The sequence below is a fragment of the Bombus terrestris genome, chromosome 7 (genome assembly GCF_910591885.1).
Source record: "Bombus terrestris chromosome 7, iyBomTerr1.2, whole genome shotgun sequence".
In the NCBI taxonomy this organism is placed as follows: Eukaryota; Metazoa; Arthropoda; class Insecta; order Hymenoptera; family Apidae; genus Bombus; species Bombus terrestris.
Window position 1 is genome coordinate 16,751,803 of NC_063275.1, and position 525,278 is coordinate 17,277,080.

At 44.8% G+C, this 525,278-nt stretch overlaps 19 protein-coding genes and 2 long non-coding RNA genes across 43 annotated transcripts; 12 read left to right on the top strand and 9 right to left on the bottom strand.

The window, feature by feature from the left end:
* Positions 1-5,757: 5,757 nt before the first annotated feature.
* LOC100648208 (homeobox protein caupolican) lies at positions 5,758-81,523 on the bottom strand. Of its 2 annotated transcripts, none has more exons than XM_048407007.1 (7): positions 81,243-81,523; positions 44,684-45,079; positions 33,648-33,781; positions 24,052-24,410; positions 18,994-19,978; positions 18,794-18,875; positions 5,758-8,982 (listed from the first exon to the last, which is right to left on the bottom strand). In XM_048407007.1, the coding sequence occupies exons 1-6, from the start codon at positions 81,351-81,353 to the stop codon at positions 18,836-18,838; spliced, it is 2,025 nt and encodes a 674-aa protein (XP_048262964.1). In that variant the 5' UTR covers positions 81,354-81,523; the 3' UTR covers positions 5,758-8,982; positions 18,794-18,835. The 2 variants fall into 2 exon arrangements, with proteins under 2 accessions (XP_048262964.1, XP_003396759.1); XM_003396711.4 differs by lacking the exon at positions 81,243-81,523 and adding an exon at positions 59,018-59,814.
* Positions 81,524-81,616: 93 nt separating this feature from the next.
* On the bottom strand, positions 81,617-83,982 carry LOC105665968. Its single transcript, XM_012310804.2, has 3 exons — positions 83,893-83,982; positions 82,790-82,908; positions 81,617-82,299 (listed from the first exon to the last, which is right to left on the bottom strand). Exons 1-3 carry the CDS (start codon positions 83,980-83,982, stop codon positions 82,161-82,163), a joined length of 348 nt encoding a protein of 115 aa, XP_012166194.1. The 3' UTR covers positions 81,617-82,160.
* Positions 83,983-88,902: 4,920 nt separating this feature from the next.
* Positions 88,903-206,056, top strand: LOC100648397 (ankyrin repeat domain-containing protein SOWAHB). Of its 7 annotated transcripts, XR_007224761.1 has the most exons (18): positions 88,903-89,062; positions 89,236-89,297; positions 89,655-90,044; positions 90,895-91,044; positions 104,170-104,205; positions 104,504-104,608; positions 161,371-161,382; positions 162,173-162,175; positions 172,006-172,170; positions 172,331-172,333; positions 190,077-190,175; positions 190,673-190,678; positions 197,896-197,968; positions 198,315-198,407; positions 200,688-200,712; positions 202,837-202,863; positions 203,952-204,109; positions 204,944-205,080. XR_007224761.1 is itself a non-coding variant. In XM_048407582.1 (17 exons), exons 1-17 carry the CDS (start codon positions 88,936-88,938, stop codon positions 205,220-205,222), a joined length of 1,788 nt encoding a protein of 595 aa, XP_048263539.1. In that variant the 5' UTR covers positions 88,903-88,935; the 3' UTR covers positions 205,223-206,056. The 7 variants fall into 7 exon arrangements, 5 of the variants coding, with proteins under 5 accessions (XP_048263539.1, XP_048263542.1, XP_012165869.1 ...); XR_007224762.1 differs by lacking the exon at positions 202,837-202,863; XM_048407582.1 differs by lacking the exon at positions 200,688-200,712 and having other exon boundaries at positions 204,944-206,056.
* A 229-nt stretch (positions 206,057-206,285) lies between these two features.
* On the top strand, positions 206,286-207,520 carry LOC100648514. The gene is made up of 3 exons (XM_003396713.4): positions 206,286-206,563; positions 206,631-206,884; positions 206,963-207,520. The coding sequence occupies exons 1-3, from the start codon at positions 206,540-206,542 to the stop codon at positions 207,213-207,215; spliced, it is 531 nt and encodes a 176-aa protein (XP_003396761.1). The 5' UTR covers positions 206,286-206,539; the 3' UTR covers positions 207,216-207,520.
* A 1,139-nt stretch (positions 207,521-208,659) lies between these two features.
* On the bottom strand, positions 208,660-236,503 carry LOC100648635 (serine/threonine-protein kinase N). Of its 4 annotated transcripts, none has more exons than XM_012310483.3 (18): positions 236,115-236,503; positions 232,302-232,427; positions 230,854-231,055; positions 222,427-222,530; positions 221,159-221,363; positions 220,022-220,176; positions 214,965-215,216; positions 214,743-214,893; positions 214,583-214,670; positions 214,113-214,468; positions 213,803-214,041; positions 212,850-213,017; positions 211,996-212,313; positions 211,773-211,924; positions 211,463-211,682; positions 211,281-211,388; positions 211,057-211,197; positions 208,660-210,975 (listed from the first exon to the last, which is right to left on the bottom strand). In XM_012310483.3, exons 1-18 carry the CDS (start codon positions 236,136-236,138, stop codon positions 210,832-210,834), a joined length of 3,153 nt encoding a protein of 1,050 aa, XP_012165873.1. In that variant the 5' UTR covers positions 236,139-236,503; the 3' UTR covers positions 208,660-210,831. The 4 variants fall into 4 exon arrangements, with proteins under 4 accessions (XP_012165873.1, XP_048263536.1, XP_048263535.1 ...); XM_048407579.1 differs by lacking the exons at positions 230,854-231,055; positions 232,302-232,427; positions 236,115-236,503 and adding exons at positions 223,687-223,779; positions 223,885-223,930; positions 224,039-224,056; XM_048407578.1 differs by lacking the exons at positions 230,854-231,055; positions 232,302-232,427; positions 236,115-236,503 and adding an exon at positions 223,687-223,847 and having other exon boundaries at positions 212,850-213,011.
* Positions 215,310-218,611, bottom strand: LOC105665934. Its single transcript, XM_012310480.3, has 2 exons — positions 217,004-218,611; positions 215,310-216,941 (listed from the first exon to the last, which is right to left on the bottom strand). The coding sequence occupies exons 1-2, from the start codon at positions 217,892-217,894 to the stop codon at positions 215,601-215,603; spliced, it is 2,232 nt and encodes a 743-aa protein (XP_012165870.1). The 5' UTR covers positions 217,895-218,611; the 3' UTR covers positions 215,310-215,600.
* Positions 236,504-236,513: 10 nt separating the features above from the next.
* On the top strand, positions 236,514-237,406 carry LOC125385458. Its single transcript, XR_007224764.1, has 2 exons — positions 236,514-236,679; positions 237,193-237,406. It is a non-coding gene; the product is annotated as an uncharacterized LOC125385458 (long non-coding RNA).
* On the bottom strand, positions 236,760-239,529 carry LOC100648864 (conserved oligomeric Golgi complex subunit 6). The gene is made up of 9 exons (XM_003396716.3): positions 239,271-239,529; positions 238,911-239,185; positions 238,680-238,824; positions 238,404-238,615; positions 238,101-238,324; positions 237,648-238,039; positions 237,415-237,576; positions 237,172-237,333; positions 236,760-237,096 (listed from the first exon to the last, which is right to left on the bottom strand). Exons 1-9 carry the CDS (start codon positions 239,346-239,348, stop codon positions 236,863-236,865), a joined length of 1,884 nt encoding a protein of 627 aa, XP_003396764.1. The 5' UTR covers positions 239,349-239,529; the 3' UTR covers positions 236,760-236,862.
* Positions 239,530-239,748: 219 nt separating this feature from the next.
* On the top strand, positions 239,749-241,381 carry LOC100648979 (sorting nexin-16). 3 transcript variants are annotated; one of them, XM_012310487.3, is made up of 5 exons: positions 239,749-240,015; positions 240,293-240,577; positions 240,652-240,960; positions 241,039-241,166; positions 241,252-241,381. In XM_012310487.3, exons 2-5 carry the CDS (start codon positions 240,308-240,310, stop codon positions 241,292-241,294), a joined length of 750 nt encoding a protein of 249 aa, XP_012165877.1. In that variant the 5' UTR covers positions 239,749-240,015; positions 240,293-240,307; the 3' UTR covers positions 241,295-241,381. The 3 variants fall into 3 exon arrangements, with proteins under 3 accessions (XP_012165877.1, XP_003396765.1, XP_048263547.1); XM_003396717.4 differs by having other exon boundaries at positions 239,773-240,015; positions 240,274-240,577; XM_048407590.1 differs by lacking the exon at positions 239,749-240,015 and having other exon boundaries at positions 240,217-240,577.
* Positions 241,321-245,974, bottom strand: LOC100649093 (b(0,+)-type amino acid transporter 1). The gene is made up of 3 exons (XM_003396718.3): positions 245,838-245,974; positions 242,469-243,767; positions 241,321-242,383 (listed from the first exon to the last, which is right to left on the bottom strand). The coding sequence occupies exons 1-3, from the start codon at positions 245,932-245,934 to the stop codon at positions 242,322-242,324; spliced, it is 1,458 nt and encodes a 485-aa protein (XP_003396766.1). The 5' UTR covers positions 245,935-245,974; the 3' UTR covers positions 241,321-242,321.
* Positions 245,975-246,360: 386 nt separating this feature from the next.
* Positions 246,361-248,946, top strand: LOC100649213 (ZZ-type zinc finger-containing protein 3). 3 transcript variants are annotated; one of them, XM_012310495.3, is made up of 6 exons: positions 246,361-246,497; positions 247,321-247,766; positions 247,830-247,986; positions 248,048-248,289; positions 248,365-248,490; positions 248,551-248,946. In XM_012310495.3, the coding sequence occupies exons 2-6, from the start codon at positions 247,377-247,379 to the stop codon at positions 248,800-248,802; spliced, it is 1,167 nt and encodes a 388-aa protein (XP_012165885.2). In that variant the 5' UTR covers positions 246,361-246,497; positions 247,321-247,376; the 3' UTR covers positions 248,803-248,946. The 3 variants fall into 3 exon arrangements, with proteins under 3 accessions (XP_012165885.2, XP_012165882.2, XP_012165883.2); XM_012310492.3 differs by having other exon boundaries at positions 246,492-246,630; XM_012310493.3 differs by lacking the exon at positions 246,361-246,497 and adding an exon at positions 246,498-246,630 and having other exon boundaries at positions 247,297-247,766.
* LOC100649333 (queuine tRNA-ribosyltransferase accessory subunit 2) lies at positions 248,523-250,946 on the bottom strand. Of its 3 annotated transcripts, XM_048407587.1 has the most exons (7): positions 250,684-250,946; positions 250,412-250,470; positions 250,201-250,350; positions 249,651-250,115; positions 249,387-249,589; positions 249,201-249,329; positions 248,523-249,121 (listed from the first exon to the last, which is right to left on the bottom strand). In XM_048407587.1, the coding sequence occupies exons 3-7, from the start codon at positions 250,309-250,311 to the stop codon at positions 248,953-248,955; spliced, it is 1,077 nt and encodes a 358-aa protein (XP_048263544.1). In that variant the 5' UTR covers positions 250,312-250,350; positions 250,412-250,470; positions 250,684-250,946; the 3' UTR covers positions 248,523-248,952. The 3 variants fall into 3 exon arrangements, with proteins under 3 accessions (XP_048263544.1, XP_020719526.2, XP_020719527.2); XM_020863867.2 differs by having other exon boundaries at positions 250,412-250,690; XM_020863868.2 differs by lacking the exon at positions 250,684-250,946 and having other exon boundaries at positions 249,201-249,326; positions 250,412-250,677.
* Positions 250,947-251,293: 347 nt separating this feature from the next.
* Positions 251,294-326,988, bottom strand: LOC100650202 (TSC22 domain family protein 1). Of its 2 annotated transcripts, none has more exons than XM_020863866.2 (7): positions 324,852-326,988; positions 284,068-284,353; positions 264,155-264,257; positions 263,219-263,241; positions 258,054-258,212; positions 257,264-257,594; positions 251,294-256,335 (listed from the first exon to the last, which is right to left on the bottom strand). In XM_020863866.2, the coding sequence occupies exons 1-7, from the start codon at positions 324,882-324,884 to the stop codon at positions 255,942-255,944; spliced, it is 1,329 nt and encodes a 442-aa protein (XP_020719525.1). In that variant the 5' UTR covers positions 324,885-326,988; the 3' UTR covers positions 251,294-255,941. The 2 variants fall into 2 exon arrangements, with proteins under 2 accessions (XP_020719525.1, XP_012165888.1); XM_012310498.3 differs by having other exon boundaries at positions 257,264-257,618; positions 324,852-326,987.
* Positions 326,989-343,844: 16,856 nt separating this feature from the next.
* Positions 343,845-344,283, top strand: LOC110119434. The gene has a single exon (XM_020863870.2). The coding sequence runs from the start codon at positions 343,908-343,910 to the stop codon at positions 344,166-344,168; it is 261 nt and encodes an 86-aa protein (XP_020719529.1). The 5' UTR covers positions 343,845-343,907; the 3' UTR covers positions 344,169-344,283.
* A 58,996-nt stretch (positions 344,284-403,279) lies between these two features.
* On the top strand, positions 403,280-407,053 carry LOC100650323 (L-lactate dehydrogenase-like). Its single transcript, XM_048407588.1, has 6 exons — positions 403,280-403,339; positions 403,564-403,710; positions 403,784-403,901; positions 405,958-406,471; positions 406,547-406,670; positions 406,850-407,053. Exons 1-6 carry the CDS (start codon positions 403,280-403,282, stop codon positions 407,042-407,044), a joined length of 1,158 nt encoding a protein of 385 aa, XP_048263545.1. The 3' UTR covers positions 407,045-407,053.
* Positions 407,054-408,052: 999 nt separating this feature from the next.
* On the top strand, positions 408,053-415,709 carry LOC100649453 (L-lactate dehydrogenase A-like 6A). Its single transcript, XM_003396721.3, has 6 exons — positions 408,053-408,252; positions 412,074-412,191; positions 412,286-412,459; positions 412,553-412,726; positions 412,803-413,044; positions 413,118-415,709. The coding sequence occupies exons 1-6, from the start codon at positions 408,091-408,093 to the stop codon at positions 413,292-413,294; spliced, it is 1,047 nt and encodes a 348-aa protein (XP_003396769.2). The 5' UTR covers positions 408,053-408,090; the 3' UTR covers positions 413,295-415,709.
* A 7,327-nt stretch (positions 415,710-423,036) lies between these two features.
* LOC100649579 (L-lactate dehydrogenase) lies at positions 423,037-426,660 on the top strand. Of its 2 annotated transcripts, none has more exons than XM_003396722.4 (5): positions 423,037-423,402; positions 424,406-424,535; positions 424,622-425,087; positions 425,302-425,543; positions 425,704-426,660. In XM_003396722.4, the coding sequence occupies exons 1-5, from the start codon at positions 423,398-423,400 to the stop codon at positions 425,866-425,868; spliced, it is 1,008 nt and encodes a 335-aa protein (XP_003396770.1). In that variant the 5' UTR covers positions 423,037-423,397; the 3' UTR covers positions 425,869-426,660. The 2 variants fall into 2 exon arrangements, with proteins under 2 accessions (XP_003396770.1, XP_003396771.1); XM_003396723.4 differs by having other exon boundaries at positions 423,037-423,320.
* An 885-nt stretch (positions 426,661-427,545) lies between these two features.
* LOC100649772 (L-lactate dehydrogenase-like) lies at positions 427,546-429,478 on the top strand. Its single transcript, XM_012310806.3, has 7 exons — positions 427,546-427,692; positions 427,950-428,067; positions 428,190-428,363; positions 428,472-428,645; positions 428,779-428,896; positions 428,994-429,117; positions 429,305-429,478. Exons 1-7 carry the CDS (start codon positions 427,546-427,548, stop codon positions 429,467-429,469), a joined length of 1,020 nt encoding a protein of 339 aa, XP_012166196.3. The 3' UTR covers positions 429,470-429,478.
* Positions 429,479-431,073: 1,595 nt separating this feature from the next.
* Positions 431,074-472,373, top strand: LOC100649883. 5 transcript variants are annotated; one of them, XM_003396725.4, is made up of 10 exons: positions 431,075-431,490; positions 446,667-446,777; positions 448,874-449,045; positions 452,519-452,648; positions 463,200-463,438; positions 466,699-466,830; positions 466,919-467,026; positions 467,144-467,404; positions 467,565-467,823; positions 468,794-472,373. In XM_003396725.4, exons 1-10 carry the CDS (start codon positions 431,420-431,422, stop codon positions 469,876-469,878), a joined length of 2,568 nt encoding a protein of 855 aa, XP_003396773.1. In that variant the 5' UTR covers positions 431,075-431,419; the 3' UTR covers positions 469,879-472,373. The 5 variants fall into 5 exon arrangements, with proteins under 5 accessions (XP_048262952.1, XP_003396773.1, XP_048262953.1 ...); XM_048406995.1 differs by lacking the exon at positions 448,874-449,045 and having other exon boundaries at positions 431,074-431,490; XM_048406996.1 differs by lacking the exons at positions 431,075-431,490; positions 448,874-449,045 and adding an exon at positions 442,880-443,193.
* Positions 472,374-473,266: 893 nt separating this feature from the next.
* On the bottom strand, positions 473,267-475,523 carry LOC125385359. The gene is made up of 2 exons (XR_007224484.1): positions 474,210-475,523; positions 473,267-473,742 (listed from the first exon to the last, which is right to left on the bottom strand). It is a non-coding gene; the product is annotated as an uncharacterized LOC125385359 (long non-coding RNA).
* A 12,465-nt stretch (positions 475,524-487,988) lies between these two features.
* LOC125385470 lies at positions 487,989-511,562 on the top strand. Its single transcript, XM_048407645.1, has 2 exons — positions 487,989-489,795; positions 511,076-511,562. The coding sequence occupies exons 1-2, from the start codon at positions 489,641-489,643 to the stop codon at positions 511,560-511,562; spliced, it is 642 nt and encodes a 213-aa protein (XP_048263602.1). The 5' UTR covers positions 487,989-489,640.
* Positions 511,563-525,278: the final 13,716 nt, after the last annotated feature.

Genomic DNA, 525,278 nt, shown 5'->3' on the forward strand with positions numbered 1-525,278 from the left:
CCAGCGCAGCGTGAGCCGGCTCGTCCTAGTCCGTGCACCCGCTGCTCCCTCTCGGTTTTCTTCATTCATCCGGACCAAGTTTTAGACAACGTCGCGCCGTCGGGGGTGTCCACCCGATCGCGACGATCCTCTCTTCCTCGATGACTCCATCCGGCCAGTTTCTTCTCCGACCGGTTTCAGCTGCCACGTTTCGATATTGTCGTGCGGAGATTTTGTTGACACGCGGGAAATAAAAAGCATCGTTTTTCTCAAATGACTTTAAGCATCTACGTAGAATTAACTAGAATCAAATATATTGAAAGTTTAAGGGCATTGAACTGTTTAGTCTTCTACAAATTTTACTTCTTTCGTGACGTTTTTCGATAAACCTGTAACGTTTTTATAATTAATGTCGGAGATACTTGACATTGAACTATCGAACTATTTACTCCGTCCGTGTAGACTGGTCACTTGTTTGTAGCGTCATTTTTCTTCCCATTGGGTCTCATAGAAGAATCTTCGAAAGTCAGGGGCACGATGTTATCGCGCCCCGCGTAGTTACGTACATTCAGTTTATGTACATTTCCATTTTTATTCACATTTACGTTTCTGTGTGCTTGTTTACACTCTAATTCTGATTATTTGCTGTTCCAAACGCAAACGAGGAGAACGGGCCGCATCTTTCGAAACAAAAACCTAATTTACGCGAAGCAAATCTTTGCAGAAGGACCGAATAATCGAATATGAAAATATAAACTTGTAATCGTTACGGGACGAAAGATTCGCTAGTTTCTCGGTTTACGTATCATCCAATACGAGAACCTGGTGTCGTCGAAAGTGCAAAACTCTAACGTAAACGCAAGATGGCTAAAAATCCTGGTAGAAGTTAAGAAGCCTCTACTAGGAACATGAAAGTCCGCGTTGGAAGCTTATCTTATCCAAGTGATTTCAACTGCTTTCTAAAGAACGTTCTCTATCGGTGTACGGTTTACGTTTCTCGTTTCTCCATCGTATGCTCGTATCGTCCTATTAATTCTCCCGGTCGGTTTTTGAACGACGCGCGATTTTTCCTCCTGCCCGACCTGAAAACGAAAGACCGATAGATCTGTTCGAGGGTTTTTCTTTTCCTTTCAGCGACAATCTATTTGCGCTATTGCTTGTCCAAAGCGGTGGTGCAGGGTACCAACGTCTGATTCGATCCGATTCGCACCAGTGCGCAACTAGTTCCGCGATACAATGTCTGATCCGATCTGATCCGATCCAATCCGATCAAATCCGGCCCGATTCGACGTAGTACGCGACTCGCTTTAATCACGCACACGCTTTGCATACCTGGCTTACAGATTTTTGATTGCGATACCGTTTCACCTTGTCCCTCTCTCGAAGAGAATTCTGGAGACCCTCGCGATCGTTCGTACCTTATTACGCTCCTCTGGATGACATTTCCTTTCAGCGACACGGTGAACCTTTCAGTGACGAACCTCTGGTTTATATTAAGTACACACATCGAGCTCTATGAACCTGACGACTCGAGGTTTATCGTTTCGAGAGTCCGCTTAGTATGAGATTCTAAAGCGTCGTTAGATCGAACGTATCGACCAGAGGAAAGAGGACGATCAGATGCGATATTTGAAATAAGTCTTTCAACTATCGTACTTTTCCTTTTTACTATTTATGATCCTTCACGTATCCTCTGATATTATTGACGTAGTTACTACGTTTCATGGAAGCAAAGTATCTTACTGGTAGTTTAAGCATTAACATTGGAAACACTTAAAAAATCTCACAATCACTCGATACACTTGTTGTTACAGCATCAGAATTCTGTGCAATGTTCGCAACGAAACAAGAAACTCATTTCTTTCGGAGAAGAAGACGGCACCCAAAGGGAAGAGCTCTTTACAGGATCGTACAAGAAGAGAAAGAGGAAGAAGAAAAAAGAGAAGTTAAGGCAGAGAGGAAGAAAATGGTGGTCGAGCCCGAGGGGTGTCCGCAGTGCGATGAAATAGTGTCCGTAATCCGGCGTAAGTTAGCGCGGAGCGGTGTCCCACGGCGAGGAAGACGAGGCTCAACGTGCTGCTCTTCGTGGTCCTCGCGAGTGCTGCGTGTGCTTGTGAATACTCGTTCGTCTCCGACGCGAGTGGCCCCTTGCTCTCTCGCGGCAACTCGAAAATAAAACGTCTTGGGACAGTTGGAATTTACGACGGAAAATTTCGAGCGAATTGCACTTCCTCCGGCTCTTCGAGGATGGTCCAAAGACGAATGGCTCTTAGAAAATCGAACGTCGACCGAACGCTGTGCTGCGCTGTTCCGTTTACAGTCGCACGTTGTCCGTACTTTGAAATTTTTGTTGGCGCTTCATAGCGTGTGGTACGGGATACGAAATATATATCTATGCTCAATTTTTCTTGTTTGTAAATATTCGAGATGTAGATAGAGCAATTTCTCGGTAATTGCCGTAGCCATTCCGATGTCATTACCGGCTCATTAAATCCTTTCGAATGAGGCACGCAAGTTGAACATAGCCGTACACTATCTCCGTCACGATCTACATAGAAACGCTGCTCTAACAAGCATATCAAACTAATTTCATAAGCGACACTTTGCTCCAATGCAACGCGACATTTACGATCAGATAGGAGATCGATTAAGACCTCCCGTGCCTGCGTATACCACTTTATCCCTGTGAACAATGTTAAACCTTCCTACTGCGTAATTCATCCAACGTCTAAAACGTTTAAAATTTATTTTCCACGGACAATTTACCGTGGAGTGAAATTTGCCAAAAATTCAATGGCAACGAGTCGAAGGGAACACGAGCGTGGTAAGGTTGAAGGCGCAACGGACGAACGATCTCCCACGGGAGGGGAAAGGGAAGGGGGCTAGCACGAACGTGGAACACCGCGAACGATGCATCACGGTTGCACCCCACGCGGTGCATCCCGGTATATTAGTCACCGGGAACGGGCACCAACAGCCAGGGCCAAATTGAGTCTTTGCCATAAAGCAAGCCGTAAAAGGGGTTGCAGTCGCAGCCAGACGATTCAACCACGTGGAAGATGAGCCTCCGCGAAGAAAGAACACCGGTCGTGTTCGATGCTAGGGACCAAATGGTACAACGAGAAAAGGAAGAGAATAGAGAGGTGAAGAGGGACGCGTGGACATTCAAATTTATGGTAATGTCCGACCGCTCTGCACGGGGTTATCGATATGGTCCTCGTTGCACGTTCTTATTCTTATTATTAATATTACTATCCTGGCGATATTCGAGACCCAACTGGACGCTCTTTTGCGACGTTTCACCCAGGCAAATTTCAAACACGACCTCGTTTTCCACGAGAGACAGACACATTTCTTTCGTTTAGTCTCACGTTCTCTCGTATCGCGATTTGTCGCTGCTCCGTTATTTCAGATTTTTCTTGTCTTTCGTGCGTCGTCTTAACGTGTTGACGTATTCTCCGGAATTACAATAAAATCGTTGGAATTAATAACATCGTTCCATGTTAACGATAAACTCGTCAAAAACTTGAAAGGCGGCCCACCGAAGCAGGTTGCTAGGCGCTATTCTGTCGTTTGCCAGGCACGCGCGGCGCACGCGTTAAATCATCGCAATACGTCGCTGGGTTTCCCTTCTGAAGGGCGCGTGCATATTCATCGGGAGGAAACGAAACGAGGCAAGGCGTATCCGGTCGCGTCGGGGACGGTTAACCGCTGTGGCGCGCACGTTACGAAAGGTTTCCGCGCACCCGCGGAGCCTCGCGACACGTTCAACAGCCGGCTGCGAGATCTCATATTTCTTCGCGGATGATATAAGGGCCATCGCGTCGCGGCCTCCTCTTGTAAACCACGCTGCATCTGCTTTGGCGCGCGAACCGTCCTCTACATAGACGGCGCCACCGCGCCGCAACGCGGAACGCTCGATCAGACGGATTACGACTTTATAGCCAAGCGGATCCTTTGTCTTAACGGATTGTCACGGCTGTACAGGCTCCTTTGTTGTCCAATTTACGGTTCTTAGGATTTTAGTACGCGGCTATACAGGCCTACGCATTCTTGCCTCGCGTTGGAGTCGTGGTAGGGAATCATTTTTATTGCGCACTCTGGGAAATCTTCTTTGTTTTCGAGCGAGAGAAGTCTGAGAAGGTGGGAAGAGCGTGTAGCAGTCGAGGGTAGATGTTTTATAGGGTAGGGCTGGTGTAATCGTATTTTTCAGAGTACATTCTCTCTATTTTGGCTGATCAGAGGCTTCCTCGTTTCAATGAATACCAATATACATTGATATATTTTGTTTTGGTATCAAATTATCATAGTAACAGCATGAAAATTGACAAGTGTTGGAAAATTTGTAAGCTAGGCGAATGCTAATAACGTTGTCCCAATATCAGAAACGAAGCTACACGTGTTTCATAGAAATTTGTCTGTTCGACGAGTAGAACAGTGTCGCGCTATTATCAATCGATAGTGCTGAATCCGCCATTCCTACCTGAATAATCCCATCGTCGAAGGAAGAAGACAGAAGGCGATGCTGGCACGACGTACCAACGATTTCGTACACGGTGCGGCGTATAAATCTAACTAACAAAGTAGACAATTGCGCGTTTTTGCGGGGTGGAAAGAGTCGTGCTCGTAGCGGAGCTTTCTCCGAACGACGCGCGACAAGCGGCGGGCTGATTTATGCGTCACGAACCGGCGAACCTTGAATCTTCGTGGGAAGTTTTCAAGCATAAATCCGACCTGTAAATAACGCCGTGGGCGATCGAAGCGAGCGGGAGAGCGCGAAACGATCGTAAAAATCACACGGAACACCGTGTAAACCACCCCATCGTCCGTTTCCACCTGACGCGCGATATAAAGCCAAACGAAATTAGTTTATAATGAATTTGCAAAGCCGATAATTGCCGGTCGCTTAACCGCCGGTTGGCCCACCGATACCCATCGATTCTCCTAATTATGCCAGCTTGATGTTCGTGTTAACCGCTAATATCCTTATACGCGTTCTTCTCGTTTTATTGGGCAAATTTGAAAATTAATAAATTACGGAACCGGTGTATGGAAATTGGAAATTTGATATTCGATTCACGCGTGTATGTAGATACGTTGTTAAAGGCAGTTGTCGTTTTAATCGTCGGGTAGATGCTCCTTTTTAAATTGAATATTAAAATGATATACGTCGCGGTATGTAGGGCGATTACGTATTATGATAGTTCAAAATAAAGTGGAAGTAACGGTATTAATAATACCTCATGCCTGACGCTCCGATTATTAATGAAGAGATACGTTTGTTTGAAGAAGAGACGATGTAATATATCGTTTCATGCTGTACACTTGGAACTCCGCCTACTCGAAAGTGCCAATTAAATCCACCGTGGAACTTCGGAGCAAACGTTAAATGAATCTTACTAAATCACGCAAAACTGCTCGACCGTTCTAAAATAATCGTCGTCGTAATCTTTCATGATTTCGTCAAATGGATAATAACGTAATTTCGCATGTTTTAAATACTCTATAAAACGACGATATTAGATTTTTAATCAAACCGTATTATTTGCGTACGTTAATTTTCCGCTGATGAACGGGAGGGAAGATAATTTGGGATGACCAAGGTCAGAAAAAAAAAGAAAGAAAGAAACGAAAATAAAAGGTGTAAATGTACAACATAATAGTCTCCTTTTTAATATAATGAATTCATAATGGTAATAGACAATAATAATAATATAATAATATAATAATATGATGTTACCAATAATAATAATAAAATTAATATAATAATAATAATAATAATAATAATAATAGATATATTCTGTCTATATTCACATTCAGAACTATGTACAGTTTAATTAATTTACAATTGAATTCGTAAGAACAACCAAATAGAACCTATTAATCGTAATATATATATATATTTATATTTATATATTTATATTTATATATATCTCTATATACTTAATACCTGTATATATATTCACACAGATATTCTTTCATTTCCTCTTTTTTTTCTGTGTCGAGGGATCACTCTGTGATCATGTACAAGAAACACGTAAAATTCTTTGTCTCATTCTTTCCCTAATCTTATGATTCTTCTTTTATTTTTTATTTTTTATTTTCTTTTTTCTTTTTTTTATTATTCGCCTGTATTCACAGATGATACAAGCGATACGCTTGACCCTCGATGTTATCACCTAGCTACACGCTGCGATGATTATTTACAAAACCATGATCAAGTCTCTATTAATTACCCTATTACGATATACGTGTCAACAAATGCACGAGCACCGACCATCTTCGTCGAAGTACACTAGCACCGTAGTGTTCCTCCTTGATTCGTTTTTTCTTCTTTCCTTTAATCAAGTACATAATATATTTCACTCTTCCTTTCATTCTCCAACCGTTTCTCTCTCGCTTGCAACTCTTTTTCTTCTCTCGTTAATTCTCTTCAACCTCGCCCATTATCACAGATATAAATAAATGTATTCTTTACAAAACAATGTACAATTTCTCCCATCGGCCTGCTTCTCAACTTCTGACACTCTTCAAAATTTCTTTTCCACTCTTTTCCTTGCACAACACAAAACTTCGACGATAACACGCACGCACACTCGCTTACACATGCCAAAGTACAAAATGATAGTCGATTTCTATAATTAATTTTCTTTTTGTCTTTACTCCGTTCATTTCGCTGTATCCATACACACACATACACACACCCACACATACACACCACCACATACACTCTCCCTCTCCCTCCCTCCCTCCCTCTCCCTCCCTCCCTCCCTCTCTCTCATTCTCTGTGCCACACGCTCATTCACGAATCGGTCCTCTCTGCTCGTTCTCCACCACAGTAGGAGCCTCGAGAAACATTTGCGAGTCGACGCGTAATGCCTAGATTCCACCACTGTCGATGATCAGACTTTTCGAAAGGAGGGTTGATTTATGCGATATACATATAATATAAAAAAATACCAACAATCTCGAGCACCGCGCATCTCGCTCTCCACCCGTTTATTATAGATCAATTTCGCTTCTCTTGCTTGTCCCGGACCAACACGACTCGAGCGAAATCGTGCGAAATCATCGTGGCGATACTTTGTTCGCGCGAGATCACGAAGATCTACGAAATTAGGGGGACCAAAGAATAAATGGATCGCGATCGATTTTACTAGACATATAAACACACACGCGCCAACCTCCGCATCGAGCGAGAAACTCCGTCTTCGGCTGGGCTCGCGAGAACACCATCACGAGACATTTAAGCGATCATCGAGCATACGATCTAAAGCAACATATTGCACAGAGAGACGGTTGAAAGTAACGAGGACGAAGTACGATGCTAATTAAAAGTAGACACGTTATCGCATCGTCGAATTCTCGTGGTGCGCGCGCCGCGGCCGCAGCAAACCGGAAGTCCTTCATGGATCACGAGTGCACAGTGCCCGCACGGAAAAAGGACGAATTTTTACTCTTAATTAGTTTACCGCTGCTGTTACCGTTCTTTCCGCTTTAAATCTCACCGTAATATCCATCCTTCGTGGATAGCGCAGCGTCCATCGACGACGATATCACGCGGAGACTACACACGCGGTCGCGTTCTCCACTTTTAAAGTTACTTCCGCTATCCGTCGATTTTTCAACCGCGCCAACATGTATTCCGATATACGGTGGATTCGACTATACCTCGACGAATTTTTCAAAGATCCAGATTTAAGCCAAATCTGTGCTCCACTAGTAGCGTTCTGTCCATTTGAACGGCGCGGCGGCGTATTCGTGTACACGAGAATATTCCATCGGGAGTTTAATTAAAGAGTTACTGGTAGATTAAGGGTAGAGTAGCGCCTGTACGATCCGGCTTCATCTTCTCCTTTCGCCTCTTCTCTACGGACATCCCCAACGGACAAGGACGCCATTACGCGAGTTATGTTATGTCGAAGGTACGGAGAACTGACTTTATGCAAGGGTTGCTCGTTTTTTAATCGTTCGTGATTCCAACGATTTCCCATTGATGAAACGTTGAAAAATCTCAACGAGTTCAACTATGAATGGACCGATCTATGATCGCACCAGGACTTCCCCAAGCGAGTTTTCGCGTGAACTATATGGGTTAACTTGAAATGGCTGCTACTTTGCACGTTGCCCGTGTGGTTTGCGGGTTCTTTTGATTCCTGGAATCGACAAGATCCGCTGATGAACAGATGCAGATGGACGAGGAACGAGAAATATCCTGAACTGATCAGCTTGTTCCTCCATCCGCGATTTATATACAAAACAAACGATATTCGACGCGTTACCGGTTTATTTAAGTTTTAAACGAATCTTGCGTACGAGTGTACGACGACCTCTTTATTTACAGAATCGGAGACCAGTTAAACACGCGGAACGATCGACGATGAACAATTGGTTGACTAAGGAATCGTCGAACGCGTGAAACGAGGTAACTTGGACGATGTTTCGCGCATCGAACTCTTTTCGACTGCTGCTCGACGAAGGACGAATACCATCCTGTTTCGTCCAAAGAAATGGCGTTTCTCGCCAAACTTCCGCCGAATGTCACAGACGTGCGATTCAGTGCGCGTCTTCCCTTCGCGACTATCTGTTTTCTCGCGATGACATCTTCTTGCTTTACGTACTAGTGCGTAAGCAGGCACTTTGACGTAATTCTCGTAATTTCTAAATCTTCTCTAAGTCGAAACGACTGGCTCGTGCACGCGCGCTACAGTCAAGTCCATTAGTTTTGCGCAGTCGCACTTTGCACGCCACAAGCATGATGCATGTATCTCAAGGACGAACCTCTGTGCTCCATTTCTTCCTTTCAAAAGATATCTCTTTTATCTTTTTTTTTTGTATCCAGCGGCTTTCCGCTCCCTCTGCTTTCTCTCGCGTGCTTCTTTGTCTATTTCTTTCTAGTTCCACCACCTTTCCTCTTGGAAATCACGCTGGTAAATCCCAGAACCTCTCAGCGGCGCGTACTTACAGTCCAGTGTCGCGGCCCCTTGCGGTCTTCGTTTAATCCTGCAACAGAGAGACGAGGATGGTCTTAGGTGCGTCGCCGTGTTTTTTCGTGTTGGGTGTTCGCTTGGGTGTTATTGATTAGGATTTTTCGAGAGGATTAGAAATATCGAGAATTGTTGAAATAGATTTTGTAGAACGTATCTGTGATCGTACAATGACAAATGACCGATTGAGATTGAGTGACACGTGTAATCATGTACGACGCGTAATACGTTTATTTCCCATCTTTTTGTGGACGATAAGAAACAGACGGCGTTCAACATAAGGAAGGATACTACGTTGAAGAGTGAATATTTGAAAATTTTCAGTATTCCGGACCCGTTATAATAAAAGCTCTTTCGCACGATGCTTTATAAACCTATTATTTATATCAAAAAACCATGTTCACAGCTCCAGGTAATTTGCGAAATAGTTATCAGGATTGACGAAAACGCAACGAATACCACCGCAGCACGGCAAAATTCGCCTTTGCTAAAGGGAACACCGCCAAAGTTGAACGGCGATTGGTTGTCTATTGGCGATTAGGGGTCAGCCTCTAAAATCGTTCTTGGATCTCAACGAGTAGGCGAGCTCGATAACGACGATAATCGCGACTCTCGCAATTAGACGGTCGTGTACGACTACACAGGTTAACCAGTCTGTGGTTGCTACCGGTATAAGATTTACGAAAATATCGTTTGCATGCTCGTAACCGGATTATTACGGCAGAGGTTATACTGCCATCGAGTTGCGTCCACTCTGTGCGGTTATTATTACGCCATAATCCTGCGTCCACGAATCCTGTCATAAATTTTCCATTAGTATAGCTACCGATTGTGTGGCTTCTGTCGTTCATATTATTTGGCAGAAAAATTGGAATTTTAGGTAACAAGTCGCCCCCTCCCCTTCCTAATCTCTGTGGAAATATACAGTTTGACGTAATATAAATTAAAGTCCACGATTAACCGTCGCACATAATTTATGACAATATTAATAAATGGAACTTCGAGATGTTCGTTGTTATATTTAATTCGAAGAATGGACGTAATTTCACCCCTTCACGTTCGGTTGCAAGGCGAAGTCCGTAGGTTTTCGCAACCGCGGCCAGATGAGCTGGATGTAAACTGCTTGTAAGATCATAGTTAACTATTAGCGAGCTGCAATACACGTCGGCGTTGCGGTAGATCGGAGCAATGTACGTCGTGGCTGGCTATCGATACGCGATTACCATGCGTCTCACCTGGTAGACAAGCGATGCTCTCGCACACAACGATCGCCAAGACCGATATCGAGTCGCTTCTCTACCTTCTTCCCGTTTCGCGACACGCTGCTGCAAATGGAACGTCGCTAACGTGGCTCGTCACACGGCGTACCGGTTCCGTGTGTGGCGCTTCTGCCTGCTGTTATCGTCGCAGTCTGATTAACGGGATTACCACCGAGAGTATCTGACCTCTAGCGTCAGAGGCGTTTCATCACAGCGGCTAAATGGCATCTACGTTCAAAAATATCTGGACATCGAGACGTTTATGCGGGGAAATGTGGCAGATTTAATGGTAAAGAAATGGTTGGTCGCGAGAGCTATACATAGATTCCATTTATTGAGTTTAATGGCGATATGGAGAAGGTAAATCGTTTTTTAATTCATAGATGGCAAGTGTTTTATGCTGAAACCATCTGTCTTCTTTTTGTTGTTACAAGCGTTACGACGAACATGTATGTGCTTTTAACAAGATTAACGTTGACTTTTATTAAGATCGAAATTCGATTAGGGATTATTTGATCGGATATCTGTTTTATTTTTATCGTATCAATTTTTATTACAATTATCTATTTCCGTCTAGATTCGAGATTGGTTGTACCGACGTTAATAGATGTTCATAATGTTGTTCTGTGTACTTGATAATCGATTTACGAAGATAGATTCGAAAATAACTTCCTTCTAAATCTTCGACGATCAAAAGTCGTATAGAAAATTAATTAAACGAAGACGTAGAAAACGCTATATAAAATGTAGTAATTCAAGTCCTATGTCTTCCCCTGTCGTTACGTAAGAATTCCTCGAACGGACGTCTATCCTCTACCCCGTTTCGACGAATTTGCATACGTAACGACAGCTCCCAAATACATTCCGATCGTGGTTCCACGCTCGAATACCAAAAATCGCTGGCATTCGATTATCAGGCGAAATCACAGCCGCGCTATTCCAGACGTTTCGGCATCCAAGAATCACCTCGTTCGATCTGTCAACCACCGATTCTCGAAAGATTCGCGAAACCTTCGCAATTATATCGCCTTCACTGTTTGATCTATATCTATAGTTTGCATCTCTATGTTGAACGTTGATACGATACGCGATAGAGGATCGCCGCAGGAGTCTCGCAAACGATTGGGAAAAATGTCTCATTTACCTCCGATGGTGTATGGCACAGGTTAACCTGTTAACCGTGTGGTTCTTTAATTAGAGACTTTTATAATCAGGAAATTAACGCACTCTATTTTTTAACATCGTGGCTACGACAGAGAATTCCAATGATCCGCTCAATATATCTTCTCATCGTCTCTTTCACTTATTTTACGAAACTCAAAGAAATTAATTAAACTGGTTATTTAACGGAACGAACATCTCTTATATAGTCTTTTTGCAATAGATTTTGATGGTTCAACGAAAATGAGATCAATATACGATAATGGCAACAAACATCGAAGGAATATATGGATGTATCGCTGTACACATTCTCCGTTAGAAGGATGCGAAAATAAGCTTCGCGATGGAAATGAGGGGAACGTGAATGCGGTGGAAAAACGTCTGGAATATATCAGGGCCGTTAACGGAGCGTTACGTATGCCAACGTCGCTACGGATCGACGTTTTACACAGCATGGGACTATCGATACGCGATTACAGTGTCTCACCTAGCGAACAACTTGGTGTACGTGCGCTGCCGCGATCACCGTGGCCGATAGAGGCCTCCGCCTCCAAGCGTGGAGAATCTCTGCACGCTCCGGATGGAATGCCGTCGCTTCTCGGTTATGGATACTTGAAACGGGGGCGATATACGCTACAGCATTTTTTCCATCGACGTGAAAAACTTTACTACCATTTCTGTGGACTTTCGAATTCCTTTAACTTCACGCGAAACTTCAATTAAATTAATCCATCGTCTTGCAATATCTAGTTACGCTCGTCACGCCGAATTACCATTTTCTTTAACAGAATTTCACATTCCACGGATCGCTATAAATTAATATTAACTATTATATAACGCTTCAACGTTTTACATTTGATACGGTATATCGTTAGATAATGAACAGTTGGCGCGCAAGCACATACTTAACGAGTAATTAAACGAGCAGTTAAACGAGTAGCTAACGCTTATGATCGATTATACGTAGCTACTGGAAAGATCATAAAGCATGAGGCTAATAATTCGTTTAGTTGCGTCTACCCATCGATGTTAAGTTAAAGGAGACCACAAAATTACAAAGTAGACAGGTAGCATGGTAAAAGTATCGCATCTCAACGACCTCGAGCAACCCGATCTGATTTGCAACACGATGTACAAAACGAGAAGTACAATTGCACGACGGATCGTCGAAGCGTTTCCTCGATTAAAACAATTAGTGGAACCTGGTGTACGTACGTATGGCGTCGCGGAAATTTTTTACGATCGATTAAACGAGACGCTGTGTAGCCATTTGTTGAACGTTTCAAAGGTGTGACAGTGGCCGATGGCGTCCGACGAATATTTCAAAGCGCCACGGGCTATCTGTCGCACCGACCGCGTCTCTCTTTATTCCGTTGCTCGTTCTCCGGTTCATCGCTGAGCGCGTAAACCGAAATGACGCGAAACCGGATGACAAATGCCGCGCGATTACGCGACAAGTCGTTCGAGGAGATCCAACCACGTTTAAACGCGCTTTCTCGCGTGTATCCAACCTCCATAGGACTTTTTACACGGAACTCCCTCGGCCATCCGTCCATCACGGCGACTCGTTGTGTGGTTCTCTTGGAAATTCGCTCGGTAACGCGTGGAAGGCCGCCCAGCAACGACGAAGCAAGTAATTGCGGGGTGATTAGTGCGAGGTCTGTTAGACTACGTATTTGTCTCTTTCTGAGATTATTACTCCGCGCTATCTGTCGGATACGAGTCCGGTATTCGTGTACTCTGAAGCGTGCAAGAGAATTAGTTCAGTTTGATGGCAGGTATAGTTAGGTATATGGAACGAACTATTTATCAACACGTAGCTTCTCTAATATTTTTCTGAAGTAGTATATCTATTATACGCAATACGATTAAAATTAGTGTAAGTAAAATGTCCTAACGTTCCTATCAATCTACAAGCGCTACTCTTGTACAAGGCTACGCCTTTCTTTCATATATTTACTTCTATATACATACAAAACCAACCTTTTCCCCTCTTGCACTTCTTGTTTCACTTTGTTCGTTCAATAAAGACACGCGCTGCCACGTTGTTCCTTCGCTCAAAGGGACCCAGCGGTGCATGTATTTTTCATCTATATGAAATTCATCGGACACGATGTAGAGTCTGCAAGTTTGGTTCGTTTATTCAAACGACAGAGTGTCCAGGATCGAGTCGGGGAATATTCATGAACACGGTTTGCCGGTGAATCGACGCGACAAGGAGCTTACGTACGCGTGCACCTCGGCGATGCTCCGTGTGGAAGAAGCGCCATGAAAATCCGGCTTTCACGCGAGCTCGCCTTTCTAAAAGCGGAATCTCACCTGGACGAAATCGATACCCAAGCCTCCAAAACGGAACAGTCATTTCTGCTATCGGGTTCTCGTAATTGCGAACCTTTTAATACGACTCCCCCACTTCCAATACCTTCCAGCGCAGGAAACCTGTTTATCCGTTCTCCATTATCTTCGACACGAAAAACGACATTACGAAACGCGGTTCGCGGTTAACCTCTACCCGGTCGAACCTCACGGACGTATTCCCCATTTTTTCGACACCCGAATTTCACACTGTCAACGAGCGAATTAAAGTCGTTTAATCTGTCGGAGATTTTTCTTCGTCGGAGGTAGCCGCGAAGCAAACGTTGCACAACCTATCTACCGAGCAGCTGGATTTAGAGAAAGCCATGCTAACGAGATGAATCCGCTATCGAGCTGAAAATCTCCCGACATTGAGAACGAAACTCTCAATACCATTGCGCTAATTAATGGGATAGATTTGTCGGTTAACACGAAGTATACGAAATGTTGCTGGGTATTATGTGTTTCTATTTCGTCGAAGCTGGAAGATTGAAATTACGTCGAAAACCTAATTTCAAGTAACTACCTTGATGTACAGTGTAAATACGTACATATTTTCTGTTTCTATTACGTTCAGTGCTGAGAATTGGATCAATTAAACAAGTATACCTATACGAATGAAAAACAGGACAGAGTAGCGACTGATCGTATGGATTTATGGAATTGTACACCAACAAATATCCTTCAACGCCTACGATGTCCACCGTTTTGATACGGAAAGATTCACGAACTAAGAGCGTGACACGCATCGTTTGCGAATTTTGTCCATTTTCACGTCAGGGCATCCTCTTTCATTCCCGATAGCGGAGAAAGATCCCGGGATAAGCCGGATTAAGATCTCACAGAGAGACACGGAGAGAACGTTCCTGTCGGGCTGGTGCGGAGGCTCCGTGACGGTAATTTACGCGTAATCGCGACGATGATCTCCAGCCTCCGAGACAACGTTCAACGCGACGTCGTAATTTCACGCGAACGGAGAAGGTCACGGCGAGCATCTCGTGAAATCGACACGTGCGCTAACCACGAAGACGAGAAACCGACAAGAAATCAGATGAGAGTGATCTGCTGAGACGATAACGGCTGAATTTCGAACGGACGTCGCGCTTTAACATAATCAACGCTTTGAAAAGGAGGAAAGCAGGACTGAATTCGATGGAAAAGCAGGATTAATTACAGCGTCACCGCGTTATCTGCGGTACGAGTCGGTGTTGTTTGCATGCCGCGACGGGAACGAGCGTGAAATTACGATGATTATAAAATTGATCCTCGTACGATCGCGCATTAGACCCGTCGAAATTACCGGACGCGACGACGACGTGTTTTCCGCGAGATCGTGCCGACGTATCGTTGATAATACGTTCTGGGTCTAGGATCCGAGCGGACACAACGTTGTTGCTCCTTGTTTAATTGTATAATTACAACACTCGACTGCGCCGAACGACTGTATTAACGACCGGTGGCAGGGCCATTTTCCGGGGAGATCGTACGCGATTAATTGGCGGCGGAGCGAGGTAATTAGAAATTATACCGATAAGCTACGAGGAAAAACAGCGCGCTAGTTTTCTTCGACGGAAACTCGACCACGCTGTTCCATCACGGGTAACGTGTCCTTTTAGGAGAGCGGAAAACGAACTCTCCATCTTGATACTCGGAGGACGTTCGACGCGAAACGTTCGACGAGTTCGTTCGATCAAACGCGTTTACTTAGCGATAACTCGTTCCCTGTGGCGAGCACGAATTTGCAAATGTCCAGAACGATTCTGGTGGAAGAGGAACGACCAGGTTGGGGAGGTTTTAGCAGGTTCTCCGGTTACTCAGGTAGCAAGCTGGACCCGAGGCCCGAGGTCGAGACGTAAATCCGGGCTACTGTTTCGACCCTGAGGATCTCAGGATCTACGTTGCGGTGTAATAAAGCCGAGAGCCGCGATCGCGCGTCCATCGGCGGATTCAGGGTAAAAATGGGGGTCGAGGACAAAGAAGGACGCGGTCTCGGAGGCGACCAGGCGGTGAAACGCCTGCCGGGAATTCCAGAAACGCGGCGATGGCCTCTCATCGAGACGAAGAGGAAAGAAGAAGGAGGAAAGAAGAAACTGTGCGGTGGCGGTTTCTCGCGAGGATCGTGGACAACACGGAGAAGGGGCGGAGAAATCGCGACGACGCAACGTTCCGGTAGGATTTATCGAGGAGACACCTGAATCCTACCGGAATCTCGTAGCTGTTAAAAAGATCGGCTATCCTGTCGCGTTCGCGGAGGCAACGTAGACAACGACGTCGACGGTACGCCTGGTGGTCGCGAATTTTATGCAGATCCGGCGCGATCGTGTAAATATCGCGGTCGGTGTTGCTCGGTTGAGGTCAGGAAGAGCGATCGCCGGACCCAGATCGGGAGTTCACCACCCAGCCTAATGGCAATTAAATATCCCCGGGCTAATTGGCAATTATAGGCCACGGGTGTCGAAGGTGTTTCTCTTCTTCGTTCCACGCGGCGCCATTTAAGCTCCGATCTCTCTTTTCTTCCTTCGTTTTCTATCGCTGCGCTGGTTCGTCGAGAGGAACAGCAGAACCGAAAAAAAGAAACACAGGTCCGGCAGGTAGGTGCAACAAGGGGCACTCTCTCGTACGATCTGGAGCTTATACGTATACCTGGCTGCCTGTAGCCATAGCTCGCAGGTTGAGCACAGGTTTGAGAAGAGTTGAGAAGGAGGAGAGAGGGTCCAGGAGGGAGAGTTCGGTGTTTTGGACGCGAGAGAGGAGAGTTATAAGCGTCCAGACGCCACGAGGCCCCAAACGTTCCCTGGCCCATACACAGGCCCAGAGGAGAGGAAATGAGGAGAGAGGACCGAGGTGACGACAGCGAAAACTAGTTTATTTGGGACGCGGCTATAAATTAGGATCAGATCGCCACGCGATAAGAGTACCGGCTAACACCCGGTTCCTTTCGAACGTAGCGTCTCTTTCTCTCTGATTCTCCGTTCCTCCGCGTTCCGTTAACCTTCCTTCTCTTTCTTCCTCCGCTTCTTTCGGTTGGTCGAGCTACGAAGAGAAGACGAAGAAGAGAAGACGAGATCGTCCTCCTCGTTGCACCTTCGCCTAGTCGTGTCTCAAGTTGATTCTCGTACGGCGTTTCGTCGTCGTTGTAGCCGTCTCTATCCCGGTGAATAATGCGGGAAAGTTGCTCGTTTCCAGCCAAACGAACGACACGACGCTAATTGATATGCCTGCTGTTTGCAAACGACTCTCGATTCTTCACGATGCCAGAATTATTAAAGTGTCGACAAACAACAGGCATTTTCATCGAACGGTGTTTGATTGTTTCTTTCGAACCGTGATTCGGATCTGTAATGGGTTGTCTTGTCCTTCCCGTTTCTTCTTCGTTGCTTCTTGCTTGTTGTTTGAAAAAACTGGTCCCGATGTGTTTACAACATCGACGAATCAGATAACCTTGAAACCAGCGATATCTTCAAAATACGCGACGAAAGAAGCCAGAAAAAATCGGAGTAGGAAAGAACTTGGCGACGAATCTCGTTCTCCTTCTTTTTTTACATTACATTTTTTATAGTCGCGAGTGGTATGAAGCCGCGATATCTCAGAGCCGATTAACTACTTGGTCGACTACTTTTCTATCTCTTCTTTCTATTAACGGGTCGTTGAAAGATACCGATAGCGAAGGTAGATAGGTATATCTGCCTAATTTCAGCGTTTCTTATTTATCTACGATGCGCGGACGAAGAAAGCGATGAATCATAGCAGAAGACGAGAGATAAGTGACTTGATCGTTCCAGGACTGGTTTCTAACGAAACCGCTACGTGGTTTCGAATTCATTGAAAGATTAACAAACCCATCTTTTTCGTTGCTACTGAAGACCTAATGGTGTCATTGCGATCCAATATTATTCGATTAAATACGCTTTCATACCCTCTTTCTAAATGGAACGAACTCCCAATCAACGATAAAGACAAACGAATTTGCATATCAACTGGGACTATTTTCCCAAGAATTAATCAAGAAGAGGAAACCGCACCGCTTTCCCAAAGCCACTTCCGAAAGCCAGAGATCCATCAACCGAGTATCATCGTGACCTCGCCACGTTCCACGTTCTCGAAATGTTGCGCGTCTTATTCTAGCGAATTCGAGTGAGGCGCGTTCCACTCTGTGAGAAGATACATAGTACGCGAGAGGACCGTGCGGTCGGTCGTTCAGTCAGCAACGCGACAGGTTGAGGTGTGCCCGGTAGAGAGTGCGGTGTGTTCTACGGCACACAAACGTACACACGCTACTTCACACACAGACAAACAAGCTCGGAAGAGCGTGGCCATAACGCGGTGGGTTGCGCGCGCGAGAAAGACGCGGCCAGCTAGTGGTGATTCCATTCACTGATTGAAATCTCCGTCCATTTGTCACTGTCAAGGAGGTGGCGATAGCCTCTCTCCTCTCCCGTTTTCTTTCTCTGCTTCCCGCTCGTACTCTCCCGATCCGTTCACTAACCGAGTCCGGCTCGATACTCGATGCTCATTATTATTTAAACAATCGAAAGACCAACCCTAACGACCCACTGACAGCATCCAATATTAATTTCTTATCGATTCTCGCGACCACGTACCGCGAAAAGCTCTCGCGATGAGATACTCCATTCCGCCGATTTGCGAATCTATTACGCGCCCGTGTACCGTGACAGCCATCCTCTCTGCCGTGCATCCACGCGTTTCCCGCTTCTCGTTCGCGAAATGAATTATTGCGATCGCACCTCGTGGTGGTACACGCGGCACGCGATTAGCGTCGTCAATGTACTTATGATTTGTCATCGAGTTCACCTCTGTAGACATCGGTATACGAGGTTATTTTTTCACTTCGACCGTACAGTGATTCTTTCGTGATATTTTTTCAACGCGAAGGCACGTATATCAGGAATTCTATCCAACGACGCGACGTTGCCCTAAGGCGATTCAAGCATACGGCGTAGGTTCGAGAGAGATCGGAAGATCTGGTTCGTTAAGTGGCAAAAAATCGAGGCTTTAGACGGGCGACAAAGAGAGCGGAGAGGTTCCACTCACCTGGAGGATCGCGACGGTGATCCGGAATCGACCCAAGGTGCCTTAGACCGGCGATACGAATCCGCTACCCATGGACTGCGAGCTGTAACAGTTGATTTGAAACGTTACCCCTGTTCCTATTTCTATATCACCGTGGTTTATACACGCGGTTTCTGCGTGGATCGAACTATCAAGGTTGGAAACGAGGTTGGTCCACCTACCCCTTGTAGAACGGTTTAAACGCAGTGGTGGCCTCCGTGGGCGGTAAGCTGGCAGTAGTCTGATGTTGGTGCAGAATGGAGTTCTGTCCTGCCGCTGAGAAGTCCTTATGAGGCGACGCCTGTAATCTGGAGCTGAAGGAGGAACCGCTGCTGGCCGAACCGGAACTGGTCGACAAATAGCCGCCGGCAGCCGGATGACTCGGCCCGTACGGATTCGGATTACCGTTGGTCGTTGCGTTGCTGTTGCCACCAGTGCAGTAACCGCCCGGTGGTGCCTGGATCACTCCATTCGGTGTAGCCACCTTCATGTTGGGCGGTGTTTGGGGTGGAGTGTCCGTACCAACCTCGGGAAACCCCGCCGCCGCCGAGGAGGACGCGCTCGAGCTCGATCCTGACGAGGAATTGGGGTTGTAATGGAGCTGCCCTCCGGACGAGGACGATAGAAAACCGCCGTATCTCGTCGCCGCGCTCGAATACGGCGCGGTCGCGGCTGCTGAGGGACTCATCGATGCCGACGAGGGTAACGCGAACGAGCTCAGGTTTCCACCTCCACCCCCGGCGCCACCTCCACCACTACCACCGGAACCACCTAGCCAAGGCTGCTGCGAATGATGGTGATGAGTCTGATTGGACAGGTGGTGTTGCTGCTGTCCGTAGTGTTGTTGGTGATGAAGATGATGATACTGTTGATGGTGAGGATGCGTGAGAGGCGGAGGAGTCTTGCTCGCTGCTGTGTCCGCCAGCGACCAGATTTTCGGCTTGGTCGCCGGGATTGGTACACCGGCCGCGCTACAGTCCGATTTGATACCCTCGTCCTTGAGATGGTCCTCCCCGGCGTATCCTTGATGATGATGGTGATGGTGCTGCATCGCATGGTGAAAGGGATGCTCTCCTCGTCGGGGGTCCTCCTCGAGATCGAGGTCGTCCTCCTCGTCCAGGTCCTTGTCGTGCTGCAAGTGCTCCGCTTTCACGTGCCTCATCGGTTCTGCAAACAGACCAGCGCGCGTCAATTTAGTAAATTGGCCGTTGAGCTTCGATGGTCGACGCTGGGCCGTGCATCGTCTCGTGATCAAGGAAAAAGTTCCCTACCGGTCATAAACGCGAATACCTCGAGTGGTAAGTATATAACGAATAAAAGCCAACTTAATAGCTCGTAAAATTCCCCTCTCTTCTCCTTCTTCTTCTCTTTGTCCGCGATATAATACACATGATAGAAAGGTAAGGAAAGAGAGTAAGATGGAAAACATTTTCCACGGAACTGATAGAAAATTTAGTAGGGTTAACGGTATCGCATTACGAGCTCGCCCCTTCCTCTCGTTATTTGGCCTGCACGCAATGTCAGAATTAATGGTTTATAATCCCTGGTGTGAAAGTGAGATCTACGCGAGTCGGACGGTATATACATATATCGGGCTCCCCGGGTAGCGAAGGGTCGACGACGCCGGGGGAAACGTATCGAAGCCTCCCTTGAACCCCTTATACGGTTAAGCTGTAAGGGATGCTGTGAAAAAAAGGGAGCGAAGCCTTCAACCACTTTGAGGCGCGAGAGATTTTAGTTCCCCCTCGAGGCAGGGAGAACACCGGGAGAGAAAATAGGGAAGCTGTATCCTTTTTCCCTTTCCCTCTGTCTCTCCTTCGTATCTTCCTCTCTTTTACTCTCGCGAGTCTCTCTCAGGGCACTCTAGGATCGTCCCAAGCGTCTGCCAGCTAGCTAGCCAGCCAGCCAGCCAGCCAGCCAGCCAGCCATCAAGCCAACCATCGAGCCAAGCCAGCCAGTCAGTCAGGGGTGAGAATTTCATTAAGAGGTTCGAATGAGTCGGCAGAGGGTTTACTTGATGGGTCGTCAAGCGATAATTCCCAAGCTAGAAGGGGCCGCAACCCCCGCGTCAGGGAAACAGAAATGGACGGATAGATGGCTGGCACAGCAAGACAGAAAGGAACGGAGATACGGAGAAACAGAGAGTTTAGGTTTAGGGTGCGTACGCGCCCCCTTATAAAGGGAACCTTATGGACCAACTAAATAGATACCACCGTCGAGTCCACAAGTGGCTCTTTAACTTTTGACCCCCTTTTATCAGTCCTTAATCTCGTAATCTTCGCGCTGTCCGACACTATACCTCGGACAGGACCACGGACAGGACCACGTCATCGATTCTATTTTATAATTTCTACATTCGCGGCGGAAATCGTAACCGTGCTTCGACAGACGACAGTATCGAAATTCACCGACGACGATAGAGATAGCCTGTTGCTGTTGACGTACTTGAAAAAAAAATCGAGTGGACCACTCGTGGAGAGTATCTTACAACAAGGCCAGACTGTAGCAGCCCTCCCGCTCGTGCTCTCGAGTGACCTTTTCCCTTCGACGTTTGGCATGGAAATTCATGAGGGCTCTCTTGAATTTAGCAAACTTCCTGGCAAACCTTGCGGCTGTCTCGTTCGACCCGGTACACGCCATATCCTCCGCCGTATTCAAGGGCCAGTGATACGGAAACCGCTTTCGACATTCATAGGCGTGGAACGGGCAAGCTATAACGCACGACCGAATACGTTTCACGTTTCCAACGTTTCATCCGGCGATTCCTTCGCTGTCAATATTCCCGAGAAGCAAAACGGTGGAAAGGTCGGATATATTCATACGCGAACACAAATCACCGTGGACTGGAAGGAGCGAGCTGGGAATAGAAAACAAATCGTTTTCGTACGGACTCCGTTCTTCCTCGGCGGATTTTCGGTGGGTTTGTTTCCTGCGTGGTCCTTTAAAATTACGAGGCATCACGGGATGCGCGTGACGCGTCTCGACGCAACGCCTAAATGTCTCGAATCGAAGAGAGCTGGGCCGAGAGCCAGTGAGAACTGGAGAGAACGAGCACGAGAGGGACAAAGTAAAGGGCGGCAGACAGAGGACAAGCGACGAGGCAGAGAGGATGAGGACACGAGGAACAGAGAGGACCGATATTGGCCAATGTGCGGTGGGGTAATGGTGGCCATAGGAGGGTCCGTACCATTCGTCTCGCCGCGGGCGCCGATACATCACCGTGCCTCAAACCACCACTCTCCGTGTATCTATATACACTCTGTATATACATGGACCCTGTGGCACAGAGTGTATATGGTCCTACGGATGGCTACTCAGCCCGGGCGCACCCTCCGCCTCTCACTCACAGAGCCACGCTTAGGGAGACGAATGTGTGCGCGCGCGCCAGATCGAGCGCCAACCTGTACGTACCTACACGTACAGGTACGTATTCTGTACATGACGCTATGCACGGTGAAAGTGTACGTGTATCGTTCAACGTATACGTGTATACGTGTGTTTGTATGCGCGTGTATATCAAGCGTATACGCGCGCGATCGTACCAATACCGACGAACCCGGCCGCCGGTCCACCAGGGGACCAAACCGAAGGCCATTAATCTCTTTGCGCGGCAACCCGCAACCCGTCACTGTGTTTACCCACATGTGAACCATTATGTCCGCCTCCGCGATATAGAGCCCGACACACGGCCGGTTTCGCAGCGAATTTCTAACTCGCCGTTTCCGGCCGTTGGGCAAAATGCCTGAATAAGTAGCCTATCGAGCCGAGCGACGGCCGAACGACGCCAAGGGGCGAATAGAAACGACTGGATCTCGCTCGCTCGTCCGACGATTTCAGCGACGCTGAGAAACTCCAGTTTGGTAATTGAATTTACAGGCTGTCCGGGACAAACGACTCGTGCTACGCGACTTTGAAACTCGACCGACTCGAAACGACCTGCTTCTTGCATCGACGTTACGTGGCTTGAAAGCGTGGTACTGGGATTTGCACGATCCGATAGGGAGATGGTGTAGGAGGAATTTTAAAGAGGGACGTGTAGACTGGAAAACAGGAGAGAAGTCCAAGATTCTAGGCAATGTCTGTCGATATTTTCTAGAAATCTACGGACGGCGTAAAGATAGAAATCACGGATATCCATGTATAGGGCGATATTTACGAATACGTAGGTGTAAAAGAAGGCATATTGATAATTAATCGGAAAAATGCTCGGTGTGCGTATAATATGTAAAAATATGTAAAGACTATTTGAACGCGTAATATGCAAGGAAAGATAAACACTTTTAGAGATATATGTAAATATTATAGCGTCAGCAATGCGATAAAATGGCAGCGGGCTCTCTAAAACAGCGTACAATTTCCAAACAAGAACGAAGAGTACTCGAACAAGAAGAAACTCATACGCTTCTCGAATCCAATAGAGAGAAGTGGCATTTATCGTAAATCGTAGCGGGACTCGAGAGGATCAGAGAGGCTCCGTTCTCCCTAGAAACGTTCGCCGTCCGCAAGGATCTCGTCGCCGATCTCCGTGAATGGCGCGCGATCCATGCAGGGTGAGGTCGCGTACGGTTATTGTGCGCGGAATGGATGCTTGCGCAATATCAGAAACGGCGACCGATGGCCACTCGATATCGGGGAAACTAGTCACGCGAGCGCTACACGCTACCGACATTCCTCGAAGAGATCGGTACGCTTCGCGGCCTGGTTCACCCTCGACCGCGCAACCGCGCAGTCGACTCCGACCTATTGTGTACACCGTACATCGGAACATCGATAATTGGCCCCTAATGGCGGTGCTTCTTCCGAGATTCGAGACACGGGTTGTTCTTCGAACATTCTTGCGGCAAATGCATGCACGACTGCATGGATTATTGCGTTTCGTGCTGTTACACGCGTGCAAGCTTATCGACTAAACTTGCCGGCACGTAGGTACGGTGAAACGAGGCTTCGACCTCAACTTTTTACGGGCAGTATGTATTTTTATCTTCGGCATGCTGTTTCAAATAATTGGCGATATAACAAGGTAGGGTTGTTCGAGTTACCCGAGCTTCGATATTTTAAAATTCAATGGTGAACCGTTCGCATATAATAATTAAACTCGTTGCATATTACTAGACGCTGTTGCTGGTTTCTAACGTAGCAACGAAAGAATTATCCGAATAAAGCTATGTTGCTCCGATCTACCTGGTTCGCTCGTTGTTTCGTCGTTGTATGCGAGAGAAAGCTGGAAAAAAGTCACTCACCGTTTTCCTCGAGGCCTCTCCTTGCCTCCTCTCCGACTCTGTCGCCTTGAGTGTCACTCGCGAGATCGTCCTTTTCCTTGTTGTCCTCCGAGTCCGTGAGAACCGCGTCATCGTCGTCGTCGGTCTTGTTTTTCGGTTCCCAAGTCATTTTGTTCTCCTTTTTGAGGCGCCGCCGCGCGTTCGCGAACCAAGTGGACACCTGCGTCAGTGTCATCTTCGTGATGATCGCCAGCATGATCTTCTCACCCTTGGTCGGGTAAGGGTTCTTCTTGTGCTCGTTCAGCCAGGCTTTCAGCGTCGCCGTGGACTCCCTCGTCGCGTTCTTCCGCCGTGCCGCCAGGTCGTATCCGGCGCCATATCTGCAAAGATAATATCGTACCTTGTAAATCGACGTCACTATAACGTCAGGGAAAACTTAACTTTTAAGGCTCGGCTAGATTTCCTCCATCTGCTCTGTAATCGTTTCTTTTTACATATAAAAGTGCTCTGTATCGTGAAATAATTGACCCTTAAATCAACTCGATTTAATTCGACTACCATAAATCACTGCTACAACCGTAACGTTGCCTCGAATCGCTATTTAACGCCTCGAGCAAACACACTAAGGCCAATCATATTTCAATCAAAGACGTTCCGCGTGATTCTATCCTAAAACCAACAATTCATCCCCCGCAACGATAGTAAAAACGTAACCATTGTTCAACATTTGTCGAGTCGAGCCACTCCACTCGAAAAGTGGCATCTTGTCGAGGGTGCGAATTCCCCGTAGATTTTGGCAAGACCAAAGTGCTGGGCGGCAGAGGGACAGAGTGAGAGAGAGAGAGAGAGAGAGAGAGAGAGAGAGAAAGGAAAGGAGGAAGAGGAAGAGAGAGAGTGAGAGAGAGAGAAACGGCCTTCCTAGATTCATTCCCCTGGCCGCGGGCTACGCGCCGGAGCATCGAACCCTCCGGGATAGGGGGCGACATCCTACTGGGTCGAGGGTGATACTCCGGCAAATATATACGGAGAATAAACCCCTAGCGGCGGCGTGATTCCATCGAGCAACCCCGGCACTCACTCGCTGTAATGGCGATTCGATCGATCCCCTCTCCCTTTTCCGTCGGTTGCCTCGTTCTAGACCTGCTGTTCTTCGTTCTCCCTCTCGCTCCCACCCCGTGTCCTCCCCACTGGGGAGCACCACGCGAGCCTGTTATAGGTATGTACTATTATATACTGTAGCCTAAAATACCTATCGACGATCCATCGGACGTGGAAGGGTGGCGGCGAGGACGATGGTGGTGGTACCACTGTTCGAGGCAGTGGTTACCAGCGACATTGTAGACGAAGCGTGACGCAGCTTGACGAGGTACGAGAATCGGATTCGGGGAGGACACGCGAGAACAGTGAATAGTCCGACGATTAATGGAAACCTTTGCACGATTCCTGATATCGCGATAGATCTGGTCGAGAATCGGGAAATAGACGGAGGCGAATGAATTTAGGCTACTATCGCTTTAAGCTGACGATAAATCTTGGAAAGCTCGTTAAGCTCGATATACGCAATAACAGAGCCACGTAGAAGCAAAATTCATTGTTCGTTGCATTGAAAAAAATAAATTGTACGACTTGTATTAACGCAACTCGTACTGACGTGATCAAATTGGTAGAAACGACTATCAGATTCTCTGTTTCTAATACGATTACTAAAGACGTTTTCAAAAAATACAGCTGGTCGATTTGATACTCGAGTGACTCGATTTACAGCCTCTGAAAGCTCTACATACGAAACACGAAAAGTGGAAGCTTACATACGAAAACAGTGTTTTATCGCGACTCGTAAATTGATAAAGCACGAATCGTAATTCGGCGTTTCGCAAGGAAAATAAATAAGCGCGCGTAGGGCGATGTTTTGCGGGGTCGAAAAGTTTACGGCCGGCACTGCTTTTCGAAAGGGAATCTATCGCGTTTTACGTCCTCGCCCGACGAGATCATCAAAAGATCCTTTTTACGCGAACGCCAGAGTTTATTCAAATGGAGACGTTTCCCGAGACTAAATCGCGTTTTACGATCGCGCGCCTATCCGGCCGATTCTGTTCTGATGGAGCGCGACAAATGGCCCGATGAGATCTTCTGTCCAGGCTTACAAGTTTAGACGTGATCTAATCTCGGGTTTCGTCGGCGGAACGACCGACGAGTCTCCTAAAATATTGGTCGCGTTACGTCGATCGAAATTCGTACCGAGACGCCACATTCTCTGTGTAGTTCTACGTTCTATATCGAACATATGCCGACTATTTAAGAATTTTTCAACTATACAGTACACGCGCGTTATATCAAAATGCAAAGAAAATGTCTATGAACGTGAATAAACTCGCGAGATTAGAGTCGAGGAAGCAATATTGTCACCGAGGAAGGAAAATAGAGGCAAATCGAACGAAAAAGCAACCGATTAGGATCGTGTGCTGTCACTCGAAAAGCAGAGCAGAAGATTACGTAATTCCCCTTTCGAAATTCAACCGTTCCTTCCCGTCGTTACTGCAATCCACATCCGAGATTGGCGATGACCGCGTCGATGGGGATGAAGGAGGTAGCGATCCGAAGGAAGCGGACTCGTGCAAGTTCGAGGACGTTTCACCCTCTATTAAACTCCCTCGGACAAGGGAAAGGCGGCCGCCGTAGATCTCGTAGCTCGTCTATAAAATCAGCCGCTTTTTTGTTCGTACCTTTCCCTCTACCTTTCACCTCCCGTTCTCCCATCCATGATATCTTTTTCTTCTTGCTTTTCATTCGAAAACGTCCGATCGATCGAGATTGTTCCAGATTATCCGAGTACGACGAAAAGAAAATGGACCACGAGGAAAAGTCGGTCCCTTTCTGGCTATCTTCCAGGATTGACGTTGAAGATGAACAAGGTAGAATCAGGTACGAGGAACCAACTACCGAATTTTTCTTCGATTTTCCATTAATTGTTTACGAGTCAACCAATTTTGCGATGGTAAGGGACACGCTAAAGGTAAGAGCTTGAGGGTAGTTTTTATCGAGTTCACAGATCCAAAAACTATCCTTGTGTTTAACATTAACGCGCTTGAACTGTGTCGATACATTTCAGTACTGCAACAACTTTTAATCGTTATTATCACTCTGGCAACTATTTCGACTATGACCCGTTCCATCCACGGCTATCCATAGATCAACGCCAAAGAGAGTTCCTCTCTGACGGAACAAAAGTTTCCATCGAAACTATCCTCGTATCAATACAGCGACGAAATCGCCTACGAAATGGCGAGGCTTCTTTGTCCGCGAGAGCCGCGGCCGGATCGACGAAACAGTTCATATAAAGTTGCGGGAGCACCGGTGGAAACGTAACAACTCGTTCTGCGAATAGCCGGGGCGGGAAGTTAGAAATTGACAGCGGCCGCCGCCTCTAGATTTAATCGACGCCCGAGCCCCCCTCATTGATATGCGCAATTTCGACTGCCTCCCACACGCGCGCGGGGGCCAGCCCGCTGCCGCCGCGCAATTATCCACACGTATTCGAACGCTTGGCCGTGTGTAGGGGCCGCGATTTACATACTAAGTGTGGCGTTGCGTGCCAGCGGAGAATCGCTCGGATGTATCGACGCGATCGTTCTGCGCCCCGATGCAATGCAGATGCGACAACCAGCGAAGCTCGCGTCTTATACGAGGAAGGTTAGATCGAGTCACGGTCTTGCGCGTAAAAGTTTGCGACACGGCCGTGCGAATCTTTAGAAGCAAAGAGGGAAAAAGGACTCGGGCAGAATCGTCGGGGATCTGAACTGCGTGGGCTCTTTCACGATCGATCGCCGAAATCGAGTTCCAGATACGAACGCTTGGAATTTCGTGTTGTATATTGGATGTTGGTAATCGAGTAGAATTCCGAAACAATACGCTTTATACCTGAATCCTCCAATTTTAATAATCGTGTAAACAGAATTTGCTGCAGATGAAAATATCGTAAGCCGTATATGTGCAGTAACGATCATCGCACAGTGTCGGCGTATACGATTATTACAACAACGTACAACGTCGCTATCAACGACCAGCGAAAATTTAATCGAATTCTCCTCGCACAGGAAGCAAACTATCCTTTCGCACTTCATCCACGCTTCTCGTTACATCTCGAGCTTAGATTCCAACGAATCGGTCAACAAATATTCATCGTCGGACGATCGTGACGCGTTCTCGTCGCATATTATCGCAGTGGGTACGAAAACGTACGCAAATTTAGTAAGACAAAACACGGCCCAAGGTGGATGGAGCGAACGAGGCTCCGCGAGAGAAACGAAGAAGGGTGTAACGCGGAGAGACGTGGCGAGTGGTGAGCGCGCGAGGGTGGGAAATAGTGGAAAAGAGAGGATATCGTCGAATAGCTCCGGTAGGTAATAACGATGCGAAAGGGGGGCAGAGATGAGCGCGTAATACTAGACACCAGGGCCACTCGAGCGACTCATTAGGGGCTTTGCATATGGTGGCGTCAACCTCGAAAGGTTAACCAATATTGGCAGAACGCGCGTAATTACGTCCTCCGGCCTCGTATAGAGCCGTGTATATAGCCTCGATAGTTACGCCCGGTCCCGGATGTGCAAACGTTTCCTACCTACCTACCTACCAACCAACCTACCAACCAACCAACCAACCAGCCAGCCAACCAACCTACCTTGTGCTTGCACCACGCAACCTACCTACCGCCGCGTCTGCTCCGCGCGCGCTGCATCCAACTGACCCGCCTCCCCTCTCTCTCTTTCTCTCTCTGTGAAACTGCAACTGCTGCACTCGACGACGACAACTTCGCCACCTCTTATCTAATCCGAAGCGTCGCGTCGTCGCTGATCCTTTTCACCCGACTCGTGTTTGAAACGATTTTACTCTTGCGCGAGAACGACGGTTTAATGGTTGTCCGCTGCTACTTGGAACACTCGCGACATCTATTATATCTGGGTAGGTGGATGTCGACTTTGGAAGCATTTTAGATCCTAGAGCAGAAATTGCCCAGCGATATCGTACGAGTTTCGGATAACTTTCCACTGAGTTAATTTCGAACAAACGCGAATTGTTGACAGACTCCGAAGTATACACAATTTGATCGTTAACGATTAACTCGTGGATCGATATTTTTGCAGTCTACACGGTGCTACAAGGAGGTATTAATAGGAAAATCATGAGGATCTTTCGACTCAAGTGCTGGATAGAATCTAACGAATAATTTGTAGAACGTTTTCAAAACCTTCGTGATCAAAGTAGTAGTCCTGCTACAAAGTCTAGCAAAAGTCTCTCGTGCCACTGTTATAAGCACGTTAAAACAATCAGGATATTGAGAACATAAACGAGATAAACAAGATATCAAGGTCACTGTATAGAGCTCCTACAGAAAGCGGACCAGGAATTATAATTTTAATTCCGATAAAACGATTTACACGAGAGTAAAGTTAACGAAGGTTCTTTTTACCAGCGAAACGATAAAAATTCCACACCTCCGGATTAGCATAAAAATTTCACGATCGTTACATGGTAGGGGTCGATTATAGAGTTGGCAAACACGCGAGAAATTTTTCTTGCAAAGTTGGAGATACCGATCGATCTACGCGACGACGAGAGCAAAGAAAAATCGTGCTCGCAACCGGTCGCGGCTCCATCGCGGGAAAAAGCTCTCCCTCGCGCGAGACCGTTTCTCGTCTCCATAGTAGACGTCTGTATCTAATGATCGAATAAAAAGCGGTATCTCCGCATCGAGCCAGAATTGAGTTAGCTCGAGCAACAGCGTTCGAAAACATTGCGCGATTTCATAGTTCGGAACGACCGTCGGCGAAGTCGAGGAAAACGGTTCAGTTGCGACCGATTTTCTTCGGTTTTGACGAGTGAAAAGACCGGCGATCGGCTTCGAGGCAATTAACAGGAGCCAACGAGAACATTTGGAGAAAAGAGAGTGGCGGGCCGATGGAATCGTAATGGTTCTTGAGAGTTTCGTCGACGAGTTTCTCAAGGAAGACCGACGTCGTTTCACTGTGATTTTTTATTCAGCAGTGAAATAGCGAGGTATCGCGAGAGGACTTGGAGAGTTAAAACGGGAAGGAAGAAAAGAACAGAAGGGCGAGGGTGTCGCGGGATCTACGTGAAAAATGGCGCTCGCGAATGGGAAAGCTCCGGAGAAGATCCGTACGTGGCCAGCATCTGCGCCACTTTTACTCGTCCTCGTGAAGATTATTCGAGCGAGTGAATCGAAAAGGAGTGTAAACGTATAAGACGAGAGAAAAACATTGATCAGCCGGTCTTCGTTAGCTCGCGCTATAAATTGTTTCAGGAAATTAATGTTCTCCGATAGAATTAAATGAACTGTATTGATTACCACGTGGGAAACTTGTCGTGGAACGAGCCTTTCGGCAAACTGGATAAATACTAGCCGCGATATTTTTCACACTATTATTACACGCCATTAGTAAACAGTTAGTTATTCCGTAATTTCAATATTCTTCCCATGTTCCCCTCATACTCGGCGTTTAAAATATTTAATTCAGCAAAGTAGCGATTAGAGGTAACGGAAGTTCTTTAAAAGGAGAAAACAGAAGCAGACAGCACGAGGGTTTTGAATTCAGCGTCACGGAAGAAAGGATGTAAAGGCACATGGATGCTGGCGACAGTTCCCAAAGGATCCTAACGACGTATTTCTCATTTCCTGTAATCAGAGCGTCCTCATCCGTCCGTCTCAATCGAGTCGCTTCAGCCTGTTAGCGGACAGTTCTCCGATTCAAGCGTTCGAAACGCGGCACCGAACGGAGAGCCGGCGAGCGCGCCGCTGATGAAACAATAGCGGCCCGTCGCCAACGACGAAAGTGACGACACAGAGAGAAAGAGAGAGAGAGGGAGAGAGAGAAAGAAGCGAAGCGACGAGGAGCACAGCACAGATACAGAGTGGAGGAGACAAATAGAGCGAACGAGGGAGGACAACGAGGAAAGAGGGCGAGAGAGGGCCGTCGTATTATTAAGCAAGTAAATTAATAGAGGCTCGGCGAGCAATGGAGAGCGCCGCCCAAGCGAAGAGGGTGAATATTCCACGATAAACAATGCCTACAGTTCGGAGTTTTGCACGGGGCGAGCGCGCACACACGCTTCGCGGCGACGTATACGCGCGTTCGTTGGAAGCGGGGATTCTCTAGGAGGAGAAAGAGGTAGAAGAGAAGGAGGAAGAGACAGAGAATACCGGTGGATACAGGAGAGAGAATCAAAACTGCGACGTGTGGTGCGTGAACGAGCGAGCAAGCCGAGCAGAGGAGGTGTACACGCGCGTGAACTGTGCAGAGAGTCTAGCGTGTTTGTGTGTGGACACGAGGGTTGCTAAGCAAAGTAAGTAAAGCACCTGTGGGAGCTGGCTCGCTTTGGAGGGTGGAAGGAGGTAGCTACGTTAGAGGTGGAAGAAGACGAGGTGGGAGAGGAGAAACGTAGCAGAGACCGAGGAACGAGGAGCTTGATAGCGAAAGAGAGTGCCGGCAAGGGGGGAGAGCGAGGAGGGAGGGAAAGGGAGAGCGAGCGAAAGAGAGAATAGAGACTAGAGAGGCTTGGCGAACAGGCGAGCCAACCCCGGGAGGAAGCCAATCAATAAACTCACTCACTCGCTCTCCTACGGAGAGAGACCTACTGCTCTCCCTACACTCGCAATGCGACTATATATGTATACAGGCAACCTGGAAGCCTCCATTACGTACGCCCACTCGGCTGCCTACAGCCATTTTGTAACCGTTCGCCGTGCACGGTTTCTCTCGAATCTCTGTGTCTTCTCATCCCCCTGAGCAAACGAGAGAGACAGAGAGAAAGAGAAAGAGAGAGAGAGAGAGAAAGAAAGAAGGAGAGAAAGAAACGAAGGCCGAGGAATCGAAAGACGACCCGACCTGACCACGTCACGTTCAACGATGACGAGAAAGCGCCGTTCGGCGAGATCAAAGGAATACGAACGACTGTCGATCGAGATCTAGCTCGATATCGAGTTCTTCCTCGCGATTCTTATCATCGCCAATGATCTTTTCCCTTCTAATTATCCATCGAAATTTCCTCTCGTGAAACGAGAAACGTGTCTCCATGGAGAAACGTGTTTTGAAATAAAGGGGAGAAAAAAGGAAGAGCGAGAAAGAAACGAGAATTTAGATTTACGAGCTACGAGGAAAAATCGAGAGCTGCAGGGGAACCAAGTGTTTCCAATTACGCCTAGCGTCGAAATCTACGTCGATGTCTCGTTTTGTCAACGGCACGCGACACATGGTTTTCGAAAATAACCCTGTTCGTTCCCACGAAAGCTGCTCGGAAGCTACAAGACCCGTAGCCAGCGCGCCACCTTCGAGCCGGGTTATTACATGCAGGTTACCAGGGCGGAGCTTCTCTTTCGTCTTTTTTTCTCATAAAACGCTCTCACGAAGAAAGTAACGCGACCTGGTTTATTTTCCACCGCGTTCCCCGTTCGACGCTCCACCAACAACGAAATTGCCACTCGCGAAAGGTGACCATGTCCCTTTACCTTCTTTTTATTTTTGCACGTCGTGTTTCGAGTAAACGCGCCACCTGCGAATGTTGGCGTCGCCACGGCAAAAGAGCGACTTTTTCCCCATAATTTTAATTCTGCCCCGATAAATAATCGTTCTACCGTTCTGACAGATTTTGATATATCGCCGATGTATCGCGATACAGCGGCGGCGCGCGTCGAGCGTGCTACGCGAGAGAGCGAAATAAATTTCCGTCGTAAATTCGCCCGTCACTTTTTCGTCCGTGCTGCCATTATTAATCAAAACACGGATCCGTAACGAAAATACGGATCCCGTGGGCCGGCCTCTATCCGCCCGCTGAAAATACACACCGCCACCGACGAAATCACTTACTCCGATACAATGTTTGCGGCCACGGATCGACGGTGTCGTCCCCAATGCGCGACAACCACCTCTTTCTCGCCATCGATATTCCGCAGCTTCCCTACAAGATGAAGTACAGGGGTCCTCGTGTTGACAGCACCCTCGTAACTCTTATCCACGAGCGGCAAGAACGAGCATCCGGTTTGTTCGTCACCCTTCTTACGGATTAATTGTCGCCTACCTTTGTTTGGACGTGTGTTGTTTTGTAAATACCAGTCTCGAGACTCGATGGGGAGAAATTTGATTGAAACGGCACGTGGGATAAAGGACGACTCTTGAGACGAGCGAAGATAGAAAGAATGCGACGATTTATCCCGTTGTTTTCGGACGATTTTACAATCATCTCGTAAAGCCTCCTTGGATAAAGTAAAAAGAATCGGAAGTCGCGACTTTAAGATTCGAATCGAGTATCTTTAAACGCGAACACGAAGCAGAAACGGCAGTTGCCCGTTTGGTATAAACATCAACGGGCCGCTTAAAATTGTGTATCACTCCGGTTATATCGGGGCAAAGATATTACGAATTCGCGATAACGATAACCATTGCTGCCGGGATATGTGTAACGAGTACGAGAGATCGTGACTCCTGTTTTAATGGCGGCACCGAGAGCGGTTCTCGAGCCACGCGAAGGGACGAGAGAGAGTGGAACGCGGCTGGTGGTTTAATCTAATGGAGCCGAGAGACCATGAAACCTGGTGATAAACTTACCCGTAGGCGGCCAGGGTTGGATCGTAGGGATAGTAACCCGTGGCGGCAGGTTGGAGGGCTGCCGTGCCCCATGCAGCACCCATATCCGCCGTCATCCCCATTCCCGTCGTGTCCTTCAATCCGTACGGATTTCCCTGCAATCGAATCGCATAATTAATTACCTTGGTAGAGATTGCGGCAACTCGAACGTGTAGAAATTAGAAATTCAAAGTACCCTTCAAAGTTACAGTTGGAAATTAAAAAAAAAAAAAAAAAAAAGAAAAGAAAAATGAAAGAGTAAATAAAGATTCTGTTTCCGCATGGAGGAATTTAATTTTTGATGGCGCAAATTAGCATTATTAATTGGTAATTATTTGTAACATCAAGGAGAGGAAACGAAAACGAACAACACGATCCATCTTCCACCTTCTTATCTATCTGCGTATTAAGGTCAGCCGTGCGAGAGCGCTTAAGACCGCAATGTTACAACTAGCTTTATTGTAAACATTGGATACCATATGACAACGCTACAGCAACTTTTAAAACGATGATCGATTAGCTACAAGCGACGATGGTTACCAAGGATGAATACATTGTCTCGACAACTTGCACACCTTCCGGCGAAGCTAAAATAAATACACGGTATAAAACTCAACAACGTGTATCATTTATCCGTACGATTACACGTACCGTTCGAGATATCGCATTCGTATGTTAACAAGAACGGCACAAGCACCAGAATCGCGACCATGAAGAATGATATACAAAAGCGACGGTTATTTTTACCACCGCCTCGTGACTAATTTCGTCTCCAAGCTCGAATATTCCCTGTCCCGAACGGAGCAGCCCACTCGCGGCAATTTATGCAAACGGTCCATCCGAATTAAAATCGATCGATCCATCATCTTAAGCGGCAATCTCGCCGCGGCGCAGGTTCGTTCCAACGAGGTCACGCGGATCAGTCAATCCATCGACGAGTGACTGACGATCCGTTAATCGAGCTACACCCACGAGAAACGCTCGTATTATCCACCAGCGAATTCGTTCGCCAGTAATAAAACGATTCCAGGGACGATTATCGCCGCGAACAATCGTGTACTTTGCCGTTCTTTTCTCCTTATACTTCGCCCGATTCTTCGAAAGGAAAAACGAAACAAACGTTGGAGAAAAGAGGGACACGAACGGGGCAAGGGAGCGAAAATTTCGAGTTTTAAACGAGCCAACGTAGACGCTGCGACTCCGTCTCGGCCGGATATATCTACTGGCGCACCGACTCGCGGGAATTGGATGTTTCCAAGTGTCGGTACAAAGCGCGTCATAAAGACGCCCCTTGCTTGGAGGTAGAGACAGAGAACCGAGAAGAGAGCCGAAGAAAAAAAGGAGAGAATAGGCAGTGACGTTTGGGGGTGGAGAAGCACGAGAAACGGTGGCGGCGCGTTTGCTGGCTAATGGTAGCACAATGGGATATTATTAGAACGAAGGCTTAAAGCCGTTTGGCGCCAGGAAGTTTCGCGTTACACAGATCGGCGGCGACTCGCTCGCCTTGCTTCCCTGACTCTTAATTCTCGCCGGGTTCATCCCTTCGTTTCGATTTCCGAATCCGCTCCGCTCCGGTAGCCGTGGCTACCTTTGTGGACCACCGTTCTTTCCCTTATACCCTTCTTTTTTCCCTTCTTCCTTCCAATATGTAAAAAAGAAACGGAGAAGAGGAAAGAAAGAAAGGGCACACGTATTTGTCCCCTGTTGCCGGACTTCCATGCCTTCTCTTTCCACGGAGGCAATTTTAATGGAGAACCGCGGGTGGTCCACCGTCGACGCCTCCAACTATTGTTACGAGTGCGGAACGCCGCTCGGTCACCAGCCGATTATACGACCCACCGTGCATTATTAAGGTAGCAATAAACATGCGCCAGTCGAATTTTCTGAACGCATTAGGACAGATGATAAGCCTCGCATAGACTTGATCCTTAAATCTTCAAAACTACAAGCGACCGATATTAGCTTTAGAACCATAGTCAATTAATATTCCTGTAGTAACGAACCATTGCACATTCGAATATGAAACCTATACGTTTCTTTCTCTTCCAATAAACGCTCATAGAAATTACAGAGACAGTATCTTTCCCCGTTTGATCAGCGTGCGTCACGACACAGCCGCGTCTCCGGGCGAAAAACGATGTCGCGGCCGATTATTATCAGAGAGCACGTGCACGGACGGATATCGGTGGATCGACTGCGATGAAACGATTTGCGACTGGCGTGCATTTGAGTGTACGTGACGAGCCCAGAAATTATTAAACAGCAAGTGGAAGCGTATAAATTCGATTAACGTTAGATTCGAGGCCGAATAAACGTCCTTTTTGTCGTTCGTGGTTCTGATACTCGAAAGGTGAACGAAAGAGCAAACGCAAATTTTTTTTTGCATGTCCCTATACCAGGGGTGCTACGACTTAAAAAATTTCAAAATTTTCGTCGATTCGTCCTTGATCGCGTATGGAGAAGGAAAGCGAGAGGACGGCATCTACTTTATTTGCTGAGAGTTCTTTTTACGACAATGTTGCATGATACGTACTGTTCGCCGGAACTCTAACCTTTTCTTCACTATAGAAAGCTTCGAACCTGTAACCGCTAAACCGATGCAACTTAGCAAAAAAGGAGAAGTTCCAACCCTTTTTAATTCCGTGTAACACAAAACAAAGCTAAAACAAACCTTACCACGTTACTCTAAAACTTAATCCAAACGCTTCTTCCACACCCTCGGGAAGCCGTGATTCGTCGCGCCCGCGCGTACACACACATACACACACATACACTTACATACACACACGGCCAATTAGCACACGCGGACGTACTCCCCGAAAGTTTGACGGGCGAGTACAATGCCAAGTTGGACGGCGCCGTTTCGCGGAGTTCGATCCTGAGGTCAGCGACAAAAGACAACCGGCGGAAAAGTTGGCCGAATATAAAGAGGGGACGACGTGACACGAGGCCCTCGAAGTTTAAAGTTGGAGGCTCGGCCAGCAGTTCGGCTCGACGATAATTTAATTAACGGTCGACAGGGTGGGTCGAAGGGATCGGACGGAGTTTAGTATCGATGCGTAACGATAATGAAGCCGTAGTGAGTTCTCGCGTGGGACAGCAGCTTTCAGAACATTCTAAGCTACGAAGCGATCGGTTCGCGAGATTTCGTTGAACGTTCCTTCATTCGCGAGATCAGAGATCGTACATGCTATCTATTCGGAAGATTATTTATTCTGCGGAGAGCTTGCGTTAAACAAGGACCACCGTGGTCGGCTAAAAGAGACCGCTTTTTATTAGTTCCTTTATCGCTCTTCGTTCTCGCGCCACCCACTTCATTCAATGCTAATCCGATTCTTATTATATTATAATGCTCGTCGAAACGACGGCGCGCCGGTCGAATCGTCGGAAGCACATGCTTCCTGCTTAACGATCCCCACTTTTTCTGCCTTTCTCTCTTTTTTCCTTCCTCGTCTTTCGAAGAGACAAAGGGTCACGGGTGAAACGAGGAAGAAAAGATCGAAGGAACACGAGAAAGAGCAACGGCGACGCAGAGGAACAGGTTGAAACGATGAAATTCGCGCCGCCATTGGTTTGCGCGACGACAGCATCGTCGTTGCTGCATGTGCCGCCTGTCGATGACCTTATTTGAATCACCTCATTATGTAAGAATTTCGTGTACGCGTTCGAGCTGGCGCGCGCGCGCTCCGCTTAGGTAACAGAATGCGTGTTCGCGAGTCAAGTACCGAGCTGAAATCAAAGACTTTTATTCGACTTCCTTCTTCTGAAGTCTTACGGGTTTCTTCTTTCCATGTACGCGAACGATCATCACGACGTGGAAATTTACAAAGGTCCATCGCGCCAGAAAGGCGTTATTGCCTAGTAAAGACATTCAGGGAGCCATGCTGCGAGAGGACTACCCGATCCGATGCGAGTTAGCCGGCGGGAAATGGGGAAAATAAAGCGAACGGTTTCAGCGTATTCGCGACTCAAATGGCGGAACATCTGCAAAGATAAAAGTTGCTTGAAACAAAACCGTTGCTTATCAAACTCGACTACATTTTATTTCATTTCGTAGTCAATATATATATCTGAGAAGCGATAAGATTACCTACATTATATTCGATATACGTTACTAATAACTTCACCCTTTCAGATAAGATTAGTTGGCGAGCAACAACTATTTTCACACGATAACGCAGCTTTATTACCAATTCGGGTACTGGTGGGTCGCATTTTCACGCGTATGCCACCCACCGTTTTATCGTTCGTACAATACATCCAAGTAAATATTATTTTTATAGAAACGCTTATCAGCCTGATTACTAAACAAAGTACCATGAAAATTCCCTAGATGCTGGCAACCTACGCGTTACACTTTTTAAATCTTTCCACCTCGTAGCGAGGATAAACGACGTTGCACGAACGTCAAGAGGGCATCGATATCGCGAGCGGAGGGTGATCGCGGGCTCGTCAAAATTCTCAAAATTCCCGCTGGTCGTCCATTTATGACATTCCAGGCTCGGTTGTCGCACGACCGCGGGAGGCTGAACGATCTCGTCGCGTGCACGAAATTGCACGACGCCGCTGAAATTCCACGAAGGGCTGACCAGGGCGAGCAGGCCGCGGGCTAGCTGCAATTTATTGCGATAAAGGTGCAAAGCTATGACGTTCGACGCATCGTCTCACGACAAATGGCATTCCTCGAGCGTCGATCGGTCAAGCCCGACTAATAACGCCAACTACCGTCCGGATAGGGGAGCCGCGTCGAATTTTTCGTCTGACGTCTGACACGGGGGACTGCGGTAGGTTCGACTTCTCTGCAGCTACGTATCGAGCAGACTACGCATTGTAGTAAATAAATTCAATTCGTCGCGTCAGGTCGTTTAGAAGCAATCTGTTCGGCGTATCATTTGCTTCTCAATCTAATCTTGCGGGTTACACAAATTTGTATATCGATGTATTCCTTGTATTAAGCTATGTACAGATTGTGCAAGATTGACCCGTGAGGCTTGCTCAGCCGATACCTGCCTCGCTCGAGTTGCCTCGCGCGATCATGTTGAGTACGCGAAGCAAGCAAGCGAGGCAGGATGAGCCACGGTTACGCTTTCCACAAAGTCATCCAGTACGCGTCCAAACGAAATGAGTAAGAAGCTGCGGGGTATCTTTGATGTTGCCAAGAAATCGGTACTCGTTGACTCGCCTCGAGACAGCTTAATCCTGCTATTGTCTTCTAGTCTATATTTTATTATAGTTAGAATAATCATTCTAACGTTCTACCAATCAAAGTGACAGAAACGTAATACCGCCTGCAAAGTCGTAAGAAGAGAATACCTGGAATCGACTTTGACCAACAATATTTACCAGCACTTGACGCTCCGATCTCGCTATGCTTCCCCCTCCATTACACATGAATGTAAGAAACAGTAGAGGGGGAGTTGTCTGTAAAGCTGGCGTTGAGAGAAGCAGCCTTCAGCAAATAATTTCGAGCCTCCTACACCGACTCTGTATAAACGCGATGAACTCTGGTATTCTGAATCGACTCGAACGTTTTCCAACTTAGAACGCGTCTACGTTACAGGATGTTACACAAGCGACGTGTGCAACGAGCATTATCAAGTTTCAGCCGGACACCATAACGATGTCGGGGAATAAAGATCGGTGGGCAACGCTTGTGTATTTACCGGGGACGCGTTTACATACATTAGTGGTGCGAGCGTAGCGCGAAACACGCGTTACACCAAGCCAAGAGCCGTGTAGGCACATTGTATCGCATGCGAGCCGCGCGTAACTGCCAATTATAAGAGCGTAAACGGTCCGCGATTAAGAGTGCTACGTGTGTTACGCTTATCAATGAGCCGTAAAGTAACGCATTTCGCGATATCGCGGATCGGAATGCTCCAACGGCTCTTTCATTGCGCCGGAGACATGCGACCGCGTGGATTCGAGCGGACGAGCCCGCTCTGCGAAGAGACAGGAAACGTCCGCTATTTCCATTTATTTGAACAATCGCGTGGGATCACGCCAACATGTGTTTCCAGATAAAACACAAGAAATTTCAATCTTTTTCTAAGTCGTTGCAAAGTAAATCTTTCTATCCTTTTGTAGTCGAAAAGTGGAATAATATACGGCCTTGAGCGATTAACTAAACGCGTGAGAACCTTTTCTGAATACGATACGAACTAGATTGAGGGGGACAATTACAAAGTGAAACGATACGTTGAAATCTACCGAGGCAGTGTCTCGAGGATTGCTAACAAGACCGTTGTACGTAGGTTGAACTTGTTCATCGCAGGATCGTAGCTTTGATTCGATCATGAAGGACACAAACGACAAAAATTTACGTTGGATCCCTTCAAGCCCGAGTTTCGTACATCACACGATAGGTACGAAATCCTGTTTCTCTATGTACTTTTAAAGAGAACCAACTTAATTCGCAATTCCATTTAATTAACAGAACGACAACAAGCTCGACGACACCAAACGCAGCTGAACCAGTATCGACTCCATAAGTAGGTTCGTTGCAGCGCTACTTCTGCTTCCCGCCTTTCCTTCGCTTCCTCTTTCCTCGACCCGTTGCGAAGAGCATCGAGAACGAGCTACGGCCGCGTTTAAGAATCGCGCGGAACACAATTTTTCACCCAGGCGTCGAAGTTCTACTCGATAACGTTCCGCGCCTAATCGAGCGACAATTTATGAATGGCACTGTCGAGAAACGGTGTCATAATTGGCATACAACGTGTCGGGAAATATCCCAGAATCAATTAACATCCGCTTCAAAACGCTACGCACTCGTGAAACGAACTGTGAAATAACAGAAATCACACCCCGTGCGTTTCAATCCGCATTCCTTGCGTTCGCGAGCCACCCGCACCCTATTGCTGATAAAACGCCAATCTAAATTAATTTGTCGACCCGATATCGTGCGTTCGTCGATCGCTGGCACATTCATAATGCTGATTGTCATGGAATCACGTGAACCGTTAAGGTCGACGATTACGAGTTTACAGGGGAAAGGGAATCGAGCGACTGGATATGTTTGAATCAGTACCGCTGATTCTATTTAACCCATTAAGAACTGGCAGCGCCACGGCATTGCGTAACATTTTATTTGCAATTTGTTTTCAGTCGATTCGTATCACCGAATTTTACTTTTTAATATGGTGGCTGGGAAAAGGAATTGCGAGAATTTCATAGGTTTTTGATATCTTGAAAATAACAGAACATAAGTTACGGTATTTTTGTTTTTCAACTTCTGCTACGTATGCTGTGTACGTACTGTGCTGGTCCTTTAATGGCTTGATTGTGCTGTATAACACAATTTAACGAATATTAATAGCGAAATCTTACAGGTTACAAATTACTTATGCTAATAAATTCTTCTGCGTGACAGTAGCAATTTTGCAATAAAAACAGGTATAATTTAGTTTTACAAATTGCAAGTCAGCTAAGTGTATAATTTACAACATGTTACTTGTCAATTCATTAATATTAATTAGTGCATTATTGTGCAAGAGAATTCTATTCTATGAACTGAAGTGACTATTATATTACATGTCTGTTATAGATTTAATCCTCTGAAACAGGGGAAAACATTGACAGTGTTTGCTGTATAATACAGTCGTTAGAGAAAGTATTTGCAAATACTGTTATTTTCAATGAAACGTTGTTTCAATTTCCTTATCAAATTCTACGTTTTCATTACGTCCCTGTCTCGTTTCATTCCTCGTACTACTATAATGCTATTAATCAGCGTAATTAGGGTTCGTAATTGGCACCTATCATCGAATGGTCAGGACTCGCGAGAGCGCAACCCTCTTCAAAGAATATACAAGTCCGCACAATATCCAAGTCATTCTTACGTTTCAGCTTGACTGTTTGAGATAAGCAGACGAGCGATGGTATCTCTCGTTATCAGTTCCGACTAGGACTGATTGCGCGGTGAAGATCAAAAAGCCGCGGTTAGCATTTGCGGTGGTGAAGATAAACGCTTCGAAAGAACCAAACCGTGTAACGACACGCGCGCATTATCGGCCGCTAGATGGAGTCACGACGATAACTTTCCAACTTGAGAATCGGTGTCGTGCGATCGATACGCGGGGCACAGAAAATATTCCGAGGAAATTTGAATGTCATGAAACGATGCGGCTCGCGACAGTCGAAATCGCTCGTTATCTGCGATTTCATCCGATTCGTTCCATTTGGCGATGTAAAAATCGACCGTATAATTTCACCCAATGAAAGGTGGTCGGTCGTTATCGAAAGACACGCGTTGCTGATTGGCTGTGTGCACGGTTCGAGGTAGAAATTCATCATAAACGTGGATATCACGGACATTCGTATCTCGATCAGTTAAATACTCGGTTACACTCTGTCTACCTCGCATCGTCACCTTGTCCTATTTTAAGGCGGCTGTCCCGTTAATTAAATCGCGCTCAGAGAGAAGCTGTTAAGATAAGAAAACCGGCACTTTTGTCACGGAAATATCTATTCCTGAACCAGTGGAATTTTGCTTCCGTGTCGATGTTGAAAGAGCGTTAAACGAATTCCAGTTTCAATTTGATTTCGATTACGTCTTTGTACGTGAGATTTAAATGGCTTGTAGCGTTTAAGTGGTAGAATGACGAGTCACTCTGGACGGTGCCATAGAGGGATAAGTCTGTACCTGGAACTCGTTGCCTGCCTTTATCCAATCAGTCTCGACTGGTTGGCAGAGGGGCACAAGATTGATTGTTCCACGATTTCGTCCAAAACAACCAATTAGTATAATTATGCCGATAAATTCAAATTTAATTGGGCGCGGTTCCTCTCTCCACCCCGGAGAACTTTCTCGTACACCGAAAGCCAAATAACGATAATAACGCGCCGGTTATTATCTTCGAAGCAACGTATTTTGGAACAAAGTTCGGATCTAATTGCACGAACGATCCGTCGTATGAGAAAGGAAAGCAAACGCGTACACGGTGCTCGATGCACGCCACAGGAAACGCGTGTTTCGTACGATAAAAATTCACCGACACGATATTCTAACGTATGATACGGCGTGTCTCGAATTGACCTTTCACTCTGGCAAAGGATTAATGTACTTATCGTTCGCAACGTACTACGAGAGAACTGCGGCGGCAAAAAGGAGAACGTCGCGTCGCCGGCAATAAATGCAGAATTTAATTATCAGCTCTCTCTGTCTATCCCTTTCTTGGTTCGAAGCTCGCCGGTCGAAGTCGCTTCAAATGGGCTTGCAACATCTGGCGGACCGAGCGTGTTTTCCACGCCAATCTTTTTATCGTTTCTACCTCCCGGTGGTGAGTATCCACGCTCGAGTGCAGATATAAATTGGCCGAAACCCCGATACGATCGCGCGTCTATTTCTATACGTCTACGTCAACCGCGTTTTATCAGACTATCGTCGATATGCTCGCGATTAAACGCAAACAGTTTTGCTCTACACGCGTGATCTCGCTCCAATCTCCCGTCTAGAGTTCATTTTTGTCGTGTTCAAAACACTTCATCCGCCTACGTAACATCGTCCGATGCCTCTCTTCCAGACGTCACATTACGTACCTAGTACCAGTTAATAACATCTCTTAATAATTCAACGCCCTATAGAGAATGACCGATGGTCTGCATATTCTCCACTTTACGTGTATAAAGTCGTCGCAGTCATCTCAACTAAATGCACGTACATCGAACAGAATTCTGACCGTGTCGCGTCGTGTCGATCCCAAGCTCCTTTCGCTTCAAACAAGTTTTACAACGAACTTGAATGTTTCTCGCTCCGCCTACCTATTTCTTCGTGTCCTGCACGCGATACCGATTCGATGTAATTTCAATGTCCGCGGTGACTTAATTACCCACGCCGACACTTTTGTTCGGTAGCACGCGAGCCGCGATCTTCGCGATGTCATTTTCGTCTCGGGCAAAAGCGTTTCTCCTAACGCAACCAGACTTATTCTTAGCCGTGTTTTTTCCGCGCGATGAAAACGGCCGAGAGGAAACGCGTGTGTTTGCACGAGAAACGCGTGTTTCACAAGATTCCCGGGCAGTCTTTGGCGAGCGAGATTCGCCCCTGAAATATAACCGCGAATCCATCATGGAGTCCTCGTTAGACGTAGCTAGACGACGCGAGACGCGTCTTCCGCGAACCGAAACTTAAACGAGATTATCGCTCTGCTCACGACAGCCGCGCGTGAATAATTCGACACAGCCGGCGACGGAGGCGGCTAGAAAACGCGATCGAGTAAGACGCATGGATTTCTCGGTGGTTCTAACGGGCGCGAGAGAGACTCGTCTCCGCGTTTCCATCAACTGGAATTCCAAGCTAATTCGTGACAGGACCAACCGCTAATCCGTCTTGAGTTCGGCCAGTGAGAGTAATAATTGTCCGGCACGCCTAGCACGGCGCTCCGATCAGTCTGCGACCACGATGGTCTCGCATATTTCACGCGTGAAACGTTACAAAGCGTATTGCAAAAGCACCGAGAGGGCGGACGTCTGCTTTCCTCTTTCGAAACGCAGCTAATAAACCGTTTAACGATCGCGTTTATAAATACGAGGCGCTCGTAAGTCTTTCGATTAGCGCTACAATACGCAACTCGTGTAATTTATCGTTTCCAAGTAACGAAAGTTATTTCGTCGAGCTATGTAAAGAGTGACACGAAATTCTTTAGTTAGACGAGCATACAGGGTGCTTCGAATAAAGATAATTCGTCATATTCAATGGCCATAAAAATATTTTATAATCTCAGAAGGATATTCGAAAAGAGCCGGAATCTTACTATTTAAATCTCGCAACACTCGCTAACCGCGTTGTACACGATATTCAAATCCTACCCACCCTACAAAACATTCCCGTACGCAACAGCTTCGTTGAATAATCACCTATGAATAATTCATTTGTCGTTGCGTAAATATCGCTAATTAGCTTCTCGCAATTAACCTGCGACCTTCTTTCTTATAGAGAAAGGAAAAAAAAGAAAAGGAAAAGAAACGAAAAAAGAAACGAGAGCAGCGCACAAAGAAACAAGACCAGTGATACTTACCAAAGGAGGATAGAACGCGGAGCTGTCCATACCGATGCTAGGATACGGTCCTTGATCGGTGGTGGAGGGTGTTGGCGTAGGGTAAGACGAGTAGGAGGTTGCGGTGGGTGCTAACCTCGGGTATGCGCCCAGTGCCAACCTGGCCGCGCTGTCGTATTGACAGCTGCAGACTGTTTGTCCGGTCACGGGGTCCGTCATCATGGGCCTGCCGTTTTCGCAGCAACCAGGTCCCGTAGTGCCGGCCACAGGGGTGCTCGCTCCTCCGGAGGCGGGTGCGGCCGCGGCGCCGGTCGTCGTCGCCGTCGACGAAGGCGAGAGCGCGCCAGGGCTGAGTGCGCCTCCCGACGACATCGCCGGCGACGTCGCCGTCGTTGGTTGTCCACCGCTCACCAGCAGCTAAAATGATTTCAACGGCACGTATTAGCAACATGCTCGCTTGCTTTGGCCAGTTGATTATGGGTGTGTATAGGGTGTGGTTCGAAGGTGTTCCTTATGGGTTTGGGCGGGGTTAAGAATTTGGATGTTCGTGAAAGAATTACTTTTTTGCGTTCTATAGGAAAAAGGAAAATAATTTACGGATTTTAACGTAGGTATGGTATATATGTATGCAAATATACGCGTAAGAATAAATGATTGGAGATATTTTCAGCGGTTGAGTGGAACGGTAGGCGATCGAGATTTTTTCTGATTTTTTAAACAAACGGAGAATGGAAAATCTTTGGCCGTATGGGTTACGATCTTCGTGAACTTGTGGATAGATATCGTAGAACGGGTCGATGGTTCGATAAAAAACTGATTAACAGCGCTTTTGACGAAAGCGGAGATAAGAGGAGATCTTGTCAATGAAATTTGAAGTGGTGGTAACACCGAATAATAAGATAATCAGCTAGATAGGAAATTTAATTGAATTAACATTAAGAAGGACGAGTTTCGGGACGATATCTGATACATCGAACGAATTACGTTTAGATATCGCTCGAGTATCGAAACGAGGTAGAAAAGCTGTACGTAAACAAATTATATGGCAATAACGTGGTACGATATAAAATCCCTACGCCTTTCCTCGACCCTTTGTCCGTGACTCACGTTACCGCTGATTCATATTACCCGTTTCGTTGTCGTTTCCGTCAACAGCTCTTAGTTAACACCGTGTACCGATGTACGTAGGTAAAAAAAAGAAAGAAAAAAAAGGAAAGAAAAGAAAAACGTTCGCAGCTCGAATAAAACAAGTAGATACATGGAAATAAATTGCGAGTTAACCAGGCGATATCGGTTTTAAAAATAATTCTAGAGTAAAGGGTTAATAGCGGTAATGACGGTAATTTCAAAAGCAGGTGATACACGCTTATCGCCGCGGATCCGATTATAAATGCGTGCTCGATAACTCGATAGCAATTCCGTGTTACTTTAATGGACGATAATCGAGGATGGAGTAGCGGTATCTGTCGTTATTAAACAACAGATGACACACGACAATTAACTCCTTAAAAGGACCGTCAACGCGAGAAGGAGATCGAGAGGTGGAACAAATAATAATAAAAAATACAAACTATAATTCACTTCGGAAATCTTTGATCGAAGTTTCAAACGAAGTACGTGCTATGTTTCCCGTGGCTGGAATTATGTAGTGCGACATCAATGTTCACTCGCGATCAGGGTCCTTCGATAGCAATAATTGTCACGTAATTTCGTATAATGACAGCCGAGTATATTTACCGTAAATGTCACTCGAAGCTTTCCAGACCGAATAAATTAAATGGAAATTTATCTTGGAGCAAGTCAAATTGTTGGCCAGCCTTCGTACATCAACGATCCTTGTTTACGCTTTTACAAACGACCAAAATATCGCATGAAAATTACGCTTGTCGCATGTTAATGCGGAAAGAAACGCACCCGACCGCTTTTTTTCGTCGAAAGTACTTCAATTTTGTTTGGCTGCTATCGCCACGTCGAGTACCAGAACCAGACCAACGATAGCAAATATCTTGATGCGTACGTCGTTCTCCAGCCTAATTGTTGTACACGTTCGACCAAAAATATTCCACGTTTTATGTAACAAAGGATTATTATATTACACTATAGGATATTGGCCGAGTGAAAATACAGATACTACGTACAAGTTTCGGAAGGGCAAATTGCAAATATGTTTTACACGAGTCGACGACATACGCGCTTGATATTCAAAAGAACAGACGATACTTCCAAAAAAATGCAAACGATCGGTTGATGGATGAACCTAGGTCGGAGAGGACAAGCTTCGCAAAACTATCGATAATTAATTTGGTTGGCGTAATCGATCAGGTTCGAAATTTGCATTATAGTACTTTGGCTTAAAAAAACGAGATTGATATCACGCAAGGAGAATAAGACATTACCACCACGATAACTGCTTAATTAATGTTAATCATTCCTACGATATGCAAGAGCTACACAAAGATAAAAAATCGTTTGTCTCGTCGGTCATAATGCACGTCATACCTGTTGCACGCCTTGTTAAAAAATGAAATATAAACAAACGCAACATCGAAATCGAATCGATTGTACCGATAATAAATATAGGGATAGGTTTTAATCGCTTTACATAATAATCTTGCGCTAATAACTTCTCGTTAATGCACCTCTGAATCGTGCTTCCCTACAACTTTTATCGTCAGTGGACACCTCTAGCTACCTTGCGCTTACGTGCACTGGCGCTTCCATTACGTTTGAATAATCATACGACTGTTCAATGTCTCAACCTATTATTTTTGCTTAGAATACTGAATGTTCTTCGTCGACGCAGTATCGACGGATATAATTCACGGAGTCCTGGTTATTTAGATAATCGCGCGTATACTCCTAGCATTTACAAATTATCTACACGGACAACAGAGTTAACGACGAAGTGGAAAAGCGAACGAGCGAGACAAATTATTTCTAGATTGACTTTCTTGCGCTCGTTTTACCACCGCTAACGATAAAGTAGCAACGGATCCCGTGTTGCTAGATAAATATTTCTATATCGAAATATATCTGTCACGCATCGAACGACTCCTCTGTTCAAACAGGGCGGAATTTAATCACGCGCGGATTCCAAAAATACTCGTCTCGTGTATATTAATTCCCCCCGTTTGTTGCCTCTGATTCCGCGAACCATGTTCTAGCGTTCTAGGCAGGCAACGGTGGCGCGATCCCGCGATTAATCGCTTCCCAAAGGCAGCGTGCGTCGTCGATCTCTCGCGTAGAGTACTCACGAGGGAAGGTCTGCGTACATATATATCGCGTAGGCTTCTCCGCGCGGTAAATTAGCTCGCGGTAAATGAGGATGAAATGAATCCTGGTAATTAATACGGCAAGGGCGTGGAGTTATTTCGAGAGAACGAGCTCCGGAGAGCTGAAAGGGTGGAAGGGGAGAGAGAGAGAGAGGATCTTGTGTATCGTCGCGTTGATAAAGAGAGTCTTCGTCTCGCGTATGCCGCTTGCTGTAGAAGCAGGGAGGAAAAGGAGACGAAGTCGAAGGAGGAGAAGAAGACGAGTCAGAGGAAAACTGTTCGCTCACGTAGCACCTTTCTATTCGTAGAGCGCGTGTCGAAATCGGAGGCCAGGCGACAGGACGCCCACGGGAAACGTGATAAATAGGATCATCGGAAACATTATTTTCACACGCACGATTTTCCCTTCGCCCCTTTGTTTTCTCGCTGCTCTCCGACGAAAAAGAAATCTCGTCGAACAAGAGGCGGAGAAGAAAAAAGAAAGAGGAAAAGAATGGAGAAGAGGGAGGAAGGAGACGTCGCCACCGTTTTTTATAACGCGTCCATATTTTTCGCGGCGTGGACGTGTTTACGAAAAGCGGGATTCCACGTCGCGCTAAATAGTCGTAAGATATTTCGACGCCCCGTGGCTGCCGGCTACAAATTTCGTCCGATAATTTATCGCTAGTGATACTTAAATAGCGTTCCACCATGAAATTGGACGACTCGCCGATCATCCACGAGATCATCCTGTCGACCTCCGATTCACCGTAATTCCTATGCTACTTAATTTATTTTCATCAACATTGACGTAACTTTCGTGGTGAACGAGCTGTCGCGACCACTTTCGCTCGCTCCATCGCCTCGCACGGCTTTGTCACTATCGAAAATGTGCCTCCTTTCGGTACCCAACCCTAAGAGACGTACGCAAAGTCCCACGATATCGCTACAGCGAAATCTTCGATTAAAACGACACGCGTTCGCCATAATCGTTCAGGAGTACCGGCGTTTCTCTATTTCCACGAGCGAAACGATCTTCTCTGGTCGTTCGAGGCTCGTTCGCGCGCTCGGAAAGAAGCTGGCGCAAAAATAGACGAGAAAAAAGCAGACACCCGGACAGACCCGGTCTCGGAAGGGAACGAGGTAAACCGAACTTTCGTGAACAAAGAGCCGAGAAGAGGAGGAGGAGGAGGAGGTGGTGGAACACCTCGAGGCCGTGACACATGCGTGCCTGTGTGCGCGTGTGTCTCCGTGCACGCATAATCCTCTTTCTCTGTATGCGTTCTATACTCGTGTCTCTTTCCTTTCTCCGTGACTCTGCCTCGTTCCTTCCTCGTCTCGTCCCGTCATTCTCACTCTCGCCAATTCGTCTCTCACGGAACGTTTCGGCTCCTCCAGCGCGTCTGGAGCCATTCACGCCCTGCTGGGTTTCCCATCGGAACCTTTTAAAAGCCCGCTTTCACCCTCGCGGCAGCAACCACCGCCGCGAAAACCCTATGGATCCTGGGCCTGCAGGAACAGTCCTGACACGTTCGTCCGTCCTTTCCTCTACCGTTCTTCTACCTTCCACCACGTTTCTCTTCTGCAGCCCTGACAAACCCACCACCGGTCTCTTTTACTCGTCGACGATTCGGTGACAGTTGCGTTCGCAAATCAACCCCTCTCCAAGGGTGAAACGAACTCTCTGACGGGTGCTCTACGCGAGAGGCTTCGTTCGTGCATCGCTGTATTCGTGCGCCACAGGCAGAAAGAGAAACGCGAGTGATTGAGAAATAAAATTCAAATCCAGCCACGAGAAACGTTCGATCATGATTGCTGGGTAATTATAGCGTATGTTTTAATTGGAAGACGCTTGGAGCAGTTCGGTCTGGAGTGTACGCGCGAGCCAGTCGAGAAGCGAATGGTTCGTGGAAAACGTTAAGTATGGTTTATCGATGATCCGATGCACGAATAAGCGGTGCGTGACGCAGGTGTAAAGAGAATGCAGCCTCTCTCGACGTCGATGATGAGGAATAATTTACCGGTACGAACGTGTAATTTCGACGTAAGTGCGGCAACCCCTTATTCTCGATGCCCGCGAATTTACAATGTATCGATATCGTGTTCGATACCTGCACTGAATAAACTCGCGCGCGATCGATGAAATCGTCGCCTGTGTCGATGACTGCGCGATCTGGGATGGGTCGATCGCGTCGTCATTTTATTAACGATTGTTCCGTAAGTAAATAACGTTAATTTCGAACATGAACGAAACGTTGCAACCATGGATCTGTCGTCGATCGTCCGATCGGTTAGCGCTATCACGAACCGAAGGACCGGAAGTGCGTCCGTCCAACGTATAATTTCGTGCCGCGGACTATCGCGGTAATCGATCGGCCGATAGACATCGTGCTCCAATATCAGTGACGATAAAAGACCCTCGGGCTAGCTCTTCAATTTTTTCTTGAAAATCGTCCGTCTGATTAATTTAGACTCGGAAGGTAATCGTTTCCAAGAATTTCGATAGGCATCCGTCGACCATGACACGTCACGTTGACACGTTGGATTGACACGTTTTGCGAACGTGAAGACCGAAATTCGAAAAGCTAACACGCCGGTTTCCTTTATCGTTCTTTTTCCTCACGAAACACTAATCTATGCATACACGCGTGTCAGCAACGAGGACACGCAGAAGAAGAGGCCAAAGTGTGAAGACCAAGTTCTCGGAGAACAGGACTCGCACCGGTAAGTAAAGGGTTCTTCATAAACAGGATTACACGTGTCGAAGTTGAGCTAAGTAGCGGTTTGATCGCGAGTTATCGCCGCTCGTGCAAAGTAATCGGAGAAACTTGACAATGTGCCGCTCTTAGTCACCACTGGCACACGCGACAACGAAACAACCGACGTGATAATCGTCTAACAACCGATTTCACGGAATCACGCGACAGAATTTCAAACGTAATTCTGCGCGGACAGTCACCGGGGGCTAACGATTCGATTCACTCTGAGAGGGCAAAATCCGTTAAAGCAAAAGTGTCCCCGTTGGAGAAGTAAACGCAGTCAGAGACCGATAGGAACGCAATACGCGCGCGCAATTCGCACGAAAAAGATGGCGGACCCAGGGATACGAATGGACAGAGTCTCTAGACCGATTCTCCCCTTCCGTCCCTGGCCGTTTCCTTTGCCAAGGCAGCTCCTTCCACCTTCCTCCACCATGTGTCTTTTTCTCGTCGCTGAATTCTCGAGTACGTAAGGAGGGCGCAGGAGCCTTCTTCAGACCTCCTTGCGACCCCACCTCCTCTTCTTCGCGCGAGATCTTGTACGACAACGGCATTTACGGCCCCGGACCCCGACAGCACTTCTTTTTCGCGACAAATTAACCGTTGCGGTGATCCTTTCTCTCTTTTATTCTCTTTCAGTTGCCAGTGAAACGTAACTCGAATGCAACGCGTCGCGTGATTGCAATTTGTCTCTATCGTTGCTTGGTGGATAGAAGTTAATCGGATTTCCAGCTATGTTATCTGCTGTCTCCGCGCTGCGTAGAATATTGTTTCAAACCTAAACGTCTCGCACCTCGATAAACGTACTGCGTCAGCGAACGAGTTTCAATGCCTTGCCATTTATTTCGGAACGCAATCGTATCTCGCGTCGAGCTACGATGTGGAGCATTACGGTTAGTTAGCGGTGGTGTTGTCAACTTCAAAGTAAGAATGGAAAATAAAAATCTACAAAGCATTTGATGACGTATGGTTTCTTTGTTCGTCGTTCGGTGAAAGTTCTCAAAGGAAGCGCCGATTTTTCTAAAGTTGCTATTTATAGCGAATGAATCGTCGATCCACGCACTTGATGGCGGCATAAACAGAGCCGTAACAATGGAAACGAGGAGAAGAAGGTAAACGTAAGAAATCGTGATTTCCCGTCTGTGGAGACGGGAACAACGACAGACACCAGATGCCAATGAAATATCGTACGATAATGACGGCAACAATTTAACGTTAATTACCTCCGGGGGCTAAAGGGCGCCACGGAATGCCGAGAGCGGTTTCGTGGAGCGTCGCGGCTTTAAAAACGTCTAGATGGAAAAGGATGCGCGTCAGGGGCCGGCAAGAGATCTATTTGAAGCCCTAAAGACTCCGTTAAAGTGGCTGTAACTCGACGTTAAGAAGGCGTGAACGTTAACCGTACGAGTGACGGGACCGCTGGTATTTTTACGCGGCTTGCCGAAACACGTTTCTTTACCGACCGACTAAATTTTTACGACGGGTCCCGCGTCGGAGAAAATTTGTGAAAAATCCTCGCTCCGGCCGTTTGATTTTATACCATTCGCCGAAAGACAAACGAGAAGCGATGCTTTCTTCTCCTTCCTGCGCGGTCTCTCGTTCACACTAAACGTTGATGTTAAAAAGGTCGGAGTACGAAAAAGAGAAAAGAAGGAAGGAGAAAAAGAAATAGGACGTTGCTCGGCGTTCGCGTACGCGCTGCAAAATAAAATTCGCCCGAGACAGGACGCTCTCTGTCCCGAGTGAAATTCAATCTACACGATATACATATCGATCGTTTTTCTCAGAAACGACATTCCTGCCGGATCGGCCGGGTATATACGGTCTGCTGCGGCCGAAAGAGACCCAGGTCCCCGAGAAATCGTGAAAAGGAGAAGCCCGGCCGAATTCGCACCGGTACGAGGCCGTTCCCGTGCGAATGAGACACGTGCACCTTTAAAGAGAAACAACCGGTTTCCGCGACGTGCGTGTAAGGTCGGTGCAGCAGGACGGTGTGGTGCCCGGTAGGTAAGTACGTGCGAGAATCCGTGCCGTAATTGCCGATTCCGTCAATCATCGAGCAGCCTAGCTTCATGCTTCCACCGAATCTCCGCCGATCCCGGATAAACACCACGGGTAATAACAAAGTATAACCGGATAACGATGGTATAATAACGCGAGTTAACGAAGTGAACGAACCTCGAAATTCCCTGGTCGGTCATGCAATACACGGCTGTAGGTACCTGAGAGACGTATGTATAGAACGCGAAGCTGATATCTCGACGGGCATTATTGTAACCGATCACACACCGTCGACAAAGTAATAATTTCACGAAGTTAATCGGGTAACAACCGGCGCATTTCTGTGTGTATCGTTACAAATTGCTACGCGTATCGAAAGGATACGAGGGGAGTATCTTTGCTCGGTGGTATCTACGATCGACGATACGCGTCAAATAAACCGCAATTAAATTTTTCAGGGTTTAATACGAGGGAATATCGCGGTAACGATTCGCGTCCTTTCCATCGATTCTTTGTTACGCTTTCTACGCTATCGGTACAGTAGGCTACGAAATGCGTAAATACCAGGTGCACCATTCGGACGAAAGTTGCGAGACGCAACCCCAAATTGCGACGATCAAACGGCATTTAATCTCATTTACCTTGTAATTACCGATTACACGAAAAGTATAGCCTCGGTATAAGCACGGCACAAGGTCGCAATTTTTAGCCGCTCGGCAGAAAAACGCGGTGGCTGTCCGCGGTTAAGAAAATCACAGCGAAACGTAAAACGGAAGGTCCATTTCGGCCCTTCCAATTGAAAGTTCGCCGACGACACTGTGTTCGTGAACATGGTAAACAAAAAGTGAGTGGATGAAGGACAGGAAAGAAGGGGGAGAAAGAGGGAAAGAGAGGAAAGAGGGAAAGGGAGACACGAGAAGAGCGTAGGCCACGATCATGAAAACTGATATTACCGAGATATCGAGCGCTTCCGTGTTCAGGGCCGTAATTATACGGCGAACCGATGTATCCATTGCGCCATGCGCGTTATTGCCATTACGCTCTCGCGGACGTAACTTTGCAAACAGATGCTTGACTGTTGATATCGAAATCGCGCGATGCGCTCTGTTGCAAACGGCGGGGACGTTACGATAGCCAGGATGGAGGGGCTCTCTCTGCTCGATTCGACTCGGCTCGCGAGTCGAATGCGATCGTAAATTTAGCAGTGCGCGGGACCGATCGACGTCGCTCATTAGACGCAAGAGACCAGAGTATCCACGTTCTCGTTGTACGAGCATGATTTCTCGGACAGAATTCGAGCTGCTTTATACCTAAACGATAGTTTTCATTACTCTCGGCCAAGGGTACACTCTATTTCGTTTACTCGATAAGCGTAACGAGTGATTTTTGATTCCTTTATGTCTCTCGTAGCATGTACGTACATGTACATAGACACACCGATGATTGGTCGGTCGGTAAGAAAAACATTTCATGGAAATCGTTTTGTCGAACTTAATCATCGACTTACGGGTCGAACGTGTATCTATGTGTGTGTAATATATACTTGTATACGCACTTACATATTACGAAAGAAAATACGATTTTCGCTATGGTAGAACGTCGTTCCGTTTTCGTTGAGCGGTTTAATTAATGCATACTCATCGGTGTCTTGTTAACAAGCAACACTGTAAGAACAGTGGTACTAATAACTTTGTTACTAATTATTCGCCGAACGAAAAAGTAATTACCGTCGTTACGCGGCCGCGCATAATCGGCGAACAGATGTTCCCGCGTAGAAAGTCGACCTGTCCGACATGTTTTACGGCCGCTGACAAATAACGGAAGAATCGCGATCGATGCGTTGTTGGCGAACTTAACGAGCCACGGCCAATTGCCGTTTCTCATTACGCGTTAACAAACGAATTCTTAAACCGTGTCTGCGAACCGTGCGCCCTCAACCTTTTCCCCCACCACTCTTCCAACCGCTTCTCTCTCTTTCTTTTTCTCTTTGTCCCTCCCTCATTCTCTCGTTCCTACATGATTATTCAATTTTTCCACTAAATACACATTGCGTTACATTCTTGATTTCTGAATAACTTTTGCAACACCGCATCGACTACCAACGCAGAGTCGTTTCATAACAAGTATCGTTACTTCTTTGACGGTGAATTAATTAATATCATTAGGCTGTTAACCCGTGACCCCAGTCAAAGACGTAACCAACGTAGATGTAACGCTTAAGAGACGCGTACCACAAGTGCATACCGGTATATCATTAACGTTATAATAGGTGGATTCGTGTTAACACCTAACCCTACACTACGCAACGCAGTCGTACAAGAGATTATAGAAAAAGTTCTTTCCGAATACTCGCTTTAGTTTCTATTTATCTGTCTTTGTGCAGAACGTAATTCGTTACGATCGGTATTTCCTTTTCCTTTTTTTTCCCCCCCAACAACCGTGACTATTCGTCGAGTTTACTTTCTCGCTCGAAGCGAAATTCTATACCTATAACTGGATAAACACAGACGATAACTGCGAAATTAGAGGATTAACTTGTAAGATAATCGCAGACTACGAAAAAATTAGAAACAGAATGTTTCAAGTGTAAATACTTTTACAAACGTATGCTGTACTAGCGGCCTGCAAAGTTTTCGTGTATAAACTTGGACATAACTTTCCCGTTAATTACACGGCCATCCATAAAACGAATCGAACGCATTCCACGGCGAGAATTTCATTAGCATGTAACGCTGAAAATGCTGGAAAATTGAATGGAGACCGTGTAGCGTGCAGGCTAAATGGCCGCGCGGGAACCGCACCGAGATTAATCACTGCCGTTCAACGCCACGTTCGAATTTTTTACGTTAAACGGCATACGAAAACATAGGCGAGCGAATCAGATAGATAGAGAGAGCGCGCGCGAGAGAGAGAGAAAGCCAGATAGGAGATAGACGGGACTTCATAAAACAGTACATAACGCGCTCGTGGCAATATCCATCGGGTTCGCTTAATTAAAGGTGCCATTATAAGGCGTTCTTTCAATCGACCAACGATAAACGTAACCTTTCTCTCGCTCGTCTCGACACCCTTTGCCAAAGAAAAATAAAATGTTTCTGTCGTTTAACGCGAAGTAACGTTGACCCGAAGAAAGGAACGACGAAGAGGAAAGGAAGAGGGAAAGGGGGAGAAGAGGGCAAAGAGAAAACGGACGGAACAGGCGATATCACCACTGGATTCTCTGGTTGTAGTAAATATATTAACTACCTAATCTGTAATCGCAAATTTTACGATTCCGCCTGGCGTAGCCGCGACCAGTCGCTATTATAAATTCACGTAAGTATGCTATAAACTCCAATTATCGTTACTCGCATTTCCGTAGAAATGATCCGCGTAAAATATTTATTATCCCGGACAACAGGAATCGCCGATGTGATCGTAAAGCATCCGAGGGATCTTGTAATCGTTTATATAAACGCAGCGAAGAGACGTACGCCGTTTCGACTATTCCACCGGTAGCAATTAAACCCGTCTGTTTTTTCATTTTCGTTACACCGCTGGCTGGGCTCGAAGCTGTGCCTCGCTGCAGCCTGCACGCATGTAAACGCCTGGTAATTCGTCGATCGCGAATACGTTTAGATAGGGAACACGCGCAGTTACGAGAGAAGATAACCGACCAATTATTATCGTTGTTCCATATCACGGCACGTATCGGTATTCGAGAGCACCGATGACGCACTTGCGCCACTCTCTCGGACACCAAATTAAAAAGTCCTCTCCTCGTTCGATCGTTAAAATGACGAAAACAGACGTACACAAAGTAGAAAATTATCTAACACGAGTTATAATCCAGGAAGAAGAAACTTCAAGTTGCAGCAAGTGGCTGGTTAAGCAGTTATTCATGAATTTCCCACCTCTCTAAATACAGCAGCGTAATTAGCTGATTTACCGAGGACATACCTCAAAAATCTACGCTAATTGCTAACTTCCATGGGCTGAACAAATTAATTTTCTCATACATATAAAATAAAACATACATATACATGCGTGAACGTACAGGAAATAAACGACGAAGGAAAGCAACGTTTCACCGCCACGAGTACAATTCCAATAATACTCTAACAGTACGACAAACAAGATCGACGGCCGGCTCACGGCGAAATGACGATTTCAATGCGCCTTTAATGGCGTTTACTTCGGGTAAAGTTCGCGCGCACCGGTTCAACCGTCGGTTCAGCCGAGGAACAAAAGGGGCCGCGTCCCCTTTATCATCGGGTTAATCAAAACGAAGGAAAGCCCGAGCTTTAAAGCGTGGCAGCTCGCGGGCCGCGGTTAAAAGGAACAATGCGAGAGTCGATTCTCGACTCTCTCTTTGGCCGATGCAACTCGCACCTTTTTCGCGAGCCCATGCGGGTAACACGGGGCTACCCGTATTATTATCTAGCCTCGTCGCTGCACCTGCGCGTAAGCGCGTCGTTTTCGTCCGATGTTATTTCGTTTGAGAGCTCCTTCCTTTTTTCGGCTACAGGAAGATTACGCGCCTGCGCGGATCTCAACGCCACCCCGTTCCACGCACCGCCGCGTCGCACCGCCGATCATCGTCCACCGATCCCGTAAATCAGAATTCAATTTTCCACCCTTGTCTCGATACGTCCATCGAATTGATTAACAGGTTAGGAAATCAGAACAGTAGGAAATTATTAGGCTCAAGGTCTCGATGATGCGTTTCATTTATTAAGGGCCCCTATAAATTTAAAAGCGAATGTACAAAGTAAGACATCGTTTTGCTAGTCGATTGTATGGAAAATTGTTGCAGATGTGTCTCTTTTATGGTCGTCAAGGCGTTATTAGGGGACGTACCATTGGATTTGTTGATGGCCTAAATGTGTATACCACAAAGGTAGGGTAGAAGTTAATTCGCCTGAATATACAATATTTGTACTTCATAAAGGATACTACACCATTATCGCTAATCATATTTCGAAATCCTATGTACTAACGATCAGCTTAGAACAGACGGTATATACCTGCTCACCGACAAGTGCACAGAGATTACAATCGTACCGTAATTTATTTTGACCCTTCTTTCCAGGCCTTTTTCTTTTTCTTTCTTTTCAAATTACCTCTCTCGAGCATGGTTGCATTGTGAATAGATATAAATACTAAGATTGAAGATAATTCCCTGTCGAGGTGTAAATAGGCAAAAACCAGGGTTCTATTTGTTTAGAATTTTTTCAGGACAACCGATCCTTGTCATCCATCAATTACGTATACCTAAGGACAAGACTACGGGGTATTTTCGCAATCTATTACGAATCTTTCGAGTTAATGTCCGAATTCGAAAGGAAAGTTTAGCTATAACAATGCGATAGCACTTAGAATTTGGTAATTCTTTAGACGATATTAATTCGTATTACGAAACTTCTATAAATCGGTTACTAATTGTATCACTGATACGTATTGGATACCTACACTTATAGAGAGGCCCAACGAGCATCGTAACTCGTGAGCGACGGCCGTCGCGTCGGTACACATTTGTAAGGGACAGGTGTACTTATAGAACACGACCGACATTGCGTTTCACGGAACTTTTCTCTTTGTTTGCTAGTATCGATAGGAAACAATTTCTTTGTTGTGATTATCTAGCGCGCCTTTCGAGCGTTAAAGGTTAAACGCTCTATCCGCGTAATCAAAATCGTTTAGGCGTTAATTAGCTAAAATTTGGCGAGAAAAAATACGAGTTTCCCAGAAAGCGAACGACGAGTAAATTAATCGTAACACGTGCGTGATGCCGGAAAACAACTTTGTTACACTCGACGCATAACGAGTATACATGGACGGAGAAAAATTAAAATCTCAGCGTGAACGAGATCTCAAAAAGCAGCCTAACAAGGGAGTAACGTTTAATTACCGGCTGTCGGTCTCACAATGCGTTCGCTTTCACGAAAAAAACAAGAACAGAAACGATCGTTCGCCGTGATTAGCAACGATTCTGAAATTGCTACCTGATAAAGGACCATCATTAGACGAATAATTGAGCTACGATTTTGCAGACAATGGAACGAACCCGTTACCCATACTACCGCCTCTGCATCGCCAACGATAATTATCTGCTATTCGCCGTGGATTTTTCTCGAAAACGTGGCCTGCTACATGCGAAAAGTGCGCGACAATATTCGGGGCGATGTCATCTTGCGTCAAGATCGCGAACGACAACTTTCTATTCTCGGAAACTATTAGCCAACGAGACACCACTGAACACGACGCCTACAGTCAGACCGATACGAGTAAGAAACACCCAGCAATTGTAGGAAAAATCTCAGAGCATCGAAGCAAGGCGTATTGGATCGTAGTTTACGACTCACCTGGGACGCCGACGGATACGAGTATCCGAACTGCGCGTATACTGACATCTCGATTGGTTTCGACGATCAGTTCTCTCTATATGTGTTTTTTTCTCTCGATGTCTCTCTGGTCGACTAACGGAGAGAATTAGGTCACAACCGCACCTGCACGCACTACTACACTCTCTCACTAAGTCAGTACTACTTTCGGCGACGCCGTGAATGCCACGAATATAGCAACGAATGGTGCAGCGATGGTGAACGATCGCGATATCTCGCGAACGGTGATTGCCATCAGGGTGTTTTTCGGTCGTGATCGAGGAATCCGACTGGCGACCACATGTCGAAACTGGCGTTCCCCGTGGTTTGGTCAGGAAGACAACGTGCCAGCTCGAACCGCCGACGGACACTCGAAGATCCAACAGTTCCGAAAGTGTCCACAGGTGAATCCAGCCGTAGCAGATCGCGGGCGAAGAACGAGGTTATCGCGGCACGATTCGACGTGGTGAAATCCGCACTAGCGAACGCGGGGATGCTGACTCTCGGGGAACGTTCGTTCCTCGCGGGTCGAACGCCGCGCGACACGTCACAACTCCACGGATCACGTTACCGCGAGAAGGAGATAACAGGAGTAGAAGAACGTTGTCGTATCGGCGCGTCGGGCGATGGGACGGACATTCGGACAGACGACGAAGCGTCACGAGCGATTAGTTATAGAGTTCGTTCGTTCGTTCGGTCCGTCCCCTGCTCTCACAGGGCACTCCAGTCTGCGACTGACTCGCGACTACTCACACCACTTCAGCGCCTTCCACTCCGCTCCGTCCCAGTTCCCCCTCTGGCGAGGAAAACCGAAAGCAACGACTACCCCCACTCTCGTTACGTGGGACGTAGTCCTTACGGAACCGTCCAATCGCGTAGCTTCGTACAACCCTGCGGGCGTGTCACGTGGGATGATACGGGATCCGTGGTTGGCCGAATGTTTCGCGCGCGGGCGTCCTTTCGAATCGAACGTGCCCACGAGCGCGACGACGCCTTTTGCCCCACCCGCGAGAAACTACCGTGAAACGATCCCGCCGCCGACGTCGCCGTCGCCGCTGCCACCACCGCCGCCGCCGCCGCCGCCGCCGTTCCCCCGCTAAGGCTCGACAAACGGCCACAGCGGAACAAGGAGAAACGAGTATGTTTACGCGAGTCTACTCTTGTCAACCCGACGGCGAGGGACTTAAATAAATCTGCTGGCCTCTCTCTCTCTCTCTCTCTCTTCTCTCCAACCAACCCTCTCTACTACCCAACTCCGTCATCCAACCTATCCACCCGCTCTGTCTTTCCTTATCCTGCGACTAGCCACCTTCTTCCGGCTTATATCGCGCCATTGTCCGGTTCGTGAAATCGCTGAGTACTACGATGCGTCGTGCAGCCTGTTTCCACGCTTCTCGAGCTCGGAAACTTTGTTATAGCTACGTGACACGAACGGCCAAACGTTCGGGTTACAAGGACACCCTGCGAGAGTTTTGAGCGTCGCATTCGCGACAATCGGCCGCGCGAGTACGTTTTGGGCAGAGTTGGAGTAACGTCCGTGACGAACAGCCCCGACGTGGAGGAACGATTCCAAGAATTCGGTTGGATCGACGCCGTCTCCAGCGCCTATGGTTTATAAATAAAAAGTGGTGGTCGTCGCGTCGGAGGCTCGAAGGCGACGAGTATCGCAGCTGCATGCTTAATGAACTTCGTTAAATTTTTTCGATCGTTCCGTTCCGATCGCAACGATGAGGTGGAAAAAGCGCCGCGAGAAATACGAGACTCGAATGTCTCCAAGATCATCGATCGGAAACATGGTTTGTAGAAACGTAGATAGAACATCTTGGAGAACGCGTATGAATGAAACAATAAAACAATAGAAGGTGTACGAACCGCATTCATTAGATCCCTATCATCGCTTTCGAGCATACTATTACATTTAGGAAACGAGTTTCTTGATTTCGCGTGGATTATTTACTAAACAGCTAGTTTTTTTTTTCTTTTTTCGAATTTACCGTTGAAATCTCGTTCATTAAATCTTTCCAGCAAAGATTAATGGGCTCGCGCGTTATTATGGGTTACTTTCACGGGAGATACCTACCATCTCCTCTTTGAAATAACCGTAACGCCGGTTATCTCTATTCAATTTCTAGAAATTATTCCTTCCGAAATGCCAGCTATATAATTTCTAAGTTTCTAATAAACCTCTATTATTCCGATCTGGCACGATTTAAATCATGTTGCTCGTCGAAAGCTTTTCTTTCGTAATACGAGCCACTTAAAAGAATCGGCGCGTTTTCTCGAACGACAAAGTTGCCCGATCCCGGCAATTATTTCGGGCAGCGCATAAATCTCTCCGCTCTGAATCGAGCCGAATATTCCGAGCGAAACGCGACGTTCGTTCGGCGGAGAGATTTCACGGACTCGGTCCGTCGTCGGAAGGATTAGCCACGGGGATCGTTCGGTTACTCTGGCATTTAGAATAATTTCACGGGTTATTAGACAGTAGCCGAGGCTGTTATCTGCGAAGAAGTATTTACTCGGCAAATTAGAGTGTCTTAGATTATCCAGTAACATCGAATGACTCGCCTTTAAAATGGCGCGCGATAATAACTTTGGAACGGGTGGTGGTTTCGTGCGGTCGTGCAAATGGTCGCGTTTTCCTCGCTATCATGCTTGGTCGGCCATGTGTCTTATTCGTGTCAATGCAAGCCACGCGGCGGACGATTTTCCGCGACGTTGCCTCGAGCAATTTGCTAGCCGTACACATTCTGCACGGGGACGCGTGAAGCGTTCCGACAGCCTTCTTCTTGCACGCCAGAAATCGTATCGGCGGTGTATCGCGCGAGAAACGCTCCGTGCACTCGGAGTATACGCGGCGATTTATAGAGGAACAAAAAAGATGCGAGCGTTCTGTGGAACGTGGAATATTGGAAGAGGAAATATGGAAACGGGAGGAAAAACCCGATACAGCCGAGCGAAGAGTGAAAATATAGCGGTTGCTATTGGAAACGCAAGATTCAATGCCGCTAATAGGATCAACTGACAGGTCGACGAGGTTCTTAGGAGATAAGGATCCTTCCAAGGACCTTCCAGTACCTGAGTACCTGTTGGGACCGTTCAAGAGAAAAAAACCAAGAGAGGGTGCCATAGGTCTCTCGAATGATTTATTGCGATGCGTAAACCTAGTGACCTGCCGATCACGCCCCATCGACCAACAGTCGCCAGCACAATGTTCTCTCTTTTGGAAAACCTTGTCTCGGTCTGCGACTCGTCTCGCGCCGCTACTTTCCCTTATTGTGACAGAGTCATTGTGACCCGTCAAAACCACAATAATAACCCGTTTAATCCTGTTTCATCTTCGTTGGAACGTACACTTTTGTTTACCGTTTCGGCGGCAAACGAAGCTTCGCTCGGTCCATGTCTTCTTGTTTGCGCGGCAAATATTTTGCCGCCTTCGTCGGGACGCGAGGGAGCTTCGAAGCTTCTACCGACGATCGTCGGAGAATACGAGGCTTTCGTATAACGAAACTTCGTGGAAATGAAGTTGTCGCGATTTCTAAGTAGAAATTGTAGGGAGCGCACGAAAGACGAACAAAGCAATCCGCGTGAAACACCGATAGTTACTTTACGTACGAATCGGTACTTAGGTTAAAATAAGCTTTAGCCCTAACCATTAATCTTTGGCGTTTAATTGCACGAAATTTTATCACCGATCGATCGTACCTTATACGCGTAGCAGCGCGATGGTGGCCACCAGAACGAGAAGGCATCGATATTTTATAGCAGCTCGAACACCGCTGTTCGCGATCGTACATCGGCGAGTGCTTCTGTTAAGTAACGCTTAAATATCCCGCTGTGTAGTTAACGCCGCTTAAAGACGCATTGTAAATCTCGACGCGGGGAGTATCCGGGGGCCAGTTGCAGCGTCGTTTCATGTTTACAGCCGTCAAGTTTTTCAAATGTGATAAGGCTTTTCAGTGGAAGGTAGGCGAGGGTAACGTGGCGAGTCCTATCTCCCTGGCCAGTGTGTCCACTACTTGTTTGCAGGTCGAGTAAAAGTTAAACGGCCGTGTCGGGGCAAGCTGTCTCTAGCGATAAGACCGCTTAATAAGGCAGCAAACCATCCACCTTCTTTACTACTCGTTCATCTCACCCGTCTCTCCTTCACCTCTTTCTTTGTTTCACCCTCGACCCAGTTAGGTAAGGCCTTCTCCGCTCTCTTATCTTTCTTTCCATTGCCAGGTTTCTTGTAATTCGTTACTCTCCCTTGCGAGAACGTTCGTTCGGGCCCCGGCCTTAACGAGGGAAAGATTTCAACTACCTAATTCAAGGTGAAACGCGAGGGAAATCGAGAAACACGGGAACCTGTGTAGCCCGTAAACTGTCCTGCTAACCAAGGAATTATACGGAGCTCTCGCAGCAAGCTCGTGCTTCCTCGTCAAACTCGTTCGAAAGGCTAACCAAGATTTCTTCTCGATTCGGTAGAATTTCAAAGCAGCGTCTGTCCGTCTTTGATCGCTACAACGATTCAAGAACAAGAATTCCCAAAGATTTCAAAGACCAAGGTTTATGAAATGTGTTGGTTCGACCCATCGTGTATCGTCGGCTAGGCTTCTCTAGCCTGGTGCCGCAATCACAAAGGTGGGTCCAATCCGAACGCCGTAAAACGGTGCGATATTCACACCGTAGGATAAAACAAAAGGCTGCTGCGGGTATCCGAAGGTGGACGGTAAAAATCGAAAGAGGGGAGCTAATAAGGGAGGTCCAGACTGCCCTGGCGCCTTTGGTGCACCTTCGAGGGGCACTGCAGTTTTATTGGCCGGTGTGTCCTTGTTCCTCGTCGTCCTCCTCCTCCTTTTCTTCTTCTTCTTCTTCTTCTTCTTCCTCCCTCTCGTGCTCCTCTCTTTCCTCTCTCTGTACTGCTCCTCTGCGGCGACTTCGTCTTCCTCCACGGCACTCGGTATGGCCGACCAGTATGTTGCCGTAAAAAAGCCGGTCTCCCCTTGTCTGTCCTCCTCCTCTCACCTTCCCCGTCCTCCTGTACAGTGGAACGACGAACGAACGAACGACCAACGAAATGTCAACCGTAAACCTCGCGAGGCAACACTAATTAACCCGACCGAAATAAACTGCGCCGTTCAGCGGCGCTCTCTTGCCTTCTCGTTCACCCTGGCCCTTTCCTCCTTCTTTCCTTCCTCTGCCCTGGCCGGGCTTTATACCGCGCGCCTAGCGCAACCTCAAGAAGAATCCCGAACCATTCGCCACCGAACGCCGCGTCGCTTAGAATTCGAACGGAAAGTATTTTCGCCGACCCTGTTTTTCACCCTGTGCTGCTGCACCGTGGAAAAAATTCGAGGGGTAGAATAGCCAGCGATCCTCCCGTACATTCTACAAGACGGACATTAAGGACGTAACGATCGATTCTTTCGAGTTACAAGGCGTGTTACGGTCGAAGGCAACGTAGATTTCAAAGAGCGGAACTAGCACACGATTCGAACTTCCTCGATGTATTCTCGATGGACGAAGAGAAACGGGGTAAGAGGAGAAGAGAAACGAGCGTTCGGTTCGGAGGAAATAAATCGAGGCTTTTTCTCTCGGCGTACGACCAGGAACTGGCGTTTTCGGCCAAAATGCTTCTCCCTTCTTCTCTTTTTCTCTCCGCTGGCTTCTCTCCGTAGATCTTGGCCGAAACAGTCGAAACCGCGGGGTTTCGCCTATACCGCCCGCTGCCACGCATTTCCATTTTACCCCCCAGACGAGGGGCGTCGTGATACCTCCTTATACTTTATGCGGAGACACCTACATCGACGCCCACATCTCCGAACTTTATTTATAAACAAAGAGGACAGTCGATACCTCCGGAGATTGCGGAGACATCTCCCTCCGGTGTCTTCTCTAGCTGGTAGGAAACGATTTCCTAGAAGCAGCTTCTCGAGAAGCACGGTCGTCGCTCGAAAAATAGTCAACTCAGCCATTCAGCTTCACCTCCTCGGCTTGATGAAGGATCGATCGACCCTCCAGCCGGGAACAATTTTTCTTTCTGCTAATTAGTCGTATACGCGACAGTATTTCAATCGAGTGGAAATGTTTCGAGCGTCACGAATGTTGCGTAGTTTAGGTATATAAACCGTTCAGAAGTTACACCGATTGACTGCGTAATAAATTAAAAGAGTAGACAAGCAACAGTCGTATAAATATTATTTGTCAAAATTTCCCTCGAAATTTACGATTATTTATGCAATACTTCTTCGCGACCAGCAACCTTATGGATGTGAGTAATTCGTATTCTGAGACTGATCGAATAATTGAATTGAGAGTCTATGGAGAGCGGAATAGATCAGTGTGGTTTCTATGAGACTCAAATACCTAACAAGGAGAAGCTACGTTTTTCAGGAAACCAACTAGTATGGACACAGTTCGATGTTGTACAATCAGAAAAATCACATCGAATAAACATCTCTTACACTTGGAAGAAACTTTCTTTCACGTGGATATTGCACAAACGGCGAACATATATATCACGATGTTTTTAATACAAAACACGGAATCATAACAAAAAGTTGGAAATACTCTATTCGAGTTGCCGATCGATAAACCGACGTGCAAGCAATTAAATGATTTTGCAACGAGCTGGCTTTGCTATCCGTCGTTTCATCGGGGCTCCGCTCCGTTTCAATTCCGTTGGAAGAACAAACGCGTCGATGTTTTCGTAACAAAAGCGGCGCGATTCCGTTGGTTGGTCTGACGCAACGCGAAAATATTGTCCGACTGTGTCGACTAATTGCCGGGTTGCTTTCATAACTGCACGTTTTACAAATATGCGTGCACACACGGCCCTCCTTCCTCCGTTCACGATCCCGTCTCGTGTTCATTGTGCCACGAGACTCGCGATACGCACGCTACCGTTCTTCGAACACTCGCGTGAAACGACTGCAACGATTCTAGCGTGCGCAGAAAACGCGAGAACGGGAAACAGAGACAGCGAAGAATAGGCGAGGAGGATGATCGTAAAAAATAAAGTGCAACGCTAATGAAGCATATGTTTCAACGATATCGCGATCACCGCCTCATCACTGTCCTATTATAAATTATTTGTAATGATTAGCGACACTGTGACTCCGACGCTGTTATATTATACGACTATTCGACGATCGATATCTGGGAAAGTGCCGGGAAAAGCTGAAGAGTGTTGTTATTGCGGTTGATGTGTTTGATTATTCTTCGTTGGGGGCTGACAGAACGTATAGGGTGACACGATGTTCGTTGTTCATTATCGAACACTGGATGCAACAGATTTTGGATATCGTGTCCTTTGTACGAATAAGACGATGGCGCGTCAATGTGATTTTTGTAAGTTATCCTTTTTGCGCTTGGACAGGACTTGGTGCATTGATTCTGTCGCTTGCCGAAGGAGCGCGATTTATCCTTCGGTAAAAGAAAAACTATACGTACATGGTATACACGATATACAAGAGTCAGAAAGTTCGCACCACAGTTTCAAAGATTTTTCCACTTCGGATAACTGCATCTCGTTTCCTCTGAGTCTAGGTCGTTTGAAGATCGCCAGAGCTGAAATTCTACAGGGTACATGCAGAGAACCACATGCTGGAGTTGGAGTATGGGCAATCGACGACAGGTTACGCGAAGCACGACACGAATAGCAGTTTCTCTGTTGGCCGTCAGCGAACGGTCGTTTTCTATCTACGATCAGGTGCAAAGCGTCGCATGAGCAGCGAGCACCACGATGTTACGTGCCCATAGAAAATGAATAGGTAATTATAACGCATCCATAATGCAGAGAGACAAGGTCGTGCGGTTGGACTGGAGAGACTCGGTTCTCGGAAAGGGCGCTCGCGAGTCGGCAACCTACGCGAGACCGGAGAGTCAAATCGCGGCCCTCGTTGAAATTCATTCGCGGCTCTCGTCTTTTTGCCTGGCAAGCCTCCTTCTTATCTCTGCCTCTTGTTTCACAGCCACTTCGCCCCAGGGTCGTATCTCAACGGAGAAACTCGAAGATCGCACCGGGCTTTTATAATTGGACTTTATTAGCCGTTCCGCTGATTAGAATCGCTGAACGTGTTTTTCAAACCGTCGAAAGATAATTTGTTCTTTTTGAAGGTGTCGACTCTACACGAAGATCCGTGTAGTTAATTAATCATTCGTTAGCAGATTCGTAATTACTTATTATATCAATAAGGCATTTTTTTATTCCCGGATAAATCGTTTCTGTCTCGCAGCGAGTGAAAACTCGAAGAATTCCAACATCTTAATTATCGTTCAACGTTTGTAGGTAGTCCGACTATTATAAAAACCGACAAGCTTTTTCTACTCCGCGGAACGCTACAAGTAAGTATACACGAGCGAGGGTTACCGGAATTCTATCGCCGCTAATGCAACACGAGGAGTGGCGCTAAACTTTGCGGTACAAACATGAAATCGTTAAGTCGAGCCACGGATTTTTCCTCGCGGTACTTTAATACCGCGCGAGTATATTTTTCATGCGATCAGCCATCCAACATCCAAGCTCGTGATTCACGTTGATAGGCGAACAGAGCCTAGAATTTTCCCTTTCCTTAATACCGAACTTCTTTATCGGCTGGATAAGTGGTGCTAATTATAGTTATTACAATTAAGACCGGTGTTCGTGGCCGTAGCGAGGTTCTTATAACGGTGACCCGCGTCTTGCTCGTTGTAAACAGGCCGGGGTACGTGGACAGGGGTGCGGGGTAATGCGTGCAGATAAAACGACCCGATATTCCGCCCTGTGAGAAAATATCTGCTGGCCATCAACAGGTAATTTCGAAATGAACGAATCCCACCGACAATCGTACCGCGTCATGCGATCCACCGACATTTTCGTTCTCTGGTCTGTTTGCGCCACGATTCCCATCGGTCTTTTCACCAGAGAACTCTTATCGAATTACGCCAATGCGCGTTGCTTTCGTCCATCGTGATATGGTCTCTCGATTTCACCTTTCCAGATGGACGACGCGATTATTTTTACCGTGGACGTCTGTTCGTGTATCGTCGGACCATATCCTGCGTTTTAATAGACCGATACACAGCGACGACAATTATGGTATACAGTGTGTATGCGAATAGACGATACGATATGAAAATATGCAACGAATGAATACCGACTTTTATAATTGCAGTTTTACGTTGATTTTCTATCTTTAGGCCACGAATGCTTCCCTTATTTTCTGGTAGGTTAGGGTATAACGATTTTCCATGGATCGCACGAAGGGTTCGCGTGGTTCGCAACGAGCATGTGCTACAATGTAGAAGCGAGCGTATAGAAACGCGGCCTGGCCGCGTCGCCGCGAGGATAATGATCGACGGAAGTTTTCGTGCTAAAATATGCAGATCCAGCTGAAATTACCGGACGAGTAGCGCCTACTCGAGCGACCGCTAGCCAATACCGGCAATGTGCATCGTGTGCGTTTCGTTACACGAAACGACACGCGTACCTGTGCGTGTCCACGCGAACTCGAAATGCGAAGCGACGGCGCGGCGGTACGCTTCGCGATTCCTGGTCGACTGTTATCTTCGTGATTATTACTGTGTATCGACGATCGTGTTAATCCTACTTACTCTACTGCCTTACAATTACGTGTTAGAAAAATGCGATGAATTCCAAAGAACGAGGAGCGATTACCCGCTCGACTCTACGGTGGAACCGCGCTAAAGCCTCGAAGACGGACGTGTATTCGTTTAAACTGAAATTAAAGTCATCTTGTTCGATGTAAATATTACATGGAAACGATCTTAAAGAATTCGAGGAAACAAATGGAATATTTCATTCGAACGAAACGAATACTTCCGTTACCATAACAGAAGCCGCATAATTGAAACGTACCTACTTATTCGTCTTGTTATTTGTACGTCTGTGAGTAACCGGTATGCGGTTCGTAAGTGAAAATCGTCGGAGGGGAACAGCATCGAAGTCGAGGCCAACGTAACGTTCGGGTCACAGGAACTAATTAACTTCTTTACAAGGAACGACCATTACGTTCGACTGCGTTGAAACGATCTTGTCGAATGGAAGGAAATCGCGGAGATGTCACCGATGTAACAATCGGAATCGTTAAACCGGTACCCAAGAATGTCCTCGTCGACCGACGGAAGACCGGAAGTGACGTCATTATGGAAAATTCAATGAATCACGGTAATACCAGCAGCGAGTCGGCCGCGATCGAATGCGAGGGATTTTTCTCGCGCTGCGTTTCACTTACTTATTCAGGTGCACGGAGCAATATTTTACCGGTCCCCGATCCGCGTAACCTCCGCGGTTATTAATCGTGGCAACATTAATAATCAGCTGCGCGGCGATAACTTAGGTTAAGCAGGGAGTTACGGTCTCCTGCTACCAGCCGGGTCTCCGTTTCCGCGTACATATCCGCCGATCGTTCGCGGACCGATATCATATATAATACGGATAGATGACATTTCTTCCACCGATATATCATGCGTACCGATTTTTCGAAACTCTTCCCCACTTTCCTCTTCCTTCTCGAGGTCGCCGGGGTTAAGACTCGCGTGCAACAACCGGAAACCGTTTCGCGATTCTTTTTCTGCTGTTCGGATCGTGATTAATGGCGTACGTCGAGATGAAAAGGTAAAAATCATTTTTATCCAAGGGTACTTTGCGACTTTGTGCAGTGATTTATGTTTTGGGAACAACGAATCGACGGTAACAGTTTAATTGTTGGAAGTAAGTAGTATCGGTTATGCTCGAGTATTAACATGTGGCAGAAGGAAACACGTGGCGTTCGTATTTTGACACGCGCGATACGAATATCCATCCGTGCGTCAAAATCATGTCCGAAACTCGACGTTTCGCCGTTACATTCAGGATACATCGTCTAATAACTCTGGTCGCTGAAAGTTAAAGCACAATAATAGACGAAAAAGCTCGTGTCTGGCAACGAGAACGCTAAAAACCACCGAATGAAATCTCGTTTCAAACCAGCCCTCGAAACTAGTTTGCCAGAGAGCGGACTGAAATACATATCTGCTGCATATTCATGGCAGTTGTACTCGTGTCAGGAAGATTTTTCGAGAATAAAAATCCAGACCGATCGAACCATTTTTATTTTAATATACAACTATATCTACCATAGTGGTGATACGCTATTGTTATATAACAAATGAATTGAAATATTCAACGAGGAAACAAGGGATGAAAGGTGGGCATGGTCGATGCCCGAGGACGAAAGAAGCGATTGAAAGAGGAGCACGGTGGTGCCGGCCATAACCGAGCACGTTTTATGCGCGTATAAACGTACGTGTAACGACGGAACGAGAGTACACACGCGCCGCCTACTCTAACCTGTTAACAAATATCCAAGGCGGGCGGTTAACATGCGTTTACGATAATTTATCGCGGCGACGTAGCCGGGGCAGGCATTATGTTCGGTACCGGGTACACGCGTACGCGCGTTGATACCGGGTCACCGTGAAGAATCGAAAAGAAGTGCACCGGTTTCGTTCCTCTTGTTCGATCGACCGTGCGGGCCCTTCGGATCGAGAACCTTGCGATTTTACCGTTTACTTTACGAGCGTTATTAATCTCGCGAAGCATACTGGCACATATGCGTAATACGTCTAGTCTTTCTTTAATCGAAGATCTCAAAGATACGTTAAATATCGTGGAATATTATCGAGTACCTATATGAAATTCTTTTATAAATAATTAACTTCGATATTTAATAGTCGCACGAGCGTAGATTAATTTTTTCAGAAAGATAAGAAGAAATTACTTTGCGTTCTGACTTGAATAAATTCACCTCGGGGGATTAATTTGCTGTAATAATTTTACAGTGGTAGAAATTCAATCCAAATTTTCCCTGTTCTCTTTGAAACATTGATCGCGCGCATATATCTACGCGATTAACTCAAGACCTGGATCTCATTTGTCCTCCCATAGTTGTCATTATTCGTTCTTACATTATACGAAGTATAAAACCATCTTTCCTCCTCGATGCATGATCGAACCACTTTCAGCTCGTGTCAACGGAATATATTATCGAACCGTTATCGGTTAACGTAGCGAGGCGAAGCATCGCCGACAGCAGGCATTAAGCAATATTAATTTATCAGCGAGTGCAATAATTACTGCTGGCTGGCGGTCGATTTAGGGGCGATGGCAACTACGGCGACAACGATGGCGACGACAAAGACGAAGACGACGACCACTCGATGGAGAAAAGCAATACAAATTATCCAGCGGTGAGAGAGAACTCGCTGGTCTGGGTACCCTTTCCTTTCCTGTCTTTTTTGGTATGGTCGCGCGATCGAACTTCGCGACGAGCCGAGAATCATGATGGATCGGGCCAGCAGCTTTTATCAATCGTTTAAGCGCGATCGTGCCTCGATTGTCGAGGAGCGCCGCTCGATTTCGCAACGCGGCCGTCGATATTCTTTGTCAATGGGATAGCTTGAAACGTTCCCAGAGTTGGTTCGCGACGATCATCGATCACTAGAAGCGGGCTCGACGTAGTGCGTGATCGAAATCGCTACGACGCGCTTATGCGCGCTCGAGGACGCTAGCCGGCAGCTTTGTCCGATGGATCCTTTTTCTACTTGGATCGTTGACTAAAAAGAAAAGCTACGTCGCCAGAGAGAGGAAAAAAGTGGAAAAAGAGGAACGCGCTATCCAGTGGAAATCACCTCTATTTATAGGAGAATCCACGGTGGACGCTCGTGGCGTCCAGATGCTCGCGTCCAGATAAGCTCCCTTATGCGAACCTTATGAATTCACGCCCTGAGAGATAACGCGGGGGATATAATTAACCTGCGATAAAAGCAAGCAATAACCGCCGGCGTATTTCATTGACACGCGCTTATTTCACGGCGAAATCATCGAGCGCGCTGTGCCGCGTCCCGTCTATATATTCCCGACGAGAAATCGCCTGTACCGCAAAGCGAACGGAGAAACCAGGGAAAGAGCGAGTAAGAGGGTGAGAGGGGAGGCCACGTACTCGAATATCGGAACACCCTGTACACATTAAGCGAGCGAGATACGGAGGCCTTTAGCAGGCGAACGGGAATAATAATTTCAAGTGCTCCTCGCGGAGATAGATACGAGCACGAGAATCAAGAGGAAGAGAGAGAGAGAGGAGGCAGCGATGCCGTGGCAGAAGCGAAGCGACCAAAGCAGTACGGGGAAACAGCGAGAAGGTTTAAGTGAGAGAGATGGAGAGAGAGAGAGAGAGAGAGAGAGAGAGAGAGAGAGAGAGACAAGTCGAGATATACGTTACAGGTGAGAGCGCGAGTATCGCGTGCTGCAAACGAGCCGGCAGCTGCCCGCTTCTGGCTACATGGTCCCAGCTATTAATATGCGACTGACCGAGTGGGACCGATGCTTTCGTTGTTAGACCGAACCATCCTATTACGTCACGTCAATCGAGCACACAGCTACGCGAACACCCTTTGATTTTCAAGCACCCTTTGTAATCGGCCGTTCTAACGCTCTCTGCTAGTTACCGCTGCTGGCGACTTTCCTTCGTCGTGCTACATACCGTGTTACGCTGCTTATCGAACCGGTAGCGTGGCAAAAATCTGCGCATATCGTCCAACCAAGCGTCTCTACTTATCGCTATTATCCATTCCGTCCAAGAAAGATCGTTCCTCGATTCTAAGCTGCTATCTTCACCGAAGAAAACGTCTTTTGAAACTTCTTATTATGGAGGTGGTCGCGTGATTCCTCGCGCAGGTGCGATCCTTCTGAAAAGATACTCCTTTGATTGACGGATGGACGTGTTCTTGGGGTCAAGACACGTATTTCGCAGTTCATTATGCAACTATATTGCTCCGAGACATCGAATCAATATGCATATACGGGAGATGCGAGGAACCTCGACAAACCGTAAATCCAACGAAACCCGGAAGGAAAGAAGCAATTGACAAGCTGTCCGCTCGTCAATCGAGATACGGCAATTTCGAGAGGGCGAACAAGAGATTCTGCGTGTCCTTACGAGCATCGCGGCTGATACTTGCGCGTGTAAAAGGCTGGCCCGCCTCCGGGCGAATATGTGTTTGATTTACACCGCGTCGCAAAGCTGCCGATACACTTCGTCGAGGCGAGGGCATTAAGAGGGCCCGGTGTTCGATCCCGTCATTACGGTTTCTTAAGAAAGGGTGCTTTTTCATTGGACAGGCTCGACCGCCGGCAGAGAACAAGGCCCGCTCGTCTCACGACACCGCGATACACCTTCATCCCATGCCAAGAAGGCGTTTTAACACGAGCTTCGTTCGAGTTTTTAATGGAATTGACAGCGGCTCGCGGCGGTCTTGCTTTTTCCCCTCGAAATAATGCCTCGTTTGCAAGGTCGGTCCATTTTGCACATCGTCCATTGGTACACGCGTGTTCTCCACAAAGTTCTTTTAGGTACGAGGGTACTCAAGATGTACGAAACAGTGGTATACGATTCGAGTACAATTCACTTTGCGAACGATGCCTCGTTATTCGACGCAGAAGTCGTGGAGCTGGTAATCACAGGCCGTCGATACGTCGATAGTAGTATAAGGCCGTGCAAGACGGACGCGCGCGGTCGAGAACTCGACGGAATGGAAGACGCTGTAATTACCAACGCCGTTCACAGAAAACGAGAATGGTAATAACGACTCGTTACTGGTTTCGCAATTACCTTCGCCTGAAATTTCCAAAACCGTTCATCATACGAAGAGAGATAACGTTTAACAAAGAAGTACCGAGCTCCGCTCGTTCCAGTTCACGTTCCATCAATGAACCGAGGGGCCCGACGATATGCATAAAAATTACGTTAAGTAGATGCGGCTCGATAAGGGTCGGCATGTAAACGCGTAAGAAGCTCCTTTATCGGGTGAAAAGGATCCGGACAGGTGGTGGTTCCGTCGAGGGTGCGGGCACCGAGGGAAAAAGAAACGAGTAAGCCGAATTAAAGGAACGACTTGTTGGTTAGTCGACTCTATCCTCTCGGTTTTTCTCTCACGAACAGGCAGGAGGCGGGGAGGCGAGACGAGGCGAAAAGAGGTTGAAAGGAGGGTGGCGGAGGCGACGGTGGCTGAATTCCGGGCAATCTGTTTTCAGCGCGGGATAACTTCGCGTCCCTTCTTCGTTTCAACCCCGTGCCGTCTCTCCTCCGCTTTTGCTCGTTCCCCTTTTCGGTTAGCTAGACTGCAACCGCGGCTCGGTAACCACCCACCGACGCTATCGCCGTCGCTGTCGGGCGTAAAAAGCACATCCGAATTGAATCATTGCTGAATAAGCGGGAAAGTGGCTGGCTGGGAGGAAGGAAGGAAACCGAGGAGCGACTAACCCCCACGAACGAGGGTCGTTTTCCATCCGGCTCATTGGTACACCTCCTCTGTCATGTCGATCGTTCTGTCCTGCTCCCTCTACGCCTTTGCTTTTTCTCCGGCCGGGTTCTCTGTTCCTCGAAGTCGATAAAGTTAGGGCGCTTCGATCCGGAAGCCTTTAGAAATCATAAAGAGCTTTAGAGATTTGGAATACGGCTTTAAGTTCGAGTCGTATAGAAACGAGTACGCACGAAACAGGCAGCTAGTTCCAGTATTTTCGATATTTACGAAAACACTCTACACCGTTGTCTAATTTAGCCGGAGAGTTGTCTAGAAACATCGATGGAAAGTGACATCGCGATTTCCCCGATGGTTAAAGGACTTTTACACGCGGTCGTTAACAGGACGCTGTAATCTCGCGCGAGAGCGATACTGCACCCTCGAGTGACGTTTTGTGGAAGATTCAGGGCACAGGAAAATTGGCTGGCGTCGACATACATTCGTTTCGTCGAAGGCGAAGCCGAAGGGGGTTGGACCGCAAACTGTTGCGTGAAAATAGCAAAGGGCCGTACGCTGCGTCTGTCGCTTAATAAAGCGGCGACGAAGCGAAGCGGTGGCGGCGAGACCGTGTACACCGCTAGGCTGGAATAAAGGCGGAGTTGCTGCTCTCTTGGATCCCGTACGCTATACTCCCACTTTGGATCTAGGCCCGCGTTGACGCGCGTCAAGATAAACTCACCCTCGTGACGGAGCGTGCGGCAGCGGGCTACCGAGGGTCGTTCAATTAGAGCGGAAGCCCCTTTTCGCCGAGAGGCAGCTCGCCGTTTACGGCGAGGGTCGAAAACTTTTCAAGGAACGGGACACGACGAGGCAGGAAAAGAGGAAGGGGTGAGAGCGGCGGCGGTGGTGCTCTTCTCTCTGGGAACGCCAGAAGTCAAAGGGAAAGAGCGGAGAGGAGAGAAAAGGAAAAAAGGAAGCAGAGACACGAAGGGGAGAAAGCGCGCTTGTCGGAAAATGGAGAGGCTGCCTCGGGACTCGCTGTGCGTGATACACGACCGGCCGCAACGACACAGAAAAGATTTTTACTGCTCGCCGGAGAGATTGAACGACGCTCGTCGCTGTTGCGTGTCACGGCTCGTAGACGGTATTCTTGCGCCTGCTGCTTTTTGTCTATGACGCTTAAACGAAGTACCGCGATCGTCCTCCGATCTTCCGATCGAGCGTTTTACACTGGTATCTATGAGTACAAAGACACGGCGTTTTCCATCTCAAAGATCCCATTCGCGATGGCTCGCGAAGCGTTCAGCGTTTCCCGGATGCAATCTTTTTTAGCAACAAGTGGTCGATGTACTTCTTTAACCGTACGTACTAAAGCTTCGATCGACTATTTCCCGTGGTGAGACTCGCTCTTAATGGCACGGAACCGAAGATCGTAGTTCCGACAGGGTCGGTGTTATTGCAGCGACGAGTTGGATGCGCTCGAAGGCTACTAGCGAAAACGTCGGCGTAGAAGCGTAACCACGGGGTTCCGGCGACCGTGGAACCGGTGAACGCGTTGCACGTGTCCACTCGATACGGGATGCACGTGTCGCGTGTTTTCACTCGAAGAAAGCCTTCATTCAGCGGCTCGATGGTAGGAACGCGGATCGTAGTCGAACGAAGAGGGTGAGCCGAGGGCCGGGAGCAGGAAGGGCGACAAGTGGCTGAACGACAAGTGCGTATCCTGCGTGCGTCGAGAAGCACGCGGAATATCGGGGTATTACAGGGTGCACGCCGTGTGAACCTCGCAACGAGCGTTCGGTTCGGGAAAAGGAGATATCATCGAGCGGAACGCTCGATGGAGCGTCCCGTCTAGCGACATCTTTCCCCTCTTCCGAGCGCCATGGGAGCTCTCTGCGTGGGACGTTTAGATTGTGGGAAGATGGTATCGCGGCTGTACGAAATTTAGTGGCAGTAGAGGGAGAGAGAGGCGATGTATCGTATCGTTTCGTGCATCTCTCGCGATGCCCGATAATTCCAGCCCGATTTGGAGAAGATTGATGCCGAAGGTGTGTACCGTGTAATGTTTTCCCCTTTTTCCTTTTTTCCGTCGAAGAGAAACGCGCTCGAATAAAAGCGGTTGATTAACTGCGCTAATATTTCATCGGCGTCGTTGTAATTATGCGCATTCGTGCGGGCCACTTTCTTCGGAAGAGGGACGGGGTCGCGGCCTCGCGCGGTAGATTTTTCTATCCACGAAAGCGATATAAAGGGATTTATGTGCGTTTTTGCGAAAATACCGAACATCGCTGCGAAACGATTCTTTCCGACCCCTGATTCACGCGCCTCGGTTTTAACCGCGACAGTAAATTCGGCTGTAAACGGCTAAATCTGGTTCGGACGCGTTGTAAAGCAGACCGCAAGCCGCAGCAACCACTTACCGCGCGAATATTAAATCTCTAAATCGTAAAGCGCACCATTACGCTGTCGTCCATTCAGCAGTTCGAACAGACAATAGCGCAGGCTGAGACATTACGCTGTAAGGAATCCCCGAAATAGGTCAGTTAGCGAGACAGCTGGTATTAAACGAGACAGGCATTATCTGTCCGCCTGCAACGACCTTCGAAATTGGCAAATGACGGGCAGGTTCTACCTTTGGAGATTCGCGTGCTTGGTCGTAGCGTTGTAGCTGATACCTTTATAGAATACGTACGATCCTTGGAGACTGGTAGCTCGAATATAATCCACGGATGGTAATTAATCGGATTGAAAATATCACGAAATAACATACAGCGGCGTTAAAGGGGAATAAAGATCGGAATGTCGAGAAAAGCAGTCGTCTCTGCGGAGGTCCTTCATCGTCGGCTGTTAATCAAGCCTAATTAATACGGGCGCGATCGGATCTGGACCCGAAGGAATTAAAAGGCATCGTTGCAGCTGGCGAGGATTAAAGTGGTAAAGGTGTTACGTATCCTATGGACTACGTTGAAACGTCAAGATTATTCGGATAACGAACCCGCTTTCTTGGCTGCTATTCGAAAGTAGTGAGAGGATGGGAGCACTGATATCAAAACGGGCAAGGGGTTCCGAGTCGGCCGGAAGTATAAGTCGGGGGCTATAAAGAGACTCTTCGGAGTGATCAGCCCCGAGACAAGTCCGAACGTGGTAAAGCACAGGTGTACCGCGCCATAATTTACAGCTAGCTAATAAATTTCACTCGGAGAATCTTGTTCGTCGGTTTACGCTCGAATCTGGAATCGTATCGTGGAGTGGTTGCGCGCCAAGTTCTAACGCGAGGACATAAAGCGAGCTCGGAGATATTTAGAGGCGGCATTAAGGGAAAAATAATTGTCAGCAGGGAGAGACCGCCATTGATAAGAACGAAATGCGCGCGATGGTGCCGGCCGTTTCGACGGTGGGATGACCGTCGAACACGATTCGAAATGATCATTGAAATTTATCGTACGTCACCGATAAACGCTTCGAAACGCTCGATTAACGTTTCTCATTTCCTCGACAATGTTCGGTGGACGGATTGGCGCGCGTCGCATTCCGATTCCCCGCCGACAGAATACTTAGCCTCGTCGACGCGTAGCCGATTGGTCTTTACTATGTGAAGCAGTTTGCATTGAGGATCAGAAGTGCGATCTGTCTTGGAAATCGCGTGGAATTCCGTGAACGTGACGCGCGAGTCCCATGCTCGACAGCCTCGTTCCACTTCTCATTTCAGTTTCACGACGATGCCCGGCCGGTGTCCAAGCGAAAGCAGCAATTCGGAAGCAGCTCGTACACCGTCGTTATCGTACGAATCGGCCGAGTTCTCTCACGAAGCGCGTACGTGCCTCGAGCGGCGAGCCACGTTGTATTTTTCTACCAGAATCCGTGGTTTCGGTGTGAACGGAACTTAAGAGCTTGAAAGAATGTCGCGTGCAACAAGAACGCGCGCACCCTCTTCGACTTACCCCTTGCGTTACCCTGGGTATACCGTGTTGCATTACCGTGCTGCGCCGAATCGCTACAAAAGCACGAAGAGAATACGAGAAACGACGAAACACGGATAGGAATGTACGATGACGTCACGTTTAAAAAAGACAGAGAAAAAATCTCTGAAGAAACAGGAGGGACGGAAAAATTGGTAGAGGTAATGAAGAAATTTATGGCGGGAGAAAAAACGAGCGATCCAGGAGGCACGAGGGAGGAAGAAAAAAGCGGGACAAGGCGAAAAAGGAGAGAGGCGAGGAGAAAACGCACACGAGGAAGGAATACGAAAATCGGTGGTCGATCAAGGATCGAACGTGTGTTACCTATGCGCGAGTAATAAGCCTCGATATTCCCACACGGGCCCATCCTGGCCCGCCGTGGGAAACTCATACGTGAGCGGTGCGCGCGAGTTAATCGAGAGAGACGTGTGGCGGCCTTACGAGCCGAACTATTTCGACTCGCAGGTGCGGATTTTTTGATACGGGAACACGTCGCATCGCGTTGCGTCGTACTCGCAGCGTTTCAGCGTTTCAACGCGTTGACATATTTTATCGCGCAGCTGGAACGCCACTGTGTTACGTATTCCTTTCCCGGTTAAAAATTAAAGAAATACGAGCTGACGTTTTTAATCGATCTCTCTTATTTGTCCAGATAACGATCCCGTCGATCGGCGATGAGACCTTTACTTTAAAGGAACTGGACTGTGCGACGTCCCGTTCGCAATTTTCATCGTAATAACGCGTTTGTGCAACGTGTTGACGTCGCCGATCGGTAATTTTTAGACGGGGGTAAATCGCGTCTCCGGTGCTGGCAAGAAGCTTTTAATGTTTTAATCTTGCGAAGCGTATTAAAATCGCTGCGAGGAAGCTTAACTGCGTTCCGGTACGGCCAGTATCGTCGCGGACCACGCTCGATCGGTTGTTTATAATTCTTCGCGTGCACTAAGGAAGCAATTTAATAATAATAACGGCAGCGGCACACGGATTCTACATGGCCGAGTGTACGCAATCATCGTATATCTATATACATACGCGTATATAATCGTTTATCATAATAATGCACACGCGAGTGTGCGTGCCGCTTAATGTACACACCCATACAAATGGACAGCTGATTGCAACTTATGTTGCCGCAGTTATTATCGTCGTCCGTCGAGAGGGAAGAAGAATTAACCGAGCCCGATAGTTCGTGTCCCAGAATTTTGTCCGTGTACACACGCACACGTACTCGGGGGTCGATCGGGGCCAGGGGAGAGAAAAGATGCCAAGAACGGAATACATCGAAGGTGAATCTGGGCCTTGATCGGGTCTTACATTGCAGCTGCAGGTGCCTTTAGAAATTGGCGGCACAGCAGACTCGAGGTAGGGTTGACGAGAGAACTTCTCGAAGGGGGACCGAGAGCATCGGGCCGTCGATGCTGCACGCGCCTCTGACACACCGATGCCACCGATATCTTCTTAAACTTTCCTATCCGCTCATTCATGCCCGGCTAAATGCCTATAATTTCCAGGATGATTACAGGGCACCGTAACCAACGCCCTATAGACCCATGCTGTTCCACCGCGAGAGCTCGTTACACGAGACCCCCGAAATTGAAACGGAATGAGCTGCCTCGTCTTCCGTTCTCTCTCTTTCGCCCTTTCTCGTGCTTTTCCTCTAGCTTCGACTTACCCGAGCCACCCTAGCCACTACGCTCCTCGTCAGCGACCATAACGATATCTAAATTTTTCGTTCTGCTCTCATCGACCCATCCAGAAACTCCTTCGTAGGATTATTGCAGGTTGCTCCAGTTAAATAAACAGAGAAATTGGAAGGCGGAAAGGCACGGAACAGCTGGCTCCCTTTTTTTCGATTTTGGAGCTTCACTTAGCCAAGTTTTTACACTCGTGTCACGTTCCGCTTCGAAACACGATGCTTTTAGAGTGGCAACGAATTAATAACGAAGCACGAAACGGCTAACACGCCCCGTGTTTTAGCAGAGTCGAGATCCGAAATCGAAAATCACTTGAAAAATTAGCGATGAAAGATACGTTCGAGCTAACTTTCGAATTCGCGTGAACTATAAGGACGATTTAATCACGTTACCGGGTACATATATCGAATAGTTAATTCGATAAAACTGATCCGATGTCGTTGGCGGAATTGTTCCGGAGAAAAGTGCATCGTGTCGATGGCATCGTGCCCGCGATAAAGCTAGCCCCCCGATGATCGCGTGCACGAGAACATGCTTTTAATTGTAATGCGTCAATTAAGGGGTAACACAGATTTTATTCCACATCTATAATCGGAATTGGTTAACGGAGTTTAAATTATATTGTCATATAGAGTGTATCTATTTTTTGCGAGAATAGAGTCGTTCGAACTCTTTTTACCGATTCCATTCGAGCATACGAAGTATCGATCTCACCGGTATACTCTGCAGAGTATTCGCGGAGGTTAAATTGATTCACGCTGTCGTTGTTATCAATTCTCACGACAATTTTTTAAAACGTCGTACAATTTTCCATATTCGTTTCATGGAACGCACTATGGTGAATGTTTCAACGTTCCAGCGGAACTAAACCAGTATACTATGTTATTATGATAACGCGTGACAGTGCAATCCACCTGTGCTCCGTGTAAATTATTTAAAATATAGCTTCACCTAATATACAAGTCTTCTAATTAGTTTAAACACTATACTATCGGGGAAAAAGTTGCGCAAAAATGTAAATGGTCGCCTATTACACGATAATAACGCATTAGCACGGAAAAAAATGTAATAAATCAGTAACGTAAATCATCCGTACCGGTTCCTATCGATCTTAACGCACACGTGATTTCTCTTTCGATTCGAAGCGAAAGGATACCGGTGTTTGCAAAAACTGTAACGGTCCGATCCCGATCTCCCACGCTTTTTTCGTTCGACCGCGGACCGAATCGATCGAATATCCCGATCACGAGAGTATCGTAGCAGCGAGGAAAAAAGAAATCAACTGCTCACCTCCTGTTGCTGAATTAGGAAGTCGGGAGCGGGTGGTGGCGGGGGTGGTTCCGTGGCGGAAACCTCTTGAAGCAGTCCCACGTGGTCCCAGCAATCTTCCGATATGTCCATGATCGTCCCTCCTCTTCCTCCTCCTTCCTGTTCAAATGTCTTCGGGGCGAACGAGACACAAAATCCGCGCGGCGGGACGTCGCGACTCGGATCAATCTGTTTCTCCTGGTCGGTTGTCTGGTTCCCAGATCTCCCTCTCTCTATCTCTCTCTCTCTCTCCCTCTCTGATTTTCTCCCTTAACAGCTGGTTTCGTGGAAAAACCGGAAACTATATCTAGACACGCTTGGTCACTCTAGCTTTTCTTTTCTTTTCTATTACCAAGTGTTCCTTCTTTCTCCCTCTCACGATGGCTGTCTCCGCAGCCGGAACTCTGTCACTCGTGAACCGGGATACGTATAGCAGTTCGAGGTAGTCGTAGACGGACGACGCGCGAAAAAACCGAACGGAGAACGCACGAACACACGGTAACCGTCGACACGGCGTGTCGCGTGACCCGCGTTCTATGACGACGACGACGGCGTCGAGGACGACGACGGCCGTCGGTGGTGGTCAGTCGGCGTGGAATGAAGTTGGCCCGCGGGTTAGGTTGGGTTAGCCGAGCCGGAGTTGCAGCATCAGCGGAGAGGGACGAGAGGGCAGAGCGCGCGAGCGAGCGAGCAAGCCGCCGAAAGAGGGGAGAGAGAGGAGAGAAGAGCAGAGAACAGAACGGAACAGACCGGAGTAAGCGAGCATTCGAGCGAGCGAGAGGTGTCGAGGGGCAAACCAACGAGGGAGAACGAGATACGAATAGTCAGAGAGCTGGAGAAAGGGGAAAAGAGAGAGGGAGAGAGAGAGGCGTAAGGCGTAAGTCTGCCCTAGTCGCTCGCTTAACCGTGCAGGAGGTGGCGCCAATATAACCCGTACTCCACCTCCGTCCGACAAAGAGCTTGCGTATACCTGTATGCGCCTGTTGGTAGGCCATACCGCCTACTGACTACCGTATTGCAGGATTTGCGTCCGTGCCGCCTGTAATTATTCCGATTTCACTTATATTCCGTCATACCCGATGTTTTTACGTCCTTCGTTTAACCGCTGCTCCCCTCGATGTACCTTTCCCGCGCGTCTACGCCGCTCGGAGAACGTGACTTTGTACTTCTGCTTCCAGCCTCTGTGTGGGTTAAGCGAACAAGCTTCACGATTCCGTCTACGTTTCCGCGATGACATCTTAGGAAATGTAAATGACGACGCCCTCGCGTCACGGAAATCGTCCTCTCTACGTCATTCCGTTCGGTCAACCGAACACACAGGATATCGATGCACGCTGTAAATCTCCTGACCGGCGATTAACACCTTCCTCTACCGCCGAGTCGTTCTTTTCGACTAACGTATATTGCGTTACTTATCGCAATTACCGCAATTCTCCATTTCCTCGAATCGATCTGTCGACACGGGGACAGAGGACGATAGCTCGCTGGCGCCGATAAACGATCGTTATCCATGATCGAACTGCCCTTACCTTTCACGTATACCTCCCGGTAATCGGCGACGACGTGGGCGGCGTAGCGGTCTCTCTGAGACAACGCGAACCTCTTGCGTGAACTTGCAAAGGGTGCCCTGTGATCGTGAACGAACGTCCTCTCAAAGAGCCGGATGTTCCCTCTTCCATGTCTCGATCAACCATCGCGAGTGCGTGCCATTTGCATTGACATGTTCTTGTCTTTAACCAGCTCGTTCGTACCTGTAAATTTACATTAAACTTAGATTTATATTTTTCAATTGGAATAGGACGCGGTGAAAAAATGCGCACATCCTATCCGCATTTACGCGAAACATATATTTTACGCGAGTGCACTGCGCGCATAAACATCAGTCTATGATACTTTGTCTTCGAGAACGTCCTCCACTTCCTCGTTGCATCGAGGTAAGATTTTTCACGGGAACTCTTCGTGACTGGTTTCGTAATAAGCTCGCAGGTGGGTTGAAAAAACGTTAATTGTACCTGTCGTTATCGTGCGTCATCCACTGTTTACTATGCATTCATATTGTACAGAAGTCGTGGAACGCGAGAAATACTTTATGGGAGTAGATTAGCGGTTTAGCAGGCGCGTTATTACACGCTGTCACCGGCGCGTTGCCTGTAACTTTTTCCAGCGTTTCTTGCGACGTTCGTTACTATGCACGACAAATTGTAATATAGCGGAGAAGAGTGATTCGCGCGATAGGTGCACACTCGTTTCGGAAACGCGTGCTACACCTCGAGCGTAATGACAGTTCACGTACGTCAACGAAACCCTATAGTTAGAGTTTCACACTTTTTACCAGCGATACTCACCGATAGCACCAGCACGAGCAAAGCGTTGGACAGATTTTTCGCGAGCTTACAACTTGACATATATTTAACGCGTTGTCCGGCTGTGTACTCTTTGATAGCCACGAATACTTTTCCGCTGTTCGCGCAAGCTACACGGCAGTGCGCGACTTAACACGAGTGAGCGCGCGAGTAACGAGACGCGTACAAAAGAAAAGAAGAAAGAACGAGCGCGAGGACATCGAGCAGCAAGCTGCAGTCGAACGAAGGGTTGGAATGCGATATGAATGCGTTAATGCGTCGTTACTGACAGCGACACGAATCGTTGATAGTATTTTCGGCCCTTCTTCGTACCCAGTGTACCCACCACTGGTAGCTCGACGTTCATACAGTCCAGCCATTGCTTCACTTTTTAATTTCTTTTTTGTTTGTTTTGCGAAATTCCCTCCATTGGCGGGACGCGTTTTAATTTGACTGCTACCGTTCGCGTCGACTGGCGTACCTGGCTTAAAATTCTACTAATAGTCGCCACTTGGCAGTCGCTATTATCGCGCGGACACACTCTGAAATAGCACGGGTTGTCACATCGATGTCAAAGATTGATCGCAACAGACTGTGACATTCTCGTGGAACGTCGGGGCATCGATAAACGCAATTGCTGCCACATTGAAAACTCTCCGAATGACTGCTCCAATCGTTAGTCATTTTGAAAAATTCTCGACGATATTTATATTTCGGATAGTTCTATTGGGATGGCGCGTCGTTTAATAAAAAATAAATAAATGAAATAAACCGTCGACCGTGCTTTTCCTCTGAAATAGGACATGTATTTATACGAGATATTGATCTATGATCGCGTGTTAAATGTTTCGCGTGAAACGTTCGGGCAAACAGTCGGTCAATTTCCGTGGTATATGTATTGCCGAATAAAAAATGCGCAGCTATTAGCCGCGCCAAGGTATACTTTGCTCTTTTCATGGACCTCTAACCACCAACGACAACGCGACCCCGTAGAGTGTTGATCGAGCCCTCGACTTTGTATGCACGGAAAGCCGCTTTACGACGTCAACGAAGGGGACACGCGCGCTTCGGTTGGATACCAGCCATGATAATATGTAATGCCTGTATAGAGCCAAGTGCTCGATCGCGAATCTTTGAAGTCCGAACTGGCTTTTCGCCGACAAACCGGAGCCGCTACGATCAAGTACTAAAAATCATCCGGTAAAACTATGAGAAAGCCAAACATACAGCTCTCGGTGGTCATACTCGCGGGCATCGGCTGCTTCACAGTCCTTATATTCGTTCTTTTTTTGGTACGTGGAACGAGCGTATATACGGGCGAGCACCTGTGGCCACTTTAAACGATGCCGTGGTAAACGGTAGTCAGGATAGATTGAACGGTCCGATAGGGTTTTAGCTCTCTTCTTTTGCAGTGAGGATCGGGACTCGCGCTTTAACCCCTCGACTCATTAGAGCCCATAACTCTGTTCAGCGAAACGTTTTACGTTGGCTGCCGTGCGGTATACGTAGCCACCGAAAGGAAGCTCGATGCATTATACCGTATCTTAGCTTGCGACGCGTATCTCTCATGTTTCGAACGAAATTTATTCCTCGAACGTAGAGTTACGGACTCGTTAGCTGTGTACATTAATCGCGATAACTGTTTCAGAACTGAATGATCGGACCTTAATGTATAATGCAGCGTATAATACCGTAATAATTGTGCGGAATCGACCTCGACGGACGTGACGTTCGACCACTGGCTTCACTTTTTTTCACTCGTCTCCTCGAAACACGGTTTTTAGGGGATCGAGACGACGAGTTCGACTAGATACGCGCTGGCTTTGTTGTCTGTTATTGCCGTTTTTCCCGCGGACCTCCCACTGTCCTTCTAACGAGACCACCAAAGGTACGCGGAGTAAAAACCGTGCAAGAAACCTGCCAAAGTACGCTCTTTATACGGGATGTTTTATATCGTAGCCAATTCGAGTGAGTGCAGTCGCTCCAATTATGGACGAATATATAAGTCGCTCCTGTTGGATACGCGCTACCATTGCGACCCTTTATATGGCAAAAACGATAGAGAGCGCGAAGTCCGTCATCGGGTTCAGGTCGAATTTACTGTTACACGTCGGCGTTGCTTGCCATCCGTGGAGAGGACAGCATGATCTAGAAGCTGTTTTTTGCCAGCGACGCGAGCGCATTTGCACCTCCATCGCGCGTTTCTTAGTTCGTGCGTGCATACACGCGAGTAACTCACGATATCCCTACGTAACGTTCCTCTGGAATCTTTGACAAAAACCGAGCTGGCGTTAGTTCTCTCGTTCCGCCCCGTTCTCCTCGCTGCGAGATACATACGTTCCGGTAAACCACAACAGGAAAAGGATTTCATTTGAAAAAAAAGTTAAAAACGGAAAACGTAGACCCTTTATCGCGGTTGTTCTTTCGCGAATAGAGTCAATTATGCGAATAGCTCGATCGAGTAACAACCGTGCTACATCGATGGATCTGCTTCGCAGTTTGGTTTTGTTGCATGAAAACCAATGGTATAGTATAACATATCCAATACTTTCATGTATGGGGTGAGGTTATACGAAATACAACAGTTCGTTTTCAAACTTTACTTCTATTCGAAAACGACTAGCTTCTGTTGCAGAGCCTACCGAAATGTTGACATTATCTATTTGCGTTTTACGTAGTCGTTGTTAGAATTTTTAAAATGGAAAAAAGAAAATGGGGACGCGAGTTGAAAGTCGAGTTAAACGTGTCTCGTCTGAATAAACTTGTTGTCGAAAACGCTTGGCATTAATAAAGGCACACCTTGTATGCGAGCAGGATTCACGGTTACAAAGGAGCAAGTGTGCGTTGAAGTAACGTTTCACGTTGGTCGAAAGTAAAAGAAGTTGGCGGAAACCATACATTACATAATGAATTCTTGTACACGCTCGGATAAACGTGTACAGTAAAAAAGCATTCCCCTGTTGCATTGTCCAAGAATTAATTAAAATGGCGCGAGAACAAACGGGTTGGGAGAATTATAGGGAGGGTGGGGAAGGGGAAAGAAAAGAAGCTTGCGGTTCTCGTCGGAATCCCAGCGGCGACATATCACTGGGCGGTAGATCACACGAACTCTTTTGCAGTTTGCACCAGACGGATAAAGCGCTGCAGCGGCTGCAGGCTCGCGCATCTTTTACGTATGCACGAGCATAAGCATAACGCAAGGGAACATGGGTAGATGATATCGTGGATGCACCTACGGGGCCACGGGGCGTCGACGCGATTCCTTTGTCCTCGTTCTTGGCCGCTCGTTCTTCTTGCTGCAACCGCTTCGCCCCCGGACGACCTCTTGGTGCACACATTTTGTTCACGGAAATACCACGGCCAATCTCGTGCATCAATCCTGCCGGGTTTAGAATTGTATCAAAGAACACGCTGCGTGTTGGCTACCGCGGTCAAAAGATTACCATCTGATCTCCACGAGATCCCTGATATTGTTATTTGGCGTGGTAAACCATTTTTCCCTTTTCTCTGCAGAGACACAAATCCGTATCCTCGCGGTTGTAATTATTTTAATCGAGCCGATCTCTGATCCTGATGATCCTTGTAAAGCGGTGTTACAGAATACGCTTAATGCGCGTTCATGGTCGTGTTTAACAGCATTGTCATTTCGGCGAAACGATAGCAACCATTAACAATACTTGAAAAGTTATTTATTTAACTCGTGAATCGTTTGACCGTTGCAGAGTGTTACGCGGATCGAGCTCAATCATTAGTCGTCATTTCATTAGAATATCGCCGATAAAAGGAGTTTAATTATAAAGGCACCACGACGCTTCCTGTCCGTGGACACGCATATGCGTGCCGCACGTATACTCCGTCCCTTCTAGTGTTCTCCCTTCGTCTTTTGTAGCTTGTATATATTTTTACACACGGTAGGTGATTAGTAAGGCCATTTTCTTCATTACAAAACATTGCTGCGAAGAACTGTTCTCATTATAACTCCGTGATTATCTGGATAATCTTGTTCAAGACTATACGTATTATGCAAATCATAGACTTTCTTCTTTGTCTGTCGTATCCAGGCATCGTGATGATTATATCAACACCATTAAAAGGCTTGACTATCCGATCTTGTTATAAATTAAGTAACTTTCGCGCAAGATTTTATCATCGCCTATCATTTTTAATATCTCGTCACAACAAAACGTCAGGGTGCGTGTTCCTTTTAATGTCGAATAATAGATGTGCAATCGAGAACATATAATTTTAACTTACACGTACGATAACCTTGGCTCCCAAGGTACTGATCTTAATGGCACCCTTGGGTAGTTAGTAGTACTTCTCATTTCAAATATACATACAGCAGCATTTATTGTATCATCTAGTTAACGTGAATTATGGCACCAGTTTTAATTTTAAGTTATACGTTTCGTGTAGTATGTAATTAAAAAATTAATAGTGGTCCGTTTGATTCGAACTTGTAAATGTATCAGATAACGTAACAAAAGTGAATTACTTCATCGACCATCGTCGATGCGTAATAGCAGCACTTAAATCGCAGTGTTTAAAGTTTAAAGCTCTATCTGGCTGTGCACGGTTATTCACATTAGTTTGTGCGACGGGTTCGTCAGCCGGATGTTTGCATCGATGGAATATAACGCGTCGGGCTGCTAAAAGGTTTTACGAATCGTCTATTTGCGCGGGCAGAATCAAATATCTAGTTCCATCGACGGTTAATACGTTCGGCTCCGAAGTGAAAAATCGGTTTTCGCGTGGCCGCTGGTTTTTATGTACGTGTATCGCGACATGGGATGCGAGCTAGCAGCTGGATCGCGCGTTACATATTCTATCGCATCCTACACGATTATAATACAATTAAATTGACTGCTATTATGTGTTATGCATGAGGAGTAACGATTGCACTCGTTACTAATGATGTTAACAATTTTTTTGCGGTGCAATATGATTACAGTTCGTTAGTACATTATTAAAGGAAGAAATTACACGTTGCGTTCATGTATGCATTTTCACGCATACATAATTTTTATTTGCATTTTTAAGTAGCAATTAGACATCGCTCACTTGTTCCAATGATGTACAATGCGACGGAAGGATTTCACGATACTACCATCTACAGTATATTAATACGTACTAGACGTATATCTTCTAGTTAGCTATATTGGATTTAGAAAAATTACGTATGTATCAGTTGCCTTCGATTAATAGAATCGGAGTCCAGTTGTAATGCGTTCTGAATTCATTGCGTGTATCGTGCGACACAGAGGTCGTCTTTATCGACAGCACAGCGAGGCAGTGAAGATAGTGGCGCTGCTGTGCCGACCAGTAGTGACAAGATGGCGACGCCCAGTGAACTGTCTATCGAAGAGATTCGCGAATATTTATTGGAAAATGGGGGCACTGCTCGTAATCACGATCTGGTGAAGCACTTCAAGAAGTTCCTAACGGATCCGGAAACACGAGGTATGCTGAAAATCTGATATACGACGTAGTCGGATCACTGTCTCACTTTCGCAAGGTGTGACCCTGATGTTACACGGTGTGCTGTGTGTAAACACAGACAGATTTTAATACTCGTCACACCGGGAGTCAAATCTAACGATACTTAGTGAATATTGCACAAATTTACATTGCAGTCGAGGCACGAAATCGGTTCAAGGAGTATGTAAACACCCTGGCTACTATAAAGAACGAAGAGGTGCGTCATCGAGTAGCAATTTCCTTCCGCCTTGACAGCAGCGACTTGTTGCACGTTTTGCGACGTTGCCGGTTTTTCCAATATGTACTTCGCGCAATTGTTGGAAAATGAGGTTATCTAGGAAGCTTTTTCTCCAAGATTTTCTTACTATTTCTTATCGAACACTGCGTACTATATATATCGTCGTAAAGCGTACTAGATATTCTTTTTATTTAGACAAATAAAGGTGCAAGAAAGTTAATGTTGATATATAACGTTTAAATATTCGAATGGTAAATTCGCAAAACGTAATACTTATGTTCGTTCATACTGCGAAGTCGAGTCTATCCATGCATCATAACGAAATTGCTCGTGCAGGGTGAAAGATATTTGGTTCTGAAGAAGAAGTATCGTCTAAATTCTCTGCAACTGTCGTCTCCGGATCAAATTGGATCACCTATTTCCACTGCCGACATATCTACCCCGGTTTCTCCGTTACGAGTTCCGCCACCCTACCGGGCCCCACCTCCCGCACCCCTCAGTCCGCCGGCGAATAATACGAACGCACATCGCGAGGAGTCGTGTTCGAATTTCTCCCGCGAAGAAGTCGCTATCAGTGCACAGAAAAATGGCGTTGATCAAGTCGAGACCGGATTTTCAACATCGTCACCTCCCGTACCGCCACGCCGTAAAAGTCAAGATAAGATCAAGATCGAGAATAAGGAGAACGTGGACAAGAATAAGGGAGGATCAGAGGCTGTTATCAAGGTCAGTATTTGCCTTATACAAGTAAATTCAAAATAAAAGGAAACGTGAAATTTTATTCGGATTATGTAAAGGAAGGGGAGGTGCGGTATCATTTGGTCAAGTTTAATTAACTAGTTAATTAAAAGGATATCAATTTTTTCATGTTCTGACTGAGATTCTTTTATAATACGGCAATCATAACTCGTCAAGGTATACAAGTGTTTGATAAAAGTTCACGTTTCTCGTACACACGCAAGCCACGTAGTATATGTTCTGCCTATAGTGTCCTGGTTGTGGTCGTATATGTAAATAAGTGTGCAAACGATAAAATGGTTGAACACGTTTTCGCTTTATCGGGTAATTACCGAGGCCAGATAATTTTGGTATTATTGCGCAATAGTGTTGCGTGTACATGGTTTGGTTATGTAGAAAGGTGTTCATGGTTACAGTAAATGTCACTTACGCGGTATGATAGCGTACGCAGCACACTCGACACTGGTGTTCCTCATCCTCTATCGAAAGCTTAACGTTCTTGCATAACGACACTGGTATCCTCGTCATAAATAATCGAAAATCTTATTTTCACAACTGTCATTGTTCTCGCAGTTATTTAGCATGCTTAGATACCACGAGTATTGATGTGTCGCTTTAATTAGTATTGTAGCATGATAGTATGACATAGATAAGCACCTCTATTTAGCGTGCACCAGTCTCGTCAAATATTTATATGTTAGCACATGGTTTTTTGTCACCCTTTCTGTGTTACTCTGTTGCTGTTTCGTTGTTGGTTCCGCCTTTTATCAGTAGCTGGACGTAGCGTTACGTGTTACTATTCTCTGAGTCTTGACAATCCGAGATATTAAACATGCAGGAAGATGAGGCCGTCGCGACGAATCCGGGCTCAACCGAGCAATTAAGCTTCCGCGAGCGGATGCAACGTTTCAACCGGATGGCTAGCGAAACCGATCTCCAAGGCAGGCCTAACGGCACTATCACACCTACTAAAAAGCGATCTGACAAGGTAACCGATAATCTAATAATTTTTTGCCTTTCTTCCTCTTAAGACGATCAGCCATGCTCGCCGGAGTATTTTTCTTTCACCGTCATAACATTAGAGTCGAGGCAATTATTTTGCCGTTCTTTCGTAAAATTATACCCCATCGCCATTCGGTTCATTGACTAACAAATTTGACGCTTCACGATACATTCCATGCTATAAGGTGCCCCTTGATAACTTCCTAATCGCGATTGGTAATCGAGGGTATGAAATAACGGAGCAAAGCGATTGTAAAACTTGAACGAGTCGCACGAGTGTAAGAACTAGCACGTGGCAAGGTGAAAAAATACTCAGAGGGAAAGAACTGAGGGACGAAGCGTAGTAATTCCGGGAATAATGGATATTGATGTTTATTATTAATATCATACGATATATTCATTTGCACGAAGTTAATTATTCGAAAGTGCGTGTATATTCGTGTATACACGAGGTATGTTTTAAAACAGTTATTAAACATACAAACGGCGTAATCATGTGGCTAATTCTCTGACGTATCCCTCGCTTCGTATAAGATATCGACAAATTACTTTACTCTAACAGAAAGCTTATATTATCTGACTATGATCTTCACGCGGATGTAATTCATGTGAGAACACGTATCAAGCAGCTCCTCAGTTATAAATAAGTATCTTTTATTTCCTCGAGATAAGATCGGTTAATAACACAAGGTGTTCTTAAACGTTTTGCTTTCAAATCATAACTACCCATCTGCTGCCGTTTCACGTTTGACACTGAGTTATCGGAGAAAAAGCGAACGATTCGAGGCGAGCATGGTGGACAGCCGGCTCTCGATATATCGAATAATCCACACGCAAGGATATACCTCCTTTTTTTTTTATTTGGCGAAGAAGGGATGCGGTGCGTACAGGTCTGACCGCTCATCTTGCATACCGAATAGACTACTAAGAATCCTTTTCTCGTATCCTTTACACGCGCGCCTCCCGCCAGTCAGCTCCTTTGCATCTTTCTCTATCTGCTCTCCCGTCGTTCCACCCTCTCGCTTTCTCTTTCTTTCTGTTTCTCATCTCGTCTGTCGCTGTTCGTGCGCCGTTTATCGCGGCGAGCAATATTCATCGCATTTGAATATCCTGCGGGCGGTATCTCGCGTACCGATCAGGATGTTGCGTCGATGTTGCCGTAAATCATAATTAGCCGCGCCTGAAAATTAAAAGTGGAGGAGGCAGACGCGGCGGGAACGAGAGGATCCTTTCCGCCGCGGCCGCAAAGCTTGCACGATCACCACCGCTCGTCCTTTACGCGCTCGATCCTCCATCATAATTTCGATATGTTTATCGTGCCGAACGATTAAAAGGATCGGCCACGTGGAACCCTTCGTGGCAATCGGAAGAAGTTCTGATCGTGCTCGTAATGCTCCAACGTTGCACAACTCACCGACGAAAACATACCGTAAGGACCTCGACACATGTACATATTCCCAAGAATTTTCATATTCATTGTATGTATGTATATTCTGGAGGATCGTGGAACAATAGAATATTGTCTGGGTCGCCTACAATTCCGGTATTTAGATTGTTCATTCTCCGAAAGAAACGCTACTAAAAATCTGTCCGTTTTATGAGAAAGATTATCCGATATCTCTAACGTGTAAGCGATGTAAAGTCAACCGGAAATACGAATCGTTTGGAACGCAGTGATCGTTTATGTTTCGCTCGCCGCAAAAGAGCTCACGGGTGGCGCGTGGGCCCAACGATAATTATTTATTATTCAGCTGTCATCATCTATTTGTGGCGGTCCGTCTTTCATGTACGAATCCAACCGGCCGGTTGTTAATTTTTATTAGTCGTGAGCGTGGATAGGGTTTCGGGACATGCCGAGAGAATCCTCTCGCCTCCGGACATCCTGTAATCTCTTGGGAGCTCTCTCGAGAGGCAAGGCGTCCGCCGGGTCGGAGCTTTCTTTGCTGTAATTATCATGCAGCATGGCCATGGTATTCCGCCCTCCGCATCCTTAATGAGCCCTTCGTCTAGCGTTGTGTCGCGTGCCGCGTCGTTTGCCAGCCGGTCGTCGCATCAACACGTTTCACGTAATTTTCCGTCGTGCTTTCTTCGAAAGCCTCGTTATAGGTCATTGAATGCAGCCGTGGCTACGTGTCGACGAATGATTATAGCACCGTGACGTCGACGATTAGGGTGAGCCATGGGAATCGTGACCGAGAGGGCTCTCACATGTTTGGAAATACATTTGTCTTTAAAGCGATGGTAATTTTTATTTGCACGAATATTTTCTTGGTGTGGGTCTTGCTGATTTATTTTTTATATGTATATATTAGAAACGTTTTTGTGCCATCTATTTGCTTGTTTACTTACTCTTCTATTAGTTGGTTTACTAAGTTACTAAGTTACAGTTGGTTGATAGTTACTGATCACTTAATGATCATATTTTACTTGTAGCCTGTGTGTATAGTGGATTTATAGAAACAAGTCAGATTTGGAGCAGAACAATTTACTTCCGAGTTACTAAAGTGTTTCGTAACTCTTCGTTCGCGCCAAAGAAAGGAAATATTAAAACGATGCCACCAAGTTAATGCGGTTATTCGTAGTCATCGGGCTTCGGGGCTACAGAGCCCTGGCTCGTTTTTATGTAAATTCGCTGAAAATGTGGGTGGTAAAGAATACTATTAAGAGTTGTATCTCCGTGAGAATTTTCGTAATCGTATGTATATTCCTTGCTCTTTTCACAGAATACAATATCCGTTGTAACGGGGTGGTATTCCGGCGGCGTTAACGCTACGTCGAAACTTTATGCGTCCACGTCGGTCTGGTCATCCAACGGGAAGAAACGTCGTTTGTTTTTCGATGATACCGCGCTTTCTTCCGCAACTTGCGCTCTTGAATGCTCGCGGGCGGAGTGGCACGCGGAACGAAGCAACAAGAAAGCTGCTTTTACTTCGACACTTGGAGGAGGACGCGTTCTAATTAGGATCACGCGTGTTCGCCTCTTCTACGGTGTAGTCTTGTCGGTAGTTCGTCCTTTCCTGGAGTCGGGAGAAAGAGCGAGACCGTGCTAGATACTCATCGTAAAGGTACCTAACACGGGCATGCCGAACTTGGAATTTCTCTCGTATAGTTCCGCATACATTAGGGACCTTCTAGGTGAAACTTGCAGGGTAGTTTGCCTCCTGGCAAAAGGAGCGAGCTCTCGTCGAGGGCTGCGAGGCGTTCGGCGTACTGAAGGACGAGCAGCAGCTACGCCGTGGCTGGGTCGAGGGTGTAAACCGCACAAAGTAATCTTACAGAATGTATATGCAAAGAGGTTCACCGACGTAGAACGGGCGAGGCTCGAGGGGTGGGGAGAGCACAGCTTGCATGATCCCATCCGCGACAACATCGACAAGACACCCCCAGAGGCAAACTTACCTCATAGTTCGAAGACTCTTCGACCTTTGCACGCTATCATCGTCTTTGCGATGCTTTTTATCCCAGTTACGAGACCGTACTTTTCTCCCGGAATTTAATCAATGAGCGCCGCGCGAAACGGATACGATATTACCTGGGCGATGATATCGACGTCGAATTAGGGAAAGTATTACGTACACCGGTGAAATATTTTCGTCGTTTTTTCGTTGGTACAAGTTTGGGAGACGTTATTAATGGTTCATTGGTTCTTGACACGCTACAGATAGACTGATATCGTGGAACCTTGGTAAAAGTAAATTGGTTTATGTCCTGTTCTCTTAATTAAACGAATCGAGTCGAACTCCAGTGACAAATGATCGCGTTTCGTAAATAAGAAACTTGCTTTTCTCTATTAGGTCTCTCTTTCTTCTTGTAATCAAATCTAACGTGACACATAGATAGGTCGAATATCATAGATATTTAATTCATCAGGAAATATTCTCTGATAGATTGTCGATTCTATGATAGTCAGACGTCGATAAAATTTAATAACCGGTCCAGATAATTACAAGTCGCGTCGAAGGGTGGTGGGGTCGTTCGACTGGGTAATAATTTATCGGCAAACAAGAATATCGAGATCGGCGGACGCGATGATGCGCGACCCAATTTCCTTGACGCCATCGAGCGCAGGACAAATTCACCCGTACCTTCCGAGATACACGGCGCACCAATATAAACAAGCTTGTCTACAGAAGTAGTTAGCACCTACTGTTCCCCATGTAACAGTGCTAGATACGCCTAACAGGTCTGCCGACATTTATTCCAGCCTATTACGAGTTAATCTTGGAAGCATACATAGCGCGCATTATCATTTAAATTGGTGCCGTTCTACACGCGCATTAAATTTGTTTGCTTAACGGCCGCCTCGTGCCGTACGCCCTCGCGCTTCCGCAGGAATTTTTAATGTCTTCATGCAAAGGTGACTGTATACTGATGGAGAGGTGACAAAAAATAGCTGTAACCTTACTATTTTTCATTCCGTGTGTATCTCTAAATAAAGATACCCATTAAGTATATCTCATTCGTTTGATTCGTCTTTTCAAACATCGCAATGGAGATTCTATTCGTTTTTTTCTTTTCGATCAGAAAACGTTAATAGTCGTCCATAACTAACTTCGCTAGGACGATCGAAATTTGATAAGGTACTAAAAAATGCGAAGGACATTTGTCGTAATAGAAACAACTGTACCGAGTCGAATCGCTTGATTTCTTCGTTTCGTACGCACCATTCACCGGAGACTAAGTACCTTCGTCGGCGGGTGTCCGTCTCCCGTTGTGACAGTCAGAGAATGCGTCGAAAACTGATTGTGACTGTCACGATAGCGAACGAGTCTCCACCCTTCCGGGTCACGTCGTTCTTGGTGGTCCGGCTATGGGACAGGGATTTCTTTTTTTACCGCCTAGGCGTAGGTCCGCTCGATGACCTTCCATTGACAAATTGAACGAATCTGTGTTCGGTCGACGTGGAAGCTATCAAACGAATTATAGAAAACGAAGATTCTCACGCAGAAGAGAAGCAAGAGAGGAAAGAAATCATAGTGTTTTGTTTCGTGACTGTGCGTATTGTAATTCATCGTCCTTGTAACAGTTCGTCCTTTATTTTTATCAAAGACAAGGGAGACATACATTGTAAATTCATTAGAAAGTTTTGAGTCAGGCCGCGTCTCGTGGTCAAGAGTGTCTGAACAAATGGTTGTCAGTAGATCGAAGGAGGCGTAGTTCTTACACGACATTAGCCGCAGATAAAGGCAGATACTGTCTCCAATCCTGAAACGCACGGCAGGAGCGTAGGTATCTTCTTACTGATCGACCGGATGAAACCGGGGAATGACCGATCGAGCGATGGCATTCCTTTCTGCTTGGAAGGCAGAACATGGATGAAGACGCGTAATTTGTTATCGGCACTGTAAAATGCATTCCACAGTCGCAGGAAAGAAGGGTGCGGATCGTTGCGAATTCCGATTACACTTTTCAGTACATACGTTATATTGAAATATTCAGATTAATTTCTGGAAATCATCGAATGTCTTATTAACAAACGTTCATTCGGACGAAGAATGTAAGAATTAAGAAACGTTTCTTTCCATCGAATGTGTGTATTCTAGCCTGAAGATACTTTAGAATTATTTTCCACTGTGCTTCCGTTACGTTCTACAATTTCTCCTAGAAATATAACCCAAACTTAGGTATCTTCTGTCAGCTGAACGACCGTTATTTTATCTTCGAATATATCGACGATCGGGTTCTCGCTTAAACGCCTTGTTCCTCGGAAGAAGCATATCTGTTGGAAGTTAATAATGTCTCTTTCACCGTCCGTGTAGAGAAACCGATACGGTTGGTCCGCCCTCGGTTCGATCTCTCAGCGAGTCTCGCGAGGTCGTCTGCATGACATTCCGGAGTCCTTTCTTTCAACCGATACAAGGACGATATCGTCCGATGCGAATCTTTCTTCGCCGCGAGGATAATCTTCCGTTAAACGCTGGTGCCTCGGTGGCCGCGAGGACCTAAGCTCGTACTTTATGCTAGTCCATGGTACCGGTAAGCCAGGAGTGTACCTTATCAGGAATCTGAGTCGCGCAGTGAGCGGCTATTTGTATTCATAAGTCCGCGGGAGGCCGGCGCTCGCTCCTTGGGCCCTGAGTCCCGGGGCCCGTCCTAGCTTCTATTGGGTCCACGCCGTTCCCCAGGGATATCCGACCGTAGCCTGGCATCGCTCGGTCGTGCTCGAAGAAAATGGGAGAACGATGGAGAAGCAGAACGGCAGAGGGCCACGTCATTCAACCGAGGCGCCCTTCTCGCGGACATCTTCGAACGGCCAAAGTTCCACAGTGTGCGTGTACGTGTGCACGTTCCTCTTGGTTGCTGTATATGCCGCGTGTCGGAGAATGTGACCAGTCATCGGGTTATTTAATTTTTCGAGGCACCCCTGTTGCGCATGTTTGCTCAGCCCCGCTGTGAGCACAAATTACCTCGCGACCGAATCACCTCCAGCGAAATATTCGGTCCTCGTCCTCGTCTACTCCTCCCCACGTGGCCGCTGCCAATGGCAAACTGCCATTCATGTCGGTCACACTTCGTGCCAGTATACTCTATTCCCTCCTCCTTTGCATTAGAGACCGTCTTCGTGGAAACAATACGCTCGACCGTATCTCGATCGTTTTTTGCATCGTTCTTTGGTACGTACAAACTCTCAAGTTGATTCCTCGAAGCAAAGGATCATGAGAGATTGTTGACGGAGTGTTTCCTTTGACTGGTTTCCCAGCGATGCATCAAGCAGGGACACGGTAAAGGAAATGGTTCATTAGACGCGACGATTGATCTACTGTTCTGATAATTAGTTCTGGACGGGTGTTCGATGTACAAGAGGCGCTCGGGGTTCATCCGCTGCAATTGCGGGGGTGTTGCAGCGTAGCACCAGCTGACCCCCTTACGTACAGAGGACACGAGACCAAAACGGACATGGCTACGTCCTGCGACGTAGTCTAGGCGCGTATATATACGGTCAGCCCACCTCGCTATCTATATGCTAATCCATTGAGATGGTACCCGCAGATTACACCTCGGAATTAGCCCAGAGACTGGGGTATCAGGGCCGCACAGACAGGCCGACCTGTACCTATACGTACCTTTATCCCACCTTATACACGTAACCTGTCCCGTCGAGCGCCTGCTCTCGCCCTGCACTTACAAGCCCGTGTGTATAGACTTCCATACGTACACAGGTAGACACGGGCACACGTACAGGTGTGTACGCGTACCTGGTGGAACCGTGGCTCCGCGTTTGGCGGAGGACCTCGGTGACTCGGCACTTCCAGTTCGTTAGCCCGTGTTAATAACGTTAAAGAGGATGCGATAAACTCGTTAGGAGACGAAACTACGCTCGAGGATGGTTAAGCCTGATCGTCGTGAGCTTACGTCGTTTCTTTCATTAGTGGATTTGCTTATAACCGAAAGGAAATTCATGAATGAACGTAGTGTATTTTTGAACGTTAGGAATAAGATAAGGATAGAGAGAAATAATTTCGAATAATCTTGGAATAATCCGGTGGTTGAGTGACAACCATAATGGCTCACAGAATCATTTCGTCGGAGTAGAATCGCGTCGATTAGCATTGTAGAAGGTCCTTGAAACAGTGACACTGCCGGCAGGACAATCGACCGACGACATTCGTACGATAGTTGTGAGCTCGAGCACCATGGTAAATTTATTAGTCGACGAGAATATGATCGCGTGACGCGTATTGCGGGACCGAGCTACACCGAGGAACACGATAGGTACCTACGAATATAATCCTGTCAACGGAGGCCGGTCGGAGGATGGGAGGTGCGGAGCAGCGTCGATGCTGCATGTTCTCTATCCGGACCAAATTCGACGTGCCGCTTCGCGAAAATACGAGCTGCCGGTTATGAATTACTCCCAATTCCACCATAGCGCCGGCTCAGCTAATAATCGTCTCTATGCCGAATTTCTCTGGCGTCGTGTAATCGTTCGATGCTTGCCTTGTCGAGCGTGCTCGGCACCCAGTCTCTTCGTACTTCGATATAAAAAATTGCTTTGACCCAAGGAACAATTCCATTATTGATTCTTTCGAATTTCATAATTATCCTTGTGATTCGTATTAAACGTTTTGCGTTAAGAAACTTCTGTATCTTTCGAGTTTCATAGTCTACGTGTTAAAATAAATATCCTATTTGTAATCCTGTTTATACTTTACAATTAAACTGGTTGTTTGCACGCTTGGTCGATGCAGTAGAATCTTCCAATTATTCTGAGTAGTGCATTCGAATTAGATAAAACGCATTTGCATACTGTAGATTTTTTGTCTTGAAACCAAACAACAAAGCAGAAAAAAAAGAATATCCTAGTGTTTTACAAGATACCTTCATTGTCTCTATGCAAGTATCTTTTCATTTATCCGACGTAAAATTTGTTAATTTTTGATCCAAAAAATTTTTACCACATCCATCATCCATCTCTTTACAATCGAATATCGAGAGCAGGCGAAGAGAATCCCGGGCGAACAAAGCAGACCTGTATCTCCGATTCAGGGAGACGCGGTGTCGCGCGATTCACCCATTCCGCGTGTCCAATTCAAACAGCGGTCTGCACTTCGGCGCGATTTCGTCCGACTCTGGACTAAACCTTGGATTATGATCCCGGACGATAGCAGCCGATGGAAATGGCGTTAGGTAGGTGGGCACCGGGCTAGGTGTAGGCATTATGGTGGTCGTTGGGAGGCGTCGCCGAACGGAACGCTGAATCACCCAGCGAGAGTTTTCCTGTCAGCGGCAGTACGGTCGCCACCATCCGACGAAGCCCCGTGGAATTGCCTCGTACGGCCACGAAATGAATGCGCGAACGCCCATTAGGGGAATAAATCAGGCCAACGTTATCCGCAGCGTTGCATAATCGATCTCGCGCGCACCACTAATCCGGGCCTAATCGTTCGTCCACTGTCAGCGCGTCAGAAAAGTTCCTCCTAACGATGCTCGTTAGAGAGGACCGAGCTTCTACCTTTCACGGTGGAGAACTTTCGGTATCGGGGATGATCTAGGGAATTCTGGTAGGAGTTCTGCAGCTCTAACGTAAATCGAATACAGGAAAAGTGATTGTGAAGATGTAGTAAGTAGGTAGATATTGCACTTGGCTAATTGAACACGAGTCAGGATTTTATTCGGTCAGTTATCGATAGTTTGTATCTCTAATTCCTCTTTGATTCAAAGAATTACTGGCGATAGAGATGACCGATAAACGAATCAAATCCCAAACATTTATACAAACGAAAGATACAGGTTTTCCGAGTAATCGATTGGATAATTTAATAAATAGAGAAAGGTTTCCCCGATCGGACAAAACGAGGGGATAAACGTTCCAATATAAATGGGACGAAATAATCCATAAACTCGATAATTACGTAAATCGTGAGTAGTGTATAATCTTTTAAGTGGTACCCGCAAACAGGCAGATTATTAATAGTCGGCGGTGGTCGAACGTTAACGGGCACATTAAATAGATATCCAGCTTTAATTCGTGAAATCGATCCTCCTTCCTCCCTGCTGCCCCATCTCTCAGGTCCGGTGGCTTTACGTCCGTCGTGTAGCAGGGATAAATTCGAGGGTGCGGCGAGTCGCGAAAATGTTTGGTTAGCATTCGGCTTATTGGCCGGCGAATGTTCGTGCTCTGTTAGGCATGTATGGATGGCCCCCAGGTTATAATAAAGCTAATTCTGCGGTGCTCTTGAGGCAGCTCGTGCCGCAACATGTTTTGCCTCCGCCATCCCGCACCAGCCCGCCACCGCCACCGCCCTTCCCCTTCTGACTCCTTTTGCCGTTTCACCGATATCCAACCCTCCCGACTCTTCACCTCCTGACTCTGGTACTCTCTGTTTCTCTCCTCTCCACTGCCTTCTTCCACGCGCTCGAACAACCGAATATATTTATACGCCCCCTCGGAGGGGTAGCACACGTCCGTTTATTAAAACGTTTCCACCCCGAAGAACAACCGCACGCGCTCACACCGCCTTCGCTTTTATTTCTCTCTCTTTCTCTCTCTGTTTCTCTCTTTTTCTCCAGCTTTCTGTTTCATTCAGTTTTTGCGTTCTTTTCATTGTCCCGAAAAGAGAAAAGCACCGGTGAACGTGAGCCAACACGTGCACCGCTGTTCGAGTATCTGCGCGCGTTTCTCTATAGCTACATTCTCGAAATTAACCGGAGAGGCGTATTTAATTTAATTAGAACAGGGAGAGAATGTTTTGGAATCAACGTCGACGCGGCGCACACTTGCGTTAACAGCGAGATGGTCATGGAAATTCCTCCCTTTGTGTTCGTTTCTAGAGCCGTTACGCTCGTTGTTTCTCCCAGCGATCTAGCATTAACGCGGTACTTCGCTATTTCTTTTTCTCCCATCCTCTTTCGAGGGGGTAAGATAATAGAGTTTGAGCAAATCGTTGAACCGTGAAGCGAGTCGACAATATTTGACACCGTATCTCGGAAGTTGTCGAAAAAGTTGGCAACGAGAAAAAGTTTTAAACGCGTGTCTGGATCCTCCAGAAGTTTGCCACCTCTCGAAACACGTTTGTATATGTACGTATCTCTGATCGAAGAGTCAAATCGTTCCACGTACTTGCCGTGCATGAGAGCCGTATAGATACGTACCGTATGTTGGCGTATTTAGCGAATTAAAAAGTTCCATGGTGGAATTTAAATTGCTCCTGCTCAGGGGTTCGCGTAATCGTAACGGTTATATAAATAACGACGAGTAAAAAATTAGTCCCGAGATAATATCTAAGGGGCGTCTACGCGCAGCGTGAAGTCGTGATAGTCGACGAAATTCATGGAACGAGCTGTACAGCTCTGACAGGCGCCGTGTTACGATCGATTAAATGAACAGTCCAGACGGAGGGTATAACGACGCCGTTGCATTAATTAATTCTCGGTGATCTCAATTAAAATATTAATTACGGAGAAACAATGACTCGCTGACGGGTCCAGGCGCCGATGAGGATAGATCTGTCTTTTCTCTTTTCTCTTTTTCCTCCCTTCCTATACCTGCGACTCGTTCCGTTCTCGATCTCGCTGGCAACGATGAATCAGAGAAGCCATCGTAGCGATGTTATTACGATTACCGTCCGTCTATAAGCTTATCTGATAACCACCCCATTATAGTGGTGACTCTCGCGGGATCGGAATCGTTGACTCGTCCGTCTATCCAATCGTTCGCGTTCGTTGTTGCGCCAACACGGGACAAGACCATTTGCATATTTCTGGACCAAGCTATCGGAGGAAACAAGTGTCTCCTCCCGGCCATTTACGTCGAGCGTCCGGTCGTTGGAAAATCAACCAAACCTACCGGTGACAAGAATCTTAACGTCCTGACTTTTTAACCGGTATATCGGCGATGTTCCACTTATCAGAAACCGAGAAAGCGAACAAGTTCCTGGACAAGTTGTCGTTCGTTGTTCGACGTTGTTTGCAATCTATGAAATCTCTCCGATGTTACATCGTTTCTTTTCGCCCCTCGAGTGCCGACTGGCTGTCAGAAGCCAACCGAATTCGTTGTTGACCCGTTGGTTCGCGTGGTTATTGTTAAACAGGCCGGACAATAACAACCGCTTATTGAAAATACGATTGTCGAATCACTGATGGAGGATAACGCTCTGGGCACGTCCATAATAAAGACTATCCCCCGTCCGTGTGTACCGATGCATTTGCACGAGGCACGGACAACTCTGCCGGGAGAGTGGCCGTAGCACATGAAAGCTGGGAACGTAGCTCGCTGCACCACCTGACGCGACGGGGGGTCAGTGGTTCTCACTCGTCCTTTGATTGGTAGGAAAGAGAGGGACGGGGGATATATCGCGATGACACACGCCACGAAGAGATCATCGGACTCGAGCGATCGAGCGAATTTGCATACCACAAGAGGAACGTTAAGCGTTAGGGATTACCCTGCGAAATTAAATTAAGCGCGGAATGCGCGAGCTGTGCGAGGCAGGCTTCTTAAGCTGGCAGCGCTGATCGCCCTCTCGAATCACGATTTCACTTAAAGACACGCAAGGTGGTGTCGATCGATAGAGATATATCGGGCCCGGCTAATGATGACTCGACCGAATTCAACTTCTACCCCTCCCGCTCCTTCGTTGAAAGTAATTTACGAGGAGTCACGATTGATTCGGATACGAGTGTCGATGTGAGCACCTCGAACGGACGATGCAGCCGTGACGAGTGAAAATACAAACAGTTTAACAGGGATGAGTAGTCGTTTAGCGTTCTTGGGATCAGCCGCTCCTCACTGCCTCCTCTTCCTTCTTCTCCGACTTCTTCTTTTTCCTCTTCTTTTTCCTTCTCTTTTTTCGAATGTCTCGTGGACGTACATAGGTGTGGTCGTGTGTTGCGAAAGTGTCGCAGAAATCGAGAGGGTTGTGTTTTACGTTTGTTGAGTGCACTTTGCTTCGAAGGGTTAGTTGCGATTACTTTCACTCGTAAATAAATGAAATATTGTAAATTCTACCAATTACGATATCAATTAATATCGATGGCGAATTCTCGAAACGATTACGAGAAGAATATATCCCTTCCTTTCTTAAACAATCGAGTCAAGAAGTAAAAGTGGACAGGTCGTTGGATGTAAAAGGTATCGGTTCCAAACTTCTACGAGACCATTAGCAGCGTTCCGCGATCCTGATAGAGACCCACTTTATCCGGCAAACAGCGCTGAGACAAAGTTCGCCGCAGGCTGGTTAAAACGCTTGCCCTCGGCCCGGTGGTGGCCGACAGGGGTTGCGTAAGTTGGTCCAACCTCCTGCGGTCTTGCGTCAGAGAATCAATTATTGGATCCGTATATCAATCTGATGACCGAAGCACGTTCGTGGTGCGCGGCTCCCCGCTGCTTTTACGCATTTTCTTCTCCCCGAGCTCTCCGTGGCCCTTGTGGCGTTCGTAACCGCGAGGGCACGTTGTTCACCGTAAGAAAGACGAAGATAGATATAAAGCGGGAGAAAGAGGGAACGTGGTTCTCCGTATGGCTCTGCAGGACCATATAGAGCGATCGCGCGCCAACGACCGGTTCCCTCATGGTGTTTCACGGCGATTCACCGTTCGCCCCGTCGCGCGTGACGTAGCACGTAATGTTGATTTCTCGAGCGACTGACTGATTTTCTTCTTTTCCCCGCAGGGCGCCGACGAAGATGACAGCGCTTCCGTTGCCTCGGTAAGTTCATCGTGCGAGTCTTCCGTGGATCTTGATTATCATACGCGAGCCAGCCCGCGAACACTTAGACTGTATGTGTGAGAAGAGAGACGATAGATTCGGTTCGAACGGATTGCGCGTCTTGGCATGATTAACGCACGCGGCCTCTGCACGGAGATCTTAATTAAAATTTTCCCCTTCTAATCGAACCATGGATCTCTCTTCGACGCGGTCCTGTTCGTGTTGGCCGTTATCGTTTGCTGGCTCGATATCGCGAGTAACCCCTGTTAATTGAGGCAATTATCGCTTTGGGAAGTAGCAACTGGACGGGAAGTCACGGGAGTGGTTGGTCAGAGCGGCGCAAGGGGATTATCAGGCATTGGCGAAATTGGCCACGGAAGAACCTCGCCTCACCCGACTCAAGGTATGTCAACTTTTTATGATCGCCATTTAATTCGAGCATGTTTTCTCGTTTGCTTTTTACTTTGTCGAAATGCCAGCAACGTCGAGTAAGATATAGGCGTTTTATATAAGTGTGACGTGTTATCTCGAACGACCCGAATAAAGACGGCAGACGTCTCTCGTAAATTTCTTTCGATTTATCTAAAGCGGTCTCTTCGTCCCTCCCTTCGTCTCGGTTGCGTGTACGATCGGTTAAAAAATTGTAGATTCGCGAGCGATTTGTCGTCCCGTGTGTTTAACGTGTTCACGTAGAGAAAGGGGCGCGCTGGTCCGCGCAATGGATCTCATTGAATTACGGCCACGCCGCCTCGGGTGATAATGACAAAGGTGGCGGGCCAGAGGTTCGGAAATATAATTACGGTGTGGCTTACCGTAGGCCTGGGATCAGGCCGTTATTACACGCACGGCAGAACTTAACACCTGCGGCGTTGTAAATTCGCCGTTTTCGCGCGCCACCATTGACAGGTCAATAAATCTAAGAGCCCCCGTGGCAATCAGGCAGCCGGTGTATACCAAACCGCCAATATGTGGAACGGATCACCAGTGTCCGATAGGGAACGAGTTAAGGATTACTCACACTATCGATTTCACTTATAATCCGTACACTGAGAATCAAAGACAAGAAAGAAGATTTACCATGGAGGGTAGTAAATAGCTCTAGTTCGATCGCACCTCGAAAGCAACTTTCTACTTTCCCCTCCTTAGAACTAGAAAATTCACCTTGTGCAATCGAAGACCGAGAAAAATGCCGCGACTACACGTATCATAGAAACCGTGTCAATCGTATTCTACACGTTGCTTTCTTCGAAACGGTTAATTAAGCTAAAACGACTATCGTGTACAAAGCGTCGTCCGATGATCATAGCGGCACTAGACCGAGCGATAAAAACTATTCACCGCGACGTGGTCGTTTCTGTTAACACGCGTCGTTTTCTGGCCTGAATAGTTTGAACCGGCCTTAACGGCCGTTCACGGTCGGTGTCGATGGAAAAGGCGGAGAGGAAGGAACAAGGGGATGAAACGGCTAGAAAGTGGGGATGTAGCACGAGGTAGCCTGTGGAGGTGGTGGTCTGCGAAAGGGGTGGAGGTGGCTGAACCGCACAGGGGCTGCGTGCTGAATTCATTCCGCTGGACAAGGTAGCCCCACACCCCGGTTCAGGCCACGTCCGCCTCATCCCTTGGGATAAATTGGTCGAACCCGCGTGTTTGCGGATAACATCGCCGCGATATACGCTCGCCTATGGCCGCCGTACGAACGTAACCATACACTGCTCCCTTTTTGCGACGAGTCTCGCGCTCGCGGAAATTGGCAACGAACTCCGGTCTCTCTGTTGTCTTTTTCGCGTCTCTGCTCTCTCCCTGCAGCATCGTACACGCGCCGTCTATCACGCGGCCGTGCTACCGCTTTTGCATGGCTCTCGCATCTACTACCCGAATAAAACGCGGAAAATGTTTTTCCTGTTGGAAATCGTACTTTCATTTCGCTGCCGCGTTTCCTCTTTCTCCTTTACGTCGAAACTTACATTTTCTTGCAAAAGGAAGATAGTTTATATGCATATTTCCGTGTAATCGATTTCTTTCTGTCCGCTTTCGTCAATGCGACATTTGTTTTCCGAAGTGGTCGATCGGTATATGTGGTAGTAATATTCCGATCTTTGATTAATATAAAAATTTATTCTCTACGGAGTACTCGAATGACCACTACCATCTCGTTGACCGAGGCTTCGACACATGGATATGTATATATATATTAATCCATCGATGAATATGCAACGGTCAGGCGAGGAGAGAATGCCAGAGCGATGGGATGTGGGAGACAAAGTGAAGCAAACGACATGGGGGTGTCGTTTGTGGGTGGGAAGGGGAACGTCGGTAGGCATTCCAATTACTCCCCCTCCGGTAATTAAATCAACACGGAAGCTAATCAACGTTGGTACCATGCTCGACGTTTCTCTCCCCTTTGCCGAATTTTTGCTTGGATAAATAAATCGGACGATTAGCCGATAACCAATCGGAAAATCGTGTTTCACGGTTGATCGCGGTATGAAGATGTCGATGAATAATTGAGAGGGACCGAATGGCCCGTAAAAATTAACTCGTATCCTTCGGACGAGACGTTGTACAAATTTCAACAAGATCGATAACGGGTTTCGACTATGGCCGATAAAAAATTCAGCACAAAAGCTCGATCGATCTGTTTTCTTTTCTCCTTTTCTTTTTTCATTGAGTCACCTCGCATCGATTAGCCATCAGGCGTCGATCGGTCGTATCGGTATCCGCGCGCTTTTGTGCGATTGTTCACGAGCCACCGTCAACAGTCACACCGCGTAGCTTTCTTTTCTCGCGGATGGTTTACGAGCCCGTATTAAAGAGTCGTTCGCACACACGTGGCCTACGTGATCGGTGGCCGAACGTCGTAGACGGCCATTGTATTCGCTGGGTCAGGTGTACGTCGTCGTCCGGGTACCGTGTGCCCATTATACTTTATTAACGGACGCGTCTGGCATCGCGATAGATTCGCCCGTTCGATTTCTGCGTCCCCCTACAATGCAGGACGGCTGCATCGGTCTGACACGACGTTTGACTCTGCTCCATTATACTTGATTCAGTGGGATCGTTAGCAATCCGTTTTTGTCGCTTTCGACAGGTGCGATGTGCTAACCCTTTTCATTCGCATCTCCTCAAATATGGCATATCTCGTCTTGGTTTCGAGTTTGATCTTGCAGCGTAACATAGAAAAATCTTCGTAACGAAAAAGAAAGGACAAAAGTATCTAGAGGGTCTGAAACGAAGTTCACGAAGACGCGCAAGAAGGAAGAAACCAAGCGAACGAAAGATCAGAACGAAAAGCTGTTAAGAACGATCACAACGTTATATATTGGCGGATGAGCGAAGCGCGGGTTTAGCATCCGTCCGTGTATTTATCAGCTGGTATCGGTTGGTTTAATAACGCCAGGCAATCAGAAGGTGTTCCCTCCTACCTACTTGTGCATTCGCTGCCCCCACGTCTCTGCCGGTCGATAAATAATAACCATTTGTATCGGATTCTAATTACTCGCTCTAAGCAAACAAATAAACGGCAGGTCGGGAAGACGCAGCACCGTGAGAGGCAGGCTTAATGTTATGGTGGCTGCAGGCTGATTTAAGGAGTGTGGGACCGCCCACCTCGAAGATGCATCTACAGCCCGACCATCGGTCCACCTGTTATGAGTGTTTCAACGCCACTGTGCGTTCCTTTTTTTCTCTGGAGCTCGCCTCGATACCTGTTGCCGATACCAGAGCCGAGAAAAATATCGGAAATACCGTGGCGTAATTAAATTGCCAGAAACCGTGATCATCGAACACGTTGATTCTCATCAGGGGAGAATGAAAAAGCTAAGATAAATAAGAAGAAAGAGGCAAAAAGAATAATCATTGGACAAACCATTTAATCCCGTCTTGGTAAAATTGTCCACCGTCGCGACGTATTATAAGAGAACGTCCTGCGGCTGAACGGTGACCGATACTCGCGTATGCGCGCGCGAGAACCCACGGTATATCATCGGTAGAGGAGAGAAGCACGCGGGTAAGGAATTCGTTTCCAGAGGCAAGAGCGATCCTTTTTCGCAACGACTCGACCAGGATGATCGATAAGAGGCCGGGCGAGAGGAGAGACGCGTTCGTTTTCGCTTAAAAGGTCGTCGAAAAATGCCGACGGTAGTTCGTTACCGGTGGGCTATTAGCGGGCGTAACGCACGTCCTGGCAGCGTCACAGGACTAAGTAAACCCTGGCTAACAAGGAGGCGTATCCAACGGCCACGAATGATCTACCGATCCAGAGTTGGCATTATTTCGTTCTCCGTTTCTCCCTCCTCGATCCGTGGTATTCTCTTTTCCCCTTGACGTATCTTTCTTACCCTTCACGACCCTTTTCTCGCTACGACGAACGCGTACGAGCGTTCCTATAGACAGAGAGCGTATATACCTCTACCTGCACCACCTACCTACGCCCCCGAATATTAACACTTTGATTTATGCGCGTAATTATCTCTAGTTATTTTCTCAGGAAGGCACGGTGCGTTCTTTCGTAGCCTGTCTTCGTAGCTGCCGGTGCTGCTGCCGCTGATACACAACAAATTAACCGTTTCTTCTTCCGCCTCTTCTTATCCCGCTTGCTCGTCCGTGCGCGCCTTCTCGCGTCTGCAACGTATCCTCCATCTTTCTGTTTCCAGCCGACCGTTTTCCAACTGGAGAGGAGACTCTATTTATAGGTGTCTCGTTTCGCTTGGTAATTGCATTCTTATTATATTGGTGGACGGTTTGCGAGAAGACGAAGGGAAACGCGCTCGTAGACGGTAGCGCGAACAGGGAGAAAGAGGCCGTCGTCCAGGTCGAATTCAGCTCGCGGTGATCATTTATCCTCCGGCGGAGACTCGCCAAACGACCTGTCGCCCCTTTGTGCGCCCTGCCCTTTGAAGCTTCATGGCAAAATATATTTTCAGCCGCGCTCGATGCGCCCGACGATTATTACGTACGGTCGGTCTGTCAGTAATTAGCACGGAATCGTTTGGCAGCCCTCCGAATTAGTCTTGCCGCGTTATCGTTCGAAACACCTATTAGTCAGATTGAACGTCCTTACCGGTTCTTTAAATCTTCCTCTCTTTTCCGTCTCGTTGCTGAACCTTCGAACGTCGTAGATTGAGTAGGAGAAAGTCGACCGTCGTCCAGGCCATGACAGTCGTCGAGGTCGAACAGGAAGTCGACTGGGACCGATAACGGATCAGCGAGGGAGAGATTTTGTGAAGCAGGCCAGGGTGTCGCAAATCGAGGCGCCGTCGAGGCGTCATCTTTCCGTGGCATCGTCCCATGGACGCATGTTCTTCGTTACTTTTCGGTGCCCCACCTTTCTCCTCTCCTCGCTCTAGTAGACTTCTAGAATTTCACGTTTCGTTTCGCTCTGGCGTTCTCTTGCTGGCGTTCCACGATTCCGCTACTCACGCTCGAATTAGTCAACATTTCTCGTACGAAACTTGCGCGCACGGTCGTCTTAATCGGCTACCCCTTGACGTTTCGATCAAAGAGAAGGAAAAGAACACCGTGGAACGTCGAAAAGACAATAGCCGACCACGACGCTGGCTGTGAAACTCGAGAGGAGAATTGGTTTAGCCATTTTGTAAGAGTTTGGGTTCGCTTCGAGGACTCGAACCGATGTCGAGCAACGGGCCGTGAATACGAGTTAACCTCGTTGGCGGAATAGTCCTTTGAACGTCACTACTCTCTGAACGCGAATATTCCTATTTTGTTTCGTTCCCTTCTTTCCCTGTCACGAAAGTGTCTCAATGTTCTCATTGAAATCGTTGATCTTCTCGAATTCCTATTTAATACCCATATTCTGTAAAACTTGTAGTTTCGGTTCTTATATCTTGCAATTTAATATCTACGAAGGAAAATCGTATATTCCGTAACGCGCCATTAGTCTTCGAAACGACTAGTCGTCAACCGTTAATCCACTCGAATCAATTTAGAAAATAATATCAAGAATTACCGTGCTAGCTATGGAACATCAGCACGGAAGCTTTTCGTTTCTCGAAGAAATTCTGCGAATTTCTCTCTCATACGCCAATGACAGATCCGCTTCGTTCCTCTTGATTAATGTCACGCGTACAGACGCGCGCCTGGTACACGTGGCAAAGGGACGTGTACACGGGCGGGCCAGCACGCACGTCTCGAAGTCAGTCGATCCTCGTTTATACGTAATTTCACCGCGCCTTGAGCGAGGTTCGCAGAAATTATGCGAGTAATAACGAGGAACGACGAAACGTCGTCCTGGTATCTGGTCGCGAAATCGTTCGTGACGGTCGGTCGTAGATCGTCTCGTGGCCGGTGCGCTCGAGGAGCGTATTCTCCGAGTAGGTACGATGACGATCGAGAGACCGAGTCGAAGAGTAAATGCAAGAAGCACGAGGTGGAAGAAAAAAGAATCGTAGAAGGGCGTTCACCGTTGTATGGAATACACGCGTTTACGTGTATATCGTGGGCCGATGGAGTCGGTGACTGCTTGTTCGCACTGTGCACCGCTAATTAGGTTCAAGATCGATGGCTATCTGTCCGGCCACATGTCCCTAAAGTGGCGAGCTGAAACATCCGGTACGCCCTTTCCGTTCGGAAACTCGGTCGGTTTCTCGAGGACGGTAATACGAAGGAATCCATAGCCACTTAAGCGTCCAACCCTTGGTCTCGTTTCTACCCCTCTTCGTTACGTTGTATCAGTTAGGCGACGCGATGTCAAACAAACGACCTGCAAATGCGAGAAGCATCGAGGAGAACCTCTGGCCGGGACCCTCTGATCCCTTGTATCGATGCGTGACAACAGCTGTGCACTTTTAAAATTCATAAAATACGTGTGTAACCCGTATTCCGATAATTATGCTTGCATGTAACATCGGATTATCGAGTGTGTTGTCCCTTTCCTGCTCCCCTTTCGCTGTCCCTTTGCTACCCTGGTCACGCATAGCTTTGGACTTTGCGATTGACGCGACTCAAACGCGTTCGCACGGAAACTTTTCAACTCGTTGTTCGTCTGGATATATCTACTTTACGCATTGATCCGTCGTAGCTGCCGGTATTCCACGCTTGATCCGATATTTTCTTCCGCAACGGCTAACGGAAACTCGTGGTAACACGCGAAATTACACGGACGGTGCATGAGAAAATGGGGCGCAATTAACGGGCGGAGCTTATTATGGTGATTCAGTCGCGCAAGTAAATACGTAATACTGGTCCCAGCGTGTGTCTCTCCGTCTCGTTGAATTCGTAAAGAAGCGACACAGCCAGTCAACCCGCATACACAGTGACAGCTACCTAACAGAGAGGAAAGACTCTTGGCTCGTTGGTTCGTTTTATAAACTACGTACGTAAACGTGGGATCCACACAGGCGGGCTGCGTGCACACGAGAACACTTGGCGAGTGTGTAAGAGTAAGAAACGCCGGTGAGCCCTAAGCGGCGGCCGGATCGCGTGTCGATCTACGCCGAGATATTTGTTACTTTACAGTTGTATCACGTTTTTCGCGTGGAAACAAAGCCATTGTTTGTAGTTCGTACACGCTACGCCCGTCTGAGCCAACCGCGCTCCGCTTCGCTGTTCGACGCGATCGAGGATGCGAAGCGCCCCGTCCAAAACGACCTCTCTTCCTCCTGACCTCTCCTCTCGTCGAATCTGCCATTTTGATGACCATCGTCAACATGGTTCCTCGCGATTTCATTCCCCTCTCTGCTTTTCTCGAATTTTCGGGACACGATCATCGCGTGAATTTCTTTCCTTTCTGGAATTTCTGATCTTGAGAATGAGTCGTGATTCTTTCTCGATATTTTTAACATTATCGTCGGCGAAAGTATAAGCTTTCTACGGTAATACTCTTCTAGATATATATTATTTCTTGTGGAAGTAATTATTTATCATAGCCACTCGTAACCAATATATATGACGATCGAGACGATCGAACAAAAGCGGAATTTTCCACGAGTCACGGTCTGTGACCGAGGTAAATGTTCTAAGTGCACGCGTGTTAGCCCATTCTCGAATTCCGCGGTCGGTTCTGTCGCGTTTCAAGCGACTCGAGCACACGTGGCAGCGTCGCTCGCGAAGCCGAGGGCGGCACACGGCCAGATGAATTCGTGAGCCGCCGTTGATATTTCAGTGTCAGCGCCGGCAGTTTTTGTCATTTGTACCGGCAGCCTTAGGACCGCATCGCCGACGTGTACACCGGTCGCTGGGCTAAATCGAGTTTAGACTCTAATTACGCGCTCGCGCCATTTTCGAACCGCTTGTACGTCGTACAGGCTGTACAGAATAATTAAGAAGTCTTGCGTTCTACAACTGAACTAAAATTTTTGAACTCGCACTTTTGAAGTACAGTAGAACTTTGCGTGATTTATTCGAGCTCGTCGAAGGACAAATATACATTTCTATTCCCGGGAATTAAAACAGTTACTATCTTCGTGTGAAATTTGACTGTTATTAACTTAAACTACCAAAGAGTCGATTAACCGTTCGTAAATCTATTCGTTCTTTTGCGGAAGGCGTAACGTAACAAAATTTGACAGACTGCGGTTTAATGGCTGATTCATGAGCGACGAAAGATTTCGGCGATATTTACGGACGAAGATTAAAGTATGTAAACTTGGAGCGTTACATCAGGTTAAGAGGTGATTATTGCGTGTTCGTTGCTCTTCAACTCGTGATTTTTATCAGCTTCTAAATGGGGCGATTGTTCGGCGTAATGGCTAGTTGACAACAGAGTCTAACAAGAACTTTTCCAAGAACGATCCTCTTTAAAGCGACTACTTAACTCAATTTTATTCTCAGACGGTGTATTATAACGTTGAAATAATGAAGCCATAAGCAGCACTCGTCACGATAGTTCGCGGCGTGTTCTCGAAGCGCTAACTTGCGGAAAGGTCGAATTCAATGGTAATTACAACCACGAATTAACCAAGCCACAAGCGTGTCAAGCGATTAATCATGCAGTTTTTTTTTAGCGGAGCCGTGGTAACGTAATTAACTAGCGTTACGGCGAATAATTACCAGTCGACGTCCGTACCGACGGTAAAACGGTTTTATTCTCACGTTAGATTCGAGGAGGCTCGTTGAACGAATCGAAGAAACCGAATTACCCAGTACGACGTATCCTGGTAGCGTCTAATTGTCCCGATGTATGCGTCTCTCTTCAAATACCAAGACGGATAATCTGCTCACGAAGCGTCTGCCAGAGACGCACAAAAACAGCCTAGACTCTAGCTTGCTCGGTGAAGATTAGTCGATCGCTATCGGTCCCGGTTGTCTTACGTTAACGAGCCGCTCTATACTCGAGGGGACCATAACCTGTCCCGAACCGATCTCTTCGGCTCACTCAGAGCTCACTTCCGCTTCGTCCGCAGGTTACGGCAAGGGACGATCGCGCAGGTAAAGAAAACCTCGAGCGGTTTCACGGACCGCATAACAGTTAATGCGAGTAACAAATGCGACCATCTTGCTTTTTCAAGATCGTAAGTACTCTGCAGACCTGTAAAGAAGTTCCTAAGGTGCTCTGTTTTCTCATTTATCGATATGCGGCTGCTCAGGGTATTATTTGTAAATGTAAACTTTTGTCCACTACGTGTTCTTGATGGTTTTTTAATATACTGCTTAACAAATAGCAGGTGTAGTAGGTAGACGTTCACAATTTGTAAATGGCGCTAATGTACCGAGCTAATCGAGAAGTAAGCATTGTAAATCGAGGATTATCGACGCTTGATTGCATCTAGCCACGGACCAACGTCCGCATAATTTATCCCTTAATTGGCCCTTTTAAAGAATGGATTAACAGCAATTAGCCGATATGGCCGGCTCGTTAATATCCCGCACGTTTATTCACGCGTGATGGAGACGGTGTAATCTACGCACGACCACCTTGTATCGGTAGAATAGAAATAGGTTAGTATAGAAATAGAAATTCATATCCAATAAATTTCTATGATTACGATGCATTCTTTCGCTATAATAAATTTAACGTAGGCTAATGTAACGCAAGAACAGGAACATAAACGTTCAGAAAGCAGAATGCGTTTGGTTGCGCGAACTACTCAAACGCGAGACTTGAGTGGAAAGCGAAAAACAACTTTGGAAAATTTATTGCTAATATTTTTTCGTTGTGGACATAGTGGGCTTAAAACAGTCGGAATATATGGCACAATAGCGACTTTGGAAAATTTATTAGCGCCCTTCTGGCCTCGTGTTAAACCAGCCACATTGCAACAAGATACAGAGGCCTGGCGCCACTACGACCGTCGTTAAACGATCGTTCGAAAGAGATCGTATCGGTTTTTGGGTCTTCCTGCCTCCTAACCCAGGGTCTCGATTTCACGAATTTTCCCAACAATTCACGCGAACTACCGAAAGAGAAGCTTCTGCAAAAGCTTACTTGAAAGCGATACCTTCACGGTAATGGTTTAGCCTTACCTGTGAACAAAATGTCGCATTCTCTGTCAAAGATACATTCCGGTATCTCATTTTTAAATGGTTACGATTTTAGTCGTCGGACCGATATCCGTTAAGAAAGTTTGAAATGTCTCTCGAGAGGTAAATAAATACGGATTAATTAATGGAGTTAGCGGACAAAATCCACGGGTGCCGTGGTCACCAGGGAGAGAAGGGCCATTTCGATGTGGAACGTTGTTGTCGTCCGTAACGAATTGTTCATTTAATTTCGCTGAACATTTTCGGGCGTTGCGGTGGGGCTCGGCCTACGGCCCTCGACACCGTGTTCCGATAAATCGAGAACAAAAGGGGGCGAGAGAAGTTGGGCTAACGAAAAAAATGCGGCCGTCTTCCGCGAGGGAAACATTAGTCGAGAGCTGGACACGGAAAAAGAAACGCCGCCAACAGTTTGGATCGGGTTAGCGAGGCAAACATTTCTTTCGAGATATTATCTGGTTTACGAGCTTTTACGACGGTCCTTATTTATTGCGCCGCGTAACCGAAAGAAGAGCAGCGCCTTTATTGCGTCTACTCTTCCTAGATGGTAGAAACTCGTTGAATTCTATGTTGCGTGTTAAACGGTTGAAACTTTTACAATCTTAAGAACTTAAGATAGAGGGAAACCTCGATTCTCTTACAGATCTAGGAATTATGGAATTATAAATGGAAATTTTGCGGATGGACGATGAATATTATCGCGAAGAAACTTTGACTGATGCGGTGGGTTTGCTTTTGAATCGGCCTGTATCCTGCAGCGTTCCGCAATATTTTCTATCGGAAATATTTTAACGAGAGCAATGTCGAGCCTCGGATTATATCTGTTCGCTGGAGCGTTCCTGTATTGGATTCCGGGGGAATTACGAAAAATATCAATTAAACATAAAAGCCTGGGTCCGTGTCATCCGATAATGGCGAGATCGAACGGCCCGGGGCGTCGAATAATTGGGATGCAGGCAAAAGGGAAAAAGGGACGGTCCGGAGAAAACAATAGTGCAAATAACACAAAGCAAATTACAGGTACAACTTATTGTATACGCTGCCTGAGTATAATTGAACCTCGCGTTCGACCAGCAGCGTTACGTGTTTTCGGTATTTCGAACAATGCGCCTATCCTTTCACGCAAATCTTTTCTCCGATCGAGACCGTTGTTACGATCCTTGTCAATATCCTCTAAATCGAGCTACCGATCGTTTCATAGAGCTCTCGATCAAACACGAGAGCGTTTTCTCGAAACATTTTTCGTGCCTCTTTTCTGAAATAACAACATATTATGACCGCACGCGATCTCATATTCTCGCGTCTGGAAACAATCATTTTCTACGGTCGAGCGCGTACCAACTTTCTCGCGTAAACGTTCGTAATATCCGTTCCATTTGTTGACCTCGAAGACGATGCCGGCGGCGAGCTTCGAAACGGTGAACTTTTCCTCTGGTAAAGCTGTTCGATCATTTCGGTCGAGCGAGTAAAGAGGAGGAAGGATAAAGAGAACGGCAACCATCTCTCCCCATTCATTTGTTTGCTCGTTGATTCGTTTGCCCTCCGGGGTTTCGTGGATTCAAAGACGGACGCGCAGACCCGTAGAATGGCGCTCTGGTGGGGTTGTACGGGGACGCTGGAACGCCGAAGCGAACAGAAACGGTTCCCCAGCCCGCGATTCCAGCAGGTTCATTAGCGCTGCTGTCCTTTGATTAATGGCCGCCGGAGGATACCACTCGCCACCGGTTTTCTTACAGATCATTTCACCGTCGCCTATCTAGATGGTCGTTAAGGTGATCCTCCTACGAGCTTTACGGCTGAGACAAGCTGCGAATGAAATCGCGCCGGTTACGACGCTTCCTATTACGATCTTACGCGGGTTATCACCTGCTACGTCGCCACAGGTATCGCGATTCGAGTCTAATCGATCAATCGTCTTCGCGATCAGACGCCTCTTACATTTGTTAAACAAACGGCTGTTTCTGTTTTTACAGCGACCGTACGATCGATCTATGCATTCCATTTGTACGATTTATTCAGAGTATATCTGCCATCCACTTTGCTATATTCGCAAAAGTGAAATACGTATAATATAAACGTTGGAGGAGGAAGTTGCTCACGGGATACGAAAAGTTTGTCAGTCAAAGTGAAGAAAAGAGATTCAGCAATTCAATGGTCGCGCGAGTATTAAAAAGTTTCTTTTGTTTCCTCGCGCAGCGTTGTGGGAAACGTCGGTTCCTGACACAGGCTGACGCGTTTCTTCACAAACTTATCGATTATTCGTCCTGGCCTTTGGAATTATTCATAAGCTTTCTCTCTGCAGCTTTGAAGGATACCGCGTGTTCCTTCCTGAAGAGAAGAGGGAGGAAGTTCGATATGAAAAGTAGACGGTCGGACTCTTTCGTGACAATGCTCGTGCCAAACTGAAACATTCTCTTTTCTCTGTCTCCGTGAATCCATCGTCTGGCCGGATGAATGAGGTTAATTCATTCATCCTCTGAGACAATGGCGGATCGGTTACACGCTGACTCGGCCGTTTATTAATGGCCTCTTGAAAATCTTCCTGCATTTCTAATGGCCCGTTTGAACTTCATCGTTCAGGGCCGGTCCTCGTCATTGAACCTTGCCAAGCAAAAGGTCTTGCAATCGTATGTTTTATACGTCAACGTTGTTAATTAAAGAATTTTCGCTGTCAGTGAAAAATTGCAACGTCCGCTGATTTACAAGATACAGAACCAAAGGTTCATTAAATATATTGTACCGACTCAAAAGCGCGATATACGAAAGAAACAATACGAAAAACAAGTTGCAGAACTCGGGAACGTACGAAAGGCGAGATCTCCTGTTGGCCGTTTTCGGTGTGGTTTATTGCTCGGAAAAGAAAAGGACGTTTCGCGTTGGGCGCCATTTTCGAAATGGCCGGCCCTGGTAGTCCTCGGCGTGGACAGAACCGCTGTGACGTTCACGACTTATGCCGACCCGGAAAGGGATGTAAGAGGAGGGTAAAGAGGTATAAGGAGGAAAGAATGGCGCCCACGCGTTATGCTAACACTAACGCTGCCGACACGGGCTGGGTGGTCCTATTCCGCTCCACCTACTCACCCTTCAGCCCTTTACGTGGTCCACACCTTCGTCGTTCAACGAGGATACAAATACAGCTAATTTTATCGATCGAGGAGTCCGAATGATCTTAATACCCGATAATGGGACATCTTCGAATATAAAGGTTTAGCGAGTGTCACCGAATACGTTGCCATTCGACAGAATGTCACCGCTGTTTGTTTTTATTGCAACGCGTGCCATAAACTTCTCGCTTTAAGAATTTCATAAGAAAAGAACCTTCCCTAAGAAGAAGATTCCCTACGGGGTTTCATCATTCCAATCGTCGGTAAATTGCACCTGGAACAATTTTCTCGGTTCCCGAAATTGTGACATTGAGCATCAACATCGGTGACAAAATTCTTGACGGTGTGTTCCGGAGATGAGAGCGCGGAGAGGAAACGAGAGAGAGGCGGAGGTGTGAATGAGGCCGGCTTGTAGCAGCGACGCCTCCAGCCGCGGCGTTCCCCTTGTGTCAACACCTTTGACGAAACTTCACGCCACCACCCCACGGTTAGCCGTTCGCCGCATCCCCGAACGCTTCCTCCTGTCTCGCCTTCATCCCACTCCATCCCGCGCTTCTACGCTCCTGAATTCATTCGAACGATAAACATCTTGGCCGCTCCTCGCATAATTCGTCGCGCGGAAGCGCCCATTCACGCGTTCTCTGCGCGTTCTCAATGAGCCGGGGCTGCATGAATGGTGACGGATAGACGAGACGCAAAATCGAGTACGAAATTTTCTTTGCCAATAGACTTATTTGTTTTACTTATCTTTTATTAGAAAGAAATAATAATAGAAGGGCAAGTTGGTAAGATGGAAATTTTTACGTCTGGTATCTTAATTACGATATCGAGAAATAATCCGTTCGATGAAACTTTTTTACACGTAAATAAAAGATTTTCCTAGACACGTAGCAAAAAATACATCTTTGAAAATCGCGATTTCAATGAAAGATAGTAAAGCTGCAGGTTAAATAACTTTTATCTAACCCTTCTCTTAAATCTGTTCGCGAATCACTAGTCGGTAGGCAAGCGGACGTATTTATCGCGAACAGATAGTCCGGACGCGGGCAGCAATTTTTTTGACCGCCATAAATCGTTGGAAGGCTCGAAGAACGGCGGCGTATAGGCTTATCCAAGGGAGCACGGCAAATGGCCGTCTTGTACCGATTCGGGACCGATGTAACCGTTTAAACAGCTCCGTACATAGGCCAGGGAAAGTTGCAGCATCCCTCTTGAGAGAGAGGATGTTGTTTGGTGAGCGCGGCGCGTTTCAAAAAAATTTCGTTGTTCCGCGGCGAAATATATCTGGGACATTCGAGTCGGTGACGGGTCCTCGGGCGGGTTCCCCAGGAATCGTCGAGGCTCGAATGTCGCGCGGAGGCACTAAGTGGAAATTGTTGTCAAAAACGGCGGGTCCAGGCCGCGTATACCGGTTCGACGGTACCAACGTGGCCGCTGGCTCATATATTTCGGAGACCGCGGTACCAGAAAGCCGACGTGGGCGTGAGGGAGGAAAGACACCCATACACGCGGACCCGATGCGTACGCGTTTCACCTTCACCCGATAGCTATTAGTCTTTCCAAGACCATCAGTGGGCAACGCGTGATTCACGGATAAAATATCAAGAAGCTCTAGCCACTCGATCCTTTCCGTTTTATCCCGATCGTTGTTGTAGCCGTTGAGCAAAAATCGCGGGTTCTGACCTAGGTCCCGACTTAGCTCCGTTCATAAAAGTGTCACGAGTTTTTTGATGAACACCAGCCGCCTGTTCGGGTTCTGTGTGAGTATCGAGGAAGAGCGCGGATCATGGTGGAACCTGCACTCGTTCAGCTGGGCAATAAAGTCGTATTGTTTTTGCGGCGTAGCGTTGCTTTAACGCTCGGCTATATAACTTTAACAACTCTCTGGATGCCTAGCGAAAGGAGAAGGGCGCGAGTGGGAGGAAGAAGACAGCGATGGGTAAAGAGGCCGAGAGATCCCGGGTGACTTTGTGCCCAATACGGCGCCAGAACCTTCGCAGGTCCCGGTTCACCATGGGACCGTCGGACGTTGTACATCGTCGGACGGTCCATAGGTCCGGATGCGGCTGGATATACCTTCTCGTATACACCGAGAGAACGACCCAACCCACCCGTTAGACCCTCGTAAAATTTTTTCTCGATCCTTTTGCTCCGATCCTACGGAGCAAACGGTCCGCTACAGCTTCGACGTCCGAGGATTTAATTTGGCCGACTACGTTCTCGTTCCACGTTCTTCCCTTTCCTTCCTTCCCGACCCGACTCTCTGTCTCTCCCTTTCTCTTTCTGGATCCTCATTCTTCCGCGCCAATCCTCCCTTGTCTCTCGATTCTTATCCGATGGTTTATCATATCCACTCCTCGCCGTCAGCCAGCCGGAGAGTGTGCATCTCTGCGCGTTGAACGTGGGTCTGGTTTTATCGAAACGGTCGAACGGTCGTGCAGGATTAATACAGCGTTATTAATAAAAATCTCCGCGACTTTGCCGAATTGCCAGGTCCGCCATGAATTATCGATCGTGTCACGGACCTGACCGTTTTTAACTGCGGCAGGTGGTTGGATCGGAATGCGTTCACCGATCTCCTTCCTTCTCTCTTTCTCTTTTTCTTCTCCTTTTTAGTCAGACGTTCGTTCACGAAACACGTTTTTCCCTGCTCGTAATTATCGAGCTTTAAGCGGATAGCTGGTACTACGGAGACATGCCCCGTAAGGGACTGTTACACCCGCGGGACGCGGCCTTATCGTTCTTACCTCTGGTTATCTTCCAGTACAGAAGGTGTTAATTAAAAAAGAACGAGGCTGGTACTTATCGTGTCGCTTAAGCCGTTTATCTCTTCAACGACTGTCTGTCGGGTGTAAACATTATTGACGCGATAATGTGCGTCCCATTGAGCTTTCTGACGCTTTTCTACGAGCACATCCACGGCTTGGCCAAGCACGTGTCTCGGAGATAGACACGGTCGTACGATTTTTTGTGAGTTGCCTGTACATTGTCGCTTCAAAGATACATCGACTTTTACGACCGCTCGTCTGTTTTACGTCAGCTAACGGTCGCAACGGCCCTCGAAACTGCCTGCTCGTCCACCACTAGACGATTTCTTCTATCCTTCTTCCATAAATTACATAAAAATTTGTATATACATTTTCCACGCGTTTTCTCGCATCTTCGCGGCAATTAGTAAAAGGAGGTCCCTCGATAATAGACAGCAGGTGAATGTGAAACCGGCACAAAGCATCACGATCGCGAATAATAACGATCTCTACCTAGAAGTTATCGCTCCGTGGGACCGAAGCTCGGCGTAGAGGAAGAGAACTGGCATGGAGGGAGAGAGAGGAGACTTCACTCGTAAAGCGGATAGAGAGCTTCCCTCTCTCTTTCGCCTAGCGCTTCTCTGGTTCCTCGTGTATATGCTAATGCGAGACGAATGTCTCCTCCTGTACCACCCTCCTGGTCGTCTCGCCTCCGAAAGACGGTGTCTTCTGCCTCGGTACGGTGTGTCGACGACTTAGGAGGATGCGTTACCTCGTGGGCGTGTTTGCTCCTCTAAACTCTGTCCGCAGCGGGGTGGCTGCAGTTGCAACAGATTCCTCTCTCTCTCCACCCTTTACCTCGTTGGTCTTCCCTCGTGCAATCGATTGCCTATCGACAATGCGATAGATTAGTCGGAATTATCGCGATACCAGGACGAGTTCGTGGCCATACATCGACTATGTTCGCGGAGAAAAAGAAACAGGGATACAAGTACACTGTGAAACACAGTTAAATGTTTCGTTTCGCGAAACGAAGCGCACGCTTTAAAATTACTATGCATCGATGCCGAGCTGCTATAGATTAGTTGAAATTATGCAGGGTCGAACAAAAGGATGGTAACCGATTACGCGGTGTTCTTTTGAGAAAATGTAATACGAGCGAAGGTTCTTTCTCGTTAAAGGCTCTGTCTAAATTTGGACCCTTTCAGATGGTCCAATTTCTACCGTATTTACGTTAAACTCTCGTCGCAGTGCTATCGATTATCCCGCGAAATTCCACGACATTCGTATAACGTAATTAAGCGTCGGTGTGCCGGTTGGTAACGCGGGGGAATGGGAGAAGGAAACTTTTTGACGGTGAAACTCAGAACGATCTATTTAACGTGGTGGAACCGACGGCGTTCTGGTAGCGACGAGCGTGAACGAAAGACGAAACACGAATGGTACACTGCGGGAAGAAGCGAAGGAGGACGAAACGCGAAGCAGAGGTAAATGTTCTGAGGTTTCCCTGGGAGAGCAACAAATGCAGGGTGGAGTAGACGCGGAGCGCGGTGATTCCTCTACACTGAGAATTCGTAACACGTGTATCCCGGTGGTTTATGGTGATTAGTAGTTTACGGGAGACATTTCCGCTGCCTGCAATCGTTCCTAGTCTTCCTTGCGACCCATTCTTACATTAGTTACCCCGATTCCCCACTTCCAACAACGACAAACGCCTCCCTTTCTCAAAATGTCGCAACGACCGTCAGCTTCTCGTGAATCCCTGCCGATCTAGATCGTTTTTATTCACTTGGTAGAAAATTTCGTCTTATCCGCAGCGTTTACGTTCGGGAAAATAGCGTTAACATGCTAATTGGATCTAAAATAAACGATGCAAGTTTTACCCGTACATTCGATCGAATATATTTGGACTGTTGTAAAATTTTCTTTTTTAATGAATTATTAATAACAGAAATATATATTTTCTAATATATGTAAACTCCCTACAGTTCATACAGGAGAGTTCGCTGTCGAGTGCCGAAGCGTGCAGACGTGTCTCTAGTGCCCAGTGAAGTTCGAAAGCAACACGTGTTACCCAACCGTCGAAAGTGAACACAACGTGCTCCTATCTTCCCAAGTGTTTCATATCCGCCAGAGAGAAGAAAAGCCTACGCAACTAACCCCAACCCGATCCCTGCCGCATAGCCTCACGACTAGTTATTCATATTGAAATAGCTAGCTCGATGATGGCCCAACAATCACGACCAGGCTCGCCTGTGCAAACCCACCACTACCCCGCGCTACTCCCCCCGTGGCAGCAGCTCAGCAGATCCCCCCGTGCCAACGACGCCAATAAGGCGAAAAAACGCAAAATTGGACCATCAAACACTAACTCGAACGAACACCCATCAACACAAATTAACACTCACAACAGGTTTGCAGTATTGGAATCCTCAAACGACGCCATGGAAATCGCAGACCCGCCGTCAAACCATCACGCACAGAGAAGCCCCCCTCCACCGCCAATATTTGTTAATGATGTCATAGACATCCAGACAATGACCAAGTCCTTAGAGAGAGATATCTCCAAGGAGGACTATAACCTGAAAATAACCAACAATCAAGTAAAAATCCTGCCGACGAACCCAGAAGCTTACAGGAAGCTCACCAAGACACTCAGGGCCCTGAATGCCAACTTCCACACCTACCAACTCAAGGAAGAAAGACCTTTTCGGGTGGTGCTACGAAACATCCACCACTCCGCAGACATCGACGAACTAAAAATAGAACTATCGAAACTCGGCCACGAAGTCACAAATGTCAGCAACATAAGGCATAGAGTCACAAAAGACCCGCTATCCCTATTTTTCATCGACTTAAAACAGAAACCAAACAACAAGGAAATCTACAATATCAGTCGTCTAATGAACGCCATCGTTAAATTCGAACCACCGCAAACCAAAAAGGAGATAGTCCAATGCAAAAGGTGCCAAAGATATGGGCACACGCAGAAATACTGCAACCACACCTTCCGCTGCGTCAAATGTGCAGGTACACACCCCACCGACCAGTGCAGGAAATCACCGGAAACCCCAGCGAAGTGCATCCACTGTCAAGGTGACCATCCTGCCAACTACAAAGGCTGCTCAGCCTACAAAAGTCTGTACTCAAGCAAATACCCCAAACTTAGAACAAAAGAGGAAAATCACCAAACACCCAGCTCGCCGAAATCCACAGTTATCCCAATCCCCCCAATCAATCAAACACCCAGCCCCATCAAACTCACCACTCCCTCAAACTCCTATGCCCAAGCGGTACAAGGCACTCAAAATACACCAAATAGCCACAGGGATCCTCCCCAAAATAGTGCCCCCACCTCACCTAACACAGACAACGTCTCTAGACTAGAAAAGCTAATAGAGAAACAATCAGAGCAAATAAACAACTTGCTATCGCTATTAACATTCATCATGGACAAATTAATACGCCCAGACACAAAATAAAACCAAGACGCATAGCTCTCTGGAATGCCAATGGTCTAGCGCAACGCAAACTTGAGCTAGAACTCTTCCTAAAACACCAGCTAATCGACATAATGCTCATATCTGAAACTCACTTCACCGACAAAAACTACCTGAACATAAACGGATACAAGTTCTACCATACCCAACACCCCAGCGGAAAGGCCCACGGCGGCACCGGAATCATAATCAAAGCAAATATCAAACACTACGAACTTCCACCATTCCAGAAAGACTACCTCCAAGCAACAAACGTAGCAATAGAAGACTATCATGGTACAATCACCACCTCAGCTGTATACTGCCCTCCCAGACACTCCATCGCCAAAGAAGACTTCGACCACTTCCTGGACACCCTGGGCAACAGATGCATAGCCGGAGGAGACTACAACGCTAAACACACCCAATGGGGTAGCAGACTGGTTACAGTAAGAGGCAAAAACCTCCTCAACAGCATAATATCCAACAACCTCAACTACCTTACCACATACGAACCCACATACTGGCCCACCGACACAAACAAAATACCCGATCTCCTTGATTTCTTCATAACTAAAAATATCTCGCCAAGACACGTCCAAATCAATTCCTCGGCTGATCTCTCCTCTGATCATTCCCCCGTGATAGTAACAGTCAGTTCAACTATCATCGAGAATACACCTAATGGCTCCATTCATAACCAACACACCAACTGGCAGCTCTTTAGAGAAGTCTTTACCCACACAACTTCAGCCTCAACCTCACTAAAAACCAATGACGAAATCGAAGCAGCCACGGAATACCTAAATGAGAGCATAATAAACGCTATCCGCGTCTCCACACCGGCAAAAACGTCCATCAGCAATCACGAATACCCCCAGTACATACTAAAAAAAATAGCAGAAAAACGTAGACTAAGAAGGATATGGCAGACCCATAGAACACCGGAGGACAAACGCAAACTAAACAACGCAACTAGAAAACTATCCAAAACCATAAAGAACTACAATAATGACCGTTTTCACAAATATCTCGCCAGCCTGTCCCCCACAGCCGACTCAAACTACTCACTATGGAAAGCCTCCAGGAAACTCACGCGCCCCCCACAAATAATACCTCCAATCCGCCGCCCGCAGGGTGGATGGGCGCGTAGCCCTATAGAAAAAGCCAACCTATTTGCCAAACACTTGACTGAAGTATTCCAACCCCATTCCTCCATAGCCGCAGCGGACGTCACCGAATACCTGCACACTCCCTTCCAAATGTCCCCTCCTATCCAACCCTTCACTTCTGCAGAGATCATAGAAGCAATCAGTCGCCTAAACCCCAAGAAAGCAGCAGGTCACGACCTAATAGGAAATAAGGCAATCAAGGAACTCCCCATAAAAGGGATTGCACTCATCGCATCAATCTTTAACGCCATCCTCCGCCTTGAACACTTTCCTAAGGCGTGGAAAATCTCACTAATCACCCTCATCCCCAAACCCGGTAAACCAATACATGAAGCCAGCTCCTATCGCCCAATCAGTCTTTTACCTACCCTATCTAAACTATTCGAGAGGATGCTCACGAACCGTCTCCTTCCACTCCTAGAAGAATTGAAAACTCTCCCAGATCACCAATTCGGCTTCCGAAAACAACACTCAACAGTAGAGCAAATCCACCGCATAACCCACATGATCAGCCAAACCCTTGAAAAGGAAAAATACTGCTCAGCCGTATTCCTAGACATCCAACAGGCATTCGATAAAGTATGGCATGAAGGGCTACTCTACAAGCTTAAAAAAATCCTACCCCACTCATACTACTCCATCTTAAAATCCTACCTAACCAACAGACAATTCATAGTCAAATGTCTAGGCGCCACTTCCGCAACATACCCAATAGAATCCGGCATACCGCAAGGTAGTGTCCTCGGACCCCTACTATTCTCCATCTACACTGCCGACTTACCCATATCAAACGAGGTAACAATAGCAACATTTGCCGACGACACAGCACTATTAGCTACCCACGCAGACCCGGCAATTGCCTCATCCACTCTCCAGCGAAGTCTCGACTCCATGGAAAAGTGGTTCCAAAAATGGGGCTTTAAAATAAACGAAAAAAAATCCTCCCATGTAACCTTCACGCTCCGAAAACAAACCTGCCCCCAGGTCACCATTAACAACACAATAATCCCAAGCAAGGACTCCGTAAGATACCTGGGCATGACCCTGGACAGGAGGCTAACCTGGAAAAAACATATCTCGGAAAAAACAAAGCAACTAAAGGAAAAACTAAGAAAATTCTATTGGCTCACGGGCCGACGCTCCAAACTAAACATACAGAACAAAATAACCCTCTACAAGGCCGTAATAAAACCTGTCTGGACCTACGGAATCCAACTATGGGGAACAGCAAGTAACTCCAACATTGAAATACTCCAACGCTTCCAATCGAAAACGCTAAGATCCCTATTAAATGCACCCTGGTATGTTACCAACGAAACAATACACCGAGACCTCAAGATACCTACAGTCAAAGACGAAATACACAAGTCCAGAAGCAGATATAACACAAGAGTCAACAACCACCACAACCCACTAGTCACCCAACTACTGGACACGACGGACCAGATCCGCAGACTAAAAAGAAAATACCCACTAGATTAAATCCTTAGTCCTACTAGAATCAACAATATAAAGCTATTATAATCCATGTCATTGTATCACGCCAAATTAAGTTACTGAAAATTCTCAACGAGAATTGATTGTAAATATTCTAATAAATAAAAAAAGTTCATACAGGATAGGGATTCTTTCTGTTTTACGGGTAGCACGACAGGCTGTATTTTGCGGACAGAGCGATCTTCTTTTGTTTTACAGACAACCATTTTGAGAAGCACGTTTTTCCCAAACAGACGGACAGAGAGTTACATTAGAGATAGACAATAGATAGACAATAACAATAGTTATTTAGGATTTTAAAGACTGAAGAAGAAAGATCGGTAGCTCAGGACGTTGAAAATCGATTCTCGATTTTCAGGTAAACATTGTACCAAAGACTTGTTATTTCCCGTTTATATAATTATTGTTATTTATTGTTATATACGGATATTAATTGTTCTTTATTTTTGTATTTTATCTAATTACATTACAATAAAAAACTCGATTTTCAGACTTAAGAATCGATCCCTGAATCATCCAAATATTGAACTTTATATATATTTGTGAAGAGGATATACTGCGTTTAAAGTATTTTCTTTCAATATAAATTACAGTTATTTAATCGGCAAAGATATTTGATATTTCGGAGTTTAAAAATCTTCAAACCCGTTCTCTCATTCTCACTCGTGTCACGAAAGTATGTAAATACTTGGATCACCTGTCCAATCCACTTTCTACTCGCAAGGGGAATTACATCCAAGTCTCATTATCGCTCAAACAAAAGTTCCACCTGAAACTGGCAACCTGAGTGGCAGGCTATTAACGGTCGGTTCTATCTTGTAATTCTATCATTCTAAACTATCCCTAATTCGTCTTATCGAAGCATCCAAAATTGCAACCGAAGTAGCTCGTAAACGTCAAACGAGGTCGAAATTTCGGGAACTATGACAACGGGGTAGTTTCGGCATCTACCAGGCGGGCATCTCCTAATTATGAACGCGACGTGCAGCTCGGTGTCGGGTGACGGGCGTATCCGGGTCGGACTCTGGAGATTGTTAAACGTTTACCCGACACCGAGGTTAAACGGCAATGGACTAGCGCCACGTTGTATTCGATTCCAGCAGCTTAAAGTGTCGGGTTCGAAAGGTTATGTTTTCGTGTATGTAACAGGACGCTGCAGCTCGTAACTCGTAAATACTCGGACTAAAAAATATGTATTCCTGTAACTGCGTTAATAGGATGGGATCTTTTTCCATGTGTTTGCTATTCAGTTCGAAACGCGTAACAATTTTCCATCGTTCTTGGAACAAAACCGAACATGGATGCGCGGAGAGTCCAATGTCTAGCAATTCGACGCTATTGTTTCTTTCGTTCGCCATTGTTCTGTCCCTGGTTCCGCGTAAACGCAAAGGATTCAAGAATCGTATGAGAAATACGACCTGGTTAGTAAGCCTCTGGCCAATATCAAGTCAGACCTTCATAAAACTATCGAGAAGCGTGTTACGACACATGCTCGGCGTATGTTTCCGCAAGCTGAAAGCTTCGATCGTCTCGACCGGTCTCTGGTCGCTCGCAGAAGTGCCAACAAAAGAGTCGCAGTCGCTAGAAGGACGCTGGCTGTCAAACTAAACATTGACCACACATCGACGAGAAGTACGGTGGTGTACCATGAGCGTGGACGGTGGTGGTGTTATGTTTCGAGCTTCGTTACATCCCCACGGATACGCGAGAACACGAGAAGTCGTAAGAGGGCTACGCGCAGTCGCCGTCCGCTCTCGTCGTCCTGTGTCATTTATCTAGCGTAGAGAAACCGGGAAGGACTAAAGGGGGCTGGATCGACGAGTCCTCGTGATTGATCGGCAGCAACGCCTCGACGACTAGCTGGCGACGTTCTGCTCCACCCTGCGTCTCTAGTCTGCCGCAGGAAATTCGGTACTTCCGTGAGTACGCGCGCTGTGATTCGGCTTATTTAAGACCTAGCAGCGCTAGGTAAATTAATCGACTGAGCTCGAAGTCTCTGGTTTTTTTCGTATCAAAGCAAAAACGTGTTGTCTCTCTAACAGGGCGAGCGTCTTATGAGAGTGATTTATCGTTGGACCAAGTGACACGTTCTTGGTAATTGGCAGAGACCCGATATTTTCTTCTCTTTTTTTATCAAATTCCACAGCCCTAGTTTCTTAAATACGCTCGAGAAGTAAAAAAAAACGTAGAGTTATATTAATAAATCTTCAACCAGTTGGGATTAAATTCAGAGTAAGCCTTCCAGAATCTTGGTCCTCGGAATTTATTCCCTTTTGTCGTCTGGATTCCCAGTGTTTCGTCTGTATACAACTATACGTTATCCCGACGCTCGTTCGCAGCGTCGTTTGGAGTACGGTCAATTAGAGCTTGAAACGACGAGTGATTCGTTGAGAAATATTTTGGGGTCGAGAGTGTCGGGATCGGGGACAGAAAAGAGGGGGCGAAAGGAATAAAAAACGACGCTGGAGGAAGAGGGATGGCGAAGAAGAAGGACGAAGGGAACTCTGCCTGCTTGTGCCTTCTTGGCAATCCGAGAACTCCGAGGACGTCGTTGGGACTTATAAATCGCTTCCAGGTTTCGCCGGCCCCTCCACGGGGACGGCTGTCACCCGTTATCCTAACGACGTTTAACTAATCACGCCCAGAGAAAATATATATCCGCGATGGGAAGCTGGCGCCTCGAGCCACTCTATCACCGGTTCTGGGACTGGCTGCTTAATTTGTATCAAAACATGTCAGGCCGGGGCGCCACGCGAACGAGTTATACGTTAAACGCAGACACGATAACCGTCGAGCGTACCCGATTGCATCGGGCCGTACGTGCCATCTATTCGCACAATGTGCCCCGCATGTGTGCGCGTCCCCCATCAATGGAAGAACCATTCTCGCGTTCCCTTTCGTCGTTCTATGTGCTGGAGTTGCGCGGGGTAAATCAATTAAGCAAGCCCGTATGCTGTTAGGACAATAATGTGTAAGAATTATTCGTTACAGTCATACTTTGAAATAGTTTCGGGGGACATCGGATAACTTACGATTCAGAAAATGTTTTTCGTTAAATGCCATTACAAAGGATCGAATGAATTCTTCGCGTGGAAAGTAAGCGAATGTGTGAAAAAGTCTTCTAATTCGTCCATTTCTTTTTTCGTCGGCTCATAGTGAAATGTTCGTTTTGAGGCATAGGTGCAGTAGCTGATCGAATTAACTGGAAATGCGTGCATCTTGCAATTAAGACAGTGACTGCGAAACTACGTCGTTAACGGTCTCTTTCCCGGTCGCCACGCCGGCTCGTCGTAGATTGCACTCGCGCAGTGATAACCAGCAGCTGCAGTGCTGGAACCCCGTTCGGTCGCGACACTGCAATTGCCGTGACACCATTGCCTGTACGTGATATTGCGCATAAAAGGTATTACCGTTACGCCTGTCGGCCTGAACGAAAGGTCGTTTCAGGGCTGCTCGGAAATTGCATCGAATTACCCTCCCATTGAAAACTTTCAATCGTATCCGTGACGGGAGAAAAATGATGTCGTTCTTCGACGAGACACGCGGATCCGACGCAAGCGAATAAAAGCAAAAGCTCGAGGAGAAAGGAAATTAAATGGGATATCGTTTGCGGAGTAGGTTTCTCTTTCGGTTGAATTGCTCGGGACCGCGATAGAAACTGGCAAAAAGTACTGGTAACACGTTGTCCCTAAAAATTAATGGGAGAAGAGGAGGATATCAGTGGAGGACATCGGAGCCCGTGGTACCTTCTGCCGCCAATTACAACATTCCACGTTCTTCTGCATCGGACGGGCGTCGTTCGTGCGGGCAACGGCACGCGATTTCCTGCCAAATTGGGGCCGGATTACGATCGTTTCCATCGACGCCTTGAGCGACCGCAAGAAAAACTCGTGGGGCCCTCGAACCGTTTCAAACGTTCGCGAGTCCAAACAGGGATTTCATTTCTACCCTGTGGCAGAGAGAGGCTGCAAGGCGGTTATTTAGTCGTAGACTCAATTACATCTGGATGCACGATTCCTCGCAGCGAGCACGAAGGATAATTCGAAGGGGTCGCCTTTTTTCTTCCCGATCCTCGGGTATACCTTGCCAATTTGCTACCTTTTACCGTGTGTACGCGTGTTACGTGACTCGTTGCCGATTGATCGCACGGACGCTGCGTCCCGGGGAGAGACGGACAGCGATAATATTGTAATTAGAAATCATCGGTGAAACGAGCGATGCACGCAGGTATATACGACTTATCACTTTGTAAGCACATCGCTAGCTGGCAGCGACCGTTCTCTGATTGCACCTTTACAGCGAAATCGCGCAGTAGGTGTACATTTCGTGTATCGGTCGTGTAAATTTCTATCCGTCTAAACGTATCCGCGTGATTACTCGACGCACGGGTGTCATTTGTTCCGATCGAATTTTTCTTCGCCTCGAGTCAACCAGCGACGGTTACCCGATCTGTCGGGTTTGTAACCGGCAGCGATACGACGACTCTCGCTGGCTCTCTCTCTTGACCAGAGCCGACGCGATCCGACGCGCAACTCACGCGGTAGTGTACCAACACTAGCTTAAATCACGAACAAATACCACTGAGCGCGATTCTTCGCGATCCAGGAAATTCGCATAATTCCAATTTTTCCCACGGTACCGTCGCGAATAGTTGCCGATCTTACGCGACGCAATGCGACGAGAGAACGCTGGCCAGCCGCAAAAGCTCGCAACCCGCCTAGGAGGGAATCTCCGGTCTCGAGTCATCCCCGATGTTTATCGCAGCGTAGCGTGTATTTCGGAATCACGATGAATTTCGCCGCTCTGTAACCAGCACGAAGAAGACGTTTGCATATCGATCAGAGAGGAGAGTGGCGTCTCCTTCCCTGAATCGTCCCTCGATCTTTATCTCGGGATATCGCGGTGGCTGGATCGTCTCGCGGCTTGTTCATTCGGCTTTTGAAGGGAACCGGCCGTCTCCGACGAACTCGAAGATCCGTTAACGCGCTCGCGAGACCGATATCGAGATCGGTAAGGTTCGAATCGAGATTACAAGAGCCTATCCTCTGGCGATTTACAAGAAGCAAAGCTATTATATATCGCGTCGCGGCGGTGTATGTCCCGTTAAAGCCGCATTAAACGTTACGTCGGCATCCCGGTGCGCGCACCTTCCGCGTGCTAGTACGTATACATATCCCTGTGTACCTACCTGGCTGGCCGCGGCCCCGGTTCGTAAATCAGGAACACGAGCCACGGCGGAAAAAGTCACTCGCCGTCTCGTTCGCCGTGCCCGATACGTTTACCTACGACGATGGCGATGCTAACTTATGCCTCTGCCTAGCCGATCCCGCGCGCATGCCGGCTTCGCGATATTTACGATTTGCTGGAACCGCAGTAAACCACTCGCTCGTACGCCCCTTCGTTCCTGCCCCCTTCTATCCGTTCTTTCCCTCGTTCTCAGGCTTCGACGGCTCTTTGGGAGAATTCCCGACGGCGAAATGGCTACGATGCTCGACGAGGGACCATCCGATACACAGCTCCATTCAACTCGCACCATCATTCAAAGTGGTTGCTTCATTTGGTGCTTCATTAGGTGTCCGAGCATTTCTCCAAACTTGTTTGGAAATGTGACGATATAACTATTTCCCGCGAGTATGTACAAATTTCGTCGGGTTTTATTATCCAGTTCTTGAAACTCGTTTCGTACAGTATTGTCAACGTTGAGTTTTCATCGTTGCACGCTTAGTTTGAATATCGTTTTCTTTTTTCGTTGCTCGTTAGAATTTCTGGAACACGTACAAGCCCGAATAAACATCCAGAGTAGTTCCACACTGTATCGTACATCTTTTCAACTGTAACGGTCGAACTGTTTCTCGCTTTGTGAATGAAAACGTTGATAGTTAAGGGCAAGTTCTTAATGGTACCTTCCCGGTATCGTTGTACCGATGAAATCTAAGATTACCATCTTCGCTCTCTAGCCCATTTTCTTCATACCATTGACCGAGGCCGTTTTGAAGCGTTCAAAGGACAGACCGGTTAAGTTATTTCCGTCGAATTTTCCCAGAGCTATCGTCGATCTCTCAGAGAATGCGGTAAAAAATCAAAGGTGCGAGAAATATCGTTCCGTTTCGGATAGGCTAAACGAAGCACACGATACGATGGCCGTGGCTCGCCACGCGGCGGGCATAAATATTCCACGGGTTGCTTAAGAAGTAGCTATGGAGCTGCCGCGAGGCCAATTTAGAGGCAGCTCGGTTAATGAGCCACCGCGGATGCCACACGCATCTTTTTGCGCCCCGGGCTCCTGCATCTGTGTGGCCAACTCGCTGCTTAACAAACGAATGGGCACCTGGTTCTACTCCTTCTCCTCCTTTTGAATTTTCTTCTTCGTGAATTTCGTACAATAGAATTTCAATAACTATATTTCGGAAGTACGTATGAATATCTCGACAGGTTCATCAGGAAATTAGATGGTTCGTAGCGTCACTTTCCGTCTTTTTCGTCAAATGGATTCGTATACTTTCCTATGTCATTCCAACAGCTGCAGATTTCCGACATTTAGGCTATGGTTACCACAGTGCATGTGTGTCGTGGCAAATAAAACGTACGGAGATCGAAATACATACATATCCTCATATTTATGAGCCGTTCAGATGCCACGTTGATTAACTTCATAAATGGGAAAGTAAAGAAAAATGACGACGTCGAATACACTATTTCTTTAAATTTAATCATTTGACCAAAGTAAAATTCGCAGATGTTTGATGAACAACCTCGATAACTCAATTAACACGCCGCTAGAACATTCTGAACACTCTCGTTTTCCTTGGTAACCGGATCCAAGAGACAGGAAATGTTCTTACATTCGCGACACGGCGATTATAAAATCTCTCCTACCCCCGAGCTAATGACGCGGTTATAAAACGACGTCAGATTCGGCGGTCTAAGGCGGCGCTTATTTCATCCGGCCAGGCGTTATTAAAACGTATAAACGCAAGTGATAAAGAAACGTATACGCGAAAGTTAACGCCTTCGGATTTAACGGGCGTCCAATTAATTTCGTGACGCATCGCGCGCATTCGTCGGAGTGCAGCTGCGGGACACGGAGCACCCCTGCGGCGCGCTTTCTCTCCACTCCGATGCTGTCTTTGGTTCCTCTCGCGAACTCCTACGGCCCTTCACCAGGCTCTCTCTTTTTTACCCCCGTGAAACTAAGAAGACCGCGTTTGTCTCAACTTTTTAAATTTGAAATTCAGGATTGTAGAAGATAGTAGTTCCTTATTAGATAAAAAACGTATCTACAGATAACGCTCGCTTCTTGAGCGAATGCTATCTTATCATGGAGTGACGACAGTAGATGACGTAAAATGATAGAAAGCGTGAAGTGTTTGAAGAAAGATGAAAGTAGATCATCCTCTTGCGAGGGACGATCTATAGCCCAGATATTGCTGCGCTACAGATACTCCTTCCCTCTTTCTCTCACGCACTCTACGAGATTCTGGCGGTTCCTACGTGTTTTTGATAATTTGAATATCGTGGCGCATCGTAGAGAACGTACTGTAAATAGAACACGCCATGGCCTGTAAGCCTCGCGGATCATTCTGAATGTTTCCTCCTGCACCCCACCATGGCGCGCGTCACTCAACGCCGGGGACATTATTTGTAGCCACAGACGCTGCCCTAATAATAACGCCAAGCAACGAGAAACGAGCAACCAGAAAGAGAGAGAGAGAGAGAGAGAGAGAGAGAAAAGAAAGAGAGAGATAGTTGAACGATGAAGAGAGGTTGTTCGTGCGTTTGAAGTAGTTCGAAGGTGACGCCAGAAATCTCGACGGCGTTAAATCGACGCCAATGGCTGACGAGGAAAAAGGAAAAACAGTAGCTAGCTTTCTTCACGATTCTCCTCGGCTGGCCAGGAATTGATAATTAATGTTAGAGACTTAAGGCGGCCGGTTTATCTTTGGCCCGGCACTAACATCACGGAGGCAGGTGCAACCCCTTCTAAGTAGCGGCGAACGCTCTGACGGATGACAAACTACCGATCGCGAAAGGGTGGACGGCCATCGTCTTTGGTGTCTCTGCGTTTCGTAGAATCAAATGCGACCAAAAAAGATTCTTTTTACGCTACGTGCAAACCGGTGTCTGCAAGTTTACGAACAGAACGCGAGCAGTGTTTACCGACAATGTGGAAATCTTCGTCGGTAACAAACTCGTCACAAACTTTGTATTCTGCTTCTCAACAATCTGCAGTTACAGGGTGAATACGAAGATTCTTTTCTTCGCGATCGCTATGCAAACAATTCACGATCGTTTCTGATCACAGTGAACGCGACATTACACCTTGCGTGCCGAGATACGTAAGGCCACAGATTCCCTTTGCGACTTATATATATTCGGATACATTGGCACATTGAATGCCAAAAGCGTCTTTTGAAATTTAATTTCAAGTAATGTCGAGATTACCAACCAAAGCGATTAAGCTAATACGACACCGATGCACCGTCGTAAACCAGTACGAAACGATCTCTTGGACTGGATTTTCAAGACAGTGATCTGCGAAAGGGAGGCTGGTATAGATATCAGCGACTGTTCACCGTAGCGGAGAAACAAATAAACGCAGTCGGCGCGTCATAACTGTCGGCACGGGGGCCACGCTTAATAAATACTCGGTTGTTGGCGCGACGTACTCGCCGTGTCTTACGAGGGTGGCGCGGCCCTTGGCCGGGTCTCTCGACTCGCTCATATACGCGTGCAAACCGAGCCAAGCCGAGACACGTTACGAGCTTAGCTGAACGAGTGAGATAGTAGCTTGGTGACAGCGGCAACGAGCCGTGCATCGGTTAGTCTCGCCACATCAGGATCCCGACGTACGAGCCGCTCTCATTCGGAGCGGTCGTACGCGTGTACGCGACGCGAGCCACGCGTTCCTTCGCTCCGGTAGCGCGCAGGGAACAGGTCGCGTCCGCTCGATAATTCTAGTCGACGCGTACACGCGACGAGCATCCGTCCAGAGATTTTATCAATGGACAGCCTTTACCCTCGGCTAGAATCGAGGAAACGCACCGCTTCGTGGACGGATCGATAGGTTCGATGGTTAATTACGTCGTTACGTGACTGCATCGAGCTTGCACATGCACCGGGAATATCGCCTTTTGGTGTGCTTTGCTAGCTATGATACGTTTGGAGATAGGGGTTTGTGCTTTAAAGTTTGTCGTGGGTGAAATTTCACACCGTGTGAAATGTTTGCTTGAATGTTATCGTACAAGCAGTAGCTTTTTTTATTTTCTATCTAATATCGATTAAGAATAAAGTATGTAATTGATTTCTATAGTACATAAAAACATAGGTATATACGTATAAGGAAACAGCGCGGAGGTGTTGATCCGAGGATTCTATCCTGTTATCGTTGCGGTGGTTAAATAAATTGTCGGACGCCGAGGAGTTTATTATAGTCCCCATCGGTCATGCCACTCTACTGGAGGAGGACTCCATCGGGTACGGGAATCGCGAACCCTGGCATTCAGAGAAAATGGAAACGCGCGTTCTCAGCCGAGCGATTATTCCGTTTCGTAGCGAAGCGCACAATTTATGCGCGTTCATGGTATGATTTATCGCCGTCACGGCAGTCGCTGCACACTTAATAAAAGTAACGACAGTTCTAATTACGGTCGTTAGCGGTTTATGATGCCGAGGTAATTGCTGGCCAGGGGACGATGTAAATCTTTTTTCCCGCTTCAGAGACGCGTTAAAAAGTGCGCTTCTGCATCTCCGCTCGTACACTTCACCATCGAAAATGATACTTTCCTCGACGAAAGTACGGCCACTTTCTTTCTCTTTCAATTTGGTTGTTTACTCAAGTCGGTAAGTTATTATCGTTCAGGAGAATCCAGACCGTGTCTTCTTTTTATAGCATCTTATTTTTACAGAATCTCTCGTGATCATTTTAACGTCGTAACAACAAAAACTGTACGACGATACGAAATATTTTTCGAACATTGAGATACATATTTGCTCGTGTTCGCTAAAGCAAGATTCAGAAACGTTTGTTTTACGAGAACGTCAAGAGGAGCGTTCATTAACGGTACTTTCTTCCACCGGCTCGTTTATTTCCGCGAGCATACATTCGTAGTCTGGTGTTTTCTTCGACGGAATACGTATGGAAATCCTTAGAAGGCCATGTATGCAGCGCACGCGGATGGATACACTCACAAGGGTTGACTTCATGCTCCTTTCTTCTTGCTTCCTTTTCTCCTCCCTCTATCTTTTCTTTTTTTGTTTTTTTTTTCGAGAATCTCCAGAGGGCCGGCAAAACATCAAGGCCTCTCTCTCGAGAGAGAGTGGCCACGAGCTGCTCTTCAGGAACGTACCGTATTACAATGGTCCTCCGCGCGGAGAGTATCGGGCGTCCCGTGGAGAGCCACTCGAGGATGTGTTTGAGAACGTGGGGGCTCGGTTTTCTCTCGGAGCTTAAAACAAACAGCTCTCACCTGTACCATCGATGGCATAATAACCACCTGTGCCGCCGCCTCTTCGTCTCCTCTTTCACCGTTTCGCCGGTCGAGCGGTCTCTTTCAGCTTTTTTGCCTCGGCCGATCGAAAAAGTAGTTTTTGCTTTCGTCGTCCGCTTTTGGATTTTACCTTTTCCTGCGTCCAGTAAGTTTATTAGATACTTACAAAACTTCACCGTTCGCAATTAGCGAATACCGTATCATGAAATTCCGTTCTTTCCATTTGGTTTTTCTTTTTGATCTTTGTCGACGCAGCTGCAACGATCGAATCGATATCGCGAGGTTTTAAATTTACACGCTAAAGCTCGGCTGCATCTCTCCCATCGAATCTTTCCCTCCAATTACTTGGTCGCTGGCTCATATTCTCTCGAGTCCACTTTGTCTTCCTTCACGAATACGCCTAGCAGGCGTCCGTTGTGTTTTCTCCATTATATTCCGCGGCATTTATCATTGTATCCTTTTTTTCAACGCAATCAACGTTTTATCGGTCTCGTATCTCTTTCGCCGTGCACGATTCTTTCCCTCTTCTTGTTTCTTTCCTCCGTCTCTCTTTTTCCTCTCCCTTTTCCCTCGTTTCTCCCTTTCTTCCGTCCGAAGCCCACTCTACCTTGGGTGTCTTTCTCTGTTTGGCCGACTTGGTACTCCATTCAGGTTCCTTGCTCGGGCCCTTCTTCGCAGAACCGTGAGCAGAGTTACGAGACCGTCGAGCCACTCGTTTATCTTGCTTGACGAGGAAAGGAGGAATTAACGAGGAATTAATAGTGGATCCTAATGATAAATGATTCGTTCAACCAACCACCCCTGCCGCCTGTCCTAATTTGTCTAATTATTTCGCTTAATTCCCTCTCGCGAAACGACAAGATTTCGTGCCTCGCTTAACGAAACGAAACTAATTAATGGGATCATTAACCTACGAACCGGTTGGCATACATTTCTATGGCGAAACGAGACAATTTCCGTGGCGATTCCCTTTTGCTTCTTCCGGCCCCCGTGCTACGGAATTATCTTGTCCCGTTTCAAACGGAAAAAGAATTATGAACTCGGACAGATTGATGAAAGAAGTTTTATCAAGGCGTGAAAGGGGGATGGATAATTGATGGTGATGAATTCGAGCGATTATAACTCGTGGAGGACGTTCACGAATGAAATATGTAGAGACCTGCCAAGGATTGATATCTCGCTGCTATTTATCGTCAACGATATAATACCCGATATCGACGCGGATAAACACGCGCGTTCCCTCTTTTACCACCAATCTTTTCACAAAAATATCCTAGAAATCGAAGACACGCACGAGTGATACCGACGATGGCCGTCCGTCTGTCGGCCCGTCTGGTTAACAACTTCCTTCGTCTTAACGCCTCTCGAAGGCTATAAACTCTCGCTTCGTTTTATCGTCCTTATATCAACTTTCCGAGTGTTTGCAGAAGAACCAAGAGAAACAAGTAGCTCTCTAATGTCGCTCGTAAAAGTTCGGAGGGGCGGTTTTTTGTCGCCGTCAGCTCTTTCGTCGCGTCACGCTCGTGGACGTCGCGACGAGCTAACAACGCTTCACGTACCCGACACCTACTTCCCTCGGCGTGAACAAAGAAACCACATTTCCGGTCGAGCAATTAATACGCTCAAAGCAAAAAAGACTGCCGAAAATACTTTGGTGGCGAAAGCCTTTTTTCCAAATGTTCCCCCAACAGAAAGCAGAAAACACATCCGATAGAATCGCTATAATTTTCTAAATTACAAGTTTGATTATTCTGCGAAGCGCAAAGTTCAAGACCGAATTGAAAGATGTCGAAACTTAGTGGGTCGAATGACCCAACCTTGATATTCATATCTACCGGGTTCTCTGTCACAGTGAACGCGCGTAATCGCGTGCGTTTCCTCGTCGCTTGATATTATCGTCGTACTCCTCCAATTTTAAAGACGACACGTCGATCGTGTCTCGCTAACGTTCACCGCTACCTTTCGATGTTTCCGTTCACGAAACGTGTCATTATCCCAGCCACGAGACATTTCAGTCTTCAGTGTAGGTTCGAGTTGAACAGCTTGAACAGAGTACATGCACTGCAACAAGCGTGTCAATCATCTTTTCGACAATCGCGTGCCAACGCAACTCGGTTCTCTTTCACGAACGCGATCCTTTGACAACGATGGTTACCCGATTGTTCTATCGAGATAAGAAAACCGAGATGACGTCGAGAATGGCAAGACGCGTGCGCATGCCTGTTTACCCAATGGCCACGTTCAGCTGGCGCGTTCCATCAGTCACACGCAAATAACTCACTTCTCGCAGAGGAGCGAGCGACCGAGGTAATTTATGCTCGCCGAAGCTCCTATCGCTTTCGTCCGCTGCGACGTTCTCGCACCTAGGCCAGCGACGTTCTCTCCTCTCGTCCACGGCCGACTTGTTTGTATTATTTAAGCGGCGGGGCACCGCGAACAGCTTTATGGATGAATTAATGTCCACGAAGAGACTAGCGCGAACAACGGCCCGGTCCAGTTGCTTCACTGTCGCCGATTGATCTTTGTGATTTTAAGTTGCAAGCGGATCGTTCCACCATGTTGTTGTTTGATATGTTTTATATAACTTACGGTATAAACTACGTGTGATATGAAACTCAGGATTATTTCGAATTCGTCGTTCAATAGGGAGACGATGTTTGGTATTTAAAATTATTGGAAGGCGATAGTATCCAAACTAGTTTTACGTTTCTTTGAAAATGGTAAAACCGCTGAATAGCAAATTCTGTCGATGGTACGTGCGACCGTCTGTCTAACGTCGACGTAAATGCAGGCAGTTTGAAGGAAAACGAGCCGGTTAATTCTGGAGCCGTTTGTCAGACGAGGGCCGGCATCAACATCGGCAACAGTACACAGAATGAACGAAGCGGTTTCCCAACCTCCACGGTTACACCGCACTCGGTATATTTATTGGTGACGTTATTTTGGTATTTCGTTACGAGCGACGTCGGGCACGAGGCCGCGGTTCATTCGATCCGTTGAGTAATCGTTGCCATTAAGCAGCCTGTCCTCTCGCGTCTATACGCGAGGCTTTTTTGAAAGACAACGCCACGAAAAGGGGTTGCACGCGCGGTGAGAAATAAGGGAGGCGGAGGTCTAGCGAGACTAAGGAACGAAAGGGAGAGTCGAGTCGAGGAAGAAACAGGCTAAAGAGGAACACCGACGCCTCTTAGCAGTGATAGAACGACCGGGATTCACGCTATGACCGTTACACCGCCAATTCGCTCGGTGATGAACTACCCCGACTTTCTCTTTCTCTCTCTCTTTCTCTCTCTCTGTTCCTCGGCGCCTCTTTCTTTCCTTCCATACGATGACGTGAATCGTAGCTAAGTTTGCACCTCATATCACTTCGTGACGCGCCTCGGTTACCGTACCATCGACCAATTAGAAGATCTCTGATCTCGAAGCTGTTCGAACGATTCCATCGTTGGTTGTTTCCCGTTGAATCAAGGATCAGAGAGGATACGGAAGTTTAATTAGTAAGCGCAGAGAGCGAACGTGTTCGTGTAACCGCGGGTACGGCGCAATAATTCGGCAAGAGGCATTCTCCAATTTACCGGTTAACGTTGGTCGCTTTTCAAAGTGCATAGTGGACGATTAGATCGGGACTGGTCGCGACACGGTCTCGAGACGCTCGTATTCACTTCTGGCGCGGTTCTCGAGTGGTCATCCAATCTGTCGAAGCAGCCACGGCGATACCATCGAACGGGGTCCCGTCTCGTGGATCTGGAACAACGCGAGTATCGCCAATTTCTCTTTCCACGACGGCTTCGAAGACAAAGTTGCTCGTCCGTTGGCCCTCGACCGGAATTTTGCTCGTAGGCGGAAACCACGAAGAATGGTAGGAAAGCAAGAGACGGGCGAAGAAAGAGAAGAAAGAAGGAGAAAGAGAGAGAGAGGAGAGAAAGAGAGAAATTCGGGTGGACTGGTCCCCATTGCCGCGAGTCCAAAAAACGGTCCCCACGGGACGAACGTGGCCCATTATGTGCGCGAGGGAGCGAGCTTTTTTGCGGGGGACACTGAGGCTCGCCGAGGGTGGCCGCCGCCGTCACGTTGACGAGAGTCGCGCAGCTGGAAAACCGAGCCACCTCGTCGAGATTTCGAGAAAAAGGGAGGAAGAGACGAGAAGACTCTCGAGAGAGAAGCGGACGAAGAGAAGAGCTAAGACAGAGACCCGGTGCACGAAATGCTCGCGTGCTTTCGGCTATCTCTATATATTTTGCTTCCAACCTACACGTGTCTCCGCGTGTCTCCGCGCTGTTCCGGGCTCAACATTCTTGCGGTACGCCGAGCACTCCTCTCCCGCTCGTCCTCTCTCGTTCGCCACTCGTTTCTCTTCTTTTCTTCTTGTATATCGTCGCGAGGACGGTCGGCGAACTAACTCGTAATCCTCTCGTCGCCTCCACACATCACCCTCCAACGACGACCGTCTCAAGACCGAACACACCCCCGCGTCGCTGTTCTTCGCCGTGGATCTCGCTCGAATCTGCTACGGAAAATTACGAGCCTCTGGTTGAGGTGCACGGTCCAGCTTCGGATCCACGGCTCTTCGTGTGTACTTCAAGCGGGTAAACAGATTTCTGGACCTTTTCTGAGGATGCGATTCCATCTCTCCGTTTAGGTATTTTTCAGCGTGATTTAGTAGCCTCGAAACACAAAGGAGCGAGAAACATTCAACTTTTATGTTAAGTACTTTCGAGAACGTGCATAGTGAGTTACGATGTGCCGCCATGAAATCAGATGCAAGTATACCATAAAAGATTCAATCGCAGAGTGAATCTATGAGAAATTATAAACTTCCTTATTTTCGATGGATATGTGGCTAAATATAATTCCTAGACACGATGCTCCAAATTGCCATCCGTCGTATGAGTCAAAGTCCCATAAGACGTAGAGATACTACGGTATATTTTGTCTTCGGTACACCACGCGGTCGTCTAGCCTGTAACACGGCGCGCCTCCTCCAATTCGTCTCTTCCATAATCGTCGCGCGACTTTGGTGTCTCGATGCAGTGACACTCACATTTGTCTTCGACGATCAGGCATCAGGATAAACTATTCCAGCGTTGCGTTCCCCGGCCAATTAGAAATCGTCGGGAAGTACAGCCGGGTCCGTACGTCAGGGCAAAGTGGAAAGACCGATTAGCGCGACTCGCTGTCAAAACATCCACTCGCAGCCGGGACACGCGGCCTCCCTCGTCTCACCCCCGCGCTGACGCATACGCAAAGAGTGCATCCATGCACTCTCGGAGAATCAGCCACCCATGTGCACTCCCGGCAGTCCATCACTCCCGCCTGGACGGCTGCTGTCGGGGAGAGAAAGGGAGCGAGACACCATACGACTCTGAACAGAGGATAAAGGGAGAATAAGAGAGGTAAAATGAAAGCGAGCGAGAGCAACGGGGGCTTGGAAAGAGCGTAGCTGGACCGGCGCATAATATATCGGTTTAAAAGTACCATTTATTTAAATGGCGTTTATACCGGCCCGCCACGGGACGAAAAACACAGACCGCAGACCTGAAAATAATAACGGGGTTAGCAGGGTCCTCCACGAGGAGAGAAATGTCCTGCACGGCCGGCACGCGGATGCAATTGAATCAATCATCCACGAAAATGGGATTTCTGGATGCTCTCTCCGGCTCGTAAACCGCGATGAATTACCGTTCCACAGGAGCAGTCTCGCTATAATAGTTGTCACCAGCCGGAAAAACGTCTCTAGCCTCGGTTTTGCCTGTTTTACGACCGCCTGCCACCAAAAATCTCTCTCCTTCCTTTCTTTTTTCTTTCGTTTTATTTTTCTCTGTCTATTTATTCTTTTTTTTTCATTTTTCTTTTTGGTGTTTCAAAATGATCGTTCACGTCCAACACCATCGTCGATAAACTTTTCTCTCGCGGACGTAATTTGTACTCGGTGGCTCGATCGTTAATCGCCGGAGAATTCGTGGAGAGCCGAACCGTTTCGACGTCTCCGCGTTTCACAATACGTCGCGAGTCTCGACGGTGAGTTATTAAAATGGCACGAGCGATTTTATCTCGAGGCCACAAATAAGCAGCTTCCTTTGAACGAACGTTTAGGTGTGATCGAGGGGACAGGCCGCCTAACTTTATAGTCCCTAACGGTGCTGAACTCCTCTCTCTTTTTCTCTCGCTCTTTTTCTTTTTCATCTCTTTTCCCTGGATGTATGTTGCTCTTCTCTCCGGCAAAATTACGAAACCACGTTCCTCGATGGATATATACGTGTTTTCTGCTCGAACGTAATCAACGTCAGCCCCGTCCTTCGTACATCACCGCCGCGTACAATTATGTCAGCGATGACGCGGCCGACTGGCGCGGCGGGAACAAGAAAAAGATGGCCGGCCCACGAAACGCGAGAGGCATTAAAGTGTCAGCGGCCGGGGTTCATTTAAATCCTGAGATATCCGCGCTACGTTGCACCATGTGCGCACCGACTACGACAGTTTTAAGTGCAGAGATCGGGCCACGCTATCGGTTCCTCCTCGCGCGTACGTTCTTCTTCCAGTAACGCATTTTTGCGTGTCTCCACGTTTTATCTTGTGGTCCCATTCTTGGTCCCTTTTGTCTCCGCTTTGCACAGTGTCTCGTCGGGAACCCAAGAAGCTTCGAAGCGATCGAAAGGTCACACTACTACCTGCAGCGTACTCGCGTTTCGTCATGGAGAATTCGAGCGGGAAGTCCTCGGTAAAACGACTTTCAGATCTTCAGATAAAAACGGGTTTCGTCGTCGATAACTTATGGGCCGGAGATCACCGTCTAATCCTCGAGCGTGTCGTTTTCAGACGATTACAGGCGATTACGTCGTCGAAGGATCGTTGTCTCGTTAGTCAGAGAGCTATAATTTTTGAAACTGTATAACGCGAAATCATTAAAAAAGAGAACCTAAGAGCTTGCTGAATATACAAGTCTCCTACGCTATTTACCAACGGCACTATTACTTACAATCGAAGATGCTTCTCTTCGAACATCGTTAGGCAAAGAAATCTGTCAAAGGTTGACGCAGACATTTTTTAGCTGCTTATCGTCGAGCCAGGGATTCTGCCTAGGGCAATTGGCGAAGGTAAACGATGTCAACGATAATGAAAACGACGAGCTCGTCGAAGTCGTCAGAGGGAACCAGTGCAGAACGAAACGCTTCGGGATAGACGGTACGCGAAGAATCGAGCCGAAAGGCAAAAAGAAGAGATAGGCTCCTCCGACGCGGAGGGTGCACGAGAGAAGGGAAAAGAAGGCAAAGGAGGAAGAGACGCGAACGGTAGCGGATGGGGAGCGCGGATTAACAATGCCGCAAATACTGGTACCGGCCGTGGAATGCCCGCGAGCGCACACGACGCATAATTAATACCACGGTCGAGGGAGCGGCGAGTAGAGGCTCGCGGCGAGTCGAAGCGGTCGAACCAAGGGAGCAAGGGGGACGAGAGCAACGCGCAGCCTCCTCGGCCCGTTGCGGATCGTGGAACGGTGGAAAGAAAGAAGAAGGGAAGTCCCCGTTGGTACCGAAGGGATCGGGTTCGGGATGTCCGCGGGGAGGAGATTTATGTGGCTCCTGATTGAATCGTTCTCACTCGATCGCGCCGCTTGCTTTTTGCCCTCCCGAGATTCTCTCCGCGCTCTGCTCCTTCTTCCCTCCTTCACCCTCGCTGCTCTCCTCTTGCTGGTCACCGCTCTTTCTCTCTTTTTCCAGTCGGCCTCCGGACCGCTACGACCGCGGTTGCCCAGAACCGTTTGCGACCGTATGGCTTATGCCCGTCTGGAAGCTTATCTCCAAGACTTGGTCTTTGTGGCTCTTGGTAGTTTTTCTCTGAAGGAGTCATAAAGTCAACGCTTTTTCCCTATAGGTTGAAAAATTGGTTATCACGTAGATTTCGATTATTTTGGTATTCTAACGACGATAGAAATACGTATTGCGGATGAGATGAGAAGATAGCTGGGTAAAGGAATGCAGGTGCGACTGATTGTTTCCGTTACGGTCATAAAAATAGGCATGTACGAAACTGTTTAGGAAGATTGTAAAGTTTGTCGACTATTCGGGCGGAAATCTTGATCGCAAAGTTGTAAGGTGTCGTTTTATCGCGAGGTGAAAGGCAAATCGGCCCGTTGATCGGGATATTACACGGGACCGGCGCGAGTTTCTGTCTTTCGAATCGGCCGCGTTGCTATCCGAGATAAGATTGTCGATGGTGCTCGCGCGACGGTCGTGCTCCAGACCGCTGAAAACGTTGATTTCTCACGCCTGTGTTCGTGCCTGTGTGCTTCTCGTGCTCGTTCGTCACGTCTGTACGCCCACGCTTGCATCCGCGATCCAACAAAAGCTAGAAAATTAACGTAGGAAAGTAGCACTTTGTCGAGACGAATATCCCCTTCCAGCATCATCGTGAGACATCTGTTCCGATGTGGATTGAAATGACAACGCTTGCCTTGATAAATAAACCATTATACCTAAGTATAGTTGGAATATGTAGATTGTGAAATATTATACAATTGCGTCGTACGGATGATCCAATTTTGGCGTTACTCGTTAGGTAAAGGAACGAATGTCGTGCACCGATGAAACGACAGATGACGTTCCTATTTATATACCTACTCTTTAGACGTGCTCCAAAATGATAAAGGCTGTTCACTCATTTTGTATCGTACGTCTCCCCGATCCTCGATATTCACCGGAAATGTATTATTTATTAAGCGGACAGACGTTTCTTGGTTCCATAGAAAATGCAAAGGAATGTTTTGCTCTAATTTTAAACGTCCAAGTTTGGAACTTCGAGAAACTTCGAATCCGCGTATTAACACCATAATACGAATCATCTAGAAACCAAACCGATCGATTCTATCAAGACCAAACGTTTTATTTCCAAGGGATGAAACATCAGTCGTATACTTCGATGTCAAAGGTGGAAGAGAACGAACTAGTTTAGCTTTTATTGCAAGTGGTCCCTGTATGACAAGCATGTTTCTCGATTTTTCATGGTAAAATATCACGTCTGTTTCGTCTGGAGAGTAGACAGTTGTCGATGTAGGTATTTATCCGTAATTTTCTCGCATCGTCGTCATCGACGTCGTCGTGGCGCACGGTAAATTTCTGGAACAGAATCTCCATTGTAATGCCACGCTCTCGCTCGGGGCGCTCTGTTAGCTAGCTAGGCGGCGAACGGAAGCAAAACAAAAGACGCCGAAATGCGTTCATTATTTCGAGCTAATTGGCGGTGCCTTTACCCTCGAGCCGAGAGGGAGCAGCTCGACTCGCTGCAGCAGCCACCAGCACCAGCCTCCTCGTACTTTCAGAAGCGACGTTCTCTCTTTTACCCGCTCGCCGCAGGCCTCTCCTCCTCCTCCTCCTCCTCGCTCTCTTCTCCGGATCCCCTCTCTAACCTTTGAATTAAATATTCCTTCTTGGTGAACAGGAATTTTCTATACCCCCTAATGTTGTATTCGTGTCCCGCGTGTTCCACGGGGAACCGGCGGTCCTCTGTTTTACGGCCTCGGTCGTCTTGGGAGTAATCCGAACGTTTGAATCCATGGCAAACTGCTCTATTTCTGTTGCAATCTCTTTTACCTAAAAAGAATTTATTCTTATCATTTTTCCCATCACTCGAATGATTTCTCAGAGAGAAATATATCGATCGATCGAAAGAATCCTCGGAATTAAAGATACATATAGACGGCACAACAGACGACACTGGTTATTTCGCAAAGCAATCTCGAGGACAAGAATCCTTTCACTTACTACATACCACTGTAACTGCCACCGATCCGTCAGACAAAAGGCCACGCTTGTACTTCTTGAGAAGGCACCCACCCCGGAAGAGGAGAGCCGGTAGAAATCTCGAAATCTCCGGAGATGGAGATTCAGGTGGAAAAAATGGGCTTCGCGTACCAGGAGGCTCATTCAGGTTGCCGGTAGTCGAGACGCATCGGTCGCTCGGCGAACATGGTTGCGCGGTATGCGTACACGACTTACGATAAGTATCGCGACACATGTCGGCGTAAGTGGCGCGATCAATAAGGCGCGCGCGCGCGACGGAGAGGAGATTCGTCTCTTTGGCGCGGCTGGAAGTCAAGGAGCCACGGCATCGAAACAGCCAATTCGTTTTCTTCTCTCGGCCACGGTTGTCTCCCCCGAAAGACGAAGATACAGACAAGATATGAATGTATATCGAGAAGGAAGCGTAAGAGTAAGAAAGAAAGGGAGAAAGAACCGCAAGGTAGGTCATCGTGCGACCGTAGCGCACACACGGTAGCTGCATCCTTCTGCGACGTACGACGTTACACGCTCACGCATATGTCGTTTGCCGGAGGAGAGCGCAAGGACTATACATAATATTCCTTCGGTGGTGTTACGGCGTGGGGCGCTACGTCGCGTCGTTGGTTCCATCGGACAACGCCACGTGATGGTAATGGCCGCGATAATTATTTAGATAGCGGAGGATATATGCTTCCTAGCGCAGCATGGGACCCTGCCGCGTCGTTTCCATGGTGCCCCCGTCGCTGGAACCGGGGACGTGGCCGGTGAAACCCGACGGAACGCGTATATGTATATATATTCCAACCACCGGTTCGCCTCCTCCCTAGGTTTATCCACGGCCTCGTTATTCCGCGCCGTCGCCACGAATCACGCCAGGTAACGCCGCTTTTCCGGCCGCGGGCTCGATCGTTCGTCTTGCGCCCGCATCGCCGCCATCTGCCCCCTTCGAAGCGAATAGATAACCACCGACTGAAATACGAATCACCGGTTGCTTCAACGAGGATATTCGTCACTGTCGCGATTACGTTCTAAATACTAAACGTTTTTCATAGCAAGGCGTTAGAGGTCTGTCTTCTACATCGTGCATTGTAATATATCGAATGTTGAGCTACAGCGTGTAGCGTGGAGGTGTCTAAAGTTTCGAAACACGAGTCGGATAATGCCAGAGGTAATACCGCGGAACTAATTATTACCGCGAGAACAACGTAACTACGGTAGTTTTTACAACGGCGAACGTGGTTAATGGTCGGTGGATGGCGAACTGTTCATCATCAGTGCGTCGACTGCGATCGCGCGGATGGAGCTAGATTAATCGTATGTATCTTCTATATGCGTTGTAAGTGGTACATAATCGCGTAATGTATTGTGCGAAGTGGGCAGATAAGCGTCAAATAATATAATAATATAAACGATAAGTGGATAAATTTCACGGAATCCTGTTTACGAATTATGTTAAGCAGAACGGGAGAAGAGGAATTAACGCGGCCGGTTCGATAACTATCTGGCCCCGATCCGTGGCGCAATCGATCTGTCCGCCGATAAACCCGTCGCCTAGACGCGGATTTCGGCTCGATCGCGTTTGCATAATTAAAGCAAACGAGCATATTATTCCGACGGTTTCGTGGAATCGCGCGCTTATCGATTTCCCTGATCGCTACCTTGTCGAAATCCGGCATGCCAGACCAAATTGGGTGACGATAGACTCGACGAAGGGGAGCAACAAATCAGCAAGCTAATCGTCCTATTTATGGCCGTCCCCCTACACATCGACATAGAGAAAGAGGATGGAATAGGCGATTTCAAGCATCGTCGTCGTCGTCGTCGTCATTGAGATACTTCCTCTTGCGGTTTCTATCACTCTCTTTCTTCCTTCCTCTTAACAGAGTTTGGGGTGGATTAACCCGATTCAGCCAGAGTGTGTAGCAGGGCATTACTTCCACGCAGTGTTCCTCGGGTCCGTGGATCCTGGCTGAGAGAGAGTCCCCCGATTTTCGCATAAATCAGCCGTGTCCCCCGACGTGTTCCCCTCTCTCTGTCTCTGTCGAATGGAACCGTGGCGGCATCCCTTCCTCCTTGGTTCGCCGCTGTTCCACCCACGGACGACGGGACTGGAGAATCGAAGAGGGAAGAAAGGAGACGGCGAAACGAAGAGCAGAGGAGCGCTATTTTATTGCCGGCTTAATAAATGGAGGCTCCTTTATTTGCTCGAGCCAGCATCCGCTCGCAGTTTGCCAACCTGTTTGCTAACAACAAATTAATCGGGTGACGTATCCCGGAGAGCGCGTATATACACGTATATATATTTATACGTATACACGCTGAGGTTCTTACGTCTCCCTTTCTCCGCAGGGTCCGAGCAGGTCGTACTTTTACCTCTTTCTCTCTCTTTCTTCTGCTTATCCTCCGCCAGGCTGAGACTCTTTCGAGGACGAAGACGACAGGCCGGAATACGAAGCTCGACAGCGGCCGTTCTTTCACCCCTTCGAGCGACCTGCAACCTGCTGCTGTGCTCACTTCATCGTTTCTCTCCTCTCTTCTCGTTCTCTCTCCGCGTATCTCCGCTTGGCCCGTAGCCTCGTTGCGAGGCCAGGTATGCGTTACCCGCGGTGCCACGGCCCGATACGTACTTACGCATTTGCCAATCTGTAATTCATAACGCGAACGTTCACGGTTTTTGCCCGCTCCTCGCGCTGGGAGACCAAAGGGAACAAGAGAAGGAACGAGCGACGTGCAGCATCACGTTTCCGATCCCGTGGGAATAAAACCTGACCTGGTCAACGTCCCGGCTCCTGCAAAACTCGTGTTTCTTCCCTGCGAGATTCTAACCGGTGAATACGACATCAACGGATCGACCGATGACAGATATATGGACACCTACTTCTGCCCCTGATAGACGTAATCGTTTGTACGACTTCGATCCACGTCGTTTTCTTGAGAAGATCCGTTTCTTCTGGGTTTTGTGTCTTCGACAAATGGCTCGATGCTGACGTAAAATTTTTGGACTTTGAATCATGTTATGATAATTCTGGGGACATATGTATTATTTATCCATCGATGACTCTGACGATATCCCACAATTTTTCAACGTCATCAAGACAAATTCTTATGATTTACGCTTACGAGAGTTGATCAAAGTCGCAGCAACGCATTTGATTCAACTTGTTCGATCGTTTAAACTGAAATTGATCATTCAAAGAAATCAAATCCAAGGAATCTCTAACGTGCCGATAAATCGATCGTTCGATTTTCAAGAAAAAATCGACGGCCACTATGTTCCGTTGGCGAAACAGGTTTACAGAATAGATCCTAAGTCATTTAGATCTTGGCTGGGTCGCGGGACGACCTGCAGGGAGTGTCTTTCGGCGCCGACATCCGGGGATTATATCAGCTGCGACGGACAGCTCGCCTAACAAATGATTCCCCTAATTCTCTTTTCGTCGAGCATTCGCATAATGGTCGTTATCGTCCCCGACCCACCGGGTAGCGCTGATACTTCGGGATTACCATATTTACGACGGAGTCGTTCTCGTCTGCAGGACCTCGCGCGTATATACGTTCAAAGCGTACGTTACTCACCTACGAACGCTTTGTTTCAACATACAACAGGAACAGCCTCGATCGTGTTGTCCTCTTTTTAAATACTCTTCCATGGAAATGGTAGGTTAAAGTTGCAGAAATCGGTGGTGGAACTGCTACTTTGTAAAAACGTAGGCTTCGAGTTCATGGAAATCAGAGAAGACTCTCCGGATGGATTTTTACACGGTGGTCGAAAGTTTATTGCACCCTCCAGTTGGTGAGTCGGTTCCAGCGTTAAACGGAGAATTCCCCGGGCAGTTTCACAGGCTCGACCGGTCGATTCCGTAGCCGGGAGGCGCGGGAAGAGCTATATCGGACGGCCGGTTGGCAAATAGCGACAGCTTACCGACGTTTCGATACATTTCTATCGGGAGCAATAAAGTGGCGGCGTTTTTGCCCGTTTCGAAACTCGTTACACGCTCGACTCGTCTCGATGGATACGCCGCGCGTATCGATGCGTCGAACCGAGAGTCGGGTAGAGGAGATCTTGGGATCCGATGCAACTTTTTCTCGCGCCCCGCGCCTTTTTTCCGCGCCAGCTCCGTATCCGTTTGTCAGTGGCCGTGGCTAAGGGGGCAAGGAGAAGGCGGATGAGAAGCCGAGTCGAAGAACATCCGAGCATCGGACAGAGAAGAGATACTTTTCTTCTTGGTGCACGAGCCGAGCGCGCAGCTTTACTCTCGCGGCGCAACGGCGCTCGGGGGACTTGGAATTCCAGCGCGAGATGCCGGTGCTGTGTGCTTACGTAAGAAAATCTCGGCAAAAGCCGTGGTAAGAAAAGGGTTCGCGACCGTGCCTTTTCTCTCTCTCTTCTCTTTTGCAATTCTCTGCTTCTCTTTTTCCTTCGTTCGTTCGTTCTCAAGGAACAACAGCGAGGTGGTAGAGTAGAGCATTCAAGAATTGCTTCTCTCTGCACCTGCTCGAACCGCGGTGAAATCTGCGGAGTGGAGAGAAAGAAAAAGAGAAAAAAGAAACAGCGGCGGCGGCGGCGGCGGCGGCTGCCGGCAGCGTTTGTCGTGCTGCTCGTCGGCGTCGTCAGGAGTCGTCGCCACCGGCGCAGTGTCGTCGTTGTCGTCGACCACTCGCGGCAGCCAGCCGGTAGCTGTGCTCCAGGTCTCCGTACCGGTCATGCGTCGCAACTATAATTTGAAATAATTTATAAATCCTATTCAATTCAAATTAAGGCTCCACTCTGTCGGATGAATAAAAGATGCGCCGTACCGCTCGCTCGCCCGCTCGCTCTCGTGCTCACGCGCGCCGCCGAGAGGCCGCGCAATAATGCGCGCGCGCGCGCTCTCCTCTGCGCGCAAGGGGCCAAATGGTGGCCCATTATGTCTATCTCCCTCTCCCTCTTTTTCGCTCCCTCGGATCAGGCGAGTTACGCCAGGGGCGGCTTGTCTCGAATTCCTGCGAAGATTATGATCGGTCCGCGAAATTGGAGGATTAGGCCGCGCGTCGCCTCGCGTACACTTTCTTCTGCGTGTTTTCATTCTTTGTCACGTGTCGCTTAAACGTCGATTGTAATTTCTCGTAGTTGAAACCACGGTGGTCGAGAGATACCCTCTTTCGTACCTTTCGCATCTACTTTTATTTGAGAATCGTTTCAGTTAGGCATTACCGTACTGAATTTCCTTCGATATTTTTATCCTGATCGAAGGATTAAATTGTTGTTAATAATACAAAAAGCAACGACGAATTCTACGAATCGTAATCACTCGTTCGTACATAAATGCGTAAATGAGCGCTAAATGACAGATCCACGGTTGGAAAACTACTCGGAACGGCGATTCGCCCTCTCTAGAGCCATCCTCATATTTTATTGCGAAAAATCCGACGGATGGTGTGTGCCTGGTGTCCCCCTTTCCGTGTTATCCAGCGGCGTAGAGCCTGGCTACCAGAGAAGAGACGAACAAAGAGGAAGAGAGACAGGGGACCCGAGAGAGGCATATACGGGGCATTATAAAGCATTACAACGAGTGCTGTTAACGTCCGTGTCCAATCCGCGTGCCGCTCGAAAATAAAATACAAAATAGCGCGACAGCGCTTTGTAAAGCTTTCTGTCAAATCCATCGGCCGTCGCGCGTTTTGCCTCTTTTCCTCTCTTTCCACTCGAGCCACGATACCCTGTCCCCTCCGTCACCCCTTGCTGGCTCGAAAAATCCATCTCTGTTTCGCCATTGCCTCGTCGTCACCCTCGCGCGACCCGTTCACACTGTCAGTTGTAAAAGGGTCACGATGGAGCGGCGAAAATCACTTCTGTCCCCTGGCCAGCCGATACTTTGTTTTATTTTTTTCGTCGCGTCGTTTCGATCCATCGATACGCCTGATATTCGTCAGATATTATTCCCCGATAAACCAAATAATCAAATAGAAACCGTGATTAGAGGAAAAAAGAATCCAACGACGAGTCTCCGGCGGAAGTTGCAGGAAGCGAAATCAATTTGCACGTATATCCGCGATAGACACTTTCCGGAGATTGCGTTTTCACCCCCCGAGCTAGTGGAACAACGTCGACGACTCTCGATTCGTCTTCCCGCTTGGTTACGTCTATACGTCTCCCTTTTTCACCGCTCGTACTCCTCTTCTTTCCTCCTCTTGCATCAACCGCTCGAACACACACGAGCAACTGACGAACACACGCGCGTTTCTTCTCTTCACCGTTACGCGAGTGCGACCGATTCGAATTGCAAATCAAATAGAACGTGCCCTGCGGAACGCTCGCCGGGGATATTCGTTCCCGTCGCTCGATCTTCCTTTCCACGAATTTTCCGCGAGAAAAAAGCTGGGTAACGCGATAGCTATGGGATCGAGTTTGTTCGTAGCGTAGGAATGACACGTTTCAGAAAATTATTTAGAATTCGGTTTCGTAAATTTATACAGCTTACGTAATTTGATTATAGACGTGATTTATAGTTTGATTCTGCAGATGATACGTCAGCTACAAAGTTCATCGGCAAATGTATTGTATAATTTACTGTACAAGTAGTTCTTCTGTTTCTATTTTCAAGTACGTTATACGATATGTATTATAATCTCTGACTATTGGATTTAGTGTTCAGTAAACTAGTGAAATTGGGACTAATGTTATTTGGATAGCAAAAGAGACCTACTTTTCAGATTCGAATCATACGATCGGAAGATTCGAAATACTCGCAAACGTAATTACAAATACAAACATCTTCCGCACATTCCTACATTTTTCACCAAGCAGTGGAGGAGTTTTCTGAACCATCGCTCCGTTAAATTCACCCCTGTAGCTTCTCTAGGGCAAAATTTCGAAAACCCTTCATTCAACGAACGCAACTTCTCTCACTGTGGCTTTTCTCTCGTTCACCAGGGCGCGGATTCACGGGGGATGAAGCGAAGCGGTAGCGGCGCGGCCGCTCGCAGCCAATCGAGAGTTTATCGGGGTGGCGCGCGCGCCACGGAATATTCGCCGCTCAATTTCGTTTTCCCCCCTGTTTAATCATGGTCCTGGGGGTCCGATGGTTCGGAGGTGGCTCGGGTGCGCTACGCCGCGCAACAGGAACGATAGACAAAGAGCGTCGATGTGGAACGGTGGCGTGTAAGGGGTTCGGGGACAGGGAGGGGTTGCTGATAGCCGAGGAGGGGTTGCTAGGGCGGCGGCAATAGCCTCGCTCGGGCCGTCATTTGTCAGGGGCTGTCGCGGCACGAGCGTGTTTCTGTTCCAGCGGCGCAGATAGCGGCCCATCCATAGGCCGTTCATCTTTATTCCTTTATATATAGAGTTCGTGTGCGCCACCCCCCACCTTCTCCTGTTCACCATTCCCCCCGTCTATCGTCTCTTTCGCCTAAAACGCCCTACACGATTCCCTCGAACTCATTTAATTACAACAAACAATTTATTAGGTCCATCCAGGATCCGCCCACGGGCACGCACGCGGAATATAGTGGGAGAGCACAGGCTGGCGTTCGAGGTGAGGCGAGAAGGCGAGGGGAAACCGGGGGATAGAATGGTGCACTCGTTCGTTCGACCGGCGAAACTGAAATTATTCCGCCGGGGGTGGCCGGTCACCCAATTGTATCCGCACAAAGGAACGTGTTTTTGGTTCGTTCGCCGGTGAAACGTGTCGGTTCCGCTCGGATCGGCTCGGCTCGACCCAGCGGCTCGCCGATGCGGCACGGGACCCCCTCGTCGATGAAACGACCGGGAATATCAGCGTGCCCAATTGATCTCCGAAGGTGGACCGGACGCGGGAACGAATCGCTGATTTGCTGGGAATAATTAACTCTTGACCGTGTAGTAACTTTGTTGCGGGCTACCGTGTGTATGTGGTATTCTCTTTCTCTGATAGTTTCACCGATAGAACAATATATATTTTACATTTGCCATTTCTACCGCTGATATGATAAACGTATAGATGTCTCGCTCATGCCGTAGCTAAAGTAACCCGGTTAAGAAAGAAGAATCGCATTATTTGAGAAACCGCGAGTACCGATCGGACACGCACGATAGGGCGACGCTATTAAAAACGAAAGCGTGAGAGATCCGACTTGTTCGACTCGGTGTCTCTCCGTCTTTCACTCCCAGCAATCAGTAGATTGATTGCAGCGGAAAGCAAGGAACATTTCGTTTAGAAAGCCGTACGCCGATAGGAATCGCACGCTATTATAACAACGGTCTCGGCATAATTCAAGACGTAATTACGTGCCAGCCATTTTCTTCTTACCCACGCAAAGTCAAAACGCGCTTCTAATAAGGGACATGTAACGCATACGTTAGCCTGGATCGCGACGCAATTTTCCATCTTGCGTTCACGAGTTTTTCCGTGTAGCCGTTAATTATATCCTATTGCGAAGAACGAACCTGGCTCAAACTACTCTCTCTCTCTTTCTCTCTTGTGGTCCTCTTTCTCTTGGTTAGCGCCTCCGTAGTGATTCACGCGACTTTCCGTGGACACGCGTGGGCGGCTGCTTGGCTGACCTACGACCTTTGCAAGGCTCGAGCCGACGCGCTATCTCGACGACCGCCGATAAGATTCGCGAATTCGAAGCGATCGTTCATCACACTCCTTTCGTCGCACATAATCTACGTCGCCTCGTCGACTCTATTTCGCGTTCCTTCTCGCATGGAATTGTCCGCAGGGTAGGACCAGCGCGAGGTATCCGATAACTTTAACCTTTCTTCCACTTCCCGACGATTCGTCAGATTAGTTTTATTAATGGCTGCAAACTGTTATCTTAATAGCGGCCTCTTTCTCCGTCTGTACGACTAACGACCACGTGGAAGCCTATCATACGACTGGTCAGAGAAATAACGAGCAGACCAACTTCATACTTGGTCGTTACCTTCGCGGTTGTTGTTGGGTGGCGTTAGGTGAACTTCCACGGAAGACTCTGTCTGGTATACATATGTTTTAAAAAGTTCAGCGATTCTTTGAAACTCAGGAATGTAGTAGAATCCGTGTAGAAGTAGAATTCTTTCTTCTGACGCTGTTTCTCTTACCTTGGAATATTATGTGAGTCTACTCTTTGACATAAACACCGCTGGTAGCAGCAAGCTAGGTTTATACGAGAGAAGCATCTCTTACGCAACACTATAGCAAGAAACTTTGCCTGGAATAAAGAATAGCGCGAAACTGGTCTCCGTGGCACGGAGTAAAGATCTTTTGACCTTCTTCTCGCCTGTCATAAAGCCTCTCTGCGAACCCTTCGTCTTACGGCTGGATATCTTCCGACGTTATTACCACCTTGATGCTGAGATTTTTTTCACGAAGAATTTTATTTAAATACGTAATATTAAAAAGAAGAGAAATGTCGCGTCCTGAGAAGAGTAAAAGTTCCCTTAACAAACGTAACGTAAGTTGAAGCGAGCCAATGATGGCGCAGTCACTAGTTCCGCCGCGATTCGATCAATTAAGCCGACACCATTGTAATTTGTAGCATCTCTATCTGCATTTGTCTGGAACCGGTTAACGAGGGCAGCCAATCTAAGAAGGAACGATCTCTCGTTGCCCCCAGCCAGGCCGATTAATCGACTCTTCGTCGAGCGAAACAGCAGCAGCAGCAGCTCTGCGACTCATTGCACGCGCGTACGTTACCTTGAATATTTTCAGCCGGCCACTGGTTGCAGCTGCTGTTGCCGTCGCAGTCCTCTGTGCAATTTTAGTTCTTCGCTTCCATCACTGAATGGCAAAATAAAGTGATCCCAAACACACGAAGTAATTAATTACCGCGATCTGATTGCGCGCAATTAATCCTGCCGTCTTGCCGGTGGATCATTAATTAAGAGTAAACGAATGTCTCCGGGATGTAGACACTCGAGGGATACGCGCTCATTTATTTGGAATAATTTACTTTAAACGGCCGTGCTTAGGACTCGAGGTCCACGAGGAGCACGTCCTAGCGCTAGATCCACGCGATAAATTCTCGCTTATCGGATGTCTGGATATCGATCTGTCTACGTTGCATGTCCGCCAAATGCTTTCTTGTAAATTTCCTAACATCCCAGGTTTGTTCAAGAATTTGTGTAGTAATAGCAATTTACATACTTTTCTTATTAAATCCATATTGCAGAAGATCAACGTTCTTCCTGATTTTCATTTGGAAATCTTATTAATCGTTGGCGCAAATTTTTTACGGCAAGTGATGGAATACTTTCATGAACCAGTATAGATTCTACGATTTTAGGAAGAAAGGAATGCTACTAACTGTTGAAGAAATTATAGCTACAAATATTCCTCCGCTTTCTAGACCCGGCAACCCGAATAAAGTTTCCATAGAAACGCGTGTAGTCACCGCGTTAACGTCTGCAGAAAACGCAATTATCATTTGGCGCGAGCGATGGAGGAAGTTCTCGGACTGGAATCTCGCGTTCTCGTCCCGTTGACTTTTTATTTCTCTTAGGAAGAAGTTAACAGGGTTCGCTTAGCTCGTTACTGGAGTCCTCCCACGTGAATCGAATTATCCTCCGCTTGGTAGCGTGAAAAAGAGGAGGCGTGCCATTTACGACCGCTTCCCTCGATTATTGCCACTTCCGGTTGCAAAGCTTTCCGATTAGCGTATGCACGAGCTTTCCTTTTTTCCCATCCTTTCGAGAGCCTCTCTCTAATTCCGAGTAGCTCACATGGATATCCCCTCGATCCTCGACGATCGCAAGAAAGGAATATTAATTTGTTTGAACGAGCACCAGTCGAATTATTACGTCCTGTGAGTAGGATCCTCGGTTTTCGTCAGATTTCTCGATTACTCACAGCCACAACCTTTGTCCATAAGTTCAAGCGGTTTAATAGCACGATCGAAAGAGCGGCAGCGATCGGTGCATTAAGGTCAGCTGGGTCGAGCTATATAAAGATAATAACCAGCCACCGGCCAACCGGCGAATAAGTTCTTTTATGTCCGAGTATGTTACGCGCGTGAGAGGTTTCTTTAAAGGTGCGCGCCGCTCGAACTTTGGGGAACCCCGATCTTTCCGATGCTGACATTTGCATGCAACAAATCGGTGATAGATTCCGTGTAAAATATTGCGTTTAATATAGTAACTCGTAAACACTTTAATTCATGGAAAATTACAAGCAAGTTTTACCATTTGAAACAAATAAACATTAGGTAACGTTTTGTTACTACAGTTACTGAAAGAATGTAAGTGTTCTGGAAAAAATTAATATCAACTTTTATTAGTGCTACTAGCGTTACAAGTCGATAGTCCTAATATTAAGAACTAAAGATCTCAAAATGAAAATAAGTACTAATTCGAACCACTAAACTCCCAATTACAAAGCATTGAATTTATCGCGATATAGATATAACTTAAATTCTATTGCACTGCTTTACGATAATAAGGACGTTAAAGGGCGACACGACGCGCACCGCGAGATCGTTGGACGGTCACGCGTTCCCAAGGAGTAATTCGATAATAATTGGTGCGTGGAGGAAATGCTGTCCACCGGTAAAAGGTTTCGGAGTCCCCTTAATGATGAGATCGGGCGATCAGCGGACGAGCGATCGAGCACGGGGGTCAGCGAGGTCAGGCCGCACAAAAATAATAATCAATCGGACGAGCGGAAAGTGAGAGCCGGCCAATTACGCGATGTCGGCGGTGCCTGTGCTGCGGTTTCCCTTCGTCAAGAGGAACGAGGACAAACGGAGCTTCCTACCGCCTTCAATTCACCTCCACCAATTCCTTCTGGCCGCCTATCATAACCTAACAACACGAAACTCCCTCGCTTTATTATTAAAAGTTAAAATTCCGCTGGGAGAAGGCCCGATCTTGCGGCAAACCGCCATCCACCTTCCTTCACCTGCCTCTGCCCTACCTCGCACTCTCGCTCGTTTCACGCGGACCCACCACCCTTTATAAAGTCGTGCAAACGCTCTCGTTGTCGGCTATCCTCGGCATCCGGTTCTGGCAGTTCGTGTGAAGCTGCTAGTTCGTCGTTCAGCTTTGACTGACAGGTTGCTGGTGAGTTTTAATCATGTTGAAATGTTGCAAAGGCTCGTGTAATTTGTTCGCGAGTAGAGCTTGTTACGAGAGTTGTAATAAGGAGCACGGAATGATTGGTTCTGTCTAAGACGCTTGTCATTGACGCTAGAAAAATGCACAGTTTGTATAGTATCTAGGGTATCTAAATGGATTAACGAGTCTTGCTATATACAATTTATCGAAATAGCTTGGGAAACTATATTGATCGAGCAACTTGACAACCTACCTAACAGCCTATCAAATGAAATGGCAGTGGCATTTACGATCGTCCTTAGTGTTACCTCCAATTAATCTTCTAAATATCGCACATGTATTTCAAAAGTTCCGCGACTCACAATAATTCAATTCTCTGTTAGAAGGACGATAAATAAGTTTGTGTAATCTTCCAAATAGTTTGAGAAACTTGTTCGAGTCGTGTTACTTTTGAAATATGGATAGGTATGCACGCGCGATGTGTTAATGCTGAAAGCGCTGATTGAAACGCGGAAATTTTTAAAATCGCGTCGCGTGTCTAGAAAAAGTTTTCTGTAGCGGCTACATCGTTAAAAGAGGAAGTCGGAGAAAAAAATAAAAATGCAACGACAACAACCGCAACGATATAACTCCAGCTGGGACTTTCGAACGGCGCGTGTAGCGGCAGGGTAATAAAATTCACGGCGCCCACTGGAGGATTCCGAAGCGAACGAGGAGGCGATTTTTTTCCTGAAGAGCGGAATTGTCGAAAAGTGGTAAAACTGTCGGGGAAGAGTAAAGGGATTGGAATGGCGAGGCAGGGTCGTTACGAATTACGCGGACGTTTACCGGCGAGCCGATTGAAACGCGCGGAAACAGGGTCCTCGGGTGCTGGTACTGGTTCCACGATGGAATATTTAAACGGAACAGGAGTCGCTCGACGTGGCCGAGTCGGGAAACCGCAACTCGTTTCCTCGTCCACGAAACTCTGTGTCACCGAAAACGCATGGCCGCAGAACATTTTGAGGGTTTATAAACAAACGGATCTCCGGCCGGAATGAGTTCGCTCGCGTGTTCTCGTTTAAGTCCAATCGAAACCGTGTTTTCCACGAATTGTGAGCCTGTTTTGAGTGGTTTCAACGGTCACTGTCACGTTAAGAACTGCGTACATACCCGTTTCCTTCGGAGTAATGTAAGTTTTGCGATGAATCGAACATTCAGTTAAATTTGACGAGCATTTTATATTTCGTGCTCTATGAAATTTGTATTTCGAATGGTTAAAATACCAGAGGACATTTCTTCTTTAAAACATCAGATCAAATAGAGCGTCGAGACCAAATTCGACAGGGCACTGCAAAGAATTAAAACAATACCAATTAGCGAGCAAACAATGTAAATCCCATGCTCGTTAAACTTTATTACTCGCCATTTCTGCTCGATCAATTACTCGAACGATTTACAACAAATTTCGTATAATTATTCCTCGATACCAATGTTCCCGTACAATTCTTCTCGTCTATAACACGATATCTCCTTTGACGAACGATACCTCGACTTTAATAATTTATCAAAGATCGATGGCCGAAGGGATTTTGGGGATGGGAATCGAGGGGAGATCGATCATATTCTTGGCGCGAGCTGGTTTTCGATAAGGTATATAAATTGTTCTGGGAACGCGGTTCAGAACCGATCTCGAACAAGGATTTTTTCGCCGGGGAGAAGATAGTTGGAGATGGTTAACGACTCGATGGACGCGACGCAGCCGCGCCTCGGACGGAATTGGGAATAATTCGACGAGCGACCGATTCGCGCGATTACGTATTATGCTAAACACGCGAAAATGGCTTTTTAAATGGAACATCTACATTTATGCGTCCCCTCTATTCACCATCTTGCCCTGTAGCTCGATGGTGGCTGGTAGCCTGAGTCTCGAGTGCCGGAATGGATGGAACGCGTAAGCAGCGGCGAATTAAACGCAATTTTCGTCCATGCGAGGTATGCATAACAAATTGTCGATGGGGACTGAACGTCTTTATACTTTGAAACTGGCGCGCGGTCATTATGCACGTAGCACGGGGGCAGAAAAGCGGTGCTTCCGTCCCACCGACGATTACAATCCAATTATTATTCCTGCATAAACGCCCCTCGTCGTCTCCTCCCTATCGATCGATCGTTTCGCCGATCGTGTACTCACTTGGCTGACGAGCCGCCGCCGATCGACCTAATCGGTCGCGTTTCACCGACGATAATAAGGAACGAACGATGGAAAGCGGGTCGAAAGGAATCGAGGGACGAAGGCGGTGAGATCGATCCGCGAAATTGAAAATTAAACGGTTCGCGACCACCACCGTTTGATTTTCGAGTAACAGCACCGCGTGTTTCTTCTTCCTTTCTTCTCTTTTATTTTTCTCTCTTTTTTCATTTCCTTTTTTTAATCGGGGTATCCCATGTATTTTTTCTGTTCCATACGCCGACCGGGATACATCTCCACCATACAGGATCCAACGTCCGTAAGTATGGGTTGTTATTACGTATCACGAAATGTTGCAAAGTAGCGGCCGAACGAACGAACGAAGCCGCTGCTCACCGGCAGTTAGCACGAACGAACGGGTTTCTTTCCCGTCGCGACGACCGACCGTGATCGATTCGGCCAGAGACCCTGAAAAAAGTCTCGCGCGTATCGCGTTTCGCTTATTGCGACCCGCACCGCGAACTGTTCGTTCGATCGGTCTGGGTGGCGGGCAAAAAGTAGAACGAACCGGCAGCTTCGAAAATTCGGTGTTTCACGGTTACCGACACGCCGCGCCGACGACTCTCTTTCTTGCCTCCGCTTCCACAGAAAAGAACGATGAATTTCTAATCAACACTTTGTCGTCCGGTAAGAGTTACGCTTGCCTGACGTTGCATTCCTTGACACGAACTTCTACGCTTGCAAGTGCTTTTTCCCAGATTTTTTGATCTAGAGAGACGCTTGATTGAGTTCTCTACTCGGTCCACTCAGTCAGAAGTTTCTTGTAGAAAGACGATCAGATACTGTAACGGCGAATAACAAAACCAACGCGTTTTCACACTTACTTTTTAACAATATATTCTAACGTTCGTTATCGATGGCGAATTTTTTTTTCGAATTATAATCGCAATACGACTATAATCTAAAATAAGATCCATACGTAGTTCGAAGCTTGATCTTCCAAATGGAATTTCTTTAATTTCTACTTTGTTTCATATTCGTCTTATCGACAATCTCTGCAACTTCGTGCACGATGGAACTGACTACCATGGGACTGACTTGGAATTCAGGGCGTAAGTAGCATACAAATTCTTACATTGAAAATTGCACGTTATCGATGCGCCTCGACCTCGTTCGAGGTGCGTCATTAAGCGTCGCGCCTTCCTCCCAGGCATGCAAACGCACGTACCGGTTCGCTATCTCGCAAACGAACAGTTTGTTCCAACTCGCAACGGTGAACAAACAAAAACGCGGCAAAAAGAGCATTTACCGGCACGAATCGATGATTTTCGTGCGAACGGTCAAAGACGCCCGCGGATGGCATCGCGTGAACGGCACCAGTTATTGAATTCTATGGTCGCGTAACGAGCGAACCATAAGACGCATCAGAAATCGACCCAGAAAGAACGAACGACTAATTATTTAGTAATAATAATCCCTGGGGCGAGGGAGCGACGAGTAATTTATCGAGAAATTTCTTCTCGCGAGTTTGCCGATTTCTTCGCGAAGAAACGCGAAAGAAGAAGATGAAGCGGACACGCGATCGTTTTCAAGGCGTCTTCTCTTCGCGTGTGCCGCTTCGCTCTACTCGTCGCGTTACTAGCTCGCTATCTGTGGCACAGTCACGATAAATCAGCAGCGCGTTCTCAGCTGAAAATTGCGATCAATCGCGACAATAACATCATACGCGGCGCAAAACACGGGGATCGTTATCGTACGTTTGTTTCCCGCGGCGGATCCGTTCCCGCTGCGAGAGCTCGGCCGAGCACAGCTGTTCTTGTCAGTATCCCGATGCATCACGATAAATCCAGCGAGCTCCTTTTTCGTACGGTCTCTCGATGTCCGCCGCTCCACTCTCCGGCTACGAGTCGAGTCGCCGAGCCTTGTGTCGAGACGCGGTCTCGATCTCGTCTGGGCGAACGGGTAAAACCGAGCGAGGGCACGCGTGTCTTTTCTCATACGGCAACGACGGCATAATCGCGGGATCGAGGCCCGCGGTTAGGTCTCAATTAAGCGGTAGATCTCTATCGACGGAGACTCGAAGTTGCGCCAGATTATCGATCCCGATTGCATAATGAAACACTGGTGATTCTCCAGCCGACGACGATTCCGAAATTCTCCCCACCAACGTGCCTTTCGATAGATTTCTACTCGTTCGTATCCCCTCGTATGTTGTCTTCCGAGAGATTCCAAGAGAAAAATATTTTGTTCGCTGCGTCCATTCACGTTTAAATATTTTTATCTCTTTATCAGTTATATTTAAAGTTACTCGGACGTGTCACACATGTTAAGAATCTCGAAAATTGTTAACGCGAAGCTGTTTCCTAAAGTTGCGAATTTGGCGAAAGGTCTTACGATCGGTAACGGTCCCAGTTTCGCACGCGGACACGAAAAATCGAGGGGACCCGGACCTCGAGGCCACGAATACGAAATGACGGGACGGATTTCTGACGTCTCTATAGCAGTAAAACGGCGGGCATGCGTGCCACGACGGGGGTTCCGAGACGTCGTCGGAGACATCGGGCACCGCGGGCGTCCATTGTCTCAAGGGAGTCCCAAGGGCGAGGCAGGAAGGGCCAACCCCGGCTGACACGCACGAGGGGGTCGCCAGCGCCCCGTCGGGCCCCCAAACGAAATTAATAACCGAATTTCAAGTATTCCTATTTCGGGGCGAGGAATTATCGACCGGGGCCACCTGAGCCTGTCTGCTCTCGCTGACCGGTCCACGCACGATGTCACACCCACGCGATCCCTGGCTCCGAAAACGAATGTTATATCCGCCGGCTGACTTACGACACCGATAAACGATATTTACGGCGTAATCGTTAATTAAAATATATTGTCGCGATCGCGAATCCGCGAGGAACGCGTGTTCACCAGGGATGTTAATGAGCCAGGTCGACGTCTCAGTTAGGTTTCCTTTTATTCGTCGCCGAGAAGCGTCTGGTCAGGTTCCATAGGCGTGATACCGAGGCGTAAAGATCACGGTCGTTGATCGATCACTTCGCTCGGGAAGGATTCTTTGTCGACTTCATCGATCTTTGTAATGGCACAGAAATAAAAGACGTAGGCGCTGGAACCAGTACAACAAATGTATTGGAAGAAATTTTGGGCTTATCGAAAAATAAGAACGATGTTGGAAGTTGGTTATACGACTGGTAAGGAAGGTTGTTGAATGTATCAGGAAATAATTAGAGTTATTACAAGTTGTCGTACGTGAGAGTAAATATAGGTATACGTATAGATTACAATATTTTAGGAATGACAGATTACACGAACACGCTATTACATTTAACGTGTTCGACTGGTTGGAATCATAAAATTTAGAGGATGTTATATTCGCCGAACGATCGACTCGCTTTCTCACGTAACGCATAATCGCGTTCCAAGCAATTTGTAAAACAAGAATCACCGGTCTTGCGTATATACGCCTTGGCCTCCGGATCGCGACGTGACCTTGCCTTTTTTCCAACGCCGCACCGCCACGGTGTATCGCGAGCGGCGCTATAAGCGGGCAATTAAAAGCGTGCAGCAGGGACATTTATGTTGGCACTAACTGCCCGTTAAGACGAAGGAACCGCCTAACCGTGGAAGGTGTAATTGGCCGACGTGCTGAACCCGCAGCTCGTAAAACAGCGGGCGTGCCTAGCCAACTGCCGCAGTTTTTCCGCTCGCGCCGCCATCGTGTATCGCGTTACGTTGAATTTGCAATTAATCTACTCCCCACCAATATCTTCCTTCTCTGTCTTTAAATAGAATTCGTTTTCCCTTGCGAGATCTCACGACCTTGGCTGCTCCTCCAGCCCTACTGGCTCATTGTAGATTTAACAACGAGAAGCCTTAATTAGCGTTGACTAACAAGCAAGGCGAATAACGTTGAAAAATTCATTACGCAATTAGCGATCGCTTTACCAATTGCTGCAATGTATCAAACTGTATTCATAACGTTGTTACCGCATGTTTCGCGTATCTTGTGAAACGGAAGAATCGAGCGAATTCTTTGTACATGACATGTCACGCCTTCCGAATATAGGAAACGCGTGTCTACGTTGGCTTACGAGCTCTTCCGCCTCGCTGTTGAAGGGCGATCGGTTGGAAACGAGTTCCGTTAAAGGATACCAACTAAAACAAATCCGGTCTCGTTATTAACGCAGATTCTTTGATCGATAACGTAATCGCGACGCGTCTCTAATTATGGCGGGTTTCCGCGATGGATGACGCGGTTCGAGGAAAAATCATGGGACTGTGGAACGATCGGGACGGCACGAAAGGGCGGATGGTCTTTATTTTATAACACGATCGTTACGCTGCCCCGGCCGCGAGGATACGCGTTTCGCCGGCAACCCATTTCTCCCTCGCAGCTTCGATTAAAATGCCAGACGTCGGCAGCCAGAGCAGGAGAGAGAAAAGGGAGGTGGCAGAAAGAGATTCTCCCGATACGCGATATTGTTACGCGTGTACACGTTGTAACTGTCCGGATCCGTGACGGAGTCACGCGATATGCATTATGCACGCATGTAACGCGGCGGCATCACCGTCAGACGTTTCCGCAATCACTCCCACGATGTAGCGCCGGGTGACGACTGACACCTTGTGAGAAACGAACCATCGATGTTCTCCTACTTGCTCGTCGTTCGCGGATAGATCTCAAACGCGCAATCGATTTGAATCATCCAGTTGAATCCATGATGGAATTTTATCCTTAATGAATGGTGGATACAAACGTTTGAATCTTTGTTCGTGGGAGATAGGAAGTGGGAGTAGACAGGGAAGAGTATTGTGAAACGTAAAATTGTACTACTTAGTCATTTTGCTTTGTAATAATACATAATACTGGCATTATGTCAGTCTCCCCTACTTGTTAGAAGTGAGAACATTTGATAGGAATTTGATAAGTAGAGAAATGATGTTGTTGGTGTAACTGTAGCCATTTAGAAAGAGGAAAACGTTTCTCTCTTTTTCTTTCTTTTTTCACAATTATCAGTTTGTAGGGATGTTCTAATTAAACTCACAGAATGCGATTCATAAAGAACCTTTTACTGCCGCAGAAATTTAAATAGCAATTAACATGTGCGTGTACTACAAGCAAGTAGTTTTCGCGCAATTTCAAGCGTAAACGCACGAAGGGATATATTTACCGCGATAAAAGTTCTCCCTTGTTCTACATACATACCTGGAAAAACAGGCTTACGAACTTGTTAATGTTTTTCGACGCACGGAGTTCACGAAAAAAATCGTAACGATCGAACTTCCATAATAATTACCATCATCTTATGTGGTTATTATTTTCGATCAATTCACCGATCTCGATTTCACTTTCCTTTCTTCCAAAGAAACTTCGTAATCCTAACTTATTATTAAAAATGCACGCACAGACATCCGCGCTGCGACATTTCTTGCGGCAATTAACGAGACAGATGTCGTTCATCCACTTCCCTCGTCGTTTAAACTGATTTACTATTAGATAAGACATCGGATGAAGATATGCACGTGTGTGGTAACCGGGGTAATCTGTGGCCGTGCGAATACTTTCTCGGTTGGCCAGCTGTTTGTCGGAAAGCGAAGAAATGTCGCGGTGTCACGCTTCGAACGGTGCGAGGACCTCCGACGCCGATATACACCGTGGTTCATTACAGCAGCTGCATTACTCGTACATACGCGACGCGTCATTATTTTTATTAGCATAATGACAGGCGAACAACTCAATTTGCATGGAAAATCACACAGGTCCGTAACGAAGTTCGCCCGCGGATCCGTGATCGTCCTTCTACCCCGACTGCGCGTGTAATAAAGCCTCGCGCGCACACACTGCTCTATGTGTATCGCGAGGAAGGAGAAGAGCATGCGAAAAACATTGTTAACGGAGTCGGAGGGTGCGAAAGAGAGATCCACGAAGGAGCAACCTCGAGGGAGTCGGTCGACTGGCTTCGTTCTTTGGGCTTCGATGATCCCTTTGCGCTGGATAATTCCGTATCATCATCGAAATTGCAGTCGATCGTCATCCGGTTGGTCGTCGATCAGCGTCCAACGTCCTTCGTTCGCCGTCCAAGTTGATTGAGAGTCGCCAGGGATCGTTTGCCACCGCGGCCGATCGAAACGTCCATTCGATAATTGGCGTCGGTAATGAGGCCACGAATTACTTGGTAATCGGTCCGTGGCCTCCTACCGAAAAACGAGAACTTCGTCGTTAATAATATCGTTCTTTGATTCGCCTACAGACTTCATTCGCCTCGTACCTCCTGACGTGTCAATCGAACGCTTCTCCGACGTGTTCACGATCACATCGATCAATGTTCGTGGAATGCTTTATGCGTATGCTCGTTTCATAGAAATTCGGATCAGATCGTGTAGCTTTCGGTTCTCAGTTTGTGAGATGTTGTCATTTGAAAGCTTTTATTCTCAAATTATGTTTCACGAGTAGTCGTTTCTCAGGCGAATAACATCTTATTTCGTCCAATTCTATTTCGTCTTTTTGCGATACAATTTGCGATCGAAAGACGACGTTGTACATAAGATCTTTATGGCCTCATTTACAAAAGCACTTACTTCATGAAAAAACATCAGCATGTTCGAAACCGTGGCTCGCTACACTCGTACGTTTAAAACACGAGCGAACGAAAGCTCGGGATATTACATGGAAAATATGAAATATGACACTGTCGTATCGTGTTTACACGAAATTACCGAGAGTATTAACACGGAGACGGTGCTAAAGTTGCCGAAAACACGGAGTACGTACCGCGTGAATTGACTTTGGCGCTCCTCCGAGCACCTTTGCTGGCTGTCGATTTGCTTTATGAATCGATGCCTATCGTTAATAACAGAGATCCCACTTATCTGTGCATCGCCGGTTGATACCTTTCATGGTCGGGCCATTCCTCGTGGCGCGCAAATAGCTATTTCGGATTCCTAATTTTTGCCGACCGCCCTCATTAAAGAGCCCAATCTCTGTTCTGATACCGATCTCGCAAAAAATTATGTAGAGCAGCTACGTCGACCAACACAAAAGACTCAGAAAAAAAAATATTTCTCTCGCGGTAAATAATCGGAAAAAGAAATCGGTACAAAAATTTGAAATTCGAATTTGCCGAGTTACGAATTACTTAACTTCGCTCATATATCCTTTTCGTTCGAGAAATTGAATTTTTTCGAAAGTCGCTCGTTCGTAACGCTATTTCATATGTTAAAGTAGACGATGACCATGTCCATGGGTTTTAATTTTAACGCAAGTCCTTGTAAAAAAGCATTACACGAGCACGCTCGTAATCTTTGATACTGATCTTTCGCGAAATATTATGTAAATAAAACGTGCTTCAAACGGGGCACGATCTAGAAAGGCTGGCCGGACCAGAGTGCAGCGCACGTATTCCGCGCGACCGGATGCCGGCTGAATAAAAAGCGCATAAAGTAACATTTAGCGCGCGCTTAAACGAAATTGCTGTAATCCTCCTGTGGCGTGGCGGTCAAGAGCGATGCGAGAACCGCGGGAGGAAGAGCTGCGTAAAACAGGGGCGGAAGAGGGGCTGCAGGAGGGTGGAGGCAGTGCATTAACATAGCGATTTACATAATGCGTATAATTCGAGTAATTATGAAGGGAAATATACACAATTTAATATAATGGTGGATGTTTAGGGGCCGGTGCTATATCTGCCACGGTAGATCTCGGTGCACTGCCGCGAAACTGGACCCCTCTATGCTGCCCTCTTTTCTTTCCTTTGCTTTCTTACGCGTTCATGCATATGCATCATACACGTATACATGTAGCTGATCCTCGAAACGTCGATGATACCGATGGACAACACCAGCAGCTGCGTTTTGAGACCGACGTCGTGCGCCTTCTTCTGATATACATATCGCGTTGCGCTCGAGGTTCTAAAGATTCCATCATCTGTGGGAATAGATAAGACAGTTGAAGTGGATGGGGAAGATATAGAGATCGATATTGGTGTAGATCGCCCGGGTAGCGACGGAAGTTTGATGCCGTGGATATGGCCTGTCGTTCACGTACTTTCGTGTCGTTTCTTTCTGGATTATGCGTGGAGATTGGAGATACGATCGAGATACGAGTTTAACTCGAAAGACGAAATTTGAGGTTTATTTTTAACGCGACCAATGAAATCGTAAATCTCCGTGGATACTGTAATTCGAACTGAAAAGCGTCTTTTCAAGTAACATCCGAAATACCCAAAATCGTTTTGCATCTGAAATACAACGAATCACCGAGTCGGTCGTCCAGCGTGGAATCGATAAAAACGTTTAACGAGTAGTCTACAGAGCGAGAAAACGGCTCGAACAGTTCGATGTAAGATGTTTAGAGGCAGTTTCGTCCGCGGCGAGTAAATTGCCCGTTTCTGGCACAGTGAGTTCTCCGAAAAGTGGCCCATTGCCGCTTAATGACGAGGCATCCTCGCGCTTCCCTTCTCTACCCACCAGACATTGATGGATACCACTGCCAGTTCTCTAGAGTATTTTAATTTATGTCTTCACACGATAAATACGGATTTTCTTCCCTCGCCTTATTCACTCCCTTCGAGAACCTAGCTTCGTTGCGTTTCCAATCTGAATTTCCAATTTCTTCCCCTTTCAACATTTCCTCATTTTCTCGCACACGTTCAGCCATTATTTTCATTTTACATTTGTTTACTTTGTTCGTTCGGTTGACGAACAAAAAGTTAAACGTGTAGAACTAAATTAATCAGACTCGTAATCCGATTCGTTCACTAGTCGCTGTTCACGCAGGGTAGTTGCCCGTAAAACTGACAGGATTTTCAGTTAAATTAAACGAGGTCCCCGTGTTCGAAAAGTCTCGTCGTGGGATCGTGGCGGCGAAAGTGCACCGGACCCCACGCGAAGTACTAACGAGATAGTCGGTGTTTATCGGTCCCGTAGTCCAGCTCACGTATCCTCGGTCTCTCACTCCAATTAGCGCTACAGCCGGGGCTAATTGCTCGATATAAATCGCCGCGACTTAAAAAACTGGTCGAATAATTAGACGGAACGTCGCAGGTGCGCTGCCGCTTTATTATGCGCGTCTTCCCGAAGACGTTTGCCGCATTACCAGCTGTATCGTTCTAACGACGCGTCGCGATCCGCGCGCATAATGAGAGAGAAGAGAACCCGCATTGCTTTTTCCATCGTGAGCATGCGAACGCGAGCCGATTACACCGTTTCATGCTAATAGAGCCTATTAGGGAGCTCTGCTATCCGCATGACAATCCGTACGCTGCATAATCTAAATATCAATCTCGACAGAGAAACCCACGACTATCATGACTTTTCGATCGATCGTATACAACGCCGGTGAATGGATCCTTTCGATCGCTGCTCGATATCGTCCGGTGACTTTGTCTCGTTTCACGGCAGTAGTTCAGATAGACATCGACTTCTTTCAGTCAACATTATGTACTCTTGACTCACGCCTACAGTTGTTGCGTAGGCTAGCGATTATTCTTACTCTTTGAATTTTTTCATTTTTGGGCAATTTGGATTATGGATCTTGCAAATTCGTATGCGTTTAAAATAAAAACTTCTTAATCTATCGGAGATTAATTTTTAACTCAAAGACGATCCATAGGGAATAATATTGCGAATTTCTGACGATTTTAATTCGAGATACCATCTGAAATACCATTCCATTTGAAATATCATCTTTGATATCTTCCTACAAATTGCTTCTTATCTAATCTTTGATATCTTAAGCAATTAGTATGCCGTGCATCAAAGAAAACATATAATTATATATGCAAAATTTATAGTATTTAATTTAGCTTTCAAAGCCAACGATTGAAGAAACAGGGAGTATCTGAGGACTGGATTTGCCGCTAAGAAGTCGGAGGTCCGCTCGACTCGTCGTATCTCTACGTCTATCTGAATAATAACGTGTACGACAACATGTCAAATTATTCAGAACTTGCGACGCACGCAGACGTGTATGCGGGCAGAAATGAACGAGTGTGCACATAGTCGGTGGGTGCACGGGGGCGTTGGTATACGCGCGCGCCCGTTGGTTCGTGCGTGCGTGCATGCGTTTGCTCCCGTGTCAACGTCGAAGAACGTCGACCAGGGGTGGCAGCGGCTCGACATGTGTTCGCGGTGGCGGTGGTTCTCGACAGCAGTTTTATAATTGCCAGACTGGATATCGTGCCGGTTACCCGGCGAGATTCGCGAAACTCGCGTCGTTTCACAATGAGATCGACCGTTCGAGATCGACCGTTCCGAATATCTCCTCGTCCTGTCGGAGACGAATATAGATTCTCTGTGGAATGATTAACTATTTCTTTCGTCTCTTCGCCTAAAAAGAGAAATCTTATTTTCATGAATATCCGTTTCTTCGCTTTTCTCGATGTATCAATACACGTTAATGGAGGACATTGTTCGTTTAAACGATATTTTAAGTAACAGGAGATACGTGTTTGAATTATTCATCTCTTCGCAATAGCACAAATGACTCTACCACCGCTAAACACTCCACATTCGCAACATCGATAGTATTTCCAACGTCCTCTCTTCTTATCCGAAAAATTTCTAGAAGAAATTAAAAATAATTGCCCCACCGATGCATCATCGTTACACGAAACGGAACAAGGAAACCTCTTTCCATATCGGACCTTAAAAACCACGAAACCCGGTCGAAAATAACCTACCGTGGCCTGGCCCGATCCTCAAGTTTCTCTATGTCGTCGCGGGGTCAGCTGAGTGACAATTAAATCACAGGTGTCGGTTGATCATGACGGATCGAGGCGGAATGGTCTCGTGCACGGCGTCGCACGCTTCTCTGCTTTGCCTTGGAAATTCCCTCGAACGTTTTCCACGCGATTGTTCCTCGACGATTTCGTGCATGGCAGCTACGCTATCATGCTCGTCGTAAAAAACGACGTTAATAACAGTTATATCGTATTTGCAGGCCGATACGCGATTGCCAGCTCGGCGTAACTTGATTGCTGGCTGTCAACGATCGTCCGACTGTATTCTCGATTATTATTCCACTCTGCGACAGCACCTCTTTCACCCCCTCGTAACATCGGCTAACGACATAGATCCCCGCCGCGCAACGTTTAATCGCAACTACGCAAGTAGATTACGCGAACGTCTCTTTTAGATAAATAGGGACTCGATGTCTCTTGATGATGATTGCGTATTAATGTCGTTGCGTTTTCTGTTTCACGCTGTTCCACGCCCCGCCGCGCCGCTATGGACGTCCACTCACGTGCTCCGATGGATCATCACAGTATGTAAGTATCTAATTGAACATTATATTACCATCCGTGTGTTGTTTTAGTTTACAGTGTGCAATTGATGCGTTTGAAATGAATGTATACGTCACGAGGATCGGGCGATACGCCTGATACATCTAAATAACTTTTTCCAAGTATTCGATATTTTGTATGACAGTGCAGCGTTGATTAAGATTGCCCGATAAGATTAAATGAAATATCCATTTGCTTCATTTTTGTCGAAGGATCGTTAACATTTATACACGACGGACTTATTACCCGTCCTTAACGTTACCCTCAACGACTTCTAATGTCTCGCACACATCGAAACTAACGATCGTACAGGATCGTCAACGCGAATTACCAAAATTACCCCACGCGTATAAGTAAAATCTTGGAACGCGAGTTCGCGCAGCTGGATCGTTTCGGCGTTTCCCGATCTCCCTGTAAAATTGTCCAATTACCAGTGATCAAGGGCGAATTTATCGATCGTAAATGATCGTACACACGATCATGCCGTATACGTGATAGGATCGCGTAAATCCAAGTGGATTTCGCGTGGCGGAATGGACGCGCGTTAAACTTCGGTTCCGATTTCCCGCGGAGCAGTTCCGTTTTTACGGGAATCGGGGGAAGCAAGGGTTAGCTCCGGTAGGTTTCAATTACGCGGCCGTGTCGGCTTGTCTGATGTTGCTGCCGCCCTCATTATGTGGAATATGAGCTCGTGCTAGCTGTTCTCTCCCGCCCTCGGATGTCGGCTGCTACTCGTCGATCGATTGCCCGGTACCTCGACGTTACCAGCCACCTGTACGCCGTGAATCGCGATCGACCGCGCTCTGCCTCTCAATCATCCTCTAGAACCAACGAAAACTCTTCCAATCCGTGAACCACACTTATCATTACCGATTTCGTTGCGTATCCACCTTAATCCCCACCGAAAGCCATTCCATCGAAATGTATTGCTTCCTAATTACCGGAAGCAGGGGAATCATCTCGCTTCTGATGGCTTTGGGAATTTAGGACGAGGCATGTGGCGTTTGATTTGTAGTTTCGTTCAAAACTACATGGTATTACCAGACTGGTAGCCCTAGATTAGACAGGGTTGAGGAACAAAAGAATAAAAAGAAAGAAAAATATGCATACGGAAGTTCATCACCGTTCGCATAAGCATTCTGATACTATCGCCCATAGTGTTAACTTCACGCGCTGAACAAACTATCCAGAAGGCTGGATGGTATTTTTACTTGGACATTATAATACTTTCCTCTGAAATTTTATACGATTACATTATATTTATAACATGACTTAATTGGAGAGCCGGATATTTCCTTTTACATTTTTGTGCTTTTTTATGATCGATTTGGCCGTATTGGTAAAAAATATATATTAGTTAAACACCAAGGACCTTGTTACGTGGAGATAAATAACATTGCATTAAGCAACGGTCGGGAAGGCAATTTCGAATACCAGGAAGGACGATGTAAAAGAAATTAAATGAAATTAAACGAAGCTGTCGACGACTCCATTTGCCGGGTACCGAACGGAGGAATGATTACACGTTTCGGGATGAAAGTGACGACGCTCAATTTACCAGCATTCCCGGCAGCGTATCTTTCGTTTCGTGTTATACCGGGAGACTGGGTTCGATCAAGTTTCTACGCGCGCGTCCCACCGCTACTAATAACGGAGCAAACGACCGGACTTGTTCCACGGTACTTAACTTCGCGGGACATTTCCTGGTAGCCGGGTACACTGAAGTTCGTGTGTCGTCGCGCGTAACCTGTCATTATCAGGGATATTGCTTGTATAGCGACACGCATGCATTTGGAAACGTCTCGTCTGTATGTGATTTATTATTTCGAACGTTCGCTCGCGCCTAGCCGTCGCAGCATGGCTGATCACGTAGTTCGCAACGATCACTCTTCAAAAGCATTCGGTCGTTGTTAACAAGCACTTTGCTCGAGTAACGTTACTCGACTAAATTTCATTTGTCCTGTAGTCAGAAGATCGAGGATTTGTTTATGGAATCGCCAGGAATTTACGATTGTTTATGCCAGCTTCTTGCGATAAATCAGCTTATGAATACTAATCGTGAACCAAGATTAGTTATTGCGAGAGATTTTCATGATTACGTGAAAGTAACTGTAAAATTCTAGGACTTACGATGTCTTCTCCTAACGGAGTAGTATCATTCATTAGGAGCATTGTAAATAACAACTCCCGAGGAAGGAATAAATCAGCGAGCAATCTTCGCAAGCCAGCCAATAATTCGCCAAGCGTGGGTGGCCGGAGGGCAGGTGTTTCGTTGGAGATCGGTATATCCAGCAAAAACGATCGAAACCACAGAATATCGGAGGCAGCCGAATCGCGGTGCCGGTATTGCGCTGGCCGCATTAAATACCGAGCCATTTACCACCGGACCGTTTTCCCGTATCGGCGCTAAACGTTCGTTGCCTAACAACACGAGGAGGAAAGCGCATCGAATGGCCAGCTATAATACAAACGTTCCATGAGAAACAGAGAACGAGAAAATGAACGAGGTAATGGGAGAGAGGGAGAGGCGGTCCTGGTGGAGCGCGAGGAACCGTGAACAATTATGGCCGATATGGTGGTGGCGGCAGTGGTAGCACAGATAGATGGAAAGAGAAGGCGAACGAGAAATCGAACGAGAAGGAGAACGCATGGAACGCGGAGGACGGGCATGGGGCACCATGGATCCGCGGACTCTGCGGCCTGTGGTGCTGGCCGAGTACGTCGGGGCTTGGGGTTAATACGGTGGCCAGTGATGCACGACCGACGCAACGCTGCGGCTGGAGCGGCTGACCGCACGCCAGCTGCCCAACGCCGCTCGAGCTGCCCGCAAAAATCTGTAGCTGACCCCTCGTCGCGGCTGTGCTGTTGCACACAAACCCCTAACCCACGCCCTCGATAGCCCCACGCCACGCTTCTTCGCTTCGCGTTCTTCCGCGTGTACCGCCGTCCTCCTATCTTCCTTCTTTTCCCCTACCCCACCGCCTCTTTCACCGGACCTTCGATTACTGGACGCACGTCGATTCTAAACGCTCTCGAGCTTACCGGTAGTCTTGGAAATTACCGCGAGATTAGCGTTTCGACGACCTGCGACTACCGTGCAACTTATGCAAGCCGGAGGATAGCGTTTGATTAATTTAAACGGATGAACGCGAGATGTCTTTTTGCTCGTGGTGAGTGAGGATACTGCCCAAGGCTACGTTGGATGAAGTGTACCGGAATGGATTTGCGTAGGTTGGTAGGCCACGCTTTTTATGCCGTTTTATGAGTCGTAAATATTCGAGCAGACGTTCAACAGCGTATAAAGAATATCGAACAATTACATCGGTTCGAGGATATACAAACGTCTATATTTGAAAATGGAGCATCGATAGGCGTTCCGTTCTAAGAAATACCTTCTCCTCCTCTATGCTAACACGTATAAGAAGCTCGAGTTTTGACAAGGCTGTCATCCCTATTGAAACCGAGAAGTCCCAAAAACCACAGCCATTTGTGTTCCATGTTTTCAAGTATACAAGCTGTCACAAAATATGTGACTGATATTTTCGCTACAAGATAAATGACACGAGAATCGATTGACATGAAACATATTTCTAGCGTAAAGTAAAATCGTTTGTAACTTGAAAAGTAAGCATCAAACGACATTTCTGTACGTGAACTTTTTCTTAATTTCGATGTTTAGAATCGATCCCGTAAATATCTCCCACATAGTGGCCAGAGACCCACTCTTCAAACTTAAACTGCGTCGATTCCTCAAAAATGTCCCTTTAAATCGTTTCACGTTTCTATTCCATCCCATAAACGTCGAAGAATCTACCTGAGACACGAAAAATCGCGGCTAGAGCGTTTTTCCGCCCGGGTGTTGCGGTCTCGCGGCAAGAAACGTCCGCTCCATAGCGCGGTTCTTCCCTTGGGTGACAAGCGGCGGGCAGACGGATAAAATTGATATTTCACGCACGTCTGCACGGCAGCAAGGTAATTGCGTTTAAACGGCGCGGTTGCGTATGCGACTGCTGCGCCCACCTGTGTCAGGCCGCGTCTAAATAATAGAATTCACGGCGCGCGCTTCTCTCCTGCGAGCGGAGAAGAAGAGAACGTGGTGTTCGATCGCGCGTCATCAGCCTCGTCATCTTGCTGGCCGACACGGAACTGTATGGCGACCGACTACTAATCAACCGACGTGATTCACGGAGCTTCTTCGTTAAAAACGACGCGTCTCCGATTGCCTCCAGACGAAAGTGTACCCTCGGTGATACAATCGATTTCCTGGCTTTTCGAATTTTGACTCACGGACCTCCCTTTCGTATGCAGCCACCGGTCGCGCGACTTACTGCCCGCCCGGCTCGCACTTCCGAATCTTGTACGATGACTCGAGAATATTAACGACCCACGACCTCCCCTGAAGTTTATTAACGTAGAATGATCGTGGTTCGTTTGGGAAATTTGAAAGTTTGATGTTTTAGGGGACGGACTTTTATGAAAGTTTCTGGAAAAGCAGAAAAGTTTAGTGTCAATAGAAATTAGTCTTTTATATTTTAATTCCATGGTAATAGATTCTTTTAAAGCGAAGGCTATAGAGAAAAAACAGATAAAGTTACATTTCCTGTATGTTACAGGGAAACAGTTTTATGGTTCGATATTAAAGGCATTGGATCTCTTAGAGACACCATGACTTATGTTGAAATTTTTAAGTCTGCGGCCTCCACAGGGTTAAAACAGACAAGTTTACCTTGAATTTTATTTCATGGCTAAAAGCATGTAGCTGCAACTTCTCTGACGTTAAACTTCACGGCTACTTCTTGGATATAATGGGTCCTTTTATAAGAGTCATCTGGCATGTGCATATACGCTGTAATCTGTAAACTTTTCCTGGTGGGGATATTTTCCGCAATTTTTTGATCACAAATTACCTGCGCGTTATTTCGCCGAGCGTGCGCTCGCGCGCGTTACATTACAGCCACCAATTTACTTTTCTCGAGCGAGGGCGCCTATATCTTTTAATACGTTTCTCGTGGGAACGATTCTCACTCGCACGATGCACTTTACCGCGCGTAGGCTCGATCGAACCTCAGGGCCCGGACGCATCGCGGTAATTTAATTGACGCAAAGATTGCCACAAAAAGTTCATCTTTACATAATGGTTCTTTTCCTTTCCCAGCAAGACGAAGAACGATCATCGACGTTTCCCATGGTGAGCGCGGCAACCCGCATTACCATGCACCACGATCACCCTTGGACTCTCCTAAATGTCGAGCCACGTTCTTTCCTTTTGTTCCTCCGTTTGTCCACCTGGAAGGTCGGGAATTTCTCTTGGTCGTCACTCGAAAAAAAGAAAAAGATATTTCCATTTCCCAACCAGATTAGGTATTATAAAATTTAGACGCGTTTCTCTTTCGTCCATGCACGAATTCACCACCTTACCCACGGAGGAAAGTTTGATCAATCCAAAAGGAAACTGGTACGAGTCGAGTACCGTCGGTTGGATTAGACCGGTATCTTGTAATCGTTCTGCTTTCGTTTTTCAGACAATCGGTGAAGCGTTTATCTTTCTTTGGTTGCGATCTAGCCATTTTACCTTTCTTTCGGTGGTCTTCCTTATGGTTCTATTGTTATAAATCGCTGACTAGTCAGGGAAGATGGTTCCGATTGTCGAGAGTCGGCCTCATTGTCGTAGATTGCCTCTTCAGTGACAAGGATACCGATCTTCGTTCCTGTTACAAGAGGGATCGTTGCACGATCATCCGTTTAACTTTCCCTGAAAACTGTACACACCGATTGTGCTTGATCGTTATCTTTTGGGATCGTTGGACCATCCTTGGGCTGAAGGGGTCTGTTTCCGGGCGCACGCGACATTTATCCTCACGGTTCGCTTGAACGACGACAAAGCCCTGTCTCCGTGGTCGAGTAAGGGCCCTCTTCCTCTCTGTCTTCTGCAACCGAAATCCAATTTGCATGAACTGCAGCCAAAATGGACGAGGTAATTGGTACACAGGAGAGATTAGGGCTGCGCCAAGGCGACGGATGTCCGGGCACCGTTGCTGCCCCTAAATTCCACCGTTTGCGGCGCCGCCGGCTTCTTCTAATTGCCACCGTTGGACGGTTTTCAATTAAAATTTGTGCCACGATGTCTCTTGATCTATGATCGCACCACCAACCGTATAAAACGAATTACTTCGCTCGACTTCGCTGAAATTACTTCTCAACCATTTTTAAGACTCTGCATTGGAATTCCAATTTTCAGGCCATAATTTTTCATCGCAGTAAGATTCTCTTAATACTTCGTTACTTTCCAACTCGTATCTGCACATATGCTTATTTTCCAATGAAGCGTCATTTTATCAGTCTGAGAAATCGAGAAGAAGACAAAGCAAATCATTCGAAGCGTTCTTGAGGAGGGACGCGTCCTCGCGATTATGGCACGAAGAAACAGCGAAGAAAGATGAAGAGGAAGGACAAGAAGAAGAAGAACTACGGGAAGAGCTACGACAGCGATGGTGGCGGCGGAGGAGGAAAGAAAGAGGATGAGGACGCTCACATAAATACGTACGCAACGCAAACAAAAACCCACAAAGGACCGCGCTCGCGGAAGATACGATCTTGCGGCATGCAGATACGAGCATACTAATCTCTCCGAGAAGCCTCTCCGAGGAAACCGTGTCCTTTTGTTGTATCCGTCTATGAAATATATTGGTGGTTGGCCCGACGTCCGACACGAGGGAACGATTCAATATCATTCCGACGCGCTGGATCTCCCGGTGTATTTTTCCGGGATCGCGTCGCCTCTAGATCATCGACCACGCCGCGTACTGGGAAATAGAAATATATACGAGCACCGGGAACGAAACAAAGGCCTGGCTTTTGCACGAGAATCCGTGGACACGCGAAATCATTTTTATCGGCCCGTCAAGTGATGGCCGGAGGAGCTTGCTCACAGGGATGATGCATGGTCAGCATAGTGTAACATATGTCTGAGAGAGCCGATCGTACTTTACGCGAATGAAGCATAGGTTTCTAGTCGAATACTTAAATTAATAATTGATCATTCTGCTGATAGGGTGCTAATGTTGCAAACATTGAAAATTTCCATAAGTCCGTTTCACGATGTTAATGGATCGTATTTACACCGAGTCCATAAAAAATGACTTGTTCATCCCATTTACTACCACGATCTCGATCCACTTCTTAAACGAAACCCGATCGGTCCCCTGATTTGTTTGCTTGTCACGAATCGCATATTCAATATCCATTTTACGAACATGGCAAATTACCGATTCCACGGAAAACGACGTCGTAGATCATTGGAGCCGGGCGAACGCCAGGCATAATTCGGTTCTTCTACGAGGTCTACGCGTCGTTCGATCCTCTGTCCAGGATCCAGCTAATTTCCAGCATTTGCATGCCGATACAAGGATAGGACGTCGGTGGCAGGCGGCAGTTTCAGTTTCGCCACGCCAATCCAATCATGTAAATCGGGGGTAGCATTATTAGTGGCGGCAATCGAACTCACTCTCCTAGGCCAATAGGAGGTGTGGTGTCGCGGAGGTAGAGGCAGGGCCCGATCCGAAACGAAGGGAGCACCGGCCGTCCAACTAATCCTGGGTTTACCTAATCGCTTACTCCCTTCCTCCTTCGTCTGTGCGCGATTCCGCTCGTTCGCAAAGCGGCTTACCCTTGCACCACAACCCCGTGAAACTCTCGTCGAGACACTAGAGAAATTCCGCATCTGCGATCGAGCAACGTTCGATTTTCCTCGATCGTTGACCTCCTCTTCAAGTACCGTAGCCAACGGCTTTTTCAAGCTTGGCATTCGTTCGTGAACAAGTATTTTCGCCAAATCTACACGTTTCGAATAAATCGCCATCTTCGCTGTTCCGAGTTTGATTAATAACGTACCACCTTACTTGGCATCGGCTGAGGAATTCGTGAAGGACGATTGATCGTCGCGCGATGCGTCTTCCTTAACGTCGACGATTCCTGTTGGTGACAACACGAGCTAAGATGCTTTAAAGGAAACGTTTCGACGCGAAAGTGAATCGGGCCAAAATTAGACAACTACGATCGATGTTCTCGAGGTTCAAGCTGGTTTTTAAATATTGGTGTTGCTTCACCACTTTATGGACAAACGACCAACGACCGCTATTCTTAAAGAAGTTGTCAAGTACGTTCATAAATATTGTTCAATTGCGCGATAATAATTTCTGTTACACCAACTTATCGTTAATGCATTTTCCGTCATGAATGTGGCAATACTATCTCGAAGATATACCTATACCTATACGATGATTTCAACTTCGTTTATCGAAAGCTTGCTAATCGAGAGCAATTCTAAAGAGAGACTGGTTCGCTTTCAAGTGCAGCACTCTGTATCGAGGATTTCCACTGCTATCGCGTCGCTTGATATTCGATCTGATCGCGGCCGGTTATCTGTCATCCAGCAGACGCGTGGTCGATGAAAGTACAAAGCGATTCGTTTGAAAAAACCCAACTATATTTCCCGGACCTGATAAAAAAACCGATCAAAAATAGATTCACTGAACTTCGACGCGATAACAACGACGTCGTACGTTTACACGGAACACAAAACAGTGGAAGAAAAAGAATTTCTCTACCGAGGGAATTAACGAGGGAAACGAAGGGAAACGATGGGACTGAAGGGAAATATAATCAGCACGCGGCCGATAATTCCTGACAGCGAAAGAGGTGGAGCGGTGGCCGATCGAACGAAAACGTAAGCCGCGTAATCCCCTGTGAAATACCGCGCTGGATCCGAGAACTTTGCCGTACGCCCGAGGACATCGGGGACATCGATTATTCGCGGCAAACCGCTCGCGTTAATCGTTTAAACTCCGCTCGAAGAGGACGTACGCGGCGATCGTACCTCCGCCAGGTACGCGCCACGTTATCCAGCAAACCACTAGACACCAGGATTCGCTGCGGATATCGATACTCGTCCTAGAAGAATCTCGGCTCGTTGCCAGACTATCAGGTTCTATTTCCTGTGGAACTCGATTGGAGATTAACAACACGGCCTGGTGTAATCGATGGTTTTTAATGTCAGTGATAAGGCTAATAGTTAGTTACTTATGTTACTTAAGTTACTTTTCGTTTAGTAGTATCGTAATATATGTTTGGATTAAATTGTATAGCTCTGGTTTAAAGAATAGATATTAGTTCGAATAGAGAATATCATGCGAGTCGATCTTGTTAAAAAAATTGTTAAAAATTTTCTGAATTTTGAGCCTGCTATTCTCCTCCTACCTCATATAGGTGGGATGATTCGAAATGGATGTTACATTTCAATAAATTGTTACTTGCATCCTTAATGTTTATCAGCTCGATCAGTTAGGAATATAGTAGATGGTAAAGGCCTAGAAACAGGTTGTTGCTGACACCGCAAATAGGTCAGCCAGTATCCAGAACAGCGAGCATCTTCCTGCGACAAACAGTACCGATCCTCGACTTCCGGTCTCCCACGGTTGCACGTGTAAGACACTCCGCAATTTCCATATTTGCTCTCTAGTCATCCATTTGGCGAAATCGTTGCCGGTCGATGCTCGTCGAAGCGAGTCAACGTTTTCAAGTTAATGGACGCGGCTGATGGCGATACCTTGTCGCGTCGCGGCTCAAAGAAGCCACCTGCGACACACCGAGGACACTGCCAAGCAACGATTTCTACCTGCAATTGTGTTTCTCCTTATACGCTTGCTTAATTGCGTAACGGATGTTGATAGCTTTTTTTGGCCGGTGGTCGAGTCAATTTCCTCTACCAATTAGTTAAGACTTACTCGACAGCTTTTTCTGATATTTTTCAGAATGATATAACTTTCCCTTCCCCAATTTCCAGAAGATGATCGTTTATTCCTTGGGAGGACTGTGAACAATGTTGAGAAATTACAAAATGAACTTAGATATTTTGCAATTATTCCTCTGGAACTGTCATATGTATAACTGGATTAAGAACTTTGCATTTCTTTCTCATTCTTTAAAACGTTGATACTTCGAGCATAATCGTTAAAGTAAAGCGAAATTGGGACGCCAAGATCGATGGATAAATCATCCAAACTAGGCTAAGTGCGTTGTTCTTAGGATTGAATATTATAGCGAGAATAATAGCAAGAAGCAGTATCGCGTTATCTTGACCGGCGATCGATGGGGGGATTAAAGAGTCGGGAGCGGGATAAAAATCTCATAGTGCAGTCACAGCTCGTTTGAGCGGATGCCTCAAGTGATTTCGGTTACACCTCGTTTGCACGATCCGGCGTTGTACGGCTCTTATTATTTCCTTGATCTAGGAAGCAGTGTTTCAATCGCGCCGACGGATTGAAATTGCAGGCTCGATGGCGCTGGATAACATTGTGATCGCGATGTAAAAGAGAACGCTGGTATCGGTCCGGAGTGGCCAGCGGGAGCTGTTGAACAATCGAGTGTCCCATTTTCAGCAATCAGTGCGTATCGTTCCTTCGGTCCGAGGTGAACGGTTTGCCAGAAGCTGTTGCGGATGTTGTTGAAAACATTTCATAATATGTATCTAGTTACGTTCGAATTGTTACTACAGATTGTTCTAATATCGTCTAATTGGTAACCAAGTCATAAGGAATGATGTATGATCATTTTCATGAATATCTACTGATATATATGTAAGAAATTCCTTGATAATCTTTGTATACGATTTCTTTTATTCGTTACAATACAATAGCTATATCGATCATAATAGATGAACGTTATTCGATCTTCGTAAAAATGTATGTATCTTAAACTATATTTGTCTACAACGCATTCAGACTGGTTACATTGCCTACTATTGTTCGTCGTTTGAACCGAAGCCGAGATCGCTGCCATTTCGAATGCTTTTGATAACGAATATTAGCTTCAAAGTTATTAATCATTCGTATGCATGCAAGATATCGATTGAATCGGACAGCAGCGTAAACACCTAGAGCTAAACGGCGTTAAATATCACCCTAGCTCGTCAGAATATATCCAGATACGAGCGAAATGCGGAGATTTCTCAGATATATGAACGGACAAAAGTGAATTTCCTTTTTTCTGCATCTGCTCCATGAATCTACATAGCTACGGATTGTGGCCTGGGTCGTGTTTACTTGGCGTGCAGCTGGAATTACGAGTGAAAAGAACGGTCTAACAAGAAGGGGCCGAATAAATCATAAAGCACAGCTCTTCCGCGCTATGCTAATGACACCTCCTGCATCCTGTATATCCTTGGCGCGGGCCGCGAAAGTTCCTAGTGGCACGCCACGCGGCGTTTGTTCTTCTTTTTACGGGACTGCCGGCAACACACCTCCTTGACGCAATTGCAGGAAATAAAACACTCTTACCCGGACGTTTCCCCCGCATTCACCGAGCGAACAACAGCCACGAGAGGACCGCGACGCAACAACACCCGTACTCGGCCGTGTAACGAGCACCTCGGTGCGAGGAAGAAATATCGTCCCCCAGTCCGTTTTTCTTCAATCTTGCCAAATATACAGCGCCGATTAATCGTGTCGGTGCTCCTTTCGCTTACGGCTTATACGATCCTGTTGTTTTATGGTCATGATCCTTAGACTAGTAAAAAAATTAATTACAATATTCCTTATATCGCATTATTTCTTAATTTCTTTCGCTACAGTTAACTAAATTAACTTTACTCTTTGCTACGATACGTTTTAATCGTCTAAAAAATACAACGAATCTCTTGTAACAATTAAATAGCTTTAAACTGACTTGCATCACTGTCTCAGCCTGTGGTATCATACAACTTTGTTGTCGAGGTATAGGAATAGTTCTGTGTATTGTCCGCGCTTCTCATCCGCGATCAGTCGATTCAGACAGCTTCGACACTGGCGTCAATGCGGCGAGTTCCGTCGTAGAAAGGGGAATTCGTGACTAATAGATCCGATCGAAGCTCTAGCCGATACACAGCGGGCATAGACGCAACGAGGCTGATCAACAGGCGAGGACACGCGCCATCGAGCACGCGCCGATAGATCTGACATCTCGACGCCCGACGCCGTACACGTGACCGGAGGCTCGTTACCTCTCCTCTCCTTTCCTTCTTTCTTCCTTCCTCATCCGCCGGCGACTCCGTTCCTTCCTCCACCTTCCCATCGGAAGACACGCGCCCGACGTCTCCCTCGATTTCCCGGAATCGACTTTCGAGAGATCGAATCGCCGCCAGGATCGGGACGACCCACCGCGAGCGGCCACGAGTTCGAGGAGAGGTTCGGTCGCCGAACCGGCTTCCTGCCCCCGCTCGAATCTCGATGTCGAGATGAACGCCGCAGTTAAGAACCGTCCTCGCTTCGCCGGAATCTGTTTACCCTGCCCGATTCCGGGGAAACAAAGACATCTCTGCGAGCCGATTATTCGCGGCAAAGCCTGTTAAACCGCAGCTCAGATCCCTTTTCTACTTCGTCAATTTGTATCTTGATCGGTTGCGATCTACTATATGCGTTATGTATCCTGATACGTGCCCGATATTTCTCTGAAAGGTCTTGGAACAGAGCCGAAGATGTTCGCAGAAACGGTTGTCCTAAGCGATGTTGCTTCAGATATGCAGATATTTTTGCATTTTGATAATTCTTTTTATGGACGGGATTTATATCGTCGAACTGTTCTCTCGGTAACTTCGTATGGATCCTCGTGATCTTACACGAAGCGCTATAAAATTATCTATGAACAAATATTATAGATGTATCTTTGATGAATACATTTGGATGGAGATATTTTTTCTTCCAATCCAATTACACGAATCTTCAGAAACCAGAAACGAAAACGCTCTTCTTCTTATAATTGCGACATCGTTTGCCTGTTGCAAAGTCTCGCATTCGACTGTCACGAGCGAAGAATTTGGGCTTCCGAGTATCATCTTGATATGGAAGTCTTCGATCGCAGCGATTGTAGCGGTTTAATCAACGCGCCTCGAATTGACGTAGTTGGACTTGGAGAAGGTCGCGGGTACGAGGCGCGACGGAGGCAAAAATTTGGGCCGGGATCGGGCGCGGATTTTAAGGAGAGTCCGCATACCAGGCAGCGACAGAGTCCCACGGGAGCAAAAGGGAGGAAAGGGCCACGCTGAGGAGACGGCCACTAAATATTGTGTTCGCGCAGAGAATACAGCTCTCGGGACACGTGTAAGCGGGGCCGCGGGATTCCGTATGAGCAGATCGGCCCGCCGATTATACGCTAATTCAACGCAAATTCCTTCCCGGAGATATCTGTATCGCTCGCATACATCAGAGCCCGCGGTAGCTGGCTGCCGTTGTTGCTGCTGCTGCTGCTGCTGCTGCACAGGCCTTCTCCGTGCCGCTCACCGTGCCTTCGAGCGTCCGCAGTCTCCGGTTAGCTTAATCAGTACCCACGAGGAGACAACTATATACCCACGGCTACATAGTTTTCGTGCACATGTGGTGTACACACATCGACCGTGGGTACACCAGGGACCCACGAAAACCGGCGACTCTGTCGTGCCGCTACCAGTGCAACCGATCAGCCAGCGGAAACCGCCGGGATGTACTAATTAATCCAGACGGAGATTTGATTATGATATCGACAAAGGATGTCCGGAACTATTCGTCGAGACGGTGTTTGGACTCTTGCGAATCGAACGTCCGATCAGAATGCTTTCGCAAAGATCAGAGGGATTAAGAGGCTGGCTAGTATTACGTGTCAGATGCACAAATTCAAATTCAATTGATATTAACTACTGTATACTATGTTCAAAATCGATCTACCACTAATGGCCATCGACGAGCTTCTCCCATCATCGTGATTCAATCTCGAGACTATTCCCATCTCTAACAACTGACCCTTAACACTCAGTCTACCGAAACGACATACGAAACGTCCCCTACAATTAACAACGCATTAATCCCGTCATTAATCCGGCAAACAAAGCTACATAAGGCAAAAACGTGGCACGAGCTGGCGGAAGATGATGGAACAAAGGGGAGCGCAAATCGCTTGCCAGACCTAGAAGAGAGGGTCGGAATCGACGGTGAACGTTCTCACGCATGACGAAGGCAGCCGGCCAAGGGATTTCCAAGTCAGGAATCGCCGGTAAAGAGCGCGAAGACGACGGCTACCGTGTATATAGGTATGGCGCGCGGTGGTCAACGAAGGTCCAGGGCAGAGGACCGAAGATATATCACGTTGTCGGCCGACATACCATTCTTTCGCGGCAGCCGACACAGTGTGTGCGCGTAGCATTCACAAATTAAGGAGCGCCAAAGTCCACGAGACGGCGTAGGTATGGCGCTATCGCGCTTCATAAAACTTCGTTAGCAGGCTGCAAGTAGACGGCCGACGCGGTATATACGCGCTCGTAGAGAAACGCGCGCTGATGGCCCCTCTCTCACGGCCGAGAGCTGCGGGGCTACCGTAAAAATTCATTTTGTTTCCCCGGCCGTGTAATTTCTCCCGGATTCTTGCATCTTTCGCGCCGGACCGTATTAGGCGGTACCGTGTTCGCCGCTGGTCCTCGCGTTTTCGCTTCTCCACCGCTGATCACGCTCGTCTGTCGTCTGGTTTGCGATCCTAATCTTGATTAGCACTCCACACGCTCCTTTATATTCCGTGTAAACGAGATTCATTGTGCCGTCTTCCTCGAATCTCTGTCGCTGTAGGCGATGTCGTGCGTTGTTCACGGGGTGGTTGAGTTTGTTACGTTAAGGGGATGCCGATATTTTGGTTTTCCTGTCGTTACTTGGTTATACGATATTCAGTGAAAGAGAACAGAGGAGATAACTATTACGAAGTGTTAATAATTCTTATCTTCGTGTTATTTACACCGGTGACTGTTAACTAATCCTTGGAATTGCATTTGACAATATATCGGTGAAAGCATAATTTTAGAAAACTCTTAGTATTTTCCTCTCACTGCAAGTACAAGGTACAAATACCTTGTACATTTCGATAACAAGATTCAATAACTCATAAAAATAACAACAGCGAATTAATAAAGCAGGTTCGCTTCCCTCCTCCTTGAACTTGAAAACTTCGAGATCATTTAAATTACACAGTGGTATCTTTCCTAAATCAATTCACGATTTAACGAATCAAAGCAAAGATTGTTCTCCGATATCCACCATACTGAGCAACAGCGTTTATCGTGCTGCTACGATTTCGATTTCGATCAGGGAATTCTTGGTCCTCGCGGTCGCTGGTTGAGCAACGGTATTGGCGCCACGTGCCTCTAATATCAAGCAGGAGGTCGTATATCCTCTCGGTGCGTTGCTCGTTAATTTGCCGTGGAGTCAGCGCATATAGGGCTAGTGGGCGCACAAGGTGCACCCCACACGTGGCTGCACGGACGACGCGGTCACCCACACGCTTTCACGAACAGACGTAGAGCATAGGGTAACGTTGGTCGTGGCAGCGCAACGGTGGCCACGTAAAGCCACACACACGGCCACATCGGGTAAATAGGCATACACGAAAGAGCGCGCGCGTGGTTCTCGTCATTAGGTACGTAGCCTCGTTAGGATGAGTTTTTCCGCCGCTAATGAGGTGGCCTGCAAGTTGTCTCTGGTACCGGTGCAGACGGTCCAGCCGCGGTAGTGGCTCTCTCCGTGTGGATCAGGTGGACGTCCGGCTTTCTATGACGGCAGCGTGCGAATCTGGAGACCCGGACACTATTTTTAATCTACCCCCGGGACGCGGACTTGACGGAATTAAAATACATGTCCCTGGGAGCACCGCGAACGCTTGCTTATATCCCCGACGCGGATCGTATATTTCTCTCTTAGCGAACCAGCCACCCTACGCTGGACCGCGCGGAATAATCCTGGTTCTTCCTGGTTGTTTTGCCAACGGACATCTTGTTTCTTTTTCTCTTTTTTTGCTTCTTCTCTTTCTCCCTTTATTTCAAATTTATTATATCCCTTACAGAAAAAAACTGCTGGAATCTGTTAAAAAAAATATAATTCCGAAGAAGCGCACAATACCACCGATTGTGAGTATTTCTGCAATAACTATTTGGACCCACTATTAGTTCCAGCACTAACTAGTCTCAGTAATTCACCAGCTGTAATTCATTACTGACTATTGATCAGTACTAAGCTCTCAGTAGTACAAGCACCAGAATCTAGTAATGCACTACTCAGAATCAGTACTATATCACCGGTCAATCGGTGATATCTGCAGGAGATGCTTTCAAAGCTTTCGTGTTTTCATTCATGGTAAATTTCTTTTAAAAGCGTATGGCGTCATCGATCATACGGATATTTTTATGTGAAAATCGCCGAAAACACTGCAGTCTAATTATTCGTGAAATAACTTTGTTATCTTCCGTACACGTTTTACGGAAACGCTAAATGCTTAGTGACCATCGACAGGGCCATGCGATCGTCGTGATACCGCGAGGTACCACGCGACAGCGACATTTAAGCGCGGTCGGACGAATGGCTCGCGCGTGTCTGCGCGTTTTTGCGAGACCTGCCCGCGGCCATTAAATTTACGAGCCGTCACGGCTAACTTGCAAAGAATAATAACGTATATGCTCGAAATAATCCGCTGGTCGGAATAACCCGCTATATGGAAATAGCCGGGCATTTGAACGGCTCGATGTCAAAGCAAGCCAGCCCGGATATAACTCAACGCTTAAACGAGACCGCGTTCGCTTCAACCGCTCGTAGACGCGTGCTGTTTTGGATTTAAAAACGCGCTCTTTACATTTTACTCGCGGGTTATTTCTAACTCTCTCGCTTTTTGTCCAGCGTGTCACTCATAGCGTAAACGGACGATTTAAACGAAATTTGCGAAAAACGTTCCCTCGACTTCTTGTTTCGGCCCTGAATTCCATCCCCGTAAATTCTCTGACCGTTCATACGGGATGATCCTCTTTCTAGTTAATTGAAAGACAATGTCGCCGATCGCTTCGCGGTTCACCATCTCTCCGTCTCATTTCACATATGCTGCGGTTCGTAAATGAGCGAGCCTCTCACAAGTCAAACTGATCGACTCCACTTGTCGACAATATCATAATTTCATTACGTAAGTACACGGTTAATACTCAATTGTCAAGGAATAAACGAGTTAGTTCCATAAGTTCGTTTTAGTCGCAAGGAAATGACAAATAACAATAAATTATTGTGCAAGAGCGGTCAGATATAAAAGATCCATCGATCGACGTCCTTTAGATTTTCCATCGAGCCATATCGTCGATCTGAATCGCAGCCAAGAATTCAGCGGTTCGTGCCAGTTCCGGTGGAGAATTTTTTCGCCTCGACATCCACGCGGAGTAATTCGAGCCCTGACGACGATTCTAGAGATGTTCGGGTCTTCGTGAGTCGAGTTTCGTCGCACCGTGTCCTTCCCTCTCTCGTGAGCTCGCGCCCGGTGATCGACTGCCCTCGAAGTGCTCCACCTCATTCTACTCTCGAGTGCTGTCCGACGTCGCCATTCATCCAGCTCGTTCCGGTCGACGTGGCCGGGAGCCGTTGCTTAATTCGCGAATATTTCACCGGGGCCCCGCGGGCTGAAAATACGCTACAGCTGGTCGCGTCGTGTCTACAACCGGGCCACCGTCGCGATTTTTCCGAAATATTCGCGACGTGGCCCGTAAATTTCCGTCGTTGGCGTATTTTTACGTTCACCCCATTTTACTTCTCCGCTGTCTCCCCTTTTCCTAATCGTTTTGTCTCGTTTCTCTGCAAGTATAATCCGTGCGTAGAGTTATTTTATTTCGCAGTATAAGTAGATCTATTATCTCATGTTGTTGATGATGTTGCAGACGGCGTTGCACTGGGCGGCCAAGCACGGCGACGAGAACATCGTGAAGCTGATCGCGGGTACCTACAAGGATTATATCAAGAGCGTCAATGAGACTTCGGTGAGTTCGATAACAAAACGTGGCTTGCGATCTTTAATTTTCTAAACGAAGAAAAATTCTATACGGATAAAATTTCTGATAGGTGTCTTAGATTTTACGTTTCTGTTGAAATAAATGACGCAAAGGTTTGATATAAATTTTGTCCCTAATGCGGTTCATCTCTAAGCTTCAGAGTTCATTTCAAATTCGTACAATGTCCTTCTCGCCCGTTTCATCGCGTCAGATGCTTAGATCAGATCATAAAGGCTCCCCGGCAGTATATCTTTTTTTAAGGTACATTATGCAAACGTGGGCGTATAAGGAGTCCGTATGGATTTTTTAGTACCGTATGGTGTCATCGCGAATAAACTTACGATCTATAGAATGCTATTCAATACTTATATACCTACAACTCAACAATTATTTTAAGTCTTATCGCATCTGCACCTTTGATGATCTATTGCTTCTAATCTTGTCTTCTTCTATTTTCGGATACTCTGTCAATCTGCGATCCACAGAACGGGGTAAGTCTTACTATCGACTTTTCGATTTTAATTCGTTGCGAACATTCCACATACCAAAATCTGATCGCTAAAACACGTAACAAGGATCAGCGCACGATGAAAAACGTCAAAGGAAAAGTAATAAACTTTCTCCATAACCTTCCGCAATTTAAATCCATCCACGTCTCTCACCACCTGCCGCGAGTGTCTCGAGCAGCGCGTGGCGCAAATAATAACGACGAACGGGGAGGTAAAAAGAACGAGATCGATAAAGAGAAAAGCGAGGCAAGGCTGGCTGAGAATAAATCGCGAGCAGAGTATCGCTCTGGAATCTACCGTGATCTGTAAGTGGCCGGCGTGCGAAAGGAGCGTAGGACGCGCATTTAAGCTGGTTGCGAGCGCCGCGTGTCTCTTCGTGCCGGCAGAAAGGCGCAGAGTTTGTCCCCGTGGCAGAAAGGAAGGAAAGAGAGGGAAAGGTAGGCGCAGCGCACAGAGAGAAGACTGCAGATAGGATCGGATGTGTGTGGTCCGCCGCTTTGCTCTTTATAAGACTTATATAAGGTGGAGCGCCCTTCGCGGGGCAAAGAAGGAGGGCAGAAAAGAGACGAACCTACGGAGAAAACGAGAGAAAGAACGAGAAAGAAGAGAGAAGGTTGCTCGTTAGCGGCTCGCGACAAACACCGCTGAACTACCGCACACGTTCTAGTTAAACAGACCGATGAAGATAGAAATATGTAACAACTATGTACAGCGAAAAAGATGTAATGAAATTCATCGAAATTCAATTTAGAGGTAATGGAAGGCTTTAGATCGACTAGAATATTTTACAGGTTTATCGCAAGGAAACGGTTACGTGCTGCACAAGGTTCTTCCCGTTCCCTCTCTCCTCTCCCTCTTCACGAAGAGCCTCAATTAAGCCGATTAGCGGCGTAATGGTTGCAGATCGCATCTAATCGCGATCATATTCGTTCGACAATGAATCTTTCGAAGTTCCGTAGCACGTTCGCGCATCCGCCTGCTTGTTACTTGATACGCTCGTTTATTTTCCCGTCATCGAATCCCGTGTTTCTCGTTTCGGAATTTTACAAAATTCCTTAGAGCTTGCAAATTAAAGAAATTATTTTAAGTCCATAGATAGTCTCGTATGAATAATTGATAGCACCGATAGAAAAATGCTGGAGACGATATAGACTTTTGCAATAGAATTTGAAAGAAATCAAAGATTTTGTAACCTGTATCAATTTTCCTGCGGACCTCTCAATAGCGATAGACGACGGGAGAAACAGAGGGAGAATCCTTGGAAAGTAGGTTCGATTCTTTTAAAACACCAGCCGTGTCCGTCGAAGTACGCCAAAATCTCTGTTTTCAAGGATTAGTGCTCGATTTAATAAATACGCGTGTATTCGTGTAGGTACCAACAACGTCGGCCCAGGCTAATCCACTCCGGAATGAATCCATTCTCTATCCGGCCAGCTCTTTTTTCCTTCCAGCAGCGGCTTTAGCGGCAGACGGTGAATCGTGTCGCACGGCGTAATCTGTCACAGCCACCACTCTCGCCGTAGTTTTCTGCGGCTTATCCCAGCGGCCGCCTCGCCCGCTTAATGCTCTGGCAAATGAAAAAGAGGGAAAACCGTGGGGAACCGACGACGAGTCTCTCCGGCCGCCTCCCTGCACTCTTAAGTCGCGTATCTTTCTCGTCGCGATTTCGCGCTGTGTAATATCCTACCCATCTTCTGCTCTAACTGTTTCGAATCAAAGCAACTGTGCTTCTTCGTCGTTTCAGTGTAACAGGAATTTTCTATTTCTCTTAGAGAGATTGGAGCAGAGTGATTGCTACGAGGAACTTTGGTTGAGATGAAAGTAAATGAAGTTAAATTTTAATAAACTTCGAAGGTGTCTATTCGAAACAAAGACACGTAAACTTCTCTGTTTGGAGATTTAAACACTCATCGTCTAAACTCTGAAGTAATCCTACATTTCTTAGATTTATGTTCCAACGACTTCGTACTACAATTAATAATTCAAAGGATCAAAAGTCTTAATTCCTTCCTCAGCTGATCGGTTTTTGGCACAGTATCTTATCTGGTGACGTATATATCGGGCGAAATTCGTGGAGACATTTCTTTTCGCGATTGACCGAACGTCGAACGTTAGACGTTACCGGCGATCTTACGTGGCGCACGGCGGATCGGAGTCACGAGCGTAATCTGTCACCGGTACCGCTTCCAGCGCAGTTTTCTACGGCTTATCGCGGCATCGGCTCGCATTTAATCCCCGCAAAAAACGGTGCCCGTTCCCCACGGGGACCGTAAGCCGCCCGTGTGGCGCCTGTATCCTTGCAGGCGTACGACAGACAACGACAATGGCGATCCCACTGGTAGACCTTCGAGACACCGGCGGAATCTGTCGCGTACACCGGGTGACCCATTTCGAACGCATCCTGTAGAACCCCGAAATCGAAGATCATATAGAGGAGCAGACTACTTTTGTTAATGAAAGCTGACGCAGAGAAATCTTAATGATAAATGTCGTCGTGAGTGACTAGGTTTGATCATCCAAATGCACGCGAATCTTTTTTCTATTTTTAGTAATCTTGAACACTAGATAAAAAGGCATATACTTGTTTGAGTGTTATTGATGAACCTCGTGGTCTCAGGGATTATTTAGTAGTAAATCTATATCGAATTTTATTAATAAAAGTATGAAAATCTTACAATTGAAAAAGCATCGTTGCGTCAGTTGCCGATTTATCCAGCTCTACACCACAATCATGTTAACTCAGCCACTACTGACTGAAGTCCGTGAAGGGATCTTTAAGAAATCATCCGTCGATGTTTGCGACCGTGTAACATTTTCCCTACAAATTAAGTCAGGAAAGCCAAGAAGTCGAGGACTGGAGAATGGAGCTACCTGAGAGACTACCAGCCGGCGAGAGCGGAAAGGCGAAGAAAAAAGGTGGGATCCGCGTTATAGGAACCAATATTCGAGGGTGTCGAAATACAAAATGTCGGAATCTCGGCCGTCAAGGGCGGGCCGTTATGATTTAGCTGCTCGTAAAGGCGGCTCGATGTAGGAAAATATTAAAATTGAAAATCCTCAACGGTGATATACGCGTGCGTGATATTGGTGGCCGGCAGCTGTCCCGTTCCCGAAGATTGTCGCTGAAGAAGGACGGCGACACTCTGCCTAGCGCAAGAGGACGCGTAGACACACGAGTCCAGGAACGCGAAGAGAAATCTTTTGGAGTAACCGAGACAAGACGAGAGGGTTGGAAAGCGAAGGTGGAGATCGTGGGGGAGAAAACGGGCCTGGTGACGACGCGATATTGTCTCGAGGCTCGGTGACTCCGCGTGTCGGGACAATGCTACTTTAAAATATCGTCGAAAGTATAAAGAGGAGAAGGAAGGGTGAGCCACGGTGCGCGTATACGCGAACGAACGAAATAGAAAAGGGTGAGAGAGTGAGCATGCGTGAAGGCAGAGGGTGTCGTGCCACTTGTCGCGAGGACACACGTGTCGCACGCTATTGGAGTCGGGGAAAAAGGGTGACTCCAACGAGTTACCCCATACGTGCCATTTTCTATTCCTGGCGTCGTTGTAACGCGCGGCCTTTCGCCCACCTATACGCGGGGACTTTAAAGTGAAATAAATTAGAGCCGGCGCCCACCGAATAACTCTCTGCCTCTCTCTTTTTCTCCCTCGTCCAGCCGGCTTCGACCCCTTTCGAAAACCTCTGCACCCCCGAGGGTTGCAGCTCTCGCCTCGAAAACGACGTTCGCCTATGATCGCGGTTTCGACGCATTTGTCACTGCGTTTATTGCGGAATGCGATATTGAGAGAGATATAGTGTATATACAGGGAGGCTGTTTATGGTGGCGCGTTCGGGAGTCGATTCAATTTTTTAGTCGTCTCGTTCAGCTTGTAACTTGAAAACATCGCTCCTCGCGTTGTCGACGTTGCAACTGGTGTTCGCTTTATCGAATGGTTCGAACGAAGTTTTCGCAGTTTATTTTAACTGCTGACTGTGTATGGGCGCAGAGTGGTTTATACGGGTTTTTCAAATAGTCTGAAATCGTTGCTGGATATTAGTCGCAGCTCTATTTTAGTGGAAAATCTTGGAAATTTAAACGACGCGAAATTGGACGATGACAATTTAAATCTTGTTTGGAAGTTATACGAGAGGCTGTGCGTATAGAGATCCGTTGCATCGTCTATGCAATTCTTACGGATCGTCCGCGTTTTCACTTCCACCGGATAATGACCGGTGCACGCACACAATTACGCGCAATTTGTCGCACTTATCGAAGCGTATATCGTGAACGGCCGGTACGTGCTCGTAGCTCGCTTTCGTGAGTACCGGTTCACCGAGACACCGTCGCGAGTTTGCACTTTGCATACGATATTTCAAGGTCGCGCAATTTTTATCCCCGCCACGACTGACGCGATCGATCTTTCTTCCACCGATGAGAAATTCTTTCAACCTGTACCTCGTCCGCGTGACATGTTTTGCTTTACCCAAATTGTGATTAAGCCCCTCTTTTATAATAATCGTTGCGTTCCAATAGCTATAAGACTATAAAGCTGAAAGTGTCACGGTTATTTTCTGTCCGTGATTCTAGCCGTAATAACGTTGCAGCACCAATCACACTACTTGTACTTATTTTTCTTTCATGACTCGATTTATCCAACTATACATATATATCACTCCGTCTCAATGACTCCGTTACTAGATTTTGCAATATAGCCATCATTAAGATCGTCAGACGATACAAAATCGTCGATTAACTTCAATATCCATAGGGATCTGCTGCGATTCTCCAATTTTTATATTTCATTCATTTGCTCCCACAGTAACAAATGAAACAGATTTGTAATATTTTAAGAGGATATTCGACGTAACATCAGAATAAACCCGATATATTTTAATGTCGGAAAAACACAGTTGAGTAAAACATGATCGAGCAACGCAAAGAAAAGGGAAAACTTTAACTTTCTTCAATTTCGAGGTAGATAGGACATCTTAACTAAAGAAGACAGCATAGAAACAAGGTTGGCGCACAAGGTTTAAGATGCTGGGCGATTTTGGTCAGACCGAAAGTTGCCTCCAATGTACATCCACCTTCCCATTTTCCTCGCAGGTACTTTCTCGGTTCGGGGCCACGCAGTCCGCCTGCTAAATTATTCAAAAGATTGGAATCTTAAGGGCGAGCTACTGAATTATTAATTTATAGGCGTTATTGGGTGCGTGTGCGGCTATCTCGATACCGGCACGCATTAGTCAAACGGGTTATGGCGATCGGGCCAGTCGGCTACGCGTCGATCTTCGAGCTGGTATTGTTAATATCTTTGTAAAGGCGAAGAAGCGGATCAAAAGTGGCAGCTGTTTCCTGCGCGACCGTGGAAAAGCGGTCCCTCTTTCACCTGCCGCCCTCCGCGCGATACTAATTGCCAGATAACGTCCCTCCGATGTTTCATCCACCGCGACACAATTTCGTGTACCATCGATTCCGCGCTACGCGCCATTTCACGCGCGTACACTGTCGCCCGTGAGTGTTCCGGTGTTTTCAGTCTAGCGAAAATATTTCACATACGTTTCGAATGAAACCCTTTAATCTGATTTTCTCCTTTGATCTTATCCCAGAGACAACCGTATACAATTAATGGATATCAGCGAACATTAAACAGCAGTTCATAATACTGTTACACGATACGTATTAGCTTAACTTTTGGAAATGGTTATTAAACAATTTTAATTTTCATGCGAGTAAATCGAAATCATATTTCTATAATGTATTCGTTGTTACTGTTATTTTGCGCATATAACATGCAAAATTGCGCCAGGTGTCCGAATACTTGTGGACTGTAGCATACGCGTACTCCTTTTATTCCCGTTGCACCTTTTCTCCGCGCGTTATGTCGCGTCGCGACGCACGAGGGTGCGAAAGACGTTTATTCGGTATCGTTTGCATCGTAATTGGCTGTCGCGCGTGTATCGGGATATGGTGATACTGTCGTAGAGCAGGGACATGGAAGAACATGTTATTAGAGCACGATGAGGGATTACATTGTCATGGGACGAGTGGTATAATTCTTGTGACGGACGCTATAGTCGCTTTTGTTCCACCTTTCCTTTCATTCCCTGTTCGATGATAATGAGATGCGTATTGTGGTAGGTTGGGGTTAATCGCTGGTGTTTACCGTTCTTTTATAGCGATCCAAGTTACGAAGTAACATAGCAACCATGATAAGAAACTTGGTAGGTATTCGCAGTGTCTATAGTAATTTCACCACTCGAGTTTTTTAGTCATCTTCTGAATTGTCGGTTTGAAGGTTGAAAATACATTAATGGTTCAATTATGCATGCTACCAGGTAACTATATTTTTCTATACTACGACGGTAGACTGGATCGTTTATATTCAAACCGAACCTTCTACCACCTCTTGGCTTTCAAGAAATTCGAAAAAATTCTAGAATACTTGTCAACGTCTGTATTAAATTATTTATTAATTCATTTAGTCAAATGTGCGAAACTTTTTCCAACCAAGATAAAAATTCTTCCCGGAAAGATTTAAAGGTGAAACGTCGTTTTATTTTTATGGAGAACTAAAGAAATTGAAGACAACCGTCACGTTCTACCCTGATCTTCGAAGACAACCCCATCGCAAAGGAAAACTCGTACAGGGGGACGTATTCTGTGAACGATTATCGGACGATGTTGCGAGATAACGGTGAATTCGTTGAAACCGCAGAGAGCAGCGGCGAGATCCACGCCAAACAGCCGGATGAAAGTCGGAAAGTTCATGCGTATGCCAATCTGTCTGTCGCACGCAAGGTTCGTTTTCCCGGCATCGCGTTTCAATCTCCTCGTTCGTGCACGCACGCGGCACGGCACGGAGATAATATTGTTGCGTCGCGGAAACGCGAATTCGCACGCTCCGAATGATATTCATAATACGACGCCATTAATTCCTCATTGTCTCCGCGTTCCTTCGCCCCTCCATCTTGACTTTACCTCATTTTTTTCTCCATCGTCATCCTCCCATCGCGTTCTCGATGGCGAGAAAATAGCCGCGCCGCGATAACGCATCAATGGAAGAGCCGTTTTCCCGTAGTTCGTTGCGTGCGCTCGAGTTTTTCTCTCGCAAAGAAGTAAAAACTGGATCCTCGTTACGTGATTCTGGTTATGTGGAAAATGTTGCTGGTTAATCGTAGCTTGACTCGTAATTCGACTCTTGCAGGGATACACGCCGTTGCACATCGCGATGCAGTTCGGTCACGAGAATATCTTCAATCTGTTGGTTCAGGTGTACGGTGAGTTCTTATTGTTGAGAATCGCGGATTAACGCTTTCTATTGACACATATGTCGTGTAGTTTTTTTAATTACTTATGTAATTAAGCGTAAGCGACACTGCTGACATAACCGAAGCATCTTTGCGCTTGTGTGTGAACGAAACGATTGCCGCACTTGGTACAAAAAAATTGACGATAAATGTACAAGAACTAAATGCGTTATGCGTTAGAAAGCTATCGCTACGATAGCAGTCCTAGGAAAACAAATCATTCTATAATAAATGCAGTGCTCTTGACCGATGCGTATAAGAATCGTACGGTTTTCACGATTATCTCTTCCATTTTGTTTTCACACGATATTTACAGGTGCGAACCAAGAGGTACGCGACTACAGCGGAAAGAAGGCCAGACAATACTTGGTCTCCCAGGAGGCCGCTGTCAGTCAGGACACCTTCCGCAGTAAGTACCGCGCTCCTTTGAAGCAAAGAAATTCAAAGCGATGCAAAGGAAAGAAAAAAAGGGACAGCAGCAAGATGGAGCAAAAAGAAAAGAATAAATAGAATTTATTATCCGCGTAAAAGCGCAATAATTGACTCGTAAATGCGAACACTATCAAGGCGAACGATCGAGTGATGTTATCGGCGGGCACCGTAAATGAGACGCGTCAGAGTTTCATAATATTCGCGCAAGGGAAGCTCGTAACGTTTACGCAAATCACCGAGTAAATTACCTCCCCGTCCGTGTGCTTTTATAGTCGCCTTTTTTTCTTTTTTATTCTCCGCCGTTTTTATTCTTTTCCTTTTATTCACCATTGAAACCCGAGAGAATGATCATCGTCGTCGATCTCTTTCCTTTCCGTTGCGGTTATCGCGCTAACATCGGTGGTCTATTAATTTCGCGTTAATCGCGAGCCTGAGAAAACGCATCGGACGAGAGGGACGCGGTGCCGCGCCGTTTCAATGCTACGAGCAGATACCATTGTCGCCCGAACGAGAAGCGATTAAAGTTACGCAACATTAAGAGGCAAACACTCGAATCCAGTGGGGAAAGTATCCCCTCTAACGAGGATTCCCCTGCTCGCTTCGATTGTATTTTAAACAGTGCCCGCGTTTCTGTCGATTCGATTAAATCCTTCTCGCTATAGAAATCGTTTGAACCATAGCGTATGTTACGGGCTAAAGGTATCTCGATTATGCGAATATTATTACAATAGAGTATGGCTTGTATTAGATTCGAGAAATTTATCTAATCCGAGTTAATCCAGCTATTTGACGAATTGGAATAAATTTTAACGAAGAGTTCTGCACTTATACTTTTGGCCTGTAATGTTCGTAAAAATTGATACGTAATTTAAGACACGCGAGTATTCTCTTTAAGGGAACGTAAATAATCTAGAATTTAGTTTTACGTATGTCATTACAAACTGTAATTTACAAGAAGGAAATTTTCCTTGGAAGGATGTTTATAATTTAATACCTTTCAATTATTTCCTCAAGCTGTAACTTGATTCGTATAATCCGTGACAATTCGCGATTTTATTTAAGTAAATATCGTACGAAAGAAGAAATACAACGTAATAAAATACGGATGCTCAATCGTCGCGATAGAGCAATTACAGGTTTCCGCACCAGGTACACCGCAGTTTACATTGCTTTCATGCGCTTGGTTCTGGTTCGGCCTTGGTTTTCTAAGCCTTCTATTTTCACTATCAGCTTTCTTTTGATCGCGCGCATGTCCGTCTCGAGGAATTCGCCTGCCGTGTCTCGGCGACGTTTGCTTCCTAGTTTCCATACTCTTTCCAAGGGAGCATGCGAGTAATCTACATGAGGCATTAACTAGTTTGCATCGACCATACACCTTGTTCTTCCTCCTTCTTTATTACAAACAATTAAATTTCTACTTTGTTCTCTGTCTATCCGTATAAATCTTGCTCGAACGAGGATATTTACACAGACATACACGCGCATACGTTTGCTCTATACTTGGTAGAATTCTGTCCTTTCCTCCTAATAAACTCATTTCTCTAATCATTTAACAAATTCATCCTTCTCGTAGTAACAGAGTTCATCGAGACAAAGAATATTGCACAATGACGATCAGACATGTGTCGTAACATCTAAAGTCCAAACTCATTTCCTCTTTGCCGAATCAAAATCATTCGAAAACAGGGAATTAATAGAAATTGTATTCGTCTCTCACATTTATTAAAGCAAATCGCTATAAGCATGTGCGATAACATCATCTACACACATCTAAAATAATTTTAGTAAACTCCTATATATTCGAGAACCTTTTACGTGTCTTTTCTTTTTTTTTTTTCATTTCTTATAAAAGCTGCACTTTATACGTAAACCAACGAAATTTCAACTAATTCATTCGATCGAATCACGCTGTATCACACGATCGTACTAACCGAACGATCTCCTCCTCTGTTTCTAACCTTCGCCCAACGATAACCACGTATTCCAAAATCTGATAATGTTTTCCATCGTCCAGCACCGAAATTTTCATCGAAATTAACCCTCCATACTATAGTAAGCACGAGTTCACGGCATGCATCTCCTGTTTGCTTCTAAACGTTAATCCTGCCTCTGTAAAGAAAAAGTAAAAGGTGTACAGGTATCCCGTGTGACGACCACGCGATCGAAATAGACGACAGGAAATGGTTTCGGGTTCTCTCCTCCTCTGTCCTCTGTTCTCGGTGAGTATCGGGGCTCTGGAAGTATTCTTCTGTTGTAGGGATTACTGCTGCCGCTACGCTCAGGCAAGTTCAGAAGCACACCTCTGCTAAAGTAGTAAAGCGCTTGTGTCGCAAGATTAAAGTAGCCGCACCTTAGAGTAACGTATGACTGTCACTTTTGTCGACGCTGACGTGAGTATTGCGCGGAGAATCCGCGGGTCCACTTCGCGTTTTTAACACGCTACGCCATCGAGATATCTCGACGGTCTACGACAGGAAGAAGACTCTCCGATATTTTTTTTTTTTCTATCCTTTTGTTTTATTTATTATATTCTTTTTTCCTTTCTCTCTTACTTTTTCCTCTAATTCAATCGGTATCCGATAAACAGTGGACCCGTTCATTCCCGAAATTCCAATGGAATCATGTACTCGTGACTCTTCGCTTCAGTCTTTTCTTTTTCAACGAATCGCACACCACTGATTATTTTTGTGATGTCTTTACACGTATACTTAACTGTAAACGCGTATAAAGTCGCGAAGTGTGGCTGTTTGCGAACGCGTAAATATTTCGTTTATCTCGTTTATTTATTGTTTGATGATGTCGTGTTGCTATTAATTGAACGTTGCGCTTGTCACCGAATGCCTCGACGTAATTAAATCACACTTGTGTAACGATCGATGCGTGGCATTCTCGTGTTGCGATACTCTCGAGGCTTGACGCAACGCACGTGGTATCGAGAAGGCTGAAAATAAAACTGGTGAACAAGCATAAATCCTCGCCTCACGTTGTCTCCAAACGATTTGTCTTTGAACGAAAATTACGTTTCAACGATCAATCGAAGTGGCAGTAGTACCTGAAAACACTCCCAGCACCGTAGAAACGATGTGATTTAACCCTGTCAGCCGACGATGCGAACAGTTCCTGAATGCCGCGATTTTATCTCGTTCAATTTACACGTTTATGCTCTCCGGCGATCGCGTAAGACGGCGAGAACGACTCGGGCCTGTTCCACATCGTCGGCTAACGACAATCGTCAGTGTTTTCTTTGTTGTCACTGTTCAACGCGTTTGATGGTAAAGCATGTGTACGCGAGCATGAGAAAATTTACCGATTTCCTTCATTCACGTCCGTTTTCCGTACGCGTTGCACCTCTAGATCTCGACAATTGAATAATCGTCAGTTTTATTTTAACAGAGATTCGCTTTGTTACACGTCCTATCATTACACGTTAATTGTATGCAGCGCGAGTTCACTCACCCTTTTGATCTTCCGTTCGATGAAACACGCGAGAAGATCGACTACTTCCCGCCGCGGCGCCGGAAGGCGCTCGCACGACTTCGCGGCAAACATCGACTTCACGCGCGAATACGAAGCGACACGAGTTACTTTTTAACCAGATTAACTCTCTCGGTTGTATCTCCGTCCTGTTTCGATTGCTCGTCGAGTATGAAAGACGAGTTTAATCGTTTTACGAGCGAATCCATCTTCGATGCTCGGTTGCGTGGAAGAAGTTTGTTTTTAGATGATCAGTGCTTAGTAGCGTCGTAGCAAGTTGTAACAGAGGCTGACTGCCTACGTATTTCGTATATTTTTCTACGATTAACGACGAAGACAAGAATTTCAAGAGCTTGCTATTGACTCAAACGAGTACGATAAATTCTCTTATTCGTTGTCGCTGATAATAATCAGCCTATTTTACGAGCTACTTTATCACGTTAAACGTAATACTACGTTAGGTAGCGTTAATTGGTCAAAGTTATCACAAATCTTACGAATACTAAAGCTTCTTTAATTTAAGTATTTTGATCAACTGCGACATCGCTGATCACTGATTATTTCTATGACAGTTGACGTATTGATTCGAGAAGAAATTTCGACAGAGCGTTTTCTTAAGAATTTTTATAGATTCGTCTAGAAACTTTGAACGATTATATTAATCGATCAATGTGGTTACCAAGCACTGAGCATCTCTGCAGCTCCTCCATTCGTTATTAACCAACGTCGACAGCCAGCAAATACAACGGAAGCTGTCGTTCTAACGTTTTCTAACCACGACGACTAATTCCGTTCGGTCGTTTAGTGGCTTTCTGATAATTTTTAATAATCACTCCGTGTCTACTAATCCTTGATACTCCTCTTCTTCGACGACCGCGCGCGTCGTCGTGCCTCCACGAGACAGTCTCAAATGATTTTCTATTTTATTTCAGAAATAAAAGCAAGGAAAAAGCATGCAGGTAAGAAATAATACGCATGGAACGATCACTAATTAAATGGAGCTATAGTTTAGTGCATGCGTCGGGCCGATCTGTGGAGTAGACAGTGTGTTCGGTAGAGTGGTTTTTCGTTTTTCTCTAAACCTGGTACACTACCACTTGTTTCTATTCGCAGTATTATTCTTTAGACGGAAAGTGAAAAGATTATTAGGATCCGTATTGGTAACGTAGAATTTTCACTTTCTACTTCGAAATATCTTTATATAGATCTCCGACATAGGATTATTCTATGACCGAAACGAAGAAAATTGGCGTTGCTCGACTATCTTTATACACGTAGCATAACTCGCGAAAAATTATACCAGACACTCGATACTTTCTACCGTCAATTTTCTCCTTTCTTATAGATGAACTCCTAGTCTCGAATTTCTACAATTACACTTTACAACTGACGCATCTATCCCTCGCACAAGTCTGCGTATCTCGAAACAATTGCCCTCTTAGGTATCTCACAAAAATCTTGCTCCTCGTTAACAACAACCTCATCTTACTCTAACGCCATTCCGTTTACAACGATTACAAAAAGTATTGGCACGCGCCTTTCTCTCTCTCAATGAAGCGTTTCTTCGTCAGATTCTACCTTCCGTCTTCGTAACGTGAAATGTTTACTTGGTCCCAACGAATCATTCATACAAATGCTATAATAAATACAACGATGCGCCATATACTTCCTGTAATCACTGTAGATCACCATTGGCGATGAACCAATGATACTATTACGCGAACAATAAATTAACGATACCATGAGACTTCCTCGTCCAGAAGATAGATTCCGCTCTTTGATCGTCCTTGGACTCGATCCTAGCCTCCTTCGCTGGTAGATGCATGCGACACGAGCCAAATTTCAAACACGTAAAACGTTGCAGTGCGTTGCAACGAGTGCAACAGACGCGCACTTGCGTTGCTCCGTTTGCCAGTGGCACGTACAGTTCCCTTAGGAACGGTGATTTAGAAACAGCTAAACGCAACGAGCAACGTATACGCGCGGCAAGCGTTTAGCAACGGCGATGATTACAACGTGGTAACACGATGATTGATTGAACACGCAGAGAAAGATCTTGGTTTCCTGCGTATTGGCTCGCTGAACGTACGCGTGAAACGTACGACGGAAGCGTTCAGCCAGTTCCTGGGTGTGGCAACTAGCAGCAGCGCCAGCAGCAACCACGAGAAGATACACAAGAGCTGGGGATCGGCGGATAATGTGCAGGTAGAAGAGAGAAAGAGGGACGATCGCGTTCTCGAAAATTACCCGATACCCGGCCTCCTTTCTTTAACCCTCTATAATTATTCAACCCTTGGACGAGCGCTCGCCACCATCGTACCCCCCCGCCCTCCCTCCATTGCTGAATATTATGAATATTACGCGACGAATCGCCAACTCGTTTAATATTAACGCTCGCTTTCCATGCAGAAGGAGACGAAATTACCGTGTAGGCGCGACCACGGTCCTCTTCTTTCAGATGACACTGGATTCATCTGCAAGTGGCGCGTTTTTTAGATGGGAGATGGTTGGTTCTTTCGATAACAATTTTCCATTTACAGTTCCCTCTTGTCTTCCCCTCGCACAAGTATTCGATATAGATAATAAAAATAGTAAGGTACGTAAGTGGTGAGATATTGGGTTAGCAATCGAGTGATTGCGGATTTTGTCATTAGATGGTATTGATAAAATCCACAGTCACTTAGTTTCCATACTATACATAAATAGTAGACAAAAGTTGAATAGTAGAAAAAAGTAAAGAATTTGCAGAATGCCGGGAAACTATCTTCCGCTTACATGGATAACTAACTTAAGGTGATTAAACAGAAATCAATGTCCTCGATTCTGTAGCTACTTTCACAAACCGTGCGTTACTTTACGATATTCTCTGCTATATTATTGGGTTGGCAATCACTTAGTTGCCCCGATATAATAGAATCGCCTTACAATGTATAGCTTAACCCGATGAAACGCTGCTACGATATCGTCCAAGGGTTGTAATTCTGCCATCAGAGAAAGATTATCAACGATTGACAAACAATTTTTCTAATTTCCACCAAGTTGGAGCAGAAGATGATGCCACCGCCCAAGTACGCGCCCATCAAGAAGAGGAGAAGCCGAAGGGCGCAGGATTTTGGATCGTCACGAGATCATCAGGCTGCCAGTCAACCAAGCACTCCACTCCTTCAGGGCAAGGCTTCTCGGTCGAGTCAATCGATGCATCGTCGACCGATCTCCACGACGGCCGTCAGTTCCGCCGCGCCCAAGACACAGCAGAACAACGACTCGGACTCGGATACCGCGTGTGGTTTCGACTCCGCGTGGAGAGGATCCGCGTAACTCTAGGAGAAACATTTCCTCGCGAAACTCTCCTTCTTTGGTATCGCGAAAGCTCTACTGAATCACCGTGTACCTTGCCTTCTGGTCTTTTAAAGTAACAATTTTTATCTATCTATGTCTCTCTCTCTCTCTCTATTATTCTTCGATTAATCGATCAAATTGTAATTACTGAAGCGTACTATGTTCAAAAGAAAACTGAAAACAAATTGTTTGAGGAAAGAATAACGATGGTGGTAATTGACGAGCTTAAATATTGGACGAGCTTGGAGTAACTTTTCGTGGATTGTAGAAGAATAAGGCAGGCACAAGTTTGAATGATATTCGGAGCTGCGAAAGTATAAAATCAGGAAAAAGATCACTCGATCCGACTAATTTGATACGACAGGGGTTTTAAAGGAATTAATTTTTCAAGCTAACTACCGTGATGATTTTCCGATAACATTTTCTTAAATTACAGAAACGATCTACTTTTTAATATAATTATTATTGTAGAGTTTGTAAGTGCCTTAATTTAATACCTGGAAGCGATGCTTTGGGTTTATCGATGCATTCTTTGCACAAAAGCCAAATCAGCATGTTTCTGTCGTAATTGTGGTAACGAGATTACGATTCTTTCATACAGGGTGTATTGCGCACAATTTTTTGTAAAATACTTTTATCAATTAAGAATGTGAATACAATCGATGTACCTAAATCGTAGTGAATAGAAATTGCAGTATCGTCTGTGTTCTCGTATTGTCGATGAATATATTAAATATTTGATCGTAGATTTTCTAAATGAATTGTATAAATATTATTTGGAATAACAATAAATAATAACTTGACTAATTGTAATTGCACATACATACTTATATGCGTAATTCCTAGTCCCTATTAGATTTACTGCAAGTGTTTAGTGGAATTTAATAAGCGATATACGCGTCATCTCTTCGTGTGCCCGGATACTAGTTTCATTAACAACTTCCTGAGTTCTCTGCTAGATTTCGCGTAGTTACATTGCCAAAGTCACTCAACTTACGTATCAACAGATGTCGCTAAATACTTATTACGACCATATTATCAATGGAGTAGTTTTACGATAAATATGTTTACGAAGGCATTGAACTCTGAATTGTAAATTGAAAGGACCTGTTCGTTAAGGCATAACCTCGATAAATTTTGCTTTACTTTTTCTAAATACTTTTTAAATACTTAAAGTGTAAATATGAATTAATTTTATCGATTGACTGTTTTCAAATATAGTGGAATATGCGGGGTTATGTTGGATTTAGTTAGATATTCCTTTTCTTTATTAAAGAGAATTATTTTTTCTTAACCATGTACGGCATATGCCATCCTAGCGTAAGTGTGTATTTAAATAATTTTCAAAACCAGTAATTTTGAAACTAATTCGCTTTAATACCATTAGTATTTTAATATTGAAAAATTGGGTTGTATGGATTCTGTGAAAATAAGTACAACGTTTTACGTTTATATTGAACTATGTGAAGCAAAGAAATATTGGGAAGTTGATTATAAATACAATGAAAAATTGGATTTATTGTATTTAGAAGTACGAAAAAAGAAAAATTCACAAACAGAAATATATGTACCATGGCCAGCATCGTGCAATATTTCCCTTGATACGATAGAAAAGATACAGACAGGTTTAGATGTTGAACAGTAAGAGTAAAAATTGTTTACAGATTCTGGCGATTATGTGGTCATGATTTATGAATTGATCTATGTATTTTGTAACAGGATAACGCTCGTTTTTAAATTAGAAGATAGTACAAGCATTATTTACAAAGTTAGTAAGGACCTTGTGAAGCCTGTAGATCCAAAAAGAACAAAATTAATGAAAGAGAAGGAGGAAAAAAAATCAAATTTAGAGAAAGAAATCAAGAAAAATACTTCGTATTTGTATGAATTAGCAAAATCATTAACTGCAGGAAATGCTAATGAAGATAAGGATACAGATGTAAGCCATAGCAGTAAAACAACAGCTGAATAAAATATGTTATTTTATTTATTTAATTTTCATATTTAAGTAGTATCGATATTCTTCAAAGAGTTAAAAGAAATTAAATATAAAATTATAATATGTTTCCCTTAAATGTTTATTATATTGAAATTATGTTTGAAATATGTATAGTTAAAAAGTGTACTAAAAATTATGTAACTATTTAAAATGATATGTATTAAGCTGCCACTGCAAATGTGAATATTAAATAAATTATTGCTTAAAGACATTTTAGAAGCAGTTTCTACATTAACACATTATCTATGTAATTTAATAAACACTGCAAGTATGAGGCACATGCTGTTTCATTACTTTCTACTATCCATAAAGATAATGAACATTCTAAGCTAAGGTTAAATCTTTTGATAATTCTATGTTGTTTTGTATGTATAAAAATACGTAACGAAAGTACATTTTAACACGGTTTCTACTCTGAGTGTTGAAAATAGATCTATCTACAAAAAAAATTTACGACACTTATATTATATACATCTTTGAATTACTATTTTCTGAACGACATGATTTTCATTTTTAACATCGTAGTATATATAAAGAACGTCGCTCTCGTAAAAACTACTTATCTGTTTTATCTTAATGAAATATTCTTTTAATCGTGTTTATGCTATGTATATAGCAGATGTTCCACGATAAGTGCCGTTTGATATAACTAATGAATGGCAGGTGACAAAATACAAGGAGATTTTTATCATCAGACATTATATAAAATATCGCTGTGAATACAAATTTTACCTTTAATTTTTCAAGGTCATGCTGTGGCTACTTCATAAATATTTTAAACATTTAATGCTGTAAAATTTATTGTATGACAGACGAATTTAAACAATGCATACTTTTCTGTTTATGTTTACCTTGTTCTTCATACAAGTTTTACAACATTAACGTAAAAATATCTTTTAACCCGATCATTTCTCAACTCAAATACCTTAATACTTTTGTAGAAAATTTAAAAAATATGTCGAATAGGGTATGAAAAAATGTATGCTGCCACTTAAGACAATAAAAATGACCTAGGCATGGCCCTGAAAATTTAAAGATAAACATTTTTTCACAGTGACATTTTGCATAAAAAATGATGATAAAAGTCTTACATTCTTGTCTTATCACCTATTGTTCAGTAGTTACATCGAACAGCACTTGTCGCGGGACATCCTGTGTGCATCGTTTATGTATATGTATACATACATATGACTTAAGTATTATAGAGTATATAATTAATACATTGACAAGAAAATATTAATTAATACAAAATGAGTGATTTTTTATATAATTATGTAGTTTGGCAGTTCAATACGTGGGAGTAATATAATGTACTACGAATAAAATATAAAAATAAATATTTTTTAGTTAATAACAAAACAGTATGTCTTGTTATCTTTATTTCAAATCTTTTGAAAATTCAAGTCAAATCAAGGAATTTGTGACCATTTACCTTTATTGAAATAGAAGTACTTATTATGGATTGTGAAGACGAATGTTCTCAAACATTCCAATGTCTGCATATTTTCTTGTCTATTATACAATAAAAGGATATAATATAGTGTTCAACGTCCGCGTATATTTTAACTAAAATTGTATTATAGTTACTGAATTAGATTTTAAGATCTACGTATGAGAATTGTATAAAAACAGGCACATTAGGAATAATGTGTTACATGAGCACCTTTGTATAAATAGGTTTTCATTTCTAATATACACAAGGTCTCGGTATAAAGTAGTTACCAAACAGTTATTAATTTATTAGTGCATTAAGGCAACTAGAATTCGAGCTGTACTCGAAACTATCACAAGTGATACGATTACTTTTTTGTTTCACAATTTTAAATACTGTTTTTGAGAGAATGATTAATGATTTCAAGCTTATATGACTAAGTTTATAATATAAGAAAATTTCAAATGAAACCATTTGACATTACTATCACAGTATCCCAATCAGTAAATATTATGATCAATCACTTATGTTATTCTTTTGCGAACATACTTCAGATGAAAATTGTTTCATAGAAGTGCAATTTAAGTCTACATAGATAACAGTAAATATTACATTAGGTTCCATTTAAAAAATTCTTTAACATAAAACTTGTATATCAACTGCTAAATGAACAAACTCGATGGATTGACAATATTGCTACAAGAGAAATTACTACTACAGGTGTGTGGTTCTTAATATTAATTAATGTATTATATGGAAGTAGTAAATTTACTGTTTTAAATAAGCTCATAAAATGGAACAAAAGAATTCTAAAAGGGCATCAAAATAATCTTAGTATAAAACACTTTCAATAGCTAACACATAATGTATACATTTGTGATGATTGTATAGGATACTCATAATTATCCACAAAATCAAATACATAGCAAAAAAAAAGAAAAGAAAAAGAAATATATGAAAACGAACTGAAAGGAAACAAACTACGGTGATGTTTAGATTAAAACGTAAAGATGATTACTAGCAGTGTACTAATATGAACTTGAGATGTTACTCTTGTGATATAGTGTTATACATCAAGCTAAACTATTGTACTTATAAATCTTATTCATTATTACTTTTCAATGTTTGGTTACATATTTACAAGGTATAGCACTAGAACACCACAAGTATTCTATCACATACTTAAAACATGAAGATATATAACTAGTTAAAACAATAAAATGGATAAGAGGATTATAGGAATCAGACCTGCAAAAATTTGTTCATTAAAAAAGAAAGGTTAACATAGGGACACTGTCAAGTTAAGTAAATAACTGGTCGTGTTAATAATTAGGTACACGTGACTGATATAATTAATGCGTCCAGTGTTAACTTGTGATTATGTTGATCAACATTGTCATACATAGTGCCATTTCTTCATTTAATTTCCTATCACATGAGCATGAGCAAATACAACTACGTTTTGATTTATTTTCTGCAACTTTATGAATTATAATATGTTTATACAGTGAATATCCTTTATTCTATAAGGACATTATTGTTGAGAACTTGAAAACTATATAAAAATGACTGTGCTAAGTGAAAGTTGTGAAATAATATTTTAAACAGATATCATTTCAAATATTTGGTCAATACTTCAAATCATGATTACGACATCTAGTGAATTTTAATTAAATGGTATAAATCTTTAAAAATTTAAATTCCAAACTGCTGTTTCTTATCAAAATATGAACATGCTACAAAATTACTTATACAAATTTATGTTTCTTTTCTGGTCATACAGTTGATTAAATCTGAATATTATATCCAGATATTTTAAATTATAATTATTCACTACGTTGCGTATTGGAGATGCAATCGTGATGAGTGTATAACTACGAGTTAAAAGTCTGACATTCATACATATTAATTAAAAACCTGAGATTCGTATGTTGAACATAATTTTTTAAATTCTATATGCCTGATTATATCGTGATACTAAAAGTAAAACATCTGTACAATTTAAACATACTCTGAAAATTAAACAAATACATATGAAATTAACAGTGTTATTAATTGCGATTTGATTGCCCTTAAAATGATGTTGAAAATACAATAGAATGCTAAATGATTTGCGTATCAAATTTAACAAAAAGACAATTAACATTGTTGTTATGGCTAGCACCAATCAGCCATATATGTAAAATCTTTAAATAGACTTTGTTCTAAATCACTAAGTGGTCTAGGATCTTTAGGTGGAGTTAATTGTGGCTTTTCTGATGTAAATTCTTCATCAAAATTACTGACATCTTCCACAGAATGCTGAAATACAAGTATAATTTTCATTTACCGACAAATATACTAATTGGAGTAAAAAAGAAATGAGAAAAGGTTAATACTTACAATTACTGGAACAAATGGTGGTTTTACGCGTCTTAAAAGTAAATCATCCCAAGCTATATGCCTGAAGAATGCTTGTTTTTTGACATCTTCAGCATCTCTTTCACTACTACCCAATCTTCGATCAGGATTTTTTCTTAGTAACTATAATTAAACATAAATAACGCAAATTATTTATGTTCTATTTATTATCTTACTAGAAAAAAATATATTTATATTGTTCTTACCCTTCGCATTATTGCAATTGCTTCTAACGAAAGAAATCGTGGATAACGAACTTCGTCGTTCACAATGGAGTCGAAAACTTCTTCTTCATCATCACCAGGGAATGGTGACTAAACAAGAAGATGTTAATTAGTAGTATAGTGATCATAATGCATAATAAAATAAAATTGGATAAAATGCTTACTTCACCAACGAGCATTTCAAATATTAATACACCAAGTCCCCACCAATCAACAGCTCGTGTATATGAAGTTTCAGTAAGAACCTCAGGAGCTAAGAATTCTGGAGTACCACAAAATGTTCCTGTTCTATCTCCATATCCCATTCCCTCCTTACACAAACCGAAATCCGCAATTTTTACATATCCTTCAGTATCCAACAGTAAATTATCTAATTTTAGGTCTCTGTAAATTTAGTAACATCATTAACGTCGCATATTTAATGTAAAATATCATAAATAATTTTATTTAATTTTTATTTATTTAAATATGTACCTATAAATAATTCGACTTTCATGCAAGTATTGCAACCCTAACACAACACACGCTGAATAAAATACAGCTCGTGCCTCTCCAAACACATCTGCGTGTATATGCATCATAAGATCTCCTCCAGCTGCATATTCCATTACAAAACACACATGTGCCTATAAGGAATCAAACATTAATTTTCCATATTCTCACTAAAACATTTATCGTAAACTAAAATAATATATACCTCAGTTTGAAAACAAGCAAATAAATTTACAAGGAAAGGATGGCGTGTGGCGTTGGCAACTTCAAATATTCTCTTCTCTGAAAGTAATGACTCTACTTCATCCCTTGCTATTATGTCTCCTTTTTTTAATGCTTTGATTGCGAAGTATTCTCCTGTATTTCTGTATTGCGATAGGATTACTTTTCCAAAATGACCACGGCCAAGAACTGATAGTAGTCTAAAGTTTTCTATAGTCATTCCAGTAAGTTGCGAGTGTCTTCTAGACTCGTAGGCACTGTCTCTATATTGAGCAGGCTTGTTCGGCATTTCATATACAACCTATAATCGTTAAAACATTTAAATCAAAGTACCGAAAGATAATGATTAAATTTATATTAATTACTTTCATATTAATTGATAGTATGTATATATATGTTAATCATAATTCCAATTAAAAATTTTTAGTCATAATACAATGCATATGTTGTTAGTATATTTTATAGGTAAGATAAATTTCACTTATTTAATAGTATTCTTGCTATTTTATCAAGAAAAAGCCCTAAAGCTGTTGAATAATCAAGTATTTACGACATTAGCAGTACGACATCTATAGTTGATATAAGACATATAAACATGTACAAATACGGTATTAAAAGCCTTGATATATGTAATACGTACATACAGACATGCAAAAAATTTGGGTACATGCTTTTGCTAAGAGAAATATTAAAATACCAAAAAATTAATTATATTTTATTAATTTAATAAAATGAATTACAAGAACTTAGAAGAACAATTTTATACTTTACGTGTTAGTACAGAAGCACAAAAATTAAAAATATATAAATAAAGCTGCGTGTATTGGAGGTATATACCTCATCTTCAGGAAACTCGACGACAGGTTGGGGCGAGGGTGTGCGTGGAGAGGGTGGTGCAATCAGCACAGGACGAGGCTCTGTTACAAGAGGCCTCAAATTTGCCCCCTGAGGACCCCCCTTTTCCTCGTTGTGCAGGAAATCAAACTCCCTTAATGCACTCTGTAACTACATTACTATCTGCTTAGCTCTAAAAGCTACTTTAAGTTGCAATATACTTTAAACTGTAACCTAGCAAAGTCTTACATAATTAATAATAAAATTGTAATGAACATTTTGAATCGAATAATTTACATACTGAGAAAACAAATAGATCCAATTATTGAAGGGAGTTTGCTGCAACTTTGTTGAAGGAATACTAAATATATTGCACAATGCATATTGCAGAGTACCTTTTTCACGTGGGTGCTAAACAACATTGTAAAAATTACTATGCATAAAAAGCTAAGAATTAAAAATACGATATAAGCCTAAGGTAAAAAACGAATAAACAATTTGTACACTTTAAACATGTAACAAGTTGTTGCCCATTATACATCGCGTTCTAAAATTTGCAAAATACCTATAAAAAAAAGGTATATTTATAGTATATTCGAAGCAGTATCTTGCACAGTTGAAAGTATATAAATGTATACTAACATGCCTTGATAAAGTACATTGATATAATACTATATACAAACGTTAGCAAGTATATCGACTCAACTGGAAATAATATATTGTATGCATGTGTTTTTTTACCCATAACCATAGTGTACCAAAACCCTAAACCTTTTAAGTAAAAGAAGATACTAGATAACTTCGAAATACTTCGTAATATGACGGACAACTACAATATCACTAAAAAAAAGTACAAAATATAGTGTACAACTATCTTCTATATAACACTTTGGTGAGTATAACGTCGTTGCAAAAAAAAGTAAAGAAAAAAATAACATAAATTTTGCAGGACCTACTTCTTGGTCTAATTTTGGTGGCGGTGGAGGTGCAGGCATTGAAGGTTTCTTCGTAACTGTAGGTGGTGGTGGAGGAGGGTGTTCTGGAGGACGTGGCAGTGTAGGACTACTACTTGAAGTTGATAGTCCTAAAGGTCTGGCTCCACCTAAGCCTCCCTTTTCAGGATCAGGCAATTCCCCAGGTGTTTCGGGTTTATCTTCTAACGAAGTATCAAAAACAAGTTGCAAAGGTTGAGGTCCTAAAAAATATAGATTCGTACAGCAATCATGTGTCAATTTGCTGTAAACGTAATGAAAAACATGTACCTACCAGATGGCGGACTTTCGGAGTTTCTTGTATTGTGTAATGAAGGAGCTGATCGTTTCAACAGCCTACCCCAGGTTGCAACGTTAATGTTCATTTGATTAGCTCTTGGGAAATTCTTCACCTGTTGCTTAAAGATCTTGCGTTGACGTTGTAATTTAGGTTTTCTCGAAATCATAGGATTCAAGAACTTAATTTCAGCAAAGAGAAGACCTTGCGGCTCCAATTGTAGAGCCATTCCGTGTCTCACATCATCGATGAACTCTTCTAAACGTAAAAATTTTATAGCACAAAGAGATCTCCAATCTTTCCAATAAATGCCTATTTCAAGTTCTCTCGACTTATCTAGTTCGATGGAAAACCTATGAAAACAATGTATTCATATAAACTAACACTTCCGACTTCTTTTTATCATAAAACGGAGTATAAGAATTTAGTATAGCTCTAACAGAAATATGTATACAATAAAAGAGTACCTTTGGTCCCAAGCTTGTTGGGAACACGGTCGCCAACTAGTTTGTGCTACTGTTTGATTATCCAGTTTAATAACTGCCATGATATCATCTACGATAAATACAAAAATGAACGAGATTCTGCTTTTCATAAGAATTTGTAATATTTGTAAAACAAACTTACTACTTGTTTCATCTTTAACACTGTACGATTTGCTTGAGCTGCGTCCTGTAACACCTTTAACGAAACTACGTAGATCTGGACTTGCTGGGTGCTCTCTTCTTGTGCGGCCAGGTACTTCTTCTGCCAGGTCTTGACACCCCATTAATCTTACCTAAAATTATAAATACATATTATTGAAGCAAGGGAATTTATACGAAGCTATCGCTACAAAATATCTTTTACCTCTAATTGTCCAGTAACAGCAGCACATCTTGAAACCGATGCAGGCACTGTAGCTTTACCCTCCAGAGGACCACGAAACGGTTGTAGCGAGGTGTAGGTTACAGGAACCGGGCTAGCGGATTGTACACTAGCTAATTCTCTCTTCAATTGAGCAGCAGTACCACTGTCAGGTGGTAATTCTTGTCTTCTAAGCTCAAGGGATAATCTCAATAGGTCCAACTTTCTACTCGATTCTGCCAGACTTGCTTGAGCCTAAATTAATTCAGGAGAAAATATAAGAAAGAAAAATTCGGTCTTGAACAAGTACTCACAGAGGTAGGGATAAATGAGTTATGTAACGAAGTGTAATTACTAATATAATCAACGTTTATTAACAGCATTAAATAATTGCGTGTATCTGTTAGTTTACATAAATGCTTTATATTCAGCAGAATGTTTTAGCAGATGGTAACAATCATAAATAGAAAAAAAAATATGATATTTTATTCAATAAATATAACTTAACACACGCGTTATATGTTACAAAACACAACCTTACAATATTTTCAATACAGTTTCACCAAGAAACAGAAAATACTATTAATAATGATACAATTTTAAAAAACTTTTAAAAACGCGTTAATGAAATATTAAGTCTCAGGATTTATCATTTTTCGGGATCGGGCGAAATATCCTCTTTTCATTCTGTAAACGATATCCCGTTTGACGTTCGAATTCGCTTACAGAACAAGCTCGTGAATTCAGTTCCTCGAAATATCTTCGACAATGTTCACAGGAACAGGAGGGGTTCTTGGAAGGTCCTATGTGATGACCTGGCTTTCGAAACGCGTTGACTACCGCGCCGAATATCGAGGCCTTCAAAATATGGTCAGTTCTTTCGCCCTGAGGCGTCATAAAGGGAGAAGTAACTCGCGAAGGTACTTTCGATGGAAGAGGTGAAGGGCTTTTGGAACCGAACGAACCGATTTGGTTACGAAAAGTGTACGGGTGGGGAATACTGTCGCTACGGGTCGTGGAATCAGAATGATCCTGCTGTAAATTTTTTTGCTTCAGAAGCTCTTGTTCCGTTATACTAGCACTTCTGTCCGTACATTCAGTGATAGGTTTACTTGCTCGTCGCATGGTCGGAACTTTTTTAAACATTCTTTGATTATCCTCGCTAGATACAAAACTCCATCCAACTGTACCACTTTCATCAGATTCCTCGCCACTGTCGCCCGACGACCATCCTATCTCGTGTTTCTTTAAATATTCTTTCATCTTTCGATTCTGTAATAAATATTTGCGCTCAACTTCTGGTGAACGCCATTGTTTCCCTTCACTTTCCTTCTTAGCCCATATTTCTTCCATTCTTCGTATTCTTTCGCGATCCGAACTGCTCGCATACTCAAAGCTATCACAAGGGGTCAAGTCTACTTCGTTATTTATCAAAGACTCTATGTCGGACAGAGTATCTTTAGACGAAGTAGCAATAGTCGAATCATAATCAAATGGAATGCCCGCGTTAGAGGACGCAGCTGACCAGGGCGCTGAATCGAGATCTTTAAGAGCGCTGTAAGAACTGAATTGAGAAGGATAAAGCGAGCTGAGGACGTCATCACTGTCATAGCCCTTTGAACTAGCTATGGAGGGCATCCTCATTGGCGCGTGTTTAAAGCTATCGCATCGTCGTTCTGTAGCACGTTTCAAAAAGGCCTTGTCATCTTGAAATCCTCTGGGCAGAATGTTACTTGCTACTTGCGTATGGGTGACCTTCACATCCGGATTCTCGAATACGGTCATAGGAGTATCGCATTCATTCTCAGATGTCGTATCAGTGTTCTCATCATCGTCAGAGCCGGTGCAGTACACATCGATGTGCACGGTTCGTGATTTTCGTTTCGCGCTGTCATCTCTCGTTGAGGAATCGGATCTTTCCGAGTCCGCTGAAGGACCGACGCTCGTGGTCTCGGATACTGTTGGCGATTGACTCTCTTGCTAAAATCAGATACACATGATACGAACCTGTTCATCTTTCAGGACAAGAAGATACAACTTACCTTCTTCTTCTTCTGCTCGTCCAACGGATGGAGACCAGTAGCCGCTTTCTTTCTTACTTTGCTTTTGCTGACGATCGTTGACGAAGATTCGTAGGATTCTATATCCGTCGTTTGCGAAGAAGCGTCTTTACTGACTGTGGTTAATTTGGTCGTAACTTTTTCCTGCACACTACTGCACAAATGCGTATCATGTACGCTGGAAACGGTTCCCTCGGAACACTCTTCGCAAACTTCCGGTAACGTACTGAACTGCTGACGCGAAAACACATGTTGATGCGTCGAGGGATGACGCCAAGAATTGTCGTACGAATGCCTGATGGTTTCGCTGCTTGCTATTTTGCTGAAACTCTGTTCCTTCGAACTGCCTGCAGCATCCACGGCGGATAGTACGATGCTGCATGTGCTCTTGCATCGACGATTGTATTGTTGAGAAGAACTGTTGGAAGGACGACGAGAAGGCAGACTCGAGTATGATTGAGGTGAAAATTGCCCGCTGTTATAGCCTGAGTCCGAGACATTCACACTCCGCCCTCTAGATGACATAGAATCGTCATTCCCTGACGAACCTGATCTTGGAATCGTGAAGTAATTTGGCTTTGGAGGCGGCGTCGAAGTAAACACAATGTTTCCTCGTTGGAACCCAAACGAGCTGGAGGATAGGGATGGACCAGAAGTCGTGACGATTGGAGTTGTCGGTAATGAAGATGATTGACTGGTATTCCATCGATATATCATGCGAACACCACTCGAATCCGTGACAGTTGAAGACATGCTTACTGGTACCTGACTGGATTCCGAAGTGACCGGTGTACCATGGCGAATCGTGACTTCTGCACGCACCAACCACGGCGGTGGTTGCGTGTTATTCGAGTTACCTTGACGCCCGTACATGTTGTAGCTTTTTTTTTCAGCCTTCTCCACGCTGTTATCCACCGCAAAACATCATCGCCCCGAGCGTTTAATCGGTTTCGCTGCGAAAACGCATTCGCGCAACCGTTTCTCTCCTCCCTTGCGAAGAGAATCCGACGTTCTTTCGCTAGCACCGTTCCGTTGCACATCGATTCGAACGATCGATCGCATTCGCGAAAGATGGAAGCACCGCGCTGCTATTTGTTTCCTTTCTCGATGTCGTTTATTTTCCACTAGATTTCAACAAGCTCAATCGTTTAACGACTCGTTCCACAGCAAGCAAATTTGTTATGCAATTTTTTGTAAAAATTGATTAAACAATTTCAAAGCAAACGAAAGTATTTTCAGAGCGTATTTCACAAATCAGTGCATATATTACATAGTTCTTCGTGAAAGACGGTAATTCTGCGATATTGCGTCTCCGTGATCTATTTTCAGAAACAGTGTTACTGTATTCAAGTGATTTCGGAATCTCTTGTATCGTTTCAATATTACGTATCGAAATTGTAAAATAATCTCTTGTTCGAGGAGCGCTCTTGCATCGTAGCAGCACACTTTTCACGAAATAGGAAGCTTTCTTTTCATCCTCGTTAAAAAAAGATTTACGCAGCGTTATGACCGCGTTATCGTGTTAACGCGTTGTTTTACTTGAGTTTACGTTTATCGCTGCTCACAAATGATTTTCAAATATCGAGTGTAATTGTCATCGTTTTCTCGTTTCTTGTAAGGTGACAAACCATACGTTAGAGCAGCGACGCAAGGTATAATTAGCACAATATAAATTTGGAGCAACGTACAGTCGGACCAAATATACCTGGAACCAGATGATACTTTTAATAAGGCACCGTTTGCCGATTAGTCGTTTCTACTGACAGATACGTCATGCATATCGAATATCAATTTTCTTAGAATAAAAAAAAATTACTAATACTATCCAGTTAGCCAGTCTGAATAAATGCACGGTTTCCTTTGTCTTAATCTTATTTGACTCTTCGAACGACGAAATCGACTCGATCGAAGTAGCCCTCTATATGAGCTTTGGGTCGAGTATTCTCGCCTCCACAAATGTATAATTATTCAACGTGCAACATCCTCTATTTCTGTCAGTCGGTTTCCGTCGTGGAATTCAGTGTGCTTCACAGAAAATCTCGACGTTCTAGAAACCAACGGAAGGGATATCGTACTGAATGACTAGGAACTCGTTTTTTGAGCTTTTTAAACTTCGATTGCTTCTTGCATCCACAGGCATATCTCTAGACAACGGCGACGATATCTCGCGGAACAGACACGTCTGTCTTCTTGGAGTGTAGCAAATTGGGTGCAGAAGAGTGCGACGTCCAACGGGAGTATAACTTTGGGCGGAATCGTGTCAGTCTTGAGATTCAGGTCATAGTTCGGTACGATGGCGGTGTGAATTACCCACGAGTTATATGCCCAGGAATGTCCAAGCAAAGGGCACAGACATTTGTTGAACAGTCAGTTCGCGATTGATTGGCGCACATGTCGTTGGTTTATCGCGTTGCTTACGACTGGGTTGTGCCAGCTCCCCTCGAAAGGTGGTAACTAAGCGCGACCCGAAAAGGCGTCATAGAAGACGACGGGGTAGCGGGGATTAGGCAGTGCTATTTCGAGACCGGTGCGTATACGCTACTGCTGTTCGAACTCGACGTAGTCGTCTACGTCGAACGCTTTCGTGCAACTTGGATACACAGAAAATCGTTAATCTACTTGGCGAGTTTGATTGTCGGGTCTCTCGTTTCGATTTACGTCGACCACGGGATACAATAGTGCTTACGTTAAAACGACGATATAATTTTCGAGATCAAACCTTTTGGAGTCTCGTCTCTGTGGTCCTCGACTACGAATGAGATTTTATAGATAGAAAGCGATGCTAATGAATATTCTTCGCGTAAAAGGCGTGCATGTTAGCTGTTCAATGATACGATGACTTATAAAGGACAGCATGTCTGTTAAATAGAATATAATATCAATAGCTCCCTTTTGACAGCGTATCTCCGTTCTGTCTTACAAAAGCTTTTCATTATCGAATGTCAGTCCCTACGTGACATGTCATATCATTTCATATATTGAACAGGAAATGATACATACCTCCGTTAAGGCCTTCTTATCAGCGACTTTGGCACTTTGTAAAAGACGTATCACGTTCTTAGCCCCTTCTACAACCGCAGCTTCGATCCGTAAACGATGTCGTAGTTCCTCCACCCTTTCCTCCAGCGCGAGCTCCAAGCTAGGCTCGTACCTATCTGTAATTAGAATGTTCGATATTATCGTCCACGCTACCAATATACCTTTCATCGAAATATCTGATCGAACGATAATAATTAAAATTCTTACACGATTCGAATGGCGTGTTCATTCGAACATACATTTCCCTAGCGGAGAATAGATATTGAGAGCTTACAGAGATACGCGAATGGATAGCTTGTTATAACACGACTGTATTGGCTTGATATCTAAAGGCAAAGTAAAATTGCTTTTGCGTCACGCGAGACTGCCTGCTGATGTCCTCTTCGAATGGTTGATTCTTTTTCACTGCTCGAATTTACTGGATGAATCGAACGAGACGAACGATAACGATGGATTTTTTTCACATCAAAGAGATAAAGGTTACGTAGCCACATAGTGTGTACATCTTGCAATTTTAATACATATGTACATATACGTATGATCGAATAAAATATTAAATATAAACGTCAAGCAGCTTCCATTTACAACGATGCTTTGCGGTAACAATGATCGTACATGACCAGAGGCGTACTGAGAAATACAATGATGCACAAGTCCAATATAGTCCATGGGTTTTATGCTGTTCATTATCAAGTTGGTAACTATAAAAGAGGAAGCATTAATGAAAAATTATTAATGCATGAAGTTACACGATTCAGGATGGTTTCGAGTTTGGTAAACGAAAATTCCCTTTCAATCGTGAGGGAGCAACCATCTTTTTTATGAACATCCGTTGCTACTTCCACTAAATTACTACTATATTTCATGGGTGGTCTGGCCTATATTTTAGCAGTTACTATGATCAAACCACGTAATGCGCGTAATATTTCGGCATGAGTCATAATAGCGTATCCCGAATAACTATATGATATAATGAACGCTAATTGACAATAATTACACGTCCTTGAAGTGACTAATTTCTTATCTGCACCGGTTAAGACTCTTAACCTTAAGCAGTTCGAGCACTCGATAGAAGAGACAGCATGCTCAATTTTGTACCTTTATTGCTAGTTGTCTCGCCATTTGGTGGTGGAGCATCGCGTGCATGCTGTTGCTGACGAGCTTGCCGCACTTTCATTATTCGCATGCGTAGGAACTCGATTTTGGCGCGAGAATCGTCAAGCATTTGTTGAGCCTCCTGTAGCAGCTTTTTATCTCTACCACTTGTCAAGCTCTGAATCATGTTTTCCGCCCCTTGCTTCACCTGAAATATGAGCAGAAAAACAGGATCACTATGAAGTTCGAAAAATATCTGATTTCTGGATATAATTTACACAATTTATAAGTAATAAAAATAACTATGTCTGATAACGTTACATTTATAAAGCGGCAGTGATTCACCTTTTTAAAGAAAAATTTCGGCATTTTTGCTGCTCTCTCGGCGAGATCTGATAAGCAACTACGCGTTTCCTAAACATTGTAAGTATTCACCAGCTCGATATTTAAACCTATTATACTTTGAAATGGATCGCGTCATATGACGTAGGGATACGATTTCGCTTCTACATATATCGCCGCAGACATTGAAAATTTGTTGACATCTCTAAGCTGGCGAAAAGCCAGGATCAATGACGTACATTTTTTCAGTTTCTCCAAGAAATTATCCACAATGTTCTCATCTTTTTTTTTCTTTTTTATCTTTCAATTTTAATCCGTAAGTAGAAATTAAAATAGCAGGATCTAACGATTTCTTGAAAAGCGATAACAGTGCTTCCGTTCATTTGATCCCGAGTTCATTTGATCAGATTGATGTTACGAGTGCAAATAAGATTACAAAGAAAGTTCAAAGCTTGCTAACGTTGATTAATGAAAATCTCCCATATGATGAAACGAGAAGCTATCTTTAGTGAAGAAAAAATGCCGACGATTCACTGCTGACTCACAGAATGAGAACGGGCTAGAAATGTCTCGCCTGTAATCATTCGTAGGCTGATTACGATAGGAACAGTGCGACTATTACTATGCACATTATTAAGATACACTAAACAGATATCAACCAGTAGTGCAGCATATACATAAACATTACCATGATGTCATAATTAGGTTAATATTTGTACCTTTTTTAATTGATATCTATAATTTAAAAAAATATCTAGGACTATAAAATTGGTTATACTAATTTAGACTAATATTCAATTTTAATTACAAAATTAAAATTAATATTCATCTAATCGATTGAGTTATGGTCTCAGCTATTTTTTTTCGTAACTCGTAAGATAATGATACTTTTAATATTTTTGTTTTTCTTTTTTTTTCACGATGCCTACCTTGAGTTCGATATTGAGCTGCTTCTCCAAGGACAAAAGACGAAGATCCGTGAATAGACCCTCCTGACTCGGCGACGACGGCCCCATTGGTGACAGAGGCGTGTCTGAAACGAAAATAGGCGTTGAAAATAAAAAGCCGCTTCTTTATCCACTCTAAGACGTTTCGATTATAGGAAAAGTAAATTTTTCAATTAATTTTCTTCAGGAAACTCTAATACCCTCCATGATTTACAATCCCATTCCATGGTATTCAAGACAATTAAACGTTAAAAATATAATAAATCACTAAGAACGATATCCTATTAAAACACGATTTAGCGTGGGCGTCGGTTCGCACCAGTACATCTCGTTACATCTATGCAAGCGCCTCGAGTGTCCAATAGTGAAATCGCAAGGTACTCGAATCCCACTTCCTGTAACCCACTAGAGATATCTCCGAGGCTAGCTAAGGACTCCCACGTATTTAACGCTGTCTCAAGCACAATGCGAGCGTAGAAAAAGTGTTAATCTTCTTTGTTTCGCGTATACAAACGAGCACACACCGTTGCTTGTCAATTTCCCATCGCCAGTTTTCACTGGCACTGAAACCTGCAACGTCAGTCGACGTTGTAAACGTTTGACGACCATAAAGCGAAAATCCTTGCGGTAATCGCCTCGGTTCTCATCGAAATCGTAAAATTAATAGCTGCTCGCGATCGGCCATATTACAGCCTCTCCAAGCAAAGAGAAACACGAATACAAAAAGAACACGTAATTGACGTATGATTTACGTAGATCGTTGGAATATGTAGTAAAAATCTGCATGAAAATTTGCGTAATGCTTTATACACAAACATGATCTTCGATGGTAAAATCCTAACATCTATACCTACTAGCAAGATTTAACGTTTATCCTTTATGACGCGATTCAACTAGCATAAATCAAGGTCGTGCGCTGTGAAATCACAGACTATCCGATTTGCATAAAAAGCAATTGATATTGCCATTAAAATATAGGTACGTAGGCTATTAAGACACGTGACTAAGAAAATTTGTCGTCGATATCGTTATAATTTTGTATCGAGCTTTGTAGAGAGTTATTATATATTTCATCGGATTCAAAGAAACTCCTACGAGCATTCATTGCACAAGTCGCGATCGTAAAAGTAGATCGCGGCAAGGTAAGGGCGGAAACATTCTGAAAAACGAGTGTCAGAATTATAAGCGGAGTTTCCGTGCAGACCGGAACTTCAAACAATTACAGTAATCAATTCCACTTACGTAATTGTATCGCCAGCATTTGCGAAACGTACGAGAATCTCGTTTTAATATAGGTACCGGACACGCCTTGATACTCATATTTCTTTGCAATTTCTGTTCGAATCATAGTGAGGTGACGCGATATATACAGCCATGTTTCCATGGCATACAATATACAGTTTCCTGTGTTCGAAGTATTCGACAACGACACGTCGATACCTCGTTTACATGTCCGTCGAATTCGTGGCCTGCGTGGCCCTGAGTGCTAGTATGTGTGTGCACGATATTCAAAGGATTACCACAGACGCACGAAACTACGCGAAATTTCTTTCGAGCTCGCCGAACCGTGAAGGCCCCACGGGAGAGGATTTACCATCGATATTAAGCGGGAGTACGAGTGCAGATTTAGCCAGCCGCACGGAAAACAACGGTAACGACGTGAAGAAACGTGCTCACTGCCGACAAAGAGACACGTAAACGCACACACGACGCTTATGTATAGGGACAACCGCACTTGCACTCGTCGGTGCACACGTTTAGCTTGACATGTCCGAATAAGGCGAACAACGGAACGAAACAGAGAGAAAGAGAGGAAAATAAGGAGAATATCGACCATGGGAATGCATACGAGAGTAGTGTCGGTTCGACTCGACCGATTTCATCGTGCGACTCGTTCCCCGAGAAACAAGAAAGGGGATAGCGGAAGGAAGAGGTACTCGCAAAAGGGTTGTCCGACTGGTGGAATATATACGAGGGTATCGGCGTTGTAATCAATTCGATTCGAGTAAAGATCCTTAGAATAGGAATACGGAAAGGACAAAAAATGAAGGGAAGAGCGCAGAAACGAAATTCACGTTCCAAACGCGGTGAATTTCGATATCGTACGCATATTGTTGCTAAAATATACGTGGTAGGTTTCCCGAGAAACAACACAAGGAAAAGGGAGCAACAATTAAAAAAGGAGAATAACATAACACAAAGAAGGTGAATGACACAAGGGAGGATGTCGAAAACGGGGGGAAAAAAGAGTAATTCGTAATAGAAGGTGGAAGGCGAAACAGTGGAAGAGAGGTCTTAGGACAATGCCGCATCGGAGAGTACGCGAAACCATGTCATTAGCGCAGTACCAGAACACGTGCCCCATTATACTCCGTTTTCGCAAGCAAGGGGATATGACAAAGACTTTCGTTGTTTCCAGACTACAAAACTCCATATGGTTTGCGCTGTTCCACCCTTTTCGATCTTCCCGTTCGAAACAATGAATGGAATTATTAACGCGCTCGTACCACGCTTAACTTTCAAAAACGAAGCAATTGAGATGAGCTGCATTTTTTTTCTTATTTTTAGCGACCGAGAAGTTGCTATCTTTTTCACCGGTTTGACGAGATAGGGTGCAATGCACGCAACCCTTCGGGACGATAGGAGAAAGACACCAGTGTATTACCGCGTCTCTTCGTATGTGCATAATTTGCTTGCATGCATCATCTCGTCAGGGACAAAAGCATCGCGTGAAACTTGCTAACTCAACGCCGAGCCATCTCACAAGAATTATATTTTCCTTTCTCGTCTCGAGTCGACACAGTCCTCTCATGAGTTAGGTATCGTAACTACGAACGTTCTTACGTGGAACACGTCGCATTGCACAAGACGCGTTACTTGCCCATAGGGAGGAATCATATAAAGGCGCATTAAAAAGCAACGAGAAAAGATACGTTGTAATTAGAGAGAAATCGTATGGGATACCGTGAAAAAGGCGCGCTAGATGCGAAATTAAAAATTGTAATCGTTCGACGCTCTAACGATAGACTAGAACATGATTTCCTCTTTGTATGCTCGAGCACTCGACTGACTCTCCGTGCGTCGCCCATTCATGATTTCGCCTGCAACGTGCGTACCGGTGCTGCTCTTTCCACGTATTCACGCGATTCACACAGACGCGCGTTCATAAAGCGTAACCTGGGGGCCAGACACTTCCTACGGCATATATTAATACACATATACGTAAATAGTAATTGTGTTCCGCTGTATCGTAAAAGGGGATGGAGTGTGGTCTGCAACATCCTTATTACGGGACTGATTAAAATAATTAGCGTGACTAGAAGTTAAGCGTGAACTTGCCGACCGGTGTAAAGAACACACACGATCAAGAGGTACACGGTGTTGGTATCCTGTCGCGTAACCATCACTTACGTCAACCAGTCAAGTGTCTTGCGATAGAATATGTTATTAATTGGCTTAAACGTTGCTCAACCATTGTGCGCTGGCACAGTCGATGGGAAGAAATTCTTAGACCTGGGAATGAGCGAGTGGTCTAAAGATGGAAAAAGAAAAGGCTAAATTTTCGTCTCTTCAAAAGTAAATGACCAGAAGAATAAATTTGTCACGGGATTACGACCAGAACGAGAAGACAGCACTTTGAAATAAAGACAAGATCTTTCCGTGAACCTACCCAGGATAACAGCCAGCGTTTAACTATAGCGTAGCATTTAACTTATTAGTATAGGGGCTACCGTTTGCGTCGAACGAGAAAATTACGCGCAACCGGTTTCCTGAAAAGTATTCCGTTTAAAAACCTTCCCCGTGACCACGGTTGCGAGCCTACTAAAATCCTATACAAGCCGTCAATTAGCTGATATAAATCGCAACGCTTATTTGCGACTGCGAGTGATCGACGAGTTTACGATCGCAGAAAAGCGGTAGTGCTATACCGTTCGCCTCGATCTTGTAAATTATTACGTGCGTACCGTTCCGGAGAACCGAGGAAAGGGTCGTAAAACGGTTTCAACGAAGGTTTTTGATAAGCTTGATGGAACAACGGACCATATCAATCAAATCTATGACACATTTTCTCTCATTCACTGTCCGTAGGCGTCATACGTAGCCTATAAACGCACAGGAACGATTCATTCGTATATATCGGCCGATAGCTGTCAATACATATCGACGTGTTACGAGACTTTTGTAGTTCATGACTCATGAAACCTTATCGATGCTTGATTTTTATTCTACCACGCAGTGACAACACGGACATACCGAGAATGCATGAACATTTAAATCATAGGTATCGCAAGAGAATAGAATGTCAGATAAAAAGATAGTTACGTTAAATAAACTCTTCTTCTGATTATTTTTATGTACAATTTGCATATTTAACGGGCCATTATTTAATAGGTTTTAATAGGTTATTGGTTCCTTTATTTTGAAAAAATTACGTAACTTCCTGTAACGGTGATGAGACGCGAGACAAAAATAGGATGATGTGTTACGCCGATAAACGCAAACGTTGAGGCTCGAACGCACATAAAACTGACTTTGTATGCAATAAAGTTCGCGCTGGTTGGGGTTTACAGGCCACCCGGTGAAAGGATAACAGAGTAGCTCTATGGTACAAATTTTTCACGAGCATCTACAAAGTTCCCGACAGAAAAATTTCCTAACCGGATCGATGAATCACAAACGGCCACATCATCGAGATCATCCGGGATTCGGAACATTCGGTGTGTACACGGGGCAACGTGATTTGCGTTATAGAACGCGGGAATTATGTAATGCGTTCCGTTTATTTAGAAGTGGTACGCGTAACCGACTAAATGTCGCGCGAGAACGATAACAGTCTACTTGAGAAAGAGGCGTGCAGTTACAACAATAAAACGACAACCTTTTACACGCCATAACTTTACATACCGATACCAATATATCTCGACTACGATCGGAAACAATGATCCGACGAGTGAAATCTGCAAACTCGACTCAAGAATCGTGCACCAATTACTTCTCACGCTACAAATTGCGCTCCCATACATTTATATCGCGTAAAACAGGCCTTGATCTGCCATTTCGGTCCGTACGACCGTAGCAACTGCTGAAACGATCGATCGAAAAATTGCATTTGTCCTCGAGTACGAAGGCAAGCCGTGCATGATGCAGCGCACAGGAAGAAAGGAAACCGCTAAATTGACCGTCATTTTGATAAATACACGTTGAACAACAAAATGATCGTAATTTTCGAGGAGGAGGAGATGGAGGATGATCGACGCAGTCGAGTACAATTCATGCGTGTCGCGATATCTCTATTATCCATTACATTGCCCGTTGTTTCTAAGGTTGTTCGATTGCCAAGTGTCGCGTAATTTTGCGTCGACTGCTTGTCGAGAGTCTCAGGAGGAAGCAGGTAGTCCCTAAAAGGGGACAAGGGAGTAGAGAGAGGGCCCGAGGGCCTTCTTGATATACGACAGCGTGGAATGCGAAAGCGTGGGTTCGCTTCGGTTCGGCTGAAACGCGATCTCGATCCACATCGAAGCAGGCGAGGGCCGCGGGCTAAATACACGCGCGAGCGCGCAACGGTACTCCGTGCGAGCGATCGCTCGACCGATCGCTTCTCGTAATACGTTGTTCAATGTATCACGTGTACACGCATGCAGACGTGTATGTATGGGTATCGCATAAGAGCGTTTTCACTGTCTCCCGCGAGGAGAACGCGCGCGTTACACGCACGTAGCCAGAACTCGAAGAACTGGAAAGTGAACGAGAGAGCCCTGTTGCTCGTTACGTTGCTTCCCTCGCGGCGTCCAATCGCCGGAGGAAAGGAGGGAATATGTACTTTCTCCTCAATCCGTGGCATAGTCTCATCCGCGATATCTTATTCTAAGCTTACATGCTCTCGTTGTTATTGGCAATGGAAACAATACAAGGCGACAATACAAAAAAGACGAGTGGGAATAATGCCTTCGAGAGATACGTGGTTGAAGTATTTCAAGAAATATCATGAATATTGTTTATAACGTAGTTTATGCATCGATGGTTAATGCAGAATGACGGTAATGGTCTGTTTCTAGCCGTCAATATGACATAATATGAAAAATAAATCTGGGCAATGCGTACGTACATGACATACTTTTTTTGTAATATTGTCATACGACTGTTCGATCTTTATAGTTACGAGATGGTTATTGTAAGGAATATCCAATAACATATAAACCTTTAGGAGTCGTCTCATATGTGTGAACAAAAAATTGACACTGCCAAGTTCCTGCATCATAGTCGTATTCTCTTCAAGCTTAGATTTCTTTGAAATATCGATACTTTATAAGAAGAAAACTTTTATATATCATAATTAACGCCACCCTGGAATATCAAACACAGAGTATAAAATACGAATAATGCGATGAAGTAGCCGTATAATTGGCAGCGCGATAAAGGCCGTTTTAAGGGCAATCTTAGGGATCGAAACCAGTTATTTCTCTAGGTAACGATACGATACGAAGCCTAGCGGTGGTTGCAGTTGCATTGTTAGGACCGTTCTGAATGGCATAACCCGTCGCAGAGAGAACTGAATGAGGTGGCCCGAAGGCAGGTTGCTAGTCCCCAGAATGTATGATGACTGACTTAACTGGAGTGGATAGAGCGTCTGGGTCCACGGTATAAATAGATGCTACCACTTACCGTCAATTCAAAGAGAACAGAAGACTCGAGCTGCTCGCTAGTCGCGAGCGAGTACGAAGCCTCGGGCGCGTCACGAAACGGCATCGATAGCTAAGTGCCACCCAGTGGCGTAACTAGTCTTTCAAGGTCGGGGAATCGAAAGAAGTACCAATTTCGAGAAGACGATACCAATACTGTCCTCCCTAAAGTTAATTCTCTACAGGTTAAAGAGTGAAATACTGGTTACGTAACATTCTAGAGTTCACTTGTTTTCGATCGGGAGTAAAAATAGAAGTTTCATTTAAATCGGCTTGTTAAATCTCAGAACTATTTAGATATAACTCGGCAAATAGAAGAGCGCTTTTTTTTATTATGAAGATATCGAATCAAATGTTTCAATAAAACGGCAAAAAGATTTACATTGCGCTATAATGTGTATCTATGTTACGATAAGATTCCTAAGAAATGGATCATGATAATAGATAAAGAGATATATAAAAAAAAAAATAGATAAATAGATATACAAAACGGTAAGCATGAAATCCAACGCTACGCCCGTGACTATTCAGGATACCATGACCCCTGATTACGAGCATCGGAGTTAATCGTTCTTAATTTATGTCCAGCCACTACACAGCTAGTACATCGGAGTATTCTAAACGAGGGAAATGACCAGCCACACTAACTGGAAATGCCAGCAGAGTACCGTTTCCGGAATAACGTATCGTTGCGACTGCAAACGCGTATGCGTCCCGTGTAGCGATCGAACCGTTAAGAGCAATCTCTCAAAAAGTCCCAGACGGTAATCCAAAGTCCACTGCGAATGACTCATAGCGTAAACAAGCAAATCACGCGTGAAGCAAGCAAATTGGATTTTATTCGCGGCAGAGATATATGTATTTCTTACTATTGAAAACCAAGTTTGTCTGGGGAGATTAAAAATGGCCAAGAAGCCATTGAGAAACGGTTGAACCATGAGCAATTTTTCAACAAGAATTTATCGAAGCGTCGATCACTGAATCGTGGATGCAATGATTGCTTAGCAAAATGATCATGGCTCCAGAGAGCTGGATATGGTCAATTTACTAGGTCCGATGCCGTAATAAAACAGCAACTCGTACGCACGGTTGAGCTTTATAAACCGAAGACGTCGTCTCGACGCCTCGTTAGCGGGTGGAGTTATTAAGTGGCTGCTCGTTAACGATACAGAAAGAGCAGTCGTTAGCATGGCAGGAAAGAACATATAGGAACACTTGCCATTAGTCCGATATATTGATAAGTTATCCGTAAGTAAACAGAAACGTTAATTGATATCTTGAAAAGGAGCCGTGATCGTTCTCGAGTCTATTTTATGAGAGAATATAAAAATAAAAACGAAAGCAAATCGTTAGCGTGCTTTAACTCGACTACTTTAGACAATAGTTGCGCAATTATAATGGGATCGCTTATCGAGAGCTCTCTTTTTTTACGATTTTCTCGCGAATCATAACCGTACGATAACGCGCCACGTTGAATCTCAATTTCACACGGTTGCTCCGAAAAATCCTTGAACTCGTTTATGGTATCGATGGGCTAAACGTATTCACGCGCACGAACCGCCAGGCTGAAGCAGTAATTGATCGGCACGAAGTCTAACACGCGGCATTACATAAAACCCGTTTAGGCTCGCATGAGTCTGCCTTATCCTCTCGGTCAATGCCATGCAGCGTTAAGGCGAATACAAAGATGGTATCTGCCGGTTGGCCGTGCGACTTCTCTTTGCCTTACCTTGACCGTTCGAGTGATTTTGCTGGGGCGACTGTGGCTGACCCTGCGTCAATATAATTTGACTCTCCAGTTGCTGAAGCTCAGCCTGAAGTTCATTCAGCTTACTATTCGACTTTTTCACGATCGTCGCCACGTCGGAGAGCGCTTTACGATCGGTTGCCACTTCCCTCAGCTTCTCGGCGCCGGCCTTTATCTTCAGCTCCTGCAACCAAACCAGCGTACGTAAACGTTCCTTGTCGTTTTATGGCGAACCTTTTGTGTTACACGGCTACGTCGGGAATAAACGTATCCGCCGCATGTCGTTCTAGGGTACCCGAACCACACAGGAGACGGAATTTCGCTCGACGGAATTCGTTCTGACACGATTGTTATTATCGATCTATCAATCGTCAGAGCGCGTCCACTCGTTCGAGACCACTCCTCTCCCGAGGCAAATGAGACGTAAAATTATACCCGATCTGCATGCCACGGAGCTATCCTTCCATTCTATTACCTCCTATTATATTCGCTATAACTTTTCCCCGGCAAGCACACCTGACAGAAGCTATATCTTCTAATCACGACTGACCCGTGAACACTATTTGCGAGCGGCATTTAATGAAACTATTACCTGCTCGCCAGAACGCGAGTCTGTTCCGCGAAATGTTTTACTTACTTCGTCTAACATGATTTATGACTGCTTGTGTACGCTACAAAGGTACATTCTTTACCTCCGTGGAGAAGACGTTACGTAAATAAACATAATTACAATTGCATCGATATCAACGTATGCTGATATTTTTATAAAAGTGAAGTTGATTAAAAAGTATTCTCAGATTCAGATTTCTTTAATTCCCATCTTTATTGTACTCCAAGTCCAAATAAATAAATTTCCTACTAATATTGAATTGGCAAGTACGCTTAAATATCCTTGCAGTATTCCAGATCACGCGTGATAAACGCAGCAAACAAGCCGATGACACCTTCGATCGTGACAAAGTATCGAAACGACTCATTATTTATTTACGATCGGCCAGTCGAAAAGGTAGCAATGGTTTAGTGCTCGCGGTGCCGTAATTTCTTATCTCATTTCAGGCCCGCGAAAGAGAGGAAGAAAGTTCCTTTTTTTCTCCCTCCTGGAAATAACCATAAATTCTGGCCTGGATCCATTAGTCACGTGGATCGTACCGGTTTTCAACGGGCGTGCCACGGATCGACGATAGCCTGACACATATGGGATTTCTCTGTTCCTCCCTGCGAAGGAACGGAAAAGGAGAGATGCAACGATGCAGAGAGGATGCACGTTATAGAGCGAAGAGAGGAACAACAGAGGAAAGGATATTCTTCTGCCGTGCGAGGGATCGGTGCTCGTGCGAGTCGCGCTACCGTGTATATTGCAGTGTACGGCGAAAAAGAGAGCTTCGGGGAAGAGACGTAGTGCCGAGAAGGATAAGCGAAACTCGACATACCTTGCGTATTTCTCGGCGTATGTGCTCCCGGAGCTCGTCAAGACGAGCCGGCAAGGGCACCTGGTCACTGCTAGCCACTCCATACTTGCTCGACAGTTCGTACACCGGGTGCCTGATGTAATCACCCTGAAACAGATTCCAAATTCGATTACTCGAACAGTGTGCTTTTTCTCTTTCTTTGTCTTTCACAATACTATCGCAAGCATTAAAAATAAGTATGAGTATTGAAAAACGAAAGAAAAAAACGATAAATTATTATAATTAACCGTTCTCCAAAGCAAATTTATCGATGTATAGCATGTGAAGATATACACCGTCGATAGTAGGTGTGTGATATTTAAAAAAGGAACGTTTAATGTCGCTACTTTTTATGTGGTGCATTAAAGCACGAATTATCGTATAGTTTCACGAGGATAAATTTTCCTTTCGGGTTCATAATGCGCTGTTAGCAAAGTACTCATTTGTGTTCAACATCGTCCTACGTTCGTTTCTATTTCCACGTCGCTTAATCCTGTCAGTGAGATTTACATTTTTCTGGAAACATCGAAGAACGATGGGTGGGCTTGTGAATTTGCAAAGAAAAACGGTGTGGAATATAATACACCTTTACCGCGGCCGGAAATTGTCTGGCGCGTTGCGGCGGATGTGCACACCGGTGTCTAAGTGTCTACTCGTTCGACCACGGTTATAAACTCGTACTGAAGCGCGGGAAATATTGATCTTAAAATAAGTATCGGTTCCCGGTATCAGTATCCTATGCCTGTTAACGAGCGACTAATTAATGGCCGTATCTATATTTAAATTATTCGGCTTGCGATTGACCCTGATAGTGATGCTTGATCAATTTAGTGGCGTCATCGACTATCTCGGCTCCGTGTATATCTATATATATCCACGAGTTAATTATTGATACAACTATTGGAAAATCTAGAAGCGATTGTACGTATCGTTGTTTTTATTATTAATGATATTAATAATAATATTATTAATATCAATGTCATTTACACAATGCAGGGGCAAAATTTATTTTAAACAAATATTGATATTGCATCATGTTCAATTCATGTACGATGAAATCGACTGATTTATCAGTGGGGCACGTGTCAGACATTTAAATATCTGACCTGCGTAAGTGTATCGTATGAAGATGCTACAGACATTAAAACATGTTACCGTGCATGGTACAACACAGCTCCAACGTTGCTTGGGTTTACTCGACTTTATTTGCGATAAACGCCGGTACGTTTTCTGCTTCTTTCCCTCATCGCGCAAAGAAATGAACGACATTGTTCAACTTTCCTATCGAATCTTATAAATAACACCACAAAATTTCTCCTCGACTGTTTTTACAAGTAGATATATTTTACAAATATATAGTAGTTCACTGAAAACTGTATCCGATTTTCATTAACATTGAACTCACGTCCACAGAGATCGTACACTATTAACTTTCTCCTACTCATCAAGGACTCGATGCGTAGTGCGAGTAAATTGAAATGCATAAATATGCTTTAACGCGACCAATCTCTAACATGCAACAGTGACGAAACGAATTTTGACAAAATCTAGGCTGTGCCCTTGGACCACCTGTTGCGACAAACTACGATTCTACGGAGATTATCTTTGAGTCAAACTTCACGAATTATCTTTTTACTAGAATATTATCACTTTTTAAATTCTCATAGGTCTACAACTAGTGACGCGTACGATTGTCTATAGAACAACCAGGTGGTACTTTACGTGACCGATCGGGCTGTTTCTATAGACTGACTGAAGACTTTGCCGATACTTTATCTCTTATCATCTGCATTACGATAACAGCGATTCTAAATGGCGAATGTGTTCCGACTCCATTAAGTTAACGTTTACTTCAGTAGAAACCTAATTACTCATCTAATGATTGTGTGTATATTATATTTTAGGTATTTGTTGTGTAAGCTATATGGTCAGGTATAATTATAATCATAAAATTAGAGTGACAAATACTCTTGTACTGCAAACAATATGAGTCAGAAATATCCTATTCTTGTAGTCGTTCGTTCGCGAGGCTGACATACCTATAGGTTGCTTAAGTTCGGAACTTTGGCGACAGCGGATTCCAGAAATAGTGTATGCTTGTGCATTCCGCTTGAAAACCATGCATGATTACTAATAAGGATAAACTTGATCATGGTCTGATTCCGTCTAAAATTGATTTGAGCAATTGAGATGTTACACGAGTTTTATCTACGCTACTATGAATATCATTTTAAATTCCACTCGGTACCGATTACTATCTTCTTCGGCAATGCTGGGGATGAAGCAAAATGCTTGAAACAAAATTATTGTCGATAGAGATAATGTCTGAAAGCTTTTCCATCATAACATACGAAATTTTGTAACTCCAGAATTAGACATGATCTTGGTTTTTAGAGTGGGTAATAAAATGACGAGTGAAGCGAAATTGAGTCGTACGGTGGGTGGAACGATTTAAAGAAGCAACGAACCCCCAAGTAATCGTGTGCACCTCGACTATATGTGAGTTTGACACACTGACGCATGAGCTATTTTCATGCATTCCGTAATATGTGTGCCATGCATAATAATCCCGAGAGGTCAATAGTCGTCCAGAGCATTAGTATAACAAGGACAGAAAAATCAGCCAGCAATCAAAATATTTACTTCATCAATATCGACCTGATATAGGATAGATCTAAATACTAAAGTGGTGTTTATGTAGCATGTCCGAAGAATGAAAATCATTTTTAATTGTCTGATTGTACATAAGACTAGACGAGGAATAAATAATGCCATTAATGAAAAATGTCATCCTTCAAAAATTCTAATTATAGCCATTTTTGCTGTTATGATTAATCGTTATAAGAAAATAGAACTCAAGATGAGTGTACCTCTGCGCGGTAGCTAACCAATATGTACTATCTTATTTTTGGGTTACGCACAACGCAAAGCATCTGTTAGCAAATTGCGAAAGTATCGTATATCTAGCGAAATTGGACGAATCGACACATATGATAATAATCTTGGTTATATTAGTGCGATTTGAAATGCGAATTAAATAAAGTGAAATGAATTTTTTTGTATTCCATTATCGTGTGATGGTAACATGTCAAAATTCCTTGCGAAAACATGATAAAACATTACACCTCCCTGAATATTTGATGTACGATAAAGGGAGACTCGTAATTCAAACAATGTGAATCCTTTGTTGAAGAGAAGTTCGAATTCCAAGCGAAAGTTGAAAAGACGAACCGGTAATCATAGGTGCAGTCATTTGATCGTGACGATGCGTTACGCCGTTAAGCCATCACTGTTTCCGCTACAATGGAGTTGCCATACGATCACGTTCCTGTCAGAATGATTCTTAGCCGTTAGTCGACTATGCTTTGACAAACGTGTCTCGAACTGTATACCTATGTTGGTAATGTCAGAAAATACCACTTGCCGACAGGAACAGGTGCTTCCAGGAACTGTATGGAAAGTTTTTGGAATTATCCTAAATGAATTAAATCCATATCAAGTGTCTATAAATCGTCACGACTCGTTTAACGTAAACCAGGCTGAAGGCGTTTATAATCATAATCCACGAAGAAATCAGTGATAATCATCGTCTTTGAAAAACATTCCTCGAACATAGAGACAAGTGCGAGCGCGTTGTCGGCGTATGATCGTAAGAAGAAGAAAGAAATATGTAATATGCAAAGTGGCTGAATTACGCCCAAAGCGATCTTTTATTATGGCGGCTGGAATCATCGGTCGGGTAGCGACCAATGCGCACCAGTTCGTAAAGAGAGCGTGGATGGACCTGCAACTCACCTGATAATAGCTTGATTCCGCCATCTTGGACACTATACTCCACTCACTCACTCACTGCTTTCTATCCGTCCTTTGTGCATGGAACGACGAAGTCCATTGTGTTTACACGAGTAATGTACGCTGCACCACCGAGCTGGTTGGAAGTGTCTGCATTTCATATATTACCACGCACGTTCGATTTTATTCACGAGATGTTCTCAATATAAATCTTTTAATAGGAAGCGACAAGAAGTTACTACCACAGAGAAGTATGAATGAAAGACGCGCGGCTCGCGAACAAAATGCAGACACGAGCGCATTCCACCGCACCAAACTGAAGACTGACGGAAAGTGCCGGGCCAATCGTGGCCCAAAGGCGCGCGCACTGTACTGCCACCGCTATCGCTAAAGGTGTGTTCACGATATCACTTTTATGTCAGCTCGGTGAAACAACCTTTATTCATTAGTCGATTCCGATAGATAATGAAACGAGTAACTGTGTGGAAACTTATACACTGCTTATACTTTCCAGGAATAATAAAAATAAAATCGAAAAGAATGAAATGGAATATGGGTGCATGTAAAAGTAACTATGTCGAATTAATATATTTTCTTATTGTCTTTCCACCAAACATTTTTTATGGGAATAAAAACATTAAAGCTTCATATAATTTATTAAATTTATTAAAAATTATTGTACAATTATGTATTATCTACATATTTAACTTTTTGTATAATTATACTTAGAAAATATCTTCTTAATGGACACTTAAACTGAAATTAATGTCTGTAAAAGATCTTCGGGAGTTCTTGAAAATAAACTGTTTGGATTTTGATACAAATTCTTTGGATTGTGACACGCTTCGTATAATTGTTTATAGATTGCTCCAATTACTTCAAAAGAACGTTTTTGGGTGATTGAACGGTGATTACTACTTTGTAACAAACTTATTTGTGGCAGCAATAATACATCTGGCATCACTAAAAATGCTTCCAATTTGTTCTATAACACATGAGAAACTTAGAATAAAATTTATCCCTATCCTTTATTCACAGTATTGAAATAATAGTTACATACAGTAAATTCTTTTACACTTAGGGGATCCATTCCAGGAATGGAAGACAATGGACCTTGTTCATGACCTTGCAAAATAGTGTAAATTGGACCAAGATTCAAATGTGCCACTAATGAACTGGCTTGCTCTGATGTAAGAGTGTCAATTTGTGCATCAGATTGTGCCTGAAAAATGTCATTTTATCAATATCGATATAAAATGTATAAAAAGTTGGTAAATTAGAACACATCAATTGTAGTCTTCACCTGTAATCTTTCTAATCTCTGATCCATATATTCATACAGTGCTAAAGTAGACTGTATTTGATGCATACAATTTAGAAGATATACAGCCATGTCTACTGTAGGTAATCTTGATGCTGTTTCATTAACTTCTTGTAACAGTGGGTCAATAATGCACGATACTATCTGCAGATTATGTGGTATATGAATTTCATTCAGATATCGATTTTATAAAGCTATTAAATGCTGATACAGACCTGTAGCATGTCTTTCTCCCTATCTTCCGCAATACTTGCTACAGAAAGAATTTCGTTAAGAAGTGACAGTAATCTAGAAACAGATGGTGCAGGTACTAAGTCATTTCCTGGTGGTTCTGCACGTTCACCAAGTGCAATACGCGTCTGCTTTTGAAGTCTACTTAGAAAACTTTTTTCGCTTAATATTAGTAGATCTTTCAATGTTGAATCTAAGATACTATCTGGTATTACTTGCTGAATTATCATCTGATAAAATCTAAGAAGAGTTGTAATAGAATATAATATTGCTGCTGGTGCATCCGTAGATATAACATTTTCTATTCTTGACTTTAAAGGATGACAAAGTCCTTCTGTGATATTACTTAATGATTGTTTAATCTGGTCTGATACATCTAAAATGTGTAATAAAAGGTAAGAAAAGTAGAAATAAGAAAGCAATCACTTAGTTCATACCTGTTTTATTACAGCCTTTCACTAAAGTAAGAATATTTTCCTTTTCAACAGGAATAACTTGATGAAGCCAAGCAAGCATGTCACCAATATATCTTTTAGGATCATTTGCATGCATTTCAATAGGATTAGGTGTACTACCATATCCTTCTCCCAATGTTAAAGCATCAATAAAAGAACCTACTAAAGCAGTTCTTCTAGCTGCACAATATTCATCTAAAATATATCTAAAAAATACATACAAATAAATATAGATTCATTTAACATAAAATATACTAGGTTTCTTATTAGATTTTAAATGCATACTTAAATAAAACTGGTCTATCTTGCAATTTATTCATTGCTTTAATTAATAATGGTGCTAAGCGTTCATTTTCAATATGTTTACATTGATTCTGTGTCCATCTATATAGTCTTTCAAGGGCTGCCTCTTGCAACAATGTCATTCTTTGCATAATATCTAGCCCTAACGTTTGATATCCTGATTGCATTAATATTCTGCAACTGCTATGAATCTCCTGTAATTTAATAGAGTTGTTATTGATTCATCTTTAGACAAAAGTTTTTTCTTACTTATCTTACCTGAACACGGTTAACAACAGAAAAAAATTCTTCTGTAATAGGTGATTCCTTGCTAGAACCATGTAGAATACTTTGTTCAGATGAAGTCAGTTGGAAATTTTTAATAAATGCATTTGCAACCTCTTGTTGCATAGATAAAGTTTGGCTAAAAATTATAATATTATATTTTATGTATATTTTTTTGGATAAAGTTTAATTTAATCCTGATAACTATTCAGTGAATAAATGTACCTCTTATTCTGAAGTTTTGCAGTTTGGTCAATAAGCTGTGATGTCTGTGTTTTTGTAGCTTGTAAGCGATTTGTCATACACTGAACTGCAGTATTCATAGCTAAAACATCTTGATATATGTCGTCTAAAGAAGATTTTACTTCTCTAAAAGCGGATAAAAAATCTTCGTTTATTGCAAGACTTCTTCTTTCTATTTTACTACGCAAATTTCTACGAGAACTTAATGTATTTTCTGTAAAGAATGTGGATAATTCTTTTAAGGCTTCTAATGTATCCTAAAAGGGAAAAAGAATTTAAATGAAATGTTTATATTTTATTAATACAAGTAGTAAACATTACACCAAAGTATAATACAAATACCTTGTCATGCTCTACTCGTGATTCAAGTAATTTATTCACCCTTCGAACTAACGTAGTATTAATATTTTTTTCGCTCATTTTAAATATGTTACTTTTTTTCAATCAAATTCATCGAGATATATAACCTATTTATTTCAGAAATGTCACGTAGCAAAAATACATGCATAGCTACGTATATAAAACACATAGAACATGTACTCATTACTCTAATCACGCGTACAATCGTACAACAACGTAACTTCCTTAAGGTGATATAAAAAAGTTGGTAGCTTTCGAAGATGTAAAGGTTCGAAAATTTTAATTTTTAAATTACTTATTAAATATAATATTTGTCAAATTATTATACTAGAATTATAAATATTAAATTAATATTAACAAAATAAAATACTCATTAAACTAGAAATCTCATAGAAACTATTTTATTTATTTGTTTATTTAAAGTTATGTACTAATGTTCGGTTTAAATGCTTGTTAGTCGGCGGCAAATTAGAAATTCTGATTGTGTTACCGTTATCATTCTAGTTTACCATCTAAGTTACTCCAATTTCGCGGAGAGGGTATATTTGCAAACTCTCAATATGTCATATCAGTTCCGCGCTTTTCTGTTCATTAAATGAATTTTTATTTATAAAATATGTTAATATTTTAGTGAAATGAAAGATTTACAGAATATGATTTTATATTATAAATATAGTTTAGATAGAAAGTTATAGAATAAAACACTATATTTTTTATTCATATTGAGGTTAGTGTTTTAGTTAACACAAAATAGTACATATGATGTTAATGTTAAGATTTCAAATAGGAATTTTCACAATTGGCATGTCATTATAATATTAGATTATTGTTCGCGTTGTTTCTTACACATTTCCTTTTTTAATTTTTCTCTATTTAGGATTTGGCTTATATATTTATATCATTAATTTTCTTTTTATATGTAAGCATGCTATTTCTTATTTTATTGTGTGCATTTATAATAATTTGGCCTTAATTTCTTTTTAAGTATGCATGGTTTCATTTAGTTTGTTGGTGGCAAAATGTCCACGTCAGAATCTGGTGTGGGATGTATTAGTGAAGTTACACTTGCAATTAGTAAAGCAAGGGGTTCTCAATCAGGCACTGTAAGAGTACTGGATAGTCCAGACTCTGATGGATCTGGGCATTCAAATTCATTTACTGTACAGAGGTTTAATTATCCTGATAATGATAATGCAAATTCCGATATTTTACATCCTCCACTAACTAGTGATGATGTAAGAATACCAATTGTTGGATATGAAGTTATGGAAGAGAGAGCTAGGTTTACGGTTAGTTAAATTAAAAACTTGTTCTGTATTGTATATCTTATATACACAGTCTGCATGTAACATGTACTTTTTAGGTTTATAAATTACGAGTGGAATTAAAAAATGGAGACTGTTGGTTTGTATTTAGAAGGTATACAGATTTTGTTCGTTTATTATCACAGTTAAGAAGGCAGAAAATTCCAGTTTCTCAATTAAGTTTACCAAGAAAGAAGTGGCTTGGTGATAATTTTGCTCCAAGTTTCCTAGAAGAAAGAATACGGGGTCTTCAAGCATTTGTTAATGGAATATTAAGCAATCCTCTTCTCATAGGAACTGCATGTGTCAGAGAATTTTTCTGTTTGGATGAGCCACCTGCTTTATCTGACACAGCAGAAGAGTCTAGAGTAAATATACTTTATACAATTTTTTAATTTCTTCTGTTAGAAAATAGATAAAAGGAAAAGTATTTTGTTTTTCTTTAGGCAATTTTTGAAGCATTAGAAGATACTATATATCATTTAAGACAGCAATTAAGAGAAAGAGATGCTGCACTTGCAGCTGAAACAGCTTTATGCAATGAATTTCGGAAAAAGTTACATCAAATATTGAGGTAAATGCTATAATTAGATACAACCATAGATAAATGACATTTATAATAAACATCAAATATCTGGAGTGTTAAATTAATGTTTCAGTGAAAGACAAACCTGTCAAAAATGTGGTGCATCTCAGCCATAATTTCTTATGAACTAGAAATTTACAAGTTGATATTGATAAAATTTATTACATAGAGACTGGTATAAATAGACAATTTTAGTTTTACTATCTTTGTTTAAATTGCTACAATATAAGTAATTGTTATGTGTTTACGATTTGTTAAAAGTGCATGTAGCATATTTCATCCGTTCAGTCATGCATTTTTTGTTCTATTTTTGTTCTATTTTATACAAAATAACTTAATTTTTATATGAAGTGATATGTATAATATTCCTTAATATAATAAGTACACTGAGCTTGCTTAGCATAAAATTTACATGGTAATTACAAAAAGCCTTATAGAGGTGCCTTACAGTTCTAATAGATAAACAATTGTATATGTCACCATACTCTGTAGTCAAAGTTTAAAGTTGACAAGTAAACTAACAGTAAATGTTACTAAACGTGACTATGAATATATGCCAAAGTATATTAATCTTTGGTGTTTTATAAAATTCTATATATTTTGTAGTACTTTACATGAAATGAGCAATTATTACGTTTAACAAATTATAATTAACTTTAATAATATTTATTGTTGTCATAATATTAAAATATCAATGTTACTAAAGAATTTGATGTCACAATATTGTGATATATAAAATATGTAAAGATATAATAAATATTCGACATTTACATTTTAAATATGTTTTACACTATTATATAATTAAATTATTTTATTAAATCCTGTGCTATAGTCGATATTTATTATATCTTCGTAGTTATGTTAAAAATGCTTTACAATACTGCACAAATATAAAAATTTGTTACATATTTAAACTAATTATTAATTTTATAGAAACATGGAATTTTTTTATGAAAATGGATAAAAATGAATAAAACTGTTATTTAATATTATATAATACAATCTTTCTCTATGTTTCGACTTATATTTATTGTTCAAAGTCTAAATCCCTTAAATGAGTTATTAAATATATTTCAACCTAAGACATATTAATAACGAAAATGATCTTACGATATGTACAATTAGATATGAAATGAAATGTCATCAGTTTTCTTTATCTGGAGCAACAACTAGACATAATACTTGGATCAAGTATGTGATTCTCACTGAAAAGCAACAAGCAAAAATTTACTAGTAATATAGAATAAAATAATTAAAAATGCTTTGAAACATTTTTTTTGCAATACTCACTTGCCAAAATACTTCTAACTTTTTTGTAGACGTACGTATGATAAACACCAATACCACCAAGAATAAATAGCAATGCAAACAGGTATTTGGGTGAGGGTTCGTGTACGATCGGTGTCACAGCCAGGAAGATAGAAACAAGTAATACCAGCCAGGGTATCAGAATTGGTACTGCGTATGGTCTGGATGCATCTGGCTTCGTCCGTCGCATAATTATTAACGACAACATCGCAAGTCCATAGAATACCCACGTCAAGAAACTTGCAAATTCGATAAGTGCGATAATGTCTCCCAAAAGCATACAAAATAACGTAAGCAATCCTTGAAACGCTACTGCTGCAGATGGAGTCATTTTCGCAATATGTACATAGCTAAAGACTCTGGGTACGTGGCCTTCGCTTCCGGCTACGTAGCAGAGTCTGGATACTCCAAATTGAATACTAAGACTGCATCCAAAAGTAGATAAAGCAACACCCAGAGGTATTACAAAGCTCAACCAGGAGGGCAGAACTTTTTCCGCCCAGAGAACTGCTACAGCTGGTGCGCTTACCATTTCCGGTATCGTTAAGGCAGCCATGTACATTAAATTCATCGAAACGTATAAAACGGTAATCAAGGGAACCGCAATTAGAATACTCCTAAGAATATTAACTTCCGGCTTCTGGATCTCTTCCGTAACGACTGCAGCGGAAGTCCACCCGTCGTAAGCCCATAATCCACTGTAAAAGGCTAACGCCACGTTACCAGGCGAATCGGTAGTACCATCAAACGGCTTCTTCAATAATTCCGTATGACCGGTGCATAACCACCATATTCCACCACTGATTACGAAAATGCACGCAACTACTTTGCATACGGTGAATATATTTTGAACTTTCACGTATAATTTTACACTGGTTAAATTGATATATGTGATCAATCCGAGAGCTAAGATTGCTATGAGCTTTTTCAATTTAAGCATTGATTCTTCAGGAAGATTGCTTAAATATCCGGAGAACGGCTGTACGCTATACTCGGCGAATGTCAACATAACTACCGCCACTTCTGCTGGTCGTAGTAGTAACACGTAAACCCAAGAACATATAAAAGCTGGTATCTGTCCGGCATACCGATGCAAGGGTGAAAAAGCTTCGATAAAATATGCATATTCAGCTCCAGATCGTGGTACGACTGTACTTAATTCGGCGAATGCGAGAGCCCCTAGTAGGGACAGAAAGCCACAAGTAGTCCAGACGATTAGACAAAATCCAACGGATCCTGATCTTTCGAGAGCGCTGGTTGGAGACACGAAAATTCCAGAACCTTGAAGGAAAAATAATTATTTCATTAAAACGAATATCAGACGTTGTTTCATTTGTAATAATAACGTAAAAGTAATATTTACGAAACAAATAAAATCGATCCTTATCAGAGTAACTGTTATCAGTTTATTATTAATTGGTTTCCCTATACGATGTATGTAGTAAGAGTCTTGACCGTATGAAATAATATAATGTACTTTGAGAAAAATAAAATACAAGCAACATAACTTCCTTACATTTAAAAAAACTCTTCCTTTTTTATTCTATTTGCGCCAGCGTAGAGATATAAATTACTCGGAAGTTACGACGGAATTCGTAATCTCAACCACTTTAACGGTATAAAATATTATTTGGTTTATAAATTGTAGATAAAATTTTGATGATAAAAGTAATCTTATATTCATAGATAAATGGTAAGTACGATAGATTTGTCAGCCTGCAAAGAAGATGTCTCATAATACTCGAGCGCGTGGGTCAGCAATTAACCTTGATTAACCCTCTTGATTCGTAATCGCGTCAAAGCTCTGCCCGTAATTACCAAAACGTTACGTCAGGTTTTATTTCTTATTGAGCAAAAATATAACATGTAATTATATTTGACTTTCAAGCAGAAGGGATTGAGGACTAATCTAAAAGAGACTACGATATGTACATGTGTATATTTGTTCTCAATTTCCATTAATACGATTTTAACTCAGATTGGTTGGATCATATCGGGGTAATGTAGATATTGTTTGAGAAGCTTCATCTGATTGTACTGAAATGTTACAGATAAATATCGAGACTAAAGTACACTTATTCTATCTGTGAACTCGAAAAATATTTCTATAAAACTTCTAAAATCTGCGTAACTTGTTGGAAATACTTCTTTAAGTTAATGTTTACTTAAAAAGCTAGTAAAGTTAAGTAAGATATATACAGATATACAATGCAACATTAAGTAACTATGGTTAACTATAATGGCTACATCATATATGTTTACAGCATATAATAAAACTATGCAATCATCAAATGAAATCTAATAGCCGACGTAACTAATGAATACTTAAGCGATTAAAAAAATAATTCTTCCCGTCAAAGCAACACTGTGTGAAAGTATCGGGCAACGCTTTGAATGGCTATTCAAGGAGATACGTTATATCGCTGTAAGTATAAAGCTTAAGCTTATTCAAGCCCACACAATAATGCAATTACAGTCAACTATTCTTAACATGTGTTCGGTTGTCAAAGGGGTTCTACTGAATTTCTATTGGATCTTTGCCGTTCTCTGAATGCCGTAATTGTTGTTCGTTATTAATTGTTACATTAATATCGGCTAAATCGAGAATAAATATTATTTGTAACAAAACGTTAAAGGTAAAATGTACATAGTACATTTCATGATATTATATCGATCGTATCAAGAATTGACAAGATGAGCGGAGCAAAGTATCTTTAGAAACGATCACGAGAGTGTTGTACATTCTTCAATAAATTCAGACGGTAACACCTGTTATTGTTTTTGAAATACACTAATACTAACATTTAATTTACTATTATCTGTCCAAATGTGGTGATACTTTTACACGTAGTAAAGTTTTATCACGTAATCGTCCTCGCAGTTTATGTTTCAAATAAATTTTGCATTTATATCACTTTTATGTTAAATATTGTATTATAACATAATGGGATGGTTTAAATATGCCTTCTACATATAAATACTGTTAAACATTATTAAAAAAAATATTAATGCCGAATGACAAGTATCGATGAAATTCCATCTACATAAAAGTTCATTGTTCGAGCATTTTATGTTGGAAGGATTACAATTTCATTATGTAAGCAGAATATAGAAAACATATGCTGATAATGCATGCCGTATTTCTGGCCTTCAGAAATTATCTGACGAATTCATTAATAAATCGAATGAAATTGATTAAACTGTTAACTTATGTCAAGAGTGCAAGAAAGAAGAAAATAAAAAGAGTAAAATCAATAATTTCTGCCGGCTGACTCTGTATAACAAACTTGATGTTGGTACCGGAAGAAAACACTTGTTATTTAATGCCATGCTTTTATATTGGTTTCATACCGATCATAACAGCCACGATGATGCTTACTGCGCTAAAAAGACCTAGCTCTCGTTTTAGCGCAATTCTTTCATTTCCTTTTTCCTCGACTTGTCCCATTTTGCACAAGCTTCAACTAAATTCTTAACGAGTACCGATTACCACGTATTATCCAATTCACCAGCACTATATAAAACGTTTTCTTTTTGAATTCAAATATACATCGCGCGAGCTGTACGTCTGACTTTTAGACCGCCTTCGATCGGCTCTACGTTCAATCGGTGTAACGAAGGCATGAATCGGCTTCCTCGTGCCTTAGAGCCGGATCGAAGGCAGTGTGACGTTATCGGAAGATGTCCAGAACGAAACTGAAGTGTTAGCGGGTCAGCTAGTCGCTTATTTTTACAGGCGTGCATTGGTTCCCCTGATAAGAGTACTCTGTACTCTGATCATGGTACCGATATCTTCGATGACCGGTAGCTAAACTATCAGATTAAACGAGTTTAAAAGTGGTCGTACAAATATAAAAACGAGGCTTATAAATATCTTAGATAAAAGATTACGTTTCGTGGAGAGTTACCGTGGACAAGATGCGTTTCTCTCGCGACCAAAGAATAACTGCCTCTTAATGAATAAATGTTAAAAGAACTGTTTACACAAAATTTACGAACCCAAAGATATCGGTAGGAGCACATGCGTCATCTTTTGGTAATCAGTAATCAGTCATGTTTTGAAGTGTATTGTTCGATTTTGTTACAAGAAGTTATTCGATAAGATAGTGGAATTCGAATTCCAGTCGAACTTCATGAAACAATGGTAATACGATAGGAAGTAATATCTCTTCAGCGCATATTTTTTGGTGGCCTCATTATTTCCATACTCTTCCACCGATAATTACGCTTAGAAATGTTCTTTGTGTTATTCCTCACGTAATTTTATTGAAAGTACATTTGTAATAAAATAGATTTAAAAAAAAAAACGCAAGGATGATATATATATTTCACGTGGCGTACATATGTAGGCCTTTTTAAAGAATTACTTAATATCTATATAATATACAGTATTATATACATAGTATAGAATACTTTTATCCATAACGTCGAATAATTTTTATATATTGTTTATGAATTTTTTTAACTTTTTGTTTATAATTAAAATACAATTTATATAAATATATTGCAATAAAATTAAAATAATATTTGTAAAAAAAAAAAATAAAAATAAGGTACATAATATCACAATTTTATCTTATATAATATTTATATTTAAAGAAATGTTTACCACACGTGCTTTTGAGTTCATAACGAAGAGCATGCGTTTTGAGATAATTTTGTGAAAATATTCCAATATTATTTTGCACTCAATCGTTTATATTCTAAATCAAATTTGCATTGCATTGAAAATGCAATAATAATTAGAATAAATAAATCTACATTGATTTTATTTGATGTTCTACTCGTTATTCGTTATTTTGTTTGACAGATGATTAAGGTTAATATGTTACAGTGAACGTGTAGTGAATGCACGTATAACCTGTCTAGCACGCTAAGTATTAAGTAGCGATGGAGGACGAAGAAAAAAAATGTCATGACGAAGAGCCTAGTGAATTTTATTTCGAATCTGATCACCTAGCATTAAAAGGAAATAAAGATTATACTACTCTTTTAAAAACAATTGTTATTCTTGAAGCACAACGAGTTCAAGCTATAGAAGATCTGGACAAACTTTTATCAATTCGTTCTAAAGCATTGAAAGATCCAATATCTTTCGTAGCTCAAATACAAAATGATGAGCTGCCAGAATTACCAGGGCCACAAAAAATTGCTGAAATCCCTTATATTGATTGGTCACAATATAACATAGCTCCACCTGATATGCGAATGAGACCACAAACAAGACATGGACATATTTTGCCTCACATACAAACAAAATCAGAACAAGAGAATGGAAAAGTATGTTATGTTATATATATATATTTCATATACATGTATATGTACTGACTTGAATATAATTAGATCTTAGTAAGAGGACGTGCTTTTGACGAGAGTAAACCAGAGACCTTCAATCAATTATGGACAGTGGAAGAACAGAGAAGATTAGAAGAACTTTTAATTGAATACCCACCAGAGGATGTAGAAATGAGAAGATGGACTAAAATAGCCAATGCTTTAGGTATATTATTAATAATATCACTTTGTTATGTTTGTACGTTGCTATTTATTCTTTTTAATAGGTAATAGAACTCCAAAACAAGTGTCTAGTAGAGTCCAGAAATACTTTATTAAACTCTTAAGGGCTGGATTACCTATACCTGGTCGAGGTCCCAAAATGAAATTAGACGTGAAAAAAGGAATGGGTCATAGACATCAACGTAATAACTACTCATTATTTAGACGTTCTACATTTTTTCCTCATCAAGATATTTCTTTTACAATACCTGATGAAAGCAAGGAACAGGCAATTACAGAAGAATCTGTATGTGTTGCTACAATTCTATACTCTAGTGAAAATTTAAGTTTCCACCATTTATTTCATTATTTATATTTATAGGAAGATGATGCTGGAAATAGTATTATTGATGACAATCCTGAATTGAGGCATATAGAATTACTAAAACAAGTAAAAATGGAGAAAGAACAAAATTCGTCTCCCGTGTATAAACATATTGGATATAAGGTATGTATAGGTGTTAGAGCAAATTAGAAGTATTTAAAGCTTAATGGTTTATTTTTACAGTGTTCTGTTTGTGGAGAAGATCCTCTAACAGGTACAAGATGGCATTGCACAGAATGCCAAGATGGAATTGATTTATGCGGTGATTGCGCTGTAGCGCAATTAGAGGCTGAGAAGCCATTACATGACACGTTACATAGACTACTCCCTATAAAACCACCTCTGTATACTAGAAGTTATGATTTAGATTATTTTCCACAAAGTTTCAGTAACTCTTCTTATAATTATTTAGATCCCAATTTTTTACCTGAATAATTATTATTTTATCAAATCTATACTAATAAGAATTATGTCATATTTGTGTCAGTTTTATAAAAATCATATTTGTGTCAATTATGTCAGTTTTATAAAAGTAGAATGTAAAAATAATTCATCATTAAATATTAATACTTTTTTAAAGCTGTGTTATGAACTAGAAGATTTAGTTTCTTTTATATTTGTAGGTTCATCTGCTTCAGCGACATTGCCTTGCTTAAATTTTAAATTAATTTTCTTTTTGTAATCATCAAGAACACCACATTTTATGCTCTCTCGAATAATCTTAAAAAATTCGAGATATTGATGTATATTGTGTCTGAAAATATAAATCAATGCGTATATTCATACATAATACAATTAATTATCTGCAATATCAGTATGTAATTAGAACTTACATCATTAAAAGAACAGAGCCAAGCATTTCCTTAACATTACACAGATGATATAGATATGCTTTGGTATGATTTTTACATGTTAGACATTCACAATGAGAACATATTGGAGAAAAGTCATCCGCATATCTGCTGTAAAATATTTGTTATGAAAATGAACAAATGATTATATATTTAGTTTTACATTACCTTTCTTCTGTAAATGATATTGTATGACCTACATTATTACAGTCATCATGATCACATAGGAAAGTTAAAGCTCTTAAATTTTCAGTAATTATATAAGGGTATGAAGTATCAAATATATCTGTACCTAATTCAACAAGGTCTAATACTGTAAGGGGATTCCAACATCCCATTGATACCCTAAGCTTTTCAGGAGGTAAAAGATTCTGAAATAAGTATATTTCATGAGGAAACAAAATATATATTAATAGGTGATTTCTAACTTACATTTGTGTGTTGTACTATTTCTCTGATTTGTTCCGATGGTATATTCTTTACATCTGGTCCATTATTATGCAATCCATCAATCACATATCCTATTATAGGTTTAGTTTTTAAATAATTTATTGATATTGTTCTAGCATCTTTATCATAACCACCTTCAATTGCACCTAATATTTCAGAGGACTTTAATGCTTCAGATGAAGAATGTTTAGTAAAACAGTTATCAAAGAATTTCGTGCTATTTTGTATAGAATTTGATACTCTCTTTTTGCTACTATTAATATTAGTATCTCCATCACACAAAGCAACATACATGTCTGGTTTAAATGTTTCAATAACATTCATATACATATTGGGTGTTAATGTAAATTTTCCACTTCTTGTCCATATGGGAATAGAATTAGCTTCTCGAAAACCTGAAGGCGTTGCATAGGCTTGGTCATGTAGTGTAACAAAATTAATGTACTCCTAAACAAAATATCTTTTTAATATAAAACTTAAAACTTTATAAGTAAAATTTATGTAACTGAAAATGTATAATAACAGTATGCACCTTCATACCCACAAAATTTGCAAAATTAACATTATTATCCTTCATTGATTCCAGCATTAAATACGTGGAAGAAAGAGAAACAGATAAGATTTGTGGGTCTGAAGTAACCATTTTAAAAACATCCTTAGTTAAATGCGGTACACAACCTCCCTATTAAAAATAATATGTTAAATAAAATATTTTCGTTAGATTTCGAATTATTAAATTTTACCTTTGTATGAATAAGAGCAAGAGGAGTTTCAAAAATGGTATTAGGAATTCTTTCAAATTCTGTTAACGTTCCAATACGGGCAGCACAAGATTTTATTGAATTAGTAGAGAATTTCATGTTATTTGTTATTAACATTTACTATAATTCATAAGGAAGTTAATTTAATAAATATTTTAATCATTCAGTACAATCACATAACTAGAGTCTATATTGTGACATAACCTGAATAAATTCACGTGCTATTCAACAAAGTTTGTACACTTCGTACTTACATATTGTGTACGTACAATAATGTAACACACGTACGACCATACACAATACGTAACATAGATTCAACATCCAATTCCAAAATAGTTCGAGGGCTACCGAACTCTCTTATATTTTTTGTAACCTTTTCGCTAATATCGATTCAGCATAGAATAAGATAACAACACATCTAGTGGTAGGAATTAAACTTAAAATCCAAATCAAATTTGATTTCTGGCAAGATCGGTACTTCAGAACGTGAAAAATGATTCCCATCACCGACCTCGTCTGTAATCTCATATGTGGTATGAGCATATATCACCGACTATGAACTTTGCTGTGAATACACATAGGATCCATTGAATAAGTATAGGATAGATATGACATTAAATTGAATCAGGTTCTGACATACCGACTGGAGGAAAATCGGAGTGTTTTTACGCTCTCTACAACTTAGTAAGTCGAATATAGGAATTATGTTGATTTCTATTTGATCGGATGGAAGCTGGCGAGAATGCGCGTAACACATTAGTTGTAATAGAATAACTGTACTATTATTAGTAATGTAATGTTCTTTTTGTTAGTAATAATTTAAACAAATTCGTAAAACATATTTATTAATTGATAGAAACTGTCTGTAGATATGGAATTTGTCTTTATTCACTGTACAATTTCTTACATACAAAAAAGTGCAATGCCTTTAAAAATTGGTCACAATAGTCGACTTAATTGCGCACAGAATAAGTTTATTCATGCACACAAGCGCTTCACGATTATATACATGAAAATAAAATAGTTTTCTTTCTTTACAATTTGCCACGTTATGTACAAGTCGCGTCAGCACTTATTCTAAACGAAAACTTATAATACTCTGTTGTACTGTAGAATTGTCAAACATTAAAATAAAAATTCCTGAAAGTTTATAATAATTTGATATTTTCATATAACAACTTTGATAGGTAATGAAGAAAATATTTCTAATCTTTTCAGAAATTTGAAAATATAAATAATTTAATCGCAAGTATGACAATTCATTTTTAGCACCGTTTCATGTCAATAATAAGACTAACATTAATTACAATACAAGCAACTTATAAATTTTCTTATTTTTACAGTTTCACACGTTCGCTTGGATTTTATACATTATTTTTCGCATTGAACTTTGCTAGATCGCTATATTACATCTTATCCCCTCGCTATAGTTACAAAAGTTATAGGCAAGAAACATCACATCACATAGAAAATACAAATTCGATAGTCAATCGTGCATTTGTGTCAGGAACGTTGTCGTTGGTGCAATAAAATCTCAATACCAGTTTTTTTTTTTACCACTATAAATATCATATCGATACAAGGCGACCGTAGTTTTTCCGTTCTCCACGATTTGTACCTTAAAGTGTCGCGATCGAAATCGCGTTTCCAAGATAAATCGCTAGTTTACTGTCTGTTTCGTAATGATGCATTTGATTTTAATCGATCGGTAATAGTTCTCTACGCAATAAGAGTTTCAACACACCGTATTGCACCACTTTATAGAGAATATTACATAAGTGATAGAACGGAATTTTTTCATTTCTGCGACACTTTACTCAGTATTCGATTAAACGACTTCTTACAGGTTGTACATAACGATATTGATTCACAATGCTCTCGTTTAAGAAACTTTATTCGCAAATTCGTTGGTTCATTCGGGGAAAAAGCTCTTGACGGTCTTCAGCGAATCGAATTTCAAGAGGACAGTAGGCGATGCGCTGAAAGCAACCGGCGAACAATTTAGCCGTGCAGGGGGTTTCATTCCACGAACATTTTTCCGGTGTGGGAACGCCACGGGGAACGAGGAACGCTGGCTCTGCCGTGATTTCACCGGTAATTCGAAAAATGCATAGGAATTAGCGGGAACGGCATGCGTGCACGCGGGTATAAGGACGTTTCGGTGGCAGCGGGGACAAAGGTATTCGCCATAGGCACGTAGATGCGTGAGTTTATGCGTGCGTGCTAGCGTAACCTTTGGAAGGGGGACGAGAGTAGAAAACGAGCAAAAAGAGGTGAAAGTAGGAGGCGAGGTGTGCGGGTCGCCAACACATATCTCGATATCTCACGGTTCGATCTTTCTCGGCCCGGACGCCCGTATATTTACATGTATAATTTATATATCCCGTAGCAGGGGCGAAGGTAGTGTGTGTTCAGCTAGGGCGGGTCCGAACGTCCTTACGACCCCGTACTCCTTTCGCTGCATCCTAGACGCGTGCTTCGCCACGCTCTCCGTATCGTCTTTGTATCGAGTAAAGAGACAATCGAGAAATTCGCACAAGATAAATTCAACAAGATAAATTCCCACGATCCTGTTGCGCCGTCGATTTTCTTACTGTCGTCTAAGACGAAAATGCGCTTTTATGCTTTTAAATCATTTTTCGGATAGATTTTCGTTTCGCTCGAAGAATTTCTAGACTTTTGAAAATATTGTAAGTAAACGAAGCGAATCTTTCTTTACGCTTCATTACGCTTACATTTTTACGCTCTTAAGTAAGAAGACAAAAGTATGCTGGTGCATAGCTGGAAATCGCTCGCAAGTTTGACCGATACAAGCTCGTCGCTTAAATGCGGAAGATCCTGGCGGAGAAAATCGGGCCTTAATTAAGCGGAGGCACCAACGAATTCCATAATACCGTTCCTGTTCGCGTAACACGACCACGATAAGAGCCTACCCATCCGACAACGCGCCGCGTTCGTGGGATTTTTTTCGGGGAAATAATGCGCCAAGCACCGCCGGCTCTCCCTATCGCCATTGTGGCTGCGAGGGCGCAATTAATTATTGCGTGGCCACGAGGCAGTGCATTGTTGCATCTGTTGTTGCACGCTCCGCGTTCTCTTCGGTGTGTATAGTTAAGTGGCAGAGAGCTGTGAATGATTCCGCACCGCGGAATCGTTTTTCGGCCAACGAAACATCGCGTTTCTTTGTGTACAACGAACCGGAGGGCCGCGGTAATTTATGAGCTCACGGTAGTACCGACGTAATTTACGTTGGCTTACCGGGATACACGGACGATTAAGAGAAAAAAAATATGTACTTTTCGCATTTCGGGAGTTCCAGTGAACGTGGCAACTGTCATGGACGCTTGACTTGCATTACTCTTATCTCTACTTGTTGAGCTTCTTTTTTCCATGTAGTTTGCGTAGGTAGTTTCCTTATTTGAATCATTCAGAAGTCGCACTGATCACTTTCATAAACTAAACAGTACAAGAGATTGATGTTACAGACATTATTTCTTTAAATCTGCATAACAACTTGCAGTTATTCATACCATTTCTTTGTGATACGTGATCTTATGAGTTAAACCATCTGCTTTTTGAAAATTGAATATCAATTATATTAATTATGTAATGAAATTCAGGAATTTACAAGAAGTGATCAGTTTAGCTTCTGAGAGGCTTATTTTAATGAAAGAACTATGGACGTTTATACATTTATAGTGTTCCAAAAGAAGAAGAAGATATCTGAAGAAACGTGAAGAAAGAATGAGAAGTACAGTAGGATTAAACGCGCTTGTAAAAGTATGAATTTTTACTACAAACGTCTATAATATGTTAACGACGTTGTACTCAGACTTACAGAATCAACAGTCGTGAATCGTCATTTAAGTTTTCATGTTAATTAAAAGTTTGCGAATCTTTTCGCATGAATGTAAAAAAGAAAAGAACTTCATTGGTTAAAGGGATGGCGCGATAAGTAAACGTGGAAGGTGTGTAGTGTAATCTCGTGGCGACAGGTAGGCGCAGGTGAGATACAAATGAAAGACGTAAACGCAGGCGTGGTGCAGAATCTCGATGCAAAACGTCTCTTCCAGTTCGTGTTCTGTCGAAGAAACAATCGAGCCTGTCCGAGGGAAGGTAATTAAGAGAACACGACGGCGTCGATTAAACGAGTCCTGCCGAATCGGGTGAAACGAATTAATTCTGCGGTCGAACGAGGGTCGAAGATAAACGATTGAGCCTGACGGAGCGCCCGAATCCTGTTTAACGATTCAGTGGCGAACACTGTCGCGCGATGCTGTGAAACAGTCGCCCTCGTTGAAACAAGTCCTCCGATGATGTAATATCTATTTTATTTTTTTAAATCTGTGATATGATTTATGTTTTACGTTTATAGGTATCAACACATTCATTGGTCTCATATAAAATTGATCCGGATAATCAAGGAAATTAATACGTAACTATTAGAATCTTATATTAGTACGAGATAGTTTGTGAAAATGATTTCCTATTAAAATCTCAGTTTAGAAATTGAACGTTAAAAATGCAAAGCAATGTAGCGGAAATATTCGCACAATTCAATAGCAAATATTCTTTCTATCGGAGGAGTCGAAGTTATTTGAAAAAGGTACAAGAATTTCGAAACATCGCATACCGGAGAAAAGATATCGTGCAGAAGAGAAAGGGGAATACCATCGAAGCAGTCCATGCCATTCGCTGGAAATGCAAAAGCAAAGCGGATGTAGTTGAGAGCGCTGACTGAAAGCCCTCGAACGTCAAATTACGAAACACCTGTTCCCCGAAACGACTTCATTCCAATCGGTTTCGTGCATTCGCTGCTTCGTGCTCTCGTTGCCTTCTCGAGGAGACCTTTTCGTTTCGCGTGCGCGAACGAATTCGATCAATAGATCAAAACTGCCGAAGACCGAGTAACGCTCGCGAATCCATTGTCCCGTTGCCGCGTTACAATAATAAGGCTAATACTCGTAACGTATTAGATCATTAATAAGTCCGCAGACTAATTCTCTCTGTGAACGGTCATTCCCTGAGAGAAGAACAATAACAACATTGTATACGTAATATAAAATTTCGTTACGCAAGTTTGGTTCACATAGCGCGAGAATTACTCTGCTCTTCTGAGTGCAACAGACGATGTATTCTTGAAGACAGTATCGACCGTCGAGAGCCGACGAATAGTTGCAAGTATGTGAAATGAAAGTGGAACCGTAAGTCAAATGATATTTATGGCACTATCGTTTTACGCAAAGCGTTGATGACGTGAATTTCGTTGTCATAAAATTCTTTTTTCTCATCTCATTGATTCAACGTAATACACTCGATCATCTATTTTCTTCACAATTCCACACCGATATTCCTGAGTCCTGATCGTCATCAGATCAAAGCTTCAGTCGTCAATCTTCGCGATCAAACACTCCGGGATCACTATTCCAACAAGTGGAAAAAGATATCGAAACACGATTATCCGAAAAAGAACTTTTCACTGGTTGTTAATTCACAGTGGAGAAGTTTCATTCTAAATATAGTCCGAAGGCACGGAGCTCTCGTTTATCGCAGCCAAACGATACTGAGGGGTTTCTAGACCCTGTTGGTTCAGATGCAGATTCGTGCTGCTTCCAGAAGACGCCGCCGTAGGCATCTGTTGATTCGCCGAATTCGAGCTCAGGTCGCTGTAGTAGGCGCTGCTTGGCGCGCTGCTCAAAGTTGGACCATCCGGTTCGGCGTCGCTTCCGGTGTACGCTGTGTTTTGATACGACGGGTGGTCACCGTTTCTGCTACCGATCCGCAGGTCTTGATGGTGATGGTGATGATTGTGGTGGTGATGATGGTGATGATGATGTTGCATCTGACCTGGCGGCACTGGTGTCGACGGTCCGTTCTCGTACATTTCGTAATCCGGTTCTTGTAACCTGAAAAGATTGTATTACGGCGACTCTTAAACATTGAAAACCTGATCGATTAATTAAACATAGGTATACGCTGGATATTATTGACGTATACCTTAGAAGCGGTTTCATCGTAATTCTAAACCGAAAGTGTTGCAGGGAATTATAAAAGAGAATTTATTTAAAACATGTCCGTAGTATATGCACGTGTCTGTTAAACGAGTTACTTTACGTGTTTATTTTTATAATAAATAAGTGGATAATTAACTGAATATATTTGCGATAACGTTGCAAAGGTTCAGTCTTTAATGTTCCGTTTCCTTTCGAATATTTAGATTCGATCGAGCAACGGAGATGCATATTAATAGGATAATTATGCATGTTAACGGTACATTCTAGTCAGGTGCATTTCCCGTAATACATGGAGATTGCATGTCATCGTCGATGTCCTACGATCAGTCGCTTATGCTTGTCCTTCGAGAGTAGAGGAATCGTGTGAAACTGATCTTAGACTTTCTAGGACGGGTTTCGATATCGTTTGGAAACTTTGGACTGGAAATAGCCACAAAAAATAAGCATTTAATAGTCGTCCATAAAATATAATCGCGATAGTTAAATTGAAAATCTTGCGGTATCAGATGGTCGTAACTGTTTCACGAAGTTAAATATATAATGGACAGAATGGAAAAGACCGAAATACAGCATGTTGAATAGTGTAATATCAATATGCAATTAATTACCGATGGTACCGCTTTAATGCGCAAAAACAATTAAAGGAAAGGAATGCCGACTACTGGTTGTAGATTGAAATTATTAAAGTTAAGTGCTTCGAAGATTCATGAGGGCGTATTCCAGCGCGATTATTATTGCCGATAGAAAACGATCACGATGACTGTAACAGCTCTCAGGAGAAGTAACTTCACGAAAAACATAATTACAGAGATTAATTTACCTTTTACTGTGACGTGTACGAAGCGTGTCCCTTTGCAGAGATTCGTCCCCGTTGCTTCCACCGTAATGACGATGTAACCTCGCGGCGTCTAGCTCGTGGTATTCGTCGTCCTGCCCGCCGGAAGTTGTACCGTACGTCGAGCTTCCTCTCATTTGTAGTTGGAGATCGCTCGCGTAGCTCGCGGCCTGAGAGTCCAGTTCTGCGTAGAGAGCCTCGTCCGTTTGCATGTGGGTGTAGTGATTCTCCACAGGGAGATTCATCGCCCGTCTGTGTTGCGGAAGCGACAGAGGCGTCGTGACGACTCCCGGTGTACCGCCGCCGCGTCGCGAGCCTAACCACGACCACACATTGTGCCCTTGAATCACATCACACCAACCCATACAAGTCGCGTATCTCTCATTTGCTTTACGTCAATTATCGAGTACCCAACGACTGTACGTATGTAGTCAAAGTATTCCACGGCTTCAGAGAACAGGAAGGTAAAGTTACTTGAGTCGCTTAAGCTTCAACATCTTAAAATGCAATGTTGATCTTTGCATAGAATAATCAAATTTGTATATTACGAGACTCTGTAGTCTTTAGTATAATACCGAAAGAATAACAAAATATTTGAGCTCTAGCAAGGAATTTTAAATAATCTGTTGCTGTTAAATGTAGATCGTTCAAAGATTGTTCATAAACGAATGTTGAGAACCACGAGGCAAATTATTTAGCTTGACTCAAACAGAGTATTCGAAGCTATCGTGTAACGATACGATGCGATTTCTGATCGGTTCGGAACGATACGTACCAGGGCTAGGAGCGACGTCGTGATAAGGTGGCAGTTTATCGAGCTCGAGAGGCGGCCGGTCGGGTATAACGGCCACTCCACCGCCAGCTCCACCTCCACCACCTGGGCCACCGGCTTCCTGAGCGTTCGAATCCTCGACACCGACGGTACAGCAACTCGCTAGGACACAAACAAAAAAGAATATAGGTTCCACGTGAGCGCTCGGTCCTCTGGAAAATCCGTTGGCAAGGATCGTGAACGAAAGTTGCGCTCGAGTTTCAGTGAAGTAGGGCCGAAACCCAGTGGGACTCGAATCGAGACGAAGCTCGTGAAGTGCCAGGTGAGCTCGGACAGAATCCTGTTACGTTACACTGCCGGCCGTGCGTGCACGTATACGTACAGGCACAGGATCACGTGCATAGATATATTACACGTACCTATGTATACATGGACCCCAATCACCGCATTATGACATGAGCTCGCGTAAGGAGAGAGGAGAGGAAAAAAAGCGGTTATTTTCTGTATGGCCTCATTGTGTGCCCGTCATCGTGCTGTCATGGCGCTCACAGAAACGCGACAGGGTTTGGGGTGGATGGCAAGAGAGTAAGGGCGGGTGGAGGAACCAAGACGTAGAAGAAGGAAGGCAACGAGGGTAAGAAAGACGGAGATGAAGATGAAAAGGGGAAAGAGTAAAACAGGGAGGGATGGAGAAAAAAAGAATTTCGGAATTTATAGATCAGAGGTGCCGCCTCGCGGTAAGTGGGTATGAGAATGCCACAGAGAAAAAACGAGATTATGGGAATCTCATGGTCGTGTCTCTCTCTTTTCATCGGTCGAGCTTATAACCTACGCACGTACGAGGGTCCTCGTTGTCGCGATCGTCGTCCTGGTCATCGTTGTCATCCGGCCGGTGGTTTTCGTCGTTCTGAACTGTGGAGTCTCGGAGCAGACTCGCGCGTCACAGCACGCCTTGGCGGCTGTCACTTGCCAGGAGATACAGAGACTGGTTCTCGTTTATCGCGGTGCCCTTACACCAACGGCACGCATAAGTGTGTGCCCGTGCAACGAGTATAATCTTCTTCTTCGTGGCTCGTCTAGACGCTATTTTCTTCTTCTTCCGAGAAGCCACAGGCTCGGGAGGATAATCGCCGATGCGCTTTAACGTTTCAGAATGAAAAGCAAGGTGACGTACCCGAGGTGAAATTTAATTCTTCGTTTTTTGCATTCGGCGTCCGTAGATATTTATAACGAGCCGTTACACCATAATTTACATAATTAGCATTTATGCATCGGCTACGAGATTACCTGGTAATAGGAGCCGCGAATCCTCTCGCGCAAAACTCTTTCGACGCATCGGTTAATGCATTCTAACGAGCGCGTCGTCGCACTATCGGTTCATCGCGAGTTTCAACATTTTCATCGAACTAACGGATATAGCCTGACGAGCCGAGAAAGTTATTTGTCTTCCATTATGTAAAGAAAATTGTTGCTCGCTGATTTGCACGGAGACACGCGAACCTGCTCCATCGGGACCAATTACCAGCCAGCTTTCCAACGTTTCAAAGATTTCAATTGCCTTCCCCTCGACCCTAATCAACCTTCCATTCATTACGAGACACTCTCGGCGCCTGGTGCTCCATCACCCGGGAGGATAGGCGTGCGCGACTTCATTTGCGCGCGACTGCCTAGAAATCCGAGTGCAATCGATTACATCGACGAGTGTCGACGGTAATCGCGTTATTTATCGTGGAACGCGAGTCTCTGGCATTCGGTTGGCGCACGCACAGACCGACGGTAATTCAGAATTCCACGGCAACTGCTGAGCCGTTTATTGCCATCGTAAATAAGACGGTGTCGATTTATCGGTTTGCCACTTGGATAACATCGTCCTCGGAGATCGGTCTTCGTTTATAATTGAACGTCGAACTGTCACAAAGATCTTTTCGTCCTCTTTCTCGCGCCCACGGTCCATGCGGCGTTCGAAGAAAGGAAACCTTAATCGCACGAAACGTTGTACGATGCGTACACAAGTTCTATCGGGTGATTACGCTGTACTTTCCATCTATTTGACGAGGTGAGGTAACTGGACCCGTTTCTTTTCCAGGCTGTCGCTTCGGGTCGCCCTTCCGTGGACGCGTTAAGCCGCGTGATTTACCGGATTAGATGGTTCGAATATTAATTGGTCGACGGATGCATTAGTCCGGCAACTGGAACGCGTGAAAATCGTGCCATGTCGTGACAGCGGGGGGCAAATGTTCTCCTCACGACCTACTAGATTCCAACGTCTATAGCCCAGGATTCTGTTTCCTGGCAGCCGTGCGTGCTCGTTACGGATCGAGGTACACGGTTCTGTCTGATATGCCTTTACCGGTCAACGCAGAACGTCGACGGTCTCTTATACCTCCTTATGCGTCATCATGTCAAAGAAATTTTCACTGATGCGAGAAAAGCATACCTTGGGTCTGACCGTTTATGGAATTCCTTGAATGACAGACGGCTCACCTTCGTATTCCGTGAATTTTGTTACCCACTCTAGATATTTTTGGAACGTTCGTAGGAACATGGATGCGGACAGAAAGTCCCCGCGATTGAGTATGGCGCTTTTTCTTGCGAAATAACGCAAATTAATTTTTTTCGTATATAAAAGATAGTAAAGAATATCCTTTGAACGAATACACGCGATCGTTGTCGTTGGTCTCTTCGAGGGAACAGCAGCTGATTCGGCGTATCGAGTGGAGAAACGCGCGATAAGCCGATTAACGCATTCGATTCACCTATTCTACCCGGCCCTCGAATCGCCATTGTGTCGCGTCGATCGTACGGGAACCTAACGTGTACGGGCTCTCGTCTTTTTTGTGCAACAGCCCCTTTCAGCCGTCCATTAACGCCTCTCTTGTCCGTTGGCATTTGCGGCGATTCTTACGCACGGTTGTACACTTCAACGATGTTTCATTAATTCGCGCTTTTTTTTCCTTTTCTCCTCCTATGAAATTGCCTGCCGCTGCAACATCACCGCGTGTGCGGTTATTCAACCAACCCAGTCACTTCCGGTCTACCCCTCTCGGTAGAAATTCCAATTACATCTATATTCGATATATACAGCTATAATTTTCCTGCTGACAAGTTTACATAGACCACGGATGAATAAACCCGCGGTGAACAGACTCGCGACGTCGGTCGTTGTGGTTTTAACGTAATTAATAGAAACGGACGAAGAAGAAAACGGAGGAGTCAAAGCCCACGATTTCTCCGGTGTAAGAACACGCCCGCGGATGGTGTACTCGTAATTTACAGCTTCCTTAAGCACAAATTTACGAGATCGTAATGAGAGTTTTAAACGTTTTACGACCTCTATGCTCTTCGGAATTCGGGATTCGTTTTTTTTTTTCATGTAACTCGCTCTCTTTTGCAGAATACGTTTGGCATTCCATTATTACCGCGATCTCATTGTCACTTACTTCTTTAAACAGCGCCTCTATTTCTGTTTAATTAGCCGAAGCCAAGCCTTTCGATTAATTACTCGTCTAAATGTTAATCGCACACGATGCATTCGATTTCAGTATCGGGGCGGGAATCATTATCTCGGAAAGGGCTAATCAATTTCTCCACGGTAGACGCCTTTGGCGCCACTGGCAGACAGCGTTACACTGCCCCCGAGTGATCACGACGTGCCGGTGTGAAGGGCACTTAAGAAGCAAATCGTGGATCGGTGAAGAACGACGACGGAGTCCAAGAAGGTTCAGTAAAACGAGTGTCGGATAATTAATTCGGGTGACCCTTGTATCCCTCGGTCGGTAGTAACCTGCCCTTTCTCCTTCTATTTGCCCCGGTTCTCGTCTCCGTTCATTCTCCCCAGCTTCCCCGGGTCGGCTCGAAGCCGGTTCGTTCGTTGATCGTATCGTGCCGCGGGTGATTTTAAATCAGAAAGTTAATTAGACGCGTTTCACTGTCCTTTATGTCGCCCATCCGTCGCTGAGCTGAGCTATCCTTTACGTGTGCGCAGTAACAGCAGCAACAGCAGCAGCATGAGTGCATCGGTAGCACAAGCTGAATATACTGCCGTGAGCCGACCTTCATTATGCGAACTAATTAAACTCCAATCGGTTCTGACACTCGACGCCACGGCTCTACTATGCTTCTCGTTTGCACCAATCGACGTCATACGTCTCACGCGACTGTGAGGTCTGTGTGTCTTTCCTTCGACGGATCAAACATTCGGATGTAAGTACGTCTGTGAACCTTGCAAGGAAGAAACTCGGGATAGTGATAGATTTAAAGATTGCTCGCGTTTCCCGGAGGAGTCGAACCAATTTGTTCCTTCAGAATTCGGAGATTCTTAAGAATATCCTCCTTATTTAATTCTCTTCTTCCTTTTTACTTCCACAGTGGCGTACGAAAAATATTTGAACAGTTATCGTACGTCATAATGATCGTACTCACAAGTGATAATTACAAGCGATAATGATATTTCAAAATGTTACGTATAACACACGTATAATATAATTCGTAAAAGGTTTCTCGAATACTTTCGTGAGCAACTATACGTTGAATTTCGTATACAAAGTCAATTTTCACGTAGAATTTTACATACAAAGCCAGTTTTCGATAATTTTCGTTATAACCAACATGTGTACCAGTGTGGTTTCTTTCTTGGAGGACCTTCAGTCCTTATTGTCGATCGCGTTACACGTGGCAAGGCTTCTTGAATACAGATAGGTAAGGTTTCAAAAAGAGTGTTCGTACAAAGGGATAGAATGGAATTATTAGCAGGATATCATATTTTAGCGACGGGGATGGTGGTTGAGAATGGGTGGAAGTTTGAATTGATATCCTGCTCAGGATCGGAATAACTGCGAGTCGGTTTGAATGTGACCCATCAGAGCTGGTCATAATCATAACTATAATTAAGGCCATTTGGTATGTCTATTATACTAATTTTCTATACCTGAAGCGTAAATACTAGGCCGCGCTATTGAACGAAGGTAGGTCTGAGTTTAGTTAATATTTTTGCTTTAGAAGTAAAATATTTTTCATTAACAACGAACGTATTCCATAACTGTACGTATACGTGATTACGCTAAAACTACGTCAAAAAAATATGTCAAACTCGATGATTTGTACATAATCTTATTAGAGAGCTTAAATAAGAGTTCAAATTTTATAATAATTCTCGAAAATTTCCTTACCTCTGCCACCAGCGCTTTTCAATCTGTAACAGAGGAAAAAGAATTCTCCTATTAGTGCGAATAATCTACTTAACTTACGACTCGTTAAATTTCATTAATAATGACGTAAGTCGAAAGAAAGCATAACATTCCCGATTTTCCTTTGAGTTAACGTGCTTAATAATAATAATAAAAGTAACCTGTATGATTCAAAGGCTAAAAGTAAAAGAAGTAACAAACAGTATAGAGGCCGTTAAATGTTATGTTCAGTGGAAAGCAATTAAAGACACGGCGTGATGGAGTTAAGAAAAATTCGCATAGGATGGAAGTCTTTGTCTCGACTGTTGCAAGAAATGGGTCTCTATAAAGCTGGCTCGACTTCTCGTCATGCTGGAACGAAGGTGCCGACACGCAGTTAGGATTGTCTCTCGGTTTGCAACACTTCCCTTTTTTTCACCGATTTCCTTCACAGTTTTTTTTTTTGTTTCGTTGTTGTTCAACTCGGATTCAAATCGACGACCGATCTAGTTAGTAACCGGTTCACCCTCCTTATTACGGCTCGCTTCTCTCGATTTTGATGCATTGCGGGTAGGTGGTAATTTAAGGGGAATCGATCGGCCAACTGGATTCGTTCGAAGCCCGAGCTAAACCGCGATCGTTTCGCGAATCTACCTGATCGTCGATCCGTATCGAGAGACTCGTCTCGTTCCTCCTTCTTCTTCTTTGTATGGATTTCGAAAGCAATCTCACGGAAACCGAGCACGCAGGTGTTTACGTTCTCATATTTCAATTCGAAATTCCACGATCAACCGGATAAATTCTGCCTCTATCGTATCCTGATTGAATCCGCCGGAACCGCGGTTGAAAGTTCACGCTCGCGTGCAACCATCTCTTCGCGATCTACCGTCCCGCTTAATGAGAGTATTCCCGCGTATTTCATCGTATAATAGTACTGACCTTCGACAGTGAAGAAGAGTCACCATGACCACAGCCCCGATGCCAGCCGATACTAAGGACACTATCACTAGAGTCAGCACCCATCCGAGTTCTCCAGGAGCTTCTGTAAAAAGAGCGAAAACCAACGATTAGACGACCGCCGTTGTAAACACTCGGAACTGATTCTGTCGCGCCATCCAACCGTAACGATCTGCTATCGCTTCTTTGCGGCGACGCTGAAACGTCAAACGACGGTGTAAAAAGGTATTTTACCGAGACCAACAGTTCCATCGATGACTCTATTCCAGAACAAAAGCCTTAAAACGATATTCGGTTCCGTTCCGCTTCTATCGACCTTTCTCGTTTTTACCTGCAACTGCGCAAGTGTCACCATTATCCGTGCTTCTTTAAACCTATCTTCCTTTCGTTTATTTCTTTTCTTATCAACGAAATCACAACCCGTGGAAAGTTGCCCGTAATCTTCTTGCCATTAATGGCGAGCCAAGTATTTAACCAGTGCGAGAAGTTTCGCGTGCCCACGTCACGGTATCTGGTAAACCCGATCGAACAAGCAGTCGAAGAACGTTTTCATAGCCCTTTTGGAGCGGCAAATTCCCTGGGGTGGACGGTTCCAAATAAATTAGCCGATGGTGGCTCGCGTGTTACGTTCGCGGCTGCGCGAGAAGATCCATAATTGGTTGGCGGTCGCGCTTGCCGCGTCCGATTTCCGCTCAGCGGGACATCGGCAGGGCTTTATTACGCGAGTTTCGCTGTTATTTCTGCAGCACACCTACTAACGTGTAAGTCTTGCTCGCTTTCCAGCCCGCGCTACTGGAAGCTCGATCCTCCCGAGTAACGAGACGCGAAATTATCGCTCGACGTGGACGTAATCTAGGAACTGCAACCGCGTTTAAAGTACACTGAAAGCGGCGCAGATCAAGCAGGTCGTAATCGAGTATGCGTGTCGCGATGAAATAGCTTACCAGTTCTGTAGATGTATAGAACGTTCCTTTTCGCGACTCGTTTCGAACAGTTTTCCACGAACCACTTCTGAGTCAAAGAAGTCACGGCCATTTAACCAGTTTTCAGAGCGCAATTCTCACAGCTCGCGCAGTTGGGACTGTCTGTTTTAACCGGTCGTCGAATAAGAAGCTACGATGCGACGATTATTCTGTTCGACGCGCTCATTAGCAGTCAACTTGAGCCGATTCTTCGAGATATCTTAATCCTTTAATGAAACGTTCCTGCTTGATTCCCAATTTAGAAGCTTTAATCGGGAGCATTTTCCACGGAACGAGTCGCGGCAGCCAGCTTTATTGCTCGCGCGATCGTAAATAGGCGAAAAGATATAATTTAGTTAAGAAGAGACCCGAGGGATTAGTGACGACGGGGAGAAAAGGAGAAGAAGCGAAATTTACTTTGACTCGTCTCCTTTTACATGACGAGCAGAATCCTTATTTGCGATAATCGGCGACGTTATCCGACTGGTTATTAAAAACGATCGAGTTTTATTTATTTACATACAGGATGTGTTCCAGGACGTCTTCATTTCTTGTGGTAATATTCTATACGTATATGGTCGATTAGGAAGCCAGAACGATTTAAGTAGCAGATTTTTTACGCGCGGTAGCTGTATGGTAAGAAAAATCAACTGTCTCGTCTGGTCTTTGGATCTCTTAGCGTACAGCAAATTGCGTTGGCTATTTAGCCTTGAGAAACTTTTTACGAATCTTGACTTAAAGGTTCAAGAGTCGTAACTCTCGCGTTATCGAATATGTTGTTAATACATTTACATCAAATAGAATGTGCCAACTTTGTAGAAAATGTTGCAACTTTAAAGAAAATAAAAGATATAATTGGATCGAGCTCTTACGTACGTCTCGTTGCATGAAACGCGTATTGAAAGCCTAAGTAGCAAAACGATATCGCTGCTGAAAGCCTGTTATTGTACCCTGTTTATTGTATTTGTCGCGTCGTGCAGAAACGCACGCGTGTTTGAACTCATCGGTGTACCGATTGTTCGCGACAGAGAGAACACGAAAGGGTTCGTTCGAGAGGAAAAGAGGGGCGTTTGTAATCCGCTGCTGATGTTCGACCCTGAGAAATCACCGCTAGAGATCCACTCGTTCGTGACTGTCGACTGACTGAGCAACGTTTAGAATCATGCTTCATTCACGTCGCTGTTTGGGAACTGTTCGCTAACAGTTTCGACCCTTTGTCCGAGTCTCGACCTCGTTTCCTTCGACGTACTCCCGAAGGATGACTTGGAGACGAGTTTGATGAATTGCGCGCATTCTGCTTGCCCGAATAGCGATCAATCATAGAAGTCACCGCGACGCGTTGAATCTATTAACTCGAGACACGCTCGAGTTTTTGATTATTCGGAACGTTTAACTTAACTGATAAAGAATCTCCGGCGGGCGACATTTTTAATATAAATTAATTTCGGCTACGTGACCGTCTGTTCACAAGATAACGGTGTGAAATCAGACAGGGGGATGCCAGAGAAAGAACGTCGAACCGTACAAAAAAAAGAATCGGAGGTTAACACGCGAGCGTGTAAGTTTGAATTAACAGGTCGCATGGAAGCGCATCGGGAGACGAAAAACGAACGAGTCAGCCAGTATGAAAGACGAAGAGAAGACGAGGGCAGCCCGTCTATCAGTGTCACGTTTTTGACATGAACATAACCACGTGCACGCTACGGCTGATAACGGCTTACAACGGAGTTATCAATCATCTACAACGGAGCTTGGTCACCTAGGATGATTCGGGTTAACTTCGGGCGTGCAAACAGTGTCGCTATGCGTCCGGTTACAATGTTGTTTCGTACGATGAGATAAAATAAATCAAAGGAAAGAAAAAACGAGGGAAACAAGGGAAAAAAATCATTTTCGATTTGGGAACGTCCCTCATCTCGGATTCCCTGTCAAAAACGAATCAAGCGTACAAAAAGGGACACGTTTTCTGTCGGTGTTCGACCCTTTGTACGCCTGTCGATTTCGCGTCAACCGTACGAACCCATTCGACCATCGAACTTTTGGGTTCCAGCGACCACCTGATCTTGTATATTGTTACCTATTCATCGCCACAACTACGACGAATCATCGTCTTTCTCGTTGCATATTCGAAAGAGAGTTTGGTCCACTAAAATAGTTTAAAATAGTTTTCTGAAGAAGTTTGATGAGAATATTCTCATTACGAATAATCATAATTTTACGACCATCTCAATTTTAAAAATCGATTTACAGGCGCGAGCATGTTCTTCTTTTTAACTATTATCTTTGACTATTATCGGTTTCTGCTTACTGAATCGATTTAAAAATTTTACGATCAAAGTAAAGCCTCAAAATGGCAGACTCATTTCCCCAGTTGTAATAAACAGCAACATCTGCCGTGATATTTGTCTCGCCGCTCGATCGTCCGATCGTATTTATTTTAACGCGAGATCGTCCCATCGTTCGATCTTCGGCTGCGCCGGCAATTGGCCATTAACTACGGCAAACATTGAAACGACGCAGGATCTCTACCTCGATATTCCAGGATCGTTTAATCTCGTTAGAGGAGTTACCATTCATCGACCGAATGGAGGTTTAAACCTCGTTCATGCACGATATTCCATCGATCGATCCTCCTTTAATTGCTATACTTTCCTCTACACTTTACTCTTCGTTCACCTGTTTTCATTATCTTCATTTATTTTTATATTGTCAGTAAAATACTTTTTGAAATCAAACAACTTTTTTATTCCTTTTATAAATTGGACAATTTTTTAAACACGCTTAAACATATGGTATCCTACGCACTGCTGCTAAACATGCCGGTCCGTTGCGTATTGCGACGTTAACTTCCACCAAGTTGCAATTTATACTCTACACACAAGACAGGGGACTAAAAAAAAAAGTACTTCGGAAACCGTAAAAATGGCACTATATTCGCAACAATGCGCCGTCTTTTGCATGCAGAACGTTACCGCGGCCACGCGCAGGAGGATCGTATTTATTCAAACGAGCCGATAACAAAACTACCGGATGGACTCGTTCCGCTTGGCCATATTTTCACGATAACCTACTGGAACGAGTTCAGCGTAGACTCGACGAGTTTCTCTGGTTAATAAATTCGATATTCTTCCTATATTATATCTCGACCGAACATTCTGGTCAGTCGTTTCATACGTTTCCACGTTTAAATTTCGCTGATAGTTCATTTCGTATATCTTCGGATACCTTCTTCCGCCTACGCATTCTCCGAGTAATTCGATCAACAATGTAACGTGTACGAAATGGTCGAAGAGTTTTTGAAATGCACATACTCTGCTAATATGTGAAAGATGCGAGGAATGCAGACGGACAACTGGTATGATTTACGCTTGTCGTTGGTAACCTGAAAAATTCCCACTTCACGAGGACATTTTTCTCGTGTGCTCGGCCTCCAGGTCGAATTACGAGGTTCGACAGGTAGTCGGGTTTCGGCCCGTCATTTATCGGGCCCGCGTATAAATGAGTTTTTTCTCGCTTCTCTCTTTCTTGGCCCTCTCTCGGCTGTGCACGGCGTTTCGTGGTCCGGGCAGAATCTAATTTTTGATTTGTAAGCATCCGTGGGGGGTCGACATGCACGAGGACGTGAACGCCGCCGGTACACGCATTCTCCGGTTCGATTTTACACGTGTTGCCTGCCACTGGCGACACTCGAGCCCGACACGCAACGAGTTCGCGCTTATGCGCTGCACGATTTATGCGAATATCGTCCGTTTCGCGGGACGAGTCTGAGAACAGGTGTGAAAAAGCTGAAAGAACGAGTCGTGATGCACGACCACCACCGAGAACCGAGTCCATCGCGTTATTGATAGTACCGCTATCTCTTCGCTTAACTTGCAGTTACCGCAATAAATTACTTAAGAGATAAGAGACAAAGATTACAAGATTTTTTGATTTTAATATCGCGTTAGGACTAAACTGAAGTATTTTAGATATATTGTATTCGTTAAAAGTAAAAACTAAATTCTGTATTTCTTTCGAGTACACTCATTCGTCTTCGTATCACTCTCATCTAAATGCATTTTTTGTATCTATAATAGAAATCTTGCGTCAGTGAGTAACATCTCGTCAGATAAGATGGCTTTTCGACCTTTCTTTCTTGACACGGCTCGCCGTCAAACGTGTCATTACCGTTTCGCAACTTATTCGCTTTGAGATTTTAATTGAAAATTTTCACGAGACGCGAAAAAATTCAATCATCCTTCGTCTCATCGCCACCGCTTAACGAACCTTCCATACGAGCGTTCCACAGTTTGTACAGTCATTATGTAAATCAGTAATTGCGGCGTTGTCCGTAAACACCTGAAGATTACACGAGACCGTTGTGATTCGGTCGCAACACCTTGCCCCTTTACTTTCTGCTTGTAACGCACCATCATCCGGCAAAGCGTTAAATAGAAAACTGGCGAAAGGTGTTTCGAAATCTATTACGCAAACCTATTAATTTCGAGTCGAATCACGCTTGCCCCCGCTTCGTACGCACGTGAGAGATCAGATTCGAACTTTAGCCAAGTATCGTCGAAACATTAATCATCGGTGTCGTCTCGATACGTATCGACTCTTTGACAGCCTATATCCAGGGTGCTTTTTATGGATTATCCAATATGTGCTTTCAAGGTTGGTTCATCGAGTTTCTCTCTTCATTTTTTCATTTTACAGATCGTGCTAGTATATTACAGAGTCCTTCTCATCGGCTTACGTTTATTATTAATAAACGACCTACCAGAGTGCTTTCTTCGTTCATAAGGAGGAAAGAGCGAGCCGTGGACAGCTGCCACGCTAATTTCGAATACGAATATTTTCCCCGATCCATTCATGCAGAATTACTACGAGATTTAAGACGCCTAATTATAGCAACTTGTCATTATCTCTCTTCGAGAACATCCTTCGTTTCACGGACGTCTTTCGCGCGGAAAAAATCAAACACTTGGTCCGTGCGAACAAGATGATGCCCTCGGTCCGCGCCATGGTAATTAGAAATTTACCGTAACTTCTTTCTTGGTTGACACGCGTCAAGGTTTTTCCCCCCGCTAGAAACCCATGTCGTCAGACTTTTTGCGAATGATTATTGTACGAGACCGTCGAGTTTCTTAATTCCCTCTTCTTTTCATATTACTTTTGTCCTTTTTCTAAAAACGGCACTCCTTGCAACAGTAATAATTACACATCATCGAGTGTAGATGTAATAGTTTTATGAAAGAAATTCTATAGGTCGTAATTGTCTAAATACTAACAACTGATCATAGTAATTACCGCGAAGAATGTAAAATTCGTGGAACAAGCATTGTTTGTAAAATGTATCAAAAATAAAATAACCATTTTAGGGCGTTCCTCGTGCCATTAACGAGAACTCAATCAGCGTGGCCAATCTTCAATGAAATCGCTTCCTTGAACCCTGCGGTCGATAGTATTTACCTTTATTACCTTTATAAATTTGTAACTGTAACTTGTAATCTGTAATAAGGTCGGAAGTAAACCGAGAACGAATCGATTGATCCGATCATGGAATTTATCGATAACAATTTCATTTCATAACTATTCAATACTCATAACAATTTCGCTAAAACGATGACGGCGATCGTATTCCTCGTGCTGTAAGTTCATTCAATCGGATTACCATTTTGTTTCGTCAATTTTCTCGTAGCGAGGTCGAACCTCGCGGTTGCCGATGATTGCACGCTATTCACTCGCTTCCGCTTTAATACGGGCTCCCTCCTCTTCTCCGTTTACCTGAGACTCGGAGAGGATTTGCTTTCGTCTTCCATATTTCACACGACGTTTAATTACGAGCGTTTATCATGTTGTCAGCGGGCCGTGGCAAGAAAAAAAAAAAAAGGACTCCCATTCATTGCCGTGGCGCATTGTCGCTGATTACGCGGCTGGACGATGTCGCGCGAGTAGACCCTCTAGTAGTCGGGTATTCAGTTAGTGACAAAATAATTAAGCACCGAACGCCGCTCAAAGGCCAGCCTGCTTCCACGAGCCGCGATCGTTGAATTACGACTCCGTCGGCTAATTACCGAGAGGAGTTACGCAACTGTTGCTTGTCCGCGTATTCGCGTACGCTGCTCATTAATCATCATTAAGGAACGATTCGTGTGTCCTGATAACGTTCCGCGAGAAGGCTCGATCTCTCTCTCCTCCGAGTGGCGCGATGAGATTTCGCGACGTAAAAGGAGAACGTTCGTGAAGACCTCGTCTCTCCGGTGAGAATATCCCTCTCGCGCATACTATTCAGTCAGGTGATGTAAACGCACGATGGATATTTTGAAAACTTCTTGAAGACGTATAAATAGCGTAAGATTAGTTTGTCATGGACAGAAATAGAAAGTAAGAGGAAACGAAGTACTTTTTTCCATGCATTGCTGGTGTTAAAATTGTCCTTCGGACTCTTCAACTCCATCCCCTCGTTAAAAATCACCGCTTCATCGTGATTCCCTTAATCGCGTTTCATCTTACAAACAACGATCATGAAGCGACAATTACCCTCAGCGTGCCTCTCGATCCGCGATTTTCTAGACGCCCTGGGCGCCTCCGGTTCGCTTAATCACCCTCAAAGGACCCAGCAAGAGCGATACGAGCGACAAGTCTACCGGATGAAAAAGAGATACACGAAGAACATAAAGAAAAGGAACAACGAGAGCCAGCGAGAAAACGAGCAAGTAGAACACGGAGAAGTGGTCCACGAGAGAAGCACAGGCGGACGACGGAGAAGAGGGAAGTCGGCAAAGGTCTGAGCTTCCCTCGAATCAGCAAATTATACCGACCGATATGCCGCTGCTTCCCGGTACCTATCCACCGGCGTACCATCAATAAATATGTCATTAACAACAATAATTTATCCGAGGAGTCAGGCGCCGCTGATCGCTCCGGGGCCTTGGCTTCCTCTGGTTTCGTCGTTTTGCAGTCGCGCGCACGTTTAAACGCTCGTGTGCGCCACAGGTCTGGTTGCTCGCTTGGTGATAATTGAGCCGTCGCGTCGCCCGCCACCGCGGCAATTTTAATCGGCTTCGGTTTTTGACTCCGCGGGCGAAATCAACGATCATCATCCCTACTGCTGCTGTTGGCCTCCTTTCACCCCGACACACCGCTCTTATCTCTATTCGGTCTGTTCGAGTCTGTACTTCCCTTAGCCTCAGGTATATACCGTTCGCGATCTTCTTCTCGCGATGCTCTCCGCCTTCGATTCTACTCTCGTTTCTCTATTTCTTTTCTATTGTCTCCTACTCTTTTCTACTCTCTATTTCTTTTGTCTTTTCTCTGTTCGTTCGCTCTGGTTGTACCCGTGCTATTTGTTACTTTTCCGCGCCATTCGGTTTGCTCGTTTTTACTGTTAATCGCGTGCTTTGTAAGTGTCCGGGCCAGCGAGCTTGCATACTCCGCGTCTGCCGACCGGAGAAAGGGAGAGGCCGACAATTACGCGCTCTTAAGTATATTTCATCGGTTGTTTTTCGGTTCGTAACACGGTCTCTTTTCAGTACGGTCTATGAACCGATCGGAATTCCGGATCTTTTTGCTTCACGGCCGCGCCGCGGTTTCAGAAAACGTTACCTCTGCTCGAGCGAACCAATCGATTTTCTCGAGTCCTTTCAGCCTGATCGATCTTTTTTGAAAAGGTAACGATCCCTGTCTTGAGATGGCGTGAGCACGGTCGAGGATCTTCAGCGTATATCTCGTTACTTTCGTTTCGTCTCATGGTAAAATCGACTCTTTGTGGTGTTTTTTTTGCCAGTGATATCGATGATCACTGGTCTTGGTTAACAGCGTGCACTTTCGAGGAAAGTAGCCAGGATACGCTGTTAACGAGGATTCTTGGTCGTCGTTACAACATTGTAGAGAGCGTTGCCTTAAAAGGTGACACTAAAATTCGCGCGATTATTCAAGAAATTAGTCGGTTGGTCGGCCGTAAATAAAAGGCGCGCGATCGAGGATTTTAAGAGCGTCGTTCGATAGGCCATCTCGACTACCTGATGGCTCAATATACTCGCGGCTTCGTCCAATTCATTATATATTCACGACTTTATCCTCATCCGACTCGCTACCATCTGAAAATAGTCGCGCGGAATAAATCAGGGAAACCGCAAGTATGCCTAAGCAATTAAGCGGACCGCAGAGGATTTTAATGTCTTAATAGCGACGGGGTTACTGTTTTTTCCTCGAACGGCCGATTCATAAAACTGTACCTGTTTCAAGAATTCTTTGGTTGGAATTATTAATCGATGACGTGTATTTCCTTTTAGCGTTAAAAGGTTTAAATTTCGAGAAACGAGAATTCGTTTCAGCTTCGTTTCCATCCTTCTTTCTTTTTCCTTTCCTGGTGGTATCAATTAAACGAATAATGAACGAAGTGCAATTACGTCAGACGATTCGAAGATCCGTAGAAGTTAATTGGTTTTGACGACCGGCTATTTTGCTTTCGCACTGCCAGTATAAAATTTAATTCATTCTTTATTTACGATCAAATTTTTCTAGATAGACACGGACGATTAAAGAGGAACGAGATATACGACGATGGTTTCGAGGGTGAACGTAGCTCGACAGCAAATCACCTTTACTCTCCCCTTTACGAGCTTTCGAGAGCCGTGGGCCAGCACAAGAATGTCCGGAGGGTCATCAGGGACTTCTCCTTTGCACCCTGCATCGCGCATCCGGCTATTCGGTTGTCAAAAGATATTTAAGCCCTGTGCTCAGTTCCTAAATGCTCGTGTAAACAGATCGTGTACCGAAAATGACTGACGAATGTTCTTTAGAATTTACGACGTTAGTTTCTCGACGATTGACGAAATTGTAGGCCCGTCGGTTTATTTTCCGTTGTGTCTCGACAACATCATTTTTAATCTATCTTTCGTTTCGTCCATCTATTGCTCGTTTTACGATATCTATAAAATAACCTTTTTGGTCAAACGGTATTCTGTCTCGACGTTTTTAATACTTACTAATAATATCGTTACGAAGCTCTAAATGAGAATGTATTATCAGCTTTTTTATCTACATCTTTAGATTCAATTTGTTTATATTCCTGGTTTGCTTAATTATATTCGATTTACTCTTTTACCCTAACAATATCATTGATAATATATAGCGAACGTATAAAAAGGACTGCTGGAATTATTTCCCAGAAAAAACGAAAATTAATTACCAACTTAGTCGAAGTTAATCACCAAAATGAGAATATTTGGCTCCAGGCATGGCCATTAACCTTCGTGTTTATAGCGTCGTTACCACGGTTTTCGATAATATTTTCAACAATGCAGGCGAACTGGCAGGTATTTCGATGAAATTAGAAGTCAAAGATCCTCACGCTATCTGGACCTCGACGCTATCGAGGCAGGCACACTTCCCCGAGACACATCGTAATTTACGCATGAAACTTTCACCGTTAATCGTTTCGACTCCCTTTCCTAAAACGATCTGCGGCACCGAGCCACGTTAACGATGCGTAAATCATCTCGTTACTTCGATTGCTACCCAGAGAACGACTAAACGATGTATTTTCAGCCAGACACGAGATCTTTCTATATAATTTAGTTAACGACTATAACGAGTTAATCGACGCCATGGTACAGGCGCCATGACAGATGACTCGATGAAGAACGAGACCAACGTTTGGCAACGATCCAATCATTGTTTTGTTAGTTACACGATCACGAGGTTATTCCTGAATTCCTTTGGATATTTTTAAGGGAAAGGAAACCGGATTCTTCATTTATCCGGCGTCTGTCGTATCACTGAGATATGAGGTACATTCAAAGGCTCTTTTTCCTTGATCCTGACCATTTGTTTTACCGTAATCTGCCTGGTTGTTCTTCAATTTTATACCGTCACCTTATTAGGCTAATAGGTTTCCAGGCGTCGCTGGAAAGACTATAACTTCTTGCTCGTAAGATTTATCGTACCGTTGGGGATTTACGAAAGTAAGATAGGAAATCAAAAATTCCACGATCGTGCTTTGTCCTCGAGGCACAGGAACTAAGTAACTGGATGTTCCATTACGTCATATTAATCTACAATCAACGTATGTATTAATGGCGCGGCAATCGTGTCATTACTGTATCGTAACGCGGTCATTATCCGTCCGGAGAAGCGACGATGGAATTATACTGCTTTCATGCCCGACTCAATTGCCATCTCGGAACTATAATCGAGATAAAGCCGTACAACGCCGGATCGTAGATCGCGATTGAAAATATGTTGTAAGGTGTACGCGATGGTTGCGTTCAAGACAGGACCAGAGACCAGGGGAGGGAATAAAGGAACAGCCGAGAACAGATCCATCACCAGGTGAATGATCGCTCTTCCGATTTATCCGTCATCCCATCTAAAGTTCACCAGGTCCGTCGCTGCTTCCATACGCGCCGCTCCTGTCTATCTGTCCGTAAAGGTGTGGCCAGAAAGACAGCCGAATTGACAGTCAACGCTGGGTGGGTCAGAATCGAGATGGACCGTATCGTTCTGTCTGTTCTTGTTATTCTGCATTTAGAAGAATTACTGTGATTTACGGCGGTATAATTTTGAGCTGAAATCGTTCGACTTTGGTCTACAGATCCCAAGTAAATTTCTTTCTAAATGATTGAAAATTTCAATTGCTGGGAAAACGATTCTGCTCGTTCAAGTTAATAAATTACCTATGTCATTGTAAAACGTCAGGGTTGCATTTGCAGAAAAATGTCCGTTCATTCTGCGATAGGATTTACGTAGGATCATTAAAGTTACTTTTCAAGCAGTCATCAGAATAACGAGAAGATTAAAGAGACTCAGTGTCGTCGGAAGAAACGAGTAGAGAACGTAAAATCGCGAAGTGGCGCGTTTATCGTCCGATCTTTCCGATTCAACGCGATGTCAATCGTATCTCGGTTGTCACCTTCGCACGATGGGTTATCGACCACGGCACTACAGATTGCACGGTTCGATTAGGTGCGTAAAATCAGCTCTCGGAGTACGCATCAATCTTGATATACCGCTCGCTATACCAGTCTCTCCAATCAAGGATACTATTTACAAATAAAAATACGAGGCGGTTACACGTCGAGTCGAGCATAATGTTTTCAACAACATCAATTGCTTAGTGTCTGAACCGTAGACTCACTCTAACGTCCGATTTCAACGGGTCGAAGCGAGTCGAAAATTCTCAAGGAAGCAGCTTTCGCTCGATGCACCCTTCAACGTTTCCTGAGAAATAATCCTGAGGCTACGCGAGGCAACGTCCAGTTAACGGAATCATTCATACTCTACGTCAACCGTACGCGAACCGACGAGGGAACTTGGCACACGTCAATGTCAGGTTCTCGTACTTGCGTCGTGTAAAAGTGTAAGAATAGAATCGAGTGGATAGGTTCTCCTCGTCCTTCCTCGACTTGACGTAGACAGAGGTACACTTCTTCCCGTTTGAGAACGCTTGAGCGTAATCGGTAATGGTCGCAGGGAAAGAAACCAGAAGGAAAACAAAGCGGGCATTATCGTTCTTTGGGAACACGGCCGCTTGTAGTCACTTCAACGACTCGTACGGTAATTATGACTTGATGGCTCTATTGCTGCGGTGTCTATGTCGTTTGAAGCTGTTTTTTTTTTTCTGAACGCCAGTCATGTTTCAGTCTTTGAGTCGCTCGACTGATCTTGAAAACGCCAGAGCTTTAGATCGGTTGAGGGAGTAAAAAGAATTCGTTTTGTTTCGCTTGTGAATACACTGTGGTGATTCTTCTTGGAAAAAAGTTGTATAAGTCGTAAAACCAATCGAGTCAGATCGATCTCACATGTAATATCGAAAATTGCAGCCATTTAGAGTATTCGATAGGAAGAAAACGATTTTATCAAGAATCGAATCGAAGCTCGATCAACTCGAATAGATCAATTTACCACCTTGCTATTCCATTATTCTGGAACAGAAAGTAAGTAGAAAATTCACGTGTTAATAAAGATAACGAATAGACAGCCTTCGATGGATCGTGATAATCAACAGCGTTGTGGGCCGTTAGGTACAAACGAAAAAGTAATATGTAGAGAAAGAAATTACTACCATTCGGAGGAACCGAGTTGAGTTGGCAAGCCATGGTTTGTTGATTTGCCACGGACGCGGTGGTATTTCTATCGGTTCTAATGTAGCGATATACACCGGCTGTTAACAACTCTTTCTTCTCCTTGTGAGCGCGCCCGTCGCGTGAAACAAGATAAGCGAAAAAACGAGGGATAAATAACGGACGCTACTTCTCAGCTATCCTTCCAACGACAAGAATTCCTAAACGAACAACGTATCTGTGTACAGACACGCGTGTGCGTGGCTGTGCGCGTGTCACCATGGTGAAAAAAAAGGTTGCGAGAGGAAGAAGGAGAGAGCGTAGAACGCGGATGTTTCCGGAACACGGTGGATGGGCCGTGTTTCCAAGATAAGACGCCTAAGTTCGGCATAGTTCGGTAAGTGGCGAAGATAAGAGGCATCAAGACGACTGTGTTCAGCCGTTGGAAAACACGCGATAGCCTGTCTCCAGGTAATCGACGCGGCTTGTAATCTTAATTACCTGAATACCGCAGGCAGAATCGCGTAGCTCGGTGTATCAATATGACCGTTCTTTACGCTACGAGCAGAAAGAAATCTTGTTAAGTGCGATCCTCGTGAGAACTTTTAAGTGTGCACCGCGTTCTGTTATCGGTGCAGGGAATGGGCCGAGTCAGTGACAACCAACGATACACCTGCGATTAGGAGGAAAGCGTAGAAATAATGTTGTCTTCGAGGAACGATCATTCGACGGATGAAATTAAGCCGAAGGGCAACGACTTTTTCGCTCGTTATTGGTTGAGCGATATTTATTGCTCGCGTAAATTTTAATGGAATTCGAGAATGATTACCGAATGTGTCTTGTTTCTACGAAACTTGAAAGTCCAGTAAAATTTACATACGAGATTCGAACCGCTTTGCAACTATCATTCTGATAGTTGTAAGCTAACAGAAAACTCGTTAAGCGCGACCCACGTGAGAACGTCGCATAGCAAACGCAGTGCGCTATTATCGTGAATGAGACGATAGCACCTGCGACCAGCTTCGAAGGTATTTATAAGGACGACAAGTGTCTGGCAAGACGACTGGATGTCTTAGAATAATCTGTAACTCATTACGTGTGATAAAGGTAATTCCACTCAGTTTCAAGGTTACAAAATTCATGTAAGTTTTCACGAAGCACGTAGTTCTCAATATGAACGAGATCATTAGTCGCGACTCGTTGCTCGGTCCTTGTTGATTGTATCGATTGTCATTGTTAAGGAGTTACGAGCATCTTGACGACAAACGCAACCGTCTTCCTGTGTTTAATGAACGGCACGCTACTCGAATACGGCAATTATGGTGTTACAGCTATTGTATACTTTAATTTATAGCAACACCTCTTCGGTTATGATTTACACGCTTCGTTCCAAAGTAAATTTCGCGTAGTATATCGTTCCGCGACAATCGTCGACTCGATCAATCGAGGATGAGTCGATAACTAATTCCATTTCAATCGTCCTCGAAGCATAATGTCCGAGAAATTGGTCTTTCGTGGCGATAATGCACGTGCTACATGTGCGCCTTTCGTATATAACCCTAAATTCATCGTTGCACCAACAACTTCTCCGCGGATTAATGATTCGCTCGAACGTATCCGAGTGCCGTTTGTTTGCATATCATTAACGCACGACGCGGTTAATTAATCGTTCGACGATCAGCGCTGTTACGCCTGTTATCCGCTTTCAATTTGCCATGCAAATACAATTTCGTAACTTCTTTTTTCCTTTGCGCCATCTGCTCGAGGCGGCCGCTTAGCATTTTTCATCAGGATCATGGAACGACGAGTTCGCATTGCCGCGTGAATCATGCCATCGCACCATGTAGCTTCGTTTGAGTTATTGGCTGTTCTTGTGAGAAGCTCATTTGTCGAGACCTATCAAGATTATGGACATGAATGCTGTTAACTAATGGCTTTCATAAAAGGCAATTAAAAATTCTCCGAACTATCAAGAATGTTTACAAAAATGTAACCTCGGAAATTTGAATATCTGATGGTAGGATTTTTCGTGAGCTTCGAACGCGTAGGTTTGCCGCGATAAGTGAAAATGATTTAGAAACGTATTTCTTTGACGTATTGCTACGGTACATATACGTATAGCATCTGAAACTAATAGAAAATCCCTGCGTGTGAATTTTTCGTCTCACGCTTGTTGAAAATCCTATCCTCAATTCTTTAAGGTCCTAAGTCGAGTTGGAACATCAACCAGTACACAAACTTCGTTCATTTCCATCGTACGCTATCAAAGAATCGGCAAGATTCACCCACTCCAAAATCCAAAAGCATCCTGTATCCGTTTCGTTTTATTTAAAACGTCAAATTGGTTTATTTCTGCCATACATTGGAGTCGAGCGGAGAACAATTCCTCGGCAGGACGCGCGGATTAACTGTAAGCGGCCGATAAATGCGAGCACGCGTAACGAATCGGGGTGCACGCAATCAAAGGGGAGCACACAAGTGTACGGTAGCCCTGCAGCGCGCAAGAAACCGCTGCCAATAAATCTACGTGGGCGAGATTGCCTCTAAGATTAAAAGTACGCGGCTCGGGAGAGAGCATATAAAAGTGCCGGGCACCAGGAGGAGTCGTCGAAAAATTTTCGGTCGCACGAAAGGGACCTGGTTCGCTCTCGTTTGCATCCTTCTGGAGCTCGCACTTTACGGGCGCGAACCAGCCTGTTTCTCCTTTTTTCTGCGAACCGAAACATGCGACATCGTGGCTACGGGGAGAAAACGACACCGATGACCAATGGATTCCTCGATTAGATGCCCGGCTCAATTAAACGGGGTACTCCCAGCTCCTCTTTCCGAACGATTTATCGTTGCCGACCCTTTACGTAAAAGTGAACTCGTTGCAAAGGGATTACCTTATACTTGTGGTCGTTGAAGATAAAGGAATTTTTCTATGCAAAGAAAAAGTCTCTGATATTCTACTTTTTTGGGAGAAACAGATCGTAGCACGAAAAAGTTTGACAATTACGACATATCAACGCGAAACTCTTTAATCTTTTAAGAAACGGATCATGGATGATAACTAATGAGACTGCGACTTTTTATTGCAAAAGTCTTCAAATTTTCCGGGAAGAAACCAAGTGAATTTCACGAAAACGCACCCAGTTTTCTGTACCCCAACTTCGAGGCACCAAAATCTCGAGGCGTTATCCTGGTTACCAAAGGTGTGACGATGCACCGGTCGCAGAGGAGAAAGAAACACAACGAACAACGCTACGACAAGAACGCTCCCGGTCAGAGCAGAGGGGCTGTTACTGGACCGTGCAAAGAGAAAAAGAGGCCTCGTTATGTAGCCTGGGTCCAGTATATAAGTACGCAACGAGAGATAACATCGGCCCAATACGAATATACGTAGCCGGGGGCGCGTAACGCGAATTAAAAGGATGACTCAGGCGAGGACGAGCATGCTTTTGCGAAACGCAAGGATATCCTAACAAGCAGCCGATTAAACCAGACCACGGACGATAAATGACATTCGCCGCGAGAGGGATGAAGTTGTCTCACGGTTTTACACGCTCGAAGGAGGCTGTTCGACGTGTGCTATTACAATCAGCGTGCGGCTTCGCGTTCTAATTGACGGTCTGCGATCATTTCGTGCGGCATCGCGTGATTAGCTCACAATCAAGCGAGCCACGATCCATTGCGTTTAAAACGGAGCTTCACGCGGCGATTTCGACTTCCCATTCGAGATGCTGCCACGACGCTTCAACCGTCGCGTTAGCGTGTTTCTTTGCGGTTGTCGGCACTCCGTTGGGTGCACCCTCATTTTACTCGAACGATCCACTGTCGATGGACGATCGGTTAAAATCGAGCGGCGATCGCTGATGGAAACGCGTCGCCTCCGGCTGATCCTTTTTCATCGACCGTTATACACTCGTATCTTGAGATGCGTCTCGATTGCTGCTGTCAACTTTCGACGTGGTAATTTACCCAGTCTTCGGGTAAGCACTATATTATACATATATCTCGCATCTAATTCTAAGAAATATGCGTTTCGTACTTCAGGGGTACAAAGAGAAATGCAACGTCTGGTTTAAAAATCGGTTCTCGAAAAACTCGAGTGGAGAAATATTCGCGATCAAACAGCACGTTCAGAAAGATGCTTAGCAACGTTGTCGTGCTAAGGAACGAGTGGTCCCGAAGTCACGAGGAATCGCGCGTCCACACGAGAGCCGGTCTCGAAAGAAACTCGAGAGCTCGAATTAAGTTCTCTCTGTCCCTTGCGTTTCGTTCGTCCGCCCGTTGCATCCCGTCTTCTCCTTCGCGCCGCTTCATGCTACGACGACCAGTTCGCGCACTCGCACCACCGACTCTCGAGTCGGAGGCGCGATCTCGTAATTATTACGTCGCGCAAGATGCGAAGTGACGCGATGATTACCCCATCGCGAGGCTGCCTTAAACATCCCCCCATCTCGAGGTCTCCTCTCTCTTTATCCTCTCCCATTCCCTCCTCCCTATTTATCTTAGCGTTTTTCGCGGGGTAATTGCATCGGTTTCGGACAAGACAACAGTGCCCGGCCGCGGATCGGCCGTAATCTCATCGGTCTACGAAACGCCTCGATCTTTAGTTGATTTATCTCTTTAATAACGGCATTAAAATCGACCGCACAGCTTATTACGCGTCATCCATCACTTGAACGGGTCGCGCTCGTCTTTCGGCTGTGGCGTGCGAGTTTCAATTTCCATGGTGTCGGAGCTTGCGTTTCGCTCGACCGTCCTCGCGCGACCTTTCGTTGGATTTACGAGCGCCCGAGCCGTTCGCCAGTGGTTCGTCAGGCGGTCGCTACGTCGACAGAAGGAGGAATAAATCTTCGCTTTAAAATGAAGCGGGCGACGAAACGCGGCGAGAAAACGAAGCCACCATTCTCCAAGCTAATTGTCGGCTGGCGTAAGCGGTGGAACGACATGCCGGGAGCACAGGCGCCCGAGCGAAACGGGGATGGGGCCGAACGGAGCGCGTCCTCGTTGCACGGTAGGATGCACCGGGCCGCCATTTTCGTGGCGGTACAACAGAGGCGTAATAACTGCTGGAATTCATGGTAATGGCGATAATGCGTGCCTGGAACGATGGGGCCCGCAGGGGCTGAAACAAGAAGGAGGGCGGTTGCGCCGAACAGGCCTCGAACAGAGGTGGGGCACCCTGCCACGATACGAACAGACTTACGTATGTATGTATGTACACTTTGGTTCGCGTACGTGCGAACCAAGGTCCTTCAGGGTAGAGCTGGCTTTCTGATTGGACGAATTCCTCCGACCGAATGTACAGCACGGCCTCCGTCCAAAGAACCTTTTCAATCGAAACCGTTTCTACATCGAGTGTTTAAGCACCGATCGATGCGGTTTTGTTTTTACGTTGTTCAGTTATATGCAATCTCGTCTTTTATTATCCAATTCCATGTAACCAACCTTGAATTCTTATAATCATCCTTGAAATCGCCCATATCGAATTTGACAGATTCAAATGTTCGCATCTCAGAACTTGGAAGTTTGGAATTACTTTTTTCTATTTTTTTTATTATTTCGTTTCGTAGCCTTTTGATACGGACCTCTGCGATTACCAACGTGTCAACTAAGTCGAAGAACGGGGAGAGAAAAATAGATCGTGAATACGATCACTGAAGGGAGAGTCACAGGAGTGGTCGTATCGGGCCTCCGATTGGTCGAAACGTCTCAGCCGGATGTGGAGGTCGGGCTAAAGCGAGGGCGAGCTCTTGAATTATCCGTCTTAATTTGTCCGTCACGAGAATTAGCGCGAGTCGAATGAGGGACATGTGGAGAGGGAGCGTGCGAGAGAGCGGTGGAGTGAAGTTTTACAGGCACGAACGCACGCCGGGCCTCCCATGGTGCACCCAACGGTCGACCTTTCACCCCGAGGACCCCATACGCTGGAAGACGTACACCTTGCGTGCTCGTTCCTTTTTTACGTTTTAACCAATTCCGTCCTATCGATTATGACATCGCGAACGCCTTCGAGGTATACGAGACGTTAATGTTCTACGTAGCGTTACACGTACAGCAAAAGACTACTTCTCTTTCTTCTTTTTCTTAAATGTACAAGTAGATCGATCGTTCGTTTCACTGATCCTATGGGAAACAAGCGGTAAGTATTATGTTATTTAATAGTTTGCTTTAGAGATATACACATCCTAACATTCTATTACCTGACATTAAATCTTAATAGGTCGGCTCACCTCGTTTGCTCCTAATTTCCTGCGACTGTATCTTCTCGTAATGAAGTCGCTTCTACTTTTCTTATGTGAAAAACGAGCAAGCGAGACCTCAGGATGGAACACCGCGCGTCATTTTCTCAGTCCGTGTGCATCGTTACATCTCGTAATAAACGCTCGCAAAAATTCATCAAGTCTGATTTTTTTCGAAAATCCTTTAATTACGCGAATGTCGAGAGTCGTAGTGGTCATTGGACTCAGAGGATACTTTAGGAGAGACCTTGTTTTTCGATGGAAACTTGGCTTGAAGCATCATCCTCTAGAAAAGCTGTTTACTCGGCAAATACGCCAAAAATACGGTGAAGTATGTACAGAAGGAATAACACGTAGCCCTTGATGTTACCACTATAATACTTTCCTAACCCTTTTCAAGAGAGGCCCGGTTGAAGAGCTGACAAGAGGAAGGCATTCCGAAAGGGACACTGAAAACATCATCTTCAAGAAACGTGTCGTCAAAGCAAAACATTCAGACAAAGGATCTTAATTGGAACCGAAGAAAAATCTATAAATTTGATCGAGTAAACGATTCGTCGCGTATTTGAACGATTACCCACGAATACCTGGAATATCAGTATCGTTGGAATGGAGCGCGTGAAGGGTGGAAATAAGATTGCGCCGGTGGCACTTACCGAGAGTGCCGTCAAGAGAAAAGGAATGCCTGTTGTTCCTCCACGCCCACGAACACAAATCACAAGTGGTAAGTCCGTCGGTGGTAACACCCTCCTCAGGTAAATAAGGTGGTCTAGGCGGCGGTGGTACGAAGCTCCCGATCACAGCCCAAAGAGAATCGACGTCGTTGCCGACGCCCGTGTAGTACAGCAGTTCCTCCTCGGCCACACCGGCAAACCAGTCCATGTCGTTTACGCTGGGATGAACCGTGTTGGTGCTTGGTGTGCTCGTACTGACGACCGTCACCTGCAACGTGAACATCCCCATTAAACAATGGATTTTGGTTGAAACGTTTAAAAAAGACTATTATTTCTTTAGAGTGAAACGAATCCTTCGAGTATACATTGGATCCTCTTTTAAACGTTCAGGAAATTATCGAGTAAAGGATGGTGTAGATACCAAAGAACGACTTTCTTTTAACAGGTTGAAATGGACAAGAAGTTCCGGATAAATACGATTAATGGAAGCAGCGTGGAAACATTACGCTTCCCAATTGGAAGGATACCTACATCTGTCCAGGAAAGCAGCGAGAGATTACAGTGAACAGACTGATGATCCTCTTCCGCTCGTGTTTCGTGAATCACCGGCGCAAATAGTGACTAAAAAGTATACCGTTCGGCTGGTCGTTTCGTTTTCTGAACCGACCAGACGAAGAGAGAAAAAGAGAGAGAGAGAAAGAGCGGCACTTTGTGGGGAACGCTCGGTCGTCCTAACTCCTACGACAAACAGTTAAAACGGTGCGGGCGGTCGCAAACAAATCTTTCTCCCTTCGTCTCAACGCTTCCAAGTTCCAAGTTTTACGCGACGGATAAACCTCGGTAAACAGTGACAAAGCGTTCGTACGTTCATCGTCGACCGAATAACTGGGATTGATGAGTCGCGTCCTTGGGTGTGTTTCTTGTAATTGGGGCAGTGCACAAAGGAATGGTGACGATGCACCTTTAGAAATATTCTCATCGTTCCACGGTCTATCGACGGACTTTAATCACCGAGAGATCTAATGCATCTTCCTTTCATCGATTTCTTTGATGATAAGATTTGAATATGTTCCATTAGGCGTGTAAGCAGTTTGTAGTAACCTCCATGGTGTAACAATATGGCACGTGATTGCTGGGTATTCTTGAGCTGTTATTTTAAACATACCATATTTTTTGTAGTTTTCTATATTTTTGTTATTATTGGAATTCGCTTGAATCATTGAAATTTATATTTTTTCCTGAAGGGAAAAGTCTTCCAAGTTGAATGTAAATATCGCAGAAACGCATTGCTAACAGGGCAATTGCCGAGATGACAGATTATTCCTCGCTAGATACATTTTTTATCTCAATTTTGGTATAACTTTCGCTAAAAGTACAAAATGGCTTATAACAAGTAATACCGTTCCTTCATGCTTCAATTTATGATCTCGTTGTACAACGGAGACTGCTATAACTATCAACATACCTTCGAATTCATAATGAAAACCGTAACATGATCGAAAAGTTGAAATGCCCTTACGAAGATCACGAATTACGCTATAATCATTGATAACTGGAAGCCACGAGGATTCTACTCGACAAAATGAGCAACTCGCGCATATTACGGGGAAATATCGTGCGGATGATTGTAACGCAAACTCCATTCGATTAATAGAATGAACGTTGTCGTGTTGGTATCTGCGACGAGACTAACCTCCCAGCGAGCACGCTTTAGGGAGGAGCGACTTCGAACGATTTTCTGGTATCGATGCTTACACAAGCCGCGATTACCCCGACGAACGACCATGTGCCACGAGACCGTGGTCGCCTCGAGCAACGAATTTCACACACGATTTCCCTCGACTCGAAGAAATACCACCTTCCACGCCGCGTTTCTTTCAACTACGAGAAATTGAAAGCAGCGTATTTATATTCGTCACAGCCCGAACCTGCCTTCCAGCCACGCGCAACATAATTGCTCGTGATTATTGAAAGAACGAGCCACGAAGGACTAGAATTAAGGACTAGAATCGTAACAGTAATTTTTATCGTCCTATCGTTCGTCCTAACTTCGTGCACCTTTAAACGTCGTTAAATTGATTCCAAGAATTCGGAAATTTCGTGTTCGACCATGTCGTGTCTTTGTATTTTTCGACAATTTGTCGATAGAGCTTGACGAGAAACATTGTTCATGCACGAACTCGAGGTGAGCCTTCGCGAGAATTACATTGTGCTCGTGTTTCAATTAAACGAATTGTATCATGTGGAAGATCGCGTCAATTTTTGTGCCTCCTTTCACGCGGTTTCTCCACAAAAAGAAGTAACGCACAAGGATCGAAACACCCTGGTGTCCCATGGGCCGGGGCGCTTTTGTGTCGGACGAAGGGGGTCCATGACCGTGATTATGGATGGGCCTTAGCGTCGATGAGGCCCCGCAGTCGCCGCACAATGGCATGCATTGATCGGCTTAATTACCGTGATATCGGCGTAATTAAAGCCCCGTTGTGTCAAGACCCTTCTCTCGAAGGCGTCGACAAAACCCGTGACTGGACTCCTGGCATCAGGATTTCATCTCCTTCTTCGTCGCACCTCCCTGTTTGCCTGCTTTTTTATTTTCTCTGTTCCGCTTGGTTCGAGAGACCGCTCTGTCACTTCCTCGTGCGCCTCGCCGATGCTTTGTTAATAAGCTATTATCCGCACACGGTGACGCGCCTTCGACGAATCGCCGCGTATTCCACGCTTCAGGCGTTTTCAATCACGCTACGTACGAAAAACGCGAACATCCAAGCGTACCTAAATAGACGTGCCAGTAAAATTCCAATGATTCTCATTCCAAAACCTTGATCATCCGTTACTGATCTCTGAGAACAGTAGATATTACGAAGATCGAAGTAAGCACAATCTGTTAAGTTTAATTTTAACTTACACCGTGTATAATGGAGTACAGAACAATAGAATATCGTCGTATACCACTTTTCCAAGAGACCAATTCGCGTTGGTTTAAACGAGTTACAAAATTCATCGTATTTTTATAATTTCAAGAGCCTACGTCAAGGCTTGTATATTCGAAGAAATTCACACCGTTACGTAACGCCGTTCACGCAATTAATTCGAGTAGAAAGCTGAGCAAGAACGGTGTAAACGAGACAACTAACCAAATCGTGCAAGATCCAGCTGGAGTTTGACACGGATCGTGAGCAGCCTGAACTCCGGTGAGTGAACACAGCAGTTCGCTGTAGTACGTATATACGGTTACGTTAACAAATCGTGATGAAGTCAGCTTAGAGCACGATGCTTGTCGTGCTGCGGTCAATTAACTCGTTCGGAAAAAGGTCTCCTCGTGAGAGAAATTGATTGATTTGTGATTCTCCGCTATAAACGTAACGAGCAGACCGAAAGCCTCGGTGTGCCACGAGAGAAGCCCGTGGCTTTTCGATCTCCTCTCAGTTGCCTCGTTACGTTCGAACGGGACGTATCGTTATAATTATGAGGCGTTGGCGTTTACGAGCGAGAGAATGATGCCTCGTACCTGTTAACCTGAACGTTCTCTTCGCCGCGTCATTCGTTCCTGTGCTCCGCGAGCGTCGCCTCGTTAAAAGATTCGTTAACTTCGCGCCAACCGATCCTGTTTATCGTATTATTCCACTATGAATTTTAAATCGTGGTCATAAAGAAGATCTAGCTTGCTCAGAAAATTTCATTGTTATAGAACCTTGACTCGGACTCGAAGGTTCTCTGCTGACACAGAGGATTCATTCTCTGCGTCGTAAAACAAACAGGCGCTAGAAAAAGAGACAGTTCCCCTCAGCGGGACAAAGGGACGAATTCTCTCGTAAAATCGGAACGAATCTTTCCCACTGTCGACGGAACGCGTCAGCCCCTTTTCCCGAAACCCTGACTCCCCCACCTGGAACGGAACGGCACGAATTCCTTGGTCTCGGCTCGAATCCATCTTAGAGAATTACACGTTGGAATTCGCGCCCTCTTTCCGTCGACTGCTTCGGTCTCTGTGTTTCGTCGGCTGCCGCGCTGTCCATTTGCAATTCTGACACACTTCGCGGCGCGGCTATAGAAGCGATCGTCCCTGTATCGGCCTCTTCGACGAGGCCGCAGAGGAATCTGTCCGCAGTTTGAAGGAGGAAGGTGCCGCGAGTGGCGGTAGCGTTGGAATACCAAACGATTCCCGGAAACCGCTTCCACCTCACCCCCGGTTTCGCAGCCGGTCTTCCTCCTCTTCAATTTCGTCCTTCTCGTGTCGCGCGTTCGTTCGTTCCTCGGCTCGTTCTCGTTGGTCCGCTCGTGTCCTCGTGGTCATTTTCGTTGTCGTCGAAGAAGGCCTCCCCATGCCTCCGAGTTTTCGGGCGCGATACAGAGAGACGCGTGGAGAGGGGGCTGGACTGTTCGTGGCCAGCTTTAAGGGGTCGTTAAGAATGGGTTCGAGGGCCAGGGCCGTATATAACGGATAATTGACAGCCGTTCTCGAGGCCGCCGTTTACTTTGCATGGACATTGAATCCGCGCGGCAACGCCGGACGAATGGACGGGCGGACGGACGAGCGGACGGATGGACGAAACGAGACGAGAAAGCATCGACGTGAGACCACGAAATTCGAACGCGAGGGAGACCGGCCGCAGATACGAGGATGCTGTTAAGGAAACGGGCTAAGGGAGGTGCGGTGTAAAGGCAAATGCTCGGGCTGGCCAACCTCGTAAATTCTTCAATTTCGATGCTCGAAAAGGCACAAACGCGGCCGTGTTATGCTACTCTTCCTCCCTTAACCGCGACCACGAGTACGGATTCGGTTTAATTGCCGGCCGCTGGGAAAACGGATCGATCCCGCTTCTGCCGGCGTTGAAGTCTCCGCTGTTGAAATCTCTTCTTACGCTCCGATTGCAATTGAAATAAGAAACGAATATTTTTTATTATTAACGTACCTTTTCCCGTCGTCTAACATTTACATATGTAAATAGTTTATGTAACGTAATATCATTGTCATTGATTCGAAATTACACGTACCAGGACAGTGACACGTACAGTACTTAGAAACAGGATTTAAACGGTACAAGAAAGGTCGGTGAACACGCGTGTCATGTGATATTATCCGGGGATCCGTTCCACGCCACATTCTTGAACGACGTAATAACAATGTACAGTTACACGAACGACAAGTAGAGCAGTCGCGATGCCCGTGAAAGTGCGCTCTTCTTCGTCGAGTTATGCCGCAAATTACGATCTCCCGCTGGTTTGTCGTGCGCGACCCCACGCGTACCCTGATGTACGTAGTGCCACGCAACTCTCTCGCATTAAGAAAGTTGATGAAGTCTTTCGTGCACGTTTCAAACGACCACTTTTTCCCTGTATCGCGTTTCTCACCGTTACGAGCATGGCAATCTGTACGGCGAGGGAATTTTTTTTCTCAATTGTCTCGTTCTCGACTCTCGTTCAACGTGGACTATCGGGCGTGAAGCTACTTAAGGGCAAACAAATGTTCGAACAATTTCGTGTGACTTTAATCGCATCGTATCGCATGAATCGGGTGGTGACACAATCGGGCGGTGATGAACACAGGGGAATCTAACGTTTAACGCGGAAAAAGGTGAGAGCGAATAAATTTTGATGCTCTGCAGGACATCTACGCTCGCCTCGCATTTTAAAATACAGAGACAAATAAAGGGGAAGAAATGGGGAAACAAACGGACAGGAATGGAGGGACACGCAATGTACCGAAATATGCATTTCACTATGGTGTCTGTGGGCTGGACGATATGTTAGCGAGATTGGTATCAGCCGGGAGCGATGGGAACGATTCCGCGAAAGCAGGTTGCCCGGTCCAAAGTGACTTGTCAAAAGATTCCCGACCGCGTTCCTTCTCTTTCCAAGAGTCAGGTAATCGATCGTGTGGTTTCAGGCAACGATTTTTCTGTTCCTCGACCCTGGTACCTGTAGTTTCTCCTTTTCTATTTGTCGCCCCGACCTTCCTTTCTCCGACGAATCGTGGACTTGTCAACTCGTTTGGCTTACACCGGCTCGATGATCGAGATAAAATCCAGTGGTGGCTTAGCTACCCATAATGATACCGGTGCAGAACTCGTCGATGGACCAGTCCGATGTCATAATATTGATGTACACGCGGGTGCAATAGTCCTACTTGACCTGATCTTGATCTTTGTCGCGATTCCAACAAGGTGCTGCTGTTCGATGATTCGATTATCAGTTTAAGAGAGATCGACATCGTTCGGAGAATAACGTACGCAACAAATTTTTACCTCTCGTTATCGCAGTGGATTAATTTTGACATCGTCTAACACAATAATGAAAATTACTCGAAGAATATATCATCGGAATGGCTGTAAATGATCTTTAGCTTAAATTGCTTCTTACCAAGAGAACGCACCTCACGCGGAACCGGAATAGAATTTATTAATGCTTTTCGTTCGAGCGGGCTTTATTGCCCCGGCGAAAAAACCGGTAGCGTTGCTCGATTTTGCTAAAGTCCAATTACCCCCTGATAACAAAGGCGCGCTTTACCCGCTGCCAACATAAATTACAAGCCGTTTAATTAACCAACTTATTACGAAGAAGAATTGAGCCCGTTAACAAACTTTTGCGTAATGAGTTCGGTCGCTTTTATTGCGGTGTACGACAGAAAAAGTACGAGGAAGCGAGTAAGAAAGAGATTTTATCGTCGTGGGCGAAAAAATGAAGATCGAACAATTTTTACAGCGGAGTATTACCGTTAATTAGTAAACGCCAGCGTGCGTTTCGCATTACTACGTTAATTACTCTTAAGAAAAAACTCTCGTTTCATTCGAAGAGGCATTTCTCCGTTGCATGGATAGTGCATCGTCGAAAAGCAACCAAACGCGTTAATAAATTTTGCTGTAACGAGTTAGGTCGCTTTATCAATGTTCGTGAAAAAAACGGGAAACGATCAATTTCTAAGAAAACGCGAATAGCCAACCGGGAAAATTAGCTAACGCGCGATCTTCGTCTTCGTCCTTCTCGTCCTGGTCAAACTTGATGAACGTACCATAACCAGTTCCACAGCGCGGTCTATGAACGATGGAGCGAAGAGAAACGAGAAGAGAATTGGATGAGGAATAGGGAATAGAAAGATGCGGACAATGAAGGAGACGAAGAAGAATAGGGACGAGGAAAGGATGAGTGCAGCGTATAGTAAGCATCGCGACTACTTTGTCCGTCTGTATACGTTGAATCATCCGGTCGGTTTCCTTTCACGAGCCGATGGCAGCCGTTCCCGCATCAAGGCCTGTGGTCTCCTCCGAGCAAGCATAATGACTCAATCCGCGATCCACCTTGCCCCCACCCTCTCTTCCCAACCACCAGGAAAGAGATCTTCGTTTCTCTCTTCTCTCCGTATCTTCCTTCGACTCCGCGCTGTCCTTTCTCTTTCTTCCTCGCGCTGATATTATACGTTCGTTCTCTGCGAAACCCGGAGAGGCCAGATTCTCCGGTAGAACCTGCGATTTCTCTCGTCACCGTCTCTTTCTGGACACATTCCGTTGTCTTTGTTACTGCGACCGCTCCTTTCATCGTCCTTAAGCCCTCTTCATTTCCTTCGTTCGACTTCCACCATTATGATCATCAACTACTACCGATTTCGCGTCGTTTCTTCTTTTCCTTCTCCCCTTCTGCTGCCACGATCCCTGGAAGGCAACGTTACCCGACAATGGTCCCCGGGCTGAACGGTGCTAACTCGACCGGCTCGCGTGACGGGCCGCTGTTTGTAATGCTCGACGACCCCTCTTGTGATTATAGCTCATGATCCTCCCGGGCCGGCACAGCTATGACGAGAGAGAAACCAGGCGACGAGACGCGGACGTTCACAAGCCGCACTGGAACGAACCGAGTGGACGCGTAAGGTCGGTGGCTAATTGCCGGCCGACCGTATCATCTCTGCCATTCGGAGAGAAAATCAGAGATTGCCCGGCTGTTAGCGTCGAGGTCCCACTTTCGACCCTCTCCTTTCGTATCCGATATTACGGCTTCCAACAAAACCGCTCGAGGATATCTCAAAACTTCGTGTAAAAGTGAACCTCGTTGGGAGGAGAGCCTCTCTTATAAATTGATAGTTTATCGGCCCCGATAGGGATACTAGAACGTCACGGAAGCGATTAGTCGGTTCATGGGAAATTTCGTCGGAATGCCATTCGAATTTTTCACGGTGGCTCCATAGATTAAAAGATACAAAGTACGCCGTCCATTGGAAGCTTGTACGTATCACGCGGGGCTTCAGGTACACAATTTATTACTAGGAAACGCAATGATCCAGCGACCCGTGGTGAGGAATCCGAATAGCGATTACCATACAGCACCGTAGAGCCCGCTTATTCTGCGGTCGTACGCGGGATCGCCACTGTGTGTCCTACGAGCGTTGCGTGAAATAAGAATCATTACTTAGCCATCAAAGTAAATGTTCGACTCCAAGGATGTTCAAAGGTTTCTCATAAGACAGGAAACTAATGCGCCCATGAGGTTAAAGACGGGCGTGAATCGAACGATTCGAGAGTCAGCTTGGATTATAGATTGCGTTTCCTACGATTCGAAAAGGCACCAAGTTCAACGTTTTCTGTAAATCTTATTTAATGGCTTCGAGTATTAATCGCGAAGAGAGTGGGGTACACAGAAACTCACTTATCACTTTATGTCCTAGCTCTTCCACATTATTATTTTATAAATGGATATTCGTTCAAAGTTCCCTGGTGCGCAACTACAACTTGGTCCCTGAAATAACATTTTTCTAATCACAGGTTCGTTAACTTTTCTTGAATATCGGTGCTCGAACAACGTTCAACGTTCTACGAAACTCGACGAATCAGGATGTTCAGAGATCACAATGATCGCTTAATTGAGCGCGAGATTTCGTGGTATCGCCGGAGGAGTAGCACCGGCGGTTAAATCTCCCGTCGATAAGAATTCTGTGTTTCAACGTTGACAGTGGAACAGCTCCGAATGATTCGGCACTTCTGTCAAGGGGGAATGTGGTTCCGAACCGGTCCACGCGCCACCTTTTCGAATTGCGCTTGCCACGCGGATACTTTGTACCGGGTGTTCTACCCGAGTTCATTATCGGAATAAATTTCTGTCGACATCGTAACTCTTTGAAAACCTCCGAATCGCTGATCGACTTGAATCTGTTCACGTCTTGTCTAGTCAAACTCGTCGAGACGTACCTCTATCTATCTATTAAGCATTCTTGTTCGTCGCTACTGAAATTAATTCTGGTTGAAGTTTTAACGATTGCTCCAGTAACAGATATACAGCAATCTCACAGGGATTTTTTTAAGATTTTTTTAAGATTCTTTTTCATCATTAAGAAAGGTACGTAATCTGCTGTAATTTAGTTGAGATTCTAGTCAGACACTGTGATGAAAGAGACAGACGCCAAGCATTTTCATAGACCTCGGTCTCAGAATCAATTTTCGTCGTATAGAAAAATATGAAATTCTCAAATCCATCCCTTCTGCATCCATGAACGTTCAAACGTCGAACTTATCCGGTCTTCAAAGATGACTATTGTTCTCTCTCGAATTCCCGCGTAAGGATCTCACGGCGATCGACGCGCAAGGAACGATAATATAATCGGTCGACGGCGGTCGGAGATGGATCAATTACCACGAGAGTATTCGCTGGAAGTCGACCGCTAAACGACATCTGTATCCCGGTTCCTAGCTGGGTCCGCGTAATAATGGATCGGCGGTATTATTATGATTTCAATGGCGTGGCCCACCGATGCAAATCTAGATCGTGCAGCGGGCCTCGTTATCGGGCACACCGATCAGTACGGTGATTGATTCTTCGGTATTCATGCGGATCGGTGGACTGCGATATCATCGTCGTCATGGTGGAACCGGCGCGTTGCCATAACGAAAGAGACACGTTGGTGCCGCGATACCAGAGATACACTAGGGCTCCCCCTGAAAACCGTGTCCACTTCCGATCGACGTCACGATCGACCGAAAGCTACCGACCTAACTACCAGTTGACTTGCGCGTCCACCATGGATAGCTTTCAGTCTCTCGACATCGTGTTTAGCCGAGTGAAACGTCATTTTTCTGTCTCTATCGTTCGTAGAATGGAGAAAGAGAAGGATCATGGCCGATGTCGTTTGCACGTCGTTCGTTCGTCGAACAGAAGAAATTGATCTGTGAAATATGGCTTCTACCATAACCACTGGGCCGGGCAAATTTTAATCAAGATTTCGGTTCGATGAAATTATCGCTACCGCGAAAGGAAAGGTGTCGCAGGAGTTTCGCGACGTTGATGCATGGATCGTTTAGTATCTTGCCGTGCGAACATTATGCCATCACTTGCAACACCCTGCAGTATAGAGGGATAGCGTCATGCAATAATGTCGAACCGATGACACACCGATAAATACCTCGTCGTTGGCATCGTTGTCTAGGTCTCCGTGCCGATATCTGTCGTTTCGCGGTTGTAATTTGTTGCCCTCCGGCGATTCAGAGCTTTACGTAACGCTTAATAGTATGTAGGAGGTATTAGCTGTGTAACTATAAGATCGAAACGTGACTTGTCGATAAGTTGTTAACGGAAGCTTAATCTCGTTGTATAAGAGCAATAAAGGAACGAGAATAGAAGAATTTGCGACAATTGAAAAGGCAAAGAAGGAGGAAGTCTCGAAGATACTAAAACGGGAAGCCTACTTTGTATTCCCAGAGTATGACCTGGAGAGCGCAATTGGAACCTTGTGGTTTACATTTTTTGCCGATTATTTCCACCGTATCTCAGCATTATGGACGTCGAGATAAAAGTTGCATTACCATTGGTTGGAATTGCAACATTTATAGTGTCAAGAACTTGAGCATCTAGGCATCTGCAACGAGCGTCGGTGTATTTTTATAAATTCATCATTACAGGTGATATCGCGACGTTCAGGTCCGCGAGAGAGCGTGAACTACGTGTAGCAGTTGAACATTAAGAATCCGACTCGCTGGACGATGATTCGAGCGTGCATCGATGACGACATCGCTGCCGGCTTAATAATGTCTCCGAACACTTTGTACAGCGAACGGTAAAGGAGAGAAGAACGGCGATCAGCGAAGAATCGTGAAGAACTTCGCGAGGACGAGGAAGAAACGAACGAAGAGAAAGAAAGGAAGGAAAAAAGAGGAAGAGGGAGAAGATCGCGTTGAACGAGGGAAAGAGGAACCTGTTATTTCGGCGAGGCTCGAAGCTAAGGCGAGATTACACGCTGTCACACACCGTTCCTCGTCCGAAGCCTTTCGGCTGCTCTCGCGTCTCCACCCAAGCGATCCTCGCTTCTCTCTCGTCCGGTGTGCTCGAGAACCGTTTAAGGGGGAGACGAAACGCGGACGGCCGGCCAAAATCCGACGTCTTACTCGCGCGATTATCATCGCTCGTCGATTTGCGTTTCGTGGTCCTCGATCACGTTGCTTGCCACTTAATGCATATCTCGTCTTTAACCGATCGTCCAAGAGTATTGAGTAACTGTTACAAGTGGCCTCGCGTTAATTACATTTTCCATATGAGTCGTGAACATTGCTCCGTTTAGTGTGACGATTAAACACGTTATCGTACGGCCTATGGGACAACTCATATTGGTACTGAGATTAAAGAAGGATCGGCGAAGTAATAGTGAAATCTCTTTTGTCGATTTATAGTGACTATTATTGGCACGAAGATTAACAATTTTCAGTTGTCTGGAATGCTTACAGTTATTCCTAATTTCACTATACTGTTATATTTACAATTATACAATTTATATTTACTGTTACATTTACTGTTATTTATAATTTGTTTCACTAACCGTCGCATCAACAGTTGTTAAGTACCGGCCTTGCGGCCCATTCTTCGTATAATTGAAACATCTGCTTTTTCACGACTACCAAGGTTTCTACCCAATTGCTCATAGTCTTTCCTAGTTCCTTTATACTTTCGCATTTACGTTTTGTTTCACCGACCATTGCACAAGAATAGCCTCGCAGCCTATTCTTCGTGTAATTAAAACTGGCTTTGTGTTGCTCTTACACGATTTCCAAGGTTTCGACTCTTCGATGGTTAATTGCAATTTCTCAAGGCTAAGTTTTTGCCAGCTTCATAAAACAGGAACGTTTATACGAGCTGCGGTCCACATCAAACGAACCATTATTTCATTGTTACGGAGTTTCGTGGTCGCGATCGAACGCAGTCGCGCGTAGTGTCGCGTTGGTTGCATTTTCAACGGTCGCTTAAACGCGAGCGACAGACGCATTAAGTCGCCGACGCGGTAATCAACGTCAGAAAACGCAAGTCGACAAACGATAATAGCCGCTCGAGCGGATCGAATCGGTCGAGACGTCAGCTATTCACGAACATCTTACTTTCCGCGCGATAACGAGAGAGACCAGCCGACAGATTTTAATCCAGGGCTTCGCGTGGGTGTGGCCTACGCGCTAGAAACCATATGCAAACATTTAGTACGCTGTAATCTCGTTGTGTAGCTTTGAAACCACGCGCAAACAATTAGACCTCTACAACGTAATTGACGATCACATTTTACGCCGGTGTTGGGCATAGAAGCCTACCCGGCCAGGTAGTCGGTTAACAGAGCTATAATTTTACCGTGATCGTATTTCCAATTGCAGTGTTTCGTGTCAAAACTGGATCGTAATGCTCAAATCTATCAAGGGGTAAATCAAGTTGCAACGTTTATTTAGGAAAGTATAGGCCAGCGATAACGACGAAAAGAAATCACTAGGAGAAATCTTGTGACGTTATTCGTAAACTTTCACTCGTCATAAATACGACAGTCTGGGAAATTTATGAACATAAGGGGGTATAAGGAAAAAATATGTAAATTAAGATCTCCAATTTCCTTTCCCCAAAACGACGACTGGGCCTCAAAGTAATTTATAGTCGATATCAAGTTCCCAAGAAAGAAATGTTTATTTGTGAAATTAAATTATATTTGCATTATGGAATGTGGCGGAAGTTTCATTGAGTGAATCATTTCATTAATACGAAATTCGTCAAATAGTTTTGTCGGTTCGATTTATCATCATCAAACGGACTGTATCTGTCACTTCGATCAAGCAGGACGTCGAATATATCTTCCGCGAGCCGCGATCCATCGCCAGAAATCTGACAGCCGGCCGACATCCGGTGAAGCTAAATAGAAGAGACAGTGTACAGGCCGCCGACGTTGGGAATCGTCCGCAGATTAAGCGATTTAGCTCGGCGATCGAGACGTTTCACGAAGCGAAACTCGTCCGCGACCTCTTCATCCGGAAAGGTTCGTTCATAAAGAGATATACGTGCGGTCTCCCGACAAGAAAGAAAAGACTCGGTAATAATAGAAACACGCGTATAAATATGCAGATCTGCACACGTATTTTTCACGCTTCGTTACTTCTTTGTTCGACTTCCGGAGTTCTTCCCAGTCAAAGGATATGTGCGATATTTTGTGCCGTTTAGTTTTCTTTTCACGCTTGCAAACAATTCAATTGATCTGAAATATCATAGTTCATTATTCTTTAATGACATACATATATTTCCGTCTCAATAGAAATGTTAGTCGTAGATGAAGAACAATGGAAAATGGCTAGGAGAAACTATAAAATACTAAGAATGTATGCAGTATCTTAAAGATCAAATTCTATTGTATGAGAAAGCTGCTCATCTAGTCGTTCGAGTTCCAACTATATACCCCTTTGCTATAACACCGAGTATAAATTAAAAGATAGTGCGAGACTCTTAACGAGAGCAACGACGAGGAATGTTGTTGTTCGTCATATAATGGCGCTCCTAATCTTTACGGCTCGTTGGAACACGTTTCGCCGCCCATTAATACCAGAGTCGCGTGCATTTTACGATGCTTAAATAAGTATCACCTTTAGTCCTACGATTTTATATCCATCGTCGTTATAAAGTTAATTCCAGTTGGTAATCCTTCGAATCCAGTTGATACCGAGGTTGTTGCTACCTGTTTGCCAAAGCTTTCGTCCACATTTGATGCACGAGCTCGCCTAAACCGAGCAATATTTCATTTTTTGAAACCTTTCACGGACGCGAGCGGAACTTGTTCTGCTTCGATCACGTAACGTCTCTTCTTTCTGTCCGTGGTACTTTCGTGTTCGATCAAGATTAGGACGGACAAGCGAGCCGGAGAAACCGCTTCGACTTAATAACACGCTATCTTTTACGAAAGTACAGCGCCGGCTAAAAAATGACTGCATTAACGGAAACGTATTTCGTTGCTGTTGCGGTTGAGTGCAGTAATCAGTGAAAGTGAACGCGTGCAGAGCGGAAACGACGAAGTTCGCTGTGACCATTTTGTAATAGAATGGTATAGTGACACGCCGATTCGACGTGCTGCAAACGACAACTACCAGATTTTTAGTGGCGATAAAGTCGAATATTTTATATCATTCTACCTTTTGGAATTACATACTATTGTATTTTTAATGAACCGTACCTTTCTACTAGACGACACGAAATAAAACAGTTGGATCTAATTAGTTATTACGTAAATACCGTAATAAATACAGCGATGTAACATAATCTCCATAAAGAATTTCCAAAACTCTTCCTTAATCCTGTACCCACCAACTAAATTATAGCACACGGGCCTAGAACAAACCATTCTCAGGCCCCTCGAGATCTTGCATAAGACGTGGTGCATGAATTCCAAAAACTAATTCCCTCGCGCCGTTTAAATAATCCAAGCCCCATACTCAAAACATACAGAGTCAATCGAACAGGCTGTACACGAAGATCATAATAATAAAAGAGGCAGAAAGAACAGGTATAGATTCAAGGGAAGAGCGTACCTGGCAGGGGGTTGCTAGGCGATGCTGAAGGAAGAGTCGAGGGGAAGGAAAGAGAAAGGTGGGAAGGAGAAGGGAGAAAGGAAGAGGGAGAAAAGAAATGCTACATAAATAGATGAGCTGTCGGAGCGGCGGGATTACGTATGACGGGACACGAGGACGGTGGAGGCGAGATGATATCTGGTTCGGGTAGGCACAGTGATAAATCTGTGGGCCTCTGTCAGGTGGAGGCGCACAGGCTCGGGTGTACGAAACCAACCGGCGATCAGCTTCCTACCGCGCGCGTCTCCTTTGTCTCGTCGCGTCTCGGGATAGCTGGAATCGATCAAATCCCTTACGAATTTCGCCACCGTGGAACGCGCCTTCGACTCGTGTCTTTGCGCCGGTCAAAGGATAACGATCGGACGATAAACGATATCGATAAGCGATCGCGTTCGTCGCGCCGAGGAATTCGACGTAGAGGCGGACCAGCTTGCGTCGCTTGAATGATTCTTTCTTGGAGCAACCGACGCGAGACGTCGATTCTATATATGTATTACGATAATGTATAATATATAAGTATGTGGAGGTTTAATATGGATCGGCTTGTGCTATGGAAATTTTTCTGCGTTTTTATGACCGGTGATTGCCTCGTGTTTTCGTCACACGTGAGTACTTATACGCTGGATTCTACAGGATCGAGTTTATTTCTAATTATCTGTCTTTTCAATAGATCGATAGCATATCGTTATTCAGGTATCATTTATGTGTTTTGTAAATTATGGGAGAAATAGATATAACGAACGATCCATTGATAAATTCCTATCATTCAAGAATGCCACGAGGCTTTATTCCATTCAGAATTGAAATTTGTATGTAATCATAAATGATGTTAAATTAATAGTTTTGAGGTCGATTCGTGGATAGTAGTTTTCGTCCATTACATCGTTCTCAAAGATCGTATGCGACGTCTGATCCAAAAGTATCGTACGTTTGTTATAAAGATACAAGACGCAGCTTATAACATTGAAACTCTCGTAATCCTCGAAAAGAGAAGGCTTAATCCGTAAACACGCTGTTCGACGCCGACATTCCTCGTCCTGCATTTCGAGCAACCGTAATCTTTCGTTCCAGCTCACGCACACGCGTTCCAGTGCATGATACAACCCTTGGCATCCACGATCGCATTAGTCGTGCTCGCCTTCAGATCCCCGAAACGGATCCCGGTGACTGGAAAAATTCAGACCCAACCTGTAACTAGGACCAATGAAATTAACCGGAGACGCTCGGATGTACTGGGCTCGAATTTAGAGCAAAGCGAGTCTACGAAAGACTGAAAATTTGCATCGAGGATTTATATATAACGCCGAGATAAATTGTTGCAATATTAAATTGTTGGAAACAAGTTTCATTCTTAAAGAACCGGTCACTCGCTGCTGAAAGTTCCATTAATCATCGATTAAGAACTCCCGATTTAGGTCGCGACAGATGGTCCTAGTTTGCTGCGATTAATAAACATTTCCACATTCTCAATTACCCGCGCTGATCTTCCATCCCCGTAACTCTAACCCTTCTCGTCGATTCCGAACCTTACACTAAAAAGAAAAAAAAAAGAAAACTCTTTCTCTCCGAGCGCAAAAACATGAAATCCTCAAATCACGAAGGTTCGCGTCATAATACCACGTTGAAGGCTCGCCAATCAGCTCCGATCGGCTGGTCGATTCAGACACGAAACGCAACCCCGACAAAAGGTGGTGAGAGTCGAACTGTGGAGAAATCGGCGGCTCATGTGTGCCCGATCATGGCAAAGCAAACACACGTATCGTCTACCAAGATATACCGGCGTGTATCGCAGGAAGAAAGGAAGAAGGTCGGTGGTGCTTGTAGCCTGGCAAGGTATAAAGGTTAATGAGCGCGCAGGCGCAACCTATTATTTCAGTCGGTTGGGTTCCTGCCCCCTCCCTGTTTTCTGCTAGTCATCCCTCCTCTCCCTTTCGCCTGGCGATGCCACGTCCTATCCTTCTTCAGCCCCTCTCTTCGTTCGGGCACGTTCTTGCTTCTCGTCTCTTTCTGGTGAACGCCGAACCGCCGAGGGCGGCACGAACAGCAAGAGGGAGAAACCGAGGGAAGCCGAAGAGAGCGAGAGGAATGTTCAGAGACAACGAGGAACGAGAAGGACAGACGAAGGTAGTAGAAAGAGCGAGAAAGAGAGGAAGCAGAGGGGAGAGGAATCGTTCCCAGGAGAAGGGAGAAGTGGCAGACCTTGAGCTGCCACGAAGCTCTGGACGTCTTCATCCTGCCTCAAGCTGTGCTCCAAGAGAGAAGGATACGCTCTGCTCTCTCGTCGGACGTGGTTTCACGAAATCCTTTAAATTCGTACGTACCGTGTACAAACTGGACGTCGTCAAAGGATGCCGACTACGATCAACGGGATTTAACCTAGCTGCCAGCGGCAACCTGGAGGAATCGCGTGATTCCACCGCGTGCTTCCTGCCTTGAAAACCCTTCTCTCTCGTCTTCCTGGTGCGCGTTAAGTTTCCTAACGTTTCTTTCATCTTGATAAACGTAACCTATTACGCTTAACAGTTACAAAGATATTTCCGAGTAATCCCTTTCGAACAAGATCAATCGAAAATTTCTAAAATCCTAGGCTCCTTTAAGCTTAACCAATTACGCGATTCGAATATCATCACGAATCTGCAATCATCGGTGCTATTGTGGCCGAACTTGCATCGAGCACCCTCCACGTCAAATTCCACGTACGACACACACGCAACTGCTCCTTCTTCCCATTTGTTGTCTGACGTCGACAACCCTCTTTCTTCCCGTTCGTCGTTCGTGGTCCACAGTTCTACTCCATACGAGGCTGTCGTGATCCCGAGGAGGCGTGCACGCTCACGTCAGCCGAGGAAAACGTATCTATTCGAAGTGGACAGACAAGCGGGAGAGACGCGCGAGCTGAGACGGGTGTCTGCACGCGAGCAATGCCATTGTGTTCTCTCGGCGATCGAGGGACATCCACGATGTTTGTCGACGTTCCTATGCTGCGACGACGCGTTGATGTTATAAAGGGCTGGGTCAGGATAGGTCAACCGCAAGAACGAATTCTGCTCTTTCTGTGTGCACACGCGTGCCTGCATACTTCTGTGTCGTGCATATGGTGTTTCAAGTGACTTCGAGATTCGTCACTCGATAGATGTTTCACAGTTTTCAAAGTCGTAATGGCTTCAAAGAAATATTATGATTTCTTACGAAATTTATCTTTGAAAATGATTCTAACATATTTTAATATGTTTTAGGCTTTAGCCTGCCCGCTCATGTTCGATAAACCATAAAAAGCGTCCTATTCGGATGAAGAATCCAGCTGCTTAATTTAGCAACTCTGTTTCGAAATTAGCGCACAGCGGTCCTTCCCCTAAATTTAGCAACGATGCGTCTAAAAAGTTGATCGCGTACAGAAAGCATTCTAAACCGCGTGATTCTCGTCGGCGACACGTTTCCGTTTCGTCGAACAAAAGCAACCGCGAACCATGAAAATCGTTTCAAAGGGAACACCCCGTGCACTGATGTTTTTTCTCTTTCTGCTGGGTCGCAGATCAGGTCGGTTTCTTTTGTGAGCGCGATACACGTCACACGACGCGTTGCGTACAGGGGCAAGGGTGACACAAGAGGGTGAGATTTAATGCAGTTCCTCTGCCCCTCTCTGCTCCTCTCTTCTCTCTCGTTTTGCTCTCTTCGCGCGACCTCGGAGTCGTTTTCTACGTATCCTACAGCTTGCTCGATCCGCTTTTGTGGCAACCGTTAAATTGGCTCTACGAGCTACGCATCTGTCGCTAATACTCGAGCCGACGCTGCTCTGTCCAGGTCGTAAAAATACGTCCGTTACTGTTGCGGTTTGCTTCGACTGGTTTCATCAAAAATAGAAGCGAAATACCATAGACACTCGTGTTTTCAGTTTCGTCCTTTTGAAGTCGATGCTCGAGAGTCTCATCTTGATAGGCACAGGGACGAGACGTTTGGAAATTTCGAATGGCGTTTAATCCCTAAAAAGGGCGCCCTAAGTATACTTCGAGAGGGTGTCGAGATTTTAGGAAGGACTTAAGATAGACATCGACGAGAAGCTCCTGTCGAAGAGTAAATTTATGTCACATTTAAGACGAACTCGCACGGTATCACCTGGTATCAGGTGCGATATTACTTTTACGAAATTCCATCCCTTGTCAGGGATTCGTGGCTACGATCAGCCGAACGTGATTCTCGTGTATACCTCCGATTAACGAGATAAATACAGCTTCGACACAGCGGCGATTCGAGATTGCAGCACGCCGTCTGTAATTAGCCCAAAATTGCAAACTCGTCCCCTTGCCAACCATTGGGATGAGCTATCAATTATTATCACGTTCGGTGCACCGTTATCCCTAAGTTTCGTACGCGCATATGGATCGTGTATTGAATTCTTATTTACACGAGCTTTCGTGCACACGTGTCTGCTATCGAAGCCATTAAAAGCGATTAAAATAACAAATGTGAAGATATTCAAGCGTCGTATACTGAAATGGACGGGAGTTATTTATGCCACGTACGAGCTTCGTCCTCGCTATGACCGAAGATTGCCGTAGAAAGGCATTTCTGCTGATGGCCATAGAGAATCGTTCGCTCACGCGCGATTCTTACGATTTAATTAGCCGTTCTAACATCGCGGGCGAGTATCTTAACCGGTCGAGGTCAACGCCGCCTCAGAAGCCGGGTCAGCGGCTCCGCGGCTATGAACCATTCGTTATTACGATTGAGACTTTACCCCTTCGATCGATCTCTGTCTACGGTCCGCAGATCTCGCCGCGATCGCTGCGCGTTATCTTGATCTCGTTTCGATCCCCGCCACTTTCGTCTCTATTACGCGCCGCGTAATGAGAAGATACTGACGGGGAAAGAGTGAAATTATCGCGCGAATTACATACCAAGCTATTTCCAGCGGGGTCGTGTTTCCGGTTTCGTAGAAGGTTACGGATCCTCTTCTAACTTCGTCCTCTCTCTTTTTCCCGTTCTAATGCTCGGTCGAAGTAACGGAGTTTGCGGGTCAGGCTGGCAGCCATCTTCGTGAAATTACGAGCGATCATCGATCGCGTCCCAGGCTCATTAGGCCTAGTAATTACAATCTTGTCGCAGCTATCAATCCGGCTGTGTTACGTAACGAGGAGGTAGCCGCAGCTGCACGATCGTGACGATATTTCACAGTTTTAATCAGCTTCATGTCCAGATATCGCTTCGAGATGATCGGATACGTGGAAACCTTCGGCTGCACAGAGATTAGAGACCTCTTCTCTCTTATGCATTTAGCCCCTATACTCGACTAAAGCTTCGGCGACAGGTTCGTGCGGCTACTTGTCCGCCGCCATGTTTCACCGATTCCGCGAAATATCTCGCGTCCTTCTCACGCGTGATACATCTGGGAAAATGATCGCCAGCAGCACAGCGGCATCTCTTGCTTTCCAGAGAGAAGGAGAGAGAGTAATGACTCTCGTTAGTGGATGGAAACACGTGCGTAAATTGCGATCTCTATGCGCTTCATTAGGGAAAACCGTTCTAGGCGTCATTAACGGTTCCTCTTCCTCGATAATCGAACGGAATTATGTGGCTCTGATGGAAAAGATTGCGATCCTTCCTCTTGCTAGCTGTCGACCGTAATCGTTATGGTAAACATTCTTCGTCTAACGATGCTTTATTTGAATATACTAGATAAAAGGATTTGATGGTACGTACTGTAATTTTCTCCGTAGGATGCTTTAATTACGTGGAGAACAATGCAAAGGAGTGAGACGTAGGAAGATAATATTACATTCTTTTATGCCTTTCTTGCTACCTTATTTTTATGTATATTTCCATTCATTCCTGTAATCAGTCCCCTTCTGAACTGTCTGAATATATCAAGTATATTGTCAAGCGTAACTTTGAAAGCTGATATGAATCATATTACCAGTTTTCGACGTCTAATCCGTACTTTACTTGTATGCACAACGTTTTAACTAAAGAGAACAGTATAAACAAATCTTTATTTCTCCCCAAACATTTCCCACCATGTTTGATCAACAGAGTCCCCAAAGACACATTCAATAGGTTTTAAAATACTGCAAGTTTCGATCAAAAACTATCCAGCTGCTAGACACGAAGGACTAAAACGGTTCTCCCCGCCGATCCAGTTCCCGGTTTCGATCAGCGTGGACTAGTCTGCCGCCCCTTTCCACGTAGCTGGTGACGTAGGGTCCGAGGTCGTCTGCGATGCCTCGCGACCCAAGATCGAATGTGCGATCGAGTGTGTAAGTGCGAGAGCAGGCCACCAGCAGAGCTCGGACCACCTCGACCGCCGGTGCAGCCGGCGTATAGCCGGTCCTCTCTCCCTCTTTCTGCCTTTGCCGTCTCCTTTTCTGCCCCTCTATCGTTCCCTCTTTATCTGCTCTGTTCGACTCCCGATGGCTTGTCCTTCGTCGCCGGTCCTCTTTCCCTGAGCGTTCGCGGACGTTCCTCCTTCTTCGCCGGTCGACGCGAAGAGCAGCCGCCGCCTCGACGAGAGACCACGATCAAAAAGAGAAGCTGAGACGAGGCTCCGACCGCCGCGGAAAGAATGCGTGGGCCGGACATAATGATTCGTACTTTGTCGGCCCAGTGGCGCGGTACAATCGGTCTCGTGGAACTAGATTAAAAGGTAAGTATATAAATATTCATGAACCACGGCCACGAATTCGGTGTAACTTCCGAACGTGGAAGGTCTTTTCTCCATTTCCATGACTATTTTGTTTCAACTAATCCAAGCGTGTCGAAGACGTATGCAACTGACGGATAAGTTTCGTTTTTATCGTGGTTGAGCATCTTGGAACGTCCAAGAAGAAGTTCTTTTAGAATTACCGGTTTCTTTGTGTAATGTAGTACTAGTTAGCATTAGTTATGGTATTATCGCGTGGAATCAACGTGTCGATCCCATTAACGGGAGCGTTGGTAAATAGTTCAGCCATTTCCGCGATTTTATTGCTGGAATACGGAATCTCTTTAGTCGTTTTATCGTTTATGTCGCTCGATTGTCTTAACAACGCGTTTTTCACGAGATTTTATGGAGTTGAAGCGCGCGCGTCTACAAATCCTTGCTTCTAATAGCCGAGTGAGCGGGTAAAGAAATTTTTTATTCAAGCTTGAAATGAACAGGAAGGAGCGCAAATACACGTATTTAATCTTAGAAGGAAAATTTCTTCGTCGAATTTTTGCAGTCGATAAAATTGAAAATCCATTATACCATTCGTTTCCAACTGTATATTCCTGAAATATCGATGTTTCTTTAAATGCTGAACTTATGATGGTCGTGATCGTGCGTCTCTAGCGATCGGTCGTTCAAAGAGAACCGTCGAAGAAGGCTTTGCGTGCCGGCGCGGCATGTTTTTCTATAACGGGGCCGCGGGGGTATCGTTAATCGGCGACTCTGATTTAAGAATATCACCGGTGCCGTCCATTGTTCCAGCCGACGTTTCCTGACTCCGTGGGCCCTCGAGAATGTCGGCAGATCGCGCGCCACGTGGGCGTCGATCGCCGCGCAAGCTGCTGATCGCGGGATCTTCGAGGAATCTCGACTGGCCATAAATTTCTTTCCCGTACCGTAACTTCTAATCCTTCCTAACAAAATTCTTCGACACTGTATCGAATCATATGTACGATCCTTGATCAAAACTCGGTACACTTCATTTCTTTGATAAGATTAGATGTTGCGAACGAATTTTAATAACAAAGTTATTAATTAATATATAAGGCGTTATACATACATACGTATACCGTAATTTCTGCACTAATTCAATAATCACGGATTATAGTAATCGAGAGGAAGCGCTATATTCTGGTTTTTATCAAGATTTCATCGATGAAAGACGACGAATCTCGTTATTTCCTTTTTTCCTACGTGTAATTACACAATCGGCCGTCAGCGTTCGGACGAAAGAGCGAGGATCCCAGAGATTCACGATAGAGAGGATCGTTGTTAATCAAGGCAAGACCACCGTGGCCAATTCGATGGCAGAAGAAGCCGCGAATTAAAGTCTCAACGGAGCAGAGAACACGATTTTACGAGCGGCTGTGGTGGGGTGAACGGCTCGCATTAGCCTAATCGTTCGAGGCCGGTCTGCCAAATAAATTGGCTGATTTGCATGGGAATTAGGAATCCCCCGTGGATCGACATAGACCTCGCCAGGTAACCCGCGTGCATGAATCTATCGCGCGAGCCATCGACGTTCAGTGTCTCTGAGTCTCACCGAGAGAGACCTCCCTTCTCGCTGCATTTTCTTCCCTCTCTTCTCTGTTTCCTTCTATGTCCTGCTTACGCGGAATGCACAGTTTAAACGCGTAAGTCTTGGGTGGTTGTTACTTCGGGGAAGATACACCCGGAAGTTGCCTAGCTTTCAATGGAATAGTTAGGTTCAGCTACTGCCTTCTGTTTGTTCCTTGCTAATTTATCGAGTCTTATGTTCCATTCGTTACCGACGATTCCAGCTCTTTCTGAATGGTTTCAATGCCTTCGAAGATTCTCAAACATAGTGGCAAATAAGAAAATACTGGGAATTGCAAATTCTCTTGCAACTTTCTCTTTAGCTGAAAAAATTCGTCATGTTATATTTCCTAGTTTTTATTGATATAGATTCTATGGGTCTACAAATTTTATTCGTAATATTGTAAGAGAAAGTACATAATTATATTTTGGCGTTGTCGATCACTGCAGTGCGTAGAATTGTGATCGACGAACGACTAAGTTTACAAGGATGAGCGGGATCGACGCTTAAATCAGATCGTTCTTATTCCGACACGTAATTTGCACGGGTTACGCGAACCCGCAATAAGGATATCTTTATTAAGCGCGATTGGGAGGACGCGCAGGCGAGAAGTCACCGAGTAAGTTTCCGTTTACGGTTGGAAGAGATGTCGCGGAGGAGTTTTGTGAAAAAAAATTAGAATTTGAAACTCGGATGGTATTTCACTGGCTTGCGATCGCCCAAGGCTGGAATAATCTCACGATGTATTAATAATCTATCGAATTGTACGAGCAACCTTTCGATAATCTAACAGTCAACGCTACTGTGAAAACTAGTAGCTATTTGGCGAACATCGATATTACCCATCGATGTTCCACGATTGCCGTTTTTCGATAATCCAGGTTCGAATGATTAATTCAACCAGTTACCGATGTAGCGTATTCAAAACTGTTTAATTATCATAATTCCTTCTCCTCTGTCCCGACTCGATTGGAGGGCCTCGACATGCACGGCGGGAGAGGCCATCGGCGAAAATTAGCTCGTACCTTCGATCGAAACGCACGCTGCACCGGCGCCCGTACAGGCAATTAACATAATATTACCCATAACGCAGCGTTTCTAATGGGATATTTATTGCGGGGAACCTCACCCCATCTTCCCGGGCGGACTAAGTGCAGAGATCGTGCGAACCGATCTCGCTCGGTTCACTCTTCGCGCCGCCCGAGGATCTTCTCACCTCGATTATCGCCGATTTTTCTCTTCCTCGTTACCGAGCAAACTGCTCTCTTTCTCCCTCTCTCTCTCTTTCTCTCTCGATTTACTCTTCTTTCCTCGTTTTTCCTCTTTCTTCCCCTCGTTTCTGTGGCTCGCGGAAACAACAGGCTTCGAGCTACGTTGTTTTGACCGCGTGTTCAACCGTTACGAACGACGCGGACTGAAAGTTACTAGCTCGCGAGCAGGAAGCCGCCCTCCTTCTATCGATCTTCTAGCGCTGCATTGCGACTACAATCACTGTTAGCCGCCGATCGACGCGCCATGCCAGCCATCGTGAAAACGATAATTTCGAGCGTTTACGCGCGTTCGCGGGAAAAGGAGGTGGTCATGAGGGCTACGCTACCGCCGCTTTACGACGCTTTTACGACAGGAATTATCCGCGTCGGATTCCCGAAACTACGAACAAGCAGTAAGCTCGATGGACGGGCCTTTTGAATGAGATAGAGTTCTCGTTAAACCATGATCGGTAACCGACGAGTCGTTCTCTCGAGTGTATCCTCTCGAAGACAGTCTTCTGGTCCGCGTGTGTTTCTGCTCCTGGCAAAAGAGAATCGCCCTTCTTCCTTCTCCAGCATTGATAACGCTAATTAGGCTCGGAGACATAGCTCTCGCCCATAGGATCTGTTTCTTTTTCAGCGGCTTCAAGCGACTTAAGTGGAGTCGCGCGTATCTTGTTCGCCTCGCGTCCTTTCCTTTTACGGCAGTTTTTAAGCGGTGTTTTCCACGAGAGGAAGCTTGTTGCTGGAATGATTCGAGCGTGTTCTGCACGGGAATATGGCTCCATTGGAATTTGGTTCTTCTTGAGTTCGCTTAACAAGGCGATGACGATTATTTAATTTTTCGGCCACTTTGTTTATTATTCGACCAGAGGCAAATAGAACGTCTGTTTCTTTTAGAGTGACGGAAAATTAGGAACAAAAGATTCGTGGGACGAAAGAGATGACATTTCTACAACCTTTCTCTGTATTCGGTTCTTGAAACGTATGCGGTAACAGTTTGGTTTCGGGTATTAAAAGTACAAAGTTTGGGGTATTAAATTGTAGTGTTTATAAGGGGACAGCTGCTCCCAATATTTTAACCGACGCCCAGCGTCCTTCCACATGGTCTCGGCCACGGGAGACTGACTAAAAAAGGGTTCGAGAGTTCACGTTTGTATAAACACCGAGACGACGAAACAGTCCTCTGTGTACGATTCGAACTTGGTTGCATATTTTAATATATTCTTCGCAGTGTAATTTAAAAGCGATCTAGCAGGCTCCATGTAAACAATTAATCTCGATGATTTACGAACAGAATTACCCTCTGTCCAATGGCTTATGAGGTGAAAAACTAGTTCTAGTAATGTGTATATACGGTACAAGATATACAATTAGTCTAGTTTATACCAGGTTAGACCCGAAGAATCAACCTTGATGGATCCCCTTCGATAAATTGTAAGAATCACCTTCCAGCTCCTCTTTCCGATCAATTACGAGGTCGGGCCTGAAGAACAGCCTCTGAATGTTTGCTCACTCCTGTAGGATCGAGGAAGAGAGCAAAAGGGTGATCGAGGAAGGAACGAGAATGACGGCGAACAGAGGAAAGCGGCATAGAGGCTAAATACAGGTTCGAAAAGGAGAAACGAATTACCTACGAATCGGCTCCGCATCCCCTTTTTATTCTTTCTTCTGTGGACCAGCTAAGAGCGGTTCCTTTCATCCTCTTCTTCCACCTCGCTTGGGAAAACGACTACGGGTCCTTTCGCCCAAAGCGACCACCTCTTATTCTCCCCCACTGTTCGCGTCCGTTCGTCTCCTCTTTCTCTCTCCACCTCGTCACCGACTCTCGTCTCCTCTCTTCTCTTCCTCTCGTTCCTCCGGCCCTCGAACGTCTCCATTAGAAGCCGTCGCGCCTTCGGGCCTCGCGGTCTCCTAATTTGCCTACCGATCCGCACGATTTCGCTGCGGGTAGCACACGAGAGAGTAACCATACCACGAATCCAGGAGAGAGCGCGCTGCCGCGCCGTTGCACCGAGCAATTTATTTTTTGAATCTCTAGCGTGTTCGGTGCGTTTCGTGCTCGGTGAGGTTGCTTTTGTCGGAGCTTGCTGCCTCTCTCTGCCGTTCCCTCGAGCGAGCTGCTCCGGACGCCAGAGGCCCACCACCTATTCATCTCTCTCGTTAACCACCGGACATCTTCATCGGGGATCAATGGGTCTCCCTGGATGTCTCAATAATCCGGACCGCGAATTACACGATCGGCCTATGTTCATTCCGTTCACCCGTCATTTAAGGTTACCAAGCGCGCGCGCGTTCTCGCGTGATTCCGTGATCACCACCAGCACGCCGGATCGTTCTACTGCCCCCCTTTTTTCCCTCTTCCCTCCTTTCCATCGTCGCGATCCACGCGTAAAAACACCCTTTGTCCGACGCGGTCGCTTTTTCGATGTATAATTATTTCAAATATGTGGCGCGTTTTTTGCCTCACGGGGCAATTAAGTTTCGGCCGCCGGAGTTTAGACGCGTCTCTCCCTTGACTTCCAGCTTCTAACAATAAGGTGAATGCGTTCCGGGGAAGGGGGACCATCTGCGTGGAGGAGGTGATCGCTTTGATTAAGCCATCGATGAAATTACTCTACTTCGCCAAAACTTATAAAAAGCAAACTTATAAAAAGCGAACTTATAAGAAGTAAATTAATATTATACACGGCAGCTTGCTCCACTAATATTTGAACACTTAATTTCAACCCTCTTCGTCAAACGGTTATTTCTCGCAACCAATCGTTCCCCTTTTAGATTAAAACCAAATCGATACGCGTTCGTAGAAAATTACGGGATTCGTGTCGACCCTATCGCTGCGAGCGCGTGTGTTCCAGCTGACGGTCGCCTATCACCTGGCCGACGATTTCACCGACCCCCGAGGATAAACGCGCGTGAAAATCGGTAATCGACCGGTCGTGGAAAGCTCGCTGCTGTCCCATATCGCTGCTTCTCGACCAAATAATTCGCGTGATTCGTCTCGCAGCCGGCCACTGGTACCATATCTTTTTCTTTCTCTCTCGAAAGACGAGGGCAATTCGCCTCCGATACTCGTGCAACTTTCCAGCAAATAACAGCGTTCGGTGGTAGCCTTGACTGCTACGTGTACGCGAGCGCGTGATCATCGACGATCGAGGGAATCGAGGCTCCAATGATCGTCGCAAAACGTGGCATAAATCATGATTAAACGAGAGTTTCATGTGTGCACGATTCACAGCTGGCGTGTTAGTCGGAATAATTAGATTACGAGGATTGTTGGGCTGGGAAAATGCTGGAGTTTCGGTAATTATCAGTTTTCCATAGTGTAATAAAACGGCGAACACTATTAATAATTGGCGTATGTATGATGACATTTAAGACGTGAAATGTACAATGCTATACTTGACGATTGCAACATTATTAAAGAGTTAAATAGGGATAGATTGATGTTATGTTAATTTTAGAATGGTCGATTGAATAATAAATGTTTTGTTCGAAGCAACGAATATGTCGTATTAATTGTGATAGAGTAATATACGATCGTTCTAACGTCCAAGTGATTGATAGTAGTCGCAAAAACGTGAACACGAAGTATAATAATGTACTTAAACGTAACTAATGATGATCGACCGTGGATAAGTATAATATTCGGAGAGCGAATGCGATTCAGTGACTCGTAATAGCGGAACGAAACATCCGTTTGCATTAATACGAATGCGCTACGCTGAATTGAAAAGGTAATTTTTCTACTCGAGGCTTTAATATTCCACGATCGGTGGATCTGAAAATGAGAACATAAAGCGAGCACGTCTAATCGAGTCCGTCGCGTTTCCCGGCTACTCAAAGCGTCGGCCACCATTAACGAAACTCATTAATAGAGTTTATTACCCTCGTACCAAGGCTGTTGCTATTTAACGTCATCATAAACTGCAGTTACAACGCTCGAACCTCGACTTATGCGTTCGTACGCGCTTCTAATGTATCGATCTCGTTCGATCGGTCCGTCACAGGCGTCTTCTTCTCCTTGAACTTGACGTAGCCTTGACTCGAGACTGAGCGTGGGCGTCACAGTCGGGGAGCCTTCGTTTTTTATCGTATCTTCTGTCCCTTGCCTCGCATCTTTCCCTTTGTCTCACCTAAACTGCTGCGCGTTAAAGTCACGGTCCGATATTTAAGTCCTCCACATGCTATTTAGTTCTCCATCCGCTCTTTACTAAGATTCATAGCAACTACCGTGGATCCTCGTATAATGTGGATTCGTACAAAATCGCGACCATATTCACAGAACGTGATAAAAGCAACTGTTCGACGTATTTTTTACAGTTCCATGTGTAGATGCGAGTCAAAGAACGAGGATCCACAGAAATTGCAGATTTCTTCGCTATAAAATAAAAAATTGGAGAACAAAATATAGAAGTGGCGATTTACGCTGGAGTTAAATGGTAGCAAGAGGAATACTATTCGCGAATACCACCAAGCAAAAGCGTCGAAGCCGAGATGTATCGCGGGAGGAGCTTGGAAAGGCCGCGATTTTCCCTCGCGCGAGCGATTAGCCACAGCGCAATCTGTCCGCTCGTTGGTTCTTCCTTATGCCAGGTCTGCTGCAGTTAGACGCTTGGCTAGCTCGCACTTAAGTCGAGTTAGGCGTTAGTTAAGTCAGGCCAACGGCTATTCACGAGAGCATAGCATAGCGAAACGGGTATACTCTCGCGTGGAAAGGAATGTCTGGTCCGCTTTTCTCTTTCCTCCTGATTGATGCCGGCAGCGCTACGTTCTTTGCCCCTTTGTCTACGATGTACTTACTAGGGGAAAACGCGGTACCGCGAGCCGGTGCACCGCTTAACACGCGGGATATTTATACATCATCGTACTCGTAAAGCGTTTCGTGAAGTGCTGTGCATCGCCGGTGTCGGCCCTCTTCAACGACATTCTCTCCTTGGAAACGATTCGCGTTCCTGTTGCTGCTCCGGTGTTCCACCGGGGAAGTCCGTTTCTAAATTAACACGTTGGAATCCGAAGGATCTGGTAAACGCGCGATGTTCTTCCGTCAATTTCAAGTGGATAATTTGCGGCTAGAGTGTGCTTAGTTAGAAGAAACGGGTTAGAGGATTTGTTGGAAGAAGCAGACCACCTGAGAGTAATTTTCGGTAGAAAAAGAAAAAGGTCGTAGTTGAGCAGAGTATGTGTTTAACGAGGGAATCTTCGTGATATGAATTTCGTGTAATAATCCATAACGTAACATCCTAAATGATTTTCCTTGTTATTTATAGAATAACGATTGTGTAAAGTTGCTAGCAAACTTGTAATTACTATTTGCCATCGAGAATGGTAAAATTGACAGAACGCATGGAGAACATAGAACCGTAGGTGGCTGAGAGAACTTAATGGCTTTTTAACGAACAGCTCCGTTTACTATATTCACGACTCGCGTACCGCTCCTGTTCCGCTCGCTTCGTGGAATATTTATCATAATCATCAGCATTCGTTAGACCGACCGCGATGACGATTTAATTAAATTCGTACAAAAACTACGTCGAGGGGCCGAGCCAAAAAAGTTCTGTCTCGCTGCACGTCCGCTTGCGGAGGCGTGAAAACGTTATTATACCAGAAAGCTTTCTCTATAAAATGCAACCTCTAATTTATGTTGGACAGTGATGGAAGAAAAAGGAAAAGAAAATTACAAAAAAGAGAGCGATTCAGCGATTTAGATGTTATTCGTAAAGTTCACATTACGATAATATCAGGAAAATTTATACTTTTATATCGTAATAATTAATTTAGACATCACTTGGAGAACATCCACGGGCTCTTCATACTGAAGAAAAATCTAGCTAAATTTAGATCAATGTAGTCAGAATCCTTCTAGAAAAAGGTACACAAAGATAAACGAAGTTTGCTACGAGCAAAAGATACACACGCCCACGCGCTTCGTCGAACGATCGTCTGAGAATCCTCGCACGCATACTATGCAACGGATAGCGTTTAACGTGGGAAGTTATGATATTTAAAGAGAGCGGCAGCTCTCGAATGGTTAACGGAAAACAATGCGTTTCTATTTCACGCAGTCCTGCGTTCACGGGTATGGAATTTCCGCGATGTTTCGATCGATACGTACTCGTACCGGCGCACGGCAGATGATGCATATCAAACGGAGTGAAACCAGGCCTCCTTCGCAAACCGGTAACAATGCGTTAATGTCTCGACGCTGATCTGATTACGGGAATTTACGTTGGACATCGTCATTTCACAAAGAACTCGTGTCGCAACCGAGCCAAGGGAAGATTTTTATCATTTTTCTCGTACCACCTGAACCAAACCAGAAACGCACTGCCTCTTATACTGCATCGTGTACTTACGTGTTTCGAGCATTTCGAATTGCAGGATCGTACTTCTACGTACCTAATCACCGGTATCAAAATTCTTGCAACACTGTACACGTTGAATACAGGTTGATTTGCACAAGCCCGTCATTAGAGACTCGCTTTTGACGGGCTGATTATAAGCACTTCCCGTGACCACGATATTACTTCAGGCTTTTTCGTGTTAAGCAACCAAATGGATGCTCGATCTTCGAATTTCCTGTACTCGGCCGTGGGTGTGCAATTAAGGAAACAGTCGGTATTATTACTCCAAAGAACGAGGGTTACTCATATTTCTTGAGCTTTTCTGTAAAAATGCAGCGCGTTACATACTCGATTATAATGAGACTATAAACGAGCCAGCGGAACCATTTGTAAGGCTCGTTCTTAGTGTTATGTAACCGAAACGAAGTGTGTGAAAACTCTGACGAATGATGTAGTCATCTGTTAGGCACGGACATATAGGAGAAAGTTCAATTACTCACGTTATACTAAACTAACAATTCGAATCTTGAATATTCTTACACTAACCACTCCAGATATATTTCACTATTATCTCTTTAAACCTACGTGCGACTTTAAACCGACGTCAATTTCCTGTACCATATTTCATCGCACTACTTTGCATTCTTTCACGAACCTCGCTTTCGAGTTCTTCGGACATAAAACACTGGCAACGTCAAGGCAAGAAAACCGCAGCAATTTCGTCGACAACAATGACACGCGTCCTCGACCCCATTGAATACAACGTACGACAATCCCCAAACATACCAATCGCGTTGAATCGCGAACGTACCAACGCCTGGATTCTTGGATTCCATCTCTTGGCCTCGACGATTAACAATTATAATTATTCCGGTGGAATTATACGAGGAACATCGTTGAACGATTCCACGATTCGCGTCCTCTCGGTGCGAGAGTTGTTCGCGCGAGCGAACGGTTGCAGCCAATTTGCGTACTTCTATAAATGCAGGTACCGGTGGCGTGTACCGCCGTTCGAGCGGTCAGTAAATGTTCCTAGGCGTCCAATACCGGCTGTATTCCGTACGATACATAATGCATGAGCCGATACGCGGTGTGTTTCTTCCTCCTACTCTTCCTTCCTCCGGATCTCGCACGGTCTGGCCGCTCGTCAGTGCGAACATCAGATTCGCTAATTAAGAAGCCGTTGAATTTATCTAGCGACGATTAAATCCTATGAGCGTTCCAGCTAGCCATCGAATTGTCCGCGTGTACGTCGTTTGTTACCAGCAGTTTCTTCTCCTCCTATCGCGTCCGTTTCACCTCGTTTAGCCGCGACGATAGCAGCGGAAAACACTCGTCACCCATAGCCGGGGTCGCGTTAAGGGTATGATTAACGCGCGAGGTATAATCTTCTCGGTAATAAGGTGTCGAGCCACTGAATCGACGAGTTTTTCGCGAACAATTGAAGTTTAAGTTTAACGATCCTTTCTCCTCGCGCAACGATGCGATCCTAGTGGCATCGTTTTTAGACATTAGAGTTCATTACGTTGCAAGCGGATTATTATTCCCTTCTGTAACTATTCCACATTAAAGTACTGCGCGGCCAAGCGACATGAAATCAGAAAACCAACAAAAGTCTTATGTACGAAAAGTTTTGCAATATTTTAGAATAGACTGTTTCGTATCAGATACCTTAACGATGGAAAAGAAGGATCGCAAACGAAAGCAAAGACTTTGAAATCCTGTACGCTTAATCTACCCCGTGATATCGAGGAAATTAAAAGAAAAGCAATTAAAGAGTGGTAGTCGGGGAAAAAACGGAACAAGCTCCACAAGCTCGTCGACATACAGGTCGCGAGGCGTTCCAAATGTCTCAACGCCGTTTGACGATGATAAAGTGCAGATAATAACGCGACTAAGTAATCGCATGGTCGCGTCGGCCTGATTCGCCAAAGCCGCGCGACTCTGTCCCCAGCGCGAAGAAGATAAATTTCTCGACACTGCTAATGGCGTTTCTTGCTTGCGAATTCATCTTATAAGGGCGTTCTGCGCCGGCGATGATCTGGGTGTTATAAGCCATCAGCGCCACGGAAAGAAATGCTCGCTCCGCCGCGCTGCTGCATAAATATGCATACATCCGCCGATGGATCTTGTAACCCTGCCTCCTCCTGGTTTTTGTTAATACCATCTCAAAAATGTAGTCGTTCCTCGTTTCGCCGTAGCAAAATACCAGCCGTCGTTACCGATATATCACCGGTTATGACGCGACACGCTAATAAATTAGCCAGCCCCACTGTTGTTGTCGAAAACCCGTACTACACATATCGTACGACTTATGGTATTCTGTTGCACCGAGTTGCAACTCTCTGCATACATAGAGATCTGATAAAGTGGACTGTATCGAAATCTTCTGTCGTAAGGGCCGGAGATTAATTTTTACGGGGAACTTAAAAACCTGGTACCTTAATTAATCGAGATGGTAATCTGTTTTCTGTGCAACGAGCCGAGTCAGGTTTAAACAGATGCACGTGATGGCCGGATTTACGGCATATTATATCATGAAGCGTAGTATGTAGAGAAATATTATTAGAATAGCTACGTTAAATTTTCTGAATAAAAATGATAAAGACGATACGTACGTTCTATGTATTGTTAGCTTTCTTAAAATTTTTCGTTACAAAAGAAAAAGTTTCAACTGGCCGCACGATGTCGATTTGTCAGCTTTCAATGGCACCCTCCGCGATATGCAAATGGCGGCGCAGTTTCTTTAGTGAAACGTGGTCCGTACGAGGGTGCACCGATACACGTCGCTAGTAACTATACGTTCCTCTTGGTCGGTCGGGGTCAACAGGGCACGCTATCGCGCGAATCCGTGCACATCGGTCCAAGAATTTCCAGAGAAGCTTCGTATGCATATGCATGCGGACGCTGCGTATACGGTAAACACCGGTAGACGTAGGATAGGAAATAACTGCCAATTAGCGCGAGTCCCTAACGGAGGAAACCTGAGCGCAAGCCGCCTCCGCTTAGCTCTGACTCACTTTTCATTGCGCGGTTCTTGCGTTGATGCGCGCAACCCTAACCGTGCGATTGGGCGCTTCCCAGGATCAAAGAACAGAAAAGTAGATATTTTGATTCTAAAGAATTTTGTTATTATCAGGATTCCATAGTTCTATAGCGGGAATTTGTGGATATGAGGATTGTGGAATGTGGAGAGTGCCTGATTCGCCGATGGAATTTTGGTGATGCCGTGGCAATCTAGCTTTTATTGAGAAACTCGTTTCTAATCGTTACTGGCGGTGGCATTATGCGACTTTTCTATATTTTCAAGAATCCATATAATTAAAAAGAATCCATTATTTCCATTACTCGAACAAACACGAATAAACGATTGGATTTCATAATGGGTTAAATATCCGTCCGCCAATATTTAAGCCCACCTTCGACAAATATGGTCGATCGGTTATTATCTCACTGAAAAACGTTTACGTCACTCAACCCTCGATGGGAAGTAAAGCAGCTGTCTCGAATGGCATCGAAAAAGCGTCCAGGGAAACTTCGTCGTCGTGTCACCATCGGCGCATGGACACGCGCGGCTGCCTTGCGGGGAACGCGGCAGATGCGTAGAGAATTCGTCTGATTGAGGGTGATACTATAACGAACCAAGGCCTCCAGGTTCGTGATCCAGCATGATAAAATTGAGCACGGGGAGGGCATATGGTGTTTCGCGGTGTTCGCGTGATCCTCTCGCATTTTTCTTCCATCGGTTGCATTATATTGAGCTCTCGTTTATTTTGAATCACTGACGTGTATGTAATTTGTGTCGCGATTAATCGGAAGCCAGTTCGATTTCCTGGGTAATTAAATTCGGATACGATAATTAACCCCGTGCAGAACTGTATAGAATACATTTATGCTTGTATAAGGGCTATATGCTCGGACAAGGGTCAACGTAATTTCGTTCGTGCTCGAAACGAAACGTTGATTTGGAGCAGAACCCACTGTAATTAGTAGAAACCATCGATTCAAACTGAATTTCGTGTTCCTTAATCCGCGTAGATTATGTTTTTCGTCTGCGATTCAGTGAAAGTCACTTTACCACCGTTGATTCCTTTGGAATCATTCAAAGATCCGGTTCTTACTGTAATCCAGGCTAAAGAATGAACGCTAGTAAACACAGAAACGGGTCTGCGTAGTTGCACCGGTTATGCTATGAAACCGGATAAATTATTTATGAATGTCATTCCGGTTCCGAACTTTATGAAACACCCTTCGTAGGTATTCTCGGCCTGTCTTTCTTTCCCCCCCCCCCTTGCCCTGGTTAAACTTTAAAGCTCGCTTTCACCAGGATTGTCGATAAAAGACTAACCTCCTCACCCCTACGAGAATTGCATTACGTTCAGTCATCATCATCCACGTGTTTCTTCCCACGCTATAATCTCGCACCCCAACGCAACGCCAATACAAAGCACCGCGTTTCCACTCGAAGAACACATAACCAGCCACGTGTACAGTATGTAGATAATGACGTTTCTGAAGGCACATGGCGACAGAGAGATTTATCCGGTGAGAATACCGGTGACACTGTTTCCTGCGGCTCCACCCCTTTGACGACAGGGTCTGGTGAATTCTGAATGCGACCGCGACTTGCAATGGTTGTGGACGAGACATTGAGAAAAAAAAGCAGCAACGTGTAGAGCGTAGAGGAAACAAAATCGGCCAGATTCGGATCAGAATTCAGGGAGCATTGAGGGTGTCGCTGCCGCTACCACAGGCCGCGGAAGATTTACGAATTCGCGTTAGATCTCTGGCCGAATGTTCGAGCATTCGAGAGTAGATAATCGATGCGGTGTCAGACGGTGCCGTTTTCGTGAACAAAGCTTCGAAATTATGCGGAGCGTGAGGGGAATACGCACGAAAAAGGAATACATCCTGAGATCATTGTTCATGGTACATATTTGGAACGATAAAATTCCCGAACATCGAAAGTTATGATAAATCCATTTTTGTCAATTTCCCGACTTTTACACCACTTACAAAGCACATATTTAATAAAACGCAAAGATGGCGTTGAGACGCGATTAGTTGACAATACACTGAATTTTATAAAAGACTTATAAAAGAAGAAAATATGACTTATATTTTTTAAAGCCACTGTCACTTTCTTAGTAATGAACAGTAAACGCTTCTCGCGCTGGGCCAGAACGAAAATTCCCAGGCGGGAAGACGGGATAATGAATAACTCGCGAAACTACGCGCTGTCGCTGCGTTAAGAACGAACGAACGCGTCGGATCTGGTCGATAAATTTCCGTTCGTACGTAAAATAATCGCTGTGATATACGAGCCACGATATTCGTAATTTCGCGACGGTAATTTACTGATAGTTGTATTTTCATAAAAGCTACTCGCGGACAGGCGAAATATTGCGCACGCCTCAGTCCGCCGCGATATAAATGCTCCGGTAGAGATCCGTTTGTACGTTTGATCGAGCCAAGCTGCATAAGCAGGTAGGTCAGTCGGAACCTGGTGAAAATTGCTACAAACGCATCCCCGAGGGTAGTCATCAGCTTCTTCTTGCGAGCTTTGGGACTCGGAAAAACTGTGTTGCCAGTCGTGACGCACGCGCCTGAATCGCGATCGTGCATTTCTCTGAAACTAATGTCTCAATTCATGGAAACATTATACGCGAATTACCTCTGCGGGAATGAGCAGAGATCATTGTGGGCTGTCGCGTCATTATACGTGCCATTTGCAAGTTTATCTTTTAAACGCGCGGTGTGCTTTTTCATCCGATAGTCTATCATCATTACTTTCCCGCGAGGAAAGTTTCTCTGTACGTATCTTACGAGAATGAGAGGTTTTGATCGAGCTTGAGTTGTTAAAACACAGATGAAATTAAGTTGGAAGGATTGTAAAAGGGTAATTACACCGTTGGAAATAAATTGTCAAACGAGCTGACGTTTAATTCTCCTATTTGCACGGTGGTTTGCAAAAGTATTTGAACGTTTATGTTCATTATTTCTAGCGAGTGAAATGTAGATATTACATTGAAGTTATTGAACCGAGTAAGCAGGAAATAATTCTATTATATGCTTCAAAGCACGAACCATCGCGTCGATGGATTAAAAAGATACTCGATGAACTTTTGAAGCGTTAGAGAATCGGAACAAAATTGGAGGCCATTTCTCTTCGTTATTCACGTGGCACGGAAGTCAACGAAGTGTAAAAAATTAGAATTACCGCAGCAATTTCACTACTGAATGGAATTGCCTCTGTCCGTTACCATAGTCTATAATTACACGCTACTTTGACCTAATAAAAGTAATTCGGTTGCGCCGGAGAAGTCGAGCCGAAAGCGAAAAAAAGTCAGGAGCTGGAGGGTGTGTCGCTACCTCCTGTTAAAAGCCGGTGTTTAAAATGGCGAAATTATATAGAAGAGCCGCGTGGTGTGTAAAAGCCGCGAGTGGCCGATTGCTGTCGCGAACAGAGGATTCGTTTCACTTCGATATATCGTGATTAATATCTGTAAAACAGCGTCATTACCAGCGATGGTAGAATAGACGGTGTCATTGGCGGAGTTCGCCTGCTCCGAAGCGGTCAACACGTACGACTGCAATTTCCAGCGGGTGAGCAGAGTCGTCGTTCTTGCAATTTCATGGCGTGTTAGAGCCGATCATGGCCCACGGCCATCGGATATTTCGCTGTGTATATACACCGTATCGGTACACGAGCGTGTACGAGAGAAAATTCGAAACGATCGCCGGACGAGAAACCGCCATTAAGCGACCGCGGTTTCCGCTAATCGAGTCGTTTCTCCCTTGTAACGTGGGAGGTTCGGTACACGTCGCGCGATTCGCAAAGCCTCAGATCTCGGACAGCCTGTAACGATGTTTGTGCAAGATGATTTACGGAGATCGAGGTGTATTTTCTCCGGTACCGCTCTAAACAATGAGCTTTCAAATCTTATCTGGCCATTGTGCGTGTATTTTATTACGGCGATTCGGCTGAAATCGTCGGGAGGAGGAGCGCCGGGTTAAGTGCAAGCTTGCAACCTTTGCAAGGTGAGTCTTAATTATACGTTATGACTATGTGCAAATGCACGGCGGAAAGGAAGAATGAAATATCATGCGAGACGAGATTTATGGGAAATTTTATGGTACTATGTGAACCGTATCTCGTGAACAATGATTCGCTGTTCTTCGGTAACGAATGTTCTTCGTACGAGACTCCATTACCAGTTACCAATTTTAACACCTATCTCTTATTACGCCAAGATTCACGCAATAGAATTTAAGAAAGTGTAACTTTTTTAGTCTCAATTTTTTCAACGTCTGTAACTTATAGTGTTTACATCTAAAATAAAAACCAATTTATTAGCATCTCCTTGCGCATAATTGAACTAATATTATTAGCGAAAATATTGTGCAAAAAGGCCTGGAAATAAAATTGTACCTATCCTACGCGAAATTACGAACTTACTTTCACAGATTATAATTTTACGATAGAGAAGAAGTCCCTCCCACGGTGAAATTGTATCGCTGAAAAAAGACGAGACCATAGAAAACACGATCGCGCGTTATCAAGCAGAAATTCCGAAAGGAAGAGTGTATAAAGAGGGTTCGGCTCGAAGCGGCGTTGTTTCACGGGGGGTAACGATCCTCGAGATCTCATTTACAGTACAAATTAGTCGTAGGCCGGTCCTTGGTCCTTAATGGTTGGCCGACACGCAAAGAGGCTAGCTTTAATGAAGACCGCGCTTTGTCCGTGACGAAGTGCTGCGCGGTGTGACGCGGCTCGCAACCGATCCGCTCGCGTCGCACCGAGCCGCGCGGCCGTATTTCGCTCGAACGTCCGCTGAATGCGAGTTAAACGAAGATTTATGCCGTGCCGTGTAAATATAAACAACAATATGCAATCCCCGTCTTATTGTCCCGCGCGAACGAGCCGCGCAAGCCGACCGATGCGAACTATGCTTTCACGCATGCTCTCGCGTCGCGAGCCTTTCTACCGAGCTAATTGACTGAACACCCAGAGACACCGGATAGTGACTGCTTTTGTATCGTGTGTTCTTCGCTTTCGAAATTCGTCCAAATAGGAAATATTAAGTACATAACGTATTTCGGCAATGGGAATTACAACTAGAAGCTCGTAGTTAGTTTCTAGCAAATTAATATCGACAATGTTTGTTTAATTTGTAATGATTGTGGGAGATCAAAAAGCTGAAGTTGAGCGCAGCTTCCGAAATGCCTTTCTATTGAGCGATTTCAGAAGACGTTGAAGTAGAAGTTGAAGATCATCTACTAGGTGTAAATCTAAAACTCTAAAAGAAGTTGTACACGCAAAACCCTAACAAAAAAAGTACGAAGCAAAGACTATTTATCATAATTCAAGGAACGAATCAAGAATTGCTACATCATCGAAACAATTCCTCCGATCTTCGCTGTGGTCATAATGTGTATCAGTCCTTCATCCTGTTCTTGGTTCATCATACTCGACGCGATCCGTTTCTCCTAACTATCCCCGGCAACGACGAACAAGATAGACCGCGAAGGGAATGAAAAATGGAGACACGCGGTGTATTTCGTCAGCGAGAGAGAGCGCGTTTCGTCTCGCCGGCGAAATTTCAGCGAGCGCGTAATGCGCGCGCCTATTAAATGAACCGGTTTTAATGAATTTGCTTGTCCGCGGCGTACGCGAGCCGGCGCGGTGTGCACGTGTAGTGCAGCGAACGTGGAGTCGCTTCGGAAGACTAATCGACCGGGGCGTAACGAGCCACCGAGCGACGATCCTTCCTCTGTACGGACGAGGACGAAACACTTCTCTTCTCCGCGAGCGGCCGCGTTTTTTGCGAGCGCGCTTCAGAAATTTGTCTGTCGCTGCCTTAATACGCCGGCTGTCACGCCCGTCGACGCTCATCCATCCAGAGTACTTCTGGCAGGTACGTGCCTCCCTCCGCTCCTCTTGTATCGCTTTAATTCGCCGGTTCCCACGTGCGATTTCGCCGACTGCGATTTATTCTGACGCGCTTAACTCGCGAAAGTTGTCTCGGCGAACGATGGATCGCGTTTCGTTTCCTTCTCTTTTCGAAAGTCTAACTCGGATGACGTAGTTTGCAGGTTTTTTGTAGTGATTACTCTTAGGAATGAAGATTTAGTCATTTGACATTCAGTTCCTCGGTATAGATGACGTGGTTTTAATATCGAAGAATTTTTCAATGAAATGAGCGAAATGAGCGAAGGCGAAGATTTAATTCTCCAGTGCCATCGATGAAATCATCAGACACTGAACTAATTTGGAGTTTTTCAATTAACCAAGGTTCTATCAATCTTGATGATGTGCGTTTTGTTCGAGAAATAGGTTTCAGAATGACACGGCCATTAGACTCTCGTCAGTGATCGCTTCGACTGTAATCAGTACTAGCTAACTTACACCAACCGGGCATATCGATTCAATAAATCTCGTGATTTTTTTTTCGTTCTAATAAGTATTACGCGAGATGATACGTAAGACATTCATCATCGATGCGAATGAAAGGAGATTCATACATGGAAAGATGCAGACTGCATCCTGGCATTGGTTTCGAATCAACTACCATGCTAATAATTTAGTCCAATCATGAATCGATAAATTTCTGTAAACTCTAACCGGAATAAAATTACCCGCTTTAGGTGTTATATTTATAGAAGTGTAGAAAATTCGACAGTTCGAAGGACTATAATCTAAGGGTTGGCTTCTTTATGGATCACAGTGTTTCTCCAATGTTTTGAATATGTTTGTTTCCCAATAATTGCAGCCCGGCTTTCGAAGTATCCGCTGCCACCTCACTTATGTATACGTGTCCACGCTTGTTTCCGCGTTTTATCTTGTAATTATTAACAATCGTGTGCGGTTAACGTTCGACGATCGTACGTCATTTGCGCGGGGCTCTGTGATTACAACGCGTACAACGTTTAGAAGGGTGGCAAAGCGACTCGTGGCACGAGAAGAGACTGCAAACGCTCGTCTAACCGGGATCCCCGTTAATAACACGCCAGTCGATCTGTCATCGACGTCGTTTTACTCTTTTCGAGTGAAATTCATTCCCTCCCCCGAAAATAATAGCTGCTTGACAGGTGAAATGTACTCACTATGTCCTCCATGCTGTGATTTCCAGTGTGCATTAATCCGGGATTAGTACAGCTTCCCACGGGCGCCGTGTGAAGCGAAGAGGAGCTTACATGTACACGTGCGTTACTATCGCGAAAATTGCACTTCCTGACAATTGCTTCTCCCTTCGTCGTTTCCCCGATCAATCACGCCTTCCTCCTTGCACTTGATATCGAACTACCAGCTGTCATGCCTGGGATCATCGTTCGAAAAACGATCACTTTTCGTCGAACTTGTCACCACTTTCAAACTCCATTAAAACTTGTCCCTGCTCCGAAATCGTGCACCAATATCTTCTTGACGATCATAACACTATTTTCACGGAACGTTTATTGGATTACTCGTATCGGTTGTTAGATACAAGGATTTCTTCCTGCTCACATGTAAATGATTACACTTGGCCGCGTATACTTTCGCGAATCGGAGCTGTTTGTCGTAATCCGAGATGGAGTATCGAGTCTATTTATACACGGAAAAGCTCGCGCAGAGACACGTACACGCGGGCCCCACGATCTCACCGTAAGATCGCCGCGAGGATCGTCGTCACCGGTACACGGTGACGACAACGACGGTCAGGGTGGTCCACGACGCGCGACATCCTCGTACCGGTCGTCGAAGTCTCCGCGTGCTCGCTACACGTTCGCCAGCATTGTCGAATCCTCTCCGTTGTTATTCCAATCTTCTTCCTCTAGAATCGACACTACGTCGACCACAATGTCCTCCGGAATACTCAAAAAATCTCCGAACTCTGATCGACGAATCCTGTGATCAACAGACGTCGTGTCACGCTCGATCTTCCCTATTTCGTATCGATCGAAAGGATCGTCCTGTTTTTATCATGTTCCGGGGAGCAAGAACTTCCAGCGAATCCAGATCCAGGGACCACACACAGTCGTGGAAGAGTTCGTAGAACGGTCGACGATCGCAGTAGAACACGAGACGAACGGACAAACAGTCGAACGGATGCAAAGAACGCGCCAAGAGCCAACCGTTCGCCGGCTCGGGCTGAGTCTCACTGACTCGGTTGTTGCGTTGCCCGCCAGCTCTGGCCGCGACGTGTTTCGCTCGATAGAGAGGGAGAGAGAAGCATGCAGGGGAAGAAAGAGCGACAGAGACGAGTAGGAAACTTGTGTAGAGGGGGTTGTAAGGCCCTTCCATCGAACCCCTCCATAGTAGAGGCCTACCGGGTGCCCAGGGCTTCGACCATTATCTCTGTTAGGCAGCGCTGCCCCGCGCCACAGACGATCCAGAGGGACGAGGTTCCAAGGGCTTTATTATATTTACGAGGCGTTATCGAGTCAATCCAACAATATTGATTCCGCGCCGCGAAGAGATCGGCCATCTTAAAGAACGCCCAATACATGGACCCCCTTTGGTTACGCGTTCCCGTGCTACCGGAGGGCTCGTGGCATTCTCGCTCTTATTTTTTTCGCTCGCAATTTCTTAATAAGGATCTCTCATTCTGCTCGAGTTCTTCCAAATTTGATGTTAATCGAATCGTCCATCGAATCATCCACTGAATTTATCGAATTTCGCGCCACTAGTTCAACGACGAGCAACGAAATCGGAGCTTGCAAAATATAGATTAGAAAATAAGCGAGTTACAACTATTTCTCTTTAGAGGAGTAGACAATTTTTTTTATAGATATAAGTACTATAAAAGAGCAATTGATTCTGAATTGGTTCCGATGGTTGTCGACTAGTTGTTCCGATCGTTGAAAGTTGTGGACCTCATCGATCGTTTGACTTTACATCCTCGCTATATCCTTTCTACCACGAGTACTTGTATGTTCTTGACGTTAGTTCCGTGCGCTGAAGAATGCGAATGGAATGCATTAGCATGAATAGAGCTGGAGGCATCTAGTTCCGTTCGGCGTTCGGTAAATTCTTCGTTCGACGATCTCGATTTGCTGTCTTCTCTGGACAGAGTAGTTTAGAACATGAGGGAGAGCATGCGGGTTTTCGTTTACAGAGATTCTTCTTGATTCGTCATGACACGCGGTTACATAGGGGTGACCTCCTCCGCTTGGAAGCTTTTTTAGATAGCTCTTGGTGGATAGCAAGCACGACGCACTGTGAGTGAGACGTTTTCGATTCCATGCCGGCGGAAGTTGTGGAACACAGTAATTTATTCTTTGTCCAGTCAATCGTTTCGTTCCTTTTCTTCTTCGTTTCCATCAGTTTTTTCTCCTTCCCGCGCTTCCAGCGGGATGACCTCTTCTCTCGTAGAGGGAATAAAAACGAGTTTCTCGTACGAATTAGATGTCCTTTTGAATTATTGTGTCGGTCCTTACCTGACTCGTTGCCGGGGTCATTGTCTTTATAATCCGAGATCTCGTTTTAGCCCTGCTCGTATTATAGTCTTGATTTAGGTGAATTCTATTACGCCCTACTCTCGGCATACATATTGTCATATTAAAGTCGGGATCTTTTTTAAGTCGGCATGGCTCTTTCGTACGTGATGAAATAAGAATAATCCATTCATATTTGAATGTTTTCTTCCCCGCGTTCCTTCTCGATTAACGGAACCAAGGATTTAGAATTCTTCATCCGTATAGTGAATTCTTTGTTTCCTTTCGAACGATCCTTGCAGCCTTTCAACATTGCCAAATTGATCAACCTCGCCATTTGTGCATTTGTGGAATCGAAAAACATCATCATTCTTCCCTACTTTTCTATATCTGGGAAACCTTTACGATCGTTATCCAAGTATTTGTTCAATTTCAAGATTCCCTGCACAAAAAGAAATTACTTCACAATCAATTTACTCTGATTAAATCCATGTCGTCTGGAGCACAGTAGCTCTATATTGTGCCATTAGCGGTGACTTGAACGTTCAGAAATAACACCGTCTTCCAGCAATCTTAAGCTTTTTCATTTCGCAATGACGTTCAAACGTAGCGCAGGAATAACCCAGGGCGATTTTTTGACGGAAACGAATAGCGCCATCAAAAAGTACACGTTACCATTGAACATTCAGAGAACAGACAGTACATGCTACGTCAAGAACATTATGGGGTAATAATCGCAAACAAAAAGACACTTCCCGATGTCTGCTTACGGTGAACTGGTTACGAACGTGTCCTCACCAGTAGCCGATTCTTCGTAGCGTGGAGTGTGTTCAGGTGCACACGCGGGTGTGTGGGTGGCCGCGTAACAGCTGATCGTCGTCGTTGATCAGAATGGTTGAGCAGGAAGCTGCGGACATCCTCGTGGCCGCAACCATTTATACGCGGGTTGCTTTGGAATTTCATCCGTATTAGATTCGAGCGGAATGATAACGATACCGTATCTCGGCCTTTCTCTCACTCGCACCTCGGCCCTTTTTTTATTCGGCTCACTGCTCCGGATGTCTTTTCTATCTCCATTTTTGGTTTCTATTCTCTGCCTATTATAATTTGACATTCTCCATGCTCATTGATCGTTCATGCCACATGAGATTCAATTAATTTTTTCATCAATTTCAAGGATCACTTTGTATGCTCTTTTTCTTTCGCGTTCTTTCGTGTTCATTAGCGTTCGAGGCTTACGTAAGAATTCAAGTAGGCAGGACAGAAAGTAAACGTGTCATGTACCAATAGCAAAACGTTTAATTGACTTCGTGATGTAGAACACATTGCCTAAGCTTGAACAATCGCGATTATTAAATATAGAATCGTGAATAATTAGTCGAGTACCATTTCGACGCAAGTTACGATCAACCAGTTTTATATCCCATTAAATTGTTCATCGTTGATCTAAGTGAATATGCGGTAGAGTTGGAGAAACCTTGGACAAACGGAGAAACATCGTTTATTTATGTGATCTATGCGTGGATTATTTTGTACGACGCATCGCGTATACCTTATAACGATATCGATCGACGTAAAAACAACGGGGGACATTAATGAACGGCATAAATGCTAATACCGTTACTCGATTCAAGAATTGTATTTTACGATTAGGCATCGTCCTACAGTATCGTATCTACCGTTTTATACAAATTCAATGCTTGAAATATATATGCGATGCAAATATCGTTTGTCCGTTTATAACATCTCATTGAATAGAAACAAGAAATTTGTAAATCTTCTTATATCAGAAGTAGAAACTATCTTAGGTGTAAAAATCTTTGGTATTTATTCAGAAGATGTCGGTAATTGCTTCAGAACTCCTACGTATGAAATGCAAAGAGCACATTGGGCTATACTTATAGAAATGAAACGGATAGAGAGAGAGGAATAAAAAAAGAAGGGACAGATCCTAGTTTCTCAAATTTCTTAGATTCTCAAATCCTACCACGATTTTTTAACGTATGTTCGCTTGACTTAAATAACATCTCGAGAAACGAGAGTTCTTTTCTAATCCTCGTGAAAGCGCACTCTGGCTGTGTGCTCACGGAAGGTAAGGGAGGAGACTTGATGAACTTGCCTCGTGAATCACCTCGCCTATAAAAATCGGCGCCGATGCGTGAGAGAGATAATGGCGGGGAGGAGCGGTAACAACAGGTTTGCTTATGTACGCACTTACACTGGCCCCGTTGGGGCAGGGATGGGGCCGGGGAGCAGGAAACTCGAAGAGCAGCGACGAAGAAGGCGGCCGCGCGACCGCAACGCGTGCACCTCCAGCGGGAATGCACGCACACGTCTGGCGAGTGCACGCTTGCGCTTGAACCTGATGCAGGTGAGTCAGTACGCGAAACGCGCTAACGCCACGAGACTAACGTTCGAGTTCAGAGTTCCGCAGGTTGCGCGAGGGTGGCATTTTACCCGTGTCGTGTTACGTTTATTGGCGTGGCGAGAGGCAGTTACGAAGCAGCTGGTGGTCTCTCGAATTGGTCGAGTTCACTGCTTGTCTTTTGTCAAGCGATAGAAATTGCATATAAGGCTTCAACGAGAATTTTGGGGAAAAATTCCTACGATAAGATATCGATTTCCAATATAATAATTTCAGATGATTCTGTCGTATTTGGTGAAAGTTTATAACACCATGCAGACGACCATTCGGTTATTTTCTCAAATCGATCATTACACCAAGAAAACACCCTGCGATTACCATTTCTAACCGTGAAGCAAAAACGAAACATTCGTGCGCGATAATTCTCGAAACGTGCAATCATCACCTTCGGCCCGTTGTCCCTTCGGACGTTCGACGAGCAATTACGGACTCGGCCGCGAGAAATCGGCGAGGCAAAAAACGAATCTCAATGCACTTTAATCCGATAAACTTGGTTACCGTGTAACAGTCGATACAGAAAATCGAACGAGCTACGAGCTAACGAGATATTCCTAAGGTTTCGTATCCAACTAAATAATCTTCGCAACGCGAACAGATACGCCTGGAATCAATTGCCGCGATCAACGTTAATTATACGCGAATCCCACACACGTGAGGGGCTTTCGTCGATTCACATTCAATTAGCCTTGCCGAATGCCTGGGCGCACCTTCGCGATACAACGATAGCGCGGCACTCTCGATGGGGAAGGACCCTAATCGATTACGTGCCAGGACGATTGAGAAATCCAGCCATTGTTCGCAGCTGTCGATACGAGCCACGGGATTCGTTCCACAGGATTCTTCACGTTCGACGGAAACCGTTGATTTCGCAGGTGTTCCATCTCCATTTAATGTATTTTTTCTGTACGTTATGTGGTTTGTAATATCGGCGATTACGTCATTTATACGTGGTATCGAGACACGACAGACGTGTAATTAAACGGTGAGTGTTTTTTGGTTGAGTAATTTAAACGAAGATAATATAACAGTTACGTAAGCCAGCGCTGCGATTTGATAGTATATTTACATACGATGGTAGTTTAACGTGCTACGCGCTCTTTCGTTTGACTTTCTCTTGTATTCATATTATTAATTTATGCGGGTACACTTGTTCCTTTTACTTCTATATGTCTCTTTTTAATATTTCCCGTATTTTCTGTCTATTAGTAGGTACTATATCATGGTCAGCGTGTTGACAGTGACGAGGATAACGATTTGTACGGTATAGGCGTTTCAATCTATTTCAGCCTCGCTAACAAGTCTGAGCTTCGTAAACGTGAAAACATAGGAAACCGAGACGGATAGAAAAATCGATTCGAAGCGGCGTAAAATCCAGGCGAGGCTTAACCTAGATCTTTACTCGAGTGTCGTAAAGGAGCGATAGATTCTAATCTGAAGGAACAACCGGAGGCAAAGTTCGCTATCTTTTCGTTACGCAAGATCGTCTACCGATCGTAAATTTTATCGTCGGCCAGGGATTAATCTGTAAAGGCAATTTGGAATCGTTCACCGGTACCGCAATGGTGACAAAAAGCCGATTCGACGATATCAGCGATGAAAACGGTTTCGATTTGAATTTTGATCGCTTCGGGCGTGATTGTCCGACGAAAAATTCACGTAGGCGTGTTAGAATGCGCCGGTGTGTGTCACGGAATGAAATGCCGATTAATTTACAGTCGCCGGTCCCTTTCTTTCTTTTTATTTTCCTTTATTTTAGCGATTCGACGACTAATCCAAGAACAACAAAGCTAGCGCGAATTCGATCGAATCGAGGTTCGAAAACGAGATTTCGTTGATGGTGATCACCAATCGGGGAGAAAACGAGGAAGTCTAAAACCAGTTGGCGAAACGTGGGACGCAATAAACTACGTCCTAAGCCGTTTTGAACACCTTGTAACGCGTCCACAGGAACGCATTTGGCAACCGTAGATATTATATCTTTATTGTCATAACGTGACGTTGGGCGGAGCCAGTTTAAACGGAAAATGTTTTTAGAGCACCATTAGGTAATGGCAACGGAACACTCTATTAGTTTACAAAGACAATTTGTTCTGTCATTTACTTTTTCTTTTTTTTTTTTTTTTTGCTAAAATGTAACGAAAAACCAGTTTATCCACCATAATATTAATTACTAATTACGCTTAACTACTTTGTCTCAATAGAAGCTTATAAATGCATATTGGTTCTATTTTCAAAGATGAAATGCTGTTTCTACCTCGTCTCTGTCTCTAAGCTGTTGATAACTTTGATAACCAGCTTTAAAAATGTAAGTCGACTACGCAATAAGTTTCCACTCACAGTTGCTAATATCAAAGTGCATCTTAAAATTTCCAGTACGTAAATTTTCCATTTACCTCTCAATATAAAGAAATATCATTGATATAAAGAACTATCTATAGACATAATTAATAGTAGTTAATAACAGATCGATACTTTCACCCTCACTAAACGACATCCTTATTTCATATCGAAACATTTTAAATCGTACGTATTACTCCTACATGTAATACGGTTAAATTTATCCACAGTAGATACATTCCCAACTAGTCAGACTGCTTCGAATTCTAGGCGTATTTATTGCGTTTCGTTACACCATAGCCAATCCCATTAACTCTGTTTCTCGATTCTGTCTTGGTTGAGAGATAGCTTTCAGCCACTTATAAGTCGCTTCTGCGGTGCTGTACACCGAATAGCGATCGCGCGTGGGCGTGGAGGATCGCGGAATCGAGAGGCACGAGCTGCTCGATCGCTGGATAAGTCCTATCGCGGTCGCGTACTTGAACTTCACCTTGCGCGCAGGTGAGCAGGGATGCTGTTCAATAACTGTATTACTTCATCGATAATCCTGTATGTACTAGCAGTAACTTAAGACTAGTCACGTGTTTGCGTTACACATCAAGATATGTGTCTGGCTCACGGTTTGGTTCAGTACTTGAAAACCTACCATAAGTTACCAGTTACCATTGGAAATATTTCTGTGCCTATCGTATGTATGTGTTATATGAAACATTCTGGAATTTCATTAGCATTATAACGAGACTCGCTTGTCATAATTATATTTGTGACGCACATTATATATGTATAAAAGGTGCGTACAAGTGTCTGAATACTTTCGTGAGTCTGCGCACCTACTTACTTGGAACGTAAAGCATCGTCGTATAGGAAGCTAAGATTATTATTAGTAACAATTGCGTCGATATTTATAGGAACGATGGTGAAATTGACAACGTGACGATTAGCTGAATTACGAACATGTTTTCTTGGTTGAGTCATTACCCGGTTTTTCGATACCTGGAATGTGCGTTTGTTCGTAAAATGGGGTAATTATCGCGGGGAACAACAAGGCGGGATTTCGTTGGTATTTGAAAGAGTATCCCCGGGGCTTCCTTTCTTGGTGAAATCTTCGCGTTTAAAGCGATCGCTCGCGGCTCCTCGCTTAGCGTACGTGGCGCTTAATCTCGCGTAAATTCCAGCGGCATTCACTCCCCTCAGTCGTGGCTAACGACTAGCCGCCTGAAGAAGCTAGCGAACTCGCTTTCTGCGTGTGATGAACTCTGGGAATTGTTCGTAGTAATTACGAATATGGCTTCCACCTAGAGCTACGTAAATTTTCAAGAATATCTTCTTTCGCGAATCGAACCAGTTAATCATTCAGTTCGCATCATTGATCGTGTCAATTTCGTTTGTTTGCGAATAGATTTACGGTAATCTGAAGGTGAAGGAAGCTTCATCATGAGTAGATACATTTTTTTCCACATACTGGTTTTAATCAAACTTCAATCTCACGGAGACACCGAGGATGAAGCTCAAGGTATCATTACGATAAGCTCGCGATAAAAGCTCGTGTTCAGGTACCAATTATCGCTGGTAGAATACATTACGATCCAGGCGTTGTATTATTTACGACGCGGTATCGAGCGTTGTTCCAGAGATACCGTTAAATCTCCCTCGTGAGAGAAAGAGGGTGTGCCGAGTGCGAGAACTTTTTGGACAGACGAAATCATCACTCGTCGCGAATTCACGAGCGGTTGCTTGGGTCGAGAGCGAAGAAGTAATACCGGCCCGGGTCTGTTCCGGCCATCTCGTGATTAATCGGCAACGCAACGGTAATTATAACATGTGTACGAATGATTACCAGTACGCGTAACCATACGTTTGCACCGCGTCCCACAATAAGTCATCGACGCGGCTCGGTAATGCCCGCCATACTTTAACGGCGACGCTTTTCCCTGAGGTGGACGCGTGGCCGTAGGTCCCTCGCGCTACGATCCTCGATAGGAAGGCCATTGGCTTTAATTTAATTGGTGCACCACGACCGCCACGACCGCGCGGATACAATGGATCGAACGACGGATAAGAGAAACGGTCCGATAAGAATCGTGGACCACCAACGCGAAAATCTGCGCGCCTCTCTCGGTTTCGTGTTTTACGTGATCCAGCCTAGGCCATAGTCACGGTTCGATGAGTGGTGTAAGCGTACGTTATTAGTCTTTATACATTTTTACACTTCTTTCGAGTAATTTCTGAACGTGTTTGCAGAGATCTGGTTTGCTATTTGTTGTCGAGGTATTGTGTTCACAGGTTACGCTCCGCGTGATTGTATATATTTTCATGCTGTTCTGTTGCGTTTCTTACTCCTGTACATAAATTAACATTATTCTTTTAGCGGTATTAGTCCCTGACACGTTAATTGATGCGTAATTATCATGTACAGTGTAGTTACTGCGTCGTGAATCATCAACATCCTACGTGGCGATATTAAGCATCTTTTCAATTATTAAACTTCAAGATACGGTGGATGATGGCAACTCACGTGGCAAAAACTGAGCCTGGTACTTGGCCGAAAATCGATTCGCTGTAGAACATCTTATGAATTTGTTCTATCTCTTTAGTTTTCTCTGGTAGATTTTATATCGAGGCACTTGTTACCTTTCAAGAGGCGTGTAACCGCGAGACTATTGCGAGGATAATTCGCGAGGATGCTTGAACGAGGATTGTCGCTGCATCACCGTCGCCCACGGGCGGGTCAAATCTTTTTCTTCGGCCGCGAGAAGAAACCATGGTGCAGCCAGCAGGCAGACCGTGAAGGGGCAACAAAGACGAGAAAATACCAGTTCAGCTTGAGATGTTCTCGGTCGTGTATTGGGTTACTGGGTTACCGTTCGCAAAGCTCTTTTCATCGCCTCGTTATTCTCGTTCGCGCGTATCAGAGTCACCATCGCGTTGAGGTTGTTCTCGAGTTTGTTGCAGCTATCATTTTGTATCTTTAATAGAATACGATCATCGTTTTAATAAAATAAGTACATACATCTGTTCGTTTATTTTAGTCGACACAGTTATTTCTAGCGGGTCCAATTTAAGGCAAGCGAATTGATATATCAGTTTAATATAGAAACCGCGTATCGATATGTACTCGTGCAGACACGAGAGCGTTGAATATTTTTCAATCATTTTATTGTTATCAACCATTTATCCTATTTCTTTAGATCGGATACTCTTCCGTTAACATAAAGTTCTTTCTTAAATATTCGTGATGTTAAATAATTTCTCACGAGTTACGCTATCATTCTCCGAATAAACGAGTGCTTACATCCGATCCTAATTCAAAGTAGATTATCATACGAATAATATCTGCATACTTTTCTAAACGAGAGACACACTCGTACAATCTGTTTTGTTTGAATCGCTCCATATAATCTAACCAAGATAACCAATGTATTCGCAAACATCTTATTATATAAACATCTTCCATGTTCTCTTAGATAATCTACCGGATGTCGAGCAACTATGCGAGGATTCGTGGGAGCAAAGCACAAGCGTGTTCTGTGCGCGCAATCGATAAGCCGATAAATGGCTCGTTGCACAGGTGTTAATTGCAACGATTAAACAGCCTGCGGACAAATCGGTCAGGTGTGGCCAGAGATCGTTTAATCGCGGTTGAATTCAACGCGGTGTCGCGTTTTATTTCACTTTCCACGCGATCCGCTTCGTCGTTTCACTCGCCAACCACCATACACCTAAATAGCGGAATTCTGTGAAACAGGCGGTTGTTGGCTTAAGCTGCATTTACATTGACCAACTCTTGGTTAAACTGCGTGATGCTCGAATCTAATATAATATGTCTATAAAACATGTCGTAAATATAACGGTGTGCAAATACTTTACGTGACGGAAGAAAAGTTCGCGTTTGTACCGATTTGTTGTACGCTTGGTCTTAAAGGAATTTATTGTTTCAATTATCTCCAAACTACTATTTTATACTTCGTACAGACAACCGGAATTGATATCCTGAACTTGTTCTATTAAACGTAGACAAAAAGTTAGCATCGAATTGAACGACCAGAAGTAATTATGATTTTATTAAAATTTAGTTTGAAAGGATGATTTTTAACTATTTGTCTGATCAAATTCATTGATAAAAAGTTATCTAATGTAAACGCGGCTTTACTCGCGTTAGCTCGGTCAGCCAAAGAAACAGATATCGTGTCCGCAAGAAGGAAAGGCTCGCGCGCGATTCCTGCCGATCGTTTGTTCCAGATCTAGAAAACCTACCGCGGCGCGGTGCGACACAGTAGCGTAGCTACGCTTCTTTAACGAGAAAACCAGCCGCAGTGGTGCGCACACGGGCTCTCGCGCGCACACGCGGTTATTTATGCGGTGGATCGAACGTTCCGCGGAGAGAACATTCATTTCGCCTGCCTTAATGTCCCGTTCACGGTGCACGCGTAATGGCGTTTCACCCGTTCGGGGCCCCACCGGCTATCTTTCATCGTGCGCTTTTGTATTCTCCCGTTTCCGAGCTGACAATGCTTTCCCTGGAAAATATATGGTAAACAGGCCTCTGCTTTGAATCCAATAGACGGAACGCGGCTGCGCCAAGCTGCTAACGCAACTTTTGCCAAGGATCACTGACATTTCGATGCCATTCTTTTCTTCCTCAGCTCGATGATCAGTGCTGGTAAGGTAAGTAGCTCGGTCTGCTTTGACGCCACCATAGAATTGTATTGATTTACGAACTCCGTTTAAATGACAACCAACTGCGCTATTCTATTCTGTATTCATGGAAATTGAAGTAGACTGATTTTGAACGAGAGCCCGATTTAGACTGATCGATACGTTAAAGATTTGCGACTTTCCACTCGACAAAATTATGTTACGAATAACAATAATTGAGGGATAATATAAAGAAAAAATATCCTCGACTTTCTTTTCAAGCAGGTAACAATACGAAAATTGATTCGGAATAGGAATATAGCACTGAGCCAGGTCTGCTGAGCACTAGAGCACATTATTGGGAAGTTGAAAGAGAGGGAGAGAGACGAAGATGGCTGGGTGAGCATGAAAGTCACGCGACCGCGATATACCGGAGCTTCTTTTTGCCGATTCGTTCGTGCATCGGCACGAGCACTGCGAGGTGGCTCGGCGGATCGAGGACCAAGGAAAGGGCATGAAAGATGCGACTAAGGGGAGAGAAGTAGGGGATCGAAGGGAAGTCGGCCTAGCCAGGGCGAGAGGGCCGCGACGACACGGCGGAGGTGAAAGCGGAGGACGCCAGTGGAGGTGGAGAAGGTGGAATAAGAGCTGAAACACGGGATTTACACGTGTATTTGCTAGTGGTGCACTAACGTGCATGCACGACCGAGTCGAGTGTTTATGGTAATCCTCGAGCAGGGTGGCCTCCCTTCCTTTCTTACGTTCCTCTCGGTTACGAGGCTACGCGGTCGCTCGTCCTCTTTTTCTATTTCTTCTCATGCTTCGCACTTCTTTGCTTATGCGTTTTTTCCATTGACGATAGTACGATGTTACCGTAATTTTATTTTTCCTTTCGAAGGTACTCAGGTATTGAGAAATGGCTGTAACGATCGAGGACCGTGCAGGTAGTAAAATTAGAATTATCTCGTTGAAATACGAAATTAAAATAATCTCAACGTTTATGTTTATGACACGTGTAGAGATTTTAACATATTTGAACCCGTCAGAAGGCAAATACTTGGTACAATAAAATTTCGCTGATTCTTCTCATTACTCGTGATTGCTCACTCAAATAAATGTATGTAATCGGCGGGTGTTCACTTAATCAGATACCAACATTCGAACGAACAGAATCCTACTTGTATACAATTATTCCATTCTATCTAACTATTCCATTCAACCAATGAAAGATGGATTCTATTATTGAGATTCGTACTCTCTAAGAATGTTTAAAGCAATCATGGATATTTTATTCCTAGGTTAACTATCGTAATAACATTCATTCTTTAGTCAGTCACTGTTCCTTCCAATCGCTATTTGTCGAGGAAAACGTAGTAACCAGTAACTAACCCTCTTGAACTTTACCCAGGATGGCGTCTGCAAACATCGCCAAGAATTATGTCCATGCGTAGTGTTATTTGTCAGATTTGATAGCAGCGCTACCGACGATCCTCTCCCTTCTCTGTACACCATCGTTGAATACCCAGTGACGACCGGTTTTACTTGCGAAAAATCTCGATTCCTAGCATAATTATTATTAGCCAGCCACGATCGTGGTAATGGAAAGAACGAGAAGAACGAAGGAAGGAGAAAGGGGGAAAACAGAAGCGCCGGCAGCGCGTAATGAGGCTTACGTCTTGGCGGTCCAATTCAGTTATCCTCGTTGCGACGTTCCAAAGAACCTGTCTTGAGAAATCTTATACTTTGTAGCTGAGAATTCTCTATTTTCCAGGGAATCTTGTTTCAGATCGATTTCTGGATCGATGTAGAATATTAAAGGGCAAATCGATGAAATTAATTGTATACGTTCACGTATAGAACATTCGAAGAATGCGCGGATTTGTACGTGATCGACGATATCCGGTGATATTGCTCGTAGTCGGTGTGTATAATTACGCGACTCGTTGTCGGTGCTAGTACTTTGTAAACTCGCGGGTTTGTAAACGATCACGACGATTTTATTGCCATTCGCTCGTTAAACGAGCGATAGGAGTGTTAGTATAATAGTGACGATTTGTTCGGGAATTTATGTCGATTCGAGTAAATTCTCCATTCATATTAATTTCAATCATCACATATTTTAATTCATTTTAATTCGATCAATTATCATTAATTCTGTCTTTTATCGCATATTCATAATCAAATAAAATAGTTAATTTCATTATTATTTTAATATTCCCCTCACAATGAATGCGTATTATTTGTCACGGTATTAAGTTTAATTTCTTTTTCATCTTTTGTCTTCTCGCCTCACTCTCCATGTATTCTAACGATAAAGAGGTAAATTCATAAGCGTACTAATCTAAAAAAAAAAAAGAAAATAACAAATTTATTCGTCATGAAAAAGATATTTCATCGTTATTCCTTAATAGCCTCGTTTTGCTGAGAATTGCTTTCTTCCCGTCGTCTTGGCTGCGACGATAGTCGGAAGTGTTCCATTCGAGGAACGCGTATGCGCGTGCCTTATCATCATTTTACATGCAACGTCGTTCTTTTACGCCAGGCCTACTGAACTCATTTCCAGCGAATACATCATACCATAATCACTGTGATTTAGCGTATGGTAGATAGACAGCGTTGTACGAGAACGAAACTCGTGCAATTTAACGAAATACTTCCGATTTGCGAGATCTTGTTGCACGTTCTTGCACGTATGACAATTATGTGGAAGAAGGATCGATCGCTACGACTGGCTGTGACTAATTGACCTATTTCCAGCAATTCTATATTCATCCGTTTGGTATTTAAATAGCTGTAATCTATAATAATACCATTTGTCTTCGGAACGGTACCTGTTGCTTCAAAAATCGATCCAAATACTATATTTCATTCATATGTATGGGATCATTATCTCCACAATAAATTATTCGTTACTTATTTGGATCTAGATATTATAAATTGTTAATCATAGCTGTAATTTACGAAAATTCGATGGTCGGGACACCAATTGATTATGCGTCTTATATTTATTTATGCACAAAGCTATTTTAATCGTCGTACGTGTTTACCACCGAACGTCCATTGTTCGTTTGATGACTTTATTCCAACTGTTCGATGGTTCGAAGATACCACCCTTCGCGAGGAAGACGAGGAGATGGTGTGTTGTTACATTAACGTCAACGAAGTTGGAGATGGCGCCAACCGGCAGTCACCGTAAGCAGGCACCGGCTCGGAGATGGAAAGGGCAAAGAGCGGCGCGTAATTCCATAGTATCGTATGGTCTGCGTGAAAGCAGTCTTTAGATGGTAATAATAATCCGAAAAAAGAACGGCGGCTATCAGCGATATAACATTAAAACACGAGGAAACGTAGCCAATGGAAAATACCAGTGTAATCGTTTGATGCACTCAAGTGTAACTGTTCCTTATTGATTTTTCAGACGTCTATGATCGGTTATGATCTTTGTCTACGCACAAGAAATTCTGATACAGCAAAATTGCGCCACAAGAAGAATGTAGAATATTTAATATCCCTACTCGTGCGTGAGAAATAAAGGGCGAAGGATTAGAAGCATTCTTAAAATCATCGAGTTTATGTTCATTAGCTCCGAAAAGCTGGGACGTTTGCCATATCCGAGGATGGTCTCGTCGTCAGCGTCGTAACGTATAGTATCTCAGGCTTAAGGATTCCCTTGAAAGACACACGGCGAAATTCCGTGCACCTGCACGTAAGACTGACGTTTATTAGTCGAGCACAATGTAGCGTCTTTGGGGTCGGTATGAGGAGCGTTTTCGCTACGAAAACGAGCAACCCAGCTACGCTCAAATCCCTCCGACGCGTGTACTTTATAGGTGTAATTACGAGCCTTAAAACTTAGCCCGGTCGTATCGTGACAGCGAAATTGCATGACGACGATGATACGATAAAGGTCTTCGGCCCCATAAATCGGCAGGAAGATAAGGGCCAATCCGTTCGGTGCTTTTTTCTCGCCGCTTCCCCGGCCAGAGCCAAACCACAAGAAGCTTTGGGCCTCTTTCTCTTCTTCTCTCTTACATCTTCGCAAACGATCGAGATTATGTTAACGTTTCGATGATTTACACTGCTCTCGAATTCTTATTTCGCCAACGGGGGATTCTTTCGTTCACCACGATGAAGATGCAGAAGGATTGGCTTGGTGGTGGAACGGCGTCTTTCGACGAATTCGAGAAGTTTGGCTCTGGCACAGGTGTTTACCTGGACGAGTTATGCGGCGCAGGTGGAAAGTTATCCCTCCGACATAATGACTCTATCTTCCGTGCACGGTCTTTCTCTCGAGGATTGTAGAACCGACGGTGTTACGGTAATAGCCCGTGACTATATGGTTGACCGCGACTATCGTGCACTTGGGAGGGATCAACGGGCCTCCGGCCACGGGTATTTTACACGTACAGGTATACGGAGTGACGCGTTCGCGTGGTCGTTCATGTGCCACGCTTTCTCGCTCGCGTTACCGCTTTTGCGACCCGACCACGTGCCCAGCGTTTGACATAACGAATGTAATAGCGATTTGTTAGCGCCGCGGTGAACGCGCCGTTTTATCTATCCATACGTCTTGTCTGTGTTTCCAATGCGACCTGTGTTACACGAAAGAAACGCTGCTGGTGACGTGAGCGTAGGCGGGAACGTACTTGCGTGTTTTCGTTTTACTTCGATTTGAAATCTATCAGCTAATCTTATTTTATTAATTGCCATTTTTGTTTCGTATAATCGTTATTTACCTTCGTAATTTCTTTCACTATATACCGACATTTTAGTTACGATAGAGCCTGCAGAAGTTTGAAAACATACTTAGTGACGTATAACGAAATGGAGCAAATTGAAGTATGTAGTACGAGGCGAGTACATCTTCTGGCTATCTAATTAACTCTGCTCGTTGATTGGTATCTTTGAACGAAACGTATAGTCCGTATACAGAAGTCGGCTACCACGGAGCGTCTACTTACCCCGTGTCAAGGCAATTAGCAGCGGTGATGGGTTAATTGGTCTCGGTCCTCGTTTTCGTCGCGTGACGAGCCTTAGGAGATGGGGAGATTCCTCCGAAGCGGACAGCTCGCGAATGGGAAAAGGGCACCGCGGGCGTTTAAACCCGTTGCTTGCACGTTGAACAGAAGCTTGGACACGCTTAATGTTCGACGCGCTAATACACCGTACGCAAAAGACAATTTTATAACTTAAATTACATAAATAATCTAAGAATTACAAACGCTAATAATACTTAGAAACAATTGTAAATAATACCATTTTAAACAGTTACTTAATGAGATTCAAAATAGATAATATATGGTTGCTTAATGTCTCTTTTACAATCTTGACAACTCTTACATCGTATAATGTGTGTGTAATTTTTCCACTCGTTACCGCGAACCGGTTCCACCAACTCCCAACGTATTCCTTCAAACACCGCTCGTACAATACCGTTGAACGCTCGAAAAACACGAAGCAACACTCGCGAGAAGTTGCTCGTTCCACGATGGGGGAATGTTTCTGTCGGCGTAAAAATGAATTCGTTCGTTTCGGCTGTACAAACCGCGCGGAGAATAAAGACACGTTCCCTCCCGCGCGTTTCCCTCTGTTTCACCATCGAGTTGCTCTCGCCCACGAGATCGGCGATCTTATCTTCGCCCGTATCTCGAGTCATTCGCGCCTCCGCGAGTCACTAGACGCTTTTAATCGTCGCACCCAAGCGAACACCGTCGCCCATGTATCGTCTGTCTTTGGGAATCGCGAGTGATCGTTTCGATTCGACGCTAAACCTCACCTTCTACCGTGAAATCGACGATCTCTCGAATCGTTCTACTCGAACTAGCTGGTTGAAAACGGAGCAGGCTATTTGGATAGGAAAAAGGGGAACCGACTGATCAATCTTATGACCTAAAAGCCCCTTTCATTTGCCAGATGACTGTGCTTCAGGTCGGTTGATTCTTTCTTCCCTGAAACTGGTATTCTAAATGGCTGTGTTTACTGTTATTGGATTAGGTGGAAGGGTCGTAAATTCGATTGGATGTCGGACACATGTTTTGGAAATTAGGGGAAAGAGAGTTTGAAGAAATATTAAAATATAAGAGTTTGTAACTCGTTAATCTTCTTCGCCCCTAAATATTAAGATTTCCACTTCCAAATTTTTATGTCAGTAAAATGGAAACTATAGTATCGAAATATTCTTAGTTGGCTTCCTGGGAACCGGTGTTACATCCAACAACGTGAAACGGAAGAAAGAGATTAAAACGCGGGAGGGTAAAGTGGGACAGGCGATCTGGTAACCCCACCTTCTATTCACCTTGAAGAAACAGACGGGAAAAGATGGAGTAAAATAGCAGTGGAATAATGTCTCTATTCTCGCCTCGACCGCCACATTCTCGAGCTCGTTCTACCCGATAATTACACGTTACCGAAGCACACTGGGCGCCCTTCAATTAAGCCGACGAATCACCTGCTTCCATACCATCCGACGAAAAACTCTACTTCGTCGTTGACCGTCAACCAAGCCTTACGTCCCTAGAGAATCCACGTCAACGAGAAAGCGAGTTCGCAAGACACCACTTCCTTGAGTCCTTAATGTTCTCATAAGAATATAGTTCAGTTGATAATTCTTTCATACAAAAATAGAATCGTGTACAGTGAAATTTTTATGAATCTTATTGCTGTAAAAATTGTTGTTTACATTAAAATTAGCTGCCATTGTCCTTTTTCCAAGTAAATAATTGAAAGCAATTAGTTTAGCTGCAATTCGTAATGGAAGTCGATTTCCTCGCTTCAGTCTCACGCAATTTGTGTTGAACGATCTCCCAGAATCCACGATATTCTTAATTATCGTCCTTGCGGCTGGTAACCACATCCTCGACGACATTTCTTTCGTCCCCTTGCTTCCAAGGATATCTTTTTCGCATGACATCTCCCTCCGTCGCGTGTCACCGCATGTTTTGGATGATGGTCGAGTTGTTGAAATTGCGTGTGCGACTGCACGACAGGAACCACGTCTCAATTACGAGAGTAATATGCGAGCAATAAGAACGATATTGCTCTGTTAAGGGAGGGTAAATTCGCGTGATTCGTATTTGGCGATATCTACCTTCGGCTCTTCTTTAGAAGCCCATCATTGTCCTTGCGAGACAAATGGTATTCTCGAGAGTCGCTAAGATTATGCCATGAGAAGGAACAGTGTTTTGTAAATTATACAGCATTGCAATCATTATATATTTTATAAGTCTCATAAAAATTCTATTATTATTATATCTTTACAATTAAGTAAAAAGATAAAAGGCGAATGACTGAGAAATGGAACTGAAACGAACCCGTTCCTGCAGGTGTCCGAGAACTAGAACGCTTACGAGATGAACGGGTTCGTGGAGGGTGCCACGTTCGAGAGTATCGTGCATTACGTGTTGAAGAATATGAAGATTACCCAAGCGCGAGCTGGCTACCTAGTAATGGAGGTTCTGAAGGCAGGAGTTTCTCTAGGACGCATCAAGAAAACTCCTCGCGGCACCTATATCTTGGCAACGGACAAACCTGGCTCTATCACGCACAACATCAAAGAACCACATTTCAGTGACGATAGCGATTATGACGTTTCGTCCGAAGACAGTTCGTGATCAAGCACACATACATATATATGTATCTTTAATCACGACATCCCGAATGAAAAATCATGTCCAGCATTCCATTCTACTAATAAAACGTTAATCGTCGGGCGCAAACTAACCTAACTAGAAGCGTATAATTATTTATCTGCTAATTGAATAATTATTTCGACCTGTCGGTTGTTCCTCATACTCAGACTGTCATTACGATACTAATTGCATCGGATCTTGCGATGCTTCTTTTTCCTCCGTGACCCTCTTCAATGCTGAAGTGTATGATTGGTACCAAGTATATTCTATCTATCGTCGGAAAGGGTGAAAGGGATGTTGTAATGTCTTCCAACAACAGCAAAGAAATCGTAATATATATATATATATAATCGCAAGAATTATTTCGCCAGGGCTGTTTCTTGGGATGGTCAGTTTTCAAACCGGAAATACGACTATCGTTCCGGTAATTGGTTCCTTTTAACTGCGAGCCTAAAAGTTATGAATTTATGCCTCGCCACGTAAGATATAATTGGATGTTCAATTAATATCTTGATAAAAAACTTGCTACACCGCAAAACGCGGTTCTACATCTTCGTCTTCCTTCATCCTCTCCCCTATTCTTCTTCTTCCTGTTTAATTTCTTTTGTCTCTTTTCTTCCTTTTCGGAGCAGTTCTGCTCCGGGGCTGATCTCGCAGTTCACCGCGTGCTCCGTCAGCGGGGGTCCTAAGCTACCGAAAGTCATTTCAGGAGTAGAGAAAACAAGAAGATCGCGAGATCAGTCTCGACCATTGGCTGTATAATTGATTTTCCGCCGAACGAGCGTCCCACGGAGGCGGCCGTTTCATCGAACCGGCCGAGTATTCGAAGGATCGCATGACCGAACGCTGCTAGACTAGCCACCGTTCCTGGGAATCTTCGACCGACCGTTCGAGGTTGGAGGCGCACAGGAGCGAGAAGGGGAGTTGGAAGAGTTAAGTAGAGCATGTGGGCTGAGGTATTGTTACCTTAGACGCGGAGTCTCGTCCTAGATATCCTTTCCCCGTATGGGACGCTACTTCGGTAACAGTGGGTCATTCTATCTACGATAATCTAAAAATATCGTCACGAGACCCTACTCTGGCGAGTATAAGAATTATATAGTTGACAAGGAGGAGCGTCGTTGTCGGCACTTTGCAACAATGTGGAAGACGTCCACGTTCCACTGTTGTTTGATTTGTGTCCCTTTGTTGAATAAGCATTTTTCCATGCATCGTGCTCCCGCACCGGAACGATGTAGCTCGTCCCTCCCGGTACGTATGTTAAGGACCTTTTAAGACGTCTCTCGAGTTTATCCCGCTGCGCTACCGGTACCAGTTTCCGTTCTCCGTGCCTCGGTACACATAGGCGAACCACGCTATTGCCTCCGCTTCCAGACGAATCCTCTCTCCTCTTCCTTTTTCCTCGCCTAGCTCGTGAGACTCGTTCCTCCTTTTCTTTCCTTCTCTTCGCCCTATCCCTTTCGTCTTCCATCTCTCTTCAACCCGATCTACGCTCTTCTTTTTCGAGGTGCTGCAGGTGTCGTGCATTGTCCGCCGTCGCGGCCTCTAAATCTCGTCCCTGACGTTGTGCGGCGTAGCTGCGTCGTGGCCAGCTCTCTCAAGATACATACGACTGTCGGGAAGTTACACGTTCCACGGACACTCGTTCTCTTATTGCGAAACGGCCCGGCTGATAACCATCTTTTCGAGAATTTCGGCCCCTTTCATAAGTTTCATCGCCGCGCCAGTATACGCCGGACAACGACGCGGTGAGAACAACCGCTTAGATCGCTGGCGACAAGTTGTGTAGTCGAGGTAGATTGAGAAATGTGGAAGAATTCATAGGATATAACGATATGGTATGAAGAGAGAGCGGCGAAGAAATAATAATTTTGATGGCAATGAATTGTTTCCGAATATAGCGTATCGTCAATGGAATGTCTGCTTTCCAATTTACGAAGTTAATCGATGCGATACAAATAATACTTAAAATCATACAAAAACAGAAAATCCGGTGATCCTACTACGTGCACTTTTAATATATCACGTTTAATATTCTCTATGTGAACAAAAATTCTTAATCCTTATATCGATTTCTACTTTATATTTTACGAAGAAAATAGAAACGCACGCGGAAAGTAAGGAGGTCACCGGCAAATGCAGTGTTTACGCGATATGGAGAATTCCATGGGACCAATTACTAGACGCGAGAAGAGTCGTACGGAAGATTTATTCCGGCCATTACAAGGAACGGTCGCCTGCGGTGGAACGGGAAAACACGAAAACTATTCGAGGCTCACGGAGCGGTCGAAACGCGCCCCGCCTCCGTTAACACGCGCTGCCTACACGTATTTATGCGTTGGCTGGCCGCGCAGCGTCGTCGTCGAAACCAAATGCGTGCTTAACAACCTCAGGAAACAGAAACGCGGTTGCGTCCCGTGAAAGCGAGCCGTTTCTGTTGCGGGCCGCCGCCTATCGCGCACGGAAAATGTTCGGCCGCGATCCTATACGGTGTCCTCGCGGCCAGACGGAAGACTTATGCGTCTGCCTTCGCCGCGTACCAAGCTCCGTACGAGGCGGCAGAAACAGGAAGAGCCAGAGGGACACAGAGGATGGTGCACGGGGTGTATCGGCCGCGTACAAATTTATGCCGGTGCCACGCTAATGTCCGCCCGACCGCATACGTTCTCCTTTGGCTCGACTGGCGCGCGCGAGTCAACGTGTACGAGCTTCGATGCGTTGCGAAACGAATCGAGTTTTTGGCCAACAGTGAACCAAGTTCTGAATTTTTTTAGGAGAGAGTGAGAGAGAAAGAAAGAGGGACCGTGTGAAAGTAGAGAAATTCTTTCAGTGGAATTAGGAGGGATATCCCTACTATGTATTTTGTTCTCGTATTTTCGTTTTATCGAGTAAAAGTCTATAATATTTATGTCTGTGTAGGAACTTTTTGGAAAATTTACGTTTATAATATTTCGTTTACCTTATCATAACGAACGAGAGTGAATAAAAAATTCTTGTAGAAACACGTTCACGATCTCGTTAAAGGTGTACGGCACCTGGATTTCAGAAGGCCACAATTTAGAGCGATAATGGACACCATATTCGCGCGGCGCAATCGCGAACTTGCCTCTCTGTAGCAGCGCCCCGTATCTCCATATATTTACATGGACCGGGCTCGATGTGGCGTTTAAAATATTCTGAGCAATAAAAAGACACGCGGGTCGAGCAAAGGCTACTTGCAACATGCATAATTTGCACCCCGGTGCGCCATATACGTAAGTAGGTTGCCAACCGAGCCCATGCACTGAAAGCGCATCGCCGCGCAACAGAGATGTAGATAAATAAAGTGTGAAGCACCGTAAGCGTGCTGCGCGAGCTAAAAGCCTCCACGTTGTCTTTTCCTTTGGTTTGTGGATTCGACTTTTAGAGGCGAGTTTCTTCTTTGGTTCTTCTGCGGGTTCTTCCTTTCGATTCTTCCTCCGGTACCTCCCTCGGTTCTAGAGGCTAATTGGACCGGCCAGCCACCGCCACGGCGGACCAGCTGCCTCTGTCACAAGGCGGTCCGTGTTTCATTCAAATCGATTCCGAGTAAAATCCCGGTCCGATCGATTCAGGATCGTATATTACGCGTGGCGAGGCGCGCGACCTTGATCGACGGAAATTACGGGACTCGCGATTTGTCTTCCCAACACCGGCCTGCGCGCGAATGCCCATCAGCGGAGTTCCCAAAGGAGTTCCAGCTAGCGGGGCTACGTTCCTGTAGGCTACACATATCCTACGCGTATAGTAGGGGCGAACGATCGGATTCAAGGCGAGAGAGCCACGGGAAGCGGGCGTTGCTTTTGCAATCTCATCCAAATAGAGTGTGGATTTCTATGTATCGAGATAATCGATCTTAATGGACCGGACTGGGCCGCTAATGAACGCTGTAACCGGCCCAGGGAGAGAGGAAGAGAACTGGACAAGCGTGTCGAAAGGTGCAGTCTGTCCTCGCGAGTGTGAAATAATCGCTGCCGTAGATCGTCGAATCGTGTTAAAGAAGGACTAACAGTCCTCTCGCGTAGGAAAGAACGCGAGAAGAGGAAGAAACTGAGGAACTCGGGTAAGAATGTCATAATGCGTTTCCGCGGGACTCTGTAAACCGGATTCGAATCGGCCGATAGTCGGGTTTCACGAGGATCCTATTAAAACCTCGGCGAAAGGTTTGCAGTGTGCTTCTTCTAGGGCCACCTCGCAATTACATTTTATGTCTTGCAATCAGTAAAACTCTAAGTACGCCAAGACGCGTAGTTTGCTGGTGTAATTTCACCTTCGATTCCTTGCGTCCGCTGCCCCTACGACCCTCTGCCTCCGTGCTCGCGCAAGGAACACAGCGCGTCGTTGTAATTTCGCGGGAGGCGGGATAGAGAGAGAGAGAGAGAGAGAGAGAGAGAGAAGCAGACAGAAAGAAGAGCCACGGGCATACAGGAAGGTGTAAGCAGCGCGGTAATCAGCACGTACCTCATCTTCGACGATAACGCGAAATTCCACGCGTATGCGTTCTTCGGAACCTTTTTCCGCCAGTTGCGAGTATCTTTTTAACTCTCCTCAATGTTTGCAGACGCCATCTGAGCTTCTGAGACCGTATAACGGGTGTAAATTAGTACGGGGTACTGGAGAAATCATTTGGTCGATTTGTGTGCCAGGTGGAGCTTGCTTCTTACTTGGTGTAGGATTGTCAATGATTTGACGCACGAGGTTTTTATCTGCAAAGAGACAATAAGGTGGGTTCTTAAGTAAACCTTCATTCCTTTTATCGCATATGTACTTTATCGTTTACGTGCAAGGTATCCATCGCTCGTAAAATGGAGAATTCTATGCAGAAGATGCAAATGATCGTCACGCCGCGCCGCGTCGACCACGTTTCGCAAACGAAGCTATATATTCCACGTAGCAAAGTAATGCCGTCGATTTCGTGTTTCCCACAGATAATCGCAATTGGCCGTGAGAAGCCGCGCGATATGAAGCATAACTCGTATAAAAAAATCCGCACATACCCTGTAATAAAAAATATAGACGTACATTTGTTTATTGCAATGTTTCCGCTTTGAATTTCATACAACTTTTATCCCTTTTGTTTCCGCTTCCATTCGCCGATATCCATGTAGATCACCGGTGATAAAATCGGAACCTTTGACCCTTTGTATGCAGGGGACTATCAGGCGGTTAGTTTCCGACGAACGAATTAATTTCACGTTGATAAAGCCGCGTTTCGCGTTAATCGAGACAGATAAGGGAACTAGCCCAACCCCGGTAAGAGGCGGAATTAATTAGGCTTCCTGGTAACGGATTGGCGGACGTTCGAGTCGGAGGGAGACCGGTACCGTTTCGATCGTATCTGCGCTCAACTGTCGCGGCTGCCGGTTCACCGAGAACGAGTTTAAATTACTCGGGGAAAAGGTGCCGTTGCACCGCCCGCCATGAACGTCTTAATTACGCGACCACGTTTCCGCGGTGATTATCGTCGACTGTTTAAATATTCAGGATTCGTGATGCGCTACGAGCCTCGTTTCATTGGCATAGGAGCAACCTCCCGATCTTTCGCATGATCTCTGGTTATTCCAGTTGCAGTAATTTATGGTTTGTCATCCTCGGTTGCCTGATATTAACCTTTGCTTGGTTTTAGACCATTGCATTTGCGAATACTTTTGCGACGCGATCGATCAGCAATTTTAGCACACTTTTGCTTTGGTGCAGTATTTTGGAACTAAGGGTTTTGTTTTACAGAGGAAAGGATTATACATGTTTGTCAATTTATTTGTATAGCATACTTCTCCTTTATCCTAAGTTTTATTAATATCATTTTACTTATGTAATTCTTTCTCGCATAAAAACGTGTCGACTTCTTACGTCCTGCGTGGAAATCCCCTGTGTGGAAATATCTTGATACGTAGTATAAATCAGAACAACTTACCGGCTGCCCTCGTGCAACATTCCCATACTCGTTTCGCTGCGTAGAAATGATAGATGGACGCACGATAAGGTATTTATCCCGTGTCCATGCAGATTACCGTTTCATCGTCGATTCTGGAGGGACTAATTTCACGGGGTGTCCGTTGCGTGCACGTAAAAGCGTGCTACGTTGGATTCCTATCAGGGCGGCGTAGACGACGTTGCGTGCGATTGGTATCACCGCGTCTTTCTGTAACACCGAAAGCCGGTCATTACGCGTTCGCCATTTATCCGCGCGAATATGTTACGTTGTGTTATAGAAATCGTTCCGCGTGCGAGGCTATGGGAAGTCGACGCTGCTATTACGCGCGTTCGCTGCATCCTGTTGGTCGTTGCGTCTCCGGAACACGAGGAAATCGTTGAAAACTTGGTAACACTTGCACACTTTCTAGACTCATAACACGGGTAGTTTGTCTGAAAATAGAATACGCTTTATAGGTATGGTTATTATAATAAAACCTTAATGTATTGCTCGAGACTTTAATGATTATATTGTACAGAAATAGGATAGCGAGGAAGATGAAGGATATTCCTAGTTGTTGTTGGCTATTTTCTTAAAAAGTTGATCGAAAGATAAGTGTTTCTTATCGATTATGTAAATTAATTCTTCAAAAATAAAAGCTCACGTGCGATCTTTTTCAGATTCGATAGCTTCCTTATAAACATCGTTTTCTTAAGAACATATTTCCTTTGATCTAATTATTTTGTTTGCATAATTATTGCACTGAAATCTATATACAGTGTTAACTAATACCTCGTGAAAATACTAACCATAGTAACTTCAGCTAAACTTGATCAGCTGACGTCAATCAAATTACTCTAATTATGATATATAAATTCGTGTCATTATTCCCTACAGTATCGTATAATCTCTATACCATATTTCCAAACGAAAACATAATCTTCATATTTCTCTGGCTACATTCATACTGGAAAAGAAGCTCGGTATCAGTCAGTATGAAGTAGGAAGAAAGATTCCTGGACGACCCTTCTACCTTAGCACCAGAAGAATCTTTATCGAGAATCCTCTGGAGAATAAAAGTGAACATACCGTGTTCGTCGCTGTCGATAGCATTGCGAATGTTTGAAGGCTAGCGAGCGAACGAAACGCAAGAACGCTGCTTTCTATTCAATTGGTTCAACGGAAGCGATGCGAAGAAGCGCGGAGACGCGCGTTGATTTCCGAAGCGGTTAGAAACCCTTGTAAGAGCTCGATCGACGCGGATCGTTCGCGATTTCTTGCGTTGCGCTGGTACGCGCGCAATATTGACTCGCGATGGCGTTCCGTCGAAAGCGCGTGTATACGTGTACGCGCGAGCATCAAGCGCAGCGAGGCGGCATTGTACGCGGGCCCATTTATCTGCGGGAATAAAATGCAGATAGGATCTGCGTCCACGCGAGGTTCTGCCAGTATTTGTCATGGAGATGCGACCCACCGATACCGCCTCGCCCGTCCGTGGAATTACCCGAGCCACGCTCGGATTCTTCAGCGTACGCCGGTAATTTACCGAGCACTCGACGCAGCATCACGCCGCTAGTCCTTCCTCCTCTTCCTTCCTGTGTTTCGTATCCCATTTTCTCGTTCGGTGACCCTTTTCCTTGATAATTACATCTACCGAATTTGATCGGTACTTTGGTTGAGATTGTCTTTGTTATTATGGTTTAATGAACCGTAAGATTTTTATTATTCTGGTAAATAAAGTAATAAAAAAATCCGATAGTGTGTCATTTTGACGCGGATTGTAGTTAAAGTCTATCCATCTTCTGCTTTTTCAGTTACACATAGTAGCACCTGTAATTGAAAGCTCGCTTCCAATTCTCGGAAAGTCTTCATCGTAGATTGCGATCCTGCTGAATCAGAGTTGCGTTGAAACGATACAATTTTTGTACATTGAGAAATTCCCCGAACACCAAAATGAAGAGCAGGTGAAGATGTGCCTGGGACTGTAGTTTTTTGCTGACAGCAAAATTGGCAGGTGGTTCGAGCTTTACCAGGATCGCTACTTTTGAGATCGACACAAACACTTTGAAACAATGAGGTTCTTTGTTCGACGCGGATTGCTGTTAATATTAATACCAGTACCTATTATCGTACATTCTATGAATGTTATAGAAGGCTGTTGCTGTTATAATGTAGCGTTTCGCGTGGTCGTGTCCATAGTCAGTCGTTGTTCAATTCTATTGTATGCGAGAATATTGAAAGCAATTAATTGTTGAGCAAGTGTACAGCTGATGGATATTGTGTATCGCGTTGCGTAGGCCGTGGTAACCTACATGGCCAACATCAAGTTATCTTGCATGACTAGTGAATACGCGTGCTGAAATGTTGCAAGTTGTTAGCTGACATTAGGCTCTTAATTCTATTCGCTTTGAAGTCGAGAACAGAATCTATTTAACGTGACGTGACAAAAAAATTCGATAATTCTACTCGTCCAAGTTCCTATTCTTTTCACATTATGCAACGTTTTTCTTGTATGTATCATACTATTCCTCTTGATAATTAAATATCTGGAAAGAAAATTTATGCAACGTATGGAATTTGCCAACAGTCGAAGGATTATTAAACGAGCCGAAAAAAGACGACGCACATTCGCATCTGTGTGACCAAGTCCTCTTATGGCATTCGATGAAACAGTCGAGCTCGATGAGCGCCTGTGTCGCGTAATCTCCAAAGATAGCCAGGAGGATCTTAATCGCCGAAACAAACAAGGACTGCTTAAAGCGCTTTGCATGGAAATGTACAGGTTGGGCATTAGGGGGCTGAACATCTTCAGCCACCGAAAGAGATTCCCGTCGGATTTAAGGAATAGCGCGACGAAGTGACCGTGGAAAGCGGATAAGTGATGATTCATGGAACAATCTTGGACTCAGACCAAAGAGATGCCACCTTAAGATCTTCGTAAATACCAGCCTAACGCGTCCTGACTTCGACGTTTGTGACTTAATTACGCTAAGAGTCACGAAACTATAGCTTCGTTTTCGAAGCTGGATTTTTATCTCTGGATTTTTCTTGGATTTTCATTATCACTATTTCAAAAAGTCAAACAATAACGTTACAGTAAATACGATTTATAGAAGAATTATAACAATTCTAAGAGAAAAAAATGTATAAACGTAATATTTACGTTTCAATTATTATATTGCAACTACACAGGCATGGTGCCTTCAATGGAAATCGTGTCTAAAAAGAGAAAGAAGAAAAGTTTTGAAAGCGTCGAAACGTTCCGAGGAAGCTATTAACGAAGGAGAAAGCTGAAGAAATCCCGTAACGAAAGGCAAACAGTAGCGGGCGAGTCGGTTGGAGAGTCGAATCCAGTAAAAGTCGGCGTTTTTGTCGCGTGAGTAAATTAGAGAGATAGTGCGAATGAGAGGAACAGAGGACGTACGTGTGAATGGATCGAGTATACCGGAGATACCGCTTTATAATGCTTCTTTGCGTATCGGTAAAGATGGCCACACAAACTATTTTATCGTATAAATTGAAACGCAAACGGTTCGAGAAGCGTACCATCCAGAACAAAACGAGGAGAGAAACGAACCTTGTAAGAGAAAGAAGCAAGCTTCAGAATAGATCAAATGAATGTTATTGTCCGTTGTTTTCCTGAAATGCATACGTACTCTGCACGAGGGTGAACAATGGCGTTAGTCCGGAATAACTGCCAGTATCGAATTCGTTGATCGCACACTGGATCGAGCGCGAGAATACCAGCAAAAAACAGAAGAAAAAAATGAGAAGGGAAAAAGAAGAGGAGGAAATTCTAAAACGAGCGTGCGCGAGACTCGGCGCACCCACACCGTGTGTATGGTATTCCGCGAGCGGACAGACTAGCTTCCTTCTCTTTTTCTTATCACATAAAAGTCTCGTGGCGGCTGTGTTTCTTGATCCGCGAGAAAGACAGAAAGAGAAGGAGAGAGAAGAAGAGAGAGAGAGAGAGGGAGAGAGCGATCGAATAAAGGGAGAAAGAAACAGAAGAGGAGCAGAAAGGTGAGGGAGGGTATGAGAGGCGAGAAGGTTCTGGACGAAAAAGAAACTAGAGGGCGAGAGACGGGTCGAAAAACGACTGTGGCGGCTCCCGCTGAGACAAAGCGCGAGAACCTGCACTCAAAACAAACATCACTCCGCCATTCATTCGGCCAGCGGATTCGAACATTCATCCCCCACGGTTCGTGCGTCACGGTGGACAGGGGATGAAGGTAGTCGAGGGGTGACGAGTCGAGGGGACCACCGTACGACAATGCGGTGAGATCGAGCCGTCTCCTGGACCGTGCTCGCTTTAGGCTGCATTCACACGCGGCCGTGAAAAGGAAGTGGCGTGCGGAAGGTTGTCGCGCGAACCAACGTGTTAAGGAAGAAGAAAGAAAGAAAAAAAGAAGAGATCGAGCGTGCGACGCGCAACGCCAACACCTTCTCGCTAAGGCGTTAAAACGAGAACGAGTGTCCCCTTCCTCTGGCACGGTGGCCGCTTTTGTATGCTCTCTCGTGGTAGTCGAGATTTAGATCGATCACGGGATCCACACCATCTGGGACCCGTAACGCCGGAGATGGCGCATGAAAAACCAAGGATCGGTCGTAGAATTTAGTGGAATTGTGGGGTAAATACTCGAAGGTATTACCCGAAAGAAGATCTTCCTTCTTACTTCCTTGGTACTTCTTTTTAGGAAATGGCAGATTATATAGATAACATTATACCATAAAGACAAACTTTAAAAATCAATTTTTTTATTTTCGAGCCCTTCAAAAATTCTCTAGAATCAATTGCTGTCAGTCACATCTCCGCAGTCTTGCCTAGCATCATTAGAAGCACTTCTACAAATCACCAATTACAAGCAGAACTATCGAATCGTTAACCTCTCCTCTCCTCGGCTTGAGTCGCGGCGGTACGCAAATCAACGAGAGCCGTGGTCATCGCTCTTCGACATCTCCTCCATCATCCATCTCTCGCCACTCATCCAACGAGAACAGAGAGCCAGAGGAGTAGGATGGTCGGTTCGGGGACCGGTAGCAGGATGATTAATATCGTAATCGCTAAATTAGTAACACTTAACTCCAAAAGAATTCTATCGAGGCTGCACGCCGATCGACGTTGGCGTCGACAGTACGCCAGGGAGGTTTTAACCACGAGGATCACGATGGTGAAAGAGAGAGAGCCGGTTCCATGTTGCGGGTCTCGAGAAACGTTTGTCCGGCCTAGATATCATCAGGGTCCCTGGTGGGTCCAGGTTCGGGAATCATTAGGGCTCGAAGACGACGCATTCCGCAGTGGCCATCGGAACAGAGAGGACCACGACGACGGTACAGTCGTCTCGGATGATCCGGTGGCCCTCGACGTGGCTTGTCCACCGCGTCCGGCTACGGCATTTATTAACTCTCTTATCAGATTTCGATTTGGACGACGTGCAGCAACGACGGATACCGTAATTATTTTTATTAGTACCGTGCTAACCGTCGTCCTTCTCCATGGCGAGAACCACCAGCCGATGGTTTGGAGGATACACTGGTGCGAGTTCGATGCTACAAAGGGGCCCGATGAGTTTTCGGCATGCCTGCGCTCGTCGTTATCCTTTTACCGCCCGTTCTCTGCGTTTTTCTCTTCTTTCTTCCTTTCCATCTCCGTTGACGATGTGTCGCGAGAATATCGACGAGTTTTTGGTGGAATACGCCGATATACGGACGGAGTTAAAGCGTAGTCCGTTAGAGACGAGGATGGCGTTTGACTTTGCAGGCGCAATAGTTTGCAGTTGTACAGCGGGTGATATTAAGTACGTATGTACATACTTTAATCGTGTATAAACGGAGCTCGAGTTTAATTAAGCGAATATGAATCTGCAACAAATGTCACTCATATTTCAGTACATATACTCGACGACTTGGACACTCGTACCGATAACTCTGATAAATAAGAGTAGGAGTGGTCTCCGGTTAAGCAATTTAGACGTTGAAAACGCAAGGATGAAGGCTGATCGATGCTCGGCTTTGACGTACTCGTCTCTCGTTCGTTGCAACGAGAATCTCCGGCCTGCGGTTCGTTGCGTGGGCGTTCCACGCATACAAAAGTCGGATTACAAATTGTAACGATAGACGAACAAATAGGACGGAGTTACGTTGATCAGGTGGAAACTGCTTTTTGCCACTTACACAGCCGGCGTATCATCAATCATCAATCACACCGGCATCAATCTTTGTTACGGTATAATTTCATTGACCTGTTAACGTTCTCTCGTTCCTCGTGCTCTCATCGATACACACAGCCGCGTTATTGACTGCGGTAATCAATCCCGTGTACGTTGCCGCGAGCATCAGTCTTCGCGCGCACGTCATGCAAGCTGATCATCGGACTCGAACACTCGTCATAATAACCTCAACAAGATTGTACAGTTAGAAAGGATCGTTTCCGCGAGATCGACCGTTGTTTCCTGGTCATTCGCTGGAAAAACGATCCTGTCACGATTACAGGCAGAATGTTGACCATTGTCTAACGTTTGTTGCGAGGTATTCTTGATATTCATCGATTCTTTTGTTTTCTAGCTGCATGGGATTAATATGAGCAACAAAGATTCTACATTATTATTCCATGAGAATGGTATTTATTGAAGTTAATTCTTAGAAAGTATGGAGAGCTGGGAAAATGGATGGTTTTTTTTTTTCTCTCACTATTAGTACAATAAGAATATTCCAGAGAAGGAAGCATATAATGTTACAAATCTGTGTGGACTGTGCATAAATCGTTAATTGATTACGCAATGAAAGCTATGAGAGCAAGAAGAAGTAACGTTCAGTAACGACACGAAGCGTTCCTAAATTAGCCGCATCGAATCGAAGGTTAATCACACGCGTTAAACGCGCAGCGTTCCGTGCTTTTTGCTTCGTCGCATTTTTCTGTCGACAGTCGACGCAGCTTGTATAAGCCGCGTCTCGTCCGCCTAATTAACGCGTTGTTAATCATCTTGACAGATGAATTCCGCTTCCGGAGCTGTCAGCGCGCCAACGTCGATCACGAATTCTTGCTGAGCATTGTATTTTAATTAGTCGTCACTACGGAATTATTCTAATAACGAGCCGGGTATGCATCCATTCCGCGCCATACGTTAATTATGCGATTGAATCGAATTCCGTGGGTAAGAAAATCGTAGTTGCATAGAACATCTCTCAAACGGAACTAGAAGCACTTTCTTTCTTTCAAATCTCTATAAAACCTATCGTTACTCGGAGAAACTCCATTATCTTCGTCTTTGTCTTTTATCTTCTCGTTTATTATTTTCTCCGAGCGCATTGCTAATTATATCGTCAAGTTCATTAATCTTTCAGCATTTGTTTTACAAATAGGAACCGCAAATTCACAGGCACACGCTCCTCTTTTCGAAACTCCAATGCAACCGAGTTATTCGCTAACAGGTAAGTATCCTTAAACGACCGACCCATTTCAAAGACACAATAGTAGCATTTTATCTTTTGACAAGATCGCTTTTAACCTCGGTGACACCATAAACACCCATCGATGAGGATAATCGACGAGCAGTCGAGTCAAAATCCGGGATTTCTTTGGGCGATTTTTCGTGGTCGACACGGGATTACGATCAGCAGCCTCTCGATCTCTACTTTTCAACGTGGCCGTGGTAAAGCAGGGTACGCGGCACAGATTTATCGCGGTCCGTTCGACCGGACGGAAAAGAGAGGTAGCTGGATCGAAGGGTTGAAACGAAGGAAAGCGGGACAGAAGGAGGCGAAAGGAGTGACTCGGGGAATTTACACCGTGGATTTGGCCGGTGCACGATCCCACGGGACCGTGAGGAGGCACCGTGTATCCTCTTCATCTCGTCGAGGAAGAGAGGACGCTCCCCGACCGGTTCAAACGAGCGTTCCGACCGCGACGGACATGTTCGAGCAAATTGTACAAGACAAGCCTGCATGCTTTGGCAATGAGCCTCTCTCTTCGCGTACGTACCATTTCGTATATGTGCGTGCGTGTACGTACACGTCGTGGCAGCTATGCCGAAGCCACATACGCTCGCGCGTTTCTCTTTCTCTTTCTTTCGCACAGTTGAACCCTTGGCCAGGCTTTTTAAAGTTTGTGTTTTCGGTTACGGCGACGGTTATGGAACGAGTTTTGAGTTGTCTGCTGTCCAGATAGCTCCAAGTACCGTTTCGATTGCGTCCCTCGGTCGTGTAAATTGACTAAAACGGGAAATTGCACGATTTATTTAGGGGACGATTAAGAGACTTTTAGAATCTTCGATTGGGTTCGTTAAGTTGTAGTAAATCCAGTTTGGTTATCTAATCCTATCAGTACGAGAATAGGCGAAAATAATACAAGAAACAATTTGTACATTCAGTGTCGTTACTGGAGCATAAAGAATTGATTTCAATTTGCAATTCACATTACGCGATGTATACTACCGATGGTCTCTACCATCGTCGTTCCTCGTAATCAAGAAAGTCGCTTCCGCGAATTTGTCCAGCCGCCATATCAATTTGACAATCGATTATTTACGAGTGTAAAACACCTGTCGAACCGGGAACGCGATTGTCCGTGTCGTTCAACTGGGGGACATTTTCTCGAGCGAATCTCACGCGTAGCATGAGAATCGTGTATGCGAGAAAGAGATTCATCGACCATACACAAGCGGGAGTCGTGTGTGCGTCGGCCATTAACGACTCGTCGCACATAATTTATAGGCCATTAATTAGAGACTGTGATAAAAGTGAGCGCTATAAAATTATAGAACAGTCGGTGAGCATCTGTGCCGCGCAAGCTTCGGCCTCTTCCTCCATTTGTTCGTCGAGCGTCGCTTGCACTGAGCATAATACTCGTCGCTTTTAATACCTGGCCGTGCCCCCGCGCGTGTTTTACATTAACGCTGTAATCGCGCCGCTCGTACGATCGCGATAAACCCGAACAGCCTCGCGTGTCTTGCTTCTGATTATTCCAGAACGCGTTGGCAAGGTCAGTGATCATCAGGTAATTAGGGATGCGTTTCTAAGAATAGCGCGATTAGACAAAGAAATAGCAGAAGTGATAAATACAGATGCAGTTCGGGTTAAGGCAACAGAAATTCGTTAGAGATGTAATTTTTCTGCGAGGTTAAAATATCAAACGTGAGCGTTTGGATAAGTAATAGAAAAGATAGATATACTTAAATCTATAACGAAAAATTCGTCGCTTTTAGAGGTAAGTTTGAAAAATGACTATACGCGACGTAACGATTCCTTAATGTTCATAAAAATTCTATCAAGGACTAGAATTTTTCTTTTCAACGTATCGCGCAATATTTCCATTATCAATAGCAAAATCTCATCAACGGTTATTTCAATTCTCGCGGCGATATCAAGGGAATATCTAGTGGACAGCGAGGAGGGCGAGAGCGAGGGCACGGTCGACGAGTGATTTATAAACGAATCGAGGGGTGGAACGAATGCAAATTTCCAAGCACGTGAACTCGGTGTTCCGCCCAGGGAACGCCGCAAGAACACTGGTCCCTCCCCATTGTCTTACGTCTATTTATCTTCGCGTGTGTTCGCATCTACTCCTTGGACCCGTAGGAATGCGAGATTGTTGCGCCTCGTGGGTTCTTGCCACTTAACCCCGCGAACGCTCGAAGGCGACAGGTGTGGCAACGGTGCGACCGCGAGCGTTGATCGCTCGCGCCTCGTTAATCATCACCGTCAGCGGAGATTAAGCGCCGGGGTAGCTTCTGCCACCCTATTAAGGCTGGCACGGTAGGAGCCAGGTTCGTTTTGTTAGGCCGCGCACCTTTCACGAGGTTAATCGACACCGTGGTTAATTAAATAAAACCCGGTGAGAAAATTAAATCGTCCAACGTTGGGATCGGTCGCGACTTTTGTCGCTGTTCTTAACTAAACGAGCTACCAGTATATTCGAGTAAATATTCGGCTAATTACGCGAAGCGTCCAGAGGCGAGCTTCGAGGACTCGTTAAGATTCGTTTAGCCGACGATCTTATATTTCTCGATGGTTATCGCGACCTGTTTGCCTGTTTGTAATTCAGCGTGACGTAAAATTGGGACAATTAATATATATGTCTAGCGATAAAGCTGCCGCGGTGGGTATCGCGAGAGAGCGAGATCGCGCGAACAGGAGAGGCTCAAATTTAATCGGCCGGCCGATCTCTCGTATTAAATACATTATATCCTTCACAAGCGTGTCGCCCTTATCAAAATCACTGGCTCGAATCTCTCGGGGGACGTTACCAGGACTCGCGCTGGTAATGGAGGTCCGAAGCGGAGTCGCGGCCGTGTTTTCGAAGGAATCCGTGAAACGGCCTTCCTTCTCTGCATCTGCTCTCTCTGCCTCTCCGTACCACACGGAAGACGAGATCAGAGAAGGAAAGAAAAAAAGGAAGAAGAAAGGACGATTTCGTCGTCGTCGGCGAGAGATCGCCGATCTCGTAGATGTTGCACGGCGTCGCTGATGTCGCGTACAAAAGGAGAAGCAATCGGGGATGGTGGAATGAGAAGCGGGACGAGGATGAGCCAGGAGAACAGGAAGGAAGGAGGGAGCGGAAAAGAAGAAGAAGAAACGCAGGACAACGGCGAGGACGATCGAGAAGAAAGGAGAGGGAGGAGGATTGTTTCCTGGTGGCTCGAAGCACCGTCTCCTCGTTTCTTTCTCTCTCTCTCTTTCGTCGTTTTGTTTTCACGATGGCAAAGCCGGTTTGCATACGAGGTGAACAGAGAGGGCCAGTGGAAACGGGGGGAATGGGCCGAGAGAGAGTTAGAGTCTAGAGCTGCTTGTGCTCCGCGGTTGCTCGAAAAACCTACCAAACGAATCAACGAACCATAGTGTGGACCAATGGTCTTCTACTCTCATTGCTGCGTCTTCTGGGGCCACGATGCATACACAGAGTTGGAAATTCGTAACTTATTGACTTATTCTATCAACACCGGTATCGATTATTCGCTATACCGGTAAACGATCGTGGGAGGCACTTTATTTCTTTGTCATTCCGAGTACATATACGAGCCGCTCGATGTGTCTTCTTAAGCAGTGACTTCTCTTCCACGCCCTGTTTGTTCACGGGTACGCAGGTAGAAAGATTTCCCGGATCAACGAGCATCGCGGGTATACGCGTATGTGTACGCAAACGCCAAGCAAGATCTGTAACCCCAGATACGAATCTGCGAAGATATCGCAACGAGTACTGCTCGAGAGTTGGCAGTCAGTCGGGATAACGAGTACCGTCAACCGAGCTTCCCTCTTCCTCTGTTTCGTCCTCCTCTCAAGCTTTCTCGTCGTCGTCGTCGTCGTTTGCCTCATGGCCGGTCGTTTCACCGAGCACTAAGGTGTCTCGAGGGAAGAGCAACGTCTCGGCGTGACATCGCTCCTTCCTGCTTTTCTTGCTCTTCGTTAAGTCCTGTGTGCTATCACACCTCCTGCCAGATCCTCTATTACCGATACGATCGGCGAAGGACTCGTATTAACTACCGGTGTTTCCTAGTAATCCCTGCGGCTTGAGTACGCTCTAACTCGTCGCCAAGGTGTGTGTACATGCTGAGCGGTTCGCGCGAGATCTCCACGGCGATCAGTCGAGTTTCCGTGCACGCCGCGGGAATTTGCTTTAAGTACGATTTAAATCGGACGAGTCTTTCTCCGTATAGAAAATTGAAGTCACGAACCTCTAAAGGAATCGAATGTCGTTTCATCGAATCGGAAATCTACGTTTATTGAAAGGGGAAAAAAGAATCGTAATTTTTTTAAGCTTCAAAATCGATGGATTTACTTTCGAATGGTGTTCGTTCGACAGGTAACGGAGCAAGCAACGTAGGAAGGTGGGAGCGAAGATAAAAAGAAGTCGAGCGTAACCGTGAGATATTGAGAGGGGGGAAGGATCAGAAGAAGGAGGGCCACGCACGCGTCGAGAGCAAGTGTGGTCAGAGTCGCGGAAAGGGTGAAAGAAAAGAAGAACTGGAGGGAAGAATGTCGATGGTTCACGGCAATAAAACACCCCGGCGCGCGCGGACGCGAGCGTGCGCGCATCAGCCTGAAGCGCATGAACGAATTACTGTTACAGGCAAACAGAAAACCAGAAAAGAAAGAGAAAACCACGTTACACATTGCTGTGTAATAGAGCGAAGGAAACGGACAAACTGAGAAAAATAGGAAGATCAAATAGAAAAAAGGGTGATCAAGAATTATCAAGACGTAGTATATCTCGACATACTATACAAGAATTCTTTTGATCTGCCAGTATCGCGATAATAAAACGAGAATTCGCTCGATTCGATCGTTTCTAGGAAATACGCGACGAAGATTAGATCGAGAAGGCTGTTACCTGCCGACAGTTGAAGTTTAGCATCTAAACGCGAAAATGCTCGTGATTTTTCGCGGACATGTTCACGAAGATAAGCGGAAATGGGTATTTTACGCGTCGCGTAGTCGGTACCGTACGAGGCGTTAGAGAAAAAGCGTAGCAGAGATTTATGCTCATACTTAGACGTGACAAAACGGTGTAGAAAGCGTTCTTGTAACTTGGCGTGTCTCCATAAATTTCGATACTGGAATTTCATTCTTCGGATAAAATTAAGTCTGTGAACCTACGAAGCAATGTAGGAATGTAGATATTAATGGGCTGCTTGATCGGTGCCGCTTTTTCTCGTCGATCTTATCGTTCGTCTATTTGCATAATTATTTGTTCACATTTGGTCACCTGTACCATTTTTCGATCCCCCGTCATTTTTAATCTCCGTTCGATTAGGATTTCGGTTTATTCAAAAGGATTTTACAGATTTGGCAAACGAACGAATGTCGACTATACTCGTAACAACTATCGTGGGACGTTTTCTGGGAATGCTCATCGTTTATCCCTATTTATTGCGAAAGTCGTGACGAGTTAATTAAGTGTGAGAATAGGCGTAAATGACAGGAACGCGTGGTATGTAGCTTTTATTTAGAAGTTTATCGACGCGATTACGATCTCAATATGTTTAGTAATACAACGAAGGAAACCATGACGCGTCATCTCGAAATCTCCTGTATCTCAGATCTTTAGATCAAATCGATAAATTGAAAATTAAGCGTTGGTTATATACGAGCGCGTTGTATTTCGTGTTTAGCGAAGACTGTTGATTGGAGTGGAACCTGATAACCCGGAAGGATTGGTGAAGGACGGATGAAACGAAGCACCATGTAACTAATGTCACGAAGACTAAGATCTACGTTCCCTATCTTGGGTGTCAACTCCGTTAAATATAGGAATTAGAAATCTCCACCTCCAGAATTCACGCCAACCCAAACAACGTTCGGAATAACATTTAGAAATTCGAAAAAATATTCGATTACAGTCATATATCAGGCGACTATACTGATTCATCGTTGAAATTCAAGAAAAATTCATCGGATCATTCGTCGAATCGAGGACAAAGAAGATAGGAAGCTCGCGGTCACGCGAATCGGAAGAGGCAAAAGGAAATGTGGGAACCGCGATCGAGGAGGAATCGTCGAGTCAGCACTGTGTCTCGGCCGATTTTCGTCGAGCCGACGGAAGCGCAAAAAGGTAGATTGACATCGGTAACAGACATCCGATCGCGATTCGATTCGTGGCGGAAGAAGGGAGCCGAGCATCCTGGCGGGAGCGGTTTGAGCGGCGACGAAGCACAGTGAAACGCGGAGTTGCGCGACGACAAGAACCGCGGCGAAACCCGAGAGAACAGAGAGAGGAGAGAAGCCGATACAGGATTCCTCGCAATCAACATTACTGGCTACGGATGGACGTAGCGAGAGGAATCCCTCTCTGCCTTTCACCCTGTCGGTTTCTCGCCCCTCCGTCGTCGATCTCTCCGACAATTGATTGAACACAATGCCGAATAGCGATACCTATGACGCGTCGCTATTCAAACCGCCTGGCATCCTGGATTTTGTAATTCTAATGTCTACACCTTCGCTGCGAGCAAGCGTCGAGATAATCGCATATGAATATGTAAGAACAATGAGCAATATTCCACTCAATAATGGAGTCGTTGGAATACGTTTAAAAGATGAGTTTTATCGATCAACGTTCGATGCAGTTGGAACGAAACGTTGCGCGTTCTGTTCGACTCGATGTATCTATTTTCGCAACAATGTTCTTTCTGTTCGTTCGTTCGTTCTCGGTAATGGTTCGTTGCACCGGATTTCCACCGGTTGATTCGCAATGAGCGTTGGAATCATACCGTGTTGCCGGTCCGCGTGATAGTCCAATGACTCTGTTACTCGAATACTCTCCTGGTGTCTTTAAAACGTCGTTTAAAATCATTTATACGGAAGAAGTATCTATTATCGAGCGGAAGAAAAGAAGAGAACGAAAAGAAGGAGATAGGAAAAGAATGTAACAGCGAGGTCATTGCGCTGGAATAAGTAATTAGGTGGCAAGGGTGGCAGAACACCAAGCTTACTCTTTTCTTTTGATCCTCATAAGGCACGCTCGCGATGCGGCCAGTCGATGACTAAGGGCTCCGACACCGCTCCATGGATCGTACATCGAACGAGTAGAATCCGATCCGCTCCATTCCACGCCACACGGAGAAAGAAGCCGCGCTGATCAACTTGTCGCTACTCCAATTATCCTTCGTCGAAACGTTCGTACACCGACTGATTGATTTACGCGAGCTTCTTCTAACCGCTCCAGTATGCGCCCCAATTGGTAAAACAAGCTAATTATCCTAGACAATTAGCATCTTGTTCAGCCATTGTTTTTATTGTCGCGCGTGATTGCGATATCTGACATGTTTGAAATATGTATGAATCATTTGGAAATCAGATTGATTAACTCTATTTAATGAAAGTTTCTCATAGTATCACAATACACGATTAGTGTCCAGCTTTCATAAATCAAACGATTAACTTCAATGGACCTGATCGTTTTGGCTTTTGTATTTCATATACCATCACACAATGCTGTTCATAAACATCCGAACATTGATCGATTTGCAGTAAGAAATTAAGGGTGAATAGTTCAATTAGCTCAAAAACTTTCCGTATTTATTCTCACTATACCGTTCTGTGTTTCAAAACACACAGTCTCTCCAATTCTATTCGGCAGAAGCAACTAACAAATCAAAGGTCCGTCACTTAGTAGCAACGTGTACGCTGTGCATCTTTGGCGCACGAGAACAAGATTTCACCGGTTGGTTCACGGTGTACGATGCCAGTTTCACGTGAAATCAATTCGCGTTAATGCAGGTAAAAAGCGCGACGACGTGGCGGCGCAAAAACAATGGCCGGTGTGGCAACTCTCGGCCGGTCCCATTGTCCGCTTGAGCGTGGTTTCGCGTTTGCTCACGCGCGCGCGCGCGCTCCTCTGCTCTTCGTGGTTGCTGGATAAGTCACGAGAGCCGGCTATCCAGTCCCCAATGGAACCGTTCCGCCCGGTTTACCGGGTAAATTTACGAGCAGTGCTCGTCACTTTCGCTGAATCGTCGGGAATTAGTGGCGCAGATGGTATCGTGCGACGGGAACACGCGACGTCGCGAAAACCACCTGCGAGTCGATCGCTCGAAAAACTGTCCGCTCGATGTCTCCGACGTTTCCTGTCGCGAACGTGTTCATCCTTCGAGAAGGATTCTGTTCGTACCAACGAACGTACGACGATGAAGACGATATAAAGAGACAAGAGAGAGAGAGGGAAAGAGAGAAAGAGAGAGAGAGGGAGATTTCACGCTGATAATACGCCGCGTGTGTATGCAAACAGAGCTTCACGAGGTTCGTTTCTAGTGGCTGACAAGGAGTTATTCAACGTGACGATTACGCGAGGAAGACGTTCGGATGAATACCGAACCGATCGAACTATAGGTGATCAGCTAAACACGCGTTCCGGATCTATTCAAGCGTTATTCTGTGTCATTCGTCCCACGCTTTTCTAATCGTGACACATTGTGCGATACGAAACCGCTTTTAACGCAAACCGCCCACGGTTTCGTCGTAAACATCGATTCGATGCATTGTGCATAGATGGTCACGCGAGATGGGACTATACTTTGCCAATAATTCGCCGTAATTTGTCGGATAATTGCACGGTCGATTGTGTGTCATCCCTAATTGTTGCTTCGTGATGGTCACAGCGACGTAGTGCATATACTAAACAGCGATTAATAGAGACGATCGGTAGTGTAGCTATAACGAAAGATGCTCGAAACTAGTCTTGGCTAATATAAAGGGTATTTTTTACCAAAGCTGCATACATAATAAAATCGTTACAAGCACATACCCACACGTGAACGCGGTGCCTGGAACGATGATGGCGATCAGACGTAACAGCGTGGATCTCGCATCTCAGCCAACGGCGACGATCGCACGCAGCACAGAAGGACAGCGATTATCCTCGACGATTATACGAGAAAAATCGAGCAACAGGATGGCGCGTGAAACGCGATGAACCTCGGTCCGATAGCATCGCGGGTGATTCAAGGTTTTCAACTTCGTCATCGCGTTCCTGTTGTCTAGGCGTGACAACGTCCACGCCTTCCGTAACGCGCGCTATCGTGAAATTAACACATTCCGCAAACGAGTGGGCAAGAAAGGGCGCGCGTAATTAAGCAGCCGAGTAAATTCCGTCACTCGAGTCGCAACCATCAACTCGACCGCTCTCGTAGCAAAAACGACCAACTGAACGAACGAACGGAAGAGAAACTTGCCTCGTCTCTTCTCTTCTCCGTGTCCGTTTCAACCTGGAGAACGTTTCACGAGGAAGGATTCCCGGTTGGTAGCGTTCGGTCGTTTTCACCGCGTCATTGTCTTGGTCGCGCGCAAGCGTGACAGTATCCACGCCTTCCGCGGCAGGCTGGCTGCCGCGAGTCAGCATTCCGACCGGGGTGAATCGCCGTTTTAACGAGCCTCTCTACAGATCGATGTAACGTTACATGACTCGTGCCCCTGTCGGCTAGGAGCTCCGCCGTCATTTCGCGAATAAAGCGCCGATCAAATTAATGCCGAATCGATTAAAATTTCTATTCATCGGCCGTCATCCGTGTAACAACGAATCGCGGTAACGATCTGCAACTTCTGGCTATCCTCTCACCGCTTCGTGGATCGTGAGAATCATCGAGGCGTTCGTCGTAAACAATGAAGCGGTTGTGCTTGTGCTCGCGGTCGCGCTCGGTGACTTCCAAGAAGCGAATGAATCGGTTCGATCGTTCGACGTTGCGCGAACTGCACCACAACCGGAGAAAAGAAGAAAGAAAAAGATTAAAGGATAAAAGAAAGAAACAGGAAGGGGTTATCTGAGAAAAGAAAGGGAATAGGAGCGAAAGAGAGTAGGGTGCACGACTGGCCTTATTATGCGCGGCAGGTAACACGTGTACCAAGAGTACAAGGTGATGGCGAGTGTTGGGATCACGACTAAAGACGCGCGGAGACTCGCTGGTCAGCCGCGCGGCAAAGAGAGCAGGGAGTCGCGGACGGCTCTGTAATCAGTAGCTCCCCGCCGACACTGTTCGCGTTCCCTCTGCTCGTGGTGTAACGAGAGCCAAGGGGACTGGTTGGTGGACCCTCGAATCGAGATTTCCTGGCGTGGCTGCTATGCAACGGTTGAAATCGAACCAGAGGGCCAATTACTCGAACGTCTTCACTTCTGAGACGCCCCGCTTGGCGTCCTACTGAGATCACGGCATCTGCCACCGATCACGCCACCCTCCTGCTTTTGTCTCTTTTCCATGTTTCAACGTCGGGATATCATCGGCAACCTCCAGGATTGGCCAAATAAGTTTGTTCCGATGAGTAAATGAACCACCTTTTCGCCCTTGGAGATTCGCGGTTGTTTCGGTTCTATATTTCTGTTAATGAATCCCTTGATATCGCGTTATACGTATGATTGCATTCTCTTTTTTATCTTATTACTTATCGGAAGATGAAGTCCTTCTTTTTCCGAATGCCGAACTGAAACCACGCGTACCTAGTAGAGTGATTCAAATGTACTCAGGCACAATTTAATTCGTACAGTCTGGGAAAACGGTAGTCAAATGTTAGATAGATGTTGAGTTAACGTGTCCGATTTATGGTGTTCTAAAGAGAACGTTTCGTTCCTTATGATCGTGGAAACGTCGACAGCGTAACAGCGGAGGTAATAAAAGTGAGATCAGGCAATAACTTGACACCCAGTTCTAGGAAAGAAGAGCCAGGAAACGATCCCTCTTTAAGGCCCGAGCTGAAAACAGCAGGTAAGAGACGATAAAAGGGGAAGCGCTTCACAAAATTGTACACGTTGCTCGTGGTTCTTGTATTGCGATTTTTTCTCCTTGATCTTTTTCCGTGTACTATCAAAGCTCGATGAGAGACACTTAAAAAAATCCGCGAAGGTATTGATCATCGAAGAAAAAGTCATTTTAATGCCGTTTTAATAATGCAGACTTCTTTTCCTGCACCGACGTGCAGGAAGAAAATAACACAGACGAGGCAAATTGCAATGAACCAGTGGTACAATCAGAGATCTATTTAATTATTGATAATAACCCGCAGCTTTACGATCGTTTTAATAGCGACATACGCCAAATTGGCCGTTTAATTGCTTCAGCGTTGCATCCGTTGTAACGTCCACAATGAAGCAAGTGGCCTGAAGCGACCAATTCATTTCGGACGTGTACTAACGTTCGTCGAGATTCTTACAGCAAAATTACATCGAGCGACCGCAATCTTTAACTGTAGCTGTGCCAAAACCGAATCAATTTGCAAAATTGACGTCCACACGTATATTCCTCGTTGTAAAAAAACGGACAGAAGGCTCGAACCGGCATCGAAAACGCGTACCCTATCCCACCGATTTCTGTTCCCGAAAAATGCGACACCGATACAAAGAGGATGATCACAGGCGCGCAAGGCCATATCCGCGAAGTCGAAAGCGTGGAAAAACCGCGAGGCAGCCGTGTGGTATGCGATCCGCGCGTATTTTCGGCTGCCGCGAAACAGTCGCGACAGTTGGCCAGAGAGTGGAGGCCCATGTAAAAAGTTCGATTTAATAAAATCAATATTAATTGCCGCGCGGCTCCGTCCGCGGCGGCGGCGGCGGCGCGCCACGATCCGCTCGTTGAATATTCAAGCGCACACTGATCGCCTAAAAAGCTGTTTATGGGTCCGGTGTTGCGTAGCGCCCGGTTTTTGCCGAACGACTTCGCCGGCGAACCGCAGGTCCGCCCGTTCCCGAGATGATCGGTGGTCCCGAAGGGCCACCGCGTTTAATCGCAGAGATATTGCCTCTCGTCGATTCCCGTGCCCGTCGTCTCTCGGTTTTCGTGCGAGCGGAACAAGGAGGGAGCCGATCAGAGCGCACGAACGACCACAACGTCGCTCGACTTTCGTTTAATTAATAACGTCGATGCCATTTTCATCGGCCACGCATGTGGAGGCACGGTAGCCGGACTACGGAGGACGGACACAGAGAGAAGGAGAGAAAGTTTGAAGATCGCGAAGATCGGACGATGGCGATCACCGAACGACCCACGGTACTGTCGCTTCGTGCTTTCTGGTTTTTTGCACGCGCGAGCCAAGGTTACGGGATTAATTAACGACGCTACGAGTCGTACATCGGGAATACCCGTAAGAGAAGAAAGTTTCGTCTGCGTACGCAGGGAAGAGAATAGGCTATTGTTACCGATCTTGGCAAGGCTAGGTTGTTCCTCGGGCGCGTCCCCTTATGGAAAGATCGACGCTTTAAATTCGATCTGTTCTCCGATGTTGATAAATGCCGCACTTTTCCGCCTGGATGCGAGCTTTTACGGTGTAGCAGTAGACAATCGCAAGGTTCCGTCGCGAGTAACAATTCCCTGATAAATGGAACGACTCTCGCGAATCGTTGAATAGAGGACACGACGACGGATAGTTGTTCTGACACTAAGAATTGTAAAGTGAGAAATTCGTCACATTGTAACGACACATTTTCAATATTCCCTATTCTGTCTCCTTTGCTTCGCATATTGACTCATCCAACACGAAAATTTCGCTCTATGAATAATCACAAGGGATACGTAACAAATGTGCGATATTTTTCGATGATACTTACACGACACAAAGATTCGATGATGCGACTGTATAATAGATTCTTATATCGTCATGACTACCGTAGCTCATTCAGAGTCCCCGTGATTCAGCAGTTACGTCGATGTCGATGCTTTTTCTTGCGCATATCTATCGTCCATTCTTCCCGTTCCCGTTTTTCCAGCTACTCTGTTTTCCTCGCCACTGTGCGACGTTACACGTTATTATTCGTCGGTCGTATTCTCTTGTCTTGTTCCACGCGACTGCATTCTCGCTATTGAATTCAAAGAATATTCAGTCTGCGACTGCCATTACGCCACAGGCAACAGCGACTACCGTGAAAACTTTCACCTGCACGACGACAATTTTCGCGAGTCGATCGAGTGAAACGCTCGATCGTATCACCTGTTTTACTTATGACTCGCTGCATCGTCAACAGTCGTGTAAAACAACGGCTTCGAGCGGATTTTCGATCGAGAATTCGATGGTTGTTACAGAGGCTATTCTATCAGTTCGATCTATGACTTTCGAAATGCGCTCAGTCTGTTTCTATGAGAAAATCGTCCGAATCAAATGTTAATTGGCAGTCGCTGGGATACAACGATAGAATCTTTCGCTACGAGTCGCTTTTCGAAGCTGAGATTATCTGATGCTTAAGCAAGCTTGCACAGCGGCTGATTGTTGTCTTTGGAATACGTAGGCGTTTTCCCTGTTGCTAACTAAGCCTACGTAATTCTAATGTTTATATATAGATATATACTATTGAAAGGTAATTATCTTACTCGTGTTTCGTAACATGGATTGTACAGTACGAATATACGATGGAACTCCTTTTATACGAAGTCCATTTCCTTAAAGGAAATTTTACTGATTGAATAAATTCTTATAAAAACTGATCCCACTTATCCGAGCGTGAACCCCCGAAAAAGAACTACGCGAAAAGTGTTCTCGATTTTCGAAAGGTGATCTTCATAAATCCCAAGTCGAAATGTTGCGTGCGTTTGTCTGTCCATGGTCCGTTTAAGAGTCGCGGAAGAAGAACGTAAGAAAGGGGCAGAGCTTTTGATCAGTCTCGTTACCTTTGGTGTGTTGGAGACGCGTACGAAGGAGCAGGTCCCAAAGGAAAGACCGACGTAACTCACAATTACCATCGTCATCCCCCCGCGTGGTTCGAGAACGCCCCGTTATTTATAGCGGGGTGTTCCAGCCTGCCTGAAAGGGTTGCAACGACAGGGCCGACGGTCCGAATGCGGACGCCCCGCAGCGTCTTCTCCGCACGCTGATTAAACACGCTCTTCCACGGTGACGTGTTAATCGCGAGGATTCATCACGTCCTCCTCGTCGTCCTCTGCTCTCTCTCTGTCCCCTCTCCCGGTTCCTTGAGCTGAAATCGTGAATCTTTCGCCTTGTAGCCTCGAGAAATCTCGCGTTTCGATCCGTGTCCCTCGGACAAGTCGAGTTTTCTTGGAAATCAAAGCGTGAATCGAGATGATTTTGCGATGAACGTGTCGGGAAAAGTTGAAGGCTGTGATAGTATCATCGTATGTATTCACGTATCATACGTTTTTATTTCATTTCGAAACACTGTATAGCGAAGACGATGGTGTTAAAAACAACTTCAAAGAGCCCGTCTTTTCGTTGCACAATGGGTTACCAAATTCCGTATTTGAAACCGGTGTTTCGATCGCACCTGGTGCTCGTAAATCTATTCACGCCTACGCTCCGTATATGTAATATTTGTCTGAAAATCCGTTCCATTCAAAATTCCCCTGCAGCGAACTCAAAACTCTCGAAAGAACAAAACTTCTGTCCAAATTAAACCATACGCCTCTCTATACGGCTTCTTTATATTATTTTTTTAATTATTCATGGAGGAAGCATTAACAGCCGATATTTTGTATTCCTTGACAGACAGAAACGCGGGTCATTCAACGGCGAAGGCAACTTCATAAGATGTCGTCGGTTTATGGCGTATGTATACATGTAAATGCAGGGACCAATGACGTCGAGACGGGCGGAGACCTCGAAGAATATGCAGATCGACGATTGTCGTATTTTTCGCGCGCGACGTTTATAGTTCATGCACGCATCGATGTGTCACGCGTTCGCCGCGTGCACTGTCTCGTCGGATGAATTCGTAGCGTGGATCACGAAGAACGTGCCGCCTGGTGCGAGTGAATAATTCCAGACGTTTGTTAGACACAAAATTGCGCGTCACGCGACACCCACGTAGCCTGTGATGCCTGTTTTACGATTCATGGAGCTACCGTCGAATCGTCAAACTTTGTCCCCCGTCAGACGGCTTTGTGGATTTAAAACGTTGATTTTTTCAAAAGTTCGGAAGGCTTCCACCGTTAATGCAAATAGTGATATTTAAATGGCAAATGTATGCACATCGCGAGTTTCTCTTTCTCAACATGTTTTCTTTGATTAAGAAATCGTTGCTTTCTTCGTACTTCTTAATTGGAAAGGCAAGTTCCGATGTAAATTGAGAAATGAATAATTCGATCGTATAATTGCAATGCACGGACGGTCTTTGTACAACTTCATGTTTGCGCCGAACGACAGTTCTCCGAAGCGAGATCCAAGAGCGGAACAATCGTTATTTTTGCTCGAGTTACCAGTGGGCCATAGCTCCGAAAGGAGCAACTGGTTCCCCGTGCGCCGCTTATGGGGAGCGGAATATCCCGAGTCTATAAATCAAACCGAACGACGGGAAAAGGTGCATGCAAAGAACTCGAACACGCGAAGAATGTGATTTAGTTACGTCGATGTCATAAGTAACCTAATCTAATTTCGGTGAACCACGCTGTAGAAACGAGGGGTCGCAAAAAGCCTACGTGTCCAATACTCCGACCTACGTGTCTCTCCTTCTTATTTCACCGACTCTCTCGATACTTTTGATCAGGTCGGCGAAACACGAAACTCTAACCAACGGGGAAAAAAAGATGGAAGAATAACACTTTCTTGAAACCCTCTCGACACTTGTCCGACTTTTGATACCTTTGCTCCTCTACATGCACGAGCTACCCATTGAAAAAGTCACAGGTTACAATTTCTTTACCTATTGCCTGATTGAACGAAACCAGCCTTAGCTTCCATTCAAATTCCACGGTATATCGGAGCTACTGTTACGCGGTCAGGCATGACAAAAAAAAAAAAAAAAAAAAAGAAAATAAGGAAGGAAAGGGTTACAGAATCCCTCGGGTGCGTGAGTATGCGGGATCAGGAAACGCAGGGAAGGCAGAAAGCGGAGCAGATGTCCGGTAGCATACCGGTAGTAGGAAGTGACTTTGCGTTGGCCGTGAGCTCTTTTCTATCGGGCCCACTTCCGGAACTGCGAGAAAGGGGGAAAACCTCGTTTATCCTAATAATAACAACGAGCCACGTAGGTAGAAGAACAAGGGGAGGTAGCAGATATATGTACGCACCACGGTCGGGAGGTTGCGTGCAAAAAAGGCGTGGATCCCAGCGGGCGTTCTCGACATAGCAGTTCGGATCCCGATCTTATCGGTCCCAGTGTTGGCTGCATTGTGTTGTTGCCGGGTTGCCGTTGCCCGTTGTCCGTTGCCGTTGCCGCACCACCGTCGTCCATACCACGGTGTCCGGTAGTGTGCACAACGAATGTGTGCGTGTACGTAGCTATGCATAAGTTTACGGATCATCGGTGTGTTGGTGGAAAAAAGGAATCAGAGGGGTAGAAGGGTGAAGGAAGCACGGTAGGGTCCACGAATAGGGTCGGTCGATCTATCAGCCGGTCCTGATGCGTGTACACGAGTCGGAGTATAGATCATCTTCAATGTCTCGGAGCCTCCCACCTAAGTATTCCCATTAAGATCGTATCGCGGTCCCAAAACTAATAACCAATCACCCGTGCGCGGAGGGTATACGTGCTCGCGGCTTTATCATTATCCAATATATTCGATATTATAGTCAGCGCGCGGTACGTCGCGCCCCGATCGGCCAGAGGTAAAAGCACTCGTCCCCGGGAGGCGTGCCCCGTCCGGTTTCGACTCGATCCGCGAATTTTGCCGTCGCAAGACGCGCGCGCTCTCCACCGATTTTCGGTAATATCGTTATACCGGGCTCGGAATCGTCCACAGTGGGTGCCTTGAAATTCACGGATCGATCGTGGGTGTTCGAAAGCAATGGGTCTTTCACGACTTTCTCCTCCGCACGACGATTATCTCCGGGGCAAATCGATTGCTCGTTGTCGAGCCAAGGACGCGTCTGTCAGCGCCGTTTGGTCGCTTATTGGGGTCCGTAGGTCGATCGAGGATATTTCGACGATGGCGATTTTCGATTGTATCGAGGCGATCGTGCACGCAAATATCGGTAAGCATCGCTTTCTGTAATTGAAGAGTCGTGCTTCCGTCGAGGACAGAAATTAGATAAGGAGATACCGTCTCAAGGACTGAATTCTCGCCGCGTGTAGCGTTTAGTCTTACATCGTTTGCGGCGTACACCGAGTGTCATACGCGTGATAAATGCGAGCCCCGAATGCGACTGGCTCGCCTGGTGTTTGTTGCAACCGGACTGTCTCCGCCGGTTCGGAGCGAAACGAGCTACGCCAGTTTCGTAATGCATTTTTCTTTTCTTCTCGAAGCAAACCGATGAGTGTTTCGGTGTGGTATTTTTAAGGAGGTGCCTCGTTCGATGATCTCATCGAAGTTAAGATCGAATTTGGTGCGATTAGATCTTTCTGCTCACGATACGGTTCGTCGAAAGCCCGTCAACGAAGCTACAACATGCTCGAAACCTTTTTATCTTTGTAATTTTATCATAAAACATGTATCTGATAGTCGATTATCAAGGATGCAGACCGTGAATTTTCTAATAATTCTCTGAATGGAATCATTTCCATCCAAACACTTTCTTCGCCGTTCAATTATACGATAATTAATTGTTAAATCGACGATGACTCGGAAGTTCAACGGCGAATGGAAGCCGTTGGTTTCACGCGGAACAGCTCGAGGGAGGGACTTTTCTCTCAAGCCAGCTTGTCTTTTTCTCTTCTTTCCTTTTCTCTATAGGGGGCTCGGTGAAGCAAGGTACCTACCTGCCACACCATCGTTCACCATACATGGCCTCTCTGTCTCCTCGCGGCTGGCGCGCACGGGGGCTCCATTGTACTACATCGCAGAGTTATTTTCATCGTGAATTGTTCGTTATGGATACGACCGACACCTCTACACGGTTTACGCTCTGAAATCGAGCAGAACGGCCGGCTGCGCCTCGGGGAAACGAGGGTCGTTATCCGGCTGACCGCCAACCGGCCAGGAACACCGCGTTGCCTCGTGGCATTGTTCGAATTAATTTAGAATTCGTTCGTAACCGCTACGCCGTGAGAACCTGTTAGAATATCTGCAACGGGGCGTCATCCGCGACATTATCGTATTTTGCGGAAATTGCGAATTTTTGCTCGTTATCAAGTTGCTAAGAAATAAAGTTCGATGCAGTGAATTTTATCACGCGAGTGTGTAAACAGTTGAACGTAGGAAAATACACGCAAGTGAGTGTTCGCGAAAGAATTAACATGAAAATTGTTCCACACAAAATTGGATATATAAGTTCATCTAGGGTAAGTACAGAAGAAATATCACACTCTTAGATACAGCGTTTGAATTTTATAATGGAAAATTTTCCCAATGAATAATTGCTAATAGAAAACCTTGTGTCGTCAAACATGTACGAAAAAAGTATTCGTTCGCATCGAGTCTAACTTGACGTATAGTGAAATATCGCCTGATGGAATACTCACTTTTACGAAGACGCATCACAAGCGCAGAAGCATTCGCGTACAACGGTTACGCAGCGAGATATCGCGGTATCGAAGCGCGAGTATTGCAAAATTCCTGCAAGCGGGTATCATGAATCGCGTTATCCCGCCGATCTCCGTTATTCGGTTTTCCCGTGTATCGGAATGAACGTCGGTTAATTGGCATCCCGGATAAGACGACTTCTGGGCGGTTTGTTTCTTCCAGCGTGGACGATGCACGGATATGCACGTGATGAGTAGTCAGAGTGAACGAGCTTAGAGAAATTGTTTCACTTAGGATTAGATCGCGTACGTACTACTTTAAATGCGATTCCGGGTAGCCTGTTATTAAGCCTGGCTAGTTTTTGCCGGTATGGGATGAACTGAACGTACATACTAATTGGTAGATTAATTTGTAGCAGCGCTTCGTGTATCAAGATATCATTCCATAAGTATCTGATTATAATTACTGTCCGCCTTTGAGGAATGTTTCTGAGCATTTTAGTTATCCATCTCATGCGAGTTAACGGATAAAAAGAACGAACGGAGAAGGTTTGATTGATATAGAATCTATTATTATACGGATACCTTTAATTGCTTCAGAGTACTCATGATTTTTCATCTTCTTCCAGAACCTAGAAAGGCCTAAACGGAAATAAATTATATCGTGGATGTATTTTCCAAAGTGTTGATTGCTCATTTATTTCTCACTATCGTATATTTACCGTATGTTAACAAAATAAATTTTACACTACATTCGAGCCACACATATGAACCGAAAGTGATAGAATCGACCTGATAAATTTTCTGAAAAATCTTTGGCTTTAGTATCTACTATTAGTGTTCAAATTTTCAGAAACTAAATGACGAACCTCGATAAAATTGGTACTACACAAATGTTCGTTAATGTTACAGTGCTAATCGTAAATAATGTTGCAATAGGAGTGAATTCGCCGTCAGATTGCAGACGTACAAATCGAGCAAGCGTGTATAAAAACTATAGCGATTCACCTTTAATCCCGCGTATCGTTCCGTTAAGAATGAATGACCATTGTGCCAGTACTATCAGCCGCATAAGTAGTCGTATGTCTGCTAGCCGCGTGATTGATTTTCGAACACGGCCCGGTCAAAGCGGCGAACTTGTTGCCCGGCGAACAGATTCCCTCGGCGTGGTGAACCTTTAAGCCGCGCGTCAATGGGTTTCCCGCTGCGCGACTGCATCGCGTACAAATTGGATTACCGCCGTAACGTTATTCGTAGCCACCGCGGAGATAAACGTAGGAAAAGGGTGAAGGGAAGGGCGAGAAGGGAATGGTGCAATTTGTCCTGCGTGGGGTGTCGTGGCCGCCAAAGAAAAGTTCTTTCGCGGATTACACGTATCCGTTACGACGGCGATTCACGGTGGTCCTGGAGCTGGTCGATGAGCGATCGCTACACACCGCGGCAACGCGCGCTGTTCGCGCGAGGTCCATGCGTTCTCCGCTTGTTGGCAATCAACTATCCGCGTCTATTCGGTTTCTATGTTTCCCGTGGCGCGTACACGCAAGTTCTAGATGCCTTGTGATCCATTGTACAGTTCTACGTGGGCGTTCCAGTACAAATTAAATGCTCGTAAGTACCGCAGTCGTAATTATAAACGGACGCGATACGTCAAATCGCAGGAGTCTCTAAGAAGAGGTCTGTTATTTGGAGAGGGATTGCGTATGGTATACGTGTAATTGCATTACAAGTTGCATAATAGTGACATTGGAACGACCTTTTGATGACCTTCGGGAGATCTTATATGTCGTTGAAATGACCTCAATGTGCTTCAAACGATCTTAAACACCCTTTGTGTCCTCAATGGCTTCTAAATGACCTTGAATAGTCTTGATGCGATCTCTAAGTAATCTCTAACTCGAAGGTTTCCATTAATTAGATCTGAATGACCTCTAAATGGTCTTAAATACCACTTGCACGACTTTAATGACATTCAAACGATCTGGAATACCTTTAACATTACATTGATGATAGATCCACTTATTACTCTTTATGAAATATGCGCTTGTAATTTTCTTCTGTATATCGTTCATTTATTTAGATGTGTCCATAGCATTCGTCGAAGTATTCTGTACCAAAATTCCTCACCGCACCTTTCGCCGGAGTTCCGAAGTCCACTCAACATTTTATTCACTTCCCACAGTTGGCCGCAATTTGCGATTCTCTGGTCGATAATGAAACGGTATTACGAGAAATCACGTGGTAATACGTTGTTAATTAACGATGTTCCCCGAGCTCATCCGGCCGGCGGGGCTAACGGTCTACAGGTGTAGCTCGTAAAACGCGATTGTATATTGTACAAAGTATTAGCTGCAATTTCAAGACGTCGTTCCGCGTGAGCCGTTAATAGGCGGCCGACGATTATCCGTCGGAGATAATTACTCGCATGTTCGCGGAAACTTCGAGGCTTGAAACTCGCTACACCGGATGAGCGATCGCGTTTACCGCGAATTAAACGATCCTCCGGTTCGCGCGAGCCACCAACAGCTCGTACCAACGAGCTTCGAACGAAATTTCCGCGCCAACTCGTATACACATCGCGATTATGCCTGTGGTCCAATCCTAGCTCCGCGAGCGATTACTCGATGTCCTCAGACTATGAGCGTGAACATACTCATCTAGACGCGCTTCGCTGACTCGCTGATCGACCGTTTGTATGCTGAGCCTGTTGACAAATTGTTACCACTCTGCGAATTATATCCACACCTAAGTGGTTACCGATGTATTTTCTAGTGCCATTTGAGTTTGGATTAAGCTGTTATTGCGTTCAACACGCTCTAATAACGTCGCGTTTATCGTCGTCCTACAGAATAAATAAAAATTCATTAGGTTGTGTTATTTGTCCTCGAAATTATCTATAATCGTACGATGGTATATTACTACATTTATTGCAACGATAAAAAGAGACCAGTCTCATTTTCCTTACTCAGCATCGCCATCGTTATTATCGCTACGCAACAAACTCTCTATACAACTCTTGAGCGAAATATCGCGATAGTCCTCGACAAACCGATTCCAAGTTACCGCGTGTGTATCACATATCTCCATCTACCCCTCGGTAATTACCTCGTAAACCTACCTATCGAGCACCAGCCCTCACCCTGTTCCCCAAGTTTGCCCGATAGCACGGAACAAACGAGATAGCTGGATCAGTTTGAATCGAGCTTCAAACTGGTTTCAAGCTGCGTAAAAATTTGCGCACCAGCGACCTAGACGATTTTATTCTTCAAGAAGCAACTTTTTCAAGATCATCTCTCTGTCGACAAAGTTGGACAACGCGTCGCCTTTGGCGTCGATACGCGGAGTCACGTTATGCGCGGTAATCGACACCGTCCCCCTGTAGCAACGTGCGTACCAGCGTGAAAATACGCGAGGGTTTCGGTAGCCGGCGACTACGTGGCTTCCGTATCCCGTAAACTCTGTGCCTCAGGAGTTTCGTAATGTAACACCTCCTTCGCTGTCCTATGCCCCGTCGTGCTTCATCGTGCCGGGACATGCGTTATCTCGTTCGGAAGCGATCGTCCGTGAGCGCAGCGTAACCGAATCCACGCGAGATTCAACGATGAACGCGATGGAACGCGCTGCTACTCGCGGTGTACGCTTTACCGCTCGCCTTGGCCGTTACTTTTCGCGATTTGCATCGAAAATCGACTGGTTTATTATCCCGCGTGACTTCTTCGCGATGCCTCGAAAATGGATCAAAGATAATTCGTTGTTGAGTAAAATATTTATAGCGAGTATGGAATATAAGATATCATGGTAAAAAATTAGTACAAGATCGAAGCTATATATAATCAGAAAACTAATTGAGGAAACTCCGACCATCGTTTCTCGTTTTCTTATCGCCGGGATCATTGGAATTGAACTGATACTTCGTTGCGATCCTGCATCCCCTATAGCTGAACAAAACGTGATAGTAGTTACATCGTAAATCTACCGCGGAGTGCGGTTCAAACGCAATCAAGATTCCGGGATAACGAGTGAAAAATCGCGGCGAGAAAAAGAAAGCGGCCAACGAAATAATTACGATCCGGTGAAAAAAGCGAGCGTGAACGTGCGAGGAGGGAACGCTATTATCAGGATAAAAAAGGAGGAGAACGGTCTCGGGCGGTTGTGTAGTTGACGGTGGTGGTTGTTTCGCACACGGCCGCGGATCGGAGACGTATGGCCATGGCGGAGTTTCTTGCCGTCGGAAAGGTTTCACCATCGAGGGCGAAAATAATGGGCATCCCGATCGAAGTAAAAGAGACAGCGCCGGTAAGTACGTACTTGGACGCTTGTACGCTCCTAGCGTGGAAGGCCGTTCTACCAGCATCGTGGAAGCCGCTCGACGAGAAAGACGAAGAGGAAGAGGACGAGAGGAGAGAAGACGAAGAAGCAGGACGAGGCAAAGAGTGTGCTCTACGGGTGCTCCTAACCCAGATGATATCGCGCCTAGATATACAACGCGGGATTTTATAGCGTATTACAGGACAGTATAAGGTATATAATGGCTTTATGCGTATACAGCAGACGTAACTTACGGCGGGAGGCCCGTTTTACGGCCTCGGCCAGTCTTATTTTATGCGGTCCGACCGACTTAGAGAAAGAGAGAGGGAGCCGGAGGACGGGAAAAGGCCACGGAAGAAATCTGAGCATCGTCGCCGCGATCCCTCGAATCGTAATGAAATTGCTGCTTCCCGACTATTAACGAATCCAATCACGACGAAAGGGCAATTCTTCAACACCGGAAATATGCTATTGAACCGCATCGAAACTGTTGTGCAGTCATTCGATCACGGAATTCCAGGAATATTTCTATGGTCCAAGGCTCCGTGTCGGCGTTCCCTTGGTGTCCACCCACCGATCGTTCGCTGGTAATTCACGCGAAAATACTGCGCACTACGTCGTTTACTTCTCGTTGACGACCTCAAACGCAGCCCGCGCTCGATAAAAATCTCGATGCGTTTACTGTCGGCTGCGTTGAGATGGAAAATGGCACTGGTCGTACGAACGTTCGATTAAATCTGTTTTAACGGAATTCCTGAGGAACTCGAGTTAGTTCCAGAGCGAAAGCGGCAGCTCGTCTTTTTATTACTTTTACTGATTTTTTATAGTCATGCGTAGTCGACTCAGAATTGATTAAATCGCAAGCAAAGCTGACCGCGCAAAAACGTAGCAATCGTCCTTGCGATCTGCCATTTGTAGCCTCCGCTTAACACCTGGCGAACGTTTACACGAAATCAGCGCACTCCACGGACAATCAGGAACGTAGATGCGAGGTCACAAGCACCGTAGTCCTTGGACTCGGCCGTAATCCGCCCCATCGCTGCGATCCGGCCAACTAGGCAAGCTTGATCGATGCCGCTCTCACGTCTTATGAATGAGCGGCAACAGTCGGTGTCAAGTTGCGGGGAGGTGTTCCAGCGTACGGACGTGTATTTACTACCCACTCGGTCAGTCGCTTAATTATAAAATAATTGTTATTTATCTTCGGCATTAACCGGATATCAGATGTCTTATCGAGGAAGGTCGGCGTTCAGCAGTCACCGGTCGTCAGCCGGGCATATAGGCTTCGGTTTAGGTGGCGAGGCAAAGAGGGTTGAGTGGGTGCAGACCGTGTGGAGCGGAGAAGGTCCCCGAGAGACCGCGGCCACGCTCGACCGCGTCCAACCGGAGAACGTGTCGATTTATCTAAGCACTCGATCGAGACGAATTAACGGCTCGGCAGCCGGTAACTTTAGCCGCTACGTTTGTCGTCCGGACTCCCTTCAGATCCTGGCCTGGTCAAGCGCTTCGTTCGCCTGTCCTGCCGCGATGGACGTGTGGAACACCGTGGATCGAGATTATTCGAGGAACGTGTGAGAATCGCCGCCTAGATCGCCGAACCCAACGGAATTCTAGAGATCGGCGAGCAGAAGATTGCGATGTGATTCCGCGTGAAAAGGAGCTCGTGGAGACGTTACTTTGGAATGCGGAGGATTCATGATGCGAAGAAGATGAAATTCTACAGAGAGAACATCGTTGTACCAATGCTTACTTATAAAATTTTCTTAAGACACATCGACGGACGACTTTATGTATATTGTATTTTAAGTTTCCAGATATTTCAAATATTATAAAGGTAAATTTCCTAAATGAAACGACACTGGAATACCTTATAGATTCAGCGCGAAAGCAATGAAGGTGCCTATGATCGGTTACCGGCTACATCGTTTCGATACGCGTTCTTCGCCGCTCGCAAATCACGCGGTCGCGACCGCAAGTAAACTGAATTACGAGCAAGCGCATCGGCCGTTTCTTTGTCATCCGCGCGGAAACGATGCACCGTGGTACCGCGAGTCAAGGAGACAGAAACGGCGAATCTAAACGACGATCAGGCACGCGCGTTCCACCGCGCGGACGTTCCGATATGTCGAGACGAGATCGAGCCAGCTCTCTCGAGTCGTTCTCTCGAAAGAACCGTCGAGCAGGTACGATCGGTGAGGAACAACGAAGAAAGACGGATCTCGAATGGGAGAAGAGAGGTAAAAGAAGAAGACGAAGGAAAGTATCGAGGCACGGGAGTCGTTCGAATGAGATCTCGAAGCATTGGTAGAGCTAATTAATCCCCGAGCCGTCCGGCGCAAATGACAGCCAACGATCAGATCAACCGGTAATATATTATCGCTCGTTTCACCGACTGCTGCCCCGATAGAACGAAATCGTCCTGAGTCGCCGCGAGACAGTGGAGGAGAAAAAGCTTCGACGAGAGAGGGGGAGAGAGAGAGAGAGAAAGAAACGCTTGTCTCATTACCACGTGGGAACCGCGGCTCCGAACAACGGCTAAGCAATGATAATTTATGATCGCGCGCGATCTCCGCTCATCCTATCGATCACGTAATCTCCGGACCGTTTTGCGTCAAAACCATCAACCACTGTACAAACCTGTTCGAGGGTCAGCTTTTGGATAGGCGTTTGGAAGGAAGCTCGTAAAGTCGATTTGTTGGGAGATAAAACTGTGTGGTTGACTTCAATGGACATATTTTAGAGAATACGTATAACGTTTGGTATTAAATAACTCGGAATTAGTCATGGAAGTAAGCTACATTTTGCGATCGATTATCTTTTGTGGCATCTCTTGTGGACACGATCCACATAGTCGATGAACGTCTAAGATTATGATGAACGTTCGACTATGTTCAATACATCAAAACAATCAGATATGCAAGTAGATACTTGCGAGTATATGCGTTTCATTCGTCGGAATGATAGTTCGTCAGAACACGCATCCGTCGAAGCTATAGCCCAAGACACACCCAGTATAGGCGATCCTGGAGGGTGGGCACGGCAGCTAGAGGCATCGATCCGCGACTCGGTAGCCGTGAACGAATTCGAAATTCCGCGGCACGCGAGGCACTCGTAAATAAAAGCGGTTTCCGAGCGGCGAAAAGAGGAACAGGTTTACGAGACAAGATGCACTACCGTGGCTGCCTCTCCTCTCCTCTCGGTATCCCCATCGTGGTCCTCTCTGCTCCCGGTCTCCGTCCCTCTCGATCTTCTATCGATCCCAGTATCCCGGTGGCAAAAACGCTACCCGCTGTACAAGGAGACGCATTACGGTCGCGTCGTTATAATTCGTCACTGTCGCGTAATGATCCGTGAATGCGCGCGCCCACTCTTTTCCTTTTCTCTCCTTTCCTCTCTCTTCCTGGCATCGAGCCTCTTCTGGATCGTACTCTGGAAGGCGATCTCCCCGTGGCTGGCGCGGCGACGAGCGAAGACGAGCCGAACGAACGCTGCCTCGTGGCGGCGTGAAAGGATCGCCGGTTCTCGCGATCAATAGTTCATTACGAGAAACAAAAATACACCGACCGACAATACCTTCATCCGAACAATCGACCTAACTATACGTTCTTCTGGATCTCCCTGTCTTCCTTTCTCATCCAAAGGCAAGAACGACGCGCGTTCGTTGCTCGACGAAACGTACAGGGACATACGTCGACCATCGAGTTGAACGGTAGACCGAGATGGAACCGACGGGTCTGCTCTTGGGTGTTTTCAATGACGAGGGACAGCAACGAGATATGGAGAACGAAGAAGGAAAGGAGGAGACCGAAAGAGTAGTCTTCTCGAGGAGAGAAGAAAAGATTTACAGAGAAATATGTACACATCGAAAGAGGAATGGAGAAGTCAGCGGAGGAAGTGGACGCGTGGAGAGTCGGTTGCGCAAGCAACGAGGCCTATTCACCGTTTGCATTAGGGCTATTATGAGCTCCCGTGGCATTGAGCCTCCGCTATGATTGAGTATTATCTATTCCGTGGTATTGTATCTTGTTCGAGACGATCGCGAGCACTCGAGTCGTTCATTTAAACACGAAGCATTGTCACCCCCGATTGCACGGCTACTGCCGATACACAATAAACGCGTGTTCGTGGATCGACCATAAAGATCGAAGTGTTGGTGGAGCATTCCGGGATTCTTCCAGCAAAATCCTCGACCTTCGTGGCCGGCAGGGAAGATCCGAGTGCTGGTTCTATACGACGGATGATTCTCGACCGTTGAAGTGCATCTGTCGAAGGATGAATGGTGGTTGAAGCCGCGTACATGTTTTATTATGAGCCCCTCGTGCCATTAACCACGAGTCTTACTTAGTACTTTATGAGTAGTTATTCTTAGAAACCTTTAGGATTGACCGTCGGATGATTAAAGTAAGATGGTTTTCGTTAATAAATAAATTTCAGCCACAACTTTCCGCTTCAAACTAACGACGTTCGCGACGTGCTTCGAGTTCTCGTGCCCAGACCATTAAAGGGTGAAACACTGTTTGCGAATCTTAATTAACCAAGTACCGACAAAAACAGCAAGTGCTTCTAATTAAGTGGATCCTGGGCGTTGACGAGACTTAATTGATTCCACGAACGCCTCGGCAAACCTGTCCCATATTCTCTCTCGTCAACTTCCTCGAAAACCCGCTCCGCACTCTAATCAACTACACCATTCTATCCACTGTATACCAACAAACGTGCTTCTTCCTTGACATTACAGAACAGACTTTTATCTGCCGCCTTAATGACACCGAAACCATTTCCTCTGTTCATTCGCGAGGCGGCACTGTCATCGCATAATGCCCTGATGCGGGACGATGATTGCTCAAAGGTGTGCACGTGGTTATCCGTGATACGAGTGACAAGATCTTTCCTTCGTTTTAACGGATTTTGATAGAAATTTGATAAAATAGTTTTTCTCTGTAGCGATTACAAACTTATCCTACAGATCTAATACAGATTTTAAGAATCGTTTGCAATATTTATTTCGTTTTTTGGGGGAAATGCACTTGCACTACATTTTCATCGACGTCTTTACTTAATACGAAATATACGCAAACGTGCAATCATTCCAAATTGCATTTATCGCGAGCTATACCACCAAACACCTGACTATCTCTCTTTCTATCGATCGAACGCGTTCGCAGAAGCCATATCGGATATCAGTTAAGAAACGGACACGCGGCCACTTCGCTTAAACGATTCCGGTACGCGACAACTCCTCTGTCGTTTCTTTTCACCGGAGCGCGTTTCACTCCCACATAGTCGCTCGCCGCGAATTCCAAGCCGCGAGAGACGCATTCTCGATACTATGATAACACGATTCGAACGTATGCTAAACGGACGTAACCGGAATCGGCGAGATCGAGCGTGTACCGCTCGACCGCGACACCGAGAAATTGAACCATCGGAATACGAGAAGGGCCGTGTTAGATTATCCAGGCCCTTATTTTATCTTATCCCAGGAATTCAGCTATTTTCTACGGGCACGGTTGCTTGTCCTGCACCGGTGGTCGATCCTTCCACCGTGAACTTATCCAGATCGTGCGTGAGCCCAAACGCGGACCATGTCGTTTTTTTGGTTATTCCAAGTTGTGCTCGATCCTGACACGGGACGAGAAGAAATATGAAAATGATTGAGAATGGGGAATGTTTGGTTAAAGACGTATCTTTTTTTGCTTCGAGCGGCTACTGAAAATGTGGCTCAAGATCGGATCTGGATTAATGATTATCGAGTGACCAAGTCGGTTGCCCGAGGGTGGTCATGGATCACTGACATGATTGGTGATTTATTCTTTCGCTATCTGGGTCTATACGGTTCTCTTCATTGTCTAAGTGAATGGATATATTCTAAATTATTTTGTCGAATACTGGATCTGATCAGTAGTTTATATTAGTTATTTAAATAATTTGACTTTTAATGATTTTAAGGGATTTTAAATAGGATAGAAAATGATTTCTGTGCCTGAATATCAAATTATGGAAATAACATACGTATAGAATGAAATATAAATCATAGAAAGAGAGAATGTAAAAGAACGATCATAAGGATACAGACGGTAATGCAAGTAATTCGATGATTAGTGTCGTTCGTTTTTCTTCAGCGGTAACTCGTCTTTCTAACGAACGGGAAACTATGTGCCGGGCTTAGACGATTTCTATGCGTCTCGTTAACACCGTCTCGTTTCCGGAAGAGCAATTATATATTACGCTGGCATTGCTCTCACGCTAAGCCGTTTGTCACCGAAGGAATTTCATGGAGGGATCGTAGTAGGTCGCAGGTGCGTACGTATACTGTTTCCCAACGGGATTTCGATACGTATGGGAACTGTCGTGACGCAAGTGTATATATTCGCTTCGTAAAATGCCATGCAATTGAAATTGCACACACCACCTATGTCGTTGAACAGTTATTCAAAATATTCGAAACGTGAAGAAACGTTTCTACGAACGTATCACTACCGATCGTACTTCGAAACACTTCGAATCCTATCGAATACGTGACTTCGAAAACTTTCTAAACTTTTTAAGACTTTCAAGATTTGGACCTATCGAGTTTTCCAAGACTTCTGAGTCTTTAAAGCCTTACTGAAATTTTGAAGATTCAAAATCTATCAAGAATTGTTGAGAAATTGAGATTTGAACAACCTGGGATTACATATAGAATCACCCTGCTATTTTATTCTAGTTCAAACAGCCAAACTCTCTACCGTTCCTATACTCGGACCGTCGATGAAAAAAGAAAAGTATTGTAGTAATCGATGCAGGATTTTCGACCGGTTAGAACGATTCGCGAATCATTCTTCAAAATTTGTATGTTGGAACCGTGTCGCTAACGAGTCAGGGGGATCATAAAACCGCGATGTCGATAAATTTCGATGCGTAATCATCGTCCATTGGTCCTCTTCCCGCAACCCTTCTACGTATTCCGTATAAATTAAACAACCGGCGTCTTTCACAGGCGCGGGACGTTGTCGTTTATCGACGACAAGGCTCGCTTTGCATCTATCGTACCGAAGAACGTGGCCGGTTGATCGAGGAATTCCAGGGATTCCCATGTTGGGCTGCAGGTGCACGTTCCCCGTGTTGTCCTCTTCTATGTAGAAACGCTCGAGCGCGAGCGCCATCGGCGATCATTGCGTGCTCGAGAAGCCCTACGCGAGAAACTCTCTCTTTCTCTCTTTTTCTCCTTCGCGTTCGAGACTTTGTACTTTCGTCCAACAAAAAGGACGAGCACCTACATATTTCGAAAATGTCGTTACTCAGTCGCGTAGAGGTCCCTAGGAGGACGTGGCCGGCCAACCGAGCAACGAGCCGGCTCCGCAAAGGGGCTTCGATGAAATAAACGAGCCTGCTTTATGAGTTATCCGCGGACTGAGATTCATTCGTCGCGAGAGACATTGCAAACGGAGACGGACCCGAGGTTCGACCGCACCGTTCCATCTGTCCGCGTAAGTTTTCGGTTGATTTTCTTTAGCTGCAGGTTTCAGAACGATAATGACTCTTCTTTGAGCGTACACCTGGTTTTGCGGAGATTAATGGGGATGGTTTTCAAGGGAAATGGTTGATAATTGGTAGTGACTTATGAGTCTTATATCCATTCAACAGATGCGTCGCTTATCTTATTCTTGGAAATAAACAACAAATGTTGCAGCTCTTGAGGCTCGTGATGTGACAAACCTCGGGCTTCCTGGGTTAAAATTCTGAATATCGCTGATAATTAACTGAGAATTTATCAGTCTTAAATGACGCTGAGGATAAGAGCATAGAATAATTTCTTCGATGAATGTCTCATAACTTGTAAATCTTACATAAACCATATATTATCATCATCCTTTGAATTTATAAATTAGATACTCACTAAAAACGCATCGTAAATAACGCGTGATTCTCAATGAATCAATAGATCACAGAATGTGACACAATGATTAACGCGCGTCCGTTCGATCAGTATTTACATCAAATCCTGCTGAAGGAGCAGCAGGGATAGAACCGCCATTATGCATAGTCAGCTACGACACCGCACCGAGCACCTTTGGCATCGTAATTGTTATTACCATTGGGCCCTAGCATAAAATCGAATAACGGACACCGCCATAAACGTCCGATAACTCACGGGCCGCTATCATGGAAACACGGTTACAAGAAGCCATACACGTCGTCGTAATTAAAATCGACTCCGATTATTTTACCCTACGGAATTCTCTCTGCGTTTCGTATTAATTGCCACGCGTAACTTTTAATTGGTTTCGGGTAACCAGTTAACACTTTCCTCCAGTTTAATCGTTACTTCGATTAAGTTATATGTATGTGCAACTTCAGTAAAAAATCTTCAATTTTTTTTAAAGTAACCTACGCATTTAAATTTAACCTTTTCAGGCATTTTTCTGATAACGCAACTAAATGGAATGTACGAGAGTTTCTCGAGTTCAAGAATGGAATTCACGAATTAATAGGCCATTTAAAGGTTGAAATTGAAGCGCGAGTATCAGCAAGCGTGGAACAAGGATCTGATCAGTCCTTTCACAGAGGTCAATGTATTCATTGGCTGAAGGGACCCCGTGACGTATTTGCTGGTACTTCGCGCAAGTTTATACGCATCGCTATGTAGCCGACTCGCGGCTGAAAATAGACGCTAACCGACTGTTGTCGAACAGCATGAAATCGAGTTAGCCAGGTACAAATTAGATATCCAATCTGGGAAGTAAGTAACTACGTATATCCAACCTGGCATCCAAACGATACAGCCTATCTGTATGAATCTGCCATACGAAACAACTTCCCTATCGGTAAAATACATTACGTGTCAATATCATCAATAAGCGCTAAAAGCAGTCGAGATAAGTCATGATGTAAAAAAATGTAAAATCGTGAAAAAGATACTAACATACCTAAGTAAAATGTATAAACGCGTGAAATTTCGATTATTCATTCGCCATTTGTTCGTGTATTTACACCTGGAAATTGCAACTGAGCATCGCCGAAGGATAATGTCAAAAATAACCGGAATAACGGTGTAGCGATATTTGGAATTTTAATAACCTTGGCACAAAGTAAGCATCCGCGTCGATAATCGTCGGATAAATAAGGTTTAATCGCGCTGGATAAACCATCGAACGTGTCGGTACACGTGTTCGTTGCGGTAGACGTCAGGTGTGCGAGACGTTCGTCGCAGATTGTGGGATGCTTTCGATAGCCGGGACATTAAACGTAGCCGAAAGTTGTGTTTTCTGATGGTCCGGAATATCGTGAGCCCTGGTCACGCCCTTTCGCGTAAGATATTTGCAAATCGCGGCAATGTGGCTCTGTTCACGGCGCTATAAACGTCCCGGTTAACGCAGGCCGTATTTCTCCCAGCGAATGGAGGCTCAGAAAAACGCCTGTATTTAAGTTCTCGTATTGTTTTTTGTCTCGTTTCGCAGCCTGGTGTCAGGAATTCCTCGTCCGGTACGCTAATTTTCACAATCCCCCTGTGTCCTACGGTTCCTGCAATAAATTTCAGTGCCGCGTGCGTTACATAGATCTTGGTGAGAGTAAGTGCCGATCGTACGACGCACTGGCTACCTCTTCGACCGATAATAATTTTGATTTCTTACGACGGATGAACGTACCATTGATATGAACGAAAGGCAATGGAAATCCATTGGAAATTGATTTTTAAATAACAATTATTAATTTTTTCGTATCCATAGATGGAATATCTTGACCTCTTTTAGAAGAATCGCCATTGGAATATAGTCGAAGTATATATCGGAACATCGCAGTCGAAGATACTTCATAAACCGTAGACTCCATAGAAATATCTACGACATATGTATATGGATAGTCTATCTCACACGAATGTTCTGTGTTATGCAACATTGGGGAAAGTTTCTTAAACCGGGGAACTCAGAAGTGTCACTTGACACATCTGTTATGCGTTTTTTGAATACACAAGCTTGATGAAGTTATCAAGCCTACCTTCTTTTACCACATTATAAAACCGTCCTTACGACACGCAATAACACTTCATCTTGCAACCACATCTCATATTCAACTGCCGCAAATATACATATGTATTAAAAATTATTCTTCGTTAAACAACAAGCTTATTACTAACTTTCGAGTTTGAATGCATTTATATCAATTATCCATCGGGTCCTTTAATTCTTTTCTTTCCTTTGAAAGAAATTTTCTCGCATAGGCGAATCACGTTTCTTCCACCTCGATGGCGACGAGAAGCTGAAAATTGCAAGGCGGGGGACTCGCGGCGAAATCTACGAAGAATTAGCTGGTGGCAGCCCCGGGTCAAAGCGTTCACGGGCGGTAAAGGCGCTAAAGGGCGCCATTCGGCATTAAATGTCAGTCAGCCGCGTCGTAAAGCAAAACTGCAGCGCGTCCAGTCAACGGTCCCTGTGTCCGGTACCTTACTGTACGCTGTTTCAACATGCGTTATTACCGGCCGCGCGATATCGCAGGGATGAAAGGCGAACGATAATAAAAGAGAGAACAGGCAGCCGAGAAATGAAAGTTCTCTTAGCGTGCGCGACCTGAAGGAGAGAGAATCTTACGGTACGAAACTCTGCACCTGCGCGCTCCAGCGAGCGAGAGACGGTGGAATTTATCATCGCGGAGCTGCGTGGCGGCGCTCGATGAGAGGACACTTATGTAATTGCAAACTAATGGGATTGATGATGTATCGCGAATGTTTCTATGTTTCTTGCCTGGCGAACGGCTATGAAAGATCTTCCATTTGGTCGTTGGTTGGAAATGCATCGGGAAGAACATATCGCACATCGTTTGATCAGTACACGGTCAACGTGTGTTGAACCGCGATGATTAGATAAACGATGGCTTCGTTGATTGTGCTATTCGACGCGTAAGTAGCGTTGGTGAAGTATAAAAATGAAAAGGATAGCGGCAGTATGCTGCGAGTTCGGTTACCGTAGTTTCCGCATCTTGTATTAGAACGTTCTATAACGTTTAGAGATCAGGTAACGTTACACATTGCGGTTAAACTGTATCTACGGTCTTATCGGGATTTCCCTCTGCAACAAAACCGCGTACACGAGTAACGTAAAAACGGTGCAAGCATACATCTCTATATACCACATACATTATATACTCCGATCCATGATTCGATCCATGGTTCTAATCGCGTTCGATTGCTCCGACGAATGTCCGATCCGCCTATTACACAACGTATACAAGGTGCTACATAGCGAGCATGCAAAACAGACATCATCTTCGAATAGCCTCCGAATAAAGATCATCATCGAAATACCATCGGCACTCCTCCTGCTTTTATCCCATCGATGTTTATGCTTGCAACGTTCCATCACGCGACCCACCCCGTTTTCTAAACCACATAACACACTGCCTCGACCGTTTCCTGTACGATACCTGTGTCACGATAGAGCACCGTTGCTTCGTAAACGCGAGCACCGCCGGCATGGTTGGAACGCATACATCATCGATGATCCGCGGCTACGAGTAAGGATGAATATCTTCTCGTAACGACGCGAGGGTGTGTCGGAAATGGGATCGAAGGCAATCGTCAGCACGCAGCCTGTCGAGAATCGCTGGTCATCGTACGAAAGAAGTCGTCAGGGTCCGTTACGAGTACCCTCCAGACACGACGTGAGCAAAAAGGATCGTCGTAGACTCTCTAGAGTTCAGACGATACCTCGATAGAGACTCGTCTAACCCTTCGTCACGTCTGCTTCGATCGACTGGTCGAGAGAGCAAGCTGCACGAGTTCATGAGTCATCGAAGAGGATATCTTTCTCCACCGGAAGCGAAATTCATTGCACTAGATGTTGTTGGTTGGTAGGGTATAGTCGTTTCGAGGCTATCGAAGAAACGCCGTACTCTAAAGAAACGGTTTAAAGAGAGAACGGTCGGTAGAAATTGCAGTACGATCGGTTTCTTTCTCATTTGCGACGAGAGTGACCTAACTTCACCTTTTTAAAGCTCGTTTAACTGCCGAAAATATCGAATCGCGATTCTCCACGCGCCGGTGCCACGAAATCATCCTGTGTACGAGCGTATCGTTGGTTCGATCGACGACCCGTGCAAAATGCCCATAACATCGAGCATAACGCGAACAGATCTCTCCGAGGCGATCAGTGTGCATGTATTAAACGCGATGACGTTTACCACGCATCGGGGTCGAGCGCTCGAGGAAGTCACAGAGGAGACGGGTAAGAAAAACAGACGAGAAAAGAAGCGAAGAAGGCCAGGGGAAAGACAGAGAAGCGGCGAGGCCGGAGAAATTAAACCGTAAGGACCACCGTCGAGCGGGCGTCGGTGAAATTCGCCAGACCCGAAGGTCCGTAGAGCGCGAACATCTCTTTTCCCTTCTTTTTTCACATTTCATCGGTCGCTTCTCTGTCCGCGCGTCGGTGAATCCTCTCGATCGTGCGCCAGAGCGGGACGGAAACACGCCATCCGAAACGGAGCTGCTGCGCGAACTTCGGCGAGAGGGAACGATAGCGCGGTCGTGCGTTAAAAATGAAGACATTCAGATGGAGATATGATTCTATATAAATCAACTGGTCGAAGCCGCCGCCGCGTCGTTCTACCTGACCGAGCAAACTTCTCTCTCCCACTCGATCGTTCGGTCTCTTTTCGCGAGTAACGTTTCTCCTTTCATCGAACACACTCCGTCTCGCTTCTCTTCGCGATTCGAGCCACGATTCCGCGTACCTCTACATATATACCTACCTCTTCTTCTCTCTTTCAATCGCCTCCCTCGTTGTGCTTCCTTCTTTGTATGTTTCTTACCCTCCTTTTTTTCTCCTGAAAGCGAGCTGGCTCGTGACCGGCGTCCGTCCCGGTGGCAAAAGGATTCATTTGTTTTATCTCGCCGATTTCAATTAATATTTATCGTTTATTTGCTCGAACAGACCCCAGGAACCACCGATGAAACACCGGTACGCGTCTTTGCGTACTTCTTCTATTCATTATCATCGCCAGCCAGTTTGTAATGTCCCGCGGCACTCGGTGTTCGCGAGCTCGGCTCCGGTGATTCCTCGAAGATGAATCGCACGAATCGACACCGGCCACCACGTTGATTTGTATCTTATACATCCGCGCGTATACATCTAGATAAGTCCGCGGGACGTATCGTCTAATTAGAACTAGTAATAGCGAACCGCCATTGTACGACCTATCGAAGATCGGCGACGAAAGATACGGGCGAAGAGGGGCAAATTAAAAAATTCCTCGGCCCTCGTAGGATACTCGTTTGCATCCCGCCGAAGTGTATTCCCAGCTGTTTCGTTCCGGTCGATCTACTCGTGATGGGGCGAGTCTTTAAAGCGTCGCGAAATTGCAATATCGATTACGAGCGCATTTTTGAATTGGCCTTTTTAAACCCCGTCAAATTTCTGATTTATCGTAAAGATTTCTTGTAAACGTAAATAGGATCGTGAATCAGCGATCTCGAATTTTATCGTTCACTTTATAACGCAGATAACAAGTCAGAGAATTGTAGTTCTCCTTTCTCCGAGGAGGTTACCGAGCGAAGTGTCATACGCGATATTTTAATGTTACGACGAAGAGGTCCACAGGAATGCTCGCGAGGCGATCGTACACCGAGTCGAGAGTGTGCACCTGCACACGGAGCGGAGCATCGAACATCGTCGAGGATGGTTCGCGGGTAACCTTACAAGTTTCCTCTTCCGCGAATGTCCGACTCGGCCGTGGCGAGGCATGGGAAGCCGCTTTTACACCTGAATGTATATCTGCCGCGATCTCTGTATACCGTTGCGGTACACACAGCTAGAAGTCATAAAGTAAATCAGCTATGATCGACTGGCCACGCTCCACTCGAGCCAGTTCCTCCCTGAGCCGAACGTGAAACGTGCGGACATGCGTCAAGACTTACGGAAACGAGTGGATACGAGTAGGATAGGCTAGGATCGAGCCACGGTCTCTTGATAAATGATAAAATCGGCCAGGAAATCGAGAAACTCGCCGTGTCCGAGAATCTTTTCTCCGGTGCTTTTTTTATCAGAATTTTTGCGAAGATCGAGTACATGAACGTGACGCGCGGAGGTTGTTACGTTAATGCTAACATCGACATTCTGACAAGGCAGCACCTATACCCGTTTGATAAGTGTCTCGGCCAAATATATTCTACATGGACGCGTTCGAAGGAGTTCTTTGTAAATTAAGTTTACTCAGGCTTCGTTTGCGAGCGACCTTGACCAGCGACGTTTACCCGAGTGTATCATTCGTGGAAAGGTTCAGAGTTCAGCCTGAGACAATAGCGTTACTGGTCTTCCTTGAACCTTTCCCAAGGACGAGGCACCCTCTTGTCCAATTCAAGCTATTAGCAAATTAGTACGTTTTCAGCAATTCCTGAATTCCCCTGACTCTTCGCGATTCAAATCACTTACGTGATTTATGCTTAACGAGTTGATTTCAAAAATTTGTCGTAATTTGCATACTTTTGTAATCAAAAATCTTTATACAGTGATTCCATTAAAGTAATATGAACCATGGGATCTTTTCAAACTTTCCAAATAAGATCTTTCTAATGAAAAGAGATCGTGACACAGGAAGGACACTCCTGCATGTACTAGACCGTACGGTATTTTAATCCGAAACGAGGCATGGCCGTCGCCGGGGCTGTTATCGAGAGAGGAAATAAAGAAACGCGAGCTAACGCTCGGTTCGGTTGAAAGAGGGGGATAAAGGGAGAACGCGAACCGCGTTGTCGGGTCATTCGAGGGGCGATTTAATATAAATCGAGAAGACGAATGGGGCGCGCGGCCTCCTTGAACTCGCGCGCGCGCTGTGTGTATCCCTAGGCGTACATGTATTTAAACAGGCGTTTAACATAATTCATCTACTCTCGGTTCTCTCGCGGCCTCTCTTTCTTCTCGGTACGCCTCGATTCTCTTTCACCTTCTTCTTCTCTTTCGATTACTCTGTACTCTTCCTCCTTCGCCTCTTTCATCCCCTTTCCTTGCTTCTTCCTACCCTTTCCGCGAACCAGCTCAACGACTAGGCGAGTAACCGCGACAGGACTACGAACGTTGCTCGCGAGAAAGGATAAGCGTATGCATCGAGCCGCGTGCGTTTCGTGGATGGAACCCGAACCAAATACATACTCGCCGTGCTCATATAAATGCAAAGTGGCTTTTAGAATAGGTCGGATGGCTTTGGAAAGGTATTGCCGAACGAATCTCCCAGTTTGTATCCACGTTCGCTTCCGTGCGTTTGTTACGCGAGACGAGAAACCAGTAAGAGAAAATAAATAAGGAAAAACCAATTTCGTATGCCTTCTCCGCTTGATTTAAAATTTTTATAATTTTTATATTTCACTGCAATTTCGTAAGATGGAAATAATTATCGGAGCATCCTGTATAACTTAGCTGACCGCCACAAATAGCATAAGTCAGGGAATTAATTAAATTCATAAAAACGTTTCTTGTAATAGGTTCTTCTTAATTAAATCTCTTTGGAGGAATATAAGAGGCCGTCGTTGGAGGCCTTCCTTGACAAGTTTTCTAATTTACAGCACGTCCACTTCCATCGAATTTAAACTCTTCCGAGAAATCTCTCTGAATATAATCACTGATTTTACTCTCGTTGGAAAGGATACCATTGACATAATTTCTTGTAGCGAGCAGTCGCGATCCGGTTTCACCTGTTGCGGTAATCGCGCGTAGCATCGTAGCGATTGCCGAGTGAACGCGATGCTCGAATCTGTTGAACAAGACCAGGTGACTCGATTCTCGTTCACCGAGAAAATGGGCAACCGTTGATAATCACACGTTGAAACCTTTCGTAGTCGCGCGGTAGTTCGTAATTACGCGTAAAGACATGTAAAGCACGGTCTTGTGCGGTGCGAGTACGATCATAAAAGCGAATCGAACGAGAGTGCGATACACTTTATATAGCTCGCGCGTAATCGCCGTCTTGTTTGTTGCGTTATTAGTCCCGGCGTTTCCTCGCAAGAAACCTGGTTTCCAGCCTGGTTTCGCTTTAAATCACATCCATCGTCGTAAAAGAATCGAGCGTCGAACGAAACCAGACCAACGACCAAGGTTTCAAGATGATAAAATGCCCGAGGACGTATCATCAACTGAATTGTTAGCGGAATGGCGTGGAAAAGGAGGAATGCGAGGTTCTCAAGGTTTTCGGATATTTTCCACTTGTCATCGTTCACCGTTCGCCCTTTGTTATTAGGCGCAGAAGCTCGTAAAGCACGTGAGCGTACTCGGTCGGAACGAGGGCGCATAATACGGGGCCCTACATAATTACCGCGTCGCGGGGAAGCTTTATGGCGGCGCGTTCGCCGAGTATTAATTTTCTTTCGCGCCGTGCTCGAAGCTGGCGCGAAGAAACACAACCTGGAAGCGAGAGAGGAGAAACGGCTGGTGCGGAGATGGATCGGAGAGGAAGGACGAATAAAAGCGAGAGAAACGGAGATGCTCGATGTTACAGAACGCGGTGTATACCGCGACGGCGGCGCCGGCGAATACCGAGAGATACCCGAGTGTTCTCGCTCGCGTGATTTTATCAGCTCTCCTTCGTACATACACCTTCTTCGTTGCACGCCGATCGTCCGTCTCACCGTCACCTCCTACCGCACTTTTCACCTTCCCTTCCTGCCTTTCTCGTTCCTTCCTCCGCCTTCGCCATCGCGCACCATATTCTCGAATCGCGGTATTAATTATCGCCACGAGAACACCATTGCAGTTCCTAGTCTTTCATCGGCTCGTTCGCCCCTGTCAGACACTTCTATCGCGCCAATTACCCGCGCCGTTTCGATGGAATCTAGATTCGTTCAGCTAACGACCGAGGCTACTCTTCTCTTAGCGACTAACGCTTTACGTCTTTATTCCAAGGAACGATCCCGCTGTGTTTCAACATTTCGCACGAAACCGTTTGACCTGGGAGGTCTCGACGAGGAAACGGACGCGAGATTACGGTCGTTTTGATATAAAGGAGGGGTGGTTCGAGGATAAGTTGCTAGATGACTATCGAGTCGAAATCAGTCCACTCGGTGATCAGATATAACCCGAGGAACAGCTGCACGTCTAAGCGCTCTGAATCGTACGAGGATCGTTTAGAAACACCTGCCGCCCATTCCCTTGGTCTTCTATCATCGTTTTTAGCCAGAGCTATATAGAAGTCGAACTGGTGCATAATCAGCGCTCACCGAGTCTATTTACCTGTCCGTTATGACGCTTTTATTAGCGCGTTCGGTTCGACGCCTTGTCTGGCCTTTAACGTACAGTTATTCTCGTAAATAATGAGACTTGTTATTGCCACTCTGTTTGCTTTGCCATTGTAATGCCGCGCTTCTAGTCGTTTCGCTACAGCAGCCGTGACCGTGCAATTACTTCAGGAAATAAATTCATCCACTTCGGGCAGCGTTGCCGCGGACATAATCGAACCTAGGCGAAACGAGAGTCTCGTGGAGCTCGTTAAGCCTGTCGAACGTGAACGCTGTTACGCAACTGCTCCTGAATGCAAGCTACACGTGCGCATTTCTTGGGATATTGGAATATCGGGTTTCGAGCGATTTAATGTTAGAACTAACGGTAACCGGCCTATAAAATCTATACGAAAGAAATTAAAATGTTATAAAAATATATGAAAAAATACCTAACGCAACATTTTATCCATATTTATATTTTTAGTATCATCGAAATCGCGCCAATGTTATAAATCATTTCATTCTTTCAATTTCAACGTAGAATTGTTCCTTGACCCTATTCCGTTACCGTGCTAACTCCGAACGAACACTGCATCCTAGATTTCTCGCGATACCTCGGAAAGAGCCAGATATATTCCATTATATATACGCATCGTTCATAATCAGTCCCGTTATCCCCAACGTATCCAAACATACGCAATCGCATTAAGACACCTCGTCTGAAAAGGCTGGTACAAACGAACGAGGACAAAAACGAGGCACAAAGACGGGCGACGCGTGTACCATACGATCTTTGGACGGGGCGAAGAGGTGGGCCCGAGGTGCAAACTTCGTCATTGTCAAGGAACTGACACTCGGGGGTAGGCCGAAGAGAGCCAGGACCCTCGCCATTAATAATCTTAGCCCGAACGAAGAAACAAAGAGATGGATCGGGCAAGGGGTTGGCGAGAAGGAGGAACACGAGGGCATTTCTGTGCGTGTACCACGCATCACGCCAGCACGTTTCGTTTAGTTGAGAGCGCGTATACGTGGTAGGTATTCGAGAGTGTATCCGATGCGTCCGATAGGGCGGGACACGGGCATAAACAATTGCGCATCGGCCTCGCCCCTTCCCGATACGGTGTAATAAAACGAGAGGTCTCTCTTCGCCGCCCTCCTCCACCCTCGTCGCGCCCTCCACCCCTCGACCCCTACGATCTCTTCGAAGAGTCTCACCGCTCATCGAGGCCCCGGGGCCAGAAATATCGAAACGAACCACGTCGTCCGCGCGATATTTCAGCGAGCCACAGGGGTCGTCGGTGCTAGTCCCGACCTCCTACGACTGTGCTTCAAGGTCCCCGTCGCGGAGGAAGATCGAAAGAACGCGGACCGATTTTTAGTAACGAGGTAAACGTTGCAATTATGGCCGAACAACCGTCTGAATACGCGTCCGAGTTCTAGCCGAGGGATGTTCTTCGAGAAAGTCCCTCTGAGTGGATCTTACGATGTAGTTTTTTCTCCTCTGTCTCCGAGACAGACACGCGTGCACGTGCGGCGTCAGGGACGTTATCCGATTGGTCGTAACGGTTGCTTTTACGAAGTTGTTTCACTTTTGCATCGAGCTTCGACTGATGTATCTGATGTTATACAAGCGGTAGGTTGAGATTTTTATGATGGCGGGTTTTTACGACTCGCGGTTTTTTCAAGTTTCGCCGTGTTCTTGTAATTGGTAGTTTCTTCGTGATTCGTGGGCGGGAAAGTTTATGACATGCGAGTTTACGTATTAAAATATTCGTAGTTTTGTTACGAGATTCTTTTTGAATTTACCTATATATCGAGAGTTGGGATGTTCCGCGCTATTGTTTAGTTTCTTCTCAAAAATTCGAAAAGAACTCGGAAAGTGTTCGAAGTAAAACGTTCGTGATTTATCCAAAATGGATCGAGGCAAACCCCGTTTCTATATACTCCATCTTACCATTCATCTGCCATGCACTCATCCTTAACGACTAAAGAATAAAAATCGAGCCAATAGAAAAACGAAGTTTGATCACGATCACGAGATATTGTATTTAGGTAAGCGACAAGCTTCGAGTTTGGTTGCTTATTTGGGAGATGGTGGCGGGTTCCTCCGGGTGGACCGGGTGCGGCCGTTTAATTCGAAGCCGAACCGGAGGCTGACCTAAAATAGAGGTACGATTTTAATTGGAATAAGTTCCGCGGAGCGTGCAAAAAAGTACAGAGAGCGTTCCTTCTGGCCGCTTCGGGCAAGTGGCCGGTCTCTCGCGCTCGCGTGCACGCGGTCCAGACGGACAAGCGGTCCGTGTCGGTTCTTGCGCCGGCGATTAAACCGAATCGCGGACCTGTCGCTTGCTAATTTATTAGGGCGCGTTACCGAGCAGAATACCCCAACCTGGACGGGGTGGTCGGGTGAATTAAATTCGTATTTCGCCGCGCAGGCGGCAGCAGGCGAAATTAGATTCGACGGAGATAAATCCGTGGTGGACCAACGGAGAGAAGTCGAGACGCGTTCACGCCGTAGTCAGTGCCGAGTAAATTGAGACATTCGCAATGGCGGCGTCGAAAGAAGATCGTATCGATGATTAATGTCCGTCGTGGTACCAACGCAACGGTTCGGTAAAAAGCGCGCAATTACACCGCATAACGCTTAATGACTCGATAAGTGGTACCGCGAAACGATACGTATTGTGATGCGGGATTATACATGCAGGCCCTCGTCCGGTCTCCGGCCGGTAATAACTGCAATTTCATCCGGTCTTAATCTTGGTTGGATCGTTTCAAACGGGGGAGGGAGGCATCGAAAAATCGTACCTCACTCGAGGCGCTAGCCATGGCGCGGCCTAGACGCGAGCGGCACTTCGAAACAAAAAGAGTCATCGCGCGGAGGGACCCGAAGAGAACGAAGGAAGAAAGATAGATTGGGCTCTCACCGAAGAGAAGACTTTCCTCGAGTCGGATTAATACCGTGTCGGTGAAAAGCAAACCAAACGAGAGAGAAAGAGGAACGGAGAAAAGGGAAGGGAAGAAACGGTGATCGTTCTTCTCCGGCAGGCCGGACAATAGCAGCGCCGCGAAGTGTAGCGGACAAACAAATAGCCAATTAAAATTCCGGTTGCACGGCGAACATACTTGTATCAGCTGCAGTACTACCAAGCATTGTGCACCAGAGGCATGCGCGAGCCAGTGTCTGGATCGGTTGACTGGACCCGAGTACCAGAAGATCGGTTGCTTACGACCAACCTTCAAGGACTATCTCGAGAAGGCGAATCGTTTGCACCGTTCGCTCAGCTGAATCTCGCTCCGCGCTCTGAAGAGACATCGTTATCGACCGATCGCGCTTTTATCGCGGCCGATTCCAGCTCTCCCGCTGTCACGTTTCGTGGAGATGGTTAATTAAAAAAGCGTTCGCTAGTTCCACGCCAATTAATCATAAGCGCCCGCGGCGATGCGCGGTTATTGTTGCTCACGATTCTTTTCTTTGGTTTGATCTTCTTTTATTTTTCCCTGTCTTTCTTTAAAGACAAACGCGATAAATGCGGATCGTGATTCTACACGTAGTTGGATCGTCGAGACAGACTGGAAATTAGCCATAGACGGTCGGTCGTTTCGTTAATTGGAACAGATAGATCCGCGATAGTAAATTAAACGGCACAACGAACGTGATAAAAGAATGACTTTTACGCTATCTTTGTTAGTTGACCCAGCGCGATAAGATCGTGCGGATGATTAATTAAAGCGGGGAATTAATTATCTAGGTGCGGGTCGTTCCGTTCCCGCTTGCCGTGTTTAACCATAAACATCCAACTTTAAATTACATCCCCGCTTCAGTATTTCTGGCTGATCGTTTAATCGATAGACATCGCTTTTAACTAGCATCACGAGCGATCGCGTGTAATCGTTGACCTCGAAAGAAACACACAGTACGCATTATCCAATTACAATAATTCGTGATAACGGATTAAATCCACGGCTGATCGTGGAAAGATAAAACTGTTACAGCACATTCTTATGTAAGAAACTCACTCAAAGTTATTAGATATCGGTACTGTCACATGGTGGACGATAGCGTTTAAAAAATAAAGAGAACATTTACAGAAATCTAGCTGCTTCGATATTCGTCGAATCGTCGGCAAGAATGAACGATTACTAAATTACAACACGCCCTTAGATACGATCGCGGGCCCATAATTGCAGGACTATTCATACATTATTGGCTCGTATATTATTTGACGCGATTCAATAACTCTGAACCGGGACGTTCGATGTTATCTCTCCGTCGTTAAGCCGCATTCGCAATATCGATCGTCCCTGATGAATGGCCGCATTTAAGCCCGTCATTTTTCCCGGTGATTATTAACGTTAAAATTGAATGTGTCCGGAGTGTAGCAGCTACGGCAGCAGAAGCAACAGCAGCAGCGTAGCCTGGCGCTCCCTCGCGAGGACCACGTTCGAAAAAAAGCCACCAGCTCCTTCCTCTTGCCGTTCTTTTTCTTCGATTTCTTTTTCCTCCTCCTCTTTCTTTCTCCACCGAGAGGAAGATCCATCTTCGAATGTGTGTTAAGGTCCCGCGACGCTCCAACTACTGGGAACGCCTCGGCTGCCGCTGCTCCGAGCAAACAGGGGGCGTAATTTATCGAAGGGGTCCAAGGTAAATGAGAAAGCCTCGCGCCAAGAGTTCGGTCACTCTTTGTTCACCGGCGAATCGAGTCCACGCGAATTGTTCGCACGTGTAAACTGTACGCTTACGCGAGAAGTGTCTGATGAACTTCAGTTGTCGTCTGTTCTAAGCTGGAAGCGCGAGAATGTCGGATTAAGGAGGAGATTTTTAGATCGATTGATTTATCGATTCATATTGTGTATTGTATCGATGTTTATCGTATTGATAATGAAATGTACACACCGAGTTGATCAACATTTCATAATTATCCGAGTCATTTAATTGCTGCTGGATAAAATGAATTTCCGCTAATTGAATCTATTTATTTGGACATAAATACCGATTATATGAACGGAAAATTATACGTTGGAGAATTACTGTATTCCGGATATATAAGCTTCAGCTACATGAACTGCTTGTCTCTTGACAAAATCATATAAATTCTAAGCCCTACTGTATACATAGCAATATGTTTTAATATTTAGAAACACGTAGATTTCTCTATTAGCTTAACTTTGATCATAATTTTACAGTACTTACTATTCCCTCAAAGTCGTAATTTTCATTAAGCACAAACATACGTTAAACCAGTCAGCATTCCAAATGGAATGTATGCTGGTTAAAGATCGATAATAAAAAGCTGACGGCGCAGTTTTACAACCTGCCAATATACACCTATTCGAAACGTATCGCTGTTCGGTGCCGGTAAATAAAGACGCAGGGGGACCGTGGTTCCGCGATTGATGCACGAAAATAAGGTATTTTACATCGATGCGCGTGGGTATCGGACAGAAATATATGAACAATCCGGCGCGATGTACCTGCGCTCCTGGGGCGACTACCTGCGGCTAATTTACAGCGAGGAGCGCGGATAACTTCCGTCGTTATTCTCTGGAGTTTCCCGCGCTCTTTCTTCACGAAGAGTTTCTCGTAACAGGGAGCACGATTAGTCTGAAATACCTGAAAGCGGGAGGCTCTGCTCGAACGTCGTTATTGCGTAGGTTGATCCGGATCTGCATAAGAACCAAACGACGACCTTTCTCTACCTGCCGTTTTACCCTTTTGACCACGAGAACGTTAAGGAACAGCGACCACCTCGGCGATCTTGCGAATAACGATAACGTGGATGGAGTAGCTGGCAACTGGACTCGTGGAACGGCTCTACTTGCACCCAATTAGCTGGTTAACCGGTAAATACAAAGCTTATATTCGACCATCGAATCGCGCCAATGAAACGGGCGAATTAAAAGCTTACGATTTCAGGTCTCGCAAAATGGATGACGCGGAAGTTGCCAAGAGCGAAGCTGAAACGGAGAGGGAAGAATGCGAAGATGTAAATCTCTGGATATGTTCCTTATAGAGTCTTTGATACAATGCGATTATTAATTCAGTCGTTGAGAAGCTGCACTGATCGACTTTATAAATATAAATATAAGAAAATTGCAATTACAAGGATTATTTGTTAAAATTCACCTTGCTATCTACAATTATTTACACCGTTTCTTATTACGCTATTTTTACGTTGTTCGGGTTATTCAACTATAGATCTGGTTACAGGAAGAGTTGCCGATCACGACCACCACGAAGAACGCGTTGATAACGACCCAGCTTGGTCCCTGTGACGTTTATCCGCATCGCGTCAAAGTGTCCATCATCGGCGTAGGAAAGATTGGAATTGCCTGCGCTATCGCGATCTTGATGAGAGTTAGTATCAGTGCGGAGCGGGCCGCACGGACCGCGATGCTCGATCAACCGTCTGATTCCCCGTGATTTTTAGAGAATGGCCAGCGAGGTCTGCCTGATCGATCACGACTCGAACAAGGCTTCCGCTGAGGCCGAGGACATTCAGCACGTTGGAGCTTTCCTGGGGTGTCCTCTAGTAACTGGCACATCAGGTAATTGACAGTCTCATATACGTATTACGTATTATATGTATCTTAATCTGATTGATTTTGATGAATATTTTCATGGAAATTGATATCGAATAACGAGGTACTCGTTCCTTGCTATTTCTTTTGCAATTATTTTGAACAGTGTATTTCCTTTGGCCATCGGTAAAAAGAAAGTTGTAGGACTTATCCATCGATTTAGTTGTTTTATCGTTTAAAAAATGAAATATTGACTCATAAAATATATACGATGTATATTTTAACACTAAATCAGAGACACGAAGACGACGAAGATATCCAACATTTACACATTTAAAACAGGAACAATTAACGAAACGAATAACTAACGTTTCACATGCATACTTCGATCGTCGCTTATCTACTTGCTGCCGAAGAACCAGGAGTCCAAAGCTAATCCCTCGGCATGGTAATTCCTTCCGTGTGTCAGTGGACGTGCCATTGATAAATCCACCTTGCAACAGGTCGAATTCCAGAAATGCCGGATCGATGCGTCGAGAACTGACGATGCTTGCGGCGAGGATCGATCGCGATCGTTCGGCCCGATCCAGGACGGCCGCTTTTTAAAAGACGCTGCCGTCGCATCGACTTGTTCGTCAAGAGACCTTCTGTCAACGTGCAATGGGTCAGAAAGAACGGTCACCGTCCCGAAAGGGGGAAATGAATTTTCGGGACGGCGAGCAGAGTTCCGAGGTCCGGATCCTTCTCTCTTCTCCTGGCCCTGTCCTTTAATCTCGTTGCTCATCTACATCGCCGCGTGCTTACACGCGGGACGCTACAGCAAGCGTTTCCCCGAGCTTTTCACCAGCCAGCTCGTAAATTCCGTGCCACTCTTATTTATCTCGGCCGTGATCGACTCCACGATACATATTTTTTTTTCTCTTTTTTCGGTTTCTCCGGTCCCCTTTCTCCGTTCTTCGCGCAGAGCGTCCTTCTGTCATCCGTGCGCGGCCTCCGGCAGTAAACGTGGCTCGCTCGTGAAAAAAAAATATACCACCTTGCTCCGGAATTCGGGAACAAAAGCTTGGCTCTCTCGCGGTCGTCCACGATGGAAACACCGTCTCGAGCTGGCAATTTACCGGTCTGACGACGCGACTTCGTGAGCCACGATTTGCAGCTACATGTGTTTCCAGCCGATTTCATTTTGTATTATTTCGCGGTCGTAAATCTTCGGCTTTGAATTTTAAACGGGATGTTTCGATCGAGTGGATCTGGTGTCTCTCAGTTGTCGTTTTTGCACAGTTTACTAGCGAGTATACGCTGTAATCGTTGGTAAATTCGAATGCTCACGACGCTGTGATACGATATTCTTGAAATATTCTACTCGCCAATTTTTACTTCCCATCCGTACACATAGTTTCCCTTTAATCTCGCCCGCATCCGAGAGTAGCAATTACCGCTACTACAAGTAGAACAGACTTGGCTTTTTACCAACTAATTTATCTCAAGCGTCATCTCTACGTAGCAACGAGTGTATCTCGGTTGCAATACAAGGTCGAACCGAGCATCGTGAAGGTGTTACCTAAAATCGGTGCTTCTTATTTGTCTTGACCACGTTATGTCGTGTACTGTACGCGGTTATCGGCGCATCTCTACAGGCAAAAGGGAGAATCTTCGATCCCTTCCAGCGTTTTGTATTCCAGCAGCTTCCGATGGCTTTATTACCGAACGAGATATTTCCAGCGAGAGATTTCCAGAAAGGGATGCCCGACTTCTAACGATCCTTTCTTTGGTATTCTTATCTCGGTTAGGGTAGAACGTGTTTCGCATAAGCATTCGACGAATGCGCGTTATCCGAATTTAAGACAGTTCTTCTTCGTGGTACAACCACTGTTTTCGATAGAATTCCACGATACTTGATCGGGGGAAAGTATGCGAGTGAGAATCTCGCCGGATAACGAGTGATCGAAGAATAAGCGAATATGTGTACTAAAACGTCGATGACGAGTGAGGAATTATTTAGAAAATGCACGTGGAAATTTGTCTGCATATGGCAAGAATGTGCCTTATTACCTCAATAATTATCACGAATTTTTACCGACAGATTTCAGTATGGTGAAGGAATCCGCAGTGGTGATAATTTGCACTCGCGAAACCGCACCTGGTGAAAGCCCAAACGTAAGACACAATTTCAAGGTCTTCAAGAAAATCATACCTGCTGTAGCAAGATTCGCATGTAAGTCCGTCATCCTGGTCGTTACTCAGCCGACCGATGTGATGTCCTACATCGCCTGGAAACTATCAGGATTTCCTTCTAATCGCGTCCTTGGCATCGGTACGCTGATAGATTGCGCGAGGTTTCAAGACTTCGTGAGCAGAAGATTAAACGTAGCGCGAAGTTCAGTTACTTGTATGGTGGTCGGAGCGCAAGGAGACATGGCTGGTATTTTATACTCAATAATGAACTATTATCGTATATTAGACCGTGTATCTTTTGTAGTTCCTATATGGTCGAGCATCCAAGTGGGTGGAATGAAGCTTCGGGATATAAATCCTAGAATAGGGGAACAAGACGATCCTGAGAAGTGGTACGAAATCTCGGACAACGTAAAGAACGTGTGAGTGATCGTTACGGGCGAGATCGTTAAGGGGAACGAGATCGTTTAAACTTATTTTGCGCGGGCACGTTTCAGTGGCACACAACTGGAGGAGAAGAAAGGATCGTGTTGTTGGGGCGTTGCTGTCTCTACGGCGGAAATCGTCGATGCAATTGTTAGGAACACCAAAGTCGTGCTTCCGGCGTCAACGCACATTCTCGTGAGTCGAAATCCTCGCTTGCGTCAAATTCCAAATTTTACAATGACTATGAAAAGTATTTACGCATATCATTACTTCTCAATGAAACTTTTCTCTTGGCAAACTTTCGCAGCACATATTCGATGTATTACCAACTACCGAGTTACATACTTTTTAAAGAAAGAAAATATTGTCCACAGAGTTGCGCTCACGGTACGGACAAGGACGTGTACATGTCCGTGCCCTGTGTGATCGGTCGAGAGGGTGTGTACTGTACCGTGCGACAGAAGCTAAGCGAACAAGAGAAGTCAGCGGTGCAGACGTGTGCGGACAGTATTCGAAGTATACTGCGGGAATGCGGGATTCTTCAGGAGACAAACCACGAGACGGAGTAGCGAGGAACGAGCGAAGAGAAGTAGAGGGACGTGGTAGAGTAATCGCGAGACGGTGGACTGCGTGCTACCGGAAATTACGCAGCGAGGAGTGCGAGATCGAGGCGAAGGATGTAGCGTTTTAGAAGGCGTCTTCATCAATAACAAACGCGCGCACCTGGCGACCGGTTCTCTGTACGGGTACTCGATCGCCATAATAAATGACAGTACAGAAATTGACTTTCTAGAAAACCATCGTGCCCCTCGCGAAAAACCGGTCGTTGGTGTAGTTTGTGTCCTATTATGAGCTATTCGTGGCGTTTGTCAATGGATCATCCGTGCGTTGACCACGAGATGCGACGTATCTCGATGGAAAGATGGAGAATGTATCTCAAACAGCCACATATATATACTCACGCACGTAGTTGGGATTTATTGTAAATTACCATTGTTGTATTATAACTTCACGTTGTTCGCTGTTTCATTCGAGGGAAGGTCGAGGGCAGCTTTGGTATTTACTCAACGACCGTTCGAATATTTCCGGCGATAAAGTGGTGAAAGAGGAAGGAAGAGTGGTTCATGCGGAGCGCAGTGTTCAATTAGCAATTTAATATTCGTGCTGGAGCCCGGTGCCACGAGCAATTGGATCTCAAGTGTCCGACGAAAAACTCTTCTCACGTGACCGGTAAAGCGGAAATTGAAATTCGCATACACGTTCGATAACGGCGTATCCCATCTGTGCCAATTCGACAGCTGTCCATCGATTTCGAACGTTCGTCATTACCTTGAGCTATAGAGGAATCGAAAGAGCAGTTTTCTGAAAAGACTGTATAATCTTTGTTTCTTTCCAATCGATCTCGATCTTATCGCGAATCAACGTTTCGCTCTGTGAATAGACAACTTCAGACTTAAAGAATGATGCAACGTTTGACTGTCACTTTCGTTGTTTAACTTAATGGAGATGAAATTTATAGAGTATTACAGAGATACTCCAGGTTACTGATCTAGTTTCGGTTCAATCAAATCCTCGGGATGTTACACCTGAGTCCTGAGTATCAGGTTCATTGACGATGGCCGTACCCAAGAAGAAGTTACTCGATACCGTCTGGAACACCACGACGTTTTTGCTCACCAAGCAGCCGGAAGATTTCGTGGAGTGTCATCGCGTTAAAATCGTTATCGTCGGCAGCGGTTACACTGGTGTCGCCGTTGGAATCGCGATTCTCTTCAAGGTTCGTCGAATATTTTGTATCTCTAACCTATCTCAATTTCCCTCTGACTTAATTTATTCGTGCAGCTTCATATATTTAAATTATGAATCTAAGCGAATAAATTTCCTATTGCTTCATAAAAATATGAAAATTTTATAAATGGAAATCATGGTCTTCGGACATTAAACATATGGTAAAAAAAATTAATGCAATTCGAGAGAAATTGGTGAGCAAGCAACGAGTAAAACATGAAAAGGATTAAGAAAAGAAGAAATCAAGCGGTTGTTCAAACACTCGAAAAGACGTTGCGACGATAAAAAGCATGATCGTCTATAAACAACATTCAAGCCCTCGCCAGTCCACTAGCGCGCGTGATTCGTGTTTGCCCAAGGAGAATCATCGTTGCGGTAGCAAACCTACTAGATCTATATATTCTAGTGGTCGACAAAGGGCAAGGAGTCGGAGAAATACCTGGATACGCGTGTGCGCTCGTGTACGTGCATTCAAGCGAGGGACGAAGGCTGAATGTGGGCTCGTTAGTGTGCCGGGATCAAATGGGATATTATGCAAATGATCCACGAAAGACCAGAAGAGGGAATTCGGCGACAAGAAAAGGCAGTGAGATTGGAACTTAAAAGCAGCGAGAACGAAGAAAGAATGAGGGAGGACGAGGAACGTGCTTCCCTTTGCTCGTTATCGGATCGTAACGCGAGCATTTACACGTCGGACGCCCCCGCAGGATCGTCGCGGCGCTGATTTATTCTAGTCGCCAGAGGAAGAGAGCTGAAATCCATACCCGTCTACGAGGACATCCAATCCTTATCGCGTTCGCTGATCCAAGGGCCTCGTTTCTTCGTGCGTGCGCGGGTGGAGACCTTTACCTCCGCTTGTCCACGGAAGCGGTGGTTTAAACGAAATTGGAAAATCCTCCCTCTTTGTCGATGCAAGGTCGAACGAATGACGCTGTCATTACGAATCGTTTCACTGTTCCCTAGAGTGTAACGTTTCATATTCTTCTCGTATAACTAACGAGGGTGAGTCAGGTGGTTAACCCATTAAGAGCCAGCGTTGCGTTAACGCAACCTTTTCATTTACAATTTTACCTTCAGTCGATTCACATTATTGAATTTTACTTTTATGTGATTATGAGATGGAATTTGTACGACTTTACGTCACGTTTCTGCAATTCATATTGCGTTACTGTTCGGTCCTTGGCTCCTCGACGGATCAATGATTAATCGAACGATTGACCCGGACTAAACATACATCATTGCGTGTGATGACTGCACGGACGTCGTTAGGTGAGAGAAAGCCCTGGGTAAAACGGGGTGAATCGTGAAAGGAGTGGCAGTCTGGTAATCGGAACGCTAGCATATTCCGGTAGGAGATAATGAACGTGGGCGACTAATTCCAGGTTTCGGTTTCCGTGGATCGTTACGAGGGCAAACAATGAAGGCCGCGCACGGTGAATGTCAGGGGCGGATCTGAATGTCGTTATATACCGCTCGTAGAGTAACAACGTTATACACGTTTACAATGTCCCTAATAGTGACCACGCTGTTCCCGTTTCCTACTATTCCAGTCTGTCATCAAGATCTATAATGATAGTTGCCGGGACGGGCACTCCTTTGGACGCTGCATTATAATTTTCCTTATGAAACCAAGTAATAAACGTTACTCGAAGATATTCTTAAGTGCCATCGAACTCATTAACGTCACCAGAAATGTTTGATACCACGGCAACGATGAACGAGGTGAATGGATCGAAGGGTAATATCGTATAACAAAGAAAATGATGAAGGAGAAGCAAGGAAAGCAAAGTGAGAAGGAATAAGAAGAAGTGGAGACAGTGAATCGTGCGGTTGTTCCGTCGGTCCTGACTTGGCAGATCGCATCAACGAGATGATCGCGAGGTACCAGCGTTCCAGTACCATCTCCACGACTTACTGTCCACCTTACGAGCCCGCTACGCCCAACTCGCTCGGTAGTGCTTGCATAAGACGTTCATCTTCTTCTTGTTCTCGTCGCTTCCCGACCCGTTGTTACGTGTCATGTCCGTCGGGTCGCATTAAATCGTACAAACCATCTCACGGGTCGGTACTGATGGTGAAAAGCTTCCTGCTCGTGAAGCTATATTTCATTTCGAGTTACAGTTGTTACGATTCGGAGATTGAAAGAAAGTAAGTGAAGTATATACATAGTTCGATTATTCGCATATAATCGTAAGTTTAAATGGCAATGTTTACGAGTGGACTATATCGGCTAGAAAATAGATTGCATAATAAAATTAATTCAGCGGAAGCATAATAAAACCTGACCTGATGACGGATCGAGTGTCACACCTTCGGTACCCTGCGACCTGTGATCAGCTGCGCTTCTCTGAAGCGGAATCGACGAGGGTAGCCAAGAGTGAAGCGCTGACTGGCCTAGGTAACTAGAACCGCATGAGAGACTGCACGAGAAGTACGAAAGGATCGGCGATCGGTTTTACTCGATCGAATGCAAATTACACGACGCAGGTCGTTTCACCGGAATCGTTAATGCGTTCGTAGCGATCCTCGTCTCGTTTGCCTCGTACGTTCGCTCCCTCTCGCGCTGTTGTCCACGGTCATGCGTCATTAAAAATCTCGTTACAAAACACACACGGCGGAGGAGGGTTTTTGTGAGTTAATTACCGCTCAATATCGTCGCACGATACGTGTGGGTATTACACGAGGGATAGGAAGAGGAAAAGGAGAAAGGAGAAAAAAGAGGAGGAAAGAAGGCATAAGGGAGGAACACCGACGAGCTGGTGAGGAAACTTCATCAGCTGCGATATTATGTATGCTGCGGAAGTCATGCTTGATGAAGTATGGTGATTAAGCGGTGTACAATAACAGATTGGAAGCACAAGGGCGTAACGTAATATATTAAGAAGCCGTTTCTGTTGGTAGCCGCGGGTTTGTCTTAACGTGTGAAAGCACCATCTGTCAGAGAAAAATGTGTCCATCTGCTGGCGCGGAAACGAAAGCGGACGAAGCGTGCACCGCGGTATACGGTTCGGCTATTTGCTACGAAAACATGTGCTCGTCCCACACCGATACCCTATTATTCAACCGGACGAATTAGACCGTGATTAAGAGAAATTACCAAGTTAAAAACGCGCAGCGATTGATGCCCGAGGTGTCGCTGAAAAAATTTCTACACGAAATTATAGACGTTAGACGATAGAGGAACATCAATTACCAAGAGGAAACGAGATTTTGACAAATACGTAATCGCCCCGGGGAACGTTCCTGATGCGCGATCAATTATTTCAGCCGCGTTCCTTCGACGTTCGAAGCATCTAATAGCTCTTTCTTTGGACGAAGAATCGGTGCAATAGAAGAATTATCACAATACGAGGAGGAAGCTTAACGGGAGCTTTCTTTACTATTCATCCAGCCAGACCGACGAATATCGCTCGATCAAGACGTTCCGAGCAAAAACTAGCGATGCAATCTACTAAACGCCAAAGATAATTACCAGGACAAACGTGAAAAATCTCAAATTCCATCAAATTCGTGTTACGTAACATCAGCAAAAGGGAAGACTGGTGATCGAGCGAACGCCGACAAAGTGGTCCTCTCCTCTCACGGAATAGTCCGGTCTCGCTCGAACGAAGAGATGATCAGACCCTAACGATCCTTCGCATTAAGGGATCGCTCGAATGGCGCGATCGATCGCGCGCGCGACCACGTACTCTTAATGCGATTCCCGGGGGTCTTGATTGCGTAACGATTTCGAGTGCGTAATAACTCCCGGCCGTCGGCTAGTTCCTGTTAATTACTCTTTATAATCCCCGGTTCTGTTGCTCGTTGCAGCGTCTCGCCTCGGAGGTGGTGTTCATAGACGCGGACGAGGAATTGGCGAAAGCAGAGGCGGAAGACATCAGCCACGCGGCGGCGTTCCTCGGCAACCCGAAGATCGTCGGTACCAAAGGTGAAAATAAATTTCATCTTTCAGCCGTTTTTGTGTCCGAGAGATTGTTAATAAAGAAAATCGCGATGATTTATCAACCGTGGGACCATCGCAGATTATTCCATGGCTAGGGATGCGACGGTCTGCGTGATCACCGTGGGGGATAGAGCTACGAGCGACGATGACGAAGGCACTTTGATGGACCAGAATTTGAATATTTTTAAAGATGTTATCCCGAAAGTCTGCAAGTATGCACCAAACAGCATACTTTTAATCGTGACGGCGCCAGGTATAAGTTATCAGGCTTCGTAGTTGTACTTTACATTTTTTAATATCAATGCATGTATATGGGGTGGTATAACGACGTTACATCGTGTTTTAGTGGACATACTGTCATATGCAGCGATGAAGCTCTCAGGCTTCCCACCGCACCGTGTGATGGGGTTGGGGACATTTTTGGACAGCTGTAGGTTTCAGTACTTCATCGCGCAGAAGCTTGGAATTTCGGCAAACTCGGTGCAGGCCTCTATAATTTGTGAAAACGGACCCACGTCTGGTAATAAGCGTACCGTATTCTATTACTGTTACATTTAATCATTTCTGAAAGTGCGTTAAACGTTGACACCGAACAGTACCCATCTGGTCCGCCGTGACAGTCATGGGCATTAAACTGAAAGACATCAACAGAGATATCGGTACTAAATCGGATCCAGAATCGTGGGGTGAACTACATACAAAAGTAATCGAATCCGATAAAGATCTTATCACAAGGAAAGGATATCGCTGTTGGGGTACTGGTATTTGTGCTGCGGAAGTCGTAGATGCCATCGTGCGAAATACTTGTATTTGCATGACGGTATCTACCTACTTAAAGGTAACGATTTAATTCTTCTTCTACTTTCTTCTTCCGTTTTAACGCGTGATAGTTAGTTATCAATCTTTTCCAGGGTTGTCGACACGGTCTGGAGAAAGATGTCTACATGTCACTGCCCTGTATAGTCGGCAGAAATGGCATACAAACGCTTCTTCGTCATCCGTACACGCCGGAGGAGCAAGAACTTACGGAGGCCTCGTGCAGAGCCATTTACGAGACTCAAAAATCAATTCTTCATACTTTGGAGTGAATCTTTACGATCTCACCAAGTACAAACGTTTTTATCACTTTCGTCGACTCGTGCATTCGTTGGGAAGTCCATAATTCTAAATGTTCACTCGTGACGTAAAAGAACAATGTTGTATTGATTAAATCACACAAAAAGCAGCAGCGAGATGAGATTTCGGTGGCAGAATTCATGCTTAAGAAACACGGCCAGTTTGTTTTACAAACCGAATTTCTTTTCTTTTTCTTCGGTAACCGATGAATAGGGGAGGCGCTATAAATTGCACGCGCACGCCACTCGGCCGATTTCGGCCAATTTGCCAAGATTAATGTAGACCAGGGATAATTAATTGGCGGACGTACGAAGCGGTTAACCGTCCCGCCACCGGCGACCGGTCGTGATAAAACGATCGCTATTACAAACACAAAGAACGCCAGTTTCGAAGACGCGATGGTCAACGATACGGCAATCTGTTATAAAATTCGCTTTCGCCGATACCGGCCTTTTGTCTTTGTCAGCAGCGGCATTAGTCAACAAGTTCTCGCGTCGACGCTCCTCGACACAACCGTCGAACCTCACAATTCGATAAAGTCATTTCCAGAGGGATAAAGATACCCGTGTACAATAACGAATCCGACAACGGTTCCTACTTACGCTACGGACTTCCAGAAGAAGAAATTTATTCATGGAATTCAGCGAAGCATCGTTGTCGCCGGTATAAGCTTCGTACGAAATAATCGACGGTGATTCATTACCTCGATTACAGAGTCGAAATTTCATCGTGCAAGCCGGCCAACTCTGGTGGAAAAAGCGCGTGAAACAGAGACGCGATCGTGGCAATGCCGATGCCTGCTGCTTTTAATGGCCGTTCATCCTCTTTCTGGATTCATATTCTCGAAATGAGCAAGGAACCGTATAGCGAGGAGAGGCTTATAATGTAAACACGGCTCGTTGTCGTCGCGACGACCAACCACCAGCAAATTCTTCGTCGTTCTCTCGCAACAGGAGCACGGGGACACACCGGTGATTCATTATACATGCTAACGAATGTGCGTTACGAGAGAGAGGAAAAGAGAGGCTACGAGGGGTTTCCTGCGGCTGGAAGCCACACCAATAACGACGGGGAGTACGGCAACGTCTTCATCTCCGACGCACCGGCTTCTTCTCAGGCGAAGCCGTTTTTCTGTATTATCTCGATGACGAGTCTCGAGCACGTAATTTATATCGCGAACCTAATAACACGATTCTGTTCCTCCATGTTTCCCCTTGTCAACATCAAGTCGTCTATTTCCCTACCTTTCGTCTACCATCGCTGATCATCGTTATTATTCAGTTTCTTGTTCGAAGTGTATAAAAATGAAACAAATATCGAATATATTCCTCTATAAACTTTCCAATCAGCAACGTTTGGGAAGTAATTTGGCGAGGAAAATTCATAATCGTCTCAGTGTCGGAATACGAGCGAAAAAGAAGGAGGATCCCGAGGACATCGTTCACCAGCGAAACACCGCGGTAGGTACTACTAATTACTGTACTTTTTATTTCGCTCCGACATAATGCCCCGCCGGTTCGAGCAGCGGGTTCGGTTCACCATGAGCGGAGGTGGCCCGGCCGCCGCGTCACAAGGAGAAAAAGGAACACGTGTAGGAGTAAAAAGGAAGAACGAACGGAGAGTGGCCAGAGGCCGATGGAACACTGTCTGGCTCCCCTCTTGTAGTGCAATATCCGATGCGTTCGGATCATTTATGCAGCGACCACGACACGTATGCAAGCACGGCAGATCTTAAAGCATTCGGTCGACGTCGTAAAACCGCAGCGGTACACGACGGAACGTGGGGGCCAGGTCGGTCCTTGATTGAGTTACGATTTAATTAGTCCGTGCGGCCAATCAGTAATTAAGATATCCGCTAATCAACGGACCCAAGAGCACCTCCGATCTCTTCACCCCTGACGTGCATTAGCAGAGGGAATTTTTCTCTGCTCCCTTCCCCTCTCGATGCGTATTTCCATCTTCGTTCTTCTTCTGCTTTCTTCTCACACTTTTTACTACCTTATCCTTCCTGGTTCCCGGTCCATTGCCAAACCTGTGAATCAATCGACCGGACAGTTCGGCCGCCCGCAGGATTCTACGCGCGTGACTAATCTCCTCGTAAAAACAAGGGACCTAAATCGATAGCTAAACAAAAAGTTGATAGCTTCGAGAAATAGTAAAGAAAATTTGGTTCTTGCTGAGAACTTAGGCCTTTGATGTTTAGTTCGTTTATGTTCTGAATACATTTTCTGAGAACTATGATACCTATGATATGATGAGTTTTGTTTCTTTTGAGACAAGTATGTTGGTGTATTGAAGGCTCTGCAGTAATAAGGCGCGTTGATTCGACTGTTCAAGAAAATCAATTATGTCACGCGTCTATTACCTGACATTTATGCAAAATAAATAAAGATATATGCGTACGTGAATATCTAAAAATATAGCACTTAACATAACCACTTCCTTCGCATCCAATCAAATGTCACGGGCCAAGTTTTGCTCGGATTTGTGGATAAGATATGTCACGTCTCGGTGAAAAACACGCAAGATATCTCGTCCAAGCCATCGCGAGGTTTCTCGTTCATAAACGTGAAAGGATTAATGGATAGGCTAGGCTAGCTAACGATACAGAAGCATAGCGTATGCTAATACATATAAGATTAATTTACTGTCAATGGAGAAGAATATAAGATGGTTAGGTTCCAATACCCAGTTAAGGTTTAACGAACGGGGACTCTATTACTCTGAAATAGATGTCATTTTAAACAAAGTAGGATGCGTCCAGGCAAAACTCTCAGGTAGAAATCAGGGTGCGATTAATCACCTGTTCGGGTTCTTGCTACAGGTCTCGGTGCACTTGTTACCTCATTAAATCAAATATATGGCATCGGGTCGCACAGAAATCGAACCGTAATTCATAATAACTGCGACATTTATGTACCCCGTGCACGCCCTGTGACAAATATTCTAAGTAATCGTTTAATATCTCGGCCTGTCCTTTCGAAGGGCCTGCTTGATCTGACCGAATCTCGATAAGACTATTTATTACTTATTCGTGTCATCAAGATATAAAACAATTTAAATTCAAACTTTATTTGCTCCAAGAATAAATTCCTAGATCGGGATTATTCCAGTAATTTGACATAAAATATTAAGTAATATCAATGGCCATAAAATAATATGTTTAATATCAATCGAAATTGATATTTCAAAATCTTGTCGTAAAAATCTTTCAAAAAAATCTTCATAACGACGGCATCTGCCGGGTACAACGAGAACCCAGATAAACCCACTGCCCTAGGTGACTTATGGAAACTTTTCTTCGTTCCAGAATCTTTGTTCCCTTTCTCCAGTGGCTTTTTTCAGAGCGTCACTTTATCGAGCGTAGTTGATCATGAAACAAGCTAATGATCAATCACCAGTATCTTCACATAATTTCGAAATTTTTTAATGGCGATTTCATTTTGTAAGATTAGAACAGGGAACTTGATATGAATTCGGCCAGCGAGAGTTTCCGGACGCGAGATTAAACATCGTATCAATAACGCGTGCGTAAGATAGCGTTGATTGTAATTAATAGCCGGCCATTGCGTTAGCCCTGCAGCCAGTTAATTGTCGAGAGAAGATTAATGGCACAAAATCACGCCAATACTGGTCGATTGTCCGAAACCGATCCCTGTCTCGAGTCGTGCTCTCGTGTTTCGGCCGTGGCGGACGCGAAACTCGTTTCTCGTTACACTTGTCTGCGCGATAAACTCGAACGAGCACGCGGGACCACGCGGAAAATTATTCGCGACCGGTTACCCGTGATATTTTTAATCGCATGCAGCAGTCGGGTTCTCTATCGTGAAATTAATTAAGATTTATTAGAAGGGGCTTCTTGTATCGTATCGAATTGTTAAATAGTTCGCACTTGCCTCGAATTTAAGCAAAAAGTGCGATACGATAGGTCGATACGTCGCCGGTTTAAGTCGCTAAAGCTTTATGGCGTTTCAATCATATTTTAAGAACTGTGCCGAAAGATAAGCAAATCTGAGATTGTAAAAGCTTGATTACTTTTCAATTACATGTTAAGAGCTATGTCGAGAGATAAGAGAACCTAATATTAGGTATGGATATTTCATAGATTACCAATCTGACGACGGCTGAGTTAACCAACGTGGATTTCAGGGATTGTATAATCCCTCGGTAAGCAATTGGACAAAAACAGCCAACTAATCGAATCCCTATAGATACACGTTCGCGAAAGTAATTACCTTCTGCAATAATGCATCGTATGTACGAGATGAATGCATCCCTTAATACGATACGTGACCGTCTAGAGTCGGATCCCGACTTCGAGTCTATCAAAATCGTAGAAAAAGAGCAAATTCCAGCCGCAAAAGATAGCCGATTAATTCATATAATGGAAAAATGTTTCTTTATCCTAACCTTTAACCGATGAAGAAATACAAAAGCACTTCGTTCAACTTAGCCAGGCTACTCTTTCTTCATCGTGTTATTGAACTTTATAACGATAGGCAAAAAGCTATTGCTAAAGTCTGAAGGTTGTGCTTGAGATAGTACAAGGCGATAACGATATACTTAGGACCTTTTGTAATGATGAATCGGAGTTCAATGCTAACTGGGTTTTTACAATACAGAAATTACAGAATACTTCGACTAACGATAACGATTCCCCTTCACGAACTGCTTAATCGCTATTATAATTTTCCATCAAAACAAATGCAGCAATGACTTCATTTTAAATTTCCAAATTGTTATGAAATTGTCTTGACCGTATAAGTCACGGGAGTACTTATCTCCTACTAGCTAAGTGATAACACATGCACTCATGTACGCTTCCTCCTTCTCGATCATGGTTCTTTGGAAACTCATCGACGAACGGTGTTTATAACCAACGTGGATCGCATACTCGTGAAATTGCTGTCTCGAAGAGGTCAACACAGCCAAGATAATAAGACTAGGGGTTGTAATTCCAGCGGAATAATTTCTCTACGCCAGACCGGTATACGGCTGTTAGACGAGGTAGCTGATTTATGATAGAATCCTGGATTACCGATCGCGAATAGTCAGATCCAGCTTTACCGTCGACGGTAAGCCGGCGGATAAAACGTAATCGAGAATGCACGCGCGGTGGATCGCGAGCCACGGAGCCTCGATCCGTGCTAGATTCCAGATCGCACGCCGATTATGCCCCGATTTCAGATTTACGAGCGAGCGAACCCGTTCCTCCGGCATTTATTTATAGTTACGGGGAATCACTTGTTGTGTTCACCGACGATCTACACCCTTCCTCTTTCAGAGATCCTAGTTCTCTATTTCTTTTGCACGCGTGAATGCACCTTTTAACACTGCGCTCATCCAACTGCGACCACCCGTGTTTAATGGATAAACGTAACACGGATCAAAGTAACAGGCTATCGGTCTTTTCCGATAATTTCATAGGAAATATTGCGTGTGACTACGTGTAATTACGTTCGTTTTAGTGTGCCGTGTAAAAAAACGGAGATAAAATAAATGGTCTATAAGCGAAGAAATATTTGATGTCGTTTATTTGGCTCGATATTACGTTCAAAAATAGAAATCAACAAGTTATGCAATTGAAGTAATTCTATTATCTATAAAATTAAATTTCCTACTTAAAGACAGGCTTAAAGCTACGTTCAATTCTGTTCAATGTGAAGATTATAAAAAAAAAATGTGATCTTTAGATTATTCGTTGTTGCTTATTTCGATAAAATCAGAGTATTTTACCTTTTAATGGATTAAAGTATTTATCTCTTAAGCAAGGAACACTTCAACGAATAAGATGTGGAAACACCTAAGAAATTCAACGTTCTAAAATTATCAGTCATAAGAGGAAAGTTCGGGGCAAATATGTTTAGTATTTTACTGAAATATTTGGCACAAGCAGGGAATAAATTTTCGCTCGAGTAGTAATCCAAACGAAGATTTGTTTCAGTATCCCATAACTTTGGCAAAACGTATAAGAACACGTACATTCTCAGAGGCAATCTGGTGCGTCGACAAAAACACAACATTGTAAGATCTCCGCCCAAGTTACTGCGCGAGATTATACGCAGGAGCAATTTGTATTTGCCCTTTTAAGATTGAAACGGCTGCCTCTTTTTCTTCCCTCTTTTCATTCGCTGCTCGTTGCAACGATTACGAGATTAACGGTTGCAAGACATCCGGTGTGAGTGGCGACCATAGTACTGTTCGGGAGAAAGAAATAAAAGGGAAAAGCAAGGAAGGACTTATTTTTACAATTTGTTAGTCGTAGCACACGAGGGATACGCAATCAGTCGGTCGAGATCACGGCGGTTCAACGGATCGATACCGAATTGCGATGCAATTAGCAATATCGAATCACGGGAGATTTACAAAGTCCGGTTTTCGGATACTAAACCTCGTCGATCGCCTTGTAAAAAATACGTTGCATTCCAAATTGAGGCTAATTGAATGATTGACTTTGCGCTTTATGCGATCGATTTATCATGACGCGATTTCACGAAAGACACGAATGAAACTGTGTACGCGACTCTCTACTAATTGGCAGTAAAATCGGCGAATGTGATTATCTTGGTATCATGTCGGAAAACACCCTAATAAACTGTAACGTATTAGAATTAATCTTATTGAGCGATTTAGCGTCATGAACTTTGATTATTGTCAAAATTATTGTAAAACAAATGTTATATGCAGAAGATATTTCTATATATTAATTCGACTTAATCTCAGTATCTTCAATATCTGAGAGAATTTAAAAAAAGAAAATTATTGATGACGAAGGTAACAGCTGTAGAGGTGTGTCAGGACAAGGATAGTGCGAAATGACGAAAGCAATTATTGCTGTCACAGCTTGTTATATGTATTTCTGGTCCTTAAAAAGCTCTACGTACACAATATACAAGTATTGCGGAGATACCCGTTAGTGCTGATGATTTCTGTGTATATTCGCTCGATATTGTATTACATTCTGCCCGCCCGCGAACGTGTCTGTTTATTTATACTGGTCGGAGGAGAGTCGGAAAAATTTGAATTTGTTCTGACCCGACGGTTGCCTGTAGCGGCGACATTATTCTGCCCGGAGTTTACGTTACTTGTATTCTAACGGTCTTGATGCTCCGGAACAGAACAATAACATAATTTGATTTATCCTCTAAATCATGTGCCGCTACACAGCCTTTTGATTACGGATTAATATTAAGGCAATGATCGGTAGCCGCGGGGGAAAAACAATTACAGGAAGAAATATTATGGGATTATACGTTCACGAAGACATTATCTTTTTGTGAGATAAACCGTGCTTGAATTATATTATAAATGCACCTGCCTGCTTATCACGTGATTCCTGCTATCTAGAAACATTCAAACACTGTACTTATTGCGCAATTCGTGCAAAGTCAATGTATCTGCAGCATATGCAGTGTATGGCATAGCAGTTGTGCGATACAAGAATTCAAAAATTTATCAGCTATTGTAAAAGTAATGAAAAATTAATAGTAATCTTCGCTTCGCTATATTAATTCACGAATAAATTCATAAACTCCTAATTATCAAATCAATCTTCTAATACTACTTATCTATCAAGAAAATAAGAAGACGCAAAGATTCAAAGTTTTCACTGTCAGTAAAGTGAATGACTCGAATATCGCACTTTCCTATAAACATATCTGTAATGATTAGATAGAATATAATATCATATATGTAACAATACATCCGATAGAAGTCATAGCTCAGTCTTGGCCAGTTACAAATTACATACTACTTTGCGACAAGTTGCCCTACTTCGCGTACGGCTTTTACAGTTATGTGCATAGATTAATTTCGGACATTGACTCTAACTCCTTCAACTCGTTCATTATGCGTGGCATGTGATGCGAAGATTATGCAACCATATGCAGTTCGATAGTTACGCATTGTTCGATCAACTTAACTTTCAAACCATAAAAAAGTTAGAAGCGCTGCGTGTTCGCGCCAGGCAAATCATCGCTCAGGTTCCCTTCTAAATTTCTTTTCAATTTTCTCGCCAGTTTGAGAGAGCGAAACGTGCTAGCCACGACGATGCAAATGATTATAATTACGGGATGGATGGCGGCTCCGTTACTCGAGGAACGTCAATTTCATCCACAAGCATCTTTTTTTTTTTTACGCCGAGCGACGGTCAAAGTTAATGCCCGGCGTGTAAAGAGCAATTGCAAAAACGCATTATCTCTGTAAAATGTAGTAACCTTTCATCCCGTCTCCTTCCGATTAGATTACGGTAAAACGCGGAAAAAATTGAAGGTCTGCGATTTAAGCTTAATGTAAATAAACTAGGAAACATAAACGATATTTTGTTTTAAAGCGATATTTTATAATCTTTGAGAACGTAGGTAAGAGTATGATGGACGTCTTTGTGCATTTTTAAATATTAATCAATTCGAAACCTAGTACAAAAATTACAAGATATTTAGTACAAATACATCTATATTTCGCAGAGATCACAAATATATTACTAAAATTCAACGCTTATTATATGCTTAAAAATAAAAATACCAAGATTATATTAGATATTGAGAAGCGGAATTCCTGTAATCCGTTAGACAACGAATAAAGAAGTAGTTAACCAATAGAGATAATTTTAATGTAATGTTGCATCAAATTCGAAGAAACTGTAAAACGTGACGCCTCTCACGTTTTTCCTTTCGTGACTGGCGCGAGCACTATTTGTATAGACTGTAGAATCACGTGAGACGTAGGAAGGACGAAAATAACGCTCGAGAATACAAGAGAAGGAAGAGTAGATGAAAAGGTGCTCGTGATCACGTAGAACTTATAGTGACGAATATGTGAAGATCCGTTACGTCATTCTTAACTGCATTCATCGTGGTATTCCTAAATATGATTCAGCTAAACGGAACACGTGACGATATGTGTATTCTCCAACAAACCAGCAGACTCGCGCAAAATGTACGCGCCGATATTATATCTGCGGCATACTATCGACAAGATTATTTGATAAAAAAAAAGTTGGCGGATGCTCTACTTTGATTCGAGATAAGTATTAGACTAGGTTTAATTTTTTCCACACGAGTTTTTAAATAAATCTATTGTTTCTCGCGGGATCCCTCTTGTAACAAATGTTGTCCAACGGGATTGGTCAATCGTAATCGTTTCATTCAATTGTCATGTACATTCCACCGCGATGAAACTTAAATTATGATTGCCGAGAATGACATCACTCTTTGCATTATCAGTTTTTAGAGCGGCGATAATGAAAATTGGAGAAACTGTACAATAAAATTTCTGACAGATAAATCCAGACATACAAAATTAAGCTAATTAATAAATACAACATACTTACATATGTTCCTTAGAGTTTTAAAATCACCTTACCTCTAAAATTGCACTATAAAAATAATCGAGCGCGTCGATTAGATCCACAAAAACTTCCTTTTCAAATTATATAAATCTTTATGAAAACAGTTCGCATAAATTTAACGCAATACTTAGTCCAAACAAAATATCCAGTTAGATAGAATTCCACGGACCCCAATCGTATGTATTTTTAGTCCCCTTAAAACGACACACATCCTGCAAGCTGATTTTTATTAGCCGCGCAGTGGGGATCGAGAAGAAAGCACCACATGGATCGATAGATACTGTTCTTCGGGGAAAAAGGAACGCACGTTGCGTCATACCACGCGTGCGCAACGTTACCTTCAATTTCCGAAAATCTATGCCGCGATCTACGTACTACGTACGCCGCATTAGCAAAGTTACCGATAAATTCGAAATAACGTCCACGCGACGCGTGAACGATCGACACGTGACACGGGGTCAATGTGAAAATTTATCGGAAAAACCGAACGTGAATTTATCATTTCGGCGATACTCGGTTGTATTACCGGTTTCATCAGCTCCCAACGCGCCGGCTGAAGCCTATGGGAGGTATAAAAGGCGGCGACAAGGTCACCTTAGCAAACAGAAGTCTCTGAGCTGTCAGACAAGTTGGACGTACGGACCTCTTGGTAAACCGCCCAAATAACCTGCTTGGTGTTAGCTTCATTTCTTTCTCTGCTTTCTGTTTTTCTTTCTTAAAGCAACCATGAGGTTAGTGTATATATGTTTTATTCTTTATGTTCGACGCGTTTCAAGTTATTATACGACGAGATTTGTCGATGTTTGAAAGTTAGTGTATAACGACGCGTCGTATAAGGATGAATCCTGTTACGCGATGTGGGACGCCATTCCCATAGAAGAAACTGGATCATAGCGCAGTTCTATATTCCGTGAATTATTCACTTGGTGATACTTAATTAACAGAATTAGTTCGCTCGTTTTGCTAGTGTATTCTATCGGTGATGGGTACTGATATCTGTTCTCGATGTTGTTTGTAGTTTTTCAGTTTGATTTATTTGAGTAATTGCCTGCAGTTTCCTGTGTAACCTGCATTTCTATAGTACATATAACTTTGAACGTTGGTACACGTGCTTGACGTACTACTAGTGACACCTTACAAGCTTGCTTGTATTATCTACGTTCTATGTTTCATTCATGTAATCGATATAATAAACGAATAGACAACTATGAACAAAAAAAAAAAAAAAAAAAAAAAATTCGCTGTATACCTAGCTGCTTAAAGCCAAACTGTTAAAAATTCATTTCTGATTCGTCTAAGTGTAAATATATAAAGTGCCATATAATTAAAAATTAACGATATTCTTTTTGTAGGTATTTCTTTTTCTTGTGATTAACATATTCTACTTTTTCTTCCTCTATTCTTTGCATGAACGAAACGTATCATTTTGAAGATGGAGAGGTCACGAAATTTTGAAACTTTGAAATTTTCGTAACCTTTCCGGCTTTGAGAGACTCATAAGCGAAAAAATAAAACGCTAGGAATTGTTGTAATATAAAGAGTAGCTATCCTGACACCATACGCTGATTGAAGCACATTTTTGTAACAATAGAACGTTTCTAAAATTTTCGTAATAGCATGAGCGCACGCTATGACCTTTTTGACCTTCATCGACCTTTTTCGTGCAGATAATTTAAAAATAGACAAGAATCAGCTAGCCTATTACACATTAGACAATATAATAATTTTTTTTAGGAGAATGGCATTGTTGAAAAATAAATTATTAAACACGGTGATAGAGCCGGTTGCCACGGGAAAAAACAAAGTTACCGTGGTCGGCGTCGGCCAAGTCGGTATGGCTTGTGCTTTCAGCATCTTAACAGACGTAAGTTTTACATTCCGAAATCTGAATATTTATAAATTACTAAACAACAATCTACAACCGAAATTTGAATTTTTTTCGTATTGCAGAATGTTTCGAGCGACTTGGTGCTCGTGGATGTAATGGCCGATAAGCTAAAGGGAGAGATGATGGATTTGCAACACGGTAGTGCGTTCTTGAAAAACGCGAAGATCAACGCCAGTACTGATTACTCTGCCACAGCGAATTCTAGTTTGTGCGTTGTGACTGCCGGTGCTCGTCAAAGGGAAGGCGAGACGAGGCTGGATCTTGTTCAAAGAAACGCAGATATCTTCAAAGCCATCATTCCGCAGCTGGTCAAATATAGCCCGGAAACGATTCTCTTAATCGTCTCGAACCCGGTAGACATTCTGACCTACGTGGCGTGGAAGCTTTCAGGCCTGCCAAAGAACCGAGTGATTGGAAGTGGAACTAATTTGGACTCCGCCCGATTCCGCTTCCTTTTGTCGCAGAGATTGAACGTCGCACCTACATCTTGCCACGGATGGATTATCGGAGAGCATGGCGATACGAGTGGTACGTTGATGCGCAATATTCAAAGGTTGATTGGTTTTTTATTGCTCACAGCTGATTAACGATTGTTATCTGTGATAAGGGCACACGCGGAAACAAAGTGTCGCGTTATCAAACTTAGATCGTAATTTTACCGAATTTTCACGTGAACGACGAGTGAAATATGTTTCTATAGGCTGATGGTAGTTTGTAATATTTGTCTCACTATTGTTTTCAGTACCCGTATGGTCTGGAGTGAACGTTGCTGGCGTCAGGTTGCGCGATCTCAACGAAAACGTTGGTACGGACAAAGACACTGAAAATTGGGGTGAACTGCACAAACAGGTTGTAGATAGCGCATACGAGGTGATCAAGCTAAAGGGTTACACATCGTGGGCTATTGGTTTGAGCGTTGCGAATCTCGCGTCTGCTATATTGCGAAACTCCAACCAAGTTCACGCCGTATCTACCATGGTTACCGTAAGTCGATAACTCGTGTTTCTTATATAATTATCGCGCGATTGCAGTATCATCGTTGATTGCAAAACGAGTTGCTGAAACGTCTAGACGTTTAAAAAATTGATTTGTTGCTGAACGTATCGTTCAGTGAGCAATGATCCTCATATTCGATTATTTTCAGGGATACCACGGAATCAAGAAGGACGTGTTCTTGTCTCTGCCTTGCACCTTGGGTGAAGGTGGTGTCTCATGCGTTGTTCAACAGAAGTTAACAGAGGGCGAGACTGCTCTTCTGCACCAGTCGGCCGATATGATGCACGATGTGCAAAAGGAATTACAATTTTAAATAATTCGTTTCATTTTGCGCGTTGAAATAAGTCTTTCTCCTAAACAAAGGGAATCAATCATCTTGTAACTCAATGTTGTGTGTGTTTATGCACTCAAAGTATCGATTCTTGACAAGCACTTTTGGTTTCTACTTACGGTTTATTACTTAAGTTCATGTGGCCAATACTTAAGAGTGCTATTAAAAATATTTAAATTTTATTTATATGTATAAATACGCCAAAAACACGCTCTGATTTAATGAATGATATAAATGATTCAACAGTTAGAGTAATCTTTTGTATAAAGAAAATATGTGTTTGCGTGACCACGAAGTATTAATTACTGTTGTATCGATGTTTGATATTTACAACAGATTTTATTGCATTCAGTTGGTTTAATATGACATTATATATTATAACGTACTAATTATATTATTATCATATATAAGTTATATGATACAATAATTCTACGATGTACGTAATTATGATTTGACGCAAGACAAGATACTTAATCGATAAGTCGAAGTACAAATATGTACGATAAACAATTATCAGCCACGATACGACAATCAGGCAAAACTTGAAATAGAAATTTAAATTGATTCGTAAATTACGTTTATCTTATACTTGTCAGAGATATCAAACGATTCTCAAAATGTTCAATGTCTACCTCACGAAACTCGCATAGACTGATCTGTATTTTCATATGAAACCTAGAGTACTATTTCCTAACTGATCCTGTTATCAAACATACCACACACTGTCTTGTATATTTGTACCAGTGATATAATAAATCAATACTGTTTAGCTAAGCCAATGAAACGATTATTTTTATCTTAAGATTTGTCATACGACTATTTGTTATTATAAGATGAATCTATCACAATCATTCGCTGAATTCGAATCCGTGTAACCATGGATTGTTTAACAATTGATAAACTGACGCAATGACGATTCACTAGGTGCGTTATGATCGGCAGCGCCTTCTTTTTTATGAAACGTCAATTAACCTTGTGCGATGTGACATTTTTCGCGATAGAGGGGACACGGGAATTAAACAAAATCATCAGGTGTTAGAAGCAATGGTTTTGTCGCGCATGCTGTCGATTTCGTCGCTGCCGGCATGTGTGAAATGTACGATATGTACGATATCGAGGAGAAGCTTTGCTAGCAAACACTTTCGTCGTAGTTTACCGCCAACGATACTAAAGGACATTTTCACCGGTGGCAAGACGAAGAAAATCGCGTCCGCTGATTTTGGCAAAGACGCCACCGCTGGAAACGATTTACAGAGAGCGGTCAGTTTCGTGTAAGCGATCTATACTCCTTTACCTACTGATCGCTCTTTCTTTAACACCTATTTAACATTGGAATTCTACGTATAAAATGCATAGCTAAAATTATTTCTTTGTCAAATTAGAATTAAACGATTTACCAAGTTCTTTCTTAAATATTAAGTCAGTATAAAAATACGATCATTAAATATAATGCAAAGAACCAATAAAGAAATAATGTTGAAAAGTACATTAAGAATTGGAATTCCGAGAAGTTGATCTTCATTAAAAATACATAGCTTGGAATCGTACCAACAAGACTGTAGCCTCTTTTAAACGTAAAATACCACTCATTTCATATGTCGTAACTCGACAAATGCATCGTGAATATCGAATTGACAGAAGGTATAGTGTTACGATAAAATGATAACTTTTCATTTCAGACCACCATGTCTGAAGGAAGAGCTGCTTTGCAAGTTCGCGGAACCGGTACGAGATTGCTGTCACAAGGTGACGATCGTAGGGTCAGGAATGGTCGGCGTGGCTTGCGCGAACTCGCTTCTCTTCCAGGTACATCGGTACCAACCTTTTACATTTTTCGACCCTTGAACGACGAACTTATCGAACGTTCAAGACTATCGAGTTTATTTTGAACACGAGTGAAAGTTCGATAGACGTCTCACGTGGTAAATCCACGGCAACTAAGTCCAGGAATATGGCAGAAGTCCTGGAAAATGTCCTCGTGTTACATACACGTGCATTCTCGATGATGGAAAGTCACGTCGAGTCACTTGGACATTTGTAATTTTTCCGTTGCTTCATCGCAGAACATCACCCCGCACATTGCGATAGTCGATGCATTCCCGAAGAAGCTGGAGGGGGAAGGAATGGATTATAATCACGGCGCGGTATTTTTAGGAGATCCACGCGTAGATTTCGACACAGGTAAATGTTTACTTTAAAAATAGTTTCATTGAGCATGCGACAACTTTCACGACAAAGGTTTAATTATAAAGAACGTGGTAAATGATTAAACAGATAGAGGAATAAGAAGAATGTTGTTTCAGACTTTTGTATTACAAGCAACTCGAAGGTGATCGTTATAACTGCGGGCGCGAGACAAAAGAAAGGTGAATCGCGGTTAGATTTGGTACAACGCAATTCGGAGATTATGAAGAACATTATACCTACTTTGGTTAGTTATAGTCCGAATGCTGTGTTCGTGATCGTCAGTAATCCAGGTTAAGTATAACTTAAAAAGAGAAATCTTCAGATTTATCTGTACGACGGAAGACAATACATCGAAGTCAATGTTAAGCCGCGAGTAGAAACGGAACTTTTACTTTCAGTTGACATTTTGTCGTGGATAACGTGGAAAGTGAGCGGACTACCGGCCGGCCGAATAATCGGAAGTGGGACTAGTCTCGATTCAGCAAGGTTTCGTTACTTAATCGCCGATCGTATAGGGATAGCACCGAGCTCGGTTCACGCGTGCATCATCGGCGAGCACGGAGACAGTCAGGGTGAGTTCGAAAATCGGCCACGTTTGCGACGAATTCGACGCGTATTCTACGTGATCTAATTTTTTACATTTTGCCGGAGGAGAAAGCACACGTTACGTATCGCGTCTGTTTAAGTCCGTTTGACGTTTCCTAGTTCCACTCTGGTCTGGAATAAATGTCGCTGGTGTACAATTTCGCGATATTCTGCCGAATATCGGCCTCGAAACCGACGAAGAAAGATGGTTTGAAATTTCCAAGGAAGTCGTCAGACTGTGAGCTCTAGCCTCCTGTTTCCTATTATATCTCAAATAATGTTATAATGGATTGGTAGAAAGAATCGACAAAATGAATTTTTTCCTTGTTTTCCAGTGGCGCCACGGTTAGGTGTTTGAAGGGATATTCCAACACAGCAATTGGTCTTTCGGTTGCTCACATCGTAACGGCTATTCTGTCCAACTCGCAGACGGTTATACCGGTTTCAACTTTAGTTCAAGTATTAATTAAACTTTGAGCTTAAACTTTTTACTTCAGTTATGACTCAGTTCGTAGTTTGTGATCGAAGTCGATTACATAACAATTTCATATCAGACGTGATTAGGACTAGACAGTTCTACGCAGAAGATTGCTTTGAATCTTGTAATATCATTAGTCGATTTTGATTGGACAAATTTCGTTTGTAGGGTCATCACGAAGTTTGTCAAGAGATTTTCTTGTCGCTGCCCTGTTCCATAGGTGAGAATGGCGTCACGAATATCGTGCGAATGCGAATTACAGAATTCGAGAAGAAATTGTTTCAAACATCAGCGAACTTTGTATACAACGTGCAAAAGGATATAAAAACGTGATCGTTCGAATCGTCTTTCTAAATAATATCGTATCGTTTAATTGTGATGATTAACTTTTTTGTAAAAAGTGTATTTAAATATATCATGTCCCATGCTGCTCGATAAATGATCGAATATTACATATTCGCGGCTTTCGATCGATTATTTCAACGAGAGAAAAATAACGTTCAAACGATTTCCCCGACTTATCTCATCTGCAATCGCAGCCTGTCTCGAAGCACGAGTCAAATACGTGCGATGACGAAGTCCGCGTCTACCCGCTTTTTTTCTCTCCTTATCTGTGAATCACTGATGTCGTTTTCATCCAATCGATGACGTCAATGAACTATCTACAAATGTTCCGAAGAACACTAAAGGATATTTCGCCGATTTGCATACGCATGAGTTCCCTGAACTCATTTTTAAAACGATATTTTTTCAAACGAAAATTCAAATCCATAGCTCTGTTGTTGCATCAAGGATTTAAGTACTTCGCTAAAATTCAGCATTAGTACACAATTTTCAGATTACGCGAATAGGTGCGTTCCCTGTGATACATGTAAAAAAGGCAACAGGTGACCGGTGGATGGTACCAGAAGGTCGCGATTCTGCCGCAGGCTAGGCCACGGCAAGGTGAGAGAACAGTGCGGATATCGACCACGAGATGTCGCGTTGAAATGCTCAGGTAAGGCGACAGCCGCACGAGCCGCGATGTTACAGCATTCGAACGCTAACAGTGCCGTAAGAACAGCGCTATTTTTCGAAGAATTCTCGTTTGAGAGCGTTTGGAGTTCTCCGAACAAAATATTGCATCGTTATAAAATCTGTTCGCAACCGCAAAGATCTCGAGATTATCGAGAAGTTTGACGGTTCTAATCACCTGAGGAGATTGTCAGTTAAAGATTAATGAAGGGATACGAATAGAAGGATTAACGCGATATCTCTGATTTAAATACGTAAGAAGGAGAAGCAGGAATTGTGAAAATAACTAGTCGTCTTGATATCGAGCAAAGAAGAAAACACCAGGTCAGAAACGCTCTCCTTTTACTTGGTTCGAAAGCAGATCCATTTGAAAGGCGAGGCGTGTCATTGATTTTTAAAAGAATTCTTCGTGAATTGTGTCGTAACACGCGCGCGAATCCTTTTGTCGACCAATAGAAATTCTTTCGATCGTTTCGGACTGGACGCGTGCCTTGGGACCTCGACGTGTCTCCAGGAATCGTAATTAGCAAGGAAAATATTTTACAAACGACAATCTGTTTGCTTGGCAAACCGAGCCTGGAACTTATAGTTGATAAGCTTGACGAACCTTTGCTCGAGAGTACAGCACTGATGAGTCTAATGAATTTTAATTTTAGAAGGAAGCTTTCCAAAATGTTAAAGTATCCGCTAGTGCGTTTACTGTATCAATCAGTATTCTTAATACGATAAATTTTTAATATTACCATTTTAACGACTTTTACCATCGATCGCATCAAATACAAAAATTAAGATAAATTGTTATAAGAAAATAAAAGAAAAAAGTATTCTCGACTCGAGTTTACAAAACGATCGGCAAAGGAGCAAGGTAACAAGACACGTTTACACGGCACTGAGGCCCAGGTGGAGGTGGTAGCCGGGCCCCGTTCTCTGTTGGTCCTGTCGTCTGTCAGTGGAGCTCAGTCAGCAGACAGTCGGTCCGTCCGGTCAGCTGGTTCCGTTTATTCGTGTTAGAAGCTTCCTGATGGTAAGCCGAACGTGAAACACCTGATAGAACCCGGTAATCGAACCTCGATCATCAAGGATCGACGAAAGACTCAGCGGCCCGCGCGCCGTATGTGCGCGAGTGTACAACTTCTCCACCGGAAACACCAACGGCACGGTGCGAGGTACCAACTAAATCGAACGATAGGAACAAGTGGCGGAGGAAATCGAAACGCAGGAAGAAGATAGAAACGCGATAGGGACGGTGTATTCCTGGTCAAGTAGAAAATGACTATATCGTACGCGAGCGAAGTGCCAAACGGCTCCAGCTTCGGCTGCTTCTGGAGGATCCTGGTCAAGTGAGTTTACGATATCGATTTCTTTCCCCGAACGATCGTTCGTTTCTTTACGCGAAATCAGACGAATTTTACGATTCGTGCACGCTATCGAGATTGGCCAGAAATTTGGTGACAGTGTGACAGGTTGAACAAATCTGATGCGCACTACGAGGCCTTAGCAACAAGTTTGTCAAGCTACGTTGTCTGTAGTTGTTTTCATTCTGCTCTGTTCTCTATCTTCGATTGTTAGAACACCACTGCTCGCGCTATCTGCACTTTGTCCCTTCATCGACTCCACCACGTTCGTTGGTCGCGAGTCGCGACATTATCGTCTCGCAGCTCGGAACAGTAGGAAACAACGCGACACGGTAGGTTACGGACGGTTCTCGACACACACGGAACATCGAAAAGGTGGTGCTCTCACTTTCCTTACGGTGGATTAATTTCACGCTGACTACGAAAGAGGACGACGCGACGGTCTGTTTGACCGGTCTCTCTGGCTAAATTTCGTACGCGCTCGCGTTCCTCTACGTAAAGTAAACGGAGACGTTCCGTAACAAGAATGGACTTGCAAAATTGTTACGATTCGTGATTCGTATTTTGAGCAGAAACATATGAAAATAGCAAAGCGAGCAATACTTTCGACACGCGTGCGCCCGAGCCAAGCGTTCCAAGATACTGGAGCACGCTTCTAGATAGTTTACATAGTCGGCATACCATGTAAGACGAAGATATTGCGATATTGTGACCAGTGGATCGTTGTGCAACGTTTAACTTTCGACTCGATGTACTGTGTTCTCGATTTAGAGCCCGGCTGCATAGGAGGAGAAGAAGGAGAGGCCAGCCGAGTCCTTGGACAAGGATTCTGTAAACGCACGTGTAGAAAATAAGGAAAACCAATAACGTATAGACTTTTCTGATCGTTGTTCTATTTTCCTCGTTTTTTTATATTTGTCGTTCGATCGATTCGCTATCTTTACGAGCGATACGTTAGATGGTCGTGGAACAGGCTGGTACGCGTCGAAACAGAAATTGTCCTGATTTTTTTCCCTCAGAACGTACGGTTATATGAATCACAGTAGCGGAGCACGTAAAACCCGCTAGCACAGAAATGGTGCTCGGTCAACGCTTGCCTGTACGTTTTAAGGAAATAAGGTCGTCGATACATTGATTTTAGCCGTAACGACTCGAACGTTACGTGGAATATCGGTACGCTGTTTCTGTACTCTTCTGTCACGGGATTTTCGTTCCAGTTGTCGCTTACGACCAAATGAAACGGTAGTATTTGAATACTCCTATGTCGTGCCACGTTTATTGTGTACCGTTCAATTGTATTATATTATCTAGATACTGATTCATCTAACCGTACTCGATATGAATATAGACTTGTTCAAAGTTTCGTTTTTTTTTTCTTTTTTAACTTATTTATGTAAATTTCTCGTGTCAACACGATGTTGTTACAATCTTTTAAATATTATTTATCGTCGATGGTCGACTTAATTTCCGTTTAGGAAAACCATCCATTCATTACACAACTTTGCTCAGAACTCGGTAACATCAATGCTCGCGTAGATCCAATGGCGCTAAATTATATGTTATACAATGAATCTTATGTAAATGTTCAATGATCATCTGTACAGTTAAAGACGGGTTTGTCTACCTGTCGAAGTCTAAACATCGTGCTAGCCACGAGTTCTCAGAATGGGACAACAGACGCACAGAATCACTTGATTAAATAGTATCCGTTCAACGGTATCGACATAGCTACATTTGTGAACGCGCGAAACGCAAACCTAAGACTGTCAATAGACTGACGGAAGAAGCACGTGATGCACGTGTAGAATCACGAGTAAAATCAGTTTCTCCGTTTAGTATCTTGTCCGGATTTTACATCAGTTACGCGGAAATATCTTTCTACATGATAACAACACGACTCGACTTAATAATCGACAGGTGAAAAAATCTATAATTTTCTATAATTTTCTGCGGTTGAAATAATCTACCGGGCATTAATCAAAGACATTAATAAAAATTTCGTGACGCAAGGTAAATTCTGTCGACGCAAAATCGCATCGCGAATTCCTCGCTCGTGATTGTTCGTGAAAACGCATAATCGTAGTCGGAATATCGTTGCATACGATTTGCAACGTCCTTGCCGAAGCTCGTTTATTGACATTTCCACGACCTTTAGAACCGCGACGTTGGTGGATCCTCGGTTGATCTCGGTTTCTCTCCGGACTGTGGGCGCCAGCTTGAAAACGGCCTTAACGGCTTTCACGTAAGATCTCGCTTTCCTAGGCTCGTTACACGCCGCGCGACACACTCCTTGCACGCAGAGTAATAGCGACGACCGCCAACTATCTATAAATAACCAGCAACTTCCAGAAATAGAAAACACTTTCGTGATAGCGCACGCAAAACGATACCGCAGTGTCACCGCTGGTATCTCTAGGAATGCAATCTGTAGGTATTTCATGCTCGATTCAGAGGAGATATTGCCGTGTAGTTAGCTGTAATTTACCAGCGAGCTTAGCAAGCTCAGAACGTTCACGAATAAGTACAATTTCCAAAAGCTAATTGTTTCGATATCGCTGTGCAATTCCAATATTTGTATTCGATTTTTCTCTTTTGAATAAGTATTGTATTTTCAGCCAAGGTACTTGACGTACCGTGTATCGTTGCATGCTGATTTACATACTGGCAGCTAAATCATTTTCGCAATAGATTATACCGTTGGCTTGCGAGGCGAACGTGTTGAACAAACCCAAAGAACAGGGAGACTTCTGCTGTGTACCTCAAGGTTGTGCCATTTTACCTTTTATTTCATCGTGTGTATACTGCAAATGTTCTTCGATCGTACGTACTCATCTACCGATACGCCTTGACTATAAAAATATCACGTAATAGAGAGGCAAAAAGACAAGGAATGGTAGTAAAGAGGCAGGCATACAGAAAATCTTGCAGTTTCAATATACGGTTCCTGATATCGTAGAGTTTCACGCTAGTCGAGATGGAACCGGCATGCGAGAAGCTTCTTTTTCTCGTGTAAGTCTTCCGGAACAGTTCATACCAGCTTTCCTATCCGCCTACCGGACTGGGCAACCAAAGAGAATGACGCGATCGAAGATCTATAAATACCCAGGAGAGTCCAGAACGATCTATAAATACAAATCCACTATCCAGGAATAGAAAATCGCGGCTGATTCTCCGCTGGGATGGTAATCATTAACCGTATGAATTCTCGAGGCTTGCCGATCTGTTATGAGGTTAGAAGCGTGGTCATTAAGTCGATTTCTGATTGACGGTTAGAAATAGTGCGTTCGCGTGTAGATTATGAGCTAGAAGAAGTTAAACCAACCACTACGATAGACGCGATAGGCAACGGTAGAAGTTCGCGGGTGTTTATTTTTCTGATGTTTTGCCAGGTTTAGAATCCGAGCATCGATATAGAACCACCAGTATGTATACCTGTATACACATGGACGCGTAACAGTTGCGCCGATCACGCGCGCTAAATAGGCCTAGCGCGTGAACGGAAGAACTATGGCAGCGAATCGCACGCGTGAAAGCAAGAACGGTTTTCACGGTGCACGGAAGACTGACCAAGATAAAGCGGCAGGATGATGATATTCGTCTGCAAGCTCGCGAAAAAGTGAAATCCAGGAATTCTTGCCTGATTTCAAATGACTCGTCATATTTCTCGTTCGCCGCGGTTCTTCTCGATCCCTCATCGCCGGCGCCAACTCGGAAATAGAATTTCTAACGGAGTGAAATCAATTTAGCATACCGAACGAAACACCGAGCGCACTTACTTTACGAAAGCATTACCACGTAGAATTATCTGTAAAAAGACGTACAGCGAGAAACTCTGTCTGATTTCACGTGGAAAATATTTTCCATCCGATGCTGATAACTCGAATCGCGCGAATGGCGATAAAACACGAAAAGAGAGAATTCCTACCGATAATCCATCGCTCGTATACATTTGTAAACGTTACAAATTATGCTAAAATTCTTTGCAAATATGAAATTACTTGGAGTCTAAATACCGAGACGACAACGATCGGCGACGATCGAACAGCCGAACGCGACAACTTTCTTCGATCGGCGACCGTGAGGAATCGTGCAATGGCGCGAGCTCGGGGAACTAGGCCATTGTCTCTCAAATTGGACGATCAGGAGCGTCTCATAAGAATGCAAAAAGCCGGGATCGGTTAGTCCGTATTGCAGCGGCGCGCATCGGTGGTCGGCGGCGCGTCGAAACGACGCTACCGATTGGTCACGTTCGTGCTCGTGTGTCGCGACGACACACCGTCCTGTCGTGTCCTGTCGTGTTGAGTTGTGTCGAGTGGTGCGCGCCTCTCTCGCGAATTTAACGCTGCCTCGCGCCGTCTTCGTTTCTTTCACGAGGCTGCATCGAACCGGGTGCACGAACGTTGTTGCATTCGCACTACGCCGAATGACAATGAGACACAGACCGCGCACCGCACACACGCTCCTAGCGTATGACACACATTTCGTTCACCTCTCTTGTCTTCCGCGGACTGCAGCGGGTACTAAGCGCGGACGCGCGCGCGTTTCTCGCACGCCACAGTACAGGTGTGTGTACGTGCACCGGATTGCTTGCGAGTATGTTTGTACTTATGCGAATGCGCTATCGAACCTCCTAGAAACATCGGGTGGACCAGAATTTCCTTCCTTCTTTCCAGGATCATCCTGGAGCAATTTCCTTAATAGTTTGTGCGTTTTGAGACTTGCAAAATAAATTAAATTCTGGTAATATTTGCTAAGTTGAAGTTAAATTTTTGTTTGCCCTTCGGCAAGTAGAAACGCAAAGAATGAGCGAGAATAAGTGTAAAAATCTTACACGTATAAGAACTGTTTAATTGTTTCCATGCACTTCTACTCGCGACCGTTTATTTTCCCTCATCAGCAAGGATTGTATGTGCACTTGCTTGATCATTTCCTGGAAGAAACTGAACACGTCTAAGAAGAAACAATTTAGTCTAACGATTTACAGTGTCAGATGCTGGCTTAAAAATTGATTACAAACTTTTCAATTCTTTTGTGTTGCAAAATACCTATTACCGACTTCTATAGCTGACGTCAATTATCTAGAAGTCACTACAACAACCCATTTTTCTATTCGCTTCTTTTTTTTTACCGCGAGATACTCGATATCTACATTAATTTACAAGCTTTGATAAGTCAGAAAACTATTGTATCAAGAAGTAGCGTATTTTCACAATTTCTAAGACTATTAACAGCGGCACAAATATTTCTTTCATAAGAGATATTTCATAAGTGTTATTTCATTAAAATTTACTTTCGTATGTTGCACTTTGACTTAAGAAAGTCCTGCGATTTATCTGATCTGCATCTCAATGCTTGCAAGAGGGGATAGGCGTTTTTCGGGCGGTTACAGGCGCGGGACAAAAACAGGGAACTCGTTTTCTCTTCCGCGAAGGCACTCGTGAAAAGTTTCCATTGGTCCTTGATCGGGCCGCAAAAGAGTACTCGTACGCGGGTTAAACGACACGACACAGGGACGAGCGAAGCTCCTTTGCGAGGAGCAATGGCGAAATAAACGTTTTACTGCCAGACGTGTGACGGGCACTCAGCTTTGTTCGTTTACTAATTAAAATGTGAAACCGTCCCCGAGATCACAGCGTGACCGAGGCTTACCGGTCGTATCTTCTGCTCTTCGGCAGTGAATTTCACCAGCACCCGCCTGCCTTCGGATCCGTATTGCCCTTTGGATGCAATTGGATGGCTCGTGGATTCTGATTTACTTAGTCGGATCTTTCATATTTCAAATGTTCAAGGAATCCGCGTTTTCTCAAGGATATGGAGTTCCTGGTATTATCGATGATAGCTGTTTCAGGTTAATATTATTAAACAGTTCATTCTATGAACAGAATATTATATTTTCTATTCAAGGGAGAGATTTTTATTGTCTTCTGAGAATTTTCCTGACATAGAAGGATCAAGATTGCTTAGTAAATCTGGTCTTATGTGAGAAACCGTTGTTATGTTTATAAAATTGCTATGTTCCATTATCTAAATTTTACTTTTATCCATATCCACGACTGTTCTATTGCATAGCCTACTATTGTATTAATTATGTATAAACTTAGTACTGGATTCATTTCTTCTTCAAGTCGGACGTTCCTATAGAAATTTATGTTTTCAAATTACGACGCATAGAATAGAGGAACGAGAATCTCTATTGTTTGGACAGAGGGCCAATTTCACGTGCACGGAAGCATCGATATCAAGGAAGCGACCGAGAAGTTTGCCAAAGTGAGGACGAACGGGGAGCATCACTCCGTGGAGCGTGACCGGCGTTAGTTATGCAACGTTTTGTAGCCTTGCGTCCTTGTTGCCCGCATTGGTATTATCTTGCTTAGAGCGAGGAATCAATTACAATTTGTTGCCTTGATGATGATTTTCTTGCCGAAAGGTGAAGGAGACTACTGACCGATCAATATGCCGATGAGGCTTTTCAGAACGAGTCAAATGATTTTCATTTGATCGACAGATGCAAAACGAGGTCGTTGGAAAAGTCGCGAGACCGAGGAGAAACTTCTGTCTTTCTCTGTCCTCATAAAGAAAAAGAGGCGCCACTTGTTTTAACTAAAACACTTGCAAAGTAACTCTTGCGAAATACGTACGAGCTAAGATATAATCTCGCATATCTGACAGAGACGCTTCCACACTATTTACGTTTCGTTGTCCTCAACAAGAAATGTAACAACCTGCTTTGTACCAGTATTGAGACCCCTATATAAAGATGAACGTGTAGAAATAAAAATAACGATTAAGAAAATATTCAGTCTCCGTCGAACCTCCTGAAAATCAGTAAGTCAAATGGAGAGACGAATTCGTGAGTCATCCCATGAATATCGACGAACCACCTGATCGTTCCCAGAATTGACCTTGCGTCTGGCATTTATTCGACTCCACGTTTCCTTAAAATAAAATAAACAGGAAGATCCTCGAAAAGCGAGTACGTATCGAGCTCATCAATAAACAAAATAAACTCGTATTTTCTCTACGATTAAGAAATTCGTTAATCGTTCGAAGTATTGATAAATGATAATCAGAAAGGAAAAATTGATCAGTGTAATATTTTTCTTCTGTTCGAACGACGATAAAAGACATGATACGAACGTTGGATGTTTGGCACGAATAGCATGAGCTGAAGCAGCCAAAGGCAGGTGACACACACGCAATACCCGCGAGTACCTTCCACGCATAATCGACGCACTTCTCGCACCTCGGTTCGAGATACAAGGTTGCTCGTAACTGTGTCACTGTCAATCAAACTCATCGGTATGTATAACGCTCATCTAAACACTAGTCAATATGCGATTTAATTATTCTCATGGTCTGAAGAACGGGAAGAGAATGTGTCGTTCCATTCTATAATAGGGAAAAAGAATTTAGTACGAGTATCTGGTAAGAAATACATTCCTCTTGACATTGTCGGCATAATAAACCGTCAATGTTTGAGTACTCTATTACTAGACATTTTTCGAAGGTGTTTTGTAATGCCGAATAAGTGTTTGACCAGCGGTCAACTACCACTTAGGAACCACTTATGATAATCAGGCGATCAATTCACTCCAGAAATTCTTCGAATTGTTTGGAACTGATGACACTTACCCATTAACAGAAAGACAGCAAGTCTTTATTCTTTGATCACATCATCGACACTCGAGATCGTAAATCGTAATCTACAGAATCGTTTCCTTTTACGACTAGCCGGTTTGATTTACCTTTCTGGAATTAATCGAGAAACGTTCATCAAATGGCATAAACTCGTTAGTAATGCAAACAGTAGGATGGTTTGCGTTTCTCGCGTGATTCTCTAGCAACTGCACATGTCTTGTAGCCCAGCGGAGCGTAATTTTCAACAGTCGAATCAGCGTTCTTCCTCACAATGCGATTAATTAGCAACCAAATGGTCGATGCTAATCGTCCGCCGCGCTTATGTAAACTGGCCATGCCGCGTACTTCCGCAATTGCTTTCATGGGATTATAGCCAGCGTCTTCTGATGGAGGAAATTACGTCGAAACCGTGTTTTTTTTTCTTTCGGAATTCTGCTATCGAATCTGCTTGTATCTTTAGAGATGATGATCTCGAGATATCGCGCATTATGCATCTGTTCTCGACGCAGCCACACAATGGGAAAGACCCAATCCATCAGAATTGAAAATAGGATAATCTTATTTCTCGAGAGTTACTTTGCATTTGCTGGGAAAGATCGATTCTCCTCTTTTCATATTTACCGAGTGCAAGCAAGTTCCTACATAATTATGAAATCAATGCATTTGAAAATCTAATAACTCAGTTGTCAAATTAGAAAACACGTTTAAAAGCTATTGCCAATACCTGCATGCACGCGTTGACGTTTGCATGCAACGATGTTTTTGTTATTGTCGAAGACAATCGTGTGTGATTACAGACGCAAATCAGTATCTGTCACTGGTGATATAGTGATGCTGAGTTAACAGCGAGAAGATCGAAATACATCTATATTATTCGCTAATCCACAGCTTCATGTCAATATCGGTTCTTCGACCACCTGTTCCGAGTTAGCTTTCGTAACAATACTTATCGAGATTCGTTCTCGTTACGAGACCGACCGCAATGTTCGTAGGCGGATGAGTTCTCTTCCTGGTACAAGATCGCAGCGTTGAATCACTCGCTACACTTGAAGTCACTTTTCAGATTCTGATCTCGTACAGTGATAAAAATACACGAGTCTGTCTATTCTAACTTATTACCAAAATGCTAATCCGTTATTTATTAATAAGAAATTCTGTATAGAATAAAGGTACGTTGACAAACAATCGCAAAAGTTCTTGCATCTTTCGAATTCCTTTCCACTTGAACTTTCAATGAATAACTCCGCATATTTCAAAGCGGTCACGTCTGGCTCGTTCAAAGGTTCGAGTAAATCGGCTCCGAACACAATTCATATTTCTCTCAAACGGCCATCACGATGAGAACTCCATAAATCATGCATTGAGCTGCGATTTCAACGATCCATAAATCATTGGAAACGCCTCGAAGAAGGTGGTGCTTCTGCCCAGCCAAGGATCGTTCAGCGAGCCACTGTTCATCGTCGTGGATCCACCTTTCTCGGTTATTGTCTTCCAACAAATGGAAAAAAAGATCTTCGAACGGATAAATAAAAAAGATAGAGTCGACGAGTCGCGAGGAGTTCGACTAGTTATCGCATTCCACCTCACGGAACCGTAGTTGGCTCGTCTACTATATCCCGAGAGGCTCGTTTCCTCTACGTTCCTTTCTTGCTCGACCAGAAGCTTCGAGCTTCTTACAAACGAAGCGTTTATAGAAGCGCTTAAGCGTACTTTAGCCTCTAGAACAAGAGAATCCGTTTGCAATGCTCGTTTTAGCAGACGTTAGCATAATTCAATGGAGACCTATCCTTCAATGTCGGGTAAACGGATCGGAGCAAGGAACTATCGTAAAATACATTTCGATCGGATCTAACAACGGGTGAACCTTGCACTCACCGATACACCGTGGTAAAGATTGCAGGAAATACATTTTTAATCTCGTGATTCAGCCGTCTGAAAGCTAATTATGCAACACTGTTTCCAACAGATTTTTCTGTGCACTCTGTACAGCGTTCTGTTAGGATATCCTTCTAATAAAATGAAGCTGGGTAATTTCTTTCTCAGAAGTATTTATGCAGTTTCAAACATAAAAAATGCGATTAAGATGTTTATCGAAGCATTTGGAGGGCGTAGAGAAGGTACGTGTAGGCTTCAATGACCGTGACCATGAAAAACGCAAGAGGAAACGGATATCTCTTCATCGATGGCTTGATGTATTGCGGTGTGATCATGACGAATTCTAAATACGTAGTTGAAATCACCAACTTTAGAATAAAGAATCCATCGGTTCGAAAAACAAATAGCGTACCAGATTATAACGTCTATATATGAGAATGCAATTTTGATGTTACGTCTCATTTCCCATTGCACGCTCCGTAGCGGGAAATTTTCAAAAGCGCATTTTACCACATCCCTTTGGTCTATCCAATTGGTCTCAAATGTCAAAGAAATCTTTTTTCAACACCCAGCAAGAAGAATCTAAATGGATGGATTATGTCATTGAAAGAACCCTAGTACCCATCAACTTCTTTGAATAAGAAAACAAACAATAAGGCAAGTTCCCGCGGTCATTCATAAATAATTCACTAACGCTTGTAAAGCACGTACAACCTAGAAAAGATGGAACAGGAGATTCGACTATGTTTCAGCATCCATGTCGTGATTATTATTTCACTTCCGCTTTCGTATCGCACGAACGAGCCGTTTTGGTAAATCAGAGTGATGTAACTCTTGCTCGAGAGCGCTGCAAAAACGTACGCTCGTGTGAATTCAGCGAAGTGCACTAAGAATCCGGAAAGATGGAGAGAAACGAGAACCTAAGAAACAAAATCGTAGAGAGAAGTATAATGTAGTCTGGTCGACAAGAACGATAAAAGGCCTTGGCGAGCCTTGACCGGTGGACCGTTACTTTACGCCATCCAGGAGCGTGGATCAAGCTCCTTATTTCCCTCTTACCGGAGCAACTTCGTTGTATAGTGTTGTTGTTTTATCGTCTTGCCTTTCCTCGTTCATCTAAAGTGCCTTCCGTGCGCTAGAACACGCGACATCGCTCGTGTACGATGTCCAGCGTCTTTGTATCGGTAATAAATAGATTGCGGATTTTTACCCATTTATAGAAGATTTGAGGGTATCTATATTCATAAAAATACGCATTTCCAAAAATATTCACAGCCTGATAACAAAAGTGGCGTACCACGTCGATTCTCGATAAACGTTTCTCGTGTGGTAAAGCAATTGAGAAACGAATCGATCCACTGTTCTAAAATTGCCAGTAAAATTATTTGAGAGCGAAGAAACGTTTTTCTGGTTACGTTTCTAAGATGATGTTCCACGTGTAATTATTTCGTAACCTGACGGAATTGCCGCGTTTACGCTATGCTAGGAAGGTGCAGCTGTTTCGCCTTTAACGTGTCAAACGACGCACGAAGTCTCGCAGCGAGATATACGTTATAATACGGATCGCGTAAATTAACCAAAGTTTATTACCGTCTTGTTACGCTGTGAAAATGTGGCGACCGTCTGGCGGCATTACAGAGATCGCGATCTAGATCGTTTCGCGAACGCTGTCGCACAGTTCGTGCCCATGGTAGCGCAGCTACGATAGATAATCGACTTAGCGAAGGTAGAGAGTATTGTTGGCTATTTAGCGGAGCAAATGCGATGGTGACTCACGTTTCAGCAATATTTAGCATTCCGCGGTGCTACGAAAGCAGTTATAACGCACCAGTCACTTCCTACGCGTCTTTGGCCGTCTCCGACCGGTATTTGTATTAACCTTCCTCGAAAATCATCGGCTAATTATAGAAAAAGTTTGCATGCGAAACTATCGATAAATTGCTTTCCGTCTCTTAACTGTTTTGTTTTCGAAGCGACAAAAACAATTACCGCGAACATAAAGTGTAATAACAACATAGAAACATCGCTCCAAATTTCTCTCGCGGTGTTAAACAGTTGTTACGTAAACACTGGAAATGTGAAGAAACTTCGCGCATCGATGGAAACCGGAGTGAATGATTAAGATCATACCGCGAACGCGTCTTGTCCGTGGCATTTGCAGCACGGCAATCAGAGGTAAGCAACAGCGGTTTAAACTCTATTCGGAGTTACAGAAACACGCGAGGTTTAACCGCGCTACGGCTGATTTCGTGTTCTGAAACCGCGACAACCATGAGCCAGCGGAGAAAGGACGAAAAAGGAAATACTTTTGCGCCAGGCTAAATCACCGGTACGGCATTATGTTATAACGATCGTGCATAAATGCTCGACATCTGGTCTGCTATGAGACAACCCTTGTCCATTCACTCGGGGATGAATATATACGCTTTAGCTCGACCACGCGCGTACATCGTTAACTTTTCGCTTCGAACGTCAATCTTTACGACCTGCATCAACGTCTTCTTCGCTTCTATCTCCATTCTGGTGGAATCTTCTGATGCCAATAAAAAATGTCTGTCGCCCGGCAGGGAATCTGAATTTATTACACAGGAAATTTACGAGGCGCGTACTACTCTCCACATCCGTATTGACGGATAGGTATAAGCGGAGTAATTCCAATTATTTTTATGTTTTAATCTAAAATTACAACTCGTGAGCAGTATAGAAAAAGAAAAGAATGAACAGTTTTTTGGGGAGGTCGAGTTTGAAATTATTGGAAAAGCGTACCTTTCACACGATGAGTATTAAGGTTTGATGTACTCTGTATACGTGCGATTCAAAGACTATTCGTTTCGATGAAAATCATCAGTATTCGAAGTTTCATGTGAGATTTGTAGAGCAATAAAAATATTTGTAATGTTAAACGTTAGATAGTTAAACGTGACTTAAAGTTACGTGAACCGAGCTGTTTTTATAGTGATAGACGGATCACGCAGTCATGGATCACGTGGAACAACTATATATCTAATTCGTAGAAAATTATGCGAGTCGTGCGAATGGGAAAACAGCTTCAGCAATGGTTCGCGATGTTTGTACGCTGCTCCGTAAAGTATCGCTGGATGAAGATGCGATCCAACATACAAATTTATGTAAATCGCAGCCGGTCGATGACGCAATGTACATTATCTTTGACGGCGCCATTAGATATGCAGCGCCATCGGGTCGACCACTTAATTACACTCATCCTTGTACATCATTACGTATTATTTCATAAATTGTTCGGTGGAAGATCTTCCTGGATCGTGTGGATGTTGATCTACACGATCCAACGGATATATCGGAAACGATCTACGTATCGATCTTACAATCGACGAATGATTTGCAAAAAACTAATTTACCCAGTTATTTCATGAGTCTGTACAATTTATCCGAGTGGGGCAAATCAGAGACAGGAGACGAGTTCGTTAAATCACAATAATGAAAAGGTTCGCCTAGCGAAACGATTAATTGGAGAAAAAACAACTTAACTGCTGTATTGTTGTTTCTTTGTCAAATGAATCGATCATTGTGCTCGTTAATGAATGTGTTTACTGCCTTCGCAGGTCGTTAACGGTGCGTCTAACTATTCTCACATAAAGCGGTGGTATTCCACATTCCTGATAAATCTCGTAAATATCGTAGAAGATCGATCCGTAGTCAATAGGCCGACGATGACGCGCAATCGTTTTGGCTCGCGTGTCGGCGTAATGGCTCGCGAACGTACGTAGAAACGTCGCGTAACGCGTGCAACGCCACGCACTTACACACGTGGGGGTTTCACGGGCGTGCGGTCGCGTATCGTATGAATGGTGTGGGACAATGCTTCTCTACCATGACCTACTGACATACAAATAAAGAAATAACTCGATATTCATAGACACCGCGATTTTTCTCATCTAGCAACAAAGTTTCCGCGCGAGGAGTTACGCAACGATTTCGTTGTCTGCTGTAGCCACGTCGCGGTTTCGTCGCGATTCTCCACGAAAATTATTGAGAAACAGGGAAGAAGAGTCCTATACGAGTACACGGAATAGCGCGTTAATATTGTTTATGGTGTTTCGAAACGTGTTTGAGAAACGTTGGAATTTGACGTATTCGCACGTGGCAAGATATGTACCGCTATACTTTCACTCGTTTATAACGTATCATTCCTTCTTTTCCCTGTGGGATTTCCGAAAATATTAATTTGATGCTATTTATGAGAAGATCTCATCATTGAAAAAACTTGTTCCAGGAACTTCATCCATAACGCTCACAGGCAAATTTCGTACGTTGTTTGTACAATCTCTTACAACGATCGATGACTCGACGTGGACAAGAAATAAAATGTTCCAGCAAGATCTCGATAGAAAAACAATTCCTGAGAATCTTCTTGTGTGCCAGTCGACGATTAGAAAACCACGATTGAACGCTACCGCTTGTTACGGTCTTGTGAATACACTAGGATAAAGTACTTTCAATGCACCGGATATCCGAGATGGTTTTACATAGCTTTCTTTCTCCATAGCCATTTCAATGCCAATAAACTGTGTTCCCCTTTGTGAATTGTATTTATGCATAAATACAATTCTTTTTCATATTAGAATTTCCTACCACAATTTTATGATACAAAAGGTTTTTGACGATCGATAAATAAACATGGTCAACGTGTTTACTTACAGCCAACAGCCAAACAATGTATTATAGATACAACAACAGAAACGGCCGTCGATAATCCACAGCTTTTCACTTTGGCCTCGTTTGCACTACGTTTCATCGTGCTATCTACAGTTGCGGGATTTGAATTTAAAGTCATTGTCGCTTCGCGATTGGTATTGACGAAACCTTCGATATAACCGTCCTTCGATGATTTCAACGTGCCTGCCGCAATTATATCTCTCAACGACGTTCCCAACCAATAATGACGCCATAAAATACACGAATAACAATGAATCCAGAAGCGTGCACTTGCAATGTAAAGCATTGGGATCACATGCGTGAAGTGTTTCGACACGAAAATATTGCGAATTCAATGTACTCTCGAAGCTCGTAAAATCGGTCTAACCCTGACACACATTTCACTGGGATTTAACAGTTCCCGAATGGCGTGTGTCCAACGTCGATTGACCCCTATCGTTATCGTCGAAATGATCGCACGACAACATTCCACTCTTTACAATCTAATTTCTGAACGAGCAAAATGGCAGCTATCGAAAGCGCCACTCGCCTCATACCTATTTCATCATAATCGTTGAACATCGAAAAGGAGACTCATTTCGTTTTGTTTTTGCACGCTACTGCTGCATTTCTATCAAAACCAATCACATTCTACACGAGTTCCTTTTCTAAAGTGCTGCATCATCGAGATTATTAAACGAGATACGACCTATCGACACAAAACTTTGAACTTTGGGCACGAGCCAAGGAGCGTGAGTTTTTGCATTGCGTTTTGCAAAGTGAAATAAGTAAAATGAGAATAGTGCTCGTAAAAGAGAAACGTACTTATCTAAATCCATGTGCATAAATTTGTTGAGCGATGAGAATACGACGTCAATACTTAATACGATTATTACATGAAAGTGACGATTATGTAAGTACCTACATAATAAGCTTCGTTTCATCAGAGCTCTTTTTCTTTTTCTTCTTCACAGATGGCGGGGGTCCGTTTACAAGCTAATCTGGCGGGAATTGTTGGCCTACCTGTTCGTCTACTACCTCATCAATTTTACATATCGATATGGGCTGAACGAGCAGCAGCGGGTGTGAGTACATGAATACGTTCATTTGAATATCTTCTCGCGGTGAAGTTTCCTCCACGAGCCGAAGGTTGACGCCTTAACCGGTCGAGAATAGCGCCTCGCGATAACGCAGCCTATCTCCTTGAAGTTAAGACGCACCGATAAAAACAAAGAAACGAAATCTTTCTCTCTGTTCCTTTCGCAAAACCTTCCACAAAGTTTCACAAATGGCAATGACATGGATCCTTTGAATTGAAAAAAAAAAGAATAGTAATTCGCAGACAAAGACCCCTTCATCGCGGTTCTATCTGGAGAAAAACGGAGTGGATGAAACAGAGTGGTGTATCGGCTACCATAACCGCCAAGTTTACGCCCTGAAACCCACGCGACATCGACCTTGGTCGAGCAACAAAGTCTTGCACGCGTCAATCGACATTATATTTCGTCGGTTAACATCGACAGTACCGTTTTATGGATATTAACACTGTTGGCTCCTTTGTTCAGAACGCGGTTAGTTAACCCCTCTCATCTTTCATTTTCTTTTTATCGTCGCGTTTCGCATTCGTCGGTTCTCTCTTGCAGGACACTTTACGATGACCACGATAAACGCATGAAAATCGCTGGTAAAAAGAAACGGCCGTCAATAGCGGCAAAAAAAGCCAATATTTCAATTAATTTAAATAGAGATGGTGTCTCTCCAGAGTCACCATCGTATAGAAATCACGATTCTCGGGAAAATTCACCGACCGTGGCTATAAACGTCATAACGTTACAACGATCGACGAGAACCGTGTCCATAAGAGAGAACATTTTAACGTTTCTGTTCCAGACATACGTATATCGCGTGTAGTTAAATTGCATGTATCGTAAATAAAATTGTTCCTCCCTTACGAGGCGTGCGTTTTGTATAATACGCCATGGAATGTGTCGACTCGTCCGGGCTTCGTATTAAAAAACGCATAAAAACGTAACCTGTTATTTACGTCGGGATAAAAAAAGAAGCGAAGGAGCACGATGCACGAGGCTGGCGGATGTTAAAAAGGACCCTTCTTTGAGCCGCTTCGATTCGCATGGTCTAAATTTAGAACTGTAGGGCCGGTTCGTGGATGGCTTAGGGTCCAGCAGACCCAACGATCATAGGAAGGATCCGCCAATTCGAAATAAAGGCTTGCCTCATCGTATATATCAAGGATCTTCAGCGATAAATTATAGCTTCTTAGTGGAATTTTTAGTGTTACTACTGAAATATAAAACTTTTTTCTCTTAACAGCGTGTTTTCGACAGTTTTTAATCTATTTAAGACTAAAATTTATAAATAATCGTTGAAATCCTTTTATATATCGTTTACTGATATTTCATATTTTGTAATTTTTATGGACTTTTTACAAAAAAAATTGATAATTTCTTTTAGGATTTTTCTGACCTTCTTAATGGAATTATTAGATCCTTCTAAATTGCCTGATAATTCGTTTAGAATTTATTGAATTTCTTCGCTTATCTATCTATCGGGGAGTAAATAGAATTTGGAATTAAATGATAACCAAAGCAATGAATGAAATCTAGAAGTGCATTAACCTTACAATGCTCTAATTGCAAGCTAAACTCTTTGACTTTCGTATATATAACTCTTGTACAAAAGCAAAACATGATAAATTCGCAAACGTAAAATGTACATATGTAGCATCGAACGTTAAGAAGTTCCAATGAATATCGAATCTCATCATCGGTTACGTCGAGTGCTTAAGATAGATAGGACCAGTCGCTAACAGATTTTCGCGAGCAGTTGTGAAATCTCGATGGAAATTCCCATTTAACAGGAATTACCTGTACATAAGACCGGTAGTGGTATCTCGTTCGATGACGGTATCACCTCAACCTTGCTCCACTTGTAAGCGAGGCGATACAAGAATTCCGCCACGTGTATTACTAAACAAATATTTAACCGTAGACACGCATAATTTGTGAACATTCGATTCGTCTCGCGAAACATGTTTCGTTAATTGCTCGAATGGGTAGTACAGTTCTTTCTAAACTATTCGTTCAGGAGGAAAGAACACACGTGGAAGATAACAGGTGATAATTTACATTCAATAAGGATTCGTGACAATTATCTGTTACAGAATCTTCGAAAAGATCAGGTACTACTTTGGAAACTCCAGTGAATCGATACCGATGTCGTTCGTGCTGGGATTTTACGTGAGTCTGGTCGTGAAGCGATGGTGGGAGCAATATAAACTATTACCCTGGCCAGACAACTTAGCACTCTTTATCAGCGCAGCTATTCCTGGTAACGTAAGTATAAGGATGAAAGAAACATTTCGACGAATTCGTATTCGCGTTGAATCGTGGAACAGCGAGTATACTGGAAGATGAAGTTCCCAGTAAACGAAGCGGCTCAAAAGAACGATAAACGCGCAGCCTTGCACGGATAGTAGTTGTCGCTGCGTTTGTCTCATTACGCTAATGAATTGCCGTGACACGTTTCGGTGTCGTTAACCTAAGTAGGTGCCAGCTCTCGGAGTCACGCCACGCCCAGAAGTGAAAAAAATGCGAAGAGCGATCATCCCATAATTGGCAAGCGAGCAAATCTTCTTGTAACTCTTGTACATCCGCTTAACAGATAGCTAGGAACGATAGACGCGGTTCCTCGAGACGCGATTCGCGTGACCCTTGGCATGCGACTCTAACTTCTGGCACACGTGTTCGCGCGCGACACGCTGCACAACTTACAAGAAATTTCCGCTTGTTATCGTTACTTTCTCTGATCGTCTCGCCTAAACCGAAAACGAAAGTTCGTTTCTACGAACGAGCGGTTCCTGACTATCTTCGATCATTCCAAAATGCTTAGTTTCTGAACTTTAAGTCAACGACTACGGTCTCCATACTTGGTTGCCGTGATTACCGAGAATCTCAAATATTTTTAAACGAACATGGTAGCGACCAGTTCGACGAAGTCGAAGACGAGCTTCGTGGCTCGAGTTTCGTGGCTCGTACTTCGAATTCGTCGAGGAAGGGTCTTCCAGCTGTGTGGTCAATGACACAATGTCGAAGTGAAAGTGCAACGTATACATCGTAGCAAGAAAGAAGGACGAACCTACGCGTTGTGCTACCTCGCGCACAAGAGAGTTACTCGAGAGAGTCCGTCCTCGTTGCTCTCTGCTAACTGCACTGCCATCAACGCTCTACAAAGACCGTGCTCGCATTATGTACCACCCGGTTAGAAACTGGTGAACGCATACCACACTGCGAAACTGGCTATAAGTTTCCGTGGCTAACGATATCGTATTAATAGAACGGGCCGATCGAGTACCAAAGGGTTTAATCGCTTCCTCTTGCAACGAAGTTCTCTTCGCGCAGTGTTCTCCTATTGTGTCCGTATCGAGGTCTACACCTCGTACAGTGTATACGGTATGTACGACGACGGTGAAACAATTACACGTGCCGATTTGATCGATGTAACGCGTATCGTAGATTCCGATTATCACGTCACACACACGAGAAAGTTACACGCGGAGAGTTCGAGACCGAACAATGGCAGCTGCCTAGAACTGCAGCTGAATTTCTACACGTTGTCAACGGACAAGGTCTCGAGGCGCGGAACGGGACTGTAGTTTTCTACGTATGTAGAAGAGAGCCGCGGTCATGTAGTCACGTAACGCAAAGTATCGGATTTGTGAATGAGCAGCGCCGAGTGGGCAGCACGAGCTTCTGGGCTGTGCCTTTCATTGAAATCTAATTGGAATTCAGGCCCCGAGGCGAGAAGGATGCCTCGACTCCCACCTTCTCCCCCGTAAGGAGGATCCTTTTCAAGCTGCCAAGCCGTGCATTTTTGCACGCGCAACGTTAAGTCGCTGTATTCCGAGGAAGAAGGGACGTTTGTCTTTTGAAAGTACAAAACCGATGGGAAAAAAAGGGACACGAGTGTTCGTTACAGAAACACGAACCGCCTCGAAGCACCTCGAAACCCTTGACGAAATCTACAAGCTTCTACATCTTCGAACGACGCGTCTTTATTCTCCGTTATTCGTGTGGATTTACAAAGAAGATTCCGATTAATTAGCCAAATTAAAAAAAAGAAGAGCTCGTTTAAAGCCCAGCAAGTGAATTAATCTTTGTAGTGAACCGTTGCGCGAGTTTCAAATGCCTAGAGAGACTGATAGCGTAGCATTGCTTCGGGCAAAGAATGCGAAGAACCTGTACGAAGGTGAAACTAATTAATCTATTATGACTCGTTCAAAAAAAAAAGAAACAAGAAAAAAATGGAGTCTCTTTATAGAACGCAGCGAAACCCCATTTTTTCACATTTCTAAATATTCGTCGAGAATAGAAGTCTTTGAAAACGCGGATAATGTAAAAAGTAAATTCTTTAATTAGAAGACTGTGTATGCAGCTGCATACATTTACATGTAATCGGCATACCTCTAACTAACGTGCTGGTCATTCATATTTCGTAATTAACGTAAAGCTCAAGAAAGCGTAATTCGATCGTCGAGGAGTGCAAATGAACGGACGATGTTGAAACATTTGCGGAACACGCCACGTACGAGTTTAATTAATCAGGAATAAATTGCGTTTCCTCGGACTTTCAGTGGATCGCACGGCTCAGTTCGCAGCGAGCAACTTTCTTCGTTCAGATCGCGATACGCGATCGTTCTAAATCAGCACGTGGCCTCCGCTGTAGCGTTCACCGTCCACGTGTTATTAGCTAAACGAAAATTTTAGTTTCGACAAACTTTCTTCAGTCGTTGCATGCATTATATCGAGCGAACGAGACGTGCCTCGATCCACAAAATGCTTCATCTGAATCTCGTCGTGTTCTACATACGTAACGATTCGACCGATCGACCAGTTGTCCAATTAACGATTACCAACACGATTACCTGCTACACGATTGCCAATGGTGATTGCGGTTAGCGGCGGGTACGACAATCGTTTCACAGAGGCGTTCCATTTCATGTAAACGCATTTACAAAGAGACAATTTTTATCGCGCGTGGAAAATTTCGATCCAGGAACCGTTCGCTGCGATTTCCGACTAAATTGACATTCCAGCAAGCGTGCGCGATCGTTTACCGCGATGGCCGTTGATTACAAAACGCGCGGCCGATTACAAAATGCGCGCGCGTCGTTGGCCAGAAACGAAAGGAAAAATACGCGGTAGGCGCCACCGTGGATTTTTCTCCGATTATTATTGGAATCGGCTCGAAACCGGTGACGATTCGCGATCACGGGCCAAAAGAACAAGGGGAAAGTGTGTACAAGACATGGGAAACGTGTCCGGCATTCATGCAGCCTCGGAAACGAATTTTGAAGCAGACACGTCCCGATGATACCGATTTCCTTCGATTCTCCCCCCGCTCATTTGTTTAATCTGTGCTTATAAATATTCCATTGTAATAGACGTGTGATAGAATACCGTTCGATGGCCTTGAGAGACATAGCCAGACAAGAAACGAAAGAAATGTTTGCTCTGTTACTTAGTCAAAGCTTCGGTGAAGTCGTACTTAATAGAAACGGTATCTCGCGTTTTTTAGTTCTTTTTCTACAGAAAGTACTTTGTTTGGCGCGTGAAATCATTTTAACTTCCAGTAATTAAAGGCATTAAAATTATTTGTGAGAATCACCTGTTACGTTATTTTTCAGTGACTATTAACAAAGAAGTTATGGTCACGAATAGACACAGTTTGATGTATACCACGCGTCGTAAAAGTAGATATCTAAAGAGAGTGCCCGAGGTAATAATTTTGAAATATTTTCACATTACAGGACGAGAGAGGCAGACTGATGAGGAGAAACATCGTAAGATACGCGGTGCTCGCGTACGTCATTACGCTTCAGAGGATTTCCTTGCGCGTGAAGAGACGGTTCCCGACGCTTCAGCACATCGTAGACGTTGGTCAGTGAGTTACTCGTTCATATATATTACCTAAATCGTTTTACTTTCTTTTATTCGACGAGAGCAAGGAACGTGTGTCGCTTTTAGAGACTCTCATTTTGAGCACAAGCTATTTACGGAACTAAACGTAAAATACGAATGTATGTATTAAAACGTAGCGAGGAAGAGTAAATATTTTTGTTGTAATTGTGGTGAAAAAAGAAGAAAAGTAATAACTTAATGGAACAACCGATAATACTTCTGACCATGGCAGACATTACAAAATATTTATTCCATTGTTATCTACATTCATAGACTGATATGTTACATAAGAATCGTTTCTGACGAGGAGTATTAAATCGTCACTTTCTATGCGAATGATCTTATCTGTTATTCACCGCTAAGCGTTTTGTCTACATTTGCATCTATACGTTGACTAGCAAACAGATTCGAGCATGAAATTTTGACGAAGACTGAAGAATTGTAATTTTCATTACCAAATGAATTAACTAATAATATCGTTAAAGGTCTAAGAGTTCAATGCAAAATATAATTTGGAAGCGGACTCGGTTGCTACTTCAAGGACGCGTAGTCAATTAACACACATGCCAATTCCTATACAATTAAGCGACTCTTATGGCAACAAGGACAGTTCAACGACAAATGTACGCGAATTCTTTCCAAAATAAAAGAGCCGTCAGGATTTTTGGCATTCCCAGAAGAATTACAATCAGTCCTTAATAAGTAATTCGTATGGATCAATTGTATGATAAGCAACGTTGTATTTGCGTGATGGAACCGTTATTTAATCGAAATTTAACCATGTGTCATGCATAACCTTCGAACGATTGCCCAGCGATCTGTAACTGTATGTCTCTGATGGAAACGTTATTTATACACATGTTTCAAATTATTAACGCTTTTGTTACTTCGTGTTTCGATACTTTCTCTTCATATTTGAAAACCTTGGAGTAATTTACGAGTTTACGATCTGTCCTTACTGCCGATAAAGAGAGAGGAAGATACGCCAGCTTCGAACACTGGTAAATAGTCTTCAAAATTCCGATAATCATGCAATCTATTCGCAAATTACACCACTCACCATTATCGTTGCTTGTGATCGCCATTTTCTTCAAAATTTCCTTTGTTCTACATTAGGATTAGAATTGTCAATCATTTCTGTAGACACGTAGTTATGTTGAGCCAATTTTTTCTGTATTATACGTATTTGTTTGTTTTATTGTGAACAAGCAGACATTCGTGATTTAAAATACAGTATATGTCAAACTCACTAAAAAACAACTCCCTCCCATCAAAGAATCCTTTAGAATATTTGTTAAAATAATACTTGACACAATTTGCAAGTATTATAAATTATCATTAAAGTAACTACTACTCACAATATTATCGTTTTGAGAGAGAGAGAGAAAGAGCTATGAATATTATTTTAAGAAAATTTCACAAATATATTAAGAAGCATGTCACGAGTTAGAAGACATCACACTGTCCCTTTACTTGTCCACGTGCATTCTGATTCCAGTTACATAGACTAATAAACCAAGATTTATCACACATTCTTTGAATACGTACGTGGAAAGAACAAGTCAGAGTAGATATGCATTCCTTTCGTTCTATGAACACAAAACAGTCGTGACAAATTTCACATTCAGAACAATTCACACACGACGCTGGTACCACTCAATTCGCCATACTTGTTTAACATCGGCAAAGAAGCGCGCGCAGCTAAAACATAAAATACTATGGCGCTATTTTCGAAGTCATACTCCATACTCTCAAACGTGATATTCATATGAAATTCGAATACAATGCTTGAAAAGGAGTTTTAAATTTAAATGTAATATGTAAAACTGTATTATAATATTTCAATTTAAATCTTAATTAAGAAGTGTAAAGTAAGAGATTTGAACTTGCAAATTTAGATTTACGGATTTGGATTTGAAGATTTAAAGTTAAAGATATCGGTTCGCAAATTTAAATTTTTAATTTAAATTTCTAATTTGAGTGTAACTAGATTCCTATAACTGTTCTTATCTAAAACGTTGTTAGAGGATCTAGTGCGATTGACAGAAATTGCGTCTAACGATTTTCACAATTACGCTTACGGTATCTTTAAATAGGGAGAAAGAAATGATTTCTCGGGATGCAAAAGAACGACTCGAATCACCGTGGTTTTTGTCAATCGACGGCGGCGGCGGCGAGGATGTGCATGTCGACTAGAAATAGCACGCATTTTTCAGGCGCCGGTTCCGCGAATCTTCCATGAACATGAGCATGCTCCCCGTGGCCGGAGAAATAAGTGACGAGAGCGATAACAAGAAACGATCCTTCCGTGGAATTATCTCCGTGGACACGTGAACACGTTGGCATCACGCACACTAGTCGCAAAAGAAACGTGCCGTCGGTTCGCCGGTGCCACGGTAAAAGAACTCCGCAAAGACGATCCAAATCCGTTCTGCGGCGACTCTGGAAACGAGCTTGTCTCGCCAACAAAACGTTGCGGATCGTCGCGTGAGATCTCCATCAATAATTCATGCAGCGAGAATGCAACGTATTCCCCAAGCTTCAGGAAAAAAGACGAAACAGTATTTCAAGCGACTGCAAACACTACTCTAAATGCGAGACGTTGAACGCCGACCAGTAACATCCAGACGTAATTGTGATTTTGCGGTGTTACGTCCTTCCGAAGGATTATGCCGATATTTATGGTCGCGTAAATAAAACATAGTACATACCTAACCATGATCTTGAGACAGGAGGAAGTTAGAGGACAAACGAGACATTCGATCGTTCACTAGCTACGTCTCAGACTACGCTGGTCCTGGTTTCTAGTTTGTCTTTCCTGAGATATGTCAATGCCAATGCCGTTGTGACATCGACGAACGTATTTCGTGTTGTTTTTAAATCTGCCAAGTAAATAGCACGTTTTGAAACAATTTCTGTTCGTGGATAAATGCAACGTTGTTTGAAAGCAAATGATGTTTAACAGGGGCATGGAATACTAAGAAGGTCACTGGTAATTTTAGAACAGCGACCTATGCATAAAATAGTAAACATTGCGTTCTATTTATAACGTACGATCATGTTCTTTACCGAAACAAATTGAAAAAATGTCAACTACGTCCGATTGCGATTCTCCACAATTGCAATGAGTATTCCGGGCGTAACAGGACGAAAACGTATGCACAGCAGATTTTAGAGCGCTTAAATTGCAAACGATTCTATTTACTAGTCGCATCGCAACGCAACCGTTATGGTCGTTGACTTTTACTGTAGTTCGCGAAAGACGCAGATGCAAATCACTACTGACACGGAATAGGTGTTGGTATCAACAAGTGAAAAAGAATTACTGAGCCTTATTACAGCCTCTTGTGTTCTGACGATTCAATAAAACGTGGTGCAATCGTTCCCCACGAATATGAAACACCTATGTTATGTTAAGTTATGTTAAGAATGTTACGCTGCTAATGATCATCGATAAACGAAAGCGTCGAAGTAGGCATAAGTAACTATTAAAACAACAGGAACGAATTCCATGAATATCGCTGCCGATCGGTTAGCATCGAGAGATCCGCGATATTATTAGCAGGGCGTACCAATTCCGTGAGGATCGCGGTCTGGAAATTCTCATCGGTTCGAAAGAATCTCGAGAGCTGGGTCGCCGGTGTAAATCGAACGGCACGACTCACGCCGCCAGGCAATTTTCACGTGCGTCCGGGTAATTTTCAAGAAGCGAGCCGAGGCCTTAGAAACGCGGAGCGCCGGCGCCAGTTCCTCATCCTTTTCCTTTTCCTTCTTGGCGAGATATTCGTTTTGCTCGCGGTACGCGCCGACCGGACCAGCGCCATGTAGTTTACAGTCTATTCCCGGATCCCAACCGAGTCGACGTTACAACAGGCTCCTTTTTATTACCTGCAATGTCGTCGTCTTTTTTTCTTTTCTCCACGCGATCTCTCTCTTCTTCCTCTTCGGGTATGCATAAAAATAACCATCTGGTAATTATAGTCCATCTCGAATACCGATACTATGTCATTTGATAAGATAATCACCATCACCAACTGTCTTTGATTTCCTCGAAGGGTCTATCGGCCGCGTGTCTCACGATTCTCGGTCGTTCTCTCGCCGATTTCTTGATCGGACGCCGCGACCTCCCATTGCTGCCATTGATTTTCACCGTTACCATGGCGCCTTTCGAGTTCTCCAACGCGTTCCCCGACGCATTCTCGAACCTTCTCCGATTTATCGCACGTCATTAGTCGTATACATTAGTTCCATAGATATACCGTATATACTCCATTAATTTCATCTCTTAACGACCTTGCTTTTCCTACGACTATCGTGCTAGTTCTGATTACCGTTTTATCGAAATCGGCCAGTTTATGTCCTCGTAGCACGCTATCAACGGAAAATTGTACGTCCATAATGCATCGACCAGTTATATATATATATATCGAAAGTCTTACAATTCCACGTACAGCCCCGAGATCTACATACGCTCATACGCGACTACTGGTTCCAACCAGGCGATAGGATATGTATGCAGACGACGTTAAATATAGCCAGACATAATGAGAGCCTTAATCTATCTTCGGCTACAGGTGGTAATTGGCTAGACTAGTATATCGAGCTCGCGATAGATGTGGCTTCGGCTTGCGAGAGTTGCGGTGGTGGCGCGTGAGCGAACCATCATCATCATTATCTTGAAGATCGACGTCGTCATCATCGTGGCCATCCACATCAGCCTGAGCAAGAAACTCTAAAACCCGTTTCCTCTTCTTCTTGACCGCTTCTTCGTCGCTCCACTGTCTCCATACCCATCCATGGTCCCGGTCGCATGCATCGTCTTCTCGGTCGACCGTAATACGCCGCACGCGCTACCTATATTTAGCACAAATTATTGTTCCGACGAGAGTTTCTCTCCGCTATTATGTCGACCGATCGGCGCCTGTTCGATACGCAAGAAAATAATTACTCGCCTGGAGAGCGTGCGTGCGATGGATCTGCGAGCTAGATTACGATCGCGGGATTTTAAGAGGTGTCGACGGGCGTGGAAAATCAAACAGCACAATGCTGCGAATCCTTTCAATGGGAACGGAAGATCGCGAAATTGCGAGGCGGTAACGCGCAAATTCAACGTTCTCACTGATTTAGCACGTACTTAGCGGTTGATTAAAAGTCGCTGCTTGCCTTTTAAATGGTGGATCGAGAGAAAAAGTGTCGACCATGGAAACGATAAAGGCGCTGTTCTAAAATTAACGGAACACTCTAGCTTCTGCTTCTGTTTCCTTGACCTTTCCACGAACAGTTAGAATGTACATGTTCTTGAGCGTGAGATGGCCTGATTTCCACTTCTGGTATTTCTGAAATGCCGGAAAATGCGGTGATTGTGAGGCGTCCTTGTAGAGGGTCAGTCTTGTGAAAGGTCGGATCTTACGATCCCATTCGGATCCGCACGAACGAAGAAAACGAAGCAATAAAAAACAACTAGCCATTTCCCTGTTTGAATAAACGTTTATTGATTGTTCGATTCTCGTAGAATTTTGTCGACTTTTTCTATTTCGTCTTCGTACTGACACTTGTGTTAGAATTCTGATTTGAATTCGATCACGTGAACGAAGCGTTATTAACTCGTCGATGACGAACTACTCAAAACACCTCGCATCTGTGTAAATCGATTGTATTTTCATACTCGTTTATTATTCATCGTTTTATCACTCTTCTGCCGCGAGCGTCAGAAGGGAACAAAGTGGCGGGTTTGTAGAACATTTCTCATGTTCGTATATTCGAAAACAATATATCTGAAGTGTCAACGCGCTTCTTGCAGTTCTAAATATAACGATAAAATTGAAAGCTATATACAAACGTTAACTTCGAATTATTAAGACCAACATGCTCGAGATATGCATGGGTAGAGAAAGTAGACTAAGGTATACAAATATCAAATGTCTCTCTCAGACCTAGTAGACCAGTAATCTAAAAATCAATCTTTATAAGACACAAGGTTCTTCTGACGAGATCTCAAACCGACTATTTTAGCCGACTTTTTTTATCGCTGGGCACAGCTCAGAATTTTCTAGACGCCATGGAACTGTGAAAGGTTCTAACAAATTTCACCAGTCAGACTTTGGTCATTCGTTGATAGTGAAATCGTTAATGACGCGCGGTATCGTGACGGTATCGTATAGTTACACGTGTCTACGAATAGTCGCCCGTACACGCCTTCACGGGCGTGGACTAGTCGATTTTCTCTTTGGCAGCCAGCTCTATTGACACCCAGGGCGCATCCATGATCGCGTGTGCGCGCAATGATTTAAACTTGCCCGCTTCTAATTACGCGGTGATATTTCCTAATCAGTCCAGTTTCACCGGCGCCAAGCGTCGATACCCTGCTTGGCTGAGTGTCCGGTCGTGCGCGCCAAAAAACGCGCGTATCGCGATGTCGTCGTCCAGAAAGTTTATGAAGTTCAATGTCGATGGGTGACTCTACGTTTTCGTTGTTCCGCCGCGGATCGAAACGCAGTTTCACCCTTGAAATTACGACTGCGATGACGAAACCATTGCTGGACGTTGTGAATCGGGCTTAAAGAATTACGAACTGGACTGGGGGACTGGTTTTCTTCGAAGGATGCTTTTCAGCGTCGGTTCGGCGCGGTGGAGCGGGCAGGCACGCTTGAGAAGGAGGAGAGACGAGGAGCATGGTTGATTTTTTACCTTCGTGGCGACCTTGCCAGCCGAGCAAGGATCCCCACGTTTATTGACCCCTATAACCATTCTCCTCTTTAAGCCCGTTGTGCATCCGAGTTGTGCTCGGACCGCTCCCTCTCTTGCTTATCTCCGTCTTCAGCTGATGCTTTCGAGAGGTAAACATCCTTCAGAAACGAGTATGACTTCTTCTTATTCGTCGAAGCGGTTTCAATCGGTGAACTTGTTCGTTGCGCGACCACGTAATTTTCTTAGATTCCGCCTTAGTCGCCGCGTAATCGTTTCTGAAAATCAAACTGTTTTGCTCTTTGCTCGAGACTACTGTTATCCGTTACGTACAGGCTCGCCTAGCTCGATTAAACTGATAATGGAACGCCGCGTTTGCCGACGTTCAGAAATTTTACCGTCTTTATTGCACGATTAACGTGTCATTAATAACGATCGTACACAGCCTGTTGCACCGTTTATATTCGATTCGCGATGACTACATAAGATCCATGTTATTGACTTACATACTCGAGGTGTAAATAACTCGCGCCAAGATCCGATTCGCTTCCACACGAATGCTTTCGTAATTAACGGCGATTTTGTCTCGTTAGCGGTTATTAACTGCGTGAAATAATCGACGAGATTCTCTTTCGAAATTTGTCGCATTACAGTGTCATCGACATTTTCATCGAATCATGAGGTCATTGTCGTCATTGCCAACGATTCCACTTTGCTTATAAATCGATGCCACGAGCTAAGCATAAAGCCCGTGAAAGCGAGCACAAGTTACTTCCGAACGACGATATTCGCGCGCTTTCGAAAAATTTCGTTTCGAGCGGATGGCGTCGCGTATTTTTCCGCGTGAAAATCGCCAAGTGTAACGTGCGAAAGCGGCTGAGTTTCGTCAAGCCCGAACGATCGTCAAATATTTTTTTTTTAATCAGGGCAAAGCTAATCTCTTTAACGTCAATTTCCAGGAATAAACCGCATAGAATAATAAATAGTTTCTTTTCAATCAATTTTATCGCTCATTTATTAACATAAATTACAGCTGTATAATCGATTTGCTATCAGGCAATTATTCTTTACGAAAGCAGCGCTATGACATTGTTTCTTGCGCTGAAGTCATTTCTGATTACAAAAATCAAGCATCTGCATCTTCTAATTGTCAAACTAATTGACAAAATGTCAGGCATTATGTTAATCGCCTCAGCGTACTTTAGGTGCGTTCGTAATGCCGTATTCGTGACTTTTGCGTGACTCATACGATGAGTTATCGCTCACGACTCTCTCAGTTGCAAATTCTCGAACTCATTGTATAGAAGCCATGTGACCATGCGATTGCATCAAGGTCGTACACACCGAATAAAGAACCGATTGCATATCGATTCAGCCGGTAGCGCGGCGTACCGTTTCGATCGTATAGAATGCTCGTGTGACGTCTAGAGTCGATTTCGTTCCATCGGCGATCGATAACTCTCGACGCAAAGACGCCATCGATAACTTTCATCTAACAGTAAAATATCTCTACAATTCATCCTTGAGATAGATTTTAACCAGCTATAAACGGCTGGGTCTCATAACGAACGAATAAATAGGAAATTCGTCGCCCGAAACAGGGACGAGAAATGGTCCACGCACGTCGAAAAACGGGCACGTACGCGAGCCATATTGGTACCAACGGCATTTTACACGTTGGTTTTTCCGATTAAGGTCATTACCTGAACCTGCTCGGTAACATATGTGCCACCATTAATAACTAGACGTCAACACTTGCGTTTCTTTGATCAGGCAGACTGTTTCTTTCGGATGGCTACTTGTCGAGGAACGACGCCACGAGTTATTTCGATAACTGCTCGAACGATGGCGTCGCTTTTTTCGGCCGTTTGCTCCTAGCTTCGTTATAGATACCGTCCGTACAGAACGCATCCGTTTCTGCTGTAACAATAAAAAGATTCCCCTCGAGAGAAATTATCAGGATCCCGTTAACCGATCGAATACCAATCGAGCGTAGTTACGATGCTCACTGCGGTCGCCCGTGACTTTTAAGATGGTTTTTTCGTCTAAGGACGATCGTTAAAGTGTCCAACAGGACAGAGTCTGGAACGTTTCTGTTGCACCCATAAAACACAAAGCGTCGCATAATATCTCCAATTGTTCAACTATCGGTGACGATTCGTTCACGTGACTGGTCGTACAAGAACGTCGTCACTTGTTTATACGAGGTATTTCGATACGATAGGATACAAACTCGAGACGAGTAACACGCTTAATTAGCTGGTAGAACACATACACGGAGGCAACAAAACGATCATAATAAAGATAGACTGAAGATCAAGCGTGTAGCTTTAATTTCGCAGACATCTACGGACGCGTAACGTATTCCTACAAGAAAGCAACAGCTTGTGAAATCGACTGTTATTTATGATAGGTGTTTTCTCACAATGCTTTTTCACTCATTATTTGCTGCACACCGCTAAGAAGGCATATCGATTTCGAGGTCATTTACTAATTGTCGACATGTTAAACTCTCCAGGCGTGAGGTGTTGCATGGTACCATATGTTGTTATAACTTTGAGAAAAACTATATCAATTGTAATACCTATATGTTCTTTATTTCCTATATGTTTTATATAGTTTTTATTATGTTTGTTATTTATAACCTGTTCAATTTCAAAAGCGTTTATATATAAATGCTTAAATATAGCTTCGTGGTTAATAGGATTGTTATATTGTAGTACTGTTTAACGAAAAAGATGAGATAGCTATACTACGTGAGAACGAAGTTCATCAGGAAATTTCACTATCTTATCGAGCCATGTTCCTTCTGCAAAAATTGTACAATAATATTTCACTTAGACGCGTAAAAGTTACTATAACATTGCTAATTGTAACCACAACGCTATCACGTTTCAGGGAAATATCGGTTAAAAGTTACGTAATAAATACGTAATGCGAATTGTGGGCGGAAATCGGCAACTTAGCATTCTACCAGTGAGTGTTTAGTTTTCTTTCGGAAATCGACGGCCTTACATTTAGCGGAGTTATAGCTAACTATTCGACGTGCTCTTCTAAACGGGACGACCATCGCCTGACTAATAGCGTATTCTCGATTGCGCTCTTGGCTACGTGCAATGTGCATCATTCTCCACGTGTTTCATGTTTACGAACCGGTCACGTGAGCAGCCACAAGCCATTACATAATCGTCGTATTGCCTGCTGATAAACAATCGCCCTTTCTTCCTATAACGCTAATGGATACCATTTAACGATCTCTAAGTGTTCGAATTTATCACGCTCGTGGATTGTCGTATAATCTTTGTAAAATATGCCGTCAGAAGATTTTATGGACAATGTAGAAGGATTGGGACGTTACAAGCATCGAACGGTGTTAATGGTAAAATATCTAGCATGTTCCGAGAAACCACGGATATATAATTAAACAATGATGCGCGAATACACGTGGCAACTACAGGGTCGACGAGTTTAAAAAGTTTCGTATATATTTGCATTCATATAACGAGTAAAGTAAGTGACTACGTAGTGGTGGATCCGCGAAAGTCGCGTTCTGAGGTATAGATTGCTCGATAACGCGACACATATGCAAACGCGTTCGTCGATTTAACAAATTGCGGATGAATTTATCCGATGGAGACAGCTTTGACTTATTGTCACTCGATAACTATTCCTCTTCACGTCCCAGCCAAGTTATCGGTTTGCCAGCGACAATTCGGTAACCGTCCGTTCGGTGAAAGTTCGCGGGAGATCTCTATGCCACGTTTCTACTTCGATATAGTTTCGTCTTCACGCTCGAAAGTTTTAATAGAGTGAAAATGACCTAGCGATCCCGCTGTTTCTTTCCAGGTCTGATGATGGAGTCGGAGAAGAAAATCTTCGAGATGATGAACAAGAAGGCGGCCATGTCGAAGTACTGGATGCCTTTGGTTTGGGCGACGAACATCATCAACAGGGCCAGGAGGGAAGCCTTAATAACTAGCGACCAAGTAGTGCAAACCCTCCTTGTCGAGTTAAGCGACATCCGGAAGAGGCTTGGCGCGCTCATTGGTTACGACACTGTTTGCGTTCCTCTCGTTTACACTCAGGTGAGTATCGAAATATTCTACAAAACCGTGTCACCGTTCGAACACGTATCACTGTTAATACATTTTATAATTCTTTTAATATTCTGTTCGATAAAACGTCGAATGACTGAAAACGTGAAGGTGGACTAGACATGTGAAATTGTTTGGAAGGCAAACAACATTCACCGGAATGAAATTTTCGAATCTGCCGATAGATCATCCAAGTTTAAAGTTTCTCCTCGTTGACAAGCGTTACAAAAAGCGAAGATTTAATCAAGGAATGGCACAACGTATTATTCTGTTTCCAATCTCATTCAGAAATCGTGGAGAAGCCGGGTAATTGCGATGGCGTTTACCGTCATTGAGAAATGCCAAGTGTTTTAAACGAACGTCTTCATCCCGAGCTGATTCTCATCGTAACCACCTCGTCGCTTTGATACTGTTGACAGTGTGCAGCGCACGCTTGCGTAAGTCTTAATTCCGTTGTTAGCTTCACAATGCAGCGTTTTCTCTCGCCATTTCCTCTAATCAAGTTTTTCCAATAGAATCTCTCTAACATCTTTCTAACGCTTGTAAGCTTGTTTCATGCTCATCTCTTAGCGAGAGTTTCAACAAACGCGAGTCGACACGTCCGGCGTTAAGGGAACGGCCGTTCCTTCGAACGGTGCATTTCAATTTGCCCGGCCGAGTGTAGTTTCCATAGCAAGAAGTTAACGAGCTTCGAGGCAGTAGCGATCATTAGAAAGTACGTCACCTCGTTGCAACACGATATCATCGATAAAAGACTCGATGCGTAATTGCGGAGGCCGCCGACGCTCGAAGATCATTCATTTAATATACGGCAGACATTAAAAAGTTACCAACTACCCAAGATCGATGTTAACAATGTGCTCGTGGCTCTCTTTATCCAGTTCGAAGGACTCGATTTGTTGCGGCGCAGTAACAAAACGGATCCATTCTTGGAAAGATGTTTCGTATTCGCAATTAGCAGGCACGTATTCATTGTGCAACGTTAATTGCTCATCAGCTAACGTCCCTAATTGTTGGCTACGAACGCCATTATTTTCGCGGTATTAAAGAGCTGTTCGCGTCATAATCTTGTATATACGTGGCCAATGTCTGGGAAACAATCTTCGTCCAGGCTTGATAAATTCAACTTTAAAGGCATTCTCTAAAACTGGTTAATAAGCACAGATTTGAAAAGCGTGATGAGCAACTGAATCAATCACAGTCGACATTACATGAACGATGAGAAAATTGTTCATTCATTGTGCAAAAGTGCGTCATCGACTACCAAGGATAATAATAAATACGAAATTGAAACACATCGAACGAGGAAAAGTATGATAAAAAAAAAACCGATCGCCTTTTTCCTTCGGGGATACATTGATACGTTAATCGTCGGGGATTTCAATACCGATTACATTTAGTTCGACCACAAACGATGGGGTAAGCCACTCGGTTAGTCAGCTGCATAGAACAGAGCTCATTTTTATTCCCGTAACTCGTATTCCTCACATAAATTATACCGGTAATGGAACTGATCGATGATTCGCGTTCCGCATTAGTTTATCAGTCGGTGGGAGAATGCTTGGGATTCTTGGTTGGAAAATAGAGCATGCTCACGCGAGGAAAACGTGCTATTAATCCGTACCACGAGAGTCAACATGGTAATTCACAAACCAGAGACGTTTCATTATGAAGATTTCGAGAGATAAACGCACGGTCGGATTGCTTTGAATTAGCGAAAATAACGAGAAGTGTACACGGAGAATGTTCAGGAAGAGCAACTCAGCTGTAATTATTTTCCTTGTCGTGTTTTCGTGTCGAAACAGAACCGTGACGTGCGTTCGTCTTTCACCAATCGCACTTTGTCTCCGTGGTAAAAGCAGGATAAAATCGCATGGTTAGGCGTAAACCAGTACGGTTCTGCTGTGTAATAATACGTTTACCGAATACTGTTCGACCTGCGTGGTTTACTCGTATCCATCGGTTAGCATGCACGTTTGTATAGCATGTATCCGCTTACAGAAGTTTTATAAATTTCCAAAGGAAAAGCGAGATAGAGACAGAAGGACAGAACAATTTACCTGCGATGCGACAATGCGCTTTAATTACCAGCACATACACTGCGCTGGTTACCCTTTGTCTTCCAACACACTTTTCTCTCAAATGACGTTATTATTAACATGAAGTATCTTGCGTCATAAGTTGAAATTCAAATGATTTATACGCCTTTCTGTATCTTTTCCAAGCAATGTTTTTGCACGGAAATAAGTACATTGTCGATATCGTATGAGCGAAGAAGACAGTACGCATGGTCAAGGATGACAAATGAGTCGAGCGACAATCTCGTCGCGGTCCGTCGATACGGCGGAAATAAATTTCACAGTCAGTTCAACGTGCGATCGAACCTCTTCGTGTGCACGACGATCAAAGTCTAAAGATAATCCATCGATCGTGCTTTTTCTTTTATTCACAACGAGTCTTTGCATAAACCATCGTTTCCTGGTGGCCTTCGATGAGAAAGGTAGTATTCTTGATGACCTTGATATGATTTCATTCAAACCTGTTCGTCCACGCGTGTACAACGCGAAAAAGGGACGAAACCGAAAGGAACGTAATTCTTTGCCAAGCTTGACATTACTTGCTCTTTGACAAAGGAACCTTTCACCTTAGAAATGGCCAATGTCTATCGTTTCATCACGATTCTAACTTTTTTACGAACTTCAGGATATCCAGTATTACTTTCTCCGAGCCCATCATTAACTACAGCGTAGTTTGTCCATGAACAACGTACGTGTTCATCGAGGCACCGGCGTTCCTGTATTAAGTTTCATAAAGGTATTCTTGAAAAGGAACGAAGAAAGTAATTCTGAGAGAAGCGGTATTTATAGCGATGCAGGCGACGTGGACCAACGATGGATACTTGTTTCTTACCTTCGACCGCGTTTATTCGTTCTTCCTCGATACGCAGAAAGTATACGACACTCGTTCTAGGAATCAAACAATATGATGTAACACGGCAATATCTATCTATAAATTTCTGTCGTTTAATTTACCCATTTGTCCTCTCGGTAATCTCGCGCTGGGGACATTTGATTAGCAAATTATAATGAAGCCATTTGTTTTTTTCCTTCTTCTATCGCGCGTCGCAAAATTAACGATGACTCAATTTTATTTCGCCAATTACCAGTAGTCGACGTAACGCCGTTTTTAGGACCGTGATATTCACGGTTCTAATCGAACGAGTTTGAACACCGTTTATTTACGTTTTCCAGGTAGTCACGCTATCGTTGTACGCGTATTTCTTTTCCGCCTTACTCGGCAGACAATTTATCGAGCGCACCGACGTCGGAAGCGGAAAATACGAGGAACCGGACATGTATTTTCCATTTTTCACGGCTCTGCAGGTAAGAACATCGATCGTAAAGACGCTTGTAAAAAGACGATCCCGTCTTCGATGAATAACTATCGATCAATCCGATTCATTCGTTCCAGTTCTGCTTTTACGTGGGATGGCTGAAAGTTGCCGAGGTATTGATCAATCCTTTCGGCGAAGACGACGATGATATCGAGTTGAATTGGCTTATAGATCGTCACATCAAGGTACGAGGACAACTTTCTCTGGTTCCATCGAAATTTAAGTTAATCGTATAGAAATTGAAATTCAACTATTGTGTCACAAGATTCATATTTATTAACGGTGACGCGTTTATTTGATAGGCTGGATACATGATCGTGGACGAAATGCACGAGGAACACCCAGAATTGTTGAAAGATCAATATTGGGACGAGGTCGTGCCGAAAGATTTACCGTATACGGTGGCTAGCGAGCAGTACCGACGAGAAGAGCCAAAGGGTTCAGCCGAGCATTATAAGGTCAAAGACAGCGACGCTCTGTATGCAAACGTTATATTGGGCCCACAGATCCATAATCACGTTCAACATCGCAAGACCCACCAGGATGACATGTACGCCGATTACGTAAGTACACGTCACCAGATGAACTTGAAACTCTCGATGTGCAACCGGCTACCTGTATTTGGTGTCACGATCGGATCGTGCAGCAAACATGTTGGAAAAATATTTATTCCAAAGAAGTATTTATACTTGATATATTTATATTCGCTTACATGTATTATAGGAAAGCGTCGATACTCCGTTGGTCGAGCGAAGGAAAAATTGGCTACAACGACAAATTACTAGAATGGGCTCTGTACGTAGTTCTTCGACCACTTACAGCAGCGGCGGTGGTTTCTTCTCCAGAAATCGTCACAATAGCGTTTATAGCAGCCCTGAAACTGGAGGTTTACCGCAAACGAACAATCCGAATCTTAAGATGTCCCTTTATGATAGGCTAGTTGGACGGAAAAGCATTCGAAGTCAAAGAATGGGTCGACAAGGCAAGTGATTTACGCAAATTACTTCCGACGTGTCTTCGTACGCGACAAAATAGAAACAAATAGAAGGAAATTAAAACGTAAGGAATTGCTACGCAACGTGATAATATAATTCTCAAGCGTGTCAACAGAATGGTGCACAGTCTGGAATAGCGTTTGTCGTAATGACGTTCATTTAACTATTTAAATGATAATGATACGATCTTACGTAACGCCTGCGCATTCACGTTAACAGTATCTCTCGTTTCTATGAATTAAAGTCAATAATCGGTGCCTCTAACCGAGCCGCGTTGTTCTCTATGAAATGATGAAAAACAATTCTTTGCTATCATTACAAAAAATTGATTTCCAGAAGAAAAAAAAAAGAGCAAACAATTTCAGTTCCGTTACTCGAGCGGTAATCGTATGTATTTCCGTTTTTCTTCGCCGGCATTTTCAAAGCTGCAATCTTTTTGCGCGTTCCAATGTGACACGAGAAAAACATCTTTCAATGAAAGTGTCGCGAATGTTCGAAGTTTTCCCCACCTGGCTACATGCATGCAAGGAATTATGCAATGAGTAACCTTGTGTAATCTGAACAATTTCCGCAATCGCGAATCATTCTTCTCGAAAAAAGTTTTCTTAAGACCTTGTGCTTCTTTCTCCAATCGTTCCTCTCACTTATGATAGAAAAAAAGGAAAGCCACGCCAGTGGCGGAAAAATACCTAAGCAATTATACCTAATCGCATTTTATCCATCCATTCTATTCTCAACCCGATTCGAGGCGGTCGAAGGAAGATTCGTTTCCTTGCTCCATAGCGGACCGTTTTCTAGCGGTAAAATAAACGCAGCCGCAAAAATTGGCATGATCATCGTTAGCCTCGTTATTATTGCTGCCGGCGCTAAGAATAGTTTAATCGTAAGCTTAGGATCGAGACGCGGACTCGATCATTCCGTAACAAGCTTGTCTAATTTATGTTCGTTTCCCGGCAGGTACCATGACGAAGTTGAATCCGGTGCCGGTTTCTCTGAAGAACCGACCTCGCATACCGACGCCGGACGTGACGAAAGAAGTAGTCGACCGTGAACAGAGATTAGCTCTATCAGCGACGAACGCGGCGAACATCGGGGCAGGCGTCGTAGGAGTGATACCGGCGAACGGCCACTATCCGGATCTATCGGTTGTGCAGGTCGTGCTCTCGCCCATTCAAGAAACGGAGGGCACGCCTGTAACTGGGAAATCTGGAGCGGCAGCGTTGGCACAGGCTGTTCTCTCTCCTACATTGACCAGTGCCGGTCTCGTTGCTCCTGTCACTTTAACACCTGTCACGATGTCGCAGTTAACGCAACTAGGACTGATGACGACAACTTCCGCGTCCATGATCAAACCAACGAATCAAAGCAACGGCGTTCCTAACCAAGCCACCTTAACCGAGGTGAACAGCAGCGAGGAAGAGGGGTCAGGCAGTGGAAGCAGTAGGAGTGGTAGCATTACAGGACAGGAAGAACGTTCCACGCCGTTAATAAGCCAAGACAGAAGCACTCCTCTGATAGGAGAGAGGTCCAGTCCTGTGGGCAGCGACGGTAATCCGTCTACCTTCGACAACTATAACGATCGCTCTCCCATTCTGATAAATCCCGAGAAACTCGGTTACGTGGTTACCACGATGTCGACCACTCAAGATGGTAAGATAGATCCACGTGGCAGGCGATCGGCTTCGTTGCCTGGTCCGCCAGTTGTGCAATTGCGAGAGGACAGGAGTATGTCTCTGCCACAGTCGCCGGGTCTTCAACCGAGGGAAAATCGCGCGGCCTCGGTATCGAATGGCCACGAACCTCCCAATATAGATAGGCTCATAGTGCATGGAAAGGACATTCGACCGAGAACTAACAGCATCGGCCACGATCTCTGTAGACCGAGTCATCGTATCCAAGACACTTCGAGGAAGATCAGCAGCGTGTCTTGTACCAACGCGTCGCTCTCCAGTGGTCTAGGTACAACACCTATCACGGCGACCACCATAATGCCAGCGACTACTCCGGTTGCTGGTAGCAAGAGGGGAGAGGTGTACGTTTGACTCGTAAATCTAGGGACAATGTGGTAAATTATACTTGGTCGTGTACGGCTTTGATCGTCGTGGGCGATTCGAACGTGCGTCGCACTTGCCTAAAATCCGACTCCGTCCATTATAGCGACGACTTGGCGTTTCATACGCGGTGAGAGTAGGAAGCAATTTTCGCGCGACAAGCGTGAACGATAATGGGATTTTTTTATTGATCGAGCTCCAAGAGCTGAGAAACGCTTCGAACGATCGTGTCACTCCGATGTAAATACGATCTTAACTTATGAGCATTTCGATCGACGAGGTAGCTAATTATCGATACAGAATTGACACTGGTATCGCGCGCTGATCGTTCGACAATCGTAACTATTACGGAAATAACAGCGATGGAATCGAATTCGTCGATTCCTGTATGTAGCAATCGCGGAAGCGCTTCTCTTCCTTTTGTCGTAAGTATGTGCAATAACGCGGTAGCAAGATGACGGTGCGTAATCGACATTATGAAAATGGTGTCGTTCTCAAGTCCTCAGCGTAAAAATTGTAACGTTCACGCGACAAGTGGAAGAAAGGAGTAGATGTTGCGAATACGTCAGTGTCGCAGATACGTGTCCTATACACGATATGCGGATAGGATACTTTTTACTATTTGTGCGTGTTTTACTTTGGCTGCGTCGTAACATTGTGATACGAAATATTTTTGCTACGATAAACGCAGGGGCGAATTTAAATGTGTTTCTTCTACTTCTTCTTTCCGCGAGTACGTACGTCGAGAAATGGAATCTCGATCGCAGACAAAGTCAGGTTACGCTTGTAAATAGCCGATCCTCGCGAGACACCACATGACTCGTCGTTTTCGGCTTCTAGCATCTAGATGAAAGATTTTCCCTCTCATCTGAGCCGACTGTGTATTTATTCGATGCGCGACGGCAACTCGGAAACTCGACGTTATTAATCTGTTCGTGGATGGAACGAAACGCATCGAGTCAGGCTCTATTGCGAACTGGAAAATGACGAGTGCATATATGCATGTGCATGAACACGCAACGTTTGCCATATTTGCCATACTCGGAGACACTTTGCGTAAAGAAATTGCGTGCAACTGTAATCGCGAATCTTCGATCGGAGCGATTTAAAATTGAGCTACAACTTCCACGATGCTCTACGGTATCGCCGGTTTGCCGATCTGCATCATTTATTACTCTATAATAATTTAGGAGTTAGTAAGTTAGTTTTATCGATACGAGAAACGTTCGGGAACTCGTGCGCGTGAAGAGCAAGTGCAAACTGCGGTAGTCAACGAACAAACTCGGCTCAAAAGAACGAATTACTTTAGAAAAAAAGGATATTCTCGATGGAACCATCGATTTTATTTTTTTTTACTGCAAATTGCACTTGCTTTTTGTTCGCCGCGTATTCAGTCACGCGTCTCTGGAGAAACGCGTGGCAGCTCAAGCTTTTTCTATATAAATTCGAGATCACGTAAATGTAAGTAACGATTCGATGTATGTACATGGTGAATGAAGCTGGCGATAGAGCCAACGAACATGTACATAGTAGATGAATTAAGTTAAGGTTACTTGGTGTATGAGATTATGAACATGCTCAATGCACGACACGCGATATTTGATCGTCGATGTGAACCGAGCGTTGTCTTTGTCTTCTTCGTTGGTCGGTAAGGCCGGTTTCACACGGAGATAAGCGTATCGTAATACACGTATTGTAATCTGCGTATTGTGTGAATGTCACCATTTTTTGTAACGTTTTATCTGTCGCCGTCATACAAAAAGTATCTATCGTAACCGAAATACGCGAAATGAGTATGATATGATATTTAATATCTATCATACGCGTATCTCCATGTGAAACTGGTTTATGGATCGTAATTTGCAGTAAAAAATGTGTAAATACGGACGTATTTTTAATCGATTTGTTATTCCACTTTTTTCTCCTTCTATCTTTGCGATGTTGTAATTTAGGCAAACTTGATCGAATTCAGTGGATTTAAAGATCGAGATAACGTTATATAAATCTCTTAGCCGAGACGGTGTTAAGTAACGACGATTATAATTCTAATTAGTTACTTAACGTACGAGATCACGCGAACCACTTTTTGTTAACTTAAAGGTATTATTATCTCTCGACCGAGATAATATTCTGTTCAGAGTTCCGAAAGAATTGGAACGTGCTCTACTTTATAAATAAAAGAAAAGTATTTAGAATGATTTTTCTGATTTGAGCATTCGTCGGTACTCAAGTGTTACTACGATCATGAACTTCGAACAAATAGAAGTGTATCCGAACTTGTAGATATTTGTACACATAGTATTTGTATATAGATTACATCTCGTTTTCGTTATGATATCTCCGATCTGACTATAAACTATATAGGTAAAGAATTGTTTCGGTGCCTGAGTCGCGTCAGCGTGATGTAAACGAACCACGTGTAAGAATAGTAATACATTATTCTTATTATCTATATTCTGCAATAAAAATAAACGTTTCCAAACGCATCAATGTCTTCTATTTCCTAAGTATAGTAGCAAAGGTTTTGAATTCGCGTGGCTGCATGATTCATCGTGCATACTGAAGATGACAGGAGATTCCATAAATTCCAATAATCTCAGAAATTCTAGGGGTCTTCGAAGCTTCCTGTGATTACGCAAACGTTAGGGATTCAAGGAGGTATTGGAGATCTTGTCCCTTGGGAAGTTCCACAAATTTGAGAGGTACGTTTGCAATGGCGAAGATCTCTCGAGATCTCTCGTACCCATAGAATTTCCTGGAACTCCTGATTGGAATCTTCTACGATTCCGTTATTTTTCTTTTTTCTTTTTTTTTTACGTGTTATGATATTTTTAATTTAGTAATTTTAAACTTCCTGTTACTCTGATTCAGTCTGAACAAATTTAGACTTTAAATGTCTCTGGTCGTTTAGATTCTTTCCATCACGAGCTCTTTGGAATTTCTTAATACCAGTTCCTAGAGTTACCAATTATAATCCCTTATGAAACTTCTATTGCTTAGTCACTAACATCATTTGCAATGCAAATATAATATTGCATTATGAATGAAACATTTCTCGGTGCTAGAGCTGCATCTCCACGGTATGGGGATCCAGGTTTTCACTGGTGACGCGCGGCAGTAGTGGGACACCCCGTGGTGGGGTGCTGTTACCACGGGTCTAGTTGAATGTTCGTCACTTTCGCTCGTTCAGCCGTACCGGCTGGCTGGTTATGTTTTTGCCCCCTTCTCATTTTGGTTTGCTATTTTCATTCTTTATGCTTATGCATACTTATGAATACATCCTCCGTCTCAATTTTAATCCTTCGTTTTCTACCTTCTATCTTGGTTCTCCGCTTCCACTTCGATATTAAGATGGTTATATATTCAGAATGCTGCTAGGTTATATTTAGCAAACTAAATGTTTATTTTAATCGGTATTACATGTACGTACACGCGAATCTTATATCGAATTGATCAGGATTCTTATTCAAATAAATCAATCCACTTGGAATAAACTCTAGAAAGGAGTGGCTTCTCCCGCCCACCCTATCTCTGTGATTAGAAACTCTGCATCGTCTAAAGTTGGTAGGCAGCAATCAACATCTAATCGAGGATCACGCGGAGCAACAGTGTCCTTCTTCCTTGTGCCTTTTCCCCGAAGCGGTACCATTCGCTAGAACTAATCACGCTGGTCTGGATCGAGGAAGCCAGCGGAATTGTATTCGTCACTTCGAAGACGCGCCTACGTTCTTCGTCCACGTTGAACGTATTCGTCGCTGAGCAATTTCTCGGATCGCTCGCAGCGAGAAAACGCTGTCCCAGAGCTAGCGATCATCTCAACTCCGCGTGCCTGATGTCCGTAGCTTGTCCTCTGTTCTAGAACAAATAAGAGCGGCTCACGCGCCGTTATCCACGGTAAACTCTCGAACACGCGTGAAACGCTAAATATTTATTAGATGCAACCGACGTACTGACAACTGTCCATCGTTTCACCAACCTGTAACACGGTATCAATTTCCACGATGAGACCGCTCTAGGTTATATTCTTACACGCTAGAGAACATTTAATTTTACCATTAGAACGCGTGTAGTATCATGAAAAAGTTGATAGCACTAGCTTTTTTGACGACTGTCGACACTTTGTAGTTGTAATACCGTAAATGTAACGTTGTTGAGTAAAGTCTAGTACTGTGAATTAGTCGTGCAGATACTTTTTTCTACTCTTCTACTTATTTGGGTTATGCTAAAAATAATCTATAAATGATTTGATCTCTTTCGCAACTATACTTTTCATTAAATAAGAATTTAAAACCGTATCAAATGAGTGAATTTTTAATTCTCACTGCATAGCGACTCTCTTCGCTGCAACGCGTTATCAGCGTGCAAGGACCACGTTAGTTTATCTCTTGATATCGTATTGGGAACTGTGATCATCGCGAGGCTAGTCTCAACTCGCGGTTCTTTGACTTGACACAATAATAAATCATTACGCTTGTCACGGATTATCGGATTGGCCGCGGTCGGTCGCGTGATGGGTGGCGAACGGCCGCTTATCACCGACAGCATGTGTTTGCACTCAGCTATGCTGGTGAGAGCTTTTCTTTTATAGAACCACCAACCTTGTTACCTCTTGGCCACTTTTGTGCGCGCGTCCTGTCCGCTTCTCCTCTCTTTTTCCACCGTGTTTCTTCTGTTTTTCGTTTCTTTCGGGACACCTCGCTACCGAGATGCCGGATTACACGAACATCAGACGGCGTTTTCGCGTGGGAAACCGTCCACGAGGAGATTTCATTGGTTGAGGGAGATCCGGTTTGTACGCGATATTGTGAACGTCAATGAAGATCGACAGTTCAGATAACGACAACGGGGATGCGTTATCGTTCGATGTCTAACGACCGGCATCGAGATTCGGCCGACGTTGTCGTTAACAGAGTTGGACAAAAATCTTCGTGACTGAGAGCAACACGGGTTTCAGATAGCGGAAACAAATTGGGGAGATATCATTTATATACATTATAGAAATTTATCGCTCAAGAATACATTTATTGCTCCGTCGTTCAAGATAAAAGCAGCTCTTACGACGGTTCACAACGCTTTACGACGTTTAGCGATATACGTCATTGTCACGCGAAGATACTTTGTTACAAAGATTCTGAAGACCATGATACCTTATTCTTCACTTCGTTCCCGATTATACATACAATGAATAATGACACGAGATGGTAATTATCGTTATCTTCGAACCCTGAACCCCTCTGTGCGCGAAAAATCAAATCTTCTCTAGCTTGTACGCGGAATCGACGAAACCAGTGAAGATCAATGGAGCATGGATCATGGAGCAGCTGACAATCCGGAGACGGTCTTCGAAACGGTGGTCTGAACGCTGCAACGCCTGTAGCACAAAGGCGCGTGCGTCGCCCGTTCGCCACGTCTTCGAGACGCGTGGGTCGGCGATTGCAAGCCAGCTCGGACTCGCGACTTAACGATTTCCAGCGACAAGGTACGAACTCGTGGAGAGCGAACGCGGAGCCGCGAAGATTTCACGGATGTCGCGACCCGCGAGTGGGTGGATCGTAGAAAGCGGAATAACGTGACATTAACCACCCTCGGGAGCGTCTCGCGGCAAATTTTCGACGTCCGCGGAATCGCGAACCACTTAACAGCGCAATTCAGCTACCAGACGATAAAGATAACCTTCTTGACTGTATCCGTGACATTTATGCACTGCTTGCACGCGTACATAGATCAATGTATCTATGTACATAGACATATGTATGTGCGAAGCATCGCGTTTGGTTAAATTCCAAAGAATACCGCGAGCAACGAGAAGATAAGTGCACCCATTTTCCCAAATGTCGATGCAATTTCATCGGAATTTGCATCCTGTGATTGTACAACTCGACGAAGATCAGACTTTGTACTGAAAACCATGAGCATCGATTCTTGTGTTTGTACACAAGGTACCAGAAGAACCACGAACCGTATATCGGGAAATGGGATCTGTTAGATCGCTTAGGTAGATGGCAAGCAAAATCAAAGGGTCCACGTTTGGCAGGATGATTCTCCGACCACGACGACGATGAAATCAACTCGTGGCTGGCTTTTTTAGACGTAATGTCGGTGGTTAGAGTCTGGAGCGGTCTTCTGCGGTCTCGTGGCCGTCGATGGTAGGCGTGGGAATCGTAGAAACTGCGAGGGCACGCTCATTCTCCTCTTTCTTCAGCCTCATCTTCGTCGATTCCATTTGACGAGTCGATTCATCGCGAATCCCGGTCGAACCGTGATCCAGAGGATCGTCGGATGATTGCGCGTGCCACGATCGACGCCCACGACGTCATCGTCGATACTCGCGAAACTGATCATCTGCTTTTCCGCGCTCATCCGGACCCTTTATACGGTAAGCACCGCGTCTCGTTATTGCACGTGAAATTGGAGACGTGAGCCATAAAAGCGTATCTTGGAAACGCACGGCAGTGGGATCCCGTCGGAGCCTCACCAGCTGATCGTTTCTCATGTTGAACCGCCATTTTTTCGATGTCCTATACTATACTATGGTTTAATCCGGAGATCGGTTAGCCTACGATTGACGCCTACACCGGCTAGCTCCGCTCGGCAACCGACCGGAGATTGTGCGCAGCCATTTGACGGATCGTTCGGCCGAGTTGCCGGTCTGTCTCAACGGGACGAATTAACTCTTTCACCGCGACAATCGCGTCTCGTTGATTCCCTCGTGTACGGAGATTCGATAGAGAAATCGATGAAAATCTATTCGCGTTCCTATTCCCTGTATGGTTGTATATCAAACACTTGTGTAATCATTTAAATTTTCTAGACCACTTAAGTTGACTTTATTCAATATCATTTTATCTATTATACGTGTAAAGATTTGGGTCTTTCGAATTAAACTTCGGGGTATAATTAATGCGCGGTAAACTGTCACGCCTCTGGCAGGTAGACAACCGGAATAAATTCGTTTCGCAACCAAGAACAATAAACGCGTTTGGGCGTTTAATGCGCATTATGGTTGCTCATAAAGTATCCGGGTACCCGCTCGAAAACGTCTCTTGTTCTTCGTCTGTCCGATTTTTTTGGTCCGTGAACACGTGTACACCTAATCCGGCACACTTTAATTTTCAAGCGTAACAGGGACAGCGAGGAAACCTCGTGGAATGCCAAAGCCGAGGTAACTTAATCGCCTCTTCATTTGATTTTACGTTAAAACTAGCGGCTCGACGCGAGAACGGCTTTATTCGTTCCAGGCGATTCGAACAATAACTTTTCCCCGATAAGACCGCGAGACTGAGGGGCGCGTGAAACATAAGGGCTTTGCTCGAAAAGAAAATCTTCCCGGTAGATATTTGATCTGTTGAAGCGGCGCTTCGTAAATCTTCCAGCTGTTCTCAGCGGCGAAGAACTGTTGGGCACCGACAATAAATGGACTGGACGAATGTACCGATCTTTTACAGATGTATACCTACTATAAAGCCCAGGCAGAGTACCTACGAGCCCTACGTGTCCTGCGTGCGAGGTCGTATAATCGCGCTGGTCGCGACGTGTTCGCTTGATTCACGACACCCCGGAAGCGTAGTGACTGCGATACGAAATGCCATGACACTAGACAGTCGGCATCTCCCGTGCCTCCTATAAGACCCCATAAATCACTGACAACAAAGCGACTGTTCGAGCATTAAAGGCTTCCTTCTCGCGGCTTTTCCACCGCCGTCCCTGAATTGCACCTCGTTTTAAGGATCCCATCGTTCGTATCCTCGCCGAAACTTTCGTCCCTCGAATCCTTTCCGCTCTTCTCTCGATGGCATCTTTCCACGAAGTTGCCAAACACGGTCGTTCTCCGTCCTGGAGTAAACGGTACGACCGAACGAATCACCGTATTTGGCCACCGACGAAACCTTTTCAACATCACGGAGCTTCTGATTACGGAGCTTCGTACCATGAACTATGTCAAACAGGCTGAGAGGACGGGCAACCAAGTCGCGGCGCCACGTACGGTCTGCAATTTTGCGCAATTTTCCCGCGCGCGCGATAGAAAAGTGTATAATGTGATAATTCGAAATTGTTACGGGTGAACCGGGGAAGATTGGCGCATAATTTACACCTCTCGGCGTTCCATGCTCGCGTACCTACGCTGCCAGCTGCGTACTGACAACGACGGATAGGTGCTATCATCCTGTCGTATCTATATACGTACAGCCATTTCCTCGCAAAAATGACGATCGTTTGTGGAATACTTTTTCCGTAGAACAAAGGCAGCACGATGCTCTCTGTATTTAAAATGTACTCCTCTCTATAGTAATCGCGCAATCTATATCACGGAACGGAGAATGCTTCCAATTTATAACCCCTTTCGAATAGCAGATATTCATCGAACGAATCGTCCGATTGCGGGCCAGGTAAAACCGTACTCCGGAAATCGTTCGAGTAGCGCTAAACAACGGAGCGATATCGGCGCAAGGCCGGCTATCTGGCAACGTAATACACGGCTTATCGACTCCATTCACGGAACTACAATAATCATACGCTTGCCTTGCGCCAGAATTGGCTCGCATTCGACTCTTTTTCGAATTCGAAAATGGTCGCGACGATATTCGCAGGCAGAGGAGCGCGCGCAACAGTTGTAGCTGTGTAACGTGAGGAAGGAAAAGAGGATGGAAAAGCGAGGTAAGGAAGAGGAAAGCAGCTGAAACGTATGTCGCGGGTACCTGAACCTCCCTGGTCCCCGTGGCAACATCTGTCAACCGCGTATATATACTTGACAGGCCGATAAACTGGCTGACGGAATCACGGACCCGCCTTGCATTATGCAACCGAGGCGCGCCGAGCTTTTCTTTTCAAGGTGTTCAGGAGAGGCAGCCAACCGACCAGTCAGGAAGGCAAGCGAACGAGGAACGGAGCAAAGCACGCCAGCAGGGCCGGCCCTTTCGTATATACCTTCTACCACCTGCGGCTACAAAAGGGCCACACCGCGAATATTATTATCCGGGTGCAGCCACCGCGACCAAGCGAGATCGCCGATCTCCGCATCATCTTCTCACCTTCTCCCACCGCCGGCTGAATTAATTGTCCTAGCGCGATGCACCGATTATGGGCCTTCTACGTGCTCGACTAGTGCACCGCGAAACAACCCAGGAACTCCGAGACTTTACTGTTTAAAGCGGCCTTCACACGATGTGCCTGTCAGGATCTGTTCTTTCTTTCGCTAATGTTAATACAGTTAGTAGATATTAAGCCAGTGATAGAGGGAAATTTCATTAAAAGATATTCGAGAGTTCCGAGAACTATAAACGTTTGTAATTTATGTTGGTTTTAATGTTTCTTCTATTCCTGGCTGCGAGTTCTCATTAGGGAATGATATCAAGTTCATTTCGGAGGTATGCGATGGAATCGCTGAGAACGATCGCGAATTCTTTGATCCTGAACATCTCCGAACATTTTCCTACGATCTTCCACGAATTGGATACAATTAGGTATATGATTATGGAAGATTATGGAAGATCGTTAGAAGGATCTCGGAGGAACGACTTTCATAAATAATTGAACAACGATTCCAAACTTACGGATGGCAACGTTATACAAATTGTTAGGGTTATCGTGTTATATCCGCTGTTGATCACGCGAGGTATGGTCTGCTCCTGATTTATAAATAATCGATCGATCAACATACACCGTGAACCGAGCAATGAATAGGAAATGATTGTGACACAGGCTGGACGTGAAAAGGAGCCTTTGAAGAGTTGTCTAGGAACAATGACACTGACAAAAAGAGAATTGTTCTCGATGGCAGAATAATTAATGTCTAAAATGATCGCGCTCGTTACATATAAGGAAGAAAGATATAATACAGTGCACGGCGTTCAAGTGTGCTTGAACTGTTCTTTATGTCGACACTGGATTGTGCTTTTGTATTTTTAGGTACTCTCCCTTTTGAGAAAATAGTTTCACGGATGCACGTTCCAGTAGTCTCTGTCCTATTTTCATAACTTTCTTCGTTTCTGCTCTTATCATGTAGCTTTACGAATTCGCTTTCACAAAACTACACGAGCACGAAGATCGCATAAGCGTTCAGGAATGAGAGACCTTAAATATGTACCGGGTGTTGTAATGAAGAAGTATCTTTTGTACAAGACTCCTTTACAAAGTGTCACAGACATAATAAATTCGTTAACTTCATTAAAAACTTTCCAACATCTGTCTAAATACCTTTAACTTGATATCTTTTAATTCTATCTTGTCATAATTGAAACGTTGAAGTAGCGAACTTATACTTTCCAGAGAGAAGAAGGACCCAAACTATCTATCTCATTTATTTACATCTTCCTTCCAGTCCTAATCTTTATGTGCCTAACCTACAAACCGGTATGTGTACGTGTGTGTATGCATCTCGAATTCTGAATTTTCTTTACAAACATAATAAGGAAGAATACGTAAAGATTAAGACATTCGATCGAGGTTCTATAATGAGAGATTTTGATGAAAATCTTGTTGGTACACCCTGTATATCTTTCTCCCGCCCTTCCGCCCCCGCTGTTTCAGCTCGGAGCAACGTTGGGGGTGGCTGCATCGGCAACGTTGCACTCTGCTGGCGTCGCATTACGTTTATTAACCTAACCTTACCAGCACGGCACATACACGGACGTTCCATGCACACGCGAGGGCGAACCTGCATGGAACCTTTTGCGATTACACGTACCTACAGCTTGCGTCGTAAACGACAGCTTTTGCGTACGCGAACAAAGCAGAGACCTGTTGCGCCAGGAACCTTTGTCCACATTTTTAATGGTCACCATTTTGCGTCTGACAAATCTTTCGAATAAATTTTTACGATACCTCCTCCTCCTCCTATTTATCTTCCTCGTTTGACATCGAAGCCTGTATTCGCTCTCCTTGTCGATGGACCGAATTCGAAAGATATAAGCGAGCATATTTGCTCGATCTGTTACGGTCAACTTTTCTTTTTGAATTCAATACGGTCAGGTTCTAGGAAATTCTCATTGCGATCAAGGCGTTCCGTGCAGAAGGCTTCAGCGATCAAACATCCATAGTTTAAAGCGTGAATAACGCGAAAGAAACGCGTTCGATCGGTGGTCGCGAGAAAATCAGCGCGAGAATGCACACAACACGGTATCTCGGCGGTTTGTTACGTGCTTCGATTCGATCCACGATGATTCACGCTGTCCCACCGGAACGACCAACCGTGACAGCGGGTGTGATTAGATTTGCCCGCGAATAATTTAAGCGCGTAAGTTAAACGAACAAACGAACGTAAAACAGATCACGAATATTATTACCGCGGTGACCAGTCAAGCGAGGCCTATGAACATTGCGAGTCGCCCCGCGATTGCTACCGTGCTATCTCGTTAAGAAATTATTTTCTTTCGCCCTTTTTCCAGGAACTCTGACCGATTGGGTCATCGGACCGATCCCGTTTCCATTTCACGAACCATTCAACGAAACAATTACGAATCGGTTAGTCATTTAATTAGCATAATGTAGGACCATTTCAGCGTATCATCTGGCAAACGATTCGTCGTGAAAGATAAGTACAACTATGGCCCGAAAACGCTGGTATTCCATCAGTGACAGGTCTTTGTTGAAACTATGGTTTCGAAACGAAGCTCCATCAGATGTCACTTCCTCGTCATTCTCCAGTTCGTAGACGTACTAACGACCATCTGACAGCGTCACGAGCAGCGAGAATTCTTTTCAAAGCGTAATTATATCGTCCGCTCTATAGTCGTGGAACTCTCTAACTGCCCAGCATTGTCTCGATCCGACGGTTACAACGCGCTAAATTAATCTAACACGAACAGTTTAAGCCCACTCCGACCCTTAACGCGATCAATGAATCTCCTCGTCCGGCTCACGATCCTTCGAGATCGTAAGACCGACTCGACGTGACAAAGTAGCCCCGTCGTCGAATTAATACGAGGGAAATGAAATATTCCTAGGATTACGAGGTTCCATTGAGAGAATCCAGCGGAAGATGCACGGTCAACACGATTCTTTCGAGAATGCCACGCAAGCTGACCTTTAACGACTGGACTTAATGACTGTTTGGTGTCGTAACTCGTGCTCGCGTGCGTGGGTTCCCAAGACACCTTGGCTCAGAAAATAAAACATTAAAATGGTAGCAATATCTTTCTTGCTGCGATATCGGCATACTGCACCGTAATGGTTATCTCGACCTAAATAATCGAAGGTTCCGTGGCCGCGTATCTTAGGTCGTCTTCGAACCGAACGCGACTTCACGAAGCTCGGTAGCTTCCATTCCACGTACAGAGACATCGTTACACGAAGAGAGCCAGATACGATGCTATTCGAATCGTCCAGTCACGATTGCTCCGATTCTCAAGATTATTCGGTACCGAAATAAATCATCGTTCGATTGTTACAAGAGGGAGCTCTCTCTTTCGAATCATTTCGGTCAGAAGAAATTTTACGGTTATCTGCACGCGAGTAACTGTAATTCATTGGATTATGTACTGTCATCTTCACTGGGAAAATACAAGTACAGGTATAGATGTCGACAGTAGACTTAACCCTTAAAAACTAGAAAGGTTCGAATCATTCTTCCAAGACTGTCTCGGAGAACCTTGCGAAGAAATTAAAAAATATTTTGTCCTGCCATCGTATAAGGAAACCTCGTCGTACTTAACGATCCACCACAGTGGCAAAAAAAGAGCTTCTCAAAATTGTAACTAACCATAATTCAGTGTCAACCATAAATCTACTCGGTGGACAGGGAGGAAGAACGAGGGCGGCGAGAACGTAATTAAAAATAAAGCAGCACGGAAACATTGAGACGTCGCTGGTGTAAGCTGTCTCCGTTGCTTACGAACGACGACCACGGCGAAGAAGAAGCTCGTCCGTGGAGGTGGACAACATTCTCGTCCCACGTTCGGCTTGGATGGTACATCGCGTGGTTCGTGAAACCAGCGACGGAAAATCGACCGTCGATCGATCTCGATGACAACGAGACAGAGCAGATCAACCACCCACTCGAGTTCCGGAACACTCGTAGTCCGGTGAAAGTGTATTCGCGACGTCATTGTGATGGAACTAATTAAGATCTCATCGTAATGACTTTCACATAAATTAGCATACGGAGAAGATTCGTCGCGGTTGCTATTAATCATTTTTCATGGCCGTGCACGAGAACGTGCTCGACGCTAGACAGACGGTGTTCGCGTGCAGCGAGTATTAATTTCCTAAGATCCTGGGTTTCATTTGCGACGTCGCATAGCCTCGTGCAGGGACAAACTTGCGTCTGGACACGCTACGTGTCCGCTGGGATTTACGTGAGAAGATCGTCAGAGATGATGGCCTTCTATTAAAATCGTAGCGTAATCGTAGCAGTTACGGAGACAAGACTCCCCATAGTGTGCGAATAATAGATGAAGAATTCGCCTGACTGCTTCTGAACCTGGTCTTTGCGAACGACACGATATCGTTCTCAATATCAGGTTCCTGGATGACTTTTTCGCGAACCTCGTCGCGGTTCGTACGTTCTCTCTCCCTACCGGTGGATGCAAATAGAGTAACTGAACGGGTTTGCAAATATGATCTGGCGCGGTGGAGGAGACCTGGTCTCTTAGTGTGTCACAGGAACGCTTAATTCAACGTCACTGGCTCTATTATCGTTAATTTATCGCCAGCCGGCTTAGGTCCGGTACTGTCGTTTCGACTTTTTTTCAACTCGCGACTACAACGCCGAACAAATTGCCGAGATCGCTGGAAATTACGTTACACCCACTAGAGGCAGATTTTAATAGATAGGTACAAATTACTCTTTCGAAGTGTCGTCCAGAGAGAAGACCTCCTAACCTAGATACAACGTCTACTACAAAACCGGACGTCGCGAAGAGTTCCCGAGGAAGCTGCTAGACGCAGCTAGACAGTGTGCGCCAGAGCGTAGCACCAACATTGCTAGTTTCTTCTTATATTCGAGGCTTTCCTTCTCGTTCCGCTTCCATACTTTTTTCACCGTAACAAACACTTTCGCGTCATTTCCCATGGAAGGCGATCTTGTAGGTGGTAGGCGGCTCGAACAACCGGGAAACGTGCATTTATTGCCAAGAGGTTTCCTGTTTGGCACGCACCTTTTCAGAGTAAACTAACGTCAGCATGATTTGTCACGGGCGTCACTGGCACGTGTTACTAAGTGTTCGAAGGTTGTTGTTCTTTCTGAAGAAAGTTGCTTTAGTCATCGTCAGGGAATATTTCAACTCTAAAGTGCTACCGTGGAACCAGGTTAAATATGTACATAGTTTGAATGGGCATCGGCCGACTCACTATTGTTTCGAGTTGAGCAAAGTTTGTAACAGAAGCACGCGGCTACGTGTGTAAATCACTGCAACGTGTTGTCCCTTCGAGCGTGGACATCTTACAGACAACGCGAGATAAGATTCGCTGGAGACCAGTGTTCTAGCAACCCCTTTGTATCGTACGCTTACTGCGGTACCATTCAAAGTTGGATTATACTTTTTACGAAATATACATTGCACAATCGGAGATAGTCGAATCCAGCAGTCCTGTAAAAGTTTAGAAATCACCTGACCCATAAACGACTACGTACAACGTCCATCCGAAGAACCGTTCTAATCACCGCATTCCTCTCGACTTCGCTCACTTTTTCTCTTTTACGTGGCCCTATCACGAGCGTAAAATCAACAAGAGCAAAATAATAGTTCCCTGTTACCAAAGTGTAAGTGGCATTCTCGATTCGAGCCAGCAAGAACCACTCCGATGCTGTCCAGCTGACGGATGCGTGGACAGCGTCCATTCTATTTTAATCGGCCGGTTAACGAAGCAGCGGCTGGCTCCATTGTCAGCGACGCCTCTCGAACGGATCGATGCTCGGTCTCCTCGACTCCGTATAATTACACCCTGCGATTGAATGGGCCGCCGGATCTTGGATACGCGTGCGCGCCTCGCTTTCACACGGACAAGTCGCTTCGTCGCCGGACAAAAGCATCAGGCTCGACCCTTTTTAACCCGCGTTCCTCGGAAAGCGTTCAACGCCGGCTTGCCACTTGTCGTGCCGATGAAAGTAAAGAATATACAGATGGGTACGATGACGGAGAATCACGCGGTAATTATCGTTCTCGTCCGCGTAAAACTTGCTGGGAATTCGACCGTGTCGTTAGCTTACAAGCTTTGTGATTCGACTGCATCGTGGAAAAGGAAATGCTTAAAATTGTAGCGACTTTTAAGGTTCAAGATATCTTAGAATCAGTGGTATTTCCATCGCTGGAAATCTCATTTTGTTTCGTCTGCTCTATGAGGTTTTATTTGTTCTTCTTTTTATGGTATTGCTCGTTGATTCTTATGTTCGTGGTATTCTTTTAGCCACGTGACTGGTAAGAAATGACCACTAGTTTTGATAGCATAAAGTAGCTGCTCACACTGGTTGCCGCCGATATTAGATTAGTATATAATAATGTAGTAGTTATTTGTTTTCTTTATCATATGACCCTGTCAAGCAAATTAACACAAATGTAAGAAAATAAGGTTCTGAAATCTTAGTCATTGATCGAGCAATTTAATTTCTTTCGAAACCTAAGACAATGTCGGCTTGGTTGGCATTTACTTCGTATTATCACGGCATAATTCCACGCGGTAATCGTCTCGAAACTTTCACCAAGGTCGGTGCACGTGCAATCGAGAATAGAATTTTTCACGCTAGTATCCGGCAGGCATCGGACGTAGTGAGAGGAAGGAGACTGAAAATAACGTCGGATAACGATGTTTTCTTTCAATTTATCCGCGTCGATAGGCACGAGCTTGCGGCGTAGCGTAATTGCAAGGGTCGTGCTATGTGTGTATAGACGATGTAGCCGTGTGGCCGACGAGGCTGTATCGCGAAATTCGTGGGCCCATTATCCTCTTTCACGGGCGCTATGCATTAAGCACCGTGCACACAATCGCGGTTACGACCTTGCTCGTGACCGTGACCCTTTGCTCGTACGAGAGAACCATCCATGCTCTCCGTGGTTCGCCACACTCGACGGCCCTGAGATCGACTTCCACAACGTGCTCGCAGACTCGGGGGCTGTCGGCCGTTACTCACCTGTTTTCACCGTCGAACGCGCTTGCTCTCCCCTCGGTTGCTTCTTACTTCTTGCTTTTCCTGCGCTTGCTCGGCTATTAAGCATCGTGCACACTGCCCTGCCACCCGACGACAACTGCTAATGGCCGATCGTTCGAAAATATTTTGCATGTCCCACTGGACAATTGCGCGTCGTTAATACGTTTGTAAAATATTTTCGATATATTAATACCGGGTTTTTATTCTCGTCTTCTCTGGCTTTTCCTTTTTTCTTTTGGTTAAACCAGGTACCTATCCCTCGATGTATCTTTCGCCTGTACTCAGTTGGTTATGTTCAAGGTTGAATTTACAACAGCGCGTGGCTGCAGCTCGTCTTCGGTCGCGCTTTTATAGGTAAACTACATTTATCCTTTATTCAGCCTGTTGTTCGCTTTGTTCTTATATTTTCATATGCAATAAAGAAGCGTTATTATTATTATTATCCACGGGTGGATCCAGAAATTGGAAGGAGGCAACGGGTATTTTTCGAAGGGAAATTGCGTGGTTTAACGAGGAGTATCTCTTCTTCTTGTAATGCGATTCTTTTCGCGAATGTAATTCCTCCTCCTCTTTTACTATCATTCTCGTTATGGCATTGCGAACTGAGGTCACGGATAAGCGATAATTTATACTAATACTTTTCCAATTTTTTGCCCCTCTCTCTGTGTCTACCAACTGCCTATTAACTCATCGTCTAGTAACTTATCATTTGGTCAACCTATCGTTAAACTTTCTTCAAGAACGCGTGGAAAAAAACACGATCAAATTTCACAGCCATCGAGGACAAATTCTCGCGACATCGAGATCATCCCGAAAACGTTCGACATTCGCAGGAGCCGTTGCACAGGTGCAACGATCGCCGGCGATAAAAAGAGAAGAAAACGCGGGCGAGCGGCAGTGGAATGAACTGTAGCAGCTTATCCGCCCGGCGAATTATTGTTTCCGCTTTCTCAGTTGATATTATCGTGACGCAACCCGATTATAATGCAGCCGTGCCTCCTCCGTTTCTTCGTTCCTTAACCGTAGTATCAAGTAATGTCTGCTTATAGCGGCGGAATAATAATGGCACGTTGCTTGCCACACTGGTCGCCACCAGTTACCCATAAATTCGCTGTAACCGTGCCAAAAATGGTGCGGATCGTTTGCCACGTTTTCTCACGATCGATTTCCTGCCTGGTATCTGCCTAATCGATGACTGGTATCCGACTCTCCTTTCATAACTTAATCGTTCGCGGTAGTTTCGATCGGAAAACGGCCAGAATTTCGAAACGACGACCGACCAGGTGAGCAATTAAGCTCCAGCCTTATTGGCGAGCGCATCGCAGGCGATCCACGCTCGTTACCGTCGTCGCTGTTGTTGTCGATGCAACTTGGCCACGGCGTACACATACACAAATACACAAACACAAACACGCACACAGATACACAGAACGATACACATATATAGGTACGTATACAGTCACCGAACCAAGTATTCGACGAGCTCGGCGACGGGCAGAAGGATCGGAGCGCAAGAAAGCCAACGCGAAGGAACTCGAACTCGAGCGCAGGGTTAGGAGAGAAAAGGGAACGCCGGACAGTTGCTGTTGGTACACCGCACGGCCGCTACGTGCTTTTATTGCGAGGATGTTGCTCGATCACGTCGATTGACGCATGTAGTTTTATTCCCTGTAATAATCGTTAAGATCCTCTCGCGTCTATAATAGAGACGCGACCAAGTCGACAGACTGGCTTTTTGCCTTCGTTAATTGGCAAGTGTATCGAAAAACGCGGCTATCCAACGGATCAACGAATAAGTATATTAAAAAGGGGCCTGTATTCGTGATTGATAATTATCGTTGCTTCATCCTGTGTATCTTCACCGTGGGTGTCTCCGTAATTGGAAATATCGTTACAAAATATTTGTCCCGACAAGGAACACGAATCGACGAAACATCGTCGAAGATTAAACATTCGAACAAGCATAAAATTCGTAAAGAGAGATATCGGTGGCAATTTCGCGGGCGATCGCATCTCCTTTCGCTGACGCTGCAGCGATGCCCCTTAACGATCTAGAAGCAGCGGCGAGGGTGTTCACGGTCCCGTCGTTATCGAGATAAACAAGAGGAAGGAGGCGGCGGAAGGGAGACGAGCGGCCGAACAGCGGCGTGGAAGAAGGCACGAGAAGAAGAGGAAGAGGGTAGCGTCTCCTCACAGGTGTCGCTTCAGAGCGCTACCACTCGAGGCCACATTTGCTGCTGGTACCGTGAACGCGAACGGTGAACCGATGCACCGACGCCGGTATTCCACATCGAGCGTGCGTTCAACGTCACTACGGAACATCCTATCAGTGCGGTAACGAGCGGCCAGACGCTCGTCTCGCGCGCGTACACGCGACTTTCCACGAAGCCGGAACTACCGCTGTTGCGTAGCGTTCCGATTTGGGAAAACGGCGCGCGATCGGCGCGAAACTGTCCAACATACGAACCATATCGGTTTCGGCATCGAGATCCAGAATGCGTGTGTCGCGATCTTTCAATCGGGTCGTCCGAAAATCAACCCACAGCTTAAGATCGTGAGACGACGTATCGTGAGGAACCGTACGAAAATCAGCGGTATTCGGCATCGTGATGGCGTCCGTTCGTGACCGTCCGCGCGAAAACTTCCGGGTCGGCCCACGAAATACGAGATCGCGAGTTGCCGGCTACGAGGTTCGATATCTCGGTGGATCGTATTTCTCGGCGTATTCGTCGAGGTTACGGCAATAGTTTCGCTAACAAGAGTAGAGACTTTGCTCGTGGCACGTTTGACGAATATCGTTCGGGGCGTGCATGCGGTGTTTCGTTGAGCCGGATGTTCGTCGAAGAAGGGGAGCACCGAAGAAAACACCGTTAACCACCGAAAATTCGAATTCGTGGAAGACCATCGTACCTGATTCTGTCGAGCGTTGAAAAGTAGAGGGACATCGACACGGACACGAAGCGAACGTGGCATAGTGTGCGAAGGTAAGGTGCGCAGGGTGGCATCGGCCGATCGTTTGGTCAAAGTCGACTGGTAGGACGAGAAGACCGGTCGCGCGAGCCGCGGGACCGAGCACACTGTCACGAGCAGGCTCGTGCGTGCACACGCGCGTCGCTGCGTGCGTACGAGGATGGCCGTTATGTAATCCGCTTCAGCCTACGCCACGCGCATGAGTAATCTGAAAATCGCGATCAAGAGCAATTTAACGGGTACTCGGAGATATTTCCACGAGCGTCCGCGTAATTTCATCGGAGAATGATACCGGAAACGACGAGCACAGGTCAGTCTCTCGATGGAAAATAATCGTTTCGAGAAGAGAGATACTGTACGAACAAATCGTTCTACTCGACGAAGCAACGTGAGCACGGTGAAACGAAAGGAATACTATCGATCAGACGGTAAAGATTCTGACTATTACTTTCCGCAGTCTGATGCTCGTTTAATCAAGAGAGACGATCAGCATCATCGCGAGAAACTTGACCGATCCGTTAGAGGTTAAAGGCTGCTACACACTCTGCCATGAGACCGCGGCAGGCTGTAAACGTCGCGGTTCCATTTCTCGATACGGTCGTGATCGTACGGACGACGAGGGTGCGGTAAAGTGACTCCGGAGAAACGTAAGAGAGACCGATAAGAACAATCTCCGGCGCGACGATCAAGGGTGAGACAGATATGGATGACAGCGTGCAGAATGGCCTACAGGCCGAGCAGTGGCTCCCAATGTTCGAGAAGGGAGAAAAGAGAGCGAACTCGCTGGGCAGTGGAGCGTTCAGGTTCATCCGCACGCGCAGCAGTATCCGGCGGGAACTCAAGAGGCAGTGCAACAGGTAAGAAAACAGACCATTCGCAAGAGGCACGGCCCGTAAAATTACACCTGTTACGAGGTAATGCGTCTAAATAGAAACGTACGAGGCTAGAATCGCCGAGATTTATTTTATGCAATGAGTAGTTTCTTTTATTTTCTTGGCTTTACTGGGGCAATTTGATTCATCGGATTAAACGAGGTTTACAAATGACGTTTAAAGTATTTCTAAAATTGAAACTTTTTCCACCTACTAATAATATTGTGCCGCAGCGACGTGTTGAATCTTCTAAAGTAGGTTGTGTTTATCGTATTTAGTATCATCGAAGTTTTAATGTATACGCTGGCCAATTTCGAAAGAAGGAATTTCACGATTTCGAAAATACGTAGGCCGCGATGCTCGACACTGGCAAAACGTATGAAATTAAAATCAGAAGACCGTTATGCGGCTTATTAATGGTACCACAACCCGTGACGTGAACGTTAGCGTAAAGTCTGGTAGTCGGAACGTATCCCATTTGAATTTAACGAAATTACGTTATAACATCAACGTTTGTCACCTTTTTTCAACGATAATCTCTACATCAAAATACGAACAATGATACCTCACGATGATTCTCTCCCTATGATCTTGTTCTAGCCTAACGTGTTAATAACCATCGACTATCATCAGAGAAGTATCAATTAAATAACGCTATATCTCAATTTGTCGTTTCAAATTAAAACGTCAAGCCACCACTATGCATCTATGACGAAACTGAACGTATGATAGCGCAGTAGGATCAATGTCTAGGTGCAGGATCGATCGGCGTTCCTTCGAACGGTTCCCTCGTACGGTTCCCAGTTCGTAAATCAGCGAACGTCATCAGTCTCGAAGGGATCCTAGTCGGTCGGTGGGAACCCTCCGACAATCATTACCCAACTAACCCAACGTGGTCGCCTAATCTGCTCGCAGCGTCCGTGCATCCAGTCAAAGGATTCTTCGGATTATAGCAACGGTATACCGGTTGATCGGCAGCCAGAGAATGAGCCGCGACGAAGCAGGAAGCTGAAGTAATCTGCAGAATTCGCGGTCCTTGCGGTGCGTGAGAAGACCTAGGTTTGCTAATAATCGACCGTGGAATCCGAGACAGTCGGCTTCGTGATTCCAACGACGGGCACGATGCCTGTGAAAGTAATTATCATTTGTAGTTCAAGAAACGGTCGCGAGATATTATCGACAGATACAGCCGTGGACTCGATCGTATATGTGTGTGTGTGTGCGTGTGTGCGCGCGCGTGTATATGTGTGTGTAGGCGATGCAAAGGGATTCGCGTCTTGGTAAAAACCGCGACACCTTTCGCGACGACTACTGAGAAATGCCGTGTTGGCTGGAAATGATTTATGCGACTGGCTTTTTTGTAAAATACTCGGTGTAGGGGTGTATTGTCGTGGGTAGACGGTTGAGTCTGGAGTCGAGTTCAAGTAAAAGATGAAAAGACAGGTTTTAAGATTGTTAAGAATAACAGTTCTTGTAGTCGATGCATCGGACGAAGAATATGAAACTTTTTTAGTTAGTTAAATTAATTTTCTCGGAGTATGCGAAAATATTTAAATATGTTGCAGATTTCTAAAAATATTGAAATATGCAGTGGGTTTTCATTTTTCATTCAAATTATCATAATTCAAATACGTATGAACGATGTATGCTTCCTTACTATTTCGTATTCGGTACTCGCCTCCAAAGAGTCGCCCACGCGATCCTGCGAACATATATTCCAAAAAAATGATTTGAATCGGGGATTTTTTCTTCGCGCCCATCGAATGAAGAACTCAACGCGTGTAGCCTCGTGATTTACTGCGACACGATGAAACTATTCCTGCACCAGGACAGCCGATAAACGATTCACACGCGAAACACACCGGGAAGGACATCGTAAATTGGTACAACACGGTAACAAGCCCGTCGAAGAACAACGAGGTTTGTTGGAAGAATCACGGTGAATTAATAACGCTATCGTGTTCCAAATAAATTCTACCTCGCCAAGCTAGACGATCGCGGTGTTCTTATTAATCTCGATCAGGCAATCTAACAGGGCACCGTGTAGCAAACGAAATTCTGGCGATAAAACGAGCTTCTAAATTCTAAATTATGCACATTGCTGCGAACACGAAGAAAATTTTACATCAGGTATAGTAGAAGATTGGAGGTATTAATTAATCAAGTAGTCAGCCTTCCGTGATATTCCTTCGTGAAAAGGAATTGCAGTATATATCTTGAAAGTGTTCCAGATCCGTATCATTAAAAAAAATCTATTAATAAGAAAAGAAATTAGAATGATCACATCAGCCATTCCATTTTATACACTCCCGCTAGAAAATCTTAGAACACGTTCTACGCTTTACGTGGTATTAATATTTAATGCAGATCATCAACTTTAAATTATTTTGCAGTATAAATTGGAATACACTGGATAGGTATTTTCTTATTAAGTATTCTCTCTGTCACATGTAGTGTCAAGTCAAATGATATTTTTTCGTGTTTCTTAACAATTACTTCGTTGTTTCTACTTTTAGCAAATATAATTAATAATTGTTCTAAGACATTTAAGCGCGGATGTGTATAATACAATTTTTAAATTGTAGCTAGCATGGTGCGATCAGGATAACAGTGGTACGCGTTGGAACGCCTCGATTCGCGCTTAGAGCACGCAGTCGTCTGGAGGCTCGTCGAGGAACGTCCTTCTGATATGCCATCCGCTTAAGGAAAGAGGAAGAGCGCGGTGACTGCCGATACACGATCCTTGGCCGGCAGATCGAACAGAAAGAATTACCGCAATATATTCCGGGTTTTAATGTTGAGCCGGATCGACCGAAACGTCGAGTTCGCTCGTCCAGGGGCCCCCGTCGCGCATAATAAGGCCCTCCACCGTGGCCACAGCCGACTTTGGCCCTGCAGCCTCCTCAAGCGACGCACACACACCCGGGCCACGCACGAACAAGCTCTCTCACACACGCACAAACACGCACACACTGACCATGAAGCCGACACACGTCGAGGAACCGTGCGGTTCGAACACTTCCGTGTTGTACGACTAATGAATCGCCTTCTCTTTCTTCAGACCCTTCTACCCTCCACGTCTTGGCCTCTTTTCCCCTTCGCTCGCGTTCGTCTGGTCATCGCGACGAACGATCGCAGTCGCGCTTCGCCCAATCAACCGCATACGCGCATATTTATCACTCGTATCGATTCACCCGATAAATTGCACGAACGTTATCCGCATCCCTTTTCGACGACGCTGTCCTTGAATCTGCGTTTCTTCGTCATGATCCAGGGATGAATTTTATTATTTCAGGGGATATGTAGATTCGTCGGGGGTGCATTTTAATCGGATCATTTGGTAATATAATGCCATAGACGAGCGCAGGTTGAATCTTCTCGGATAACGGTGGACAGAATTATCGAAATAAGATTATCGATCAAGGAGAGACTCTTCTTTCGTAATTCTACGATCTCCGAAGCGATCTTCGTTATTTATGACTTGGAAATGGACAATCAATGCGAATGCCAGCCTTCACGGCTTCCTGGGAACGACGAAAGTCCTCTGCATAAACAGAGATTCAGTTGGCCACGCGGCGAGAAAATCGTTAGTCGATTCCGACTCGACCATTTGCTAAAGTAGCTTCGGCTCTTCCTAGTGATATAGATTTTTCTAAAAAGGAATGACAGACTCGAAGACATAAATTACGCAAAATACATACAAACGACCATAATTGGACACGACGAACTTATTTTTATTTATAATCGTCATCGTTTGCATCCGTGTCGATAAATTCTCCTTCGTTTCTCCAATATACACCGTTGATTTTATTTATCGAACACGAGGTCATGCGAACGAATACACTTGTTCGAACCTGTTATGCGTGCATTTCATCGCGATTTTATCGGTGGGTACGTGAGAAATCGAACAGGCAGGCGAGGTTCGATCGACTCCGATGTTCCGCGATTAGGGAAAAGTAAGTCGACTCGACCGACCGTTAGGCTCCTTTTAATGGAGCTTCCGTTTATGTAAATCATGCTAATGAGCTTTAAATCGATGAGCATCTGAGACGAGCGACCACTCTTCCCGTCGGTCTCAGCGTTCGATTAATCTCGAATAAGAAACGGTCGAAAGGTTCGTCGTCTAACGTGTAATTTCTGCACGGCCTGAGAAACGAAACCGTGAAATGCGAAAGTAGTCTCTGATCGATGCGGCCGATTCAGGAAACCAGCGTTTATGGCTGTTTCGTCTTTCAGACAGACCAGCTGAAAGCAGACTGATCTGACTGTACCGTATAATATGTAATCAAAATTATAAAATACGTAGACAAATAACTGCAGAAAATCGCTTTACGATAGATTAAAAGGCGCAAATTGCGCGTTTATCGAATAATAGATGCCTTAACAAACGCTCGTCCAAACGAAACAACAAAATGGATCATAGATTATCGTTGCTCGAAGAATGGGCTGATGGAACGAGAGAGGGAAGAAAAAAGAAATCGATTTAATGAAAGAAACATCCGGGTTCTGGACCCGGTTCGGCCAGTCGATCGATCCATCCGTACGGTCGAAAGATCGTCAACAATATCTTTGTAGCAATATCGAGCTCTAAGAGTGGACCAGAGATGCTTGCGTAACCGGTACAGACTGGTACCAGGGTATTGTTCGTCGATTTTGCATTCCGTCCGGAACAAATTTGAAAGGAATCGCACGACCGTGGTCGTCGTGGTGTCGTGATGGCACAATAGACAAATCGGTGGCAGAAAACGCTAGCCAAGGTAGATAATGCGTAACGGGTTGCGGCAAGTTCGGTACCTGTATCTGAATCTCGTATTCCCGTGTACGGTTCACCGGATCCGACCCCGCGCCGCCACGATCTCTGGCTATTACTCATAACCATTACGTTCAGGTTCAGGCACCGATATTATCCGATGAAGACTGATAAGCCGTTTAGACGGTTTCCAGCGTGCCGTTCCGTGCTTCATTGTTGTGTACTATACGATACGCTGGATGGCTTATAAAACCGGGGAAGGGGGAGGAATCCGCGTGGTTACAGGCCGATCCGGATAACCGATAAGCAAGGACGTGCTTATGAAACTTGGCACCTCGCTATCCGACTCTCGGATCTTCCGCAGCGAGCCTTCGAAATAATCCATAAATGCTACATCGCTGTCTATCATTAGTTTACGTAATCGAGTTACAGATCTGCGCGGACTCGATTCTGACGTTGATCGAGCGTCATCGTGCTTCGTTTCACTTTGGTCCTCTGGAAACGTTCGATTTCCTTCGATTCAATGGAACGGTTCGTAAGTCTCCGTACGTATATTCCGTTCTGTGAACTTCGTTCGATTCATGACTTCTTAAACGGAACAGTTTGTATATGTATACGTAGGCTCGTAGATGCGATATTGCCAGCTACGTTTTTCCATCGTAGCAATCGACGCGGATGGTATCTGCGTGGAAGTATTCGAACAATGGTATCCACTTAAGAATACGTCCGTACCAGGCGGTGATAAATGGCATGCGATTCTCTGGTTTCTGCCCTTGACACGAGTCTATCGCAAAGTCTCGCGAACCAACGTCCCACAGTCGATGTCATTCTGAAGGCTGTGAGCCTCAGGGGAGAACACGCACACGGCACCGGACGCTCTTCGTACACTGAATAAATGATGCATAACGCCGCGCGGCTATTCTACGCGGTCAATGCGAGTTTTAACAGCTATTCCTCGAGGGGTGAGCGCGAGAATCAACCGAAGGAATTACATCTGATCCTCGGCGAAAATTAGGGGGAATGTTTCAGCGGATACAATCGACGATTACCGGCGATGTCAAACGCGTTATTCCTTTTCTTCATCCTACACAGATAAACTGTTGGTACATGGATTCTATACTGCGAGTTGCTGCCAATGCTGCCTCCGTAGAAGGCGATTCCTATTAAATGCACGAACGTGGGATTGCACTATTAAAATTATTACAATCTAGAACGTAAATGTTCTACAGTTGTTTATAATTTATAATTCTATGAAGGCATTTATTTTAATATTACGTGATTCGATATCTAAGAACCTCTGGTCTATCATTTACTTTGCGCCCCGTTAACTAAGTGCGATCCATTTGGCTGATCGAACGCCCACGCGCGTCGGTGGACGGTGTTTCCTCGACAATGCAAAATCGCGCCGACAACGATCCAATTTGATACGTTCTAAATGACGAAAGACGCTGTCGCAATCGTTGCTGCGCGCCGGGACTTTAAAAGGAGGGATTTTTTCCTGAGCAGCGTGACACGAAACACGCCGTCGAACGAACGAATTCTCAAAGGGTATCCTTGACATTTCGCCGGAACATTATACTCTCGTTACGGCAATTTTCTGTTATTACACTCGGTACACGAGGGAGGGTAAAAAAAAGTGCGGAGTACGCGATCGTATACCTATCGAACAGTTCGCGTCTCCGCGGCTATCCGTGGTCACGACAGGAAACTAAGCCAAAGACACGCGTGAAACGCGCGTGCGTGCTTCCACGTTGGTGTGTACCGTTATCAGCGATGATCTGATCGCAAGAAACGTCGAGGAACAGCAGCCCTTGATAAATAACATCGGGAAGCGTCTCCTTCCCCTTCCTCGATCGCGTCGTTTCGGTGGTCTTCAAAGGAAAGTGATGAGTCAAGATAACGGGCAAAACTGGCTCGGAAGCTGCGCGAGCTGGTTCGATTAAAGACGGTTCCCGTGTATTACGTCGAAACAGTTTCGTGTCCTGAGGGTCGACCAGACCGTCGCTTGCACGCGCGAATTCGAATAATTGCCGAGTACTTAACGCGGGAATTACAAACACGGGGTGGTAAGAGCGGTACTGTTCGATCGTTAACGAGCTAAGGTGTATTATTCTTCGTTGCGTGAACGTAGAAGGAAGGGTAACTGGCGAGGGTAACGAAGCGGGAAGAGATCTGGTAGCCGGAGTGGATGCGGCGTATAAAGTTTAGCTGAATATTCGAATAACATCGGCCTATGTTTCTTTGCCTATTACGGCACACTTAAGGACGGAGAGAGGCAGAAATTCACAGGTAATTCAGCGGGCGGTGAGTATCTCGGGAACCGATAATGGCTCTCGAGGAGGTTTCAGGTTCACTGGAGTACTCGCTCCTGACGGGGAGGATCGGATAAAGATCTAAATGCCTGCATAGCCGTATGTACGGCACGCCAAGGAAGATCCTTAAATACTAGCAAGGTAACGAAGGTAAAGGTTTCTCGTGACGTCCGCTTTGGTGCCGGAGCCGTCAGGGGTCAGTGAGCGCTCCGGTCGGCAAACCCGACTGCTCTCTGAATTCTCGATCGCTCGTCTCTTCTTCCTCTCCACCTTTTCCTTCCTTTTTTCCCTTTCTCTCCTCTTTGGTTCTTGGCCCGCGTGCACTATGTTTCCCACTACTCGCCAAAGGGGACTGCCAACGAATATTTCACCCTGATAAATCCCATAACGCGATTTATCGCGCAGCCTTCGGGGACGAAAGCTTCCTCGAAGTGGAAACTATTAAGCGCGGGTCTAACGTGGCGCCACAGATCGATAGAACTGAATGGTCGCGGATCCAGAACCGGAGGTCGCAAAGTACTTGCGCGATTCGTACCGAACCAACGATTCTCCCGCAGAAGTAAAGTGGAAGTTATAAATCGCGCGCTCGGTCGAACGAGCTCTGATTACTGATCGAACGGCAATTTGAAAAAGGGACTGTACCGAGGGTAGACTGCGGCTTGCTTACCGTTCTATTAATTTCCTAGTCGGCCATCTTCGAATTACCTCTCCCTTTCGTAATTGCCGATGCTCCTCGACTCGTTTCCTCGGATAATCGCAGCTGAATTATTTATACGCAATTGTTTGATATATGGATACAAGGGATACAACGAAACCACGTGGAAAAGGAATTTCTTTTTTCTCTTCTCTCTTAATAAATGCCATAGTCGCGTGATTTACGTCACAGCGTAATTAATTGTTGCGCGACAAGAGAGAGAGAGCGAATATCGTGAATGTCGTGGATGAAAAATAGGAGTCGAAAGGCGCAGATGCGTGCCACGTCTCGCGGGTTAATATCATCGGTCACTTACGTAAAAGTAATTGGCGAATTGTCGAATGCGGATAAGATGGGATGCACGGCTGTTACGCGATCAACAAACTGCAGCCACGTTCGCAGACTTTCTAACATCCGCCCACCTAAATATCGTATTTAAGCTACTATCTAACGCCTCGTGTATTCCGTAATTTCTCTACGATCTTCGGAAGACGTTTCTAACCGAGTTTACGATTGCCATTACGTTTCCGCAATCTTTAACTCCTGATGCGGTTCTCTCTGGTTGACTTTGCGTGACGTATCTATGCATTTCTTCGATCATTGTTAGGTAGGGAAACTACGTGTCGAAGCATTTTCGAAGGCGAAACTGTATCTAGAATTGGGTAACGAAGAACCTGAGCCATGAAGGGAGATTCGCGACTCGAGATACGTCACATTACACCGATCCTAATTACTTTAGCATGTCATTTTACACCAGCGTCTAATCAGCGCCGCAATCGGCTTAGCGGGAACCTCGTTACGGCGGTTAATAGGATTTTTCTTACGTTACTGCTTTGACAGACAAGTCCCGAAGCTTTTGTGCGTGCCCATGTGTGGTGGTGTATGCGATACGCGATTAGAGGTGTTCGTGTGCGCGTCGTGAACAAAGGTTTTTAATAAAGCTCACCGTGCAATCGGGAAGACTGAATCAGCCAAGCCAAGAAGACCGGCGGGCAAGTGCATACTGCACATGCAATTAAAGCCCGAGGGGATTCGTTCGATTCTTATTTCTTCTTGCCGCGAATGTTCTAAAGAAAAGCGAAATGAATGGCTTAACTAAATGGTCAAGCTAACGGGAATTCGCGGGAACCCTTCAGCCAACATTTCTTTCATACAGCTTTACGTAGAAAATTATTTGCGACCCCCACAATTGACACTACCTTGACTTTTCTGTAGGTCCTATTCAAATAGAAGCTATCTAGAGTTGATTACCGGCATTTAAAACAGTGGGTCGCTCGATTACCTTGCTGACTATTTAACAAGTCCCAGATGAAACCTACTTTCCTTCACCTTTACCCTTCTTTTATTCTTTTCATTCTCTTTTCCACTCTATTACAATACCAAATTAGCAGCTCCCGCAAACAAAAAGCGCACTAACGAACAACGAATCGGAGCTCCAGACGCGTGTTTTATTTGTATGAAACAAATTTTTCTCGATTCATTCTCAACACAGGAGTTCCAACCTCTCTGGAAAAGTTTCTAGAGGCTCTCTTCTCATCTTCTCATCCGCCACGATCTCCGAGGCATCCGCGTCTTTCAAGCAGGCTCGTCGACTGCACTAGAGTCGTCCGTTTGACCCGACCTCGTGAACCACGCTCCACCCATGGAACTCCGCTAGAACTCGTGCAAACCCGAGTCGCTTAAAAGGATCGGAGGTTCGTGTGGTTGCCGCTTCCATTCGCCCTTCCATCGGTGCCGGGTGCCGAGTGCCAAGCCGTTCGGTAACCATCGGCGACGCGATCTCGCGGGAAATGGAGCACGCCGGTCGATTATATTCCAGCGAGGTCGAAGTCAGGCCGCCATCTGAACTCTACTCGCTCGGTTCTCTTGCATCATGGATCATGCTGCCTTTTGTGGCACTGTTATCCAACGGGAAGCACCGTGTAGAGAGGCGTCCCCGTGTAATTCAATTAAAAATAAACCGGCCGCGCAATTATTCGCTGAAGCCGGAGCCGCACGGTGAACGTGATACCAGCATCGTTCGGTCGCCGTTACACCAATTTGCGACGGATTACAGTGAAATCGCTGGCATAACTGTGCTCCATCGCCGTTTCTTGTCGCATTAACCGATTCAATGTGTTCTACCAACTCGTTCGCCGGCGATTATCGCTCGTTCCCTGGTTAACACGTTCCTTGCCGCGCTGCTTTCGTACGATTTTCTAGTCAGCCGCCGTATACCACCAATAATAGGTGCTGATGTGTTTAGAAACGTGAGCTTTTTGTTCAAGAGAATTTACATCATTACGCGAAAATGTTAAATATAGTAGTTAGGATGATACACGATCTTCCAATATCTCAAATTATGTTGTTTTTCACCAAAATCTTTTATAATCATTAAATTTTCATCTTCCATTATTTATATAAAATCTCCGGTATTTCTCCACGAAAATCGTAATACATATTCATAGTTACCGGACGAAATACTAAGCTATCATACAAACACAGCACGTAGTCCGTTGCGTGGGCCGTTTGTATAGTTATTCTTAGGGCGAAGAAACGTTATTAATCTTCCCTTCGATGCGCTGGGGCCTGTCGACGCCGACCACGGGAACTATAGCAGCGTGTTTCCGGCTCGACCCGGGGTCGAGGTCATCCACGTAATTTCACCTAAACAAATCGACGTGCCTCGCTCGATCGAACCACCTCGTACAGCCCCCATCGTTTCGCGCTCCTCCCTTTTTCGACGCGCACGTATCATTTTCGCGAACACGAGTTGTGCACGCGCTGTTTACACGTTGCATTACCCCCGAAGAACGATCGCTCGATCATCGGATCGTCCACTTCCTCGTTCGAACTCTGCGCAAAAATAAACTTCAGCCACGAAGAACGATCCCTCGTAGATCGTTACAGCGATTTCGCGTGCGAGGACGACGTTCTTCCGCCATCGCGAAATTTATTCCGCGAGCATCCGTTGTAATTAACGCGTTTCCAGCGACGATACGTCGATCCGCCATGAAGCGCTGGAAATTGGCGTCGAATGTTTGAAACAATAGTCGTGATCTTGGATTACGTTTGCTGAAATAACTTCATCGCATCGTGTCGTTTATCTCTGGTTAAAAGAATTTTGTCACAAATTGTAACGTATCTAAAGGATACCTATATATAGCGACTTTGTTTATCTTTTTCTATCGATCACAGTACGAGTTTAGCAATTTAAAGAAATTCACTTTCACGTTCACGCCTTAACCCGGAGAACGATTTTTCTTTACACCCGGAGTTATCGTTTCCTGAAGTCGTGTCTATTCCGGCCTCTCGAAATCACGACCGGATCGAAGCCATTCTAGAAGCACGCCGTAAAGCGAGAGTCCCGGCAGCAACCACTTGTCATCCACTTAATCAACATAGCGCCAGATCGAATTCCGTGAGAGTAACAGCAAGCGGTCGCGTTTCCAACAGCAGCCCCAATGACCTGAAAGTAGCAGAGTGTAATGAATATTTTATAAGGATGGAGAGTCAACCTTCGAACCTGCGATGTCTGTATCTTCTTACACCGGTACTTCGCTTAACGGATTGACTTCTCGAACTTCCTTCGTTCCGCTGGTTGTAACCAGAAGCAAACGAATCGTTGGTAGCTTCATTCTTTGAAGTGTCCCATCTTTTCTCAAGATTTCCAAGAAGTAATCGCGAAAGAAACGGTAAGCATACACCGTAGCTACTCGATGGTACCCGAGACTATGTCTGTATCGAGAACTCTCTAAGACCGCCTGAAGTCTCAATCCGTACGCGTCTCAGGCATTTCGTCGACGGGGTCGCGCACACCTCGTCGTGCATATCGCGGTGCCGTGATTGCTACGTATTTCACGGCGGGGTCATTTCGATCGAGCATTATCGAGCCGGAGAAACCATAACGAGCCCACGTAGCGTTGCTTGCGCTTGCCCCGGAGCGCGCTGTCGACCGGCAACGAACGTAGACTTTAAACGCGTGCACGTACACCCTTGTTCATAAATATTGGAATATCTACCGATTTCATACAGAACAAGATAATTAATAAGTCAAGATTATCAAAAAGGAAAATTAATCGATTAAAATTATCTACGAGTAGTACTGTACGAGTGTAGGCAAAGAAAGTTATTTGCACGAGTCACAAGAACGCGATAAACGAACAATTACGATAGTTTTAGATTTGTTTCAAACTTTACCGATATAATCACGATAGCCGAGTCTCGTTACACTGCTAATAAAATTTCAAAATGTTGCGTATAAGATACGTAATATATTCATAGAAGGTTTCTATGTACGAACGAATACTTTCGTGAGCAACTGTACGTGAACACGTGTACGCGATACGCGGCCAAGGTGTACCGCATCGTGCAACCGCGCAGAACCATAAGACACGTATGTTTATATCGTGGCGCGGTGCACCGCGTTACGTCGCGCACGCGGGGTGCACCCATAGCGCATGTAACGCTCGCGGAAATGTATGTACATCAGCTACGCGTTCGTGCTTACACAGAGTGTCGTTGTAACCGGCTGCTCGCGCCGCTGCCTCCCGTTCCACTCGGGGATACAGTATAGCCGCTCTCCCGTGCATATTGTTCCACGATTACGCTCCCATTTCGCGGCTAAACATTTCGTTGCTTCCACGACCGCTTGGCATACCGCGCCGATTATTCGATCTCTACCGGTCATGTGACGCTTTCACGACCGCCCGTGGCACATCGCAGTAGCCTCGATGCGCTTCTAGATACCTTTCGATTTTAGATGCTGCCGAGAATACCACTGTCTACCGGGAACTTGTTGCCACGTAGATCGCGAGAGATGGTAATGCGGCAGTTTGGAGCTTAGTTTCTGCCGCCTTGGGGACAGTCAACCGTAGAGTTTAAGAGAATACCGATGTGCCATTGAGACGGAGGATTTTACCGGATGAAATCGAATCCCCACTTTCTCTGGTTCGAATACTAGAAACTATGCGGCGTATACAGTGGCGAATAAACGAGCGTTTGGGAGATAAATACATCAGGAAATATGGTAGTTAGCGCGCAACATATCCAGTATAATTTTAAGGAACTTTCGAAACTCGGAGAATTTCTCTCTGTTTCTTTCTCCCTCCAAGGTTCATTCGAGATGAAAACATGGTTCATGGATGGAAATCTCTCGAACAAATAGCTCGAATTGCATAGAAAGATCAGAAGCGTTAAGATCGTGGTTTATAGGAGCGTGACCCGGACAGTGTAATTATAAGACGCGTTCACGATAAAAGAGCTCTCGGATTCATAGTTTGACAGCAAATATATGCACGCCCACTGTTGCTCCATCGGCTGCTCCTCCCTCCGTGTCGTGCGCTCGCGCGCGTAATATGAAAACCTGCGTCGGCCGGCTTGACTGGCGCAAAAAGGTCGCGAGCGGCAACTCGTTAAAGAGGAGGAGCGCGGCTATGCCGCGGTATATCCACGATCATCTGCTTCGAAATTATAATCTTCTTATTTACATTCCCGCTAATTGCACGTTCGCTCGCACAACTTTGTCTCCTGCGGTGCTTTTCGCTCCTATAAATCCGACGCCCTGCCTCTCCCGCGTGATTAGACATTTACGCGTATATCGGGGGAGCGTCCGGAGATTATAGTTTACATCGCTTCTTCCGCGCTGTTATCGCGCCAACATCGAGAAATCGTGGAAAATCGCTAGCCAATTATAATTCTTGATTGGATTCCTCCGCGCTGACTCGAGCACTTCATTAGGACGTTACAGGAATCCCTGCAGTTCCTTGCTCTCGTTTTTATTCACTCGCTTTCTATGATAATGGACAAAGCAGAGTAAAATGCTGTGATTCATACAGTTAATTGAAATTTTTGAAAATACCTTGATGGCGGTTTCCGAAATTTTCCCCTAATTTCAGCAAAAGTAGCTGTGTATTTCGACAAGACTTGCGCTACGCACTTGCAAACGTACATACGCATTGCAGAAACAGTCGGTATAATTAGATTAGTCGGAGCTAAGAGAAAGAGAATCGAGAAACAGCGGCGAAGCGAAAGACACGGAGGCAGAAAGAGAAGAAGAAGGAAAGCAGACAATACTCTCCAAGGACAGGCGGTATTCAAATGCGTTCGTTACTATTGCTTCTGCTCCTGTCGGTTGCCTGTACGGCGAAACATTTTTACAGACTGCAGCCGTGGCTGCAGGACAACCGTCATTTTTTTCTCCTCTCACAGGCAAGCGTTCTCCCTTTTTCTCTCCCCTTCTTCGACTTTCATCCTCCATCTACAAAAGGAGCCTCTTCCACTCTGGTTTCCTCTGTCGCAAATCCGCGCCGCGCAAAAACCGACACCTCTGTCCCTTTTCGCGTATATCACCAAGCTTTACTACTCATTGTCGGGAAATATAGCGACACAGTGACGCGCGGAGAATTCCACGAGCGGTCGAACCTTTGTGCCCCGCAAGAACACCGCGTCGTTACCTGGGCATAATTTCCGTTCGCGCGATTATCGGCAAATGCTTGGCAAAAGGTGACGGCCACCTCGAATTCCCGGCACTGTTCGCGTGATCGCCAGGCTCTTATGGAACTCCGTGTGTCGGACAAAACGAATCGCAGAAAAACACCTCGTCGATACGTGGAAGTTATCGTCGTATTAATTGAGTTAACGATATGAACGATTATTAGAACAAATTACGGGGAAATGTAATTAGAAGGCAGGAGTTTCAGAATTATGCGATTAGCGGTTAGGAACGCATTGCGCGCGTTCATCTGTGAGCATAAAACTCGTGATTACAGATACGACTAACTCACATTCTCGTTTTACTCAGGCTCGATAAATACACTCGTCGATGGTTATTAGCGTATTACGCGTAAGAATATCGCAATACGTTTACACGCGAAGAAAAAAACCGTAAAACGGTTCGAATAAAAGACGATATTAAAAGAATGGCGAAAGAAGAAGTTCGATTAAATCGCGTAGATAGCTACTCTGTTTGCTTTGGAGCAGAGCATGCAATGGAATTATATCGTAGATACCGAACATAGATAAATCAACGTTTCAAATCGAAGACAGGCAAAAACGAGTTTACGAAACCGCAACGATAGATATGCATAAGTATTTTCTCATAGGTGTAACCTTGTATTTTGGAATTCAACACTGGGAGTGACCTCGAGTCGAAGAAATCGGATCGATTTTCCCGCATGATCCATAGTCGAGCAAGCGTAGCTCGTAACCCGTTCACATTCCTCCGAAACGGTCCAATCGATCGAAGATATCCGGTGCCTTGTTGGGATCATTAGCGTAAGATCGTGTGACGTAACGAGCCAATCAGTGTCCCAACAGTCCGAGTAATGATCGTGTACCGAGAGGTATTAGCATCGTGGACGGACGGACGATACCGTTAAACAAAACCTTACCTCGTGACCTTTGCCACGGAGGGTCGCGGTGGACTTCACCGATGACGAGGACGATCTTGTCGAATCCGATGCAGTCTTCCACTCGAACCGTCGGCTTTTCTGACCTCAGCCACCACCAAGAAAGCAGATACGAAGGGAACGAGTAATCTGGATCACGACCTCTGTCTCTGGTCGAGGCGTAAAATGTCACGACGATCGAATCTTCGCGTATCTCTTTCTGTTACATTCACTCGTACAAGTTTGCGATATTTAATTACTTACATACAAATAACTTACTTGCGTAAGTTCATTAGTCGTTTATATTCGAAGCTTATACAAATGATGGTAAATTCTAAGATTAATTTGAAAAACGGTGTTTGTAACATCATCACTTGCCTGTATTTTTCAATTTATGCAGTTGATCAATGTGGTTCCTGGAAGAGAGCAAACGGTTCAAATGATTCTATCAAGTAGGTAACATCGTCTTTAACGCGACCATAAACCATCGTGCTTTCTCAAATTATTTCTCAATTGTCCTTTTTTCCACCTCGTCGCCACTCTAGGTGTGAACACGGTGTATTGTTGTTATTCGTAACATTTTTATTGGAATTTTTAATTCCTTCAAAAGGGTGCGCTCGAAAGCAGGGAACAATGTGGTTCCAAGCGTGTCGAATCGCTTTAGGCGATCGAACGACCCGGTGCATGTAACGAACTCCAAGTCGTTTAATTCGATCGGTGACGCAGCAAGGCAAGCAGTGGCAAAAAATAATTCACGGGTCGCGGAAGTGTACGCTCGCGCAGATATCCCGGATAACACGCACGAGCGTGGTCGACGAGCTGCGCCTCCACTCGACAAAAATGACGGTCATCGAAGGCTTAATTGCTATCTTTGATCTGAAAAACGCAACCGCCGTGAAGCGTCGTCCACGCACAGCGACCCACAGTGAACACGCTCGCCTGTGTATCGTTCATCTTGTCGAACGAAGCCAACGAGCTACGAGAAACGAGCGCGCGACGATAGGAGAAAAACCTCCTGAAACCTGGAACCGTGGAGAAACGCGTTTTCGCGTGGAACCGGCTTTGATTAATCGCTCGGTCGGCTAATAACAGTTTGTCGTGCGTCGACCAACGCGACTAGACCGAGGATTGAAATCTATTAGCGTGCATAATTCCGTTATAGTCCCTGGCAGCTTCATGAATTATGTTAACCCTGCCACAGCGATCGGTGGGCGGTAATGGGTTAATAACGCTCGCCGTTTTCCCTACTTCTACGACGTCCCATTGAGGCACGCGCTCGCGAATCCGCGACGTTCGCTGCATTATTCTCCGGATCGTTCACCGGATCGTTCGTTGAAACTTTCGACGACGATGAACCGAACGCTTCCGTGAGCGGGACGAACAATATGGACCACTCAGGATGAAGTGGCGTCCCGCTGAGTCACTAGATAATCGTTCGAGCGAAACAACGGAATCGTTTGCGACCGGTGACAGATCGTGACCCGTCCAGTCGTAATTACGAATTCCGGCAGTGCTTTATTGCTGTCCGACATTCCGGCGCGCCTAAAATCCTTCAGGACGGTGTACGGTGGCTGTCACAACAGCCAGGGCATTAGTAAAACCGATACACAAGCGTATCGTATACGTCGGTATACTTGGTTGAGCGTCGTCAGTGGAGATAAGGGATCTGTTGGCGTTCCAGGTCTGGAGCCATGGATCTGACCTGATCTCGCGACGCGAACATATATGGAGAGGCGACGCAGCGGTGTGCACGCACCACGAATTCGTGGCACGCAACGCGACATCGTTGCGTGAAAGCCGAGTCACGGATGTACACGTCGATCACGATCGATAAGCCCTCCGAAAGGATAGAGAACGAACGCAGCTTCGTGCTCTTAAAGCACTACTCTGCCACAGAACGAGAAGTATCCGCTGGAAAGACAGCGGGTGCATTGTCCTGGTTCGTGGCCTCGTGGCCGCGAGAGTGTGCCTTTCCGCGACCAGGTATCACGGTGAACGGTCGAGGTTCAAAGGCGCCGACCGACTGCCACGCTGACGCTGAATTTCGCCAAATAGGTACGCAGCCACATAATGCGCGCGTTATATTCAGCAACGGGCAGCCGGCTCGCGTTTGACCGGCCTCCGTCTGTCTTTGCATTCGGACGAAAAGCAAACCGACGAATGGTCGGGTCCTTCTGTTCCTTCTTCGTCGTTTGACCTTTGCTACCAGGAAGGTAACCATTTGTCGAGATATTGGTCGAGAGACTTTCGCTTTTCGTTTTGATTTTTGGAGAAGACGTGCCGGTTTTGCGTATAAGGGAGTGAAAGAGGGACCGACGTTTGCACTGACTCTCGGGTCCTCTTCCGGGTACTTTGGTAAAGTCGTTTGGGGACGAGATAGGATGGAGGATGTAAATTTGAACTAAAAGGGAAGAGATGTAGAGATTCGAAGCTTTCAAAGTTGGAATTCTCGCAGATGAATTCTAAATTGGACCACACTTCGACAGTGGAATTTATTTAATTAATGAAAGCGTTTATCTCGAGTGTCGTTAAACTCATGCCGTTTTCTCGAGCCGCGACTAGTTTTCAATTTCCATCGAAATTCATGTCCTGCCTCTTAAACATTCTTGAAACTAGCCTCTGGCGCGTACTAATAACACTATTCGATCGATAAGAGACGCACGTCGGTCACTCGACAAAAATATCTCTTGCAGATCGAGTTTCTTATCATCGTACCTTGGAATATGTCGCGTGGGCGTCTTTTGAGATTCTTGAGTCTGGTCGAGCTCAACAAGATTACGCAGAATAGCAATGGCACATCCTCGATGATGTTAAATTGTTAAAGGAAATCGTCATACGGTTTCCTGGAAAAGGGCCGGAATCGGCGGACGTCCGAGGAAACGGATGCGAATCGACGTGGAGAAGGATGCAAAGCGACAGTTAGGACAGGAACACGGTCGAGGAAAGGCGGCGCGTTGCCTTCGTCCGGGGAGCCACAGAGAGTAAAGGAGAGACACGTGTATCAAAGAGAGAGAAGTAACCGTGTGCCACGAGAAGGACGGAAACGGCGAACACGTAGAGGACGACGGACGAAGAAAACAAGAAGAAGCGGAGGATCTCGCGAAGCGAGCCACACAAAACCCGAAGAGCTGGCGAGCGAGACGAAGAGTAAGAGGGACGAGAACCAGCCCGAGTGCAGGCCATCCAGCCACGAAAAGGTGTAGGGCAAACGTATACAGGGTGTGCCATAAAATCGTGTTACTCCAATTTATCTCGAAAACCTGATAAACCGCTTCCGTGATCTAAGAGTCAACCGATGATTAATAATCCATGGTTGAGAAGGTGTAAGAGAGCAAAGTTTCTATAGAACCAAAATGATATGCGTTTATGCGATACCTGTCGCGTGTTATTAGTCAAGGCTGTCGTTTTAGGTAAAAAAATAGGCGATTCGATGAGGCGGGAAACTATATTTCACGCTTGCGATGCTGATAACCTGTCCTCGCCTAATTATTCATTCCTACTTGATATTTGCCATGGAAAGATCGAGGGTTTCCGTCAGAACCGACAAAATAGCGATCATTTTGTAAATTTTCGATAAGATGTTTGACATTGAAATTATATTCGAAGTCAGTGAATCGTGACCAAAGACTAGTAGGGATGAAGACGAATCAAATGAAGAAATTGATCGAGAAACGAATTGATTAATCAGCGAATGTCACGGCTACGCTGCTGCTCTAGAACAATGCCGCTCGTCTGTATTGGCCAAACTCGGGCCCTCGCGAAGGTCCATAGCGTTTCCAAATAAACTAGAACGAGTCGCATGGAACGAAGCCCGGCAAAAACAGAAGTGGACTCGCTGGTATGAGCAGAGAGCATACAAATGCATCGCTTAGCGAATGGAAATTTGCGAGCGAGACATCACGGATTGCCAAGGCTAAGTATCGTCGATTTGGAGATCGAGTTGCGATTAAATTTGTCCCGATTCGTCTCGGACGTCGGAAATCGAATCGCTTTATCGTTTTTTGCGTCATAGCGTGTCTTTGATGGAAACAAACGAGATCATACGACAAGGAATAATTGATAGTAAATTTCTTTCTAAATCTCTATAAGACGTCAACTTTTGCTAATTATTCTTTATGACTCGTTATTAAATTTCTAAATAAACCCTATTTCCATCGTGTAATAAATTGCCAAGGTATTCGTTATAAAATTTCTTGGTTCCCGTGGTTGGTTGACCTTTGTTTTTTATTAGCTGTCACGGTATTGCCCAATGCGTTATCACTTTCCTTCTCGTTAGGAGAGGCAAGATAGCGCCTTCCAGTTCTTACTTCCCGGTACGCGGTCGAATCGCCTTACACCTGACGAGCTCGTTGATTGGCCGAGGCGAAATTTCACGAGCGGTCTCTGATAATGTGCTCGCTTTTGGGCCGAGGAAGAGCAGCACGCCCGGGACAAAAACGAGCGACAGGAAAAAAGCCAAAGGAGATAACAGCGTGGGGGGTGAACGAGTACGCGAACGGTCTCCGGAGAGGGCTGCAGAACCGGAATTTTATACAGTGGCGTAACACACTGGGTAATACGCAGAGAATCACGAAACTCCTGGTTGGAGGCTACTGCTCTTGTCTCTTTCTCCTTTCCTCCAATCGTCTCTTTCTCGTTCCATTTCGAACACTTGGCTCCTTGCCGTATCTTTCATTTCTTTTTTTCCTTCTTCCTCTTTTTCCCATCTGACCGGGGTCGAGATCTCGCTGTTCGATTAGCCTTTCGACGAGGTGGACTGTCCTCTTATCACGAATGCCTAAGATTCGCTCTTCGCTGGTCAATTAAGTAACCTGCGTTACACGGCTAATTAATTTTACTGCAATTAATTAAGCTTCGTCTCGTCGAATCGCCAAGTACGTTTTATCTGCTGGAATGGTTCAACGTCTCGATCGTTTTCGATGGTACCACGGCCCGTCATAAATCGAGATAATAACCATGACGCAAAGAATTGGTTAGCGTTTCTTCGAGATCGGTTCACCAATTCTGCATCCGCTTCACCGTGCCTGACTCGCTTCGAATGAAACCTTCGAAAAGTTCTCTGCTATAGTATCACGCGAGTAATCGTACCACGGTTGATTTTCCAGGACAATGATTCGATAAAAAACGAGAACAAAGGAGGATCTAGCGAAAGAATCATCGATAAAGAAGAACCGAAGTCAGGTAATGGTAAGACGAGACCAAGCCACGCGGTGGCGGCTCCTAGCGGCGATGGCCAGAAGTAGCGATGACCTTGCCAAGGTCACCGCGTCCTAACTACACAGAGACCCTTCCCTCGTTCTTTCTCCGTCTCTCTTTCGTCCTACATGGCCCTTATTATTATAAAGCAGTTGCCCTGATTCCCCCGAGGCCGTGTGCCATTCATTCGCCTCTCGTTCGTCTTCTGGCTGGCCTCCTCTCTCCTTCCACCGGCCTTTTTCTTCTCTTCACTTTTTGTCTCGTTACATGCACGGCCTTTCTTCATCGGCTCGCCGACTTCGACGCTGAAATCGAAACTGCCGGACCGAGGCCATTATTGCATCTCTATTGTGCGACGCTCTGTTTCGAACTGGCTGGCTCGCGATCCAAGCCACTTCATTTCCCTTTTTCCTGCCTTTTATCGATTGTTCGGCACGCTCATTTTTACGAGCCAGCACGATCTCGCTTCTCGTTTTTCTCCATAAAGCCAAGACCTTGCACCCCTCGATTTTCGTCACGAAAGGACGATGGAAGAAGAAACGATATAAAAATTACTCGTTGATGATTGTTGGATATAACTTCAGAGCGAATAACTTACTTTAAGAGCATTCAAGAGTTGATTAAATGTTATTCCAAGACGTTTAGAAGGCTTCCAATGATAAATTAAGGGCGCGTATAGTTCGTTTATGACTAGTTATACGATCAGAAATCTTACAACGTTCCCGCAATATTCGCATAACTTAAACTATAAAATATATACTGCTCTCGTATAAAAAATAAAATATCATAGATGTGTATTTATTTTACTGGCTAACTGAAATAGGTACTCGTATACTATACTCGCATAGCCTCATATGTATATCGGGGATGGACTTTTACCTGCGATATAGGTATGCCGCGTTCGGTAGACGTATCTCAACACGTGAACCCACTTTACTCGTTTCAGAGGCAAGAACGGGGACTCCTCGACGGTTGTGGAGGCTGGCAACGGTAGCAGTGGCGGAGGATTGGGAAAATGGTTGCGCGAACATTTAGGAGGCGGCTCGAAGGGCGGTCAGGACGGCTGCGTTGCTACGAAAATGACCAGCGGCGTGGCGGTTGAGAGTCCCGGCAACGAAAAGCCCTTCGGGAAGACCATCTATACTTCGCAAAATCTGTACTGTAGTCTGCCGAGGGACCACGGTCGGCATGCTTACAATGGCGGCCGAAAGGCTGGCCACGGGAATTCCGTGAAGCTTCAAGGTCATGATCGACAACGATGCGCCAGCGTGAACCATCACGAGAAGATCACCTTCAGCGACCTTGGTACTTTGACGAGGGGCGGGCCGATCTATGGTAGCGAGGGGAAGACACTGAAGAAACGAAATCGCGATCGACGCAGGCATTCCCTGAACGAGATTCACGAGCAGGGCCGGCAACGTCGTAAAAGGTGAGCGAAAATTCTAATTAATTCCGTCAAACGCACTGGCATCGCGGGAAGAGACCCGCGTGCAAGACAGCGATTTACCGTGGTCGATGCAAACCACAGAGTCATCTTTCTGATCTACGACGACCGCAGATACGCGGCGAGATTAATTTAATTTGTTCAAGCCCACTCGCCTCGTGAGTAACCGTCGCTTTGTTCGTGTTTCGGGGCTAGACGTAATTGAAAACTTGATCATTACGTGGGACTCGACCAAGTTATACACGGGACGTTTCGTATAGTGGTGGTAAATAATTATACGAATAAATGTATGACAAATGATAGGTTTTTTGCGCCTGGTTTTAACAGTACCTGCATTCCTGGTTGCTCCCTTTTCGAATGTTCAAACCCGTTCTTACAGTACTCTTAGTCCATTAAAGGTACTACATATACGTTGTTCTATTATTATTAAAAACGACACGGTACATTCAAAGTTGCAAGAAATTCGAACGCTCACGCCGCCACGTTTATATCGCTGTAATAAACGACCACCGAGCCGCTGCAATTAATTTCACGCGGTGACTCGCGCCAGAGGCGGTTTTCTTCTTCGCGGCGGTGGTTTTCCCGCGCTAGGGAATCGCTACTCGAAGCACGGTTAGACGATCGTTCCTTTTTGTCCGGGACTCGTCTCGGCGGTCGCGGGAACTTCGCGGAAGCCTCTCCACTTGGGAGACGAAGCCGTTTCTCTTCCCCCGATGATGAACAACGCGTCGAAAAAGGGAATTACGAAGGCTAGCCCGCGGCACGTTCAACACCCTTCGTCCCAACACGGCTTTCGACAAAAACGAAACGAGTCGTTGGCTGTGCGTAGCTCGCGACTAAGATTCCCCACGTTCTCGTGTTCGGTCCTGGACGCGAGCACAGCCTCCACAAGCATTGAATCATCAACTGGAAGATTGCGCCACAATGCGTCGAAACGGAAGCGCGTTCCGCTGCGAACAGTGCATCGTCCTGAACGTAACGAGACAACGACGACCTCGAGATTTCGTTTCGACATCGCTTTCCGCCGCTGAGAAATCCGACGGGCGTTTCGTAGTTCCTCGGAGATAGAAAAAAAGAAGGAAAGAGTGTCATTGCATTGCAAATTGCTGTACTTTCGTTGCACGTCAGTCAGGCAGATTGTTTCTCGCGGAGAGTGCCGAGTCACCGAACGAGCGCAGATGCCGACGCTTGTACACGCGCGTTACGACAGACCTTAATGCCAATTCATTCGATGAAATTATAAAACACGCGGCACGCCGCGCAAACCTCGAATCGCGGTTCTGTTGGTCGGCTCTGACCGCTTGCAACACACGGAATTCGCAGTCACGGTATTGTACAATTTCCTGTGGAGGAATACACCCCGCGGGGTGTAACCCCGATTTTTAAGCTTTGCCGAGCGTTGCGCGCGTATGTTCCTCTCGACGACTTCCTCGAACACGGACGCCGAGCTGCGATGTCGAATCTCGATGAGTACAGTCAGTTTAATCAATAACACTGGAAGGTACATAGAGACGAAGGTACTTGCACTTGGATGCATCGCGTCTGTTTTAGAATAATATTCTATTCTGTACCAACTATTGTGACGTGGCTCTTGCTTCCACGTGTCTTCTTTCATTTTTATCTTCGAACTGAATCAACCTCGGGTACTCTGTAACCGGGTACATTAACCAGCCAGACGGTACTCGAGTATACTTCAACTTTGTATCTCTACGCTAACAATATCAACAGGATTACACTGGATCACAAGAGCCGTCCCGATATTCGCTTCTCGACAACCTTTTTCCTGCAATTTTCTCGCGCACGCCGGCCCCATAACCAGCTGGCGCGAACGAGCAAAGAAAACCGCCACCCCGCGTTCAGATACATATCGATGCTCCTTTCATAGTCCTCGAGATGAAACCACTCTCGGCTAGGATGATTTAACGCAGCAGTTTGCCGGTGCCCCCGCGAATGTCCGGTCATCACGACCATAGTAAGACGCTAGATCCTTACGCCGGTTGTAAGTGTCCACGACTGGTATGCGGCTAGTATGTACGTCTGGGATATATGGTTGTCTTCATACTCATCCTTCGTATAAGGTCCTCTTCATGCTGCACGTAGCTGTGCTCCCCGTCACGGAGAGGATCTGTACTCGCGCAACCCGCGAAATACCGATGTAGGCAGAGTTCGTCGGTCCTCGCTGTGTGCTTGGCCAGAGAAAGCAGGAAAGATAGAAAAGGTGAGACGAAGAACGAGAGAGGATGAGAAAGAGACGCGAATAGCAGGGTTGTTGGGCCCTGAATTTACGGCGGAGACCGCGATAACCTCGATAGCCCGACACGGGTATATTGCCGCCCCGAAGACGGTCAGCTGTCTATCGCGTCGCTGTTACTGCCTCTACTGACTTTCTGCGCGTATCCTGCAATTTCGGGAATGCGTTTCTCTTTCCTGGTGAGAACACCGAGAAATCGAATACATAGGTCGGCTTCCACATGGGATGAAAGTAACGGCGGAGTTTCTTTCGATAGGGAAATTCTCCGCGGAACCAGCCGATACGGTGATCGACAACCGTCCACCGGGATCGATAACGCTGAAACGACACCAAGGGAGCCGCCGCGATGGCGGCTGTCATGGTGCCGCCGATCGAATAGGTTGATGGAGCAAAAAAGCGAGCGCACAGAGCACATATTTCTCGCTCTCATATCTGCTCGGTGGTTGTTTATTAATGTTCGGTCAGCGCATAAACAATGACTCGAGAGCCGTTCCAGCTGGCTCTCCGGCGAAAAGTATTACGCGCCTGGCGCGCGAGAGTGAGCGCGCTCTATAAAGCACGAGAATATCGTACAATCGGAGGCGGACGTCTCGGTATGTATCCACGTCAATGCAACGTACGACACTGGAAAGTGCTATACCTGTCACCGGCTCGACTCACTCACGTACACGCACGCGTGCCTGTCTATTGCGTCTGCTACCATCGAAAAAACCTTTTAAGTAACGACGTATTCTCACGCGTTTATTCACGAGCCACGCTCGCGGATACGACGCGGCTGCGCCTACTTATAACGCGCAGGTGCGAGGCAAGGTTTGTGCCTGTACACACGCGTTTCATCGACGCGGCCGAAACCGTCATGTACACGCTCGGTATACTCGAGAAGCGTGTAAGAGTGTACATATTCCAATACACCGTCACAAAATAGCCGGATTCGGCGTTGTGTTAACGTATTCGTTAGGGCGGTTACACTGGCACGTTCGCGTCAGGCAACACTTGCTCTTCTTCCTTTCTCTGCCGAAGTCTCTTGGGCCAGCTCTCCCTTCCCTGCGTTCTCGAACCATCGACAAGGCCCTTCGGTGCTCTCCCTACTCTCTCTTTATCTTCCTCTTTCTCCGTTCACCTCGCCCTTAAACTCTCTCCTCCGTCATTCGCTTTCCTGCAGGCTCTCGTGAGCTAAATATAGCTAAGGCTGAGATATAAATAGAATAACCCCGCGGGCCAAGATGGCTGGGGTCAGCTCTTGCATCGTCGTCTTCGCCTTCTTATTCTTCTTCTTATTCTTACGCCTTTTCTCCTTCTTTCTCTCCTTCTTCTTCCTCTTCGCCTTCCCAGCTGCTGATTTTTCTTCTGGTTTCTTTTGCACATGTTGGCTGCCCTGAGCTCACCAGGATTTACCTGTCCCTTTGGTGTTCGTACGGCAACTCCAAAGGCTTTAACACCTTCGTGTCTGCCCCGGGCAATTCCATTGGCCGACCTTAGGACGGAGAGGTCGGTTCCCCCGATAAGAGGTCACCGACATGGGTCCTCGGTTGCTCACCACCCTTCACGGAGTCCGAGGTTTCGGCCGTTCGCGTGTTCCGGAGTTTTATTGCTTGATCTTACGTAAAATAAATGCCGACGCGTTTCGCAGCGAGTCGCGTATCCCTGTGACCGCCACGTAAAAATTTGAATTCCGATCTCGTCGAACCTCCTCGGACGAGATTCGGAGTGAAACGAACGTGGACGGGCATAGCATGACGCAACCGAATGGAACGTCGGAAGAGCAGAAAGGGAGAAACGGTTAGATATTCCATTTTCGTAGGTTTTCGACTCGTAACTCGAATTTGTATCTTTTTCGACGTTCGAATCGGAAACGTTGCGTCGTCGTAGCTCTCTCGAACACCGAGTTCCAGTGTAATCGGCCTAGATTGAACGGCGACCCACGTACGACCTACTGCTTTATACGGGGGATACGGTTCGCGGAATATCCTGCGTTTATCATTCTATACGAGAACTGGAGGTCGCAGGATCGGAACAGGAGAAGCAGCAGAGGAGGAAGAAGAAGAAGAAGATGAAGAAAACGAGGAAGACGGCTCGAGGCTCCGTTCGACCCTGGCCAGGGCCGTATCGGCGGGATTAATGGCAGTGACATCCCGCTCGTGGCCAGATGAGATTCTCTGGCTCGGTCGCGAGAACGAGCAGGAGAAAGAAGAGGGGAAACGACGAGGAAAGCAAGCACGGCGAGAGGGACAAACGGGGAGAGAGTGAAGGAGAAAGAGAGAGGGGAGATCGGCGAAAAAGAGGAGGAAGGAGAAGATGCCCAGAAGAAGAAGAAGAAGAAGAAGAAGTCGACAACGACGAAGCATGGTGGAGGTGGAGGGCACCCGATGTGAGTCGAGTGCGTTGACCTTAGGATTCGATGCGCGTCCTTGAGGATACCAAGATGGCGGGTTTATGCAACCGGCCACAATGGTATCCGCTGCAGGCTGCGGATCGTCTCTCTCTCGTTGCGTTCTATTTGACGCACGACGCGATTCGACGTGGTTACATTCTCGGGGGACTCTCGTGTGTGCACACTTACACACACGTTCTTCCAGCGTTCGCGGCGGTCTCCTTCTCTTGTAGAAGAGCGCGCGGTGGCGCACTCGGCCACACGGGTACACGCGTGCACGCACAACGTGCGTACGACCGGCATCGACATGAGCTTAAAGACGCGCCGTTAAACCCAGTCAGTCCAGTTTCCATCGGCGCAGCCTGCATGGACGAGCCAGGAATACGGCGTCGATTTGAAAGGAAATCAAATCCGTGGAAAGGCCAACGAACGGCTTGGGATGCGCGCGAGAGCATACGACCTCTGCCACTCTTACCACGCGCGCACACCCGTGTACCGATCACGCGAAATATGGAAAAGCGGCCACTATTTTCGATAATCGTCCTTGAGGAGTTCTTAGAGCGTTCTCGTGACTTAACTCGTTAAACACCGGTCAAGGCACGTTCGTCATTGGCTCGCCAACGAGCTTGTTCTCTCCGTTTCGAGCAGCTTTTTTACTCTCCACCTTCGATTCCTTTCGAAGACGTTGTCGCTTTCTTGAAACACTGGATACAACTCCTACGACTCGTTCTGCCTCCGTGTGACATTTTCTGAATTCCTCCGACGGCGGCTATTGATAGCGAGCAGAGTGGCATTTTTACAAGACCCCGGGTTGAGAGTCGATCGTACGGTTCTTATTAAAACGATCGATCCACCGAACGTGTACGCGTCCGTTTCTTTTCGGTTTCGACCCTGGGCAGCTGGCCGCGCAGTCGTTGCGTGTGTACTGGCAGCGCACGAAACGTTCGCCGGAGCGACCAATAAATTTTGTCGCGGTCTGTCCGCCGGCTATAAAGATTCGGGAACTGGAACTCAGGAAATTGGTACGTCAGTGTCATCGGGAGGTAAAAACTTGTTTCTTCTTCCTACTGCACACCGAGGCATGTATATCATGGCAGGGAAAAAAGCCGCGGGGATTCGATACTTGACAATCGAACCATGGCCACAACGACGACCCTCTTCGACCATTTGCGCACTAGCTGCGTATGTATGCGCGCTCGTGAGGGGGAGTCCGAGTGTAATCGTGTGCCTGTGCATACGGTCTGGCATCGAGACACAAGTACATAGTTACACCAGTACAGACAGGGTACAGAGACACGTACACAGAAGGTACTTACACATACGCGACTCAAGCAGGGATCCTTGATCCTACAGGAATGCAGTCTTGGCGGCCCACGCGGCCTCAAGTACCCCACTCTCCGTCTCTGTCTCTTGTTCACTTGCCAGGTTGCCTCGTTCCTCTTTCTTCGTTTTCACGAGATCTAATCCCCGTAGGGTCGTTCGTAAAGCAAAGACCAGTATTGGTCGAATGCACGCATCTTTTCGTTATTCCGCATGTTTTCCCTGGTGAAGCGTGAACGCACTATTACGAGATTATTAAAAGCGAAAGATACACGCATGAAGAACCTTAGCGCGATTTAGTTTTTCGAGCACGAAGGGCAGAAGGAAGATGGTAATCGGCGATTCGGCCGACCGACAGTGACCAAGACAAATCACCGTTACTACTGTTATTCCCGTATCGTCGGTGAAATCTGAACTCGGGAAATCAAACGCGGCAATTTATCAGCCGAGCGCAGATTCTCCGATTAAAATAGGGAAAGATCCTATACGATAAATTGTTCGAAGCGCAGAAATCCAAGCGGGCCTGGTAAATCAAGGGAAACTGAATCCGAGCTTGCGCTGGGTGGCTCGTTCCGTTGGAGCTCTCTTGAGAGAGAGTTGTTTGCTTCGAACAATCGTGTCTACGTTTTCCTCTACGTGTACGCGAGAACCGCGAAAACAAACTGAGGTAGAGAAAGGAGAAACGATAAACGACAAAGGCGAGAACAACGCCCGGCGTGGTCGTACCTTTCGAGATTTTTTGCCACGTATGCGCCGGTTATTAATTCCTGGTCGTTTAACGTCCGGCGAATAGAATGATAGTCGGGTTTCAGCTCGTTGTGTTTCACCGTCACGCGGTTCTCGCGTGATCGAACGAGCCACGTCTCCCATAAATAAACTTTTCATACATCAGCATGGAGACCGTGGCAGCGTGGAATAAAGCACATAGAGAGATGAAATCGTAGCCTGCACACCGCAGGATACGCGGTGCATCCGCACTGACGGTGTCCGGTAGCTCGCAGCGGTTTAATCGACGTCCCGCGAGGAACTTTTCCTCCCAAGCATTTCTCCGACGCGAGACCAGCGCGAGCAGTTAAACAAGCAACACCGTATACGCGCGCCAGCGCGCTCTCGAGAGGGAAGATCATCTTCGATCTTCAAGGTCGACTGCATGCTGCTCGAGGCCTTCTCGAGGAGGCGTCGATCCAGCTACGGCGAATTCGTTCGACTGTTTTCTTCGTCCCGCAGCTGTTTCCTTCCTCCGTATTCACTTACGTTCAGGTGCCACGTTTGCCATCCCTCTCTTCTCGACGGTGCAACGTCTCCAATTACGTACACGCTGAATTTCTGTGCCCGTGTCCCTCGATTATCCGAAACATGACGCCACCCCCGCAGAAAGAAAACTTTGGTGTTGCGTTAGAACACGACGATGACAAGGTATTTAAATTTAGAAGGTGTCGATGAGATATTAAATGCCGTTCTGATTCTTTCGAATCTCTTTCACCTCGAACGATTACTTTCTTCAATTTCTTTCGTTAGATCACACAGTATAAGTTTGATGTGTCTTATTCTTTGGAAGATTTTGGGTTAGAAAGGGAAGGGGAAGAAGCTCGAAGCGAGGAGAGGGAATCAGAAAAAGAAGCAGAGTCCGCGTGGAATGTTATTACGGATCTGTTCGAAGATGATAGATACGAGGAGGAAGAATTTCACGAGGAGAAAGAAGTAGGTGAAGAGGAGGAGATGTCGCTTTCCACGACGGTTTCTACCATCGAGGAAAAGGTTATAGAGGAAGCGCCGAGTCCGGTAGAATCTGAACACGTGTTTGCCGAGATACCTATAGAGGTGCGCATAAACCGTCGTTATCCTTGTAAGTCCCTAGCTGCTCGCAGTATTTCTACTTTTGATTCGGATATTTGCACACAATATGATCGATGCATTGTAAGTGGAGAAGAAATAAATGACAAAAAGGTTCCTAACATTTCTTTTCTAGAGTCCGGCTGAACGTGAAACGATTATCGACAAATTGAGAGAATTGCTATCCGAAAGATCCAATCTGAAAAGGAAAAATAGGCTGTTGGAAATATGGGTCACTCGAAATATAAAGAAGGTCAGGCTACAATAGTCAGATTCGTCATTTTCGATGTTTTACATTCCATATTACATAAGTGCTCCTTTTGGCGAAAGAACAATGGCACTCGAGTTTGACCTCCTGTTGCATAAGCGATCGTTCGGATAGACTCAGCAACGTATGACACCCTCGGATTCCACAAAGACCCGCGAACAAATGGAAGAGATATACAAGGAAGCGCTGCGCGAATACAAGATGCAGGTCGACGAGATATTGACTCGGGAGGCGGAATTGACATACGAGATGGAGAATTACACGCAAAAGGTTATAACGCTCAAAGAGGAGGATGATCGAATCTTCGGACTGTTTCTCGGCCGTCAGAAAGAAATATCCGTTGGCTTAGTCTTCTCGAAAACTGGCAGGAAGCTCACGGAGAAAATGATAGACAATCTGATACGTCGACAGGTGTTTTTACTTGTTCTATCAATTATTCATTCCCTTTAAATCAACGATAATTTCCGAACCTTTTTTATCAGACTACACGACGTTTGATCTTGGCCAGAGATCGCCAGAGCTACGTGTTTCTTCAACATCGTCTCGACGACTTGAATATGCAACTTAAAATCGCTGAAACTTTAGGAGAAGGAATGACTACGATGGATTACGAGGCGCTTCACATCGCCAATTGTGGCTACAAGGACAGATTGGACGAAAGAGACCGTGAATTAGAAAAGCTTCGAATCAAGTACGTCTGTATGAACTACGTAATATTTTAGATGATTTTCCTCGTGACATTTCGATCAGAATCGCAGAAACAGTAAATGGCGTAGCTCAATACAAGGAAAAAGAGGTATGCATAACGGAGGACATAGAATTGGAGCAAAAGAATCTCGATCGAAAACGCGAAGTGAACACTAAAATTCGGGAACGCGTAAACAAAGCTCACGTGGCGCTCAATGAGATACGAGAGACTTTGAACGAAAAAAGCATTTCTGCTGGACTCCTAGTGGCTCAGTAAGCATTCTCTATTGAACGTGAAATGTTTTTGCTCGATCGATGTCACTGAGTTTTTATTTAGGCAAGAGTTGAGAGAAATGCAGAAAATGATAACGATGAAAAAGGAACTGAAAGCCAAAATCGAACTGATAAAGCAGGAGATTGAATTGTATCACCCAATGAAACAGAAGATCAAGAAAAGTTAGCAGTTGCGCACGACATATCCGTAGAAAAACAACAATTACTGCTAATAAAAATTTATGTTAAAATAGAAATCGATTGTAGAAGAAAAAGTTTCGCTATTTATAGAATTCAATCTAGTCGTCTGATTTCTTACATTGTACACCCATGTAACTGTCTCGCTTACCTCGTAAGCAATTTATCACCTTTCTCACTGCATTCGAATGGAGTTTCGTATTCTCTTTGGAATCGTATTAATTTGATCGGTCGTGTCAGACCGCCCACAAAGATTTCAAGATCGATACGTCGATACGATCATGGCTACGTATTAATCTCTTGCAATTTTTTCTCCATCCACGCGGCGACAAGTTTTCCCATTGAGAATCGTATTAATTAATTATAGAATCACGAATGTGCAAGAAAAATGAAACTGTATGAAAATTTCTAGCAGATTTATGTTTCGTCGCACGCGTGACGTGGTTTTCCTGCTAGCTCGTGGCATCACGTCGAAGATATCGCTTGCATGTAACTAATTCAAAGTTTTCAGCACTCTTTTCTTTCTCTGCGCATGCGGTACAAGAGTAGAAAACTTGTTATAAATTGATTGCTGGAGAGAATACTAACTCTCTCCCTGTAAACGCTTTGGACCGCTGTTCACTTTGTTAATTAAACGATAATCCTGAAATGATGTTACACGCACAATGATTTCTATATCTCGTAACACGTACCTACCTTTCCCCCGATGTAAAACGATCACAAAGCTCTCATTCGAATATTAAAAATCCGCCTTCGGAACAGTTAACTAATAGAAGTCGAACGTTCCGTGAAGTAATCTAAAATTCATATTGTATCTTGCTCAATTTTCTAAGTTCTCGAGTTTCCTTGACAACGCGGACCATATATCTTGACTCGTTCGAGTTCGCGAAGCAACTTTGTAGCGGGAGTTTCATAATCGCCATTACACTCGGCGATGAGTTAGCTTCAGATTAGCAAAAGCGCTTCATTGTCAGCGTGTGGGTAGTTTCATTCATTCATTCGTCCACCTACTCGGGAACGGGATTATTTAAAATATTCTAAAGGTTATCCGTACGCTCACGCGTTAAGCTGGCTCCCTAGCGAATCCCGGAAAAGAATCGCGCCTATTAATTTCACGTGGGCGTAGAACGTACTTTGGTTGGCCAGATAAAATCAGACAAGGGTGGATCTCCTGCTGTTTATATCCAAAGGGCACGGTCATCGATCGGGAATAACGTTTGAACATCGCGCTCGAATCTCGTTCGCATGATTTCGGGCCAATTAGGACCGGCGTTGAAACCATTAATTCTTTTTGGTAATTTGTCCGTAGCTGGAATTGATTTAAGACCAACGCTGGATGGAGGGTAAGACGAATGGTCGTCGGTGGAAAAAGAAAAGAGATGACGTGTCAATTAAGCTACCCTACAATCCAGCGGAAAGTTATATGCAAAAGGCCGGGACGCGTAGAAAGATAAATCACGGTAAATCTGGGTTCGAACATGCTTGATCGGACGATTATTTATACCCGTCATTCACGAATCGACGGCTTGTTGACCGTTAATCGCGAACGCGTCCCTTGTCTGTAAATCATTTAACGAGCATAATACTTGATACGTTGTAACATCTGCAGTGAATATTCGTTTTTACTCGTGGAAAATTATCCTCCATTATTTATCGTAACGAAAGTAACGCCAGCATCTCACCGTTGCACTTGCTAATTCTTAAGCATCGACCGTGTGTCCCCTCTGCGGACCGTTAGAATTCGTATTCATCGTCGACTACCTGCTAACCTGGCGCGATCCAACCGATACGCCAAGGAAATTCTTTTCCTCCTGGCTCCTTAAAGATTCCACTTTCGCACCGTCTCGTATACCTGCGGCTACCGTCACCCATGTGCATCTTCCCAGAAAGTCTCCCTGTTTTCTTCGAAGCACAGATAATGACAGATACAGGGATTTCTATTATAAATTTCTTCTCATTCTTCGCCGGATTTATAATTCTTTTGTGACCGTTTCCGGGACACTGACGGAAAAGCTGGTTTGTGTCCGAGTGCTGGTATTTCGTCGGGATCGAACGTCACCAGCAAGGAAGGGCCCGCCGCTCCGCGTAAGCTGAGTGGCTGGTCAAAGACAACGGCATGCGAAACACAGAGAGAAATTCCGTGGCAGATTATGCAGATCTGATGTATTTGCATTTAGTTAGCATACATGCCGTTCGTTGCACGGCCGGGTCTACGGTATGGACTTTCATCTATTTATCATAAAAAGTACACGGTAACAGATCCCGATGGATCCCTTTGTTGCTCTCGCGCCACCTCATCCTAGTTCGATTAAAAAATTCTTTTTAGACTTCATCGTGCCTTATTCATGACATCACGAAATTCTCCGGATTCACGTAGATTTTACGATATATTTGCACTGTATCTTTGTGTCTCACGTATGCAAGCACAAAGTGGGACGATCGATCTGTCACGATTGCTTCGTTGTTCTCGCAATGAGATTACGAAGGGTGGCCGCGTTCGACCAACTGGAATAACGATGTACACAAGTCGTAAGTGAGCGGAACTTTAAAAGTTACCGTTTGCTTTCACGCAGGCGCAAAGTTGCCGAAACAGAACGATATCACGGTAAATTATACCGTTGCAACGTTATTTCGGTGGAACGTGACTGGTCGGTGGGAGAAACAAGGCGATTAACGTTTCGGCGATACGGGCCACTGAAATTTTGCGAATCGAGCGATATAGTGCGGCAATTACGCGAACGCGGAACCCAACCGTAAAAGGGAAAACGCGCGTTAAGGAATCATGTCCATTCTCAAGGTCGACCGGTATCCTACCGGCCCCTACCGTAGACTGCATAACGCGTTTCTATTACGCGGTCAATTGCAGCGATTGTTGCGTGCCTCTCGCAATCAGCGCCACCGAGCCTGCACGTGTGCTTTCTCTTTCTCCTCTTCTGCCACACCGCCTTTTTCCCTTTTTTCCCTCCGTTAAAAATAGCGGTAAAATATACGCGTTCCTTGATTTATAGCTATTAAAATTATACCACACCGTTCCCGCGATCGGTCCATGAAGAATAGGATTAATTTAACGCGATTAGATACCGAGTGACCGATGTCGTAACAACAGCTGTACCGCGTGGCGCGTCGCAAGTGTAAGTACGATTGCCGCGAAAAATAGCGAAACACAAAGAGGCTGTCACAACTGGCAAATTGCCAGGGAAAGATTGACGTTTAATGGGTGTCAAAATAACAATACCAGCGTTGCGGAGATTAGACGGTTCGCACAGCGGCAAACGAGGACTTGACGAGGGGGAATGATAATTCGGATAAAATGAAACGACCGATAAATCACACAGCGAATGTGATTTTATTTTTGGTAATTCTTCGCCTGTTAGTTAAATTCATAGAAATTACGATCTCCTCTCGTGTCTACTCTAAATCACCTTTTCGGAGTATCTACGTGGCGTCAGTGCACGAAAAATGGTCACTTCTACTTTAGATGCGAGATTTCTTTCTGAAATTCGATCCTGATTGCTCCAAATATGAGAAAGATGAGAAAGTTCTTGTAATAATCTTCGACCCAGTTTCTCAAATGATGCAATCTCGAAATCCTTTCGGAGGAGGTCACATTGCACAATCCTAGAGAGATGATCCCGAATTTAGCAATCGCGGGTCTGTAGCATCGAAACGGAGGAAGTTGATCCGGTCATCAGGACACAAAAGCGATTGCGCCACGAGAAAATAGCGTAATCATGGTGATTAACGAGAAAACTATGTCTCCGATGTGTTCTCCGCGGTGCTTCTAGTCGGAGCCAGTCGACGATCGGAAACAGGCAGCCACGTGCGTGACACGTATCGTGACGAACAGACAATGCCGCGGATCGATACGTGGCACAGCAATTTAAATACAAGCAGACAGTGACACGCGGGTTGCGCATACCTTCGCTTTCTTTCGCGACAGAGAGCCTAACAGAGCAACAAGCGAGCTGCGGCGCGTTCATGAGCAGGACGCCGCGTTCTGTTCGATGGCCGTCACCGAGAGTAAACGCGATTGGTAGTCGATCATCTGCCGTGCTCTCGGGTATTTAGGAATAGTTTAATAGCAGCGATCATCGACTCAACTTCCAAGCAGTGGTATGGACAACGTCGTCCTTGACAAAAGGCAAGGCAGATGGTCAGCAAGACGATGAAACGATGGAGCGTCTTACTAAACGTGGCACGGTGGTATGCGTAGTGGCTCGTGTGTGACTCGGAGCGCACGGACGCCTGTTTATTTTCAAACTGGTCAAGAACAAGAGGAATGTTGAATACGTGGGAGTGCAGCAGCATTCATAAACTTTCTACGAAAAGTGTACAGGAATCGATCATTGTTCGAATTAAATTACGATTTTTCTTCCTTTATGACTTCTTTGGAAGGAAGGGACGGAAGATTTGGGAGATTCAAAATGGATATCAAAGATTCATTAGCGGACAAGAGTGTATTTTGAATAGTGCGTGTCCCTCGAAAATACGAAATCGCAATTTT

Bases quoted from the DNA above. Each gene is read 5' to 3' on its own strand.
- LOC100648208 (XM_048407007.1), bottom strand. From the start codon at position 81,353: ATGGACATATCGGAAGATTGCTGGGACCACGTGGGACTGCTTCAAGAG. The intron at 33,782-44,683 runs GTAAGTATCACT...ATTCGATTGCAG, and splicing joins CCGCGTTCTATCCTCCTTTG to GGAAATCCGTACGGATTGAA. The intron at 18,876-18,993 runs GTAGGTGGACCA...CAACTGTTACAG, and splicing joins TTTAAACCGTTCTACAAGGG to CTCGCAGTCCATGGGTAGCG.
- LOC105665968 (XM_012310804.2), bottom strand. From the start codon at position 83,982: ATGGCTGGACTGTATGAACGTCGAGCTACCAGTGGTGGGTACACTGGG. The intron at 82,909-83,892 runs GTCAGTAACGAC...GCTCTTTGAGAG, and splicing joins TATCAACGATTCGTGTCGCT to GACGTTCGTTCACGATCACA. The intron at 82,300-82,789 runs GTAAGGGCAGTT...GAATAATTACAG, and splicing joins CCGGGAGGTATACGTGAAAG to GCGGCACGGACGCAAATCCT.
- LOC100648397 (XM_048407582.1), top strand. From the start codon at position 88,936: ATGGCGACGCCCAGTGAACTGTCTATCGAAGAGATTCGCGAATATTTA. The intron at 89,298-89,654 runs GTGCGTCATCGA...TTGCTCGTGCAG, and splicing joins CTACTATAAAGAACGAAGAG to GGTGAAAGATATTTGGTTCT. The intron at 91,045-104,169 runs GTAACCGATAAT...TTTTCCCCGCAG, and splicing joins CTAAAAAGCGATCTGACAAG to GGCGCCGACGAAGATGACAG.
- LOC100648514 (XM_003396713.4), top strand. From the start codon at position 206,540: ATGTACGGCATATGCCATCCTAGC. The intron at 206,564-206,630 runs GTAAGTGTGTAT...TAATACCATTAG, and splicing joins ACGGCATATGCCATCCTAGC to TATTTTAATATTGAAAAATT. The intron at 206,885-206,962 runs GTAAGAGTAAAA...ATTTTGTAACAG, and splicing joins ACAGGTTTAGATGTTGAACA to GATAACGCTCGTTTTTAAAT.
- LOC105665934 (XM_012310480.3), bottom strand. From the start codon at position 217,894: ATGTACGGGCGTCAAGGTAACTCGAATAACACGCAACCACCGCCGTGG. The intron at 216,942-217,003 runs GTAAGTTGTATC...ATCTGATTTTAG, and splicing joins ACGAGCAGAAGAAGAAGAAG to CAAGAGAGTCAATCGCCAAC.
- LOC100648635 (XM_012310483.3), bottom strand. From the start codon at position 236,138: ATGGCGGAATCAAGCTATTATCAG. The intron at 214,894-214,964 runs GTAAAAGATATT...TTATAATTTTAG, and splicing joins CTGTTACTGGACAATTAGAG to GTAAGATTAATGGGGTGTCA. The intron at 211,683-211,772 runs GTACATATTTAA...CTAAATTTACAG, and splicing joins GAAAGTCGAATTATTTATAG to AGACCTAAAATTAGATAATT.
- LOC100648864 (XM_003396716.3), bottom strand. From the start codon at position 239,348: ATGAGCGAAAAAAATATTAATACTACGTTAGTTCGAAGGGTGAATAAA. The intron at 239,186-239,270 runs GTATTTGTATTA...TTTCCCTTTTAG, and splicing joins CACGAGTAGAGCATGACAAG to GATACATTAGAAGCCTTAAA. The intron at 238,040-238,100 runs GTATGAACTAAG...TACACATTTTAG, and splicing joins GAAAGGCTGTAATAAAACAG to ATGTATCAGACCAGATTAAA.
- LOC100648979 (XM_012310487.3), top strand. From the start codon at position 240,308: ATGTCCACGTCAGAATCTGGTGTGGGATGTATTAGTGAAGTTACACTT. The intron at 240,578-240,651 runs GTTAGTTAAATT...TGTACTTTTTAG, and splicing joins AAGAGAGAGCTAGGTTTACG to GTTTATAAATTACGAGTGGA. The intron at 241,167-241,251 runs GTAAATGCTATA...TTAATGTTTCAG, and splicing joins AAGTTACATCAAATATTGAG to TGAAAGACAAACCTGTCAAA.
- LOC100649093 (XM_003396718.3), bottom strand. From the start codon at position 245,934: ATGGGACAAGTCGAGGAAAAAGGAAATGAAAGAATTGCGCTAAAACGA. The intron at 243,768-245,837 runs GTATGAAACCAA...TTTTCCTTCAAG, and splicing joins CATCGTGGCTGTTATGATCG to GTTCTGGAATTTTCGTGTCT. The intron at 242,384-242,468 runs GTGAGTATTGCA...GTTGCTTTTCAG, and splicing joins AGTTAGAAGTATTTTGGCAA to TGAGAATCACATACTTGATC.
- LOC100649213 (XM_012310495.3), top strand. From the start codon at position 247,377: ATGGAGGACGAAGAAAAAAAATGTCATGACGAAGAGCCTAGTGAATTT. The intron at 247,767-247,829 runs GTATGTTATGTT...GAATATAATTAG, and splicing joins CAGAACAAGAGAATGGAAAA to ATCTTAGTAAGAGGACGTGC. The intron at 248,290-248,364 runs GTATGTGTTGCT...TTATATTTATAG, and splicing joins AGGCAATTACAGAAGAATCT to GAAGATGATGCTGGAAATAG.
- LOC100649333 (XM_020863867.2), bottom strand. From the start codon at position 250,546: ATGTTAATAACAAATAACATGAAATTCTCTACTAATTCAATAAAATCT. The intron at 250,351-250,411 runs GTAAAATTTAAT...TATTTTTAATAG, and splicing joins TTGCTCTTATTCATACAAAG to GGAGGTTGTGTACCGCATTT. The intron at 250,116-250,200 runs GTGCATACTGTT...TATTTTGTTTAG, and splicing joins CAAATTTTGTGGGTATGAAG to GAGTACATTAATTTTGTTAC.
- LOC100650202 (XM_012310498.3), bottom strand. From the start codon at position 324,884: ATGCACACTGGAAATCACAGCATGGAGGACATA. The intron at 264,258-284,067 runs GTAAGTGCCACC...CTCTTTTTACAG, and splicing joins TTCTCTTGACGGCACTCTCG to AAGCTCCTGGAGAACTCGGA. The intron at 256,336-257,263 runs GTAAATTAATCT...CAATCTTTTCAG, and splicing joins CGTACACGTCACAGTAAAAG to GTTACAAGAACCGGATTACG.
- LOC110119434 (XM_020863870.2), top strand. From the start codon at position 343,908: ATGAACGGGTTCGTGGAGGGTGCCACGTTCGAGAGTATCGTGCATTAC.
- LOC100650323 (XM_048407588.1), top strand. From the start codon at position 403,280: ATGGATGACGCGGAAGTTGCCAAGAGCGAAGCTGAAACGGAGAGGGAA. The intron at 403,711-403,783 runs GTTAGTATCAGT...CGTGATTTTTAG, and splicing joins CTATCGCGATCTTGATGAGA to AGAATGGCCAGCGAGGTCTG. The intron at 406,671-406,849 runs GTGAGTCGAAAT...TATTGTCCACAG, and splicing joins CGGCGTCAACGCACATTCTC to AGTTGCGCTCACGGTACGGA.
- LOC100649453 (XM_003396721.3), top strand. From the start codon at position 408,091: ATGGCCGTACCCAAGAAGAAGTTACTCGATACCGTCTGGAACACCACG. The intron at 408,253-412,073 runs GTTCGTCGAATA...TGCTCGTTGCAG, and splicing joins GAATCGCGATTCTCTTCAAG to CGTCTCGCCTCGGAGGTGGT. The intron at 412,460-412,552 runs GTATAAGTTATC...ATCGTGTTTTAG, and splicing joins TTTAATCGTGACGGCGCCAG to TGGACATACTGTCATATGCA.
- LOC100649579 (XM_003396722.4), top strand. The intron at 424,536-424,621 runs GTAAGTTTTACA...TTCGTATTGCAG, and splicing joins CTTTCAGCATCTTAACAGAC to AATGTTTCGAGCGACTTGGT. The intron at 425,544-425,703 runs GTAAGTCGATAA...GATTATTTTCAG, and splicing joins CCGTATCTACCATGGTTACC to GGATACCACGGAATCAAGAA.
- LOC100649772 (XM_012310806.3), top strand. From the start codon at position 427,546: ATGATAACTTTTCATTTCAGACCACCATGTCTGAAGGAAGAGCTGCTT. The intron at 427,693-427,949 runs GTACATCGGTAC...GCTTCATCGCAG, and splicing joins CGAACTCGCTTCTCTTCCAG to AACATCACCCCGCACATTGC. The intron at 428,646-428,778 runs GTGAGTTCGAAA...GACGTTTCCTAG, and splicing joins CGAGCACGGAGACAGTCAGG to TTCCACTCTGGTCTGGAATA.
- LOC100649883 (XM_003396725.4), top strand. From the start codon at position 431,420: ATGACTATATCGTACGCGAGCGAAGTGCCAAACGGCTCCAGCTTCGGC. The intron at 449,046-452,518 runs GTAAGTATAAGG...TTCACATTACAG, and splicing joins GCGCAGCTATTCCTGGTAAC to GACGAGAGAGGCAGACTGAT. The intron at 467,405-467,564 runs GTAAGTACACGT...CATGTATTATAG, and splicing joins ATGACATGTACGCCGATTAC to GAAAGCGTCGATACTCCGTT.
- LOC125385470 (XM_048407645.1), top strand. From the start codon at position 489,641: ATGGATGACAGCGTGCAGAATGGCCTACAGGCCGAGCAGTGGCTCCCA. The intron at 489,796-511,075 runs GTAAGAAAACAG...TACTCGTTTCAG, and splicing joins CTCAAGAGGCAGTGCAACAG to AGGCAAGAACGGGGACTCCT.